Source organism: Chiloscyllium punctatum, chromosome 9, assembly GCF_047496795.1.
Source record: "Chiloscyllium punctatum isolate Juve2018m chromosome 9, sChiPun1.3, whole genome shotgun sequence".
NCBI classification, from domain to species: Eukaryota; Metazoa; Chordata; class Chondrichthyes; order Orectolobiformes; family Hemiscylliidae; genus Chiloscyllium; species Chiloscyllium punctatum.
Window position 1 is genome coordinate 53328349 of NC_092747.1, and position 552112 is coordinate 53880460.

The 552112-nt window shown below is 40.4% G+C and overlaps 2 protein-coding genes across 8 annotated transcripts; one reads left to right on the forward strand and one right to left on the reverse strand.

Moving 5' to 3' along the window:
* Window positions 1-33511: 33511 nt before the first annotated feature.
* Window positions 33512-397158, reverse strand: LOC140481401 (E3 ubiquitin-protein ligase SH3RF3-like). Of its 2 annotated transcripts, XM_072577533.1 has the most exons (10): window positions 396299-397158; window positions 136887-137162; window positions 126588-126683; window positions 89544-89897; window positions 83176-83282; window positions 74375-74545; window positions 73682-73926; window positions 71247-71572; window positions 50258-50598; window positions 33512-39123 (listed from the first exon to the last, which is right to left on the reverse strand). In XM_072577533.1, the coding sequence occupies exons 1-10, from the start codon at window positions 396674-396676 to the stop codon at window positions 38955-38957; spliced, it is 2463 nt and encodes an 820-aa protein (XP_072433634.1). In that variant the 5' UTR covers window positions 396677-397158; the 3' UTR covers window positions 33512-38954. The 2 variants fall into 2 exon arrangements, with proteins under 2 accessions (XP_072433634.1, XP_072433635.1); XM_072577534.1 differs by lacking the exon at window positions 136887-137162.
* Window positions 397159-446663: 49505 nt separating this feature from the next.
* On the forward strand, window positions 446664-542251 carry edar (ectodysplasin A receptor). 6 transcript variants are annotated; one of them, XM_072577537.1, is made up of 14 exons: window positions 447074-447268; window positions 450710-450798; window positions 482419-482564; window positions 486105-486167; window positions 494510-494635; window positions 500619-500800; window positions 519872-519957; window positions 521581-521667; window positions 522321-522449; window positions 522545-522619; window positions 528968-529043; window positions 530723-530879; window positions 534563-534623; window positions 537058-542251. In XM_072577537.1, exons 3-14 carry the CDS (start codon window positions 482562-482564, stop codon window positions 537390-537392), a joined length of 1380 nt encoding a protein of 459 aa, XP_072433638.1. In that variant the 5' UTR covers window positions 447074-447268; window positions 450710-450798; window positions 482419-482561; the 3' UTR covers window positions 537393-542251. The 6 variants fall into 6 exon arrangements, with proteins under 6 accessions (XP_072433641.1, XP_072433638.1, XP_072433636.1 ...); XM_072577535.1 differs by lacking the exon at window positions 482419-482564; XM_072577536.1 differs by lacking the exon at window positions 482419-482564 and having other exon boundaries at window positions 522324-522449.
* Window positions 542252-552112: the final 9861 nt, after the last annotated feature.

Sequence of the window (552112 nt, forward strand, 5' to 3'; positions counted from 1 at the left end):
TTGGCCAGTGTTTCGTGAGGTGGATTTGGTCCATGGCCTTGAGAGAAATCAATAAGGCTGGCATGCAAATGACTACCATTGGCATCAAGGCAGTATTTGACCGAGAATGGCATCAAATAAACTTAACAAAACTGGAGTCAATGGGAATTTGGAAAAACTCTGCTGGTTGAAGTCATTCATAACACAAAGGGACATGGTTGTAGGTGTTAGAGGTCAGTCAGGCATGGACTGATGAAACATTTGTGCCAAGCAAAGACCATAACCAGCAATGCCTATTGCCATTCAATGAGTGAAACTTTAGCTATCGACATCCTGCAGGTTACCAGTGGGACCAGTATTAAGACTCTGATGGGAGAAGTGCACTGGAAATCAAGCTTCACTGCTCCACAAGTCATATGAAAAGCTCAAATAGAGTCAAAGAGATGTACAGCATGGAAACAGACAGTTCTGTACAATTGGTCCATGCCAGCCAGATATCCCAACCTAATCCAGTCCCATTTGCCAGCACTTGACCCATATCCCTCTAAACCCCTCCTATTCATATACCCATCCCTTTCAAATGTTGCAATTGTACTAGCCTCCACCACTTTCTCTGGCAGCCCATTCCATACATGTACACTCTTTGTGTGAAAGAGTTGCCCTTCAGGTCCCTTTTAAATCTTACCCCTCTCACCCTAAATCAATGTTCTCTTCTGGACACCCCCACCCCAGGGAAAAGACCTTGTGTATCTACCTATCCATGCCCCTCATTATTTTGTAAGCCTCTATAAGGTCACCCCTCAGCTTCTGACATTCCAGGGAAAACAACTCAGCCTATTTAGCATCTCCTCTGTAGCTCAAATCCTCCAATCCAAGCAACATCCTTGTATTTTTTCTGAACTCTTTCAAGTTTCACTTCCTTCCAATATCAGGGAAAGCAAAATTGCACTCAATATTCCAAAAGTGGCCTAACCAATGTACTGTACAGCCGCAACATGACCTCCCAACACCTATACTCAATGCTCTGTCCAATAAAGGAAAGCATACAAAAAGCCTCCTTCACTATCCTATCTACCTGCCACCCCACTTTCAAAGAAACTATGAACCTGCACTCCAAGGTCTCTTTGTTCAGCAACAATCCCTAGGACCTAACCATTAAGAGTATAAGTCCTGCTAAGATTATCTTTCCAAAATGCAGCACCTCCCATTTATCTAAATTAAACTCCATCTGCCACTCCCCAGCCCATTGGCCCATCTGATCTTTGGCCTGTTGTACTCTGAGGTAAGTTTCTTCAATGTCCACTACACCTCCAATGTTGGTGTCATCTGCAAACTTACTAGCTACACCTCCTATGTTCACATCCAAATTATTTATATAAATGATGAAAAGCAGTGGATCCAGTACCAATCCTAGTGGCACACCACTGTTCACAGGCCTCCTGTCTGAAAAGCAACCCTCCACTACCACCCTCCATCTTCTGCCTTTGAGCCAGTTCTGTATCAAAATGGCTAGTTCTCCCTGCAATCCATGTGATCTAACCTTGCTAACCAGTCTACCATGAGGAACTGCATTGAACGCAATGCGAAAGTCCATATCGATCTCATTCACCACTCTGACCTCATCAATCCTCTTTGTTACTTCTTCAAAATTTGTGAGACATGATTTCCCACCCACAAAGCCATGTTGACTATCCCTAATCAGTCCTTGCCATTCCAAATGCATGTAAACCCTGTCCCTCAGGATTCCCTCCAACAACTTGCCCACCTCTGACGTCAGGCTCACTGGTCTATTTTTCCCTGGCTTCTCCTTACCACCTTTGTTAAATAGTGGCACATGTTAGCCAACCTCCAGTCTTCTGGCACCTCGCCTGTGACTATCGATAATACAAATATCTCAGCAAGGGGCCCAGCAATCACTTCCCTAGCTTCCCTCACAGTTCTAGGGTACATCTGATCAGGTCCTGGGGATTTATCCACTTTTATAAGTTTTAAGACATCTAGCACCACCTCCTGTGTCATGTGGACATTTTTCAAGATGTCACCATTTATTTCCCTGCATTCTATATCTTTCATGCTCTTTTCCACAGTAAACACTGATGTAAAACCTGTCCATGTTCCAATTCTTATAATATATAAATGTATGCATTCCTAACTGCAAAACTGTACTCGATTCGGATATAAGTACCATGATTACAATGAGCCAGGTCAGAGACTAGGAATTTGGTCACTTGTAAGTACCCAACTCATTGCATTTAAATTCCTTCTTAAAAAATCCCTAATAAATTAAAGTATTTGTATTGATACTATCTAGCAAGTTCTTTATAACCAGTTAGAACTGTCAATCAAACACTGATCGACATCTCGCTATAATAAAGATAGATTGCAAAATCAGTCACATAATACACAGTTTATAATAATAGCCTTCAGGCATACGTCAACAGACAGCAATATCAAGTATTGATAATTTTTGAAACTGTAAAGTTTTTTTATTCTAAATCCTTAAAGGCTTGGAAATTAAAATGCCTTGATAGTTTCAATGAGTTTAATCGTTCCCTTGACAACTTGACAATTCCCAGCATTTGCTGCTCAACCACAAAACCTGCAAGAACCCAGAATCTGTGAAACAGAAGAACAGTGGGGGAGGGGATGGAGGGGGATAAAAACAGGCAGCACAGTGGCTCAGTGGTTAGCACTACTTCCTCACAGTGCCAGGAGCCCAGGTTCAGTTCCACCCTTGGGTGACTGTCTGTGTGGAGTTTGCATGTTCTCTCTATGTTTGCGTTGGTTTCCTCTGGGTGCTCCGATTTCCTCCCACAGTCCAAAGATGTGCAAATTAGGTGGATTGGCCAGGCTAAATTGCCCATAATAACCAAGGTGTGTAGGTTAGGTGGATTGGCTTTGGAAAATGTAAAGTTACATGGATGGTGTGGGTCTGGATGGGATGCTCTTCAGAGGGTTGGTGTGGACTTGATGGGCCAAATGGCCTGCTTCCCCATTGTAGGGATTCTATGAATTGTAAAAGCTGAGGCTCCTCTGGTGCTCCTTCTGGGTCACCTGATCTGCCTCTTTTACAGTCTCATCTTCCACCTTGATTCTGGGCCGAATCTGATGTACCTTGCTGACAGGATGTGACTGCTTCCTGGAGCAAGTGTCCAGGTAAGATCCCCCTCTGTGGAATGTTGAATGTTCAAATCTCAGCCTCAAGCCCATCGCTTTGGAGTTGACGCTACTCAAGCAGCAGACACTTATTGCAGATGTGATCCCCATGGGTCATGAAGGGTTTTTGTGGCATAGTGGTAGTGTCCAGATGTCTGAGCCAGGAGGCTTGATTACAGGCTCACCCACTCCTGCAGTCTGGAATAACATCTCTGAACAGGTTGTTGAGGATATGGCTCACACAGATATTCATCCACCCAACCACTGCAATATATCACTTGTTCTGTTCTGTTGTTCTGTTTTATATAATTGGGTTTCCTGTTTCGGATAGCACTCAATGATTTTTTAAAAAATATTCATTCACAGAATGAGGGTGTCACTGACTAGGCCAGTATTTATTGCCCATCTCTAATTACCCGGAGGGCAGTTAAGAGTCAATCACATTGCTGTGGGTCTGGAGTCACATGTCGGGCAGGTTGGGCAAGCACAGCAGATTCCTTCCCTAAAGGACATTCATGAATTTGTAGTTATATTATGGAGTTTAACTAGTTACACTATAAATTTAAAATACTTGTAGCTCTCTGGTACTGATTTAAATAACTGCCCTGGTATAGAGGAGGAATCAATCTCAAGTCATTGACTGCCTAGGGATCGGTGCTGGGTCCACTGCTTTTCATTATTTATATAAATGATTTGGATGTGAACATAAGAGGGATAGTTAGTAAGTTTGCAGCTGACACCAAAATTGCAGGACAGCAAAGAAGGTTACCTCAGAGTACAACAGAATCTTGATCAGATGGGCCAATGGACTGAGAAGTGGCAGATGGAGTTTAATTCAGATAATGTGAGGTGCAGCATTCTGGAAAGGCAAATCAGGGCAGGACCTATACACCTAATGGGGGGTGTTGCTGAACAAAGAGACCTGGAGTGCAGGTTCATAGTTCGTTCAAAGTGGAGTCATAGATAGATAGGATAGTGAAGAAGGCATTTGGTATGCTTTCTTTTATTGGACAGAATATTGAGTACAGGAGTTGGAAGGTCATATTACAGCTGAACGGGACATTGGTTAGGCCACTTTTGGAATATTGTATGCAATTCTGGTCTTCCTCCTATCACAAGGATGTTGTGAAACTCGAAAGGGTTCAGAAAAGATTTACAAGGATGTTGTCTGGGTTGGAGGATTTGAGCTACAGGGAGAGGTTAAATAGGCTGGAATGTCAGAGGGGTGACCTTAGAGGTTTATAAAATCATGAAGGACATGGATTGGGTAAGTAGACAAGAGCTTTGCCCTGGGGTGGGGGAGTCCAGAACTAGAGGGCATAGGTTTAGGGTGAAAGGGGAAAGATTTAAAAGAGACCTAAGGGGCAACCTTTTCACAGAGAGAGTGGTGCGTGTATGGAATGAGTTGCCAGAGGAAGTGGTGGAGGCTGGTACAGTTACAACATTTAAAAGGCATCTGGTTGGGTATATGAATAGGAAAGACTTAGAAGGGTATGGGCCAATTGCTGGCAAATGGGACTAGATTAATTTAGAATATCTGGTCAACATGGACAAGTTGGACTGAGGGATCTGTTTCCATGTTGTACATGTCTATGACTCTATGTATGTTCCTGTTCCTGCACCAACACCACTGTCCCCTAATCATTGGCCCCTTCCTATTGCTCCATGCAATCATCCAAAAACACACAAATTTCCATACAAACTCTGACAGCAAGGAACTTGACCTCACCACTATTTCTTTCGCCTGATTCAGAGTGCTAGATTATCAGACACTTAACCAATATTTAGTGCTGAATGAGCAGGAATGTCCTCCAATTAAATATTAGGAAGACTGAAGCCATTAGTCTCAACTTCAAACACTGTTCTCCAGCTAGTGATCTCCCTCCACCGTCCTGGCAACAGTCTGATACTAAGTCTGTCTGCTCCCCATTTTGGTGCCACATTTGATCCTAAAATGAGCTTCTGCCTTCATGTTTGTTCTATCACTAAGATTGCCTATTTTCACTTTTATAACATTGCCCAATTGCACCCCTGTCTCAGCTCATCTGCTGCTAAAGCCCTGATTTCTGCCTGCATTACCTCCAGACCTGACTCTTCCAATTCACTTTCGGCTGGTTTTCCACCTTTTGCCCATCATAAATGTTAGGTCATCCAAAAGCTCTGCTGACAGATATTGGCTCCCTGTCAAGCAATTTCTTAATTTTAAAGTTCTCATTCTTGTTTACAGATCCCTCCCCATCCACATAATCTCCTCCATCCCCGTAAATATCATGGGTTGGACTTTTCCAAGCAGTAGTGATCTCACACAGAAATCACTCTTTTTTTTCAGAAAGGACAGAAACCGCACATTTCTGACAGGAGATTACAGTCGAAGCTCCTTCAGGAATATGGAGTCGCACTTCTACTCGTGGGGGGAAGGCAAACCACGCACCCTTTGCACAGCAGTCCAACTGCTGAAATGTTCTGAAATATGAAGGTCTAGACTTATAGAAAGCCACTCAACTTTCTTATGCTAGCAGCTGGCAAAGTATGAGTTTAAGGTGCCTAATGGTAGGAGTGGGTAGGGTACCAAGTAAGTAGCCTACCTACTGGGTAGGGTGCAATGCCAAGTGAATGGGTGTTAGGGTACCAGGGATAGGGTTCCAGGTTGGTAAGTGGGTAGGAGGCGTGATGCAAGATAAGTGTTGCAGTGTTCAAAGCAGGTTGGGTTGGATGGAAGAAACTGAGTTGGGTGAGCGATGGAGGTGTTTTGTCTGGTGGAAGGGGGGAAGGTGTCTAAATCTGAAAGCAGGGAGATGGAGCCTGGTTTAACAGCAGGGGGAGGGGGGTTTATGGGTCTGAGGCAGGATAAGGGTTGGTCACCTGTTATGGGGTGAAAGGTGTCTGGTTCAATAGTAGAAAAAGGGGTTTGGTTGCAAGAAGAATATATGTGGAGCTGGAGAAGTAGGAGTCCAAATCCAGAGGATGAAGAGTGCTCTGATCTGACTGGCAGAAGGTGGGGTTATGTCCAGAGGTGGGGAAAGGAGTTTGAGTCCTGGTGTGGTGAATGGCCAGTGGGCCTTGATTGGGGGTGGGGGGGGGGGGTGTTGTCCTGTCCAGTGGTTCCAGCAGTGGGGAAAGGAGTGAGTGGGTCCAGAGTGAAAGAAAGAGATGTCTGGTCCACGGCAGGGCCAGGGTCACAGCTGTGCTGGGTGCCATGGGTGGAAAACAGAGAGGGTGGAGTTGGTGAGTGTTTTAAATAAGTGTGTAGTCAGTTGAATAGTTACTCAGGAGCTAGACTATGTATTTAAGAGTCTAACTTTTTCTGAGTAACTATTTACTTAATTTAAACAAAACCCTCTGAATTCTCTGATTTAAATGGAGAGTTTTGGAGGGTTCCAGGCACAGGGGGATTCTAGCTGAAATTCAACTTTCCAGACATTTCCTTTGGAGAGGGCTACAAAAGAGATTCTGCAGGGTCCCCTCATGCACTTTCCATCTGTGATGGAATAATGACTAACAGTGGAGAATCTGAGCCCAGGTATCTCCTTTAATTCTAACCTGTTGTGCACTTCCAATTGTTATTGCTTCATTAGTGGGCTACTTATTAGTGATCTAGCTCTAACTTCTGGAGTGCACATCTTACACCTCACTGCCATTCACTTCCCTCCTTTAATCTTCCTTAAAACCTGTTTTTTTGACCAAGTGTTTGGATATCTAACCTATTGGCCCAGATCTTCTAATAGGGCGATTGTTATAACAACATAGACGAAAGTTGTGCATTTAATTATTACCACGTGCACTGAGATACAGTGAAAAGTATTGTTTGGCATGCTAACCAGACAAAACATATCTTACATTAGTACATCAGGGTAATTGAACAGAATGCAGAATATAGTGTTACAGCTACAGAGGAGGTGCAGTGAAAGATCAACTTTAATATATGAGAAATCTCTTCATGAGTCTGATAACAGCTGGGAAGAAGAGGGTGGAAGAGAGTATTAGTGGGATGGGAAGGATCCTTGATTATGCTGGTGGCTTTCCCAAGGCAGTGGGAAGGGTAGCTGGAGCCAATGGAAGGAAGGCTGGTTTTCATGATGGACTGGGCTGCATTCACAACTCTTTGTAATTCATTGTGGTGTTGGAGATTAGTTTGGTTGGAATTATGGTGTTGAAGGCAGAGCTAAAGTCAATAAATAGGAGTCTAATGTAGGTGTTCTTGTTATTCAGATGTTCCAGAGATGAGTGTCGGGCCAAGGACATGACGTCTATTGTATCTATTGCAACAGTAGATGAATTGTAGTGGATCAAGGCAGTCTGGGAGGCTGAAGGTAATGTGTGCATCAGGATATGGAGAAGTTCTCAGCTAACTGAGGCTATTGTCCCCAAAGTTGAAGCTTCCAGTGGGTAATTAATCAGCATCTTGAACTCTGCCAAATCTCTCAGCTCTAAGATAGAATACTTCAGGGGCTGCCTTAGTTTACTAGTCACCTAAGTAAAGTTAGAGGATTTAAACCTTTTCTAATTCCTGATTAAGTATTAACATCCCCAGTGGACAATAAACCCACCGAACTGATTTGACCCACAGCCAACTCCTTCGCATGTATGACACCCCAATTCCCCAACCAGAAGTGCCCAAACATTTCCCAACTCTCTCTAAGTGGCACTTAGCGCTCATCCTACTGGCCACTTTACCCAGCTGTTACTTAGGCAGCATAGAATCAAAGCATCCTTACAGTGAGGAAGCAAGCCATTCAGCCCATCAAGTCCACACTGACCCCCCAAAGAGCATCCCACTTAGAGTCAAACCCCCCTGTAACCCTGCATTTCCCATAGCTCATGTACATAGCCTGCACATCTACTGGATGCTACGTTCAATTTATCATGGCAACTCCACTTAACCTGCACATCTTTGGACTGCTAGAGAAAACTGGAGCATCCAAAGGAACCCACACAAATATGAGGAGAATGTGTAAACTCTACACAGACAGTTGCCTGAAGGTGGAATTGAATCCAGGTCCCTAGTGCTATCAGGCAGCATTCCTAACCGCTGAGCCCCTGAAGCACTATGCCTTTCCACAGCACACTGTGATAGAGGCATACAGGATTGACCACACCCTGAAGGCTAGACACAAAACACATAGGAGGGTAATAGTTTTTAATTTCTGATGAAGGGCTCCTGCCTGAAAAGTCAATTTTCCAGCTCCTTGGATGCAGCCTGACCTGCTGTGCTCTTCCAGTGACACACTCTCAACACTGATCTCCAGCATCTGCGGACCTCACATTCTACCAATAGTTTTTAACTGATTACTTTTGGACTGATCACTTCTGATGGTTATTAGAACTTCTGGGCCAATAACTTTGTATCTAGTTTGGTGTCATTTTTATTCTAGTTCTCCTGTGAAATATCTTGGCATGTATCATTGCGTTATCACTACAATTATATCATTACAAGTTGCCTTACAAACATAAGTTGTTATTATTCTACTCAAAATGCATGACTGGGCAGAACAGTGATCTTCAGTAAAATTCAATTTATTGCTGTCATTCCAGATGACGTCAAAATTAATCAACTCAACCTTTTGAAACAGGTCTGGCTCCATTTTACCAATCAGTAATTACTGAAGTGACTAACATTAATTTTAGAGAAGTACAGTATTCTGCTTCTCTTTGCTTCAAAGTCCACCTTCACATCAGCTGATTTACATTTTACAAACTAAAGAATGAATTGAAACAAGCGCAGAGTTCCTTCTCCTCTGAACATTGCCAGCTTCTTAGGACTGCGAACATTTTAGTTATTTAATTATAGAGAATGCTGGGGAGTCTTTTCCATATAAAAGCTATACCATTTTCAGGGTAATTAGGGTGACTTGCAATAAAGGTTATGGTGCTCAGAACTTTCAAAATATTCAGACCCTAAATGATAACTGAGTGCAAGATGCCAGAGTGGAGCCTTGTCAATCAATAGCAGAAATTATGATCTAGTGCTTATTCTTTTGATTTTGAAAATTCATGCATGAATCACGATGCCTGAAATTTAATATGTACTCATAATGTTAGTACTAACCCAAATATTCACATTAGAGAGGGTTCCGTCTTACTAATTCGATGAATTAATTGAAAAGGTAGCATGAAACTGAAGAAAATACAAATTCGAGAATCAGTCTTGGAAAAAATGCACATTAAAATGTAGTACCATAATATAGGAAACTGCAATTTCTCATGTGAAGTCAAAGTATGGCGGCAAGTGAGTTATATTGCATTTGGTCCACCACGGGCTGGATAGAGATTTCTCACACAATTGTCTGATTAGATTACTTACAGTGTGGAAACAGGCCCTTCGGCCCAACAAGTCCACACCGCCCCGCCGAAGCGTAACCCACCCATACCCCTACATCTACATCTACCCCTTACCTAACACTACGGGCAATTTAGCATGGCCAATTCACCTGACCTGCACATCTTTGGACTGTGGGAGGAAACCGGAGCACCCGGAGGAAACCCACGCAGACACGGGGAGAACGTACAAACTCCACACAGTCAGTCGCCTGAGGCGGGAATTGAACCCGGGTCTCCGGCGCTGTGAGGCAGCAGTGCTAACCACTGTGCCACCGTGCCGCCCACCGTGTCTGCTTTTTATCTCATTAATTATGCAACCAAGCCACATTTCAGGAATTGCATGGGCAGACAGGCAGAGGTATTGGCCGCTGCTAAGGTCTTCCAGCCTCTACTGCCATAGTTAAAGTGCAGCTGCACACCACTTCAGACACTGCAAGCCAAAAGCTATCTTTCAAACTGTGTTGCTGTGTCACAGAGGAAAGGCAAGCTTGTTCCCTGAGAAAGGGATCTGGAGATACTGGTGGATGGGTTGGTGTAGAGGAAGGCACAGTGACTATCAAAGTAGACCACACCAACAGACCAAGCCAGCCTGGACCCAAGTAGCATCAGGAATGGGTGCTACATCCCATGTGAAAAAGGAAACCCATAGAGTTAGATAATTGCAGGAAACTGTAGAAAGCAGATCAATCTCTTGAATTCCATTAATGTAAGTGCTACCTCACTTGGCGAGACATTGGCTTAGGGTTATTATCAGTAGCTTATTAATGTAGTGTTCAGGGAACCCGAGTTTGGATCCCAGCATAGTGGATAATGAATTTGAATTCAATTTTTTTAAAATCTAGAATTAGGAGTTTAATGCTCACCAGGCAACCATTGGTGATTGTCAAAAAAGCCTATCTGGTTCATTAATGTTGTTTAGGGAAGGTAACTGCCATCATTACCTGGTCCTGATTACATGAAACTCCAGATCCACAGCAACGACGTTGACTCTTATTTGTACTTTGAGCAAATTGGGATGGGTAATAAATGCTGACTTAGCCAGTGACACCTACAGTTAATTAAAAATAAAACATTCACAGGGTCACCACTCACTTTAAATCAGCCAGTGCATGTGCATCTCCTTAAGCCTCATGGACTACCATTCCCAATATTGCAAGTATTGTGTCCACGTAAGAGCTCTTATCCACCTCATCATCACAAACTATATACCGTTCTTATCTTCTGCTATTTCGTCACATCACAGTATCAGCACTAACTACTCTAATGGGGAAAGGGGGCCATGGACATCAGATAAGAAAATACTGGACTGCTCACAATGGGATGGATAAATACCACCAGGCAACTAACCCAGTCAGCTTCATTGTAATATGGCATTCCCCATTACCACCAGTGCAAACTCATTCAAATCTAATCACAAACTCTTAGCTATCTTTTATGACTAATTTCCTCTCTTCCTTTATGCAGGCAGCATCCAGCAAGGAAGGGGCCAATGCTGGAGACCATCAGCTTCAACATTGCTTCAAGGAAGGAATCCTTGGAGGATGCACCAGCAAGGGCCCCTCCAGCAGCTCAGGGACTTACCCCTTACTGGGTATTCTATCTAGGTTAGGGGTAGGGGCGCAATCTGGTAAACACCTTGCTGTTGCATCTACACCAGTGATTCTCAATGGGGGCCATAAAGCCCCCTTAGGGGCCTGGCACATTTGAAAGGGACCACAGACTGAAAACTGTGAGAAGGGGAGCCTGGTAACGGAACCAATGAAATATCAAAGCCTAACCTAATTTGGAGCCTGATATCATGGAACTTGCAGAAAAGCACAAGCTCAAGAATTGTATTGGGTCTGATAGATGTTTAATTTCATACAATCCTTTCTAAAATTTTGTCCAGTATGTTGGAATGCTCAAGTTTTCTTGGTGTTCAATAATAAATGATTTTCTGTCTCTGGCACTGAAAGAATAGCCAGAGATCAGGCTCCTATTTAGTCTCAGACAGAAGGTGAACCCTAACTCTTGTCTATTAGTGACTTTGTCAAACTGTAGAGACAGACACAGGAACATCATATGGGTTTGCAAATGCCGTTGTTAAACTGGATCAAAGAATAGAAGAGAACACCAACTTCTCAGTCCAGTGTTGTTTCTATCATACATGGACCGAGCTGGCTCTGTGGACAGATCAGTGACTGCTGTGGATATCCAAAACTTCCAGAACACTCGGGGTCTGCTTAATATGACTTGGCCTTGTACTCCATCACTTTAGCTATAGGTGCTCAGCACCAATGACAATGTGAGAGGGGCCTTGACAGTGAGGGTATTCTTTCCTGTCAGGGAGGCAGAATGTCATCAGCATACACCCAAATGCAGGGGTGACAGATAAGGAGACCAAAGATACACACAATGTTCCAACTGCACTCCCAGTGAGGCTGTCTCCAACTGCAGCAAGAGATGTTTATTTCTGTACTCAAATATCATTGAAACAATGGGCAACCTACTATGGTCTTTTACATTACTTGCTGCATGTGTGAATCACTTTTCAGTGACTCATGGACAAAGATACCCAGATCCTTTCACGTATCCATATTCCTTAGCTTCTTATCACTTAAGAAATATGCTTCCTTTCTGTTTTTTTCTACTAAAGTGAATAATTTCATATTTACTTATGCATTTCATCTGCGATGTTCTAGTTTGTTCATTGAGACCATCCAAATCCTCTTGAGGCCTTCTTTTATCCTTTTTGCAACTTGCAATCCCACCCAGTTTTATTATCATCAAATTTAGAAATATTGCAATTAGTTTGCACATCTAAATCATTTGCATAAATTAGGAAGAGTTGTAGACCTAGCATTGACCCCTATGGTACCCCACTCCTCTTCCTTCCTTCCTACAGGGGGTGGGGTAGGGGTCACATTTGCCACCTTCCAGTGATTTTTCTTTTGATTCTCATCCTATTTTGCCACTATCGTTACCATTAACTTGCCACACCAGGGAGGAGTAAGCTTTGCCTAGGATGGATAACACATCAAACTGTATTATTGAATTCTAATGCTCAATGTGTCAAATGAACAATACAACAATCTAAAGTAGAAATCCCAATGTTACCCACAGATAGAGGGATGCCTGAAGTCTTCATTATTCACCTAGTGTGTGCAATGTCACATTGCTATTTGTTCATGCTTCTAACCCTGCCTCTTATCCACCAGCCACCCCACACCCATCTCCAGCCTATGCACTCAAATACAATTAAATAGAATTTGAAATGAAATTGCTCAATTGCAGATCAAAATAATCAAAGTTAAATAGTCTTTTCCTGCATGTGTAAGCAGTATTTTAGACTACACAAACTTCAAGTTCTTCAATGAAGCTGTCAGTTTGGATTAAATCAACATGAGTTTAGTAACAACAGATGTGTTTGTATTGTACCAAAGTGAAAATAATCTGCTTGACTGAGTAAATCTATTAATCAGCTTGCCTGTCCCTTAATTTTGATGACCCTTACAAGCATGGCACTAACCAATGTAATTTTACATTGATCCATAATGTTAATGTTCCTAAACTAGCATTAAACATTCATAAATAATTAACTCTCTTGATTGAGATTGAATATTCATCAGACAGTATGGAGTGTAGGACAAGAAATTGATTCTGACAGTCCAGTGTAACTTTCTCCTGTTTCTGATTGCCTACAAACTTGAGGCAGGAAAGCTTTAATATAAAATGATGGCTTTAATTGAACAAATTAGTCATTTAAAATGCAGTTTCAGGCATTTTGGGATTGAATTTCCTTCTGTGTCCTGAGAGATTGACAAAACGCCCTGTCAAAACTGCATCGATGATTGCTTCTGCTGTTTCTCTGGAGTTCCCACTAATCTTCCAGCAAAGTTATGGTATGAAATTCTGTGGTAATTCCAGGGTTTATTTAACTTCACTTCTTGGATATACCTGGGTGCCCTTTGTTTATCTTTTAAGACTGACTTCAGTTAATTTTTGAGATAAAGAGGACTATTTCCCAGATTGAACCCAATTGAACACTTTTGTTGTTGACCTATAAATTTGTACATGCTCAGAATAACAGGAAATGGAAATGAAATGATGGAGTTTTGCTGAAAGTAAAAAAGGCTATTGCTACAAGTAAGATTGGAACAGTACATCTTTGTGCTCTACATACAAGGCCTTTTCAAGTTACCAGTCTCAGTGTAAAGTCCAGGTATTGAATTGCAGGTTTTTTTTGATGGCAGTATTTTTTTTACTTTAGTTTCATATTCCAGGTGGAAGTCCTTGTCATGGGAAAGTTGAGTAGTGGTTACTCCATTCCACCTAGAGCTATCAATAACATGAGGAAATATGAAAGAATGACCATGTCAACTAAAATTTTAACGATTGCAAATTTCAGTGGAGACCATCCCTTTCAGTCTATCTAAAAACAAACACTTATCTCCCATTCTAGATTAGAGTGGTGCTGGAAAAGCACAGCAGGTCAGGCAGTATCCGAGAAGCAGGAAAATCGACATTTCAGGCAAAAGTCCTTCATCAGGAATCAGTCCTGCTCCTCGGGTGCTGCCTGATCTGCTGCTCTTTTCCAGCACCACTCTAATCTAGACTCTGTTTTCCAGCATCTGCAGTCCTCACTTTTGTCTACTTAACTCCCATTGACTGTTACTTCATTTACGTGTATATTAAAAAAATGCAATATTTAATGCATCTGTTTCTTTTATGAGGATTTTCTGGGTCTTAAAGGAGCTATATATTCCAGATATTATTGTTAATTGAGTATTTATTCACTAATAACATCCATTTGCAAGACATTCCTCTATGTTGAGGCATTAATCAATTTATTTTAAATGTCTCTGTTAAGTTAGAGGGTAAAGGGGGAAGAGTTGTCCACTGTTACAACCAATAACAAATTCTGGCACTTAAGGCAAGAAAAGAGATATGAAATGAAAGCTGATCAACATTTTGGTGAGATCCTTTATTGGAAATAAAGTTTAAGGTGTTGTTTTCATTTATGCCTTTCCCTTAAATCTCCTAAAAGTAAATTTTAAAGTAGTTACATCAATGTAGCTGCTATCTGGGTAAACCCCCACTTATCAGTGGACTACCACAATTAACAGGGCAAGAACAGATGAAAACCAGATTGCTTCTGCCAATTTACAAAGGAGTCCACTTATAAAAGGATTCAGTTCATACATTGTCATTATCTAGATTTAAATTCTCAGTGAAAAGAATTGGGTATTATTAAACTTTACTGAAATGCTTTAAATGCATTGTTTTCATATTTGAGATATCTGCAATTTACTTTACTTTTGTAAAGTAGAATTATGGAGGGCTCTCAAATGCTAGGAACTCCACCACCGATGGGAAACCTGACACCTACACCTTGCTATGCTACCTCCAAAACCAAGCTAGGGTTGATTGAAATTTGCAATGCATCTTAAATTTTGAGATAATTGGCTTGCTGCACCTTTAATCTAACATGTCTGGACATGGCTGAAGAGATTATTTTTAAGGTGTGCTTTTGGGTTAAATCAATACTTTTGCTGTTGGTCAGCTTTTCTAAAATTGAAAAATATAATTTCAGTTCCTAAAATTCTGATTGCAATACCATGATTCTGTTTTAAGAGTAATACAATGAGAAATTAGTCAACTTACCGCAAGGACTGTTCCCTCCGGGACACCCTGGTCCATTCCTCTTCCACTTCCAACACATCCCCACAGCCCCACGGCACTTTCCCCTGCCATCACAGAAGGTCTAACATCCGCCCTTTTACTTCGTCCCCTCTCACTATCCAAGGCCCCAAACATATCTTCCAAGTGAAGCAGCAATTTATCTGCATTTCACTTAATCTAATTTACTTTATTCACTGCTCACAATGTTGCCTTCTCTACATTGGGGAAACGATGCACAGACTGGGTGACCACTTTGCATGACCCTGAACTTCCAGTTATCTGCCACTTCAACACACCACCCTATTCCCTGGCCAACATCTCAAAGAAGCTCTGCGCAAGCTGGAAGAACTGACCTCATTATTTGCTTGTGAACCCTTAAGCCTTCTGGACTTAATATTGAGTTCAACAATTTTAGGGCTTGAGGCACCTTCTCCCATGTCCTTACCCCAACTCCCAGGAACCACTACACAGGCTGCTACCACATGCAACCCATTGCCAGTTCCTAATCATCTCCATCAGCAGCTATTCATTCCCCCAGACTGATCTTTACCCACTTTGTTGTCCGTCCAACTGTTTTTCTCTCTCTTTGGGCTCTATCTTAACCTATCATTTACTCTCTCTCTCCCCCAACCCCATCTTCTGCATAAATACTATTGCATAGCGATCATCAGTTCTGGAGAAGGCTCTGCTGGACCAGAAATATTAGAAGCTGTTTTCTTGCCAGAGATGCTGCCAGACCTATTTAATTCTTTTAGCAATCTTTGTTTTTGTTCCTGATTTACAGCATCCACAATTCTTTTAGTTTTTTGCCAAATAAATCCTGTCTGGCTTGTTGTGCCTGATATCGCTATGCTCTGTCATCACGAAGATGATGTTGTCCTGATCATCTCCTTCTTCAGAAGAATGCTCCTGGCCCACAGCTCTTCAGCATCTATCACTTCCGCTGTTTGTGTGCTCCAGTTGTCCACAGGACAGCAGTGCCCTCTCTCTGTACTGTACTGTACTGCAAGAAACCCCTAGACCTGTCTAGGTTTGGGAACTTCATCCTGAGGAGACAGTATATGGCTTCATTTGCCACAGTGGAAGAAGATGTTGCTTTGTATGTTCGCTTGACCTCAGTCACAGGTTTGTGCATTGGAGTCATCAGCCATAGAGAGGGTGGACGTGGCCCTTATGTATGATGTGTAAATTGTTCAAACATGCTGTAGATGTGACATTGGCCTAGTATGGGGCAGTAAGCAATTTTTCCACTCCCTTGTTTGATCGCTGCTGGCAAATATGGCAAGCTGCCTGATTTTGTGCTAAAAGGCAAGACATATTGTGAGGCTGTAATTTCAGAATGAGGTTGGAATGCGCAAGAAGGCAAGGCATGTCAGTAATGCTGTGAGCATCCAAGTAGATACAAAGTGAAGGAGCACTCAGAAAACAAGCTAAGAGCCCTGCCATGCATAACATGGGAGCCTGATAGTTCATGACAAATGGCCTGGCAGCAATACTGCAATGACAGGTGTCAGTGAGCACCAAATTGTAGTATTGAAGTACTGAGCTGCATTATAAGTAAGGTGGCTGAGGAAATAGCGGAGGCGTTGGTTGAGATCTTTCAAAAGTCACTGGAGTCAGGGAAAGTCCCGGATGATTGGAAAATCACTGTTGTAACCCCCTTGTTCAAGAAAGGATCAAGAAAAAAGATGCAAAATTATAGGCCAATTAGCCTAACCTCGGTTGTTGGTAAAATTCTAGAATCCATCATTAAGGATGAGGTTTCTAAATTCTTGGAAGAGCAGGGTCGGAGTAGAACAAGTCAACATGGATTTAGTAAGGGGAGGTCATGCCTGACAAGCCTGTTGGAATTCTTTGAAGTGGTGACAAGTAGGTTAGACCAGGGAAACCCAGTGGATGTGGTCTACCTAGACTTCCAAAAGGCCATTGATAAGGTGCCACACGGGAGGCTGCTGAGCAAGGTGAGGGCCCATGGTGTTCGAGGTGAGCTACTGGTATGGATTGAGGATTGGCTGTCTGACAGAAGGCAGAGAGTTGGGATAAAAGGTTCTTTTTCGGAATGGCAGCCGGTGACAAGCAGTGTCCTGCAGGGTTCAGTGTTGGGGCCGCAGCTGTTCACATTATATATTAATGATCTGGATGAAGGGACTGGGGCATTCTAGCGAAGTTTGCAGTGATACAAAGTTAGGTGGACAGGCAGGTAGTACTGAGGAAGTGGGGAAGCTGCAGAAGGATCTAGACAGTTTGGGACAGTGGTCTGGGAAATGGCTGATGGAGTTCAATGTGAGCAAATGCAAGGTCTTGCACTTTGGAAAAAAGAATACAAGCATGGACTAATTTCAAAACGGTGAGAAAATTCGTAAAGCCAAAGTACAAAGGGATCTGGGAGTGCTAGTCGAGGATTCTCTAAAGGTAAACATGCAGGTTGAGTCCGTGATTAAAAAAGCGAATGCAATGTTGTCATTTATCTCAAGAGGGTTGGAATATAAAAGCACCATTGTGCTACTGAGACTTTATAAAGCTTTGGTTAGGCCCCATTTGGAGTACTGTGTCCAGTTTTGTTCCCCACACCTCAGGAAGGACATACTGGCACTGGAACGTATCCAGCGGAGATTCACACGGATGATCCCTGGAATGGTAGGTCTAACATACGAGGAATGGCTGAGGATCCTGGGATTGTATTCATTGGAGTTTAGAAGATTAAGGGGAGATCTAATAGAAACTTACAAGATAATACATGGCTTGGAAAGGGTGGACGCTAAGAAATTGTTTCGTTAGGCGAGGAGACTAGGACCCGTGGACACAGCCTTAGAATTAGAAGGGGTAAATTCAGAACAGAAATGCGGAGACATTTCTTCAGCCAGATAATGGTGGGCCTGTGGAATTCATTGCCGCAGAGTGCATTGGAGGATGGGACGCTAAATGTCTTCAAGGCAGAGATTGATAAATTCTTGATGTCACAAGGAATTAAGGGCTACGGGGAGAATGCGGGTAAGTGGAGTTGAAATGACCATCAGCCATGATTGAATGGCGGAGTGGACTAGATGGGCCGAATGGCCTTACTTCCACTCCTATGTCTTATGGTCTTATAAGTGATTCTGAGATGTGCCATGATGATCTGATGAGGCTGGTGCTTTGCTAATGCCAGCACGCAGATGGGCGTTGCAGGCAGTTGTTACCAATGAAGCATGCCCTGAAATGTTGTAGGATGATGGCTAAGGTGGATACCCAGAAAAAATATTGGTGAGCTAAGGACATCAGGTGCCCACTCGGAATTTCAGATCAGGAATTGGCACCTTCTAGACTTTTGCCCATAATTTCTGACACAGACATATGCATGCTATGTGCAGCTTTAAATTGCACGTGAGCAAATTTCAGGGCAACACTACACAGGGCAAGGGAGATCAGGACAGGGGATAGAGAATTCAGGCTAGAGGAAAGAGAGATCAATACAGAGGGGAGAACAAAATGACATCAGTGAATATAATTTAAACTTTCAGCTTATCTCCAGAGAGCAAGTGATTACTCAGCAATTCGATGGCATCAGCTGAAAATTTCCAGCTTTGAAAAGCTTGCTTGATATTGTGAGTTTGTCAAATGAAATTATCATTTGGAGTGTCATGCTGAAATAGTTCCAAATTGTAATTTACTCTATGCTGCACAAAATTAAAAAAAAATGCTAGCTATCAAAGTAAGATATGCCTTTAAGTTACTTACTTTGTTGATTACATTATCTGCTGCAACTCTTCATGCTAAGTCAATATGCTGGTTCTCTGGATAGCAATGTTTCACATGACAGCAGTTTCATGTTAAACATATTGGCCTTCTGTCAAATATTGGAAGCTGCCTGGAGGATGTGGATAAATAGGCTTTTGTCTATAATTGTAATGAATTGTGACAATTTATACTTTCCTTGTATATCCCAAAATATTACCTAACTCATTACATGAGGTGTATGTGACAGAATAGACCACTCATTTCAAAAATAAAGATGGAGGATATTAATTTGCAGTGAACGAGCTTTTCTCTGGAATTCAATAAAAATTAATAGAATCAGCTCAACCATAAAAATAGACTGAATACATTTACATATTTTGCATATACATGTGGACATTATAATAATTTAAAAAGTCATTCTCTGATCCAATTTATCTTTCACAATGCAATATATCTTGAAAACTCAAAAACAGTGTCGTGATTCAGACTGTAGATGTACTAGTGCTTTATTGCTGATTTTGGTTGCTATATTTAAATATCAATGTAGGTCATAGTTTTGCAGCTGCTGTTGAGAGGTGTGGAATGGAGCAACTTGAACAGAATTTCACTATTTTCGGTTGAAAAATTCCAGATGCACTAATATATCTGAGGAGCACCACATCTTTGACCTACTTAGTTTTTTTGTGTCAATTATATACACTGTAATATATTGTCACACAGTCAGTAGGTGTGTGCACAGTCAATAGTGTAATATCTAAACATCAACTAATAGCATTACTGGACCATCATTGAAACTCAAGTATCTTACTCATTTTTGTGTTCACCTTTAGGCTTGCAATCCTGTGTTCTGAGCAAACATTTGAGAACTCTCTGTCAAATCTCCCTTCAAATCTATTTTGTTTTAGACCTTGCTGCCTTATTTTGCAAATAAATTAAATCATAAAAGAACCTATAATATTGAATGGGGCTTGGACAAAATTCGTGTGAGATGCCTGGAGGAAGAACTTATGGCTGACTGGAAAATGGGAAACTTCAGTTTGCACACTGTGTTTTCTGCTCTATCATTTTCCACTTGTGTGGAGTACAGAAAGAACATAGGAGTAGGACATAGTGTGGCTGATAATGAAATTCAGTAATACTAGCCACTCCTCTGTCAACCTGTATGCCAGAATGCATTGTGTAATGCACTTTGTATAAGATATCAGTTCTGAAAAAGCTAACGTTGAACTATATTAACCTCCACTCAACCTGATGATTTTACCCAATCTTTGGATGGAAATAGTTAAATTCTGTGTGAGTATTCAAAGGAAGTAGACATATCCAGGAAGTTCTTTGTAATTAAATCTAGCAAACTAATTTAACTGTACCTATTGCTATCATGTAATATTATGCCATATGATTGCCGGGCAATGACAGTCACCAACAAGAGAGAATCTAACCATCATCCCTTGACGTTCAATGGCATAACCATTTCTGAATCCCTCCACTATCAACATCTTAACATTAACCATTGACCAGAAACTAAACTGCACTTGCAATACAAATATTGCAGCTACAAGATTTGGTCAAAAAGTAGGAACTTGTAACAAGGAATTCACTTCCTGACTACTCAAAATCTTGTTCATCAACTACAAGGCAAAGGGCAGGAGTGTGATAGAATACTCCTTACTTGTCTGGATGAGTGCAGCACTAATAACATTTAAGAAGCTTAACACTATCCTGGACAAAGCATCTTGCGTGACAGGTATCCCATCCCTTCAAGGTGGTAAAAAACAATGACTGCAGATTCTGGAAACCAGATTCTGGATTAGTGGTGCTGGAAGAGCACTGCAGTTCAGGCAGCATCCAAGGAGCAGCGAAATCGACGTTTCGGGCAAAAGCCCTTCATCAGGAATATTTTGATGTCCAGTAGCAGCAGTTTGTACCATCTACAAAGTGCAATGCAGAAATTCACCAAGATTTTTTGGACAGCCCCCTCCAAATCCACAGGCACCCCCATGTAGAAGGGCAAGGGCAGCAGATATATTGCACACCACCAACAGTAAGATCTCCTCCAAGCCACTCACCTCCAGGCTTAAAAATATAATGCTATTCCTTCACTGTCATTGGATTCAAATACTGGAACTCCTTCCCTAACAATATTGTGGGTCCACCTACACTAAATGGACTTTAAGGGATCAAGATGGCATCTCACCACCTTTTCTCCTGAAGGACAATTACAGGTGGACAATAAATACTGGCATGGAGACAGTGAGGTCTGCAGCTGCTGGAGATGAGTTGAGGGTGTGTTGCTGGAAAAGCACAGCAGGTCAGGCAGCATAAGAGGAGCAGGAAAATCGATGTTTTGGGCCGGAGCCCTTAATCAGGAATGAGGCTGGGAGCCTCGGGGGTGGAGAGATAAATGGGAGGGGGTGGGGCTGGGGGAAGGTCGCTGAGAGTGCAATAGATGGATGGAGGTGGGGGTAAAGGTGATAGGTTGGAGAGGAGGGTGGAGCAGATAGGTGGGAAGGAAGATTGACAGGTGGGACAGGTCATGAGGGCAGTGCTGAGCTGGAAGGTTGGAACTGGAGTAAGGTGGGGTGAGGGGAAATGAGAAAAATGGTGAAGTCCACATTAATGCCTTGGGGTTGAAGAGTCCCAAGGTGAAAGATAAGGCGTTCTTCCTCAAGGCATCGGGTGGTGAGGGAGTGGCATGTCCTCGGCAGAGTGGGAGGGGGAGTTGAAATGTTTGGCCAGCAAAGCCCACATTCCATGAATTAATTTAAAAAACACATACCTTGTTATCTAGGAAAGGTTGTTCTTCTGTTTAGACTCATGGATGGTCTATTCTCTACCATTGTTATTTAGATAGGCCCCAGATTCAGCAAAGAGAAAGTAAGATTGGTAATAGTGAACCAACCAAACCAGAGTACTGCAGGGAGGCAGCAATGGTATCCGACAATACCCAACATGTGGTGTCTCTGTTTACTAAGGAGCATTTACATTTATTCAAAGCATGACACACAATTTACAAATATCAAGTTGTCCCAACCTTCTCCCCTGGTTTTACTCACATTTTCATCTGCTTTTCAGGTGAATTGCAAGTCTGGAAGGCATTGTTCACTCTCCAGTTTAATAGGACTTAGCTCCCTTTCCAAAAAACACATTAATATTCATCACACCAGAAATGCACAGGAGAGGCGAATGAACAATTTCTTGACCCTTCCACTAATACCCTTACTTCCCCTCGCTTCTGTTTTTTTTAAAGAAAATGCCAATTCAAATTTATCTTATTCCCATTCTGTGGATTTTCCTGTGGAAGACAGGTCCAAACAGTGAGTAGATGATTGCCATACCTCTGTTATCCTGATGCAGTTGCCTCTATATGAATTACCAAGGTTTTTGAAACTTCTTAGAGGCAATTCCCTGGACCTGAAACTCTTCAATAAAGTCGTTAACTCTGAGTTAGGAGCCTTGTATGTTTGACAAACTTGGCCAACTGGTTATCTCGGAAATGTTAAAGGGATTAGAATCTACTTTAACACACAGGTGACTATAAAACTTCACCCTCTCAACTACCCCTCCAACCCTCCTGAGAGCACTGACCTGTGTCGAGCTCGAGCTGTTCCAATGGCCACAACTGCACCCTGACATGACTTGACTCAGCTGGCCTATCCTAAGTCCTCATTCATCTATCTGCCACCATACCATCTCTGCCACCCTACCTACTGTAGCACCCCACCATCCTGCCCATAACCAACTTGCTACTAACCATTTTTCTCACCTTCTAACCCTATCTACTTACGACCATATCCACCTTCCCTATACCCAACTGCCACTTAACCATCCTGCCACCCTACCCTTTTATCACACTCATAGTGAACCAACTATATTTGAAATACACATTGGAAAATAGAAGTTTTGATTTCCCATGGTGCAGAGAAAGAACAACTCAAAGCAAAAATGGAAATGTGTAGTGTTTACTCATTGGCTACACCAGACTATGTAACTTCTGCTGCAACTGGGTTTGATACTTTTGAGAGACAGGTACTTTAGTTGAAAAACAAGAAATTGTCCGACAATAATATTTGGTTTCATCTTAAGCAGCAGCTTTGTCACAGAATTGAGAAAAGAGCAAATGGGACTCGAACTTCCAACTCAAGCAAAGGACCTCGGTCGAACTACTACATTAAGAATTGGCAGTTGACATCGAAGTGATATCTTTGCCAAAACCCAAAATACATGTGAGAATGTGACTTATTTCCCTTTGTAGTTTGGACTCTTGACCTACAGAAGTTTTCATTTTGCCTCCATACTTCCTGCCACAATATTGCTGCAAAACTGTCTGTCTCATTTGTCTTGTCCATCCTATTTATGAATGAATACGTGTGTGTGCGTCTGTTTGAATTAAAAGGGATATAGTTTAATTTGGCAAATTAGTAATTAATAATCCATTTTGCAATAATCCTTGGTTTTTAAAACAATCTTTTTCCAATTGCAGTCTACAATCAGAAATGCAGAAAAAATTAAAAGGTGTGGTTTTTACATCTGCAGCTCTTTGTCAGATTTCTGATTTCTGAACAGACCCCTAAATATCTCTTCTCCTCCACAGTGTTACATGTTGAACTAGTTTTCTTGACTCTAAAACAGATTAGCTCACATGTCCTATATCAAGTTCCACATGTTATGCGTTCCTTCACTCACCTAATTTATCCATTTTTATTCACAAATTTGTGCTTCCATCTAAACTATTTACCATGCCACCTAACTCACTAATATCAAGAACTCTCTACTCCTTCATCTGTCATATTATAAATAGACTGAAAAGCTGAGGCCACAGTACAGATCACAGGGGACAACGAATCCCATTCTGTCAATCTGAGGACATATCCTACATCTCTACTCAGCCTTCTACCTCCTAATTCATTCCCCATGTTAATAGGATGCGTCCAAATCCATGTGCTCTAATCTTTGCCAAGTCTCTTATATGACAATGTATCACATGCCTTCTGGGAGTCAGTATAAATAATTTCTATTTACTTGTTTATCTACCATGTTAGTTAATTCATCAAGAACTTCTACTAGATTCAATAAACATAGTTTCTAAATAACCATGTTTACTATTCTGATTAATTGTTACCTTAGCATTCGGTCACATGGGCCTTAATAATAGATTCTATTTACTTTCCCACAATAGTTGTCAGACTATATTCCTAAGTTACCTCTTCTACCTTAAACAATGAGTGACACCGCCAACTTTTCATTCAATATGATCATACGATATAGGAGAAGAATAAGGCCTTTTGGTCCACTTTAGCATGGCTGATATGTTCCTCAATCCCATTTTCCCATTCTCCCACTATCCCCCCATAATCCTTGATCCTCATACTTATCAAGAATTTATCCAAAAAGACAATACATTTATAAGGAACTATTCTGGATGAGCATCTACAATTTTGCATCCTTATTAATTGTGGCAATCAAGATAAAGCAAATATTTGGCAAATCTGCCAGCTTTTGATTTTCAATTATAATGTAATTTGTAGTTGTCTTTTAAGGGCAGTACCTTGGCCTCACTTCCTTGCACTTAATAATCTTTCAATATCCTGTTATTCTTAAAATCATGCAAGTTTTTTTTCTCTTGCAATCTATTTTGCAGTTCTTACTACTTTCTTATAGCTTTGTTCTTTTCTTGCATCTTTCCTAGTGTGTAGGAACTCTACTGTCTTAGATCTCTTCAGACACATAGAGAGTCAGAGAGTCATAGAGATGTACAGCATGGAAACAGACTCTTCAGTCCAACGCATGCATGCTGACCAGATATCCTAACCTAATCTAGTCCAATTTGCCAGCATTTAGCCTGTATCCCTCTAAACCCTTCCTATTCATATACCCATCTAGATGTCTTTTAAATGTTGTAATTGTACCAGCCTCCACTACTTCCTCTGGCAGCTCATTCTATACACGTACCACCCTCTGCGTGAAAAAGTTGCCCCTTAGGTCCCTTTTAAATCTTTCCCTTCTCACCCTAAACGTTTGCTCTCTAGTTTGGACTCCCCACCCCAGAGAGAAGACTTTATCTATTTATCCTATCCATGCCCCTCATGATTTTATAAAGCTCTATAAGGTCACCCCTCTGACGCTCCAGGGAAAACAGTCCCAGTCTATTCAGCCTCTCCCTATAGCTCAAACCCTCCAACCCTGGCAACTGCTTGAGAAGAGCTGAAGTTAATTTTTATGATGGAGCCTTAAAGCCAGAAAAGAGGAGGCTTTCAAAGGATACAATCACATACAGAGATAAAAGAAACCTATGTTAACTCTATCGCTTAGCACCAACCCGTACTTCAGTTGAAAACCAACTGGCCCTTTCATATGGATGAACTTTCTGAATGTGTGATCCTTAGATGTAAGTATTATTGCACTACCATGCCCATTGCAATAGCATCCAATTACATCTACTTATACTATTTAATGATCATCTGACAATAACCACACTTACCTCATTGGTCAAAACACCAAAAATCTCGTTAACATTATTACTATATGACTACTATTAGTCCATTCATTAAAGCCAGGCGTCAAATCTTAGGAAGTCCCATACCTGGCAATGTACATGCTGAGTATTGATTATGCAAATAATAACCCTGATGTATGCAAGACAGCCTCAAGCACACTCAACAATGCCTTAATAATTATGTAATAAGGAAAATCACGGAAACTAGAAAGAGTAGAAATTGAATTATCTACTATTGAGTGTGCATCATTTCTTCAACACAAGGTAACTTGTGAGGGGATTACAATTCAGTTGCATCTTCAGGCCATTTACAATCAAACAAGTGCAGTAACTGCAGAGATTTAGCAGCGTCCAAGTGGCACACAATTCAACAACTTTGAAAGTCAAGATTCTTGTTTCTTCGGAATCACATTTTCTCACTGTCACCAGTGACTGATTAGCTGCTTGTAGCATTTTGTCTTTCATAGTGAGGCCTAATTATCATGCAGATTAATTATTTTGATTGGCAACTACACACTTAATGCCCTTTACATGGTCAAAACATACAGCTCCTGGAGATACTCACTGCCTCATATAAGTGACCAAAATAAACCTTGGTCATTAAGAGCTGTGAAATTTTGACGCAAAATCTTTTAAGGGAATGCAATCATTGTAATGTGTTATCAATACTTCCTTACAAGATAATTTATCCAATTATTTCCCACTCCTCCAAGAGGGACCAATGAATCAAATTCAAGAAATAAGTAAAATATATTTGAAAAACCATTGTTCACATAACTCTAACCCAACTGGCCCTATATTTGCTAATCTTTCCAACTCATCTTGTACTATAAAAACCTGCAGAGAAGGATAGAAAATCTGAATGGCATGGTGGCTCACTGGTTAGCACTGCTACCGCATTGCACCAGGGACCTGGGTTCGGTTCCACCGTTGATTGACTGTGTGGAATTTGCACGATCTCACTGTTTCTGTGTGGGTTTCCTCCCATAGTCTAAAGATGTGATAGTTATGTGGATTGGCCATTCTAAATTGCCTCATAGTATGCAGACCAGGTAGATTAGCCATGGGAAATTTAGGGTTAGGGGGATCTAGGTCTGGGTGGGATGCCCTTCAGAGGGTTGGTGTAGACTTCATGGGCCAAATAGCCTGTTTCCACACTGTAGAGATTCTATGAAAATCCAATGAGATGAACTATACCCAATTCTGACAAGATTCTGCTGAAAGTTAGTGATTGAAGAATGTGGACACTTCTTAAAACTGAAATTGGTCGATGAATTACAGTGTTAATAGTTTAATGGTGTATAAATGTTATCACATATATAACCTTTCCTTTCACTTGACACTGAGCTAAATTTTCCCAGCCCCTGAATGAAGTGGGCAATGGCAAGCCAAGTGGACAATATTGTAATACCAGAAAATTCTTGACGTGAGAACAAAAAAAGTCTAATTTGCCATCCAAGATTTTCACAGTGAGATGAGAATCTCGCTTGTGACAATGGAAAAGCTTATTTGTGAGAATATGGGGGCATCTGGGAGGTAGGACAAAATGGCTGAAGTAGCTGCATAAAATGGCTTCTGCATTGCTAAATTAGATTGCACTGAACCAGACAGAGACAAGAAACACAGACTGGCATAAATCCAGTGAAAAATTATAATGCAGAAGTAACAATAGGACTCTAACCATTAATTTCAGAAGTAATGGTTTAACCCTAAATACAAGGCAGGACAAATACGGTTTTAAGAACAAGTTGTTTATAAGGAATCATGATAGGCTAAGGCAAAAATGCCTGAGGACCTTGGAGAATTTGATTGATTGTTATCATGCTCCATGTCCGACTATGAACAATGCACATAAACCCTATGCAAACTCTGTAAGTCATTGGATTCCTTTGGTGGTCTAGGAGTACTCACACTTCTGGGCTGATCAGAGTCTACCGACTCGGCCGTATCAAAGAATAAACGATTGCTTGTGTGATTGACAAAGAGTCGTTTACAGGTGTGTTAATTTTCACAATCACAGAACCGAGTGACTCTCCTGGGGTCCAGATCTTCATCTGCATGCATTGTTATGATCCCAGGACATGTTATTACAGGGCATGTTAGATCCCAGACTGACATCTGACTTGATAGATATCTTGTTTAGTTTTTAATGAACCTGCCTCTTACAGACCCAAGCAGGCAACTTTGCCGCTTTGGTTTTAACAGTAAAACAGAAGTTTATCTTATGAAAGGAATTGAGATAAAATAGAATAAACCAAACTAATTAAAAATACAGACAGACATTTAACAATTCTTAAACAGAGTAAAAGCACAATGTCATTAATCCCAAAAACATTCCTTTACAGTACTCACACCAGAGACAGAGACAGAGACAGAGACAGAGACAATCTCTTTCCCTATTACTTTTATTAGCTTAATTTGATTGTGACTGCAACTCCCAGTCTGTGTAATCTGAGAGACTTTTCCTGGAGCCTTCATACACCTGACCTTAACTTCTGTCAACTTCAAATAATCCCTTCAGGGTTTGACACATAGGCTTCTGGTCTGGAACTATTACTGAACTCTTTATTCTGAAGTTACCTATTTTTGAAAACAAATCTAAGCTATCATCTCCCTTTCTTAGGAGTAACTGCATTACACATCTATTTTCAGTGAAGATGCCTGTGGAACTGCAGAAACTGAAACTATTACTTAAAGGTTTGTCTCTAAGGCATGGCTGTTGCCTCTGTCAAGGTTTAAAAAGGATTCTGAATCTTCCATTCCTAAACCTATGTCCTACACTGTGTACTTTGTTGGCTTATATAAATTTTCCCAAAGTAAACAAATGTCCAGTCAATGTAAACAGATACCCATTAGTTTTGGGAGGTTATATCTTTCAAACTATTTAAAAAGTAATCATCATGGCTCCAGTAATGTTACATATTAATCTTTGAACCTCTTCTGGCAAACAGAAAACTCATATGCTACTTATTCAAAATTTAGAAATCTAAATTCAAAAATAAATTATATTAATAATAATTAATCCCACACCTTTCATTACAGCATTAACACTTCATCATGGTTTAAGATTACCTCACGTATATGCAGGTTGCTACTTTCCCAGGCATTGGAGAGAAATTAGATGCCAATGATTCCGCACATGGGTACCTGATAGCTGCACCTCACCTCTCTGGGTCTCCATATTGACCACTGTTCCCCCCCTTCCTTTAACTGCCATCCATCACATACTGTTACTGTTGCAAATTTCTCATTGCTTCTAACTGTCTCTCCAACCGATCCATTCGATCTGATCAGATTCGCAGCTAACAGCATTTATGGCAGATATGATCCGCAATAACCCTTAAACTTTCTTTAAATTCCCATATCTGAAAGAAGTACCTATCTTTCTATTAAAGGCCATTTTTGCTCTTTCATAATTCTACCAACCCAGAAATTAACACCGTCTTATTCCTCTACAAAACACTGTCCTAGGTTAAATTAATAGTTATGGCTTATATTGTAAGTTTACTCAAGAGTCATAACTCCAAAAGCATATAATCAAGAAAGAACTCACTCTACTCACTACTGCAGATTCTCTATAGGCCACACTTAAAACAACAATTAACTGATTTTGTGCTGTGAACTTCGTCGAACAGTTTCTCCAAGATCTGTTGTGAATTTCACTGTTTGTTAATTTTCCCAGATGCACGCCAATATCTAACGATACATGAATTCAAACAGCAAAGGCAGTAACTGTGCAGGTTCTCTCTCTCTCTCTCTCTCTCCTGCAATGACCTCACCATGTGCTTCCTTTGTCTACTCTTCTCCCTTTTAAAACTGCTGCTGTTTTGACTTTTTTTTTCCACAGTTCCAAAACAATGCGACAGCATATAAAACAGTAATTGCTGCTCCTGGAATTCGAGGAAATTACCTCCAGCACCTAAAATACCTCAAAATACAGCCAGACATTTGTCCCGTCCTCCAACTTGGATTACCCAGTCTTTTTCAAATCTCTCTCATCTTAAAAATGTGCCCCCAAATTTGAAATTCCCCATCCTAGGGAAAAGACAACAATCATTAACTCTATCTATACCCCTCATTATTTTGTAAATTTCTATCAGGCTGTTTCTCAACCTACTAGATTTCAGTGGAAAACATCCCAGCCTATCCAGCCTTTTTTTATAACTCAAACTTTCCATACTTGGCAACATCCCAGTAAATCTTCTCTGAACCCTCTCCAACTTGATAACATCCTTTCTATAATTGGGTGACCAGAACTGGACACAATATTCCAGAAGAGGCCTCACCTCCTCTTAGAGGTGAGGTTGAATGGCCTTGGGCTGTTTTCCCTGGATCACCAGAGGCTGAGGGGTGACCTTATAGAGGTTTATAAAATCATGAGGGACATGGGTAGGATAAGTAGACAGAGTCTTTTCCCTGGGGTGGGGGACTCCAGAACTAGAGGGCATAGGTTTAGGGTGAGAGGGGAAAGATGTAAAACAGACCGAAGGGGCAACTTTTTCACACAGAGGGTGGTACATTTATGGAATGAGCTGCCAGAGGAAGTAGTGGAGGCTGTACAATTACAACATTTAAAAGACATCTGGATGGGTATATGAATAGGAAAGGTTTGTAGGGATATGGGCCAGGTGCTGGCAGGTGGGACTAGGTTGAGTTGGGATATCTGGTCGGCAAGGACAAGTTGGACCAAAGGGTCTGTTTCAGTGCTGCACATCTCTATGATTCTATGACTCTATGACCAATGTGCTGTATAACCTCAACATGGCTTTCCACTCCTATACTTAATAGACTGAGCGATAAAGGCAATTGTCAAATTGCTTTTTAACCACCTTATTATAAGTGACGCAAACTTCAAAGAATTATATACCAACACCTCATGTCCCACTGTTCTACAGCACTACCCAGGGCCCTGTCATTAGATACCACATTGTCATGGATGGGTGAGTTCAGATCAGGCTGGCAGCATTTTACATTGGGCTTAGGTGGGGTTTAAATATAGTGCCTGTGGCCTGAATGATGGACGTTCCAGGCACTTGTGAGCAATTCACTGCTACTGACTGCAAGATAGCATGAGACTAACACCATGGAGGCATAGTGCATACTTATTGAGGTAAGCAACATACAATTGTGTGAGAAAAGCCCTTAGGCCTAATGGATAGAAACCCTTCAATGTAAGACTCTGAAATTGGCACTTAGCAGAAATGCTACATTTCTGGACATTGAATGGTTAAGTCAAAAGCAGTTTCACGGATTCTGCCCCTTTGTAATCCTTAATAAAACTTGGGCTTCACAAATGATTCAAGACCAGTAAAATCTATAAAGGAGTACCATAACTTTGCTTGGAATTTGTAAAGAATCCTGCTTGCCCAATTGGCAAGTTTGATTGCATGGTCATGAGCATCTTTCTGTTGAAATCTGTCAGAACTTTCCAGTTATTATAGTAATAGGCTTAAATGGGAAGTTAATTGTCTGACTTTTTGAAATTAATCTGAACTTAAGACTTGGCAGGTTTGGGAAGGGGCAGGTGGAGGTTAAACCTGTTTCCCAACTCAAACCAATATCTAATCTGCACATTCCCAGCTCCAACAGAGGCCAGAGGTTGGTTAGGGAGTCACTCACTCCCAGTGAGGTAGGCTGGAACTTGAATTCTAATCATGAGGCTATGAACTTTGAAAGTTTTCAACTTTAATTTTGTTTGGTCAGGTTTCCCTGGCATTTGGGGTAGCTGGCAACTTAATCAAAGCCTGTTCTTGATGCATTCAGAGCCTCTCACCTTTACACCACCATCGACTCCCTGACTTCTTCACCAATGTGCGGCTCAACAATCCATACCATTTCTCTGTCCCATTTTATCCTTCAGCTTCTCCCCACAGCATGTAATACTTGCACAACCACTTCCCCAAAACCCAGTTGATAACACCTACCCTGTACATGGAACAATCTGCTGCTGTGACCCTCACTGAGCAGCTTGCGCTGTCTGACTGAAGGCCAGTTAAATTTCTCACTGAGAGTATTTAATTTCAAATTGTAATTTCCTAACATTTTCTGACCAATCTGCTCCTTGCAAATCACTCAAGTACAATCTCCCCCTTTATTTTGCGTCTGAGAAGCATCACAGTCGGAAAGTGTAAGAATCTTAGACAAATAAAAACAGAAAATTCTGAAAATACTTAACTGTTCTGACTGCCTCTGTGGACAGAGAAGCAGAGTTAATGGTTAAGGTTGATGGCTTTTCAACAGAACTGGAACCTGGCAACGATAAAGGAAGACTTCAACTTGTATGTGCCAACTACCTGGAAAAATCAGCAATTTAATATTTGTTCAGCTAATACGTTTTCTGTGTTTGATTTGCCATAATTTGCACTCCAAAATTGTTTCATTTATTCTCAATTTGGAGAATTTTTTCATGTACATAAATCGTAGAGTCACAGAGTAATACAACATCGAAACAGACCCTTTGGTCCAACTTGTCCACGCCAATCAAATATCCTAAACTGATCTAGTCCCATTTGACAACATTTAGCTCATATCCCTCTAAACCCTTCCTATTCATGTACCCACCTAGATTCTTTTAAATGTTGTAACTGTACCCACCTCCGCCACTTCGCTCCATACACAAACCCATCTTCTGCTTGAAAAAATTGACCCTCAGGTCCCTTTTGACTCTTTTCTCACTCACCTTAAACCTATGCCCTCTAATTTTAAACTCCCCTACTCTGGAAAAAAAACCTTGGCTAATCGCTCTTTCCATCCCCTCACGATATTATAAACCTCTATAAGATCACGCCTCAGTGTCCAACGCTCCGGGAAAAAAGTTCCAGCCTATTCAGCCTCTCCCTATAGAACACAGAATGTTATAGCATAGTACAGGCGCTTTGGCCCTTGATGTTGCATCGACCTGTGAAATTAATCTGATGCCCATCTAACCTACACCGTTTCATTATTACCCACATGTATGTCCAATGCCTATTTAAATGCCCTTAATTTTTGAGAGTCTACTACTAATGTTGGCAGGCCATTCCATGCCCCTCCTACTCTGAGTGAAGAAACTACTTCTGATACCGGTCCTAAATCTATCACCCCTCATTTTAAAGCAATGTCTCCTCGTTAGCCGTCACCATCCAAGGAAAAAGGCTCTCATGGTCCACCTTATCTAACCCTCTGATTATCTTATACATCTCAATTAAGTCACCTCTCAACCTTATTCTCTCCAACAAAAACAGCCTCAGTTCCTTCAGGCTTTCCTCATAAGACCTTCCTTCCATACAATGCAACATCCCAGTAAATCTCCTCTGAACCCTTTCCAAAGTGTCCACATCCTTCCTATAACGCAATGACCAAAACTATATGCAATAGTCCAGGTGTGGCCTTACTAGTGTCTTGTACAGCTGAAGCATGACCTCGTGGTTCCGAAACTCAATCTCCCTACCAATAAGCGGTAACACATCATAAGCCTTCTTAACAACTTTATCAACCTGGGTGGCAACATAGCTCAAACCCTCTCCTTATAAAATTTTTCTGAACCCTTTCAAGTTTAATAACATCTTTCCTATAGCAGGGAGACCAGAATTGAATGCAGTATTCCAAAAGTGGCCTTACCAATGTCCTGTGCAGCTGCAACATGACCTCTCAACTCCTATACTCAATATACTGACCAATGAAGGCAAGCGAGCCAAACACCTTCTTCACTACCCTACCCACCTGTGACTCTACTTTCAAGGAACTATGCATTTGCACCCTTAGGTCTCTTTGATTCCCCAGTACCTTACTATTAACTGTATAAGTCCTGTCCTGATTGGTCAACCAATAAATAATTGACAGTTACACCAAAATGCTGGTGATCCGTAAATCAGTTTTTTGTTCTATACTAATCAGCATTAAATACAGCAATCTCAATGGCATGATTCTGTGAAAAATGCTTGGTACTGGAAGAGTGAACTATAATGAGATTAAACTTTTGTTTTCTGATACTTATCATCCAAAATGTAAACTTTTTACATACTTTTAATTTAGTTATGTTTTTAAAAGAAAGACAATAATGAAAAGGTTTAATTTTCTGTTGCTTTAAACATAGTTGGAAATGTTCTTGTATTTTTGATATCAATATTGTAAAGGACTTCACCCAGGAGAAATAATAAGGGGTGATCCACATGGAATTAATATCATTCAATCCACACTTGAGGGAGATTTAATCATATTTAACACTTTATTACTTTTGGACAAAAAGTCACACAAATGTATGTAAAAAAAAAATTTGTAAAAATGAATAAATGTACTTTGTTCCCTCAAATAAGAATGTAACAGTTATGCAATAGTTAGTTTGGAAATTATATGTAACTATTTAAAAGTCATAAGATGACTTGGACAAATGTACATCAAACACTTTTTTTATAGCTCAGAGCATTTTTTGAAATGTATTTACAAACATATCATGACTTTTTCAGTTACCTGCAAAAGAACTTTCAGCAAAACAAGATAATTTAAATGATTTGTATAAAGAGCAAGTTCCTTGTTGAATAAAGAGGAAATACTTGGTAAAGAAATTGTTACATGTTTAATGTCAGTATTGTCCTTCCAATGCTTGGCTCTAACCATGAAATAAGTTTGTTTCCTTTCAAGTGATGCTGAAACAGAAAATAACGTCTCTTCTCGGAGCCATCATTCCAAATGGTAAAATGTAAGATATTTCACAGCAGGCAAAGAGTGACTTTGCTGCATAGTATGTCTGTGTGGGCAGAGTTTAGTGCTATCTGAACCAAATACAATACAGAAATTTCTTCGACAACAGAATACGCTACAAAGAGCAACAACCGAAAGCATTATGATACTGAGGTGACACAGTTTACTAATTTAGCAGTTAGTTTCATATTTGCATTTCATGAAGTTTATCAAGTAGCCCTTGTATGTTTGTAAAAAGCAAAGCACTGAAGAAAATGTCTGCTTGTGTTTTGTGAGAGTAATTTTGGTTCTTCGTGTGAATGAAATGTTAAAGACCTCTGAAGGAGGGGATCATAATTGTAAACCATTGAGTTTAACCATTTGAGACACATGAATTAAAACATGCAAAGTTAATGCGACAATTCTACTAGATGATCTTGGGATAATGAGCATGGATCTCTGCTGATGTTACCCCCAGTTCAGTAACTCCTTCAATCCAGATTGCTCATGATGTGACCACATATGCCTACGTAAACAAAAATGCTAAAACAAATCAAGAGAAACAAAGAATAATGAAGATTATTTCTTTACTAATGCTCATGTTTTTTATAAGGTGTAGGTTTTGTACAGATTGTTTCGACATCCTTAATGGAAGGATTCTAATTGTGGCAGTAAGTGATCTGGTTTGAAGGAAAATGGCAAGATAGCTCAAATTTTAATTTTTGAACAGTTATGAGCTCTTTCCTACTTAAAATGAGCCAGAATTTCAATGCATAATAGTTGCCATTTCTTCCCATTACATTTCCTATATTCATCGCACTGTGTAAAGAATGAACTATACTTCACTGGAAAATCTTGATTAGTTGCCTTATGGCAAAAGTTGTTCATCAAGGGAGCAAACTGATCAAGATGACCTGATACAGCATAGAATTTACAAGATCTACTTTGATTCTGTTATCCTGTAGGATTCGGAGAAGAAAATAATTGATTTTTTTATTGTCCATTTAGATATTTAGAGCATAGGGATAACTAATTCTTAATATGTATTGTCATCATATCTTACTTTTAAACTTTGTTGTACTTGGATCATGTGGCAAGATGACTAGGTATTTAAGTAAGCCATGTATGCTGTAAAAGAGACTAGTTGTATGTAAAATAGTAGTCTTAATAGTCCATGCAAGATATCATAAATACCATTTTGCCAAAACATTTTTAAAAAGTCTAGGACATTATAATTACAGGAATAAAAGCAATGTAATATTTACAGGGAAAACCCTTAATGCTTAATTACTGTTATTCCACAGTCTATCTAACTTTAGCTGAGATCACCTTTACTGGTGAGTTGTTGATATGGAACTGGAAGAAAGATATTGTGAATCATGTGAATCCTATCCTCTTGGCTGTTTTCACATATATTTTATCTCATCTCACATCTGTAATGAGTATGCAAAAGTCTATATGAAGGAGAACTGTCTTGAAGAAGAAGGATTTAGTAAATATCTTTGGGCAGGAAAATATTCAGAACTGCAATTCATCAGTTTCGTCAGGCTGACAGAAAGAATCAATTTGGTGTACATCTTTGCATGATGGTTCCAGTTGAATGCTCCTTTAAAATCAGAACGCTCCTATGCTGGATCTATCTCTGGCAATGTATAACATATTCTTCAGCATGTGAACTAGTCTTATAAATCAAATGATAATTTCAGACACTTTTTATCACTTATGGAAAGAAAGGACATTTCCTCTGGTTTTGTCTTGATCACTTTTATGAAATTTAGAATCAATTCATTGTTGAGAGATCATTATTATTTCACTACTTAAGGATAGGGCATGTAATTCATTGCAAGCAATGCAACCACTGTGTCTGTGTTCACATAATCACAAACAAAATAGTGTATTAGATTTATCTCGAATTAAGCTCCTATATCTATTCCTACATTTTAAAAACCCTTATTCTTCATTGATGATAAGCCAAGTATAAATAGAAGACCCTAATTTAAACCATACATTCAATGAGTCTCATAAAATAACAGTGATAAAGCAGCTCAGCTTACATGTAAGAGGCACAGGAATAAATGTGAACTGTGTGACTTTGGCAAATCAGACCTTGAACATTCTCTTGGAGGTTAGTGTAAATATAAAGTACATTACAAACCATCTTGAAGGTATAATAATGCAAGCATCCAGAGATGTACAGACGCCAGGTTATCCAACATGAACCATCCTTCTGTTTCATTTCGTCTGAATTCCAGATCCAAAAACACTCCACATACTCTGACATTCCCTAAAGACCATGTTTCTTATGAATAATATCAGGAATTGGTACCACTGCAGGTGCTAAAGGTTTACTTTGACTTCTGCAATTGTTTCAGTTTTGATTCACTTCTCATCCCTGACCATAAGGGAATAGGCTGGTAAACAACAGGTTGGGATAATATGACCACTAATTTACTTGTTGCCTGACTTTGCCATTTGTCAGTCTTATTGTCAGCTGAGGTAAGGATCAATGGAAGTGACATTATTGAAATATTTATCACGTTCAGCCAGAAGTCTCATTATGAAATTAAACTCTGTATTTGGCAAAATAGGATTCTACTGTACATGAATTATAATGGTTTAAAATTGGACAGAAATTGGCAATTGGACAGAATTATTTTCTGATCATGTAAACCCTCTACTCATGGTGGAAGAACAATTTTAGGTGTTATCACCAACAAAACCTATGCTGCTTAGCTCCAGAAAACCACAATGTAAATATTGGAATAGTTTCTACACTATTTAGACACTTCCTGATGTGATTTAACTTCAAGAAGATACTAAGAGATTCCAATGTCATAAGACAAATTCAATATTATATTATGACTGCTACTTGGCAAGTTGTCAGAAATATCACAGCCATGACCATGAAAATTAATAGGTTGGTGAAGTTTGTTCAACAGCACATCATTACAGGGGAAGAGAAAGCTTGGAAGACAAAATTCTGGGCAAGCAAGATCAACATGTATATAAAGTGAAACAAATTAAGACTAACCAAATAGATTAGCTAACTAAAATCAATATGAATCGGAAAAATCTGATTGGTTAGAATTTGGAATGTGCTGCTTGATGGAGTGGTAGATACAGATTTGATGTTAACTTTCAAAAGAGAGTTGGATAGAAAGAGCTAGCAGAAAATATTGCATGGAAAGAGCATAGGACTCTCTTTGTTGAAATTATCTTTGAAAGAGCTTACACAAACTTGATGGGCCAAATATCCTTTTTTGCTGCCATCATTTCACAACTCGAAATGGGTTTCTTTTCAGGGCAGCATTAAAGAATGCAAATAATTATATCTATTAAACTCCCTCCTGAAATGTTTCTTTCTTTTTGGTGACCAGTTCTAAAGGTGCCAACTGCCCTTAAATATCTAACAAAGCGGTCAACATTTCTGTGAAAAACTAGATGGAAAGTGTTGAAGTCCAGCACCCAAAATGTTCATGAACATAATCCAGCAGCAGCCATGGGTCAAAAAACAGAAATCCTGGCAAACTTTCTTCCAGCCAAGACATGAATCTGGTTAATGCATTCCAACCATTCCCTTTACAGGCAACAAGTTAGCTGAGAAGGGGATTTTAAGTGATTTATTGTAATAAAGCAACTTCTGTTACCGGGGGTCCATAATCCCCAAAACAAAACTTGAGAAGTATGGAATTTACTGATTATTTATCAGGAAACATTCAGAAATGGGTTGAGTAGCAGAAGTCATTGCCATTTGCTCTATCAGCTGTCGTGTTAGTGTGATGGCATCAAGCATGCCATATGGACAACCTGATGGCCATAAATTACAATGGCAAACCTCCATGTTTTGGTGTAAGTGCTGGAGTTACTACAGAAAGAAGTGATTCCATTCTTTTACTGCAATAATGGAACTCAGCAAATGGCATATTACTCAGTCACAGAGATACTTGTAGTACCAGTCTCTAAGTGTAATGGAGTTAGGAAAAAAATTGTATTGGAAACTATATGTCCTTGTCACCTTGGTAGTTGCTAACTGACATTCTTTAGATACAAATGTTGTTCAGTGAATAATGAAATAGGCGATAAGCCTATTATTTGTCTTCTGTTCTCCATTATAATTGTTCAGTCAGAACATGCTTGCTTGTCTTCAGTAGTGATAACTTGCATTAATATTGTGCAACTTGAGAAAATACACAGAATTCTATTTAACAAACACTGCCAATACTTTCACGACATTTTCTCTCATTTGTGAACTTACCTTTTGTATATTCAGGCCAAACCTTTCTGAAAATGTCAGACCAAATTGATTGTCATAATATGACTGAATCACTTTCCGATATCTAATATAGTCAGCTAATTCCTACAACTTGGTAATGGTTTTATAGCTGCTTTGTCTGAATTAGCCAAAGTCACCGTACTATTTTAATTAAACTACAAGCAACAAATTATTTGACTGGTTTTAAATTGCAATTTTTCTCCAGTTTGTTGACAGCTCCAATCTAATCCAATTATTTTCTGATTATTAGACCAAAAGAAGAAAAATTATTTACCTTGTCTGAGAAAGCACCTCACATACAATCATTCATTATTTGTGCTAACCTTACCAAATAAGTTATGGTGATATATCAAAATTCTATTTTAAAAAAGTTCAAATTTATAATTTACACAGCAGAGAATAAATGTAGTTCAGTATAGTTTAAAAGCAAATGTACTTGTCTCTCAGTCGGTGGCTTCATGGGAAGGCACTGCTTTAACATACCTCTGTATGTACATCTTTTATATAATAATGGTATTGTCAATGAACCATTACTACAGATAGGGTCTTTTTGATTTCTTTGGAAGTGACAATGGCAGTGGATGTAAATTCTTGATTGCTGTGACGTTGTGCTTGAATGTTTATCTACATTTATATAATGTCAAATAGCCATGATATTCAGATGATAAAAAGATCAGATGTCCATAAACATCAGGCTTCTTAGAAGCTTTCGACAAAACTTCCTGGAAATAAACCAGTTTTTCCATTTCGCTGTAATGTGCCTTTGAACCATCCATCTTCCCGCTTCTTGTGAACAAACACTATGTCACCTTCTTTAAGTTCAATCTCAGCCTCACTCTGAGGGGGATATGGGACCAGCACTCGAAATCTATCAAAAGAAGAAAATAAACTTTGATTATGAATCGCTTTGGCCATACTGCAGCGTTCATACTAGTTGTCTTACATTCCTGCATTTAAATAAACGAGCACCTTTAACAACTTAGGAGCAAATTATTGCAGATGCTGGAATCTGTACTGAAAACAACAAATGCTGGGGATCACAGCAGGTCAGACAGCATCCAAGGAAAGCTTCTTCTACTGCTTAACTTAGTCTCCTAACACCTTCTGAACCTGAAGATTTCATAATTTTCTTTTAATTTCCAGACTATATAATTGCAGGCTCACATGTCATGAAGAACAGTGTATTTCACGATTCTTTAAACTAGTTGGAAGAACTCAGTCAATTTGTTGTGGAATCCATTTGCATGTCTTGCAGATACAACATTTTGAGCAGAATCCTGATGTTATTTACCAAATCAAATGACTGATAAAGTCACAAAAATAAAATATTGTGATATACAGAACTGCAAAGCTTGTGAACAGAAAAACCATTCATCAATTCAACATCATTACACCTTGTATCATTCATCTCTGAACTCTGGATACAGATTCAACTCTCTTGAGTTGATGTTTTTAATGATAATTCTAAAGAATCCAAATTGAAAAGCCTCTGGTGTTCACAAATTTGTAATATTTTCCAATTGATAGTAACCACATTCCAAATGTATATCTGGCACCAAATGTAGGAGAAACTTGTATCGATACACCATTTTACCACAACTGTCAAAAAACATCTCAAATCACTTCATGTACATTCTTGAACGGCCCTGTCAGTTGTTATGAAGGGAAATATATCACTAATTCATATCTCTGAAATCAGAGATAAATAAACTCACAAAAAAAGTCATGCCTTTTTTGGCTCATATCTCCTTGTGATGTTAGAAATGATATATGTTTCTGGAGCATATCAGAAGGAATTTAGAATGCCATTTAACCAGAGCCCTGATCTGGAGATGTTGACTACTTTCCATCTATGTAGCTATGATTCAGTTAGCCAGCTGGCAAGAAAGGATAAAGTTAACAATTATAGAATTATTGAGCCAATGCTGTATAAAGCTTTAACCTGCAATTAACTTGTGCCGAAAGGAGATGAGCATATTGCTATCACCCTCCTCCATTTTTCAGAGATGGCGTGTCTTGCTGTATTATGCACTTTCCCCAGCAACATGACTGTTTTATATGACTCTTAAATCTCCAATCTACTGACTGAATGACAGGAACTCTGAAGTCTATAATCTGATTTAAAAAGAAGTTTAATTTTACAAGCCATTTACTATTTATATAACTATACACTTCTCAGAAACTTGAGGGAAGGCTTAATAAATTTTTAAAAAGGCAACCAGCCTCCAACTTTTGACTTGATTGACGATGCATTGGGGTGTTGCAGGGGGAACAAAAATAATTCAATGAGGCTGCATACCTAAGAGTTCAGGATCCTTAGAAGAGTCATAATGGGGTCAAAATGTTTCTCTGTCCAGAGATACTGCCAGATCTGCTGAATTTCTGCAGCATTTTCTGATTTTATTGCAGTATTTTGCTTTTGTTTTGGTTTGCCTAATAATTGATCACTGTTCCAGATTTAACACTAATTGGCGAATGGAGAATGTCTTAATGGAACAACACAGAACTGGATTGTGGACCAAAAAGAGTGGGGGTGTTTCAATCTATTTCAGCAACTTCACCTGCTTCTATCTTCTTAATGGGATCCTCCAACTCCTCTTGCCAATTATCAGCCTCCCCCCTCATGACTTCCAATTGCCAGCCCAGCTTCAGTCTACCCATCCAACAGCCAGCCAATTTTTCAACCTGTCCGTGGTCAGGACAAATATTAACATGCATTCAATTTGATATGACTTTGGTGAAACCCATAGTTCCAGGTTGCACAACCATTTAATGTTTGCTGTCAACATGTCATTTCCTAGTTCTATATAAAATAAAACCTTGAAAAGATCATTCTCAGTATCTAATGTTTTCCTGTCTAACACATTGCACATTGACCTATGATTGTTCATTTACAATGATTAATAATATCAACTCATCTTCCAAAGTCCCCACACTCCTATATCTTGCTCTCTAAGGCTACCTACTTTGCATGGCAATAATATCTAAAATCTTCCATCTTTTTCTTAATTCTATCTTTTCTTACCTTTCTCATCTCATCCATTAATGCCAGTGAAAGTGCCAATACCACACATATCTTACACTTTATTGTACGAAACATATCTTGACGAGGACAGATAAAGGGGTTTGCTGGACTAACCACCTCTTATACACACTGCCTAAATGTTCCTTCTGTTGATGTCTTGGTTCTCATGTCACCATTAGTTGGCATTTGGTGTAATAGCCATGCAGGAGATCCACTAACCATGGGAAGCTATACATTCTGGTGTATGTGCGATAGAATGGGCTGTGGGCATTAATGTGAAATCAGGATTTCAAATATGTGATTAGAGAAGGTGGGTGAGGGGCGGAAAGCATGAATAAAATTTTAAAAAGCCAGATTCAGTACTTTTGCAATAATTAGCTTTAAGTTATCAAGGTTTCTTGGGGAGGGTAGGAAGGAGGATAGGGAAGGAGAATTCAGGCCAGAACATTAAGCCAATCAGAAGCATTCTGTTTCCCCATGAAAAGGAAAATCTTAAAGGAACATTTCATAACTCTAGGCTACCAGTAATAATAAACAGGGGCTACTGACTAGGTTATTTAACCACAATGTTACAATAATCAGGTGTGTACACAATACTGGGAAGAGGAGAAAGTGAGATCTGTGGATGCTGGAGATCAGAGTCAAAACCTGTGGCACTGGAAAAGCACAGCAGGTCAGGCAGCTTCTGAGGCGCGGGAGAATCAATGTTTTGGGCATAAGCCCTTCAACAAGACTCTCCCACATTCCTGATGAAAGGCCTATGCTTGGAATGTCAATTCTCCAGCTGCTTAGATGCTACTTTACCGGCTATGCTTTTCCAGTGCCACACTTTTCGACCGTGTACACATAACACTTGAATATTATGAATTCATCATCTCCTCTTGACCCCTACTGTTATTATGGCCTTTTCTCTGTGTTAGTTCTCTACAAGATATGGAAATGATTAATCAACTGATGCTACTGAAAGCCTGAAGGTTGAAAAACATAATTCTACAACAACTTTTCTGTTCCTTTTATATTGACTTCCTTGATTGTGTTTGTGTTCAAATTTGCTTATAGATTAATTAAATGAGGGAAGCTTATTTATCTATCACTGTTGTCATCGCAGTATCCAGGAATTACAGCATACTATAGCGCAGAAGGAGGTCAATTCTCCTGTCGTCTTTATGGTGGATTTCTGCAAAAGCAATTTAACTAGTTTCATTCCTCTGCACTTTCCCCTCAGTCCTACAAGTTGTCTTCTTTCAGGTGCTTGTGCAATTTCATTTTGGGAATGACAATTAGAACCTGTCCTTTAGATTTTTCTGAATCAGTGACCATCCGTTCCAAGTAAACGTTGAGAAATTATTCTGTTTAAAATTAAATCCTTTAACCTCCTTCTGATTATTGATACCAGACTAATCATTCATAACTAATTATGATTCTTGAGTCATACAGCAAGGAAACAGACCCTTTGGCCTAACTTGTTCATGCCGACCAGGTTTCCTAAACTGAACTAGTCGTATTTGTTAGACCCATATCCCTCCAAACCGTTCCTATCTATGTACCTGTCCAAATGTCTTTTAGATGCTGTAACTGTACCAGCCTCTACCACTTCCTCTGGCAGCTCTCTCCATACATGCTCCACTCACTGCATGAAAAAGCTGCCCCTTAGGTCCCTTTTAAATCTTTCCCCTCTCACATTAAATCTATGCTCTCTAGTTTTGGGCTCCACTACCTGGGTAAAAGACCTTGACTATTCATCTTATCCATGCCCCTCATGATTTTGTAAACCTCTAAAAGGTCACCCCTTAGCCTCCCACACAATTATTACACATAAGTTGAGAGGGAGATGCTGGAAAAGCACGGCAGGTCAGGCAGCATTGGAGGAGCAGGAGAATCGATATTTTGGGCAAGAGCCCTTCATCAGGAATGGGGCTTGTGAGTCAAGGGATAGAGAGATAAATGGGAGGGGGCTGGGGCTGTGAGGAAGGTAGCTGAGAGTGCGATAGGAAGATGGAGGTGGGGGTAATGGTGATAGGTCAGAGTGGAGGTTGGAACGGATAAGTGGGAAGGAAGATCCACAAGTAGGACAGATCATGAGGGTGGTGCCGAGTTGGAAGGTTGGACCTGGGATAAGGTGGGGTGGGGGGGGGGGGGGGTGGTGAATGAGAAAACTGGTGAAATCCACATTGATGCCGTGTGGTTGGAGGGTCCCAAGGTGGAAGATGAGACGTTCTTCCTCCAGGTGACTGGTAGCTAGGGTGTGGCGATGGAGGAGGCCCAGGACATGCACGCCCTTGGCGGAGTGGGAGGGGGAGTTGAAGTGTTTGGCCACGGGGTGGTGGGGTTGATTGGTGCGGATGCCCCAGAGATGTTCTCTGAAGCACTCTGCATATAGGCATCCTGTCTCCCTAATGTAGAGGAGACCACATAGGGAGCAGCAGATACAGTAACGTGTGGAAGTGCAGGTAAAGCTCTGATGGATGTGGAAGGTTCCTCTGGGACCTTGGTCTACACATAAGTGTCTGCAGCTTGGGTCGGTTCCAATTAGCAGGAAACTCCTGGTCATTTCAGGAACCCTACTTGTGACAGAAGCTGCTGACTTTCTCCACAACTCTTCCCCATACAGCATAGCCAAGGTTGAGTGCTCTGTGATTTAAGAAAATTGAGCTAACAACTCTGTGCTGTTTGATTTGATACACTTGTGCTGTACTCACACAATGTAACACATTAGCCTAAATTTTTTTTTCAAAACTGTTTGGCTAAGTGAGATAACCGAGGTGTCAGTAAAGAATGCTCCACACTACACTCGGATTCTCTGGAAATTGTTGGAAAATAACAGAACCACTTTACTGCCAAACAACAGACGGTCAAATTCAACTTCAATGGAGAAGAGGTTCAGGAGGTGTGTACAAATACCTTGCGTTCCACGGGCATTATGTAACATTATAAAATCATGAGATGGAAGAACAATAATCAATCTTTGGCCAGGTCACTGTTTTAGGCACGTCTTGTTCTTCCCTTATTTAAGAGAATAATATGAAAGGATAGAAGATATGATGTCTTACAGGAGATACTAGCGTGCCTTGGCTATCGCATCTTACTCACACTGAACAAATTCCCTCAGGATAGATTCTATAAAAATGACAACTATGAATGTCCTAAGGATACTGTCAACATGAATCAGTGGCATAGTGAACAATCCCTTTCACTTCACCAGCTGCAGCATTCTATAGGTTTAATAAATATGGAGACATTGTTAAAAAAAATGAGCTGATCCATTTCCTCCCAGCTGTGACTGTTCCATTTCATTTGAGGTAATACATCTCATGTTATTGACCTGTTCTCTTGAAGTTACATTTGCAAATGATACATCAGGGTCCCTAAAGCGGTGAATCGATCATGCTTCACTGTCAATGGTGAAATCAATTGTTAGCCCCTTGGTGAACTGAGAACAAAGCCTGGAATTCATTTGAAGGGGCAGCAGTGGAAGCTAGTATCTAATTATCAGACATCTTACAACACTGTTCTTATTCTAATGAGGCACCAGCCAGATATGAACAATTACACAAATTAAGTACATTAGGACTAAAGTCTGGTTACCTTCTGAGGCAGTGCAATGCAATTATTACTGGAGTCGATATGCTACTATGCTGACCTCATTCCACTAGTCTACATAATTTACTATTTCCTGATAGCATTTCTGCTGGGTCGCCCTTTGTAACTTGAGTGTAATTGGAAAGTAATGGCAGCAATTGAGATAACTGCTTATCATAATAATTCAAAAGAGACAATGGATAATGTAACTTCAGACAAATGGGAAAATGTGCCGTGATATTAGCAGCAGAGGTACAGCAGGTCAAGTAACTTCCCTAATAAGACCTTATTTTAACCAATTCATTCTGTGCATTTCTAATCACAAAACGAAGAACAATCATGACATCTGAAAGGCAGTATGGAGTGCTTTAGGACTATTACCAAGACAATACAGAGTGTTTTGTTTCTTTCGAACATATAGGAAATGGGACCCATATATGCAATCCACAAGGGAAAATAAAAGTTATTACAATTCAGAATACATTAACCTTCTAAACAAAGTGCTTTAATGTAAGTCTTAATTGAGTTTTGATACTTATGTGGACTTCTTTCGAAAAGGAGATTTCAGTTTCAGTGTCCCATGCTTTACCATATGAGAGGGTGTTACTTAACATTACAGTCTACTGACATCATGGCTAGAGACCTCTGCTGCCAGTCCTACTGGGTTTCTCCAGCAAATTCTGTTTTTGCTCATGTCAAGATTAGTCACTTGCACCTCACTTCTGGGGTTCTGCTCTTTTGTTCACGTTCTGACAAAGGGCGGAATGAGGTCAAGAACCAAATGTCACTGGCAGAACCTGAACTGAGCATCAATGAGCAGATGCTTCCCTTGCAAGCACTGCTTGATAGTGTGGTGTCAATGACCCATTCCATCACTGTTGCTGATGATTGAGAACAGACTGACAGTGTGGTAATTGACCAAGTTAGATTTGTCCTTTTTTTAATGAAAGGACATACCAGACATTTATCCACATAGGTAGGTTGATGGCATTGTTATAACTGTATTGGAACAGCTTGGCAGCAGCTGTGGCTAGGTATGAAGGACCGGTCTTCAGCAGTACTGCTGGATCATTGTCAACATTTGCATATTAAGTGTCTTCAGCTGTTTCTTAATATCACATGGAGTAAATTGAATTAGCTGATTTTAGCCTTATCTTCTGTACTGATGTGCTGGGCTCCCCTATTGTTGAAGATGGGGATAGTTATGAGGCCTCTATCTCCTGTTTGTTTGACTTGCATCACCATACACTACTGAATGTGACTGGATCTCTGCAGAGCTTAGATCTGATTAATAGGTGGGGGGATTGTTTCACCCTCTCTACTGCATGCTGCTTCTGCTGCTTGTTATGTAAACGGTCTTGTGTTTTGCCTTCACTGGGTTGATATCTTGGACTGAAATTGGCAAAGTGTGACTTTCAAGAAGGTTTTATATTCACTTATAGGACATGGACATTGCTGACTGGGCCAGCATTTGTTATCCATCCCTAATTGCTCTTAATAAGGTGGTGGTGAGTTGCTTTCTTGGACTGCTGCAATCTATTTGGTATAGGTAGATCCACAATGCCATTAGGGAGGACGTTCCAAGATCTTGACCCAGCGACACTGAAGGAATGGTGATATCCTGGCCAGACAACAAACTTGCAATCAGTGAATGGTCACTGCATCCAGCTAACAACTGTTGGAAGCCAGTATCTATCAAGTCCTGTCTGGCTTGTTGTGTCTGATGCTGCACTGGTTGTCATGATGAAGGTGATTTTTCTCTTGCAGTGTTTCTCCTTGTTCACCACATCCCCTCTCTGCTTGCTCCAGCATGCTAGCATTATGTGACACACTCTGTATACTGCGAGGCCACCATAGACCAATCCAAGCATTAGAATCTCATCGTCAACAAGCCTACTGTCTGTTCCACATTGGTCCTGGTGCAAGAACGTGTCACATTCTATTGACTCCACTTCAGTCAGGAGGGTGTGTAATGGAATCAGCTGCCATGGTTGCTGAGGTAACCCTTGTCTCCAATAACCATCCTTGTGAGACATCCAGCCCTTGAAGTTAAACAAAAAGACTTCTCAAGGATATGGGCCCATGGCAACTCCCAGGGTAACTGGTGTAGACTTTTAAAATGTGGTACTGATAATCGCAAATGACTTGCACATGAATAGAATGAAGCCTCTTCTGTTGATGAAGACTGCTGCAATTTGATATGATGTTTCAACAGAAAATGTGTAAAGTCAATAGCACCTTGTCCCTGGGTGATGCTAAATTTGTTAGCAAAGCCTATTGCCCAGGCGACAGCCCTGACCTGGTCACAGGAAGACAACATGAAGTGCCAGGACTCAGCACAAATTGTATTAATAACAGCTTTGATATATTTGTGGGTTCAGGATTGAGAGGTCCCACATAGGTCTGTAGTGGAATCTTGGAAGCAGCCAGCTGCTCAAAGATTTGGTGCAGTTATCACCTTGACAACTGCTGGAATAAGATGGCTACCCACCCTTTCTGGTTGCAGGTGCAACTCTAGTGGGTGGTAGTGTTCTGTGGTAGTATCACAGAGAATTGCCAGTCTGCAACAACACTGGGGAAATGACACTGAGAATGATAGACTTTGGGCTGAAATCTGCATCCTGAGAGGAGCTTAGGCAGTAACCTTTTCAAGTGAAGGCCACTCAGAAGCCTCTGGAAGTTCTTACTGGTCCTAGGCTTGCTTACACATCTGTTCCTCCTCAATTTCTCAGCAAGTTTGTTCCACTGTGGCCACAACAACATTGACTCCTGCCATAAACCATTGGTTAAGGTTCCAATGAACTCAGGTGAGGAATATCAGAAACAGAACTGGTTCTTAAAGATGTGAGAGATTAGCTTTTGCATCATTCACAAATGATGGTTTAGCTAAGTCTTTGATGCAGTCAAACATAGAAAACTCCAACATGGGAGTGTCTCTCATGGATCTTTGACATAGAGAACCTCATTTCGATGAATGCAGCATAAGTCATGTCGTGATAATACAGTACAGTAAGTGATTCCTGATACTTTGCCGTCCCAATCCCTCCCTAGCTCATCACTCAAGAAAAGCAGCAACGCATATAAGAGCAGGTGGGTGAATACTCACAGTTCAAGGTAAGAGGGAATCAGTTCCATGTCCTATGAGATCTTGGGATTTCTATTTGTAAATTGTGGCTTCACAGAAATGGCTATTATCAATATGTGATGACCAATGATACAGTCATGATTGCTTGTGACCAGGACTTGTATCCCACCCAGTCGGACGCTTATATACAGGTTTCTATGATTACTGCTGTTTTCAATCTGTACTGTGTAAGTGCCTGAGTAATGCAATTGCCCCTTGAAAGGCCTCATGTCGCTCACAAAGTCAGCCCACCTGCTCAGACAGAAAATCAACCACTTACTCCATCCACTTTGGACATGGTTGCAGCTATGTTCCATTTCCATTGCGCTTGTCATTCATGTGAGAATGGAAGGCAGTGCAGGTCATACTTGAAAAAGTGAGTCTCAGGCTCAGCCTGGTAATCGAGGGCTACTCCTAAACACTTCTTTATTAAGCTCATCACTACTGAGCTTCCACATGTTTCTGCAAACCTCTCCGAATTACATCCTCATCTCTCAATGTTATGCTCTGATCCCCAGGCCTACAGCTTAGTTATGCCAACCATTATGCTACACTGTCGCTATGTGGAAATCAAGGTGGCGTGATGATTGATAGCCCCTCCTCCATAGCAGCAACCCATGTTCTTCAATGCCATATCAACTGTTTTGAGTTGTCCCTCTTCACGATTAATATCCCTGCTGCATTCCAGCACGCTGCTTCCAATGCTAAAATTGACTTTAACTTCCCGAGCACAGCAGCGGCCCCTGATTACCCTCCTGAACCTTCAATGAGCTGACCCCCAGGATTGACCAGGGCCCATCTTTCTGACTGCCTTGGACATAGAGCCCCTGCTGAGGTATGATTGAACCCTGACTGATTGCTCAAATGCTCCCTGGGGGAGTTACTGCAAATTCCTGATTGCGCTGGACCAGTAGGACTGGCCATGGCCCATTCCCCAGACAGTAGGGATACAGATCCTGACTGCCCAAGCAGCTAACTGACTGTATCCAAGCCGCTAGGCTGATATTGAAAACTGCCCTTGACTTTCTGCACCAGTACCACCTGACTGAATGCTGTCTCTCTTGACCTGGCTGAGAACGACTCACTTTCGAATTTGAGATGTGACCATTTGATTGAGGTATGTGCAGTCAGGTTGCAGGCCTGACAGTGACATAGCACCATATCCATTGCTGACACAATGGTGTTTCTGCACTAAAAGGCAAGGCAAGACAGAAATGCTAAGATAATGCGGATATTGCCTGGAGAATACGTGGGGGCCCTGGTCAGATTGCTGAGATGGATGCTTGTCTCTCTTTACAAAGTGTCCTGACAGCAGCATTATAGTGAAAGGTCCAATATGTAGCAATGAAGTGAAAACCTACATTGTAATTAGATGGGAGATATACCATGGTGAGGCTGGTATTTATCGAATGCCAATCTCCATGGACTTGGAGTTTCGCCTGCTATTGCCCATGGAATGTGCCTGGCAATTTTGAAGATGACTGTCCAAGATCGAGTTCTAGAGAAGTGGTGAGCTGGAGTTGCCAAGTACGTGCTAAGGTATTCATGTCAGGATTAGTCACTATCTAATTTCTATCCCACCTAGGTGAGAATAGGAAAGTATCAATGAGGTAAGATTAGCTACTAATGGCATGCAAAAAGACCGTTCACTACTCACTTCCTGTCTTGATTTGGAGATGCTGGTGTTGGAGTGGGGTGTACAAAGTTAAAAATCACACAACACCAGGTTATAGTCCAACAGGTTTATTTGAAAGCATTAGCTCCTTCATCAGATGATTGTGTTTCCAAATTAACCTGTTGGACTATAACCTGGTGTTGTGTGATTTTTAACTTTGTACTTCCTGTCTTGTCATTCAAAATTTGATTGCAGATTGGATTTCTTTTCTACATGTCGAGAATCTAATTTCTGCCGATCTTGCCATATTTTCCAAACTGACTCGCCATTGCTCATGTTTTTCTTCCTTATTTTCTGGTAGGCATGGTGCTGCTCGTGACATGCCCTCCTGAACTCCTCATTGACTGTGTAAACTCTTTAATTTTCAAACTCTTAGAAATATAATAAGATATATTTTTGAAGAAAGAAGCTGCATACATGACATGTGATTAATAATGCAGCAGAGAAAGGTTATAAAGGATTAATCAATGTTCTTACATAAATTTTCCATATAAATGGAGAAACAATAACATAACAATCATCACACTAACATATTATTTCATTAAGGGCTGATAAACATTCAATAACATTTCTGTTGTTTTAATCTATATTACACCTACCTTTCACAAGGAAGTGGTTTGAGATCTGGACGGATTGCAACCATGGAAGAGCACATTTGCCGAGTAGGTGGAGAAATGGAAAAGTTGGAATCTAAGGAGCCAGTTTTCCTGTGGAGTGGCTCTATTCCCATAGTGCCTTGCATCTCACTTTCTAAAGGGCAAGAGCCAGCTCTGCCATGGCTTGACACTGGAGGAACTTCAGGACCCATGGCCCCTTGCAGAGTATTCTCTGCTGCTGCCTGTGGGGAATCGTGAGTTGGAGATACAGATGGAGGTGAGCGGGATTTCTTCTTTCCTGATGCTCCTGACAGAAGTTTTAAAAGTCCACTTTTCTTCTCTTTCTGCAAATTAAAAAGTACCATTTTGTTTCTTTAAACTAACCAAGACAAGATATCAGTTTTATTTTTGAGCCTGCTTTTTCAATCTCTTTGCTGATTTGTACTTCTGTTTGGTCAATTATACTCAATTCTAGGCAGTTTGAAATCCCACAGCAGTCTTTTCATACATGGCTGTTCTGCTACCATGAACTTGGAGTAATATGCAATCAAAACAAATACTGTGATCAATACTCTTGTAGCCTATTGTGTATATTATACACTTAAACAGATTAATTCTAGCTTAAATATATAACCAGCTGTAACAGAGATAGGCTTTATTCAACCTGGGTATGTCAAACTGTTACTTATAAATTACTTTCCTGGATGTAAAATGCATGAAAACATGTAAACAGTAAGGTATAACTTGGATCTTGCATTATCAAAATTACGAATATATATCTTGATGTTATTAACCAAACCCTTGTGCTCATGTATCTGAGACCTGTTCCATGGGGAAGAGTTAATAGCTGCTTATAGCTCACAGTTAGGAGACAAACAAATATTATCATCTTATATTCAGATATTATCACTTGCTTAATCTTTTTTTCTTCTATCCAGCTATAACTAAACACTTCAACAGAACGAGGTTTAATATCAGGCAAATTGTTTTGAACACTTTCTATTGACTGCAAGATTGCATGTATACACCAGACCTAATAACTTCAACCAAAATTTAATATCTAACAGTGCAGAGCTTAGCAACTGGGACAAAATTGATGCACTATATTGTCACACTGATAATGTATTGCAGTTGCTAAAGGAAAGTGGTATCAAAATATAACTGTGAAGTCCACGAGGGCTCTTCCAGGGTAGTCCATATTTAAATAATCTACTAGCCTGCTCAATCACATTTGGTGATAGAAGGATTTTTGGTATATAGATATTGTGCCTGTATGGATTGTGCCCTGAAGTTATGCACTAAGTGCTCAGTAATAGATGTTGTTTCCTGATAGACCCTCTCTGCTTTAGTCTGGTGGTTCAAAAGCAGATTGGTTCATAATGATGTCAGTTTACCCAAGTGATATACAGCTTATAATTCAAAGGCTCTTGTGGCACAGTGGTAGTGTCCAGGAGGCCAAGGTTCAAATCACCTGCTCCAAAAAGTACATCATATCATCTCTGAACAGACTGATTCAGAAGTATCTACAGCCTATAGTTACATACCAGGTGGATGTTGAGTGTGCATAATCCTTTTCATATACGATACATTTGTTGTGCCTAGGAGCAAGTGAGGGCTGCAGATGCTGGAGATCAGGGTTGAACAATGTGGTGCTGGAAAAGCACAGCTGGTCAGGCAGCATCCAAGGAGGAGGAGAGTCGACGTTTCAAGCATAAGCTGTTCATTGAGAATTCCTGATTAAATGTTTATGCTTGAAATGTCAACTCTCCTGCTCCTTAGATGCTCCTTGACTAGCTGTGCTTTTCCATCACCATAGTCTTTGCCATCTGTAGAGCCTGCAAGTTGAGGTTGTTCCAGTCAATAACACTCTACATCACAGAAACTCCTGAAATCATTGCAATCTGATGTGCTCACTTCATTTTGAAGAGAATAGGCCATGTATTCAGCTTTGTTGAAATATACCTTTAGATGATAGTTTCAATGAATTAGGAAATGTTGCAAATATCACCTGATCCAGCCTGGAAGGAACATTGCTGTAGTTGTGAGTACAGCTGAAGTTGTGGACTTGTTGTATTATTGCTAGACTATTAATCCAGAGAGCAGATAATGTTCTGTCATAGTAGACGATGGAATTAGAATTCGATAAAAATTGAAATGAAGACTCTAATCATCACCAAAGAATACTAGAATCCCTACAGTGTGGAAACAGGCCATTCAGTCCAACAAGTCGACTCTGTGAAGAGCATCCAACTCAGACTCGCCACACCCACCCCACCCTCCTATCCCTGTAACCCTGCATTTCCCATGGCTAACCTCCTAACCTACACATCCCTGAGCACTATGGGCAATTTAACATGGCCAATTCACCTAACCTACACATCTTTGAACTGTGGGAGCAAACTGAAGTATTCACAGGAAATCTACGCAGTCACAGGGAGGGCATGCAGGCTCCACACAGATCCCAAGGCTGGAACTGAACCCGGGTTCCTGGTGCTCTGAGGCAGCAGTGCTAACCACTGGGCTAGAGTGCCACCCTGCTGTTGAATGATTTCCACAAATCCAATCTCAATTGTCAGAAAATCCATCTTGTTCACTAATGCCCTTTAAGGAAAGAAACTGCCATCATTTCCTGATCTGGCTTTTACAGGACCCCAGATTCACAACAAAGTGAACTCTTAACTACCTTTTGGGCAATTTATAGAGTCATAGAGATGTACAGCATGGAAACAGACCCTTCGGTCCAACCTGTCCATGCCTAACCAATGTCCTGTACAGCCACAACATGACCTCCCAATTCCTGTACTCAATACGCTGACCAATAAAGGAAAGCATACCAAACACCTTCTTCACTATCCTATCTACCTGCGACTCCACTTTCATGGAGCTATGAACCTGCTGTCCAAGATCTCTTTGTTCAGCAACACTCCCTAGGACTTTACCATTAAGTGTCTAAGTCCTGCTAAGATTTGCTTTCCCAAAATGCAGCACCTCGCATTTATCTGAAATAAACTCCATCTGCCACTTCTCAGCCCATTGGCCCATCTGGTCCAGTTCCTGTTGTAATCTGAGGTAACCCTCTTCGCTGTCCACTACACCTGCAATTTTGTTGTCATCTGCAAACTTACTAACTGTACCTCTTATTTGGAATGGGCTATTAAGGTTGACCTTACTGTGAATGGATAAACAAAAAGCAAGGGATTAAATTCTTCTGTTTCAAATGTCCTATTCTTGCATGATGACATTGGGCTGAATTTTGCTAGCCTAACTGTCCATTTTGGCAAGTTTCATGGATGGTTCCTCTCTGTGGTCCCTAGCAAGACTTTTCATGCTATTTTCCAAAACACACGTCATTACCCAGGCCTCTGCAGCACCCTGGTAAATAGTCCCTTATCCCTCACCAGAGATGGGAATTCTCACCATTGCTGGAACTTTCTGACGTTCCTGGTACCAGTGCCATTTGTAATGCTCAGCCGCACACCAAGCCGCTGTTAGCCAGGAACTGTCTTTCAAAGTGCACATAGGAGGAGAACCAAAGTAAAATGCTTCTTAGGGCACATTAGGTCACATGGTTCATTGCACATAAAAGTACACATTGATAAATCTTTTTAAGAATTGCTATTTGAGAAGCAAGCCACACATCTTTAGTATCATTCCATCTAGAACCCAGTTTAAGGGAGTGGTACTCTTCCCAATGCTCATTGTAGCCTAACATCTTCTCATTGTTCAATGTAGAACTATGAAAGTCTTCAAATGTTGTTTGAAAATGATTGCTTTTATTCAACAACAGCATAAGAGAAGAAAAAAATCAAACACAATGAGGCTGTATCTGCATCTGGCAACAAACAGGGACCATTTGCCTGATTAGCAGCAACAAATTTACCATTAATGCATGATCACTGATCAATGAACACATCCAGCTCCCAGCTACTGGAACTGAGTGTCAATCAACTCCTGTCCAGCTTGTAGTGCCTGATGTTGCATCACTTTACTGTGCAGAAGGTGATGTTCTTTCTCCTCCTTGGAAGACTGCCTCTGCTCTCCCAGCTCTACAGCATCATCACCTCCTCTCTTTGCCTGCTCCAGTTCTGCAGAATTTAGTATACTAGGATTATGTGGCACACTCTGTCTGGATTAGAATATAAACTCCAATCCCCTCCCCAGATTGATCCAAAGACTGGAACCTCACCTGCACTAGGCCTATCATCTGCTCCACCAGAAGAATGGTGGTGAAGAATGGGCTGCACTGAAGCTATGCATGGCCTCAGTTAGGGGCTTGCATAATGCATCATAGTCATGGTTACAGAGAGTAGTCGTTAGTCATAGAGTCATGGAGATGCAGAGCATGGAAACAGACCCTTTGGTCCAACTCGTCCATGCCGACCAGATATTCCACCTAATCTAGTTCATTTGCCAGCACTTGGCCCATATCCCTCCAAACCCTTCATATTCATATGCCCATGCAGATGCCTTTTAAATGTTGTAATTATACTAGCCTCCACCACTTCCTCTGGCAGCTCATTCCATGCACGGACCACCATCTGTGTGATAAAGTTGTCCCTTTGATCCCTTTTAAATTTTTCCCCTCTCACCCTAAACCTATGCCCTCTAGTTCTGGACTCCCCCACACCAGGGAAAAGACCTTGTGTGTTTACCCTATCCATGCCCCACATGATTTTATAAACCTCTACAAATTCACCCCTCAGCTCCCGAAGCTCAGGGAAAACAGCCCCAGCCTATTCAGCTTCTCCCTATAGCTCAAATCTTCTAACCCTGGCAACATCCTTGTAAGTCTTTTCTGAACCCTTTCAATTTTCACAACATCTTTCCAACAGAAGGGAGATCAGAATTACACACAATATTCCAAAAGCGGCCTAACCAATGTCCTGTACAGCTGAAACATGACCTCCTAACTCCTATACTCAATGCTCTGTCTGAAAAAGGAAAGTATAGCAAATGCTTTCTTCACTATTTTATCTATCTGAGAGTTCACTTTCAAGGAATTACGAACCTGCACTGCAAGGTCTCTTTGTTCAGCAACACTCCCCAGGACCTTACCATTAAGTGCATAAGTCCTGCACTGATTTGCCTTTTCAAAATTAAGCAACTACATTTATCTTAGTGTCTCAGTAATGACCTTGGTAAGGCCTGGAAACAAAGCAGGAATATGATAATTATCAAGCTGATAGGCATCACGGCAGCTTCCAGAATGCCTTGCGCAGATTTCTAAAATGTGGTACTGACAATCACATATGACTTGCACATTAATGAAATGGAATCTTTTTCTACTGATGAAGATAGTTGTGTAATATAGTGCTCTCACTGTGAAGTATGCACTGTCTATAGTACCCTGCATCTCAGCAAGCCAGCTACATTTGCAAAGCCCAAGTTGCAGCACTGACCTTGTCACTGGGAAACAGGGAAAAGAACTGTGATCTGCTACAAATGGCCTTGATACTTTTGTGGATTGAAAGATCTCGCACAGGAAGCAACCATTTGGTCAAAGGTTTTGCAGAACTTTCACCTGGATATCCCCAGGATAGGAGAAAGTGAGGACTGCAGATGCTGGAGATCAGAGCTGAAAATGTGTTGCTGGAAAAGCGCAGCAGGTCAGGCAGCATCCAAGGAGCAGGAGAATCGATGTTTCGGGCATGAGCCCTTCTTCAGGAATCCCCAGGATAAAATGACCACCTACTCCTTCAGATTGCAGGTGCCATTCCAGCAGTTTGCACAGTTCTATGATATCCACAGTGTGACGTGACATTGAAACTCACTCAGCTGGTGGAAAAGGCATTGGGCAGCATAGATTTTGGGCCTTCTGTACCTCCTGCAGATCCTGAGGGAATGTTCTGCTGAAATCCATTCACTTAGAGGCTGCTAAGCAGCCACTGGATGGTCGACTGGTCCTGGATTGCTCATGCAATTGTTGCTCCTCAAGTTCTCTATGCCTTCATTACCTCCACCTCCCCGCACCCCCCCCCCCCCCCCCCCCCCCAACACACACCCGGGGCTGGATCCAGTTTCAATGAACCCACAAGGAGTACACAAATAGTAGACAGGTCTTTAGTAATGTTAGCAGACAGCAGTCACATCAATTACAAATCCTCACATACACTGGTACATGGAGGATTCCGACAAGGAGGGCCAGGCAGCATCTCTACATGGACCATTGTTGTTGGGACCTCATTTCAATGAATTCAGCACAAACCAAGTCATGCAAATAAAGTAGGGGGTTGTAAGTGTTACATGAGTAATGATACCTCATCTTTCCACTCCCACATCACTCAGAAAGGCAGCATTGAAGATAAACGCATGATGACAAATACATGTGAGGAAATCAGCTTCACAGCTTGCACAGCATACGAGATTTGGAATGTCATTGTGAATTGTGGCCTACAAGTGAGATTGTTAGGGTGATTATTCGTGTTTCAGAGTCCATTATTTCTAATCTGCAGTGACTAATTACATAGTCAAGGCTGCTTGTGGATAGGATTTGTATCCAGTTGGACACTGCATGTATTTTACATGCAGGGTACTAAGATTACTGATGACATCAACCTGTATTGTGTAAGTGTAACTGTGTAAATGTAATTTCCCCTTGAAGGGTTTTGCATCATTCACAAGTACAGCCTGCATGCTCAGACAGATTAAAAATAAACTTACTCTGCCAATTCTATTTTCCATTTTGAGAGGTTGGATAGCAATGCAGATCGCGGTTAGCACCACACTCAGCCTGGTAATCAAGGCAGCTCTTCCCCCACCCTGAACCTCTGTTTCTTTCTTCCTTGCACTCCCTGTTCAGCCCATCAATACTGAGCTTCCAAACATTCCTACACATCTCTTTGAATTATGACTACATTTCCCAACATCATTGCTAAGTCCTGGCCCTACAGCTTAGTCATGCCAACCATTTGTGCTGCACCATCCCTTTATTGATGTTAAGTTGGTTCTGAACATTTACAAACTCCTCCTGCAATCACCCATGCCCTCTAACACATTAGCATCTCCCCCACTAATATAAAGAATATCTCTCCTTCACAATTATTATCCCTTCTGCATCCCTGCGTATTGGCTCCAATCGACAGAACTGATTTCCCTAACTTGCCTACTGCAGCAGTAGTCCTTGACAACCTCATTGATTTTCATTGAGTTGACCCCTAGGAATGTCCTTAGCCCAATGTCACTGAGCACCTTGAATAGACTGCTTCGATTGATGTGTGACAGGATCCCAGAATGACCTTTGTCCATTTCCTCCATGAATCAACATGATTCTACAGACGGGTTGCACTGGACCTGCAGGATTGGTGTGGTCTACTTCCTGGACAATAGTGATACGGAACCCCTAACCCTGAATATTCAAGTGGCCAACTGATCATACCAAGCCCTGATACTGGACTGATATCAGACAATGCCCTACTTACTGTACCAGGACTGAATGCTGTCTCCCTTATTCTGCCTGAAGATTACTCCCCTTAGACATTGAGACATGGCCATTTGGTTGATGTATGTGCTGTGTTTTGTAACATGTCCTACTGGCACAGTGTGAAGGTGTGAGGTTGACAAAGACTAATGACTGCTGATAACCATGATAAACTGTTGTCTGGCTTTGTATCTGCAATAAAACGATGGCAAGACAGGAGTATACTGAGCCTTTCAGTTCTGGCTGAGGGGACAAAGCACAAAATGTTCAGGCAAAGTGGAGATGCTGGGAGCACCAATATAGATACATATTGGGTCAGTGCGAAGACAGTAAGCAAGGAGCCCTGATATTCACCCTGGTACAATCTATCTGACTCTGGCAGTGGCATTATAATAAAACGTGCCAGTGAACTCCAAAATGCAGCAGTGAAGGGCAGAACCATATTGAACGTGGGTCAGAAATGTGCCAGGAGCTGGTATGTGTCCAATGCCAATGTCTGCACAGAAGGGATGCAAGCAGTAGCTGTGACCACACTCAGAATTGGCAGAGTAAGTTTATTTTTAATCTGTCTGAACATGCGGGCTGTACTTGTGGATAATGTGAAACCCTTCAAGGGCAAATTGCATTTACATAGTGTTACACTTACACAGCTCTGAGATGTCTGTAACTGCTTTCAAGTTGGATTCCTGGAGAAGTGAGTGGCAAACTGGGATTGGCATTTCCCGACTCTGACTTTCTTGTGGGGAACTGTCACCATCTCGTTGCCAACTGGCAGGTGGGCAAGTAGGAAACTGCACATCAACAAGTCAATTTTAACAGCATTCAGTAGACCTCCCATGAGATTCTCAACTCGTTTGGAGAATTGGACATTTTTTCCTTGAGGTCAAGAATTTAATTTCTGTACCTCTCACCTATTTCCCCAATAGACACACCACGGCCCATCTTATTTAGGGGCTGGGAAGATTCAGCTCAATGTGTTTAAGCAGCAGAATTGTGTTTCATTTTACAGGAATTAAGTCACACATTTGGCTTTCAATTAACTTGATAACCTCATAAAGGTGCAAAGATTCCTTTCGGAAAGGCAATGCTTTCTATAAAAGTCTTGCATAATTTCATGGCTCAGACTGTTGGACAGGATTTAGAGAATGATTCAATGAACCTCAATTGATTATTCTATAGTAAAACATTTTCCTTCCTGTCCTCAGATACATTTTAACACTGTGTTCCATTCAAAAAAATCTTCCTTTTCTTGAATTAAACTGCGAAACTCCACAACTAATCTTGATGGCCATAGTGGCAGAATATGTACTTTTAATTCAAAATCTTCTTTGGGAAATTGACATACAATCTGTACAAGAAAAAGGTCTGTTAAAGAAACATTGCAATTTCTCACATGGTCTTACCCACTGGTACAATTGTCATGTCGATTCCATTGGGCTCCAGCTATATAAAACTGTACCAAAAATCTTTTATTCTTTGCAGATATCTGAGATGATGAGTCTTTTAAAGAAAAATCTATTTCTAAATTTTCATATCAACGTTTCAGAATGAGTTTAATTCCTAGAATTTAAGTGAAGAAATTCACATTTCCTGAACCTGATCTGTTTACATATCTCTGCTCATTTGTGGCACTATTCAAACAAAGCAAGTGAATTTCAGCTATCTCTTTCTTTCTGGGAGGATACTGTTCAAACTGTAGCCTGGCCAGGGGAGATGAAATTCAGCCAAACGTGTCTACTGAGCCTGAATGACAAATACTCAATTTACAACTCACTAATGGAGTTAATTAAGGGCTGCTGGATAGCAGAAGATTGTTGAAATGTCAAGCCAGGGGCCTAATCCGAGATTTCAGCATCACTGCTTCCTAATAATTGGATTTTGCCAGTTTTCTGTCAGGCATTTGGATGGGGCCACTTGAGATAGAAATGTGCCTTGTCTCAACTGAATAGCTTTACAATATTAAATACAGAGAAGGGTAAAGTAAACCGTTCCTCCCTCTTCGCTAAAGAATGGTGTCTATGAGAAAGCATCGGCAATTCACAAAGTAAACGCAAAGAATCAAAACATAAAGCATTTTGTAATTGGTTTCTGAATTGCTTCAATCATCACCGCTTTAAGTATGGAAGGAAAAGAAAATTGAAACACTGCTGTTTAAGCTAGAATGCTGTACTGAGAATCATTTGCAAGAATGCATATCCAATGGTGGAGTGCACTCAGCAATAGTCCCATGGGATTCTGCTAACAGTGTGACAAAATTCAGTTATATGGCAACTGTACTGCCCTCCTCACACATTTCTTACAAATACCTGAAGGATACCTGGAGGTCTAACCATCAATACTGATACCAACTCTTCCATGAGCTTAGGGATCCCAAGAAGCAGAGAACATTTGTGACCATGTGCTTGATTTTGTTGGAAGTTCTATGAATATTTTCTAACATCTTGATTTATTTGCACACTTTCTCGGATATTTTAAATCAGGCATAGAACTCTCAGGTCTGCAGATGCTCTCAAACTGCTGCCAAGGTCAAATTTAAACAAAAATCTACATTTAAAGTTTCTTTTTAATGGGGATTCAATTTAATGTCGCATCCAAAAAACAGCATATTCAGCAATAGAGTGCTTGCTCATTGCTGCACTGGAGTGGCAGCCTAGATCCTGTGAACAAGTTCTGGAGTGAGACATGAACACAGAATATTCTGAATCAGTGATGAGAATGTTTGGGCAGAACTCGGGACTGGACTGGAACTCATTTTATTTTGTTACGTCCATCTAGTCTGAAGAATAATAGTATCTTCAGTCCCTGTGCCTTGCCTCTCAAGAATGTGTCTGGATTACTGGGAGGTCAGTTAATTCTCATACCAGTGTTAGGCATCCCCACCACAATGAGAACATTTTGAACATTTGCCAAAAGAAGGGGTAAGTGTCTTTATAATGAAACTGTTCTGCTGCTTAAGAGATGCTAACATAACTGACTAATAAAGTACTTCAATACAGTCCTATCAATCCCCTTTAGTAAAACAAACTCCGAAAAGAAATCACACTGCTGAAATTTTGACTAATGATCCCGGGCATTACATTCCCAGATGGGTTTCATTTCCCTTGCTCCGAAAAAAACATGTGTATATTAGCCTCAGTGCAGTCTCTAGTCTGGAAGCATTAGAAGGCTAAGGAAACACTTCATCTAGAAAATCATCCAATGACCTCATGCCTCCCAAGGACAGGTCGATGAAGGTTAAGCATCAGCCATATCCTGACAGAAACTGCCGGGGCTCAATGTAGCCCGGCCCTGCCAATTTCCCATGGCAATAACACATGACAGCCTGACTTACAGCTGAAGTCCAGAGCTGGTCCAATAGAAATGCAACTTCTGAAAATTTTACAAGGCCTGTCAGCAGCAGAGAAATGATGGCTTAATACTTCGACATAGAATATTTTTCAGAAGAAACCAAAAATCTAGCAGACCGCCTTTGTCGGATCAGTGAAGACCAAGAGGGTGCTTAGAAAGGTTGCTGAAACAAGAAACAGCTTAATATGGCAGTATTTTTTAAAGGAGCTAAAAGTTGCTGAAAGGTCTTCTCAGTTTAGCCATGAAAAACTTTGCAAAGAATTTGACAGAAACAGGTCCAAGATGGGAGAGCTTATTTTAAGATGTAAACAGGAAGGTTTGGCCAATAAATCAGGGAACCAGCTAAACTCTGAAACTAATCAACACTCAACTCAGAGGACAGAATCCTAAAAGGAAGTTGAGGCACTGCCTCTGAAATTTGAGTAATTCTAGATGATGCACTGAGGCAAGGGCATCAGAAGGTGAAGAGGACAGTGCATTGAAATGGCAAATTTAAAAATCACACACCAACTGGTTATAGTCCGACAGGTTTATTTAGAAGTACAAGCTTTCAGAGCATTACTCCTTTGTCAGGTAGCTAGTTCTGAAAGCTAGTACTTCCAAATAAACCTGTTGGACTATAACCTATTGCTTTGTGATTTTTAACTTTGCTCACTCCAGTCCAACACCGGCATCTCCACATCATTGAAATGGCAAGGCAGAGAAGTAGAATCATTATTGCGGGCAGAGTAGAGCCATTCTAAACTGTGTTCATCTAATCTTCATCATTATAACTAATCTTGTTTTCCAACATTACCATATTTTCTATTTATTTCTATCTTCTTCACTTTTTAAATAATCTTGAAAGGCTTTTACTAGCCCATACTTTCAGCAAAACAACTCAGATCAAAGATTCTGGGTCAAACCTATTCTTCCTTTTGTCTTATAACTGAGATCCTCTTGCACACAACTTTTAGTTGTTGCGATTTAATTGACTTTTGTTTTTAACAATGAGTCACAGTTATAGAGGTGATGTTATTTATCTGACAGCTGGTATTTTCCCTAGATATTAACTAGAGGACAGGTGAAGGAATTAAATAAAACCAACAACAGCTTACATGTGTGCAAATACATTAAGAATTTAAGCACAGAAACTGTCATGAGATTAACACAAATTTCAATAGGCCCTTTTTTTTTGCACTAATAATTCTAAGTTTTGGAACGTGGCCAGTAGTCTGGATTGATTTATGATTTGCTTGTCTTTTGTTTTTCTTTATCACTTAAAGAGGGTGGGTGAGTTGCTGAATGAGCTGTTAAGATAGCAGCAGTGAATCATTGCAAAGGGTACAGAAATGAGAGATTTAATTCATGTTCACAAAATCATAACATTCGTTTTTCTGAAATTCCACTTCTGATGTACTTGGAGGTACAAAAACAAACTATCTCAAGTCTTTATTTATTATTAAATAATTTTATGCATTTTCTATTCAATTCTCTATCAGTGATATGGAGGTGTCGGTATTGAACAAGGTCAGAAGTTACAATGACACCATGTTATAGTCCAACAAGTTTATTTCAAATAACCCTGTTGGACCATAACCTGGTTTTGTGTATCTTTGGACCTTACTGTATCAAGATTTTGGTTATGGTTCTATGATACACCATGTATAAGTGAATTAGATTTTGGGTTCATGGAATGCAGCTTGGAAGCTGACAGATGATACAATAGTTGGTAACTTTATGAATAGTGAGGATAACAGTAGCAGATTTCAAAAGGACTGAGACAAACTGATGAAATAAATAGATACATGATAGGTGCAATTTAATTCAGATTAATAAAGTTTATTTTTAAATTCATTCATGGGATGTGGGTATCACTGGCTAGACCAGCATTTATCGCCAATCCATAATTGTCCAGAGGGCAGGTAAATGTCAATCACATTGTTATGGGGTCTGGCATCATGTAGGCAAAACCAAGTAAGGATGGCAGTTTCCTTCCCCAGATGGGTTTTTCCCAAACAATTGATTCATAGCCATCATTAGACTTTTAGTTCCAGGCTTTTTTCTTCTATTGAATTCAAATACTACGACCTACCATGGCAGGATTTGAACCCAGGTCCCCAGAATATTACTTGGGTCTCTAGATTAACAGTCCAGCAATAATACCACTCGGCCATCATCTTTCCAAAGTGACACATGTTGGGAGAAACAACATGGAAAAGCAGTCTCCTCTAAATGGTACTCTTTTATAGAACAGACCGCATAATTATAAATCTTCAAAGGTGGCAGAGAGAGTTGATCAGGTAATTAAGAAAGTGAATGAGAGTCTTCTTGTTGTAAATAGGGGATATTGTGTACAAGGTGTCACCAAAACTTTAAGATTTCTGGTTTGGTTTCAATTACAGGATTGTGTACAATTCTGAAGACCATCATTAGTAAAGAACTCAAGGCCTTGGGGAGAATATGGAGAAGATTAATCAGCCTGATACCAGGAAAAGGGCACTTCACTCATGAAGAGAAATTGGAGAAGGTTAATGGGAAAGTATCTAATGGTGACCTTCAAAATTGTGACACTGCTGTCACTTGGGCAATTATGTTGGGCAACATATATTGACATTTCCAGCAACACTCAGGTTGTGTGAAAGAATTGAAATTTCTGCTGGAAAGTGCTATGATAATTTAACATTATAGATTTTAAAGGATTGGGAAAAGAATTAGAGGAGAAAACAGGAAAATGTTTCTTCATAATAGGCTTGTAGGATCTTGAACGTAACACTGAAAGGGCAGCAGAAACAGAATCCTATGAAGTTTTAAATGGAACTGGACAAGCACTTCAAGAAGACCAATTTACAGGACTTTGGGGAAAAAGTGCTGTTTACGATACTAAATTGAACAACTCTTTCATAAAGCTAATACAGCCATTTTGTATTGATTGGTTTTATTTTATGTGTATGGAACAATGAAACAGTTGGTGTATAAACAAATAAAAACAGAAATTGCTCAGCAGGCCTGGCAACATCTGAAAAGAGAAAGCAGAGTCAATGTTTCAAATCCCGTGAGAACGTGCTGGTACAGAGTTGCCTGTTTCCTCACCACTAGGGGGTGCAACTGAGGGAGTTGCTGAAATCTATCCATTTGTGGGTGTGAACTACAAGACAATTAACCAGAATAGATATTATAAGACTTTATTGATATAAATTGTTTTCATTAGAAAAGCTGTAGAATATAACCTATTCTCATTGGAAATGGCACTGCCTGGGAGATAACTCACACAACTGGTTTTCCTAAAACTACGTAACTCAAACCTGGATCCCCAGATCGATCCCACTTCTGCCATGAAACAGCTGAATTGCCTGCATTTTTAAATATATAAACTTACATTGGGAGTTTTCAGTCTTCACTTATTTAGCGGCAGTTGGAGTGGGAGGAGTGACTGCGAGGACCAGTGGCCGGATGGGAAGGTAACTTTTAAATATATAAACTTATCTCTGGAGTTTCAGATATATATTTTAGCAGTGGCCGAATCCTGAGACACTACACGTGTAGTGTCTCCCACGCGCCCTCCTTTATGTTGCTAAAGTAAGGTGTTTCAATTGATATTTCTTGTGTGTTGTGTGATTGATTAATAGTTTACTATTAGTTGGCTAATTGAATAAGACAACAGAAGTACTAGAAATTATTTAACTCATGAATTTGTATAAATTCATTAAATAAGTAGAGATGGCTGGACAAGTGATGTGCTGTAGCTGTATGATATGGGAGCTGGCTGATCCCATTGTGAACAGCAGTGACCACATCTGCAGCAAGTGTTGGTTGCTGGAAGAACTCCGGATCAGAATTGATGATCTGGAATCTGAGCTTCAAACACTGCGGCACATCTGGGAGGGGGTGAGTTACCTGGACGCTTTGTTTCAGAAGGCAGTCATAGAGTCATAGAGATGTACAGCATCGAAACAGACCCTTCGGTCCAACCCATCCATGCTGACCAGATATCCCAACCCAATCTAGTCCCACCTGCCAGCATCCGACCTAAATCCCTCCAAACCCTTCCTATTCATATACCCATGCAAATGCCTCTTAAATGTTGCAAATGTACCAGCCTCCACCACAATCTCTGGCAGTTCATTCCATTCATGTACCACCCTCTGCGTGAAAAAGTTACCCCTTAGGTCTCTTTTATCTTTCACCTCTCACCCCAAACTTATGCCCTCTAGTTCTGGACTCCCCAACCCCAGGGAAAATACTTGTTTATTTATCCTATCCATGCCCCTCATAATCTTTTAAACCTCTATAAGGTCACCCCTCAGCCTCTGACGCTCGAGGGAAAACAGTCCCAGCCTGTTCAGCTTCTCCCTGTAGCTCAGATCCTCCAACCCTGGCAACATCCTTGTAAATCTTTTCTGAACCCTTTCAAGTTTCACAACATCTTTCTGATAGGAAGGAGACCAGAATTGCATGCGATATTCCAATAGTGGCCTAATCACTGTTACAGCCTGTACAGATGCAACATGACCTCCCAAATCCTGTACTCAGTACTCTGACCAATAAAGAAAAGCATACCAAATGCCTTCTTCACTATCCTATCTACCTGCGACTCGACTTTCAAGGAGCTATGAACCTGCACTCCAAGGTTTCTTTGTTCAGTAACAGTCCAGTCACACCTGGTACATTAAGTAATTCAAATTCAGTTAGTGATCAGGAACAACAGGGTGTGACTGTAAGTGAGGTTGGCAGGGGGATTCTGAGTTCAGGAGTGGAGGAGCCTCAGCCCTTGACCTTGTCCAACAGGTATGAGATGCTTGCTCCCTGTAAAAATGAGGAAAAGGGCTGTGGACAGGATGAGCCAACTGACCACGGCACCATGGTGCAGAAGGCCATTAAAGAGGGGGGAGCAAAAAGACAAGTAGTTGTTATTGGGGATTCTATAATTAGGGGGACAGATAGTATCCATTATGAATCGGATCGGGAGTCCTGCATGGTGTGTTGCCTGCCCGGTGCCAGGGTGCAGGACATGTCCGACCGGCTTGAAAGGATATTGGAGTGTGAGGGAGAGGATACAGTTGTTGTGGTCCATGTTGACACTAACAACATAGGCAAGGCTAGGAAGGAGGACCTGTTTGGGGAGTATCAAGCACTAAGAAGGAAATTGAAGAACAGGTCCTCAAAGGTCATAATCTCTGGATTACTGCCCGAGCCATGTGCTAACTGGCATAGGGATAAGAAAATAAAGGAAGTTAACATGTAGCAGAGAGATTGGTGTGGGAAAGAGGGATTCTATTTCTTGGGATATTGTTGGCAGTTTTGGAACTGGGGCAATCTGTACCAATGGGACGGTCTCCACCTGAACCAATCTGGAACCAGTGTTCTGGCGAAAAGGATAAATAGGGTGGTCAGTAGGACTTTAAACTTGTGAGTTGAGGGCAAGGGAAAGCAAAAGCAACAGCGAGTATGGAGTCAAGTAGAAAGGTAAGCAGCAGGTTAGCATGTGTTCTGGGCTTAAGTTCAAGGCACACTCGGAATAAAGCAAAAAGGAAGGATAATTTAGGACATATTACTAAAGGTGATGGAAATCATGAGGATAAGAAAATTAGCATTAAGGTGCTTTACCTGAATGCTTGTAGTATTCGTAACAAAGTAGATGAAAATAACAGCACAAATCATCGTACATGATTATGATGTGGTAGTCATCACAGAGACATGGTTGCAGGGGGTTCAGGACTGGTAGTTAAACATCCAAGGATTGAGAACCTCTCAAAAAGACAGGGAGATGGTGGGGGGAGGGGGGAGCAGGGTTGCCTTGTTAGTTAAGAATGAACTTAAATCTATGACACTGAATGACATAGGGTCAGATGATGTGGAGTGTGTGTGGGTGGAGTTGAGGAACCATGAAGGCAAAAAAAACACATAATGGGAGTTGTGTACAGATCTCCCAGCAGTGGTCAGGAACAGGGGCGCAAGATGTACCAGGAAATAGATAGGGCATGTCAGAAAGGCAAGGTCACGGTGATCATGGGGGACTTCTGCCGGTAGATCCAAAGAAAGGGAATTCATGGAATGCTTACAGGTGGCTTTTTGGAACAGCTTGTGATGGAGCCCACAAGGGAGCAGGCTATTCTGGACTTAGAACTATGTAACAAGCCAGACTTTACAAAAGATTTTAAAGTCAGGGAACACTTAGGAGACAGCGATCATAATATGGTAGAGTTCAGTGTGCAGTTTGAAAGAGCAAAGGCAAAATCGGATGTAATGGCGTTACAGTTAAATAAAGGTAATTACAGGGGCATGAGAGAGGAACTGATGAAAATCGACTGGAAGCAGAGCCTAGTGGGGAAGACAGTAGAGCAACAATGGCAGGGGTTTCTGGGTATAATTGAGGACACAGTAGAGAGGTTCATTCCAAAGAAAAGAAAGATTACCCGGTGGGGGTGGGGGAGGGGTGGAATTAGACAACCATGGCTCACAAAGGAAGTTAGGAAATGCATAGAAAAAGAGAGAGCCTATAAAGTGGCCAAGAGCGCTGGGAAAGAAGATTGGGAAGACTACAAAAACAAAGAGAGTAATAAGGAAGGAGAGGAGCAAATGCGAAGGTAGGTTAGCCAGTAATATTAGAAATGATAGTAAAAGTTTCTTTCAATACATAAGAAACAAACGAGAGGCAAAAGTAGAGATTGGGCCACTCTAAGTTGATGCAAAAAGGCTAGTGCTGGGAGATATGGAAATAGCTGAAGAACTCAATAAGTACTTTGCATCAGTCTTCACAGTGGAAGACATGAGTAATATCTCAACAGTTAAGGAGAGTCAAGGGGCAGAGTTGAGTATGGTAACCATTACAAAAGAGAAAGTACTTGAAAAACTAAAAGGTCTAAAAATTGATAAGTCTCCTGGCCCAGATGGGCTACATCCTAGAGTTCTGAGGGAGGTGGCTGAAGAAATAGCAGAGGCATTGGTTGTAATCTTTCAAAAATCACTGGAGTCAGGGAAAGTCACAGTTGTTGCCGTTGTAATCCCCTTGTTCAAGAAAGGATCAAGACAAAAGATGGAAAATTAAAGGCCAATTAGCCTAACCTCGGTTGTAGGTAAAATTCTAGAATCCATCATTAAAGATAAGGTTTCTAAATTCTTGGAAGTGCAGGGTTGGATTAGAACAAGTCAGCATGGATTTAGTAAGGGGAAGTCATGCCTGACAAACTGGTTAGAATTCTTAAAAGAGGTAACAAGTAGGTTAGACCAGGGAAACCCAATGGATGTTATCTATCTAGAATGGTAAGCCTAACATACAATGAACGACTGAGGATCCTGGGATTGTATTTGTTAGAGTTTAGAAGATTGAGAGGAGATATAATAGGAACTTACTAGATAATTCATGGCTTAGAAAAAGTGGGCACTGGGAAATTGTTTCCATCAGGTGTGGATACTAGAATCTGTGGGCACAGCCTCAGAATTAGAGAGAGTCAATTTAGAATGGAAATGAGGAGACATTTCTTCAGCCAGAGAGTGGTGGACCTGTGGAATTCATTGCCATGGAGCGCAGTAGAGGCCAGGACGTTAAATGGCTTCAAGGCAGAGATTGATACATTCTTAATCTCACAAGGAATTAAGGGAAACGGGGAGAGTGTGTGAAATGCCCATCAGCTATGATTGAATGGCGGAGTGGACTTGATGGGCCGAATGGCCTTACCTCCACTACTATTTCTTATGGTCTTATTTATTAGCAAATCAGCCATTAAGAGCACTGGGGGTGGCATGGAAAGGCTTGAAATGTAACTTGCCTTCTGAACTAAGACTGAGATGTGCTATAGCCTTTCAGAGCATACTCTCTGGTTAAAAAGGGTTAAATGTTCTTTTAATATTCTCATCAACCTGTCGGCATGCTCAGAAAATCAAGGATACAAGCAGCAACTGGATTCAGAATCAGGGACATAGTCGAGCACCAAGTGTAGAACACTGTCATTTTGATTTTAAAATGGAAAGGCAATGAACTGTATGGAAGATCGTGGGTCCCCGTCATTGTTCCAGGATCAGCACTAATGTTATGAACTTGTGATGTTACTCATAGAACATAGAAAAGTACAGCACAGAAAGAAACAGCACAGCTTCAGAGAGAAAAGTCCGAGCTTATTCAACCTTTCTTCATAAGGCAAGCCCTCCAGTCCAGGCAGCATCCTGGTAAACCTTCTTTGCACCCTCTCCAAAGCCTCTGTATCTTTCCTATAGTAGGGCAACCAGAACTGTACACAACATTCCAAGTGTGGCCTCACCAAGGACTTGTAGAGTTGTCGCAAAACTTCACGGCTCTTAAACTCGTTCCCCTTGTTAATGAAAGTCAAAACACCATATGCTTTCTTAACAACCCTATCCACTTGGGTGGCAACTTTGAGGAATCTATGTACTTGCACACCCAGATCCCTCTGTTTCTCCACACTGCCAAGAATCAAGTCTTTAATCCTCTATTCAGCATTCGAGTTCGACTTTTCAAAATGCATCACTTCATATTTATCCAGGTTGAACTCCATCTGCCATGTCTCTGCCCAGCTCTGAAATCCTGTCTATGTCACGCTACAGCCTGCAGTAGCCCTCTATACTATCGATGACACCTCCAACTTTTGTGCCATCCGCAAATTTACTAACCCACCCTTCAACCTCCTCATCTAAGTCATTCATAAAAACTACAAAGAGCAGAGGCCCAAGAACAGAGCCCTGCGGGACCCCACTCAACACTGACCTCCAGGCAGAATACTTTCCATCTACAACCACTCTCTGCCTTCTGTCAGCCACCCAATTCTGAATCCAGATAGCCAAATCTCCCTGTATCACATACCTCCTGACTTTTTGAATGAGTCTACCATGGGGAACCTTAGCAAAATGCCTTGCTGAAGTCCATAAACATCACATCCACTGCTCGACCTTTGTCGACCTGTCTTGACATCTCCTCAAAGAACTAATAGCTAAGGTAAACTTGAACCCAATTATTTTCCAGTATGCATTGTGTTCACACTTTGGGCAAACATAGGATATATAAAATAGTTCAAAAATAACCAAACAGTAACCTTTATTTCTGATGCATGTAGAAGAATATACAAGAAATTATAAGTAGTGAAAAGGCTGAATGATTTTGAGTCAACATAGAATGTCAGCAGAAAGTCACCAAAGTAACAGATAATGTAAATTATAAGGTGCACCATAGAATCCCTACAGTGTGGAAACAGGCCCTTTGGCCCAGCAAGCCCACACCAACCCTCTAATGGGTATCCTACCCAGACCATTCCCCAACATTTATCCCTAACTAAAGGCAATTTAGCATGGCCAATTTACTTAACCTGCACATCTTTGGATTGTGGGACAAAACCTGAAGGAAACCCACACAGACACAACATATAAACTCCACATAGAGGAACACGAGACTGGAATCAAACCCAGGACCCTGGCACTGTGAGGCAGTTGTGCTAAACCACTGAGCCACCATCTGGTTTTAGTACATGACTATATCACACTTGTGTTGGGTCATCAGTGAGGAGAGATTGTATTCCTACCATGACAATGGAGTGACCTAGAATTTCCTAAGGTGGAAACAAAAGATTTTCTGAAGACTAAAATACCATAAAACGATCAGTAAAATAGCTGTTTTCTGAGATCCTTAATGTATTAACAGAAGAAAGTATTCAAACTTTGTCATACAGAATGGGATAAATTAACATTTAACTTGGAGTTTGTGCTACATTAAATAACAAAGTGGCAATGAGAAGTTTCCAGTTGGCCCAGTAGCTTCAAAATAGCAAAGGACAAAAACAACCTGGATGCTTTCTCCTGATAACCATCCAATGGTAATCACTGACAATGTGATACAGGGACAGATGAGTAGGATCAGGCCAATTGATTAAATGGTTGGCTGTCATTCATTGAATAGGTCTAACCATGAAGAATAGCTTTGTAGATAGGTGTCAGAATGCTATCCAAATAGAAGTCATTAGTGATAGTTTAGCAGCAAAACACAAAAAATATAGTTATTAGACATTAGAAATAGCATGATCAGTAAAGAAACAAAAAAAAACATCGAGCAAGGAGGCTGAACATGTGCTGAGTGACTTCATTGTCAGCCAGTGAGTTAGGCAATCAGATCTGACTGTGAAAAAATTCAGTACAATCTGTTGGAGATTCTTTAATTATCACATGAAAAATATAAGGTAGAAGGATAAAAGATTGGACTTTAAAAAAAACCCACACAGTGAACAACCTTCTGGTAACTCTCACCCTCTCAGTTTTCCGGTCCTCCATTTTGGGCACAGCAGGTACTGGATTTGAAGGACTGGAAGTCAGTGAGGTACTTGCTGATCCACTCATGGCATCCCCATTCAAGTTGGCTGCATTGACATTTGGTGGCGTAATGGCTACAGCTGCAGAGGTGAGTGAAATGGTCGATCTAGCACCAGGAGCTCCAGAGAATTGAAGGACATGCTGTGGTGAGGTCATTGGCTGTGGTCGCACTACAGTGGCAGGGATACGGGCGGGAGGACTTTGTGTCCTTAACGGTGGTACAGTTGCTGTAGGACGGTCAAGTGCTTGAACAGCAGGATGAACTGCAAAAGTAAATGCAAGAGATAACAAAAGGTTTAGACTGGTGAGTCTGTGAGCCCCTAGGATAGATAATAGAGGATGATGTCTCCTCAAGTTATTTCCGAATAAAGATAACAGCCTTGTTAATCCTACCAGTGACCACCATTTGAAAATAAAACAGCTTCTTAAAACACAGAAAGCAAAATGGAAGACACAACATAATGCAACCTCCCACTATGAATTTGATTCAAAGTGAGGCTACCTAATGATACTTCGATGATGTCAACCAAAATGCTTAAATTGTAGCATTATCCTTAAACCCTTTAACACTTTGACAATGAAAAAAAGCAATCTTACATATAGGCTTTCAAAATTCTCTCATTATATGTTTTGGGTCTTATAAAACCATCCAAGCCTAAAAAAAGCATCATAAAATGCCATACAATGAAGATTTATAGCTACTGCTGGAAAACAGGGATGTTAAGAAGGGAATCTCAAGTGTGCCACTCGGTAATGTTTTTCATGAAAGCGAGAGTCATTAGTAGTAGATGACAACGGCGTCACATCAACAACATTCACAATTCAGATTTAAAGAGTAAAAGTAACAACCAAAAGGCAAAAGAATGACTGTTTCTCCCACGAGCAAACAAAACCCGATTCCTGCATTCATCTCCTTCTCAATTTTCATGTACAGTTCCCTAGTGCTGTGCCATAGCCTGGAGCTGGGAGTCATTTCAAAGACCTAGGTAGACAGCATTACTATTCATCCTTTCCTATCCACTTTCTCAAAACAAAACTACAAACAATGTAATGTAATTATATAAAAGCTGAACAGTAATCACAAAACACTATAGGTATCATTTTCCTTCTAGAATTGTATCCCTTGCTGGAAGGAAATTTTTCATAAATTTAAATTATGCCAGAAGGAAGAAAATCTCAATTATTTTCTATGTCAAGACACAAATTAAGACCTGAACTTTGATTTTGATGTAGGGCACCATTCTATTAAATGTTGCTTCACTTCACATCTTTGAGCTGTCTGAAGATAGAGTAATAGAAAATGATTTAATCTGTCAGTAGAATCAGAGACGGTTATTATAAGTGGATGAAAACACAAGATTCAATCTCCAAAAATGCTGGTAAAAACCCCAAATTTTATGTCACTCCACCAGGATATGATAGAAGTGTATAATATTCAGACAGCTTCTGGAGAAAGAAAGGATTTGTGCCATAAGTGTAACATGAAGGTGCTATGTACTGGATCTCATCACTAATTTTGAAATAAAAAATACAAGGTTCTCTTCAATGAAAAAAATGTTTGCCAAATCTTGCCTCACAAAGTTGGCATGCACTACTCCTTCATTGCTTCCTGAAGTATAAAAAGCAGAGATTGGCGCCTTCCATTAAGTCTTTCATTTAAAAATGAAGCTTAGCATTGTGATATTACAATTAATGTCATTCAAAGTTTTCAACTCATATTTGAAATGTACTCAATTGAATTTCAAACTTGAAGCCAAATGTTGTGGGATACAAGACCCTCATATGGATAGTCCCTGATATTATGGACAATTATCCGCAGTTCCAAAGTTGCATGAGTCATCTCAAGGGAATGCTATTTCTTGTATCACCTATTGGGTTGTTTAAGATAGAAATTCCACTGTTAAGTAGTTGACATATATAACATGGATACATTTAATACATAATACATAAATACAGAGAATGCTGGAGAAACTCAGGTGTGGTAGCATCTTGGAGAGGAATACAGGCTTAATGTTGCAAGTATGGTATGACTCGAACACTTCTTAGGAAGAACAGTCATGCTGGATTCAAAATATTAACTGTTTTTCTCTCTTGACAGATGGTGTCAGATCTGCTGAGTTTCTCCAGCAATTTCTGCAATTATTTCAAACTTCCAGCATCCACAGTATTTTGCTTTTATTACATTTAAGGGAAAGCTAGGGAAGTACATGGGAGAAAGGAGTATTCTGATAAAGTTAAACAAGACAAGAAAGAACCAGCAAGAATCTATTGGATGAGATGACCTGTTTTTGTACTCCCGTACTGAGGGTGATAATTACAAGAGCAACATGCATTAGATTCAGAAGGGAGCTTCAGCACTGTGCATTACTTACCCATTTGCATTGCACTGCGGGCCTGGTTGACAGTTTGCTGTCCTGAGTAACGTAAACAATTGCTGATCTGCGGGCCAGATGTGTGAAGCTGTGGCGGAACAGGAGAAATGGCAACAGGAGGAATGGGCTTTATGCCGTTATTCACGAGACTGGATGCAGAATGGCTCGACGGGGAGCTTCCTTTTACAGTTTGGACAGCTGTTCCTGGCATTGAGTTTTTTGACTGAGCTGTTGCAAAGGGAGCCCTAAAACCAAAGGTAGCACATGGTATTGAACTGTTGAACTTACTTGATGACTTTATTCTTTATGGTATAACACATAATAGATTAATATACTATATTATAATACAATAAAATATTATAGTATATAAATAGAGTCATAGAGATGTACAGCATGGAAACAGATCCTTCGGTCCAACCCGCCCATGCCGACCAGATATCCCAACCCAATCTAGTCCCACCTGCCAGCACCCAGCCCATATCCCTCCAAACCCTTTCTATTCATATGCCCATCCAAATGCCTCTTAAATGTTGCAATTGTACCAGCCTCCACATTTTGTGTTTTATAGAAAAAAAGGAAATTAACTTCTCCTGTGTTTAATCCTGATATTATTACAGTCTCCTTTAGACAACACAACCTGGGCGATGAATGTCAGTGGCTGTTCCTAATGTTGGGATCTTCTCGTGTACCCACCTGGAGACAGGAGTCACATAATTTCCAGGAAAGACACCAGACATTCCAGTTTTCAGTGAAGTGCCTTTGAACCATCCATCCTGACATTTCTCAATGACTCGATACATCTCTCCTTTTCGCAGTTCCAGCTCATCTGCTTTCTGTGGCTTGTACGCATACATGGCCATATATCTGGAGTTACAAATGAGACGCTTGGAAGATTAAAACACACAATCTTCAATCTGCTTTCTATATTGATCTTTACATTGTACATTAATAATTAAGACAATGTCAATGCTCAGGTTCGGGGGTATGCTTCTGTGGATCGATGGCAGGCGGCTGCTGCTTCTGATACTCCAACTCCACAAAGATGAAGCAGTGAGTCAAATAGTGACCTGATGGAGACTTGTTAAAACTTCATTCAATGAGGGATGTTAAATTTCAATGGACTCTGGGTTTTCAATTCTCACGCTTCCAAATATGGGAAGTACAGAGCTGTTTTGTCATCTCTACTGTTCTGGTGGAAATTAAACATAATTAGTGAATGAAGAAATGCTTTCTCTGCTCGTTTATTCCTGCAATGTGAGAAGCTGAACTAAAAATATGAACAATTCTTCCACAAGTCACTCAAGAACTGCTGTCTCATTGTGAATTACATATGTTTGGTGGGGTTTTCACTGCACTTCCAGCAATGTTGTAGCAACAGAATGACCCTGAATAAATTCCTGGCGAATCGATAATGAATGTCTTGTAATACTCACATCTTTGCAAGAGCTTCCAGATGTGCAAAAACAACAACTTGCGTTGATCTAGTGTCAATAGCAATGTAAAACATTCCAAAATGCTTAATAGGACTATCAACAAGCAAAGGGCAAAAATGAGGACTGCAGATGCTGGAAACCAGAGTTTAGATCAGAGTGGTGCTGGAAAAGCACAACAGGTCAGGCAGCATCTGAGGAGCAGGAAAATCGACGTTTGATGAAGGGCTTTTGCCCAAAACGTCGATTGTTTCCTGCTCCTCGGATGCTGCCTGACCTGCTGTGCCTTTCCAGCACCACTCTGATCTAAATTCTATCAACAAGCAAAGCTTTACACCGAGTCACATAAAGATCCAACAGAATAGATCCAAGAGGTAGATTTCAAGAAGTAAAAAAGACAGACAGGTGGAGAAGAATTCCAGAGCTTGGGCTCAAAAGGAGAATACTCTGGCACTTGGAAGCCTGAAATAAAAGCAGAGCAAACTGGAAATACTCAGCAAGTGTGACAACAATCTGTGGAGAAAGACGGAGTTAATGTTTCAGATTTGTAATCTTTCATCAGAACGGGGAAAAGTTACAAACGTATTTGATTTTGAGCAAGTGAAAGAGAGCAATTGGGCAGGTCTTTGATGAGGTGGAGGGCACTAAGAGAGATAAAATGACAGAAGGGTTCAAGGTTGAAGGCCAAAGTGAGTACTGTTGGATCAAGTTAAGAAACAAAAAGTGTGTCTGGAGGAGATGTGAATGGCACAATCATGGACAGTTGCTGAATAAAAACAGAGGAAAGATAAAAGGGACCAAGAGAGAAAAAAAACCAAATGAATAAAGAATAAGGAAACAAAATGAGGCACTGGTTATACTCCACAAATGTTCAACTCAGTGTTGAGTTCAAAATGTCTTGCTCTTCAAAGTTGTTTTCAGCCCCATTGTATGAATTGAGGACAGGAAGGTAGGACAAGGTGAAGAATTAAAAGGACGGTCACTTGAAGTTCAAGGTCACCCTTCTGTGTTTGGTATCCCATTGACCAGAAGATCACATCATGAGCAGTGAGTATATAGGGTACTGAACCGAAAGAAATACCAAGTGTAACTGTTTCAGCTGGTATGAATGCTTGGGGCCTTGGACATTTCAAATGGAGAAGGTGAAAGAGCAGCTGGAGTCAAGGTACTGGTACAGATTGAGGTGTAAATTGAGTACTTATATTCTTATGCTGGACTTTTATTTATTATTCATTCAATTTTATACAAAATTCTTAAGTGTCTGTACTGAGGTATCTTGTACCAAAGATTGTGCCATAAACTTTTCACTGCACTCGTTCAAGTGCATGTGACAGTAAAGCTAATTCAATTCAATAAGAAACAGTCACAGGAAGGTGGCTCTTGATGGGCACTCTCTTGCCCACTGCCTAGTCCTTTCACCTGGCATTGATTCCCCTTCCCTACAAACTGCTGGTAGATAGCAGGAAATTGTGCATTCACCATGGTGACAGGCCTGCCTACTGCAGAAGTGAGCTGAAGCTCTAACGTGGTGCTTCATTGACTGCTAAAGGTTGTTAGATGGTGGTAGGTGGGAAGGTTGACTTAATTCTGGTGGAGCAAGAAATTATCAGGATTGGGTACTGCACCACTGCCACGTTCAATTAAATGGCCTTCACTAACAAGCCCACAGTTTCAGGAGTAAAAGAGACCGCCGTCTTTGTTCTGGGAATGAAGTACTATCTTTGGAACATGATGGTTAAATAATGGCAATTTAATGAGTAGGATGGGCCTACTTAACACTTAAGGAAAAAACAATGACTGCAGATGCTGAAAACCAAATTCTGGATTAGTGGTGCTGGAAGAGCACAGCAGTTCAGGCAGCATCCAACGAGCAGCGAAATCGACGTTTCGGGCAGAAGCCCTTCATCAGGAATAAAGGCAGTGAGCCTGAAGCATGGAGAGATAAGCTAGAGGAGGGTGGGGGTGGGGAGAGAGTAGCATAGAGTACAATGGGTGAGTGGGGGAGGAGATGAAGGTGATAGGTCAAGGAGGAGAGGGTGGAGTGGATAGGTGGAAAAGAAGATAGGCAGGTCGGACAAGTCCGGACAAGTCAAGGAGACAGTTACTGAGTTGGAAGTTTGAAACTAAGATGAGGTGGGGGAAGGGGAAATGAGGAAGCTGTTGAAGTCCACATTGATGCCCTGGGGTTGAAGTGTTCCGAGGCGGAAGATGAGGCGTTCTTCCTCCAGGCGTCTGGTGGTGAGGGAGCGGCGGTGAAGGAGGCCCAGGACCTCCATGTCCTCGGCAGAGTAGGAGGGGGAGTTGAAATGTTGGGCCACGGGGTGGTTTGGTTGATTGGTGCGGGTGTCTCGGAGATGTTCCCTAAAGCGCTCTGCTAGGAGGCGCCCAGTCTCCCCAATGTAGAGGAGACCACATCGGGAGCAACGGATACAATAAATGATATAAGTCATATGCCAACATAATTTTATCACAGAATTCTTGCTTCTCAGAAGAATCTGGGTTCAAGTCTCATTCCATGACCTGAATAAAAATAAAGCAAGGACCTATACATAGTCAGACACTTTAATATGGTACTGAGGAACTGCTACAATGTTAAGACCGTAAGTCATAGGAGCGGAAGTAAGACCATTCGGCCCATCGAGTCCACTCCGCCATTCAATCATGGCTGATGGTCATTTCAACTCCACTTACCCGCATTCTCCCTGTAGCCCTTAATTCCTTGTGACATCAAGAATTTATCAATCTCTGCCTTGAAGACATTTAGCGTCGCAGCCTCCACCGCACTCCGCAGCAATGAATTCCACAGGCCCACCACTCTCTGGCTGAAGAAATGTCTCCGCATTTCTGTTCTGAATTTACCCCCTCTAATTCTAAGGCTGTGTCCATGGGTCCTAGTCTCCTCGCCTAACGAAACAATTTCTTAGCGTCCACCCTTTCCAAGCCATGTATTATCTTGTAAGTTTCTATTAGATCTCCCCTTAATCTTCTAAACTCCAATGAATACAATCCCAGGATCCTCAGCTGTTCCTCATATGTTAGACTTACCATTCCAGGGATCATCCGTGTGAATCTCCGTGTGAAGCTGGACACGCTCCAGTGCCAGTATCTCCTTCCTGAGGTGTGGGGATCAAAACTGGACACAGTACTCCAAATGGGGCCTAACCAGAGCTTTATAAAGTCTCAGTAGCACAACGGTGCTTTTATATTCCAACCCTCTTGAGATAAATGTTGCGAGATGATAAACTGAGGCCCAAGTTCAATATGCCTTCTGAAGCTGATCTTTTACAATATTGGAGAATATTGACCTCACCAATACTGAATCCTAAAATACCACAAAAAAGCAGATTATCTAATCACTGACAGTGAAAAAATGTGATGCTGGAAAAGCATAGCGGGTCAGGCAGCATCTGAGGAGCAGGTGAATCGACGTTTCAGGCATAACCCTTCATCAGGAATGTGGAGTTGGAGACAGAGATAAATGTGGGGGGTGTGGGGAGCTGGGGGGAAGGCAGTAAATAGGTGGATGCAGGTAGGGGGTGATGGTGATGGACCGGGTCATCAACCTGCATCCACCTATTGCCTTCCCAGCTACCTTCCCCCAAGCCCACACTCCCTCCTATTTATCTCTCAGCCCCTTTCCTCACTGCATCCCCCAACATGCCTGATGAAGGGCTTATGTCTGAAACGTCGATTCTGTCTTGCTCCTCGGATGCTGCCAGACTTGCTGTGCTTTGTCTGCTCCACACTTTTCAACTCTGATCTCCAGCATCTGCAGTGCTCACTTTCTCCTAATTGCTGTAATTTTACTGCGAAGCCTCTTCCAAGGATGCCCACCTTGAAGAAGTTCTCCTCTTCTCTCTACAAGGATCTCAGTGAGTTTCTCTCTGACTGCAACCCCACCTCCGCCCCCACCAACCACCTCCCCATCCCCACTCCCAGGTCATCTCCTCTGCCCTGAAGCTCTTCAGCCGTATACTGAAGCTGACCCACTACGACAGTCACATCATATAGATAATAGCAAATTACTGCGGATGCTGGAATCTGAAACCAAAAGAGAAAATGCTGGAAAATCTCAGCAGGTCTGGCAGCATCTGTAAGGAGAGAAAAGAGCTGATGTTTCAAGTCTAACTGACCCTTTGTCAAAGCTAAAAAAAAGGGGAGAAATAGGGAGGTATTTATACGAGGCTGAGAGAAGTTGAGTCATGGCTTCAGAAGCAAAGGTAGCAATAAAGAGATGACAATGACAGTGCATAGAGAGATTATAGGGAGATTAGGAACTGTGAATAACCAAGGCTGAAGCGAGTGCAGTGTGACAAAATATGTGGGGGATGGGGATGGTCAGTTAGACTCGAAACATCAGCTCTTTTCTCTCCTTACAGATGCTGCCAGACCTGCTGAGATTTTCCAGCATTTTCTCTTTTGGTTTCAGATTCCAGCATCCGCAGTAATTTGCTTTTATCCAGGGTTTAACCCACAGCCACCTCTCTTCCAGGAATGCCTACCTTGAAGAAGTACTGCTCTTCTGTCCGACAGGATTTTCGTTTGTCTCTCTCCCCCTGTCCAGCTTCACTGCTTTCTTTTTCTCTCTCAGTGTTAGACAAGGTACTTACTAAGACTCGCTTCCACAGCCATATTTCCTTCCTCAGTGGCTGTCTTCGCCTCTGACTTTCCATTTTGCCTCTGCTTCATCCCTCCCCCCCATCCCCCACATATTTTGTCACACAGCACTTGCTTCAGCCTTGGTCATTCACAGCTCCTAATCGCCCTATAATCTCTCTGTGCACTGTCATTATCATCTCTTTATTGCTACTTTTGCTTCTGGAGCCATGACTCAACTTCTCTCAGCCTCGTATAAATACATCCCCATTTCTCCCCTTTTTTAGCTTTGACAAAGGGTCAGTTAGACTCGAAACATCAGCTCTTTTCTCTCCTTACAGATGCTGCCAGACCTGCTCAGATTTTCCAGCATTTTCTCTTTTGACTACAGTCACATCACCTTCCTGAGCACCTGCCTACTCAACCGACTCGACCTGCATGGACTGAGCACTACATTCAGACCATCATTGTTTGGACCTGACCAGGACACCCACTACTTACAGCAAATCCAAAGCCTCCAGAAACACTTCTCCCTCCGGATTCTCTGCTTCACCCTCGCAGCCATGCTCCGCAACCTATTCTCCCAGCTCAGGGTCACACTCTCCAGACTTGCAAAGGAACTCTGCTGTTCTTCATTTTGAGAAGGATCTACAACTCTACAAATACTTTTCTACTGCACCCGTTGCTGTGTCGGTGTGGTTTCCTCTACATTAGAGAGACAGGACGCCAACTCGTGGAACGTTTCAGGGAATATCTCTGGAACACGCACCAAACAACCCCACTGGCCTGTGGCCGACCACTTCAACTCCCCCTCCCACTATCCCAAGGACATGCAAGTCCTGGGCCTCCTCTACTGCCAAATCCTAGCCACCCAATGCCTGGAGGAAGAACGTCTCATCTTCCACCTTGGGACTCTCCAACCATACGGCATCAACATCAATTTCACCAGTTGCATCATCTCCCCTCCCCCCAGCTCACCCCAGATCCAACCCTCCAACTCAACACCGCCCCTCTTGAACTGTCCCACCAGTCCATCTTCCTTCCCACATATCCATTCCATCCTCTGCTCTGACCTATCACCATCACCCCTGCCACCTGGATCCATCTATTGCCTTCCCAGCTACCTTCTCATGAGCCCACTCCCCCTCCTATTTATCTCTTAGACCCCTCTCCCCACATTCCTGATAAAGGGCTTATGCCTGAAATGTCGACTCTCCTGCTCCTTGGATGCTGCCTGATCTGGTGTGTGTTTCCAGCACCACATTTTTCAAGCATCTGCAGTCCTCACTTTCTCCTAAATATTGACACACTTCACTTTGTGGGAGTTTGTGTGCACAGATTGGCTACTGCATATTTTTATGTTACAATAGTGACTACACTTACAAAATAAGGACCTTAGTGACTGTAAAGTGCTATAGGAAGTGCTGAAGTCATGAAAGGTGCTATATAAATGCAAATCTTTCTTTCTCTCTGGAAAACGTCTATATAGTTCACTGCAGGCACATGTCTGTATGCTAAAATCTCAGCTAGTTACATCACTGACTCCTAATTCTTTATGCAAATTGACAGTTGGCTTTGCCAGCACAACAGTGACTGCATTTCAAAAGAATTAATTGACTGTGAAATGCATCGAGGCAACTTGAGGTTGTAGAAATCATTATATAAATCCAATATTTTTTCAGGCTTCAAAATTGTATTCCAACATTTTGGATTAGAATAGAAGCAGATTTAATATCTAATTAACTTGCATTAATTTTTTTAACCTTAGCTCTGTGTGCTCATTAATTCTACAAAGACAAAGGTACCTAAATGTAGTAGAATTTAGACAATAGTAGGATTTAGTGGCATTAACCAACATGACCTTGAACTACAAATATCCTTAACCACAACATATTGCCCCCAACTTAATCAATATCAGAAAAAAAAAGATTGTAGAATGCCGGTTTATGTATTTTAGCTGTTGCCTTGGAGTTCTGTGATCTGACACTTCACTAGCAGTGACTTTCATTGACATGTACTTGAAATTAGAATATTTTAGGAAGTCCCTCTGGGCGTGCTTAGTTCAAAGTGTTTTTGTGTGATTCACCATGTAATTCAAGAGAAATAAAACTCAACTGTTCTTGATTGACCAGCAGAAACAGAATTGTTTGATAATTTGGCAGAACACATGTGCTGTATGCTGATATAAGTAAGCTGTTGTGAAATAAGATTACAATTTTTCCTCACATGTTCATCTTTAACATAATCCTCTACTGATATGCTCTGTTTGAAAGGGAAAATAGGAGTTCAAATCTGTCTCTGTACTTACCCCCCAGATCTATTTTTACGTGTCACAGAACTGTATGTTTAATCTGTTCAGAGTTCCTATTCTATGGAAGGTATGAGGATTAAGGAAATGTCTGCGCAAGTACCCACTGCAAAGGACAAGAAAAGTACTGCTGTTCCACGCTTACCCCACTCAGGGATCAGATCATCCACTCCTAGTTCTGGTTGGCCATCCCACAGTGGGAGCTGCAGCAGAGTGCCTGATACCTTGCTGACTACATTCAGGAAAGATTTGAATCAGAAATTGATTTTGACCTCCCAAGACTAGCACATTTGCGACTGAGGTTGATGATGATTCCACCAGAACTTTCTCACACATTGTTACTTTGGAAGCTGTCGTAAGAGTTTTGTTTTGTCTGCTTTCTGGGTAATTCCTTATGTTCTTCTGATGAGGCAGTATCTGTTCCTGTTGCAATGGCAACTTGCCTTCTGGACAACAACAACTTGCATTTATAATCTCACCTTGATCATAGTAAATCTCCCATGATGCTTCACAGGAGCACATGGAATTAACTTCGACACCAAGATATTGCTGCCAGAGTCGGAAAGGTTGGTTCGGAGAACACTTTACAGGAGAAGAGAGTTGTTAATGCTAGATGGTGTTTCCTATGTTTGGGGATCCTAAAACTAGGAGTTATAGTCTCAGGAAATGGGGTAGGTCATTTAGAGGTGAGATGAGAAGAAACATCTTCACTCAGAGAGTGGTGAACTCTTTTCCACCTAAGTCAAGTCACTGAATATATTTTGAAAACAATAGCTATATTTCTCCACATTAAAGTCACCAAGGGGCATGCAGAGAGAGCAAAATTATGGCATTGAGACCGAGGATTAGGCATGAACACACTGATTGGCCTACTCCTGCTCGTGCTTTCTAAATTTCTATTTGAGCTTAACAAAATGGTGGGGGTTTCTGAGAAAATTGGTGGATTATCTCATTTGGTCCTCATTGGTGTAGTTTATATTACAGATTTGCTGTGTCTGTTGTGTTTGCAATCTTCCCAAGGGGCCACAGAAAAGACAGAACGGTGATGCATGGGCGAAACCAACCCCCGAGTGAGTTTGAGACAAGTTCACTACATACTTGCAAAGCTCTGGGTGTGCAATATCCAGGCTGACATAGTTTAATCAGAAATGATCACTTACATATTGAGTGGTAGCTGGGGCTTTGATGCTGTGCTCTGGTCCCCTGTGGTAGTCCCTGGTCTGGGTCCGACTGCACCAGCAGCTGTGCTAGCATTAAGAGATGAAGCCTATGAAAAATTAAAAAAGGGTGAATTTAATGCAAAAAACATTGATGAAGTTTGCATTTTCAAATCTGAATTGGCTTGAGCTAGTTCAGCTGGCTGGACAGCTGGATTGCTATGCAGAGTAATGCCAATAGTGTGGGTCCAATACCCGCATCGGCTGAGATTACCATGAAGGACTCTCCTTCTCAACCTCTCCCCTCACCTGAGGCGTAGTGACCCTCAGGTTAAACCACCACCAGTTGTCACTGTCTAATGAGAGAGCAGTTCTATGGTCCTCTGGGACTATGGTAACTTAACCTATACCTTTTTATTTAAATATCAACTTATACTTATACACCACCTTTAGCATGATGAAAGACCCCAAGGCACTTCATAGAGGCATCACAAAGCAGACCTCAGATCACTTAAGGAAATATTAGGTCAGAAGACCAAAACCTATATAGTTTTTAAGAAGTGACTTAAAGGATGCATTGAGGTTGTGAAGAGTACAGAGACACAGAGGACAAAGCCGCAAGGCCTTTGAAAAAAAAAGGAATTTTGAAATAAAAAAACAGAAATTGCTGAAAAAACACAGCAAGTCTGGCAGAATCTACGGAGAGAAAGCAGAGTTAATGTTTTAAGTCCAGTCACCCTTCTTCAGAACTTCTTCAGTTTTTCCAGCAATTCCTGTTTTTATTTCTCATTTCCAGCATCTTTGTCTTTGTCTTTTTTTAAATTTTAAAATCAAGTTGTTTGTCAGGAAAAATTGAGTCGGTACATAGAGAGACAGAGAGGTACGTATATATGACCTAACAAGTATTGCAGTGACAAAGTGGAAAGGTGACCAAAGCTGGACAGGTATTTGACATATTGGAATGACAGAAAGTTAGGAATAGTGTTGCTCTATTAATTAAGGATGGCATTAGTTCAGGATTGAGAGGTAGTTTCAACCTAAAACCTTAAGATGTAGAATTAGTTTGGGCAAATAAAATAAATAGGTGAAAGTAAGAGGAACTAGTTTACAGGCTCCCTGGACAAGGGCATCAAGACTTTGTGGAATGTGGACAGGTAAATGGAGCTGAAAAAACAACTACATCAACCATGATCTTATAGAATTGTGGAGCATATTCTGTAAGGACTCTTGTAATAAGTCAAATAGTGGGGGTACGCCTACAAATTATCATTAAGCAGAACTTCAGGATAACGTGGAGGTCCCTATCCAACCCGCTTTTACTACAAATACTACTTCTACTCCCTTATCAATGCTCCATGTAATTGTAGAAAAACCTGTTTACTCTTATCAGTCTTCTGTAAGCAAGGGTAATATACCATTTGTTTACCTAATTGCTTGCAAGTTATTATTCTGTACTTCATGTATAAGGTCACACAAGTCCTGCTGAATACAAATATTTTCTCAACCAGCATCTTTCAGCCTACATGAAGCCAGAAAGGAGGTGGGAGATTTGGAAAATTAGCCAGGCATACCTGACACGTTCCTACCCCTTCTGAAACTTACTTGGATGGAGAAGGCACCCAATCCTGTCTCCACTTAGTATCCTTAAGTGATCAATGAAAAATAATTTCAGAACCATGTAACTGGCTCTTCCTGCCTAGGCTGTAATTTCCTTAGCTCCAGTTGTGACAAATAACAGGCAACAGATCAGCCCGAGATGCATGATCGGAGACATGGATACAGTGCAGAGGTGTAGTAGCTAACAGTCAGCCCAGTCCTCCTTGTGACTCTTCCCTTGCAAGTCTCTGAGTACAAGGTCAAGTATTGATCCTCAGGGTAGTCCACTATCCTAGTAATTCAAACACAACCTGTTTACTCCTGCTCAATTAGCAATTCTTGCTTAACATGTTACTCCTTATGCCATGAAACCTCATTGTGTAACAACCCAAATAGCACCGTATCAATTTTTTTGAACATCCAATGATTCCCACTCAATTATTCCCACTTACTCACTCTTCTGGTTACTTCTCAAAGATACTAACAGATTTGACATTTCATAAATCGATATTGATTCAGTTTAATCATATTATCATTTTCCAAGTCCCCTACTATCATGTTCCTAAAAACAGGCACTATCATTTTTCCTACTACTGATGACAGGCTAGCTGGTGTGTAGTTCCTATTTTCTTGCTTCTTTCCTTCTTGCTTTACTTTTGCTTCCTTCTAAGTCAGAGGGACTGTTTGAGAATCTAGGACATTCAGGAAAGTCAAAAGCATTGCATCGACCAACATCACAGCTAATCTTGAATGTAGGCCATTTCAGACTGAGATAAAGAGAGATTTCTTCATTCAGAAGCTGTAGTGTACAATCATGTTTTGGAAAGGAGAACAGAAGAACAGAGTGCTATGTAAATGGTTACAATCTGCAGGAAGCTGCAACACATAGGGTCTTTGGGGTCCTTATGCATGAAATACAGAAAGCTAGCACACAGGGCAGCAAGTAATCAGAAAGGCTAATGGAATATTGGCCCTTATTTCAAGGATTTGGAGTATAAGGGAAGGGAAATCTTAATACATCTGCTGGTGAGACCACATCTGGAAGACTGTAAGTAGTTTTAGTCTTCTTATTTAAGGAAAGATATCTCATTGGAGGCAGTTCAGAGAAAGTTCACTAAGATGATTCCTAGAATGGAGGGATTGTTTTATGAGCAAAGGCTAAACAGGTTTGAACTCTATTCATTGGAATTTTACAGAATTCCAGGATTCTTAGGGGACTTTACAGGTTAAATGCTAAGAGGATGCGTTCCTCATGAGAGACTCTAGGGTATCCCAGAGGGCATATCAACTTAAGGCTGAGATGAGGAGGAATTACTTCTCTCAGAATATGTGGAATAGTGTCCAAAAAAAAATAAAGTCAAGGGCACTCTATCTGAATGCACTCAGCATTCACAAAATGGTAGGTGATCTAAAGGCACAAATAGAGAAACATGGATATGATCTGATTGCCACTAGAGAAACATGTCTGCATGGTGACTGAATCTGGGAATTGAATATTCAAGGACATTTGATGCTTAAGCAGGACAGTCAAGAAGGGAAAAGAGATGGAGTTGTGTTGATAATAAGGAATGGGAAGAGAACATCAATAAGGAACAATCTCAGATTGGAAGAACAATCTGGAATCTGTTTGCGTGGAATTAAGAAACACCAAAGGGCAGCACACATTGATCAGAGTTATTTATAGGCCATCAAATAGTAACAGTTGTGTGGGACATGGAATTAATCAAGAGATGAGAGAAGCTTGTAGCACGGGCAATACAGTTACCATAGGTGACTTTAATCTGCATATGGACTGCATAAACCAATTGAGTGCTAAAACTGTTGAGGATGAGTTTCTGGAATGTGTTAGAGGTGGTTTTCCAGAACAATATAAAAGGAAACCAACTGGAGGATGTGCTATTTTAGTTCTGGCATTACGTGATCTAAGTAACAGCTTGGTCATAAGAGAACCTTTCAATATGAGTGATCACAATATGATCAAATTTTGCATTAAGGTTGAAACTGAGTTTGTTCATTCTAAAGCAAGCGTGTTAAAGTTGAATAAAGGAAATTATGAAGGTATGAACCACTAATTGGCAGAGGTGGATTCGGAAAAAGGCTTGACTCTACATGGACAATGGATAGTCTTTACAGAACTATTACATGATTTATAGCAACAATACATTCCTTCAAGTTGAACAAACTCAAAAAAGGTGTGTGAACTGTGGCTAAAAAAAAAATTCAGGATTGTAAAAGATTAAAAGAAAAGGCCTATAATGTTGTCAAAAATGGCAAAAAATTCTCAAGATTGGGAGGCTTGTAGAATACAACAAATGAGGAGTTAGAAACTGATAAAGAAATGTAGAATAGAATACAAATGCAACCTAGCAAAGAATATAAAAAATGACTGAAAAAGCTTTTGTGAATCTATTACAGAGTCAGAATAATTTATAATAGGGAATAGAGAAATGGCAGAGAAACTAAATGATTTTTTTTCATCTGATTTCATCCACGAAGATATCAGAAATTTCCCAGAACGAGAGATTCAAGTACCAAGGGAGGATGAGGAATTGAAGGAAACTAGCATTCGTAAGAAGGTTGTACTGGGGAAATTAATGCAGTTGAAAGTTGATAAATCCCCAGGAAGTGATGCTCTACATCCCAAAGTGTTGAAGGAGGTGGCTACAAAGATAGTCAAAGCATTGTTAATCATCTTCCAAAATTCCAAAGAACTTAGAATGTTTCTTGAAGATTGAAAGGTAGCAAAGGTCACTGCATTATTTAAGAAGACAGTAAGAGAGAAACAGGCAACTACCACTGAGCCTTACTTCAGTGGTAGGGAAAATGCTAGGTAAGTAAATACCTGGTTGATAACTATGATTGGGCATAGTTTGGATTTGAGAATGAGAAATTGTATTTGATGAACTTGTTGGAATTTTCTTGAAAATGTTACAAAGAAAATTGATAAAGGAGAGATGACAGATATTGCTATGTTTATATTTTCAGAAGGCTTTTGGTAAAGTCCCCTCAGGAGGCTGGTTAGAAAAATGAAAGCACGTAAGACAGGTGGTAATGTATTAGCAAGGATTAATGATTGGCTTACAGACAGGAAACAGACGTCAGGAATGAACACACTTTTCTATGGTTGCCAGCCTATGACCAGTGGGCTACCTCAAGGATCAGTACTTGAACTCCAGTTGTTCACTATATATATAAATTACTTGAAGATGGGCACGAAATGTAATACTGTATTTCCAAATATGTGAATTCACAAAGCTAAGTGGGAATACATGTTATGAAGAAGATGTAAAGCAATTTCAGGAGGATTGGACAGGCTTAGTATATCAGCAAGAACATGGCAGATGGAACATAATGTAGAAAAATGTGAGATTATCCAATTTGGCAGGAATAACAAAGATGCAGAGTATTTCTGAAATAAAGGTAGAGTCACTTTCATTCCAGAAGACCACAGGTCTGCTCTCTCATTAGAGACAGGCAACTGGTGGTGATTTAACCTGAGGGTCACCATGTCTCAGGTGAGGGGAGAGGGTGGAAAGGGAAGTCTGTCATGGTAACCTCAGCAGGTGCAGGAATTTAACTGACACTTGGCATCACTGCATCGCCAATCAGCTGCCCAGCCAACTGAGCTAACCAACCCATGGTTACATAGTAAGAGATTGGAAGTGTAGATGTTAAAAGGGAATTAGGTATCCTTGTGACAAACCCCTGAAGGCTAACATGCAGGTGCAGCAAGCTATTAGGGGATAATGGAATATTAGCTATTATTGCAAGACGTTTTCAGTACAGTAGTATCAGGTCTAGCTTCAAATGTATAGGAACTTAGCTACACCGTGCCTGCAGTATTAAACGCAGTATTGTTCCCTTTATCTTGGGAAAGATATAACTGCCATAGGAATAAAATGATTGGGTAAACTGAGCATGTGTTCTCATTTAGCTAAACATTTTCAAGCCACATTGATAAATTTCATTCATTAAAGTGAAGGATGTCAGTAATTGTGAATGGAACATTTTGCCATTTCAAGTAGTGAGTATTCACAAGTAAATTGCCAATAAAACCTTCTCTCCTGTACCCTAACAATTAGTTTAGCTGAAGGCTCAGAAGAACATTTATTCTATGGCAGCATGACAGCCCTTACTTTCTACTGGAGCTATTTTTGTGATTTCCCAGAGACAGTAAATGCATTCTAAATGACTTAACTTTCATAGAATGCCTATAGTGTGGAAATAGGTCTTTCAGCCCATTGAGTCCATGCTGACCCTCTGAAGAACTTCTAACCCACCTCACCCTAGCCCTGTAACCCTTCATTTCCCATGGTTGATCCATCTAGCCTACACATCCCTGGACACTATGGGCAATATAGCATAGCTAATCCACCTAACTTCCACATCTTTGGACTGTGGGAGGAAACCAGAGTACCTGGAGGAAACCCACGCAGACACAGGGAGAATGTGCAACCTCCACACAGACAGCTGCCTGAGAGTGGAATCGAACATGGGTCCCTGGTGCTGTGAGGCAGCAGTGCTAACCACTGAGCCACCATGTAGGTTTTTTGTAGATGTTTCGTTATACATTTTATTTCATGCAGTTATAGGCATTCATGAATCATCAGACTATTACCATGCTACACTTCCCTGATTACCAAGTGTAGCTTTCCAGAAAATACAAGGCTTCAAATAAAACACACTTTGAAGATAAATTCCCCTCTGTACAAAGTATTGTGTGTATTAGGGGTCGTGTTACTTTTGACTTGTTTGCTTTGCTCATGCTACTTTACCTGGGACGGTGCACTAGATGATAGATGTGGTACTTCCCCAATCCTGGCAACTGCTCTGGGGTCACTGGAACTGATGAGAACTGGTGCACTGATCTCCATCGAGTGCCTGTTGGTGATGGCTTGGGAAGACTTGTGTGACATGCTGAACGAAGTGAAGGAATGTCGCTTCTTGGCATTTTTCTTGCCATCAATGCGTCTGTGGATGGCACTGACAGCTCCCCCACTATTTACAGGAGAGCTGGATGCTGAGCTGGCTCCTGCATTGGTAGCAGCTGATGGAGCTGCATCAGCATTCTGTGTAACTGCCAGGCACAGTTTATCCATCTCAATCAGCTGCTTTGCAGTTGAATTTAGCTGTGGGTAAAAATAAAACAAAAGTCATTAAAGATTATCAAAATGTATTGTTAACAAGTCAGTTTTCTTCTTCATTAATTTGAAGCAAATGCTGGAAACAAAGGAAATGAAGTTAGAGTAACGAAGCAAATAAGAAGAAACGGGAATAATCTTGGATTGCTCTGGCAATAATACAATACAATGAGAATAACAACTCCCAAAAGAAAGTTGACAGTTGAACCTTTTAATTTCAAATCCCTATTAATTCTGGTTTGAATGAAAGTGGGGCTTAGGATGGGTGACCATTCCTTTGGCAAGAAGCAAGCCAGCCAGTAAAACGTTTTAATGTGTTTTTTATATTTTTAAGCAATGTTGGCTTGGTTTTTCAAGCCTCAGATAACCTGGAATATCAAAGGAAACAAGAAGAAATCAATCCGCTATCTCTGCTTTATCACACGGTATTGAATGAAGAGAAAGTTTCTCAACTAAATACTAGGAAAAGCAGAAACCATTGTCTTCAGTTCCCACCACAAGCCCCAGTATCAACCACCAGCTGTATCTTTCTGCCCGGACACATGCCTCTTTTGCATTAGACCCTTTAGTGTTGTATTTGACTCTGAGATGAACTTTCTGCCATTCATCCATGGAATCACCAAAACCACATATTTCTACATGTAATATCATCCATCTTCTCCATCAACACACCAGTTGATGAAACTCATCCTTGTCTTTGTTACCTCCAGACTTCTAGCCTACTTAAACTTGAATTCATCCAAAACTCTCTTCCCACTTCCTGGATTGAACCACTTCCAATTCACCCAACACTTCTGAACTCACTGAACTACATTGGTTCTTGATCCAGCATCTCCATGATTTAAACACTTCCTTCTTCATCTTTTAAATCACCCCCTCTCTATATTTGTAAACTAAATCCTTCAGAATTTCTGCACTTCTCCAAATCAGGTCTTTCATGCAGCTCTGATATTGATTTGCTCCAACATTTGTAGCTGTGACTTTAACTGCCAAAAGCTCTAAGATTTGAAATTCCCTATCTAAACCTCTCTACATGTCCATCTTCTGCTTTAAGAGACTTCTTAAAACTGACTTCTGACAACATTTTGATATTGGTTCTAAAATCATTTCATGCAGTTAATGTGAATTTGTTTTTGATAAACCACTGCACAACATCTGGAATGCTTTGCTACGTTAAAGTTGCTATGTAAATGGAACTTGTTGACCTATGATGTTGGGGCCGTCATGGCAGCTTGCAGGCCAGGAAGAACAACAAAGTTTCCTCCAACCGAACAAGCTAAATTGTAACTTCATGGTACAATGACCTCAGTGCGCTGACTACCATTGCTCACCAACTCACACCATGATCGCTCCCTGCTGATCACTATCTCCTGAGTCCTCCTGGCCATGCTATACTCCTTGAACACCATCTTGCCTTATCCCCAGAGGGCAGTCTCTCCCTATGTACTCCTCTGCAGGAGGTATCCTGATCTGATTGGGATCTGTCGGTCTGTCAGGAAACTTCAAGGAAAAAGGTTTAAAAACCTTCCTTCAATTAAAATCTGTGGGACACTCAGAAAACCTTTATGCTTGGGATTTGTAACTTCTCAGCTGGACTTCAACACACAGCTCGCTAAATAGCAGGGTCAATGGATCAAACTGACATTCCTCTATGCAAAAAAACATTTATAGCTCACTGTAGCAAAACCTCAATGGTACATTTACCAATGATTCCATGATCATGAACATTCTTTTATGTTTATCTTTTATTTTCTAATTATTTACTTTCTTTTTGATTAACAGCTAATTAAATTTTTATACTGCCTTTGAAGTAGAAAGTCATTGTAAGAATTTTTGTTTAGACATTCATGGAGTGTGGGCATTGCTGGATGGGTCAGTATTATTGCCCATTGCTAGATTTTTATTCCTCAATCACAGAATGTGTGCATTGCTGGGCAAGCCAATATTCACTGGCCATCCGTAACTGCACAGAGGGCTGTTGAGAGTCAACTACAAATGCAGTGGGTTGAGAGTCACATATAGGCCAAATCAAGTAAGGATTGCGGTTTCCTTCCCCAAAGGACATTAGTGAACCCGTTACCCTTGAGAAGGTGGTGGTGAGCTGCCTTCTTGGATTGCTGCAGTCCATATGCCAGGTAGACTCACAATTCTAACAAGGAGGAGCTTCCAGGATTTTGACACAGTGATACTGAAAGAATAGCGCCATTTTCCAAGTCAGGATGGTGACAGGTTTGGAAAGGAGCTTGCAGGTAGTGGTCTTTCCATGTATCTGCTGCCTTTGTCCTTCCAGATAAAAGTACTTGTGGGTTTGGAAGATGCTTAAGGAGCCTAAACTCACATTAATCAGAAATAGAGGGATGAATGATTGAAAGGAGGAGATATTAGGAAGTACAAAAATAAGTTTGTTCAAAAGGTTAAACTTTAAGTCAGGTTTTAAGGAGGACAGTGGAGGGAATTTCAGGAAGTAGGATCCTAGTGATGTCTGTAATGGGGCCAAAGGACAGTGAATGCACAAGTGGCCAAGTAAAGCAAGAGGCTGATCAAATCAGAAGTAAACAAGAGCAAGCAAGTAACAAAACTTGGGTAGAGAGAGAAATAAATAGCGGGAGAGCTTTTGTTTCAGCTGCACGAATCTTCATAGCTAGAGGAGTGCAAATGGCTTTGAAAATCCTGTGCACACATGCTTAGACATCTGATGGATGAACACGCTACTTCATTTTTTTTCCAGTGGCAATGTGGCCCAGAGAATAGTGAGAAGAGAGGCAGTTGGTGCTGGATGGATGAAAGAGAAACCAGGGGAAAGCGAGTAGAATGAAAGGAGTGAGTGCAGTTGACTGAGCAATAATGATTGATGATTAAAATGATTCATAAATTAAGTTTAAACTCATATATTCCCAATAATGGGTCAGAGTGTAATTAAGTTATGCTTTGGTGACTTTATTCACTAACTAAATGTTTGCAGTCTAATTTATGATCCATTTGCATTACAGCGTAATTCACAGGAGTTCCAATTCTGACATCACTGTTACCATTAGAGGCAAAAAAAATCTCAAGATAAGGTATCAAAGACTTTTCCAGATGCACAGTGCTTCATGACTTATAGAGATCTTTTTGGAGATTAGTTTATCTGCCAGAATTAAATTGGCTTTAACTCTCCTGCAGTAACAAAAAAGGTGGAGGATGATTTAAATTATTTGGTGAGATAAAACTGCATTAAATGTTGGCCACTGTTACTTGCCTGTCATTGTTTATCCCTAGCTGTGTAATGACACAACTTGGTAGAATGAAGTACAAAATTTAAATTCTGGTTGCTCCTATAGACTTAACGAAAAAGAAATTGTTTCACTCAGTTCCAGTGATTTGAAGCTTAACTTGGCAAGGATTCAGCAGAGGAGTCTGTAACTCCACATATCATTGTGATAAAAACTAACAGTATGAAGCTTGCAAATCAAACTGACATGCTGTAATCAGTCATGTCTAGTAAATGCAGGAGGAGACCACAGTCCAACCCAGCTGATATTCAATTAAAGGCCCATTTACACCAGCTGGTGTCTGCAACGTGAAGTCATTATCAGAGTCAATGGAGCAAATTATAGCTGCCAGCATTATCTTATGCAGCTGATGCTATCTATAACCTCAAGCTTTAAGGCAGTGGAGATTTTTATGAGTGTGTAGTATACCCAGGAAGAGTTAATGTGGAAATCAATTCATGCCTCTGCTGGAAGTATTTGCAAAAAATGTGAGTACTATTTGCATCATTTCTCTTTTAAACGCTCACCTCCCTCTCCCTGTTCAGACTGTTTGCATGTCAATTCCAGTTGAGAACATGGCAAGAATCTGCTTGCCCAACTTATCTTCACATACTGTGAGGAGCTCCATAAGGAGCAGTTCAGGCTGTTAGAAAGAATCTGGTGGCACTTTAAAATGATGAAACAAATGGGATTGAAGGCTCACCATGGACAGCACAGCTTTTGACCCTGAACCTCACGTTTTCATGATCACGGTGCAATACCTTCAGTTTGAATAAGTGCGTCAGTATGCCATGTCTGTTTTCTATTTCTAATTGCTTTCTCACACAGAGGTTGGAACCATTTTCATTGCACTACTTGGAATGCCAAATTTGAAACCTCTATGGCCAGGTACAATGTTTTGTATGGGTTGAACTTACCTTATTTTGCTACATTTAGTTCCAAAAAGGTGGTACTGCAAGTGTCTGGAAACCAACTCTTTACATATTGGTCTATAAATCAGTATTACTGTGGAGTTGACATGGATGCAGGAAATCTGTCCTGTTGAAATTGGGATTTAAGTTTGAAGATGTGCATCAGGAAGTTCTGACAGACATGCACCTGCTAAGATTGCCCAGGAAGTTTAAATTTTTGATGAACTGATTTCCTCTGTCCATGACTCTCACAGAAATCTCCAATTCTGAGATCAGTGTCAGAAACCCGCCCAAATATTAATGATGGCTCAGTGGTCAGCACTGCCTCCTCACAGCATCAGGGACCTGGGTTCAATTCCAGTCTTGGGTCCTATCTGTGTGGAGTTTGCACATGTCTGTGTCTGCTGTTGGGTTCTATGGTTTCCTCCCACAGTCTAAAGATGTGCAGGTTAAGCAGATTAGCCATAGTAAAGAGGGGGATAGCCAAGCATCTGGTGTTTTTTGGAAGGTCTGTGCGAACACAATGGGTCGAATGGCTTCTTTCTGCACTGTAGGGATTCTATATGCAGGACTCATCTGAATACTTTCCCAGGAAATGTTACACAGTTTAAGACTGGGTCTGAGTTAGTGATTAGCAAGAATAGCGACAATAACCACTCCCTCAAATCACACAACTCACCGCATGCTGACTGAAAATCCAGCAACTCATGTTTATCCAGCAATATTGGCTGGAAAATGTATTTGTGAATTTCGGATGAGGGATGGATTGAAAAAGGAATCGGGAAAAGAAAAGAAACAAAAGACATGTAGAAGTATGTTAAATAAATTAAATAATACAGCACAGGATTCCCAATGAGGAAATTTAAGAGAAACTGGAGGAAGTAAGTGAAAATGGCTTGAATAAACACAAAAGACTGGTTACTGGAAATCTGAAACAAACACATAGAATGCTGAAAAATCCCAGCAGGTCTGATAGCCACTGTGGACAGAGAAATAGAGTTCATGTTTTGTGTTCAATAGAACATTTTGCCTTTATTAATATGGATCAAGAATTGGTTAACAGACAGAAAAGAGAGTAGGAAGAAACACATAATTCTCAGGACAGCAGGCCATTATTAGTGGGGTGCCGCAACCGTTCACAATCCATACAGGTAATTTTGTGGGGACTAACTGTAATATTCCCAAATGTGCTGGTGACACTAGACTACATGGAAACATAAGCAGTGAGGAAGATGTAAGAATGGTCTAAGTGAATGGGCTAGAACATGGCAGATGGAATTTAATGAGAACAAGTATAGAGTCATAGAGGCATAGAGATGTACATCATGGAAACAGACCCTTCGGTCCAACCCATCCATGCCGACCAGATATCCCAACCCAATCGAGTCCCACCTGCCAGCGCCCGGCCCATATCCCTCCAAATCCTTCCTATTCATATACCCATCCAAATGCCTCTTAAATGTTGCAATTGTACCAGCCTCCACCACATCCTCTGGCAGCTCATTCCATACACGTACCACCCTCTACATGAAAAAGTTGCCCCTTAGGTCTCTTTTATATCTTTCCCCTCTCACCCTAAACCAGTTCATTCCAAGAAGGAAGAAAGATCCTATGAGGTGGCAGGGGTGGCCGTGGCTGACGAGGGAAATTAAGAAAAGTATAAAGTCAAAAGAGAAAAAGTATAACATAGCAAAGATGAGTGGGAAAACGGAGGACTGAGAAACTTTTAAAGAACAACAGAGGATTACTAAGAAGGAAATACACAGAGAAAAAATGAGGTACGAAGGTAAACTGGCCAAAAATATAAAGGAGGGTAGTAAAAGCTTTTTTAAGTATGTGAAAGGGAAAAAAATGGTTAAGACTAAAATTGGGCTCTTGAAGACAGAAACAGGGGAATATATTACAGGGAACAAAGAAATGGCAAAAGAGTTGAATTGGTACTTCAGAGCTGTGTTCACTGGGGAAGACACAAGCAATCTCCCAGAAGTAACAGTGGCTGAAGGACCTGAACTGAAGGGAATTTATATTTGCCAGGAATTGGTGTTGGAGAGACTGTTAGGTCTGAAGGCTGATAAGTCCCTGTGGCCTGATGGTCTACATCCCAGGGTACTGAAGGAAGTGGCTCTAGAAATCGTGGATGCGTTGGTGATTATTTTCCAGACTTTGATAGATTCAGGATCAGTTCCTGCGGATTGGAGAGTGGCTAATGTTGTGCCACTTTTTAAGAAAGGAGCGAGAGAGAAAGCAGGAAATTATAGACCAGTTAGTCTGACCTCAGTGGTGGGAAAGATGCTGAAGTCAATTATAAAAGATGAAATTATGACACATCTGGATAGCAGTAACAGGATAGGTCAGAGTCAGCATGGATTTATGAAGGGGAAATCATGCTTGTTTAATCTTCTGGAATTTTTTGAGGATGTACTCTAAAGATGGACAAGGGAGATCCAGTGGAAGTAGTGTACCTGGACTTTCAGAAAGCCTTTGATAAAGTCCCACATAGGAGGTTAGTGAGCAAAATTAGGGTGCATGGTATTGCGGGCAAAGTACTATATTGGATTGAAAGTTGGTTGGCTGACAGGAAACAAAGAGTAGTGATAAACGGCTCCCTTTCGAATTGGCAGGCAGTGACCAGTGGGCTACCGCAGGGATCAGTGCTGGCACTGCAGCTTTTTACAATATATGTTAATGATATAGAAGATGGTATTAATAGTAACATTAGCAAATTTGCTGATGATACAAAGCTGGGTGGCAGGGTGAAATGTGAGGAGAATGTTAGGAGATTACAGGGTGACCTGGACAGGTTAGGTGAGTGGACAGATGCATGGCAGATGCAGTTTAATGTGGTTATCCACTTTGGTGGCAAGAACAGGAAGGCAGATTACTACCTAAATGGAGTCAAGTTAGGTAAAGGGACAGTACAAAGAGATCTGGGTGTTCTTGTACACCAGTCAATGAAGGCAAGCATGCAGGTACAGCTGGTAGTGAAGAAGGCTAATAGCATGCTGGCCTTCATAACAAGAGGCAAAGAGGTTCTTCTGCAGCTGTACAGGGCCCTGGTGAGATCACACCTGGAATATTGTGTGCAGTTTTGGTCTCCAAATTTGAGGAAAGACATTCTGGCTATTGAGGGAATGCAGCGTAGGTTCATGAGGTCAATTCCTGGAATGGCGGGACTATCTTATGTTGAAAGATTGGAGCGGCTGGGCTTGTATACCCTTGAGTTTAGAAGACTGAGAGGGGATCTGATTGAGACGTATAAGATTATTAAAGGATTGGACGCTCTGGAGGCAGGAAACATGTTTCCGCTGATGGGTGAGTCCCGAAGCAGAGGACACAGCTTAAAAATAAGGGGTAGGCCATTTAGGACAGAGATGAGGAGAAACTTCTTCACCCAGAGAGTGGTGGGTGTGTGGAATGCTCTGCCCCAGAAGGCAGTGGAGACCCAGTCTCTGGATTGGTTTAAGAAAGAGTTGGATAGAGCTCTCAAGGATAGTGGAATCAAAGGTTATGGAGATAAGGCAGGAACAGAATATTGATTGAGGATGATCAGCCATGATCATGGTGCAGGCTCGAAGGGCAGAATGGCCTACTCCTGCACCTATTGTCTATTGTCAGTGTGGAAATAGGCCCTTCGGCCCAACAAGTCCACACCGACCCTCCGAAGAGCAACCCATCCCCCTACATTTACCCCTTCACCTGACACTATGGGCAATTTAGCATGGCCAATTCACATAACCTGCACATCTTTGGACTGTGGGAGGAAACTGGAGTACCCGGAGGAAACCCACGCAGACACAGGGAGAATGTCCAAATTCCACACAGACAGTTGCCCGAGGCGGGAATTGAACCCAGGTCTCTAGCGCTGAGAGGCAGCAGTGCTAACCATTGTGCCACTGTACCGCTCACATTCATAGCTCCTTGAAAGTGGAGTCGCAGGTAGATAGGATAGTGGAGAAGGTGTTTGGTATGCTTTCTTTTATTGTCAGAGTATTGAGTACAGGAGTTGGGACGTCATGTTGCGGCTGGACAGGACATTGATTAGGCCACTGTTGGAATATTGCATGCAATTCTGGTCTGCTGCCTATCGGAAAGATGTTGTGAAACTTGAAAGGGTTCAGAAAAGATTTAGAAGGATGTTGCCAGGGTTGGAGGATTTGAGCTATAGGGAGAGGCTGAACAGGCTAAGACTGTTTTCCTTGGCGCATCAGAGGCTGAGAGGTGACCTTATAGAGGTTTACAAAATTATGAGGGGCATGGATAGGGTAAATAGACAAAGTCTTTTCCCTAGGGTTGGGGAATCCAGAACTAGAGGGCATAGGTTTAGGTTGAGAGGGAAGATATAAAAGGGACCTCAGGGGCAACTTGTACACGCAGAGGGTGGTATGGGTATAGAATGAGCTGCCAGAGGAAGTGGTGTATACTGGTACAATTGCAACATTTAAAAGGCATTTGGATAGGTATATGAATAGGAAGAGTTTGGAGGGATATGGGCCGGGTGCTGGCAGGTGGGACTAGATTGGGTTAGGATATCTGGTTGGCATGGACAGGTTGGACCGAAGGGTCTGTTTCCATGCTGCACATCTCTATGATTCTATGATTCTCTGACAAAAATCTGACAATTTTGATTTCCTGAGATTGCCTTCCATACCCAGTGGGAACCAGCAAGCCCAGTTTAAAAGCTATAGTTTATAGTACTAACTGAGCTAGAGTATACACTTTAAGAAAAAAACCAGAAAGTTCATTTCACTGCGACGTCCTCGGTTGAATCTTTAATAATTAGCCATGATGCTTCAACTGAATATAGCAAATAAACTCAGCCTCAAAATTTATTTCATTTGTCATTGAAGAAGGATAGTTTAATTGAAAAGTACCACTTATTTTGGCGAGTTTTTCACAATAATATTAGTAGAAACAGCTACTTTATATCTAAATCCGTGCATGATGGATCAACATTCATAACATCCAAATTCTGCATTATCATTCCACAAAGGAAAATCTATTGCTGGGAAATATGCCAATTTCTGCCACTGGAAGGAAAAGAGTGGACTGTCACAAATTCCTGAATTCACCTAACCATTTCTTTTTCTCTGGATGTTAAATTGACATATATGGCTTTGGTGAGAGACAATGTCGTCACTCACTATAAACAACAGGAATAGCTAAAAAACTGGAAACATGGTTAGGCCACGATTGCATGCAATTTTGGTCTCCTTCCTATCGGAAAGATATTGTGAAACTTGAAAGGGTTCAGAAAAGATTTACAAGGATGTTGGCAGGGTTGGAGGATTTGAGCTATAGGGAGAGGTTGAATAGGCTGGGGCTGTTTTCCCTGGAGTATCGGAGGCTGAGGGATGACCTTATAGAGGTTTATAAAGTCATGAGGGGCATGGATAGGATAAATAGGCAAAGTCTTTTACCTGCGGTGGGAGAGTCCAGAACTAGAAGACATAGGTTTAGGGTGAGAGGGGAAAGATGTAAAAGAGACCTAAGAGGCAACGTTTTCACTCAGAGGGTGGTATGGAATGAGCTGCCAGAGGAAGTGGTGGAGGCTGGTACAATTGCAACATTTAAAAGGCATCTGGATGGGTATATGAATAGGAAGGGTTTGGAGGGACGGCTAGGTGCTGGCGGGTGGGACTAGATTGGGTTGGGATATCTGGTCGGCATGGATGTGTTGGATCGAAAGGTCTGTTTCCATGCTGTACATCTCTATGACTCTATGAGATCACTGAAAAGACACACCTCCAAATGATCTCAACCTTCAGAAACCAATGGTAGTACTCTCATCTCATTTGCATAACAGATTTCTACATGATCAATAAAATATAATGCCATAGACCTTTTGTGGGAAAGATTACACATTAATTCTAAGGAAGAATACCTCAATGCAATTCAGGGGTTTCTCTGAGTTTCAACAACAACTCGCACTCATATGGCAGTGCAAGTAGCTTCACAGAAGTCATCATCAAATAATATTTGATACCAAGCTGCATAAAAAGAGGTTAGGACCAATGATCAAAAGATTGATCAAAAAAAAGGTCCTAAGGAATCTCTTCTTAATGTTAAAGTAAATAAACTGAAAGGTTTCACCAGCACTTAAACACTATACCACAGTATTCACAAAGTTTCTTCTTACAACAACAAACTGTCCATTGATTTATACTTGAAAGGGTGACAAAGTCTCCTCAGGCAGTGAACAGTACAGCAGACAGGATATCTAATTTACATTTCAGTTATATTTATGGATCCTTTTGAATTGGTAATCTCTCTATTGATGTTGTGTGGTGTCCTAGAGGACATTTGAGGTGTACTACTCAAGGGTACAGATCCAGCTGGAGACTGAGAACATTTTAAAGTGATACTTCATTCACTCACTATTAACTATGTACATTCTACTTAAATACAACGTCTGAGCTGTTGCTCCTACTTCCATGGTATCTATATCATCATGTTTACATGACATTATCATTGTCATAGCCTCCACTGTACAGTCTTGGAAATAAAACCTTTATTCTATAACCATATTTAATTTCAAGCATTAAAGAGCTGACCACTTCCAAAAGAATGTCTTAATATTTTGCTCTGGATGTAATGAGATGGAGATGTGCAAGGTGACACTACAAAGTGGCAAGATGTAGGATTAAATGAAGATCCTACATTTGCTGAGTTACGGCTTTCAACACGGGAAACCACAGAACTGATATCAGATACTCCCTACAGGAGAAAGAGGATATTTCCATGAATGACCTGCATGGTGCCATCACACACACAGACCATCACTAATTAATAATTACACCAATGAAAATTTGAATTTTCTGGACATAACTTCAAATATCAAAAGCTCTGTCAAAGTGGTAAGGCGAGCAGTACAATTCACTAAAAATATATATAAGGACATATGACAGGCAGATTAGGCCTCTTGACCCCTTGAGTCTGCTCTGCTGTTCAGTGAGATCACGGCTGATCCAACTGGGGCCTCGATTCCACATTCCTTTGATAACCTTTAAGTCCCTTGTTAGCCAAGAATCAATCTATCTCTGCCTCCTTTGCTCTCTGAAGAAGAGATTTCCAAATATTCATGAAACTACTGAGAGAAACATGATGGAAAATATCCTTTTAGCATTGATCTGGTCATGTCCTCTCGGACCTAACATGGAGAAGAACATAAATAGCACCATAAGCATGCCATTTGGCTCCTCAAGCCTGCCTGCCATTCAATAAGAACATAGTTGATCTTCCTCAAGCCTCAACTCCCCTTCAAAATACATTAACTTCCTCTTTAAATCATTTCAGTGTTTTAGCATCCAGAATTCTGTGGAGTGGAGAATTCTAGGCATTCACTATCCCCTAAGAGAAGAAATTCATTGCATCTGTTTCAAATGAGCACTGCCTTATTCCGCAGCTATGTCTCCTGGTTTGACATTCCCCCATTAGTGGAGATATCTTCTCAATACAGACTGTTCTGCTATAATGTACATTTTGTTAATGCAAACTTTGTATAACATCATTAGCGAGTTAGGAACACGGTTTCTAAGGTGTGAAGTTTTAAAGTGTGTATTGGTTATAATGCAGTTCTGGCTCAATTTAATCAAACAGTGCTGCTATTATGCAATTTTCTTATAACATGGGGTTGCACAAGAATGGAAAAGATTGCATTATAGCAGAACTGACTGTATCTACCCGATCAAGATCTCTCAGAATCTTGCATGTTTCATTAAGACTATCCCTCATCTTTCTCAACTCTAATGAATAACAGCCAAACCTCTTTAGCTGGTCTTGATGAGTCATTACATTCATCCCAGGAATCAATCTAGTAGATCTCTTTTCAATTTTCTCCATTGCCAGTATTTCTTTTCTTTACGCATGGGCACCAAAACTGTACATGGAACTCCAGGAGGAGCCTCACTAATACAAGTAGTTGTAACAAACTTTACCATTTTAAAATTACAATACCCAAGCAATAAAGGCCAAAATTCCATTGCCTTCTTATTAACTGGTGCTACTGCATATCTCATGTACATATTTCAGGTACAAGGACATCCAGATCCCTCCATACTGCATTTCGTTTTGGAGACACTCTCCATTTAAATAAAAGATGCATCTGGAGTAGTGTGTACAGTACTGGTTATTGTGCTGAAAAGATGGATGCTAATGCTCTAGAAACAATCTAGAAAAGGTCTACTAGACTCATACCTGGAATTAGTAGATTGCCTTATGAGGAAAGGCTGGACAGGCCAGCACTGTACCATCTAAAGTTTAGAAGAGACAAAGGTGAATTAATTAAAGCATGTAAGACCTTGAGGGGCTTGATCAGGTGAATGTTGAAAGCATGTTTCCTCTTGTTGGAGAATCTAGAACTAGGGGTCATATTTTTAAAATGAGGGGGCGCTCATTTAAAGCACAGATGGTAAAACATTTTTCCTCTCAGAGGATTGTTAGTCTTTGGAATTTCTTTCTTCAAACGGCAGTGGATGCAGAATCTGTAAATCTATTTAATGCAGAGGTAGCTAGTTTCTTGATTACCAAAGGGGATGAAAGATTATCAAGGATAAGAATGTACAGTTGAGGTTAAAATCAGGTCACGTATGGCCTTGTTTATACGTTAACATGTTGTGCCTTTTGATTCTTCTGACCAAAGTGCACCAGCTCACTTTCCTACATTAAATTCCATCTGACAAATTGTGTCCAACTCAACCCTATCTATAACTTTTTGCAGACTTCTTATGTCCTCATCACAACATGCCTTCCCACCTATTTTTGAATCATCAGCACTTTTGGATAGATTACACTCTGCTTCTTCCAAGTTATTAATATAAAAAGTAAATTATTGAGACTCCAGGACTGGTTACATCTTTCAAACCTGAAAAAGACCCCCATTAATCCCAACTTTGTCTTCTTTGCGTATGAACCAATCATCAATCCACACAATATACTATTTCTAAGACCATGAGCTCCTACCTTGTGCAATACACTTTTATGTGGCACTTTATCAACCGCCTTCTAGGAGTCCAAATATAGTACATCTACTGGTTCTCCTTTATCAATTCTGCCTCTTATGTCTCACTAAGATCACTTTTTATTCTTTTGAACTCAGGTGGATACAGGCCAAACTGGTCCAACATTTCTTCATAAGGGCTGAGTGGACTTTCTATGAACTGCTTTCAATTCATTTACATCCTTTCTTAAATAAGGAGACTGCAGCTGCAAACCATACTTCAGATGTAATCTCATCAAACCATTGCACAATTATAGCAAAACATTCCTTTTTTAAGTTTCTATTTCCATTTCAATGAACGATATTTCATTTTCCTTCCACTTGCCATACCTGCAAGCAAAGTTGATGTAATTCTTGTTCCAGGACACCTGAACCCTTTCTACGTTAGAGTTATGCAATTTCTCTCCATTTAAATAGTTTGCTGTTTTTCTTTCCTTCCTGTTAATGGAAAGAAGTTGTACTTCCTATTATTTCTTTGTCTGTCAAATTTTTGTCAATGCCCTTACTGTATTTTTGTCCCTTTGCAGATTTCTTATATCCTCTTCATTGCTTATAATCTTTGTGTTATCAGCAAACATTGCAATTACATATTTGGTTCCTTCAGCAAATGCATTAATATAAAGTTGCCATAATCCCTGAGGACCATAGGACTGCTCTCTCATTAGAGAGATACAACTGATACAATTGATACACCCAAGGGCCACCTTGCCTCAGGAGAAGGTGTAACCTTCATAGTTACCTTAACCAGTATGGGAATTGAACCCATGTCGTTGGGATCACTGTGCTTCAAAAAGCAGCCATTAAACCAACTGTGATGACTGACCTGCATCCAAATCATTAACTAAATTGTAAAGTATTGAGGTCCCAGCACTAATCCCTGTGGTACTCCATTCATCACATCTTGTCAACCTGAAAATGATCCATTTATGACTGCTTTCTGTTTCCTATTCAGTAACAAATTGGCCACACCAATCTGTCATCTCAGCATCATAAGATCTCATTTTGCACAGGAACCTTTGCTGTGACACTGTGTTACACCATTAAAAAATTCTAATAAGTTGGTCAAACATGATTTCCCTTCCACAAAACCAGAGGGGCTCTGCTCAATTGCATTTAGCTTTTTCCAAATGCCTAGCAAGATCTTGCATTATAAAAAGATCTATCGTTTTTCAAATGAAAATGTTAAGCTAACTGACATGTCATTTTCTACCTTCCATCTTTCCCTGTTCTTGAATAGAGGAGTCATAGTCACTATTTTCTGGTCTGATCGACCTCACCAGAATCTTGGGAATTTTCGACAATTAAAGCCAATGCATTTCAGCAGCCACTTCTTTTAAGATCTTAGGGTGAAGACCAGCTGAGCCTGGGTATTTGTCAGCTTTTACTTTCATTAATTTTATCAGTATTCTTTCCCATATGAATATATTTATTTTAAACTCCTCCCTGTCCTCAGTTCTCTATTCATAATTATTTCTGGGAAGTAAAGAAAGATATAACATACCTGCTCATTTCATTTCCCATTTCCTTATTTTCCATTATTAATTCCCCAGACTCACTTTCTGACAATCAATATGGATTATACTTACACTTATTCTTTTTAAATATCTGTAAACACTCTTAATATCTATTTTTATATTACTAGCTAACTTTCTGACAGAATATTATACATCTTCGTTTACGACAACTCACTTCATAGCTTGGTCCTGACTCACAATGAGAATGCGGCTGGAAAAGCGCAGCAGGTCAGGCAGCATCCAAGGAGCAGGAGGATCGACGTTTTGGAATGGCTCCTGAAGAAGGGCTGATGCCCGAAACGTCGATTCTCCTGCTCCTTGGATGCTGCCTGACCTGCTGCGCTTTTCCAGCAACACATTTTCAGTTCTGATCTCCAGCATCTGCAGTCCTCACTTTCTCCTCACAATGAGAATGCCACAAGATTTAATTGTGTAATATGAGAAGTATTGAATACCATTAAAGTTGAAAGGATAGGAATGTTGATGAAATTATTTTGATGTGAAACAAAATGAGGACATGATAAAGATGCAGCAAATATCATATCTAACTTAATGGCCTGAGAGTTACTGCCACTGCTTGTACAGTCATTTTTGAGCCAGAAGGTGGGAGTATGTGCTGTAATCTTCTGATAGTAATGTTTCACATTGACTAAAAGATTTGATTTTCAGCACCCCCTCCAACAGGGCTGACGAGTGAGTGAACAAATTTGTCAATGAGAATGGGCAATTCTGCAGAACGGTGGTATGGAATGAGGAGAAATATTTTTAAAAAGAGAAAAGGAGAGACTGTTTAACAAGAGAAAGAAAAAATATTAAACAGCTTTTCAAAATTACGCAGTTTAGTCAGCTCTACTATACTGAACATAGGTGTAGCACAGAATTAGCTACTTGAGGCAAGATCTCAATTCCTCACATAAATAAGTAGTAATAGTCATTTGGTAGTATAGAACTTGAGTCCTGGGAGAAACGGACACATTTTCTTGAAGCTTTCATCTTGCACTCATTCAAGTAATTCTCAATAATTTAGCAAAGAAAAAGGGAAATAACATTTATACGATGTGAGAGGAGGGTGCCGATGGATTGGTGAATGGTCGGTGACTTGTACATGCATTGCTACTGAGAATGCATCAGTTACTGATGATTGACAGTTAAATCCCAAACTTTGTTTAAAAATTCTAAACCAAGCAGATTGACTTTGATTGGTCAAGGTTGTTACTTTAAGATGTTTTACCTATACTGAGAAAATTTATACTGAACAGTATGATCTTCAAATACTAGAAAAACTGACCAAACTTTATTGAAGAATATACTTAGCTATTAATAATGATGGGTGAAAATTTGATGTACAAACATTATATGCAATAAACAACAGTTCAGGTGGCTCTTCAGTAGGTCATTGTTCAAATTTGTAGTGCCATGACAAAAAAAGAAATAAAGTGCAACCAACGTCACACATAGTTGTTAAGATAGCTTCAAGAATGAACATTAAAATGCTATTGGTCCCAGTGGCAACATTCACAACACTAGGGGTGCAGGAGGTCAGAACTGCCATTAAATAAGATATGATGCCAGAAGCAACCCTGAAACAATTCTACCACAATTGTAAAGCTGATTCTCTTTATAGCATAAAGTCATTTTACTACATGCAATTGAATAATTAGTATCAGGAATATTTCCACAGCATGTTGTTTGGAAGTGGGAAAAAAAATCAAGTCAATGCCATATTAAATTACAGGATGTGGAAAAAAATAATTAAGTTCCTGCAAACACATGATTCTGTAAATATTTCTCTAAACATATATTTTAAAAATGTATTCTGGTAGTTTATAAGGATTTGTATTTAGAGAAGAAATCCAAGGAATTTCTTGGATTTTTAAGGTGAACAAACGTTTGAGGAGTCGCTGCATAATGCTCTCCATATGTACTTCCAAAGGAATTAAATTACATTTTCTCGTGTGTTTCTGATTATTTGCCCAAATTTTCGGAAGGCTTGTGGTGATTCATGGGAATTAATGCATCATTTATACTCTGCTGTGTGATTTGCTTTAACCATGGGAATAGCTTTCATTCCACTTCTCTGTGCTTTTATCATTTGATGTTTGATAGCTCATGTGGGTATTTCTTAGTGTTGTATTTTAACTCCACATTTTAATATGCTTTATTTTGTATTCTTCTATGATACAAATTAGCGAATACAGCAATCAAAGTGACCTTGACACTGAGATTTCACTCTCTCACTGTGATTACTTGGCAGAAAATACAGATGTTATTGCTGATGCCTGGATTTGAATTCAATCAAATCCAACTTCAAAATTAGACATCTCGTCTGGAGCAAAGATTTTCAAAAGCAGCAAATAAGGAGCTGGGGTTTGGGTGTGAGGTTAGACTGGTCACTAAAGGGAACCACTGAGGGATCAAGCAATTTGAAGAATTGGTCCCTGTGCATTGGATGGATTGGCAACATTGTGAATTGACTGGATTTCAAACATTTTGTGTGCAGTTCTGAGATCACTCTATGTAAGGCTGTTTCAGTATATACTTTCTCTTAGATTTTAAATTTGCTCAGTGAATTTCTTTAAATTTTAAAGATAGACATTGGGACTGTTAGTTTATCATAGTAAGGCATGGAGGTAGGTAATGTGGTATACCTTTAAAAGGCATATTTAAAACTAATGTGCTTCATTGGACAGGATGTGATATATATACGTATGTATCAGGCACAATATAGGATGAGTCATAGAAGCCAGAACTGTTAACTAACCTTCCAGATATAACTGCATTTAGTTTCATTCCCTCAAATTAACAAACCACCTAATTCAGATGCCAATATTCTTTTTTTTAATTCCTCTGTTTATGTAAGGCAGAAAACACAACATTGTAGCAACTGGTGGCATTGAATTGGAGAGTTTTGCAGAACCTGCAACACTAAACTCGTTCATAAGCAACAGAATTCCAATGTGAGGAAGGCTTCACAGGAGGAAGGCTTCACAGGAGGCTCCCAAGCACTGAGAATGTCACCTAGACAGGGGACAAAACGTCTGCAACACAAATTCCCAGCTCGGCGAACAGAACCATAACAACGAGCACACCAGCTACAAATCTTCTCACAAACTTTGAACACCTACGGGCTTCACAGGAGGCTCCCAAGCACTGAGGATGTCACCTAGACAGGGGACAAAACGTCTGCAACACAAATTCCCAGCTCGGCGAACAGAACCACAACAACGAGCACCCGAGCTACATATGGGCAACTCTATTTGTGAGTGATTCTGCAACAGTGTAGGCATCCAGTACGAATGAGATTTGCGTAGTCAGGAGCATCACACATTCTTCTAACAGTGTGGTTGCGATAAAACAACAACGGGAATGTACTAAGAGTCCAAATGCTCAACAAATTTTATTGCTGTACTGAGGGACAGCTGCACTGTTGGAGGTACAGTACCGAGAAAGCAGTTTCCAAAAAATATGCAAGGCATTTGGCACCAGTGAACATTGGAAATACCATGTAGGAAGCCAAAATCAGAAAAGATGGCTTGATACCCGACAAGACACAGTGAGATGAAAGACAGTGCAATATTCTGGCAAACTTAGACAAACAATGAGCAGGCATTGCACACCATAGAGTAAACATCACATAAAGTATTGATACTGCTACACAAAGCATTTGCCACAATTCAAATTGTATGGCCACAGAAGCCTGGGAAACATACACTATGGAAAGTAATTGATGTAAGTGCAAGAGCTAACATTCTTCCATGTCTTAAACTGAAAAGCATGTAACTGTGATGATCGCTCAATTAACTGCTGCCAAGTTTACAGCCTGCAGTGGTTCAGGTATTCCATCTCTGGGATGCAACATACTTAGATGTTGTCGCTACAATAACTCACTATGGTCATTCCAGATATTCTATATTGTAGGCACCACAGGTCCAATGATTGCAAGTATATAGAGAATTGACTTAACTACCATTTATAGAATCGCAAAGACAACAGACAACAAGGACAATTGTATCACCTCTATAGATGAATTAAATTTATCATTTTATAGGATAGCAAGTTCAAAAATGATGCAGAATCAGAACTACAGTCAGAAGCTATTCCTTCTATCAATATTCTGCATGTGTAGCGTCTGGGTCCAGCGGAGGTTGACTGCAGAATGGGTGGTACAGTGTCTCAGTGGTTAGCACTGCTGCCTCACAGTGCCAGGGAACCAGGTTTGATTCCAGCCTTGGGTGACTGGCTGTGTGGAGTTTGCACGTTCTCCCTGTGATTCTCTGGGCACTCCGGTTTTATTCCAAAATCCAAGGATGTGCAGGTTAGGTAAATTGGCCATGCTAAATTGTCCAAAGTGTTCAGGGATGTGTAGGCTGGGTGTATTAGTCAGGGGTTAAATGTAGGAGAAGGGGTCTGGGTGGGTTACTTTTTGGATGATCAGTGTGGACTTGTTGGGCCGAAGGACCTGTTTCCGCACTGGACGGATTCTGTGATTAGATGGAGAGAGGTGGCACAGCCCATTTTGTCAAAAACTAGACTGATAGTTGTATCTCCATCACAGATTTCATTCTTTTTGACATAAATAACTCAATATGAGTTTGTTTAGACACAAAGTGTAAAAATCTGGCACTTCAACAATACTCACATAGATTGAGGAATTAAACCACGTGTTTGTGAATGCCTTTTTTTTCCTCCAAATTTACAATCAAAATAGATACTACTTTTATTCTTGGCAAAAGAAAACTTCAGACAGAAGAGTGTTCTCAAAATGGAGAAGAGCTGGTTCCAAATGAATATATTGTTTTGCTCAAGATGGCTTCGGACAGATGACAGCTTTTCAAAGTGATCCATGTTGGTATCAGGATAACACTTAGCCAGCTCAAGAAGACTGAAGAAATCAGAATAAGCTGTTACTTTCAGCCAAGGAGATCAATTTCACCCAATCCAGGACTGGTAAAGTGTTCTGAGGAGACTGCCAATGGCAGCCATGCAGATCAGCATTTGTTCAAAGTGGGACAAGTAAACCATTCTCCTCTACTATGAGTCCTAGGTTTTTTCTGCTTATTTAGTTTAAATGTTAAATGTAAAATTTTGCTTCTTTATGGATTATTTATGGATTCTGAAACACATCTTTTGGATAACCTGTGACTCCCAATACCTTAAGCAAAATTCTCAAATTGACTTTTTCTTGAAATGATAATTCAATTACACTACAGACATTGGGTGCAATCCTATAGGGGTCTGAGTGAGATGGGCTACATTGAGATGTGTGAATGAATAAGTGTGCCGAAGGCCATTCAGCCTTTTGAGCTTGCTCTGCTGTTCATTATGACCAAGGCTGATCATCCAACTCAACAGTTTGTTCCTGCTTTCCCCATTCCCTTTGATTCCTTTAGTCCCAAGTGCTATATAGCCTCTCCTTCCTGAAATCATACAGTGTTTTCATCTTGATTGCTCTCTGTGGCAATGAATCACTCTGCGTAAAAAACCTCTCATCTAAGTCCCACTGTTTGCTTTGACTATGACATGATAAGACACTGGCAATACCTTAGGGTAGGATCCATGGGTACCAGCCTAAAGCACCCTTTTTCTACGGACATTGGTATCCAGCATCTGCCAACCCACCACAACCATCCTGACACCCCCCATTACACCAGCAGCTTGCTCATCAGGCACAGACTTACATTGTAGGAAACATAAGGAACTACCATTAAGAAGGTTGCAGCAGGATACTTTGTGCACAAGGTCAGGACCCAGCACAAGGATTGGACCAGGCTGCATCTTGGGGCTGCTCACTTAACACTCGCTCGATTTTCACCCACCTGCATGCCAAGTCGTGCCGTGCCATATCTGTTAGCAAATTGGTACTTCAGCCAGAAATAAAGGCTTCCGTTACTGTTATTTTAAGGGGCTATTGAGTGCAGACACACAGTCAGGCTGCTTGTCAAGCTGGTCAGTACTAGATAGTCAGGGGGACATTTTGGTGAAATGCACACTGATGTAACAGTGTAACACTTACAACATATGCAAGCTGCCTGCATGGCAAACACACTGCATGTTCAGGTTTAGAGTGATGCTGGAAAAGCACAGCAGGTCAGGCAGCATCCAAGGAACAAAACAAAATCGATGTTTCGGGCAGGAGCCCTTCATCAGGAATGGGCATACATGTTCAGTCAGCCAAGTGCACATGTCAGAAATTAGTAAGGACAGTCCTCAGCCCAGCCTGCTGTCAGTCATGGGGTTCTGGTACTGTCAATCAGGGGCATAGTCCCCACATAGTCCAGGGCTTTGTCACGGTCAACAGTCTGCTTTGGGTTTCACAGTCTGGGATCTGTCCCTGTACAGTCAAAATCACTGACCTCTAACCAGACCATAATCATATCAAGTTCAAACATGACATTGCAAAGAAACCAATGCCAAGTTAGTGAAGCACCAGAACAGGACTCACCAAGTAACTTCATCACAAGTAGAAGACAGCTTGAGACACAATCCAAGCAAAATACGTAAACAGTCAATTGTCAGAACATCAGCGATCTCAAATTGACATCACAATAACAAAACCTGGGTCTATCAGCAAATCATCATTGTGCTTCAAGGAATGATAAATGTATCACTTTGATTAAAGGTATATTGAAACATACATCAATTATTTGGTGCACGTTAGAGTATCCTGATTACTAAAGTGTGCAATTTTAAGTTAGACAAAACGGGGTTTTGTGGCATTCCTTGTAGTATCACCAGACAGGATGTGTGGTATATATTCATGTAATCCTATGTTTGCATTAAGATAGAAAATACAATAGAGGGGTGAGGCTGCATTAGGGCCAATAAAAAAAAATTAATGTGGGTGACACTGGCAAGGCCAGCATTTATTTCCCATTCTTAATTGCGCTTGAGAAGATCATGGTGAACCATCTGCTTGAACCTTTACAGTTTGTGCAGTGAAGTTACACCTACTGTGCTATTAGGGTAGGAGGTTCAGGACTTTGATCCAGCGACGGTGAATAATAAATGGTGATGTCATTTCAAATCAGGAAAATGTGTGACTAGAGCGAGGGGTTGTGTTTAGGTGGGGATAAGACAGGGAGCAGAGGGGTTTACATTTGTTCCCTTCCATCAATGACCTTTAGAGTAGAGGTCATATGTTTGGAGGGTGCTGTCTAAGAAACCTCAGTGAATTACTGCAGTGGATCTTGCAAACAGTTGTTAAAGCTGCCACTGTGTGCCAGTGGCAGAAAGACTGAGAGTTTAACATGGTGGATGTAATGCAGATCATGTGGGCTACTTTGTCCTGTATGAGTATCATTGGAGCTGCACTAATCTAGGCAAATGGGAAGTATCTATTCTAATGTACACCTTGTAGATGATGAGAGAAACTTTGGGAAATCAAGAGGAGGGGTTATTCACTGCAGAATTGCTAGCCTCTTACCTGTTCTTGTAGACACTGCTCTGTATTTATGTGTCTGCTCCATTTGAGTATTTGGTACCCTGACACATTATTGATGGTGAGGGAATGCAGTGACTGAAATGCAAATAAGCAGTGGTTGAATCTCTTTTGTTGGAGATTGTCATTGCCTGCCTTGTGTGGTGCGAATGTTACTTGCACCTCTGAGACCATACCTGAGACCAGCCCATCTGTTGCTGCATGTAATCATGGTCAGCTTCAGTATCAGAGGAGTTGCAGATTGAACACTGCGCAAGCATCAGCAAGTATCCTCACTTCTGACCTTATGTCATAGGGAAGTTGATGAAATACTAAAAATTGTTGGGCCAAGGACTCTATCCTGAGGACCTCCTGTACCAATATAAGTTGTGTTTAATCCTAATAATAGTCCTGTTGATTCTTACCTTAAATGATACATTGACTGATTTGCAACTTCAAATTAAAGTGTTCAAATGTAATATTAGTAGTAATATGTGTTATATAACTAATGAGACTGTGACATGTACTGTTCAACATTTGTGAAGGAATGGAATGCTCTTTTAAAGTAGAGAATTGGGCATATGGATCCCATATAAAGCATAAGTAGAATTGGAAAAGAGAAACTGGGCAATAAGATCTTTATAAATTGAAATCAGGATTCCCATTCATGGTCCTGGTGTGAATTTTCAACTCAGGTTTCTGTGCTGAGGGTTTTTCTCGATATAGGACAAAGCAACAAATTAATTGGATATCAAATATCTTGCCCTCAAGGATATGTCATTAATTTCTTCGTCCAATATTTGCTGTTGCAGCCAAAAAGATGGTTGAAGATAATCAAAGACGTTCAATGGTTGTCTCAGCTTTGGTAAGAATTTGTGAATTCAGTGAATGTTTCATGTTTTGGAAGTATCAGCTTATCACTATTTCTTTGTTAAGTGCTTCCTGGTTTTACTGGGCTGGTTTGTAGCCATTTTTGACAGGCGCTGTGAACTTCATGAGGTAAGATCTGAAATTTTTTCATCTTGTACAAAGGGACCTTTATCTTTTCTTTTGAGAAACCAATATATTCTAAGACAATACAGGTATGTTCTTCATGTTACCCTCTGTTATTATAACCGGTGATAAGTCAGTCTTTAGAAGTTAAAGAAGGTATTCTGCAGGACTGTTTCATTTTGGTATAGGTATTACGTTCAGCAAATAATTTTCTGAAAGACAGAAAAATGAATTTGGGAAATTGACTGATTGGCAGGCAACAGAACCTCTACCATCAGAAACCTGAACACATGCAGCAGCCAGTTTCGAAACAGTGTCTACCCTACTGTTGTTAGAATACTGAATGGACTCACAAACTCTTAACATTCGCCTGTACCCATGTTTTTGTTTTTACCACTGCTTACCTATTATTTACTTATCTATGCTACTTAACAATGTGATCTGCCTGTGTTGCCCACAAGACAAAGTTTTTCACTGTGTCTCAGTACATGTGACAATAAATAAATTCAATTCAATTCAATTCAGAAAGTATGGATAACGGATAGGTTCTCAAATTGGCAGGATGTGACCAGTGGTGTACCAAACAGAGCTGTGTTAGGGCCTCAATTATTCATATTATCTACTAAACACTTGGATAATGGCACCGAAAATTGTATATCCAAATTTACTGATGATATACTTACACAGCCCCGTAAGCAGTGTACATAGTAGCATAAAATTAAAAGGGATATTAATAGATTAGCTGAATAGACAAAACAGTGACAGATGGGCTTCAATGTAAGCAATGTGAGGTTATCCATTTTGGACCAAATTAAGGCTAGATTGGAGTACTTTCTAGATCATAAAATACAGTGAATGTCCAAAGAAACCTGGAGATTCAGGTGCGTAGATCTTTAAAATGTCACAAAAGGTGCAGATAATGATCAAGAAAGCATTTGGAGTGCTGGCCTTTATATCTAGAGAGCTGGAGTATAAGGATGCAGAAGTTAAGCTGCAGTTATACAAAACTGGTTAGACCCCACTCGAGAGTGCTGTGAGCAGATCTGGGCACTACACTATAAGAAGAATATGCTAATCTTGGAGGAAGGTTTACAGGAATGATACCTAACTTCAGGAGTTAAGTTATGAAGACAAATTATACTAATTAGCCTTAAAGGGTGATCAACTATTTCCACTGGTTGGGGATTCTAGAACTCAGGGGCATAGTCTGAGAATTAGGGACAGATTGTTCAGGGAGATATTAGAAGCACTGCTACACAAAAAGACATAAGTCCATAAGATCAATAGAGACAGGAACAGGAGTAGGCTATTTGACCCTTTGAGCCTGCTCTGTCATTCAATGGGTACCTGGCTGATCCAACATTCTTCACATCCATTTTCCTGCCTTTTTTCCATAACCCTTGGTTCCCTTACTGATCAAGAATCTATCTCAGCCTTAAATATACACAAGGACTCTGCCCCCTCAGCTGTCTGTGGCAAAGAAGAAATTCCTCCTTAGCTCAGCCTTAAATTGGCACTCCTTTATTATGAGACTATGCCCTCGAGTCCTAGATTCTCCCATGAGGGGAAATATCCTTTTAGCATTTACCTTATCAAGCATCTTAAGGATTCCATATGTTGAAATGAGATCACCGTTCCTTTTTCTAAACTCTGATGAGTCCCAGCCTTTGCTCATAAGGCAATCCCTGTACACCAGAGATCATCCCAGTGAATCTTCTCTGAATTGCCTTCAATGCAATAATATCTTCCTTTGCATATGAAGACCAAAACTGTTCACCGAGGTCCAGATCTGGTCTCATCAGCATCTTGTACAGTTGTAGGAAGACTTCCTTACTCTTACACTCCAGTCCCCTTGAAATAAGGGCAAACATTGCATTAACCTCCCTGAATACTTGCTGTACCTGTGGGCCAGCTTTCTATGTTTCACGCACAAGTATTCCAAGTCCCTTTGTGTTGCAGCTTTCTGCAGTTTTTGTCCATTTAAATAATACACTGTTCTTTTGTTCTCCCTTTCAAAATGAATAACATCACATTTTCCCATAGAGGTTGGTGGATGACTGGAACTCTCTTCCCCAAACAGCAATAGATGCTTGAACTGTTGTTAGTTTGAAACCTGATATAGATAATTTTTTATTAAACAAAGGCACTATGGGATGTGGGCCAGAGGTAAGTATGTGGATTCAAGCCACAGATCACTTTGAACAGTGGGGCAATCTCAAGGGGCTGAATGGCCTACTCCTGTTCCTAGGGTTGGTATGAATTCCAGGATTTTGTCTGGATTTTCTGGAGACATTGCTGAATAGGTCAAGAGAATTCGATTAATTTGCTGGCGATTATTCAGCAATGATTCTAAAGCTAAGCCCAATGATCGGTTTTGATTGTCAATTCAAATAGTGTTTGTTAGTTTGTCCATAAAAGCCATTGCAAGGTGGTCACTTTGGCTCATCACATCTGAAATGGGAGGAATTTGCTTTGCTTACTTGCATCAAAATGAGCATAGAAGCCAGTTTAATGTTGAGACTGATTTGTGTTGAGACTGATTTGTATTGAAACACTCGAAAATCAGATGTAGATTCCACTACTCTTTGTACTAGCAGCAAACAAGCAGATGTTATTCACTGAGCTAAAGGGGTTAGCAACTTTCAATATTGTAATTTTATTCAGTAGTATGTTATTCTTAAAGAAGGTCTGCCTCTGAGCCAGAAACTCCGTGTTTCAGTCCCACTCCAGGACTTGATAGCCACAGAAGGTACATTTGTAACTAAGATCGGGAGCATCTCATGGTCAGCCATACCTGATGCGGAATGAGGCTCCTCAAACTATAGCTTCTATAGTGACCATCTGGAAACCTGTTCCAGGAAAAAACTAACCATGGAGTAACTTTAGCACAAGATTAGTCTACTTCATGCCTCAAATACAGGTATAAACCAACGAACAGGACTAAAGACAATAATATGATCAAGCAGTGTCATTAGGAACCTTTGAAGACACAAGGAAGAAGGATCAAAGGGAAGTAGTAGATGTAATAAATTGAGTTTCCAAAAGACATTCAATAAGGCACTATACGTGAGTCTACTTCATAAGATAAAAGCCTATGGTATCAGAGATAGTATAATGAACATCGATAGAGGATCAGGTAACTAATAGAACAGAGAGATAGGATAAGGGGGAGGGGCATTTTCAGGATTGCAACCTAATTATACATGGTGTGCCACAGGGATCAGGGCTGGGACCACAATATTAATGACTTGGATGACTGAATGTACTAATAGGCAGTTTTGTGGGAAACTCAAAACTGGTGGGGAGAGAAGTGGTGAGGATCACTCAAAGAGTCTACAGAGGGACATAAACAGGTAAAGCGAGTGGGCTAAATTTTGACAGATGAAATAAAATGTGGGAATATGAATCGTTATGCACTTTAAAAGGAAGAATAGAGGACCTGATTATTCTTTAAATTGTGACACACTGCAGAAAACTATAGAGAGATTTGGGAGCTCTCATGCATAAATCACAAAAAGCTAGCATACAAGTTAAATAGTCATGGCAGACAAGAGCTTGGCAGAGGACAAAGTAAGACTGATAAATTAAACTGCATTTACTTGAATGTAAGAAGCCTGACAAGTAAGGCAGATGAACTTACAGTATGGTTGAGAACATGGGACTAGGATATCATAGTTATTGCAGAAACATGGCTCAGGGATGGACAGGAATGGTGCCTTAATGTTCTGGGGTATAGATGCTATGGGAAGGTTAGAGGGGGAGACAATGGGAGGGGTGGTGGAGTTTTTGGTCAATCAGTAACATCATGGCTGTACTTAGGGAAGATAATTCTAAAAGATTGTCTATTGAAGTTATATGGATGGAACTGAGAAATAGAAAGGTATGATCACCTTATAGGGATTGTATTATCGGCCCTCCAATAGTTGGTGGGAAATAGAAAAGCAAATATATAAGGAGATCTCAGATATCTGTAAGAATGATGGAGTTGTAATTGTAGGGGATTTTAACTTTCCAACCATGGAAATGGGACTGCCATAATGTTAAGGGCTTGGAATGGGGAGGAATTTGTTAAGTGCGTACAAGAAAAATTTCTCATTCAATATATGGATGTATCTACTAGAGAAAGAGCAAAACCTGTCCTTCTGTTCAGAAATAAGGCAAGGTAAGTGGCTGAGGTGGGAAGCACTTTGGGGCCAGTGATCCATAATTCTATAATTTTTATAATAGTTATGGAAAAGGATAGACCTGATCAAAACGTTAAAGCTTCTATAAGTACATTAAAGGCAAAAGGATAACTAGGGAGTAAGGCCAATTTTGACGGCATGAGACAGGAACTTTCAAAAGTTGATTGTGGGAAGGCATTCGCAGGTAAAGGGATGACTGGGAATCCTTTAAAAATGAAATAATGAAAGCTCAGCCACAGTTTGTTCTTGTTAGTGGGAAGGGCATGGCTGGGAGGTGTAAGGAATATTGGATGACTATAGAAATTGGTGCTTGGTCATAAAAAGAAGGAGGCATCAGTCAGGTATAGACAGTTGGGATCAAGTGAATCCCTAGAAGAGTTTAAAGGCAGTAGAAGTATACTTAAGAGGGAAACCAGGAAGACAAAAAATGGGGCATGCAATAGCTTTGGCAGATAGAATAAGGAGAATCCAAAAAGAGTCTATAAGTACATTAAAGGCAAAAGGATAACTAGGGAGATAATAGGACCCCTTAAAAAATCAATGTGGCTGTCTATGTGTGGAACCACAGGAGATGTGTGAGATACTAAACGAATATTTCACATCAGTATTTACTATGGAGATGGATATGAAAGCTAGGGAACTGTGGAAATAGATAATGATGTCTTGAAAAGCATTCATATTACCGAAGAGGAGGAGGCTGGAAGTCTTAGAACAAATAAAGGTAGATACGTCCCTGGGACCTGATCAGTTATTTCCCAGAACATTGTGGGAAGCTAGGGAAGAGATTGCTGGGCCTCTTGCTGAGATATTTGTATCATTGACAGTCCTGGGTGAGGCGCCGGAAGACTGGAGGTTGGCAAACATGGTGTCATTATTTAAGAAAGGGGGTAAGGAAAAGTCAGGGAACTATAGACTGGTGAGCATTACGTCAGTGGTGGGCAGGTTGTTGGAAGGGATTCTGAGGAACAGAATTTACATGCATTTGGAAAGGTAAGGACTTATTAGGGATAGTCAACATGGCTTTGTGCATGGGAAATTGTGTCTCACTTAACTTGATTTAGTTTTTTGAAGATATGACAAAGAAGAATGATGAAGGCAGAGTGGTAGACATTCCCTACATGGATTTCAACAAAGCATTTGACAAGATCCCTCATGGTAGACTGGTGAGTAAGAAGAAAGTTTAGAGATCAGAGTCAAAAGGTGTGGTGCCGGAAAAGCACAGCAGGTCAGGCAGCATCCAAGGAGCAGGAGAATTGGCATTTCAGGCATAAGCCCTTCATCAGTAAGGTTAGATCACAGGAGGTCTGGTGAGCTATCCAATTTGATACAAAATTGACTTGAAGGTAGGAGATAGAGGGTGGTAGTGGAGGGTTGCTTTTCAGACTGGAGGCCTGTGATCAGTGGTGTGCCACAAGGAACAGTGCTGGGTTCACAGCTTTTTGTCATTTATGTAAAGGATTTGGATGTGAATATAGGAGGCATGTTTAGTAAGCTTGTAGATGACACCAAAATTGCTGTAGTGGACAGTGAAGAAGGTTAACTCAGAGTACAATAGGACTTTGATCAGATGGGCCAATGGATCGAGGAAAGGCAGATGGAGTTTAATTTAGACAAATGTGAGGTGTTGCATTTTAGTAAGGCAAACAATGACTGGACTTATACAATTAGTGGTAGGGCTCTGGGGAGTGTTGCTGAACAAAGAGACCTAATGGTGCAGATGCACAGTTCCTTGAAAGTGGAGTTGAAGGTAGACAGGGTGGTGAAGGTATTTGGCATGTTTGCCTTCATTGGTCAGGACATTGAGTATAGGAATTGGGATGTCATGTTGCAGCCGTACAGGACATTGGTCAGGCCACTTTTAGAATACTGCATGCAATTCTGGCTGCCCTTCTACAGGAAGGATATTGTTAAACTTAATAGGGTGCAAAAAAGATTGTTAAGGATGATGTTGGGATTGCAGAGTTTGTGTTATTGGGAGAGGCTGGATAGGCCGGGTCTTTTCTCCCCTAGAACGTCATTGGCTGAGGGGTGACCTTTTAGAGGTTTATGAAATCATGAGGGACATGGATAGAGTGAATAACAAGGGTCTTTTTCCTAGACTTGGGGAGTCCAAAACTAGAGGGCTTAGGTTTAAGGTGAGCAGGGAAAGATTCAAAAAGGACATGAGTGGTAACCTTTTCAAGCAGAGGGTGGTGCGTGTATGGAATGAGCTGCCAGAAGAAATAGTGGAGGCTGGTAAAATTACAGTATTTAAAAGTCATCTGGATGGGTATATGAACAGAAAGGGTTAAGAGGAATATGGGCCAAATGCTGGGAAATGGGACTAGGTCAGATTGGGATGTCTGGTCGACTCCATGACTATAAATCAGCAATAATAGAGAAGACAAGTGGGGTGAAGTTGTTTAGTTCTCAGAGAAATGCAGTATAAAATAGGGAAATATTTGTAAAACTATATCAAGGCAGTCAGGCCACATCTGGAATACAAGAGCTTTGATCCCCTTATTTGATTCCCTTATCTAAAAAATGATATGCTGGCATTGGAAGTAGTCCAGAGAAGGATTGCTAATTTGGTCGCAGGTATAAGTGATTGTTTTATAGGGAGAGGCTGAGTAGGTTGTGCCTGTACTCATTGGTGCTTAGAAGAATGAGGGGCAACCTTATTGAAATGTGTTGGATTCTTAAGGCATTTGACAGGGTAGAAATGGAGAGATTATTTCTGCTTCTGGGAGGGAGGGAGTTTAGGACCTGAAGGTATAATCTCAGAATAAGGGATTGTCCCGTTAACCCAGTGATGAGGGGGAGCTTCTTCTCTCAGAAGGTGGTGAATCTGTGGAATTCTTTATCACAGAGGGCTGCAGAGGCTGGGTTGTTAATTATACTCAAGATTAAGATAGACACATTTTTAATCCATAAAGGGATCAAGAGTTATGAGGAAAAGGCAGGAAATGGAGTTGAGGATTATCAGATCAGTCATGGCCTCAGTGAATAGTCGAGAAGACTTGATGGGCTGATTGATCGACTTCTCCTTTTATGCACCTTTTAATAATGTCATTGTGCTATTTATGTTGCTTTTTGTCTTAAGTGTTAGCCAAGAAAATAATTTCCTCTTGTTCTCAATCAAGTATTACTTATTGGGAAGAAGAAGCAGATGAGAGGTGAATCTTTGAAAAGAGGCAAGAAAAGATCATTACAAAACATTCTGGGATTATTCACCTTTTCGACAAGTAACGAGTTCATGGTTTTAACCCAATCACTTTCTGAGGATTCACCAATCATCGTCTTGATTATAAGGTCAGAGAAAGGACGGGCAGACTAAGCTCCAATTCACTGTCTCATCCTAACTGCTTCATTTCTGACACTTAAGTGTCACTTTAGATTTTGTGCTGCAAGTCTCAAATGGAGATGGAATCCACAATTTCTGACTCAAAGTCAAAGCAACATCATTGACCTGAAGTGACATACTATTACAAACTAATAGTGGAAAGAACTTTCTGCAGACTTGCGGCTGCTCACATATCCCCTGCAGCTTCCCCATGGGAAAGGCCACGTTGTCAAAAGCAACAAAACCCAGGCTTTCTTTCTTCTTCCACGTTGTTTAACATTTATAAGAAAGTGCTCAACTTTGAAATGTACCAGATAACTGATAGGTGCACGACTTACATTAATACTTGCTTTGAATTTTCATTTTCAATCTTGTTCTCTCACTCCCCCCCCTGAAGATAATGGAAAATGTTGGGGTATGGTTCTACAACCAGTGGCAGCTATCCAAATGTGCCAGCAGCATTGCGAGTTAAGCCTTATCCTGTCCCCACCCAAAATACAGCTTTGTACACTTCCTGTTCACATCACCAGAAAGCAGTCAGGATCAAAACTCTTGAGTTGAGTTTATCCCCAGATTTATTAGTTGCATCACCTGTCCCTGTGTATTTTTTATTTCCTTCTGACTTGCACACATAGATAAACCAGTAACTTCTGATATACTTTCCTTCTGAGGAGAAGGTGAGTATAAATAGAGGAAAATGAATGCAGAGTCCTGTCTTGGGTTTTCTAGACCCATTAAAATGTAAATATCTCACAAAATGATGAAACAGTCAGAAGGATTTGTTAACAAGCCAAGACCCTTTAAAAGACTCAAACTGTGACTCTCCAATGTTCAACAACTCTATTCCGCAAGTAAATGAGTTGTGGAGTGGGATCTTCTGTTTAATCCACTGTCCACGCTGAGTTAGCGTGTTTCAGCTGAGATGCATTAGGGGTGATATAATTGGCTTGGCTGAGTAAAAGGAAAATTGACAACTGATCACTATCCAACTTCCCCTGCTGTGATTCCAGGTGCAGACAGTTGATGAAGAGAGGATCATGGTAATTTTCATGCTATTACACAGCTTGCTAACGCTCTTGGTCAAAGCTCACACATAGGTAATGGACAATTGGGCAAGATACCAGAAAATATTCAGCTGCTGCCAAATGGTAACACAGCAAAGGACTCAATAGGACAGGCAAGATGTAGGATCTATTCCACCACTATTTAATTCCCAGTTTCGTGTTGAGACCATAGGGTGGAGCATATTTCAAAGTATTATTTTCATTCAAAGCATTGAGAAAAGTGGAGTCAGTACATTTCCTGCCAGACTCCCAAACAGTCTGAAGAGGTGGGCACAGCTTTACAAACTGAGGGAGCTGGACTTTTTCCAAAATTATAATAGATGCTTATGATTTACAGTACTACCCAACAGCATGTCATAAACATTGTGTAGGACAGACTGAAAACTTAGGTTTCATTACACAGTCTATTCCTAAAACTCAAAATCACTGTGTGCAACAGAAATCAAACTGGTGATGATTTAAATTAAGGAATGCAAATAACACAATGTCTGAATTTAAAGCTGAATAAAATATGAATTGTAAAATCAGCATTTCACAATTCACATGAAGAGTAAACTGTGTATGTCTTAAATATGCTAATCTAAACATAGTTTGATCGTCAAAAAAAATCCGGTGTAAATGCTGAACTTGGCAAACACTTCAAAAAGTAAGAACGTGAAAGACTATGGCTTTAATTGATACACAAATCATTATGAACAGGAAATGGATTTTAGCTTTCCCACCCTTTTCCTTTTCATTTCCATGCCAAATTGCGTGTTGCTGTAATTCTCATTTTTTCATAAGACTAAATGCCTCTGTCTTCGAGGATGAGAACAAAGTTATCAAACGTATCAGAAATACTGTATGCAATGGACATAGAATTTCATGACAATTAATTGCAGGTTAAATCTCAGTAAATCTGTAGAGATCATGGAATCAGTTTTTGCTTTGAGTGACATTTGACAGATGACAAATTGCCAATGCCTAATCAAACCAATGGGGGACCTGACCAATTTCAATTCAGTTGTTGTGCTTCATTTAAATAAAACAGGAGCTTCTTCTAAGCAGGTGACCATCTCGGTGGGACAGCTGCTTGTCATAAGCCTGTCAAAGCCCCATAAAGAGGAAAATGAGAAACACAACAGGGTGGAAGAGTTCCAGTAAACTGCACAGATTCTCCTGGGGTCTCCCATCATTAACGTTTGCAGTTTAAATCGAAGTAAAACTGGATAAAGTTTAAATTATAAGATGGTCTAAGTGGCCGCAACTCTATCAAACAACAGCATCATGAGAGAGTGTTTTACTGCTCTCACCAACAGTGGCTTTTTAAATCAAACAAATGGTTTTTAATATTTGGTACTTCAATACCAACTTCTCAAGCTTTCTGTTACCCCGCTCAGTTATTTGTTTACTGAGCGTAAATGATCACTAACTTCAATAAGAGAGAAGACTCTATATTGTTGCAATTCAGTTCCTCCCTGTAACCTTTAGTATGATGAAGATGTATTCAGGGCACTTTCAATGAGCTACTGTCTCTTCCTCACTCTCCCAGCAGTAGGAAACTTTGCCACTTGAACTGAATGAATCACTCAATCTTGAGATCGCTCCAGTAATATTTTAAAATATTAATTACACTTGATTTATTACTTGTTCCCACCATCTGGTCACAGTGCAGCAACACTGTCACAACATTTACACTTCAGCAGTCTGCTGCATCTCACGATTCCTGGCAGGCCTACGCTATGCAATTTCACAGTTGGATTGGAATGTGGAAGGTCATTCTCTCCCATAACAGCCGTGTGAACCCAAAACATACCACAGGAGACGGTTTCATAGGCCACTGTATATTAGCAGCACTGTAAAGGCAGAAGAAGAGCAACGTGTGAAAGATTTCAAATAAAAGGCAACTATATAAATAATTGAATTATTTTGTGAACCACGTAACTTTAAATCTATTTATTTTATTAGAAAATTTGTAGCACTATGCTTTCTGGTTACTCAGAAAACATGGCGGCGATTGTTATAATTTTCATATGCTACATCGAGTGAATTTGTTGGTTAATACCCTCTCCACCTTGCGAGTTGATTTACTGGAAGTGATGTACTGGCTGCTGCTTCTTTATTAACAGCTTTTTGTAGATGTTACATACTTATTGGTACAATCTTCATCAGTTCAATAGTAATTTGTGCTGTTTCAAGATTTTGAACTTACTTGCACAAATGGCAAAGAACTATGCATGTTATCAAATACTGCTCCTTTAACGAGGTTGCAAACCTTGGGAACAGCATCATTACGTTGGGATAATCTATTGGGTTTTCATATTGGTTAAGTTATTCAGTATTCTGTTCTCCTCTCTTTGCGTTTCATTTGGTAATCTTGTAAATGAATTCTGTTTTGTTTAAAAACTAAGTGGTTCGACTAGCTGCATCTCTCCTGAAATATCCACTGTACACCAGCTTAAAGCAATTAGCAAACCTAAGGTCTGGGCTATTTTTGTGAAATGTTTTGAGGAGGTTTGGCCTGGTCCAGAACAATGTTTTAAGACTAACATTTGACAGTCACATACAATGACTCAAGAGTTTTATGCACAGATCAGTAAGAATGAATGTTATGTTTTAGAAAGCCTGACAATCATTTGAAGGTAAAAGTCAGAGAGCTGGAGTTGACATATGGAGCTGTACTAATCAATGGTGGGGTATGGTAGGGGTAGACTGCTGCCATCAAACCTCTTTTTAAAATTAAACAGTAATGGTTTAGACAGCCCCTGATTAGACTTGTAAAAAAATCAAAAGGTCAATGGAAACTTAGAGGAACTTTATCAAAATCAAATGAAGGAGTCATTTCTGGGTGTGAAGATGCACTCCTCCTATAGGAAGGACATTAACATGAATAAAGAAAGTTTGGATAGGCTGGAACTTTTTTCACTGGAGTGCAGGAGGTTGAGAGGTGATCTGAAAGAAGTTCACAAAATAGTGAGAGGTATAGATAGAATTAATAATTGTTGTCTTTTCCCTAGGACGGGGGATTTCAAATTTAGGGGGGCACATTTTAAGGTGAGAGGAGAGAGATTTTAAAAAGTTATAAATGGGAATTTTTTTACACAGAGGGTGGTTTGAGTGTGGAATGAATTTCATGATGAAGTGGTGGATGTGAGTACAATTGCAACATTTAAAAGACATTTGGATTGATACATGAAAAGGAAAGGTTTAGAGGGAAATGGGCCAAGAGCAGGCGGGTGGAACTACTGTAGTTTGGGATTATGTTTGGCATGGACTAGTTGGACCAAAGGGTCTGTTTCTGTGCTGTATGACTCTATGACTCTTTTTTACTTTTTTTAAATGAGCAATAACAGACAGCCCAGGTGGGGCACTGTAATTAAAAAAATCAAGAGGTAAATCATCCTTTCTACATTTTCAACACAAAACATGTTAATCAGTTTAGACAACCCCTGCTCTGGGCACTGTAACAAAATGAAAACCAAACGCTCAATAGAAACTTACAGAAATGAAGTGGAAACGTATAAAATCAAATCACAATATTGTTATTCGGGGTGATGCTGTGCCCACCAGTCCCTAAAGGCCTCTATTAAGCTTGTGGCTACTCCAGACTTTCTCAATGGACACCCGTGTGCGGAGAAGAGGGCCTGACAGTCAGGTACAACAAGCCCCTCCATAGCCCAATGCCTGGACCTGTTGGTGGACACCTCAGCCAGGCCCAAGAGGAGGCTGTTCAACTTGCCCAGTCCCCATGCAAGCCCTACCCCATCAGGAGAGCTGTGGTGAAGTTCAACCAAAAAAGCAGCCCCTTTATAAAATGAACCAGGAGCTGCAAACACAAAAGATATTTACTAAAATGTCCAACAGGGAAATAGGAGAAATCTCTTTGAACAGATTGGTTAGAATGTAAAACAAGCTATCAAAGGATGAGATGGATAGAAATTGCTTAGATTCTCTCAAAGTAAATGCAATAAATCCATGAGAGAAAAAGGGATAGATAGGTTGAAAAGATAAAATAAGGAAGATAGAATGTGGGGGGGCACAAAATACTTTGGTTCATTTTGTACTGCATTTTCTACTTAATTTATGTAATATATTATCCCAAATAGAAAGCTTTAATTAACATTCTCTTTCTGTCAAAGTAAGGCTAAATGGTTCTACTGAGTGGAATAGTTTGTGGTTTGAACAGCCTCACAAGGTGTCTCATTGCCGCTCAACTCCTGGCTGACTCCTGCAGACTCAGGTCTCTCTTTAGGTACTGACTTCACTGTAGAGTTACATGCAAATTGGAGCTCTAATTGGTATCCGGACCATGAATATATGAGAATGGCCTAAAGATCATTCACTACAGATACCACAACAGTACAGTCTAGAGGGGAGCCCATTATAAACATACTCCAGCAACTGGAGATCTGAGCAGACCCATTCACACCAACAAAACATCCTGGAATGTCACAACACACTTTGGTTTCAGTAGTAACTCCAGACTCTGCACTTTTGTCTTACTCAGAGCAAACCATCTTGGGTAGCAGGTTGGTAGAATGAAAATGAGTTCTAGGGAGTTAGAACAGCCCAGTTGATGACGCCCTCATCTGAAATCCAAAAAAGAATCTCACTAACGCCTCTCAGTTAACACATTAGTTGAGCAACATGATATTTGATCTTCAACCTCACCTTTCAACTTCCTACAAAGTCAAACAGCACAGTAAACCTCAATAATCATTAATAAAATCAAAATAATGGAAATCTGACACAAACACAGAGAAGGCTGGAGAAATTCAGTGGGTTTGGCAGCGTCTGTGGAGAGAGAAACCGAATTAATGCTTCAAGTCCAATAATACTCTTCTTCAGAATACATCTACCGCTTCAGCACAAGAGTTTCTCTGGCTTTCTCTGTGTATGTTTCAATAAGCATTACATTGTAAACGAATGGAAATTATTGTCTATATTGACTCTGCTGCACAAACATATAGATAATTCGACATAAAGAAGCATTACAAATCAGACACTTTGAAACACAATATAAGTTTCTGTTGCTTTAATAGACTCACCTCAACATACAAGAGTGGAAATATGCCAATCTTATCTCCTAACATTCCTTCTGCCCAGTTGTCGTCCACCCTCCTTATGACAGTCAAAATTTCATCCTAAAAAGGAGAAAGGATGTAAATGTTAAAAGAAATCAGCTGCATTTCACAATAACAAAGAAAATAATGTAAATGAGGACCAATTATGCTGAAATCCATTTCTTTCGATGCTTCAAAGACATTTCTTTATGTCATTCACTTGTCTAATTAGCAATTCTTCTTAATCAATCGATATTGTTAACCCTCACTATCTCTTCTGATTCATCAATTCCTAAACCTTGCCTTGCTTTATTAAACCGGAAACTATTACTTTGTTCTCTCCGTAACTTTTATCTCGATGAAGCCCAAGCCAATCAAAGAGTTCAATGCTTTCCAACAAACTGTACAAATGCTTTTTTTCTGAACAGGTCACCAGGGCAAGATTTTCATTTGATAGATGGCTCATTTCATACTTTATGGGTTGAATTTTATGAGGATCTCACAGGTGAATGTGGAGTCATGGAAGGGTAGCAGGTGATGGGGGAGCATGTTTGGAGAGGGTGACAGGTAAGCAAATTCTGAAAGAAAAGCACTAGCTGATTTCCTGCCTTGGGATTCTAAGCTCTTTCCCAGGGGCAGGTGGACTCCTCTGACAGCAACCCACATGATCAAGCTATGATACTAGTAAGGTTACTGAATGATTCATTTTCAGGAGTCAGCAGTTATGAATGAGAAGCCCAGCTCAACTGCTGTAATGAACAGTTGCTACCGACAGTAGGAGGAGCCAGTGTGTTCCACTGGCTATCCACCATCCACCTTAAATCAGGCTGCCCTTGATTATTAAGGTGCTGACAGTTCATCTGTTTAAAGGGTGTTGGATTCCTGGTCAATGGAATCCATGCCTACGTGCAGTAGACTGGCCGATGATTTGTTGTTGGTTGATCATGTGTATGAAACAGCCATGATTCTAAACTGAAATTGATAGATTTAATATTAATATAGCTTCCCATCAAATGATCAGGCTCTAGCAGGGAAAGTGTCCACAGGAGCTGTAGGCCAGGGAAGTCTTGGATATAAGGAATTTGTTATTCTCAATGTTACAAGCACCTAGAAAGGCGATAGAACACGTTTCCTCTCTTAAAATGCACAACTCAAAGAGGGCCAAGTAATGTCATGAGTATCCACTTGCCAGGGCTATGTCCCACTATAGAAACAAAAGACAAATTCTATGAGGAGTTTGGCACCATCAAGTCAGCAAAATTCCTAAGTTAGAACATATTTATGCTGAGGATTTTCAAAGCAAGAGTGGACGCTATGCATGAAGTATGGTCCTCCTGCCTCCGACATCATGATGTGGGAAAGATAAATGAGATGAAATGGAAACAACTTGAACATTGTTGATACCATGACTTATGTGTAACTATCAACTTCTTTCAGAAAAAACCATGTGACCATATAGCTTGGAGACAACCAAAATCAGGGCATTGTCACTAGCTCAAGTTGATCATCACCTGTCATGACACTGAACAGCATTCTCAAAACACATAACTTTAACTGTGATACACACCATTCCCTGGTGTGCACTATTATTATGGTACAACACTTGAAGCTTTCTCATTCAATGCTGAAATGCCATCCTCATAGCAACAGCAGCCATACAGTCTGTGGTAAAAGCAAACAGATCCTCAAATGAAACAAGGCTCAAAGGTTAGCACTGCTGCCTCACAGCGGCAGGAACCTGAGTTTGATTCCAAATTTGTGTGGCTGTGCGGGTTTGCATGTTCTCCCTGTGTCTATGTGGGTTTCCACCAGATGCTCCGCGTTCCTCCCATAGTACAAAGATGTGCAGGTTAGGTGGATTTGCCATGCTAAATTGCTCACAGTGACCAGGGATGTGCAGGCTATGTTGATTAGTCATAGGGAATGCAGGGAATGGGTGGGGAGGTGGGTCTGGGTGGGATGCTCTTTGGAGGGTCAGTGTGGACTTGATGGGCTTCCACACTATAAGGATTCTAGGATGCCATAAATAAACAGGCAATCTCTGGGATATCCACAAATACTGAAGAGGCAAAATAGACCATACTTGAAGACATCATTTACAATAATGCACTGTCAAAAAAATGTCAAGCAAGAATGGAAAAGTTCTGATGGGTTTGAGGCTAACATCACTGTGATGGAACCGGTTTTTGAAGCCAAATGGGCTGCTCCATTAATTACAAGAGAGACCCAACCAAGAAGCTTCTGACCACATAAAGAACAAGTCAAAGTAAAGTCCAACAGACTGCTGGACAATGTGCCAAAGACAACCAGTTACAACTTCGTCAGAATATCCAGAGATCCTTCTATACTTGGAATGGCATGGTCGAAAAGGCAACAGGTCTGTCAGGAAAGAAAATGGCTCCACTGAAAATAAAGATGCATTAGATCATTACTGACTGTAATAAATATTGGAAGAGAGGCTGGAACATGATCTTGAGTTGTACACTCGGCTGAAAACTGTAATCAAGGAAACTCTAGAAATCATGGACAGCCCGTCACAGAAGAGCTGGACATTGAACCCAGAGTAGTAAAAGAGCTTTTGACTCACTTGTTATGACAAAACTTCAGAGACTGATGCTACATGACCCGAATTCTTCAATCATAGTAATCAAAACTCTCTATTTCCACTGTAGGGTTGGAGCAGTACTACAGCACATATGAAGTAAAGGCTCTATACAAGATTCTATACAACCATTGTAATTACAACAACTGTTGAGACATCTCCCTGTGGAGTACTTTGGGTTAAATGTTTCTTTCTGTTGCTCCCTGTCAGAGTGTAAATTCTGGCTGGACACATCTTCCATGAGTCTGCATGTGGTTTCAGAACTAGTTGATCTACAATTGAAATGATCATGACCTGAGGGCACGACAGGGTCTTGATCAGATGGGCCAATGGGCTGAATATTGCCAGACGGAGTTTAACTTAGATAAATGTGAAGTGTTGCATTTGGAAAGGCAAATCAGGGCAGGACTTATACACTAAATAGTAAGGTCCTGTAAAGTGTTGCTGAACAAAGAGACCTTGGAATGCAGGTTCATAGTTCCTTGAAAGTGGAGTCCCAAGTAGATAGGATAGTGAAGAAGATTCTTTCCTTTATTGGTCAGTGCACTGAGTATAGGAGTAGGGAGGTCATGTTGTGGCTGCACAGTACGTTGGTTAGGCCACTTTTGGAATATTGAGTGTATTTCTGGTCCTCCTGCTACAGGAATGATGTTGTGAAACTTGAAAGGTTTCAGAAAATATTTCCAAGGATGTTGCCAGGATTGGAGGGTTTGAGCTATAGGGAGAGGCTGAATAGGGGAGATTATTTTCCCTAGAGTGTCAGAGGCTGAGGGGTGACCCTATAGGAGTTTATAACATTATGAGGGGCATGGATAGGGTAAATAGACAAGGTCTTTTCCATGCGGTGGGAGAGGCCAAAACTAGACGGCATAGGTTTAAGGTGAGAGGGGAAAGATTTAAAAGGGACCTAAGGGGCAACATTTTCATGCAGAGGTTGGTACATGTCTGGAATGAGCTGCCAGAGGAAGTGATGGAGGATGGTACAATTACAATATTTAAAAGACATCCAGATGGGTACATGAATAGAGGGATTTGGGCCAAATACTGGCAAATGGGGCGAGGTTAACTTAGGTTATCTGGTCAGCAATGGACAAGTTGGACCATAGGGTCTGTTTTCATGCTGTGCATCTCTATGACTCAATGACTCTAAGTTGTTCAACATGACTGTCTCCTTGTCCAAGGTGATGGATAAGGTTAGCTATGATGGGGTCACTTTAGAATCCTTTACAATCTGCAATTAGGTTAAATAGGGTTGTATTCTGGCACTGATACATTTTGGTACGTCATTCTCTTTGCTGCTGTCATATACTTTAAGACAACTTGTGTGGGACATATATTAACGTGAGAATACTATTGCACATCAGCAGACACACGGTCCTTGACAGAAGATTGATCTAGTTTCAGTGACGAGGAAACCTTGATGAGTGGGGATCTCCCTACTGTGGCAGCATTCATCCACCATTGCAGCGGTTAATATCACACAAAAATCCCATCCCTGCTCTCTTAGAAGAGAACCTTCAAGACTCATGTAATGTCATTGCTAAAGGATACCGAAGAACTGGTTTCAGCCTCAAGAAGACTCAAATCTTTTTGTTAACCCATCCCAAATAAAGTTCTGGTCCATCCCTCCATTAAGATCAATGGTGAAATCCTGCCAATTATGGAATATTTCCCTTACCTGTGAAGCTAAGGCTGATATCAATGCAGAGATTCATCATCACAACCAATCTGTGATTACTACATTTGGATGTCTAAGGATGAAAATTTCCAGTGACCTTAACATCTGTTTGTATACCAAAATCCTTGTGTCTAAGGCAGTCTTCCTTCCAACTCTTCTATAAGGCTCTGGAGCACGGACTATGGTGAGATGTCATCTCAAAATCCTTGAGAAGTTCCATTAATGCTGTTTGAGATGGATTCTCCGTATCAGTTGGGAGGACAGATGTACTAACATCAATGTCCTTGAAGTAGCCAGTAGCACCAGCATTGAGGCCTTGATCATCCGAAACCGACTCCGTTGGGCTAACCATGTGCTTAAGATGCTTAAGTTCCAACTACCAAAGTAGATCTTCTTCACCCAGCTCAAGGAAGGCATTCAATCGAGAGGAGGACAAAGGAAGCACTTCGAAGTTTACCTGAAGGCTTCTCTCAAGAAATGGAGCATAGATGCCAATGCATGGGAAGCCCTCATTCAGAAGGACTTGGAAGAAACTCCCGTAGCAAGGGATTCAGTTCTTTGACAACAGCATTTGGCAAGAGGATGTATGGAGAAGAAACCAGAGAAAGAAATACCAGAGAAACAATCTCAAGGCCAAGGACCAATTCCACCTTCCAGAAACACCTGCTAGATGTTTGGTCAGACAAGCAACTCTGGGATCAGATTTATCAACCACACAAAAAGCCACAGAACCCATGACCAATGACACAGCATTTTCTAGGTAGACAATCATATTCATTAGTGAGTGACTGATAATGACAATGAAATTTTGGGCTCATCTACAAAGAATGTCTGCTTTCACATCAGAACTGATGGAAAGCTGTCAAGCCTCCTTTAAATGACATCCAAGAGAGGCTGGTATAATTGCAACATTTAAGAGGCATTTGGATGGGTATATGAATAGGAAGGGTTTGGTGGGATATGGGCCGGGTTGCTGGCAGGTGGGACTAGGTTGGGTTGGGATATCTGGTCGGCATGGACGGGTTGGACCGAAGGGTCTGTTTCCATGCTGTACATCTCGATGACTCTATGTCCTTATCAGTGGGTTAGTGATCCTGCAAGACCATTCTAGACAGATGCACATCTTCAGCAGCAGTTGCCAGACTCTATCAAAGCCACAGTTTGGCTTGACTATCAGCAACAGTAAGATGAATGCCATAGTTGAGAATGTAGCCATACTGCCATTTAACAGAACTAACTATGTGTTTTTGGGGTTTGCGGATAGCTTCACACAAACCCAGACGACACATTCACATCAATCTGTCATTTGATGCTGAAATCCACAATGTATTGTTAAAACTGCAGTTGTCATATCCAATCTGAAGAAAAGTGTGTGGAATAACAACAACCAATTGAGAACACCATGGGTCTATTACCCTGCATCCCTCTACAGTGGTGAGATCTGGAACACACAAGCTAGGAAGAAGAAAAGGCTGAGCAGTTTCCATCATCACTGTCAGACATATCCTTCATATCTCTTGGCAGGACAGGGTCACCAATTCACAGACCCTGGGATGATGCTAATTCCATCAACACACACACACACACACACACACACACACACACAACATTTAGTCAACAACATCTGGAATGGCTTGGTCACATTCAGCAGATGGGTCATGGCCATATAACCAATTTCCTTCTTTCCGGTGATTGACTGTAGGCTACGATCTCCTAGACACCCATTTCTCCACTACAAAGATAAGTCAGGATTGTGATGGAATGCTCCACACTTGCCCAGATGGGTACAATTTAAACAACACTAAAAAGCTTGGTAACTAAAAAGCCAGGAAACGTTAGTCCACTTTAATTGGCACCCCATCCAAGCACACATTTTACAAAATGCAGCAACTCACCAATGCTCTTTTGATAGCATTTTCCAAGCCTGTGCTACCTATCAGAACAAGGGCAGCAGATACATAGGAACACCATCACCTGTAAATTCCCCTCCAAGCCACTCATCATCCTGACTTGGAAATATATTGCTGTTTCCTCACTTGCTGGGTCAAAATCCTGGAATTCCTTCCTGACAGCACCTAATCTCCATGAACTGCAGCAATTTAAAAAGGTAGCTCAGCACCACCTTTTCCAAGGGCAATTTAGAGATGGGCAACAAACTGTCTTGCAATTCACAGCCATTTCCTGAACTAATATAACAAAACCCACCATTACTTCACAGTTTCTTGCCTCTCAGCAATGCTATTCAGTCTGGCCACATATGGCAATTATGCCGTATCAGGAATCAGTTTTATGAAACTTCACTACACAGCCTCCAAGGCAAGTATATTCCTCAATATCATATTTTTATTGCAAGACATATGTTGCACCACTCCACTATCATGTGAAAATTGCAGCATTTTACTTATAAGCAATGGCCTTCAGGGCAGGACATCAGCATGGCTTAAAAGCCATAAAATAAGCAAGTAGTGTTTAGGGGAGATTTCCTTAGTGTTCACACTGGTGACACAATGAGGTCTGCTGTCTCTGTTACAATGAGCCATATCTCTGTCTCCAGATCCTGGCGTCATCCCTAATAGGCAAATATGCAGACAGCCTGATAATTGGCCACTTGCTATAAGATTAATTAGAGATGGATGATAAATGCTGGCCTAGCCAATGACACCCACATCATGTGAATGAATAAATAATAATCTAGACTCAGTGCAGTTTCTGATTCTCTCATTCTTCCAAACTATGAGACTCCGTGCTAATCTTTCCCTCCTTTGGGCTTTTAAACAAATCTCCGCTAAAAACTACTTCCTTATTTACTTTGTGTCTTTTGTGCTTTGCTGATGTCCTGCCCTGAGGGCCATTGTTTTTCAGTACTATGCCACAACTTTCACATATTACTGGAGTGCTGTTACATTTCTCTTGCAATAGAAGTAGGAGATTTAGGGATGTCCTTGCCTTGGAGGCGGTGCAGTGAAGTTTCACCATACTGATTCCTTGTATGAGTTGATTGCCTTTTATGGCCAGACTGAGTAGTCGTGTTCTCTTCCCTGTAGTATAGAAAAATGAGAGATAGTCTCACTGAAACACATAAGATTCTAAGCAGCTGAATGGTAGCATCGGTTAACAAGTCAAATTCTGAGAGGAGTTTAGAAAGCTACAGGGTACCAGATTGGCTTGAGATGAGAGGATCTTTTTTCATTAAAGTAGCTTATGAATCTTTGGAATTCTCTGCCCAGAGGGTTGTAGATGCTCAGACATTGAGTAAATTCAAAGAATTTTAACACAATCATGAAAGGAGGGCATTTCTATTACGAAGAAGAGGAAAACTGCTAATTACTTTTGATTTTGTGATGTTATCATGCTACCTGTCTCCTAGAACTTGCTTGATTGCCTTAGGGAATTAGGGAGGAATTTCACTGAATTAGCTGAGTTTTTGTTTTCTCTCTTAGAGCCCCAGTAAACATAATTAGGAAATTGACTTGCTGTTCTTTTATCTTAAAGGGGTGAACTTAATAGTGTTTTTCTGGTATTCTTTTCCAATGGAGGAAATTCCACACCTAATACAAAGTTTCATTTCTAGCCTTAAATCTAAATTCACAATAGAATCTAAACCAGTTATTTTCTTTGTAAATGCAATTTCTATTTGCCTATCAAGTTGTTTTAGAAATCAAGAACAGTTTGAAGACAGCTAGGAAAGAGAGACAGACAGGCGATAGACAGCATTGACATGTTGCAATTAACAACAGAACATTGGAAATCATTTTCCCCCCATAGAGACGTTAAAATAAATCAAACACAATGGTGAGACCAAATAACAATTTTAGAATTTTTTTAACTGATGATATTAAATTGGCAATCTATGACTCATATGATTTATTTTGAAATTAGTCACCAGCTGGTTCCTGTACGATCTGCCCAACATCTGGTTGCAGTATGACTTCACACCAATTTTGATTAAGATTCATAAATATATGGCACAATCATGTGTCATTATACTGGTGCACAATTGATCCAAGTATTCTCAATTGATCCAAGGGTGAAGCATAAAAGCTTCTCATGGAGTGACATGAAACTTGGGTTAAACCAGAACTTCTGGGATTCTGTGCACACCCAACAACAAAACCAAAAGAAGGATGATGTAACCTCAATACCACTTTAACATTTTGTCAGCATTAGAACACGGCATTATGGGTTATGTCTACAGAATGTGCAACAAATTGAGATAGAAATGCATTCAGATAGTTTGAAGTAAATGCAAAGTGATTATGAATTATCTCTGTAGCTTGTTCAACAATTGATGTTGTCTTTAGAAACCAATCTACCATTTATGTATTTTCTACTGTGTGCAAGCCATTATTTTATTTAAGCTGACAATTATGCTCCCATTGGACCTGACTTTTGCCCGACTATTACAGCTAGCTGAAATCTATGTCTGTAAGTGCACTTTAGCATAGAGTCATAGAGATGTACAGCATGGAAACAGACCCTTCAGTCCAACCCATCCATGTAGACCAGTTATCCCAACCCAATCTAGTCCCACCCGCCAGCACCCGGCCCATATCCCTCCAAACCCTCCCTATTCAACATAAAGTGATGTAGCATTCAAACTTTATTCCATCATGAGTGAAAGCTAAAGCTCTACATTTTCTCAGCTTATAATAAATATCTTGCAGCACTAGTGGCAACCCAAATACAATTGAATATTAACCAAAAGAACTGTGGATGCTGTAAATCTGTGGAGAGAAATCAGAGTCAACGTTTCGGATGGGAAGGGTCACTCGATTTAAGTGTTAACTCTGATTTCTCACCACAGATGTTGCCAGACCTACTGAGTGTTTCCAGCAATTTCTGTTTGACAACTGAATCTGCAGTTATTGAAAAGTTATTTATATAATATTAATCTGTTACCTGACAAACCTTTCCAGTGTCAGAGGAACATCTGAACTGAAGAACAAAAATGGACGTTGGGATAGATGTGGGTAAAAGGAGCACCTAGCATGGATGTAAGGAAGTTGATTTGGAACATTTTTACTATTGCCATAACTTCTGTAAATTTCAGAAGGATGAGCACTTATTTATCTTGCTTTTGAAGGAACATAAGCATCTACCTTATCAATGCAACATTATTGTTAGATAGTTACAGAAGTTCTAATACTTTCTTATACAGAGGAAGCTCGATTATCCGAACAAGATGGGCGGGCACTATTTCATTCGGATAATTAATTATTTGGTTAATCAATTAAATGCCTTTCCTCTGGGGCTCGGAGTTTTTAAAGTCTGCTCCCCGTTCAGGAAACTGCAGCAGCACACAGCACACTCCCAGCCTGACCCCTGCCCCCGTATCACTCCTCCCCTGTCCCCAACCCAGTCCAACTCTGCCCCCCCACCTTCCAACCCCGTCCAACACCAAACCCCGCCATGCCCCCAACCCCGTCCAACTCCACCCCCCACCCCCAACCCCGTCCAACCCCGACCTGCTGCCTCCCAACCCCATCCAACACTGCCATCTGCCTCCCAACCCTATCCAACCCTGACCCTCGCCTCCTAACCCCGTCCAACATTGCCCCTGCCTCCCAACCCCGTCCAACAATGACACCCCCGCACCCCCCCAACCCTGTCCAACACTGCCCCCGTGCCGCCCAACCCCGTCCAGTTTAGGGTACACCTCTCTGTAGAACTCCAGGGAACATATGGGGAGAGACAGAGGGCAGGAGGTCAGTCTTGTGGAGACGGTGCCTGTTTAATCATTGTAAACAAAAGACGTGATCACTGCTGGAAACATGCCTTTGCTGTAATGTTTCTATCGGGACCTCGAGATCTCCTTTGGATAATCCAATTTTCAGATAATTGGTATTTGGATAATTGAGGTTCCCCTGTATAATGTTTTCCAATACTGCTAGATGGCAGAGATGAGTGGGAAACTCATTTTATGATAATAGACTACGCGAGTAAATATAAAACATTTGTTGCTTAAAAACTAATATTTGGTATCTTTGTTCAATAACTATTTTACCTTTGAGAAAGTCAAACAGTCCTTGTCTTGCTCTTTATCTTTTACTTCAAAGTCATAAAGTGCTTTGCCCTGAGGAGGTGGCTGTGGAAGAGGCTTGATGCATTGAATATAACTAGCTGGGAAAAAGCCATGGGTACCATTAAGCTCGCCATGATACCAGTTCTCATCCACCTTACGTCGTAGAATGATGAGATCACCTTTGCAGAACCTAAGATCGCCAGGTTCCTTCCCTTCATAGTTGTAGAGAGCTTTAGCACATGGTAACTGTGGAACACTCTGAAATCCAAAGCACAGCAATGATTAATGTTTACTATCTCTGCACAGTGAATTGATACATTCACACTAGGTTTTCATACTTTGTACAGATAATTGCAGTTTTCAAATGGAAGCATTATTTCCATTTAACCAGAATGTGATTAAATTGGTACTTACACCTCAGTAGATTCTACTTTATCATGAGGGTCTCAGTTTACTCAAAATTCTGATCAACCTTGAATCTCCACTAAATAATTTCTACTTAAAATAATAGGTCACTCACACAGGTTGTTTGGTTCCAATTCAACACATACAGAAGTGAAGTAAATTGGATTCTACTTATTCTAAGTTTGTATTTTAAACCAATCACGGAGAAATGAAGCTTACTTGTGTCATTAAAAAGCAGACGAGGCTGGAGTCACTTGCAATGCAGTTCTCAATGTGCAATCTACTGTCAGCTACCTCTGAAGTATAACAAAATACAAGAAAGGAAATAGCTGCTCCATGTTTCTTTCTGTCTGATATTTCTCTCAGACCTATTACTTAGAACAGAAATGAGGAGACATTTCTTTAGCCAGCGGGTGGTGGGCCTGTGGAATTCCCTGCCACGGAGCGCAGTGGAGGCCGGAATGTTAAATGTCTTCAAGGTAGAGATTGATAAATTCTTAATCTCGCAAGGAATTAAGGGATACGGGGAGAGTGCGTTGAAATGCCCATCAGTCATGATTGAATGGTGGAGTGGACATGATGGGCTGAATGGCCTTACTTCCACTCCTATTTCTTATGGTCTTATGGTCTTATTTTGTTACACATATATAAGAAATCCTGAAATTGGAACAGAGAAAATGCTGGAAATACATACCAAGTCCATTGCTAACTGAAATAAATCGAAAGGTAACAACTTTTAAATATTAACCCTTTATTTTCTCTTTTCAGTTGCTGACCTATCTTGCTGTGTATTTTCAGCATTTTCTCATATTTCATTTTGTATCCTCAACATGATTGCTCTTCTAAAATGTGTCCTAAATGAATCATGGGCTGAACCAAAACATTACATGGCATCGGTGGCATGTGCATCAGTATGATCACAATGCGTACATGTGTTATGCAGATTCAAACCTAAAACTGGAGTCAATCTAGATTCTGAAATCAGCAGCTGAGTTATACAAAGTGCTGTGATCCAGCAATCCCCAACTAAACGGTCAGGGGTACAGGAAGATCACCCAGGCACTCATTAGGCTAGATGCAGAGTTTGAGCCTCTCGGGCACATAAAACAGCAGCAGCAGCTCAAGAAGGCAGCTCATCACCACCTTCTCAAGGACAACTAGGCATGAGAAATAAACACTGGCCACCAAATGGAACACCCATGTCTCATGAGTGAACTTAAAAAAATCCCTCCTCAGTGAGTTGCTGGCCAATCAGAGGCTGACAGTACCAATTACCAATCACCTGACCTGACTTAACAGTCCATTTTCCTTCCCACCTATCTGCTCCACCCTCCTCACCGACCTACCACAATAACCTCCCACCTCCATCCATCTATTACCTTCCCAGCTACCTTCCCCCCAGTCCCAGCCCCAACCCCACTCCCCTCTTTATCTCTCAGCCCTCTTCCCCCTCCACATTCCTGCTGAAGGGATTACGCCTAAAACATAGAGTCTCTTGCTCCTTAGATGCTGCCTGACCTGCTTTTTCCAGCAACACAGTCCTCAATTTCTCTCAATTGCCAGGATTGCCACTGTTGTCAAGGCAAGGCTGCACGTGGGAATTGAGGAGGCATACAGTGTTGGGTTTGGATTTTGTTCAGGGTGTTGGGGCCAAGGGTCAGTGAGGGGGCAGATTTCAGACACCTGTGTGGCATGGGGAACCTGGTATAGTGGCACCTTTGAGATGGGTGGGGGGTAGCTCCTTTGATTGGGCCAGAGGGTTGGTTACGGTCCACCACTAGCCCATGCAGGAAAACCTTCCAGGCAGCTCACTTGGCATTGGCCTCTCTAACTGCTACTTGCCCACATTAGGGCCTCAATGGGCCATGCAGCACCACTCCTGCCGCTGGATTTAATATGCCTTCCACCTCACTCCCAGCAAGGGAGCTTTAAATCTGATTCCAGACCTCTATTTAAAACGTAATCAACATGTCCTCTTTTTTTTAACGTTGTAGTGTGGGGCCGATTCATTTTGAGTGCATGGGTTGTTTACTTCATGTTTTGTGAGGCTGCCCTCCAGCAGCAGCAGCAACTTAACCTGGCCACACAGTTTGCAACAAACATTCATCATAGTAACCAACGGGAAACCAGAAAATTAAGTGTTTGAGTTTCTTTCAAGGAACTGAAATAAAACTGGATTTCTTGTTGTAGGCTTCACAGATCTTAATAGTGGCCACACTCTGCAGTTGTGATGAACTGTATAAATTACATGGTACTTTCATTATTGCCATAATTGAATAACAATAAGAAAGATTCCTAAAGCTTCAGCTATCTTTGTATGTCTGCACTGAGGTGAGGAATAATGATCTCCTTTAAAATACTTCTTTTCCCATGTAGTTTGAGTAAGACCAGGCATTTTACAGGTTTAAAAGTGGTGATCTTTTGCCCATTTGTGAGCTTGCACCATTCGCAGTATAGGATAGCCATTGTCCTATAGAATAACCTTGGTGCATTCTATTTCTGCATCAAGCTTGTAATGTCAGCAAATAGCAAGGGCCCTACTTGCAAGACTGCTGATAAGGTCAATCTCATTGTGTAGAGATGTATAAATTCTAGCAGCAACATTGACTGGTGAAGGCAGGTCTGCATAGATCAGCAGTGGAGAACCCATTGAAGTCCTACCAACTAACACAGAGAGAATTGAGAGGGCATTAGACAGCTCCACCTCATAGGTGAATTTGAGCACTTATGCTCAAAGGTTGGGTGAATTAAAGTATGTTTGGAAATCCTTACATACAGTTGCAGATTCAAAGTTTATGAAAATCTGTCATTAAAATAGAACATGAATGCATGAATTGCTAACTACATAAATTCAATAAATATAGATTCATGTATATCGCTGTTATATAGCGATGAGTCTGTGCAGGTGTCAATGGCTTCTTTCAGTGGAATTTTAGTCAATAAGCTTGACACATTTACAAGGCATTGCCATCAATGTCAAAGTTACATATCATCTTCAAGCAAGTGAAGAAATCCTTCAGTGTGCAATTGGTAAACTCACTGCCTGTCCTAATTAGGTCAACCATTTGATCAATTCATGCTAGGCATTTATACAATAGGGTGCAATGAAACATTACGTTCATATGTCTATGGCAGCCCAAATTACAAACTCAACTTTATGGGATAATTCTTTTTTGATAATTCAATAAGACATTAGGGCAGCCAACTCCGAGTGCAGCTGTTCCGTGAAATGTTTTTCTTCAAATGTGACATAATTTATTGACCTGTCATTTCCAAATTGTGCATAATAAAGCCTTTTTAAAAAATGTTAGCCTTATTTTTGACCTACGCTAATAGCTTAAATGGATAACAGGCTGGCTTCTTTCTAAGCTAGATGTATATAAGCAACAGCTCTCCTTTTATCAAGTGACCTTGGCTTTAGTCTGAGACGTTGAATGGCAGGACACTGGGTGTGTCGTTGAACAGTGAGATCTAGGGGTTCAGGTACATAGTTCTTTAAAAGTTGCATTGCAGGTAGACAGGGTGGTTAAGAGGCATCTAACACAATTGCCTTGTTGCTCAGACCATTGAGTTTAGGAGTTGGGACATCATGTTGAGGTTGCACAGGATATTAGTGAGGCCATTTTTGAAGTACTGTGTACAGCTCTAGTCACCCTGCTACAGGAAGGATATTACTAAATTGGAGAGAGTTCAGAAAATATTTACCAGGATGTTACCAGGATTGGTGGATTTGAGTTATAAGGAGAGGCTGGATAGGTTGGGACTTTTCTCACTGGAGTGTAGGAGGTTGAGGGATGACCTTATTGGGGTTTACAAAATCATGACGGGCATACATAAGGTGAAAAGCAAAGTTTGTTTCCATAGGGTGGGTGAGTTCAAAACTGAAGGGCATATTTTTAAGGTGAGAGGAGAAAGATTTAAAACGGACCTGAGGGGCAACGTTTTCAAACTGACGGTGGTTCGTGTTTGGAATAAACTGCCAAAGAAAGTGGAGATGCAGGTACAGTTACAACATTTAAAAGACATTTGGATAGATACATGAATAGGAAAGGTTGAGAGGGATATAAGCCAAATGCAGGCAAGTGGGACTAGTTTCATTTGGGAAACTTGGTCAGCATGGATGAGATGGACTGAAGGGTCTGTTTCTGTGCTGCATGACTCTATGACTCCCAGTATCCTGAGGAAAGCTTTCTAAGTTTGGTTTTTAGGCCTTATCAATGCAATTTTTCTAGCCCAGCTGCAAAATGCAGGAAGCTGAGACCAACATTCCGTCTTATAAAATCTAACTTAGGGCTGTTGTGGGATTTTTCCAGCTGGGATTTGATCTGGGGACACATCAAAGCTTTCAAGCTGCCGTACTATAAAACATGTGAATTTTACAGGCAAGCAGGGGCAGGTTCCAGCAGTCATACTTGGTTTAAGAGCTCACTCCTTTAGTACACTACCCTTGGTTGGTTGGGTTATGGCTAGCTCATTGTTCCCAACTTCATGACTCGAGACTTGCTCAATGTTGTCCTCTGATTCAGTACTGGCTACCAACAGTTGAAAAGAACAGGCAGGGCTGCAAGCAGCATAACCCATGTGCTGAGAGAGCAGTACACGTGCAGGACCGCAATGTGAACACTGCATGTCAAACCACTGCACCTATACGGGAGTGTAGTCTGCAATTGCATGTCATCCTTCCTGTTCAGTTAAATGATCATTGTAGCTGCCAAAAATCAATTAGTGGAATCCTCCAATGTTAAAATCACCCAGCTGCCTTTAATAGTCACTGGGAAACTGAAGGCAAATCCTGTAGTCTCTCAGTGATTCTGGGAGAATTGACAAACCTTAATATGAGGAAATTGGAGGAGCACAATTTTGTTTTTCTCCCAATGTAGCACTGGTTGGTGCACTTCTACCCAGAACATCAGATGCACAATGGCAATAAGGCCATGCCCTCAGTGATCCAAACCTGTTCCATACCCTTCCAAAGGCACCCATAATGTAAAGAGATGCTGGGTGATCAGATCTGTGGCCACAATGATTTTCAGCATGGACCCATCTGCTGCTCAACAGCCCTACCACACCTTGTCTACATTGAGCTTCTGGTAGTCTTGCTGTTCTGTCTATCCTGATCACCTTCCTCACTTTTCTGTTCCCCCTACAATTCTTCCTCAGCCTTTACTTCCTCATTTTTTTGAGGAAGTCCTTGGCCCTCCACCAATTCAAATTCCAGGCCCCTTTGTTTCATGGAGGTATGTCACATGCAACAAGTTACACATTGGCAGGTTCATACTGTAGAGACTGCCAATGTTGTCAACACATATGAAATACTTCTTGAGTGACAGTCCTTGTTTGAAGGTGGTTTTCACGGTATCTTCTCTGGCTGTTTACAAGAGTCTGCAGCAGGGGTGTAGGCAGCCTCCTCTACTTGAGGATGCTTCCACACTGCTTGTGGGATTTGTATGAATAATTGAAGCAGCACTGAATTCCAGATGGTAAAAGAGTCATGGAAACTGCCAGAGTAATAGACACAGATATGAAAGAACCTCTCAGGTGGTCAAACAGCAGATGCACATTTAAAGAGTGGTAGTCCTTTCTGTTCAACCACTTCCATGCAAGAGCCCTCACTGTGACATGAGTGTAGTTGACTGCACCCTGAACCTGTGAAAAGCTACTGGAACAAACCATACCACTTCCTGTCTTTGAAATGCTGTGTTTGTATCATAGATGATGAACTGTTCAACTCCAATGAAAACACCATCACTTACAGTGGATATACACCACTGTGCAGCTGACTGGAAAGTGCAACGTAAGTTGGCTATGGAGCCTTTGAAGAAGCTGGGTGCAAATAAGCTGAGGGTTGCAGTGGCCTTCAATGCCAAAGACTTCATTGAGAAGGCTGATAATCTTAGACATGACCTCTCTGGAGAAAAACAACCTCCTCCTATAGTCTTGCTCAGTTATAGCTGGCTGAGTCTGCCTCTGTACACCCTTTGTTTTGGATACTGCCTGAATTTTAATGTCACAGGCAAACTATGTTGAATTTCCTTCTGTCTGGAGACCTAAGCTTGTGACATGAGATTCTTCACTCTGCTTCTGCTGGTGAGCCTCTACCACTTGAAGGTGACCTCGTGCAGCTCCCATGACCACCTCTGCATGATTACAAGGTTGTCAAAGGCTCACACAGTAGTTTAGCCCTGTTGCTGGCAGGAATGTGGCTGGGCTGGGTTTGGTTTCTAGTTACTCGGCGACTCTTTCTCCTGTTCTGGCAGAGAATTTGTGGGTTTGCAATCAACTGTAGACTTCAGTGACAACTGTTGCTAGTCTTTCCTGTATACCTGCCGAAATGTTCCCGACTCAATGAAGGTGGGTTTTAAAGAGGCTTCTGAAAGCCGCACAATCTGATGGTTGGAGTTGGAAACAAACTTCCCCTGACCCCTAACGACGATGACTCCAATATCACGAAATGCTGTGTGATGCCACGGCTCCAGCCTAATGTGGACCTTTTCCTGTGTGTGCTGCTCTTTTTAAGGAGAAAATGTAAAAATAGTCCCATACCTCTAACTTTTATAATTCCTACACTATTTCCAACAGTTTAGGGTGATGAAGATCCAGCATCATGGGTTACAACATATAAATAATAAACCATAGACATTAATTCAATCAGCACCTGAAAACATTTTGTGAGGGAGCCTTCACCTGAAAACATTATTAAGAGTGCTAGATGATGCAATTAATCTTTATTTTCTTTCTCAGAGATGAATTGACCTGGTCTACATTTCCAGCATTTTCTAATTCCACATTTTGACACTAGAATCTCTTGCAGATTTTCTTCAAGGCACTGAACTCAAGGGCTACACAACAGTAATTTATTTTCACCATAATGTGAACCATAACATTCCAATGCCCCATCCTAAAACTGTACTGTACAAATGATTAAACTTGGTCCCTGAAGCGTTAATTATTTCACTTCTCATGCTTTTGAAAATAGTGACAGGTGGATGGGCTTTAACTCTTCATTTAATTAATATAGAGTCGAAGTAATGAATTTTTATTGCACTCTCCTGAGGATTCCATTAATATTTATTGATTCCCTACATAAGACCAGTATATTTTTCAGGCCTTGACAAATGACTTGTAATACAACAACTTAAACATTGTGAATGTATGCTGGTACATAGTCTTCAATAACATTTTATGAGTGTAAACATTCAGCCAGTTTCTTAGGATGTACAATATAACCAGAGTTGTTGACAATTCAGAGGCTGATCACAGAATTGCTATGGTGCAGAAGGAGGCCAGTCAGCCCACTATTTCTTGCTTTTCAAATGAGCAATGTGACCTAATGCCCTTTTCCTGCCTTTCCCCTGTAATTTTGCACGTTGTTACACAGAAGCAATGGATTATTACAATATTATTTATTACTTTCACCATGGATAGTGAATCCTCTTCCCCTTCATCTTTTATCAGGATGGTCCACAAGCTCTCCAATGTTTCCTTGAACAGAGAGACAGCCAATACCATTCTGCTTCCAGCTTCCCTGACCAGACTGAACAGGCAGGTTCTCACATTGAATTACTTCTTCAACACTATTCACATCCGCCAAAGGAAAAGGTGTTGCTATGCCTATCGTCTGGCTGCCAACCAGGCCTGCCTATTATGTTTTGAGAGATATGTGGACTAGTCTTTGTTCCAGTCCTACTCAGTCCATTCCCTCACTTCTTTAACAACTTCATTGATGACTGTATTGGTGATGGTTGCTGCTCTTGTCTTGAATTCGAAAATTTCATTGACTGCTTTCAACTGCCACCATTCTCTTGCCTTCACAAGGGTTTTTTTTACTATTCCCTGTCTTGATTTAACTGTCTCAATTTCAGCATTTAGGCTATTCAGCAACATTCACTTAAGAGCTACTCATTCCCACAGCTACATTGACAACGCTTTCTCATCAGCCTGTGTTCTGTAAGCATTCTCTTCCATTCTCCTAGCTTTTCGGTTTTCATTGCATTTAGTTGGAAGCCGCAACACTACATCCCAGCGTTTCCAATATTCCATTAATTTTCTTCAGCTGTGGATTCTTTCTGCTGTGACTGAGCCCTCTCCCATATCCAAACTATTTCATGCATTTCTCAAGCCTTTGCCCTACTTCCAGAGTAACAATAGGGTTTCCCTGATCATCACCTTCTACCACACCAGCTTCAATGGATCAATTGTCTGCCATAACTGAACACATCCCTTACTTTACATGATCCCTGTCCAATTTGCAGTCACACTCAATGCATACTCCTTTTCAATGTGAGTGCAGGAGATAGAACATCTGCCCTTTACCTGATTCTTTCTAATCATCCAAAGCTTCAAACATTCCTTCCAAGTGAAAAGGGAACTTACCTATACATCTTTCAATTTAGCATGCCGAATTCACTGCTTACAATGTGATCTCCTCTACATTGAACTTACAATGGTTACGTCACTGTTCGAGATCATTTGGCCCTCTGCATCTGTGTCAGTTCTCTGCAAGAGCAACTGACTTAACTGCCACTCTCTGCCTTTTCCCCCACAGCTCTGCAAATTTTTCCAGTTCAGATAATGATCCGATCTGCTTTTGAAAACCATGATTTAACCTGCCTGCGCCATACTTTCACATAATGTATTCTAGATTCTAAAAGCTTTTCTACACAGCAAGCGGTTAATGCCACTATTGCTTCTTTTGCCTTTTTTGCCAATCACCTCTTGTTTTCAATCCACAAGCAATGAGAATAGTTTCACCAAATCTACACTGATAAAACTCCTCATGGTTTTCAATACCTCTATGAAATTTATTCTCAATATTGTCATTTACAAGGAGAATAATCAAAGTCCGGGATCGTTTTTTTGAACACAAAAACACAGAAGGTAGGAGCAGGTACTGGTCATTTGACCTCTTAAGCCTGCTCCGCCATTCAACATGATCATAGCTGATCATCAAACTCAGTACTCTAGTCCTGCCCTCCCCCTATATCCCTTGATCCCTTTAGCAGCAAGAGCTATATTTACCTCATTTAAAACACAAGGTTTTGGCCTTAACTACTTTCTGCAGTAATGAATTCCACAGGCTTATCACTCTCTGGTTGAAGAAATTTCTCCTCATCTGTCTCTATTCAATCCATCAACGTAATCCTGAGCTTTCAATCGCCTGCCATTTTAATTCTCCATCATGTTTCCACTTGGCCTTGTGCAGAGTTCTAATGTGACTCAGTATAAGCTCAAGGAACGAAACTTCAACCTTCGACAAGGTACTTTACAGTCCTCCGGGACTCTGCTGAATGTGAACCTCAACCATGGTTTAGCTGCTAGCATTCTTGACTCCGGCTTACAAAGTTTTGAGTTCAAGGCCTATTCCAAAGTTTGCGCCGACACATCAGTACAGTCCTGAGGAAGTACTGCCATATTGTAGACGCTGTCATTGAGATGCGAGGTTAAACTCCCTCTTAGATGTAAAACTCACATGGCACTATTTCAAAGAAAAGCAAAAGAGCTGCCCTCAGTGTTCTGTTAATATTTATCTGCCAAACAACACAAAAAAGTTATCTGGTCATTATTGTTTTTGTGAGCTAACTGAGCACAAGTTGGTTGCCAAGTTTCGTGAATTACAATGATGATACTTTAAAAAATCTTAGTTGGTTATTTTGATGATACTATGGCTTTAAGAGGTATATTTTGTCCTGTTTTTTAAAATAAGAAAGGTTGAGACAGAGGTGCCAGGCTGTTGCTCCAAAGCCAATGATGTAAATAATAAAGTTGGGGCAGCACAGTGGTTAGCACTACTGTCGCACAGCACCAGGGACCCGGGTGTGATTCCAGCCTTTGGCGACTGTCTGTGTAGAGTCTGCACATTCTCTCCATGTCTGCATGGGTTTCCTCCACAGTCCAAAGATGTGAAGGTAAGGTGAATTGGCCAAGCTAAGTTGCCCATAGTATTAAGGGATGTGGAAGGTTGGGTGTATTAGTCAGGGTAAACGTACAGTTATAGAGTAGGGGACTGGGTCTGGGTGAGTTACTCTTCAGAGGGTTGGTATGGACTTGTTGGGTCAAAGGTGGATTAGTGGTGCTGGAAGAGCACAGCAGTTCAGGCAGCATCCAACGAGCAGCGAAATCGACGTTTCGGGCAAAAGCCCTTCATCAGAAATAAAACTGATGAAGGGCTTTTGCCCGAAACGTCGATTTCGCTGCTCGTTGGATGCTGCCTGAACTGCTGTGCTCTTCCAGCACCACTAATCCAGTATTTGGTTTTCAGCATCTGCAGTCATTGTTTTTACTTTGTTGGGTCAAAGCGTTTGTTTCTACACTGTAGGGATTCTACAAACAGCTTGTGAGACTTTGGCTTTTTTTAAAAGAAGTTGGAACAATAGAAGCAGCCTGAATAGGTGGAGTCAAGCTCCCACATAACCAGGATTTTTAAAATTAGCTTTCAGTAGCAGTTGCTGGGGTCTTGTCGCTTGATATGGAAGCTATTATTCTGCTCTCTGTTACAGCTAAAAGCTGGGGTTCTCATCCTTCTGCTCGAATTGCATGCGAGATAATCTATTTTACTAAATTTACCTTTGCCAAGGGTACGTTTGGGATGTTACTATATTGGAACAATTAATTAGTAGTAGTATGATGATGTTAAGCACTTCGATAGAGTTACAGTTAAGCTAATTGTTTTAGAACATAGAACATAGAACAGTACAGCACAGAACAGGCCCTTCAGCCCACGATGTTGTGCCGACCACTGGTCCTCATGTACATACCCTCAAATTTCTGTGACCGTATGCATGTCTAGGAGTCTCTTAAATGTCCTCAATGACCCTGACTCCACAACTGCTGCTGGCAACACATTCCATGCTCTCACAACGCTCTGTGTAAAAAACCTGCCTCTGACATCCCCTCTATACTTTCCTCCTACCAGCTTAAAACTATGACCCCTCGTGTTAGTAATTTCTGCCCTGGGAAATAGTCTCTGGCTATCGACTCTATCTCTCCTCATAAGATAAGCCCTCCAGTCCAGGCAGCATCCTGATAAACCTCTTCTGAGCCCTCTCCAAAGCATCCACATCTTTCCTATAATAGGGCGACCAGAACTGGACGCAGTATTCCAAGTGCGGTCTAATCAAAGTTTTATAGAGCTGCAACAAGATCTCACGACTCTTAAACTCAATCCCCCTGTTAATGAAAGCCAAAACACCATATGCTTTCTTAACAACCCTGTCCACTTGGTTGGCCATTTTAAGGGATCTATGTACCTGCACACCAAGATCCCTCTGTTCCTCCACACTGCCAAGAATCCTATCCTTAATCCTGTACTCAGCTTTCAAATTCGACCTTCCAAAATGCATCACCTCACATTTATCCAGGTTGAATTCCATCTGCCACCTCTCAGCCCATCTCTGCATCCTGCCAATGTCCCGCTGCAGCCAACAATAGCCCTCTATACTGTCAATGACATCTCCAACCTTTGTGTCATCTGCAAACTTGCTGACCCATCCTTCAATCCCCTCATCCAAGTCATTAATAAAAATGACAAACAGTAGAGGCCCAAGGACAGAGCCCTGTGGAACACCACTCACCACAGATTTCCAGGCAGAATATTTTCCTTCTACTACCACTCGCTGTCTTCTGTTGGCCAGCCAATTCTGTATCCAGACAGCTATGTTCCCCTGAATCCCATTCCTCCTGACCTTCTGAATAAGCCTACCATGGGGAACCTTATCAAATGCCTTGCTGAAGTCCATATACACCACGTCCACAGCTCAACCCTCATCAACTTTTCTAGTCACATCCTCAAAGAACTCGATAAAGTTTGTGAGGCATGACCTGCCCCTCACAAAGCTGTGTTGACTGCATTTAATCAAGCCATGCTCTTCCAGATGGTCATAAATCCTATCCCTCAGAATCCTTTCTAACACCTTGCAGATGACAGACGTGAGACTTACTGGTCTGTAATTGCCAGGGATTTCCCTATTTCCTTTCTTGAAGAGAGGAATTACATTTGCCTCTCTCCAGTCCTCAGGTACGACTCCAGTGGAGACCGAGGATGAAAAGATCTTCGCAAGTGGCAAAGCAATTGCATTTCTCGTTTCCCAAAGCAGCCGAGGACAAATCTGGTCCGGGCCTGGCGACTTGTCAATCTTAATGTTTGACAAAATTTTCAGCACATCAGCTTCCTCTATCTCTATCCATTTCAGCCTGAACACCTGCTCTTCAAAGGTTTCATTCATTACAAAGTTAGTTTCTTTTATAAAGACAGAAGCAAAAAACTCATTTAGGGCTTCCCCCACCTCCTCAGACTCCACCCACAAATCCCCTATGCTATCCCTGATCGGCCCTACTCTTTCTTTGACCATTCTCTTATTCCTCACATAAGTGTAAAATGCCTTTGTGTTTTCCCTAATCCGTTCTGCCAAGCCTTTCTCGTGCCCCCTCCTGGCTCTCCTCAGACCATTTTTGAGCTCCTTCCTCACCTGCCTGTAATCCTGTAGAGCTGAGCTTGACCCTAGCTTCCTCCACCTTTTGTAAGCTACCTTCTTCTTTTTGATGAGAAGCTCTACCGCTCTCGTCATCCAAGGTTCCTTTATCTTACTTTACTTTTATTTTACTTTTATTTTCGTCTGTATTTTAAATTATAGTGTATGAACAAAGTGTGTGCATTGGAACACCACACCTTACACTTACTTTGAGAATAAGAAAAAGTTAGGGTCAAAACTATTTTCTTAACATACTTTGAGGGGGTTTGGTCTGGTCCATAACAGTTACATAGCTCTTCGTGTCTATGTCTGCTGGCCATGAAGTATTCTATATAAATGCAAGTCTTTTCATTTTATCTCAACAATTTTAGATTGTAACTTCTATTTGCATTTTTGTTTACTTTTTCTTTGCTGGTTTGTTTTTTTCTCTCAGCTGTATTTGTTTACACTGCAACTTATGAGCAAGGAATCCTGCACATGTGCAGCTGCGGTGACATCAGCAACATCCTAGGAAGTTGCCTGAACCAATGACGGCACCAATCCTTGAAGAGTCAGCTTGCAGAATTAGCTCTCCTTCTCTCCCCAGCACCTAATGCTTAATCCTTGGACACAGCCATGAGCAGTCAGTGATGCACTTGCTGATTGATAACAGAAATGCCAGCTTCTGATTTACACAGGCCTTCCCATTTTCTCCAGTAAATAATACTCTTACAAAGGGACACTGTGTGAGTTCAAATCAATGCTTGATCTCGAGCCATGAGGGGAGCTGCTGAATACAAATAGTGTGAACATGATTTTGTATTTGCCATTACCGCATATTAGATCACTGGGCTGAGTGCCTGGTCCGGAGTGGACTGCAGATGTGTCCAGCTAATAGCAGCAGTACTGCCAGCAGTTTCTTTAAGAAATACAAGTATCCTGTAGGGTGATGCAGACTGGCCTTGGCTGTGAACCGGTTTCACTGCTGGTCTCAGAGTTGCAGTGCAGAGAATTAGAATTGAAGTGGAATTAGGCCACAGACTCCTCACCGATGGCAATCTGAACTTTGTGTGGAGTATTCAAGAGCTTCACTCTGTACGCGCACAGTTCAGTTTTGAACTTTTTGAGCTTTGGCATGTGCTCCCACTTTGATAACTTCACAATCAAATTTACACGTGTAGTGAAGACAATCAGTTGGTGCCAGGAACCATTATCTTTATCTGCATGTATGCTAAGAACAACACTACAACCAATTTCAGATTGTTAATCAAGCTCACAGTCTGGTGTACTGAAAACTACAGAGGATATTCCATACATTAAATATGCAGGGCCCTGGGCTTCACCAAACATATACACATACTGTGCATCTTTCAACTCAACAAGATAGGTGACAGCCATTCACTAGTTCATTTCTCAGGCCAATTCTCTGGCTAATCAGAGTTGCAGACCTGCAGAGTATCCAGCATTTTCTGTTTTCATTTCAATCATTTTCCATATAACTTAAAATCAGTAAAAACATGGGTTATAAATTAAGCAATGAGTTTTTCACTCATAAATCTCCTGTGACATCGATCAGACCACATAGCCTGGTTCTTTGCATATCATTGATTCTCTCCTTTCCGTATACCTGACTAGCCACAGTGTTTTACTTCAGTCCATAATCTCTCTAATTTGCTGTTCCCTCAATATGTTTGTGCAATTTTTCTTCCTCTTACATACAATCACTGCCTTCTTCTACCAATCTCAGTATTCTGGTGGTAATTTTCCCTACTTCAGGCACTTAGTCACATTGCTTGGGTGTTCTCAATACATTCTCAACTATTTCTTCGATGTCAAGACAAAATGAATGGGCAAAATTGCATCAAATGAAGTTTCGTCTAGGGAGTTGTGAACAGACACTTTGCCTGAAAGGAAGGCAAACATGAGTATTTCCTCAAAGATGAATGACTAATAGTTGTGGATGTGCAAAGGATTCTGGGTGTTCATGTTCATGAACAAATCAAAGTAGTGCACAGTTCAGAAGGTAACCAAGAATAGAATGTTGCTCTTTATGTCAGGAAAGTTGAAACAGGAATGGTGTACATTATACATCAGTTTAGCTGCATTCAGCTCTGGGGTGGGGAGGGTGAGGGGCCAAGATATATCAGCCTTGGGCAGGATACAGCACAGAATAGTACCAAGCCTTGAAGGATGAAAGGTGATTTGACTGAATCGCTAAAATGAAGGTGCTCAATAGGCTGGATACAAAATGAATCCTATTTTGTCTGGTGGTTTTTCTCCCCCTAGAATAAGAGTGCATAAATGTAAAATCAGCATCAGCCATTCAGGAGTGAAATCAGAAACCACTTTTTTCCACAAACAAAGGCAGTGGAACTGTCTCTCCTCTGCATGCTGGTGTTCAACTGAAACTTTTCAAGACCAAAATCAAGAGATTTTTGTTTGTTTTTAAAGAATGTAGATCAAAGGTAGGACAATAGAGTTGCAGAGTAAAACAGCCTAGATTGATTGGGGATTATGGGGCTGACTGATCTACTTTTGTTCCTACATTTCTATCACTTTCTCTGCCTGCTTATGATCGATGCTTTTCTGGCACTGATCTGTGTCCCATCTGGTCATATCCCTTTTCAGCTATCCTCACTTTTTTTTATATTTACGTCTCCTCTTCTCTTCCCGCTTCTGACTCTTTTGTTAAAACTTTGCTGTTTAATCTGCTTCATCTCATCTTCATTTATTTGTGCCCCATCTTCTTCTCGCTTTTTATCATCCATCCCTCTAAATTCTCCAGTTTCTCTCTTCATCCTGTGCCTTACTGCATCCTCTATGTCACCTTATTATCTTTTGCAGTAGCCATCATCACCACCACCATACCTCACTGCAACCCAATGAACTCTATTTTGTTCAAGTAGGAATTTACCTTCACAATAAGCACTGTAATGTTATCAGCCGCACTAACTTAATATGTAGGAGCAAATTAATGTAGATGCTGGAATCTGTGCTGAAAACAAAAAATGCTGGAAATCACAGTGGGTCAGCCAGCATCCTGAGAGAGACCAAGCTAATATTGAGACTAGATGACTTTCCATCAGAACTGAACTTAAAATGTAAGCTGGCAGCATAATTGTGAGAGCAGATGTTTCGAGAAAATGTAATGAAGATAGCAAGGCCTCCGTTCCTTGGATAAAGTGCTCACCGATTATTTTTCCGATGGTAGTACTGTAGTCTGTGGTGAAGGATAAACCGTAGATAAGACAATCTTTAGGAAGAGGCAGTTGTGTAATGGCAACGTTACTGATTTAATAATCCATCTGCAGTCCTCAATTTCTCCTAATAATCTGGAAATGCGAGCTAATATTCTATGTTCAAATCCCACAGCAGTAGATTATGAAATTTAAAGACAACAAAACTCTGGGATAAAGAGTTGGTTTAATGGCATTCATTATCTATTGTGATTACAACCTATCTGGTTCACTGATGTCTGGGTTTTCTATCAGAATGTGTAGAGCTTCAATTTAGCTTATGGATTAACCCTTTCATACCCATTAACTTATACAACAAAAATTATTCTTAGAACCAGAGAAGGTGGCCGAGGTGTGGAGGGTGTAAAGCCAATAGCGTGAAACAAATCTTTAAGGCCTATAAGAGCTAATGGAAAAGGAGTGGTTGGCTGCAGAGTAAACTAAAATTGTCCTTAAACTGTTTGAAGTACCAACAATGTTAAGAAAGCAAAATGGTCTGCAACATTAAGACACCAATGGTCGGTAAAGAAGGACAGTTACTGCATGATCAAATGTCTCAAGATTACATGAAGAAACTAGGCACAATGATAGAAATATCTAAAGATATTTAATGAATTTGCCTTGGAAGGCAGAGGGGCACTGTTTTGAGGTAGCTTCAGCAACTGGACATGGTGACGGACATTGCAGTGATGAGACGGTTATAACTGCATAGTGACAGAAAATGTAATTATAAGACTTGCCGTAAAGCCTTACTAAAAGACAGCGCGTAATAATCGGATGTAAGACCTGTGGATATGAGGTGAATATCATACACAATTGCTTTGGGAAGGTAGGAAGGAATAAAATAGATTCCTCAGCGTAATATCCTAGGCCAAATCATCTTCAGCTGCATCATCAATGATCCTCCCTCCATTAAAATGTCAAAACTGGGCGTGACTACACAATGTTCATCACCATTTCTGACTCCTCAGTGACCAAGGGAGCTCACGCTCAAATGCAACAACCTTCAACTTCGCTAAAAGGGGGCAATTAGGGCTCACATCACATAAGTGCCAGAATATAATCAAGGAGGAAATCAACCATCTTCCATTGACATTCAATGGCATTAGTATCACTGAATCCTCCACAATCAGCGTACAGGAGTTTAACTTTGACCAGAAACTGAATTAGTTCAGCCAGAAAAATGAGGTGGCTCCAAGAGCAAGTCAAAGGTTGGGAATTTTGTGGTCAGTAACTCACCTCCTTAATTCCTAGTGTATGACATTATCTAGAAAGCATAAGTCAGGAATGTGTACTTGCCTGGATTAGAGTTGCATTAAAAGAAGCCTGAAAATATCTTGGATAAAGCATTCTGCTTGATTAGCACCCTGTCATCACCTTCAACATTCCTTTTCTCCAATACTTATGCCCAGTAGCAGCAGTGTGTATCATTTGCGAATGCACAATTCACCAAGTCTCCTTCAAGAGAACCTTCCCAATGTGCAACTCCTACCACCTAGAACATAAGGGAGTTGCCGTAATCATACTGGACCATAATGTCTGCTCTCTCATTAGAGAGTGACAACTGATGGTGGCGAAACGTGATGGTCACCATGTCCCAGACAAGGGGAGAGGTTGAGAAGAGGAGTCCTTCATTATAACCACAGCCTGTGTAGGAATTGAACCCAGATATTGTCATCACTCTGCATTACAAACCAGCCATCCAGCCAACTGAGCTAAACAGCTCTGAACTAGAAAGAGAAGAGCAGCAGATGCAAGGGAACATCACCACATACAAATTTTCCTCCAAACCACATAGCATTCTAATTTAAAATTATGCCATTTTTCCTTCACTGTTCATAGAATCCCTAAAATATGGAAATAGGCCCTTTGGCCCAACAAGTCCACACTAACCCTCCGAAGAGTAACTCCCCTAGACCCAGTCCCCTACCCTATTACTGTACACCTATCCTTACATATCCCTGAACACTATGAGCAATTTAGCATGGCCAATTCACCTGACCTGCACATCTTTGGACTGTGGGAGGAAACTGGAGCACCCGGAGGAAACCCATGCAGAGACAGGGAGGATATGCAAACTCCACACAGACAGTCGGCCAAGTGTGGAATCAAACCCGGGTCCCTGGAATTTCCTTATGAACAACATTGAGAATGTGTGTACACATTATGGACTGTAGCACTTCAAGACAACAGTTCACGACTATCTTCTCAAAGGCAATTTGGGATATGCACTTGGGACTGGCTTACATTCTAATGCCCGCAACCATGAAATTATAACAAAAAAGGTTACAGCTGAAAGGCCTGAGTTATTCATTGAATCTGTTTCTAAAAGGACTCAAACAACAAGTTTCAGAATGCAGATGCAAAGGGCAGGAATATCTGACATTTAATTGTTAAAGAAACTCTACGGGGTTCAAGCATCCACAATGGGGACTGCACGGTGGCCCAGTTGTTAGCACTGTTGCCTCACAGCGCCAGGGACCTGGATTCAACTTTACCCTTAGGTGACTGTGTGGAGTTTGTGCATTCTCCCAGTGTTTGCGTGGGTTTCCTCTGGGTGTTCTGGTTTCCTTCCACAACCCAAAGATATGCAGGTTAGGCAGACTTGCCATTCTAAATTGCCTGTTGTCTCCAGGGGTGGATTAGCCATGTTAATATGTGGGGTTACAGGGATGGGGCTGGGGCTAGGTTGGATGTTCTTCAGAGGGTCAGTGTGGACATGATGGGCCAAATGGCCTCTTTCCACAGTATAGGGATTCTATGATTCTACAATTCTTCTATGAAAATGGAGAGTATAGTTCCTCAAAAAAAGACAATTATAGCCATGAGAATTGCCTGGGTTGACCTCGAATCTGAAAAATCTACACAACACAAAAACCATTAAAAAATTATGAACAGGCTACAGCAGTTATGTAGAAATTTACAGCACTCCATTTCCTTCTGAAATAAACTGGGGCCCACAATTTGAGAGTAATTACGTTTTGGCAGTACAATAGTTTTAAAGCAGATCATGGCAGGAGAATGCTGTTGATGGACAACTGAGAATCACTGCCTCATTACAATGTTATGTAAGTATATTTTTATTTTTAAAATTAACTTCACAATTCCAGGTGTTGCGCCATTCTGTCTTCCAAAAACAAGTCAGTGTCAATAGCCTTTCAGGCAGTGCCAGCTACCCTGCTCATAAAGACAGCCACCTTCAGTGGTTCAATCGTAGATTGTCCATTCCAGGTACAACAGTTCATTATTAAAGAGCAGTACACAGTATGGTTAAGCATCAATTTCAAATTGGCTCAGTTTGCAACAAACTAAATGTGGCTTCAGACAGTGTTATCTTCTTCAGGCAAGCAGTAGAAAAACATCATAACTAATGTGACAGCAGCACCATATTAATTTAACACCCCGTGGTTTGATGAGGTTGCAATTAGAATATCATGTGCAGTGATATCTTTTATAACATTGAGGACATTGATGCATTGAAAAAAAATTTAAAAGTGACTACATTGATTATAGTCTAAATTGCTAGGACAGTTTCACAGAAGTAAATGTATTATAATTTGAGAACAGACGAAGAAGATAACATAATATCCACAGGGTACTTAACCTCTATTCTGAACTTGTAGAAGGAAAGATAACTGCAAAATTTACAAGACACAGACCAAGACTAGTGATTAAAAGAAATCTTTCCCACCATGTAGTGAATTTTTTAGAATATTGTATTCATCGAAATAATGATAATTATTTGGCTAAAAGTGTATTTTGTGGCTGGAACTGTAATTATTGTCTGAGTTAGTGTGTAATAATTTCTGGGACTCAGCTGAGTTTCCAGGCTGCTGAGAACAAGGAAATGTTATTATTTGTATTTTGAGGATCATAGATGAATAGAATTCTCCAATTATTTTGCTTTGCATTTAATGAATTGGGAATATATATCCAATATAAAATCATATGCCAGGTAAACAGGGGTAGGCAAAGATTTCTGATAAGACTCAATGCTTGGTTCTCAGTGATACGAGACAAAGCCTTAAGAACGGGGAGCTCAATGAAAAGATCACAAATAAACACCAAAGCAAATATTAGAGATTTCTCTTATTGCAGAGAAGTGCCAATTTCAATTGCTAATCCGTAGAGATTCCAATTGAATCAGTCTGGCTGATATTACAAAACATCTAATTTGGCTCAATTTTAGAAATTTTGAATTGTTAAATTTATTCATGTATCAAGCCAGCAATGACTGCCCATCCCAAATGCCCTGGAGAAAGTGTTGGTGAGCTGTGTCTTTGAACCACTGTAATCCTTCGGGTTTAGGTACACTCACAGCACTGTTAGGGAGGGATTTCCAAGAATTTCATGCAGCAACAGTGGAGGAATGGTGCTTTAGTTCCAAGTCAGGTTGGATGTGGGCCTAGAAGGGAACATGCAGGCGGTGGTATTCCCATGTATCTGCTTCCCTTGTCCTTCTAGATCATAGAGGTCATGGGGTTTGGCAGATGCTTTCAGAGGAGCATTGGTCTGTCGTTAGAATCATAGAATCCCTACAATGTAGACAGAGGCCATTCAGGTCATTTAGTCTGCACCATCCCTCCTAAGAGCATCCCACTCAGACCCACCTCCCACTCTATCTCCATAAACCTGCATTCCCTGTGGCTAATCCAGTTACTCTACAGATCTGTGGAAACAATGGGGCAATTTAGCATGACCAGTCCATCTAACCTGAACATTTTTGGACTGTGGAAGGAAGCCAGAGCACCTTGAGGAAACCCACGCAAACCCAGGGAGAATGTGCAGATACCACACAGACAGACAATCACCCAAGGCTAAATCAAATGTGGGTCCCTGGCACTGTGAGCTGAGCTAACCACCAAGCCACTTATGTTTTCATTTATTGGGTACATCGTACACACCACTGCTACTGTGCAGAGAAATGGGATGGTGAGTGTGGAGAACATCCACAGTGTTCACTTTTCCTGCATGACTTCAGTAGAAACTGTAGTCTGATACTACTTTAAAGTAGGAATTTGTATACAACATTCATTATATGTTCCTAAAGAAGAACATCAATCGATGAAGCTGTGAGAAGAAAAAACAAGTGATGAATGAGTTGGTCTGTAACTTTTTCCCAAGTGCAAGGAAACTCACCTATCCAAGAACATCACAGAAACAGTAAAGAAAATATGTAAAAAGTCAATTTTTCTTTTGTTTCTCCTGGTGTTGTGTTGAAGTTACAATGGGGAAACTGGAAGGATGAAAATAATTCATCTAAATGGATCTATACCATGAAAAAACATTTCCAATTGTTCAACATCTACATCAATGCATTGGTTCAGTGGCATCTGTTTTTCGGACTAAGTTTTGATAAATGGTAATAATGATGTACACCAGTTATCTGCAGTATGCCATCACAACCTTTTCCAAATCATGATGAAAGAGATACATTGTTTTAATATTTTAGCAGATCAGACTTAATTAATTCTCATGAATTATGAAAACGCACATCATCTATCATACCCTAAATGGACACAAAAATGAATGCAGTTAACATTCTAGCTTTGTTGGTGCTTGCCAAGGTGTGACATTAGTCACATTTTACCAGCAATTTCAATCATTCTCAGATGATCAAAGATCTTTCTGACATAGTTTTCATCATATTGCATTGGTTGAGATGAAATGCATGATTTAGGAGAGGGTGAACGAGAAGAAACAGGAAATGAGCCTTTTGTTTCAGTGTCAAGTGGTTGATAAGTATATAAATCTTCATAAGTCCAGGAGTAGGTAACATAGACTTGATTGATCCCAGTTGCTAGCTTCAATAATTTGAAGTGAAGATCAATTTGCCAGGATAAGTGCAGTGAGACAACCTGTGAATGACAGAACCAAGGTGACAGTGCCAAAGACTATATCAGCTCGGACAAATTTTCATCTAACTACCTTCAGAAATATGCTGGATGAGGAGCATCTGTGTTACTCAGAAGCCAAGCTAACCAGCCAGTATAATTTAACATGCTTTCAACCTAAGACATTGGTGGAGCTTTGTCAACGTGTTAACAAACAAGAAGCGACCTTTCAACTTGGTTGATTGAGTAGGGTTTAGCTTGCCTATACACATTTGCACAGATTTCCTTTGATGTTTGGATGGGTATACCAATGCTCAAAGTTCATCCAAAGATATAATGCCAGAACAAAAATGTACATTTTCAGCTTGCAACACTTTCATACCATAGGAAACTACTTCTTCAACATGACAATATTTGAAATCTCTTTCGAGAAAAGGTTAAAAAACAACGATGATATCTTGTGACGTTGTCTTGGAATTAATTCAGCTTGCTGTCATGTTAAATCATGGCACCACCCTTGACTCAGAGGGACATAGAAGGCAGAAATCTGGGATTGGCAGCCTGATGCTAGAAATAAAACTTCTAAGAGAGACTATTAATTTAAACTTGGACTTTACATGCTTATTGTCTTAATTTCAACCAGGTGGCTAGCTGTTTGTTTATCCCCACAAGAGTCTGAACAGTATGATATTGATGTACAGTTTGATTGCATGCTCCAACAACTTGCCCCCAAGCAGTTTATCTTCACATCAGCCATCCAAGACTAATATTCAGTGAAATCATTAGGAAGATTGCTCCATAAGGATTCCATTGTAAAGTTAGAAATATAGGCGCTAAATTTCCTAGATCCTACTACACCAAGGTTTAAAGCAGTTTTATTGCCAATCTTGCTATTGGACATTTGCACTGGAATTTCCTGCAAAATTGAATGGCTACTCTGGAATGTAAAAATGTGTCTAAAGCCAGTGAAGATTTAGCGAGACCGATAGGTTTGCTGGCTGAGCTTTCCAGCCTAATTCCATACTCCTGTAGTTTTTGAGCATATCCAAATATTTATTTTTTAATGAGGGCTTCTGCCTCTCCCATATCTGCAGGCAGAGAGTTCCAGACGCCAGCCCAATCCCACCATGCTCTGGTTGAAAAGAATTCTTTCCAACTGGCCTCTAGTCTTTCTAATAATTATTTTGACTCTTTGTTCCCTGGCTTCTTTGCTAACAGAGATAGGTCCTTTCCATTAACTCTATCTAAGTCTCTCATAATTTTGTACATCGCAATTAAATCACGCCTTTGTCTCTGCCTTTTCCAGTCCTCTAAATCTTGTCGACAACATTTGTCAGTGCGATCACATACGTTGTGTCATGCAGTGTCCCGAATGGTATGCAATCCTTCAGCTGTGGTTTATCAAGTGTTTTATACAGTTTTAGCATATTTCCTTGCTCTAAAATTGTGTGAAGTGGAGGTGCCGGTGTTGGACTGGGATGGAGAACGATCTCACCTTATGAAGGAGCAGCACTCTGAAAGCTTGTGATTTCAAATAAATGTGTTGGATTAGAACCTGTTGTCACATGATTTCTGACTAATATTGTATTCTTTGGCTATTAAAGGAAAGTATCCTACATCAACATAACCACTTCAATTGCCTGTCCTCCTATGTTCAGGAATCTGTGAACGTATGCTCCAAGGTCCCTCTGTTTCTCTACAATTTTTTGAATCTCATTATTTTGTCTGCTCTGCCAAGTAGAGTTTCACAGTTCCCTCTATTTACCTCCATTTACCACTTTGCTGCTTATTGTTATCTCCCTGGAGTCTACAGTTTTCTTCTTCCAGTCAACATTTCTCTTCCTCACTATGTGCCACACAGTTGATTTTTATACCATCTGCTAGCTTCTTAATCATGCTCTCGTTTCTGTTATTTCTTAAATGCTTTGTTCAGTGTGTTGCCAATGCCTAAAGAGTACCATTATTTCACTGAGACAGGTCCACTAAAAAAATGGATGGGAAGTAGCAATGCCAGCAGGAAGAGGACATGTGACTTTTCAGTCCCTCTGAGGAGATAAAGGTCAGATCAGATCTTTCGGGGTCAGCAAGGCCAAACCAGCCCTAACCATGCAGGACTTTGAACAGTGCAGAAAAAAAGTTACTAGAGCTGGCAGGATAAGGCACACATGCAATCCCCTTTCTTCCTTGCCAATCTACAACCACCCCACTCCAGCATTTTTAAAATAGCAGTCACATGACTCACACTTCAGACTGCTCTCAGCTAAGGGATCATCTTAATATCAAATCTGAACCACACAACAACGGATAGCCCTTCTATTGAAGTTCAGGCTGCAGCTTTTGCAGCAGCAGTTTTTATGAGTGTTGGGAATCTCAGATTATGCCTTACAGCCTCTGGCTAAGGTAATGAAACCAGTGATTTGAGGATTGGTGGCTGCCATCAAATATGACTCATGAATGAGGCCAGATATTTGGAATTGAGTAGAAGGGTGAGGCTTGCAATCCAAATGTCTATGCTGCTGTTCTCAGGACCATCTGCCACCACTTCAGTCAATGCATTCCAGACCATAACAACTCACTGCGTAAATGAAAATTACATTGGTTATAGTTCTTTTGCCAATCACCTAAAATTGGTCTCTCCTAGTTACCAACTATTTTGCCACTGGCAACAACATTTCTTTATTTAATATGACAAAGCTGTTCATAATTTGGAACATCTCTATCGATTCTTCTCTTAACTTTCTCACTTTTCTGCAGAACTACCTAAATTTTTCCGTGATTTGGAGATGCCGGTGTTGGACTGGGGTGTACAAAGTTAAAAATCACACAACACCAGGTTATAGTCCAACAGGTTTAATTGGAAACACACTAGCTTTCGGAGCGACGCTCCTTCACAATCACCTGATGAAGGAGCGTCGCTCCGAAAGCTAGTGTGGTTCCAATTAAACCTGTTGGACTATAACCTGGTGTTGTGTGATTTTTAATTTTTCCAGTGTTTCCACAGAATTAAATCTTGCATCACTGGTATCATTCTATTAAATCTCTTCCCCACCCTCTCAAATGCCTTGGCATCCTTCTTAAAGTTGGTTCCAGAATTGAATGAAATATTCCAGATGGGGCCCAAGCAATTTTTAAATAAAATTTCAGAGTAACCCCCTTGCTTTCATACTGTATGCATCTATGCTGTATTTAACAACCTGTTCTGTTACCTACAAAGATCTATTTCCCTACTCTATTCCAGCAGATTGTAATGTAGATGGCTGATGGCTTCTGGAGAATACTCTCCAGACTGATCCTGACATGATAATGACTATCTGTACACACTCCAGGGTTTGGGGTAATAGCGAGTGGGTCATAGTGCCTCACTTAAAAGCCTTGAACCTCAGCTGCAGATCTTTTTCATCGATGACGCTGAATAGTGTTTTGTCTCCTGTGTTTTAGGATGTGGAGGTGCTGGTGTTGGACTGGGGTTGACAAGGTCAGCAGCCACACAATTCCAGGTTATAGTCCAACAGGTTTACTTTAAATCACAAGCTTTCGGAGTGCTGCTCCTTCGTCAGGTGAAGTCATTTCATTCTGAATGATATTATGTGACTTCTGAGGTTTAGGAAGCATGGTTAGTCAGTTTGTGAATGACACCAAAATTGGTGGTATAGTGGACAGTGAAGAAGGCTATCTAATATTACTAAGGGATCCTAACCTACTTGGCCGATGGGCTGAGGAACGGCAGAGTTTAATTTGGACAAATGCAAGGTACTACATTTTAATAAAACGAACAAGCGCAGGACTTACACAGTTAACAGTAGGGTCCTAGATAATGTTGTTGAACACCAACACATAGCGGTTCAGGGATATACTTCTTTGAAACTTGTGTAACACACATAGATGAGGTCCTTAAGAAGGCACTTAGCACGTTTGCCCTCATTACTTGGACCACTGTGTATAAAAGTTGGAATATCATGTTGTGGTTGTACAGGACATTGGTGGTGACACTTTAGTAGTACCGTGTACAGTTCTGGTCGCCCTGCTATAGAAAAGATTTATTAAATTGGAGAGGGTTCAGAAAAGATTCAGAAGGATATTGCCAGGAATAGAGGGTTTGAGTTATAAGGAGAGGCCGGATAGGCTTATACTTTTTTCACTGGACTGTAGGAGGTTGAGCAGTGACCTTATAAAATGGTTTATCAAATCATAAGGCACATAGATAAGGTGAACAGCAAGGATCTTTTCCCTAGGGTAGGGGAGTTCAAAATTAAAGGACATATTTTTTATATGAGAGGGGAAAGATTTCAAAAGGGACCTGAGGGACAATTTTTTTCACACAGATGGTAGATTGCATGTGGAATGAACTTCCAGAGGAAGTGGTAGATGCAGGTACAGTTACAATATTTAAGAGATATTTGGACAGGTACATGGATAGGAAAGGTTGAGAGGGATATGGGTCAAATGTAGGCAAGCGGGACTAGTTTTATTTGGGAAACTTGGTAGGCATGAATGAGTTGGACTGACAGGTCTGTTTCGGTGCTGTATGACTCCAACTCTGCATAATTCTACACTAACGCAGGAGTTTGTCTTGAGAGGAGCTATGTAAATGAAAAGCAACGTTTTGGTAGGTATATCTCAGGAGCAGCATAAATGAGCAAGGAGATTTGCATGAGGTGATGATTCAGTATAGTGACTTGGCTAGTAGGTTGGTTCTCAGGTGATGTTGTAAGTTGAAACGGGTTGCATGCTCTGTACTTTATGTATCACAGCTTGCTTCCAAGTCAGGTTCACTGGCTGAACTGATGCTTCTGATGGTTTAGGTAAAACTAACTGCAGGCAAGATCAAGAAAACCTAAATGTCTCACCACATGACTTTTCAGAAGTTCCATGTATTTTCTAAAGAAGGGGTCATGTCCGTGTTGATTCCACATCCTGTGTTGTGGATTAATTCATCTGAATGTTTGAGGGGAGTCATATCTTTGTTTTAGAATGACTATTCAAATCATATGCTACCCCTTTGAGTGGTTTCAGGAAAAGGCATCAGCTCACAGCAGTCTGAAATGTTCATTTATTCCTCGTGGAGAGGGGAGTGATTCCAATCCATAAAAAAATTCAAGTGATATTGTGAGGCCATCTTCTCTAGCCTTTCTTTAAAAATAAGTGAATTGAGTTTGAATATGAGATGCTGGTATGGGGGCTGATAATATTTTATGCAGGAAACATCTTCTGTAGGCAAACATAACACTCCCTGGTGCATTTTCCTCTCAACTCATCACAGCCAACATGTCAAACAATAAGCACTCCTTTCCTCATGTAGCATTTAAAATATCATTGTTTCCTTGAAATCTTGAAGCTGTTCTGATATGTGTACTACTAAGTGACTAATTAAATATCATAATTAAATTCTTAAATCATGCCAGAAGTGCAGGAATTTTCATATCGCACACATTATTATTGCAAGGAAATGATTGTTTGATACATTCTCATATGAGCATAAAATTATCATAACAATCATCTTCTGTGAAAGTAATATTTAGCTTACACCCACATTAATCAAAACAAATCAACAGTGACATAAAACTTGGTTACAAATCAATATTGTTGCTGCTCAAACTTACAAGGATTTCTGCCACACGGTCTTTGTCATTCATGGAAACAGAATACGGTCCATATACTGTACCTAACACATTCCCAAAACAGATTAGTCCCACCTGCCTGCATTTGGCCCATATCCCTCCACTTGCACAAATAAGATAGTTCATTGCGGGAAAATATTTTCCAGATCTCACATTACAATGCTGTTAGTAACAAGAGCAAGGTTTGTAATTTATGGATGTCAGAATGCTTAGTTATTTAGTTATGTCGTTTAATTACCTAGGTCTGTCCTTTTCCCAAAAAGTCTTCTTGTAACATGTCACCTCACAAAGATAGTAGTAGGCCATCATGCCAAAGTTACATAGAATGAACTTAAGGTGACTGACTGTCTAATTCAGCCTCTGTCATCATGATGACCATTTCATCTGTGCTTAATATATTGCAACAAGACTGGTAGCTTACCATGAGATAAACTACATAACAAAAATAAACATGCTTTCACAACACATGTGCAATGGTAATAAAAAAAATTGGAAATGTACTGCAGACTTCACATGCAGAAAATGGTGTGCTTGGCAGATATCTCTTGAGTGGTAAGGATGAAGTTTCTGGCCCTTTCACTTGTAGGGTCTCACATGGGCTTGGGAATCACTGATGTAATTTTGGACTAGACCCTGTAGGACTGTCATGGACCACCAATTGTCTCCATACTGCACTCTGAAAATGATCATTTTATAAGGATAAACTTTCTACCCCTTATAAAACCTGCAACATTGTGTAAGGCAATTACAGATCCCTTACTTTCCTTCTCTCTGAAACCACGGATACACAGTAGATGGCATTGTTCCCTTTTATGGACATAAAACAGGCACAAGAAAGTCCATTCTGAGGTCAGTGTCCTGCACCTTGTGGAGGATTGAACATGTGAGGTATGAACAGGAGTAAGCCATTTGGTCCTTCAAACCTGCTCCAACATTCAACAAATCATCACTGATTTGATGATTCCACATTTCTGGGCGTCCCTGATAACCTCTCATTCCTTTCCTAATTAGGAATCTTCAAATATTCAAAGGCTCTGATTCCATTGCACTTGAGAAAAACAATCCTCATCCCTGTCTTAAATGGGCAACCCCTTTTTGTCAGTGATCTGCTAGATCCAGATTTCCCCACAAAAGGACACATCATTTCAATAGTCAGCCTGTCAAGATGTGTGAGGATCACATGTTTCAAATACGTCATCTCTTACACTTCTCAACTCCAGCAGGTACAAGCTCGGCCTTTCCAATGCTTCATCATTAAACAACCCATCCTTTCCAAGTATTTGTCCAGTAAACAATCTCTGAACTGTTTTCTATAAGTCTACATCCTTCATAATTAAGGAAACCAATACAGTACACATTACTCCAGGTATGGTCTGTGTACCAGAAACATAACCTCCCTATTTTTGTACTTAATTCCTCTCATATAAACAATATTATTTTATTAGCTTTCCTAATAGCTTAGTGTACCTGTATTTTAGCCTTTTGCCATTCATGTACTAAGAGATCCACATTCCTCTGCATCTCGGTACCCTTCAATCACTCACTATTTAGATAACATGCTTCTTCTCTATTCTTCCTGCTTTGCGCACTCACTTAACATATGTCCTTTTGTAGCCGCCTTAGGTCCTCTTTACAAATTACTGTCCTCTCTATTTTAGTGTCATTAGTGAATTTCACAACCATACTTAACGCCCTTTCTACCGAGTCATTCACGTGAATTGTAAAAATTTGAGGTTTCAGCACTGCTTCCTGTGGCACACCACTTATTACATCTTGCCAATCAGGAAATCGCTCATTTATGCCTATTCTCTATTTTCTGTTGGCCAGCCAGTCATAAACTCATGACAATATGTTACATCTATAGCATGTGTTTTACCTTCCACAATAATCTTTCTTTTTATTCATTTATGAGGTGCTGCTGCCATTAGCTAGGCCAGTATTTATTGTCCAGCCCTAGGTGCCTACAAGCCAGTTCAGTATCAATCATATTACTATGGGTCTGGAACTACCTTTTATGCAACACTTTCCTTTCTGGAAATCTAAGTACATCTAAGCCTTTATCCACAACACATATTACTTCCTCAAAGGGCTCCAATAAATTTGTTAAACATGACGTTTCTTTCACAAAACCACAATGAATCTGCCTGATGACCTTGAACTGAGCTAAGTGCTCTTCAATAACATTTTTCAGAATTCCTTTTACCATCTTCTTCTTGATGGGCATTAAGCGAAATGGCCTGTACTTCCTTTTTGTTTTCCCTCCCTTCCTTTTTGAATATATTCACTATTTTCCAATTCAATGGAATTTTCCACAAATCAGATGAATTTTGGTAAATTAACACCAACGCAATCATAATCTCACCAGTTATTTGTTTTAAGAACTTAGGACGAAGTCTATCAAGACCCAGGGACTTGTCATCATGAAACTCCAACTATTTGCTCAGTACCACTTCTCCAGTGATTGCAATTTTTGCTCAGCTCCTCCCTCCTTTCCATTTCCTGCTTTACAGTGATTTCTGAGATATTATTTGAATTTTCTATAATAAAATCAATGGAGTGAAAAGAAATGAAATGCAGCTAAATGCAAAATTCATCTGCCATTTTCTTATTTTCTATTATTAAATCTCCAAGCTCATTTTCTATATACCCAACTGTTTGTTAATACTATCTAGAAGAAATCTTACAATCTATATTTTATATTTCTAGCCAGCTTTCTCTTGTACTCTAATTATTCATTCCTTCTTAATTATGATTTACTTCTTTTACATTCAATCCAATCTTTTCACTTGCCATTGATCTTTATGCAATTATGTGGTTTTTATTCAATTTTTATACTATTTTAAACTTTTTAGTTAGCCGTGGGCAGGATTTCCTCCCCTCGGATTTTTTTCTTTCATATTGGAATGTATCTATTCTGTGTACTATGCAATATCCCCTAAATAGGGTAAAAACAATGACTGCAGATGCTGAAAACCAAATACTGGATTAGTGGTGCTGGAAGAGCACAGCAGTTCAGGCAGCATCCAACGAGCAGCGAAATCGATGTTTCGGGCAAAAGCCCATTTATTCCTGATGAAGGGCTTTTGCCCAAAACGTCGATTTCGCTGCTCGTTGGATGCTGCCTGAACTGCTGTGCTCTTCCAGCACCACTAATCCAATATCCCCTAAATGTTCGTCACATCATCACTGTTGACATATCCCTCAAACCAAATTCGTCAGTTCACTTTATCTAGTTCTATTTACTTGTCCTCATGAATGTCCTTAAGTTTAAATAATTAGTCTTAATTCAATCATAATACAATCAGTGCTACCTAGGGACTCATTGACTATAAGATCATTAATGAATGCTATCTCATTATACAATAGCAAGTCTTCAGTTTGGTTTGATGGTCCTTTTGGAACCATAACAAGTTGTTCTAAGAAACTACTCCAAAAACATTCTTTGAGATCCTGATCAAGGCTACCTGTGCCCATCTGAGTTTTCCATTCTATATGCAGATTAAATGTTGAGTTGGCACAGCTGTTAGGTATTGCTGGTGGCTACCTAAGTAGTCTGTTTTACATTTCTTTATAAGAATTGTGGTTGTGACCATAGACCATGAGCTTGCCTTATTCTGCTCAGCAATCTTCAGCCAAGGAAATTTAAAAAAAGTCTTTTTTATTTCTAAAATTTAAATGGAGAATTCTTCAGGAGACAGGAGAAGTTTCCCAACTCTACGTTTGAGTCTTGAGCCCTTAACTGTGAGCAATGAATCCTTGCTGCCTCAGTGCTGAACTTTATGAATCAAATTTTGTGTAATGGAAGTGGGACAGCAATAAACAAAGGGACGATAAATATGGCAACTGGCAATCTCATTTCTGTTTCTGCCCAGTGCCATTTTGAGTAGCTGGAAAATGGAGTGGGCAGAAACCAGAACCGAATTTATGAAAGGCCCACTTGTCAGCTTTCTGGGCTCATTAGGAGCCCAGCCAATTAGTTTTTTTTCAGGGAGCCAGGCGATTTACATTAGCTGCATCGGGGCACATGTTGGAGGTGGAAAGTGTTTTAAAGGCAAGTAAAGTGGTCTGCCTTCTTTGCACTTCATCATTAAATGCTATAGCATGATTCGCATTTGTGTTCATTAAAGTGTGCTATTGCAGTGATTGGAAAATGGAACTACCCATTAAACAATGGCCTGATTTTTGCCCAAGAATCTGGAGCATGGTCAGGGCATTTCCTGGCTATGAAAACCCCACCTGGAAAATATTGTCCTGGAAGTATGGAATTTTTTTCTGGAGGCATGCTGGGTGGAAGGCTAGCCTTGGTGCTCCAGCATCATGGTCTAAACGCATTTTGAAAGAAAATGATGTAAGAGCTCTCCCATCCTTGACCCCCAAATTCCAAATTCAATGTATTACCAGAGCTGAATGCCTCCCTATCAATATCCTGAGGATTGTTACTGACAAGAAACTGAACTGGAGTAGTCAGATAAGTACTGTAGCTACAAGAGCAGGTTAAAGGCTTGGAATCCCGCAGGAGATAACTCACATCCTGTCTCCCCAAAGCCTGTCCACCATCTACAAGGCACAAGTCAGAGGTGTGATGGAATACTGCCCACTTTCCTGGATGAGTGCAGAGGCAACAACACTCAAGATACTTTAAACCATCCAAGATAAAGGAACCTGCTTGACTGGCATCACATTCATAAACATTTACGTCCTCCCCCAACAATGTCCAGTAACAACAGCACTGTGCATAAGGTGTACTGTAGAAATTCACAAAGCCTTCTTAGATAGCACGTTTCAAATCTGTCACCCTGTCTATCTAGAAGGACTGGGGCAGCAATTACATGGGGAACACCACCACCTACAAGTTCCCTACCAAGCACTTACCAATCTGACTTGGAAGTGTGTTGCTGTCCCTTCAGAATTGCTGAGTAAAATTCCTGGAATTCCCTATCTAACAGCAATGTTGGTGCACCTACATCAAATGGACTGCAGTGATTGAAGAAGGCAGCTCATCACCACCTTCTCAACGGCAATTAGTAATAGGTAATATTTGCTGGCCTAGCTAGCGATGTCCACAGTGAATGAATTTAAAACTTCCATGCCACCCTATGCCCTCTAACTAGCCCAAACCATTTTATAGCTCCTTTGCAAACTGAGTACAAATGCATGCCAATCCATTCTCCTGCCCATCCTTTATACTTACACCTATCATAACAATTCACCCAGTATCTACTATATGCAGATTTCAGGACCCTTGCTGAGATGGGTCAAAGTTAAGTGCAGAGTTGAGGTCACACAAGTACTCCTTTTCATAAAAGGAGCACTACCTTCAGATTTTGTCATCTCCATAGTTCCTTATAACAACAAACATTTCACTAAAATGCTTAAGCCCTTCGGTTCTGGAATTCATAGTCCCACTTCAATGATTTCACCATCATTTGGAGATATTAATCAAACTGTGAAATAACAGGTACCCTATGTAATATGCAAGGTTGTGAATTTGGTCATAAAACACTAATTCAATAATGATAATCCTTGCGTTTATGTAAACAGAGTGCAATAGCAAACAATTTTTCAAAGATTTAAACTTTAAAGACTTAAATGGTTTTCACAATTTTTGACAGGTCCTTTTGACTGTTTTAATGAGTTTGAAAATTAATGAGTTTATGCACTTTTTATACCTAATCATGTCTTCTTTTAAAAGTTCCAAAGTGCACATTACTTATTTCAAACATGACCTGCATTCATATGCGCAGAGTACCTTACTTCCCCATAAGGGTACCCTGCCTGTCCAAATCAAACAACCAGTTTCAGACATGCTATGACCAAGTCTAATTCACATGCATTTCATTTCAAAAATTTAGTCGAACAAGATCAGAAGTGCAGTTGCTGACTTATATGGGAAACTACCTCCACAAACATGTGTGAGAAATTCAATCTGCCCCTGTGAAAGTGTAAGATGTTGTGTTCGAAGGATGGCAGGACTTCTGAGTTTTGGCCTCCTCCACCAGTTTCACAATAGTAAAGAGGCTGTCTATCATTACAAATTCCAGGCCAATACGATTGTTATGCCATCACATTGCCACATTTGCAATGTCTCCCAATGAGTTAAAATATGGAACTAATGCATGAAATGTACATTTCACATTACTGATAAAGATGGCCTAGTATGAAAATCAATTATAAATGCTTCACCTTTCCTATTGTTCAATGTTTTCGTTTTAGACAGTTGCTAAAATAGCAGTTCTCATGTCAGTTTGTTTACTTGGGGAGTTTTATGGGATCTTGACTGCAATCCAATTGTATGATTATTTTACAAACGTTTACACAGCCAGCTAGAGTCACAGTCTGTTTATTTGTGAAGTTTTATAGTTATTCAACAGCTTCCAACTGTGAGTTTCCAATAGCTTTCAATTGCTTGTGAATTCTGTTCATAAAGTGAATGATGGATAAGGTGGGTCGGGGTGTGTAAAATCAATCAGAATTCAAGCTTTAATTCATGATTGTGAGGACTTTCTGATGCATAACAACTTTTTCAGTGATTCTATTCGGGTGGAGGCAAGGCTTTATCAATCTGCACACTCCTTAATCATCCTGCTTTGACCTCTGCCAGTAGCAGGCCATCGCCAGCCCCATTCAAGGCCATGATTGCTAGAAAATTCCATTTCTCTGGTAGCCTGGTGATGAATATGGGAATACAATGGCAGAATTAATTCCATCTCCCAATTCCTACCTTCAAATTTAAAATCCAGTCTTTTGCTACTGAGCCATGGTGTAAGTTGGTGTAGGAAGTGAAGAAGCAGGAATTAATCCTCATCTCCATATTATTCAAACTCAGACTAGAAATTAATTGCAGAATGCATTTTTAAAAAAAGATTACATTTTTAAAATGACATTTTAATTTTCTTTTATGGTTCATTTATTAGGCTTGCTTGGTCTTCCTTTAAAGCAAAGTTCCTCTTAAATTAAATACAGTATTTTTAATTCTTTTCCAAAAAGGCAGTCAAAAATGCAGCCACCTGCCTCAACAAACTCAAATATCAGTCTCCCCAAAGTTGACATTGTTTGAGTCTTAAGCACGTGATATGGATTTATTGTAAATGGTCAGGTAAATTACATTTGGGTAATTTAAACTAACAGAAAATATTACAATGAAAAACGTCATCTCCTTCCTTGAGATAATGAAACAGTATAAAAATAACCTTACAAAATTCACCTTATAATATCCACAGCAGAATACATGAAAAGAATGACAAATAGATTGGTTACAAATGGATTTTACTCAGAAAATGGTTCTCCACAGAACACAGAATTGTACTGTCAAATTACATCCATTCACACTGAATGTGAAAAATCTCCTAACGACCAGAGTTTGTATTGAGAAGATACAAATACAAGTTGTTACTGTTCCAATAAGGAGCACTTTTTCAGATGAGAAATAGAAAAAGATTTTTGTGCAGTAACAGCTGCTTCCTGATTTCAATTTCAAATCCTAAGACAGGCTGGTTCCCATGCTCTAAACATGGGACAATTACATGAAATATTGCTGGTTAACGACAATACCTCATAAATCACAGGTTGAACTAAACTCTGCTAGGGAGGTTACTCTTCTTGTTTTGAATTGTGTTTATTTAAGTAGTGAAGGCTCTGAATGTTGCCAAAATTTGCCTCAATTTGGTATTAAATTATCCAGCTTTTTCTCTGTTCAGAATTATCCCTCCATGCCATGTATTTATATCAGATTATAAAACCTATATGGAACACAGTATTTCTCTGAACTATGTTGCCCAAATGCAGGAGGGGCATCCAAAGTTCACACTTTCCCTTTCATCACTCAGACATTACGGAGAAATACTTGATGTCTGCTGGGAACTACTCCACAGAACCACAAATAAAATCAGAAACACGGCACTGTGAAGTAACTGGCTGCAAAGTATTAATGTCTGGAATGCATTTTCTGGTAGACAGTGTTTTAAACTTAGTGTTAGTGATAGAATAAGCAAGCTAGGATCAAGGAAGTATGAGCTGAGAGGACCAGAATGTTTTTTCTCATCTCTAACTGTGCTGACAAGATTGTTTTTCAAACAAAGACTATCGGTTTTACAGTTTTTAGTTTTACTGTTTTCAGAACAATAGGCTCAATTGAGTTGATTTATTATTGGCACATGTACCTAAGTATAGTGAAAAGTTTTGTTTTGCATTCAGTTCAGGGAGATCATAACATACAAAGATCATAGTATGATAGAACAGAGTGAGGAGTACAAAATTACAGCTGCAAAGGAGCAGCACGGTGACTCAGTGATTAGCACTGTCACCTCACAATGCCCAGGTTCGATTCCACCCTTGGGCGATTGTCTGTGTGGGGTTTGCACATTCTCCCCGTGTCTGCGTGGGTTTCCTCCAGGTGCTCTGGTTGCCTCCCACAGTCCAAAGATGTGCAGGTTAGGTGAATTGGCCATGTTAAATTGCCCACAGTGTTCAGGGATGTGAAGTTAGTCAGAGGTAAATGTAAAATAATAGGGTCGGTGAATAGGTTTAGGTTGGATACTCTTCGGAGGATCAGTGTGGACCTGTTGGGCTGAAGGATCTGTTACCACACTGTAGGGATTCTATGCTTCTACGAAAAAGCAAGGTCATTGTTAGGGTGGTTGATCAGCAGACTGGTCTGCATTAGATCATCATAAAAGACAGTGCCAGCCTGCCCCAGCACAGAGGTCAGCAGCTAGCTGATCCCGGGAACAAACACTGACAGCCAGCTTCTCCCAGCAGAGCACAACAGTAACCAGTGCATCCCAGTAGAATGTATTAGCAGCCAGCCTACTCTGGCCACAAACAGGCCAGAGCTATTTTAAGTCTGGACATTATTTACATAGAACTGGTCTCCTACAGGATCCAGAAGCAGCAGCTGGATTTGGGCAGGCCAAATATATAGTAGCCCAGGGGTAGATAGTGGTACGATGAAGGGGCTAGGTAAGGATGGTGTAGGGTGCACTGATCTTTCCAGACTGATTAAAATAATTTCAAATGTATCTAAGGCATCGCTGGTGAAATCTGTTAGAGGGCACACAGATACCTAGTGTCATCTTAAAATGGCAACTGGGGTTCTATGTCTTCATAGATGCCTGACTTGTGTGTTAAAAAGAAGTTCTATCTCTGGTTCAGCCAGACACATTGCCCACCAATGGTACACTGGGCTCCAATTGGCCAGTAAATCTATCGATTCAATTTTTAGACCATTACTGCCCTTTTAACTCCAATTCAAGCATGTTCAATCAATATAACATGTTTGCTTGTTTAATCCAACCGGGACACAAACTACACTGGCATACTAGCAAGATTTTAACCTCAACTCTACATTCCTGAATATCACATGATAATCATCTATCTCCTTGGAAATCAAGAATCTGTTTACCACTGCCTTAAAAATGTTTAAAGATTTTGCATTCACTGCTTTTTCAGGAAGGGAATTCCAAAAACTCTCAATGCTCAGAGAGCTAATTTCCTCATCTCTGTTTTAAATGAGGTTCTCCTTATTTTTGATTTGAAACCCCTAGTTCTAGATTCACCTACAAGAGGAACCATTCTTTTATCATCCACCAATCAAATCCACGAGAATCTCATACTTTTTAAGCATTTATGGGATATGGGCATTGCTGGCTAGTCCAGCATTTATTGCCCATCCATATTTATCTGGGGGCAGTTAAGAGTGAACCACATTGCTGTAGGTGTGGAGTCACATGTAACCCAGACTAGGTAAGGATTGCATTTTCCTTCCCTAGGTGACATTTGTGAACCATTGGGTTTTTTCCAACAATTGATTCACAGTCATCATTCGACTCTTAATTTCACAATCTGCTGTGGTGGGATTCAAACTCAGGTCTCCAGACGTTAACTGGGTCTCTGGATCAACAGTTCCAACAATAATACCACTATGCTATCACCTCCCCCTTTACATGTTTCAAATAAGTCATCTGTGACTCTTCCAAACTTGAGAGGATTCAGGGCTAGCTTGTCCAGCCTTTCCTCATAAGTCAAACTGTTCATTCCAGGTATTAGTCCAGTAAACTTCTGAATGCTCTAACGCATTAACATTCTCTTGTAGGTACAGTGACATTTTGAAATGTGCACAGTCACATGTCCACTGTAGTTATATTCTCATGGTAACTCCAGATTATGGCCGCCTTCTGAGTTGTTACTTGATTCTACAAGTACTTAATTCTACAGGGAGAAGGTCATTATGCAGCAAGTTTGCAGGGACTTTAATCCAGGTAACTTTACAGTTACAATTTACTGGGAATCCCACATGCCAACAATCCAAACCTCTTGTTGATGGCTTTAGTTTTAACCAGTTCTTCTCTGTAGGTGAAAAGGGCACACACTGGTACCTGAGGATGATGGCTATGGGGTAAAGGGATGAGTATGGGGGAGAGGCATGGGTATCACTTCAATTTATGATGCAGATTGGACTCTCGCAATGTTACTGTCAATCCCCACTAGTTTGACATAACCCCAGTACATTCCTTTAGCTTTGCCATTGGCTTAACCTAGTGGGAAATGGAACCAAACATAGGGTTTGAATCGCTCCATAGCCTGGTCCCGCTCTATTTCTATCATCTTCTCTAGCTCTAAAATCCTACAGGAAATCTCCACTGCTCTAATTCTGGGTTCCTGAGGATCTCAGTTGTAATTTCTCCATCATTGACGACCATGCCTTGACTTACCTACCCCTCACCTACAGCTCCTCCCATAGCTCCTGAAGACCCTCCCTACATATCTCCACTTCATTCAGGGAAGATGGTGGCATAGTGGTAATATCACAAGACTCGTAATCCAGAATCCAAAACTAATGTTTTGACTACATAAAAAGGAAACATGTGGCTAAAACAAATGTGAGTCCACGACAGGGAGAGTCAGGAGAATGTAAAATGAGGGATTGGAAAACAGCACCGAAGCTAAATGATTGCTTTGTATCTGTTTTCACTGAGGAAGATATTAGAAGTCTCCCAGAATTAGAGATCCACGTGACTGAGAGAACAAGGTGCTGAAGGGAATTAGTATTGAGAAATAGTACAAAATGGACAAAATAGGAAAGTTGAAAGGTGTTAATTCCCTTGGGGCTGATAATCTACAGTCAGTCTTGAAGGTGATAGCCACAGAGAAAGCCAGTGCCTTGGTAGTCATCTTCCAAAATTCTGTAAATTTTGGCATGATTCCAGCAGATCAGAAGCTTGCAAATGTCATTATCTTATCTGTGAAAGAAACAAGAGAGAAACAGGGAACTATTGACTCATCAATAGTGGGAAGGAGAAACTACTCTCTCCTCTGAACAGAAAGCCTCTCCTCTGCAGAGACCTGCAAACTTTGTTCTGAAAACAAAAAAGAAAAGGAAATGGCTTTGTGCTCTGTTATAAACTCAGCAATATAAACATATCATCTATTACCACTACACAGCTTCTCCCAGGAACTTGACTGAAGTCAATACTTTCTTAGAAATTATGCAGTTAGATCACTGATACAAAGAAGTTTCTGACCTGTTTTTTTGAAAAAAAATTACCTTCACAGATCTGACCCACATCCATCTGCCTCTATTTTGAAATCCAGATCCTTCAATATATTATATATCTTTCATCACAAGTATAGGGGCACAGATTTTTCAATCTGCTGACAAACATTTGTCTTCAGAAAGCCATTAAAATTAGCTTTCATCGCCAAATCCTGCTGACAATAGCAATCGGTAACAAATCTTCCACTTTCATTTTTAGGTGCCTTGGAATTAGTTCTTGCTTTGTTTTACAATTTCTGAGATGAGGTAAAAATAAGTCATAAAGGAGAAACAGTCTGAACACACCTTAAAAGGCTACAGGACAAATTGATCAACATTTTAAATTGCCCACTCACTTCCTACACATTTAACATCCACTCTTATAGGATTCTACTGCAACACGTACTTGACTCAGTTAGTAAACCTATGTAATGTAGATCAGAACAGCCATAATCTTCAACCTGCAACTCTTAAATAAATAACCTTACTTTTAAAAAGTACAGTTTGGTGCAAAACATGATCTTGAAAGAACCCAGAGAATGCAGCATATATATTTTTAAAGTTAACTGATGCAAACCAATGCCAAAAGGGATTTGGTATCTTTTAAATGCAAATTATTTCTCTGGGCAATGAGTTTTGAAGAGTTCAAAAGCTGACATAAATTCTCACAGGAAATCAGCCTTGCACGTTTTTGTTCAGCGTGCTAGATTGTTACATCCAAGAGTGTTAATCATTTTTTCCATATGTTTTATATCTGTAAATGTATGTATCTTTTTATTAAATAAATATTTGCAGTAGAGAACAAACAACTAAAAGAGAAACCTTAGAGGGAATTGTGGTAAAAGATTATTTGCATCCATTTGAAAAATGCATTTCACAGGGGCATTCAATTGATCTCCATGACAGCTATAGAATTACATACACACAAACACACACACACTAATCTTGTCTGTGAATCCATATGTATAGAAATCCTGAGAGGAACATTTTGATGGGAAGAACATGGTACAGGGATGGAAAGAATATTTCAGAATATGCATATGCGTCTGCTGTCCACTTATAGGTGCATCCTGCACACCTGCCATGGCTCCATTGGCAGCACACTCTTAATTAAAAGGTTCCAAGTTCAAGTCCCACCCAAAGGCTTGAATGCAAAAGGTCTGACACTTCTGTGAGAGAGCATTATACTGCCCAAAATGTTGTCTCTCACATGAGACATTAAACTAAGACAACACATCTGCCTGCTTGGATGGATGTATAAGATCCAATATTGCAAATGAAAGCAGGGGAGTTATCCCTGGTATCTAGCATTGGGGACTTGGACTCAGTTCCAGCCTTGGGTGTGTCTACATGGAGCTTGCACATTCTCTCTGTGTCTGTACGGGTTTCTGCTGGATGCTCCAGTTTCCACAGTCCAAGGATGTGCAGGTTAGGTGGATTGGTCATGCTAAACTGTCTGTAGTGTGTGGGATAGTCAGGGCAAAGATGGGGAAAGGATAGAGTTGGGGGGCTGAGACTGGTGGGATGCTCTTTAAAGGGTCAGTGTGGACTCAATGTGCTGAATAACTTCTTTACAGGCTGTAGGGATTCTACATTTCCAACATTGCTGCAATAATACGTCAACAGCTGGAAAGTGTTTTAAGGCACTCAGTTTTTGTGGAGTGCTATGTAACTGTAAGTCTTTCTTTCAGCCCCGTGTTCTCCACGTCATCTTCAAGTATACATTTTCTAATGATAGCACAGGCCATCCTCGTTTTTGTGAAGGTTGCAATATTCAGAATTGATGATTGTGAAAAACAAAATGTTATAATCACCTAGTTATATTACAGGGATAAGTGCTTGATCATCTGAAAATTAATAAATTGCATTCAATCGCATTTAAACTGCTGCCCATATATTTGTCCTGGGTGAATGCAGGAACTTCCTAGAAAAAAGAGACACATATCAGTATCTTCTAGTAGGTTAGCATTTACATTCATTGTGGGTGCTGATGACATACAAGACACTAGTAATATTCCAGCTTTGATTTCTGGTCTGTGATGAAAGTGTGTCAATTAGACTTACTGGCTGGATTTTCCCATTTTTAGGTTCAGCGTCATTTGAGAGAGTTATATGCTGCGTGCCCCATCACAGCTCAGAAGGACCACAATTAATTATGCAACCGGTCTCTTTGGCATCCTTCATATGGCATATAGAGAAAAAAAAACACTCAAGCAGCGAGTCGTTAAGTTGACTGTCTGGAAGTATGGTGGCTCATTGGCTGGCTTTTGGATCATAATGGTGTACAGGGATATATAGAAAGGCAAAGATTGGCATTGGATAGTAGAGCCAGACTAAATCTGATCAGACCAGGCACAATAGCCTGAATGGCCTCCTTCTGCTCCATAATATTCTGTAATTCTGAGGGGAGGCATAATTCCCGCCAATGGCCAGACCTGCTGGTGTACAAACAACGGGCACATTTTTAAAGCCATGCTACACACCACTTCAGATGTTGACAGCCAAGGTCCTATTTGGAAACTGAAATATCTCAGAAAGGGAAGACCACTGCCCACTTTCCAGATAGGGATCTGGAGGCCCTTGTGGACTGGGTTGTCAAAATGAGGGCCATCTTCTACCCAAAGGACCACCAGGGATAGCCAAGACACCAAACAGAGAGGTTTGAACCCAGAGTCAGTCTGTCTCCATCAGAAGGAATGCATAGTAGCGCAGGAAAAATGTCAATGACTACTGCATTCTGCAAGAGCAAGCACCATCATCTTCTCTCTTCTACCTCACACTCACTCCAACTCTGTCACTGCACACAAACTTCATCAAAGCTCACAGATCACCAATCTCACTGTTGCATGCAGCATCTCCATTCAATCAACCCTATCCTCCACAACTACTAACTCTATCTGTCCCCTGACTAAAATGTCATGCAATCTGGCAGCCTCCAAGTAAGTATAAGGTGAGGAAGTTGTAAGAAACTAAGCTAAGAGCCATAAGATTCATCTTGTGGAGATACATGAGTTGGATGTGTGCTCCTGTTCACAAACTGACTGGCGGGATCACACAAGTTAAATATGTTCCTGACTCCAAAGTGCTGTTCCTAAAGAGTTGAACTGGTTTCTGAGTTACTTCAGGATTGCCATCAAAATGTGGTGAGGCAGATGATCTGTCAATGCTGATTTTGGGGCACCAAGGGTGCAGGAGAACGCTGCTCATGAAGCATTCAAAGATGCATCAGTGAAGGGACATGGCAATAGAAACCCAGAGAAGCAAGTGGTGCCATTCAAGGCAGGAATTATTGCTATGCAGTTTCTTAAGAAAGAGGAGAATTGCAAACTTGGAGTATTAATGGGCTGTAAACACAAGTAAACAGAGTCAGCCCCCGCTTATCAGTGAGATTCTTAAAACCTTACTCTTAAAAACCTTAAGAGTTCTCACTCTTAAAACCTTAAAGGAAAATTCTGAACCCTTATTTTGGTGTCAAGAATCAGTTTTTCCATTTGCACCATATTTTTCCACATTGCTCGCCATCACTCAAAACATGTGCAAATGTTGCTGTTAGTCTCTGTTACTAGTGAGAACTGGGGAGTGCCAGAAGTGAACTGAAAGCGAGTTTTTAAGCAGTGACCTAACTAAGAAGTGTGCTAATGCTGATATCATGGGATTGCAGAATTGTGTTTGGTTGTGATGCCACCTATAACTCAACAAACTGGTGGACTCACCTTTTGGGTTCACAGACAAAGAATAACCAATTGGGTGAGATACCAGTGGTCAGCCAGTGCCTCAACATACTATATCATCATCTTGGATTTATGCAGTGCCTTTAATTTAATGATACAATCCAAGGTGCTTCACAGGAACATTACGGAATATTATATTTCATAAAACTATGTAAAGACATATTAGGGTATCAGAAAGCTTGGTCAAAGCAGTAGATTTTACAAAGGATCATAAAAGATAAGAAGGGGTAGAGAGGTGGAGAGATTTAGGGAGGGCAAGCCAAGGTCAAATTTCCAGCTCTCAAAAGTTGAGAAAGCAAATAATTCACAATTTTTGTGTGGCCTTTTTAAGTGTCAGGAACACCTAGACTGCAAAACACCCTGAGATCATCGTGAGCACCCTTGGAAATCTGCATTTCCCTCCCAACACTATTTTTCAGTGACTAGTCTGGGTTTTGGAAGCCTGATAAAAAAGCCACGTTTGAGACTCTGTGACCACTGGGCAAACCTACTAAGGAGTCTGGGACATTCTAACTGGTCTGTATGAGGTGATTTGACACCTTCAAATGTCACTACTAGATGATGCATTGTAATGTGGGAGTGTTTTAATGTATTGATTGATATTTGGGCTCTGTTCTGCAAAGTTGACCACAACATTAGCCATGATTGTATATGTTTTGATGTGGATGACAGTGATCTTCCCAACTGAGAACAAACTCATCAAGGCTTCCTGTGTCTGGGGTTAGTCGGGTGTGATTGCCTTCATTGCAGGGCACTCAGTTGATAAAAGGGTTACTCCTAACTAGCAAGATCTTTCTTTAAAACAAATGATGTGGAAAATATAAAGCTAGAAATGATCACTAGTATTGCAACAAGCAGTAATGAATTCATATTACATATTTTTGTCTATTTTAATGCAAAAATTAATCTACTTATTTTAAATGAGTATGTTTCTGATGAAAATTGTCAACACATTTTACAGTATTGATTATTCTTGTTATTTATTTAATTTTCTGAATCTATATTTAGGAAACTTGGAGCCATTTTAAATAGGTATGGGCATTAATCCAAATTTCTTGGCAAAGAATAAATGTAAGCAGTTTTGGAAACACAATTTCTAGCTTTTCCAGACAGTTCCTGTACTACAACAGTGACAGAACTTTGAAAAAGCGCTCATTGGCTGCAAATTACTTTGAGAAGTCTAAAGGGGGTCATGAAAGGTGCTATCTAAATTCAATATATCTTTTTCTCTCTCAAGCAGTCAGACTTCCCGAATCCAGGAAAATCCAGCCAGCAGTCTTAAGTCCAAATGGATCCTAAAATCTAAAGCATAAACAGTCATCAGCATATCATGATGAACCCTCAAGATCAAGTTACTTGCTTGACCACTACCGTGTCATAGTTAAACCAGATGTACATGTATCCATGATTGGTTTGGGTCAGGTAAGGAATTTTGATTGATTTAGCGTCTCCCTATTGCTGGTTGTCTTCCACCCGCTTTGGTAGGTTAAAGTTTCCCTGAACATGTTGACTTAAGTCAGGAGGCAAGAAAGACTAACTGAACTCATTCAAATTATTACATGCTATATAGGACCTAGCCAGTTAAATTGCAGTGCAACAAGTAGTTGTAATATATTATTGACCTGAGATGTCAATCTCTTAAATTATTTCTTATCCATTGGATCTATTTACATTTGTTCATGTGTTTCACAGTCAATCAACACAATGTCTGAGGGATACATTAGGCAGCCAAATTAATCAGCTTGCCTGACTGAGTGAGCAAGCAAGACGTGAATCACAAGAAACCAGCTTATGTCATCTGGTTGCCACACTCTTTCATTCTTTTCAGCCTCACTCTGCCTGTAATCCTTCTGTTTGCTTCAATAGCAAAGCCCAGGCTGGCACACACTTTACTTTGAATTTCATTCAATGCTGCACAGGTCCCAAGTGTCTGTAATTTGCAATGGCAATGAAACAGATTTGGACACTGCTGTTCAAAATCACTGTGCCAAAAAATGTTAAGTCTTTGAACACAAAGAATAAACTATTTCCATGATGTATTAGAATAATACTAAGCTGGTTATATAGGGGAATGAAGCACAAGATTTTAGAATAGAAATTAGTAACAAATTATAGTCACAGATATTTAAAATGCATGCATTTCAGAATACATGTATCCATGAATAAACTTCTGATCTGATTTAATAGTGTAAGGATGATTTTTAATTCCATTTTTGATAATAAAGAAGCCTGAAAACAGCCTTCTTTGTCAAACTTTACTTCCCCAGCAAGTTGACAGGTAGTCTTCATTCAGCTTCACACGGACACTTAGCATCAAGTATTCAGTAGAACGGGAATTCAAAGCTTCACTACACTGTTCCATGTCTATACATGTTGGTTCTCTGTCTTCTAACATTAGACTTAAATAAGACATTGGCTTGGAATTTATACTGAGCATTACTGAGTCCTCTGTTCATCTTGCTGGCAGCTGATGCAGTGTGGTTCAGTGCAGTGCATTTAAACTCACTGCTATTACCGATGCAAAATCCCAGCCAATATATTTAAAAGAAGAGACACAAACATATCAACCTTTACACATGCTGTGTGTTTAGGATTGATCCTGTGATGCTGATTTGATATAAATTAGGACTTGTACATGGAGAACTGTGCAATTGTAATACAAACATTGTTTCAAAAAGCTGAGTACAAACGTAGGTTAATGCTCAAATCAACTGGTTCAAATTCAAAATAGCTCAATCTGTTTCTTTTGTATTTCCTGACCTAGACTGATTAGCTCGCCCCAATGGTATCTGAGTTTTGTGGAGATTGTGCATTCTTCCCATTAACAGACGAAATGGCTTTTTCACATATGCCTGCGATTTTGAAGTAAAAATTAGGTAAGTAGCTGTTCTCGCCACAAAACAACCTCTCATGAAAGAGGAACCTGGAGCCCATAGGCATCCGGGTGTTAACAAGTCAAGCTGCAGAAATATTGGAGGCAGGTGTCCGAACACTATCAAAAAGAGGGAGTGGGTTCTCAGTAGATAAAGCAATACACTTTAATTGCTAAACTTGCTGAAATCCTTAATATTTTGTAGCAGTGGACTGAAATTCTTACTCTCACATTTTACACATATAAATATCAGTCACATAAATTCACCCAGACTCATTTCCCTACATTTACCCTTGACTAATGTGCCTAACCTACACACCCCTGAACACTAGGGGCAATTTATCATGGCCAATTGACCTAACCTGCACATCTTCAGACTGTGGGAGGAAACCAGAGCACCAGGAAGAAACCCACACAGACACCTTCTACCCGTGTCTGTGTGGGTTTCCTCCAGGTGCTCTGGTTTCCTCCCATAGTCCAAAGGTTTGTAGGTTAGGTGAATTGGCCATGCTAAATCGCCCAGAGTGTTCAGGGAAGTATGGGTTAGGTGTATTAGTTAGGGGTAAATATAGAACAATAGGGTAGGGGAATGGGTCTGAGTGGGATACTCTTTGGTGGGTCAGTGTGGACTTTTTGGGCTAAACAGGCTGTTTCCACACTGGGTTCTATGATTCTATTATTCACACCCCTCTCAAAAAATAAATACTTGCCCTTTAATTTGATTTCTGTACTGACTCAAGTAGAGTCCAGTCATTTTATTTGATTAGTAGAGTCTGTTCACTAATAAGGCTCACTGTACTTGACAAATTATACCTTCGTGTGGACTCAGAGAAAATTAAGCAAATTCTGGAGTGTGTTAAGAGCTAGAGCTGTAAGGATAGAGCAGATATTTCAAAGAAATTGTGATTAAAATCTGTTACAAACAGAAATCAGTGTCATCTCTGCATAACTCTGAAATCTAGAACATACAACAAATGTAATGACAAGAATGGTAGAGAAAAGTTGAATTATACAAGCTCCCAACCTCCCAAGATCCAAACATGGAATGGGATCAATGGCTGATGAGCTCAAGGGACAGTCTGATTCAGCAGTAGCTCGCAAGGAGATGATTCTCATACAGTGCCTAGGGATTGCAGGCCAATAAATATTTGAACAGCTCACTTAAGACATGTGAAATTTGATAGGGCAGTAAGTGTTCTCAAAAATAATCTCTGCTGAAAACATGCCACCAGAGAAAGTCAGACAAAATGGTGAGCCCATTAAACAATAGGTGGCAGACTTGGAGCAATTGGTCGCATTTATAAATTTGGAATATTAACCAATGAACTAATTTGTAAAATTGAAAAGCCTTCATTCTCACAAATTAGGGAAATACCCCTTCTTGAAGGACAATTTAACTTGACAAAAAGGTTTAACAGTTCACATTAAATCAAACATGTCAGATTCAAAGAGGTTATACAGAAAGGCACACATGTTGCACACATAGTTTGCCCACCTAGTTCAAGTGCAAGGGTTACAGGTGAGGGAGCTCAGTAGCCTCACCAACACATGTCTCAGCAAGATCATAAGTTCATACATTTGTGCAGTCTTGCTAAATCAAAGGGAGACACTTGCTAGGACACTTCTGCTTCAGAAATAAACAATATTGTCTTCTTAAAGTCAAATTAAAACCAGGAAATTCATCATTACACTCCACTCAATTTTCCTATAAACTCTCACTGCTTCTCCGAATTGAGGAAAAGAACGTTTGAAGGAGAAAGACAACGTAAAGAACCCAAATATCTTCAAAGAGCTCAAACTGATACTCTCTGCTTTTCACATGTTCCAAACTCCCCAACTTTGCCAACCCTTTACAAAAACATCATGTGACTGCATAAGTGCCCTGATTCACCCAGATATGCAGAGTTTGGAAATGGCAACTAATGTAAACTGCCTATAGTCCAAAAGACATATTTATCACAGATATACAATCATTCCAATAATATTGACTTGGAGAGCCTTTACACAATGTGATATTTTCAAAAAGCAATTTAATTGTACAGATCATGGCAGTATTGTAGATCACAATTGTGTTGAATATCAGATAATTGATTCTGCTGACAACGCTCACTTTTATCCTGCTTTAATAATAACAAGTCTCTGGTAACAAAGGTGCTGCCTCCAGTCTCCATCATGAAGATGTCAAAAATTTGATTGTTTGCAAAGTCTTACATATTAGGCCTGAAGCTAATTTAGTGGTGTTCAGCTCTAACTACAGAATTCATGTTGCCACATAGAAAAAAGTTTACATTCAAAAAATGTGGCTGATGCTCTTTATCCAATGTTATTTTGCTTTAAAATAGAAATCATAAAACCTCATTAGCAATATAGCTGACAAATTTAGGGACTTTTTTTCTTAATTCATTCATGGGATGTAGGCGTCATTGACTAGGCCAGCAGTTACTGCCCATCCCTAATTGCTGATAGAACAGTTAAGAGTCAACAATATTGCTGTGATCTAAAGTCTCACGTCGGCCAGACCAGATAAGGATGCCAGTTTCCTTCCTGAAAGGACAATAGTGAACAAGATGGTTTCTTCCAATAATTAATAATGGATTCATGGTCATCATTAGACTCTAATTCCAGATTTTTACTGAAATCAAAATTCCACCATCTCTCAGAAAATTACCTAGGGTTAACAGTTCAGTGATAATACTATTTAAGACAAGCCTTCGCCTAAGTGCATGGGAGTTAGAGAAAGCTGGAACAGACAAAGATTATATGTAGAATACCATAGAGGTCTGACCGACGTAAGCAATGTTAAGAAATGTAGTAGAATCAGGCAGGAAGTCCAGCAAGGCCTATCGCAATTTTGAGAACAGCTCACAGTATCTTTTAACTAAGGTCTGGACCTTAAGGTGAGATTGTTGCTAGGCAGCCCGAGTTACCTATTAAGGGAGTAATTGCTCATCAACGTCATTAATCACAGATCTCATCTCATTGATGTGCCATCTTCTATTGTACTATTTGTTGTGAACCAACTAGATGCTGAGAATATTTCAGATGGAAGTTCCGAGTGGATACCAGGAGACTTTAGTTTACTGCTTGCTCCAAACAACCTCGACGTTGGATATCAGGCACCAATACCTCAGGGTACACTCCATGGGCATTGGCCATAGGCATTACATGTCCACGGACACTGGTATCAGAGATTTGCCGGCCTCGAAGAAACTTCATGTTCCATGTTATTCACATACAGTACACTTCTGCACTTCAATGCTGCACCTTGGAAAGTAATGGCAGCTATCACTGTACTGCTGCAGTCAGGAGACTTTGCACTGAAGCCAGCTCATGAAACTGGGCCATAAGAAGATAAGACATTTGAGTCATTTGGCCCCTCAAACCTGTCCCACCTCAAACCTGTCATTCAATAAGGTCACAGTTATAGAGTCATAGAGTTATAGAGATGTACAGCACGGAAACAGACCCCTTGGTCCAACCCGTCCATGCCGTTCAGATATCCCAACCCAATCTATATCCCTCCAAATCCCTCCTATTCATATACCCATCCAGATGCCCTGGGCCTCAAGTTCTCTTTTGTGCCAGTTCATGATTGCCCTCAACTCTCTGATATTTCAAAAATCTGAACCTATTTAAATACTTTCAGTGATCTAGTCCCCAAAATGCTCTGGGGAGACATTCCAGACATTCACTATCCTGTGGGAGAAAAAAAAAATTCCTTTGCATCTCAGCTGTAAAAGAGTGTTCCCTTATTCAGTAGCTGTATTCTCTCATTCAAGATATCCCCCCCCACTGGGAGAAACCTCTTCCAACGTCTATCCTTCAAGCTCAATCAGAATTTTGCATATATTAATAAGATCATCCCCCATTCTACTAAACTCTAATGAATAAAGGTCTAACCTGTTGAGCCATTCTTGATAAGTCAGCCCTGCCATCCTGGGAATCAACCTAGTGAATATTTTCTGAACCATCTGCAATGCCAGTACATCCTTTCTTAGACACAGGGACCAAAACTGTACACAGAGCTCCTCACCAATATCCTGGACATTTACAACAACACCTCCCAATTTTTTAACTTCGATCCCCTTGCTATAAAACTTCACATTTCATTGGCCTTCTTCATTTCTTGCTACACCTGCATGCCATGCACAAGAACAGCCAGGTTAGTCTGTGCTACATTTGTTCAGGAGTCTCCCTCCATTTAAATAATAATGTCTTTCCATACAAATGCACAACCTCACACTTTCCTAACTTCAACTCCATCTGTCAAGTTTTTGCACTCTCACTCAATCTATCTATTTTCCCCTACAGGTTCCTTATGTTCTCATCACAACATGCTTTCTCACCTATTTTTGTACTGGCAGCAAATTTAGATACATCACACTCTGTCCCTCCTCTGAGTAATTAATATGGATGGTAAACAATTGAGGGTCTTGAACCAATCCTGGTGGTACTCCACCAATTACATCTCATTAACACAAAAAAGACTAATTAATCTCAGCATTCTGTCTCCTGAGGGGGGACTCTCAGATTATGATATTGCACATTTCAGATGTTGATGACAAAGAAGTTCTTTGGAGTACAGGATGTTTTTCTTCAACTGTAAAGAACCTTGGTGAGACCACAACTAAGGTATGGTGTGCAATTCTGGTCCTTCTGCCCAAGGGAAGGATATGCTTACCATAGAGGTTCACCAGGCTGATTCCTGCACAATCCCCTATGGGACACTGATTGCGTATGTATTCTCTAGCATTTAGAAGAATGAGAGGTGAAGACTTTCAAACTTACAAAATATTTAAAGGTCCAGTTAAGCCTGAAACAAGTTTTCCCTTGGTTAGGAATGGGTAAGAGCCAAGGGAGCCTGTCTTAGAAGGAGGAGTAGACTGCATTTGGAAAACAAGGAATTTCTTCACTCAGGGGGAAGTGAATGTTTGGTGTTTTCTATCCTGGAGAGATGTAGAAGCTGAGTCACTGAGCTGATCCAAGACAGATTGATAGATTTTTAGATACTAATGAAATCAAGGGGTAGCATGGGAAAATGGAGATGAAATAGATGGTCAGCTACATATTAGAATGGTGGATCAGTCACAAAGGAATGAATAACCTACTTCAACATTCCTGTTTAATAATGCCATGTCATACCCTCCACCTTGAAGGTGTTTGGAAATTATTTAATGCTTATACTTCAGGTATTTACTTAAAGAATGCATATTTGGACCACACACTCTAACTCTTCCCATAGATGGCAAAATAGGAGCAGGAATACAACTATGCTTCCTGAATTTCCTAAACAACTGATTTATAAGCAGAGACTTTTTAATCTGCTTGTGGAAGGAAATACAACTTTTCTGTTGTTAGATACTTTACCCTGCGTAGCACGATTCAGGACGCAGGTCAGCAGTTAACCTTTGAATTGAGGGTTCACTTGATATCGCTTGAGTTTGTATTTCCTGGTATGCGGTAACCTGAAGTATCACAGTTTGATTGCAGAGACTATCAGTAAAGCTTTCACAAGAACTTCCCTTAGGCTGTAAATTGAACTTCAATGGTTGTTGTACCAAGAACGGAACAACACATGCACGATCAGTCTTTGGAACAGAATTAATTAATTCCACTTTCTAAAAAAAGTGAAAATGTACACAGAATTGCAGAACCTAAGATGAAACTTGTCAAATTTCCAGACTGGCGCCTACAATATACCTTCTGCCAGTCAATGGGGTATTTATGTGTAAGCATATATTATTTCAACAGCAGGGGGATTTCTTATCTGTGCATATACTAATGACATCATCCCACAAAAATACAAGAGTATGCTCTATTGATTCAGAAACATGCTTTTTAAATACTTTGACTGGAAAGAATGAAATATGAAACAGAATTTGAATTATATCTTGTTTGATTCAGAACTCTGGGCTGAAGCTTATGCTTCTTTGGCTGAGTGTCAATTTTGTTGAACTTCACAGAAGTTTCTCTTTGTGTGCCTGAGTGCAATCTCTGATCACATCTTACCAAACTCACCTCATTAACTACACCACCTCAATCGCAGCCCTCTTGCTTAATTCTAGCTCCGTTCTGCCATCCACTGGGACCAGAAAAACCCACCACTCACAGGATACCTGCTGAAAGGATGGCTGTTCTGCACCCGGGCAATCATTGGTAATCCACTGTTGCACCTCACTGGCAACGTACTGGCACAGCAGCCAGTAACACACCCTGCTCCAAGGCACACAGCTTGGCCAAACCTCCCAGCTAGTCCAATTCACCACCAAGCCACACAGTTTACATCCTTAGCTATATCTGTCACCTTCTCTAAATCACTGCTACTCTGTCCCCAGTGCCCACTGGAGACCCAGATCTTGTCATTGTCAAGTCAGGGAACATCACATACAGGCAAACAATTGGACAATTCAAAAAGTTGGGCATTTACTTATACCCAGCAAAAGCTCCCCCAGTTCTGGTCCAAGTACAGAACTGCACCTTCAGCAGCCCTACTGGCTGTTCCATCATGACTCTGGTCGAATCGTGAGCAGTATTGCATCTGCACTCTGCATCAGTCAGTGAGTTGCACAATCATGCATTCAACTGTTATCACAATGAGTAGCTCTTGACACCCAGCAACAAGCCTCGTAAGGCACAGGGACCCTCAATTAAGAAGAAGGTGGGATATTTTGGAGGCCCCCTTGTAGAAACTAGAATCATTGGATCAGATGTGATGGAGACGGAGAATCTGGGAGAATGGAATAGAGTCCTTACAGGAAGCAGGGCGTGAGGATGCGTTGTCTAGGTAACTGTGGGAGTCATTGAGTTTGTAGTGAATATTGGTGGCCAGCCTATCCCAGAAATAGAAACAGAGATGTCAAGAAAGGGAAGAGAGGAGTCAAAGATGAACGAGATGAAGGTGAGGGCAGGGTGGAAATTGGAAGGGAAATTGAGAAACTTTTCCAATTCCAGTCGAGACAGGGAAAGGGCACCAATGATGTTATTGATGTACCAGAGAACAAGTTGTGTCAAGGTTCCCAAGTAAGACTGGAATAAGGAATTTCCATATACAGAGGAACCTCAATTATCCGGCATTTGATTATCCGAATATCAGATTATCCAGCAAGATCACAATGTCTCGATGCTTGGCTAAACTATGTTATCTGGCATTTGATTAACCGGAATTTGATTAACCGAACAAAATACTCCCCCCATCTGTGTCTTTCGGATAATCGAAGTTCCTCTGAACCCCACAAAGAGAAGCAGGCTTACCTGAGGCTCATGTGGGTACCCATGGCCATACCTTTGATCTGAAGGAAGTGAGAGGAGTTAAAGTAGAAGGAGTAGCATCTCATTTTCTGCTGGGGTATCCTGCAGCCTTAAGATTCAAAATTGTGTTCAACAATTTTAGGGCCTGAGCATCTTGTCCCATGTCCTTACCCCACCCCCAATACTCTAGGCTTTGCCATCACATTGGTTGCTAAAACAAACAATCCATTATCCTAGGCTTAATCCATTCTTTTGTCTGTCCAACTTCTGGTCTCTCTCTCTACCTTTTATTTACTCCTCCCAAGTTCCCCGTCCTATTTTCAGTATATATATGAACCTGTTCATAACAACAATCAGTTCTGAAGAAGGGTCACTGGGCCCGAAGCATTAATTCTGCATTCTCTTCACAGATACTGCCAGATCTGCTGAGTTTTTCTAAGCAATTTCTGTTTCTGTTTCTGATTTCTAGCATCTACAGTTCATTTTTTAAGTAATCGTCATTTGTTGTTTCCCTTGTTTCTGCAAAACAAAAAGGTGCCATTTTAGAATTTTGTTTTGCCCCTAAATCCCTCAGGGTCCCTGCTCCCAATCACTAGATTTCACTTCAATTAGAAATTGTTCATTTTTTTTGAAGTTGCAGAATGCTCTGCTCAGTGGTCTACTGACACACATTGCTGGGGGCTCAAACAGAAAGACTATTTCAATGGCAAAATATATAAGAGCTGCCAGATCTCTTCGACTAGATGTTAGCAAGACATATTGCCTTTGTGAGAATAGAGAAGGGAGAAAATTGAAGGAGATGAAAGAAATATTTGTTCGATTAATGAAAGATTTTGCTCAAAACTCTGATTTCTGATATTGGCACCTTCTTTTTTAAAGCATTGGAATTGCATTGTCCCTAGGTGGGAATCACAGTAAATCTCAGTTTCTCTCTTTACCTCAGGTGCCTGATTCCGAGTTAAGCCCAAACTAATACAACTTGTTTAAATTTCCACTGGTGGTAAAATTCTATATGAAAAATCAGAGAAACTATGCATTTGGATATTGTCTTTCATGAGCTCAGAACTTTTCAAAGTGCTTTACCAACAGTTATGGGGTAGCATTGCTACCTCACAGCACCAGGGACCTGGGTTCAAGTCCAGCCTTGGGCAACTGTCTCTATGAAGTTTGAAAGTTTTCCCCGTGTCTGCGTGGGTTTCCTCCGGGTGCTCCGGTTTTCCCCCACAATCCAAAGATGTGCAGGCCAGGTGGATTGGCCTTGCTAAAGTACCCATAGTGTTAGGTGCACTAGTCAGCGGAAAATGGGTCCGGGTGGATTACTTTTCAGAGGGTCAATGTGGACTCATTGGGTCAAATGACCTGTAGGGAATCTAATATACTGCACAGTTTCACATTGGTTTCCTTAGCTCAAAATTTGACACAAATTCCCAACACACCCAGAAACCTCATAAGTTGTAAAGGCAATGGAAAATTCATGCTGCTGCAATATTGTCATCTTTAGACTGTTAACATGAAAGTATACAGGAGGGCAAAGCCAGGGAGCTTTAATTAATTGTTGCTGAGTCATACTCAACTTGAAATGTTAACCCAGATGCATCCAGCGCTGCTGAGATTTCTATTCTTTTCTGTTTTATTTCTGGCTTCTAACGTCTACGGTATTTTACATTTTTAAAATTTGAATTAGCATTTATTTTATAATATATAAATGAAAAGAGTTCATAAAGGTGCCCAAAGTGGCAAGAGTGCCAGTCTCAAATACAGCGTACACTACTTTCTCTTCAGATTATATATCTCTCTCTAAGATTACAGATATTCCACATTAATGCATTTGGAAAATATACCAAAACATAGACAATACCAAATAAGAACCCAAAACTCTTCTTTGAAGTTTTTCTAACACTTCTGTTCTCCAGCATCCATAGTATTTTGCTTTTATATATTTGTATATGATATCAAATTCAATTTCTTTCCAAGTGCAAATCTGAAGGAAGCAGATCAGCAACAAAGTAGAGACAAAAGGGTTAATATTAGTCAGGTTAAAATTAAAGTGCATGTTAGCCTTGGAATAAGTGCTATAGTTATGCTTGCTATCTTCCATGTTATAACATTGTAAGCAAATGCTTCATTGCTACACAAAGCGAGGAGATAAGGAAACTGAGAATCCAGTTATGACGGCTGAGTTGCCATGGAAACTAAAAGACTCAAAGCTGAAGGTTGAGAATAACTGGGCCCGACGTGAGGTTAAGAATTATCGATGTGTGCTGAAAACTCTATTTTTTGAGAAGATTTTCCAGTAACAGAGATGAACTTCTTCCTTGCAAATGCTTGAATAAATTCTTTGCTTGCTTGATTCACATAGACTGAAGAATGGCCATTTTTCACGCTGCTAAGTTTTTTGTTCCATTAAATTTCAGTAGAAAGAAGAATTCAACATAATGTATCATAGGCAGCTGATTGACTGCTCCAGCGCTGTACCCCTATGAAAATTGACATTCATTGGTTGCACATTGTTGATTTCCCATTGATGGGCTGACATTCTGCTAAAGATTCTTGGGTTAAATGTCAGAATGCAGATTGTACAGTATAAGACAAAACAGGACAACAGGCCTAGTTCCTATAGATACTCAAAACTTAACTCAGTCTGAAAAAGCAAAATGTTGCAAGAATAAGTTGACTTGAATAAAGGACAGCATTAAGTAGACAGAGTTTTTGACCAGCTAGAATGCCAATTAGGAATATAGTAACAGGAATAGGCCATTCACATAAAACAATATCCACCATTTTTGTTGATGGTAATCATCTCTTCAATGCAATTTTCTCATACTATCTTCATCTGCCTTAATGTTATTAGTCTCCAGAAGCCCATCAATTTCTATCTTGAACCTGCTCAAAGATTGAGCTTCCACAGCCTTCTTTTTGATGGAGAAATCGAAAGATTCACCAGCGTCTGAGTGAAGATATGTCTCTTAATTAAATGGCCTACTCCTTTTCTTGAGACGGTTTCCTGGTTATCGAGTTAACAGCCAGGAGAAGCCTCCTCTCTCTATCTGCTCTATCATGCCCTATGAGAATTTTTGGATATTTTAAAGAAATCACTTCTCAATCTTTAAAAGCCTAAAGAGTAAAGACTCAGTTTCTTCCGTCTCTCCTCATCAGAGAATCCTACCATCCGAGGCAGTAAGCTGACAAACCTCCATTAAAGTCCCTCTATGGCAAGTATATATTTCCTACGGTTCTGAAATCAAAACTAAACACAATATTCCAGGCAAGGTCTCACCAAGGTTCTCTCCAACTGCAGTGACAGCTTTACTTCTGTCCTCAATTTCCCTTGAGTGTCAAAGTACTATTTGCTTTCTAATTGCTTGCTGCAACTGAATGCTAACTCTCAATGATTCATGTACAAGGACACCCAGATCCGTTTGGATACTCACACTTGCCAACTTCTCACTATTTTGGAAATATTTTACCCTTCTGTTTTTTTCTACTAAAGCAAACCTTGGAGAAATATTTATTTGCTGTAGAAATTGTAACTTTTTTACAAACCAGCCACTGCCTGTCTAACATCAAATTTGTTAATACATTTCCCCAATCCACTTGAACTAACTTGCCCTTCAATCTCACATAGTTTTCTTAGTTCAGAGATGTATGAGACAATTTGGTGAACATTCAGCAATGTCAACCAGCCAGAGAAAATACATCTAAGGGCCCACTTATATCTCTGTTGTACAGCTGACAGGTCAGCCCCTGGTAACTTCACATGTTGGCTTTTGACATATGAAAGGTGGCAATCCAATGGGATTCAACAGTGCATTGTAGTTTTCAATCGAGAACTGGGTATATAATTTGCACTGTTACTTCTTAGCAAGAGATTTAATTGGTTCAGTTAAACAGGTAAGGATCTATTGCATGCCAAATACTTATTCATTTACATTGTATTTATTCAGTCATGGGGTGTGAGCATTACTGGCAAGGTGAGCATTTATTGTTTATCCCTAATTGCCATTGAGGGGATAATGTTGAACTGCCTTCCTGAACTCAATCTATGTTGCGTCTGTACTCCCACGGTGCTTTAAGGAGAGAGTTCTAGGATTTTATCCCAGAGATATAGTTCCAACTCGAGATGATGTGTGCCTTGGATGGAAACCTGTAGGTGGTGCTGTTCCCATGAGCCTGCTGCCCTTGTTCTTCTGAGATGGCAGAAGTCACAGTTGATAGGTGCTGCTGAAGGCACTAGTGCAGTGTATCTGGTAGCTGGCATGCACAAGTGCAATGTGTCAGTCACAAAACAAGTGAATGTTTAAGTTGGTGGACAGGGCACCAATAAGCAGGCTGTCTTGTTGTGGATGGTGTCAAGTTTCTTCAGTGTTTTTGGAGCTGCACTCATCCTGAAAAGCAGTGAGTATTCCATAACATTCCTCACCCATGCTTAAGGAATGTTGGACAAGCTTTAAGGAATCAGGAGTTAAACTTGCCACAGAATTCCCAGTCTCTGATCTGCTCCTGTAGCCCCAACCACTCACAGTGGGATCAGTTTGTCTCTCACCCTTAAGGTCTATAGAGCGAAATAGCAAAAAGATAGCATCATGAATTTTGCCAATAAAAAGTCTGCCCTTCCACATACTGTCCGAACTGTTTGCCAGCTACAGAATCTAATATTTTCATTGTTCCTAACATCCTATTCAACCCTAGGTTGAGTTTTCAATTTAATCTTCTCTCTATCACAAAGGCTCCGTTGATCTAACTTTTATAATATGACACATCTCCATCTCATCCTAGCTTATTTATTACTGAAACTTTCAGTCATGTATTTAACACTCCAGAGTTGATCATTATCAGGCTTTCCAAAGCAGCTTTGCTTTTGAGTTTATCTATGATCGTGCATTCCCTCATTTCTATCACCTTCTGTCTATTGTCAGACTCTAGACTCTTGTGCATCGTTTCTTCCCCACCACTGGTGACTATTCCTATCTAACACAAATGCTCTGGAACATCACCACCTTTTTCCTCCTCAAAATCCTGCTTCTTTGACGTTGGTCTGGGTTATCATTCCTAAGAGATCCTTCTTCGGAAACTTAAACAGAAATTGCTGGAAAATCTCAGCAGGTCTGGCAGCATCTGTGGAGAGAAATCAGAGTTAACATTTCGGGTCCAATGACCCCTCTTCAGTGCTGATGGTAGCTAGGAAAATGTGTTTTTATTATGCAGATGTAGGGTAGGGGTAAGAGATAAGGAGTAAACAATAGGTGAAGATAGAAACCAAAGAGAGCAAAGTACATTTGGACAGACAAAGGCATGGATAACGGTCAGCCTAGGAGACCGTTGCTAATGGGGACTGTTAGTGGCTAACAATGGGTAATGTGTAATAGTAGTCCATGTGATGACAAGGCCTGGTGTGTGGGGGTTGGTGTAAGGACATGGGAGAAGATGCCTCAAGCCCTAAAATTGGTGAACTCGATATTGAGTTAAGAAGGCTGTAGAGTTCCCAAGTGGAAAATGAAGTGTTGCTCTTCCAACTTGTACTGAACTTTGCTGAAGCATTGCAGCAAGCTTTAGACAGAGAGGTTGGCCAGGGAATAAAGTGGTTTGTTGAAGAGTCAGGCGACTGGAGGCTCAGGGTATTTTTTGCAGACAGGACATAGGTGCTCGGCGAAGCAGTCACCCAGTCTATGCTTTGTTTCCCTAACGTATAAGAGACCACATTGTTTGCAGCGAATGCAGTAAATGAGATTGTGGGAAGTGCAGGTAAAGTGCTGCTTCACTTGAAAGGTGCGTTTGGGCCCTCAGATACTGAGGAGGGAGGAAGTAAACGGGCAGGTATTACACCTTCTGCGGTTGCGAGGGAAGGTGCCATGAGGCTGTAGGGGGTTCTTGGGAATGAAGGGAGAGTGGACCAGGGTATCCCAGAAGGAACAGTCCTTGTGCATAGCTGACAATGGAGGGGAGGGAAATATGTGTGAATGCTGTTGGGATGGTAGGTGAGAACAAGGAGGACACTATCGCTATTGTGTGGGGGAAGTGAGGGGGTGAGGGTTGAAGTGTGGGAGATACGTCGGACCCAGCTGAGGGCCCTGTCAACTACAGTGCGAGGGAATCCTTGACTGAGGAAGAATGTGTACATTTCAGAGACCCCTTTGTCAAAGTTGGCATCATCAGAACAGATGCAACAGAGATGAAGGAACTGGAAGAACGGAATAGAGTCATTACAGGCAGTGGGGTGTCAAGATGTATAGTCAAGTGAGAGCCACTTGGTTTGGGGTGGATATTAGTGGCCAGTTTTTCTTCAGAAATGGAGACAGAACCATCCTTCTCTGGCTTAGTTTCTTTGTTGTTACACTTCCGTCAAATGTATTTAGAAATGCTAAAATGTGTACTTTAGTGTTTTCAAAACAAAATTCACAGGCATTTGTTCTTTAACGTAATGAACTCCACATTTCACATTCAGGGTTCTAATCAGAAAATTGGTGAAGTGGCTAAGAACATTGCATTGAGTGGGGGTGCACTGGTGGGGGGCACCAAGACGTTTGAAAGCTCTGCCATTAGGTATAGAGTGGATGGCGGTATATACACAGTACACTAGAATTGGGAGAGAAAGTAAAAAGCAGTGTACAGTCTGTTGGGAAATCGAAACTGTTCTGCCAGTGGTAAATAAAAGGGTTTCATGCATATCTCATTCTTATGTTGATAATGCTTTGTTTTTTGCACATACTCATATTTGATCCATTTACGACTTTCCACCCGTATTACATCAGCATTATCAGATTTTACATTCATTTTGTTTTGGTCTGGTGCTAGGGTTTAACGACACAAACCTCCGATTAAATATTTCAATCATCAGTTCATATCACTATCAGAATATCTCCACAATCTGCCTCAAGCCCTTAACAGACTGGAAAACATTGATAAAGCTCAAAGTGTTTCTAGAATGATTCCTCACCTCAGTTATGTCTGCCTGTCTACCCCACACCTACCACAACCTTTACAGATAAGATTAGCAAGCTCCATCAAAGAACTCAATTCATAGTAAGGATGCAAGGTACTAAAATGCAGGTGAGTCTCAGACACACCAGTTTCAGCTACAAGTTCAGGATCATTTATCTTTAGGTTTTACACTGCAACATTTTAGTTTGAACAATAATTAGGGATTTATTTTGACAACTCTGTTACTATTGTGAAGTTCTCCAGAGCCCCTCATTCTGTTTTCAATTCTACAACAGAGTAATCCACAGAAGCTCGTGTTTCATAGAGTTACCAGCCATGGAGAACGCCTTACACAAGCATTGAGAGAGAGACCTCCCAACTAGCTCATGGACTCCAGTGTTTAATCTCTGGCAAGTATATCTTTTTGAAAGAACCTCAATTAATTTTAAATCTAGATTATATCCAAGAACAATGTTATTATTACTTTGAAATATTAATCTGTCACAAAATAGAGTTAATAGGTTTTACGAGGTAATTCATTTGGCATCTACTTCAGTTACATTTAATAAATTTTAGAGCCCAATTCACATTTCAATGATACAAGAAAGAAGATAGGGCTCTCACTCAAGCCATTTGCAACAGAACCTCATTCTTGCAGGTAGACATGCTGTTTGGCACAATTCTTTGACACGCATGAAAACTTTATCAAAATGGTTCCTTTACAGTTTGTATTCATTATAGTGAAACAACATGCATAGCAATCAATGCAAATCGATTGAACATCCTCAGAGACTAATTTTTGTGTGAATTGGTCTTAGTCACTTTCTAAATCATTGGCTGCCTGTCCCAAAAAAAAATCCGTTTTCTGTCAGAAAGTTTTTCACATTTCCTTCCAGAAAGTCCTCCAATTCCAACTTTCCACAATTCCTCACTTATTGCTGCTTCACCAACAGACAGCTTTCTGCTATCTTAACTGTACTGTCTGAAATTCTCTCCCTAACCCACTCCCCTTTGTTACTTCTCTCCTTAACTTCAGACATTTCCTCAAAACAGAGTTTTCCAACAACATGAATTTATACAGCACTTTTAATGTAATAAAACACCAAAATTGAGCATCAAGCCACATACAATGTTATCAGGACGGATGATCAAAATCTTGTCAAAGATGTACGTTTTAGGGAATGTCTTAAAAAGGTAGAGAGAGGTAGAGAGCTTTAGGGAGAAAATTCCATGAATTGGAATTTTAAAATCAATGTGTTGTTTAATTGAGAGCCAATTGTATAAACTCATGTTGTTGCTGGAAAAGTCTGTTTTGAGGAAATGTCTGAAGTTAAGTAGAGAAGTAATGAAGGGGAGTGTCTGTTTCCATGCTGTATGAAAGACTATATGACCCGTGACCAAATTATAAGTAGCATTTGACCAACAGTCACAAATTATGGATGATCAGAATTGCTACCATTTGAATTTGGATAGAATAATAATATTGTCCCACTTTTCTTGTCTGAACAACAAAAGCATTCTTGGTACTGAGATGACCTGATCACAAACTAACCAGCCACCTTGCACATCATTTGACAAAGCCCTTTGAAGCAGGTTGGTCCTGAAGCTGGGGTTCCATGGGATCCACTGTAAGTGGCAAATCGGATACAAAATTGGCTTGATCATAGGAGACAGAGGGTACTTGAGGAGAGATGATTTTCTAACTGGGGCTCTGTGACTAGTGGTGTTCTGCAAGGATCAGTGCTGGGACTTCTGATGTTTGTCATAGATACTGAATTAATATTTTGCATCAGTGTTTACCGTGGAGGAGGATATGGAAGAGAGAGAATGGGAAAATACGTAACAACATCTTGAAAAATATCCATATTACAAAGGAAGTGGAGCTGGACCTCTTAAAACGCATAAAGGCGGATAAATCCCCAGGACTTGATGAGATGTATCCTCGAACTCTTTGGGAAGCTAGAGAAGTGATTGCTGAGATATTTGTATCATCGATAGTCACAGGTGAGGGGCTGGAAGTCTGGAGATTGGCTAACGTAATACCACTATTTTAAAAAAGGTGGTATGGAAAAGCCAGGGAACGATACTGGTGAGCCTGGTATCGGTGGTGGGCAAGTTGTTGGAAGGAATCCTGAGGGACAGGATTTACATACATTTGGAAGGGCAAGGACTGGTGAAGGATAGTCAACTTGGCTTTGTGCATTGGAAATCACGTCACATGAACTTGACTAAGTTTCTTGAAGAAGTAACAAAGAGGATTGAGCAGTGGACGTGATTTATATGGACTTCAGTAAGGCTTTCGACAAGGTTCCTCATTGTAGACTGGTTAGCAAGGTTAGATCACATGGAATACAGGGAGAACTACACATTTGGATACAGAACTGACTCAAAGGTAGAAGACAGAGGGTGGTGGTAGAGGATTGCTTTTTAGACTGGATGCCTTTGATCAGCAGTGTGACACAAGGATTGTTGCTGGGTCCACTGCTTATTGTTATTTCCATAAATGATTTGGATGTGAACATAGAAGGTATGGTTAATAAGTTTTCCATGACATCAAAACTGGTGGTAGAGTGGACAGCGAATAAGGTTACCTCCAAGTACAACAGGATGTTGATCAGATGGGCCAATGGGCTGAGGAGTTTGATTTAGATAAATGAAGCGCATTTTGGAAAGGCAAATCAGGGCAGGACTTATGGACTTAATGGTAAGGTTCTGGGGAGTGTTGCTGAACAAAGAGACTTTGGAGTGCAGGTTCATAGTACCTTGAAAGTGGAGTCAGAGTTAGATAGGTGGAGTGCAGGTACATAGTACCTTGAAAGTGGAGTCAGAGTTAGATAGGATAGTATAAAAAGCGTTTGGTATACTTGCTTTTATTGGTCATACATTGAGTATAGGTGTTGGGAGGTCATGTTGTGGCTGTACACGACATTGATTAAGCCAGTATTGGAATACTGTAGGCAATTCTGGTCTCCCTGCTATAGGAAAGATGTTACGAAACTTGAAAGGGTTCAGAGAGTGATGCTGCCAGGGTTGGAGAGTTTGAGCTATAGGGAGAGGCTGAATAGGCTGGGGCTATTTTATCTGGAGTACTGGAGGCTAAGGGGTGACCTTAAAGTGGTTTATAAAATCATGAGGGGCATGGATAGAGTAAGTAGCCAAGGTCCTTTCCCTAGGGTAGGGGAATCCAAAACTAGGGGGCATAGGTTTAAGGTGAGAGGGGCAAGATTTATGAGGGGTAAGATTTATAAGGGGCAACTTTTTCATGCAGAGGGTGGTGCACGTATGGAATGAGCTGCCAGAGAAAGTGGTGGAGGCTGGTACAATTACAACATTTAAAAGGCATGTGGATGAATATATGAATAGGAAGGGTTTAGAGGAATACAGGCCAAATGCTGGCAAATAGGAGTAGATTAATTTAGGATATCTGGGCGGCATGGATGAGTTGGACTGAAGGGTCTGTTTCCATGCTGTACAGCTCTATGACTCTGTATAGATATATCTGATATGTGGGAGAATATAAAGCAGTTGGAAAGATGGGCACAGAAATGGCAGATGGAGTTTTATGCAGAAAAGTATGAGGTAATATGTTTTGCGATATAAAATACAAAAGGAAAGTTAATGGCAGGACTCTTAGGAGCACTGATATGGAGAGGGATCCTGGGGGTCCAAGTCCATAATTGGTAGGAACCCAACATATTCCTCACACATAGTAAATGCCATTCTATAAACACATGTAGGGGCTGTAGACTTAAAAATCATTTTTACTTTTGCCTTTCATTTAGTAAAGAATCATGTCTGCCTTAAATATTTGTTGGTAAAACAGCTCATTGCTTGAACAATTTAGTCTATTCTATATATTTTTTGGGATCAAATTCTTTTGAATCTGTATTAGCAATTGATACTTTCTGTATGTAATTTCTACACACATTACACAAGAACTGAAAGGAAGGAAAATAAAGTGACATAATGTCATACACATTGTTGAAGCATTTCAGAACATTACACACAGTAAATGATTTCTGGAGCACAAGACTATTATGTAGATACATGGAAAACATAATTCTCATTGATACCAGCTTTCATCAGATAGTTGTAGCAGAGGTTTGCTACTCAGTCAAATTTTCTTTATTCCACCTGAATAACATACTGCTTACATTCAATCTCGATCTGACAGAAGTAGCCTGAGGAAATATTTTCCACAGCCCACAACGATTTTACTGACCCTGTTAAATAAGTTCTCAATTTGGAGCTAAATTGTGGGCATTTTTGTTTATCAGGTTGGAAATAAATTGAAATGACATAAATCTCATTTAATGCAAAGCCAACAGAAACATAAACCAAAAGTCAAGGCTGGATTAGAATCTAGGTCATTGAAATACAATAGCAATGTGCCATGCATTTCTTCATATAACATTACATTTAAGTTTATACAGGGTTTTTGAATCTGGTTATGCAGATTCTGTTTATTTGTTCATGGGATGTGGGTTTCACTGGCTAGGCCCATTCCAGAAAGCAATTGAGAGTCAACCATATTACACTGGGTCTGGAGTTACACCTGGGTCAGACCAGGTAAGGACGACAGATTTCTTTTCTTATATACATCTGTGAACAAGATGGGCTTTTATGACAATTGAAAATTGATTCACGGTCGCCATTTGGCAGGCTCTTTATTCTAAATTTTACTGAAAACAAAATTTCACCATCTGCTTCATGATGGGATTTGAACCCTTGTTCTGGATTACCAGTCCAGTGACATTTTCACAATATCACTGCCTCACAAGTAATTATCAGGTTTACAATTCATTGGACATTTTGAAATCCATTACATAGATCCTTCATTACATTATCTTACCCATATGTATCAGTTACATTAGATCTTTCAAAAGCCTTTTATTAATTGCTGATAAAAAAGCTTTTCATAATTAGACAATTAGTATATTCAATATTTAATTCATCCCAGTCATATCAGTTCCTCCTGTTCTTCATTGCTTTGGTGCTCAACATGCGAGTTATGTTGATCCAATATTACTGTTTTATAGCTATTAGTAGAAAAATAATTTGGAATTCATTCATTGCTGTACATATGTAAAAGTCTTGATTTTGATGGAGAGTTTGTTATTCTTCTGATTTCATACTTCAAAGTGCCAAAAGTACATAAAGGGAGTACATAAAGTATTGGTTTCACTCACTATCAACCTGCTAAGTTGTACCCTTGTCTTCTGCCTTTGGGTAGAAAACCAGCCACCATCTTTCAATCATGCTCATGCAAAGCCCCCATATCAAGTCCATCAATGTCACAGGAACAAAACATGAGTACACTTGGCACGACCTCAATTATTAAACATTAATGTGTCTGCGCGAGCTCAATCACTCCCTTTGCTGAAACCACAGCCCTCACCTCCCACTTCCCACTAAACTGCAACAAAATCTGTGTCCATCAAAGGAGGGAATTGGAGGAATAAAATTATTGCAGTTTTCATTGCAGTTTCATTAACCTAAAATGGTAGTGCAATTTTTTTTGACAGCTCAACTTAGTCAACTTGCAATGTGCCCAATTAAGGATTTAATGGAACTGTTCTAGAACAAAAGGTAACCTCAGTATATAGACTCCTGAGTTTCCCTTGCTAAATGTCATGACTTTGGGTAAAGTCCTGCTCCCAGTTTTCACTTTCCCTGAATAAAATAGGTGCCAAAGCTGATCAATACTTCTCAAAGCAAATATTCTGATATTTCAGTTGCTATTAAACTCTATTTTGGCATTTTCTAGTCATCCACTGCATTGAACATAACACATATTTTTATATCTTTTGATATTTCTGGATATTTTTTTGCTGAAGCCTTCAGTTTATAAAACCACATTTTCCTGACATTTTGCCAGTCAGTGCTACAGTACACATTGCATGGTAATAATGTTGGCAGGACAGGAATTGTTTTTTATATATTCCAAAGGGATTCATGAACTGTCTGAGGAGGATCAATACACTCAGGGCATCTATAGATGCCACGTTACCAACAAATAGAAGTGCCCTGTTACCAACATAAAATGGTGGTGGTGTTCGTTGTTGGGGGGTGTGGGTTAAATTGACTTTGGATGATTATGTAAAATATTGAATCAGCTACCTGCTATTGACTGTTCCTGCTTTTCATTTCCATTGAAGTCAAATATATGGGTGGTTGATCAGATATTGCCCAAAGTTTGCATTTTCCCAAAATATTCATTTACAGACTGTCACTTGCAGTTGTGTATGCCGCAAGGGCCTTGTCTCTGTCAACTCTTTTCACTTTACCACAGAGACAACGAGTGAGTTATTATCTACTGCAGGCCAATTTATTGACAATCTCAAGAGTGAACTCAACCTGAACCTTGAAGGGCATTATACATTAAGGGTCATGATTTAAATTTAAGAAAAGACTTTACTGGCTAGAAACCACTAAGCAAATTTTTAATAAAACAGCGAAAAGCCACAAAGCTTTGAAATCATAGTCAAGAAATGGCTTAATCCAAAACCTTCAACATTAAAACATCATTGAAATCAAGACAACCTGTGCGAAGCCTCAAATGGTAATAATTGCTTTAAAGGAGCTCAAATTAGGGTCATTAGCAAAGCATTCAGACAATCAACTGGATGCTCAATTGGGAGAGGACAAATAATTAGACATAATCACTTGTCCAATTCAACTCTGGTTGTGAAACAAATGTAAACCAGGCAATTATAATCCAGAAACCATAACTGAATTGGAATCAGTGGTCAATTGGAGAGCAAGGGTCACGTTTCTTTTGGTTATCAATATAAACAAATAGTCATTGAATCAACAAATTAAAGGTGTGAGTGGTTGTGGGTCTTAATTATCAGCTCACTGTCCCCATTATAGTTCTTCCAGTGGATTGCCTCTCTCCACCAATAAGCAAGTTTTGAACCCTATCTGCTGATTTTTGACTGCCCATGTACTACAGTCAGAAAGCTTTTATGAAGAATTTAACTGAGCAGCTGCTGTCTCCAGAAGAACAGTTAATTCACATCTACCTCCTTATCTGCCTCAATGCTGCAGAAAGACCACCAATTTTAGCCAAATCCCCAAACTTGCAAAGATATATAATCTTCCAACTTTGCTGAATTCAAAACTGCTTAACTATCATTGCACTCTGAAACCTAAATGTGTGTGTTTTAATATTGGAGTATTTTTGTTATATTTCTTAGTTTGTGTTGAATTTAATAAATACCATCTCTTTCCTTTCTTAAACACTCCAAAGAAACCTCTGATGGTACTTTGATCAGAAAGCACATAGGCAGCTAAATACTCTCAAAATTGGTAAGCATATCCTTTGCATGAAAACCTGTTTCAGAAAAGTGAAGATTAGGAAAAGAGGCAAGCTATTCCACCTCTCGTTCTCTTCTCATAACGTGAGCTACTATCCAAGAGGATGTTTGCAAGCCATTCCAGGGAATGTCAAACTGGCTCCTCAATGATAAAACTTCCATTTCTGTCAACCTACAAATAAGATCTTTCTGTAATCATCCTCTTCACAAACCTGCCCTGTGTTTGATATTGTTTCCCCCAGCTGGTCATGTCAACAGCAGCAGTTCCTAGGATAATCTGGATACAGAACTGGCAGAAACGCGCTGCTCTAGAACAAAAGGTGCAACCTGGCAGTGGTTAACACCATCCCTCAGTCACCTTGACTCAACTGGTCATACTTTCATCCAAGTCAGAAAGTTGCACGTTCAAGTTTCATTCAGATCTTGAGGATGAAAATGTTGAGACTCCAGTAGAGTACTGTGACAGTGGAGTTACACACAGTGTCCCAGCCAATATTTATCACTCAAACAACATCACAGAAGCAGATTCTCTGGTCATTGCTATATTGTTGTTTGTGGGAGCTTGCTATGTATGAATTGGTTGCCACATGTCCTACATTACAACATTGACACTTAAAGCATTTCATTTGCTGTAGAGTGTTTTGTAGTGTCCTGGATTTTTGAAAGATGGTACATAAATGCAATTTTTGGCTTGTTTGAATTTGAAGGTTGTGGGTTGAAGTCCACCTACAGATTTCAGCATCTAATTTTGGTTGACATTTCTGAGAAATTACTACATTGTCAATAGTGTCATCTGCCTGCTTAAATATCTACAAAACATTGTGCCATTTAGATTGGATTCTCTTGATGTGATAATCAACATTTGTCAACACCATGTTCTTTTTACAGCTTGCCATGTTCAAATTGGCTACTGCATTTGCCTCTGTAAAAACTGAGAACACACTTCAAAAATTGCAATGCATGTTGAGATGTGATTAGGTATTGTACAGTTCTTCTTCATATTTCTGACTTTGAATGGGGATACCACTGGTGGAAAGCAGAGACGTTTTACATTAAGCACGCTCCCCAAGAGACCAGATGAGATATTAAGGGTATCACCTGGATATCAGGGCTCCACTTGTCCGTTTGAATTTATATTATACATCGAAAAGAATGGTTGCCAATGTTTTAATATTTGGGGAGTTACAGGTCACAGAAAAAGTGATCTTACATGTTCATGTCTATTCTCTGGTGAATATCTTTCATTCCACTACAGTCCTACAATATTTAAAAATTTCAAAAAGGATGAACAGATTATTTTGGAGACCAGGGCTTAGGACTTTCTTGGAGCTGATCCCACTTTTCATTGTAACTTCATTGTGCAGTTGTTGGAAACGCTGCTTACATTGCAATCTAAATGCTACCCCTTGCTCCAGAAGTCACAAGGCAAGTGCAGAACATTATAATAACTAATATTTTAATCACTCTAAATCTTACCTGCCTCTTTTTTAGCAGAAAGAAAATATAATAATTCCCCTTTCAAATTCCTGCAGTGAATCCATACTCACTACAGCTTCTGTAAATTTTAATTTGAACCAGAGTTAAAATAAATATTTATTTTGTTCTAATCTAAATCTATGATTCCCTAATTTATAATGATAATCCCAGCACACTCTGTAATTTGAGATCATCCAAAACTCTACCTGAACTCTCTCCAAGTTGCCTTCACCACTGTGCTCACTGACTTAAACTGGCTTCTAAGCAGCAAGGCTCAATTTCAAAATTCTCATTTGTCTCTTCAAATCTCTTCATGGCCTCACCCTACCCCATCTCGGTAACCTCCTCCAACAATCTACTGAGATCCTCTAAATCTAGTCTCTTACATATCCCCATTTTCAATGTTCCATCATTGATGGGATAATTCCTGCACTTCCATTATTCTTATGTCACCAAACAGCCTCACAACCAATGCACTCTCTACAGTCTTGCAACTCTGTTCTTGCAAATGTGTTTGCTGAACTACAGCTAGTAGTTCTCTCTCCTGCTCCTGGCTCTGTCCCTTTACAAGGTCATCCTGAGTGGTTTATATGTTCCTATAAAGACAGCATAAGATTATGGCAATTATCAATATTGAATGGCATGTGCCATAGCTGAACTCATTTCCCACAAGTCCCAACTTCTGCATGAACCTCTGTATGATCAACAAGCTTAAGAGCTGCACTACCACAGGCATCAGCCAAATCATTAATAAGGTTGGTGAAGAGTGGACCAAGATAGATCCCTACAGGATTCTATGGCCCCCTTGCAGAGTTACTTACATTAATAACCACTCTCTGCCTGCATGAACATAGTGAATTTGTAATCCATCTTAAAATTTGACAGCCAATCCCATAGGACACAATTTTACTTAACAGCCATCTGTGCAGCACATTAACAAGCATTTTTTCAGAAATTCAAAAGCAAAAAAGATCAACCAATTTTCTGACCTTTTCCAAAAAATTCAACCAAGCTGGTAATGCACAAACGGAGTTTCTAAAAGTCATTTTTAAAATACTCTAACAATCGTATAATACTGAAGTTTAATTCCTAATGCTTTCCTCAGGAATAACATCATGCTAATGGATCTATAATTACCAGATTATGACTGGTTTCCTTTCTTAAATAAAGGCCCCATATGGACCTCCCTCCAGCTCATTTGAACATTCCCAGACTTAAGAATTTGACAAATATTTGAACCAGTGGCTGAGATGATACAGCTCTCATTTCCTTTAATATTCTAGGATGGAACCAATAGGTCTTAAGGGCCAAATTCTGTTAAAGAATTGTTCTGCATCAACTTCAAAGGACTTGGCATTTACATTATATTTATTTCCTACTTCTGGTACTTCAGTATCATCTCCAGTAGTGAAAACAGATATAATGTAACTAGTCAGCATTTTGACCATGGCTTGGACTCTACCCAAATATATCCTGTAATGTCTCTAATGCTTCTGATCTCACCGATTCTTGATTTAAAAATTTTACTAATACTGTCATGCTTCTTCAAAATCTCATTCATAATCTGAGATTTCAGAAGTGTTCCACAAATGGAACTGGGCTATGAGGTTAGTGCTGAAAGTCATATGAAGACATCATATTTAATATTGCTTTGAGAACTTAAGAGTTGAAGTATTAAAGAAAATGGATTTGTTCCAATTTTTGTGTAAATCTCAGCCTCCTGCAGTGGTCCACAGCATTACACATACCAATCTTCAGCCAATTCAATTATATAGAATTTTATGTAGAATCCCTACAGTGTGGAAACAGGATATTTGGCCCAACAAGTCCACATTGACACTTCAAAGAGCAACCCACCCTGACCCCTTCCCCAACCACTCTATATTTACCCTGGCTAATGCACTTCATCTACACATCCTTGAACACTATGGGCAATGTAGCATGGCCACTTCACCTAACCTGCAAATATCGTGGGAGGAAACCTAGGCAGAAACGGGGTGAACGTGCAAACTTTACACAGACAGTTGCCCAAGGCTGGAATTGAACCTGGGTCCCTGGCACTGTGAGGCAGCAGTGCTAACGACTGAGCCACTGTGCCACCCCTTTGCATGGTAATTTGTATTCATCGCTCTGTTCTATCACACTGATTTTTGTATGTTTTGAGCTCCCTGATCTGCACGCAAAACAAAATTTTTCACTATATTTAGGTACATGTCAATATGTACCACTGAGCCAGCATGCCATGCACTCTATACATCAAGATATCAAGAAAGGGTTGATACTGCAAAGGCTATTGGCCCTGACAATATTCTGGCAATAGTACTGAAGACTTATGCTCCAGGCATACTGCTCCCCTAGCCAAACTGTTGCAGTAGTTACAACACTGACATTTACCTAACAATGTGGAAAATTGCATAGGTATGCCTTGTGCATAAAAAAAGGACAAATCTTGCTGCTTTAATATGGGCTCTTTCCCCATCACCGGGTCCAGTATGAATGGTGTTACCATCATTGAATCCCCATTATCAATATCCTGAGGGTTAACATTGACCAGAAACTCAGCTGGACTTGCCACATGAACACAGAGGCTACAAGAGCAGGTCGGAGGTTAGGAATATTGCAGTGGGTAGCTCACCTCCTTACCTCACAAAGCCTGTCCATCATCTATAAAACATAAGTCAGGAGTGTGATTACTCCCAATGTGCAGCTCCAACAATACACAAGAAGCTTAACACCATTCAGGACAAAGCTGCCCATTTCATTGGCACTGCATCTACAAGCATCCACTCCCTCTGCCACTATTGCTCATTAGCAGCAGTGTATACTATCTGCAAGATGCACTGCAGAAATTCACCAAGGTCCTCAGACAGCACCTTCCAAACACATGACTACTTCCATGTAGCAGGGTTAAGGGCAGATACATGGGAAACCACCGCCTTCAAGTTCCCCTCCAAGCCACTTACCATCTTGAGTTGGAAACATTTTGTCCCTTCACTATCACTGCAACAAAACCCTGAAATTCCTTCCCTAACAGCATTGTGGGTCAACCCATGATAAATGGATTGCAGCAGTTCAAGAAGGCAGCTCATCACCATCTTCTGAAGGACAACTAGGGTCAGGCGACAAATATGAGACAGCCAGCAATGTCCACATCCCAATTATGAATAAAAAAAATCTGGTGTGGTGTCTTTAAAGAAAGGTCACTCAAAAGTCTCTGTGGAAATTGGAGTCTTCCTGTAAACTGTATGACTGGTGATAACTGCTTGTTTAGTTGTAGACCACTGTTGGAGTTGTTTTAATCAGTGAGTGATTTGGAGAGGTGCTGGTTTTATCTGGCTCTGTTGGATAGAAATCTGTTAAGAACAAGCTGCCCAGCTGATCTTTCAAGTCTGAAAAGAAAACCCTTGAGTTCATGTTATCCTTTTGCCTTCTAGAATAACCCATTGATTAATATATTTTATCTTTTAGAGAGCCAATCGTTGCAGAGATATCTGTTTTTTTTCTCTTTCTCTGAAGGGTGTGCTTGTGTTTCAGATTACTTAAATGGATAAACATTTACACTTTTTTATTACTGACTCTGTACGCTCTTATATGATCATCAACAAATACGTTTTGATTTGAAAATAGATAATTGTGTCTATTAAGAAACTTGGTTGACAGATCTTATTTAAAACCTGATTAAAGCCTTGCTTGTGATATATATAAATGATTTGGAGGAAGGTGTAGGTTGCCTCATTAGCAAGTTTGCAGATGCTATAAGATTGGTGGAGTAGCAGATAGTGACGGGGACTGTAAGAGAATACAGCAGAATATAGATAGATTAGAGAGTTAGGCAGAGAAAATGGCAGATGCAGTTCAATCCAGACACATGTGAGGTGATGCATTTTGCAAGATGTATATCCAGAATAAACTATACAGTAAATGGAGAAGTCCTGGGGAAAATTGATGTACAGAAAGATCTGGGTGTTCAGGTCCATTGTTACCTGAAGGTGGCAACGCAGGGGGTAGAGTGGTCAAGAAGGCATACGGCATACTTTCCTTCATCAGGCAGGGTATTGAGTACAAGGGTTGGCCTGCCATGTTACAGTTGTATAAGACTTTGGTTTGGCCACATTTGGAATGCAGTTCTGGTTGCCACATCACCAGATGCTTTGGAGAGGGTGCAGAGGAAGTTCGTCAGGATGTTGCCTGGTATGGAGGGTGCTAGCTATGAGGAGAAGTTGTGTAGATTAGGATTATTTTCATTGGAAAGAAGGAGGTTGAGGGGGGACCTGAATGAGGCTTACAAAGTCATGAGATGTGTATTCAGGGTGGATAGCAAGACATTTTTCCCAGAGTGGAGAACTCAGTTACTAGGGGTCACAAGTTCAAAGCGAGAGGGGAAAAGTTTAGGGGAGATATACTTGGAAAGTCCTTCACACAGAGGATGGTGGGTGCCTGGAATGCATTGCCAGCAGAGGTGGTAGGGGCAGGAACAATAGCATCATTTAAGATGTATCTAGACAGATTCATGAATGGGCAGGGAGCAAAGAGATACAGATCTTAGAGAATACGCAGCAGATTTAGATAGAGGATCTGGATCAGCGCAGGCTTGGAGGGCCGAAGGGCCTGTTCTTGTGCTGTAATGTTCTTTGTCCTTGTTAGGTAAGGCTGTCTTAGTAACTGAAAATTTAATTATGTTGTTACCCATGGTGTAATGTAACTGGACTGATGGTATACCTCAGTCATAACAACCGTGGCACTGAATGTCCACGTGCTACAGACATGTCATAGAGTCACAGAGTCATAGAGATGTACAGCATGGAAACAGACCCTTCGGTCCAACCCGTCCATGCCGACCAGATATCCCAACCCAATCTAGTCCCACCTGCCAGCACCCGGCCCATATCCCTCCAAACCCTTCCTATTCATATATCCATCCAAATGCCTCTTAAATGTTGCAATTGTACCAGCCTCCCCCATTTCCTCTGGCAGTTCATTCCATACACGTACCACCCTCTGTGTGAAAACGTTGCCCCATAGGTCTCTTTTATATCTTTCCCCTCTCACCCTAAACCTATACCCTCTAGTTCTGGACTCCCCGACCATAGGGAAAAGACTTTGCCTATTTACTCTACCCATGCCCCTCATAATTTTGTAAACCTCTATAAGGTCACTCCTCAGCCTCCGCTGCTCCACAGAAAACAGCCCCAGCCTGTTCAGCCTCTCCCTTTCACTCAAGTTCTCCAACCCTGGCAACAGCCTTGTAAATCTTTCCTGAACCCTTTCAAGTTTCACAACATCTTTCCGATAGGAAGAAGACCAGAATAGCACGCAATATTCCAACAGTGGCCTAACCAATGTCCTGTACAGCCACAACTTGACCACCCAACTCCTGTACTCAATACTCTGACCAATAAAGGAAAGCATACCAAACACCTTCTTCACTATCCTATCTACCTGCGACTCCACCTTCAAGGAGCTATGAACCTGCATTCCAAGGTCTCTTTGTTCAGCAACACTCCCTAGGACCTTACCATTAAGTATATAAGTCCTGCTAAGATTTGCTTTCCCAAAAAGCAGCACCTCGCATTTATCTGAATTAAACTCCATCTGCCACTTCTCAGCCCATTGGTCCATCTGGTCCAGATCCTGTTGTAATCTGAGGTAACCCTCTTCACTGTCCACTACACCTCCAATTTTATTGTCATCTGCAAACTTACTAACTGTACCTCTGATACTCGCATCCAAATCATTTATGTAAATGACAAAAAGTAGTGGACCCAGCACTGCTCCTTGTGGCACTCCACTGGTCACAGGCCTCCAGTCTGTAAAACAACCCTCCACCACCACCCTCTGTCTTCTACCTTTGAGCCAGTTCTGTATCCAAATGACTAGTTCTCCCTGTATTCTGTGAGATATAACCTTGCTAACCAGTCTTCCATGGGGAACCTTGTCAAACGCCTTACTGAAGTCTATATAGATCACATCTACCGCTCTTCCCTCATCAATCCATGCCCAGGCCCAACACCTGTCCACTATCTAGGGCCTGGCTACATTGGGATGATATACAGACAAAAGAAAAGGGAAACACCTCATCTGGTCCTTCTCCTGTCTTGTTAGTGCACCTCCTGTCTTGTTAGTGCACCAAATAGATGATCAAGAAATCAAATAGGGATATCTGGTGTAAGACTGTCCCCAATACTACCTTCATCAAGCGATTTCACAACTGGACAAAATTAGGGTTCAACAGACTCTTGTCCCATTATGTATAACACCATTCACAGCATCCATAAATGAATTTTGGACACTGCATAGTTTTTCACTGCTTTGGAGCAAATTATACCATTTTCTCCATGATATCATTTATATTTCTAGAATTCCTCTCGAAGGACTGCAGTAATCATGGAGGTACAGTGCTCTATAGCTCCACCAGTTACAGAAGGCTGAATGTGTGGATTTGAAGTAGGATCATAAAAGGCTGCTTCTACATTAACTTCCATTTGCAGACAGGTTTAATAGGATACTGATAATTTGCTGAATGTTGACTATGAGGTATTCATGTTTTTTGTTTCCTTTATTGTGGGGCAGCATGGTGGCTCAGTGGTTAGCACTCTACGACAAATGTATCTTTCCTTTGAGAAGACCAAAACCGTAACAATAATCAAACTGCAGTCTCTCCAATGCTCTATATAATTGCAGCAAGCCATCATCATGGCCAATATACCATTATCTTTCCTTTTTCATTGGTGCATTGGCATACTAGCCTTCAGTAACTCACAAACAAAGACACCCAGGTCCCTTTGGACACTAAAGCATAATACCTTCTCACCATTTAAGAAAGATTTTATCTGTTTGTTTTTCTATCAAAGTGAATAACTCCCCACACATTAACATTATATTCCATCTGCTATGTTTTTGTTCATTCGCTTGACCTGCACAAATCTGCCTGAAGGCTCCTTGCATCTTCTTCACACTCTACACTGGGTCTATCACCCTATAGCATTAATAATTGGTACTACCCTACTGATGGGGTTGTCACCCTGATCAAAGGTAATCAGTGCCTCATTGAGGGGCTGAGCATCAAAAAGGAGGTGCTCATTGGGCACTGTGCTTGTTTGTAACCTGTTTGACCCTTCAATCCAAACCTAAGACTCATTTCCCCTTCTTTAGCATAGAATCCCTACAGTATGGAAGCAGCCATTCAGCCCATACTGATCCTCTGATAAATATCCCACCCAGTCCCAACCCCCCCTACCCTAAACCTGTAGCCCTTGATTTCCCATGGCTAACCCACCTAATCTGCACATATATGGACTGTAGGCGGTCACCCAAAGCACTCAGAGAAAACCCATGCAGACAATGTACAAACTTCACATAGACAAATGGCCTGAGGCTGGAATCGAACCTGGGTCCCTGGTGTTGTAAGGCAGCTGTGCTAACCAATGAGCCACTATATTTCCCTGGTGTTCTTTGTAATCTGAGGATTCCAGGGATGCTCTTTCAACAGCCTACCCTATGGCGCTGCTGAGTGCAAGTCCTGATTACATCAGATTTGCCAACAAATACTCAATACTCAAAACCATTTCCTCTGCGTCTTGATCCCAGGGGAATCTCCATGGGTGTCCTTGTCACAAGGCCCAATCGTCTTGTGGTTTGGCAGATCTTCCCTGGAAGAGGCAACATAGGTCAGGCATGCTGTCTACCTGGTAGGTGAGATCCGATGCTTCAACAAGGTTCCAGCCCAAGTGTGGAAATGGAGTCACATGTAGCTAGGCTGAATGAAGTGGATATGCCCCTTGCTCTGTTGGACATTAATAAATGAGATTTTACAACAAAAACTGTAGCTTTCAGGGTCATGTGCCAGTGGAAGCATTCAAATGATCAGATTTAATAAATTCAATTGCACAGCTTAGCATTGTTGTATTTACATGTAGCCACTACATTGTTAGCCTGGTGTTATAACCTCCATGCTTGAGCTAGACAGCATACTCCCCAGCCAACCTGCCTCTTAAACTCATTCTCCATATTTAGAAAGTATGCTTAATTGACTGGGACTTTGGGGGTGGGAGGTGCAGGAGTTTGCCTTGAAAAGGTGCATAAAGCCAGCCCCCCCGCCCCAACAGTGCCAGCACATGCGCACTGGAACAATGTCTGAATTTGCAGAATCAGAGCTTCAGTGTATAACCAGAATTTCACTGTAAAGCATAACCCTGATCTGTTTTAACTCCCAAATTACCCAATAACAATTTTTAAAACAGGAAGTTATTGAGATTTACTATGTTAGAGATACTGTTGGTTGCCAAAAGTGGTGATGAAATAGTGCCATGACTTAAGTTTGGATTGTAATATGCTATAATCCCTTTCTTTTCCATCTCACATTTCTGTAAATAATTCAGCCACTTCATTGACAGTTATAGATCCCCATGCTCAACCACAACGAAACCACAGGTCTGCACCATTCAACATTTACATTCCACCAAAATGCTTCTGTTTCTTCCCTCTGCCAGTGCTATATTTTCCAGTTCATTTGATCATAAAGTTTTTTTCCAATCTGATAGCAGAATTACTGCCATCGTAATGTCACCCCCTTCCACTCTCTCAGTGTATACCTCATTTTATTTCTCTCCCACTCGATCCCACAATTTCTCATTATGACACTGACAGGAGATGGAGTCCTATTTCTCAATGAATGATAACCCACATTATCTCACGCCATTCTCCCACGGTAAACCTAGAGAGTGAATGTGGACAGCCTACTTTGTACAGGATCTCTCGTTACTGTCCTCACCTGCCATCCAGAAATGGACAGATTAGAAATTGAATGATGGGAGGAGCAGTCTTTAATTGCCTTGACCTGGAAGAGCTGAGGTCAATTTTAACATTGCTCTGAATGAAATACAGTTATTTCAGCACAGATGACAAGCAAATTTTGACACTTGTATAATAGGTTTCCTGTAAGTGATACAGACAAACTGATTTTCACCATTGGAAGCCTGAATCATGAGAAACGTGTAGGTCTCTTCAGCCCTGATGGAACGGTCTAAGATACTAACTGAAATAAAGCCAGTTAATCCTCAACAATATTCAAGAGAAGACTTCCCTCCCACTCACGCCTGATCCATAATTTTATGCTCTTGTCCTCTTAAAAGGTTATTCTTGCCAAGTCTCCATGCAGCCTCACAGCGCCAAGGACACGAGTTCGATTCCAGCCTCGGGCGACCGACTGTGTGGAGTTTGCACATTCTCCCCGTGCCTGCGTGGGTTTCCTCTAGGTGCTCCAGTTTCCAGTAACAGTCCAAAGATGTGCAGGTCAGGTGAACTGGCCATGCTAAATTGCCCATAGTGTTAGGTGCATTAATCAGAGGAAAATGGGTCTGGGTAGGTTACTCTCCAGAGGGTCAATGTGGACATGTTTTCACACTGTAGGTAATCTAATCTTAAGGTTGGAAGGTAAAAACAAGGCCTTGGCATGGATTGGGAGGGGCAGCCAGCAAGGCACTTCCCTTAAAACAACCCCTCCAAATTAGATGCAAGCCTGAAGTCTGGCCCCTGTGGGTGCTCCTGCTCTCTCACCCATCCCAGCTTCTCCGTCAAGACCCCCATCCATTGTCTCCCCAACAGTCCCAGGCTTATCATTACTGGGCTCTGGATAGCACCCACCAGTGACACGGTTGAAGTAGTTCACTGCCATGAAACCTCCTTTCTATATATCGAAAGCCTGTAATGTCAGTGTTAAAGGATCGACTGTGACAGAGTCTTAACAAGAAGAGGTATTTGTCTCATATAACAAGGCATAGGCTATTGCCTGATAGTAACAGAAACAATTATCTAGTTAGACCTAATTACAACCATCAGCGGCCAGAGATGATGCAATTATCTCCAATGGGGCCTTGTGTTCAACTACCTGATTCTCCATTCAAAGCTATGTTTAGATTAGATTACTTACAGTGTGGAAACAGGCCCTTTGGCCCAACAAGTCCACACCGACCCACAACCCCTACATTTTACCCCTTCACCTAACACTACGGGCAATTTAGCATGGCCAATTTGCCTAACCTGCTAATGTTTGGGCTGTGGGAGGAAACCGGAGCACCCAGAGGAAACCCACGCAGACACGGGGAGAATGTGCAAACTCCACACAGTCGGTTACCTGAGGCGGGAATTGAACCCTGGTCTCTGGCGCGGTGAGGCAACAGTGCTAACCACTGTGCCACCATGCCGCCCATGTTACATCATCAGGTTGGGTACAACTAAAGCATTTTCAATGTGAATTCTTTCAGAACTGTTGCCTTATGCAACAGGCCTTTCCTCCACTCCCACTGTAAGATCCCTTGTAATGACTTGTTTCTGGGCTTAGGATCTGGTATTGCTATGGATGCAGTTCTGGCCACTGTTGTCACTGGTGCTACAGAATAGTTCTGTTAGGAAGGATTTCTGCCTGAGTAAGAATGCAAGACCTACCTCCAGTCAATTAATGCTTTTTGCAGTGCTGGGCCAGGAGACCCTGACACCCAAAATTCCTGCTCAATGAATGGCAAGGGGAAATAGGAATAAGCTGATAAATGGAATGACAAGTGGAAGGACATCTTTACACATTGAATGATGAGTTGCTGGAATAGTTCTCCAGGTAGGATATTGCTGCCAAAATCTTCAGCAATCATTTAAGAGGCATCTGGGCATTAAAATGGAAGGAATGTGTGTTTCTATGGAAGAATGAACTGAATGGGTGAATAGTTTCCCTCCTATGTGTATGGCTCTGCTGCATATAGGGACACACAATTAGCAAATGCACCACTGGGAACTTTTGAATGTCTATGCACAGAAATAGCTGCATAAACTGGTTTACAGAACTCACTGCAAATTATGAAACATTCATTTATGGGAAGCAGGGAATTATAATAAGCTTAACTAATGAAACTGACCTTGTCACTATCTAGTCGAACAATTTGTGAAAGCATTCATCATATCACTGAAGGCCATGATATGCTGTCAGTTTAATTGGATTTTTAAAAAATCATTTAAAGCAATTAGTACACTGTCAAATTTGTTATATGCTGCTGTAGCAATTTGACGTTGCTTCAGTTGTACCCCATGGGTTAATATGCAATGATGGTACATGTTAGAAACTGTTTATTGGAGAATTTCTCAAGTACCTCCAATTGTTGGCAACTTGTTGACCAATCCTGAGGAAAGTGCAGACTCATATTTGAAGACAATGCAACAGTTCTATCGCTGATTATATCTTATCAAAATCTTTCACAACACAGGAAAAAAGTAATAAACTTGGACCATGCACCATTGCTGCCAATTTGAACAGCCCCTGTTTCCTCTGTAAGGTACTGTTATAAGCTGTTAACTGAACAAGAAGGAAGCTATGTTCAAACTGCAGATTAATTGAAATCCAACTCTCTCGGTCCAATTCAGAACCTGATTTATCTGATGTTTCTGCTTGAGTTAAGGACTGATATTGTTTAGATTCAGTATTCAAAGAAGATGAAGCACTGCTACTAGAATAACCAGTTTAAGGCTTATGGCACTGAAATTTCACATTCTTTACGACATACTTGTTCATGGTGAATATTGATTCACCATAATCCTTTTCTCAGTGACAAATACTAGCTAAATAAATGCAAAATAATTAAGAGTGACATTCCTGGATGGCATTCCTCTCCCTAGCCCAGAGATGTTGGGTTAAGAGCCCCTGTTGCTACTGTGCCAGGGATTAATAGCTTAAAATGTGTCAAAAATCATATTTTTCAGTTACAAAGTACTGAAAACCCACTAGCGCTAACAGAATTGCATCTCATTTTTCTTGAAGACATCAGCACATGTGACTTTAATCAAGTCACTGATTTGCGATGTTCATAAAAAATGATGTTGAATTTGCCCAGCCCTTCCCCAAGGAGAAATGAAAATCCCTTAAGCCCATGGAATAAAAACATAAAAGCAAAATACCATGGACATTCATTTTATGAATTAAGTATGATTAATCTTCTTTGGAGATATCACTTTGTCAGAAAAAACTTTTTTTTTGTTTTTGTCCTTTATAATGAATAAATTAAACCGTGGAATATGATCCTCCAAAAACACTGGTTAAAATCTGGGACAGCACAGCACCTAGGAGAAGGGTTTGATTCCAGCCTTGGATGATTGTTTGTGTGGAGTTTGCGTATTCTCCCCCTGTCTGCATGGGTTTCCTCCCACAACCTAAAGATGTGCAGGTTAGGTGAACTGGCCATGCTAAATTGCCCATAGTGTTCAGAGATGTGAAGGTTAGGTGTGTTAGGGGAAATATAGAGTAACAGGGTAGGGGAATAGATCTGGACGGGTTACTCTTCAGAGGTTTGGTGTGGACTTGTTGGGCCTAATTACTTGTTTCCACACTGTCGGGATTCTATGAAAGTCCTAGCTGTAGAAAAGCAAAACTACCTTTTATCAGGTCTCTGTAAAATAATTTCACCTTTAAACTTCCCAGAGCAGAATGTGGAAGCAGATTTGCAAAGATTGGGATCTGAATCTGCTAATTTCATGGCAAATAACTACTGGAGCTTAGAGTGAAACATCAGCAGTGGATTAATAATAGCTTTGCAGGAGAATTCTCATGAGAATTTAGAGCCTTTTGAGGGTACTATTTGTTAGGAAGTGCTTCTTATTTCCCTAAAGCACACCTTTGTAATAATGCCATCTTCATATTCACCATTGCTTTTGTTTTTGCTCCTACTGTTTGATTAGGTACTTGCCATTCTGAAGAAAGTTCAATACACTTGAAATTTTAATGCTGTTTTATCTCCACAGATGCTGCCAAATTTGCTGAGTTTTTCCAGCAATTTTTGTTTTTGTTTGTTTCAGCATGGTGAGGTCCCTGGTTTGTGACTGTGTTATTAGGCAAGGTATGGCAAGGCAAGGCATTGATGCTGTAAGCAAGCATGTATGCACTAAGTAAATTAACACTAAAAGAGAAAGCAAGTAATCCTGAGATGCAGGAGAAAGTGAGGACTGCAAATGCTGGAGATCAGAGATGAAAATGTGTTGCTGGAAAAGTGCAGCAGGTCAGGCAGCATCCAAGGAGCAGGAGAATCAACGTTTTGGGCATGGGCCCTTCTTCAGGAATGGCTGAAGAAGGGCTCATGCCCGAAACGTCGATTCTCCTGCTTCTTGGATGCTGCCTGACCTGCTGCGCTTTTCCAGCGACACATTTTCAGTTTTCAATCCTGAGATGCAGCCTGGTTCAGTCCATGAGTTGGGTGCCTGTCCAAGTGTATTTGCAGCAGCATCTCCTTGCTAGTTGCTGGTGCGGCCTGTCATGCAGGTCTGTGCTTCCAAAGCAAGTGGATCTGAGACATGCATAAAGATCCTGAGACCGTGGTAAATTTGGCTGGAAACATCCATGGATGTGAGTGTGTGTGATTGTGCCCACAGATTATGCCCTGACATGTTATTTGGTTCTGAGCAAATAACTGATGGTGAACTGAAGTTGTCAGGTAACTGCTCAGGCTTCCATGTCGAGAATTCTCCATGTCTTGTTTGTTCGGTGTGTTTCGTATGATTGGAAGTGGTTAATGAGACGAGATGAGCAGTTAACTCTGCCTTTAACAACCAATAATCCCCCTTCATGAGCAAATCATCGTTACCTAGCGAAAAACTTGCCTCAACAGCTGGCTGTTGTATAAAAGCAGTCAGTTGCTTCCAATTTCAGGATAGGCCTCATTGAACTTCTTATGATTCTACAACAAATCTCACGATAATGCACATCATTCAGGCCAATATAATATTCTGCCAATAGTAACTGTGCCATCGTTCTTCAGGCTATAATGACTTACACCGCTAAGTTATTTCCTTGCTGTAAAGTTAATAATGAACTCTACATATTATAAAGTCACAGTCAAGTGCAGATGCATATACAAATTCTATCAAGCTGATACACACACATACTCTCAGCTCAGTCCACCACAGTGCATTCTAAGGATGTATCTTCATATTTTATCTGCTGCTGACAAGAAAGGACACAGTACAGCCAATTTAAGCTTTCCCTCGATGTAATCCATTCATTTCAGAAGGATAAATCTTTCAAGTAGGTTGGGACTGTCATTTATCACAGGCATTGGTCATTAACAGGTTTCTACTGGTTCTAGGCAGCCAAAGGGAAGTCAGGCAGAGCGTATTACTTATTCCTGAGGATGAGTATATTTAGTCCAAGGTCAGGTAGCCCACTACCGTCATTGATCATTTATTTGATGTGAGGAGGTTCACAGTATTGACTGAACAGCAACACTGGAACCTTATTCAGAAAAATTCAACCATTGTGCAGCACAACTAACTTGTAAATAATTAATACACTTAGCTTCCGGATGCCATAAGTAGGTCAGAAACACATTAAAATAAAACCAACATTCAGGTCACCACTGACCTAATCAAGGAAGAGCAGAGCAGTAGCTGGATGCTCTATAATCAGTAATTCACCTTCGGAAACTCTTGTTAAGTACTTACATCATGTACAAGGCTCAAGACAGATTAAACACTTGCCCCACTGGATAAATCTGCAACATCACTCAAAAAGTTCAATGTCCTCTGACCTTCAAAACCACAGAGTCATAGGTTGGGATCTTATCTCCTGCCCATTTGAGAGCTTGATATTGGTGGTGAGGGGGTGATGATTGAGCATTTAATCAGGCAGCAGAAAGTGGGACTACCATCACATTCCCAGCTCTCCCCAGATTAAGCCTGTTGTGGAACTGCACATGGACACTGCCAATTGAGGCCAAAGTGGAATCATACCCATTTAAGGACCTCGGCATATTGTTACTGGTATTAACCCAGTTATGTGTGGGGCTCACCAAACAAGAACATAATGACACAAGAAACAGAAGCAGGAGTAGACCATCTGGTTCATTAAGACTGCTTTGCCATTCAGTCCAACCATGGCTGACTTTAGGCTTCAACTCCACTTTTCTAATCAATCCCTACATTCCTTGAGACCAAATTCCTGTTGAATACAGCTATAAATGTATGATGTAGGGAAGGTCATTGATGAAAAATAACTGGACATAGGATTCCTTCCTGAGGATCTCACATTAGGTCTTTTGTGGTGCAGTGGCAATGTACCTAACTCTGAGATGGGAGACTTCAGTTAAACTCCCGCTTGCTCCGGAGGCATGTAATTACTTCTTTAACAGGTTGATTGGAAAATATCTCAAAGAAAACATTAATACTTATCTATACTTATTTAATTTTTTTGGTGCACTGCTAGTGAGAATGTGTATAGGATATAAGCAAGCAGGGAAAGAGTTAACGTCTGAGTTTTGTGAAACAAGAGGTTCAGCTGAACATGACTCAGATCAGATAAGAACTTGCAGTTAACAATGGGGTGCTGGAGGCAAGGGTAATGGATTAACAAGGTGGAAAAGCATTCATTATGTAGAGCCATTTAACAATATGAAGTAGTATGTAAGGTCAGTTTAACAAGATGAAAAGTATTCATTATATGAAGCCAGTTTTTCATTCTGTAACAGATGGCTTAATCTTTACTATTGACATTCGCTGATTGTAACGGTCACCCAATCAATATGTATGTTGCTTTATCAATGAGAAACTGCTGTTCCAAAGAAAATCGTGAACTCATGCCCCTGTGCACATTGGCAATCGTTCTCTCTCTCTCCAGGGCCCAGAATAAAGATGAAGGAAGTAAAACTATATTGTGTCTCTGAATGTTTTGCTTTGACTGACGGTGGAGCGGGACGACTGTAGTGTCCCTACCACTGAGCCAGAGGACCTGGGTTCAAGTCCCACCTGGCGCACAGGTCCATAATAACATCCCTGAACAGATTTATGAAAAATATCTACCTTGAAGAACTCCTGCAGAGATATCCTAGAGCTGAGATGAAAGACCTCCAACAACCACAACCATATTCCTATGTGCCAGGAATGACTCCAATCGTTGGAGAGGTTTTCCCTGATTCCTATGGTCTCCAGTTTTGCTGGGGCTCCTTGATGCCACACCCAGTTAAATGCAGCCTTGATATCAAGAGCAGTTGCTCTTACCTCAGAGTAATGCTGTAAATCCAGGCTGATTATTCTTAATTAACTCAATTCCTTCCTAATGGCTCATATTCTTTATTTCCTTGATTATTGTTTCTAAACCCTTATCCACCCCTGATGTTAAACTATCTGACATATTTTACTAGGATGTTTCCTGCACCCTTTCTGGAATAAGGGTGTAATATTTGCCATTCTGTGATCCTTTGGCACCTCCCTCAAATCAAGGGAAGATAGAAATAAAATGGTAAGCTCTTTCCAATTGCAGCCTTCTAATTCAGTACTAACCATTTCCACCATCAGTGTGTCAAAGGCTACAGTACGGATTGTCAGTAAAATGCCCCGGTGCAACTTATCAAGCTCACTTTAACAGCATCTCTCAAGTCCAGAAACATTACAATTTAGAAGATCAAGTGCAGCATCATCTTGGGTACACTATCACCATACTGATGTAATCATATATTACCATTCATCTGTAACAGCAGGTAAAAGTCCACAACCATTCTCAATATCATTAGAACAAGGGCTGCAGTGCTTATAGAATCATAGTCATGGAATATTACAGCAACTAAGAGGCCTTTTGGCCCAACATGTCAATGTTGGTCATTAAGTACCTTTCCACTCTAACCCCATTTCCCAGACCCAAATACTCCTTAAATGTTGTGATGATTCCCACCTCTGCCACCCTTTCAAGTAGTGAGGTCCAGATAACTTACTTTCTGGGTTATTTTTCCCCACTTAAATCACCACTAAATCTTTTGCCCCTGACCATAAATTTATGTGCCCTGGTTATTTGCCTCCTGTGGGGTTAGATTTATTTCAATGCTCCCCATCATACGACTTCAGTCAGGCTCCCCCCTCTAAGTCTTCCCTGTTCAAAAGAAACAACTCCAGTCTATGTATCTCTCTTGATATCTGAAACACTTGAGCCGAGGCAACATATAGGTCAATCTCCTCTGCATCCTCTCCGGTGTAATCACATCCTTTCCATTATGTGGCAACCAGGACTGCACACAATATTTTCACTGTAATCTACTGATGAAAATGGGACCTGTCAGCATTGGTGTGGGGATTTCCAAATCTTGCTCCCACATTCCATTTTTAAAAGTCCACACAGTCACACAATCACAAAGTCCACAGTCTTCTCAACTCTGCAATAAGCTGGTCCACAGTACCACTTGAGTTTTGTGTGAAACCATGCAACATATTAATATCGTAAACTAAGCTATATGAATCCGTACTCTCCTATCTTCTATATGTATACGCAACTGTATCATTCACACAAACATAACTCAAATCCATCAGGTAACGCCTTGATACTGCAATCACTGAAATTTTGAGCGAGCACTTTTCCCCAGCATAGTCAAAGGTGTCCATGTCAGTAGTACAGTGAAACTTTATTGAATCTTGTGACTGAAATTCCATCTTACCCATCATTTAGCTAAGCACATGAAAAACTAGCACAAGCCATCGGCCCTACATGACATAAAATGCTGCAAGTTTTGCTTTAATCCCAATGCTAAGATATATATCTTTAGGTACAGTCCTAAAGTTAAATGTGATTGTCCATTTGGTAACTGTTCAAGGAATTCTATGCCTTTAGGCAGATCATGCAGAGAATGAATGAAACCTCATTTTCAACATTCGGCTACTCAAGCACACTGAGACCTTAGCTTGCCCAATTAAGCAACAGATTGTTCTCAAATGATTCCGGAATGTTGGTTTCACTAACCTACATGAAGTTTCCTCCTCATAATCACTGTCTGAAGGGGTATTTCCTGGTATAAATCTTGAAGTTACTTCTATTAAATGAACTTCTATCCCTAGATTTCTTCAACTTTTCCTCTTAATTTAGACCCCTCACATTGGGGATTGACTTTTAACCTTTTCTCTACATTTTCTCCAACGCCTGAAAATCTCTCTTACTTCTTAGCAACCATAACTAGATACAGAAATGGAGCAAAACTTCTATTTTCTGTCACAGCAGGGTTATGTTTGTCTAACTCCAGTTCCTCTGTAATCATTGTTTGGATGTTATGCACCTCTTTAAATCATCAAGCATTTTAGATAGCACCATGCAACAAAGGAAATTGATTTGCAGCCTGGAATTATTCAACTGAGCAGAGAACTAGAAACGCTTGAATCTTAATGGCTGCTACTCACATTTTGGTAGTAAATTCACTTCACCCCTCAACCTAGATTACATCAGTCATGATCTTTTCATTCAATGGTGAGAAAGATTTAGCAATATTTCAACTTTGATCAAATCTGTTACAGTGTTACAGCTGTTTTGCCAATAGCTGACCGCAATGATTGAAAAACTAATCAAATGCTGTCATACCAGTAAGTTTCTGTCCTGGTCCATCAATGAACTCTTCATAGGTATCACCCTGCACCACTTTCCCAGAGATTTAATCTGTTTTTTGCATGTTGTTATTAAAAAGCCCGCAACCCTATTAAGAAGCAACTACAAAAACAGTTGGTCATGTTATTCACTTCTCTACTGCTCCCTCTCAATTCATGATCCTGATTAATATAGAGCAGTGTTACCGCTTCTGAGATACACATTTTTTATCTTGTCCTTTATCCTGTTTATTTCTTGATGAAAATTCTTCACGTAATTGGAAGTCCAGTATGAGCATAACAGTAATGCTCATCTGCCAAATCTGATGACTGGGAGAGTTGTGTGTGAATAAAAGTCACATGTGGCAGATGTTATGAACCTGACACACGAGAGAAAGCTCAAACCAGACATTATGGGCAGTATTTTAACTGTCAAGGAGAAGTGGAAGCGCATTATCCCAACCCATTTTCAGGTTTGACATTAAAGGCTTTCAAGGGGACAGGAATGCCCTTCTCACTGTAGGGCAAATCACAAATGCTAAAAATTAACTATGAATTGAACCCTACACTCTGATTATGACATTCTTTCCAGTGTTTGCTCGGAAATCTGCCAGAGTTATTGAGGGGAGTGACAAGACGGAATACTTATTTAGTGAAACCAACAGCCTTTAAAACTGCAGAATGGCAGCCATGCCTCGGTAAGAGGCTACTGTTCACCAAGAATGTGCTCTTACTGCTTGACAAGTGATTTCCAACTTCTTGGAAGTTACTTGCATCGGTTTTGCACTTCACTCACCTCCAGCTACATCTCCCTTCTGCAAACCTTCCCCAGGAGATTGGAGAAGCTTACGCAGTTCCACCTTGCACCACTGATGAAGGACAAGAGACACAGCAACAGCAGCTGCTCTAGCAAAGGGAAGTAGCTGGCAGTCGGGATGGGGACAGACATTCAGCAGCAAGGAAGGCAAGACCCAAACACAGGGCTACAGCCAGAGGATCGGTTGTCTTGACACGTGTGAGCTCCAGTGCCCTAGGATGTTCAGATCCTCACAGAAGGGCAAGTGAGATGGTGCCTGGAGAGAGGAATGAGTGGAGCTGCAAGATATTTTGCTCTGAGTAATCCTATGTAGGAGAATGCTGAAATGCCAGAACGGGCCAATATTGCTCAAATCTAGTTAGTTGGAGAGCCTGGCCTCTTTCTCCCAGACTTGGTAAACGCCCACACATTTCAGTTCTTCAGGTTCAAAGCCGACTCTGGGTGACAGTCTGAGGCCAGGAACAACAGCCTTCTGAAGTTTCCTTCCATTTTTTGTGGTTATTGAAGTCACAGGAAGCAATGCACACTTTAGCTAAGTCCACTCTTTTTGGGGTTCCTTAACTAGGAATCCTGGTTTGGTGGATTTGGTTCAATTTAAGGGCCCTGTTCTCTAACTCGCCAGGAAATTTGGAAAGGAGCTGATAATGCCAAGGTTGTGTTAAAGGGCATAATCCGTTTCAATTGCAAACTGGTCCCTGTCTTGCTACTTGCAGGTCTGTTCCATTCAGAATCTGCCCCACCTCTGTCAATGCAGTACTTGCTTAGAGCTGACAATGAATATTTTGGGTTCATACAGGAAAATGAGAAGTCAAAAAGCAGATTAATGAATCATAGAAAGGGAGTGGGGAAGGAAAAGCAGTCATGCAGAGTTTCAGTGGAGTGATTGATGGATGATGTAACAGATCATCTCACTCCGGAAATAGGAAGAATCATTAAAAAACCGAAAGAAGCAAAGAACGTGTGGATAACTACTGAAGATTGTGATAAACTATGGAAAGGATTTTGAATCAGGACGCCAATGAGTGAGTGAAACCCTGCAGTGTATGAAAAACAAATAGCTGGCAGTGATTGTTAAATATTAGGGGTTAAAATGATGGCTAGACAGAGTCCAGTCGTCTATTTTTCTTGTCAGAATTTTATTTCAGCTCACAAAGCACAAGCTCCAATAGCACTGATTGCTTCTTCCTCATATATACAAGCAGTCAACGTCTCACCAAAATATCAAAAATATAACTATCTCCTGCTCCATGGTTCCTTTTTAGACTCAAGGATCTCTGCCAGAGATGACAATGATAATTTTTCTAGAATCACTGCTATTGGCTAGAGGATGGATTCACCATCTAATTAAATATGGAAGATAGGCTCTCCAAGCTGGAGAGTACAACCTGCATTCCAGGGCAGAAGAGAGAGGGCACCTTCATCCCTCTCTCCTACTTTATAAAACTTTAAATTAAAATGCCTTCAGCAGTAAGAGCACCATAGTTGAGGGGACCTTTGGCTGCAGCTGGGATCACGCAGGTGAGGATGCCCTCAAACACACTACCTGGAGAATTACCCCTCCTCTAGTTTGCTGTAAGTTGGGAGGCTGCCTTCAGGAAGTTAGTTCAGTCTCCATTGCCTCAAGAGATTGCAGGTCGACTGGGAAATTAATGTTGGCCACTAACAGTGGGCCTTTTTTAGGGCATTTATTCTGTTACTTAACTTCGGGCACTTGAAGGTGGGTAGTTTTGCTAACCATCATCTGAACTCCAGCAGCATCATGAATTTAAGTGCCTGTTTGCATCTGCACTCACTTCACTGGACGTGACACTCCTGCCTTGACTTTGCTGCTGTTGGATAAACACAGAGCATTAGATTCCTATTTCACAGTGTCACTACGGAATCACCAATTGAAAATCAGTTGTTGCACTGTTACATTATAGCACTTTATCTCATTCTTTGCAAGGATCTTGAAACCTTAGAGAAATTTTCCTTATGGGCTGTATTGCTATCAGACATGGAAAATGCTGGATTTCTGACCTTTGGTCAAATGTCATCATGTCTCTAGCTTATTCTCCTGGTTCAGAGGTAATTGTGTGTCAAGGCCAGGCTCCTGATGGCATCAGAATTTTCAAGAAGGAGATTGTCTCTGCCAAGGAGGGACAAGTCATGGACATCCACTGCAGCAAACTGAAATTGGTGCTTTTAATAGTCTTAAATGGTCTTACCATTTGATCTGAATGAACCTAACAATTAATTGCCATTAGGGTAGGGGGGGTTTGGTGATGGAAGGGAGGGAATTTATGAGCAGCTACATTCAGCGACAGTGGGAAATGGAAATGGTTAGTGGTCAATTTTGTGACGAGATTTGGTAGAACGCCTTTCTCCCTCATTTTTCTCTAAGCAACATTCTAGGATTCCTGAAAGCAGAAGAGATGCCTGCTAGAAAAGCAAGCCTCTTTCCTATGATAGCATACAAGTTTGTTGAAACTGAAGTCAGAGTCATTGAATCACTTGCACACAGTTATCTCATCTTCTCTGATATCCTGTAGCATGCCTTATAGCTCCTCACAGGGGGTTCTCAATGAAATGAATTACTGTGTTGCTGGTGAATTTCAGAATCAGTGTCAGTTTTCTCTAAGCAGATAGGAACATGTCTACATAAAGAGTTGTTTACAGCCTCTTACACTGGATATGTTGTTATTCACTCAACTTGATATCACTCAATCAACCTATTAGCATATAATTTGTTTACGTTGACTTTTATCACCCCGATGTTGACCTGATTTCTTTTAGTTTTACTGGAATAGTTGCATGTATCCCACACTTAGAATAAATCTTCTAAGTTTAACATTGTTGTGAATTCAGCCCATCTCAGCACATTTACTGTTTTTTTTTTACTTTTAAGATGCAAGCAATACAAACACATTATTTCTTAGGGCATAAACTGAACATTTCTAATTAACTCTTGACAATCAACATTAAAAACTACCTTTCAGTTTTTAGTTGCCATTGGTCTAAGAAACACACAGAAATATTGCCAGTGACAAACCCTTTACGAAAGCAAGTACCTGAATAATGTCACATAATTTTGCATCAGTATTCAATCACACAGTTCTTTAATTATTCCGACTCATTAAGAGCCAGCTCATATTTTGGTTCCCGAGGGAGTACGAAAACGACAGCTTGCCATTCATCTCAGCACCACTGCATGAGAATGGTCAGAAAGATAAGCTCCTGGAGCAGCAAACTGGATACTTTGCTTTCCAGGGGGTACCAGAGGTTATTAAAAAGGTTCAATTTTATAAGTGATTTGATATTGTGCTACAGATAATGCTGAGGATAAATCTATCTATTTGTAACTGCACTGATTACTAAAAACTGATCCTCAATACTGTACAAATTGTGAAATTTGCCTAATATTTGATCCTTTAGCAGTTTAAACTTTACTAAAGGAGTACATCTAACAATTATTTCTTTTTAGTACCAAATGGTTTAAAGAAAAACTGTCCTTTTCCCTCTTAGAATTCAAGATTGAACTTTCTTTCAGGTCCAAAGAGGTCATATCAAACTCAAAATGTTAACTCTATTTCTCTCTCCACAGATGCTGCAATACCTGCTGAACTTTTCTAGCATTCTCTGATTTTGTTTCCCATCTTAATCCCATTTTGAAAGGATGTGTGTACAGTGTAGCATTGGTATATAACTGCAAGTCTCTGAGATATTATCAGCTAGTGCAAGAAATTTGTTGTTACTCGGTGCAGGAAATGAAAATGTCTGGGACCAGACTTTCTGAGATAACATGATGATACACAATGGGTTATGAATTCCTCTGGTTGCTTTGTGCCAAGCATTTTAAATGTAATTGTGAAGCCTCCTTTAGCTGCTCACTAATGTTGATAAAACAGTCAACACATTTTTTAAAAAATCACTCAGATTTGCCTTGGCCAGCTGTCACCACACTTGAAATATTAACTCTGCTTTCTTCCCACATATGCTGCCGGACCTGCTGAGTTTCACCCAACAATTTCTGATTTTGTTTCACATCTCCAGCATCCACAGTTCTTTGTTTTATTTCTAATTTCAATGGCTTCTGGTCTACCTAATGCTTCTCACTTTTGAGGCACTATTGTGGGCTCAGCACCATGACTTGATAATGTATGTGTTGCCTCAGGATTTGGAAAAGATAAAATATTTTCTGAGGCTTTGTTTTTAATAAATTGGAGGTAATTCTATCATGTAGTACATTGCTAAGAATGCAAGTATCTACTGCAGAGCATATTAGGGATGCAAAACGTGTAAAGCAGCTCAAATCATTATCTGTAGCCCGTTCCTTGCTGCTGAGAATCGATTTACATGCCAAGACACACGAAGTGGGAAGTATTAGAATGTAATTTCACATTCAGCCCCACCCCCATCAGTGTATAACTAAAGTGCAAGGTTTCACAGAAAGGGTGATCGATTTCACAGATGGCATTCCACAGGGACTGCTTCCTTCACTCAAATGTACTCGGGGTGTAGCAAAGCTCCTGGACTACACACGTTCACCAACAATAACTTGTATTTATATAGAGTCTCTGATTCAAAAACATGATTCCCAAGCACTTGCAGTTGGAGGTAGACTTAGAAATCAGCCACCAAATCTTGGGGAATGTGATGACAGGGGGTGTTGGGCTGGAGATATCAATCAAAATCCTGGTCACAAAATCAATCAGGTTTGAAAAGAGATTTGTATCCCCTTTCAAATTCTCAAGAATAACCCAAGCAATTAATTAATTGTGCAATTCGCTTATAGGTAAAGCAAGGTCTCAACATTTTAATGGAGATGTTAGCTAAGGGATGGATATTGACCAGATCACTGGAGAACTCATATTTCTCTGTTAAACTGTGCCACATGTCTGTTGATATCCATCTGAATAGGCAAATAATGCCTCCACTTATCATCAAACTTGAATAACAGCAACTCTAATAATGTAGCACTCCTTTAATAGTGGTCTGAAGTTTAAGCCTATGTACTGAACCAAAGTAGCTCTTGAATAAATCCAGTTCTCCCAAAGGGTAGACCATATTGTTTGATATTTTGGCCAGGCTAGTCTTGGTGCAGTGAGCAAAGTGGGAATTAGATTGGATCAGTTTAAACAAGGAATGCTAAGTGTGATTGACACATAACTGGAAAATCACAGATACTTGATGTTTAATATTGCTATATTTAGTACTGTTTCATTTTAACATTGTTTTTAGATCCCCATTTCCACAATTAAAATTATGGTTCCCACTCCAATGTGACAGGGGCTTTAATTTTCATCATGCCATCTGCTCCAGCAGATCGAAGTTTGGAAATACACATCTGTATGTTATCAACGTCCTAACAGGCCCAGGCACCATTGTACTGAGGTTGAAGGAACATTGTTTGCAAAAGATAGGAAAGGTCTATGAAATCTTTGAAGATCTTGCTGCCAGCAAGATTCCTGGGACTCCATGAGTTGCTTCTTCTGTTCCACAGAATTTTTGGCAGCAAGGCGTTATATAGTTTTTGAAAATAATCATTTCTGAGATGAGAGCTTTACCGGCTGGGCCAGCATTTACTGTCCAGCTAGTTGACCTTGAGAAACTGGCAGCTCACCACCACCTTCCCAAGGGTATCGTGGGATCTTGCTAGACTGCTTTGTCTAGTCCATATCACAGTGAGAATAATCCACAATAATGCTGACAATGTCAGATTAAGTATACAGTGCATCATAGCTGCGTGGCGCTGGGGTCCTGAGTTCAATTCTGGCCTTGGGTGACGTTCTGTGTGGAATTTGCAAGTTCTCTCCATGTCTCTATGGGTTTCTGTCAGGTGCTCCATTTTCCTCCCACAGTCTAATGTGCAGGTTAGGTGGATTGGCCATGCTAAATTGCCCTCTAGTGTCCAGTGATGTGTAGACTAAGTGGGTTAGCCATGGGAAATGCTGGATTATGGGGATAGAGTGGAAGGTGGATCTGGGTTGGATGTTCTTTAGAGGGTTGATACATACTCAATGGACTGAATAGCTTCTTTCTGCACTGTAGGGATTCTATAATTAGTGCCGATTAGGTGAGTAGGCAAGGATGTAGCATCATGGCGAATATGGAAAGACCTCAAAGTCTGGCTTTCTAATTGAGGACAAGAACCAGTGGACTCTTAGATTGATTCTAACCCATAAAAAAAGGTCAGAGACCTATATGAAGTGGTACAGAATAAGCAGGGTGAGCGCTCACAGGTCAGAAAGTTTAAATGCTAGTTCTAGATGGTTGAACTTGGTTGTGGTTGGCAATACGGGGCTCAGTGGTTAGCACTGCTGCCTCTTAGCGCCAGTGACCCAGTTTCAATTCTAGCCTCAGGCAACTGTGTGGAGTTTGCACATTCTCTCTGTGTCCGCATGGGTTTTCTCCGGGAACTCTGGTTTCCTCCCACAATCCAAAGATATGCGGGTTAAGTGAATTGGCCATGCTAAATTGCTCATACTGTAGGTTATTAGTCAGGGCAAATGTAGGGTACGGGAATGGATCTGGGTGTGTTAGTCTTCGGAGTGTCAGTATGAACTTGTTGGGATGAAGGGCCTGTTTCCACACATTAGGGATTCTAGAACTGTTTTAAGAAAGGAAGAACTAGCCATTTGGATACAGAACTGGCTCGAAGGTACATGACAGAGGGAGATGGTGGAGGGTTGTTTTTCAGACTGGAGGCCTGTGATCAGCAGTGTGCCACAAGAATTGATGCTGAGTCCACTGCTTTTTGTCATTTATAAAAATGATTTGGATGTGAATACAGGCGGTACAGTTAGTAGTTTGCAGATGACACCAAAATTGGAGGTGTAGTGGACAGTGAAGAAGGTTACCTCAGAGCACAACAGGATCTTGATCAGATGAGCCAATGGGCCAAAGAATGCATATGAAGTTTAATTTAGACAAATGTGAGGTGCTGCATTTTGGAAAGGCAAATCAGAGCAGGACTTACGAACTTAATAGTAAGGACCTGGGGAGTGACGCTGAACAAAGAGACCTTGGAGTGCAGATACATAGTTCCTTAAAAGTGGAATTGCAGGTAGACAGGATAGCGAAGAAGGCATTTAGTATGCTTGCCATTATCGGTCAGTACATTGAATATAGGAATTGGGAGGTCATGTTGTAGCTGTACAGGACGTTGGGTTAGGCCACTTTTGGAATACTGCGTGTAAATCTGGTCTGCCTGCTATAGGAAGAATGTTGTGAAACGTGAAAGGGTTCAGAAAAGATTTACAAGGATGTTGCCTGGGTTGCAAGGTTTGAGCTATAGGGAGAGGCTGAATAGGCTGGGGCTGTTTTCCCTGAAGTGTTAGAAACTGAGAGGTAACTTTATGTAGTTTATTAAATCTTGAGGGGCATGGATAGGATAAATAGACAAAGTCTTTTCCCATAGGTGGGGGAGTCCAGAACTAGAGGGGATAGGTTTAGGGTGAGAAGGGAAAGATTTAAAAGGGATCCAAGGGGCAATTTTTTCACGCAGAGGGTGGTGCTTGAATGGAATGAATTGCCAGAGAAAAGTGGTGGAGGCTGGTACAATTGCAACATTTAAAAGGCATCTGGATGGTTTCTGAATAGGAAGAGGTTAGAGGGATATGGGCCATGTGCTGGCAAATGGGACTAGATTTATTTAAGATACCTGGTCGGCAATGATGAGTTGGATTGAAGGGTCTATACATCTGGGGCTAATATAAAAGTAGCTGATGAATTTCCTGTCCCTTTGAAAAGAGTTCTTAAAGAAGGATCATAGTAAGGTCTCAGTGCTCAAGAAATGATGCATTTTTTGGGAAATGTATACCCTAACAAACATAGATTTTGCAAGTGAAGATGGTAATATCAGAATTTAAAACTGTCAAAGGTCACCTGACTATTTTGCTTGGTGGGAATGCTATAGGAGATTTTAAGTTTAAGCCCATAGAGGTATATCTGTCTGAGACTGTGGGTATTGCAAGGTTACTCCAAGGAGTATTGGCATGTCAATGGGTGCTCAATAATATAAGTCTGGATGACAAGAACACCCCTTCAGGAATGATTCTTTCTGTGTGCCATTTCTCCCTTGGGGATATGTTGTGCCAGAGAAGATATTGCACTCAAATTATTTCTCCCATTGGATAATGATCCAGGTCATCCCATCAGTCTTCATAAAGTCTCTGAAAATATTAACGTGCTTTTCCTGCCAGCCAATATGACTTCATTGATATACCCTATGAATCAGGGACTAGTAGCAGCACTTGAGTATTATCTCCATGATAACCTCTTCCATTTCATCAGGGCAACAGATGATAAGAATGCACCATCCGTTCAAGGAATTTAGGTGTGGCAATAACAGCCTCAAGAGCATTGACAATATTGCTGATTCATAGGATGAAGTCATGTCAACATGCATATGGTGGAGACTGTGTCAGCTTCCAAGAAGCAACTCGTGACACTCTCTGAGGCTCAGTATGAAATCATGACCTTGGCAAAAGGAAACTTGCTTTGATGATAGAAGAAGCTGACATGATAGATTTGTTTGAATCCCAAGGAGAGAAACTGTCCAATGAAGTCTTAAGGCAGCTGTTGACTCAACAAGTTGACAAGGAAGGCTGTGCTGAAACAGTATCCGCTTGATTTTTGTCAAAGAAACAACTGCCAAGAGATGGATGAGGTGATGGAAATATTTGTGGTGATTCGCCTGAATAGTCAACCCAGTTCGTCAGCAACCAAAGGATAAATGATGCTATTGACTGTGACAAGGAGATCCACCAGGAAATGCAAAATAAACTATCCAACAGTCCTTTTGAAATTTTTGAATCCCTTTGACTCATTAATTCATCAGGATATTGCTGATGCATGCCACCTTCAATTCAGAACTAGAAGGGTCTTCAAAATATTCTCAAAGTCCAATGACAAGAAAGGTGATGACGCAACAGCAAAGTCTTCCCCAAGACAAAATGCCCAGCATCATGGCTCTAAATCACTCACAGTCACCTCAACCGAAACACTTTAGTGAAGTTTTTAAATATTTCTAATATTTCAAACATCCACTAATATTTCCCATTGTAATTTTTAAACTTTAGCCTCAAAATTAAAAAGAGTTCCAGGAAGAAACATCTTTCATTGGAAGGTGCCTGCCATTGCACCCTTATCTTGGGTAATGTACCATCTTGTACATTTGGAGTCAGGAACCGATGTACAACCATAGCAGAAGAGGTGGGGTATTCGGGTTGCTAACATAAAATCTGCTTGTGGCAGGTCTTGTTATTGCTTTTCATCCATCACATCATAATGTTTCTACATCTTTATTACTTTGCATCTCTTTAAAATTGTTCTATGAAAGAAATGCGGGAAAATGCTTGGCACTGAAGACCCTTTCCCCTCCTCTTTGCTGCCCCCTCATATTCAGGATAATTTCAGTGAATAGTCCCTAGGTTGGAGGCACCACATAGGTGGTACGCATTTGTTTAGTAAGTTCCACTCACATCTGCCACATCCTGTCCACACATCATAACAGCCCACATCATCCTCCCTGACCACCATGATTGCTCAAGAAATCTGGAGACAGGATACTAATGCAATGGCTTAGCTAAAGAAGCAGCCACCCTACAAGGTAGTTAGAGGTCAGGATGGTAAGTGGATGGTCCTGTTGTAGAGATGGAAGAGACAGAAAATATATGTGTCAGAGCATTTGTGCCATTCTTAGACGTGTTGGAGACTAATGAAGGTAATGTTACCATGAAAGAGTGCAGACTGTGGCACCAAAGCGAAGTCACTGTACAGAGCGATGCAGCAAATTGTAGAAATGCAGTTGTTACAGGAAATTTCATAGTCGGGCAACAATCAGGCATTTCAGTAACCATTATTGTGCATGTTATGTCGCCCCGCTGGTGCAAGGGTGAAAGACATCAAGAAGAGGGTGAAGAATATTCTGCATTGGAAGGGGAGTTAGCCAAAGTAATAGTCCAAGTTGATATCAGTGACACTGACAGAATGGGCATCGTGGTTCTAAAGTCAGAATTTCTAGAGCGAAGGACATGTCCAAAAGAAGGACTTGCGGTAGTAATCACTGGATTACTCCCAATGTCAGGCACTAGCAGAAGTAGAACTAAGATAGCAAGGATCATGTAGCTTGAAACCAGGAGCAGAAGGAAGGGCTTGAGGTTTAACAGATACAATCTGTTTCAGAAAGAGTGAGAAGAGTTTTTGGAGTGCATTCAGGAGTTTTTTTTTACATAGATCCACCTCAAGAAGAAAACATGACCAGATCCTGGTTTTTTTCAGAATGAGGTAGATTGAGTGTCAGTGAGGAACATTTAGAGGACAGTAATTATCATATTCTAAGGTTTAGGTCTGTAATGGAACTGGACAAGGAACAATCCAGAGTAAAAATAATTAACCTGGGGAAAACCAACTTCAAATTTAGTCCTTGATTAGAATCAAAGGATAGCAGTTGGTAACTGAACAATGGGCTGTCTAACAGGAGTGAGTTCACAAGAACGGACCACAAAGAAAAAAGGGAACACAAATAAATCTGTAGCTCCTGGGATTTCAGGAGAGATAAAGATTAAGGTGAAAAAGAAAAGTGTGTCTCTGACAGATGCCAGGTGAACAATATAACCATGAACCATGGTATAAGAAATTCAAATGGGAAATGAAAACAATATCAGAGAAGCAAAGCAGAGCAGGAAATAGGACTGATCATTTGGGACAATTTCTTCAGAAAAAGACATGAAAACAGAGGTTTATGAGTGTTGTCCCAGAGATGAGAAAATCAGTTACATGGATATAGAAAACAGTCTTCCTTGCAGAAGTGAAGCATGTGAGGGGATTTAGCAGAACTAATTAAAAATCAAGAATAGTCTGGAAGAGCAAATGGGGTAAACATGTTCTCATTGATGGGAAAATCAGGAATGAAAGGGCACAGATTAAAGCAACTGGCAAAAGAACCAAGGGCGACATTAAGAAAAGTCACTTCACTCAGCAAGTAGTTCGGATCTGGAAGGCACTACATGGGACAGTGCTGGAGGCAGGTCCAAACAAAATACTTAAGAAGAAGTTAAATTGCTATCTGAAAATGAAAAATGTGCAGGGCTGTGGAGAGTAGGTAGGGGAGTGGCAGTAGGTAAACTGCTGATGTGGAGAGCCAGCACAGAGATAACAGGCCAAATGGACACTTTCCATGCTGTAACAATTCTGTAAATTACATAGCGGCTTAGGGAGACTGACTCTGAATACTGTACTGTTTTGGTCTCCCTACATAACGGATCACAGAATTGATATGGTCCAGAAGGAGGCCATTTGGTTCATTATGTCTGTACCACTCTCCAAATGAGCATTGTGACTCAGTGCCATTCTTCTGCCTTTTTCCCTTGCCCTTGCTGTTAGCATATTGTTCTTTCCTGCACGGGAAGGAAATACTTGTCTGACATGGACTGTGACAGATATTCCCTAGGCTTATTCCAGAGTTGAGAAGATTGTACGGTTGGGGGAGATTGAATACATTAGGTCTTTATTCCCCACCATTTAGAAGAATGATTGGTGATCTCATTCAAGCATTTAAAATTCTTACGGGGATTAGGGAACTAGATGACGGAAAGATATTTCTCCTGATAAACGGGTCTAGAACACAACACAGTTTGAGAATAACTGGTTGTCCGTTTAGGAATGAGATGTAAAGGAATTTCTTCATGTAGAATATTGCAAATCCTTCTAACTCACTACCACAGAGAGCAGTGGTTGCTTAGTAAGTGAGAATATTCAAGTCAAAAATTGATGTATTTCTGGATATTAGGAGAATTAAGGGAAATCGAGATGGTATAGGATTGTGTACCTGAGGCAGAATGTCAGCAATTATTTTATTGAATAATTGAGCAGATATGAGTGGGTGAATAGCTTATGTTCTAGTTCTCACATTTTTATGAATGGAACTTAACCAGGTTGCTTTAATTGTAAAGTTACTTGGATTATTTCAGGTGGAATTTAACGCAAGCCACATGTACACTATAACAGATGTCAATCTTTTACAGACTGTAAGACCACCTTATCCTGGTGGGATTTTGGATCTTCGTGATAGTTAACAGTGTATTTTTTTTTAAGTTCCCAAAAAAGGCAATTAAATACTTATAAAAATAGGAAAAAAATCAGTGACTTAAAGCAACTAGTTAAGCAGTAGTAAGTCAGCAAACTTAAATGATAAAGCTTTTAGATCATTTCCTAAAATTCATGTTGCCTTTTCACTTTTAAAAAGTTTTACACTTCTCACATAATGTAACATCGAGAAAAGTGACCTGTATCAAAGCTCACACCTAGAATTTTCCTAGCCTTAGCTATTGATTTTACTCAAACCTGAAACATGTAGAGCGAGATTGATTATTCATCCAGAGAGTGGTGAGTCTGTGGCATTCTTTGCGATGGAAAGTGGATGAGAAAAAAACATTGAATGTTTTCAGGAAGGAATTAGATGTGGCTCTTGAGCTAAAGAGACAAAAGGATATGGGGAGAAAGTGTGAATAGCATACCAAGTTGGATGATTATAGTAAATAACAGAGTTGGCCGAATGGCCTAGTCATGCTCCTATTTTCTACGGTTCTATGGAACAGGGAATCAGTCTAAAATTGTCTGAGTGTTCATAAAGGTTGGTTTACAGCGTAGCTCCATACATTCTATTTCTTCGCAAAGGCTTTTTGTGGAATCTTATTTTGCTAATCCCAGGCATAAATCAATGGTTGACCGAAAAGGCAGGTCAAACTGGTGAGTGTAAAAGTGGCTGAAAGACAGACCACCTTGAGCCAGAGGGGCCAAAGGTTTATTGTTTAAAAACTGTTTCACAAACTGTTGCCCTAACTTGGCCTCACTATCATGGTCATGTTGCAGGTGATAAATCATGCATAAATATTTTTAAATGCTGTCCATAACATTGCATGGTATATAGATCCAAACTTCATCCCAATAAAACAGTTGAGTTTAAGTGTTCACTTTGTGTTCAAAACTGTATCACTGAAAGTGCTTAGATAGCGACATTTTATTCCACAGCATACACCATTATATAAAAATTATGAAGCAGCAAGTAATCACAATCTGAAAGCACAATCAGTACCAAAAGGAAATGCAGACAGCTCACACAGAAACTATAAACGCCATGAATAAACAGAACTGTAAACTACAATCACAACTAGTAGCACAATCACAGCAGCTCCTCACTTGAGTTGCTGCATTTTCAGATGACAGAGATTATTTTTAACGTGTGCAGACCTTCACTAGCTCAGCCAGTTTGTAGAAGCATGACTCTTGAAAATCAATGCAAAATGGCTGGGATTCACGAAAAGCCAGAAACAGCTGTACTTCCCATGACTGGTTTTAACAAATCCTGGCAAATTTTTTACTTGGCTCAGATCCAAATGCATGAAAACCACACCAGAAGCACTAGTGTGGACTGTACATAATTTAAAAGCAGCTTTGATGTCTCAGGCTGCTTTCTAAGGGCAGTTCTAGGTATTACACTGGAAATAAATATTAAAGGAGAGAGATTGAAGGTGCAGAGACACACATTATTAGAGGCAGGGGGAGGGGTAAGGGCAAATGGTTTCCAGTGTCCCAAAGGTATAATGGCTCAAAGATTGAGCAGCAATGATATTAGTCAGGGGAACAGAGTATAGGGTTGGAACGCAAGTCTGGAGAACATTACCCAAATAGAGTACAAAAAATTTAAAAATCTGGTACTAAGCTGTCAGGGACATAGGCTGTAATTGAAGCTGGAGATAAAATAAATTGATAGATATATTGCCTTTTGCATGGGCAATGATTCACCCTATGGATTTGACGTGAGCTGAAATTTGTGCAGGCTAGAGGAGTAAAGGCCCGGTACAAAAGAATTTGAGAAATTTGTGTTGATGGAAATGTGGAAGGAAGTTTGAGCAGGAAAGTGGCTCAGTCACGATTAAAAAATGAGCAAATATTCTAGACATGGAGCTGGGTGGATGTGGGGTTTTAAAAATAAACATCTCAGGGGAAGCATATCTAGTTCAAAACAATAAGTACAAATACAAATGCAACCAAAAATATGAATGACGCCCAGGAATATAGGACAATATTTTGGTGGACTGATTTAAAACTCTTAACCCTGAGTCGCAGTTCCTGCACTGATGATCTGTCAATCTCAGCACCATTCTATGAAGGCAGAGATCAATTGTTTTGCTCTAAGTATGGAGTGGAAGGGAAATGAGAACAAGACTCAGTGAACTCTTGCACAGCTCCTAATGACCTCGTTCCCAGAGTAGTATTGAGGGTTGAGTACTCAATCATTCTATTTTGTGCAATTAGCATGTGGAAAAGAAGAAATAGGGGAAAACAGTCTATAAGAAGAAGGAATATATACCCAGCTAAATAAAGCACAGAAACTTACAGTTCTGAGGAAGGGTCATCAAACCCAAAATGCTAACTCTGATTTCTCTCCACGGATGCTGCCAGACTTGCTGAGCTTTTCCAGCAACGTCTGTTTTTGTTACAGAAACTTACAGTGCTGTCTGACTCCCTCAGCATAATTCAGTTCTGATAATGGGATCTCATTACAGATTAAACTTCCACAGCCGCAAATAATAATGATGTTATCAGATTTTATTGTTCTGATATCAGCATTCACAAAATATTCAACAGTAGCTATTATGGATTTCGGAAGGGATATTTTTATGATTTTAAACAAGGAAAGTGATATGACTAGGTCTCTTTTCTCCCTCTGAGGACAGACTACTAGCTCCCCATCCAGATTTTCACAAGAACCAAGTCCCAAGCTGTTCATTAACAATGCTTACCTGTACAGTCAGATAAATAAACTAGAACAAAGTATTCAATAAAAACGGAAACTTACTTTGATTCTAAATGATCACAATTCTTTAACAATTTTTAAAAGTACATAAAACAGCTATAAAATTATGATCAGGCATAATTTAAAAACAGTATTCTTTTCACCAGCCATGTGCAAGGTCAGTCAGAATTATCATCTAACAGATGAGAAAACATAACATTTGCCCAATGCACTTATTTGACCGTAACAGTAGATCATTGTGCTTCATAGGTAGTTTCAAAGTGAATTCTTTTCTGAAGAAAGCTAAGCTGCCACAACCCTGATTATAAAGAGAAAGAACACAGTTAGAAGTGATCAGGTTGATTCAAGTACAGTATCCTTCTGATGCATGTTGAGTCAGGAAAACTACAACATCTTTTTTGTTTGAGTTATAGTATATGACCGTTGATGCTCTTGTGCTTCCTATATAAAAATGGCCCTCTTATTGAACCATTAGGAGCTAGGTAAGGAAGAACAAAATCTAGTTGTAGTAATACAAACAGAAAGAACTGTGGATGCTGGAAATCAGAAACAAAAACGGAAATTGCTGGAAAAGCTCAGCAGGTCTGGTAGCATCGGTTCTGAGGAAGGGTCACTGGACACGAAGCATTAAGTCTGATTTCTCTGCACAAATGCTGCCAGGCCTGCAGAGCTTTTCCAGCAATTTCTGTTTTGTTTCTAGTTATGGTAACATCCAGGTATTAAACCACGTTGAGTGATTAAAAACATATTGCGAAAAGTGAAGTATTTGTCTGGGTTGCATGTGTGTTTGTAGAGCAATTCTTACAATGTGTTTTTATTTAATGTGTTATGTTGATCTGAATAATACCTGCTTTACCATTCTTCAATAAGTTCATGGATCATCACTTGACTACCTGGATTTGTAAAATGATGGGAAAAACAAAACAGAAAGGCTCTTATAAAAGACTCTCCCAGATTTTAGACGATTAAGCCACATCCCCACGTCATAGTACAACTGCTTACCCTGAAATTATGAATTTAGTTTTTATGATGGGAATGTTTGTCATCATTCCCCTTGGATTGCTTCAGTGAAAATTCCAGTTGAGAATCCACAGCCAGAATGGGATCACAAATGTCAAAACAAAGGAGCTATTTCCTGCAAACTGCCTCCTGACAGTTACAACTGAATGGGTTTTGGCAATCATTCTTACTTCAAAACTTGGACGAGATAGAATAAAATTTGCTCGTTGCAACAGAAGAATATTGCTGGACAACAAACAGGGTCACAGGAACCCAAGAGCAGCTGGAAGTAATCAGGGCCGTGGCTCTGTTTCCAGAATTAGTTATTTCATCCATTGTTAATGCAGAGACACAGTTTTAGTTTTAAAAAGATCAAAATAGCAAAAACAAACAGCAAATGTGCATTTTCATCCACATTTATTAATTTGTGAAATCAAACAGCATCCTTTTACAGTTGAACACAAACAAATAGCTTGGAATTAAAGAAGTCTTTGGGACAGAGAAGAAGACACAGAGACACCAAACTGCATAAAACCAACGTCATGTAATTATTCAATATCTACAGTTCTGGTGGAGGGCACATGCTGACTGCATTGCTGCAACATTTTAGATAATTTTTCTGGGGATTTTTAAATGGCCCCAGTAATTGAGACCTCAGCTCTCATTAACGCCAAGGCCGAGCAGTTAGGTTGCTCAATGGATTAACACTTCAAAGAAGAGAAAGTCTGTATGTGTGGTTCCACTCTCCATTAGAACTGGTGGCATCAGAAGACCCTGTTGTTATCCCAGTGTGAAAGACCAGGTGGTGGGTTGTCAGCACGCGGGGTGACAAAGGGAAGAGAGAGAAAAAAGACGTAAAGTCCAAAGATCAATTTGAATTATTCAGCACTTCTTTCAGCAAAGGTCTTGATTATGCCTGTAATGTGGAACAGTTTTATAAAAAAACATTGCCTCCAGCTCCCCTAATGGCCTAGGTGGTAATGGCATCACCAGCTGTGGTACATATTTAACTTAGGCATTAATATGCCCGAGGTTGGATTGTGGCTGCTGTTGATTTAGCTACGTTAGAAAGTGGAGAACTGAGCCAAGATTCCTGCTTCTGATTACTATATGATGATCCTTGTTTGCAAAATAGGGAATAATGTTTGAAGCCAGGGTTGAGCTGATTGATCCAATTTGAACAGCCTGTGAATATGTGGGGACTTGATTTACAAATAAAGTACACATGAGCTACGTTCTCTATTTGATTCTGGCTATATGTGGCCTGTTAATTTAAATGTATGGAACCTTTAAATATTTTGATAAGAATTAACTCCTCGTGTACAGCGTGAAAGGGTCTGCCTGATACCTTCCAGATTCCTGCATATCCACGTATCTTAGAAGGGACAACTGGTATGAAATCACTCCAGCAGTCTCTGGAACGGTAACCCAACAAAATCACACTATTAGGAAAAGTAAGGGAGCAGGGAGGGATATTTACAGGAGTTAAATGTTATATCTAGTCAGATGTTAAGTCCATTGTTAAGGAGTTCTTAATTTTTTTTACATTTAAATGCTATTCTTTTAGTCACAGTTTCCTATCTGCAAACTAAGTTACTACACTGAAAATAAATCATTAGTTGTGAAGCACTTTAAAGTGAAGATAAATTGCTTAATAAATGCAAGTTATTCCTTTCCCTCAAAGAACCTGTTCTCTGAAACAGTGAAAAGATAATGAAAATGGCTTGTGCAGAATCTACGCAGGAGATTAAACAACAATTTGAACAGATGGGTTGAATGACCATTTATTCAGATATGATTCCAGATGGTGAGGCCTGGCTTGTTCTATTTCTCCTTTCCACAGCCAGCAACTTTATACCTGTTTACAGCAATGGGCTGATTACCTTGGATTTGCAACTTTAGATGTGGAAAGACTCAATCTGTCAATGATGAAGGACAGCATTCATTGTGTTCTGTCCACAGCCAACAGGCACTTACCAGCATAGGCTACAGAATAGCAATCAGGAGCAAGACCCTTATATTTCATAAAACAAGGCGAATACCGCAATTATATTAAATGTCTTTTCTGATTTTGCATTCCTTACTGTAGAAATGCCAGCTACATGGAACATATGTTTTGTGATAGCCCTTCATGCTATCTGTCCTTTAACATGCTGATTAACATAATGCTTAATATGTAAATAGTTTGGTATCCATCAACACAGAAAGATTTGCGAGTTAACACTTGAAAAAAGTACGATATAGTTGTCAGAGCTGTGTTGTTGACCACATGTAACACATAAGATACAGCAGCAGAATTAGGCCATTTAAATCCATCAAGTTTACTCCTCCATTCAATCATGGCTGATAGGTTTCTCAACCCCATCTCTCTGTAATCTTTGATCCTCTTACTAATCAAAAACATAATAATCTGCATCTTAAAGGCCTCCACAGCCCTCTGTGACAAAAAATTCTACAAATTTGCCACCCTCTGGCTTAAGGAATTACTACTTATCTCAGTTCTAAACAGGCGTCCCTTCACTCGGAGGCTGTGCGTTTGGGTCCTAATCTCTCCTACTAGTAAAAACATCTTCTCCATGCCCATCCTATTTTGGCCTCTCAGTATTCTGTAAGCTGCAATCAGATTCTTCTTTATCCTTCTAAACTCCATTCAGTACAGACCCAGAGTCCTCAACCACTCCTCATATGACAAGCCCTCCATCCCTGGGATTATCACTATAAACCCCCTGTGCAGGCCCACCAATGCCAGAAGATCCTTCCTTAGATATGGGACCCAAAACTACTCTCAATATTCATTTGAAAATTAGCTTAAAAATTTTGTCTCAAAGTGTTGCAAGATAGAGCTGTTGCTTCAGAGGTGCACTTTAGAAAATAGTAAACTTTGGTGTATGGGTCTGTAGGAGTGTGTATGTGTGTGTAGAATTATGTGCGCGTGTGTCTGTGCACATGCGTGTATAGAGTGCAGTGGGGTCACTTGTAGTGTGACATGAACCCAAGGTTTAAAAATGTGTTGCTAAAAAAGTGCAGCAGGTCAGGCAGCATCAAAGGAACAGGAGAATCGACGTTTCGGGCATAATCCCTTCTTCAGGAATGAGGAGGGTGTGCCAAGCAGGCTAAGATAAAAGGTAGGGAGGAGGGACTTAGGGGAGGGGCGTTGGAAATACGACAGGTGGAAGGAGGTTAAGGTGAGGGTGATAGGCCAGAGAGGGGGTGAGGACGGAGAGGTCGGTAAGAAGATTGCAGGTCAAGAAGGCGGTGCTGAGTCTGAGAGTTGGGACTAAGAAAAGGAGGGGAAATGAGAAAGCTGGAGAAATCTGCATTCATCCTTGTGGTTGGAGGGTTCCTAGGTGGAAGATGAGGCACTTTCCTCCAGGCGTCGTGTTACTATAGTCTGGCGATGGAGGAGGCCAAGGACCTGCATGTCTTTGGCGGAGTAGGAGGGGGAGTTAAAGTGTTCAGCCACGGGGTGGTTGGGTTGGTTGGTGCGGGTGTCCCAGAGGTGTTCTCTGAAACGTTCCGCAAGTAGGCGGCCTGTCTCCCCAATATAGAGGAGGCCACATTGGGTGCAGCAGATGCAGTAAATGATGTGTGTGGAGGTGCAGGTGAATTTCTGATGGATATGGAAGGATCCCTTGGGGCCTTGGAGGGAAGTGAGGGGGGAGGTGTGGGCACAAGTTTTACATTTCTTGCGGTTTCAGGGGAAGGTGCCGGGAGTGGAGGTTGGGTTAGTGGAGGGTGTGGATCTGACAAGGGAGTCGCAGAGGGAGTGGACTTTCCGGAACGCTGATAGGGGTGGGGAGGGAAATATATCCTTGGTGGTGGGGTCCGTTTGGAGGTGGTGGAAGTGACGAAGGATGATACGATGTATCTGGAGTTTGGTGGGGTGGTAGGTGAGGACCAGTGGGGTTCTCCTGGTGGCGATTGGAGGGGCGGAGTTCAAGGGCGGAGGAGCAGGAAGTGGAGGAAATGTGGTGGTGAGCATCGTCAACCACGTCTGGGGGAAAATTGCGGTCTTTGAAGAAGGAGGCCATCTGGGTTGTTCGGTATTGGAATTGGTCCTCCTGGGAACAGATGCAGCGAAGGCGAAGGAATTGAGAATATGGGATGGTGTTTTTACAGGGGGCAGGGTGGGAGGAGGTGTAATCTAGGTAGCTGTGGGAGTCAGTCGGTTTATAGTAAACGTCTGTGTTGAGTCGGTCGTCTGAGATAGAAATGGAGAGGTCTAGGAAGGAGAGGGAGGAGTCTGAGACGGTCCAGGTAAACTTGAGGTCGGGGTGGAAGGTGTTAATAAAGTGGATGAACTGTTCAACCTCCTCGTGGGAGCACAAAGTAGCGCTGATACAGTCATCGATGTAGCGGAGGAAAAGGTGGAGGGTGGCGCCAGTGTAGCTGCAGAAGATGGACTGTTCCACATATCCAACGAAGGGGCAGGCATAGGTCGGGCCCATGCAGGTGTCCATGGCTACTCCTTTGGTTTGGAGGAAGTGGGAGGGTTGGAAAGAGAAGTTGTTCAGAGTAAGGACCAGTTCAGTCAGTCGAAGGAAGAAGCGGAGGGCTTTGAAGCCTTCATGATGGGGGATGGAAGTGTATAGGGACTGGATGTCCATGGTGAAGATAAGGCGTTGGGGGCCGGGGAAGCGAAAATCATGGAGGAGGTGGAGGGCGTGGGTGGTGTCCCGAACGTAGGTGGGGAGTTCTTGGACTAAGGGGGACAGGACCATGTCAAGGTATGCAGAAATGAGTCCGGTGGGGCAGGAGCAGGCTGAGACAATGGGTTGGCTGGGGCAGTCAGGTTTGTGGATTTTGGGCAGGAGGCAGAAACGGTGCAGGGTTGTGGGACTAAGAGGTTGGAGGCGGTGGATGGGAGATCCCCTGAGGTGATGAGGTTATGGATGGTCTGGGAGATGATGGTTTGGTGGTGGCAGGTGGGGTCATTGTCAAGGGGGCAGTAGGAGGAGATGTCCGCGAGCTGGCGTTTAGCCTCAGCAATATAAAGATCGGTGTGCCAAACTACCACCGCGCCTCCCTTGTCTGCCGGTTTGATGGTGAGGTTGGGGTTGGAGCGGAGGGAGTGAAGGACTGCACGTTGTGAGGGTGAGAGGTTGGAGTGGGTGAGAGGGGTGGGCAGGTTGAGGCGGTCAATGTCGCTGCGGCAGTTGGCTATGAGGAGATCGAGGGCAGGTAAGAGGCCAGCATGGGGTGTCCAGGTGGATGGGGTGTGTTGGAGCCGGGAGAAGGGGTCGTCAGAGGGTGGGCGGGAGTCCTGGTTGAAGAAGTAGGCGCGGAGGCGAAGGCGGCGGAAGAAATGCTCGATGTCTCGCCGCGTGTTGAATTTGTTAATCCGGGAGCGTAGGGGGATGAAGGTGAGGCCTCTGCTGAGGACTGATCCTTCATCCTCAGAGAGGGGGAGGTCTGGAGGGATGGTGAAAATACGGCAGGGCTGGGAGCTAGGACCTGGTGTGGGACTGGAGCTGGGAGTGAACCCAAGGTCCCAGTTGAGGCCATCCCCATTGTTACTGAACGTGGCTATCAGCCACTGCTCGGTCACTTTGCGTTGTTGCCTGTCCGAAATGCACCTTGGAGGATGGTCAGCTGAAGGCCCGAGGTTGAATGTCCCGGACTGCTGAAGTATTCTCCGACTGGGAGGGAACACTCCTGTCTGTTTATTGTTATGCCGTGTCCATTCATCCATATGACACTCTTACAGACAGACACACACAAACGCATGAAGATCCATACACTCACACAGACCCTCTCTCATACGCTCACACATACACTCCCACACTCACACAAGTACCCTCTCACCCTTATACCCCTTTACACTCACACACATACACAACACTCTCTGACAGATCCTCATACCCCCATCCCCCCTGCGCAAACACACACATATAAGTTTGTGGGGTGAGCTTGTACTTGCAGAATTACATTTTACTTTGTTCAAAAACTGCTTAAATCCATGTAAGATTCTGTAATTCCCTCTTTTAGATTAGAATCAGTGCGAACATTGGGGCACAGACAGCCTCACTCAAGGCACCTCATTCCTTCAATGCATTATCTGGGCCAACATGGCACCTATTGTTAAAGTTCACTTGAGAATGTAACTTTAAGAAAGTTCTGGAATTTACATATGAAAGAACTGAAACCAACATGTTCATTCTAAAAGATGAGAGGCTTAAACAATCCAGATCTTTTTTTAATATATAACTTTAGTTACACCACACTGTAAACGTTTGCTAGAAATTCTGAGTCCTACAATCTTATATTCCACAATCACCTGAAGGAGCAGCACTCCGAAAGCTATTGCTTCCAAATAAACCTGTTGAACTATAACCTGGCGTTGTGTGATTTTTAACATAGTTCAAAATGTTAGCTTTTTTTTTGGAACTGGTAAGGTCTTGGTATTCTTATGAAAATAAATATTATTGGTGCCTTATCATTATTGGATAAGATATCTGAATACTTAAGTGTAACATGATGAACTAAATATTGTGGAAAGCTGTGCTATATCTCAACCACAACGGCAAATACAGTAAGAATGCAATATGATTGAGGATTGGGCTGGTAGGGGGTTTGGATGGCAACAGGAGGGGGGTTGCTAACTGGTGCTCTGGATGAGGGAAGAGAAATGGTTGGTGCCACAGTCCAGTATCTAGAATCTTACGGTTCAGAAGAGGCCATTCAAAATATCAACTCTACCATCAAAGCTACACTAAATCTACACTGGTCTCACTTTCCAGCACTAGGTCCATAGCCTTGAATATTATGACATTCCAAATGCTCATCCAAATACTTTATAGCTGTGAGGTTTACCACCTCAACTGCCCTCCCAGGCAGTGCATTTTGGATCCCACAAACTTCTGCTCAAAAGACTTTTCCTCAAATCCCCGCTAAACCATCTGCCTTTCACCTTCAAAGTGTGCCCCCTCATTATTGACCCTTCATCTAAGGGGAATAGCTGCTTTCTATTCACCCTGTCCATGTCCCTCATCTTCTTATACAGAGGAACCTCGATTATCTGGCATTCGATTATCCAAATATCAGATTATCTGGCAAGATCGCAAGGTCCCGATGCTTGGCTAAACTAGGTTATCCTGCATTCGATTATCCAGAATTTGATGAACCAAATGAAATACTCCCCACCCATGTCCTTCGGATAATCGAGGTTCCTCTGTACACCTCTATCAGGTCTCCTGTCAACCTTGTCTGCTCCAAAGGAAACAACCTGAGCTTATTCAGCCTCTCTTCATAGCTAAATTGCTCTATCCCAGACAACGTCTGATGAATCTCGTCTGTATCCCCTCCAGTGCAATCGCATCCTTCCTATAATGTGCAGTGGCCTAACCAAAATTTTATATAGCTCCATCATAACCTCCCTGCTCTATAATCAATGCTTCAACTGATAAAGGCCAGTGTCCCGTGTGCCTTCTAAACTACTCTACTAACCTGTCCTGTCACCATCAGGGATTTGTGGATAAGCACCCCCAGATCCCTCTGAGCCTTCTAAGATCCAGCCATTCATTGAGTACTCCCTTGCCTCGTCACTTCTTCCAAAGTACATCACCTCAGACTTATCAGAGTTAAATTCCATCTGCCACAGGTCTGCTACCTGACCAACCCCCTTATATCCTCCTGTAAACTAAAACTGTCTTTTTCACTGGCTTTCTCAGAATTATGTTATGTCACCACCGAAAGTTAACTCTAAATCCAGGCTAAACTAATGAAATGAAATTTCCCTCACTCTCTAATGTAAATGAAATGGATTTGGGCAATTTCAAGACAGTGAGGTAAAAACAATGACTGCAGATGCTGGAAACCAGATTCTGGATTAGTGGTGCTGGAAGAGCACAGCAGTTCAGGCAGCATCCAAGTAGCTTCGAAATCGATGAAGGGCTTTTGCCCGAAACGTCGATTTCGAAGCTACTTGGATGCTGCCTGAACTGCTGTGCTCTTCCAGCACCACTAATCCAATTTTAAGTCAGTTCCTATTGTCTGCGAGCCACAAATTGCCACTGAACATAAAGCCTTGTTGAGGATGGTTGGTATGGGAAATCAAATTGTCACAACACTGGTGTGGAGGAGGAGCTATTTCCAAGTTGGATTTAAGGTGCAATATTGGGTCAATGCAGCAGGTGACTTACCCTGCATCTAATTAGATTGGCTGGCATTGCTCGTTTTCATAAGCACAGAAATTTACACATCTGAGTTTATGAAAAATTTGGACAAATTACAATGTTTTACTTTTATTCTACATTACAAATATTGATTATCAGATAGAAGTGTAATCCAGTATAACATCCTTTAAATGCAGAATCATCTTGAGGCATCAGGGGTCTTGCTTTATGGCTGGACAGTCAGTGAGAAACCACACTCCTCATTTTCAGCAAGGTCCTTGGAACTACAAACCAATCAGTTATTGCTTAGCCTTCTCCTGGAATCAATATCTAGAGCAGAAGTCTGTCCTACTGAGAGTTGCTGGTCAATCAGAAACCTGCAGCGTTTGAGCTCAGCAGCTCCAAAGCGAAGCACTGGCTGCTGCAAGAAAAATACCGGTCAGAGGTGGGAGCCATAGGGAGAGTGCTGTAGAAGGGTCACCAGGCTGGCACTGTGACGTTTTTGCTGCCTGGTACACCGCTCAGTGACAGGTCTGCCCTCCACTGAGCTAATGCCAATAGCAGTGAGCTGAGGCCTACAGTGGTCATTAATTGGCCACTTAAAGTCCTCTCTTAGCAGTATAGTAGGAAAATAGATCAGGTCTCTCCATGCTGCACTGAATTCTGGCTCAAGCAGAAAGCCAGCAAGTTTCAGGTACACTATGAACCCACCTACTTATGTGCTTTTGTTGCCCATAAGCTCACCACCAGTGAGAGCAGAAGATTTCATCAATCATCACTGATGACGAACAGTGTGATTTTATGCAACATATTTCAATAGAAGGAATCAGGTGACATAACATTTTGTAACTAAATTTAAAAAGCTGCCGTACATTGAGTTACACAGAGTTGCTGGATCCCATCATAATGTTTTATTTAGATTGACAAGGAGCGAAGCATTTTGTTTGGGAAGATCTGATGCATTTTGTTTCAATTCATTTCAGTTTAATCATTGGTTTAAAGCATTTACAAGTATAGGTTTAATTACATTCAGTTGAGTCCCAGAATCTATAAGTGCCTTTATGATACCACTAAGGTAATCATATTGCTACCATCAGATCACATGGCCACAACTGAATTACACAGTAATTAAATTTCCACACACTGCATCTGAGGAGGTTATTTCGAAATGAAATAGGTCAATTTCTTTACTTCAGTCTGTAATGATCTGCTGTCCTGGTTTTCCACAAGATGCTTCTTTACACTCATCTTTTACTAATTGAAAACATGAATCATATCCCTTCACCTTAAATCTGATACTGTAGAGAAAATATGTGCAACTTTGTAAGTCTTTTCTAACATCTGGATTTATCTTTGCTGTTCTCTCTAATGCAGAACAGGAGGCAGAAGCCCAGCAGCCTTACGAAGTCCGAAAGTGGCTGAATGACCGGCTAAAATATAGAGTGCCTAATCTGGTGTAAGGCAACCTCACTGCAAATGTTTTCAGTCAAAATAGCAGCAATTTGGCTCAAAGCAGGAAAATATGGGAAAAATACAAAATTGGTAGCGTTTTACTTGATTACACATAGTATTTTGAACAAAATAAATGGATTACTGGCACAAATAGAGATTACTGGCTGTGATGTTATAGTTATTATGGAAACAAGGTTACAAGGAGGTCAAAACTGGGAACTCAACATTCAGGGATAGGTGATTTCTTCTTAGAAGAATAGACAGAAAGGAAAGTGTGGTTGAGCAGCTTTGTTATTATGGGTTAGAATAAGTACGACAGCAGGAAATGAGAGTCATAGAGTGAAACAGAGCGGAAACAGACCCTTCAGCACAACTCATCCATGCTGACCAGACTTCCTAAACTGAACTGGGAAAGTCGATTTCCTGCATTTGGCCAATATCCCTCTCAACCATTCCTATCCATGTACCTATCCAAATGTCTTTTAAATGTTGTAATTGTACCTGCCTCTACCACTTCCCCTGACAGTTTGTTCCATATCTGCACCATTTCCATGTGAAAAGATTGCCCCTCAGGACCCTTTTAAATCTTTCCCTTCCCACTTTAAGTTTCTGCCATTGAGTTTTAGACTTCCCTTCCGTGGGGAAATGACCTTGGCAATTCACATTATCTATGCCTCTCTTGATTTTATAAATCTCTGTAAGGTCACTCCTCAGCCTCCTGTGCTCCAGGGAAGAAAGTCACAGCCTATTCAGCCTCACCTTATAACTCAAACCCTCTAGTCTTGGTAACAACGTTGTAAATCCTTTTTACACCCTTTCTAGTTTAATAACATCCTTCACACAGAAGGGTGACCAGAATTGTACACAGTACTCCAAATGTAGCCTTACCAATGTCTTATACAGTGTAACATGACATCCCAACTCCTGTACTCAATGCTCTGACCGATGAAGCCAAACATGCCAAGTGCCTTCTTCACCATTCTTTATATCTGTGCTGCGACTTTCAAGGAACTATGTACCTGCACCCCTCTCTGTTCGACAACACTCCCCAGAGTACTACCATTGACTGTGTAAGTCCTGCCCTAGTTTGTCTTATTTCGCATTTATCTAAATTAAACTCCATCTGCCATTCCTTGGTTCACTGGCCCAGTTGATCAAGACCCTGTTGTGCACTTAGATTACTTTCTTCACTGTCCACTATGCCACCAATTATGGCGTCATTCGCAAACTTACTAACCATGCCTTCAATATTCTATCCAAATCTTTTATAGAAACGACAAACAACAGTGGACCCATCACCGATCCTTGTGGCATACCACTGGTCACAGGACTCCAGTCTGAACAACTTCCCTCTATTTTCACCCTTTCACCTCCTATTGTCAAGCCAATTTTGTATCCAATTGGATAGCTCTCCCTTGATCCCATGTGATCTATTTTTTCTAACCAATCTACCCATGTGAACATTGTTGAAAACCTTGCTTAAGTCCATGTAGGCAATATCTATTGATCTGCTTTCATTTATCTTTTTGGTCACCTCTTCAAAAAATTGAATCAAATTTGTGAGACACGGTTTCCCATGCACAAAGCCATACTATCCCTAATCAGTCATTGCTTTTCCAACTGCATGTAGATCCAATTTCTCAAAAACTCTTCAACAACTCACCCACCACTGATGTCAGGCTCACCGGTCTGTAGTTCTCTGGTTTTTCATTGCAGCCTTTCTGAAATAGTGTCACAATGTTAGCCAATCTCCAGGCTTCAAGCACTTCACCCATGGCTATCGATGATACAACTATCTCTACTGGGGTTCTGCAATTTCTCCCCTACCTTCACACAATGTCCTGGGAAACATTTGATCAGGTCTCAGGGAATTATCTATGTTTTCTGCATTTTAAGACCTCCAGCACCTTTTCTTCTGTGATGTGAACTCTTGTCAAGTTTCCCTGCATTCCCTTTCTTTCTCCACAGTAAATACTGATGTGAAATATTTATTTAGGATCTCACCCATCTCCTGTGGTTCCACACATAGATGGCCTTATTGATCTTTCAAAGGCCCTATTCTCTCCCTAGTTATTATTTTGCCAGTAATATACTTGTAGCATCTCTTTGCTTTGGCAGATAAGGTTAAGGAGAATCCAATCTCAAGCCCCTTTTCACCCTCCTAATTTTCCTTGTAAGTGTACCCCTTAAGGGATTCACTTGATCCCAGCTGTCTATACCTGACATATGCCTTTTTCCTTTTCTTGACCAGAGTGTCAACATCTCCAGTCATCCAACGTTCCTCCCTACACCTATAGCCTTGGTGTTCACACTAACGGGAACATACTGTTGCTGAACTTTCGTTGCCTCATTTTTGAAAGCTTCCCACATGCCAGATGTCCCTTTACCTGTGAACAGCGATCCCTAATCAACTTTTGAAATTTCCGGTCTAATACCATTAAAAATGGCCTTATTTCGATTTAGAACTTTAACTTGTGGACCAGGCAATTCCTTTTCCATAACTATTTTAAAATTAATAATTATGGTCATTCGTCCCAAAGTGTTCATTCACTAACACTCCAGTCACTTGCTCTGCCTTATTTCCCAAGAGGAGGTCAAGATTTGCTCCTTGTCTAGTAGGTATGCCACATATTGAATAAGTTAACTTTTCTTGTTCACACTAACAGATTCCTCTCCAACCAAGCCCTTAACACTATGGCAGTCCCAGACAATGTTTGTAAAATTGAAATCCCTTACTATTACAATCCTGTTATTCTTACAGCTCTCTGGGATCTCCCTACAAATTTCCTCCTCAATTTCCCATTGATTATTGGGGGGTCCATAATACAATCCCTTTCAAAGTGATCACCCTCTCATTTATCAGTTCTGCCCATACAGCTTCACTGGATGATCACCCAGGAATATCCTGAGTACTGCCGTGATGTTTTCCCTCATCAAAAAAGCCACTCCCTCTTCTCTCTTGCCTCCCCTTCTATCCTTCCTATAGCATCTTTATCTATCATAGTATTTTGAACAAAATAAATGGATTACTGGCACAAATAGAGATTACTGGCTGTGATGTTATAGCTATTATGGAAACAAAGAACATTGAACTGCCAGTCCTATCCCTTCCTCAGCCATGTTTCTGTAATAGTTATGACATCCCAGTCCCATGTTCCCATCCATGCCCTGAGTTTATCTGTCGGGTCTCTTGCATTGAAAGTAATGTAGTTTAGTTCATTAGACTTGCCCCATTCTCTGCCGTGCTCTTGCCTGCCTTATCTATTTAACCTGCTCTCTTTAACTTCTGTACCAGCCTCAACCTTCTCTTTGCCTTACTACAGCTTAGGGTCCCACCCACCTGCCAGACTAGTTTAAACCCGACCAACTGGGTCTGGCAAATCTCCCTGCCAGGATATGGTCCCCCTCCAGTTCAAGTGTAACCTGTTCCTCTTGTACAGGTCACTTCCATCCAGAAAGAGATCTCAATGATCCAAAAATCTGAATCCCTTCCCCCTGCACCAGCTCTTCAACCACACATTCATCTGCCCTATCCTCCCACTCCTACTCTCATTAACACGTGGCGCTGGGAGTAATCCAGAAATTACTCCCTTTGAGGTCTTGCTTCTTAACCTCCTGCCTAATTCCCTACATTCTCTCTGTAGGATCTCATTCCCTTTTCTATCTACGTCGTCCAACTACCTTTGACTGTTCATGCTCCTCTTTGAGAACTTGCTGCAACTGCTCCGAGATGTTCTTGACCCTGGCACCAAGAAGGCAACACACCATCCTGATGTCTCGCTCACAGCCACAGAAATGCCCCTGACTAGAGAGTCCTCGACCATAATTGCTCTCTTGGACTTGCCATACCCTGCTTACAAAGTCCTGGCTGTTGCTGTTATTTTCCCCTGAAAAGCTATCCCGCCCCAACAGCATCCAAAATCTGTTTAAGAGGAGGACAGCCACAGAAGACTCCTGCACTACCTGTCTACTCTCCTGGTAGTCACCCATCTACCTAACTGAACCTGTGGTGTGACCACCTCCCTGAAGCTATAGTCTGTCACATTCTCTGCCTCCTGTATGCTCCTTAGTTTGTCCAACTGTTGCTCCAACCAATCCATGCAGTCTGAGAGGAGCTGCAGTTAGACACACTTCCTGCAGACATTGTCACCAGGGACAGTCAACTACTCCCTGATCTCCCACATCTGACAGCCAGGAGCTTGCCACTCCATTATCATTTCTGTCCCTTTAATAAATAGCAAACTTAGGAGGAAAAAAAAGGTCTTGCCCTTACGTTGTTGCTGCTTACCCTCCTCAACAAAGCCTGGTATTCACTAGGCCCGCTCTTAGGTCTAACCAGCAACACCTTGACCACAAGGCAGCCCCTTGCAAAAATGGCTGCAACAAGACTCAGAAATTCCTCCCTCCCCCACTTGCCTAAACTCCTTTATTTAACGCAACTCCTTCCCCCTCACCCCTCCCAAGCATTTGCACAGTTTTTTGCCCGATCCTCCAATTTAGCAATACTGTAGGACAGAGAATAAGTCAAGACGTAACGAGGGCATGTGTAACAGCCAGTACATTAATGGTAGGTGGCTTTAGTCGTGGGAAAATCAAATTGGCAGAGGTTGCCAAAAGGAAGAATTCAGAGTATATTCAGGATAGTAGAAAAATATGTTGCCGATTTAACTAGGGATTAGGCTCCTTTGGTAGTGTAATGTGAAATGACGCAGATTACAAGATCCACTAGGAAACAGTAATCATAACATGGAAGAATTCAACATTCAGTTTGAGAATGAGAAACTTGGATCTGGAAGAACTGTGCAATATGGACAATTACCAAAGGAATGAGGGCAGAGTTAGCTGGAATGGACTGGGAAGAGGTTAACAGTAAAAAAAATTCAGGAACAAAGGCAGATATTTAAGAAAATAGCTCATGACTCACAACAAAGATACATCCCATAGAGGAAGGAAGATTCCAAGAAGGTGATAAAGCATCTATGATTAACCAAGGAAATTCAGTATTGAATTCAGTAAGGAAATTCAAATACAGAGAAAAGAAGCCTAAGAGAAGACAGATAGTTGTGCTAAAGGGGACATTTTCAGGATGGCAACCTGTAACTAATGGACAGCCACATGGATCAGTGCTGAGGCCACAATTAGTTACAATATGTATTAACGACTTGAATGAGGAAAGTGAATGTACCTTCACTGAATTTATTGATGTCACAAAAACAGGTGGGAAAGGAAATAGAGAGGCTGTCAGGAAAGTTTTGACAGGGAGATACAGACTGTTAAGTGAGTGGACAAAAACTTTGCAAATAGAATATAATGTAAGAAAATGTGAGGTTCTGCATTTTGATAGGAAGAGTAACTGGGCTGAATATTATTTAATGGAAAAGCACTGTAGAAACCTAAAGGACAGAAGGATTTTGGATTCTACATGCATATATCTTAAAAAGCTGCTATGCATGTAGTAGGTAATAGGAAAGGTTCACAAAATGTTGGCCTTTATTTCAAAGACAACAGATAGTGGCCCGAAGACGGAATCGAAGCTGGGTTCTTGGAGCTGATGGGCAGCAGTGCCAGTCACAGTGGCAGTCGCCGTGCCACTGCAAGTCTTTCTGTAGTTTACAGAAAGAGAGTCATAGACCAAAAGTAGGTTTGGTTCAGAAAAGAAGATCCATATCAGAAGATATACTGTTTAGCAGTCTCAAAGCAGCAAAAAGTAAGTGATTTTGCTTGTCCGTATATCTCTGGGAGAGACAGAACTAAATATCATTGGTGAATGTATACAAAGTCACTGAAAGGAAATGCTTTTAAGCATGAAATGTTGAGCACGAAATTTTGAAATGAAGATGGGTGATTCTTCACGAAGGTTGAATATCTGTTATGGATATTGCTTGGAAAACCGTTAAAATCTTTCTTTTTTCTGTTTAAGATCTTGCCAATTTTTTTTCATTTGTGTAATCAACTTTCATTCTTTTATTAAAAGTACACTGACAGCCTCATGTGTATTTATTCCATAGTTGATCTCAAATAGCACAAAAACACTTACGGTCTACCAAGCTGAGTTTCAATCTGCAATCTGATTTATCCTATTACCATCAGTTGGGAGCATAAAAATAGGTAGCATATATGATGTATGTATTTTCTATTTCTAACAAAGCTAATGGCATTCTCTTTCATTGCAGCGTGTACATCAAGAAATTATTGCATTGGTCTACCCTTTCTTTTATTATTTGACAGTTCAAAGAAGAAACATTTCTGACACATCTCCTTTGTGGTTTCCTTTCAAGATTCCGATGGAACTTTGTATCCCCTTTGATTTAATGTGCTGCTGGAATGATGACAGACTGATGCTTCCCTTTGGGGTGTGCAGACCAAACTATAAACTGCTTTGAAAATGCCTATTTATAGGTGTACCAGAAATCTGATCCAAACAATACTGACAAGTTAATGCAGTTAATTAAATTTCATCTTTGTGGAAAAACAAGTTGATAACAGTTTGTTGGTGTCCAGACAAATCATATAAAGTCAAAGTATATAAATTATATTTTCTAAAAGCATAGCTTTCTTTCTTTTATTAAAATTGTCATGACAAGCATAACTATCAAATATACAATCAGAAAAGCTCAATAATACATCAATTTTACAGCATGGAAACAGGATATTTGGCTGTTTGTCAGTCTTTACATCTCACTTTACTTCATCAAAACACTTATCAGATTAATAGAATATAGATCATGTTCCAAGACCTGCATCAGCAATATAGATAGATATATATCTGTGAGAAGATTTGTAGCTCGGGTGCTCGTTGTTGTGGATATATATCATATATGACTCTGTGGTGCATAAAACAAAAATTAAATACTGATATGCAGAGCAACACCAGGGATTGGCTGAGTAATATGTTGAGATACAAGTGATTGATAGTAGAGAATAACTTGCCAGATTTAATAAATGGGAGTGAAAAGATACCCTGCAGTTTGCAATAAAAATCTTATATGTGCCTTGAACTAAGTTTGATTAAAAATACTAAGGTCCCAAAGTTTCAAAGTTTGACTTCTCTGACGTATTCACTGTTGCCCTACTGTACTCCAATGTACAAATCAATCAAATCTTTGCTGCTTGCATCGTTTCACACTTAGGTCTAGGTCCTTGATCAATCTTGTCTTTGTACATAGAAACAAATAGAGATGAACAGGTTCTCAGAAAGAAACTTCTTCACCGTGTGTGGATTGTCAACTAGAAAAAAAATGCATTCAAGAGGGATGCGTTTTGATCAATTATTTTTCTTCTTTGACTTAAGTAAGATGAGTTGGGAGCATCAAGTACAAAAACCCACATGTCCTGTTTTCTAATGCAACTGTAAGCCAAGTCATCCTACTATTTTAACATTAAGGCTCTCCAGGAGCATATTAGCTTGACAGACTTTGATTTCTTTTAGTTTATAATTAAAAGGAGGACTATGTAGACATGCTGAATAATTTACAGAATTATGTCTGCACTGATATCGTCACCTAACAAGATTTGTTTTTAAAAAGCAAAGTTCAGAAATTTGGAAACTTTCTAAACACTGAAGTAGTTATCCAGAGTCTCTGCACTGAGCAGCGCGTGAGTTTTTGCCTTTGCTTAACTGTGGAGAATCACAGGTTCAAAAGTAGAAACTCTGGCTTATAGCAGACTGCAAATTTAGCAAATCTTATAGCAGACTGCAACAAAACTTGATGGGCACGAATGTACATGGTTTGTCATCAAGTTGTAATATATGAATTATTAATGTGTAATTCCATCAACTGATTTAATACTTGGGACTTTCAAATGAGCTGGGATATTGTTTTAAAATAGCAGCAAAAGCCACCTGATTTGGAAGCTGGCCTAGTTCCAAGTAAATTACATAATGGATGTCTAAACAACATTGTTCATGTACAGATTTGTATTAAGGAAGCTGAAACAGGCGATAAGCAGTAAGTCTTGTCTGCACAAACTGTCAGAGTCAGAGAACATCTAAGAAAAAACATTATACAAATGGGTGCTGAAAAGTGTTCCATTCGATGCCACCTTGATTATGGGGACCTGAAAATTTACATACATTATTCCCAATATGTGCCGATGTTTAACTTCACTTGGCTGAAACTCCTGGTCATGAAAAATTGTTCTGTAGGTTACAGGGGCGATCTGATAGAGATCTATAAAATTATGAGAGGTGTAGATAAGATGGATAATCAGAGGCTTTTTGCTGGGATATGAAAAGGTCAACTACAAGAGGGTGCAGGTTCAAGGTGAGAGGGAGGAAAGTTTAAGGGAGAAGTGTAGGGTAAGATTTTCACCTAGAGAGTGGCGGGTGCCTGGAACACAGTGTCAGTGGAGGTGAAGCAGGCACATTAGCAACATTTAAGGCCTATTCTGATAGGCACATGAGCAGGAGGCAAACAGAGGGATAGAAACCCTGCATGGGGGTGATAAGTAGCAGGTCTAAATAATTAGAAATCGGCGCAGGCTTGATGGGCCAAAGGGCCTGTTCTTGTATTGTATTGAATTATTTTGTATTGTAGAATGTAGTAACATCAAGCAGGCCTGCAGAATGGAATAACATCGCAGATTCTCAAGTTTTCTTTCAAGCTTGACGACAGTGCCTTTGTATACATCACAGAGATCAAGAATTTAAAAATTAAAGGAACTTCAAGTATCTTAGCTCCAACACTAGAAAAGGGCTGATTACAATTTAAGAGAGAGTTTTGCTAGAAGAACAACCAGTTTACAATGGCCACAACCTGACTGCAATTTCAAGACCATGAAATGAATGTCAAAGAATAGAATTCTTACGTACTTTAACTTTTGCCTGACTCCACCTCCCGCAACCTGTACAGTTTTACATAGTAACACATGATAATGTGAGATTCCAGAAAGGTTTTACCTTAGGAATCAGTTGTTTACTTTATTTAATCAAATTTCTAACAAAACAATTCCTTAATTGTGGTGACTCAAGAGATGTGCCTGGCTTATTTCTTCAAATAGCTTTACATGTGCCAATTACATTATAAATTGAGAAATCACATCTATTTAACATTCAAACTCTGTTGTAACCGACTTCAGGAGCAAAAAGTGAGAAATTTATTCATCCCACTGGATTGCATCATAACAGATTGGATAGAGTAAGCCATCAATATGAAGAATACTATCGGAGAGAGATTTATAATCAAAACAACAGCTATCTGCATTTATACAGCATCCTTTACAGAGTAAAAGAAAATCATCAAGTACTTTGCAGGAATGTTTAAATTAAATTGACAGAGTCACAAAAGGAGATAGTAAGATGAATGATAAAACACCTAGTCAAAGAGGTAGATTTGAAGGAGCATCTTAAAAGATCAATGGAAGGTAGAGAATGAATGAAAGCTTAAAACCTTTTAAATGGGACTGGTTGTTTTCAGAATGTGACAGAGCAATTTTTTTTAATGGAAGAAAACCATGAGGGAGACTAATAAGTGCCTGTTCTTAAAATTATCCCTTTCATTTGGCGATTGGGGAAGTTTGTGGCAAGAATTATAGGTAACTAATACAATCCTTTGCTTTCTGACTCTAAACGTAAAGCACACAGTCGATCAACACCTGTGAATGACACCAGAGGCTGTAAGAGATCCTTTAATGGTGGAATATCCAGGCCAATGGGCTGACCCACTTTTACTGAAACAGTAGAGGTTGCCCCACCTTATTAGAGTTTGCACCAAGTGCAGTTTAACTCCAGGCTCACATGAAACCGCTATAATGCAGGAAGCACCTCACGGATGCCGGGTGGAGGAAGGGTGGTTTGGAGTGGAAGGGTTAGGTGGATGAGCGTCTTTCAAACCTTTTCAGAACAATGAAATTGTAATGCGACAAGTGAAACTCTTGTACTCCTATTAATAAAGCTGAGGATACTTATATGCTTTTTTATTTGTTCTGTCAACCTACCCTGCCACCTTCAGTGATTTGTGTACAGATTCATCCATCTCCCTCTGCTCCTGCATTCTGTTTAGAATTATACACCTATACTACATTGGCTTTCTGATCAAAAAGTCTCACTTCACATTTCTTTGTATTGAACCCCATCTCTCACCTATCCATCCATTCCACCAACTTGTCTTTTTCAATTCCATACTGTTTTCTTCCAAGTTTCGCGTCATTGGCAAACTTTGAAACTGTCCCCTGAACATCGAGATCTAGACCATTAAAATGTATCAAGAAAAGCAAGGTTTATAATACTGACCTCTCATCAACTCCGCTACAAAACCTGTTCTGGTCCAAAAATATACATTGGCCACTACTCTGTTTCCTATGATTCAGCCAATGTTGTGTCCTCGTTGCTACCATCCTTTTTAATTTATGATCTATAACGTTCCTCACAGGTTGTGTGGCTTTGTATCAAACACCATCTCAAGGTCCACATACACCACATCAATAGTGTTGCATCATCAAATCTTTCTTTTCAAAAGACTCCAGCAAGTCAGTTAAACAGGACTGTATGGTGGGTCAGTGGTTACCACTGCTGCCTCTCAGCACCAGGAATGTGGGTTCGATTCCACTCTCAGTAACTGTCTGTGTGCCCATTCTCTCAGTGTCGTTGTGGGTTTCCTCTGAGTGCTCCAGTTTCCTCTCACAGTCCAGAGATGTACAGATTAGGTGGATTGGCCATGCTAAATGGTCCAGGTATGTGGAGGCTAGGTAGATGAGCCATGGGAAGTGTAGGGATGAAATGGATCTGGGTGTGATGCTCTTTGGAAGGCCAGCGAAGACTCACTGGGCTTAATGGCCTGCTTCCACACTGTAGGGATTCTGTGATATCCTCTTTAGAAATCCATGTTCTTCCTCATCATTGAGTGCTGTCTATGGACCTGGAAGACCCTCAAGCAGGCACAAATTAGTGCAAATTGAGGGCACCCCATTCAACTGAGAGACAATCCTAAAAGGTTTATCTGTCAAGTGGGAAGCCTGTACTTTTCATTTGGCTGAAGCTGAGAAAATTATAGCCAAGGTGGGAATAGACACTCAAGTGGTTGTTAATCAATAATTTAAAGGTCTTAAGAGCAGGCGGTCTTCCTTACTTGGGTGGAGACATCAGGTGCCTATCCCAACAACTACCTATTAGTTTTCCAAGTCCCTTGCCTCCTTCCCAACCTCACACAGATGCAGATGACTTTGCCATGGAGATTATTTATCCAGCAAAATGGAGCTACTTTCATTTGTGCATACAATTATGCCTCTACAAACCTCTGGTGTATGCTAAAACAATTTTAATCTATAATATATTTTCTACAAAAAACGTTGATCACAAATTGCAGAGGAGGCATGATACACTTAAATTTGCATATGTAATACAGAACGTTGTTGCAGTAAAATACCATTGGTGCCAGATCTTGGCCAATGACCAGAAGTGAGTTTTCTATGTAAATGGGGCCGAGCGTGGTTTAAACACAATATGACAGATGCTGCATCTTTGAAGTCTGTGTTCAAAGGATTAAAAAAAACACTAATCACAGTGTCTTAGATTGTTCTGAAGTAAAGCCAATTATCTTTATTAGTCCAGCTGCCAGTCACTGGGGTGTTTTTATAGTGTGAAAACCCAAGGGCGACAGTTCCCCATTCATACCTACACACACAGATTTTAGGCTATGGTCAGCAGCTACTATCACACTGCAGTATCTTCAATTATTTCTGATACACTCAGTCTATTGTAACACACAGAAACTTACTTCATTAAAAGAAACCTATGTACAGAATCATGGAAGTTACTTTTTTTTATCTAAGTGCTTAGATTGTGCATAGCAAACCATTTAAGGGGATTATTTTCAAGGCATTTGGAATCGTCTACAAGTGAATCAACCAGCTTTCTTTATTAAATTTTACTGCCGGGGGGAATCCAAGATGGCGGCGACCCAGCAAGTCTGAGTCTACAGTGCTCCTCCCAAGACTTGGGCAAAGTGGGTCACCCACCCCCACCACACTCACCAAATCATTTTAAATAGCTGTTTAATTTAATTAGTTGTTTAGTATTGAATTTAAACAATTTAATCTTCAGTAAAAATGACTAAAGGGAAGGGAGCCCGCAGCTCTCAGCAAGCAGGAACCCCTCCCCCACCCTCTCCAGCTGCAGCAGAGGTGTCCGCAGCCGCCCCGGGGGACTTAACGACAGTGGCAAACCTTGTGGAAATTATCTCCAAACTGGATGTGAAGATCAACGCTTTTATTGAAGAATCCTGAAGTTGATGGGACTCACTCTCGGCTGCGTTGCATAAGCACAACTGAAACATTAAGGAAATCGAGTGCCGAGTCGGAGGGGCGGAGCTAAAGGCCGCGACCTCCGAAACTACAGCGCAATCGGCCGTGGATCAGAGTCCAGACCTTAGAGAATCACATTGACGACCTCGAGAATCGAGGTCGTCGAAAAAGTATTCGTTTGCTGGGCCTTCCCGAACGGGAAGAGGAAGGTCAGCTTACAGCGTTCCTTGAACAGTGGCTTCCATAGCTGTTAAATCTGGAAGCTGGATCAGGCCAGGTAAAGGTAGAATGGGCCTACCGGGTTGCAATACGCGGGCCTGGCTCAAACCAGTGCCCCCGCCCGGTCCTGTTCCGGCTGCAGAGATATAAGGAGAGGCAGATACTCCTAGAAGCCTCTAGAAATCTTGGAAAAGATCCCCAAGCCATGATCTATAAAGGTTCCAAGATCATGTTATTCCAGGACTTTTCCCCAGCTCTGGTCTGAAAGAGGAAGGCATTCGATGAGGCGAAGAAGTGTTTAAGGGACTTAAATATTCAATACTCCTTACGCTACCCAGCGACGCTACTCTTTAACCATGAAGGATCCGTGTATAACTTTGGATCGCCGGACGATTATGGTTGATCAGTTGGTTAAAGGGTGCACCTGGAATGTCAAGGGGAGTAATTCGCCTGTCAAAAGGAAGAAAATATTATCAAATCTCAAGAAAGAAAGGGTTGATATAGCTCTCCTACAGGATACACACTTGTTGGATAAAGAACACTTGATATTACATCAGTGTGGATTTGATCAGGCATTTTTTTCTTCTTTTAGCTCAAAAAAGCAGGGGAGTTGTTATTCTTATTCAGAAGAATTTCCTTCTCAAAATCCTAAAACAGACAAAAGACAAATCTGGATGATATATTCTGATTAAAGCCCTTATAAATGGAGAGGAATATGGGATTTTAAATTTGTATTGCCCCCCAGCACATTCTTTTAAATTTATAATGGAAGCCTTCTCAAAATTGATGGCTCTCGGTGCCCGTCATACAATTATAGGGAGAGCTTTTAATTGTATTATGGATCCGGAAATAGATAGGATTCCCAAGAGTACTGCAGGAGTATCTCCCAGATCTAGACAATTGATGGATTTGAACAAAGAATTAGGATTAGTAGATGTATGGAGATGTCTTCATCGACAGGGCAGAGATTTTTCTTTTTACTCCGATCCACATAAATGTCATACCAGAATTGATATGTTTTTTGCCCCCTCGATTTTTTAAAATTCCAAATCATCCAGTAAAATAGGTAGTATAGCAATTTCCGATCACGCTGCTGTATATATGGAAACTAAGGTGAGGAACAATGGGACATCCACCTGGCATTGGCGTATGGACCCCTTCCTGACGAAAGATAGTAAATTTGTAAAGTACTTCTCTCAAGAATTTAAAATCTTTTTAGAAATTAATTTAGGTACGGCTAGCAACCCATCAATGATGTGGGAGACCATCAAAGCTTACGCGCGAGGTTTGATCATCTCATACTCAGCGACCCAGAAAAAATTAAAGGGAGAACAACAGCGTCTGCTCGAAGCTCACTTAAAAGCAGCTGAAACAGCATATGCTGATAGACCTTCTATTATCAAATTGCAAAGGATTACAGCCCTTAGGCCGGCTCTAAACACCACGCTTACCCAAACGGCTAAGAGGGAAATATTATTTGCAAAACAAAGGTTATATGAATTTGGTGATAAACCGAGTAGATACTTAGCATTTCTTGCAAAGAAAAAAAAGGCCCCTCAAACTATCACGTCTATCAAGGAAAGTACGGGTATTTTGACTCATGATCATAAAAGGATTAACGCAATCTTTAGAAAATTTTATTCTGATTTATATAAATCGCAGGATTTTGAAGACAGGACTAGGAGGATGCAATCATTTTTTTAAAATTTGACCTTTCCGGACCTAACTCCGGAACAGGTATCGGTCCTAAATGCTCCCTTAACAGTCCAAGAAATACTTGACGCAATCAGGCAACTTCTGAGTGGTAAGGCATCTGGCCCAGATGGTTTTCAAGCTGAATTCTATTAAGAATTTACAGGAATATTGGCTGGTCCGCTTATGGACATGTATAACTATGCAGAAAGTCAGGGCTGTCTCCCGCCTTCGTTGAAAAAGGCAAACATCTCTCTTATCCTTAAAAAAGAAAAGGACCCAGAAGATTGCGCGTCATACAGACCAATATCCTTGCTAAATGTAGATTTTAAAATCCTTTCTAAAATGTTACATTGAGACGAGAAAGGGTATTGCCACATATCATAAAGGAGGATCAGACGGGGTTTATTAAGGGCCGTAGATCATCCAATAATATTAGAAGGGTTTTGGATATGATTCAAGCCTGCCATTAAGGAAAGATACCAGGAGTAGTAGTCTCATTAGACGTGGAAAAGGCATTCGATAGGGTTGAATGGTCATATTTGTTTTACACTTTGGAAAAGTTTGGTGTTGGAAAGGTGTTTACCAAATGGGTCTCAACATTGTATAGTGATCCCAAAGCACTTGTGGTTACTGATGGATTAGGTTCGGATAGCTTCAGTGTGGATAGGGGCTGCCGTCAGGGATGTCCTCTCTCGCCATTGTTATTTACGCTAATAATTGAACCACTAGCAGAAGCTATACGGGCTGATCCTAATATAACGGCCCCGAGGATTGGTACAGGTAAACATAAAATTACCCTTTATGCAGGTGATGTTCTTCTATTCCTCAGTAATCTTCTGATGTCCGTGCCTCGCTTAATCCAAGCTATTAATACATTTAGTGCATTCTCAGGCTATAAAATTAATTTCTCAAAATCGGAGGCTATGCCAACGGGTGGCCTTGCTATGATACCCCACTTAGTGGATGGATCCCATTTTCCCTTTTGGTGGTCCCTGCAGGATATCTTATATTTAGGCATTTTTATTACCCCAGTATTTGGTCAGTTATACAAGGCTAACTTTGTGCATTTACTGGAAAGGATAAGGCAGGACCTCCAACGATGGGGAGACCTTCCAATTTTCTGGCTGGGTAGAATAGCACTAATTAAAATGAATGTCCTGCCCCGTCTCCTATATCCTATGAGAATGCTTCCGGTGATGCTGCCAAGGCTGGCACTACGTAAATTATATGGCTGGTTGGGTTCCTTTATCTGGAATTATAGATGGCCCCTCATTAAGCTGAAGAAGCTACAGCTTCCACAGGCAAGGGGAGGATTGGATTTCCCAGATTTTAGGAAATATCAGTTAAGTTCCCTATTAAGTTCATAGCTGATTGGGTCTTGTCTGATCCGCAATCAATCTGGCTGGACATCGAGGCTTCTCAAGTAAAATGCCCACTCATTAACCTTTTTTTTTCAGACAAGAGGAAAATCATTACAGATCACTGTAAAAACCCTATAATACTAAACGCAATTAAAGCTTGGAATATAATGCGGCAAAATGAGGGCAACTCACATAAAACATCCCCCTGTGCGCCGATAGTGGAAGCATGGGGATTCCAACCGGGGTTTACAGATGCCATTTTTAAACTCTGGAGATCCAGGGGTATCTCATGTTTAGGGGACCTATTTAAAGAAGGGGTCCTGATGTCTTTTGAACAGCTGCGTCAGAAATTCGGATGACCTTATGGAGACCTCTTTCAATACTTCCAAATTTGAGATTATATACAGAAGAAGACTACGTTGTTAGATAATCTTTATAAATCAGATAGAGAATGTAGAGCGCTACGACCAATGGGGGTATCTTCCATCAGTACTATTTATCATTTACTACATGATGAAGTATTGGGAGATATGGACAATCTGCTTAAAACATGGGATCAGGATTTGGGACTAGAAATCTCTATAGAAACGTGGAATGACATTTGGGAAAATGCCAGAAGAATCACCATCTGTAACAGAACTCAGGCTATCCAGCTGAAGATACTTCATAGGGCCCACATAGCACTGGATCGATTGGCAAAATCTAAGGCAGGAGCATCTCCAATGTGTCCCAAATGTAAAATAGAGGTGGGCACTCTTGTACATTGCCTATGGACCTGTCTTAAGATCCGTAGATACTGGACTAAAGTAGCAAGTACTCTGACAGAAATTTTAGGAAAGGAAATTAAAGTGGACCCTGTATCTCTCCTTTTGGGCTTTTCGAACTTACCCTCCCTGGATATGCATGGGAAGAGACTATTTTCTATTCTCTCTTTCTGTGCAAGGAAAAATATTTTGGTAAACTGGGTGGCTGAGGGCCCCCCTGGACTTTCAAATTGGCACAGATTAATTATGGAATGTATTCCCCTTGACTTCCTTACAAATATGGTGCACCAAAAGACCGAATTATTTTATAAAATATGGCAACTGTTCTTGAATTATATAAATACAGATATTTCGGCTATCCTAACAAGGGCTTTTATTTAATTGAGATTGCGAACCTGGCTGGTCCGGGGCCCCTTGGGAGAGGAATCCCGCACGAATACGGGTTTTGTTACATTTGATGTTAACACATTCCGAGCATGTATCTCACTACCCAATTTCTGTGTTATCCGTTGGTTTTTTTTTCTTTCTCTTATTTGAATAATGTAAGAGACTTAATTATACACTCTGGTTAGTTGTAGGTTAGATTAGTAGTTAGTTGAGTTTTGTTTTTTTTCTCGGTATTTTTCTTTTGTTAAATTTTGGTTATTATTTATTTAAGATTTAATTGTATATCAATGTTTGTACTTGAGAGTTTTGTTTATTTTTGTAAACTTGTAAAAATATTAAATTTCCAATAAAAATATCTATATAAAAAAAATTTACTGCCATATGACCACCTATTTTCCATATTACTTTATCTTCTACACCTTTAATTATCCATTTAAGTCACAGCAAGTCCCCATCTAAAGTTGTGGTTCCATTCCTGAAAAAACACAGTTTTAAGTGGAACAACATTAAATGAAACACTGGTCCCCGTAAGAATCAATGTTAAAACTGACATAGGTTCTTTAGGATGCTGAAAATCTGAAATAAAATTACAAAGAAAAGTCTTTGGACTTGAAATTTTCTCCACGGGTGCTGCTGACCTGCTGATTTTCTCCCCAGCATTCTCTGTTTTTATTTCAGATTTTTAGCAGCAACAGTGCTTTATTTTTATTTGGTTATAAAGGATCTTTCGTATTACACAAAAAAACGTACAACATTCTATCTTGTAAGTTGAGATATTTTACATTACATTCCTGCATTGTTCAATGAAATAATGAGGAACTTAAGAAAACTACAAATGTAATTACAATTTTTTTAAAAAATCACTTCACAGAGAAGTGGTACTGAGTAAATGTTTGGTGTTGCAGATTGACCAGTGCCTATATCCTGATGGGCTTCATTCTAGGATCTTGAAAGAAGTGATGATGCATAAATTAAAAAAAAATCCCTCTGTCTGGAGAAGGTTCCACTGAAATGGAAGCTAGCGAATGAAACTCTTTTATTCAAAAAGCAAGGGAAACAGAAGGTAGGAAACAACAAGTCCATTAGATTAATGTCTGTCATATGGAAGACGTTGGAAGCTATTATTAAAGAAGTTATAGCAAAGTAATTAGAAAGGTTTATGGTAAACGGGCAAAGTCAACATGTTTTTGGGAAAAGGAAATCATATTTAATCAATTTATTGGTGTTCTTTGAGGAGGTAGTATGTGTTGTGCATAAGGGGGAGCGAGTGGCTGTACAGTACTTATATTTCTAGAGGCACTTGATAAGATGCCACCCAAATTACTGCTGCAGAAAATAAAACTGCAAAAATAACTGAGCAAGGTCCACATCCGGCCCTATAGTCCGATGAACTTTCTTTCTTCAGGCAATCTCCAATTTTCCCATTAAAGCTAGCTGTATTCAGACTCCACCACATTACTAGGCCATAACCATTCTGGACCATAACCACTCACCACTTAAAGAATTTTTTTTGATGTTTTTGGTAATTACTTTTTATACCTAAGATTCCTAATTTCCAACCCTTCCACCAAAGAGAAGAGTTTTTCCACTATTCTGTCTGGGTCCCTTTTGATCATGAACACCTCTGTTAAGTATCCTCAGAGCATCTCTTCTCTAGGGACACAAGTCCAGTTTCTTCCATATAACCACAAACATGAAATCCCTCATGTCTGGAACTATTTATTTTAAATATTTTCTGCACCATTTCTAAAGCCTTTAAATCTTGCTGAGAAGGACAGAACTGGAAACAATATTCTAACTGAGGCCACATCCTTATCTATAAAGGTTCATCATAACTTGTTTCATTTTGTACTTTTTGCCTCAGTTATAAAATCTAGGACCCCATATGTTATTTTCATAACTTTCTCCACCTGCCATCTTCAACATTTGTGCACATATACTCCCAGTGCCTCAAATTTTCCTTGGAGAGGAGAAGGTTAAGAGGAGATTTAACACAGGTTTTCAAAATCATGCAGGGCCTGGACATGGTTGATAGGGAGAAACTGTTCCTTTTATAAAATGAATGGGGATGAGTAGACACAAATGTAAAATAATTTGCAAAAGAAGCAAATTCCATGCGGGAAAATTTGTTCTCACACGGTGAGTAGTTAGGCTCTGGCTGTACTGCCTGGGAGTTTCATGCCCTCTATTCTATCCCGCTGCTGTGGGAACCTCCAATGTCCATTCGCAGCGGTAGCTTTTGCATCATTGAAGTGTGATGGTGGCAGGCTCCATTGGACAATGCAAGAGGTTTATCAGATGATTATTCAAATAAATAAATAAATAAATAAATAGGCCAGAATTACTGGGAAAAGGCAGAAGAAATGGTGAAAAGTCACTCATTCGGAGTGACTTTGCACCATTCGGAGCCATTAGGCCAAATGGCTTCCTTCTATGTCATGTTTTAGGATGCTGTTAAACCTGATCTCTGCCTTCGAAAGGAGAGCAGAATATTCTAGCAGGTTCATCGCCCAACTGACATCATGAAAACCAAACAGTCCATTATTTACTTCATTGCTGCTTGTGTCACCTTGCAATGTGCAGCTTAGCTGCTGCATTACAATACGAACTGCATTTTTAAAATATTTCAGTGGATCTAAAATGCTTCGGAATGGCCTGAGGCTGTAAAAGGTGCTATGTAAATGCACATTCATGCTTTGTTTCATCAGCAAAAATATGATTGCATTATGTTTACACTTGTGATCTATTGTCAGTCTTCTTTTACAAATAGTTTTACAAAGGGGCTGTTTCCCTTTCCCGATTAAGGCCAGCATCAATGGACTATATCCATTATCTCAGCACTCACAGATTAACTACAACAAAAGATTTTATGAACAGAGCCTTAAGCAATAGGTTACTTCAGTGCCGTGTCAATTACACATAATTATTCAAAGCTCTTAACAGCATTATGACATGATCTGTATTGTACTTGTTAATTAAAAGCACATTTTTGGCTTGAAATTATAACCATATTTAATCAAGAATATATTTCACAAGACTAAAGCATGTTAATCTTTCCCTCCATCACTTATTGGTTCTAACATATTCAAAAAGTGAAGATTACATTGTCAGCATTTTATTTAGCCATTTTATTTTTTAACTTTACAACCTCATAACAAATTCTTGATAACTGGAAAATTGCTTTTTTTACTGACAATGTATAAAAATATCCTCAGGGTTTGGGGGGGGGGAGCTTAGTGCTTACAATAACCACAAGGACATCAATAAATGCTACTGTAACATAATTAGTTCTAATATATCCTGTACTGCAGGCTTGCTTGGTGCTAAGTCTATATAAAATGGACTGAATGCGATTAATTTTACTGTCATCCTTTAAATGAAGACACCAACACAAGCCTTTATCCAAATGTATTAAAAGAACTGCAAATCGTTAGTGCAATAAATTGAGTGTTGAGAATTGCATTTATCTTCACAAGGTCGAAAGATATTTATGGATGATAGAGGACATTCTGAGTTCATCTGTCAAGAATGATCCTAATGTTAAAACATTTCAACATCCATTAGGTTCTTAGAAAATTCTAGCACTCCATCTTCATTGCCCTTTTCAAAAGAGTGCAATGAGAGGGCAGAAGGGGTCTCAGTTAAATGTTGTCAAATGAGTCCACCTCAATAGGTCACGAGATTGTCAGCCTTAATTTTGGGGCTAAAGTCTAAAAGGTGGGCATGCTGTCTCCTCTAGCTTTCTATGACCCTGCATAATTCCCTTAATTATAGTCAAAAATATCACAGAAGAAAACCTAGTCAAAGTCCCAGGTAAAGATAAAGGGTAGTCAAAGGGGAACCAGTAAATATAGTAAACTTGTATTTCCAAAAGCATTTGATAAAACACCATACAAAAGAGCTCATGGAGTTGGAAGTGATGTTTTAAAATGGATGGGGAATTGGTTAACCAACAGGAAGCAGAAAATAGGAACAAATGGGCATTTCCAAGTTGACAGGCCGTGACTAGTGGAGTGTGATGAAGATCAGTGCCTGGGGCTTCAGTTATTATTGATCTTTATTCATAACTGAGACAGAAAAACTGGGAATAATGTAGCTAAGTGTTCAGATGACAGAAAGTCAGCTGGGAATGTAAGCGGAAAGTGATGAGGACACAGAGAAGCTGCATAGGTTAATAAATGATAGAGCAGTCAGAGCATAGGACAAGAAAAACAAGTAAAGTTATTTGTTTTGGTAGTAAGAACAGAAAAATAGATATTTTAAAATAAAGGTGTTAGACTTTTAAATGTTAATGATCGGAGAGATTTGAATTTAGTCATACTAAAAAAAGCTAAAATAGAGGTATAGCAAGCAATTATGAAGACATATCACATGTTGATCTTTATTGCAACAGGAGTGAGATACAATAAAAAAAGTTCCTGCCAAACTGAAGTTTTCTAGAGACCACACCTGGAGTATTGTACACATTTTCGTCTCTATATCTGGGAAAGGGTACACTAGTATCTGAGATGGTATGTTAAATGGTCTCTAGATTGGGTTGAGAGGTCCTCTCAGTGAAACATATAAGATTCAGATCAGATTCAGGTGAAATCTATGTTCTGCAGTCCTGCCTCATCCAATTGTGAATGGCAGTGAGTTCCACATTTTTACCACTATTTAGGTGAAAACAGTCCTCGGAATTGCCTTGAAACCTTTTGACCCTTATCTTAAATCAACACCTCTCACTTATTGACCGCCCTACTGAAGGAAAGAAGCTTCTTCCTACCTACACTCTTCATTATGGCAATCAGATCCAATCCTCTGCTCCCAGGAAAGATACCCTAGCCAATCTAGTCTCTATTCATAATAAACTCTGAATCAGCTTTTCACCCTCAACAGAGCAAATACAATCTTCCTATCATGTGGTGACCAGAACTGTACACAATACTCCAGCTGTAGTTTACCTAATACAGCTTCATAATAACTTCCCTGTTCTTGTACCAAATGCCCCAACTAATAAAGGCAAATGTCTCATATGCCTTTCTAACTACTTTATATACCTGATTTGCTGTCTTCAAATGATCTGTGGACATGCACACAAAGGTCCCTCTGATTCTCTGTACTTTCTGACGTCCTACAATCATTGTGTACTCTCTTACCTTGTACATCTTCCTAGAGTTCATCACCTCACATTTTTCCAGATTAAATTCCAGTTGCTACTGTTTGTTTTCCATCTGACCCGTCATGTATTTTAGTCTGTAGTCGAAGATATTCTGCCTTGCTATTTATGACACCACCAATTTTTTGTGACATCTGTGAACTTAGCGAACAAACCTCCTACATTTATGTCTAGGTTGTTAATGTACACAACAAACAGAAGTGAGTCAGCACCAAACCCTGTGGTATACCACTTGACACAGGCTTCCAGTTACAAAAACAAACTTTGACCATTGCCCTCTGCCAATTGCCACTAAACCAATTTTAGATCCAATTTGTCAAATGATACTGGATCCTGTGGGCTCTTGCCTTCTTGACTGGTCTCCCACGTGATACCTTGTCAAAAGCCTTACCAAAGTCCATGTAATTAACATGAACTGCACTACCCTTATCCACTTACTTATAGTAATATGTAGTTACGAGAATGCATCAATGCACACAATTGTGTTTTTTTCTGCTACATCTGCCCCTTTCCCCAGTGTCAGTCTTTATGAAATCTGTTACTGTCTTATTTGTTTAATACATGTTTGAGTTTTACATCATCTACAATCTTTCAAATTATGCTCTGTATAGCCACGCTCAGGATATAACTATCATGAGAAGAGTGATGCTTTGAATGTTGATACCTGGAAAGACTAATGTGGTAGAGTTTGGAATTCTCTTCAGGAAATAGCACATGTTCAGAAATATGGTGTTATGTCACGGATCAGCTATCACCTTACTGAATAGCAAGACAGGTTAAGAAGCAAATTGACCTATTTCTGATCTGTTTTATGCACCCATGTTACAAGAAATTTCAAGTCAGCACTAACTCAACAAAGCTTTGTATCATACTAAAATCCCCACCTCTTCACTGCTATATAGATTGTTGACATATGGCCTGGGGTGGTTTAGTCCTCAGAGAGTTCACCTTTGAATTTACTCATAAATTATCCAGCACAATTGATGTCCAGAAGACTGGGTTAATACAAAAAAAACATGTTGAATTTAGCTTATTGTAAAACAGGGCAGCATGGTGGCTCAGTGGTTAGCACTGCTGCCTCCCAGCACCAGGGTCCCAGGTTCGATTCTAGCCTCGGGTGACTGTCTGTGTGGAATTTGCACATTCTCCCTGTATCTGTGTGGGTTTCCTCCCACAGTCCAAAGATGTATAGATCAGGTGAACTGGCCAAGTTAAATTGCCCAGAGCATTAAGGAAATGGGTCTGGGTAAGTTACTTGTCGGTGTGGAGTTGTTGGACCAAAGGGCTTGTTTCCACACTGTAGGGAGTCAAATATTTATTTAATGCCCATGTAAATGCTAATTTCCTGATTTCTGTCCTTAAATTTGAAAATAATTCCAAAGATATCAGAAGTATTGCTTATTTCACTTCATAATAGTTATTCCATGCAACCTTTCAAATTGCAAATGAAGAAAATGTACTATAACCTTAATTACATCAATGTGGCAATTGTCTTTAAATCTAAGTTTGTAGCAAAGGAAATAATGCCTCATATTGTCTCAAATTCTCAGTAGGTCAATGCATCATGAGCTGTGCAGATCAGTGAGATCTCAGGTTAATTACTGTCCAGACAAGTTAGATGAACTCTCACATGGAGTTGGATTGTTGCACATCAATTGAACTTTAGACAGGAAGTAACTTGGCATTTTACTAAAAAACCGAAATGTCTAAGGCAGGGACAAAGGTTTATAAAAAAGCAATTTCACTTAAGAACATCGTCTAATTACCTCATAGTACACCATGCATGCATAGAACCATTAGTTAATAGAAACTCTTCTGATGTCATTTGAAATAATTGTTTACCATTTTCAGTTGAAACTTTTCTTTAACTTATTTTAAGTTACATCATTGAGTTGTGTCCAGTTTTTTTAAGAGTTGAAATGCACAGATTGTTTCTCATATGATGGCTCTCCAAATGTTGCCACATTGTCAGGTGAGGGGTTCACACAGAGAAAAAGAATCATCCCACAAACAGATGGGCAAACTGAAAATTGATTTCAAGCAGTCAGCTCATCAGTAATGGAACCGAGTCACGTATTGTCTGGCTGTTCACCTTGTTAAATATTTCTGAATGTTCTTTTTGCCCATGTATGGAATAACTTAATGAGCCTTGCTTTTTCCCTGCTCCTCAGCCTGATGTGATGAAGACTTGCACTTAAGTTTCAGTCTCAGATATTCCAGGACAGAAAGAGAATGCCAAAACTTCAAGCCGATACCAACACCACATCAACACGTGTTTCTCAGTCTACAACCAGATGAAGACAAGCGTAGCTTGGCACAAAGCCTCCTAAAAAGACTTGGCTAACAGTCCACTTGTCTTTACTGCAGCTGCTGCACATTAATGTTGAGGTTGGTTTGTGCTAAAGACCTTGATAACACATTAGTACAACAAGGGCAAGAGCATATCTTCGTAATTTATCTAAAAATTTGTCACCTTTTCTTTTCTTGGGACAATTTAACTGATAAACCTCTCCCCCATACATTTATTAACTGTTAAAAAGGTGTGATTCTCGACAGCTGAAGACCTTGATGGGTTCACTCCACACAGACAGTGGTAAAACTGTCAGTGCAGCTGAGTCACTATTGAATACCTTCCCATCAAAGAGGTTTACTGGCATTAGTGGAAATATTGCAAACTCTGTCAAAAGTACACAGCCACAGAGTTGAGTCAATCTTTCTCCACATCCAACCAAAAATGGAACCTTACAAACTATAAAATGATTCAGATGGGTCCTGGAATATGCCACTCAGTATCTATTCCAGTGAAATAGTTCCATGTGAGCAGAGAGAGGTCCCTTTGACAATTTGCCACCAAATTGAAACTAAAATTTTAACTAGAATTGAAACAGCAGTAAAGTTGTATGGATGAACTGTTCAACCTATTTGGCCAAACAAGTCCAGTCTATGGAGCAATCTAGTCAATATCCCTCCCCCGACCTATCACCAACGCCCCACAAGTTTATCTCATATCCTCTTTAACAGTGCCTTAGTCAATGTTATAGGTAACCCCAGATGTTACTGTCATCACCTTAAATTCAAAGCAATGTTTCCATGGCATTAAGTCACTAATAATAGCATTTCATGTAGCTGTTTCAATGTTTGGAAATTTCCAAATTAGATGTGAATTCAAGAGTAGTCAATAAACTAATCAATAGATGTAAATGGCCTTTTCAAGGCAGAAGCAAAAGACTGATGACGTTCAATCAATCCTGGACAAAGTAAGTGAGCTGGAATTCATTGGAGGTATAAATCTAAACTAATGTAAGTCAGTTGAGGAAACATGCTTCTATGATGGATAAATTGACCAGTAAAAGTATTTTTGTGTTATTATTTACTAAAACTAAAAATATGCAATCAGTCTATGACTTGTATGTACCAGGCAAACAAAATATTGCAAATGTATCTCAAGGGCATCTGATTACATTGAAACAAGCTATTTTATCTTTATGTAATGTATTAAACTAACTAATGGTTTTAGGTCTAAGGAGAACAATAGGGGGGGGGGGGGTTTACATGAAATGAAGAATTCTAAAATGCTAATAATAGGGGTTATAATTAGTTTGTGAAATTGATTGCATACAATTTTAAATAGATGATAGCAGCATTTGTAAAGCTTTTGCACAGCATCTTCTCAATATAAACATCAGTCAGAAGTAGGACCCCAATGCTGTGGTCCTGATTCTGTCCCTCACATTCATACCTAAGAAATGTTTCGTCTCACAAAATTTATATTAAAGTGCTTTTCATCAACTTCAGGAGACCCAAAAGCATTTCGCAATGAAGATGACTTTTTTTTGACAATGTTGTCCCTGCTATAGCAAAAGCTTAGCAAATAATATTTGGAGTGTCACAACCCACAAAAAATGAGGTATTTAACCAGATCTGATACTGTTTGAGGTTAAATATTGACCAGTGTACTGGGAAAACTCTGTTCTTCTTGAAATAGTACACAGGCTGTTTTTTCTGTCCAACTGGAGGATTAAATGGGACTTATTGAGCTGCTTTTGACCAGAAAAAAAGATTATTGTAACTTCAAATCTGACACATCTGGCATAACTAGTTTCCCTTAGAGAAAAGAGATATCATAATCCAAATATTGCTGAAAGGTTTGCATTATACAGGCGTAAAAAAGGTTACGTAATTCAGCTGTAAACTGTTGGTAGTTAAAACTATGATAATTGAGTTCTTTGAAAAGGAACTGCAAGATGTCTGATTAAAAGCGAAACTGAAGATAATTTGACAAAACATGGATAGAGAATCAGAAACAGAATGACATGTTGTGATTCCATTATAGTTGAACCAATGGGCGGCACGGTGGCTCAGTGGATAACACTGCATCCTCACAGCGCCAGCCTCAGGCAACTGTGTGGAGCTTGCACATTCTCCCCCTGTCTGCGTGGGTTTCCCCCAGGTGTTCCGGTTTCCTCCCACAGTCCAAAAACGTACAGGTTAGGTGAATTGGCCATGCTAAATTGCCCATAGTGGTCAGGGATGCATAGGTTAGGTGCATTAGCCAAGGATAAATGTAGAATAATAGGGTAGGGGAATGGATCTGGGTGGGTTATTCTTCAGTGGGTCAATGTGGACTTGTTGGGCCGAAGGGCCTGTTTTCCACACTGTAGGCTTTCTATGATTTCAGTGGAACTAATGGCTGAATACAGGGTTTGCACGTCCTCCCCGTGTCTGCGTGGGTTTCCTCCGGGTGCTCCGGTTTTCTCCCACAGTCCAAAGATGTGCAGGTCAACTGAATTGCCCATGCTAAATTGCCCATAGTGTTAGGTGCATTAGTCAGAGGGAAATGGGTCTGGGTGAGTTACTCTTTGGAGGGTCGGTGTGGACTAGTTGGGCCGAAGGGCCTGTTTCCACCCTGTAGGGAATCTAATCTAATAATGTAGACATTGGATTACTTTACAATAATTTTGGGAGAGTGGGATTTTGCCTTTGGTCCTTCGGGGAGGGTGTGTGCAATACAGTAGTCAGTTTAATATCTTAAATTGTCAGCATTTTATGTCATCTAAAACATAATTATAGAGATGATATATCTACATGCATCACATTAAAACTGATTTTTTTTTTCATTCAGTAGATGTCACTGGCAAGACCACCATTTATTGTCAATTCTATTTTGCTTTGATTCAAACAGAAAACCTTTGTAAAATGATCAATGGCCGGGTAATGATCGAGTAATCATATTTTCATTTCCTCCTTTAAAAAGAAACTTGCAACTAATTCACACCTTTCTAGTCAAACATGAAACTGTTGCTGCAGCATTAGTTACCTGTTATAAAGAGAATGAAAATCAGGCAATTTTTATATTCAAACAGCTGATAGCTTGGGAATGAAATTGGTATTACATAAGTTGAAAAGCTATCCCATTTTATGTAATTTATTGCAAACTTCTGCCTATCTATTGCTGTTACAAGGAATAAGGAGTGGGTAGCATCTCTCACAGACAGGTTTACCGAGAACAGGGTTAAATAACGTACACATAGTTCACCTTGGACTGGTCCTGGTGATGTCTTTTGTTTCCAGTCAATGTCTTAATGCTGCAAATACAGTGCTGGCCTCCCTTCAAGACTGTTGGAGCTTAGATTAGTTTCATACACCCAATCCATCATTAGTCTTTACATGACAGAACAGACAAATCCCTAAGTCATTATGGGTAGGAGATCAGAAGGCTACACTCACCTTCTTTGACCTGCCCATCAAAGTGACTTGCTGGAGAATGACCACTGTCGCACACTAACAAATACTTGGAGCCACAGGCAAGAATCATGGCAATGTGGTCAGAGAATCAGAGAATCCCAACAAATGTGGAAACAGGCTATTCAGCCCATACTGACCATCTAAACGGCATCCCAAACACCACCTCCATCTACCCCACCTTATCTCTGCAACCCTGCATTTCCCATGACTAACCAATCCCCCAGCATGCACAACTCTGGACACGATGGACTGTAGGAGGAAACTGGAACAGCCAGAGGAAATCCACACAGACACGGGAAGAATGCATAAACTCCACCTAGTCAGTTGCCCAAGGGTAGAATCAAATCCAGGTCTCTGTAACTGTGAAGCATCAGTGCTAACCACTGAACTACCTTGCCAATCTCAAAATAAAAAAAATAAATGTGACAGCAATTTTGCACACCCTCATGGGCAACACTATAGCTGACAGAACTCAGAAGAACTGCTCTTGGTGGTAGAGAACGGAATAGGTGCACCACCCAGATCCCTGTCATCAATGAGATTCTTCGACCCAAGGAGGGTGGACTTTAGGAAAGTGACATAGGTTACATGTTCCTTTGAATTGGCCATGGAGGGAGAATGATGTATGAGGAAGAGTGAGCTGCTACAAGCCCTGCTGTCATAAATAAATACATCATTAAGTCTGCCTTCCCAAGATATTAATGATTGTCCAGTGGTGTGTAAATTCCCCATACAATAAGAGGTAAGCAGTGCTTAATGTCTACACCCTACTATGACTAATTTTGAAGAAGTCATGGACAAATCTGATGACCTTCACCCCTTAATTATTACCGTGCCACAGTCAGACAAACGAATCACTCTTAGTCACATAAATGCAAGAACTGATGCAGAAAACCAACCACAGAAAGTGTCATCAGAAGAACTGAGGTTGGCAGTTGTATCTCTCCTTGCTGAAAATGGTTACTGAGATTGAGCACTTCATCACTAACACAGTTTTCTGTCTCCAAATAATCGAATATCACCAGGCAGAATGTGTATGATGAATGCAACATGCAATGCTGATTTCTGGACGGAACACCATCTCACCATTTTAAAGTTAATCAAGGCCTATCTCTGGCACTCCCTCATGACTAAGGTGCTCTCTCCGCACCCCCAATACACTTTTCTATCTGGGCCATACAAAAATGGCCTACCCGACCCTGCCAACCTGTCCACACCAGCCTTCTTATCGCCGGGTGCTGGTAGGTGGGACTAGATTGGATTGGGATGTCTAGTCGGCATGGACGGGTTGGACTGAAGGGTCTGTTTCCATGCTGTACATCTCTATGACTCTATTATCCATGTGAATAGTTTTGCTAACAAGCTTAATTGAACTTTAAACATTTAAATAAATATGTGGGCCAGCTGGAAACGTTGGCTTCTGCTGTTCTACAAGGATCAGCATGGACATCAAAATAATTGGCTAGCCATGGGATTTGTTTTAAATGGTGTCTCCTCAGTGAAAACACATGCAGCGGGTGCATGTAAAATATTACCCATGGTGTTTGCAGTTAGACGTCTTCAGGAGAAATGAGAAAGGAGACCAGTGAGCTTTACACCCTGTTTGTTGATCTGATCAAGAGCTTTGACACAAGTCAGCTATGAGGACCTTTGGAGGATAATGGAGAAATTTGGCTTTCCTGAGAAATTCATCACAATAGTTCGACACTTCCATAATGGCATGCTCACATGCACCTTGGATAATGGTGAGTCTTCTGACCCATCGCATGGATTTAACCAGGCCTGTGTTTGTGCCAACCGTCTGACATCTTCCCGACATCTTCCATTATAGTGAGCCTGGCATTGAAATCTGATATCTCCTGGACAACTCCAGGAAAAGGCCAAATAAAAACTTGACGATTTCCTGTTTGTCAATAACTTGAGACTGGTTCAGAGCTTGACATGCAATATAGCATCCACTCAGTCTCTAAAACGTGAGTTAACTATGGCCTTAAAATCAACTTTAAACAAAACTGAGGTAATGTGTGAGCCTGCTCCAGCAAAGTGTTATCTCAAGTGTAAAATTCTGATGATAGGCTAAAACCTATCAGCAGTGGATATGTTCACTTAGTTTGGCACGATTCTCTCCTGAGCTGTCCATATGGATGTTCAGATACACACATGAATGGCTAAAACAAGTGTAGCCTTCTGCAGACAGTGGACACTAGTCTGGGCAGGAAATGGAGTTAGCCTGCCAAGCAGATTCATAGATGATAGAGCAATAGTCCTGCCCACTTTGCATTACACATGCAAGACTTGGCTGTGCACCAGTATATCATGCCATGGATTTCAATCGCTTTTACTTGCATTGCCTTCAAAAGCTCCTGAAGATCAGATGGCAGGACAAGATACTAGAGACTGAGGTATCATGCCAAGTATCCACACTCTGCTGAGCCAGTCATGCTGGTCGTGTTGCCCGAATATCTGTCACTTGCTTGCCAAAGTAAAACTTCTATGGATAGATTGATTCTACAATGTGCTCACAAGCCAGTCAGAGAAAGCTCTTTACTTATGAGTTTAGATGTTGGCTTTTTAGGTCTTTGAAGAAGCTTGCACAGGGTATGCCGCACCTGTCACAACCAAGTATTTAGTGATAATTAGCTTATTTTCCCAGCAATATATAAATTTAAAATTTTATTCTTTGTAACAGCTGCAAAATAGCCCTGGTTACCTATATCCCATGTTGTTCAAAGTGGTGGATTCATGATGGTAATCCCTTTGATTGCTAAGGAGTGATGGTTGAATTCTTTCATGTTTGAGATGATCAGTTCCTGCACTTATGTGGATGAAATATTACTTTCTCTTTATCAACCAGGTTTCCTCCTTTGAAAGCAAATACAAATCAGATGTAGAGATGAAACAAAAGAAAGTTCCAATGTCCAAAACACAATTGTCTGCAGTAGACTTTCTAGCCATGGATTGACCTAATCATTCACCTATGTAGCCACCAGTACACTACCAAGCAGCCCAAGTAAAGAAATAATCAGTTGCTACTCACTTGTCCTCTGATATAGTCGATTAAATAATTTAGTTCAAGGGAAATTGGAGATGGGTAATAAATGATACCTTGCTAACCATGCCCACATCCTAAAAAAAGAATTTTTATTTAAAAAAGAACAGAATACGGGAGATACTTGCAGAAAAATATAAGCTTATACACAGGGCTGTGTATTTTTACAGACTTCACAATAAGGCAGCCTGAATTTAGAATTTGTGAGGGCCTAATGAAGTGGTTTGTTAGCAGTCATCATTGTTCTGAAGATAGGACACTCGGGTTAGACTTTTCCTTGTTCTTCACAACGTTGGAACCTGAAAATGCAGCTACTCCAAACAATGTATGCATGTAACAGCTGTTACCAAATAGATGTTGTGTTCAGTCTCACTGTCAGCATATCTTTAATAGTTATGCTCATGACATTATGACTGTATCATCTGAGGGTATAAAAATCTCCATCTTACCTCAGCTCACTTGAAACATAGCATTCAGTTAAAAGCATGCTTCTTTGTTGTAAACTAATAGCTTTAATATTAGTTCATATATTTCTGTGCCTGAGAAATATAATGTCTGTACATAATACTCACTAGTTGTAATAAAATGTCAGTTGAATTCTTCAATTCCACAATATCCATGCCTAGTTTCTAACATTATGGGAGCTAGTACAGATTAGAACATTGTTGGAGGCACATCAACACCAAGATATATTGGTTAAAATGTATTAAAAGTTCTTTTAATCAAATAAATACCTTGGGAAATTACTTGCAATGCTTTTGGACACAGATAACCATAATTGCTTTGCAGCTGTTACAAAGAGTAAGTTTTGAAATGTATACATTGCTGGGAAAATAAGCTAATTACCACCATATATGACAGCAGCTTCTGAAGTTTCCTGTTGTTTCATCACTGGCAAAATGTAACAGCATCCAAATTCATGCCTCACTATAATAAAACAGTTATTGCAGCAACATAGAGCAATGGACATACGGTATTATACATCTTCCTGATATTTATTTGTCCAGTACACACTACTGCCATTGTGCAACAGTGGTGAAAGAAGTTAATGCTGAAGGTGGTTGATGGGGTACCAATTATGTGGGCTGTTTTGCCTTGGATGGTGACAAATTTCTCATGGGTTGTTGGGAGCTGCATTCACCCAGTCAAGTGGAGAGATACTTACTGCATAATTCCCATTCTCTGACCAGCTTATGTAGCCACATCATCTATATCACTGATCCCATTCAATTTCCAATCGAAGGTAAACTCCCAGGATGTTGAAAACAGAAGATTCAGTGATAGCAATCCCATTGATTGCTAAGGAGTGATGATTGGATTCTGTCTTATTCGAGTTGATCAGTGCCTGGCACTTATATGGAAGAAATATTACTTGCTCCTTATCAGGAGTGAATGTTGTCTCAGTCTTGCTGCATATGAGTATTGACTGCTTCAGTATGTGAGATGTTATATGAATGGTGCTGAACATTGAGTACTTGTCAGAAAACATCCCCACTATGGTCAGTATGGACGAGTTGGACTGAAGGGCCTGTTTCCATGCTGTACATCTCTCTGACTCCTGACCTTATGATGGAGGGAGAGTCATTGTTGAAACAGCGAATGTTTGTGAAGCCCAGGACATGATCCTGAAGAATGCCTGCAGATATATCCTGGGGGTGAGATGATTGACCCCCGATAACTAGCTTTTGGCCTCATTTGAACATTAAACTAACCGTGAATAACAGTTTTGAGATAAGGGAAACCAGGGTGACAGCAAGGCAGCATTTCATTGAGTGTGGCATTGAGGATCTTTAGCAAAATTGATGTCATGAGATGCTGTTATTGTTCATGTTTGGTTTAATGTCCTACTGAGGTTGAGAGCTGAGTACCCCTGGCAGAACCTAAACTGACCAGACAAAAGAGTATTGTTGCATAAATGCTACTTAATAGCACTGTCAGTGACATCTTCAATCATTTTGCTAACAGTGGAGAGTAGACTCAAAGCCTATTATTAAAATAATTACAGCAGGGTACTAAGATAACTTTATGGTTGTCAGGCAGAGACAATATTATTTTGTTATAGTAAAGTTATATTTGAACAATCAATTGGAGTTCTTTGAGGAGGTAACATGCTGTGGATAAAGGGAAATGCGTAGATGTACTATAGTTACATTTCTAGAAGGCACAACATCATAAGTTATTGGAGAAAATTAAAGCTCATGGCAAATTAACATGGATAGAAGATTAGCTCGAAAGCAGAGAACAGCTTTAAATAGGTCAATCTAAGCTTAGTAAGATGTAATGAATGGCGAGCCATATTTGAGACTGATGCTGCAACCACAACTGTGTACAATTTATATAAATGACTTGCAAGATGGGATGGAGGACATGGTTGTCAAATTTACTGATGACACAAACACAGGTAAGAAAATAAATGATGAAGAGGACATAGATAGGGACACTAAGTGGGCACAAATGTGACAAACACAGCATAATGTTGGAAATTTTCCATTTTGGCTGGCAGAATAAAAAAAAGAAACACATTATCTAAATGGTAACAGGCTGTAGAGCTCTGAGATTCAGAGGGGGCAGAATGTCCGAGTGCTTGAATCTCTAAAGATTAGTATGCAGGTCCAATAAGAATTACAAAAGCTAGTAGAATGTTACCATTTATTGCATGGGAATTTGAAAACAAAAGTAGTGAAGTTATGCCTCAGTTATACAGGGCAGCAGTGAGACCACATCTGGAGTACGGTGCTCAGTACTGGTCATCTTATTTAAGGAAGGATGGAACTGCATTGGAAACCGTTCAGAGAAGATTTACCGCATTAATAGTTGGAATGATTGGGTTGTTTCACGAGGAAAAGGTTGGATAGACGAGGCTTGTATCCACTGTAACTGAAAAGAGTAATAGATGACTTGATTCAAATATATAAGATCCAGAGGGATTTTGACAGGGTAGTTATGGAGAGAATGTTTCGTCTTATGGGAGACTGTAGAAGTAGACATCACACTGTAAAAATCAGAGATCGTCCATTTAAAATAGAGATAAAACAAATTTTATTCTCTAATAGGATCACGGGTTTTTGGAAATCTCTTCCTATGAAGCTGGTGGGATTTGTGTAATTGAATTTTTTTAACACAGAGGTAGATAGATTCTTGTTAAATAATAAGGGGGTAAAAGTTATCAGGGACAGGAGGGAATGTGGACTTGTGGTTAGAATCAAATGAGCCACAATCTTATTGAATGACAGAGCGGATTTGAGTGGCTGGATGGCTTACTCTAGTTCTTTGTTCAAATAATGTAGTGCTGGAAAAACACAGCAGGCCAGGCAGCATCCAAGGAGCAGGAGAATTGACGTTTCGGGCTTATCCCGAAACATCGATTCTCCTGCTCCTCGGATGCTGCCTGGCCTGCTGTGTTTTTCCAGTACCACATTTTTCAACTCTGGTCTCCAGCATCTGCAGACCTCACTTTCTCCTCCTTCTTTGTTCAAATGTTCGTATGTTCCTAGATTTAAGCCACAGTAATTGGCTGGTTTGGATTTGTTTCATTTTTGCGAAATTTGTCCCATTTTTCCAAAGCTGCGAAACAAGCTTTTTTCCAACTTTTAACCTGCTTGTGCAAAATTCTTACTACTATTTCGTAATGTCATTGCACTGTTGTTTCCCTTATTGCTATTAGAATATAGGAATCAGGCATGGGAGAAGGCCATTCATCCTGTTAAACCTGTTGTGCCATTCTGTATGATCATGGCTGATCTGACTAGCCTTCACTCCACTGTCATGCCTCCCTTGTCAATCAAAGATCAGCTTTGAATATGTTCCATGACCCAGCCTCCACTGATTTCCGTGAAAAGGGAACCAACAGACCAATGACCCCCTGAGAGAGTAACTTCTTCCACACATCCACCTTAAATGGGGAACATATATTTTAAAACTGTGCAATTCAGTTCAAGAGTCCTGTCAAAAAGGAAACATCCTCTCAACAACTACCCTCTTAACCACACTCCCTACTGAGAATCTTGTATATTTAAATGAGGTCACCTCCTGTTCTTCACTACTCCAATGGCTATAGCCCAACCATCACAACCTTTACTTACATGGTAAATCCATTTATTCCAGGAATCCATAAATCTGCCTCCATTAAAATCTATACTCAACGAACAACAAATTTAAATCCATAACGTTTCAATAAAGTATTAAATGCTCATTACTGATAATTTATTTGCCACTAAATTAGAAACAGAAAAGGGATTATTTGGCAATGTTTGAAGCCCTTGAGTCACTTGTTCAAATTACAGTTTTGATTGCAATTTGGTTTTTAATTAAGAGAGCTATTTTCTCTCAGTGATCACAATAAATCATACAATCCAAAGACAACTGTTGGCCTTGAACTCCTAGATGGAAAGAGAAGATTTTTTCTCAAAGATGTTCCCGAATTCAGCCCCTCCATTCAAATTCACAGACATTATTTTTAGTAATATTAGTTAGGCATGTGGTTAACACAACAAAAAGGTCTAATTGTCATCTCTCAATCATCAGACATTCAGCCTCTAATTCTGTTTAAATTGTTATCTTGGTGGATAGAGTAGAATTAAATCAAATCTTGCAGCTTTAAATTGCTGCACCTCAGTAATTAAAGAGAATCAAAGTTCTTATCTTCAAAGGGAAGTTATTTCGGGAAAAGCTTTGGAATTATAGATGTAATGCTCTTTCTAAAGTGTCTGCAAATGTGACGTTGACAAAACAAAGTTTTGATCAGATTGCTTTCATTTCCGGGTAGCCTGCTTTGGATGAATATAGCTATCTGTATGCACAATGCAAATGGGAAAGAAGAGATGAAGAGAGTGAGAATAAGGACAGAATAAGAGAACAGAAAATAGAAACACGTACCATAAGAAAAGGGGAGGGTAAGGGGAATAAAAGGAGGGGGAGAAATCAGTGAGAAAAGAGAAGACTGAAATCTATAATCCCTCTGGATTAGAGGCTAGCTAATGTAACTGTTTTAAAATGGAGGTAGAGAGAACTCGGAATTACAAACCAGTTAGCAATACATCGGTAGTGGGTAAAATGCTGAAGTCCAGTATAAAAGATTTAATAGGAAAGGATTTGAACACAGTAACAGGAATGCACAGAGTCAACATAGATTTACAAAAGGGAAATGATGTTTGCTAAATTGACTGGATGGGTAGATGGTCCATATAAAGGACGTAGAGGTGCTTCAGTGTGATTTGGAGAAGTTGAATGAATGGGTAAATATATGGCAGATGGTAAAGTACAATGTGAATAAACATGAGGTTATTCTCTTTGGTAGCAAAAGCATGACAGCAGATTATTATCTGATTAGGAAAAGGCGAGATGCAACAAGACCTGGGAGTCCTTGTACTCAGCCATTGAAAGTAAGCATGCAGTTGTAGCAGATAGTGAAGACAACAAGTGAGAGAACTTGAGTACAAAAACAGAAATGTTGGTGAGACCACATCCAGAGTATTATGTGCAATTTTGGTCTCCTTACCAGAGGAATGATGCCAGTATGGAGGAAGCTCAATATATATTTACCAGGCTGATCCATAGAATGCTGGCAGTATGGAAGCGGGCCATTTGGTCTATCAAGTCCACACTGACCCACCAAAGAACATCCCACCCAGAACCACTCCCCTATCCTATCCCTGTAATCCTGCATTTCCCATCTGCACATCTTTTGACTGTGGGAGAAAACCAAACATGTGGAGGAAACCCATGCAGACACAGGGAGAATGTGCAAACTCCACACAATCGCCTGAGGCTGGAATCGAACCCGGTTTTCTGGCACTGAGGAAGCAGTGCTAACCACTGAGCCACCTGGGATGGCAGGACCGATCAGTTAGAACCATATTCAGTAGAGTTCAGAAGAATGTTTTGGGAATCTTATAGAAACCCCTAACAGGATAGACAGGGAAAATGTAGGAAAGATGTTCCCGATTATCAGGGAATCACAGATTATGGATATAGGGTAAGCCAACTAGGACTGAGAGGAGGAGAAATTTGTTCACCTAGAGAGTGGTAAGCCTACAGAATTCCCTGCTTCAGAAAGCAGATGCCAAAATGCTGAATGTTTTCAAGGGGAAGTTAGATATAGTTCTTAAAGCTAAAGGTATCAAAGAATATGGGGAGAAAGCACGAATAGGTACTGGGTTGAATGATCAGCCATGATCATTTTGAAAGTAGAGCAGACTCTGATGGTCAAATGACCTACTCTGGCTCCTATTTTTATGTTTTCTAAGTTGGACTAACAGATCTGTAGTTTTCAGTTTTCTCTTTTACATCATTCTTAAAGGAGGCCATTACTCTGTCTCATCAGCACCAGCCCTTCTTACCTCCCTCCTCACTGTAACTTTATACATTCAATTTTGTCAGATAATAATCTAATTTCATCTTTACACTTCCAGACCTTAACTACTTGCTGCCTGAAAATATTTCATTTCTAATTCTGTTTTTTGCCAATTACCTTAGATCTGTGTATTCTCCTTTCCGAACCTTCCACGAATGGGAATGGTTTCTCCCTATTTATTCTTCAGAACCTCACCATTTTTGATTATTTCCACCAAATCCCCTTTTAACAATCCTCAGGGCAAATAGTCCTAATGTTCTGAATTTTTGTAAGTAAGCGTAGTTCCTCAACTCTGCAACCATTCTTATGAGTTTTTTTATGCACTCTCTTATACCTTCACATTTTTCATTATGTATAGCATCCAGCACAGGACATAATAGTCTAGCCTATACAGTCTCCAAACACATTGATGCACACCACATCAACAGCAATGCTCTCATAAATCCTCTCTTTTACTTCTTTGAAAAGTTAAACATTAGTTAAACATGATTTCCCTTTAATAAATCTTGTTGGCTTTCCTTAATTAACACACAACTGCCCACGTGATTTTTAAGTTGTTTGTGAATTGAGAGCAATTTTCACTCTCACTTTCCTCAATAACCTTGGATGTGTCTCAACTGCTCCTCGTACCTTGTTAACTTCAAGCACAGACACCTTTTCAATATCTCATCAAACCGCATCAACATTAAACCCTATGAGCATCAGTATTTGCCACTCTCCCTTCTAAGATACACACACGTCCTGACACTGAATGAGCTTCTATCTTGATAAAAATGCAAAATATTAATTTACGGCCTCATCTATGACCTCTACATTAATGTATCAACTCCATTTTCATTCCTTAATTAGTCCCACTTCTGCTATTATTACCATTTTAATGTTGAAATGCACCTCTAGAAGTCGATTTACTTTCTTGTTAGTTGTCAATCTCTTTTCGTATTTTCTCTTCGTTTCTCTGGTTTTCTTTTCAGTTCCCCTCTGAACATTCTATGTTCAACCTGTCCTTTATTGTATCAATTATCTAACATAAAACTAATTATTCATCATGCTAATCTCTAACTCTTTCACTATCCAGGGATATCTGAATTTGTTTACCCTGTCCTTCCCCTTTATAGGAATATATCTTGACTACTCTCTCTTCTTGAAAGGTAGCCCATTGTTCATGGTGATGTTCATGCAACTTTAAAAATAATCATTCATTCAAAACACTTCTTCAAAAAACCATATTACTATTGTCTGCTCATTAAGCTATCAAAGAAAAGCTCATATTTATCTCGACACACGTATCAACATGCATTCTAAACACAGCTTTGCCAACAAAAGCTCTCCAGTTGAATACATCAAAGCCTTTTGAAGTAATGGACTGCATGTGCTGACTGTTCTATCAGCCAAAGAAAAGATTAAATCATAGAGAGAAACTGATGTATTAATATATGAAGGCAAATTCTGTTAAATGCAGAAGAGCACACTAGCCATTGGATGAAATATTCTAATTAATCTGAATACTTCACAGTACTAGTTAATTTGACGTTCACTTACCTTTTATAGCAAAGTCTATGAATCTGCTCCATGAACATGAAGGCTGTTGCTGCACTCAACATCACGATGTCATGTACCACTTTACAATATAGTGGTATAGTGGCGTGTAGTTACAAGTGTAATGTAGGAAACCACACCTGCCAATTTGTACACACTAATCTTCCATAAACAGCAATGTGAAAATGACCAGATAATTCGTTTAAATAATACTGATTCATGGATACATTTTGACCAGAACACTACATTTTAATTTCACTACATTTTGTTGAAACATTGCTCTTGGGACTTATTAGATAAACCTGAGAACGCAGATGGGGTCTCAGATTACTGTCTCACTTTGATTTTAAAAGTAATTCTTGCCGAATTAGCTCTGACATCCACCCTGTCTCTATCCAGTAGTCTTGTTACTGATACAGCTCTGACCATTTGTAAATGTAGGATTCTTAGAATAACTATAAGGACTGTCACATGAACTATTTCATAATTTGTTGCAGCACTGACAGTGCCATGCCTTAGTGTTGTGTGGGCCCATTCAAAAGAAAATCCAAACAGTTGGTGTTTCTGAATTTCTGAACTGGAAAGGTGGCGGTGACATTTCAATTAGTCTGGGGGTATTCAGGGTAAAGATTCATACAGGAAATCATTTGGAAATCACTAACAAAAATTTGCTCTTCAGAGGAATTTCGGCATTGGTGACGAAAACTTTATGGAAAGAGAAATTGCTCCATTCAGAGAGAATAAATTTTAAAATGTGCAGAATCTACGAGGTTTTGGTTCAGAAAGTGTTAAGCAAAAGTTAGTCACCCTTTAATCAGCAGGATCTGTTTGATGAGCACGCAGGCAAACATACATAAATGCATTAGATGCCTCATAGTGATCCCAAACAAATACATTCAAATCACATCTTTCAGCCAAGGCAGATCAACAGATTGGCCAGTAGCCAAATGACATTTAGACACGTGGCAAATTAATAGCACATTTGAATTAATCGATTAATTGCACCTAGCTAAATGTTGTTCAGTGTCATGTCAACCTGAAGGTTGATCTTAGATGAATCACAAGACTATGTTTGGATTTTCCCCAGATGACAGGTTTAATACTGCTGCTGATAAAAGATACTATGGACTGATTCTTCCCATATTTTGGCTTAGTGAAATTTTCATCAAGTTTCAGGGAGGGTTTCTCCCTGGTGAAGTTTCTCACGCAACCTTCCCAAAGCTGCCTCATCAAACATGCACCATGCCTCTATGGCACACATTTAGTCTGATGCTGGCCTGATTCTCCTCCCACTTGTTGTAGTGGGAAGCACTCACCATTGCCAGTTCTCCAAGAATTCCATCTTTAAAAGGCAGCTGTGCACCCAGTCAAGTGTTGGCAGTCTGGAGCTGCCCTAGACAGTTCATGACCTTTGCCCTGGCAATGGCAGATAAGAGAAAATTGAGGCCCTGCTTTGTGGACAATGTCCTGGAGATCTTAGAGGCTAGTATGGTATAGACAGGAGTCATCTTCTTCCTTAGGTCTAGTAAGAGAGGCCATGACATCAGCCTTAGCCATCCTTGTCCAAGGTTGCCTCCAGGGTCAGTGAGGTCTCAACTGCCTGGAGAAAAGTGCAGCAATGTGCCCTCTACTCCAACAAGATAAATGCCGCCATCTTGTCTCTGCTACCCCTCTCTCTCTCACTGTTACTGAACACAATTCCTGTCAAGGTTCATGGTCTACCATGCTCACTATTGCATACAACATCTTTCCCCTCCTGCTTTCACCCACCCAATCCCAAGCCCCTCTCCTCATTCCCCCCCTACCAGAATACTAACCCTGCCCTCTGCACCTATTACTCACTTATTTGGGTAATGTCATTTTCCTCCCTTGCCTGAACCAACACTAATAGTTGGGCTAACACTTTCATCCCATTCAATCCCTCCCTTTGTCTCTCTCCAGGAGAAAATGATCCAGAGTTGGGGAAAAGGAGGCCAAATGGATAATGGGATGCCCAACATTTGGCTCATCAGACCTACAATGAGAGGATCTTGACATGACCGATTGACCATACCCACACCCTGGGCTGATACTGGATAAAGCCCTTGACTGCTTGTATAGAAACATCCAGCCTCCATGGATATAACTGAGGACAACCCCCTTTTGACTTTGAGACCTGACCGTTTGGTTGATGCACATAAAGTGTGTTTGTATGCTGCTCAGGCATGCTGCGAGTGTGCCATTGAGAGAGTACAGTGCTGTACAGCAAATTGTTCACCCCCTTGACTGATGACTGCCTCTCTTTCCATCTGAAGTATTTCCGATAGAAGTACTACTTCTGTTGATGGAGCAAACACAAAAAGGCAAGACAAGGCAAGACAGGGATACGGAGAAAGGGGAATGCAAGCACGGAACGGGAGTCGCCAGGCATCCGCTCAGGTATTCATGTTGGGAATTCTCAGTATTTAACTTCTATCCGGAGGACAGGAGAATAAGAACTTGCGTATTGATGAGGTAAGATTATTTGATTTGATCTATTGCTGTCACGGTGTACCAGGGTACAACAAAAAGTGTTGACTTACATGCCTTACAGGAAGATCATACTATATCAGGATAACAGAACAGAGTGCAGGATACAATGTTACAGCTACTGAGAAGATGCAGAGAGAGATCAACATTAACATTAAAGAGGCTCATTCTGGGGAAGAAGCTGCTCTTGAATCTGCTTGTACGTGTATACAAACTTTTATATCTTCTGTCCAACGGAAGACGGATGGAAGAGAGTATAATCAGGGTGGCAGTAATGCAGGTGACTAGGGGCAGTATTTCCCATTAATTGACTCTCTCTACTCACTGGTGAGAAATTCCATCTCAATATTCAGGATTTGGTTGGGAAATGCTATTTTTTGGTCCTGACATTAAGTGAGGCCTGGTTTGACAATTCAATGTTGCTTATATCATTCAGGGCCAGGGAAGATTCTGCCCTTTTACCTCTTCTAAAAAAAAATTCTTGTTATGAATCCCAGCCTGGCTGAAGTGCTCCGTGAAGTTGACCTCACCTGGTTTGATTGACTCTTTTTCTAGGATGGCTTTCCCTGATTCTAATCTTTCAGTTCAGAAATAAAATCTTTAATACCAAACAAAATGATTGGATTCCTACAGTTATGAAGATGTGGATGTACTGTACCTTTAAGAGAGTTAAAAACTAGCTGACACAGCAACAAGTGTTCTGAACAAGATATAATGTAACATTTGGTTGAACAACTCGATTAGCTGGTTGTCTAGAGATGACAAAACAAATTCGAATTAGGCCCAGTTTAAGTTTTACCCCACAAAGTATCAAACTCCAAACAAGTTTGAATTTAGTATATTGACAATCTTAAAAGGCAATGGCACAATCCGATGCTTTGGGGGTATAAGACCAGGGAAAATTGAACAGTCGAAAAGAGAACTGCCAAGCCACCAGCATCTGCAGATTGCCTGGAGAATAGTTCTCTTAAAGATACTTTGATCAATCAGTAACCTGTGAAGCAGAAATCCCTAAGAAGAAGAAAAGAAGACAAAAGACATCATGAGAAGATTTGACATCTGGCTAGCTTTGAAAAGTTGAATTTTGGTAAATCGTAATGGGGAGTTTTATCGGACTAAAATTATTGAAGAAGAAGTAAAAGATAGGTTAGAGGAAGGAGTTGTAAATAGTTGTTAGTTAATTATTCTCTGTTATACTTTAAAAAATAAAATTGTTAATTTTTACTTTAAATAGTTCTTGGCCTCTCGAATTTTCACAAATTATGGCACAAGGTAAATCTTTTCTGTGTTACAGGTTTAAATTAGGAGGGGAATTTACCCTGTGTCATAACACTACCCTTACCTCTAGAAGATGCTGACCCATGTTGTAGTATAGTTTCAGCAGGCCACAGATACCAGGCAATTCTTTAAATGTTAGCCTAGGCAGTGTTCACTGGCTGACTCCTCAGCCATAATTGGGCCACATCATAGGCAATCCTGTTCCTGCCCTCTCCAGGCATCCACACACACGTCGTCTTCAGCAGAGCTAAACAGTAGAGCTGGAACCTTGTGGACAATCTTTCCCTCTTTAGCCCAGGCCTGTTACAACACAGACTCCATCATCCAATTTGAAGCAGCTATTTGGCCCAGATTATGTATATGTATATAAACTTTTATAGCTTTCTTTATGATTCTGTACCACAACTTGGTAATGCATTAACACACTTAATCATCAAGGGTATTTTTATAGCTTCATGTTGGTGTTGTAAGACAAAATAAATGGTAATGCAATATGACTGCAATACTGAACTGAAATGCAGAGTAATGATTTTGGCTGCCCACACAGTGAACGACAGTTCCTTAAAATTGAATTGATTTTGCATCCAGTAAAGTAACTCTCCACATAATACATGACATTGGGAAAAACAGAATGTGTGTTAAAAGATCAAGAATGGTCATGCTGTAAAATATATCTTTAAATTGATAGTAAGTGATATTTTAAAGAAGATATTAGTATTGGTAAAAATGGGGTCCCATCTGCCTTTCCAGATGGACAGCATTTTGAAGGAAAGCAGGAAATTTATGGTAATAAAATAATATAATAGCAGTTTATTGTTACGTGTACTTATGAAAATACAATAAAATGTATATAAGTCGCCATAATGCTGGCACCATTTTAATTACATAAATTATACGAAGAAATAAATTATATGAAGTTAGGACAAATTTCATTTTTTGTTCCACAAACAGCTTCCTTGATTTCCTGAGTGGTTACCGGATGCCGCCCAAGTTGTCCCTGAGGATACGACACCAGAAGGAAGTGCGCTGATGCAGCCCCCACTACCACTGCTGACCTGACCCAGAACATCGCTGCTGCCAAAAGCTGTCCTCACTGGGCAATATTTATCTCTCAATCACCATCACAAAAATAGATTATCTGCCCATTATCATATTATTGATTGTGGGAGTTGGCTCAGTGTAAATTGACCGATGTATTCTTATAATTACAGCCGTGACTACACATCACATTCAGCCCCACTGTTTGCAGTCATGAACATGAAATATAAATGCAAGCCTTCATTTGTTTCTTTCTTTGTCCCTTCCAAAGATGAAACCCCAAAATTTCATACACTTAAATGTATCTCAGAGACTTATAATCAATCTATAGCATAGAACCCTGTTGAATTGTCTTGAGCATTGAAATACATCCCAGAGAAAGATGTTATAACAGCAGAAACATTTACATCAAACAAAGAAGCTGTTTGGTCCACCTTCTCTCTCCTGGCTCTATGCCAGAGAAGCCCAAAACAAGTTCCAGTGTTCTGCGTTCTCCCCATTTATCTCCATCTTTCTCTGCTTCAAATAATGACCCATTTTCCTCAATAAACACAATACTCTCTTTCTCTAACATTCATTCATCTGTAACACAGCATGCTGTGCTCCAACATCCCTCAATGTAAAGTAATCGCTCTCAAACTTGCCTTTCACTCTCTTAATGGCAAAGTTGACCTCTCATCACTTGCCAAAGTAACAGGTGGAATTTTATCCTCCCCCTCCTGTGGACAGAAAGATGGGAAATACAAAATCATTCTTTATGTCTTGAAAATTTTCCCAATGTTTTTCCTCAAGGCTTAAATGGCAACTTTAGAATTTCATTATGGAGTGGCAACTACCTTACTTCCAAACATTTACATCATGTTAATGCTCCAACTCGCTTTGTTTCCTCCCTACCCTAAGAAATCAAACAGACAGTGTTAACTGCCAACATAGCAATCAGAGCAGGTACCTGGCAGCTGTAGTTTGGCAAATGTTTGGCCCTGTTATAGAATCATAGATTCCCTAGATTGTGGGAGTCGGCCATTCAGCCCATCGAGGTCACATTGACCCTATGAAGAGCATCCCAACCAAATCCCATTCTCATCCCTTTAACCCTGCATTTCCTAAGGCTAACCCATGTAGCCTGCACATCCCTGGACACTACAGACAATTTAGCATGGCCAATCCACTTAACCTGCACATCTTTGGATTATCATGCAACTGTTTCTTCAGAACAATATTCTTGCATTTTCCATGCTCACCAGCTTCCACAACTCTTTATCCACACAAGTTATCACCAGAAAACCACCACACCAAGCCTGCTGTTGAACCAACTCGCACAACAATTCAGCCCTTTAATACTTTACTTCGGAGCTTAAGAACATCAATGACTTGCTGCTGCCAAGTGATGAAGGGGCAAACTCAAATGATGTGCCTCCGCACAGGACACATTTTATGTTTTTTAGTTTGCTTTCTCAATACTCACTCATGTTATCGCTTACTTGGATGCTGCTAATCTCCGAATGCTTTGCATTGTTTATTTAGATTAGATTAAATTAGATTTCATACAGTGTGGAAACAGGCCCTTCGGCCCAACCAGTCCATACCGACCCTCTGAAGAGTTACCCACCCAGACCCATTCCCTCTGACTAATGCACCTAACACTATGGGCAACTCAACATGGCCAATTCACCTGACCCGCACATCTTTGGACTGTGGGAGGAAACCAGACCACCCGGAGGAAACCTAAACAGACACAGGGAGAATGTGCAAACTCCACACAGACAGTCGTCCAAGGCTGGAATCAAACCTGGGACCCTGGCTCTATGAGGTAGCAGTGCTAACCCCTGTGTCACCGTGCTGCCCATAACATACACAATTGATTTATAGGCTGTTAGCATTTGTGTGGCTCACATCGGTTTCTTCGTACGTGAGTCTTTAGCATTGAGTTACAGGCTGCCATCCTCTGTGGCAGCATTATTCAGGTGTACCTTGGCTAAGTGCTCGTTAAGACCTTAATGAACTTCTGAGATTGGAGCAACTCAAATTCAACTCTGTCCTGACCACTATTTTGTATAAGTTCACCTTGTACTTTGTGTACATTTATAAAACATCAAATGCTATCGATGTATTGTATGACTTTATTAATCTACAGTCAAATGTAAAGTCCCATAGTCCTAATGAATCATAGGGCTGCCCTCTTATTAGACAGAGATGACTGGTGGTAGTTTAACTTGAGGGTCATTGCACCACAAGCAAGGGGAGAGATTGAGGAGGACAGTCCTTTGTGGTAACAATCTTCAGTAACAGTTTTACAGAATTATATATTTAAATTCCAAGGGATCTTTTTGATCCACATCCAACATCCTTCCATTCAGTGCTTCTTTCGCTCATAATTTACTGCTTTTCTAAATTCCATCAGCCACTCTATCTTCCTCAACTCTTTGACAATTCCTCCCTAATGTTTTCCAAACATCATATCATCTTCCTTAAAAGTTTATCACCAAATTTCAAGTTGTGTTCCCTGTTGTATTGTGACACTACTTCCAGACTAAATAGACATTGTATCTTTAAGATAATAAAATGACATCATGACATGTGACATTCTGGTATGAAAATACTTAACTCAGCTTCAGTCATTTTCTCTCTGTAATCAGGTCCAGGAAGAAAAACAGAGTAGGCCTCATTGTGGCAAATCAAAGTGAACACTTGACATCAGTCCTATGTTCGTCTTTCACCCCCTGGCTACAATCAGAGCTGACCTCTGTGACATTTGCTTGATCTATCCAATCAATAATGTTTCAATTTTGCAGAATTGATGAAGTTTGTCGATAAATACCATGCAGGCTTCCTTTGTAATCAGAAATGCTTTTTCACTGAATGCTTTCATGGCCATTGCACAAACTCATCTGAGCTTCTGGAAGAGCTAAAAACAAAGTCAGACTCTTCCAAAGTGCCCCATTCCGAAAACAAATAGAAACTATTTCTCAGTTGGTCCTTCTGATCTGTGGAAATGTGTGTGAAAGTTCTACCAAAGTCTTGATTTGGTGTGTACTTTGCTGAATTTTGAGAAATAGAATTTGTGCAATCACCCAGGTTCAATGACTGGCTTGTGCTTCAGGCTGACAGCAACTTGTAGACAGCAGTAGGGAGAATGGAAATTATTGATTCTAAAGTCACCAACATTAAGAACAGAAAAAGCAAGCAAGGTTGTCTTTTGAAACTTCTGTATTGACCCCACCGTAAAACAAACATTCCAATGTGGATGATAAAATTAATCTTAGAAGTATATTTCCCCTTAGGAAAATTTGGCTCAAAGACAAGGACATTTGGTAAAGCAATAGAGCACTGCTCACTCCTGCAGAAATGTCACTGACCCCTTGTCAACAGCTTGAGGGAAAGGAAGGAGAAAACAAGGAAGGGAGGAACCTTCCAAGAGTTTGATGGCAAAATTTAGAAATTACTTTTCATGTTTTGCACTACATTTAAATACGGAGAAGAAAAATTGTGCTTCCCACATAATTTTTAATATTTCATTTGCTCATTTAATTTTGAGCAGTTTCTACTTTACTATGTCACAATCATTGCTTTGATGAATATTCTGTGTGATGTGTTAAATGAATTGAGAATTGAAGATATTATGGAGGTTGTTCACGACAGTATTTTCACCGAGAAGCCCTCATCACATCCAATCCACCTTATTATCAAGATATCTTTCTGGCTACCATATTTAACTCTCCCTCTGTCTTCAGGACTTCTAATAACACTAACCATACGCTATCCTATAAACTGTGTGACTCATTCGTTTCACTGCAATCTTTGAAAAAGAAAATCTCTGGTGTCAGCTTGTTTTATTCTTTTAAAATGGACTCCAATGGCAATGCTTTTAAATTTAATCACCAGGCATTGTGAATGAATTTTTCTGAAAGGTTACCTTGTTACTCAGCTAATTCAGGAAAGTAAAAACAGAAAAAGGGCATAGGTAGAAAGAAATTTAACTAGGCAGATTGATGGGTGCATGACTGAAAATTGTTAAGTACTCATCATCTAGAAGTTCAGCTGTAGCATCTTCCATTATCCCCCTGAATAGGAGTGAAGGAGAAAGTGCATTTTATAGCAGTGATAATTAGATTTAGATGTTTGAATAATGATTCATAGTCTGAAACTGAATGACCAAAGTGCATGATCTGTCAGGGGCTGCAGCAGCTTAAAAATGAGGTGAACGCTAAATAGAGATAACGTTTATTTTAACACGGTAGAGGAAGAATGCCTCATCTTCCGTCTCGGAACACTTCAACCCCAGGGCATCAATGTGGACTTCAACAGTTTCCTCATTTCCCCTTCCCCCACCTCACCCTAGTTCCAAACTTCCAGCTCAGCACTGTCCCCATGACTTGTCCTACCTGCCTATCTTCTTTTCCACCTATCCACTCCACCCTCCTCCCTGACCTATCACCTTCATCCCCTCCCCACTCACCTATTGTACTCTATGCTACTTTCTCCCCACCCCCACCCTCCTCTAGCTTATCTCTCCAACCTTCAGGCTCTCTGCCTTTATTCCTGATAAAGGGCTTGTGCCCGAAACGTCGATTTTAATGCTCCTCGGATGCTGCCTGAACTGCTGTGCTCTTCCAGCACCACTAATCCAGAATTTATTTTAATACCTCTAGCTCACTGAATAAGATTATTCACAGCATCTAAATAAGAATTCTCTCACTTACTAAAAGACTGCATCCATATCAGATTAATTTTCCCTCCTCACCAATTAATAGGCTTATTCTCCTTTCCCAGTTTTCATTCACTAATCAAATTTTCTCAGTGAAAATGCTATCATGTGAGTAACCCCTAACATCCCCAATATCCAATTCATTTAACCCAGGACGTACCCAAATGTTCATGGAGAAAAACAAATCTTCTAATGTGACTTTTACAGAAAAAAAGTTATATGCTTCCAAACTGAGTTGTCATCGAGATGAAAAGAAAAACTGGATAATGAGATGAAATCAGAATTTGTGGACCAATGCAAAACAATTCAGCAACAAAGAAAGGAACAACAAAAAGATGCAACACTGCTTTAATCTTCCCTTACCGAAACAATTTGGAGAGTCTTGGTACATTATAATCAACTGACCACAAAAATATCTGAATTTTTAGGCTGACGTATCTGGAAATGTCAGTGCACAACAATCTAAGCAGTTCACCATGGATGACTTTTTTTTCAGTTTCCAGTCCCTTTCAGTTCTGAAGAAGTATTGTAATGGACTTAAAACCAAGTCTGTTTCTTTCTCCATAGGTGCTACTGGATCTGCTGGATTTCTCCAGCATTTTCAATTTTTATTAAAGAGAACTGGTTATTAAGTCTGCTTATTCTTGTGTCAGGATTATGCATGCTAATAGACAAATGCTGCAAAAGGTACCAATCTGAAATCACTTAAAAGCTATTTTTGAAACAAAGTTTATGAGGAACAGTCACCAATAAAACTTTTACCTCCATATTGCACAGCCTGAACTTCCGTTTCTTATCAGCTTGGCACTAGGATCTAACTTTTTTCAATTTGCGTGTGGAATGAGGGAGTGAAACTGGATATTAGGCGGCCATTAGCTAAACTGAGACAAAAACAAGTGATGTTCATAACATATCTATGCCACAATCAAAAATGATATAAACAAATCAGCTGCCAAGAAATCTACACTGTGAAATCTATAACTAGTGGAAATGATGGAAACGATTCTGGACAGTCTCATGGCTTCTTGGAAAGATCCCAAGTGTCAGATAGATCAACTCTTGAGCTTTGCAAAACAAGAGGAAAGTATCTTGTACAAGAACAAACCATATTCCACTGTATTCTGTCACAAGAGTCACTAATCTCTGTAAGATTTATGGACAATTACTTCTCCAAATATTAGCTTTTCCTGACAGGTTGATTGACTAGGTCAAACTAAATGCAGCTGGTGAGTGAGTAAAAACTCTACAAGTGGTAACAAACTCTCTTACTGCCATAGAATATAGAACAGTACAGCACAGAACAGGCCCTTCAGCCCACGATGTTGTGCCAACCATTGATCCTCATGTATGCACCCTCACATTTCTGTGACCATATGCATGCCCAGCAGTCTCTTAAATGTCCCCAATGACCTTGCTTCCACAACTGCTGCTGGCAACGCATTCCATGCTCTCACAAAGCTCTGTGTAAAGAACCCGCCTCTGACATCCCCTCTATACTTTCCCCCAACCAGGTTAAAACTATGACCCCTTGTGTTAGCCATTTCTGCCCTGGGAAATAGTCTCTGGCTATCGACTCTATCTATGCCTCTCATTATCTTGTATACCTCAATTAGGTCCCCTCTCCTCCTCCTTTTCTCCAATGAAAAAAGTCCGAGCTCAGTCAACCTCTCTTCATAAGATAAACCCTCCAGTCCAGGCAGCATCCTTGTAAACCTCCTCTGAACCCTCTCCAAAGCAACCACATCTTTCCTGTAATAGGGTGACCAGAACTGGATGCAGTATTCCAAGTGCGGTCTAACCAAAGTTTTATAGAGCTGCAACAAGATCTCACGACTCTTAAACTCAATCCCCCTGTTAATGAAAGCCAAAACACCATATGCTTCCTTAACAACCCTATCCACTTGGGTGGCCATTTTAAGGGATCTATGTACCTGCACACTGCCAAGAATCCTACCCTTAATCCTCTACTCAGCTTTCATATTTGACCTTCCAAAATGCATCACCTCGCATTTATCCAGGTTGAACTCCATCTGCCACCTCTCAGCCCATCTCTGCTTCCTGTCAATGTCCCGCTGCAGCCTACAACAGCCCTCTATACTGTCAATGACACCTCCAACCTTTGTGTCATCTGTAAACTTGCTGACCCATCCTTCAATCCCCTCATCCAAGTCATTAATAAAAATGACAAACAGGAGAGGCGCAAGGACAGAGCTCTGTGGAACACCACTCACCACTAACTTCCAGGCAGAATATTTTCCTTCTACTACCACTTGCTGTCTTCTGTTGGCCAGCCAATTCTGTATCCAGACAGCTAAGTTCCCCTGTATCCCATTCCTCCTGAATGAGCCTACCAGGGGGAACCTTATCAAATGCCTTGCTGAAGTCCATTTACACCACATCCACAGCTTGACCCTTATCAACTTTTCTAGTCACACCCTCAAAGAACTCGATAAGGTTTGTGAGGCATGACCTGCTCCTCACAAAGCCGTGTCGATTGCATTTAATTAAGTCATGCTCTTCCAGATGGTCATAAATCCTATCCCTCAGAATCCTTTCTAACACCTTACAGACGACAGACGTGAGACTTACTGGTCTGTAATTGCCGGGGATTTCCCTATTTCCTTTCTTGAAGCGAGGAATTACATTTACCTCTCTCCAGTCCTCAGGTACGACTCCAGTGGAGAGCGAGGATGCAAAGATCTTCACAAGTGGCGAAGCAATCGCATTTCTCGTTTCCCAAAGCAGCCGAGGACAAATCTGGTCCAGGCCTGGCGACTTGTGAATCTTAATGTTTGACAAAATTTTCAGCACATCAGCTTCCTCTATCTCTATCCATTCCAGCATGCATACCTGCTTTTCAAAGGTTTCATTCACTACAAAGTTAGTTTCTTTCGTAAAGACAGAAGCAAAAAACTCACTTAGGGCTTCCCTACCTCCTCACACTCTACACACAAGTTCGCTATGCTATCCCTGATCGGCCCTACTCTTTCTTTGACCATTCTTTTATTCCTCACATAAGTGTAAAATGCTTTTGTGTTCTCCCTAATTCGTTCTGCCAAGCCTTTCTCGTGCCCCCTCCTGGCTCTCCTCAGACCATTTTTGAGCTCCTTCCTTGCCTGCCTGTAATCCTCTAGGGCTGAGCTTGACCCTAGCTTCTTCTACCTTATGTAAGCTACCTTCTTCCTTTTGACGAGACGCTCCACCACTCTCGTCATCCAAGGTTCCTTTATCTTACCCCTTCTTGCCTGTCTCAGAGGGACATATTTATTCATCACTCGCAACAACTGTTCCTTAAACAGTCTCCACATGTCTGTAGTGCCTTTACCATGGAACAATTGCTCCCAGTTCATGCTTCCTAACTCATGTCTAATCGCATCATAGTTTCCTCTTCCCCAATTAAATATCCTCCCATTTTGCCTAATCCTCTCCTTCTCCATAGCTTTGTAGAATGTGAGGCAGTTGTGGTCACTATCACCAAAATGCTCTCCCACCACAAGATCTGATACCTGCCCCAGCACCAAGTCTGGAATGGTCTCTCCCCTCGTCAGCCTGTCAACGTACTGAGTTAGGAAACCCTCCTGAACACACCTTACAAAAACAGCTCCATTCAAATCTTCTGCTCGAAGGAGGTTCCAATCAATATTGGGAAAGTTAAAGTCACCCATTACAACAACCCTACTACGTCCACACTTTTTCAAAATCTGCCGACCTATGCTTTCTTCAATCTCCCTGCTGCTATTGGGGGGCCTGTAGTAAACCCCTAACGAGGTGACTGCTCCCTTGCTGTTCCTAATTTCCACCTATACTGACTCGGTAGGCAGATCTTCCTCGACAATGGAAGCTTCTGTAGCTGTGATACTCTCTCTGATCAGTAGTGCTACACCCCATCCTCTTTTTCCCCCTCCCTATTCTTTTTAAATGCTCTAAACCCTGGAACATCCAGCAACCATTCCTGCCCCTGAGAAACCCATGTCTCTGTTATGGCCACAACATCATAGCACCAGGTACTGATCCATGCTCTAAGTTCATCACATTTATTCCTGATACTCCTTGCGTTAAAGCAAACACACTTTAACTGATCCCTTGGTTCCTTCCCAGGAAAATCCTTCCCACTAGTGGTTTACCTCTTGCTATTGCCTCATCTGGATCAATTCTCACCTCCGGTATACAGCTCAGGTTCCCACCTCCCTGCCATACTAGTGTAAACCCTCTCGAACTACTCGAGCAAACTTTCCACCCAGGACATTGATCCCTTTCCAGTTCAGATGCAACCCGTCCTTCTTGTCCAGGTCCCACCTTCCCCAGAAGGCATCCCAATTATCTACATATCTGAAGCCCTCCCTCCTACAATCAACTGCGCAGCCATGTGTTAAGCTGTGCCCGCTCCCTGTTCCTCGACTCGCTATCTCGTGGCACCAGTAGTAAACTAGAGAACATTACTCTGTTCGTCCTGCTTTGCAGCTTCCATCCTAACTCCCTGAAATCACTTTTTATATCCTCATACCTTTTTCTGGCTATATCATTAGTGCCAATATGAAACACAATTTCTGGCTGTTTTAGAACCTTATACACCCGATCGGAGACATCCTGGACCTATTTCATATACCCATCCAGCCACCTTTTAAATTATACCAGCCTCCGCCACTTCCTCTGGCAGCTCATTCCATGCACGAACCACCCTCTGCGTGAAAACGTTGCCCCTTAGTTTTCTTTTAAATTTTTCCCTCTCACCCTAAACCTATGTTTTCTAGTTCTGGACTCCCCCACCCCAGTTAAAAGACCTCGTCTATTTGTCCTACCCATGTCCCTCATGATTTTATAAACCTCTGCAAAGTCCCCTCAGCCTCCAACTCTCCAGGGAAAACAGCCCCAGCCTATTCAGCTTCTCCATATAGATCAAACCCTCCAACCCTGGCAACATCCGTATAAATCTTTTCTGAACCCTTTCAAGTTTCACAACATTCCTGTGTCAAGGTTCGGTCATTTCATCTCATTTCACAGGGCGATAAGCTCATCTGCCACAAGGCCTGTGAAACATGAATTATTTGTGAGGTTACAACTGCTACAGTGAAAGTGCCAATCGGATTGAGGTGGAATCTTTAAATCAGATCTCACAGTATGAAAACTTCTATTGCCAGGCACCAATACAAAGGTAGTTGCAAATCAATGAAATGAAATTACGCTAACTTTTATTGTATAGCAACAATCCAGTGGGAACTCACTAGAGGAGAATATTAAATGGCAATGGCAGGGGAGGAAAGTATGGACTGCATTTTAATGTGCAAACATGCTTGGAGCAGTGGGGGGTGGCAGGGGGTTGTTGTAGGGGGGCTTATAACATTCAATGTCGGAAGCCTGAAAATTTATTAAGTGCATCTGTTTTTGGAAAATTCCTTTGTGTACAGTGGCTTGCTATGCTCAAATGAGCACTCACATCATAAATAAAAGGTTTGGGGCAGCAACTATTTTATCCAACGTATGGAACACGGTGACGGAAGCGTGCAGCTGGAAGTGAGTGGATTTTGATGACTGCAAGATAGCCAGCAGATGTAAACAACAGCAGAAAACAATTAAAACATTGTACAGGATATCAACAGTTCAGTATGTCAATCTGACTTCAAATATCTCCTTACCTGCTGAGGTGGATAAAGGAAGATTTGAGGGGCAACTGGCAATACTTTCACACTCGATGGCAGAATTATGAATATTGAAACAGAATTCAAGAAAAAAACGGTTGAACAGATAAGAGTAGCATCTCTGATACCAGAGATGAAGCAGCAGTGCTACAAACCATACTCCCTCTAGACCTCTGGCAGCTGAAAAGCCAGACTTGTGAAATTCTGAAGGCCATGATGGCTCACTTTGAATCCCCTACTAATGTTACTCATGAATAGGATAGCGCACATTGTCATCACAAGTGAGAGGCTCTGCATGACTGAAAAAATGGGAGAAGAAGCTAAATGTCTTAAATTCTGTCCTCAAATGCAGCACTTCTGATTATCATGGGGCAGAGAACGCTTTGCAAATATGCATTGCACAGATATCATGGCCTAATTAAATCATCAAATACTTCCACTGAAGCAGGATGCTTTTGGTATTTTGGGGGGTTAGGAGTGGTTCTGGTGCCTGTGGTGTGGAATTGTTAAAAATAATGCAAAAATTTGCCTCAAAAGTGTATAAACTCAATACTGCCAAAATCATTAGAATGACCAATAGACCTGCCTAATTCAACTGTAAAAATGACACAAAGATAGAAAATAAGTGTAGGCCATTCAGCCCCACTCAACCATTCAATATAAACCCTCTTCCTGCTTTCTCCCCATACCCTTGCATAAAGTTCTTAGCACTAAAGGGATCAAACTCCTTCTTGAAAACATTGAATGGTTTGGCCTCAACTGCTTTCTGTGGCAGATAATTCCCCAGGCTCACCGCTCTTTGGGTGAAGACATTTCTCCTCCTCTCATTGTCAGGAACCCCCTGCCAAAAGAGACCTATTAAAGATTCTGTCAAAAATGTCATTAGTCCCTGACAGAGACAATTAAAAATCCTGATCATGAAGTTGCTGAAAATAAAACTCTCTGGAGAGTTATGGAGAACTGATTGTTTGCTAATTCATTCTGGTGATATGAGCTCCAGGGTTTCCCTTACCAGACTAGCATTGCATGGCTGATTTGAAAACCATCCATTATCATGGAAGGGTGCTGGCCATTTCTCAGTTTGATTGACAGCCATAAATGCTTATAGATTCTTCAATGTGGGACCATAAATTCCAATGTTTGTTGTTATGACAGAGTGTGCATTTGGATGAAATATTTGTTGTTATAAGCATATATTATTACATAATGAATGAAAATGAGAGTGTTTTCTCCAATATAGATGATGTGTACAATGCTGGGCCAGCACAGTGACAAAGTGGTTAGCACTGCTGCCTCACAGTGCCAGGGACCCGAATTGGATTCCACCCTCGGGCGATTAACTGTGTGGAGTTTGCACATTCTTCTTGTGTGTGCATGGGTTTCTTCTGAGTGTTCCGATTTCCTCCCACAGTCCAAAGATATGCAGGTTAGGTGGATTGTCCTTGCTAAATTGTCCACAGTGTCCAGGGATGTGCTGGCCAGTGGATTAGCCTTGGGAGAATGTGGGGTTATAGGGTAGGGGGAATGGGTCTGGGTGGGATGCCCTTCAAAGGGCTGGTGTGGACTTGATGGGCCAAATGGCTTGCTTCCACACTGTAAGGATTCCATAACAAAATTTTATGGAATTTATTTTTGTCTCGTCAGTGCAAAGATCCTAAATTTTGTCGATAACAAGTGAGTTGTCACAGATATGACAGCAAAGTGTGGTGAAGAGTCAAAATATATATTGTAAACTTGGGTTTCAAGTGGGGAAAAATGGACTTTGATTTCAATTCTATGAAGGTCTGACCAAAGGTTCTTTCTAAAAACAAGTTCCGAAAGCTTTTTTAAACAATGAGCTAAAAACAGGATTCCCAAGAAATTGTGTGATTTTAACGAAACGACTGGTAAATCCCCAGGGGAATTACTGCTAATGTTCTTGCTGGCTTTAGTTTCACTACTCAGAGAGGGGCAGAAACAGCCCCATTCCGAGAAAATAATGTCCAAAACAGCAGAACTGTTGGATTTAGCAGCCTCCAAGCTCGTCATTAAAGGATATAAACAGATTGGTCAGATGGGTAGATCAGTGGCGGATGGAATTTAATCCTGGCAAGTGCAAGGTGATGCACTTTGGAAGAAGTTACAAGCCCAGGGAGTACTCAATGACTGGCAGGAGACCAGGGAGCTGAGAGGAATACAGTGATCCTGGGGTGCTTGTCCACAGGTCCCTGAAGGTGGTAGGCAGATTAATACAGCAGTTAAGAAGGCATATGGAACTTTTATCAGTTGTGCGTAAATTACAAGAGCAGGGAGGTTATGTTGGAACTTTGCTTAGGCCACAGCTGAAGTACTATCTGGAGTTCTGGTTACCACACTAAAGGGAGGGTATGATTGCAGTGGATAGGCTGCAGGGGAGATTCACTGGGATGTTTCCTGGGATGGACCAGTTTAGCTATGAAGAAAGGCCGAATCAGCTTGGGTTGCTTTCCTTGGAGCGGAGAGGCTTTGTGGTGCGGGAGGGGCAGGGGGAGGTTGCTAGTAGACATGTATATGATTACAAGGGGGGGCTGGAAAGCAGCTGTTCCCCTTAGTCAATAGGTCAGTCACAAAGGGACATAATTTTCAAGTGAAAGGCAGGTGGTTTAGAAGGAACCTAAGGTTAATTGAGGTCAGAAACCTCAAAACATTTAAAAATTACTTGGATGAACACTTGAAGTGTCATAATATTCAAGACTGTGGACCTTTTGCGGGTAGTTGGAGCTAGTGTGGGTAGTAGTATATTATTGGCCATACAGATTATTCCATGATTCTGACAAAGGTACAGAGGGGTAATTGAGGGCAGAGCACTGGGAAATAGTGCCACTGAGTCAGCGTTTTGGGAGAAGGAGGGTTGGGACTGAGGGTTGGTCAGGGGGTTGGGAAGACTGCTGAGAGGATGATGGGGAGGGAGATTGGGAATTGAAATTACAATGTGTCGTAGTTAAAAAGAAGCTGTCCATGAAGGTAAGCTCAAAGTAAATTTGAATACAGGTGTATGACCACAAATCCTGAAAACCACTGGTATAGAATATGGGCAGTTTCTGAATAAGGAGTGGAGCATTTTTGGAGAGAGAACAGGAGGAATTCTTCCCTTAAAGGGTTTGTGACAATTCTCTACCTCAGATGTCGATGATCTCATTCAGCATATTCCAGACAGAAATCAATAATACAGTCAAGGCAAGGAGATCAAAGGACAGGATTATGTACTAAAGTGTATCTGAGATAGAAGATCAGCAATGATTTTGATGACTGACAGTGACTCTTGAGGATTGAATGGTCTACTTAGACTTATGTTCTTAAAAAGCCAAACATTTTTTTTCATAGAAGTCAATGATTCTAATATTGGGATTTTCTTTTTGGAAAGGCTAATTGAAGTTGGATTTTTTCACAAAGAACTGGTGATGTGTGAAACAGCCAATAGAGGTTAACAACAGTGGACTGGTAGCCTGGTATAGGACTCTCTCAATGTAGAAAGACAGGTACATTTAACAGGACTCAAAGAAAACACTCTGAGATGCAAAAGGAAATCAAACTACTGAAATTTGTTAGTATTCCATGCCAGTGAATGGAAATACAGTAAATCAGACACATCTACACAAAGATCCATTGTACTTACCCAACCCTACTTCATATATTGCACATGCTTTGCTGGTCTAAGTTGTTGGTAATTTTCATTAAGTCACTGTAATAAATAGCAGTTGATTCCACTGTTATGTACTCAGCATTAAAGCCTTTCGTGCTCTGAAATAAATTACTTGACCTCTGGAGTGATCTATTTTGGCTGCTATTTCAGCAAGAGACAGTAGATAATTGCAGTACTTTAAAGATTGTGATTCAAATTGAAGTGGTTTATTCATAGATGCAGAACTTCAGAGCTTATACATTGGATTCAATGTGACGCTCACCCTGCAGGTTCAGCAGGAGCCAATCACTATTCTAATGCTCAAAATATTTGCTACTGATTTTGATCACATCCTTCTCTGATATGCTGGATGCTTTCTATGCTCGAGTCAAAAAGTGTGGTGCTGCAAAAGCACAGCCGGTCAGGCAGCATCTGAGGAGCAGAAGAGTTGATGTTTCAGGCATAAGGCCTTCATCAGGAGAAGGACCAGCACCACACTTATCTACTGTGATCTCCAGCATGTGCAGTCCTCACTTTCTCTTAGTCGCTTTCTATGCTCGGTTCGAGCAGAATGCCAGTGGCGTGGTGTCACCTGCCCTGAGAGCCCCAGACGCATGTTCCCTCGGTCAGCGCTGCAGCTGTCAGATCGGCGTTCCTGCGAGTCAACCCAAGGAAAGCGACGGGCCCTGACGGAGTCCCTGGGCATGCACTGTGCAGACCAGCTGGTGGAGGTATTCACCAATATCTTTAACCTCTCCTTACTACAATCTGAAGTCCCCACCACCATTCCAGTACCAAAGAAAACACATGTAATGTGCCTTAATGACTACCATCCAGACGCTCTGGCCTCCATAATCATGAAGTTATTCAAGTGAGTGGTCATGACCACATCAACTCTAGCTTCCTGGCCTCCCTCAACCCCCTGCAATTTGCCTACCGGCAAAACCAGTCCACAGTGGACGCCATTTCCCTAGCCACACACTCATCCCTGGAACATCTGGATAACAAGGACACCTACATCAGGCTCCTACTCATAGACTACAGCCCCGCCTTCAACATCATAATCCCTACCAGACTAATCTTAAATCTCAGCTCTGCCCTCTGCAACTAGATCCTCAGCATCCTCACACACAGACCGCAATCAGTGAAGGTAGACAACTGCAACTCCTCCATAATAATCCTCAACACTACAGCCCCCTCAAGGATGCGTTCTTAGCCCCCTACTGTACTCCCTTTACACTCACGAATGTGTGGCCAAATTCCAAACAAACGGCATCTACAAGTTTGCTGATGACACCTCTGTAATATCAAACAATGATGAGTCGGAATACAGCAAGAAAATAGAGGGCTTGGTGTCGTGTGTGCAATGATAATAACATCTCTCACAATGTCGGCAATATAAAATAACTGATCATTGACTTCAGGAGGAAAGGGAGGTGACACGTCCCTATCTACATCAATGGAGCCAAGGTGAAGAGGCGTGTCAAATTCCTAAGAGTGACAATAACCAACAATACATCCCGGACCTCCCAAGAAGAAGGCACAACAATGCCTCTTCTTCCTTGGACAGCTTAGTAAATTCAGCATGTCCATAAGGACCCTCACCAACTTGTACAGATACACCATTGAAAGCATATTATCCAGATACGTAATGGCCTGGTATGGTAACAATTCTGCCCAGGACCATAAGAAACTACAGAATGTTGTGTGCACAGCCCAAACCATCACGGAAACCAACCTCCCATCCATGGACTCTATTTACATGTCTCGTTGCCGCAGAAAGACTGCCAACATCATCAAAGACCCTCCCAGCCTGGTAATGCTCTCTTCCAATCTCTTCCATCAGGCAGAAGATACAGAAGCTTGAACACAAGCATCAACAGGTTCAAGAACAGCATCTTCCCTGCTGTTATTAGACTGCTGAATGGACCTCTCTCACTGCTCTATTTCCCTTCAAGGCTTCAGGAACTACCTAAAACGATTCCACTGATAGAAGACTAGGAGATGTCCCCAGAATATAACTAGTCAGTTTGACAGTGGGCTCATAACTTTCACCACTGTCACACACCAATGAGATTTGCCAGTGCAGGAATGGAGCCCTACCCAACATTTTTAACTGGCTCCAGAGTTAACCTGACTCAATGTAAATCTGGCCCATGATCTCAAAGGAGGAACTGGCTCATAAAGGCATTCTCAGCTGCCCCTGCTCAATGCTTGGAACTTGCTACAAGATAGGACATAGTCAAATGCATTTGGTCTTAAGGAGGGGACACAATGGGAAATTAGTGAGGGCAGCACTGAAATGATTGAATTTGGAGGTAATAAGTGGATGAAGGAGAAATTCAAGAGATCAGCTGAAATACAAGCAAAGAGGAGTCAAAAGGTGTGGTGCTGGAAAAGCACAGCCGGCCAGGCAGCATCTATGGAGAGTTGACGTTTCAAGCATAAGCTCTTCATCATGAATATGAGAGGGATCCTAAGGAGGCTGAGAGATAAATGGGAGGGGAGTGGGGCTGGAGGGAAGGTAGCTGGGAATGTAATAGGTAGATGAAGGTGAGGGTTAATGGTGATAGGTTGGAGTGGAGGGTGGAGTGGAGAGGTGGGAAGGAAGATGGACAGGTAGGACAGTTCAAGAGGGTGGTGCCGAGTTGGAGAGTTGGATCTGGCATAAGGTGTGGGGAGGGGAGATCAGGAAACTGGTGAAATTGACGTTGATGCCGTGTGGTTGGAGGGTCCCAAGGGGGAAGATGAGGCGCTCTTCCTCCAGGCACCAGGTGGCGAGGATTTGGCAGTGGAGGTGGCCGAGGACTTGCATGTCCTTGGGGGAGTGGGAGGGGGAGTTGAAGTGTTTGGCCACAGGTGCCCTGTTTATGTTTGAAAGGTTGACTCTTCTGCTCCTCGATGCTGCCTGACCAACTGTGTTTTACCAGCGCCACACGTTTTGACTCTGATCTCCAGCATCTGTAGTCTTCACTTTCTCCCCTAAGCAGAGATGACCAATCTTACAAACGAGAAATGAAAATAATGAGGCTGAGCACTGAACAGATGCCAAGGTCACAAATAGTCTGCTTCCATCTGAACAATGACTGCACGAGGTATAGCACAGATGGCAAGGGTTATGGGCTAGGGGAGAGCTAAACAAAATAGCTGGAAGTAATTGTTGTTTTTCCAAGTCTAGAGACTAGACATGTAATATATATAGGGCAGAAGTTTCTAAATCATGGTCTGATCATTTGTGGTCACTGGCTCTGAGGCAGCCAGAGCAAGTGTCAAGGGGACATGCATGTTGAGACATGAATTTCTTTCCCCCCCTCAAAATAGAACAGCTTTTGTGAATCTCAATTAGTCATTCCGTTTTGCACTCTGATTGGCTAGTCAGGGTCAGCCTTGGATGAAGTTGTAGTGGAGGAGGAACTCTAAACATGAATTGTGGCCCATAATGAGATAAACCTAGAATTGACCCTGAGGGTCTTACATATTTGTAGGCAAGTCGTCCTCAGCTCCACTTAATCCATTGTCAAATAAACTCAGCGTATCCAAAACATTTCACTGCCCATGAAGTGCTTTCACACATGTAGGCCCAGTATAATGCGGGGCACATCAGCAGCCAAATCGCCAACAGCAATGTGTTAATGACCAGATAACCCATTTTACTGACATTAACTGGGTTAATGTCCCTACTCTACTCCATGGGCTATCTGCAGTTGGATATTTTACATCCACCACAGAGGACAGACAAGACTTTGGCTTTACATCTAATCTTAAAAGTCATACACTGCCCCCCAGCATTACAATTAGGCTCAAAGATTTTTGTAATTATGTTTTTGTAATTAAACTGGGTGAATTGCTCACATCCAGGAATACTTCCAAATATCAATTACCATAATATCATTTTTACCATTATGGTCTATAACCTAAATAATTTTCCAATATTCTTCCTCAATGACTGTCTTAGAGGCAGAAAATATATTCCTATTATTATTTCATTCCTGTGGGTCAATGCACCAAAACATGCTTCAACCTGGGATTCTGGGCACTGCGGCTCACTATCCAGACCTCAGCTGACAGCATAGGCATCAGTTGTGGGAGATAGTCATTATTTATATTGAATGGGTTACAATGACATAAAAAGCCAGTTTAGTGCTTTAATAATCTGTAACATACTCAGGAATTTGGTAAGACATAAGATTACCTATTGTATTACTGTACAGTCTTGCTCCTTATTAGAAAGGACTTTAACTGCCCCATATAAATATTATGATTTGAGTAGTCACATGTTCCTTAAAATAATTTGGAGATTGAATTTGTCTCCAGTAGGCCATTATTCTAAACCAGTAGAATTGAACCGACTGCCTATTATTTCATTTGATTTATTATTGTCACATGGCGGCGTGGTGGCTCACTGCGCCAGGGACCCAGGTTCGATCCCAGCCTGTGGTGACTGTATTTGTGGGGTTTACACATTCTCCCCATGTCTGCATGGGTTTCCTCTGGGTGCTCTGGTTCCAAAGATGCACAGGTTAGGTGAACTGGCCAAGTTAAATTGCCCATAGTGTTCAGGGACATGGAGGCGGGGTGCGTACATCAGGGGTAAATGTAGAATGATAGGGTGGGAGGATGGTCTGGGTGGGTTACTGTTCGGAGGGTCGGTGTGAACTTGTTGAGCAGGAGGGCCAGTTTCTACACTGTAGGGATTATATCCATAAATTCTATATATGTACTGAAATACAATGGAAAGTATAGTTTTGTGTGCTAACCAGACAAATCATACCTTATATGAGTACATGAGGGTAATAGAACAGTATGCAGCATATACTGTTACAGCTACAGAGAAGGTGCAGAGAAAGGTCAACTCTAATATGAGAGATCCGTTCAAAACTCTTATAGAAATGGGGAAAAATCTGTTCTTAAATCTGTCAGTATATGTTTTCAAACTTTGTGTCTTTCACCCAATGGAAGAGGGTGGAAGAAAGTCTAACTGGGGTGGAAAGAGTCCTTGATGCTATTGGCTGCTTTCCCAAGGCAAAGGGAAGTGTAGACTGAGTCAATAGATTGAAGGGTGGATTTCATGATGGACTGGACTGCATTCACAACTCTATTATGTATTACAAATGATATTTAATGCATTGAATCCAACCTCCAACCTCTATATGAAATGAGGGCCCAAAATAGAACAGAGAGAGTTATGGGCTTTGAATAACTAAAATTTACAGCCAATTTTTCAGCATTCTATAGTCAAAGCATCGAATCAAATCATCAATAACTTTGAGGGAAAATTTCAAATATCACTTTAGTTACCAAATGATCATCCTACAAATAGAATGCACCCTGGTATTACATCGAACATCAAAGATTACATGAATTTGACCTCTTGAGGTACAATTGGCCTCACAGACAATTTTAAGGACTCATGTTGTTCAACCTTTTACAGCGTCCTGCAATTTTCTTTAGCCCCCAGCCATGCATCTCACTACTGTTACGTGCCATACACATGTAACCAAAGAGCCTAATTCTTGTCTTGGGCCCTTTCTGCAATATTTAAGATAATGGATTATAGTTAGAGTTGACTCTTCTTCACTTGGGTTGCAAAGTGGTTGCTGGGTGACTACTCCTAAAGGTTAAAAAAAATCAAATTGCCAAGTTGTCACTCTGAAACAAGTCATATTCCCCGGACTCAATCGTATCACATCAGTCTTCCATTAACTTTCCACCTATACATCCTGGGACTTTTGGGTATATGAAAAGGATGAGTTTAGAGGGATATGGGTCAAGTGCTAGTAAATGGGACTAGATTTGTTTGGGATATCTGGTCAGCGTGGACGAGTTGGACCAAAAGGTCTGTTTCCATGCTCTACATCTCTATGATTCTATGACTCACATTCAGATCACTGGCTGTTACGAATCAGTTATTTCACAGGGAGATTGATAGACGAAACAAAAATGAGGTCCAATTCATTAAATCATAAGAATAACTTGCATAATGCATAAATAATATATGTAGTCACCTTCCTAAAATGAAAATTAAGATCCTATGACAGAACTAATTTCCCAATGAATCTGTGATGTGTTAAATGGTGCAAGCAGATCCCACTGCATCCTAGCAACACATGCAAATCAACATGTAGAATGGGATTGTGAGGGACCTGAGATCAAAAGAGATGGTGCAAAGTTTTGGAGCATTTTACAGCAGCTATCTACATAATTTTTAAAATCTCCATAATTTTATCTCTGATTACGATTAGGGAAGGCTTCCTTTTAATTTGGAACCAAATAGACTAATTGGTTCTGGATTTCCTGTTTCCCCCAGTCCCCAGATAAGCTGTCTTTATACAATGAAACTCCTCAGCTGCTCAACCTTTGAAATGATTCAGACCTTCGACAGATGATACTGAGGAGATCTTGGACTTCTGGCATACTCCTCCCTTTAAAAATGTGGATATATTGCAAAGGAACCTTTTTTTTCAAATTTCTTCTCTCAAGGTATCACGAGTATTATTGGCCAGCATTTACTGACCATCCCTAATTGTCCCTGTCCTGGAGATGGTTGGGGTGAGCTGCCTTCTTGAACTGTTGCAGTTCATGTGGTACAGATATACAATGCTGTTAGGGATGCAGTTCCAGGATTCTGACCAGTGACAGTCCAAAAAAGAAAATTGCTGATATAGTCCCAAGTCAGGACAGGTCGTGAGAGGAACTTGCAAGTAGTGATGTTCCCACATATCTGTTGCCCTTGCCCTTCTAGGTAGTAGAGGTTATGGGTTGGAAAGTGCTGAAGCTTTGATGAGTGCTCCACTACAAATTATAGATAATATACACTGCTGCCACCATGCATCAGTGATGGAGGGAGTGAATAGGGTAGATAGGGTTAAGATTAGAGTGGTGCTGGAAAAGCACAGCAGGTCAGGCAACATCCGAGGAGTAGGAAGGCTTTTGTCCAAAACATCCATTTTCTTGCTCCTCGGATCCACTCTAATCTTGACTCAAATCTCCAGCATCTGCAGTCCTCACTTTCTTCTAGGTAGGGTGTCAATCAAGCTTTCATACAGCTCTGTCCTGGATGATGTAAAACTTGACTGTTGTTAGCACACATTCATCCAAGCAAGTGGAGAGTATTCCATCACACACCTGACTTGTGCCTTGTAAGACAGTGGTGACCATATTTTTCACATGGGTTGTGAAACGGCGACGTTTCTCATCCTTAAGGGCCACAGTAGTAAATATAAACTTCATCAAAAAAATTCGAATCAATAAAATGAAAATTTAAATGAGTAATTAATAGAAATCACCATTAAAGAGTGCCAAGTAGCCAAGTTTAATAATTAAACCAATGTTTTGCCTTTTTGATTAAAGATACTCCCTTCTTGAACATAACTTACTAACAAAAATACTCATCAGGAAAATGAATGACCTTAAACAGCAAAACTGCTTCAGGAAGTTGTTGAAAATGAATTGTAACCCCAGACTGGTGCCAAGGCAACACCACAAGTCTTCAAGAATGGCAGTCCACTGCCAGGACATCAGCATGTACCACTAGGCCAGCTACCTGCCCGGGGAGTCCCCAGGAGCTGCCTCATCCTTACTACTGGCTCTACAAGGTCAGTGGTTCCCTGGCAGCTTTTCTACGTGGCCAGAGATAGGGTCACTCCCCACCATCTTTGCACTGTATTCAGTAGCAGTTCCTATCTGCCTCCTCTGTAACTTTTTGGCAACCACAATGACCTGGGCTAGCTATCCTTGACGAACCCAAGAGGAGCTGCTGAAATTAATCCATCCCTGTTCTCTCAGCCATAGCCATCCAGAATGCTCCCTGTAAGGTGCTAACCATCAACAAGATTTCTCAGTTTGTGGCAAAGGAATTGCCTCCAAGTAGGTCATTGCAGGCTGGCAGAACTCGATCGGCCACAACCTGGCCCTCAACAATGTCATCAGGAAGGTGCCCTGGAATAAGGGCAAAGGCAGTATGGGTGAGAGGCTCCTTCCCCAGCCCCTGATGCAGCCAGCAGTAAGCATGTAGCAGCGCACACTAGAGAGAAAGGGCGTCTGCTTCGGTTAGCAGCTTCTTGCAAAATCTATGAATGAGCTGTAAATTAGAGCAGAAATGGGGCTGTCTGAAGCAATTTAGTGAGCCAGAAATATGGTAATACTATTCCAGACAATGGATAGGTCTTGAGGAGTCAGGAGATTAGTGAGTAAATTGTTGCATGATTCATAGAGTCACTGAGTCATGCAGCATGGAAACAGACACTTTGGTCCAACTAGTCCATGCCAACCATGTCCCCAAACTAAACTAATCCCACTTGCCTGCATTTGGCCCATGTCCCTCCAAACGTTTCCTATTCATGTACTTATCCAAATGTCTATCAAACGTTCTAACAGTGCCTGCCTCCACCACTTCCTCTGGCAGTTCATACACACGAACCACTCTCTGTGTAAAAAAGTTGTCCCTCATGTCTTTTTTAAACCTTTCACTTTTCATCTTAAAAATATGCTCCCTAATTTCAAACTTCCTTATCCTAAGGAAAAGAAAACCCTTGCTATTCACCTTATACATGCTCTTCATGATTTTATAAAACTCGATAAGGCCACCCCTCAACCTCCTCCACTGAAAAAAGTCCCAGCCTATAGCTCAAGCCTTCCATTCCCAGCAACATTCTGGTAAATCTTTTTGAACTATCTCCAATTTAATAATATCCATTCTGTAACAGGGCAACCAGAACTGTTCACCGTACGCCAGAAGAGGCCTCACCAACATTCTGTACAACCTCAACATGACATCCCAACTTGTATACCCAATGCTCTGAGCAATGAAGATAAGCGTGCTAAACACCTTCTGAACCACCCTAACCTACCCGTGGTGCAAATTTCAAAGAATTATGTACCTGAACCCCTACGTCTCTCTGTTCTATAACACTACCCAGAAGACTATCATTAATTGCATAAGTCCTGCCAAGTTTTACCAAAGTATAAGTATAAGTTTTACCAAAATGCAATACCTCGCATTTATCAAAATTAAACTCCATCTGCCACTCCCCAGCCCATTGACCCAATTAATCAAGATCTCTTTGTAATCCTAGATAACTTTCTTAACTGTCCATTATACCACCAATTTTAGAGACATCCACAAACTTACTGACCCTCGAGAAGGTGGAAATGAACTGCCTTTTTGGACTGCTCCAGTGTATTTAGTGTTGGGAGATCCACAAAACCATCAGGGAGGCAGTTGCACAGTTTCAATCTAGGAAAACTAAAAGAACATTGAGAGATTTCCAAGATTTCAGGATGGTGAGGGGGTTGGAGGGGAACTTTCAGATAGTGGTGTTCCTATGTGTCTGCTGCCGTTGTCTTTCTTGATAGTAACGTTGAAGGTTTGCAAGGTGCTATCTATGGAGCCTAAATGAATTTCTGCAGTGCATTTTGTGCATAGTACATACTACCCTATCGTGCATCAGTGATGGAGAGCGTGGGTGGGTGCCAATCAAACAGGCTATTTTGTCTTGGATTATGTCAAGTTTCCAGTGTTGTTGGAGCACATTCATTCAGGTTAGTATGGTATATTCCATCAAAGTCCTGACCTGTCTTTTATAAATGGTGACAGACTTTAGGGAGTCAGGTGAGTTACTCATGGCATCACAGAATCTCTACAGTGCAGAAAGAGGCCAGTCAATCTATTGAGTCAAATAAATGGCCCACTAAAGAGCATCCCACCCAGACCCAGCATCCCATCTTATCTCTGTAATCCCATATTTACCAAGGCTAATTCATCTAACCTGCACTTCTTTGGAATATGGGAGGATATGGGAGCACATGGAGGAAACCCATGCAAGACATAGGGAGAATGTCTGTGTGGAGTTTGCACAGAGGTTGGAACCAAACCCAGGTCTCTGGCGCTGTGAGGCAGCAGTACTAACCACTTAAGTCACCATGCTGCTCTCTTGCTCAATAAGAACTCACTGGATATCAATAGTGAGGGAATTCAGCAATGGTAATACCATCAAACATCAGAGGACAATGGTTAGATTCTCTCTTGTTGGGATGGGAGCTGTGTGGCACCAATGATATTTGCCACCTATCTGACCAAACCTTGTATTGTCCTAGTCTTGCTTCACATAGACTGCTTCAGTGCTGGAGGAGTCATGAATGGAGCTGAACATTGTGTAGTCATCAAAGAATATCCCCACTTCTGACCTTATGATGGAGGGAAGATCATTGATGAAACAGCTGAAGAAGACTTAGTACAAGCCACTCCTCTGAGGAGTTCCTGCGGCGATGTCCTTGAGCTGAAATTATGGGCCTTCAACCAATCAACATTCCCCCTAAGCTGCGCAGCCACTGCTCAAAGATTCTGGACCCACTGATCAGCCATCCCGACACTGACTTTGGAAGTCACTGCTGTGCAGGAACATCGGAGCTTCGCGAGCAGGGAAAAGATAGTCCCCACCGAGACTGCATTCTTTTAACCTTGTCACCCTAAGAGTTTCTTCCAATGAATTTTCCAAACAATGAAGCTCCCCTTCAAACTCCACCTTCCCCACATAAGGCAGACTTGGCAGATTGAGTATTGGGCTTCTCAGCCATCTCAGAACACACTGACCCAGGTTGGAAGTGAATTGTTGATTGAGGTTAATAATCACACAATACCAGGTTATAGTCCAACAGGTTTATTTGGAAGCACCAGCTTTCAGAGTGCTGCTCCTTCATATATTCACCACAACCACCTGATGAAGGAACAGTGCTCCGAAAGCTAGTGCTTCCAAATAAACCTGTTGGACTATAACCTGGTGTGGTGTGATTTTTAACTTTGTACAGCCTGGTCCAACATTGGCATCTCCAAATCTTGTTGATTGAGGGACTGCCTAAGACCCGAGGAAAATCAAAGGTTGTTGAACAACCTCAATGATCTTAGATGAATATGTATATTTTCAAAAATAATCACTTGCGGACTCGACATATATTGACATCTGAAAGTTAAGACCTCCACGAGGATTACACAATTGTAACAAAAAGATTGTTTTCTTTATTACAACAAAACTGAAAACGCCCTTGCACTAACCACAGTAGTTGCCTGACTGTCTTGAAAAGTAAAGAAAAAATGTAGAATTCAAATCTGCATTTTTTGTAATACAAGGAGGATGACAGAAGTAAGGCATGTCAAACACGGGTTATGCATAACTCAGTGATACGTGATTGAACACAGTCTAAAAGAGTATCATCTCACAACATATATGCCTGAGGAAACAGAGGTCTCCTAAAGTATGTCTGGTTTCGTCAAGTACTGACTAGGGCAGGATTATTTATGGTCCTTTGGCTTAATAAAAGAAAATGTGAAACACAGATAGTTCAAAAGAGAAATAAAAGGGACAGATCTTCAAAGAAAGGTGCACAATTGAAGTAATTAAAAAGGAGGAAAACAAAGAACCTAATTTTTAACTCCACGCCAATGGATAGCTTTTGAAGGAGTTAAAATCTTCCCAAAGAGACAATCTTCAAATTATAAAGAAACATTTTGTCCTTCATAAAAGGAAGTAGGATGTGAAACAATGGAATCTTTTAAATACTGGTGCTAAATAATATACAGATTTTTTTTAAAAATTGCTCATAATATCACTATGTCAAGACCTTGATAAATTGGATTTCAAGTTTCCACTTTTCTGGTGCTGGAGTACTTGAAAGCAACAGCTTGCAAAATACCAGTTAAATTTCTGCACGAACAAGTCTTAAGTATGTGGTTAGCTGAAGGGGGATTGTTCAAGTCTACCCTATCTACAGCAGAATAGTTATACTGACTGCCAGTATTATTCAAACATGGTTCTAGGTTGGTCATGTACGGGTTGGTCATGTGCAAGCCAACCACTGAGTCAAAACTTGAAAATCAGACAGTTGTCAAAAAGTTTTCAAAACATAAGCAAGGAAACTACAAAAAAATCCTGGATAATTACTTTGATATTTAATGTTTTGGTGAAATTTATGCCTGCTGATTTGGGAAATAGATGATAAACACCTTCCCATTTCAAGTTGAAAATGTTTAGCAGCACATGGAAACAAGGGAAGATGTGGAGCTGGGGGCACTTTCCTGGTGTTTAACTGCAATAGGAAAGGGTTAAACATTTTTGAAAAACGAGGGGTGGTCTGGGATGAGAATGCTAACTGATTCCTGAGGTTTTGTAGGAAGGTATGGGATTCAGCAAAGATAGTGTGGCTTTTAAGTTCACTACTGATCTGGACTGAGTGGTGGAGTCTGGGATTATGAACAGAGGGGGTCACGCGATTTTATAGCTGTGTCTTTGGCAGAACTGGGATAGCCTGTAATTGATAAATATTATGGAAAATGTCTGAAAGCATTGATTTGCCATTTTATAGAAGGACTGCATATAGATATTAAGTATCAAGTATTTTTGATTGGTTCCTTGGGGAAAGTAGAGTATTCTACTTAACTAAAGTAAAATAACTTAATTTTATAGTTCATCTTGTGCGCTTCTGCCTCTGCATCTCTGACTCTGGAAGAGTCTGGCTTTAAAAGCATTCTTCTTTAATAAGGAAATGTACTTTTCTTTCAAGTCAACTGCAAAGGATCAGACAGTGTAACTGTGAAACAGAAAGATCCCTTATTATCTTTGGAGCCAAAATAAAGACAGAGGGACTTATGGTGATTGACATGGATAGCAATGCATCAGAAGGAGCTAAGATACTGGCAACAGAAATGATCAAAGCCGGAGCTTATAATTCAACTGTAGCTTTCTATATTGAACAAAGAAATTTTTTGACAAAAATGAAAATATAAATAATGAACTAATGTGTTATTAGGCACTAATATTTCTGCTTTTCTGTCTCCAGACCAAGCCCTGTTGGAGTGAAGGTGAAGGAATCCATAATTAGTTAAATGTAAGCTTGTCAGTGAAAAATTGAAAATTTATTCTCATATTGCTTTTGAAAGAAAAGAAACTGAAAAATCTTTTTACACCATGACAAGATGCCAGCTGCCACTTTCAGATGCACTGAGAAACTAATCCTGAGGCACAGTGAGAAACTCTGCAAAGACAGCAGCTCTCTGAAATGCCACCTTATATAAATAATCTAACGAAGCTAGACAAATACACAAAAGACAATATGAAGTGCAATTATGTTATCATTACTCTGAAATGTGTTTTTCTATTAGGTTGGAAATTTTATTTTAATAGATTGGCTCATGGGAACAGAATGGTAGACAAAATGGTGTCAAAAAGTAGTTCAAACTTTAACTGCTTCATATAGGTCATTATCTCCTTTCCGAAAAGTTGCACGTAAGATTGAATTATCAAACAGGAAGCATAATTAATACATTTGCATCCTAGCCAATTAACTGTGAGAAATTTGCACTGAGCTTGAATAAATTACTTGGGAAGAAATTGAAAGTCTGCAAAATGACAGAGAAATTGTATGTAAAAATGATAATATGAGTGTGATGCTGAGGTGTAATAGGGAAGCGTGCTAAAGGTCACATGAAATTATATTAAATTGACAGCATATCTCCCATGACATTGCTCATCGTGAGTCAGCAGGGTGTCTGTCTTAGATCTGCAAGTTTTCATGCCACAGAGAAGATAACATCAGGGCTATAGATTACTAACATAACGAATATTACCATTCTACCACTATCAACAAAACAGAGACAATATTTATAGCTTCCAAAATTTTGAAAAATAAACTAATTCAGGGGGAAAACAAAACAACCGCTGTGAAGTTTGGTAAGGTGAAAAACTGAAGATTGTGGACTGATCAGCTCTTATTCACCCAACCAGACATTCCTCTCTGTGGTCTTCTGACAAATTTGTGTGCATACAGCTCAATAATTAGAAAACCATTCTGTTAAATCCAACAAGGTGATTGTTAGAGATTTTTTATTCAATTACAATGACCAGAAATACTCTGCCCCCTCAATCATTCACAGGGCAATGGGAAGAGTGCAGGGTTAGGAGGGGGTGAGGGGCAGCACATAATGCAAGGGAAATCCCAGCAATGCCACAGATGGGAATGCATGTGTCCAATTTAACAGAAAGAGCTCATATTTTCCTTAAATTTCCTCATTTCTCACATTCCTCCTTACATTTGCTAGCTCAGCAGCTAGCTAAATTGTTCGGAAAATAAGCAACAGGTCTTGATCAGATTGTAAAGCAGGTCGTAGGTCATGCCTTGGATCTTGGGGATGGATTGACAATGATAGGGAGGGGGATGAAGCCTTTCTGAGGGCCTGGATGAAGCATCCCTCCTCCTCCTGGCCCACAAAGATTCCTGTAAAAAACACTGACCTCTGAAGTCAATAGCTCCATTGTTCATTTTGCTGCCAGGTTTCTTGATCGCTATTCCAGCAATATTGATTAAATGTAAATCAGGCTCACGACGACACAGGACATTACCTCATTACGCACCAAGGCTACCTGGGGACACACTCCCCTTTATTTTAAAGCTTGAACACTGTTGGGACAAGTTGTAGGGTATGGACAGATTGGAAATCAAACTCTTTATAACTATGAACTTGACATTTTGTGTTGGATGTACAATTTAAAAGATATTAGAGTGTATATGATCATTTAAACATATTCATAAATACCAACAATGTGGCCTATTTTGAAAAACAATGCACTTACTTTTTAAATACTCAGTATTAATTTTACTCAAACATTTTGCTGAATTAATTTCACACAATCATAGTATTCTTACAGCACAAAGGGTGGCCAATGACCTGTCATCTTTGAATCAGTTCTACATGGTAGCAGCTCTCTCCATAGCTCTGCATATTCTTTCTTTTCAGATAATAATCCAATTCTCTTTTCAACACTTCCAATAATCCTGCGCTGTTCACACTCTCTGTCAATGTGTTTCAGACTCGAACCACTTGCTGCATGAAAATGGTTTCCTCCATGTCACTATCGATGCTCTTCCCAATTGCCACAACGTCTTCCCATTACTCTGAACAGATTTTGAATACCAGGATTTTGAATACCATGACATCTCCTCTCAAACGTCTTTTTTTGAAGGAAAGCAGCTATAGCTTCTCCGATCTATCCAACTACCTGAAACTCCACAATCCTGGAACCATTCTTTTCTTCACATACTCTCTCATACCTTCACATCTTTGCTAAAGTGTGACATTCAGAACTGGATGCAATACTCCAGCTAAGGCCAAACCAGTATTTTATACAAATATAAGATAACGGCTGATTGTGTTTTACATGATGTTATTAATTAAACCTAAGATAGAGTGTGCATTATTAACTCTTTCTAGCTGCCTTACCAACTTCAATGATTCATTTTTATTTATTCATTCATGGGAGAGGAAGTTGCTGCATTTATTGTCCATCCCTAATTGTCCCAAGTGCATTTAAGAGTCATCCACATTGCAGTGGGTCTGGAGTCACATGCAAGCCAGACCAGGTAAGGATGGGTTTTTCCTGACAATCGATTTATGGTTATCATTAGATATTTAATTTCAGATTTTTTTTAATTGAATTCATTTTCCATCATCTGCAATGGCAGGTTTCGAACCCAGGTTCCCAGAATGTTACTTGGATCTCTGGATTAACAATCCAGTGATAATACCATTAGGCCGATGTCTCCTTCACATATTAATCCAAGTTCTGCTGCTTCCTCGATCCCTTCAGAATTGTACCATTTGGTTTGCAATATCTCTTTACTTTCTTCCTACTAATATGAATCCCTACCCACATCTGTGCATTAATTTCATCTGCCACTTCTCTGCCCATTCCAACATTTATCCTTTTGAAGTTCCATATTATCCTCCCCAGTTCACATTGCTTCTCAGCTTTGTAGCATCTGAAAATGTTGAAATTGTGCCCATATGCATACAAAAGAAACAGCAAGAAGCTAAAGAGAAGTGTTACAACACTGCATGAGAACTGACTACGTAAAAAGAGAGATGCTGAATTTAGCTGACAGATTTGGCATGGTGGCATATTCTCACCTCTGAGTCAGAAAATCTTGTTGTTCCGTCACACTTTGAATAATCTGGTGGGTATTTCAGCTCAGTGCTGGAAGAGTACTGTGTTGTCAGAGGTTTTGAAAGCGATATAACACAATGGTCCTGCTTGCTATCTCTGGTGAACATAACAGCTCTGAAATCCCATGACACTACTCAAATAAGATCAGGAAAACTGTCCCAAGTGTTGTGACCAATCTTTACATCTCAACAAACATCACTCACACAGATTACATGTCGCTTTTATTACTGTTCGTGGGACCTTGTTATTGCCAAATTGTTGCTGTGTTTGTTTGCATTGTAATAGTCATCACACTTGAAAAGTACTCCCAAGGTCATGAAAGGGGTGACACATTCAAGTCTTTTCTTTCTAAACAGTATTACCTAAAACTTATACCTTAAAGTAGGATCTACAAAATATGTTCTTTCCTTGCAATGAAATAGGAGAAGCAATATTTCAGTCAGGAGGCACGGAAGGAAGTAGATCCTATTATAAATAAGCTCATAAACACATTCTAAAGCACAAAAAAGCACAACAAATTAATATTGAAATAATGGATTTAATATCACAAAATTGTTTAAACAGCACACATTTATATTTACAGTTTGTGCTTGTTAACTCAGTACCCACCCTTGAGGCCTCTCTGTAGTGTTCTTAATTGAATCCTGGTGCTGTGCTGAAGTGATGCCTGAAGGCCAGAGCGGCTGCCTTGTGGTTTCATGAGTTCTGTGGAGCTGAGGTAGTCCTCTTATAAATCCCAGAAGGATTTTTGTCAGCAGGCAATAGTGCTAGTGTAATTGCATGGGCAGCACTACCTTGATATGAGTGTATATTTGAAGACGCTGACTGAAAAAACTCCATAGAGTCAATGTGAAGAGAGAAACTGGCCTCATGTGATAGATTCCAAATTTACCACTTCTACTAAATCTTGGATCTGAGTACCAGAGAAATTTCGTTCCAGAGCTTTTGAAAACCAATTGATACCAAACTTCCCAAATAGGTTCCAGACCAAATAATCAGTGATCAAAATCAGCAGCTACTATTCCGAAAGGCTGTTTAGGAGAGTGGATAGTGGGTGAGAGGTAGGACAGTGTCAGATGTTCTTGGTCCTCTCACTCAGGGATTGTTAGAAAGGGTCAAACCATTTTTAGACATTGGTACTGAGCATCAAACGGAACCCTATCATAATCTTGCATTCTATTTGTCTTTGTATGGTCTTGAAAGCCTTCAGCAGAATGATGCTCATCCAGATTTATCACACTGGTGTCTGTGGTTGCTGCAATCTGGATTGTCTTCGATAGAGCATTCACTAATGCCAAGACTCCATACTTACTTCTAAATCCTCTGGTATTCTCATGAACTATATCACTCTCAGTGGGTCTCTGCTAGTTACCTAATCTCATATCAGAAATGTCCACACCTCCCAGTAGACTTCTCTGAACTTCTGAGTAACAGAAAAATAATGACGGTTGAATGGTAAGGATACACATGTTCAGTTTTCATTAGGTAGAGGAAACAAAAATGAAAATCTTTATTAAAGCAGCTACCATCGCACCTCTTTTGTAGCTTCAGAAAATGCTCCAGTGTTCAAATACTGCATTGCATGGTGTTTGAGTTCCCTGAATGGTTATCCAATGCAACATTACTATGCCAATTGTTCAAGAGATGGAGCGAGAATGATGAGTAAGTATAATGAGTAGCTGGTTTTAGTGCGTCAGTCAGTGTGACATACAATAATGAAAAGGTGCGACATTTCCCAGAAATGCCCGTGTCACGCAAAACTTTTAAGGGGAGAAATTTGTACTCATAGCCTTCTTCAATTTTCTAGAAGTAAGCAATGCTGCTGGCCACTATCTGCACAACCCATGAGGCAATTCTTCAAAGGTATCACTGTGACATGTGGACACACACAGCAGACCATTGTACTGCCTGCCATGAGGAAGCAAGGTAAATATGTGTAGACTGTGGTGCTAAGTGAACAAATTATTTCCCCATTATACATACACTTTTACATTTTTGAACTGAATATGTGTGTGGGGGGGGGGGTTAAGTGTAAATGTATTATTACTGGCACCTTCCCATTATTCATTTCTGCATGGAATCACCCTCTTCTTCTTAATTGTTTTAAGAATGTCCAGATTTTGAAATATTCATAAGGCAATTATTGATAAACTCCAACATCTTTAATTGCTGTGTAGGGAATTCTGCGTCTTTTCTCATTGATCTTTTTCAAAGTGCATTTGAAGATAAACATCATTTGTAAGAACAGGAAGACATGTTAAATGCAATCTCAGGACCACAGTCTGATTTCAGATGAAATTTCCATGGATACCAGAGTCTCAGTTCTGAACAGTATAGACTGTTTTACATTAGCGATTCACATTTAGTTTCAATGGGATACACGGACTTAAAGTAGCTTAGTATAGATTACAATCAAAAACCCAGGTTCACTGCTTAAACATGTGCTGGGAGCCCTAAAAGCTCCACCAGAGTACAGTACAACAACCATTTCAAATCAGCACACTAAGCTCCAAGGATTAGAATTCCAAGGGAAAGGCAGCTTCAAAGCTAATTGCTCTGCTTGAGAAGTAATAGCCCTGTATCCTGTCCCTTGCAACATTTATTTCTTGATCCAACTTTTCCTTAAAGGAACCATTCCATAGATTTTATTCTTAATCACCTGAAGCACTTCAAAAATTATTCCTGTTCCTGTTGACAATTCCAAATTGTGAAACCCAGGCATTTTGATAAACAGAACTGGTTGAATTATCAAAATGGCAGATCAGTTAGTTTATTAGTTCCAATAATTTACAATCATATGCACCCTTATGTAACTGAAGAAAATCAGGACAGCTTTGGGTAAGTTTGGGTAATTCCCTACTGGAATCGATTTGAATTTTCATCGGTTTTTGGGTTGTTCATGGCAAAATGACAAAAAATAAATACAGAAAAAGTAGAGAGAAGAAACAAAGTTCAAACAAAATATTAAATGTATTATGCTCGATGGGTTTTCAGCACAGTCTGTTCACTGAGTGCTTGATGAGACATCTGAAACAGCAAGGACAGAACAGAAAGAGATCATATGCACTACAACACATATCTGTCTATAAATAGGTGACAACTATGTTTAAACAAAGTCTAAAGAAGAGTTAGAATTATTGGACAGCATCCCATTTCTGATTGGTCTTACTTTCCAGATGGCAGTGGTCTCAACAACCTCTTCTCAACACCTAGGAATGCTTTAGAAGATCCATCTGTATGATGTGGTACAAGTAACACCAAACGAATGCAAAATAACTTGACTGTATCCTATGTTTTTACAAATATTTAAGAATTTGAATAGGGAATATACACACTGCTCAATACACATCAAGGTTATGGACAGAACAGGTTATTTGATATTCAGTCCATAGTCCCTGTGGAGGAAACATTTTGTGTTCAGTCAGATGCTTGAATAGTTTGTCAGCCTAGTGCCAGACCAGAGGCTTAGGAGAGAAACCTGCCAATATTAAAGTGTCAAACTTTGCTTGGCAGCCAGACAATGAGGAGTCTGATTATACAGATACAATGTGGGCTGCTGGTACAAACTGCTCATGCCACACATGACATAACAACTAATTACCCACTAGTTGGCCACAGACTACACAGACATCACTGCAATGTCGGTTCTGCAAATCATCATCATTATTCTGAAATTGTTGCTGGTTGCTTCTGGATTCAGGATTAGTACAGAGACTAATTAAAACAAGTTCCCAACTAGCCACAGGAGTAATCATTAATATGTCATAAATGTCTGCATTCCTGAGAAGTTTCAGAACACCACATAATATATAGTGGCCCAAACAATAAACATGGAGAATTGATTTTATAACTGCTTATGTGGAATGATTTACAGTTGAACCCCTAATGGGTTTTTTTTTGCTAAATAGAGGATGTGAAAAGTGAAAGGTAGTCTATAACAAGAGGATCATGTGTATTCCATTAACACACACAACAGCATCAGAAATGTAGTACAGGGAGGAGTTTGCAGACTATAAGGATGCTGCACAAATCCACTTGGCATGCCATAACTAAGTATCTTTGTAGACAATATAATGAAAAAACATATAACAAGATGTGTTTCAATTATAACTTGTATTTTAAGCAGTTGTTCTATAAAATGTTCTATACAGAAATTATATCCATTATTTATATGGGTGGAGAAACATCCCTGATTGAACCTCTTGCGGAAGCTTAAATCTGAACTCATGCAGACTGGCAACAGCATTTTATATAATCCAAGATAACCCTTGGCTGATGTGTCCTGAAAATGAACATGCACCCTTTCTTATAATGAGATCATGCCAGTGTCTGCCAGCAATGGTGACCATTTTATCTCTTCACGAGTAAATTATGCAAACCAAAAATATGTCAGTGAGTGTGTCCTGTTTTTATTTCTCTCATCATCCTTATTGTACATTCTACAGACAAATGGTTAAGACTTGTTTTAAAGATTGGCATTATGGGCTTCAAATTACAGTCTTGTCAGAAATAATTGATTCAGATCTTCTCAGTTATTCTTGACTGGTCTTCCAGGTACACTATCCTCAATGGCTTATTTTGAAATGAGAGGAAGAGTTGGGCAAGGTGAATTTCTTTATCCATGTCACAGCAGAGAAATGCAATACTTTTCCACTTTTGCATCTAATGTCCTATGCATATACTTCCCGGTCAAGCACAGCATGACACTAATGCATTATCCCCTCTATTATGAACTTACAAATTAGGAGCAGGGACAGGCCACTCAGCCACTCAAGACTACTATACCATTCAGTAACATGTTGGCTGATCTGATTATTCCACATTCCCATCTGCCAGATAACCTCAACCACCTTGCTAATCAAAAATCTATCTACATCAGCTTTAAAAATATTCAAGGATTCAAGCTTTTTGAGAAGAAAATGCTAAAGACTCTGAACACTGTCCAAGAAAAAATTCTCTCCTTATTTTGGTTTCCAATTTAAACAGTGACCCCAGTTCCAGATTTTGCCATAACAGAAAAGATGCTTTCCTCATCTTCAAACTTACTTATCAGACCACCTACATTTTCCTCCAGATCATTTATATATATTACAAACAACAAGGGTTCCAACACTGATCCTTGCAGAACACCACTAGTTACTGATCTCCATTCCAAAAAAGCACCTTCCACCACTATTCTTCATCTTCTGTGACCAAGCCAATTTTATATCCATCTAGCTAGCTCACCCCAGGTCCCATGAGATTCTATCTTTTGTGTCAGCGTGCCATGAAGTAACTTACGAAATGCCTTAATAAAATCTGTGTAGACAACATCCACTGCCTTTTCTCATCAATCGTTCTTGTCACCTCCTCAAGTTGGTGAGATATACTTTCCCCACACAAACCCAAGCTGCCTATCACTAACAAGTCCATTTGCTTCCAAATATGAATAAATGCTGTCTCTCAGTACCTTTGCCAACAGCTTCCCCACATTGACATCAGGCTCATCACCCTGTAATTACCTGGATTATCTCTGTTTCCTCTTAAACAATGGAACAACGTTTGCCTATCTGCACTCCTCTGGTACCTCACCTGAGGCCAAAGAGGATGCAAAGATATCTGTTAAGGCCCAGTTATCCCCTCCCTTGCCTCCCACAGTATCCTAGGATAGATCCCACCTGGTCCTGGTGACTTTTCTACCTTAATATATTTGAAGACACCCAACACTTCCTCCTTCATTAAGGTGACCTGCCTGGGCGTATTCACACACCTTTCCCTAACCTCAACATCCCTCCACCATATAGGTGTACCATACTCATTAGGGATCTCACCCATTTCCTCTGGCTCCACACATAACCTCCTTGAGTGGGCCTAGTTTTTCCCAAGTTACTTTCTTGCTCCTAATATAGGTTTACAATGCCTTGGGATACATCTTCACTCTCCTAATTCTCTATTTGAACTCCTTCCTACTTTTTCCATATTCTTCAAGGACTTTGTCTGTTTTTAGTTACCCACACCTTCCTGTTTTTTGGCTAAGCTGATAATTTCCCCTGTCATCCAAGTTTCCCAAATCCTACCACTCCTGTCACATACCTGATCTGCATCTAATCAACTGGTCTTTAAAAGACTCCAACATATCAGATGTGAATTTACCATCACACAGCTGCTCCCAAAACACATTCTCCAATTCTTGCCTAATTATGTTACAGTTGGCCTTCCCCCAATTTAACACTTTCATCCAAGGTCCACGCTTGTTTTTATCCATAATTATCCAAAAGCCCAATGGAATTATGATCACTATTCCTAAAATGCTCCCGACTGAACTCTAATTACCTGGCTGGGCTCATTTCCCAACACCAGATCCAGTATGGTACCCCTCCCTTGTTGAACTATCCATATACTGTTTCAAAAACCCTCCTGGGCACACCTAACAAAATGCTCCCCACCCAAATCCTGGCATTAACAGAGTCCCAGTCAACATGGGGAAGTTAAAATAACTCTTCATAACAACCATGTTATTTTCACATCTTTCTGGAATCTGTCTATATATACTTTCCTCAGTCTCCCACTGGCAGCTGTGAGGTCTGCAGCATTGTGGCTGCACACTTCCTATTCCTGAGTTCTACCCATAATGCCTCATTCACTACAAGATCCCTCCAGGGTATCATCCCTCAATACAGCTGTGATACATTCCCTAGCCAGTAATGCAACTCCCCATCTTTTTTGCTTCTTCCTCTGTCTTGTCTATAACATCAATATCTTGGAGTGTTCAGCTGCCAATCCTGTCCCTCTTCCAAATATAGCTCTGTGATATCAACAATATCATAATTGCATGCATTAATCCAGGCTCCAAGTTCATCCGTCTGTTTGTACTGAACAGTCTAGGTATAGCTGGATAAGGTATCAATAGGTGATGAGAATGGGATTTTTGATAATTTATTTCTAGCTAAAGCATCCTAGGGATTACTACTGACTAGAAAGTGAACTTGACAAGCCATATAAATAGGGATATGTAAGAAAAGTTTTGAAGCCGGGGACTCTGCAGAGTAACTTACTTCCTGTCTCCTCAAAGTCAAGCACAAGTCAGCAGTGTGATGGAATACTGTCCATTGGGTGAATAGGTGAAACTCTGACAACACCTAGGAAGCTTCACACCATCCAGAACAAAACAGTCTGCTTGACTGGCACCCCAACCATCACTTTTAACATTCATTCACTCTAGCATCGGCTCACAGCAGCAGCATTGTGTACTCTGTACAACTCATAAAGGTTCCTTTGGCAACATTTTCTAAAACCCAAAACTCTACCATATAGAAGGCCAAGTGCAGCAGATACATGGAACACTATCATCTGGCAATTTTCCTTCCAAACGGCATTCTGCCTTGCAACTATAACACTCTTCCTTCATTGAATTTGGAGCAAAATCCTGGATTTTTCTCCCTAACAGCACAGTGGGTATTTCTATACCACATGGATTGCAATGGCTTAAAGTGGCACTCACCAACACCTTCTCAAGGTATGGGCAATAAATGCTAGCTCAGACAGCAATGCCCAGATCCTGACACAAATTAATATAAATCAAATGAGTTTTGGCTCATGGCACAGTGGAGAGGATTTTTTCATGCAGTAGAGTGGACAAATTGTTTATGGCATCACCTAAGATTACAGGTTGCGATTAGGCCAGATTAAGGTGACTCAGCAACAGAATCTGCTGATTGACCCTGCTCATCTTGGCAATTGTTGTGATGAGATGCCTTCTTCCTATGGATGCTCCATAGTTACGAGTTACTGGACAAAACAGGCTAATACTTCTGTAATCATCTGGCTTGCCTACATTTTAAGAAACTCCCAATACACTGTCAAGCTTTACTTCAGATAAAACCTGAAGTTTTACTTTAGTTGACTAGACCTGTTCAACAGGATTCTCATGGCTCCTTGATTCTCATTCTGTTTTGCTGAATGTTAATTAAATATGCTTGTTAAAAGAATATATTACATTTAATAACTTGAGGGCAAACAACACAGGTTTCGTAATCCAATTTGAAAGCCTACAGTAACTATAACCGAATATGTTATGCTGCAAATGAAAACTTTACATCATTGAGACTAGTACACATTATGGGGAAACACAACTGACCTTCGATCATTAATTTTAAGTCTTCTTCTGGTTTAATGGCTTATTGATCACAGTATGCAAAGCCTGATGAGGTTCTTTTCACCTTGTAAAAATTAACTTAGAAGATAGAATAGTTTCATGACCAAGAAAGCTTTTAAGTTCAAAAAGATACTGTAATTATATTCCAAACAAAAGGTTTACATTTCGATAGTTTCTTGCAAAATAGTTCTCTGAAGTTTGTTAAAATCCTCAACCCTTTGTTAGCTCTCAATTCCAATGCTCGTCTGGCTGACCACCTGCCTTGAATCCTCTTTAAACTAATTGTCAACAAGCTACCTTTTCATAACTCATACTATACCCCATTCATCCAACAATGTAGTTACATTGACCTGCAGTGGCTCACAGCAATGCCTCAACTTTAAAATGCTTGGATGGAAGTTAATTGCAGTGCTCAGGGTCTGACCATTAACTGAAAAGTTACCAAGAGTCTCTTCAGGAAGGGTCACATATTAAGTGTTAATAATTATCGCTGAGATCAAAAACCCCATGGAAGATGGAAGACCCACTAATGAGAGCTACCAGCCAGTCACAGGCAGTTCTTGTTTGCTCTGCAGTGGCACTAGGCAGCTGCTGGTACTGCTCCCCTCCCCCCACCCACCAGAGGCCTTGGATGGCTAATAGAACCAGGCAGGAGTGTGTTGGCAGCATCTTTCCAATATCAGTGTCACAGTCAGGTACCACATGCCTTTGAATGTGCCTCTTGGAAACCCCCAAGCAACTCTGGATTTGCCACAAGCCTCCTAGCTGCCACAAGGTGAACATAGCTCCAGCAGAATGAAGCCCTTGTGGACATTAGTTTTCCATTTAGGCTCTCAATTGGCAGTAGTGCAGAAAGGTTGTCCAATGGCCTTACCACAATGGATAGAATCAAGGCAATGGCAGGAAGCACTAGAAATGTGGTCTACTACAAAGCTCACCACAGAGAGGGCAGTAAACTCTGCTCTTTATCTATGGACAAGATTTAATAATCGCACTGTTTGCCTATCCATTGATTGGCGTGCCATTGGTAACCCCACCACAGCCAATTTCAAGAGACCAGTTGGGACAATTATGGGTTCCTAGTTTCAGCAGGGGCAATTTCTGGCAGCACTTTTTGGATCAGGGTGGTGCCACTCTCTCTAATACCAGCAATGGTACTGGGAGTGGTGGCTACTATTGGTGCTGCAGTTGGGCTTGTAAAAGGATCATCAATGGAGGCTCCAAACCTATAGGAGAGTCAGTTTCAGAACTTGGAATGGCTTCATGAGAGTCTCTCTCTTCTGGAAGTCCCTCCATTGGATGCATGTTACATGAGAAGGAGTCATATCTGGCAGATTGGCTGTTCAAGAGTGATATACAGAAGTTGAATAAAGCATCAAGGACTTTCAGTGATTTACAAAGGTTTTATTGTAAATCTATGTTTTGAACAAAACAGTTTCCACCTCTCCCTTCTGAACCCTTTCCCTATCCGGAAGTCAACTTCTAACTGGGGAAGAACTGAGCTCTTTTTATTAATCCATAAAGAAACACACCACCATATTTACCAATGTGAACAAATTACAAGTACTGACCACCTGCAACAGTGTAACAATGACAAAGATCCAACCAAATTTGGGGGAACAAGGGAGGGAACTAAATAAAAATGTTGTTAAGTGGGGAGATTACATGTTCTCCCTCTCCGAGGACACCTGGCTTGCACGGACCTGCAGGAGTGAGGCAGGCCATCCAGAATTACCACCCCCTCTATGGCCTGCTCTTTGGGCTGTTTGATGCTACATTAGCCAAGGCCATTAGTAGGCCCATGAAGAAGTTCTCTAACCAGCCCACACACACACAATCCCATCAGTGCCAGGTAGGAACCAACCTCCTTCACCAAATCACCTGTCGAATAAAATACCAAGTCACAAGCTCTGCTGAACAGGGGGTGTGCAACGATCGGAACTGGGGAAGGATAGGAAGAGAAGGAGGAGATGCAATCAATATGGGGTTGGAAGGAGATGAGAACCAGGCTCTTATCTTTGTTGTTGTTCAAATTTTAAAAAACTCATTCTTGAAATAACTCTTCAGAGGCTAGCATCCCATTACTAATCACCCTTTATTTATAAATGCATAGCCTTTGACAATAGCACTGAGTCAAGCATTCATGGCCCCAATATCCCTGACATTTATCCTTTTATAAGAGACAAAGGTCCCTAATTGGCCAGATTAATAGTCCCAATCAGGGAATTCATTTTCTATGAGGTTCAACTGACTGATTTCATTACAATCACGAAAATTCTCTTTCATTGGAAAAACACACCAAAACGATGAACAGACACATCTGATAAGTCCAAACCAGCAAATTGAGTGAAAGCCAAGCTTTTAGAATCATAAGAATCCCATAGAATAGTAGAATCCCTAGAAGATGTAAACAAACCATTCAGCCCAACAGGTCCACACTGACCCTCCGATGAGTATCCCACTCAGACTCATTCCCCTACCATATTGCTCTATATTTCCCATGACTAATGCAGCTAACCTACACATACCTGAACACTATGGGCAATTTAGCACAGCCAATTCACCTAACTTGCACATCTTTAGACTGTGGAAGGAAACTGGAGTACCTGGAGGAAACCCATGCAGACACAAGGGAGGATGTGCAAACTCCATACAGACAGTCACCTGAGGCTGGAATTGAATCTGGGTCCCTGGCGCTGTGTGGCAGCAGTGCTAACCACTGAGCCACTGTGCTGCCCACTCTATATAATCAAGATATCAAAAAATGGTTGATATTTACTTTTATTTATATCAACCTGCATAGGTGTGCTATGAAACATGTCTGGAGCAAGTGGAGCCTGACCCTGGGCCTTGTGGCCCTGAGATATAGGCACTGTCACTACACTAAAGGGCCTCCAAGAATACCTTTAGAATTTTTAAAAAAATTATCACGAAATTACCACTGTGAGGATCAAGATCTTTTCTTTATTATGTCCAAGAATGCTTTCACACAACAATAAATGGTTTTTACCCCACTTCTGAATCACTCGTGTTCCCAATTAATGACCAATTTACCTGCACATCCCATCAGGGGCAGTGCAATAACACCAAAGGTGAGGGAAGAGGATGGAGAGAAAATGAAGGGACTAAATCAATATAAAGTTGTAAAGAACCAAGCTCTTGGTCTTTCAATCAACCTGCTCAGACAGAATATGACATTTCACCTAAACAGGTAAACCCAGATCTACTGGCCCTGAGGTAGGGTCACTATCACTGCACTGCATGATCCTAGACAACTCAGCACTTATTAAAAATAATCTAGAAATGTTAACCCATACAACTGAACTGTTTAGTTCCTCACACCAAATCACCCGTGTTTTTTTTCATCAAATATCCCTCACCACGTAAATCATCTGTGTGTCCAATTAATTAAATTATGTGAGAACTGAGCTCTTTATTTTTACATCTGGAAGTGCTATGGCTTTTCCCAAACCAAATCACCTGTGACATTATTAATTTTCTAAATTTAAATCAATTTTCTAATCAACCTGTTCAAAGATGTTATTACAGAGCTGTGGAGCCAGTGGGATTTGAATCTGAACCACCTGGACATTACCACTGAACCACAAGAAGGCGCCAGTTTTCATTTATTAATAATCACCAGTAAATCCTCTAGTTGGTTGATTTACATGAAGAATCAATTACGGGCATTGCAATAACACCAAAGATGAGACAGGAGAACCAAACTCTGTTTTTTGTATTCAGAAGTGCTCTTACATGCAACCAAACCTTTTTTTCCCATCATCCTCGGGTTTTTTATCGAATAAACACCACCAGTAAATCATTTGTGTTTTCCAACTGATTAAACTACATTCAATGCTCTTAAGAATGGATACAGAGTATCAAAGGTGAGGGAGAGAAGGAGAGATAGAGAACTGAACTCTTTTATTTGCTTATTTTTCCTTTTTATATCCGGTAGTATCTTACACACTGCTGAGCATTTCTTTCTTCCCTCCACCTCACCCGTGGCATGCCATTTCCTTTTATTAACCACCACCAGTAAATAACCCATGTTTTCCAATTGAACAATGTCCATGCAATGCCTGTTAAATGCAAACCATCAAAGGTTAAGGGAGAGTTAGGGACAGAGAGCGTGGGCTAAATCAAAATGGAGTTGGAAGGAGACATAAAGCACTCTCCCCTGCCCACCTCTCTCTAAAGGCATTGAGAGCATTTGGTACATGCTCCCTCTCCAAGGGCACCCGGGCACAAATTTAGCTGCAGTCTGACAATCAGCAGCCGTGACTCCCTGAGCCTGTTAATGGCCAACTTGGTCAGACCCATGAGCAGATCCATTGGGAGATCCTCTGGTCAGGAGCGTGAGATTGAAGTGCAACCAAAAGCACAATAAAAGACTTTTCAAATCAGTAAAAAGGGAGTGTGATCACCTATGACCTATATATATTGATCCATGGATTCCACAGCATCCCAAAATAAATAGCTGGTTTGGGGTCCATGAACTTCAGCAATCTGCGGTTACGCACCACAATAACCCTGCACCCCAGGACCCTGCTGGAAAGTGGAAGGATTCGCTGGGGATCCTTGCCACCTGCTGATAATTACGCATGGTAAGGCATGTCAGGTGACGGATTAAGCAATATATGAGTGTCATGGTGGCTCACTGGTTAGCACTGATGCCTCATAGTGCCAGGGATCTAGATTTGATTCCATCCTTGGCAGCCTATCTGTGTGGAGTTTGCATGTTCTCCTTGTGTCTGCATGGGTTTCTCTGGGTGCTCCGGTTTCCTCCCACTGTCCAAACATGTACAGGTTAGGTAGATCAGTCATGGTAAGTTATCCATAATGTCCAGGGTTATGCAAGCTAGGTGGATTAGCCAGGGGAAACGTGGGGTTACAGGGCTAGGGAAGGGGTGGGATTCTGTTCGGAGGGTCGGTGTGGACTCAATGGGCCAAATGGCCTGCCCCCACACTAAGTGAATGGTGTGCAGCAGCTTGTACAAAAAAAGTACCTCTGTGCCTGACAGAAGGATTCCTAGGGCATAAAATTCAGCTTTTTTAAAAAAAATACCTATTTTCTAATCAACTGGTTACCAAGATGTTATTACACAACTCTGGATCAGATAGGTTTTGAACATGAGCCTCCTGACTCAGAAGTAGGACCACTACCACTGCACCACAAGAACTCTTTAGAATAGAATTTCTTTCTTCCTTTTGGTAGCTGGGACTGCTTTAGTTTCGTCCACTATTTACCAACCAGCAGTGAGGAAATGTTACGACATACTCCTGGAGTAGATGGTGGGCTTGAACCTGGGCCTTCTGGCTCAGAGATACCAAAATAGCCCTTTAGAACTGAGCTCTTTATCTATATGCGAGTGACTTTCCCACCACCAAAATCACCCTGGCTTCTTTTTTTCATTTTATCCCCCTTTAACCACCAGTAATCATCCGTGTAGCCAATCAAACATTTCCAGTCAAAGCTTTTCTGAGCTTGTCTTTAACCCAGAAGTGTCATCACACATAACTAAGTGACATTGTCACCATCAAAATCACTGTGACTGGTTTCTTTTATAAACAACTAACTGCCATCAATTAAATATCGACATGCAAAATCTGTTACGGGCAAGAACTGAATACAAGGCACAATGCTTTCAACCAACCTTGGAGGCATTCTGGTTAACCCTTGGGCCCTCTTATGGCACAGTGGTAGTGTCCCTACCCCTGGACCAGGAAACCCAGGTTCAAGTCGCACCTGTTCCAGAGGTGCGAAAGAATAGTAGTGATCAGGTTGTTTAGAAAAATAGATCAATTAAGTGCTTTTTAAAACTTAGAGTAGGATTTAAAGAGCTCTTGTCGTGAGTCAGGTGATCCAAGTTCAAATCCCATCTGTTCTAAACCTTGAGCCTTCTGATTTAAAAGAAGAGATGACCTAATTAGAGCCAAGGGTCAGGAGTGCTATGGGATCTTCACTCAGTACCCTCCCACTCCATTACACTGGCACTTCCAGTGCAAGCAAGCATTAAATTCCACGTCTGTTTTGAAACATTTTAGTGTAACCAGTGGTTGATTTGTAAGACTATTAGCCTCAAAGTCAAAAAGTTCTAGGTCCATGGCTCTACTCCAATATGAGCACGAGTATTTAGGTTGACATTGCAGCCTCTTATTCGAGAGTGCTACACTCTTGGAGATGCCAGCTTTTGAATACTATGTTACATCTGCCCTCTCAGTTGGAAATAAAAGATCCCAAGGCACTATTTTAATGAAGAATAAGGGAGTCATTTCCAGTGTCCTTGCATATACTTATCCTTCAAATCAACATTACAGTAAGCAGATTATCTGGTTATCATATTTTTATGTGTGGGAGTTGTGAAAGGTACTACTGCATGTCTTTGTTTTATCCTATCTCTTTACCTCCCAGCCCTACACTGCCTTCATCCAATTCTATCTTGCTCATTATCAGTATTCATCACTTCACTACTCATGTTAAAAATCACACAACACCAAGTTATAGTCCAACAATTTTGCCCACCCCAGTCCAACACCAGCATCTCCACTATTTTTCACTATTAAAAGTCATGTTTGCAGCTACTTGGATCCTTAGCTAGTAATACCCACATCATGTGAATGAATTACAAAAAACTAGACTTGAAATGTTAGCTTGCTGTTTCTCCATGGATGCTGTCTGACCTACTGTGATTTCTAGCATTTCTTGTTTTCGGTAGAGATTCCAACAGCTGCAGGAATTTGCTCCTGCATTGTATTTAATCATATCTCTGGGAGGAATGCCCACCCTGAAGAAGGTTTGGTCTTCCCTCCGACAGGAAGTCCAACTGTTTCTTTCACCCTGTACATCTTTGTTGCTTTCACTTAATCTGTTCTGCGAACACCATTTCTCCCCCAGCAATCCACACCCCCACCTCGCACTAGTGCATTTATACTGTCCCCTCTACACTTCACACCTGCTCTGAAGAAGAGTCATCTAGACTTGAAACATTAGCTTCCCCTCTCGCTATGGATGCTTCCTGACCCGCTGTGATTTCCATCTGTAATTTTTGCTTTCGGCACCAAAAAGATTCCCTCCTCTTAATCAACTGAACTAGGCTTTGCACCATTTTGTGGCTCTTTCTGGCCCATGCAGAAGATGCAACAGGGGCTGAATTAGAATTTTTACCCTATAAATCTGTCCTTGGTTTTATCTTCCTCTTATAACCTTCTCTGTCCACATTTATAATAATAAAATTTTCATTGTAAACTTATCACATTGTGATTATATTGTCTTTATTGTAGAGAATTTGCAGTTCTGCGGGGGGGCAGACATAGTTACAGTTGTGGCATGACAACATTTTGAATCTTAATTTATTGAGTTTTTGAAGGAGTAACAAAGAGGATTGATGAGAGCACAGTGGTGGATGTGATCTGTATGGACTTCAGTAAGGCGTTCAACAAGGTTCCTCATGGTTAGCAAGGTTCGATCACATGAAATACAGGGAGAACTAGCTATTTAAATAATGAACTGGCTTGAAGGTAGAAGACAGATGGTGATGGTGGTGGAGGGTTACTTTTCAGAATGGAGGCCTGTGACCAGTGGTGTGTCACAAGAAGCAGTGCTGGTTCCACTGTGTTTCATCATTTATGTTAAATGAGTCATATGTGAACATAGGAGGTATAGTTAGACGCTTGCAGATGACACCAAAATTAGAGGTGAATTAAACAGCAAAAAAGGTTACCTCAGAGTACAACGGGATCTTGATCAAATGGGTCAAAGGGCCAAGGAGTGGCAGATGGAGTTTAATTTAAATAAATGTGAGCTGCAGCATTTTGGAAAGACAAATCTAGACAGGATTTATACATTTAGCAGTAAGGTCCTGGGGAGTGTTGCTGAACAAAGAGACCTTGGAATGTAGGTTCATAGTTTCTTGAATGTGGAGTCACAGGTAGATAGGATACTGAAGAAGGCATTTGATATGCATGTCTTTATTGGTCAATGCAGTGAGTGTAGGAGTAGGGAGGTCATGCTGTGGCTGTATAGGACTTTAGTTGGGCCACTTTTGGAATACAGTCTGAAATTCTGGTCTCCTGCTATGGGAAGGATGTTGTGAAACTTGAAAGGGTTCAGAAAAGTTTACAAGGATGTTGCCAGGGTTGGAGGGTTTGAGCTATAGGAAGATATTGAATAGACTGGGTCTGTTTTCCCTGGAACATCAAAGACTGAAGTGTGACCTTATATAAGTTTATAAAATCATGAGAGGAATGGATAGGGTAAATGGGCAAGGTCTTTTCCCTGGGTTGGGGGAGTCCAGTACCAGAGGGCATAGGTTTGAGAGGGGAAAGATTTAAAAGGGACCTAAGGGACAACTTTTTTACGCAGAGAGTGGTGCGTATATGGAATGAGCTGCCAGAGGACGTGATGGAGGCTGGTACAATTACAACATTTAAAAGGCATATGGATGCATATATAAATAGGAAGGGTTTAGAAGGATATGGGCCAAATGTTGGGAAATGAGACTAGATTTATTTCGGATACCTGATTGGAATAGTCGAGTTGGAGCAAAGTGTCTGTTCCCGTGCTGTATATCTCTTATGACTCTATGTTGATGAAGAATTTATAACTGAGATTAAAAAATTGAACTGCACATGAATTAAAGATTTTTTTTTAAATTGCACATATATAGCTAGATATAAAACAAAGAAGTGTTAGTGATAATGCTGAAGAAACTCCCTTGTTTTTATTTGCTCATTTTATTTTTTTATTTGACTCTTCAAGCCCTGGTGTCTCCACTATCGTCCCACAGCAGGAATAATAACCAGCATAACTTTAACACTAAAATAAAAGCTGAAAATGTTGGAGAAACTCAGCAGGTTAGGGAACATCTATGGGGAGAGAAAGAGTTAATGTTTCAAATTCAAAATAACTTCTTCAGAACATAATCACTGTAACCGTTCCACATTTTAACAACAATCTTGCTGTAATGGAATAGAGGTAAAAACAATGACTGCAGATGCTGGAAAGCAAATACTGGATTAGTGGTGCTGGAAGAGCACAGCAGTTCAGGCAGTATCCAACGAACAGCGAAATCGACGTTTCGGGCAAAAGCCCTTCATCAGGCAAATAAAAACAAGGGAGTTTCTTCAGCATTATCACTAACACTTCTTTGTTTTATACCTAGCTATATATGTGCAATTTAAAAAAAAATCTTTAATTCATGTGCAGTTCAATTTTTTAATCTCAGTTATAAATTCCTCATCAACATAGAGTCATAAGAGATATACAGCACAGGAACAGACACTTTGGTCCAACTCGACTATGCCAATCAGGTATCCGTAATGCTGTAATGGAATGTTAAGTGTTGTTATATTGTTATATTATTGCAATAGGGTTTAGGAAATATATGTACATGCATAAGTTAAAGAAAGGTATCCAGTGTGGGACATCAGTCATTACTGTGCTATAATCTGGATACAAAAAAATATCAGAGCTCCAAGAGATGGAAGATAATAATGATTAGAGTCACAGAGTCAACTGTTTGGTTACCGATTGTGAGCGAAAGGTTGTGAATAAGAGAAGCAAAATGACAGCCTACAAATCTGCCTGGATCCCAAAGATCTTCATCAGGCAATAAAAAGGAATCACTATATCACCTTCCACCACTGGAAGGGATCATACATGCACTGGCAATAAAAAGGTTCTCAGCAAACTTAATGCCAGAAAAATATACTGGAACGAAACGTTAGACGACGAATCTTAATTGTTGGCAACACTGAACACACCCTTTGGATGTGACAAATTTCTGTATCCACATTTTGGCATTGAAGTAAGCCAGAACGTGTTCCAACAAAAAATTGATGAGACATATAAGGATGAAAATGAACAGTCAGCATAGTTGATGATATCATGGTCTTTGGGATGAATGAACAAGACCATGACTAGCATCTACATGAAGCCATAGAGAGAATAAAGAAAATGGACAAAACTAAGCACAGATAAATATGTTGTGAAGACGAGCTAATGCCAGTTCTTAGGCATCCAATGGAATAAACCTGACTCCTGAAAATATCACAGTTATTGCTGAAATGGAAGTTCCAAGTTACAAGGGAGAGCAGCATGGTTTGATTCAGGGTATGACTTCTTTCATACTTCATGTAAATGAAAATTATACAGACAGCAAACCTTTGGTATCTGATGTGGGAGATGTTGAGTACCAGTGGTCAGAATCACATGAGGAGTTTCAGTAACCTTGAAGTCTCTGCAAGGAGACATTATTTAGAATAATAGACAAAGGGAATAGTTTTTCCTGACACCACCACTACCAGAAATATATGACAAATTATAACTTTAACAACATTAGGTATTAAAAAATACAGATCATGTGGGATATCTCTGACAATGTGACTGAACAGCTAATTCCCAGACGTTTAAAGTCAGTGGACAGTTAACATTTCAAGGGGAAACTTGATTACATTATTGAATCATTCTGCAGACTCTAATGTAACCACATTCTGAACGATAGCGATACACTTGATGTTTGGCTGTAAATAGGTGGTTGGATAATTCAATGTGCAAGGGTATCCTTTTGTATTTAAATACATAATATCAAATTACTATAATTTGAATCACTAAAAGGCTCAATTTTAAAACACACAAGCCTTATTCTATTGGTACTAATACAATGAAATTATGATATAAACAAAGATAATTAGAATTAAGCCATTCATCCCCTTAAACTGGATCCATCATTCAAAAGGATCATGGCTAAACTATCTGTAATTTCAAAGCCACATTTTTAACTACCCTTGATAACCTTTCAACCCCTTTCTTAACAAGAATCTAACTACCTCTACCTTAAAACATCAATGATTCTGCATCCAGCAACTTTTCAGGAAGAGAGTTCCAAAGATTTATGACACAATGAGAGAAAGAATTTTACTCCATCTGTTCTAAATGGATGATCCTTGATGTTTAAACAATGACCTCTAGAGTTCTGGATTCTCCCATGAAGAAACATTTATCCTGTCAAGATCTCTTGGGATCTGACACGTTTCAGTTAGTAATCTTTTACTCTTCTGAATTCCAAGTTTAGCCTGCCTGATCCTTCATCATAAGGCAACATTCCTGTTCCAGGTATTAGTCTAGTAAACCTTCTCTGAACTGCTTCCAATGCATTTACTCTTTGATTTTGTTTGGTGTGCTCGAACAGATAATCCTTTTGAAAATATTTAACTGAAATCCAAAAGAAATTAAGCATTGGTTTGATTGCTTCCTTTCCTGCTCATAAAAGTCGAGTTCAGACACTAAGTAATGAGTGCAGACACTAACTTGGCCAACTTCAAGGCAAGCTCTCCAATTTCAATACCTCAGCCAAATTCACATTTGCATCCAGTTCTAAACACAATCTGTTGCAGTAACTATACTGTTCCTCTACTGAACTGAAAAATTGGCCTATTTTCCTCTTTTTTTTTCCCTTTTGACTCAGGATAGCTTAACTCCAAATTTATATTATATTGCTGCTGTGTATTAAAGTCAAATTGAATTTCTGGCTCATTGTCAGCTTAAGATTTCAACTGCCTTAATACTTTTTACTGAACCTACCTTCATATTAAAGTGAGGCAAGCTCCTTCAAGATATGAACACAATATTTAATTGTCCAATGTTAGCTGCTACTGGTGACAGCACAAACATGGCAAATCTAAAAAAAATGAATGGGAGAAGATTTTGAAGGAGGTATTCTTTGTTGACTCGGCAACAAAGACACAAAATGCAACAGACATCTCAGTTACTGAAATAGTCCATGCCCACATGCCACAAGACCTGGGCAAAATACAGGCTAAGGCTAATAAATGGTACTTGACATTCATGCCATGCAAGTGCCAGGCATTGATCATTCTGAACAAGTGAACATCTAAGCAGCTCCTATTGATAATTCAAGTTCTGCAGTCTATGTTTGCATGATGCTCCTAGATCACCCAGTCTGTGGGGCCCTCGACTCACCCAGTCTGTGCTTCTGTAAAAATTTCGCCAAGACTTCAAATTTGCTACAACCACTTACCTCACCTCATTCTCCACCTCCCCTTTGCCCCACCACTGCTGCCAGAATTCTAGTGGATTCCTAACCTCCTGCTTTGCCAGACTTCACTCAATTACATTTTATCCCAGCATAAATCCTCAGCTTATGTTGTAGCATTGGGGTTTCCTTTCTGCCATATTGTTATGACAGGCTGAAAGGTTGATTTCAGGAGTTTGACCCTGATCTGCAGTGTGATTATATGGGCTTCACCATCTTTGTTCCTGGCAGTCAACATTAAAAGCAGCTGCCAAATAAATGATGCAGTTACAAAGCTGGGAAATCTGCTGCTGGAACGGTGATGCAGGAAGAAGAACTTTAGATTTCCCTGGAGGAGATGGGACCTGTGCTGATCAGATTGGTTGCACCCAAGTATGAGCCAGGATTGATTTCTTTTTGGTTTAATTTGCGAGCGCTGTTAGGGAGAGTTGAAAATAACATGTCAGTGCTGTATGAACCCGGGGGTGGGGGGGAATAATCAAGGAGCACCAAGGTGAATAGAGAATATTGGTTGAGAACCATGGCATGAGACTTGAAAATATTAAGATATAAGGTGTTTAGAGAATGAGAAGATTTGTAGCTCAGGTTGTGGATGCATTTGTTGACTTGTTCGCTGAGCTGGTAAGTTTGTTTGCAGACATTTCATTACCATGCAAGGTAACATCATCAGTGCGCCCCTGGTGAAGTGTTGGTGTCCTCTCCCACTTGCTATTTGTGTGTCTGGTCCTGCTGGGGTTCGTGGTGTCATTTCCAGTTTGTTGTTGGTATATGGGGTCCAAACCTATATGTTTGTTAATGGTGTTCCAGGTTGAGTGTGAGGCTTCCAGGAATTCCCATGCATGTCTCTGTTTGGCTTGTCCTCGGATGGATTTGTTATCCCAGTCGAATTGGTGTCCTTCACTGTCTATGTAAAATGATGCAAGTGATAGCTGGTCATGTCTTTTGGTGGCTAGTTGGTGTTTGTGTACCCCGTTGGCTAATTTCCTTCCTAGCCAAAACACTACATAGGGCAAACAGGAAGGAAATTAGCCAACAGGGTACATGAACACCAACTAGCCATGAAGAGATATGACCAGCTATCACGTTTATCACTTCACACAGACAGCGAAGGACACCAGTTCAACTGGGACAACAAATCTATCCAAGGACAAGCCAAACAGAGACATGTATGGGAATTCCTGGAAGCCTGGCACTCAACCTGGAATTCCATTAACAAACAAATAGATTTGAACCCCGTATACCAACAACAAAACTGGAAATGACAGCACTAACTCCAGCAGAACCAGACACATAAACAGCAAGTGGGACAGAACCCCAATGCTTCACCGCATTGATGATGTTACCTTGCGTGGTGATGAAATGTCTGTGAACAAACTGACCAGCTCAGCGAACAAGTCAGCAACGTCATAGAAAGTGTGTTCAGAAGGGAAAAAGTACTAAAGTCTGAATGGGGTTACTGAACATACATGAGAATGTTGCAGATATGTCGGGGCAGAATCTATTTGGCCAGAGCCAAGAAACAAAAGGCTGTAATTACCTTGCTCAGTATAATCTACAGCCACCAATTAGTGACAATAATGTAAGGGAACAAATTTGTAAGGAAATTCGTGAGGCTCAAGAACCATAGAATAGTTATAATGGAGGACTTCAATTATCTTGGGCTTGTACTCACTGGAGTTCAGAAGAATGAGAAAAGGGATCTATTTGAGGTTTATAAAATGCTAAAGGGGATTGATAAGGTGGATGTTGAACAGATGTTCCCCCTTATGGGACAGTCTCAAACAAGAGGTCATACATATATAGTACGAAAGGAGTTGGATTCAAACTAAGATGAGGAGAAATTACTTCTCTGTGAATCTGTGGAACTCACTGCCACAAGAGTGCAGTACAGGTAGAATCAATCAACAGACTCAAGGAAGAAATAGATGCATTTCTGATGAAAAGCGGGACAAAGGACTACAGGGAGCAGGCAGGAAAGTGGAGGTGAGACCAGGATAAGATCAGCCATGACCATGTTAAATGGCAGAACAGGTTTGAAGGGCTGACTTGCCTACTCCCACTCCTAATTCCTATGTTCCTATGTTGTTCCATCTGAAAAGAGAATTGGGTGGTGGTAGTGTAAAGGGCAGAGAGGGAGAAGAGTTCCTAGAATGTGTTCAGGAAAATTTGCTACAGCAGTCCAACTAAAAAGGAAGCACTGCTGGGCTTATTTCTTCAGAATGAGGTGAGGTAAGTGAGTCAGTAGGATAAATATAGGGGTTGACAGCAATCATGAGGTTTAGTTGGTTATGGAAAAGAAGAAGCAACAATCTACAGTTAAAGTAATTAAAGGGAGGAAAACCAAATTCAAAGAGATGAAAATGAATCTGGGAGAGATAAACTGGAATCAAGCTAAACTGTAATTGAACAAGGGGCTGCCTGTAATGGGATGTGTGAGGGAATTTAGGCACAGTCAAGGTATATTCCAAAGAAAGAAAAATGTGACACAAACAAATTCAGCATTCCCTGGATATTGAAAGAAAGAGAGAATAAGTTGAAGTAGGAATAGTGTGCTTATGACAGTTGCCAGGTAGATAATAGAACTGAGAACCAGTCTCAGTAGGCAAGACTTAGAGGTGATTTGGAGGTGCCGGTGTTGGACTGGGGTGTACAAGATTAAAAATCACACAACACCAGGTTATAGTCCAACAGGCTTATTTGGAAGCATTAGCTTTCGGATTGCTGCTCCTTTATCACCCATACTCCACAACCACCTGATGAAGGAACAGCACTCCAAAAGCTAGTTCTTCCAAATAAACCTGTTGGACTATAACCTGGTGTTGTGCGATTTCCAAGATTCAGAGGGAAAGGGAAAAACCAACTAGGAGAAGCAAAGAGATAGTATGAAAAGAGAGTGGTGGCCAACATAAAAAGGGAATCCCAAGGGCTTCTATGAACATATAAATTAAAGAAAAGGTGGAAAAAGGAGGAGTGGAGCTGATAAGGGAACAAACAAAAAGGAACTTTCTGTGGAATCGGGGGCATTGTATTAAATGAATACTTTGCAAATGTCTTTACCAAAGAAGATACTACTCAGATCCTGGTAAAAAAAGGAAGTAATTTAACCACTTGAAGTGTTTAACATTGTTTCGGAGGTGGTAGGGAATAAGTTGTCTGTACCTAGAGTAAATAATTACTAAGACTGGTTGAGGTATATCAAGGATACTGAGAGAAATAAGGATGGAAATTAGGGACACTGGCCACCATTTTCCAACCTCTTAAATTTTAGGATGGTGTCAGAGAACTGGAAAATTACAAATCTTACACCCCTGTATGAAAAAGATATAAAGACAAGTTCAACAACTAAAGCCAGGCAGTTTAAACATTTGTGGTGAGGATGTTGCAAGAATTAATAATTCAGGACAAAGTGAATATTTATTTGGTATAGATGGGTTAATTAAGGAGAGCCAGCATGGATTTACTTATTATGTTTAACTAACTCAGTGCAATTTTCTGATGAGGACATTGAGAAGGTTGATGAGGATAGCACTGTTGCTGGGGTGTACATGGACTTTCAAGAGGTATATCATAAGGTGTTGCACAATAAATATGTGAACATACTCATGGTTCATGAAATAAAAGGGACAGTAGCAAAATGGGTAGAAACTGAACCACTGCTATGAAATTACATTAGGCCATAACTTTTTTAGTCCCTTCACTAGGTTCCCTAGCCCTTTTTCTATTTCACCTCATCTTCTCCTCCACCCAGTACCCCATATATAGCAATACATGATGTGAACTGATTCACTTTGGAAGAAGGAACAAGATATGGGAGTATTCAATGACTGGCAAGACACTAGGATACTCGGGAGGGTCTAGGGATACTTGTCCACAGATCCATCAAAGTGGTTGGACAGGTTAATAGATAGTTAAGAAGGCATATAGGATGCTTGCCTTTATCGATCACAGCATAAATTATAAGAGAAGGGAGATCATGTTAGAACAACATAGACTTTGGTTAGGCCACAGATGAAGCACTGAATGCAGTTCTGGTCACTATACTATAGGAAGGATGTGATTGCACTGGAGGGGGTGCAAAGGAGTTTCACCAGGATGTTGCATTGGATGGAGCATTTCAGCTAAAATGAAGCTTGAGTTGTCTTTTCCTTTGGAACAGGGAAGTTTGGTGGGGGGCCGGACAGAGGTGTAGATGATTATGAGGAATATGGCCAAGGCATATAGGAAGTAGTGATTTCCTTTAGTCACAAGGCTAATAACAAGGGGGCATAATTTTCAAGTGAAAGGCAAAAGGTTTGAGGGGATTTGAGGAAACGCTTTTTCATCCAGACAGTATTGGGGGGCTGGGATGCACTGCCTGGGAGGATAGTTGAGCCTGGAAATCTCAAAACCTTTAACAAGTACCTGGATGAGCACTTGAGAAGTTCATAACATTAAGGTTATGGGCCTAGTGTGAGAAAGTGTGATTAAAATAGGAAGTAGTATGTTTCAGGCAGAACACGTGAAGAATAAATTAATAAAACATATATTCAAAGATTGCCAAGATCACATATGTCAGGCACTGAAGCCTGATGTTAATTCGCTCACCACTTTAGGTACCAGCTCCAAGGACCATGAAGATTAGGAATTTGCTAAAATAAGAATGAGAGCCTTTTCACACCCTGCTGGATTCTGTCAAACTGCATTAGTAGCTGCAGCATGAAAACACTCATCCCTTGCACCTTTTAAAAACCACTGCTTTTTTGCTCATGGTGACAGATTGATATGCTCCCATTTGTTATTAATTGTCCAAGCAGACAACATGAAATGGTGTTAGCCAGATTTGTAGTCAACATTCACCATTGTAAGCTCCTCTAAGCAGACTTTAGAAGGAGTACAATATAACTATGTAGATAAAGGCCTAAATCATTATCTTGTATTGTATGAAATAGGTTTAGGAGTTCACTCAATAGTTTGAAAAAGCATCCTGCATCCTTTAAGTATTTTCATTTGAATTTGGTAAATGCCAGAAACACAGCTCAAATAATTCATTCGTTGACCAATGTTGATTACCTAAATCTTTCCTAAGGTTCTCCAAACAACTGAATAGTTATGTTCTCAAATTTCACTGGTATTTTCCTGGACATTGTTACCCTGTAGCTACCAAACAAAGGCATTGTCCTGAGGATGATATAGATTCCCTCAAGGTCATTTTACATTTGTTGGATGGGTCACCAAATCAATATCTTGTCTCCATTCAAAGATGCACTCATTGATGAACGATTCAGATAACAATTAATAGAGACTTCAGTCCATGTACCCTTCCCACTTTTCTGAAACAGCCTCCAGTATTTACAGGAGAGAGTTAAGGCAAAGGGCAATTCACATAAATCATCTTCTGCACAATGCACAATTCACACAGTTGAACTAAATTGGCTTAACATGGTAATTTACTGAGGAGCACACAAGAACTTACAGTTGATGGCACTCACAAAACACAAAATTGTTTTCTGTCATTTCTTTCCTGCTTCCAAGTGCAGTTCTACCTTGGTTCAGGTTTGAAGATTTTCAAGTTGCAATTTCCTCAAACTGACTTATTGTTGTTCCAATTTGAGAATTAATGGAATATTTGGATTTCCTGGGGATAGACAGAAGTTATCAAGCAGAACTTCTGTGGAACATCTTAAAATGAATTACACCAAAAACGTATCTTTCTCATATTAACAGATTTCTATGATATTTTCTGCTGCCCATAATGTGCTTTATTGATCAGGAAAAAAAGAATCAACATCCAGGATTCAATAAAAACTATAAATGCAACTGGCAAAGCCTGTGCAAAGCTCTTTTGAAAGACAATTCAGTTTTGAGTGATAGTGCTGCATTGTCTTTGCACTCCAGCATCCAGAAATAATGCTTAAATTTGACAATATTACACTCTCTAATTCTGGAAGGTGAGGGGTGGAGGAGCGGCAGGGTTGATCAGGCCCTACCTGATCACTTAAATGAATTTCTTATGAGATGTTAAACATGGGCCCAATTGAAAAGATCCCAGGATATCTTCATAAAACACTGGAGATTTATTTTTGAGTCCAAACATTTGTTTCTTGAGCAACAGCATGAAAATCCAAAGTGAGGCACACACCTGATGTGGAACCAGATTGCCATTCCTTCGATTGTTGTAGGATCCCTTCCAAACAGCACAGTGAATGTACCTACACCTCAGGGACTGCAGCAGTTCAAGAAGACAGGTCTCCAAAGTTGTGTAGCTGCTAAGATTTCTCCAAATTCAGATCTCACTGCTATACCATAGATCCACAGAGTGAAAAGAGTTAAGGTGTGTATTGCCCACCATCGTCTTTTCAATTCCCAGATACTATCAGTTCTGAGGACGGGTCACTGAACCTGAAACATTAACTCTGGTTTCTCTCTAAGATGCTGTTGAGCCTTTCCAGCAATTTTGGCTTTCATTTCTTCTCAAGGGCAATCAGGAATAGACAACAATTGCTGATCCAGCCAGCAATGCATACATTCCATGAATAAATTCAAATCGGCAGTATCCAAATATTGAGTTAAATTGATTTTTAATGTTGAGAGGTGGATGTCTGCCAGAATAATGGATTCTGGCAACTTTAATATTCTAGCAAAGATACCTCGCAGTTTTATCTGGAATCCTCTCACTCAGGTGTCAACATAGATTACCTCAGGGCTCTGAGTTGGTCATTTTATCTGCTTTCAATATGATGTTTCATTTTCTTGGATTTCTTTGATTTGTAAAACGTGGTTTCCCATTCCCCAAAATGAAAGTATTATATGTTTTCAGATTGGTAAACAGGCCGGATGTTGTGTGTCCATACCTTGTGCATTTTTTGCAAAAGGGGTTACGTAATATAGGGAGGGAACCCATGCCACACCACACATGCATCGCCCCCCCCCCCCCCCCCAACACCCCCCCCCCACCACCACCGCAGGGGCAGAGTTCCTACTCAGTGCTTGTTTAGCCTGCCCAGAGTGCATTATGGCTGTAGGGCAGGCTTCTAACTAGCTGCTGATTTTTCTCCCAGTGGGGTGGAGGTAAGGAACCATCGTCCTGTAATTTCCAGCCTAATGTATCATGATCTGGATACTTCATTGGCTACATTATGCTTTTAGATCTTCTAAAGTCATGTAGACTATGTAATTGAAAATGCCTTTTTATTTATTAACTGGTCTCTTCCTAAACAACTACTTTACAGAGTTTCTTTCTTATAGCTTGAAATAATCTAGGCCAAGTTTATATCCAACAGCTATTTGCATCTGAAAGATTCAATGTGTGTGAAATAACTCTATTTAAAAGTATAGTTCTTTGAATTGACCACATTTTCCTGACAGATTTCTGCAATTGGTTTCCACTAGATGCCCACAAAACAAAATGACTTCAGCTCAAAACCATTTATTTGATTATTCATTCTCAGCGCTAACTTCCAATGGCCACTCAGACAAAACAGCACAGGCCATTCAGAAGCTGCAGAACTGAGCTGCGGCAAGAGTCAACCTTTTCAGGGTAATTGGGAGAGAAAATCATCTAACTCTAACTCTGCAGCAGTAATTTGATACTCAAGCACATCCTGTCCTTCTGTTTGATAGTGGAATTTAGTGGAATACATAACATAAAGAATGCTGCACTTCAAATACTTTGTAAGCTCTACATTTAAAACTTTTAATACAAGTCCATCAGTCACAAGCTGCATTAATGAACAAGACTGTAGGTGGACCTCATTGAATGAGTTCCCTGATTGAGGCTGTTAACCTCATCCAATCAGGGAGCCCTGGCTGACAGATATAAACAGGAGTGGCAGAAGTTCTGTTCATTCTGACAGCTGGTTCTGACAAAGCCGAACCAGTCTCAAGTACTATGCATGTGTAAATAAAGGGTGACTTGGTGACAGGATACCGGCCTCTGTGGAATTATTTTAATGATTTTCTCAAAGACAATGCACTAAATCCCAGGAGTAGAAGCTTTCCACTTGACCCTCCTAGAGAAACACTGGTAGCTACAGCCTGGCAGGAAGATAACCCAAGAAATATGTCTTAAGGACGTTGCTAACAGCAAAGTATACAATGTAATGATTCCCAGTGAAGGAAAATATAAGAGTAATGGTTTGGAAGTATTCAGGTTGTGAAAAATGGGCTTTTAAATCATATGTTGTCATCTTTAGTAATGTGGATTAGACAGGAAGTGTAACACATACAACTTCACATAAACACAGATTTCACTAGCGTAGAGGTTGAATAGACTAAACAGGTCATGGTCAAGACAACTTCCTAAAAGTAATCCATTTCAGTAACATGGAATGGTTTTTAGTCAGTACCATCAAGATAACTTTCAGAGAGAATGACATTAAAATCTGCACAGCATCCCACCAATATCAATGGTCAAAATGTCTTTTTTAAACAGTGCAGTATTATGTGGGAACACACAGTATTGTATTTTCTCAGAATTATTTTCATATCAGTCAGTCTTTGTGTCAGAATGGATCCAAGCCACTATCAAGATATAGGAAGACTATCTCTTGGAAGAATTAAAGGAGTGCTATGTTAACATCCCTCTAGCACATTAAAACTAGGCTCCCATTAGAATTTAAGGTCAACAATAAACTAATGTCGCATTCACACTTACACTTAAAGAAACTCTCATGTAAATCTGGAGAAATCTGAAAAACAACTGAACTTGGACTCATGAATCAAGCTCAATAAATAAAAAACCAAGATATGATGTCGTCTCTCTCCCCATCACACCTCTGGCATCTCCTTCTACCTGGAGACGACTACAAAGATTTGGTGTTCAGCATTTCACCTTTTGAAGAGAGAGAATAAAATGGCCAAGGTTTCTCCTGCTGACGGGTATTCATTGAATACTGTCGTCAAGTGAATATGCAAAGACGATATTTTCCACACCATCAAATAGCTCACTGATACTCAATATCTACACATGAACAACAGAACATTTGGGAAAGTCATTTCCAATGCCTATGAAATGATACTGAAGCTAGAACGAGCTGCCACACTGGTGTGCCACCCAAAGACTGCTTCCTTTTCTTTACTAACATATCTTATGTATTCACAGGTCAAAATGTTTCAGTTACTAAACAAATATGCAGAGTTTTTTCCCTCTGCGCATTCCGCCTGGTGATTGTTAACGTAAATGCAGCACAGGTCATTTCTGGCATTCTCAGCAGTAAACATTCATCAGTTTCTCTTTGTCTCACTGTAAGAAATATTAAATCAAGTAGCAAGATGGTCTGAACAAGCATTCAGAAAGTGTCAGCTACAGGTTATGAAATTATAAAGACATGAAATCACTTGTAAACATGACGTAGGGGACCCATAAGAATATACTGTGCCTTGCTGCGTGGTTAAGGGAAGACATAATGGGAGCTAATCAGAAAGGCACATAATAATCATGGGTGTTTTAAATCTACATATAGACTGGAAAGATATCATATGGGCAAAAGCAGCCTAAGTGAGGAGTTCATAAAATGGTTTTGCAAGTTTCTTAGAGTAGCACTTTCTATAGTCAACTGTAAACTAAGTGTGGTATTCTGTAATAAGATTCACTTAATGAATGATATCACAGTGAAGGTCGCAACAATCATATGATGATTTAGGTCTAGAAAGAGAGTGGGTTCAAGTATTTTAAATATACATAAGGGCAATTATTAAGGCATAGAAGCAACACTAGCTAAAGATGAACTGGCAAATTAGGTTAAGGGATAGGTTAAGAGAGATGTAGTGGCATGGATTTAAGAGAATATTCTAGAATACACAGAATATATTCCAACAAAAAAACAAATACCAGGGGTTGGGCCCACCCCATCATTCTTGGTTACTAAAACAGATGTTAAAGATAGTATTAGACAGAAAAGGAAAAGCATATAATTGTGCAAATTACTGATGACAGATCAGAAGATTGGATATGATATGAAAAGCAAAGAATGATTAAAGTTTAATAAGGAAGGAAAGAAATGTAGAGTGAAAGAGAAAGTTCACAATAAAAATGTATAGTAAAGGGCGTGTTTTTATAAAAGAGTTAAAGTGAGCATTGGTTTTATAGGAAATGAGTTTGGGGAATTAGAATTCAAAAATAAGGTGGCAGCTGAATGGAACAGGTATTCTGCATCAATCTTACAGAGAATATGTTGCATCAGAGAATTAGCTGGAAATCAGGAAATGGAAGAGAGACTGAAATTCAGAAAAATCACAATCATCAGGGAAGTGGAACAGAGCAAATTGTTAGAGCTGGGGGCTGACTGAGTTCTCATGGGCTTTATCGTAAGAGTATAAAAAATAGTCACCGGTGACATAATTAATGCATTTTGAAATATTAAAACCACTCACTAAATTCAGTGAAGGCTCTATTAGGTTGGAAAGAAGTGAATGCAACTCTAACTCAAAAAAGGGATGGAGACAGAAAGCAGGAAACTGCATATTAACAAATGCCAGAGGAAATATGTTTGAACTTCTAAAGATATTATGGCAAAACATGTGGGTAAATTCAAGGTAATCAACCAGAGTCAACATGGGTTTTGAAAGGTAAACCAATTTAACCAATATATTGGGTTTTTTGAGTGATTAACACATGCTGAGGATAAAGGGGAATCAATGGACATAATGTATTTGTATTTCCAGAAGGTATTGGATAAAGTATCTCAAAGTTTATTGTCAAAAATAATAGCTCCTGGTATAAGGGATAACATACTGAAATAAATAGAATATTGTTTCCTGTTAGTGAGCCAGACAGGAAGCATAAATATTTTTCTGATTAGCAAACTGTAATGAGTAATATCCCACGGCCACCAGTGCTGGGCCCTCAACTTCTAATGATTTATATATGTAAATGATTTGGATGAAGAGAGTGAAGATACGGTTACTAAATTTGCTGACAGCATAAAGATAGACAGTAAATTGTGAATAGGACATAATAAGGTTACAAAAGCACACAGGCAAGTTAAAGAGATGGACAAAAATGTAGTAAACAGACTATAATGTGGCAAAAGTTAAATTGTTCATTTTGACAGGAAAAACATAAAAGCATAATCTCTAAACAGTGAGAGATGGCAGAGCTCTGAGATGTAGAGAGATCTGGATATGCGAATGCATAAATCACAAAAGGTTAAATGTAGGTACAGCAAGAAATTAAGCAAGCAAATAAAATGTTATTATTTATTGGGAGGGGAATTTAATACAAAGCTCAGAAGGCAATACTTTAATTATACATGTCACTGGTGAGATCACATCCAGAATATTGTGTACCTCATCAGTTTCCTTATTTCAAGAGAATGTAAATGTATTGGAAAAATTGCAGATGATGTATTAGATTAATGGCTGGAATGTGAGGGTTTTGTAATGAGTAAAGGTTGAACAGGGTAGACTTGCAACCACTGGAGTTTACAACTGTATGAGGCAATTTAGTATAAATTCCTAAGGAGTCTTGATGGTTCGATGTGTAGAGGATCTGTCTTGCGGGAGAACTTTGAACTAAAGTTCAGTCTTTCAAAATAAGAGATGAGGTGAAATATTTTGTTTCACGATCATGAGGTTTTGGGGCTCCCTTTCTCAAAAGAAGTGGGGTAAAACATTTGAGTATATTTAAGGCAGAAGTCCTTGATGAACAAGAGGATGAAAGTTCACTGGGAGTAGGTAGGTCTTTTGCAATATGTTTTATGCCAATAAAGACTGAGTTCAAGCCAGATTAGTCAAGTAGAAAGCAAGGTCAAGGATGATCTTCAAGTTTAGGCTTCCTTAGATCTGTTTACTGCATATTATTACAAAATATAACTACACATGGTAATCACAGATGTACCAGGCTTTAATCTTACAGTTACATTATTTAAAGACTATTCTCTACATATATTTCTCTCTATCTAATACACTCTCCTTTCTCTCTATCAATCAATCTCTTATCTAGCTATCTAACATTGTCTGCATTGTGCTATTTATGCCCATTGGGGAGCAGCACTGTGATATTATCCCTAGGTTGCTCCAAGGTCTTAAATATCTATGCAATACGACCCCTTCCACATTTGTATACAAATGTTAATCATTCTCAGATGGGTTACTTAGATTACTTCTTTGTAAAACATTTACTATCCAATTGTATGCTCATCTCTCCTGCCCTTTCCAAATAATTGACTTGTTTCATCTGTGTCAATGGGTTGCTAAGCAATATAGGTCAAGAAATATAAACACTTGAAACAAAGTTGGTGAGCTTTTTAATCCTCCTGATTTCCTTTAGCTGAGAGTTTTAATTAGTCTGGCCGCCAGATCCCACACCCTGAATGTACAGTACTTGCGGAGATGTGTTGTTTTTTTTTAGCTGTAGGAGTGCATGAGGAAATTTATGTTGCTTATTTTTCTCTACCAATAGCAGTTGGATCATGTGATGGCATAACTTCCAAGAAAAGAGTGGTGTTGTTCAAATGCACATAGCTAGTTGTTTTTCAACCAAAACTTGCCTTTGGAGTATTGACCTGTTCAATGTTCTGTTCCAATGCATAAATGTATATGTTATCTTGAAAACAATTTAGTTTGATATGTCCTATCGACTGTGGCATATCTTCACTCAGTGACCTAAATGAACATATTGTTGGAGTAAGACCGGGAAGTTTGGATTTCACTGGTGGTGTTTGGATTCTAAACACAATTGGTGCTTACATTGTTTAGGAATTCACTTTGGTGTCATTACATGTGGTATATTTTTCAGATGACAGGTCTGTCTAGTCAAATTAAGTAATCAACATTGTAGAATATTCCACGTGAAAATAGAACTTATGTTGCATAATGCTTCTTGAACAATTTCATAAACTTAGTATCCACTGGATTTTGATCTGCTCATTCTAGTGAGTTAGGTCCTCATTTGATTGAAGTAGTGCAGTGACTGATTTTATCCTACAGACTAATGACAATTCTGTTACAAATGAACTGCTGCTGTAAATTTTCACAATTGTATGGTTAAGATAGTACATACAGGTTGTTAATGATGTTATTTACAGACTCTTCCAGGAGCAGGTACTCACTTTTGAACTGTGATCTCGCCAACACCTTAGGTATTCTTGAAATATTGACCAAAAACTCTTATAAAAGTTGTCAAATGTAATTTGTTTCTCATTGATCTATTATCTATGTAACATGTGCTGTGATGCTCTTTGCATGTCACAGAAAAGCATGCTGACCTGTTCCATATTTGATTTAGTCTCCAATCCAGAAGCTGTTTGAAACCTCAGGAATTGTGTTTTGCCCATTCATAAATTTGCTTATCTATCAAATGGTTCTGATAGCTGGAATTTCTCTGGTGGAAAGATCAGTATTGGCAAATCTTGTTACATTGAGTGACTGTTGGTATATACTTTAAGAGAAAATTTGGATAATGATTGTTAGGATTTTGCTTTCCTTTGATGATACCCATTGTTTTGCCTTGCATTTTCAAGTTGTTGAATCCTTGTTGCTATAAAGACTGTTAATGGTGCTAAATCCGAATACTGTTAATGTTTCTATTGGTTTAAATATTGTTTCAATATGAAGTTTGTTTTTTATTACCATTATGATGCCTCACTAGATATGAAATTAAGATATACCTTTTGTAAAATGGTGGAGTATTTCCAAAAGATCTGTCCATAGAAATCTTCTCAAAGTAGCTTGAATCAATAAGATTCAATGATGTTTGACTATCAAACATGGCTATCATTATGTTACTTTTGCACAAAATTCATTACTATATAATCAAATATGTACTCTTTCTTTCAACTATGATGCTTTTAATAAACAAGTAGAAAATCATAAAACTTTGAGTTACTGAATAAAATTTATATTTTACCCAAACCACTGAAATAATAAAGATTTAACTTCACTGTTATGGCTCTGAAACTTTGTATTTCCAGAAACAATTCTTATTCCTGATTTTTTTCCAGTTAGTTTATTTTAAGCCTCTTTCTAATGAACTTGCTTACTGTTAAATTTGTCATTGAGTAAACAGTCTAATCCTGCTAAATCACTGTCAGAAATCTCTAAACAAAGCTAAGAGGTAGAGTTCAAGCTTTTCCTCTCAGATTAAATCTGTTCTGAATATCCAGTAATTGGTCTCATTTGTGAGTGAGTGCTCAATCTAAATGTATCCTCTACACTGAAATTAGACTTTTACTCTTCTCACAGCCTTTTCCCCTAGGAGTTTGCTTCCCCTAATACTGGTTGCAGAAGGCTTTTATTGACTTACAGTTGTCTTTGGTGGTTTCTCCACAGTAGCTTTCTGTTCATTTCGGTGACTCTTCTGCCTGTTAACTGGTCTTAAGTTATGTACCAACTTTTTTTTTAACAGAAGTGCTTTTTTTCATTTTTTCTGTTCTCCAGATGACTTCAGATCTGCTTCTAGATCTTCATTAATGAAACAGTTTTCTCAGCAAATAGATGCTGTCACTGCCACTATCTTTAGTTGCATTGTTTTACACTCAAGTCTCAGAGTTTGGATTCAAGGCAGACTGATTAAGGAGGTGAACAACTGTCTTCAGACTTATCCTTCTTTAGAAATCTGTTTATTGCATATTCATGTTAATTAAAACTTTACATGGTAATCAGATATAAAATGTAGGATTAACAGGCCCTAATATTATTGTTATGTTATTGAAACACAATCTCCTGTATGTGTTTCTGTCTATCTAATCCATTCTCATTTTATTTCTCATTCAACATTCTAATTAACCAACCAACTCTATCCACACTGTGCTATTTACACCCAATGCGGATCACCTCCCTGATAATATCAATGTTGCGCCAGGATTAAAAATCCTTACACAACAGCAGTAATGTGGAATAATCAGGTCAGCCGTGGTCTTAGTGAATGACAAAACAGCTTTAAAGAGTTGAGTGGCCTACTCCTGTTCCTAGATCATGCATTCCTTAGTTTGAGTAACCAAGTACCTGCTTTGTTAACATGTAAATGGAATAGAGATGCAATATTTTGAAACATTTCCCAAAAACTCCTCACTTTTTCCATTTTGCAGCTGCCAGATCAGTATAATAGCAGCTCTGTTTTCTTTTTAAATACAGTATTCACAGTTACATCTGGTATACTGTTAAAAAGGAATGTTATCTTTCTCGTTTTTTTGTTGCTTTAAATCCATTTATGTTTGTTTTCTGCTCTCCAGTCTTTTTCCATCATAAACCACTTCCTTACTTGAGAATTACCAGCTCACCATTTCCCAGGCATCTTGTAATACGGACTATCTCATCTGCAAAGCTGAAATAAAATTATTTTATACCTTCCAATTCACAAAGAAAATCCTCTCAAATTTTTGACCGCAATATGTTTTCACCCTGAATGGACCGAGAAAGGATGAATGATAGGCTCTTCCCTTATTATGAAAAATACTTAATATAATCGAATTGTTGTCTCCACACCTCATTAGTTTAAAGGCTTAGCAGAAAGCCCGTGTGACGCTGCATTAAGCGCAGACTCCGATGTGATTTTTCACACAGTGCTCTGGTGGGGTAGACCTATGGACATACCACAAGCTTTGCTACAAAGAGGCAAGAAAATCATCCCTGTGAAAGGTTTCAGAGGTGCTCTGCAAAGATCCAGGAATGGCTTACTCACAGACTCACTCAGCCAATAAAGGAGGCAAATTGTAGGGAAAATCATCTGGGCAGAGGGTAGAAAGGAAGTTTTACTCACATCTTTTGAGAGAGGGGAAGATATTTAGGAAAGCAAATTAACTGGAACTGCATTCATTAGGAATGTCCATACTACATGCCTTGTGTCTCAAAATACAGAGAATGAAACTTCTCAACACAGTCAAAAAGTATCAATGATATAGAGCTAAACCTTGCAAGGCAAGAGGAGGCAGCTTTGACCTGCCAGCAGGGAGCTAAATCCTTCAAAAGTAACATATCAGTAGATTCCGTCATGATCCCATCTCTGCCAGGTTTCATTCAGGACAGTTTGAAGGCACACAGGTTAATGACTAGAGCTGTCAGGTAAAGTATTTAAATATTGACATCGATCATGATGTTTCACTTTGATCGAAGATGCTGCCTTTAACTGCAGGGATTTATTTCCCAAGCTAACCACTGAGCCACCATGCTGCCCTAATTTGAATACACTCAGAGTAGACACCCATATACTTCTGTCTTTCAAGCATTTTCTGCTAGTTCAGAAATCAGCTCAATTTGTTTTAAACTCATATCTATTTTTAAACATGGTGTAAAATTGATTGCTCTGTTCAAATCAGAGTTCAATATTTGTTGTTGACCATCATTTGTTTATATAATACAGCTGCACATGCATCTGATACTCTAATATTGCAGTTGAGTAGCTTTAACCCTCAAATCCCCAAACTGCATTTTCATGATTGTATGAATGAGAATTTGTACTTGTGACTGTCAAATAAAATGAAGAGGTCTCTTCTTAAGCGTTCTCACAGCTATGGCGATCAAGCGGAGACATCTGAAGTGTTTTCCCAAGCCACTCCCACAACATTCTGCAGCAGAAAATGCACTGATCACCCCCAACAACATCATTCATTTTTTGGACAAACCGCCTTTTTTATCCTGACAATGGTCATTAGGCAAGTTCAGTTTGAGGAGATGCTGTAATTCCTCAGTGTCAGACAGCAGCTTATTTATACTGCAATATATGGCATTCTGTCATGAAGAGAAAATTAATTTTTTCCACATACATGCTTCAACTTGACACGATAAAGACAGTAAAAGCACATTGATCGTGCATATCAAAATTGATTTAATCATAGCAAGTCACAAAGTAGTATTGCTTACTGGTGTATGGGTCTATTTCAAGTCATTCATTTAAAACGCTTCAAACTTCCCTTGAGTGCATTAGCCTGCCACATAGGGGTAAAGAAATCCATAAGATGATAGGAAATAGGGACAGAGTAGGTCCTTCAGCCCTTCAAGTCTGTTCCAAGCTAATTCTTATCCACTTTCATGCCCTTTCACCATAACCACTGATTCTTACACTGATTGAGAATCTATCACAGCCGTAAATATAGAAAAGGACTCTAACCCACAGCTCTCTGTGGCAAGGAGTTCCAAAAACTCACAACCCTCAGAGAAGAAATTCCTCCTTATCTCAGTATTAAATTGATGCCCCTTTATTCTGAGACTTTGCTCTCTGATCCTAAACTCTCCTGTGAGGGGAAGCATCCTCTCAACATTTACCCTGTGAAGCCCCTTAACAATTCCATACATTTCAATGAGATCACCTCTCATTCTTCAAAACAGTGAGTAGAGTCCCAACCTGTTTAGTGTCCATTCATTGGACAATCCCTTAATACTGGGGAACCTTCTCTGAACTGACTCGAATGAAATGATATCCCTCCTTAGGTAAAGGGGACCAAAACTGTTCAGTACTCGAGATGCAATCTCACCAGCATCTTGTATAATTGCTGTAAGACCTCCCTACTCTTACATTTCAACCCCCTTGAAATAAGAGACAAGATTCTGATAACCTGTTGCGTCTGTCTACGTTTCACTCACAAGTACCCCTAAGTCTCTTTGCGTTGCAGCTTTCTACAGCTTTTCTCCCTTTAAATAATATTCTAATCTTTCATTTCCTTTCCAAAACGAACACTGTTGCATTTTTCCACATTTGTCCATACTCCATTTGTCAACTTTTTGCCCACTTACTTAACCTATCAGTACCTCTCTGTAAAACATATCCTTCTCACAACTTGACTTTCCACCTAGTTTTGTGTTATCTGCAAATTTGGCTAAAATACATTTGCTTTCTTCCTCTATTAATATACAAAATAGATAACTACAGCCGTAGCACGGATTCCATGGAACCCCACTGGTTACAGGTCACCAACCTGAAAAAGAACTCATCCACACTCTCTGTTTCCTCAAACACCCTGGGGTCTTATCCTGTTACTTAACCTTGTGAGTTGTATCTTGTCGAAAGTCTTCTAGAAATCCAAATATAATACCTCCAAATATAATACCCCACTATCTACTCTGGCTGAGACTCCACCAAAAAAACTCCAAGAAATTAGTCAGACACAATTTCCCTTTCATGAAGCCATGCAAACTTTCCTTGATTTGATTATGGTTTTCTAAATGTGCTGCTATTACTTTCTTAATACAGTAACTGATTTTAACACTTTTCCAAAAATAATTGGTTAGGCTAATTTTTTTGCCTCCCCCCTTTTTTGAACAGATTGGTATTTTCCAAACAGACTTTTTTCCAAACTGGTATTTTTCCAGAATCCAATGATTTTTTGGTAAATTACAACCAATGCATCCATTATCACTATCCACTGTAGCTATCTCTTTTAGTACCATAAGATGCAAGCCATTAGGTCCAGAGGACTTTAGCCGAAACTCCAAATAATGTTGTTTTGCATTCTCAATATGAAATTATTTACTTTCCAAGTGAATCTGTTAGGGCCAAGCTTCTGAAGGACCTTGGTGATTCGTCAAACTTTTGAAGATGGCTGATGGGATCATGATTCAGAAGTGCAAATCCCATTTTCAGTGGTAGGGGAAGAAAGGGCATAACATGGCCCACACAAGGAAAAGCTAAACTCAACAAGGCCACTTGGGCTTAATCCTGCATTGAAAGTTTCAACCTTTTTTGATATAAGGTGATGTAAGGAAGGGTGGATAAGTTATGCAGAACTGCCAATTTAGTTAAATCCCCAATCCTTTAAAATAAACTTTTTAAAAGCTTGCCTGTATCAATAAGAGCTGAAACAAATTGTTCAAGGAGATTCAACTGCTGATTGCTAATTTTACCCCAACAAAAATCATTATATTATTCATGGTTTGCTCCTTTCCATGACCAACCATTGTTACTGCAGGAGTTGTATGTTCACAGTTTGATTGACAGGTCAAAGAGTTTATTAAAAGTCTTTGATACAAAGTTATAAATGCAGATCTGTTTTGAAGAGGGATTGAGTATTTGAGAGAATTTTTAAATTTTAAATGGTTTTTTACGAATGAGAAAATGTGTTTATTTATAGTGATGGATGATTTGTGATAGATACTTAGATCTCAATTTCATTTCATTGCAACGAAGCTTTTAGAGGTCTGCCCATGGTGAATACCAGGTGATTGACATGGAAGGTGTAAAGGCAAAGGGTCATAAGGTGGGGGATATGAGCTGGTATTAAATTGGCATGGAGGCTAGAAGGTGTCATGAGGGAAGGAAGAGATATGAATGGCCATAGATGGTATGAAAACATGTTGGCAATGCATGGGGAGTGGGAACAATTAAGGCTAGAGTGCCAAACATTTAATAAATCAACAAAGACAAAGCCCTGAAAAACAAAGGCAGGTCGTTTGCACAGTGCACCTCAGAATGCTGCTACTCCCTTTTTGAATCTACACATATATAATGGCCAATCATTCTTGTACCATCTCCTGAAACCAGGACCAGCAATTAAATAATGTGGTATAAGTTTATTTATCAGCTATATTGTTTTCTTAATTTATTTCTCTCTCTTTACATTTTTTCTAACAAATTGGATAGGACAATAAAAGGTCCTTCCCTACCATACCCTCAAACCCAGCTGCATTACTAAAATGAATAATTTAGCATCATGAAGGTCATGTTCATTTTATAATCTGACCTGTTAAATCTCACAAGCATCCACTCAAAATATCTCTCTTGACATGGTATATCACTAAAGTTATTTCATAAAAGCCAACTCTCAAGATAGCTGTTAAAATCCATGACTTATGACAATTTTAGCAAGAATAAGTTTCTCTCGGAAAATGACATAATTAAAATACAGATGTGGGGATTGAGTTACATCAGGAACTATGAAAATGTGACTTGAAACAATATCAGTCATCTGAAAAGTATACGATGCATAACAGGTCATAAGAGCTCTTCATTTTGCCTTTTCTAATGTTTCCAGAGTTCATTTCTGGTTCAACAAGCAGTTATTCCTAAATATAGGGCCTGAAAGAACACCTCTCCATCTCAATAGGTGAATTGAAAGTTAAAAAGAAACTACAGATATATTGGAGAACCACAAAAGAGGAATAGATTCCCATAATTATTGCCCATATTATTGGCGTCATTAACCTGAGGATCGCCAAATGATTATTTAAATAATAAGTAAAAAAACACATGATAAATTTCAGAGCACATAATTTATTTGGTGTTATATTGCTGTATTAGTTGAAACTATTGTAACTATATTGCTATGCTCATGTATAGAAAGAATGAATGTGGTGTCATCCAGTACTATAGCCTCCAGAATTTTCTAGTAACTAGAATTTCACCAATCTTACTTTTCATTTTTAGAAAAAAGTCACTTTTAGTGTTCACATGCGCATTCTTTAAAAAGTAATATGATTGTAGGTTTTAAATGTGCAGCTGTTTTAGGCTTTACGTTGATACTCTTACCTTATTGGATCTTATCTGGGCTGACACCAATTGTTACAGTTAACCTGAGAATGTAACTTTTAAAAAAAGTTTGTGATTTACATATGAAAGAAGTGAAACTATCATGGTCATTCTAACAGATGAGAGACTTAACAAACAATCAAGGTATTTTCCAATGTATAATTTCAGTTACATTACTGTAAACTTTTGCTATAAATTCTGTATCTTACAATTGTGTACTCCACAACCACCTGATGAAGGAGCAGCGCTCCAAAAGCTAGTGCTTCCAATTAAACCTGTTGGATTATAACCTGGTGTTGTATGAGTTTTAACATTATTGGATCAGTTTTTGTTATTGTGCCTGAGCACTGATATAATGACCAACTGTTGATGAAACTGACGGTTCAATTTCTTGTTAAAAACTGGTCTGAAGGTTGGTGACAACCTTGTCTTCGGTTGTAGAGGATTAACTGAAGCAGCCCAGTGCTGTTTCTCCTCTGCCTGCAAATAACAGAGCAGCACCTGGTTGTGGTGCAGAGTAATGCAACTCCCTGATAATTGGCATTTTTAATTAATTGGCACAATCCACTCCATCAGTATGCCAGATAACAAAGATTTCATTGTGAGTCCAGAATGTCATTCATTTACTAGTGCATAACAGTTAGTGTAATAAAGCATTGCTCACCAACACATGGCAAGATCTCAGAAATACATTCAATATCTACTCCTTTAACTGTGTCAAATATTGTGATGATTTTGAACTTCTGGGAATCACAAGATACAAGCTGCCATGAATGGCAAAACCACAATCCCCTCAGGAGGCTGGTTAGAAAAATTAAAGCACATGAGCTAGGTGGTATGTATTAAGGATTGGTTAACAGACAGAAAATAATTAGGCAAAAACACTATCATGTTGTTCAGTGATGTGGATGTGGGGACCAAAGGTAATATTTCCAAATTTGCAGATTACTGCAGAAAACTAAAGGAGAATGTGTGCTTTGAGGAAGATGTAAAATAGCTTCAGGAAGATATGGTTCATAAATGGCTAGGACATTACAGGTGGAATATAATGGGGTAAAAATGTGAAATTATCCACTTTGGAAGAAAGACGTGCAGACTATTTATTACATGTTAATAGGTTAGAATGTGGAATGGAATTCCCTCCCTCATGCCATTGTGGGTCAACCCATAGCAGGTGGACTGCAGCAATTCAAAGAGGCAGATCATCACCATCTCAAGGGCAACTAGCAACAGCCAATAAATGCTGGCCGGCCATCAATATCCACATCCCACAAATTAATTTTTAAAAGTACAGAAGGACCAACATGTCCTAGTGGTAACATCACCTTCAAGGTGCAGCAAGCTCTTAGGAAGGCTCATGTAATGTTAGCCTTTATTGCAAAAGGATTTGAGTACAAGAGTAATAAAGCCTTGCTTCAATGATATACAAGCTTGGTTATAACACACCCATAGTACCATATGTAGTTTTGATCTCCTTATCTCTGAAAACCATGATGAGGAGGTGCCAGTGTTGGACTGCGGTGGACAAAGTTAAAAATCACACAACACCAGGTTATAGTCCAACAGGTTTATTTGGAAGTACTAGCTTTCGGAGGTAGCTTTCATCAGGTAGCTAGTGGGGCAGGATCATAAGACACAGACATGTGACGTTTTATAAGTTCCTACTTTGGAAATAGAACCAGTCAGACTCAAGATTGGAATACAGACAGACTCTAACCTCACACATTTAATGCATTGCCTGAGCTCAGATGTCATGGTTTTTTATAAAACCTTAAATTATCTTGGAAATTCGACTTGAAAGTTCTGTGATTTACATATTAATGAATCAAAACCTGCAAACCATTCTAAAAGATGAAAGACTTAACAACAATCTAGGTTTGTTCAATATATCATTTCAGTTGCATGACACAATGATCTTCTGCTATAAACTCTGTGTCCTATGACCCTGCCCCACTAGCTACCAGGTGAAGGAGCAGCACTCTGAAAGCTAGTACTTCCAAATAAACCTGTTAGACTATAACCTGGTGATGTGTGATTTTTAATTTTATCCCTAGAAAGATATAATTGCAAAAAGGGAGTACAACAAAGGTACACCAGACTTGTTGCCAGGATGGCAAGACCATCCTATGAAGAGAAACATTGGGTGAACTAGGCATGTACTCTCTAGGGTTTCAAAGAATGAGAGGCGATCTCATTGAAACTTTGAAAATATTTAAAGGGATAGACAAGATATATCAGGTAAGATGTTTCCCCTTTTTGGAAGTCTAGAACCAAGGGGCACAATTTAAAAGTAAAGAGATGTCACTTAGCACCGAGATGAGGAGAAATCTTTTTATTTAATGGGTTGTAAACCTTTAGAATTCGCTATTGCAGTGATAGGTGCTCAGTCTTTGAGTCTGTTTAAAGATAGAGATTGATAAATTTTGATTACCAATAGTATGGCAATTTGGTGGATGTGTTCAATCAGCCATGATTATATTGAATGGTGAGGCAGACTCGACTGACTGCATGATCTACTCCTATCCCTATGTTCCTCTCATCTGAAGTCATGAAGAAAACAGAAAATACAAAAAGTTTCTATACAAGTAACATATTTTTGTACATTTCATTCTACAATAGTAATTGTTAGAAACTGGCTGTGTTATGGAAAAAGTTGAAAGAAGATAAAATGCTCCAATATTCAGAAACATTCAACTAATCAGACAACAGAATACCAGTGAGTACAAACCAGAAAGATGCCCCCAGCCTCTTACTGCAAAACTGATCCTCTCAGTGCACTTATATGTTACAAATGATACCATTATCGATTCCACTTCTGACCAGAGAAATGAATACTCAATGTGTAGTTGCAATTTTAAGGCTGCTAAAGATACAGGCCATGACACCTAAGTGAGCTAGAGAAGGAAGAATCCCAATTTAAATTAAGTGTGTCATGTGCATTGCACAATTCCAAGTTAAACTCAATAGGAGCTGGTTTGAACTTTTTTTCCTATCCCTGGACTAGCCTAGCCATTATTCATGAAATTCAACTCCTCCAGTGAACTGTGACTTCAAATCTTTTTGATTGAAATAAAACAGACTTGAGGAAATAAAATCTGCAGAACTCCTGTCAACAACAAAAATATAATTATACATTTTGGATTGAAATGATAGGATTTAATAATGCCAACATAGACCTTGCACACATAAGCCACGGTATTGCAGTCTAATCAAAGTGCACAGAAATTCAATTGAAAATTCAACCCCACAGTTCCATTCCACTGTTAGTTATTTTGAAAAAAAGACACCTTCAAAATCCAATTCATAACTAAAGTTCTAACATTGCCATAATCTTCTCAAAAAATTGTTCAATTTGGATATTTCAAAATGTAATACAAAATCTCCTCATCTGAAAGAGATAATTATTTACAATTTTAAGGCAAAAGAGAAAGGAGCTCAACATGACTTGCAAATGTTCCCCAGGACATCCAAGTCCTTGTCCATGAAATAGATGCAAATTTTCCCTGGCCTGCCATGTCCAGGGAAAAGGTCAGGAACTGTACAAGGCAGCTCCAGACTGAAGGTGGTTTCCAGTTGCACAATGGCCTTTCAAAGGTGGCATCTGTGCCAGCATTACCAGTCCATTCTGGGATATCCAAGCCCTGGCAAGTTTTACCAGGTACAGTGAGTGGTAGAAAGGGACTACAATCATATAAGACGGATGCATTAGCAGTGGGGCAGGTTGTTATGAGGTGAGTTTGGTAAAGATACAGTGAGGAAACACAGTAGACCTCATAGCAAGAGACCCATCTTGAAATTCAGCAAGACAGACACTTGGCTAAAACAATGTAAGATTCAGCACCAAATCTTTTCCTATTGATTGAGCCCATGCCGCCCATTGTACATTTCTTAATTAAACTGGAATGTACGTCAAAGAAACGTGTTACATTTATGTTCCTTTCTAAATCTCTTTTTGGTTGTCTACTGCATAATTACATGGTGTTCATTATACAATGATTTGGTATCTATGAAAAACGAACAATACAGCACAGAAACAGGCCCTTTGGCCCTCCAAGACCACATCACCACATGACACCTTTCTAAAGTAAAGACCTTTTGCCTGTAGGTAGGCAATATCTGGCTTCACCACTTCATCGGGCAGCACATCCAGGCACTTACCACCTTCTGTGTAAAAACCTTGCCTCTAACATCTCGTATAAACTGACCTCCTTTTACTTTAAACCCAGGTCCCTTAGTAATTCACATTTCTACATTGGGAAAAAGACACCAACTATCTACTCTAGCCATGCTTATCATAATTTTGTAAACCTTTATCAAGTCATGCCCAACCTTCGATGTTCAAGTGAGGACAAATCATGTTTGTCCAATTTCTCCTCATAGCTAATACCCTTTAAACAAGGCAACATCCTGGGAAACCATTTTAGATTCCCTACAGTATGGAAACAGGCCCTTCAGCCCAACGTGTCCACACTTATCCTCCAAAGAGTAACCTACCCAGACCCATTCCTTTACTCTATATTTCCCTCTGACTAATGTACCTAACAGTATGGCCAATTTAGTATGGACAATTCGCCTGACCTGCACATCTTTGGAGTGTGCAAGGAAACCAGAGTACCCAGAGGAAACCCACGCAGACATGGGGAGAACGTGCAAACTCCACATAGGCAGTCAGCCGAGGGGGGAGTCAAACCCAGGTCCCTGGTGCTGTAAGGCAGCAATGCTAACCACTGAGCCATCATGCCGCCTATTTCTGTACCTTCTCCAACGTCTCCACAACCTTAAGGTGGCATGATGACCAGAACAGTACACAATATTCCAAACGTAGCGACACCATCGATTGGGGCTCTGTAACCCAATCAATGAAGACAAGCACGCCATGTACCTTATCCACTTGCGTTGCCACTTTCTGGGAACTGTGGACCTGCATGCCTCCATTCTTCTGTACGTTAATATTACTGTGGGTTCTGCCATTTACAGTATACTTCCCTCCTGCACTGGATCTCCCAAAAAACATCACCTCACATTTGTCCGGATTAAACTCTCCCTGCCACTTCTCCATGCAATTCTCTCACCTATCTATATTCTGATGTATCCTCTGGCAATCCTCCTCACTATCCACCACTTCCTCAATTTTTGTATCATCCAAACCTTACTAATTAGGCCCCCTACACTCTTCTCCAAATCACTAAAATATATCACAAACAACAGTCCCAGCACTGACCCTTGAGGACCTTGAGGAACACCACTGGTCATAGATCTCCAGTCAGTTGATAGTAGAATATGCTTATCAGATTGAAGTCAAAGAGGATTCAACTTTGCTCTGCATCGCTGGCTAAGTTACCTAGAGTAATAATAATGAAAATGTATGAAATTGAGGCAAAGGGGATAATTCTGTTGGGAAATCTGCCATAAAAAGGTATCCTCAATGCCAATTCTTAGCTTTGAAACCAGAGAATGTGTTTGTGTGTGTTATAATGGTTCTATGATTCTATGGCAGAAGTGAGGAATACCAAAGTACATTACCATGGTGTTGCAGTGGTTAGCAACTGCACTGCTGCCTCACAGCGCTAGGGACCCGGGTTCAATTTAAACCTCAGGCGATTGTCTGTGTGGAATTTGCACATTCTCCCTGTGTCTGGTGGGTTTCCTCCCATAATCCAAAGATGTGCATGTTAGGTGAATTGGCCATGCTAAATTGCCCATAATGTTCAGGGATGTGTAGGTTAGGTGCATTAGTCAGGGGTAAATATAGGATAATAGGGTAGGGGAATGGTTCTGGGTGAATTACTCTTCAGAGGGTCAGTGTGGACTTGTTGGAATTAAGGGCCTGTTTCCACACTGTAGGGTTTCTATTCTATTCTATTAATATCCACATTTGGCTTCCTGTATCTTAAAATGATCCAAGAATGCAAAGCCTCACTACCTGTCATTGTAGTTGTCTTATTTTGTTTTTTCCAATGTGCAATTCATTGGAATGCTTTGAGTCTGTTCTGCTACTACTGAATTAACTTATAAATGATTTTGCCTCAATTCCCTTTATCCATTGTTGATCTATATCCCTCTATGCCTTTCCTTGGTAAAAATCCCTGTCTTGAACATTCCAATTGACCCAACTACAGCCAACTCAAGAACTGCAGACATAGAGAGAGAAAACACAGTTTCGATAACAATGCAATTCTGCTTCATCCAACTTTGCACACCACTGTCAAACCAACATTTAGGGCATTTCCAGTTCTCAAGATACTTGTTCAGAATATCTGAATCATTAGATGACTTTAGCAGAACGTTGTTCAACAGACGAAGAACTTTTGAGGAATCTGGGTTTATACTCAATGGAGTTTAGAAGGATGAGGGGGGATCTAATTGAAACATACAGAATACTAAACTGGACAGTGTAGATGTTAGGAAGATGGTTTCCATTGGTAGGAGAGACTAGGACTGAAGGCTATAGCCTTATACTAAAGGAAGACCTTTTAGAACAGAGAAAAGGAGAAACTTCTGCAGCCAGAGAGTGGTGAATCTATGGAACTCATTGCCACAGAAGGTTGTGGAAGCCAGGTCATTGAGTATATTTAAGACTGAAATAGATAGGTTCTTGAGTATCAAGGGGATCAAGGGTTATGGGGAGAAAGCGGGAGAATGGGGTTGAGAAACTTATCAGCCATGATTGAATGGCGGTACAGACTGGATGGGCTGAATGGCCTAATTTCTGCTCCTGTGTCTTATGGCCTTATAAATTCAGCAGAAACAGCTCTGTGACAATACCTAAAGTAAGATTGAACAATCTTTATTTCCAATTCATACAACACAGTGCACATTAAAACACTTCGAACTAATTACATAACTAACTTTTGAAGTAATGCACAGTGATCTTTGTTATACAGACAAACAGCCTCCTTTAAAAATAAACCTTTTAAGTTGCATTTGTTAACATTTTCTGCCATAGTGATCTGGAATAAACTAGGATGCACTTGTGGACAAATTACTCACACCTCCTACCAAATGAAGTAAACAACAGGCACCTAAAACTACCTTCTCTGTTACAACTCAGTGATTATGGGAATAACCCATCTATAGACAGTGTTGGAATCAGAATCTCTGGCACATGAAAGCATTCAGAAAATCATCTCCAATTGAGTCATAAGTCATGCTGGAATGTTCATTGTAACCACAAGGATCTCTCTGTGACTTTGGCTATTTTGTTGACATGTTCAATCAGTAGTTAAAGAAGAAATTCAAACACAGCTGAGTAACAGTTTCAATGAGGCACAATTGAATGTTATGGCTGACCCAGACTTTGTTTTGACCTTTTTAATAAAGGGATGACTGTCAGGCTTGTAAATATCACTGAACTGAAAGATTGACCACCAAGTCAGTCCAAGCTTTGAAAGTACAATAATTTAAACAAAAACTGCTGGTGGCAGGGATGTTATAATTGCCTTAGGTTTCCATATCTGACAGTGTTTCTTGTTCACTATTGAGTGTTGGAAAATGCATGTGTGTGAGAGAGGGCAAGACAAGACTTGGTGGCGGTGTTTCTTGATGGTCCAGAAATCTGCTGATATTCAAGATGCGTCAAAAATAAATGCGAGTTGCCTGCAGTATGTTTGAAATTAGACTAAGGAACTGTCACATCAGTTCTCAAATCACTTGGTGCTCAGTCATATTTCTGACGGTATTTTCATCTGGTGTCAGAGCACCCACCATTTCAGTAAGGGCATCTTAAAGTATTATGGACCTTCACATAATTTTCTAGGGATTCCACAAGCACATAACTGCTTCATTAACCATTGCAAAATAAGCATACATATTTGTTAAAAGCAGAGTACTCGATTGAAACAGTTTAAAGTGCCCTTTCTGAAGGCTACAAGAGGAATTTATTCATCTGATTATGTTTTGGTATATAGTTAATATATATTAATTCTTACATTTAGTTATTCAGGAACCTTTGCAGCAACAATTAGCTCAGTGCCATATTTTTATCTTGATCAATGGAGTGCAAAGGTTTTCCAATTTGAATTTTCTTGCCCTTTAATTTTTAGTGGAAACACAAGATGATCAATTGGAACTTACAGATCACTGTGCCACAAGAGCTTTCCAGTCAGACATTGCAAATGTGATCAGGCTGTGCCCCTCTTATGTACAACCATCGAGACCCAAGTGCCTACTCAGCTCAGAAGTTAGAACATCAATGTTTTAGCAGAATGTGATTCATACTGAGGTTGAGTTGTGTTACATCCTCCAATGTGACTTGCAGCAGAGACCATCCACACTGTCGTTTAAAGGGGCATGCTTTTCGATCAAAAGCTGTCACTGTAAACTAATTCTTCAGTCCTCTGCAAGTCCAAGCTACAATGCCATGATCTGCATCACACTGCATGAGGCAAGGCAGGTCTTGAATCCACACAATCAAATCCAGAGTCCAAGCCGCAGTGGCTACATGCATGTAGCATTCTGGAGCTATGAATAGTGATGGTACAGGCTCCAAATTTCTTTCATTCACTTGGGTTGATGATGAATCTCTCCTGCTCTCACCAGCTGTGTATGCTGCAAGGCAGATCGATGCTCCACTTGTTAAGTCATCCAGCTTCCTTGGCCTTGTGCTCTGAAGGAGGACTTGAACCTGCAGCTTCTGGCTCAGAGCCAGTGATGCTACCCACTGTCACACAAGACAGCCCTGCCCTTGGTAAACATCACCTACATTTGTCATTCTAGAGTGCATAAATATGTAAAGTCAATGACAAATGCCTTCTTTCCTTGAACAACTAATTTATTACTTTTTCTTTATGGACAATTGGATTAAATGTACATGCTATTTGGCCAAATGACAGTATTCTGAAAGGTAGTGAGGTATTATATATTGCAACTGTATATTATCACTTTCTACAAGATTAAAAAGGATTTGGTCTCTAAATGTTCAGCTGCTCTCCAAACTAAAAGATGTGCTGGCTTAGCACACTAGTTTTTGCGGGTACTCAGTTCATGTTGCCCCCACTTCTGATCAGACCTCCACCTAGTCCAAAAACCAACTCGCCATCACTGGGACTCTCACAAACATGGGTCACTGAGATGAGGTACTGGATGACCGCTACTTCCATGGATTAGCCATTCAGTAAAACAGGTAAATTTCATGAAGTGGTTCGAGGAGGGGAATGCAATGATGAAAGTACATTAGAAAAACATTTTACTCCTTGGATCTCTTATTTCCTCGCATACATGGGAGAAAACCTAATCTAAAAAACAACGTAACATTTCATACAGAAAATATTTTATTGATTAGCTGTTAAAGAAAATCAAAATCCATTTTGACGACCTGAAAGAGAGAAGGAGAGAAAGGTTTACTATTTACAATACTTTTGTTCTTCTCTCTCTCTCTCTGGCCTCCATCATCTCCACCTACCAGATCACTCCTTTCCAGCCCCTGTTATCCCTTGTCATCAAGATAAATACTATACTTCCACAGATACTTTCAGTTCTGAAGAAGGGTCACTGGATTCAAAGTGTTACACTGACTTCTCTCCACAGATGTTGCTGGGGCTACGGAGTTTCTCCAACAATTTACATTTTTGTTGATATCATATGCTACCCTTGACTTAGCCCCTGATCAAAGGGGCAGGAGAATTAAGGCTGTGATCTTAGCCTGCTTGGCACACCTTCCTCATTCCTGAAGAAGGGCTTATACCCGAAACGTCGATTCTCCTGTGCCTTGGATGCTGTCTGACCTGCTGCGCTTTTCCAGCAACACATTTTTCAGCTCTGATCTCCAGCATCTGCAGTCCTCACTTTCTCTCCTGATCAAAGGCTAACTCCCTTGACTTGACGGAGTACTGCTGACGATCATGACAAGTTTCTTGGCTTTGTGTCTGTGCCAAACAGCATAGCAATACCCCAGTACAATGAACCTGGTACCTCTGTGTGATGGGGGCAAGTACAAAAATGCAAACCAAGGCAGGGATGCTGCAAACATCTAGGTCAGGTCAGAGTGACTGAGCTGTCTGACAACAAATAAACACACCAGTGATGCAGCCTGGTATAGTCTGTGAGCTGTAAGCATGTCCCTGCATGTGGTGTCCTTGCTGTAGCATTGCAGGTAAGAGAAGAAGCTGAATATTAATGAGGTTAGTCATATGGTGCTTAACAAGCTTTAATCTTCCTTAAGTGGCAATTCATGGCTGCCTAGCGAGACACTGGCCTTGTGGCTGCATAAAATATGCAGTGAATTGCTCCCAACATTGAGGTAAGCCTTGCCATTATTTGTGTGTTATTCTGCCACAAATCTCACCATAGCCCATGTGTTTCAGGCTGAATAGAACTCTGTCCATTATTTTTTGTTGGGAGTACGTGCATTTTTAGCAAACCATAAATAAACAAGGTCCAAACATTCAAAATGTATTCAAGTACTCAAGTATTATCATTATGTTATTATCGCTGTGGCTATAGTTATGCTGCAGTTATGCAAAACCCTGGTTCAATCCCACTTGGAGTACTTTGAGTAGATCTGGGCATAACACCTTAGGAAGGGGTATAATGGTCTTGGAAGGACTATAATGGAGGTTGAAAGATCGATACCTGGATCTTGGTGGTTAAGTCACAAAAGAATTTAGAAGGTTAAGGAGCAATCTGGTTAAAGTCTTTAAGATATTAACTTGAAAAGATAAGGTTAGATAAAGATAAACTTATTCCACTGGTTGGTGATTCAAGAATGAGGGGGCTTATACTGAGACTTAGGGCCAAACCATTCAGGAGAGATGTTAGAAGGGTGGTAGAGGTTTTGAACACTCTTCCGGAACAGCAGTGGATGCTGGATTAGTTATTAATTTAAAATCTGAGATAAATGTTTGTTAAGCAAAGGTATGAAGGGATATAGACCAAAGGCAAGTATATGGAGTGAGGCCACTAAACAGCAACAATCACACTGAATGGCGAAGCAGGCTCATGGGGCTGAACAGCTTACTCCTCTTCCTGTGTTCCTGTGAAAACTGGCAATCTTTTAAGTCAATAATGTTAACTAACATGACAGCTGTTAGGTAGAAATTGATCACCAACAGTAAAACTGCTGATACTTTGTTATTACTCAGTGGTTTATTGGCCGAGAGTTGTGATGTGCAGTTCAATGTAAATGCGAATCACTCAGCCACTATGTACAATATAAAGTGCTGCCTCAATCTCAGACAATGACACAACCACTGAATAATTTATGCACTAATGTTTTTTACACGAGACAGTAAACTGCTTCCTCATAACCTGAGCTTTAATCCTACTAAAATGGTTATTTTCAACGTTCTGCTGCCAGTGCGGAAAATATTGTACTCTTTCTTAATTGGATATCTCACAACCATTCTTCAACATTTGGATTGAATGAGGTGTAACTAGATTTTTAAGCTTCATAATTACTGCTAAACACTCACTCACCGGAAAAAGCTAATTTTAGACACATGGCTTGTCAAACTCCTCTATAATCATTCACGAAGATCATTGCTGCTGTGCGCAAAGACATCGCCTTATCTCAGTGCCTGATTTAAATTGCTGTCAGAAAATGGATAATCTGTTACAGAAATCACAGTATCTTTAAGGGAGCTTTCTTTAAAGTCAGCAGTGAGCACAGTTGTTTTGCCACTGACAAATAGTCAAGTATTTGAGGTTAGACAGAGATTTTGGAGGGGACTGCTATAACATGGTGGTGGTTATCCCTATATTTTCTGACCTGTAAGCTAGCAACAGCTACAGAGTGGCACTCTCAACATCGAACATGTTAAATCCTCTCATGTTTCAATGAGAGCACTTTTCATTCTTCAAACTCCAGGAAGTATTGCCCTCCTATTCAATCTGTCGTGACAGAACACTCTCATTTGAAGAATCAACCAAGTGAACATTCATTGTACTCCCCTACATAGAACCCCCAAAGATGAGCATATCTTTCCTTAGATATAAGACCACAAGAAATAAGAACAGCACAGGGCCATTTGGCCCCTCGAGCATGCTCTGCCATTCAAATGGATTATGGCTGATCTGACATTCATCACTTTCACTTTCTTGCATTTTCCTGTAACCTTTGATTCTCTGACTCATCAAGCAAGATTCTGTCTATCTCATTCTTAAATATACACAAGGACTTTGCCCCTACAGCTCTCTGTGGCAAGGAGCTCCAAGGATTCGCAACTCTCAATGACAAGAAATTCATTGTTATCTCAGTCTTCAATTGGTGCATCTTTATTCTGAGATTATGCCCTCTGATCTTGGACTCTCCCATGAGAAGAAACATTCTCTCAACAATTTATCTGTCAAGCCCCTTAAGAATCCTAAATGTTTCGATGCGATCAGTTCTCATTCTAAACTCCAGTGAGCAGAGCCCCAACCTGTTTAGTCTTTGTCCGTACCTGTGAACATCCTTGTGAACCTTCCCTGAACTGTTTCCAATTAAATTACATTGTTTCTTCAATAAGGGGATTTAAACTGCTCACAGTACTCCTGATGTGGTCTCACCAGCACCTTGTGCAGTTGCAGTCAGGATTCATATTCCAACTCCTTTGAAATAAGGGCCAACATGCCATTAGCCTCCTGACTACCAGCTGCACCTGTATGCATTCTTTCTGTGTTTCATATACAACTACTGCCAAGTCCCTCTGTGTTGCAACTTTCTGCAGTTTTTCTCAATCTAAATAATACTCTGTTCTTTTGTTCTCCCTTCCAAAATGAAGAACATTTTCTTACATGGTACTCCATTTGCTAACTCTTATTTGACCTATCAGCATCTCTCTTAAACCATTTGTATCACTCTCGCAATTTGCCTTTCCACCTATTTTTATGTTGTCTGCAGATTCAGCCACAGTACATTTGCTCCCTCCCTCCAAGTCACTAGTATATTTTGTAAACAGTTGTCATCCTCGCATTGATCCCTGTGAAACCCAACTAGTTACAGGCTGCTGACATGAAAAGAACTCCTATCCCAACTTGCTGCTTGGCCATGACTCTATCTGTATAGAGCAAAACTATACACAATATTCAAGGTGTATTCTCACTAAAGTCCTGAACAATTCTAACAAAACTTCCTCACATTAAAGCCAACAAACCATTTGCTTTCCCAGTTGTTTGCTGTATTTGCATGTTCTTTTACATGTACAAGGACACTCAAATCCAACTGGACAACAGCATCTAATAGCTTCTCACCATTTCAATAGTATTCAGCTTTTCCATTCTTTTTCCCAAAGCGAATAACCTCATATTACATATTTCAGCTTCTTGTCCATTCACTTAACCTGTCCATGTTCTTTTGCAGATCCAACTAATAGCACTTGCCAATCTGAAAATGTTCAATTTACTTCTAACCTGTTTTCTGTTCTTCAATTAATCCTCTAGCTATCCTCAAAATACTTAGCGCTTACTTCGTGCATCAACCTTCACTGCAGCACCTTACTAACGTCTGTTTAAAATTCCATATGTACTACGTTCACTAATTCACATTTCCCCTTCTAGATGCATCCTAAAAAAACACTCAACAGATTTTTGCAGACAGAATATAATGACCAAGATGACTGGCAGATGGCCTGTTCTAAACAAATGTCACAGATTTGTGAAACATGATTTCCCTTTCATAAGGTCACATTCACTCTGCCTAATCCCATAATGATTTTCTAAGTGCCCTGTTACCAGTTCCTTAATAATAGATTTTAGCATTTTCCCGATGGTTGACATCAGGTCTCCAGATCCCCATTTCTATCTCCATCCATTCTTCAATAATGGTGTTACTTTAGGCCATCTGCCATGATATTGTATGTGCTGTACCGTAAAATTCTCTTTTTAAAAATGCACGAAAACAAAGCAGAATAGCGCAGTTTTCTAGGTTCAGTAAGTTTCACCTTGGCTCTGCTGTTCAACATTTCAGTCACATACATGTTCTGGTTTAAATTTGTTTTACGCCCAGCTCTAAACTCTGATGGAACTGTGTATGCACTGCCCAATCAGCACCACACATCACGACAGTCTGTGTCAAAAGTGTAGATTTACACTAGCTGTCTGTTGAAGTTTCTTCGCAGTATTTCAGAGAACACAAACCTGGAATTCATCATCTGCCAGAGTATCTGCTTAAAGGGGGCATTGCAGACCCTGAACATCTGACATTCAGCACTGAACATATGCAGGCTGATCAATTCCACTGTGATTTTACAATAAGAATTGCTCCAAACAGACTCGACAGCAGGATTTTGTCACAGCGCAACTAGATGAAAATGCACATGGCAAGTTTAGTGAACATAAAGTTTCTTGTAAAACGGCAGCAGAACTCAATCTATCTAATAGCATCTTTGTAAATGAGTCCAGGCTTGGACCTTCATTGCAACAGCATTTGGTTGTATAGGATAAACTGAAAGACCCTGCAGTAATAGCTGCTTCAGAAATTGTGCGGTTTACAGGAAGGATCCCAGGCTCGGGTTCTAAACAAATTCTGAATTCTTCCATCAACCTCATATTCAGTTCAAATTGATCAGTCCATAATTCCTTTTCAAGGAAGAGCGTTCCTCAGTAAAACAAGAGGAATTATTGCAGATAATCATTCAAAGGCACAAAACATATAGATTTGCTGTTTTTAAAGTTAAACGACAGATCTAGATCTGTCCTGCCACCTTGCAATGCAATATCAGTCTAACCTATCTATCATTGCCTGATAAACAGGCTGATAGTTGGCGTGAACATAAAGATAATCTGCTCAATCACCACCCACTTCTTTCCCCATCTGCCAAATAACAGAAAGAGCAGCAAAAGGGCTAAATTACTTGAAACATTTAACAGGGCTCTAATTTTCCATTTTTATGTGACAGATTGTTGGTCTGCATAAATTGCAATCTTTGGGATTCTGCCACTGCTTCTAATTTGGATATTTAAAAGGAAATTCTGATTCAACAGATGGATGATCATTTCAGAAGAGATTGGGACAAACAAGGATTATTCTGTCTGAAAACCAGGCTTTTCCTGCTCTACAACGGTGCTAAATGGACAATAGAAAATATTGGGCTCACCATGACTGTGCCACAATGGCAGGCCTCACCCCCACCAACCCCAAATACTAGTCAAAAATAACATCAAAGCATAGTCACAATGTTAGCTGCTGAATCATTACAGCTGCCAGGTCACTGTTCCTTGCATTTAATTATCGTCAATCATTCTCAGCATTCCTTACTAATTTCCAATGTCACAGGCTGCATTTTTCAATTCACTTCATTATTTAAACACAAACTTGCAAAAATCACACACAAAATCACTCCACTTGTCCTCAGTGCAGCATGCGTTGTGTACTATGCCACCCACAGGCTTTGGGCACCATTAAGGTACTAATGGCAACTTTCCAGGTCCAAGCTGCTATGATATTGCTCAGCCTGGAAAAAGACCCAGTTACCAGCAAGGGAAATCTATTACGGCACAATTCCAGAAGTGAAGGGCTGTGATTCCACATCGAGAGCAGCAACATAATTTCAGTACTGCTACTCCTGGCCCCACACAAATAATTTTAAGCATGCAGTTTTGGCTTCTCTTCAGCAATATTGCACACTCCATCCATTTCTCCCCCAAAATGACAACTACATTCCTCTTGCATCATGGAAACCTATTTTCTGAATCAGATGAGTGTCTGGGATTTTCCACTGTTTGTTTATGTGATGCCAGCAGCACTAGCCAAGACAACATTAATTATCCAGCTCTAGATGCTCTTGAGAAGATGGATGGTGAGCTGCCTTCTTAAACTGAAGTCTCTGTGGGAAAGGAACACCCACAGTGTTGATTTGGAGAACACTTCAGGATTTTGACCCAGTGAAAGATTGAGAAGACATTTAACTCCCAAACTTCAGAACAAGGAGCAAGAGTGGACCACTCGGTCCTTTGAGCCTGGTCTATCATTAAATAAGATCATGGCTAATCTAATTTTAAACTTTACATTTCTGCAAACCCTAATATTCTTTCATCCTTTGTTAATCAAGAATTTAAGGTGAATTAGCAGCTGGTGATGTTCCCATTCATTTTCTGCCTTTGTTCTTTTAAAGGTGGAGATTATGGATGAGGAAAAAAGAAATTATGGTGAGCTACTGCAGTAATCTGGTGCACAATGCTGCCACTGTGCAGCACTGATAGAGGACATGAATATGCAAAGTCAATCAAGTGGGCTGCTTTGTCCTGGATTGCACTGAGCTTCTTCAGTGTTGCTGGAGCTGTACTCACCCACTAGTTCAGTGTTCCATCACACTCCTGAGTTGTAACTTGTACATAGTGGAAAGGTTTTTGGGACTAAGGCGGAGACTAATTTGTTGCACAATTCCCAGCCTTTGACCTGCTCTTGCAGCCACTGTATTTATACAGCTAGTCTAGTTAGGTGTCCGGTCAAAGGGAATTTCGATGGTTAGAATTCAATTGTGGCAAATCCTGCTAAAAATTAAGGACTGGAATGTAAGCACAGTTATTGGAGATGGTCATTACGTGGGATTGTATGGGGAGAATGATAGTTGTCACTAACTTGCCTGAAACACAGAATTACTATGATGCAGAGGAGGCCATTCAGCACATGTGTCTGTACTGGCCCTCCAGCAAGCAATATGATTTAGTGCCATTTGCCTGCCTTTTCCCCATACCTATGCAATTGTCTCCACACACTTTCAGGCAATGCATTCAAGGCCTGAACCAGTCATTATGTGAAAAGGACTTTTCTCACATTTTGCTTTGTTTACAAATCACTTTAAATTGGTCGCCTCCTCGTTCTTGATTCTTTTATGAGCAGGAACAGTTACTCCATATCTACTCTATCCAGACTTCTATTGATTTTGAAAATTTCAATCACATCTCCTCTTAGCCTTTTTCTCTCAGAGGAGAGCAGTCTCAAGCTCTCCAATCTATCCTCATAATCCTGAGAGGCTGCACTGTTAAAGGTGTTGTCTGTCATTAAATCGAATCTCTATCTGCCATCTCAGGTACCTGTAAATGATCCCACAGCACTACTTTGAAGACAAATGGGGAGTTATCCCTTCTGTTCCAATAAATGTTTATCTCTCAGTCAAAGTCACAGAAATAGATTACCTGGTTATCATTGCATTTCTGTTTTTAGGACTTTTCTGTGCACAAATTGGCTGTTGCTTATCCTGAATTACAACAGTGATTAAACGTGGTATGTACTTTATTGACTGTAAAGTGATTTGGGATATCTAGTCTTGAAAATATTACTTGTTTAGAAATGCAACTGCACGACATTTGAGATTTGATTGCTTTTGATTCACAGAAAGAATTTCAAATAAAAAGATATGTTTAAAGATTGTGTTTAAAAGCAAATTGCTTATATGCACATTTCAAGAAAGGCATCGAGATGAGCGGTGTTAGAAATGTAAATGACACAGGCTTTGAAGTTCTTTACTTAAATATTATAAAGGATAAGCAATTTACTCACCAGTCTCAGGAGACACATCATACCCAATGTGCTGGGAGAGTCCTTGTTGGGAATTTTAACTCAACAAGGACTGTCTAACACAAACCTTATTCTTGATTGTCAACACAGGAATTATAAAAAGCAGATAGTTCAATTTTTAAGCAGAACGCTGCAAGGGTGATCTGTTGACAGACTCAGCAGATCGGAAAATATTTGGAATTATTAAGTGGGAAAAGCATAAATCAGACAGCTCTGAAAAGGTTGTCTTTATGCTATCACCTGCTTTGCACCAATATATGAAAAATTGAGATCTAATTAACCTCCAATTTCTTACATTAATACCTGATTGAGAAACTCTGTCATGCATAAATTTTGTCGGTATTTTTCAAATGATTGAGAAACTCTGTCATGCATAAATTTTGTCGGTATTTTTCAAATGATGCTCCCTTGTTCAATTTGTCCTGCATCAAGCTACAAACATTTCAAACCAACTCCACAGGCAGTACATGTCATTCATATGTTGGACACCAAATTCCTGAAGTGACTTCTCTATTCAAAATTCAGACATGAAAGCAGAATTAGAGAAGAAATCAGAATCAGAGGAGAATAGTGGAAATGCGTTGAAGCTATCCTCAAAGCACCCTAAAGAGACCAGTTGTATCCGTCAACACATGGCAGACCACAACCTGTGATTGACTAAAATGGAGAAAGCTGATATTTGAGAAATGACTAAGCACATGTAGAGTCATCATTAACAACGCACAAAGGTAAAGGTGCTGGAGAAAGCACACAAACTTCCAACACCCCACCTACCCATTAATCCAGAGAACCAGGCAACATTCTGGGAACCTGGGTTCAAATCCTGCCATGGTCAGTAATAGAGTTGGAATTCAGTAAAAATTGGAATTAAGATGACCATGACGGTGTGGTTGTTTGTCAGAAAATCTCACCTGGTTCACCACTGACTTTTAGGGAAGGAAACTGCTGTCCTTACCTGGTCTGGCTCTGGTCAACATGGTTGACTCCTGTCTGCCCTCTGGGCAATTAGGAATGGCTATTAAAGGCTGGCTAAGCCAATGGCAGACACACGCCTTGAATGAATAAGAAGAAATTTGCCCTCCCTGCGGCAAAATTTGTCGAATGTGCCCTTTATCATTTACGGACATATTAGCCAACTATCAGAGCAGAGTGCAACCAAACATCCTCAGTCCCAAAGGACCCCCAAGAGATATTTTACTGTAAATGGATTAATATTTCCCATTAGATACAGAGTAATATCAGAGTTCTTTTTCATATATATATTTCTAGATGGCAAACTAACACAGAGTCATAGATGATGACAGCACAGAAAAAGGCCCTTTAACCTTGTAAGTCTGCGCCAGCCAAAAACAACCAACAAACTACTCTAATCCCATTTTCTGGCACTTGGCCCATAGCCTTGTATGATTTGGCATCACAAATACACAACTAAATATTTCTTAAACATTATGAGGGTTTCTGCCTCCACCAAACACATAGAGGTAGTGAGTTTCAAATTCCCACCACCTCTGAGAGGAAAAAAAATCTTTCCTCACATCCCCTCTAAACATCCTGCCTTTACCTTGACAATTGGTCCCTTCACTAAGGAGTAGACTTCCTTCCAGTTTACCTAGTGCATGGTTTTATGAAGCTACAGGCATGTACTGTACCTTTAAGAGAGTGTGAATGTTGTTCTGAACTGACAGATTACAAGCACTTTGTGATATGACTAGATGGCAGTCGCAGAGTATACTGGAAAATTGAAAATATGTAACATTTGGCTGTGAAAGAGATAACGGAGTTTTGGATGCTGTTTTGACAACAATTAAAATTTAAGCAATCAGTTTAAATTATGCCCCAGGATACTAAAATCCAATTGAGCTTGAATTTATTGTTTTGCCAACATTGAACAAATGACACAATCCGATGTTGGGGATATAAAAATGAGGACATATTGAAAATTGGAGAGAGAGCAACTGCCATCAAGACAGAAACGCCTGGAGATCTAACATCTTGCTCTCCAAGAAATAAGGAAGCACTCTCTATCAAAGGTACTTTTTCATATTAAACATACTCACAGTTAAAAAAAAGGTGATAACCCAGGGAGATCTACAGCCAGAACAAGAAAGACACAGAAGATGATGGCACTGTGTGGTTTTGAAATTAAGTTGATATAATTTTAATGTGTCTTATTGGAACTGCATATTTTATAGATTTGGAGGTAGATAATAAACAGTTAAGAGAAAGGGGGGCTTAGAATTGTGAATAATTGTTTAATGTTCACTTTTAGAGTTAAAAAATAAATTGATGTTATTTTCTTTAAATAGTGGAATTTGGGAGTTTGCTGTCACTCCCATTTTAACAGATTACAAAGCGAGGCGAGTTTTTCTGTATGTTTGGGTTTAAGTAACAGAGGGGTTTATCTCCGTGTCATAACAATGGTAATAACCACCATCCCACTTTGTGCTAATTAATGCATCCATCATTATGAACCTTCTGAAAGATAGGAATCAACTTAAGAGAAGCAATTCAAATCAGTCTGGTGTGAAACTTCATGTGAGATGCCTACAACTGCATGCCAAGAAGATATGTGAGTAAATAATCTAAGGTGTGACAGTGAGGTGACTTACTCTGCACCAAAGGTAGGAAATTGCATTTATGGAACTAGACTTGGACTTGACTGTCCTGCTGCGCTGAATCATTTAAAAAAAGATCATCCACCCTTTAAGAAGGCAAGCTAAAATTGATGATGGCTGGTTTAAATAGCACCAATGATTTTAATACTGGATGAGAATAAGAGCCCTTGATCTCAACTGCTAGGTGCAAGACTATTGACAATCACTAAGCAATATATCTTACATTGCAAGCTGTGACTGATCACACCAACTTATGTTGACCAAAGTGTTATAAGAAGAGGCTAGATAGACTGGAACATTTTTTGTCTGGACTGTAGACTGAGCGGTGACCTTATGGAGGCTTATAAAATCATGATTCGCATAGACGAGGTGAATAGCAGAAGTCTTCCCTAGGATAGGGGAGTTCAAAACTCGACAGCATAGGTTTAAGGTGAATATGGAAAGATCTGAAGTGGACCTGAGGGCCAACTTTTTCACACAGAGCATGATGCGTATGTGGAATGAACTGATAGATGCAGGTACAGTTTAAAAATTTAAAAGACATTTGGACAGATACATGAATTGGAATGGTTTAGAGGGATCTGGATCAAATGCAGTCAAATGGGACTAGTTTGTTTTAGAAAACCTGATCGGCATAGACTGAAGGGTCTGTTTCCATGTTGTCTGATTTTATGATTTTAAATTCCTGATGGCAGATCCAGTTTAAGATTGATTGGCCCCAATATTTACGGGGCCAGAAGAGACAGCAGAAACAACAGTTAGAAGTACCGGGAACATGGAGCTCTAACTACAGTAGAAAATCTCATTCGGAAGGGAATTGGGTGAAGAGACCCAATGAGTAGATCATATGGGAGGAGGAGATCATTTGGAAAGCATGGATTGGTTGGGGGGGGGAACCACATTCCAGTTGGGGATAGGGGGGGTTTGGAAATCTTGAAAAAGGGGGACATGATTCTCATTGTAAATGAGGAGAAAACTAGGGAACAGGGAGAAAACCCTGGAAGACAGGAGAAGATGCCCGAAAGTCATAGAGATGTACAGCACAGACCCTTCAGTCCAATGCCGATCAGATATCCTAAATAAATCTCGTACCATTTGCTAGCATTTGGCCTATTTCCCCTAACTCCTTCCTATTCATGTACCTATCCAGATGTCTTTTAATTGTCGTAATTGTACCAGCCTCCACCACTTCCTCTGGCAACTCACTCCTGTCACACACCACCCTCTGCATGAAACAGTTGCCCTTTAGGTCCCTTATAAATCTTTCCCTTCTCAACTTAAACCTAGACCCTCTAGGTTTGGACCCCCTCCAACCCCAGGGAAAGGACCTTGACTATTCACCCTATACATGCCCCTAATGATTTTATCACGTGTATAAGTTCACCCTTAGCCTCTGACACTTCATGGAAAACAGCCCCAACCTGTTCAGTCTCTTCCTACAGCTCAAACCTTCCAACTCTAACAACATCCTTTTTAAATCTTTTCTGAACCCTTTCAAGTTTCACAACAATCTGCCTGTAGCAGGAAGACCAGAATTGCACACCGTATTCCAAAAGTGACCTAGCCAATGTCCTGTACAGCCACAACATGACCTCCAACTCCTATAGGAGAAAGTGAGGACTGTCACAAGAATTACTCCCAGGGTCTCAATTATTTTACTATCAATATTAATAACTCAAAAGAGGCAAAATGTAATGTATTCAAATTTACTTATGTTACAAAAATAGGTGGGAGGGCATGTTATGATGAGGACGTGAGAAGTCTGTAAATGCATATAAAGGTTGAACGAGTTAGCAAAAACTTTACAGATGGAGTTTAACATGAGTAAGTGTGAGGTCATGCTCTTTGGTAGGAAGAATCAAAAAGCAGACTATTTTTGAAGTTGAGAGATATTCCAAAAAAAATGTTGCATAGAGGGATCTGGGTGTTCTTATGCATGAAACTCAAAAGGTTGTCATTTGGTGCAGCACGTACTTAAAAAAAACAAATAGAATTCTGGCCTTTATTGCTGGGGAGTTGAAAAAGAGGGGAGTCTTGTTACAACGGTACAGGATGTTGGTGAGTTGCACTTGGAATAACGTGTAGTTTGGTCCCCACATTTAAAACCGGATACAGCTGGAGACAGAGCAAAAGCAACTTACTTGGCTGACCCCTGGCAAAAAGGGCCTGACTTATCAAGACTGGCTAATCTGGTTATGCCTTTATTCATTAGAGTGAATGAGAGGTGATCATATTAAAGTATTCAACATTCTAAGGGGGTTTCACAGGAAAGATGCTGAATAAGCCATTAAGACCCTCAACTTGCCCTGCCAATTAAACAGGATCGTGCCTGGTTTGCCCCATGCTGAACTCCTCTTTCATGCCAGCTCAGCACACCTGTTAATGTCCTCATATCTCAAAACTTAACAAGCTCCTCTATAGATACATCCAATGATCTAATCTCCACAATTCTCTGGGGTAAAGAATTACAGACATTCACTAGCCCCTGGGAGAAAAAAATTCCTTTGCATCTTGGTTTTAAATGATTGTCCCTTTATTCTGTAACTGTGCACCATAGTTCAAGATTCTCTGTTTGGTGGGAACATCATCTTCTGCTCCTATTTTTTATGTTCTTTCAAGTCAAAATATGCTGTGACCAATTATCATACCTGTACAACAAGCTGGGAACACAGTACTGAACTGGGATAAAACATGAAACTTCTCCCTGTCTGAATCCTTGTATAACCATGCAAAGGCTGGTTGGTAACAGCTGTACCAGCAGCTCATGTACAGGATTATTCTCCTTTGCTGCTTTGTAAAAGCAGATTAGTGCAGACTTTCTTTCATTGTAATGAACCTTATAAGGATCAGAAAGGTTTCATCAATTTCAATCATGATAGCAGCCCGCATTTCTAGCACCTATGGGCAGCCAACCTCCTCCTCTCAAACTGTCATTAGCACAAAGAAAAGCAATAACTACAGCAATGAAACTATTACAGACCGTCATACTTCCTCAAATGGCCATGCTTCAAGTGAGCAATCAATCAGAAACTGTGTTTTCTTACACTTCAAGCCTCATTCAGATTCCCATACTGTAAGTCTGGCAAACCATTAGTTTTAACACTTATCACACAGAAAGAAAAACATCAAAACCAAGTCAAACAGAATGTATCACTGCACCAACAGTTACATGTTTTGTTAGGTCAAGGTGAGCCACCTTTGAAGCCATTTTTTAAAAAAATCCAATAGTCAAACCATCAACTGATTGACTACATAATTCTACTAAGAATGACAATTAAGTTCAGAATGCTTAACAGAAATATATTTGCAATCATATAACATTTTGGTTCCGTTTGGTTTGTTGACTTCTGAACACGGCCTTTTTGAACCAATTTTTTTCACTGTTGCATGTTACACTGCATTGGTACCAGATGACTGTTTATGAATATTGGGGTTTTAAGCTAAATAGTACTAGCTTTCTAGGAATGGAGAAGAAATAAGAGATAGATGTAATAGTGTATTGTGTAAGATGTAATAAATACATTTAAAATATCACATTTCACATTTAATCATCTGCACTCTTAAGTGACTCAAACCAGATTCAAAAATTGGATACAAACTATGATGGATTCTATAAGTTAATAGACTCTCAAACTATCATGGCACAAAGGCCTTAAATATTGGCCTTTCACCACTGCACCTTGATGGCAGCAGCCTCAAGCTTTAGTGCATACCTCATCACATAGTCCTGGAGCTTTGAATGCACCAGAGAAAATGAGATGAGAGAAATAAATTGGAGGAGTTAATGGACATGAAACTATTGCAATTTAGTGAGGACAGGGATGCTGGATAAGTGAAGCTGGGTTTGGAGTGGGATACAGACAATGGGATACAGTGACATCTTTTTTGAATGAGATACCATTTTTTAGATTGGAGAATGGGAAGCTTACTTCAGAGTCTAATGGATATTCAGAATGCAAATGAATAGTCAGGTTCAATCTAACACAGGAGGGACATGAAGCTGGCAATGAGGATATGGCATATGTGACAAGGCTTTGACCATTCCAAAACTTAGTCAGAGAAAAGTGGGGCTGGGAGTAATGGGATGAATTTGTTAACCTTAGTGATAAAACCTACAAACCCCTCACTTGTTTGAGATGGGGGTGGAAGTACAGAGAAGAGATGTGAGGAAGCAAAAATATAAAACAGATAACACCCATAGGCCATGGAAGGACCAAGACAAATATTACTAAGGCTTGTTGCTGGCTATGAAGAGAAAAAAAACTCGCAGCTATTCAAAAAAATGGAGGTCAGGCTTAAGAAATTGGACCATGTGGTTCAAAGACCGATTTGAAGGAAGCACAAAAGAATATGTTGGAACTACATGAGAAGTGGAGTGGTGACAAAGGATTTAGTCTCAATTTACAGCCTTCAGATAAAGAAATTTGAAAATCACAAGATTTGTCAACAAGCAAGGGTCTTTCTTTATGTTACCCACATTGAATCAACTGTGCCATCTTTTAACATGAGAACACAGTGAAATTTACTCAACATGAAAAAGGAGATTTACCACAACACATCACAGAGGGCAAAGCCATTAGTAGTGAAGCAAACTTTTATTAATGAGTGAAGGAATGGTAAAATTCTACGTAAATTGTATTTGGGGTCCTAACTGCTACATGTGTTTGATTGATATGAGTTAACTACTGTGGCACTGCCAAGATAGATTGTTTAATATATATTTTATAGAATATAACAAGATAGTGATTGACTGTTTGGAATGTTATAATTTGGATAGTATTTTTGAAAACTTAGCACTTTGGTGATAACCTTTCCTTTTTGAAGGGAGAAGTTACAAAAAAAAGTTTTACAAAATTGTTGTATATTGAGACTGTGTACTTAATTTAGGGTAAAATGGAGAAATGAAGGGCATTGTGTGGCCTTTCCAAATTCTAATGACAGCAAGGCTGGATGGATACTGTGCCAGGGATTATGAATCACAGAAACAGAGTGACAAAAGAAATAGGTGCAGAACTAGGTCATTTGATCCTTCAAGCCTGCTCAGCCATTCACTGTATACATGGCTGAATCCAGTACTCTCTTTCCTTTTTCCCCTCATAACCTTTGATCCCTTTAGCCCTAAGAACTATATTTAACTCTTTCTTGAAAGTATTCAATGCTTTCTCTCAATCACTTTCTGTGGCAGAGACCTCCAGAGGCTTACCAGTCTGACTGGTGAATCAATTCCTATATGTATTTGACTCTACTACCACTGCTGGAAGTGCATTCCATGCACCCAGCAGTCAGTTGGCTAGCAGTTTAATGGGATTCTGGATTAGTGGTGCTGGAAGAGCACAGCAGTTCAGACAACATCCAAGTACCTCGTTGATTTTAACCCTAGCAGTTTAATGGGATTCAGATGAAGGAAGCAGAAAGTAGTCACTCAGACAAGATGAGCTTGGAGAGGGCATGTTGGAAGGTAGGATAGAAATTAGAGAAGGTATAGGGTGCAGTGTTTTTGTTAATCTTACTGATAAAGTCTATAGGCTCCTCACTTGTTGGAGATTAGGATGGAGGGTAAGCAAAGGTAAGACCCATAACAGGAGGAATGGCTCTTGGAAACATTATGATCAAGCAATGGTGGAGGAAAAGAGTGGCCCAGCAGTCTAAAATCTGTAAAAGTGTTGTGGTCAATGAAAGACCCAAAATTACAAAGCTGAGAAATGAGAAGAAGTTTATAATGACATTTCTTAGGGGAGCACAGAAGAAACTGGAAGTAGAAAGAGTAATGGGTTATGTGAGAACCATCAACGTCACTTTACAGTGTTCTTGACTGGATTTACATAAATAGCATGCAAGAGTGAAAACTGTATTCCTGTTTTTTAAAAGGCATCTACATTGCAATTCTGAACTATCCTTAAAAACGTGAGTGGTTTTGCAGCCACTGTATTGATCTGAGTTCCATCACTACATATATAACTATAGCTGAGTTCCAAAACAGTTTCATTTTGGCAATGTATCTGGGCTGTTAAATGACTTTCAATCATTTTGTCAGTACAAATACACGTAATAAAAATAAAACTGAGACTCATTATTCAATCATTCAGCACATACTGTACTTGGACATTGAGGTCAATAAATTCAAGCAACCTCTTAATTAGGAGTCAGTTGGCTGGACAACTGTTTTGTGATGCAGATTGATGCCAATAATGCAGGTTCAGTTACCACACAAGCTGAGGTTACCATGAAGGTTCCACTTTCTCAACTTTGCCCCTTGCATAGTGATCCTCAGCTTAAACTCACCATCAGTCGTCTGTATGATCCTCTGGGACTTCAGTTTTACCCCTACATGACATGCATAATTCTTAAAAATAAAAAGCTGTTAAAGACATTTAAATGCAATAGTCATATAATTTTCATTTATGGAAGTATTAAATCAAAATACCAAATGTCCAGTACCTGCAGGATTGAAAACTTTTCAGAAAACTTGATATAAGGTTTTACAAAAATACTAGCAACAAAGTAAACAAGAATGTTCTTGAAGTTGGGATAGCTTTTCATTCGACATCCAAACATTTCTTGTTGAATATTAACTAGCATTATCCTTCCAGCATGCTTTCGACATCCTACACAGGATTGTCGGAAGTATGATGGCAACCTAGCAAAGAACAGCATGGCGGGTGGGGTGGGGGGAAGGTGGCAACAGTAGGACAAGGAGAATGTCTTTCAGTTTTATTAGCAGCATTTGTGTGTCCTGCTCCCAAACCTTGACCTAAATACAGCCCAGGATGATGATGCTTTTGTCTAAAATCATATACAGTGTACATCCTATTCCCTGACATTATTACAATTTATAACTATTTGTATCAGCAGTGTATTCAGCTGGTGTAAGTGCATTCAAACAACAATAAAATATGGATTTTACTATCTATTGCAGCATTGTAGAAAGCCTCAGTCAAAGCAATATTATTCTAACAGTGCAGATTTATCAATCACATTCAAACAGGAGCAATGCCAGTCTGCTCCAATGGGTGGAGAGGGGATACTGGAGCCAGGGAGATGGGCATCTCAAGTCAGATTCAGACTTAGGAAACAGTCAGCCTAAAGTGTTTAATAAGAAGCACCCAATGGAAGGATCAAGAGGACTGTTGGAAAGCTTTTTTTTGGCTGCCTGAGAATAATGAAATATGAAACAATAAAGACGTATGAATCAAAATCAGCCTGCTGACGACAATCAGGAGGGATGTTACATAATAACAGTGGCATGATAGCAAACAATACAATTGTTCACAGGACATATTTCAAATTAATGGGTACTTATGGGTAAATTTCAAAATATCTCGCTCAAAGTAATCAAGAAATAGCCAAATAATGTTGCAAAATGACTAACTTACATTATGATAGGAAGAATAGTTTTCAATTTATTCATGGACAATGGTACCAATCCTTCTGACCCAGAGTGGAAAAATGCACCATTGAATTTAAATTTCATCATGAATTGGTTAAGGGTTTAAACAGCCTCTTCTCGTCTGCCCTGCATAACTGTACTTTGTAACATCAGTTGAAAACTCTCATGCAACAGTTCAGCCAACTTATCCCAGAAGTAATGGAATCATAATTAGCCAAGTTCTCAAAGTTTAGATTAGTTAATCTCAGAGGGAGCGGCAATGCTCTAGTTAATTCCTGTGTCCCAAGGTATGAACAGGACATTATTAGGTTCCTTCTGCAGATCGTTAACCAATGACTGGTGTTCAAAACATGGATGGACAGTTATCCAAGTATAGGTAGGCTCACATTTCACCACAAAATTTCCTGTGATCAAATAACTTGCTGACAATTAGTACCTAACCTAATATGACATTGGGAAAAGTGCCTGAGAGCATTTGACATCTGTGCAACTGGCAGAGTAAAGCTACTTCCCTACGGCAATCCTGTATTTTATCTATAAATGCTTACGGTAACAAAGCTATCTCTTAGAAGTGTTAAGATCCATTTCAACTATATGTCAAAATGTTTAAGGAAATTCCTGATGAGAAATAATAGTATTCTGTGCAACCTCTTCAGAAAATTTACAGGACACAGTTCAGCAATATGCTCTGAAATGTAGAAATGGTCTGGTGCATATACTAATGTCAAGCAATTTTGTAAGGCATTTCTCCAGAATAAAACATTATTTCAAACTGAGTAGCAATGAACAAAGAAGGCTCCATACTACATAAATTGATTTCATCCTTAAATACTGAAATAAATTTTACAAGTTTGGCCAGTGAGTTAAAAGTAGATTTTTGTACGCCACTGCAGTACAGTATCAGATGATATAGGTAATGGGAATGAAGGTTGGTAACAAGGGAGATAGTGAGTTTTCAAACTATTGTCAAAAAGCACAATGGAAAGCTTCAAATTAATTAACAAGATGAAATACAAAATCAGGTGTTCACACATGCCAGCAAATAAGACAACTTGCCCTCCGTGTGACTCAAATGATGCAAATAATGACCCGGACCCATTATTCCTGTGTCACACACAGCACAATCACTAGGAGCAGATGGTGACAGCTCCACCACTAAGTAATAAATCATATGCCCTGTAACCTTGAGACAATCCACTGTGTGCACTTTTAATTGTATTACCGAGATTAAGACCTGGATGTTCTCTCTACACTATCTACCAAAAGAAATTGAACACAATAATAATTAAATCATATGTAATTAAGATTAAAAATAACTTAATTCTGAAAACATCAAGGTTTAAATTTGTATGTCATTTCTACATGTCATGCATTACAGCATCTGGAATCCATGTTGAAATATACAGAAATACCAGTACCCGGTTTTTCACATTACTATCCATTTTAGCTATCAGTTGAATATAAATGAATTGAAAGAAAAAACAAAACAAACATTAAAACAAAATACTGCAATTTCAAAATACTGAAATTCTAGAGATACTCAATATGTCTCAAGCCGTTGGGCCGAAGGGACTGTTTCCACACTGTAGGGAATCTAATCTAATCATCCATGGAAAGAGAAACTGAGCTCATGGGTAGTATTTTACTGCTTTAATCGTTTGGGGTTGGTGGGCATTACCTAAGCCATCAGTTGGCAGACCTTCCAGTTGTTCTTTCCCAGAGTTATCCAATTAACAGCCAACCTCTAGATTTGCTGTCCAATTAGGAAAGTTTTTGTGGTGGGAGGGAAGGAGTTGTCAATTTAATGCAACAATGAAGGATGTCTAATGAGTCTTGGCACAACTCAGATCCTTTATTACTGCATTAGGTTGACATGCCCCTCCCACCCACCACCGTGACCTGCATAGGTCTTTATCTGCATGCAGCACTAGTTTGTCTTTCATTACCCACAAATGTATTGATGGCGATGCACCAAGAGATCAGGGAGAAAGAAAAGTATTCCTCAGAGGAAGAGCATCAGTCTGAGAAAGCGCCATCACACGAACCATAAAAAACCTCCCACCAGCACAGATACACACACCTCCACTGGTCCAGCTCTAAAAAGGCAGAGAGAGTGACACAGAGTGAAACAGGACATATGAGCCACTGTTGAAGGCAGGGAAGTGCAAGTGAGAGAGAGTACCAGAGGACCATAGACTCCTCTTTCAATAGGAAGAGGTAACTGGTGGTGCCTTTAACTTGAGAATCACACCTCGGGAGAGGGATGAGATTGAGTAAGCAAGGTTATCCCAGTGACTTGAGCTAACAAAGCAAGGGAGTATAAGTTGAATAGTAGGTCACTAGGAAACACAGAGGATCAAAGGGATCTTGATGTGCAATCCTTGAAGGCACAGAACAAGTAGACAAGGTGGCTAAGAAAGCATATGGAATACTTACATTTATTAGTCAAGGTATGGAATACAAGAGCAATGAGGCTATGATGGAGCTGTATGTAACACTACATAGGCCACAGCTAGAGTACTGCAAGTAGTTCTAGTAGCGATGCTATAAGAAGGTTGTGATTTCACTAGAGGGAATGCAGGGAAGGTTTACCAAGATGTTGTCTGGGCTGGGGTGATTAGCTCTGAAAAGACATCAGATAGGCAGTTTCTTTTTCCTTACAACAAAGAGGGTCGAGGGGTGGAATGTGATAGAGATGTACCAAGATCTGAGCGGCATTGACAGAGTAGATAGGGAGAAACTTTCCTCAATAGTGGAGGTGTCAATAACCAGGGCGCACAGTTTTAATGAAAAGAGCACAGGGGTTAGAGGAAGTTTGAAGATAAAGCTTTTCACCCAGAGCATTGTGGGTATCTGGAAGGTTCCCACCCTGAAGCACTTGAAACACCAAAGCATACAAGATTACAGGCGAAGCGCTGGAAAATGGATGACTGGTGTGTGCATGATAGGCTGAAGAGTCTTTTCTCATACTGTAAAAACTCGATGACTTGAAAGTAATTGAGGTCTTTGGTCATTTTGATAGGCTTGGGCAGTGGGCTTCTACTGGTGCCTCTTCCTTTGACAGCGTGCAGAGGTCTGTAACCACAAGCTGTGGGAATCATTGGGGCACTTTGACTAAGAGAGGTCCAGGAAGCTGACCCTTAGCCTAGAGACCCTGTACTGAGTGTGATACCTCAGTGATTTGTAGCTCAGGTTGTGGTTCAGGTTGTAAGTTTACTCACTGAGCTGGAAGGTTTGTTCTGAGATGTTTCGTCACCATGCTAGGTAACAGCATCTGTGAGCCTCTGTTGAAGCACTGATGTATTGTCCCACTTTCTAATTATGTGTCTGTTGTGGTGGGTGATATCATTTCTGGTTCTTTTTGTGAGAGGTTTGGAAATGGGGTCCATATCAATGGCGTTCCAGTTTGATAGCCAGGCCTCAAAGGAATTCCCATGCATGTCTTTGTTTAACCTGTCCCAGGATGGGTGTATTGTCCCAGTCAAACTGGTGTCCCTCGTCTGTGTGTAAGGATACTAGTTATAGTTGGTTCTGTCTTTTTCTTCAACTAGCCATCAAAAGACACTACCAACTATCACTAGTATCCTTACACACAGATAAGGAGGGACACCAGTTCAACTGGGACAATACATCCATCCTGGGACAGGCTATACAATCGCCTTTCTTCTATGCACAGGCACATGGCTGCACAATCTCACAAATAAGACAGGGGCCACTTGTCCCTCAGTGGCGTCTCAGCCACTTCAGAGATGTGATGTCAAGTTGCTATCCTCATACAAAATCGAGTTTAGCCTGAGGGATCTATTCCTTTCAGCATCAGCATCTGACTGCTCCTGACCTTTCAACGCCACACCTAAGTGTCTCAACTGGCTTCCTGCTACAGTGCCAATTCAGTTCTGGGAAAGCCACATTGGGATTCCCAATGTAATTTACTTCCTGCAATTTTCCAAACATAAATCCTCCTCCACCAGTCTGGGAAAATTCCTTTCCATGTTTCGGCAAGATATCTTTTCGTTATATGAAACTGGAAAGGCTAACACCATTTCCTTCTCCACAGATGCTGCCTGACCTTTTGAAGGATTGCAATATTCGTCTTCACTGAAGTGTGCTGCCACTTTCCTCAATACATGCTGCCACTTACCCACACATTGCATCTATTTTTCAAGCTGCCAAAAAGGTAGTTGATAATATAATACCTTGTTTTTTTTAAACCTCTTGCAAATAAACTGACCTAGAGTTGAAAGCTTCAGGTGATACAGTAACTGCAGCATAAACTGAGCCACTCATTGATCCACCTGTTTGTCACCCGACTTCCTGTTTCTCTAAAGGAACAGGCTTTGGCGGTGGGGCCCTCCCTCGGGGACCTGATAACCTTAGCACATTTTTTAAGAGTCAGTTGGTTATATCCCATTTCACAGGAAGCCTTCATCCACCTCAGTGCAACTTTCTGGCACTTGCCCAGAAAGCTGTCTAACTCTTGAGTAGGGGAATCCATTTATGTCACTTTGACACAGGCTGATGCAGGTTCACATTTTATAACTGTCTGCTATTCTTTGAAACATGGACAAGCAGAGATATCGTCGCAGACACGAATACAACCGCTTTCCTGAGAGTCCAGAAGAACATACTGAAAATTAACATTGGAGAACTTGGAAGGGGAAGATTGAGACTGGAATATCAAAAGGGGAGCGAAATCAAGAACCTTTACATAAATTAGACAAATCCTGTGAGCTGGTCTGGGAGATTGTATAAAGTCCGTGACAATAGTGAATAATCCCAAATTGGAAGCTGCTCCTTTCAAAGGGTTTATTGAACAGATGAAGCCCCAGATTTACGCCTGTCATGGTCTCAAAACAGTAAACGACACAGCAGATAATGTAGACTGGAGTGACAGAAATACAAAGCCAGCACATTACCTTTCCTGGAGAGCTCCGATTACTCCCTGGGGGATGCTCTCTCGTTGTTGTCCCCAGAGCTGCTGGAGCAGGACACGCTGCACTCCCTCCGGAGGGGAAAGACGCAGGGCCAGAGGTAGGGGTCGACCTGCCGTTCCTCGGCCTCTGTTTAATGCCATCCAACAGTCTCACCAGCAGGATGTTGGCGGGCAGCTCGTCCACGCCACAGTCCACCAGGATCCGGCACTCGGGACAGCGCAGCTCGCTCCTGGAGCTGACAATCTTCTCCAGGCAGCGCTTGCAGAAGGTGTGCTGACAGGGCAGCACCCTTGCGGTAGCGTCCAGCCTTTCCAAACACACCGAGCACTCCAGCAAGTCCAGCAGGGAAGACTCGTCCATCTTCAAGCAAGGGTCAGGGGAGAGGGGAAGGGGAGAGGGGGGGAGAGAATGGGGACAGTGCTCTCCCTTACTTACATTCCACCCCCCCACCTAACCAGCTGTTGACTGACACGCTGCATTCCTGCCCCCCCCCCTTCCCCTCCCCCCCTCTTTTGGAAATAAAAGTCAGACCCCAACAGCAGCAGCAATGTGCTGCATCTATCTAACTGAGTGCGGGTTGCCAGCGCATCCCCATCTCCGACTGACACAGCGTTGAAAGTCTCCCCATGCAGACTGAACCCCCTCCTGAACTCCCAGGGCTCAGACCAGGCGGCTGCAACATAAATACAAACGGAAAGAGAAATGAAACAAAAGCATCTGACTTAGCTGTCCTCCTCCCAACCTCTTCCTTGACACTTTCAGATCTGACCTGACCCCACTCTTCCCACACTCTTGCCTGGTCAGGCTCGCGATTCACGTTTTTAACAGAAATAAAACTGTCCCCCCCACCACCACCCCCCCTCGCCCCCTCCCTCTGACTCCAGATGAGAAGTTTGTGTCTACATTGCAAGGGGAAAGCTCAGCATGATCAAACAGGGGCTGCCCATTTCCAAGGCACTTGAACCCTCCACCGAAACGAGTTAATTCTGAAATCTTTGCCTCTCCCTCACTTCAAGAAGACGGCAGATCCTGACAACAGCACCGAGAGAACAGTTGCCATGCGAGGGAAGGTTCTGCCCATGACCACAGGCTGGGGAGCCGCATCCAGCCAAGCCCCCGCCCGAGCTGCTGGGACCTGCGGTTCAGGGGGACGAGCACACAGCGATCCCGCTCACTTCAAAGTACTTCAGCGGACTCGCCACTCCTGGGGGCTGAGCAGGGAAACCTGCCCACGGAGCGGCTGCGAGGAGCGCAGCTCCCTTCAATCTGTCAACTCCTCTCTCCCTTCTCTCCTCCTTTTCCCCCCTCCCCTCCCCCCTCCCCTGCCCCCAGCCTCCGCCGTGTCGGTTCCTCTCTCCCCAGCCCCGCAGACAGCGTCAGTGAGGGACGGAAATGCGTGCCACTCAGACAGGCTGCTGCAAGACCAGGGAAATGTTTGACCACGTCGCCCTCTTCAGGGGAGACTTCAGCTCAGCAAAACCTCCTACGCTCCAATTGGCACCACACACACACACACGCACACACACTCGCAAAGACAGCGCCGAAATAGGTTCGTTCATTCATTCATTCACTGTTCATTCATTCATTCACCAGATGTGGTGGTCATTTTATCAACCGCAGCATTCTACACTACAGACTGAGCAAGCGAGTTGTGGATGGAACCAAAAGAGAAAATGCTGGAAAATCTCAGCAGGTCTGGCAGCATCTGTAAGGAGACAAAAGAGCTGACGTTTCGAGTCTAACTGGCTTTGACAAAGGGTCAGTTAGACTCGAAACGTCAGCTCTTTTCTCTCCTTACAGATGCTGCCAGACCTGCTGTGATTTTCCAGCATTTTCTCTTTTGGTTTCAGATTCCAGCATCCACAGTAATTTGCTTTTATTTATGAGTTGTGGATGGAAGCAGCTTTCTATCCTGTCAGAACACGCTTTGTACCAGCTGGTCAGTTGTGTGTTAAGAATAAGCTGGTATGGATTGGTATGACAGAGTCTGCCACCTTTGTTTTAGAAGAAAAATTAGGCTGAATTTGCTGACTTTTTTTTGGGAGGGGGAGCTCTTCTGGTTCTTTCAGGTTCGGCTCATCTGTGGGGAGGCTCTTCAAAACAGACAGGCAGGCAGGTATTGGTCATGGGGCAAAAGTGAGGACTGCAGATGCTGGAGATCAGAGTCTAGATTAGAGTGGTGCTGGAAATGCATAGCAGGTCAGGCAGCATCCAAGGAACAGGAAAATTGACGTTTCAGACAAAAGCCATTCCTGATGAAGGTATTGGTCATGACCAACAGTGCTGGTCACCCGTTACCAAGGGTGTCAATGCCCAGGAGCTGATGATCCAGTGACCAGTTCACAGTAATGAAGTTATTTGGGTCCTGATACAAACAAAAACAAGATTTGTTTGGAGAAACTCAGCAGGTCTGGCAGCATTTGTGAAGAGAAAACAGAGAAACATTTAAAGTCGGATGATCCTTCTTCAGAACCAGAAGCAGTTAGGAGAAGGAGGTATTAATGCTGATGGGGTGGGGGGAACAGGGAAAACTAAGTAGACAGGTGGAGAGGGAACCCAAAGAAAGAGAGAGACAAAGACAGAGGGAGAGGGAGGAAAGAATTTGGAGAAAGGAAGTGCTGACAGTAAATCAGGACAAAGTGAGGACTGCAGATGCTGGAGATCAGAGCTTAAAAATGTGTTGCTGGAAAAGCGCAGCAGGTCAGGCAGCATCCAAGGAACAGGAGAATCGATGTTTTGAGCATAAGTCCTTCTTCAGGACAGAGAAGCTAGGCAGCTGATAGTGAGCAATATGAAGAGTTGAAAATGGGTTAGCCATAATGAAAGCAACCCCTTTTGTGACAGGACCAAAAGTTGTGGAGATAGATAATGGACAAGGAATGGAGTGTTTTGCAACAGTTTAACTTGGTGTTGACTTGTGAAGGCTGTAAGGTGAGATTTATTCCTTCTGTTTTCATTGAGCTTTGCTGGAACACTGCCTGAGGCAGAAATGTTACCATGGGAACACAGTGATGTATTGAAGTGGCTGGCAGGAAGCTCTGGGTCATTTTTACAGATAAAGAGGGCAAGGTGACCACCCAGTCTGCATTTTGTCTCCCCGGTGTAGAGGAGAGTACGTTGTGAGCAATTAATACAGTAAACTAGATTGAGTGAGGGGCAGGAAAATCACTGCTTCACCTCGAAGGTGTGTTTGGGCTGATGGACACTGAGAGGGAGGAAGTAAGTGGGCAGGGTGTTACACCTTCTGCGGTTGCAGGGGAAGGCGCAATGGGGCTGCGAGGATGTGTTGGGAGTGAAAAAGCATTGGGCCAGGGTGTCCTGCAGGCAACAGTCTCTGTGGAAGACTGGGAAGACTGACAAGGGAGGCGGGGGGTGGGGGGGTGGGGGCGGAATATGTGTCTGATTGTGGCATCACACTGGAGGTGGCAGAAATGGTGGCTTATGATCCTTTGGATGTAGATTTTGGTGGGGTGGTAAGCAAGGATAACAGGGGACTCTATTGCTATTGAGGGAGGGAAGGAAATGGGTCAGACCCACCTGAGGGCCCTATCAACCATAGTAACAGGGAATCCTCACTTTAGGAAAAGATGGACATTTCAGAGGCCCCCTTACTGAAGTTGATATAATCAGAACATATGCAACAGAGATGGAGGAACTAGGAGAATGGAATAAATTGTAAGGGATAGGATTTATGAACATCTGGATAGGAACAACGTGATCAAGGATAGTCAGCATGGTTTTGTGAAGGGCAGATCGTGCCTTACAAACCTTATTGAATTCTTTGAGAAGGTGACTAAGGAGGTAGACGAGGGTAAAGCAGTAGATATGGTGTATATGGATTTTAGTAAGGCGTTTGATAAGGTTCCCCGTGGTAGGCTACTGCAAAAAATACGGAGGGTGAGTTGGAGGTTTGGATTAGGAATTGGCTAGCTGGTAGAAGACAGAGGGTAGTAGTTGATGGTAAAGGTTTATCTTGGAGTGCAGTTACTAGCGGTGTTCCGCAACGATCTGTTTTGGGACCATTGCTGTTTGTCATTTTTATAAATGACCTGGAGGAGGGGCTAGAAGGTTGGGTGAGCAAGTTTGTGGATGATACGAAAGTCGGTGGAGTTGTTGAAAGTGAGGGAGAATGTGTCAGGTTACAGCGGGATATAGATAAGCTGCAGAGCTGGGCAGAAAGGTGGCAAATGGAGTTCAATGTGGGTAAGTGTGAGGTGATTCACTTTGGTATGAGTAACAAAAAGATGGGGTACTGGGCTAATGGTCGGATACTTGGTAGTGTGGATGGGCAGAGGGATCTTGGTGTCCATGTACACAGATCTCTGAAAGTTGCCACCCAGGTAAATAGTGTGGTGAAGAAGGCATTTTGCGTACTGGCTTTTATTGGTAGAGGAATTGAGTTCCGGAGTCCTGAGGTCATGTTGCAGTTGTATAAGACTCTGGTGCGGCCGCATCTGGAGTATTGTGTACAGTTTTGGTCACCATACTATAGGAAGGATGTGGAGGCACTGGAACGGGTGCAGAGGAGGTTTACCAGGATGTTGCCTGGTATGGTAGGAAGATCGTATGAGGAAAGGCTGAGGCACTTGGGGCTGTTTTCATTGGAGAAAAGAAGGTTTAGGGGTGACTTGATAGAGGTGTACAAGATGATTAGGGGTTTAGATAGGGTTGACCATGAGAACCTTTTTCCACGTATGGAGTCAGCTATTACAAGGGGGCATAGCTTTAAATTAAGGGGTGGTAGGTATAGGACAGATGTTAGGGGTAGATTCTTTACTCAGCGAGTCGTGAGTTCATGGAATGCCCTGCCAGTAGCAGTGGTGGACTCTCCCTCTTTATGGGCATTTAAACAGGCATTGGATAGGCATATGGAGGATAGTGGGCTAGTGTAGGTTAGGTGGGCTTGGATCGGTGCAACATCGAGGGCCAAAAATACTGCGCTGTATTTTTCTAAATTCTTTACAGGTTGCAGGATGTGAAGATGTATAGTCCAGATAACTGTTGGATCCGGTGAGTTTGTAATTAATACTGATGGCCTGCCTATCCCCAGAAATGGAGATAGAGATGTCAATGAAGGGTAGGGAGGTGTCAGTGCTGGATGGATCAGGTGAAAGTGAGAAAGGAATAGAATTTGAAAGTAATGTTGATGAAGTTTTCCAATTCCAGATGAGAGACGGAAGTAGCCCTAATGATGTCATTGATGGACTGGAGAAAGAGTTGTGTGGAGGGATGCAAGTCAGACTAGGAAAAGGAATGTTCAATGTACCCCACAGAAGCGGGCATAGCTGGGGCCCATACGGATACTCATAGTAACACCTTTGATCTGAAGAAAGTGAGAGGAGTTAAAGAAGTGCCAACATACAGCTCACAATAATGTTATATCCATCTCTGAAACTATATATTGCAGTCGGTGATGACTTACCCTGGCTTTATTTTTAATAGATCCATTTTGCTAACGTACCTGTTGTGTTTTGATGCTTTTCGATATACCCCTGATGTTTTCTGCATCAAAGGACAACTGATATTCTGGCAATGTGGTAAGCAGTATACATTGGAGTACTGCCTAACAGTCTATTGGAGTTTACTTTGTTCAGCTCTCATGAACCAAATTCTCAGCTTTGGATGAACAGTCCACTGCCTTCTTCTTATTTTCATTATTATTCTATAGGAGGTGAGTGTCACTGGCAAAGCCAGCATTTGTTGCCCATCACTTGAACTAAGCAGCTTGTTAGCCTGTTTCAGAAGGCAGTTTGTATTTATGAGTCAACTGCATAGCTGTGGATTTGAAGTCAAACAGAGCAGACCAGGTGAGGATGACAGATTTCTATCTCTTATAATGTTAGCGAACCAGACAGGTTTTACAATGTTAGTTTCAAAGTCACTATACTGAGACTGGGTTTCAATTCCAGATGTATTAATTGAATTTAAATTTCACTAGTTGCTGTGGTGGGATTTGAATTCAAATCTCCAAAGCTTTAGCCTCTAGATTATGAATCCAGCAACAAAACAACTATGCCACCAGTCCCCCTCAAGGTCAATGCCTCAGGAAAGTTTAAGTTTAAAGGAGTAAGCAAACTATAACAAAAATATCTGATTCACACCCAAAGGAAAACTGATGTCTAAATATGTCAATATTCTAGCAACTCTTGCAATCAAGACAACAGCTAATGCTGTGCCTTGCACAAAACAGGTAGACTGATAGGGAACCCCACCATGAGATGCAATATTGAGGGAGTGCTGCATGGTTGAAGCTGCCATATTTCCAATGAAATGTTAAACTGTGGCAGTCTGTGAGAGATCCCAGTAAATATTTTTGAAGAAGATTTAGAGCTGACTAATATTTATCTCTCAATTCACTTGACACCAGGTTATAGTCTAACAGGTTTATTTGAAGTCACAAGCTTTCAGAGTGCTGCTCCTTCATCAGGTAAAGTGGAGTGAAGTGCACAGAATATGTAGGCAGAGAGATAATGGCAAAATAATCCCAGGTAAATAAGAATGTCAAAAGATAAGTGTAAATAGTGGAGTGTCAACAGCTGAATAGGAAATGAACAGATGATCTATGAACAATTAATTAAGGCAGAGAGATAATTGTAAAAAATGAAAAAGAAGATGTTGCTAGAGACAACCATCTATAGCACCATCTTATTTTTGATTTTTTGTAATTATCCCTTTCATAATTAATTGGTTCATAGATCATCCCTTCACTTGCTATTCAGCTGTTTACTCACACCATTTGACACTTCTCATCACCTGCAAAGACTTGTTTTTCAGCCTGTCAACACTCCACTCACACTATTTGTTCACACTCTTAATTACCTGGAATCGCCTTACCATTATCTCTTCACCTATATAGTCTGTGCCTGTGCACGTCCATCCACTTCATTTGATAAAGGAGCAGTGCTCTAAAGGTTTCTGATTTCAAATAAACCTGTTGGATTATAACCTGGTGCCATCTGACTTCTGACTTTGTCCACCCCAGTCCAACATCGGTATCTCCACATCATATCTCTCAATTAAGATCTTTGAATTAGATTATCTTGTCATTAGTCCCTTTGCTATTTGGCCATATTTCCTATACTATAACAGCAGTGATATTTGAAACTGGTTTGTTGTAAAGTAGCTTGGAATTTCCTGAGGTTGTGAAAGAAAATATAAATGCAAATATAAACACAAGTTATAAATGCAAGGAATGAGATGAATCATAAAATGCCTCCAGTGCGAATGTCTAACACCTTTTGGTTGTGTCAACTGTTATGGATGGACCAGGCCAGACCCCCCTCAAAATATTTTAAAGAAGGTAGCCTAGACCCTAACCTTTTCTTATGTTAAAGGCAGGTCCGAGTGGATATTCCAGGAGTGATGCAGCTGGTCAAACCACTTGATGTTAAGCAAAACATAATTTATTTAAACACTCCAGTTGATACACAAACAAAGGAAAACAGAATTTAGAAGACTTAAATATTGGGAAACTTAACCGACCTGATACAGCAACTTAACCAAGGAACTGTTCCAATCCAGTGACATCCTCGAAACACACCCTTTGGCAAAAAGGTAAATTCAAACACACATTCTTACAGGCAGGAGGGAGCAACAACCAAAGAAATTTCAGAGAGAAAAGTCAGTCAGAGATCATTTGCTGAAGCTTGCAACTTTCCTGGACTCGAGCATCTTGTGACTGCCACAGCTAAAGCCAAACCAGAAAAACCTGAACTGGGAGAACTCACCACTCCAATGTTACACGAGGCACTTCCTGGGTCCCTTGGCACTTCTGTCTTTATTATCTCTCATAAAAAAGCTAAGGAGAAAGTAACCTTGTTAAATTGACAGCACTATCACACAATTGAGTGAACAGTACTGACTGAGATTTCAGGAAAATTCACAATTCTGCTTTCTGGATGCAGGTTTGCTCGCTGAGCTGGAAGGTTCATTTACATATGTTTCACCACCATACTAGGTAACATCTTTAGTGAGCCTCCGGACAAGGCACTGCTGATGATTCCTGTCTTCTATTTACATGTTTGGGTTTCTTTGGGTTGGTAATGTCATTTCCTGTGGTGATGTCATTTCCTGTTTTTTTTCTCAGGGGTGGTAAATTGGGTCCAAGTCAATGTGTTTGTTCATAGATTCTGGTTGGAATGCCATGCTTCCAGGAATTCTCGCATGTGTCTCTGTTTCGTTGTCCTAAGGTGGGTGTGTTGTCCCAGTTGAAGTGATGTCCCTCCTCATCTGTATGTAAGGATACTAGTGAGAGAGAGTCATGTCATTTTGTGGCTAGTTGATGTTCATGTATCCTGATGGCTAGTTTTCTGCCTGTTTGTCCAATGTAGTATTTGTTACAGTGCTTGCACGGTATTTTGTATATGACATTAGTTTTGCTTGTTGTCTGTATAGGGTCTTTTGTGTTCATTAGCTGCAGTTTTAGTGTGTTGATGGGTTTGTGGGCTACCATGATGCCAAGGGGTTTGTCATTTCTTTGATGTAGGGGAGAGTGGCTGGGGTTTCTGGATGCGTTTTATCTGCTTGTTACTGAGAAATTGGTGGACTGTGTTCATTGGATATCCGTTCTTTTTGAATACAGTGTATGGGGTACCCAATGCCAGTCAAAGCTCAGAACAAAGTATTAATTCAGTGAAGCAACCACACAGAACAACCTCCATGCGAAATATTAAAAGCCAACAGATCAAAGACAAAGAGGTTCCATAACTTATGAATCAGAATGAAACTCTTTATCCCAGTACATCTACCTGCAATCAGTGGTGGCAAATCAATGAATGCAGGTCAAACCCCTCCCAGGTACCCTGCTGAGCTGAACCAGTCCTTGCCTTGAATAGCTTCACCTTTCACTGCACTTCCTTCCTCCAAATTGAAAGGTTTTGTGGGACATGATGGAGCATTCTTTCTCCTGGTCCTGTGCAGGTTCCTTTCCTCACCTTGTTTTCTGATACATTGAAGGGTGTACCAGTGCCACTTCTTGCTCTATCCTGAACTGCCACACCAAAGAGGGCAAAATTCCACCCTAGATATTGGTAATAATTTTGCTGTTATCATTTGCACCTCCTCTGAATGCATTTTTTGTTCCTGGTGCACTGCCAGCCTCCTTAGCCTTGCAGAGGCATCTCTTTTGTGTTTTAATATCTTCCATCCTGTCAAACCCCCTCCTCTTGTTCTCTCCTCACTTGCCTGCTTTTCCTGCCTCTGCGTTAAACGCTGTTTCATTTTGGCCAAATGTATTGTGAATGCCACCACTGAGCAAAGCAACAAGTGAGAGCAGCAGCAACACAGCATTGAACGTCCAGTGTCACTGCCTCGCTATAGTCTGTGCAGAATGAAGCTTGCAAGCACAGGCTGGTTAAGCTTGAATGGCACACTGCAAATGGTCAACATGGCATGCTGTTTAATAAGGTCCGTCAGTCACTGGGGCATAGGGTCAACACTTCTGGTGTCAACCTGGGCACTGAAACAGGAATATCATGTCATTCCTTTGTGTGGTCAGCAAACCATGTTTTTAGTTTGATGACAGCAGCCTATTGGTGGAGGAAACCACTTGAGTGTCTACTACAAATTAGCAATGTGAAACAGCTAGCTTCAATTTTTCTGTAAATTTTTGACACACTTTCTCCTCCCAGGGTAATCACATATAGACCGGGCAATAATCAGAGTTAAAGTGATGGTCACAGACTGTTTTCACAAGTTTTTAGGATATGCAGTGAATGATGCTCAGGGTCAAGGTAAACAATAAAGATACTGTAGTACCAGAGGACCATTTGGCCTTGCTCTCATTAGAATGAGACAACTGTTGGAGGGTTTAACCTGAGGGTCACCATACATCAGGTAAGGGGGGCTGTTGAGATAGAGTTCCTCATAATAACCTCAGCCGGTGTGGGAATCAGAGTAGCCATTATCATGAAAGAAAGTTTTGAAATGCTCTCTCTCAGCATCTTCTCACACCATGAACAGATGACTAGGACCCTATTGTAACATGAGCTTTGAACACATGGAAGCCCCAAAGGAAATGAAGCAAGGGTTCTTTATTCTACTGGTATTAGGTCATTACAAACATGAAGAGAATTAAGAATAAACATGGAGCTGTTTACTAAATATTTGTGGAAAAATCTCTGTAGGATACATTGGATTGAGTAATCCTTCCCTTTTCTACTCCCTTTTCCATCATCCCTTATTCCATAAATGACAGCTTTCGTTTCCAGTGAGAGTCCATTCCACTGCTCCAGCTGCCCACCCTCACCATCAGCCCCTTCTGGTGGAGGTCCTGGCAAATATTCATTCGGTTGTCAATAAGATTGATTTTGTACAGTATGGAACTAAAGGGAATTTCAACACTTAAACTGACCAGTAAATGGAAACTTTTTCTGGACAGAAGTAGAGAACACATTGGCAGATATCTCAACTAATAAATCGATGAAAGGAGTTCATTTGATTGCTCCATTTTAAATGTAAATTTGAAGCCTATTAAGTATTGTAAATAAATTCTTTGATACAGCTGGGGATTCAAAATATTGTAAACATGTCACCTGTGTATTGGAAATATCATGCCTAACCTTCAATCCCTTGCATATTTCCACTATTTATGGTAACATCTGTGAGGATTTGATGCTGGAAGAAGCAATATGCATTGCTAGGCTACTAGATCACTCGAGGCAGGGCAGCACGTTTGCTGGAGGGTAGATTGGATGGTCAATTTGCCTTTACCAATCAAGAAGAGCCACACCCACTGTTGCAGAAGATTAAAGAAGAAACACACTCAATGCTCAGGCATAAAATAAGTTCATTACATAGAGTACCAACGAGATTGTGTTCAGGAAGGGTTGCAAAATGAAAACGTAATGATTCAGTAAGAATCTACATGATCGAACAACATTGACTAAAGCAGTGGAATGTGCGACTCACCTGATGACTTCAGTAGATGAAAGTCCCGTAGAAATATCTCAGAGTACCCTAATCACCAAATTGTATGCAAATAGGGAATGATGGAAATTATCTTACCTTTATTATACTTGGCACATTGCTTAACAAGTTACCCTTTGAAATAGTATCTGTGCCAGAATTTTTTAAAACAACAATATCAAACACAATGGAAGGCAGACATGGGATAATATGTCACAGGAATCACATACTAATACATGGAGCCACAAAAGAAGAACCTCACTGAAGAGTTAGAACAATAATGCAAGTACATCAGAATGCAGGATTAAGATTGACTAAGAAATATAATTCCATATAATTGAAAATAAAATCTCTTAAGCATATGATTCAAGCTGTAGTTATCGCAGAAAATCAAGACCATTAGACAATTTCTATCACCAAGCTTCAAAGATTCCTTGGGATGGTAAACCAATGTGAAAGTTTTTGACACACTTAGAGAAAGTAAATGAGACAGCTTCTAATCCACAGTCAACAATGTTAAAAATCACACAACACCAGGTTATAGTCCAACAGGTTTACTTGGAAGCACTAGCTTTCAGACCACTGCTCCAGATGAAGGAGCAGCACTCCGAAAGCTGGTGCTTCCAATTAAACCTGTTGGACTATAGCCTGGTGTTGTGTGATTTTTAACTTTGTACACCCCAGTCCAACGCCAGCATCTCCAAATCATGACAGTCAACAATGACATTGGAACTTTGATCAGGAAAGAGCATTTGACAAAATCCAACAACTTCTGTTCTCATCACAAACCCTAATAGATTATGATTTGCATTACCAACTGTAATTGCAGCTGATCAATTTTCAACAAGAATGGGGGCAGTATGCTTACAAGTGGAAAGTATAGATCAATGCTTCTAAATTACTCACCAAGATGGAATATTGGCATGCACCGAGTGAAAAAGAAACTTGAACAGGAGTATGGGCAAGCAAACATTTTTCAGATTATGTAATAGGCCTTCAGTTTAAAATAGAAACAGATTGTAGACCATTGGTCGCCCTTCTGAATGCAAAAGGAATAACCAGGATGCTGTCTAGGATTTTGGGCTGAACGAGGTATATCTCAGTAACTGAAAATACTGAATGGAAGCACCAGATGACAGCACACTGTGAAGAATACCAATAAATGCAACAGAGAAAGCAGACTTAGACTTCACAGAACAGTTTGAAGCTCGTATGTCATAAGTCATAAATTATTTATTGGCTACAGAAAGAAACTGAAAAAAATCTGGGAATACAAAAGTGTGATGTAGAATCTCGCTGGATAAGAAAATCATGTCTAGAAGCTGGCCAGACTAGACATGAAGATTAGTATACTACATCAGCACTTTGAGCAGCATAGACACCTTACTGTTATCAAAGACTTGCTAGTTTTCTAAGAGAGATTTGTGGTGCAAGGAGCATTCAGATTGAAATTATTCAGAGACATCATCTGGATTCTTTGGGCATTATAAAATCTTGTGCTAGGGTGCAGCAGTCAGTCTTGTGGCAAAGGATTTCAAACTCCATGCAAGAAATGACGAACAACTGCATTTCATGTATGGTGAAGAGAAGAACAAACTACTTTTATCATCACTTTTTCCATCAAGATCATAGATCATTAGGGAATGGCTTTATTCAAGTTGAAAAGCAAGGTCATCATTACCGTCATAGGCTGCTACTCAAGATCAGAGCAAAAGCAGTGATAGAATGACTCAAGAAAATCTTCTCAGTGCATGGCACACCAGATGTTGTAGTTCAAGGCAAATTTCAAATAAGTCATTCAAGATATTTGAACCTGAATGCAATTTTATTCAAGTTAAATATCCACTATTCTAAACAGAGAAAGATTTAGACTTCAAAGGAGAGGCTAAAGCCTACATGTCAGAAGTCGTAAAACATGAAAAAGAGATCACACAGAGAGAAAGAATGATCGTATAAAAAAATTCAATCAGCCAAGCTCGTATAGTGTTAGAATCGATAAAGGGATGATGAGAAATTATAATGCTTTGATGTCATTGAAGTGTGAAATATGGGAGTATTTCTCAGAAGCAAAAGAGGAACTACAAAATTCTGCAACCACCCAAGAAGGAAACTCTTAGATCAAGGAAAGGACAAATGTAGTGTATCCAGGACTTCAGAATGAGATCAAAACTAAATTAGGGAGATTGGGCAAAGCACACCATTTAGCGAAAGCTGTGAAATATGAAATCTTGGAGGAAGATGTTCATAAGAGAGTTACAGATTTGGGGGAAGTGTTGAGTAATGAGAAAGTTGTGGAATGTATAATGTTGGTGGGGTTTAATGATGTATAATGCCACTGTCACATGATTAAGGGGAAAAAAGCTCTATCAAAATTTATGATAATGTGCTTATTTATTATGCTGCAAATTCTGTAAATATAGGGTTTTAAATAAAGCATTTTGAACTCAAGAAGAACTTGACAACTCAACTGTTTTGACCCATACGTACAATAAAACATTATTCATAGATGATAGTGTTATTGAATGTCAAGGGGAGTTGATTAGATTCACTCTTGTAGATGGCCATTTCTTAGCACTTTTGTATAGCAAATGTTTCTGGTCACTTGATAAATGAGGTTAGAATATTTCAAAAGTTTTGTTTCAACTATTTGAGTTATTGAAAATAGAACAAAGTATTGTGCAGTCATCAGTGAACATCACACTTCTGACTTTATGATCAAAGAAAGATCATTGATGAAGCAGTTGGATATGTTGGGCCAAAGTCATTATCCTGAGGAACTCCTGAGACTAAGCTGACTGGTATCTAACAACCACAATCATCTATTTTTTGAGCCAAGTATGAATCCAAAGAATAGAAAGTTTCCCTTCATTTCCAATGATTTCAAGTTTACTTGAACTTGTTGACACCAGACTTGGTCAAATGTTGCTTTGAAGCAGTCATTCAAGGTGCCATTAGATTAGATTAGATTAGATTAGATTAGATTAGATTACTTACAGTGTGGAAACAGGCCCTTCGGCCCAACAAGTCCACACCGCCCCGCCGAAGCGCAACCCACCCATACCCCTACATTTACCCCTTACCTAACACTACGGGCAATTTAGCATAGCCAATTCACCTGACCTGCACATCTTTTGGACTGTGGGAGGAAACCGGAGCACCCGGAGGAAACCCACGCAGACACGGGGAGGATGTGCAAACTCCACACAGTTAGTCGCCTGAGGTGCCATCTGGAATTCAGCTTTCGTGTTTGAACCAATGCAGTAATGAGGCCTGGAGTCAAGAGGTCCAGTTTGGTTAAATTGTCAGTGAGCAGATTATTGGTGAATATCCTCCCTTGATAGTACTATTAATGCCACCTTACATCACTTAAAAGAGCAGATAGATTGGGACAGTGGGGGTATCAAGATGAATAATACATCTGGATAATTTTCCTCTTTGCTGGGCAGATATCAACACTATACCTGTTCTGGAACAGCTTGTATGTAGGTAGAGCTAGTTCTGGAGCACAAATCTTTGGCACTACAGTCAAGATGTTGTCAGGGCCAGCAGTAATTGTTCTATTCAGTGAGTTTAGCCATTTCTTGCTATCATTAAAATCAAATTGTCTGAAGACTGGTATCTATGTAATTGGTGATCTCTGGAGTAGTTGACCATTTAGTTTGTTAAACATCTTCCAGCATTTAATAAAGTTATGACTGATCTGTAACCTAACTCCATGTACTCATTTTTGTATTATGTCCCTTATTACCTTTGGCTAATTTAAATTTTCCAGTCTCAGATTTAAAATTGCAAATTGAACCAGCATCATCCAACATTTATGGAGGAAAGTTCTAAACCTCTATCACCCCTTACATTTAAGTGTTCTCTGGCTTAATATTCTCCATTGGTTACAGTCATATATGGCAGAGGGAGGATGCAATGTTCAAGAGTAGCCAACCATTGTAGCCCCAGTACTATCAAGGTTCCTCAGGCAAGTATCTACAACTCAATTTTCATCAGCTATTTTATTAAATATCTCCTCTCTAAGGTCGGAAGTGAAGTTCTAAATACAATTCTTTCAATAATAAAGAAAGTATTAAATGTCAGCCAACTGGAGGATTTACACAATATTGAGGTTTAGGTTTATAATAGCAGGCAATACATTTGAAATGAAAGTGCCTGAAAATGATAATTTACAAATGAAAATGGCTCAGATGCCCCTTCATGATTTTCAATGACATCACCATCTTAGAATCCTCCATCAAGAATTTCCTGGAGTCACTATTGATCAGAATCATAGACACTTAACTGAACCACCCATATCAACAGTACAGCTACATACCAGGGTAAATGCTGATGATAGCCAAATAAAGCTCTATGTGGGGGTCATTTCCTAAAGGTAAAGCTAGTTTCCCATGGTTAAATGGCAACATAACACCAACGTAGAATTTCTATGATTGTAATCAAACATCTAAGGTGGAAGCATCTGGCCTAATTTCAAATTCATTTATGGCCTGGAGGTTTTAATGGGTGTCTGCTTTAGATTGAATAATGCTCTTTAGGAGCACATTAAAAGGTTGTAAACTACAAATTTATAGTATATCTTAATTCAATGACAATGAAGTCAGCAATGATAAAATTATCTCAGTGGTTTGTGGATCTAAAAGAAATTAGAGAGATCAGGAGAGGTGAGGTATGAAAAGAAGCTGAAACATCTTGTAGAATGTTGTAAATGTCGATTTAAATAAAATGATGTGCTTGGCAGAGGATACAATAATAGAATTTGGAATAATAGAAAGTCTGCCAAACAGCAACCGGAAATGTTTCAAATGAATTAAATGCCAAATACTACAGATGTCAGAGATCTGAAATACTAACAGAAAATGCTGGAAAAACTCAGCAAGTCTGGCAGCATCTGTGGAGAAACAAACAAAGTTAACATTTGAGTCCAGTGATCCTTCTTGAGATGCTGAAGAGGAGAGAATCTTGGCCCTCATCCACCTCAAGATGACTCCTGAGGGAATGCAGAGACATTCATGTTTCACTGAACAGTCAGTCCTTATCTCAATACCATTAGAATCACTACAGTGCAGAAAGAGGCTATTCAGCCCAACCCTCTAGAAAGCATCCCACCCAGATACCTACCCCAGCATTCCACATAGCCTACACATCCTCAGACACTACAAACAACTTAGCATGACCAATCCACTTCAACTGCACATCTTTGGACTGTAGGAGGAAACCCATGCAGATACAGAGAGAACATGCAAACTCTATACAGACAGTCACACACGGCTAAAATCAAACGTGGGTTATCAGCGTTATGAGACAGCAGTGTTAACCACTGTGCCACACATGCTGCTTATTCTCCCATTACCCCCGCTAAAACTCTCAATCATCGTACTGCACTCTGGCTGCAATACCTTCTCTCTCGTGCAAATTCCGTACACTTCCTGGTGATCCCTGCAGAGAAGGAACATTTACAGAAAACTGCCCTCCTGTACCTCTGAGAATAAGAGTATTAACACCTCAGAGGAAGCTTTGGCAAGACTACCACCACCAGCCAAATACCGACACTTTGGTGGGAACCATACACATAGAGAGTGTAGATCCACAACTTAGTGAACACCTCACTGTGACAGCTCTGCAGTTGGTCAAGGTAGAGCTACCCCAGTCTACGAGCACTCAGACACTGACAGAGACCAGCCACTTGGCAGGACCAAGCAGTACGTGATCCAGTGGTTATGGCAACCAGGGACTTCAACCAAATGCATAGGGAGCAACACAGACGGGTATATGGAGTACTTTGGCCCTCATTGTCCAGAAGCTGCATCAATGCAACCATCTGTCTACTCTGGTTTCTTCATTGAATTTTTCTGACAGCTAACAAGGCGTTTAACAATCAGTCATGACATCAATTGGCATCCTGCCACTGCCTAGTGAGAATCTCACCATATAACTTGTGAAAAGCTTAAAAGATGGAGTGAGATGATTTTGATGTCAAAATGGGCCTCACTGAACTTCTTGTCTAATTCTGCCACACACTTCACCATAGCCCACACTGCTCAAACCACTGGCCCCTAAGATTCACTTCGTTTCTCTCTTCACAGATGCTACCAGACGTGTGAATGTTTCAAAGGAAGTAACACACATAGTGATGGCAGTTCTTTAATTTTTGGATTCCCCTTTCCAACACTGAATAAGGTTTAGTCACCTCACAAGATTATTTCTTAAAAGGGAATGGCAATCTGCAGCATTGTCTAATCATGGAAGATTTCAATTAAATAAATAAGCATCCCACATTGCACATGTAGAAACTGAAAGTTCGCTAGCTCAATGGGAATTCTTGAAGAAAACTGGCGAGAATTTTCAAATAATTGTCAAATTAAAATGCATGTGATTGACAATAACAAGCATCATTTTGCCAAGGAAGAAAATGTACATACAACTCCCACAGAGGGCAGATTATGGGTGGCACGGTGGCACAGTGGTTAGCACTGCTACCTCATAGTGCTAGAGATCTGGGTTCAATTCCCGCCTCAGGTGACTGACTGTGTGGAGTTTGCACATTCTCCCCGTGTCTGTGCGGGTTTGCTCCGGTTTCCTCCTACAGTCCAAAAATGTACAGGTTAGGTGAATTGGCCATGCTAAATTGCCACCTAGTGTTAGGTGAAGGGGTAAATGTAGGGGAATGGGTCTGGGTGGGTTACGCTTCAGCAGGTCGGTGTGGACTTGTTGGGCTGAAGGGCCTGTTCCCACACTATGAGTAATCTTTAAAAAAAAGGAGCAAGCAGCATTGACAAAGCAATGGAAATGAAACTTAAGTAATATTTTTGGGAGTTCTGATGAAAGGTCATTAACCTGAGGTGTTAGCTCTTATTTTCTCTCCCCCGTTGCTGCCAAAGCTGTTCAGTATTTCCAGCATTTTATGTATTTCTTTTCAAAGTTCCAGCTTTCATAGTCTTTTGCATTTGTATTCTTTTAAGGATGGTTACGTTGTAGGATGTAGATTTGTTATTTTCCTCTGTTCACGAAGTACTAACAGGCAAAGATCAGAATGGATGTATCCTCTTTGAAGTCCTTGGGACACAGTGGTTAGCACTGCCTCACAATGCCAGGGACCTGGGTTCAATTCCCACTTCAGGTGACAGCCTGTGTAGAGTTTGCACGTTTTCCCTGTATGGGTTTCCTCCCACAGTTCAAAGATGTGCAGGTTGGGTGGATTGGCCATGCTAAAGTGCCCAGGAATGTGCAGGCTAGATGGTTAGCCATGGGAAATGCAGGTTATGGGGTTGGGTCTAGGTGGGATGCTCTTCAGAGATTTGATGGGCTCAAAGGGCTGATGGGCTGCTTCCACACTGTAGGGATTCTATGATTCTCTGACTAGGATTTTTACTGTGTCATGGAGACTCCACTTCCAAAAACGCAGATAGGATCTGGATGCAGATGTCCTGCCCCATATCCAACTCTGTAGATAATGTTGTCTTAAAAGATAGCTTGTAGGAACAAAATGTTGGGAGAAATTATGTGGGACTGCTACCTATGTTAGATACATAACTGAATGAGGCAAAGTAAGGACTGCAGATGCTGGAAACCAGAGTTTAGATCAGAGTGGTGCTGGAAAAGCACAGCAGGTCAGGCAGCATCAGAGGAGCAGGAAAATCGAGGTTTCGGGCAAAAGCCCAAAACCTTGATTTTCCTGCTCCTTGGATGCTGCCTGACCTGCTGTGCTTTTCCAGCACCACTCTGATCTAAACATAACTGAATGAACATATTGGGCTGAATCTTTTTTTTGGCCAAGTGCTAGTTGCATCAAGTTGAGTCAAGTATTTTGCAGAGTTTCTCATGTGAGGCCCAGCAGGATTTCTCATTTTATCTCACCAAACTCACTTCATTAACGACCTACCCTGCATTCATCAGGACAAAGGGTCATAAGAAGTAGAAACAGGAGAAAATAATTCAGCCTCACAAACCTGCTCCACCATTTAGTATGACCATGGCCGACCTCATCTCAGCCTCAACTCCACTTTCCTGCCTACTCTCCATAACCTTTCAATCCATTACTAATTGAAAATGTGTCTATCTCCTTAAATTTACTCCATGTCCCAGCTTCCATCATCCTCTGGGGTAATGAATTCCACAGATTTGGAATGGTAATTTCTCCTTACCTCTGTTTTAAATCTGCCACAAATATTGTTTTTTTTCTTCATATTCATTCATGGGATGAGAATGTCCCTGTCTACGATAGCATCGATTACCCATCTCCAGATGTCCCAGAGGGCAGGTAAGAGTCTATCAATTGCTGTGGGTCTGGAGTCATACATAGGCCAGACTAGGTAAGGATGGTATTTTCCTTTCCTAAAGGACATTGGTGAACCATGTGGGTTTTCCCAACAGTCGACAATGGATTCATGGACATCATTATCCAAAAACAATGACCTCTCATTCTAGGCAGGTGACTGGGCTTGAAACATCAACTTGTTTCTCACCCTGTGGATGCTGCCAGATCTGTCCATTTCTGCCACAAATCTCACTATAGCCCATATCGCTCAAATCTTGATAAGATTTGTTCCTTGACTTTTGCATCTGAGCACCTTGGCAGTCTGGTATTTTTGGAAAGGTTCAGATCTTCTGTATGCTATCTTTTAGGAAGATTTCACAAATAAGAAATAAGATTAGAATCTGTTTTGATCCCCAGATTCAGCATTGCAAAAAGATGGAATTGAGGCCCTCAGAATGCCGAAAATTATCCCTCAACTCTTGCCTATATATTTGGCGCAAGCTGCTAGTTGCATCCATAGGCAGCTCACTTGAATGGTATGGTGGCTCAGTGATTAGTACTGCTGCCTTGCAGTGCCAGAGAATGCAGGTTCAACTCTAACCTTGGGCAACTACCTGTGCGGAGTTTGCACATTGTGTCTGTGTGAGTTTCCTCCCTCAGTCCAGAGATGAGCAGGATGGGTAGAATGGCCATAATAAATTGCCGAGTGTCCAGGGATGTGCAGACTAGTTGGATTAACCATGGTAAATGTGGGGTTATAGTGATGGTCAGTATGGGCTGAGTGGCCTACTTCCACCCTGTAGGGATTCTATCATTCACTTCACCTGAAAAACTGAGTGCGACATATACCTTTTTTAACTCCGAAGTACTGAGGGAAAAACCAGGAGCCTTCAAAACGAAGAAGAAAAATAATTTGGCAAAAGTGAGTAAAACTATGACAGATTGACAGATCCTAATGTGTGAATGATGGAATTAAAGATTTTTGATGTTGTGCTGATTTAATAATAACATACACATAAATGAACCTTAAATTGGTTACAGACATCCAAAATCTTTACTTTCTCATAATCTAATTCTATTTCTCAATAAACAAGGTTCCAGTCTGTCAGCCTGAGAGATTATTTCTGTCAGGGTGTTACTTGTAATTAATTGGAAAGACTCGAGCTTACAATTCATACCATTTCAGTATATAGATCAATGGGGAAAAGATTTATTATTCAATTAAATTTTAGCAATCCAAAATTATTTTCTGCAGAATGTCAGATTTCAGTACATGAGAAGCATAGACTTGTTACCAGGTAAAGTGCCTTCTTTGGACATAAGAAAAGACATCCGGACTATGCACAATTTGTAACACCCTTTGTTTCACTTTAACTATCCCAAGGTTCAAAGTTAGCAATGGTTTCTGGTCTCCAAAGCTCCACTTATACAAACTCCACCTTGTCCAAAGTCAAGCTCATTGTGTTATTGTTCATTCTAAGCTATGTGGCTACACAGCAATTTAAGAGGTACTGTGCAAACAACACACAGGCGCATGTGGAGACCTGCGGCACCCTTAAAGGGTGCACACAATGCAACAAACTGGCAGTGCATAATAAATAAAAATTAAAGGAGGTATTGAATTACATCTTTTTCTGAAAATCATGCCAATCTTTGCTGACCAAACTGATTGATCACACCCAAATAACTCTTGATCTGTTCCTGTCTTTTAAAGACTTCACAGTCATTATGTTTCATTATGCATTCAGCTACATTCTAACTATTAATGTCTCTCCTCTTCATGAAGGACCATGGGTCATTTTATGACAATATGAAAGGCTTGTGAATTGCAAACTCTTATTGAGACTCTACACAGTCTAGGAGAAGGAGTTACAAAAGATACAAACATATGAATTAGGAGCAGGAGTCGGCCACTTCGTCCCTTGAACCTGCTAAGAACATGGCTGATCTGATTATTCCAAATTCCTGTCTAGCCTTAATAAATTTTCACCCCTTTCTTATCCACAGCACAAGTTACTTCTTCAAAGAATTCCAATAAATTGATTAAACATGATTTTCATTTCACAAAACTCAAATTCTCCTCAATCACCTTAAACTTATCTGAATGCCCCACTCTAATGTCTTGTTATAGCTTCTTATTATATCTTCCCCCGATAGATGAGTGGCCTGTAGTCTCCTACTGTCTCCCCTTTTTGAATATATGAGTTACATTTGCTATTTTACAATCTAATGGCAACCTCTCCAAATCAAGGGAAGTTTGGTAACTAAAGCCAATACATCAACTATCTCACTCGCCCCATCTTTTAATCCCCATTAAGCTATCAGGACTTCATTAATGACATTGTGAAGTGAATTCAATTGCTTGTACTTCAAGTTACTGGTTATGTGTTTTTCTGCCTCTGTAGACTGATAATGATGAATTGATTTTTCTCTAACGTTGTCAGGTTTAAATTTACATTTTGCAGATACTTTCAAATCGTTGATTTTTGTGGAAACCATCCAATAATGATATACCCATTTAACAATGTTGGGTCCTGCCTTCGCATCAGTATGATTTTTGCACTTTCAACAGATACTTTGTTTCCTGTATTCTACAATGAGTCAAAAAGTTGGAGACTATTCTGACATGGCCTCTGATGTTTCAGCTTTCATTCCCATCAGCATCACAACAACAATTATTTGTCATTATATAGCACCATTGATGAAATAAGATGTTCCAAGGCACAGCTCAGGACAATTATAAAGCAAAATTTGACACTAAACCACACGCAGAGACATTATAGCACATGGTCAAGCGCCTGATCAAAGAAATAGGTTTGAAGGGCGATCTTTAAGGTGGAGAGAGAAAGAGAGAGATGGTGAGATTCAGAGGTTAAGGAATGAAATTCTAAAGTTCAAGATGTAGGAAGCTGAAGATTGCAAGGGTGGAGCATTTAAAGTTGAAAATATTCAGGATGCCAGGATTAAGGGGGCTCAAATAGACTGAAGCATTGTGGAGATTATAGTGATAAGGAATTGTGAGTGCAGGGGGACATTTGAAAGTTGAGGTACTGACTGATTGGAAGTTGATATAACATCCGTGACTATAACAGTGATGGACTTAGTATGAGTCAAGACAGAGATGGCAGAGTTTTGGAAGACATCAAGTTTATGAAGAAGTTGAAGACCAGCCAGGATAGTATTGGATTAGGCAGGTGTAGATGCATCTTAAGACAAACAAGTTCAATAGGCCAACAGGGCTTATTTGGGTGGGCAAAAGCAGAATATGTGCATAAAATCAGCCAAGATCTGGTTGAACTTCCTGCCAATAACACAAAGAGAAAGTTAATCTGACATATTACCTTAGCTAGCTCATTCTGAAAGATTTGTAAAGCCACCATGTTGAAAACGCCATTGTGTGACAGAAACTGTCCTCTACCTCTGCTCCAAAAAATTGGATTAGACATTTGTTAGGTCCACCTGACACCAAGAGAGATTGGTTATTTAAAAGCTGTAGTTCCTTGTTTACATTTTATTTTTAACTTTGCTAGACTTTTAGTGCTTGCTGCTAATCACACGATATGAGTTGATCACAATTTCTGGAAGGTTCCAATCAGCAGTTACCAGGAAAAAGTTCAGGCATTATCCTCCTGGAATTTCACAGCTTTGTACAGTGGGGACCTCGCAGTGAACAAACACAAAGGAACAGAAGATGTTGTGTTTCCCAAGCAGGGACTGAAAACAAAATTGAGATGTCAAAACCCACTTTGCTGAAAGAGGGACTAATGGCCTAACATTTATCTCATACAATGAACGATGAGCCCATCACATGACCAAAGCTTGTTTGCTCTTCGAAAAAAAGCTTTAATTGTTTATTTCTGATCCCTTCCTATAATTAGGTAAAAAATTAATCTATTGCTCACATTACAACCTGGTAAGAATCAAGTTTTCTGCTAATGTCCATTTGATTTGTTAACATTGTGTTTGCCCCTGCAAGACTGTCTATAGAAAACTGCTGTTAAAGCTTAGCTGTGTCCTTCTCAAATCAAATACCACCTTGAAGCTTAGATCTCCGGAAGATTCCAGCTGTTGCCTGAAATGGGGACAAAGTCTTCGCACTAATATCATCTTACTATGCCTTTGTTAACTTCAAAAGGAATGCTGCAACATCAGAGTTGAAAAAGTGGTGCTGGAAAAGCACAGCAGGTCAGGCAGCTTCCAAGGAGCAGGAGAATCGACGTTTTGAGCATAAGCCCTTCATCAGGAATGAGGCTTGTGGGCTGGGGGGCTGAGAAATAAATGGGAGGCGGGGGTCGGGTTGGGAGGAAAGCAGCTGAAAAAGTGATAGGTAGATGAAGGTGAAGAAAAAGGTGATAGGTGGGGGGTGGGTGGAGCGGATAGATGGGAAAGGTGATGGACAGGTCAGGAGGGCAGTGCTGAGTTGGAGGCTTGGGACTGGGATATTGTGGGGGAAGGGGAAATGAGGAGATTGTTGAAATCCTCAATCATCCTGTGTGGTTGCAGGGTCCCAAAGCAGAATATGAGGTGTCGGGTGGTAACTGTTTGCTGGTGGATGTTGTGTTTCCCCAGCAGGGACTGAAAACAAAATTGAACTGTTGAAACCCACTTTGCCAAAAGAGGGACTAATGGCCTAACATTCATCTCATACAATGAACGATGAGCCCATCACATGACTAAAGCTTGTTAGGTCTTCAAAGAAAAGCTTTAATTGTTTATTTCTGATCCCTTCCTGTAGCTAGGTAAAATTTTAATCTACTGTTCACATTACCGTCTGGTAAGAATCCAGATTTCTGTTAACATCCATTTGATTTGTTAACATTGAGTTTGCCCCTCACATTCCCTATGCTGCAACTTCAGCCAACTGCATCCACCTCAATCCAAAACCAACCATAATGAACTATCATTGACATTCTGGGCTCAGACAAAATCACCTGAAGTGATCACTAAACTAAAACAAAGAACTATCAATGCTGGAAAGGTGAAATAAAAACAGAAATTGCTGGAGAAATTCAGTAACTCTGGCCGCATCTGTGGGAAGAAAGCAACTGTTCATCAGACGCAAACTGGAACTCAGCTTTCTCCCTGTAGGTGGTGGCAGACCTGCTGAGACTTTCTAACAATTTCAGTTTTTGTTTCACTAAATTAATGGAATGATACATTTTTAAAATTACTCTTAATTGTAACTCTTTCCTTTCCCACTTTTTTGAAGTGGTGGAGGCTGATACAATTGCAACATTCAAGAGGCATTTGGCTGGTTATATGAACAGGAAGGGTTTGGAGGGATATGATCTGTTTGTACGAGTTTCAACAATCCCTGGGTTTGAAACCGTGACAAAACTATATTTTTAAACACAATTTCACAAATAATGGATTTAGCAGGATATACTCCACCGTCTATTTCAAAAAGAACAGATGAGAATAAATGCAGCCCTGCTTATGGACAGAAGAGGAGAACAGTAAAATAATTCAACTTATCTCTGTCCTCTTCTCCAGAAAAATTGAAGACAATTACAAAACCTAAAATATATGTTGATTTTCCATAAATCTGGATCCTTGGATCTATGTTTTTATAACTGATCATTTTGAAAGCATAAGTACAGTAAAAATATTTTTTTCCATTAGAGGTTATTTTTCAGACAAAGTAAGTTCATAATAATTTTATATATTTTTTAACACACTCCTAGGATATGGCCATTGCGAGCTGGGCCAGTATTTATTACCCATCCTTAGTTGCCCCTGAGAAAGTGGTGGTGAGCTGTCTTCTTGAACTGCTGCAGTCCATGTGCTGTAGTGGGACGCGCAATGCCATTAGGGAGAAAATTCCAGGATTTTGATCCAACAATATTGAAGAAATGGCGATATATTTCCAAGTCAGGATAGTGAGGAAACTTGCAGATGGCATTGCTCTCACATGTCTACTGCCCTTTTCTTTCTAGGTGGTAGCGGTCATGGATTTGGAAGGTGCTGTCTAAGGATCTTTGGAGAATTTCTAGAGTGCATCTTTTAGAAGGCTACTGAGCGTCAAAGGTTGAAGGAATGATTGTTTGTGGATGAGGTGCCAATCAAGCAGGCTGCTTGGTCACGGATAGTGTCAAGTTCCTTGGGGGTTGTCTGTCATTTCCCTGACTTGTGCCTTGCAGATGATGGATAGGCTTTGCGGAGTCAAGAAATTAGTTACTCACTGTAGTAGTTCTAGCCTCTGACCTTCTGTTGTAACCACTGTGTTTATGTGGCTAGTCCGGTTCAGTATCTGGTCAATGGTAACCCATAGCATGTTGATAACAGAGTATTCAGTGATGGCAAGCCTATTAAATATCAAAGAGTGGTGTTTAGGGAGTATAATATATATTGTCATTTTTAAAACTTTCCAGTAATCCATCACAGCCCCAAAATAAATAACATGGCACCAGTATTGGATTGCATCGTTCCCATGGTGCGATTTGCCAGTCCTACATCACTATTACCTTCATTAGCCATATATTTGCCTTTACTCTCCTCAGCATGCCTGTCACTTAATGATAATTAGTGTAGAAAACACACATAATTATTTAAAAGCAAACTATAAATAGGAGACTTGGTTAGCACACTAATGTTTTGTACCTGTGATTTAATATTAAATTGACAGTCTCTTCGAGTGAGTCCAGGATGAGAAATGAAAATGTCACACTGCTTCCAGTTGGAATGCTCCTTTGAAGTCAAGATTAAGACACAGTGGGGAAAAAATTGCTTTTATTGCCATATTTAACCAAACCATAAGCACCTTCATTTTGAGTGTACTTTCACAGTCTGTGCACATAGCAGCCAGCAGCTATTCCCACAAAAAAAAGGATACAGAAAGGATCTTTATGTTCAATGAATCATTAAATGGTAAAAAAAATTTGCTTTTCCAGCAATGATGTTTTTGATTCAGTAAACACAATTCCACTCTTTCATAAGAATACCAGTGTGTTTTACAAAGCTGTTAAGAATACAAGTAGAAACAATTATATCAAATAGACACAACCACAGGTGGTACTTTAGGGTTTCCGCTTGGCTGTGAGTCAGTTCCTTAAAACTTCACTAATTATCTACAAAGAACATTAACGAGAATACCATTTTAGCATTGCTTGAGCTTGCTGTGTTGTGTTATTATTGATGACTCATAGCCCATCAGAGTCTCATACTTCAGTGATTATGATCAATTCTTAACATCATTCTGAATTTTGAGAATTTAATTTAAATTTAAATATTTGAACTGCCTGTGCTGTCTTACATAGCTACACATTAAATAGTTCACTTATAAGTATATTGTAGGAGCTAAGGTGTGGAGGTGCTAGCGTTGGACTGGGGTGGACAAGGGTAAAAATTGCACATCAGGTAATAGTCCAACAGGTTTATTTGAAAGTACAGGCTTTTGGAGTGCTGCTCCTTCATAAGGTAGCTAATGGAGCAGGATAATAGGACACAGAAATTATGGTAAAAGATCAAAGTGTCATACGACTGATGCCATGTATTGAGCAAACCTACATTGCTGTTAAGTCTTTAATCACTTAGAATGGGAATGCACGTTTCGATTGATTAATATGTAAATCCCAGAACTTCTTTCAAGTTACAGCCCCGAGATAACAAAGTTTTATTAGTATAAAAACAAGGTGACATAACAACTCAGACAATGCAATAAATGTGTGAGGTTAGAGTTTGTCTGTATCCCAACCTTGAGTCAGACTGGTTCTATTTCCAAAGTAGGAATTTATAAAATGTCACATTGACTGACTGCCTACAGATTGTGTGCTTTTTGAACAAAATAAGATGTATCTGCAAATATAAATCTGTAAATGCAAATTCACCACATAGTCATATATGGGTGTGTGCATGTGAGGGAGAGGGAAAGTGTATATGTGTGAGTGTGTGTGTGGTAGAGAGAGAGAGAGACACTGTGTGTGTGTTTGATAGAATTGTGCACGAGTGTGGTGGGGTATATGCCTTTGAGAGAATGAATGCCTGAGTGTGAGTATGTGTATGTGAGAGAGCATCTCACATATACACTTTCCCTCTCCCTCACATGCACACATCCATATATGACTATGTGGTGAATTTGCATTTACAGATTTATATTTGCAGATACATCTTATTTTGTTCAAAAAGCACACAATCTGTCACAGTCAGTCAATGTGACATTTTATGAATTCCTACTTTGGAAATAGGACCAGTCTGACTCAAGATTGGGATACAGACAGACTCTAAACTCACACCTTTAATGCATTGTCTGAATTGGGATGTCACTTTTTTATACACTAATAAAACTTCAAGTTATCTCGGAGCTGTGACTTGAAAGAAATTCTGTGAGTTACATATTAATCAATTGAAATCTGCATCTCTATTATATTATCTCTAAAAGACTCAACATAAATCTAGGTTTGTTCAATACATTATAGCAGTTGCATAACCTTCTCTCTTTTACAATAAATTCTGTGTCCTATGATCCTGCCTCACTTGCTACCTGATGATGGAGCAGTGCTCTGAAAGCTAGTACTTTCAAACAACCTGTTGGAGTATAACCTGGTGTTGAGTGATTTTTAACATTGTAGGAGAAGACAGCTTTCAAATGACAGCTTGAAAGGAAAACTTTGCCTTCAAATCAAAATTCAACCTTCCTTTAAGATTTCCTACTGAAAATATCTGCTTGGAACTGTGCTGTGGGAAAATAGATCAACTTTGAAAGTTAATGACATTCTTATTTTAACACCCAGGCCATTTACTTAAACGCCTGTGCACTGTTTTCACTCTTACTTCAACGTATCACTGCTTTTACACAAATTAGTGCTTCAAGTTTCTGCAACACCTTCTTCAAATGCCTTCAAAATCTAGTCCTGTAACCTGCAATCCGCTTTGGACAAGATCCCTCTCAAACAGTACCCAAACTGACCAATTTTCAAAGGCTCCTTAACCTCAGTGTGTTATTTAAAGTTTTGGCTTAATTTGTAAATTTCCTTTTTCTTGCAAAATGGCATTTTCTCTCCCTAACTGACCTTTTGCTCCTCTAACCCTGTAAATCCATAATTAATTTGTACAACTATCCCATACTTTGCTGAACTTGCTCTCTAAATCTCTTTCTTTTCTTCTTCTTCTGCTTTCAAAGTCACCTCAACGCCAACTGGGCCAAAGTTTCCTCTGGATATCGGGAATCTGATAACAGGGTTTTTTTTCTGGGAGTTGAGAGTGCATGTTTCAATAGTACACACATCGACTTAATTTTACAGGAGGTGGCCAATCAGTAAATGCATTGTCATTCACCATCCAGCTCGGGACAGTAGGCAGAAAATGGAAGGAGGATAAATATGAAGGACTAAAGGCAGGACTGACCCACAGCCCCTTTGGGAAAGGTGAGAGAAGATAGAGTGACAGGGTTCCACAAGCTGGAACTGCTCACCCAATGATCTGAAAAGCTTGCAAGAGGATAGGGCTATAATTGTCAGGTGCACCAGTCTCAGGAGAAACAACTCTAGATGATTTAATTTGGTAGCAAATTTGGCATGCAGCCTTTAACCTTCCTGCTTCTTGTATATTGCACTGGGTATGTGATAACCTGCAGGTAGCCATTATTGAACCAACTTTATTTACATCTACCAACAAAGAGGACTGTATGGAGGCTGCATGACAAAATGTTGTAATCTTGCCTTATATTGCACTCCCTCCCATCTTAGAAAATATGCACAAAGATTAAAATATAAATTGTATATGTACCTAAGTGCCCCTCAATACAACATGACTTAAACTAACTTCAGCAATATTTGGAAATTTACCATGTTTGCACTGTAATCATAATGCTTATAACAAACACTGATTGGCATCTAAAGTATAGTTTTCTCTTAAGACCAGTAAATGTTTAACAAAAGCTTTTTTTAAAATTCATCATAGCTACTGCAGTCTTTCCTACTATCTCCTGAAAACAAAATACTAAATGTGAAGCCAACAGTAAAAGCTCCGCAAGGAATATAAGATTTCAAATGGGTTTCCATAAAAAAAACTGCATGAGTGCAGCAGAAACATAAAGCTGTGTTTTATCACCCATAAAAAGAAGCAATCTAAATCTGTTTTTGGGAGATTTCAGTATAGCAGCCTGAAGGAAAAATGAGAAATCTATCAAAATGGAAACAAATTGAATGTGTCTATTTTGTTTGATTTCCTATAGCAAGGTGTCAAACTCCTAAAAAAATGTTTCTATAGGTATGTAAATCAGAAGAGATTAGCAAAAATAAATGTGGGCCTATTAGAGGTAGAGACAGGAGCAATTTTAATGAGCAATAAAGAAATGTCAAGAGCATTAAGCAAATACTTTAGGTCACAAGTTTGTGTTGTCTGTCATGCATTGAGCTAGGAGCTCCCAATTCTGCAATTCCAACTCCCATCCAGACACCATCAATTTTGACTGGCATTGGATAGAAGGCGTATCAGGACACTGTGTGCAGATTTTTCAGTGTTACCAGCTCCATTGTAGAAGTGGGCATTTCAGACACCATGTAATTTCCAAGGAGCTGGGCTGGCTTTGGAGGATGATATATTTCACACAGTTAAGAGCTAAGCAAAGGGGAAACCATGATTTGCAATTTAAAATTTTATACTCTAAAGGGCTTATCAGCTTTAATGTCATAATGAAAGTCTGTATCATAAACATTTTGAGTTTAGTCCAGTGATTGATAATAGAGTTTTATCTTGATAAGGTAAGTAATCTTTAAGTTGGATAGCCTTGTGAAAGTGATGAAGCCTTCAGATGTGTTAGGGGACATTGTGACCTAGATAAAGTGGTGTTCTGCATAGTACAATAATGAAATTAGGAGTTGACAGTCTGAATTATTCCCTTTGCATTCATGTGTTCCTTGAAGTTCAACTTGGCCATCTTTCTGGTTATTTTAGATTAGTTTCCCTACAGTATGGACACAGGCTCTTCAGTCCAACAAGTCCACACCGACCTTCCAAAGAGTAACCCACCCAGATCCATTCCCCTACCCTGACTAATACACCTAACACTATGGGCAATTTGGCATGGCCAATTCACCTGACCTGCACGTCTTTGGATTGCGGGAGGAAACTCACGCAGACACGGGTAGAATGTGCAAACTCTACACAGGCAGGAATCAAACCCAGGTCCCTAGTGCTGTGAGGCAGCAGTGCTAACCATTGAGCCACCTTGCTGCCTCATCTTTAACAGATGGCTGAGCTTTCATTGTCATTTAACTAAAGCTCAGCCATTAATTTGGCTTAATCAAAGCTTTCACTGATTTTCTGACTGACTTTAAAGACTTTTTGTACATTCGGCTCAGTGGGAATGATGGAATTGGGGGGATGAGGGATATATTAAATTTGATGGGTGCAAAATAATAGGAGGTTTGAGGGTATGAGGTGTGGAGTAGGGGATTGAGGAGAGGGGTATGAGGTGTGGACTAGGGGAGAGGTGTGGGGAAGATAGAGGGCTAAACCCATCTGTGCTAATGTCCGGGAAAAAGGAAATGGGCCTTTTTACTTAGGCCACCGTGGCATCAGCCCACCTCTATCTCAGCCCTAACAATTACATGCAGAGATATTGTCATATAGGAAGTAGGATTGTAATGTTGGGAAATTACCTGACACCTAATTCCTGCCTCCAAATAAAAAACAATTGACATTTGCATCTGACTTTATAATAAAACAGAGGGAAAACATTTTGGAAATAGTGAGGAATGAAGTTGAGCAAGAAAGAAGATCTTAAAGAAATCAGGAAAAGTAAAGAACTACTCAAGAACTTATTGGGAGCTCAAGTCAACACATCTCTGAACCCATTGGCCTGCAATGTAGAGTTTTTAAAAAGGTGGCGCCAGATGGTTTTCCAATGGTTTTCATCTTCTGGTTGGTTCAAGATTCTAAAATGGACCCCAGCAATGGTCATTTTCCTATTCAAAAATGGAGACAGAAAGAAGCGTTGAAACATAGGCCATTACCCTTACAGTAGTAGTTGGGAAAATGATAGATTCTTTTATTTAGGACATTGTCATAAACTAATTAGTTAGAGGCAACATGGATTAAGCAAGGGCATCAACAACATTAAAATGGACACATAGTTTTCCAACTAAAGATATAGTAAACTTCAGACTTGTTTCCAAATTAAAGAAAGATTTAGTATGCTATGTGTGGACTTATCTAGGCTGGCTAATATGAATCAAGCCCAGATTTTCTGATGGCCAGACAATTGCTTCTGCAGCATAGTGGGGAGCTGTGTTTGGATACTGTGAGGAATCCACGATGTATCAGACTCTGAGGGAATAGCTGGGGAAATTAAAGTTTTTGATGCCAATTCCCCTTAAGCATCCATTTAATCAGAGAATTCAGAGCTAATTAACTGGTTACTCAAGAAAAGTTAGACTGTTTAAAATCTAGATAAACTCACAGGTAACTATTTAAGTGACTCTCAACTACACACACACACACACACACACACACACACACACACACACACACACACACACACACACACACACACACATACAATTTATACTTCCTCCACACCCGTTACATCTTCCAGACTTTGAGCAGAAACTCTCCTTTAATCCTCGGAGCCAAACCCCTGACTACCCCTGGAATCCAACAATATCTTCTTTCCTGAGACTCAACAAACACTGCCCCTCCTCCAGTACCTGAAACCCTTCCCCTTGCTGACTTGACATTCCACCAACTCCACCTCTCCACATCTCCAAGGACCTGAACCTCCTTCCTCCCACCCTGGACTGGAACCATTTCCACCCTTGGATTTACTAATCTCCTAGACTATCCTGCCCTAGGACTGTCATAGTCACTGTCTTCCATCTCACATAGCAATCCCATCCCCACCAAATCCAATATCATCTACCTACTCTAAACTGCCATGAACACTCCATCACTTAACTGGCTCCCTTATCACATTGTGCTCTGTCACCCTATCCACCTGACACCCCGGCACTCTACAGAGTACCATACTTACTTGGCGCTGTACCCCTAATAACCTGCCCCTTACATAACCCAGAAGCTGACTGATCTGGCACCTCACCCTCTTGGCATGAAACCTCACACTTACCTTACATACTCATCCTTTCATAGGAGCTGTTGAAGTCTGTGATGTTGGACCATTAAGTCACAGAGGTGAAAGTGAAGACTGCAAATGCTGGAGGTTAGAGTCAAGAGTGTGGTGCTGGAAAAGCATAGCAGGTCAGGCAGCATCTGATGAGCAGGAAAGTTGAATGAGGCTGAGAGCCTTGGGGCTGGAGAGATAAATGGGAGGGATGGGACTGGAGGGAAGATAGTTGAGAGTGCAATAGGTGGATGAGGTGGGAGTGGTGGTGATAGGTCAGAGAGGAGGGTGGAGCAGATAGGTGGGAAGGAGGATGGATAGGCAGGACAGGTCATGAGGGTGGTGCTGAGCTGAAAGATTGGAACTGGGGTAAAGTGGGGGGAGGGGAAATGAAGAAACTGGTGAAACCCACATTGATGCCATGGGGTTAGAGCATCCTGAGGCGGATGATGAGGTGTCTTTCCTCCAGGCGTCCGGTGGTAAGGAAGTGGCGATGGAGGAGCCCAGAATCTGCATGCCCATGGTGGAGTGGGAGGGGAATTTGAAGTGTTCAGCCATGGGGCAGTGAAGTTGGTTGGTGCAGGTGTACTGGAGATGTTCTCTGAAGCACTCTGCGAGTAGGCATTCCTTCCTCCCCTGTGTAGAGGATGACCACATTAGGAACAACGGATACAGTAAATGACATGTGTGGAAGTGCAGGTGAAATTTTGATAGATGGAGAAGGCCCCTTTGGGGCCTTGGAAGGAGGTGAGGGGGGAGGTGTGGGCACAGGTTTTGCAATTCCTGTGGTGACAGGGGAAGGTGTCGGAAAGGGGGAGTGGCTTGTTAGGGGTCGTGAACCTGACGAGGTAGCTGTGGAGGTAACGGTCTTTACAGAAAGCAGATGGGGTGGGGAGGGAAATATATCTCTGGTGGTGGGGTCTGTTTGTAGGTGGCGGAAATGGTGGAGGATGATGTGATGTGTGTGAAGGTTGGTGGGGTGGAAGGTGAGGACAGGGGGTTCTGTCCTTGTTGCAATTGGAGGATTGGGGTTTGAGGGTGGAGGTGTGGGAAGTGAATGAGATGTGCTGGAGGGCAACTTCAGCCATGTGGGAGGGGAAATTGCGATCTTTAAAGAAGGGGGCCATCTAGTGTGTTCTGTGGTAGAACTGGTCCTCTTGGGAGCAGATGGGGTGGAGGCAGAAGAATTGGGAATAAGGGATAGCATTTTTACAGGAGGCAGGATGGGAGGAGGTGTAATCCAGGTAGCTGTGGAAGTCGGTGGGTTTGTAGAAAATGTCAGTGTTGAGTCGGTCACCATTGATGGAAATGGAAAGGTCCAGGAAGGAAAAGGAGGTGTCTGAGATGATCCAGGTGAATTTAAGGTCGGGGTGGAATGTGTTAGTGAAGTTGATGAACTATTCAACCTCCTCGTGAGAGCACGAGGTGGTGCCGATGCAGTCATCAATGTAGCAGAGGAAAAAGTGGGGAGTGCTGCCCAGGTAACTGCCGAAGATAGACTGGTCCATGCAGCCAACAAAGAGACAGGAGTGCCCATGGTTACCCCTTTCATCTGGTGGAAGTGGGAGGATTCGAAGGAAAAATTATTGAGGGTGAGGACCAGTTCATCCAAACGAATGAGAGCATCAGTGGGAGGGTACTGGTGACGTCAGGAAAGAAGAAATGCAGGGCTTAGAGGCCCTGGTCATGGAGGATGGAGGTGTATAGGGACTGGATGTCCATGCTGAAGATGAGGTGTTGGGGGCCAGGGAAACGAAAGTCTTGGAGGAGGTGGAGGGTGTGGGTGGTGTCCTGAATGTTTGTGGGTTGTTCCTGGACTGGTGGGGATTGGACAGTACTGAAGTAGGTTCAGGTGAGTTAGGTGGGACACGAGCAGGCTGAGACGATGGGTTAGCCGGAGTAGTCAGGCTTATGGACCTTGGGAAGGAGGTAGAATCGGGCAGTGTGGGGTTCCCAGGCTATGAGTTGGAAGCTGTAGGTGGGAGATCCCCTGAGGTGATGAGGTTGTGTATGGTCTGGGAGATGATGGTTTGGTGATGGGGGGAGAGAGTCTGTGGACGAGGGGGCAGGAGGAGGAGGTTTCTTTAAGTTGGCACCTGGCTTCAGTGGTGTAGAGGTCAGTGTGCCAAACTACCACTGCACCCCCTTTATCTGCTGGTTTGATGGTGAGGTTGGGATTGGAGCAGAGGGAGTGGAGGGCTGCACATTGTGTGGGTGAGAGGTTGGAGTGGGGGAGGGGTGGGCAGGTTGAGGTCGTCAATGGCCCAGCGGCAGTTGGAAATAAAGAGGTCGAGGGCAGGTAACAGACTGGCACGGGGTGTCCAGGTGGATGGGGTGTGTTGGAGGGGGGTGAAGGGGTCCTTGGAAGGTCGGTGGGAGTCTTGATGGAAAAAGTAAGCTCGGAGAAGGAGGTGGCAGAAGAAGTGTTCGATGTCAAAATGCGTGTTGAATCTGCTGATCCACGAGTGAAGGGTGATGAAGGTAAGGCCTTTGCTGAGGACTGATTGTTCGGCCTCAGTGAGAGGGAGGTTTGTGGGATGGTGAAAACTTGGCAGGGCTGGGAGCTGGGACCTGGTATAGGGCTGGGAGCTGGGAGTGGGGGTGGAGACTATAACTGGGGTGGGTGTGGTAGTGGAGGTCCCAGGGAGGGTGACATCATTTATGGAAGTGACGCTCACCCCGGGCTTCAGGGAGGTGGAGGTGGTGACTGTGGGATCTGTGGGGGTACGTTGGCGGCGTACAGGTGAGTGGCATCGGTGGGGGTGGAAGTGGTTCGACGATAGCAGCTTTTGCGGACGTGTCAGAACATGTAGTGTGGGTGAAGTTGTTGGGGGTGGACGTGGCTGTGGCAGCAGCCATGGGGGGGTGGGGGGGGGTGGGGGGGTGCAGAAGTGGCAGAACACATGGCATAGGTGATATCGGAGGAGATGGAAGTGGTTGTGGCAGCGGCAACAGAGAGGGTGAAAGTGATGTTCTGGTTGGGCCTTGTGTTGGTCTCAGTGGTAGCGGATGATGTAACGGTTGTGGCAGCGGTAGTCTGGCTGGCGGTTGCAGCGGCTGTTACCTCCGCGACTACCTCATCAGGTCCATGCCCTCAACAACTCACCCTCCCCTTCCAGCACCTTTCCCTGCCACCACAGGAATTGTAAAACCTGCTCCCACACCTCCCCCCTCACCTCCGTCCAAGGCCCCAAAGCAGACTTCCACATCCGTCAGAATTTCACCTGCACTTCCGCACATGTCACTTACTGTATCCGTTGCTCCTGATGCGGTCTCCTCTGCATTAGGGAAACAGGACGCCTACTTGCTTCAGACAACATCTCCAGGGCACCTGGACCAACCAACCCCATTGCCCCGTAGCAGAACACTTTGACTCCCCCCACCCCACTCCACCGAGGACATGCAGGTCCTGGGCCTCCTCCACTGCCACTCCCTAACCACCCAACACCTGGTAGAAGATCACCTCATCTTCCACCTTGGGACCCTCCAACACCAGGGCATCAATGTGGATTTCACCAGTTTCCTCATTTCCTCTCCCCCACCTTATTCCAGTTCCAACCTTCCAGCTCAGCACCGCCCTCATGACCTGTCCTACCTGTCCATCTTCCTTCCCACCTATCCGCTCCACCCTCCTCTCTGACCTATCACCATTACCCCACCTCCATCCATCTATCGCACTCCAATGTAGTGTTTTTTACAGTTCTTGCATGGTACCTTGTAAATGATGGTAGTTTTGCTGGTGGTATCGAATGGATTCTTAAGGTTTATTAGTTGCTGTTTAAGTATGTTGTAGGTTGTGTGCTATCATGATGCCAAGGGGTCTGAGTAGTCTGGAAGTCATTTCTGATATATCTTTGATTTAAGATAATGTGGCTATAGGTTTTGGTTGGGTTGTGTCTGCTTGTTTGGGTTTGTTTCTGAGGAATCAACGATTGTGCTTATTGGGTACCCGTTTTTCTTGAAACTGTTGTGTAAATGTTTTTCTTCTGCTTTTTGTAGTTCTCGGGTACTGCAGTGTGATGTAACTCATTAAAATAATGTCTTAAATGCAGCTCCACTTGTGGGTGTTGGGGTGATTGCTTCTGAAATTAGGCAGAAGAAAAATATCTACATTTTGCAGTTTTTCAGGATTTGAAAAACAGGTATCCAATAAACATATCAGAAAAAACATATCAGAAATGACTTCCAGACTACTCAGACCCCTTGGCATCATGTTAACCCACAAACCTACAACATACTTAAACAGCGACTAATGAACCCTAAGGATCCATTAGATACTACCAGCAAAACTAACATCATTTACAAGATACCATGCCAAGAACTGTAAAAAAACACTACATCGGACAACAAGCAGGAAACTTGCTACCAGGATACATGAACACCAACTAGCCACCAAAAGACATGACCCACTATCTCTAGTTTTATACATACAGACAAAGAAGGACACCACTTTGACTGGGCAACACATACATCCTAGGACAGGCAGAACAAAGACATGCATGAAAATCAGTGTCACGCATGAGAACCAGAACTCCATCAATAAACATATTGACTCAGATCCTATCTACCTTCCCTTGAAAAAAAAACGGAAATGACATCACCCATCTTAAGAAACTGACCTACAAATAGAGAGATGGAACATACCATCAGAGCTTCACTAGAGAGTCTCACTGATTATGTTACCCTGTCTGGTGACAAAACATCTGAAAATAAGCCTTTAAACTCAGCGAACTAATTTACAGACTTATTATCAACCTGAGCTACTAATCTTCTCAAAAATTGACAAGGAGAAATCTTTTCACTTAAAGGCTTGTGAATCTTTGGAATTCTCTATCAAGGAGACTTGAGATTCTCAACAGTACTGAGTAAATTCATATAGAAGGACAAGGGTAACAAATGCTTGGAAAGAGCCCCATTATATGTTTTCTACCTGATCACATGGGGATATTATTAAATTGGAGAGGATTCAGAAAAGACTTACCAGGATGTTGCCAGGAATGGAGGGTTTGAGTTATAAAAATAGGCTGGAAAGGCTGGCACATTTTTCACTGGAGTGTAGGAGGTTGACGGATGACCTTATAGAGGTTTACAGAATCATGAGGGGTATAGATAAGGTGAATAGCAAGGGTCTTTTCCTTAGGATAGCGTAGTTCAAAACTAGGGGACATGTTTTTAGGTGAGAGGAGAAAGTTTTAAAAAGTATATGAGGGGCAACATTTTTACACAGAGAGTGGTTCATGTGTGGAATGAACTGTCAGAGGAAGTGGTGGATGCAGGTACAGTTTTAACATTTAAAGGACATTTGGATTATACGTAAACAGGCAAGGTTTGCAGGGATATGGGCCAGATGCAAGTAAGTGGGACTATTTAATTTGGGAATATGGTTAGCATGAAATAGTTGGACTGAAGGCTCTGTTTCCATGCTGTATGATTCTATCACTCTATCCTGATTTGAACTATATTGCTATTCCTTCATTGTCACGGCTCAAAATCCTTAATCTCCCTTTCTCACAGCACTGTGGATTATATTCCACATAGACTGCACTGACTCACAAAAGTGGCTCAACTCATTGCTCAAGAACCGCACTAACCCATTGCATCATGCATGATGTACAGACTCACTCCATGACACTTAGTGATTACAATTTAATGATATTCAGCCTTTATGAGGTTGACATCCTGCTAATTTCTGTAACCATCTCACCTCTGTCCCATCAATGAGAATGATCTCTTAATATTCATTTTGTGGAGATATGCTCAAAGTAAATGACATCAGTGTGTTTAGGTTTCTCAAATCCACCCAGGAACAAACCACCTGCCTCTTTCCTCTGGAACTAATTTCTCCTAATCAACATCCTTTAACAATGATATAACTACACATATTCATCACTTATCAACTGGCAATGTGTCTTGAAGCTGGAAACTTTCCACTCACTCAATTAGGGAGTCAAAAGTTTTCACCAACCAAGTTCAGACATCTTAGTGAAAACAGTGGATTGCTAGTTGTCAGGCTAAACCACTTCTCAGGATATAAACTTGTTTCCTTGGTGTGGGTGATGGTATTGCTTTCTATTTCTCTATTTTTGTGATCAGGAAGCTAATCTGTGTTTGGTAGCCAAGGAAATAATCCATTGAATATTTGCATAGCTTACTATGTAAGTGCTGAATTGCATCATACATCTCATGTATAGCTGTTTGCAAATGCTGTAGCTTTGGTTTTCAAACACAGGGAACAAGTTGGCTAAGAGCATTAGGTAGATTGTGACAACAGCTCTACTGACAGTTTTATTATCGCCCCCACCGCCCCCACCCCCCCTCCCCCCCCATGCTGCTCTTGACTTATCATAAAGAGTATTCACTAATAATTGGCACAATTGATACTGCTGAAATGTGAGATAATTCAGGCCATACTTTCAAATTACGACTTACAGCATTTTCCCAAGGACAATGAACATGTATCAAGTGTTTGGTGAGCTCAACCAACTCTAGATCAACAAACAATAAACATTAGGCTTTACACTCTGTACTGTCAATGAAGACAAGTGATCAGGTATTTTGAGAACTACATCATCTGTGTCAACATCTAACTCACGCAGACCTGCACTGATACATTGTTGACACCATGAAGTTAGTTTTTATTTAATTGATTTATTTTCCTCATCCACCTGTTCAGAGATATTAGGAGACACTTCTGGCACAAGTAGATCTTGAACCTGGGCCTCCCAGTCCAGAGTTAGAGACATTACTACTATCCCACAAGCTTTTAAAAATCCATATAAAAGTATTACAGAATGATGAATTCAAAAATTGCCATTGGAATTATCCGCTTAAAAAGCTGACACTCGTAGGAGCTCCAATCCTTCCTACTACAGAGCTCTCAGAACAGGTTCTGCACAATCTCAACTGATTCAGATGACTGTTCAGAAACTTTTAGCAGTTTGATTGTACTTCCTTTCATTTTGCCAGTATAGCACAGTAAGTAAATATGGTAGATATGCTATTTCTTTTATTAGAGGGGACCATTGCAATCAAGAGAAAGGAGGGGAATGGTGATATGACTTAGAACGTTTCGGTTCAGATTCTAGCCTAACTTGCTAAGAGTATTTATGACAATCTGTTCTGCTTTTGCCCCATCAATATGATACCCCTTTTTTAACATGGAGGAATCAGTGTACAGCTGGCACTCAGCTTCAAGACACAGTCCATTGCATGATATAAGTCATCATGCTTCACTGTTTGTTATCCAGTTCAATTAGTGATCCATTTTCAGCCTCTGGAGAATCTTTACTGGGGAAAAATGCTTGCATTTCATTCCCTTATCCAGGAACTCCCCTTACTTTCGCCTTGTGCCTTTGTCCCACAGCGTACTGTTCCACATTGCTCCGTTCACTGTGAGAAACATCAGGAATAGATAGTACAGCATGTTTCTCAGTGTAGAATTTTAGCTAGTAGTGATAGAGGCCTCCCCCCTTTCCACAAAGATGGCCCTTTCAGCCATGGGCATTCCTCATTTTTAAGTTTTCATCATGCTTCAGAAAGTGTCCTTTTGAGCTACCCTTCTGATCTCCTATCCGTTTCAACAATGTCTCACATCTCCCAATGTGGGCCATCTGATTTATCCTGTCGCTTCAACGTGCCCATACTGAATGTCAAAAAGTTTGGAGGTGGCCAGTTAATTTTGTTGCTTCCAGGAAGATAGGATCTGTCAACATATCTCTAATCCAATGCAGGCTGAGACTTGAAATGGAAATAAGCCCTAAATCATTCAAAGACCTGAAGATTCCCCCCAATGCTTCTGCTGCTCAACAGTTTTGCCATTTCTGCCCACTTACACAAAGCCCCTGACCTGGAGAACTTGCTTCCAGTGAAGAGAAATGTCCTTCTTCCTGCTGGTGTCCTCTAACCATAACCTGAATGTATCGTTGGAAAGCCAGCTGAGGAGAAAACCTTGCAGCTACCAGCTTCATCAATCTTTATTAATGGTTACTTGTAGCCAGAATGAGCTTTTTCTTTAAATGGAGTCAGTGATGTGCAATACTTATACACTCCATTAGGCAAGTTGCCTAAAAGCAGCATAAGTAGTGCTGGCTGGTATCTTTTTATATGCAAATTAGGAAGAGGGATCAACTGTGAATCAAAGTTGTATCCATGAGGCTGGACAGCCATTTTGCTCTAGTGACCAAGTCCTCTTCATTTCCGTCACACACAATGATTTTCATTTGATTAATAATTATGTTTCTTGTCATTAACTTAACTTTTAAATAAAATATAAATAAAGTCATATTATGTAAGGGAACAGAAAGTAAGTGAAAATACTGGCAAAGATTAAATGACGATCACAGTACATGGAACACTAGCAAACCTAAGTATAGCTAAAAACACTTGGTGCCAAAGTATGTCAATAACAATAATTCCAAAACATTATAAAATCCAGAAAATAAGAGTTTCAACAAAGGCTGAATGGGAAGAATCACAGTAGCTTAATACAGGTAGGGATTAGAAAGTGTCCTTTCACAGAGTGAGGGGGAAGATTTTATTGGGTCAGCCAAAAAAAGGTCTAACAACAGGAAACAAGGACTTGGGTATACAAGGGACAATAAACACTAGACTTGTCTGATAAACAAGTGTAGCTAGGAAAGGAATATGGGGTAATACAGTGGGCATTTCTACCTTCTCAATGTAGCGATTGGAATAACATCAGCCAAATGGACCTCATAGAATATGAGTTCCCTGATTGTAATTGTTAACCTAGTCCAATCAGGGAGTCCTGGCTGACAGATATAAACAGGAGTGCTGTGGTGCTGTGGAGTCTGTGGACCACGTGTATATTGGGTATGGGCGTTTGCACTCCCTTTTTGATTTTCTTAAAAACCTCCTCCTCTGCTTTTGGTTGCACTTCAGTCCCACGCTCCTGATCTTCGGGCACCCGGTACGGAGGAGGGAGGGCAGGTCTGAAGACCTCCTCATGGGTCTGCTCCTGGGCCTGGCCAAACTGGCCATAAACAGGTCCAGGCAGCGAACCGTGGAGGGGGTCGTTAGGGCCGACTGCCTGCCCCTCTTCCGGGGTTACGTTAGAGCCCGGGTGTCCTTGGAGAAGGAGCACGCGGTGTCCACCAACCCCCTGGAGTTGTTCAGGGAGAGGTGGGCGCCGCAGGGAGTGGAGTGCATCATTTCTCCCTCCAACTCTGTTTTGATTTAGTCCCTACCCTCCCCTTCACTGTTTTGATCACACAGCATTGCCCTTTGATGTGAAGGGCAGTGCTTGTCACTGGCCACTCGGGTGTTTTTTATATCTTCCTGGTGGTGGAAATTGAATAAAGATTGGTGCACTTTGTGTCTTTCACTGTGTCGCACATCTACACACACGCACACACACCATGGGTGCTGGGGAAAAAATAAGCACTACCGCGGTTAGGCGGTAGTGTGGGGGTTAAAAAAAAAGACAAACAGGAGTGTTCCCTCCAACTCTAAAAAAAAATTAGCAGGAGATGATCACCTGCACACACATACCATGGGTGCTGGGGAAAAAATAAGCACTTCCGCAAAAAACATAAACAGGAGTGCTGTGGCGCTGTGGAGTCCGTGGACCACGTATATATTGGTTGTGGGCGTTTGCACTCCCTTTTTGATTTTCTTAAAAACGTCCTCCTCTGCTTTTGGTTGCACTTCAGTCCCACACTCCTGATCTTCGGGCACCCGGTACGGAGGAGGGAGGGCAGGTCTGAAGACCTCCTCGTGGATCTGCTCCTGGGCTTGGCCAAACTGGCCATAAACAGGTCGAGGCAGCGGGCCGTGGAGGGGGTCATTAGGGCCGACTGCCTGCCCCTCTTCCACGGTTACATTAGAGCCTGGGTGTCCTTGGAGAAGGAGCACGTGGTGTCCACCAACACCCTGGAGTTGTTCATCATTTCCCCCTCCAACTCTATTTTGATTTAGTCCCTACCCTCCCCTCCACTATTTTGATCACACAGCATTGCCCTTTGATGTGAAGGGCAGTGCTTGTCACTGGCCACTCGGGTGTTTTCCTATCTTCCTGGTGGTGGAAATTGAATAAAGATTCGTGCACCTTGTGTCTCTCACTGTGTCTCACACCTGCACAACACACAACATGGGTGCTGGGGAAAAAAATAAGCAAAGGAAAAAAGGCAAATAAAAGCAAAAAAAAGAAGCATCAGACATCCTATTCACTCTAAAAAAAGAAAGTAAACAGGAGTGCTGTGGTGCTGTGGAGTCCGTGGACCACGTATATATTGGTTGTGGGCGTTTGCACTCCCTTTTTGATTTTCTTAAAAACCTCCTCCTCTGCTTTTGGTTGCACTTCAGTCCCACGCTCCTGATCTTCGGGCACCCGGCACGGAGGAGGGAGGGCAGGTCTGAAGACCTCCTCGTGGATCTGCTCTTGGGCCTGGCCAAACTGGCCATCAACAGGTCCAGGTTGCAGACATGGAGTAGGTCATTAGGGCCAACTGCCTGTCCCTCTTCTGCGGTTACGTTAGAGCCCGGGTGTCCTTGGAGAAGGAGCACGCGGTCTCCATCAACACCCTGGAGTTGTTCAGGGAGAGGTGGGCACCGCAGGGAGTGGAGTGAATTATTTCCCCCTCCAACTCTATTTTGATTGAATCCCTGCCCTCCCCTTCACTGTTTGCTCACACAGCATTGCCCTTTGACGTGAAGGGCACTGCTTGTCACTGGCCACTTCGGTGTTTTCCTATCTTCCTGGTGGTGGAAATTGAATAAAGATTCGTGCACCTTGTGTCTCTCACTGTGTCTCTCACCTGCACAACACACAACATGGGTGCTGGGGAAAAAAATAAGCACTACCGCAGTTAGGCGGGAGTGTGGGGGTTAGAAAAAAGAAATAAATAGGAGTGGCAAATGTCCTGACACTCTGAGAAAAAGAAAACAAAACAGGAGTGCTGTGGCGCTGTGGAGTCCGTGGTCCACGTATATATTGGTTGTGGGCGTTTGCACTCCCTTTTTGATTTTCTTAAAAACCTCCTCCTCTGCTTTTGGTTGCACTTCAGTCCCACGCTCCTGATCTTTGGGCACCCGGCACAGAGGAGGGAGGGCAGGTCTGAAGACCTCCTGGGCCTGGCCAAACTGGCCATAAACAGGTCCAGGCAGCGGGCTGTGGAGGGGGTCGTTAGGGCCGACTGCCTGCCCCTCTTCCCTGGTTACGTTAGAGCCTCTGGAAAAGGAGCACTCGGTATCCACCAACACCCTTGAGCTGTTCAGGGAGAGGTGGGTGCTGCAGGGAGTGGAGTGCATTATTTCCCCCTCCAACTCTATTTTGATTTAATCCCTGCCCTCCCCTTCACTGTTTGATCACACAGCATTGCCCTTTGATGTGAAGGGCACTGCTTGTCTCTGGCCACTCGGGTGTTTTCTTTCTTCCTGGTGGTGGAAATTGAATAAAGATTCGTGCACCTTGTATCTTTCACTGTGTCTCACACCTGCACACACACACCATGGGTGCTGGGGAAAAAATAAGCACTACCGCAATTAGGCGGGAGTGTGGGGGTAGAAAAAAAAACAGGAGTATCTGCCCATTTGCCACCAAGCGGTGGCAATCCCCAGTGGAGGGCTCTCTATGCAGGCCTCCCCCTTTCTCTCGGGGACCTGGGGTGGAGGGTGCTGCACATAGCAGTCTCCTGCAACCGCAGATTGCGGTGGGACTCCCAGCCCAACTGCTTGTTCTGTGGTGCTGTGGAGTCCGTAGACCATGTATATATTGGCTGTGGGTGTTTGCACTCTCTTTTTGATTTTCTCAAAAACCTCCTCCTCTGCTTTTGGTTGCACTTCAGCCCCACGCTCCTGATCTTCGGGCACTCGGTACCGAGGGGGGAAGGCAGGTCTGAGGACCTCCTCGTGGGTCTGCTCCTGGGCCTGGCCAAACTGGCCATAAATTGGTCCAGGCAGTGGGCCGTGGAGGGGATCGTTAGGGCCGATTGCCTGCCCCACTTCCGCGGTTACGTTAGAGCCCGGGTGTCTCTGGAGAAGGAGCATGCGGTGTCCACCAACACCCTGGATTCATTCAGGGAGAGGTGGGTGTCACAGGGAGTGGGGTGTATTATTTCCCGTGCAATTCTATTTTGACTTAACCCCTACCCTCCCCTTCACTCTTTGATCACACAGCATTGCCCTTTGATGGGAAGGGCACTGTTTGTCACTGGCCACTCGAGTGTTTCCTTTCTTCCTGGTGGTGAAAACTGAATAAAGATTCGTGTACCTTGTGTCTTTCACTGTGTCTCACATCTGCACACGCAACATGGGAATAAAAACAGGAGTGTCAGGAATTCTGTTGACTCTAGGAGCTGGCTCTGAGCCAGTTGGGCGAATATGCACGAGTAAGTAAAAGGTGACTTGGTGACAGGATACTGGCCTTCATGGAGTTATTTCACCCTTCTGATGCAAACTCAGAGTAGAAAAATTTAGCTTGTACTATCTTATTGGACGCAGTGTGAAATCGAGGCCTGCAATGAATGCACATAAGTACATTATTCCATTTCTATCTCAAAATTCCTTTTCATAGAAAAAGATTTCACACATAATAATTTACACTATGATTGCTCCCTGCTATCCATGATGCACACAACTGTTTTCGTGGATTAACAGTGTTTAGCAGCTCTGAACACTCTTTTAGTAACTATGCTTCCATACAGCTCTTAAATATACCAAATCAACTCCACTTTGAAACCTTGTTATGGGCTCACAGGAAACCACTCTGGTTTGTACTGGGTCTTTATTGCACTAACTGTAAGTTGGAGACCCACTGTGATTGCCTCTTGGTATAGTTAGTGATGAGGAGACTATGCTTAATTGAGAGAGGGGGCACACACTGTAAGAAAACTATGCATGAGTGAAATGTGGATATTTTCCTCGAATCAACCTATTCAGATGTATTATGAAACACCTCTAGTATAGGTGAGGCATGAATCCATGCTTCCTGGCTTAAAGCTGGGAATATTATTGCTGCACCCAAAGTCCCTGAGTTAAATATGGATTTTTTTTGTTAGATATCTTTTCAGTTCAACAAAATGATACAAAGAAATGCAAGAGATCTGAAATAGACAAAGACAGAAATTGCAGGAGAAACTCAGCAGGTCTGATAGTATCTGTGGGGAGAAAACAAAGTTAACATTTTGAGTCCAGTGACCTAGCTTCTGAACTGGAAGTTCTAATGTGACTCTTCTAGAAAACTCTCTGTTATAGCCTGTTGGAAATAAAGACATAAACAGAGTTCATGTAGCAGGTCAAAAGTACAATTAAGAATCTTCAAGATAATTTTACACATTGGAACTTGATCTGTCAATCCTACACAATAATTATTGCAGGGTGTAAATGTCAAGGAGGCTCAGGGGCCAATATATCTCACCTCAGAATATAAAGTCTGTAAGGAAACATGGACAATATGCATTAAACCAGAATGCTCTAAATGACATGTAAAATTGAGTGTAGTTCAAAATGAAGATTCCCTTTAGCTTGTTGAAACTGGCTTAACACAGAAATCAATTGCCTTTTAGATCCACTAATTTCAGGTTAAGATGTCAAACATTAACTGAAGACAATTAAGAAATAAATTATGAATGACTGAGGGCAAAAGTTAGGGGTGGGGCACTGGGGCAGTGAGAGTAGAATGAGAGACCCAGAAATACATGAGCTCTTGATCCATAATTCTTCTTTAGGCCTTGCCAGTCTGTCTTTCTTTCTAATAAATTCCATGCTCTTTTGTCCAATGACAGCCCAGAATCCAGGATAAGATCCAATAATCTATAGGCAGAGCTGGATGTGTGGTTTGATACAATCCCAATGCAAAACTCTGGTCATATATTCTATTGAAGTTATAAGATACAACCTTCACATGGGTGAGAATTCTTTGTCCCAATGTTATCAGAGACTAATAACTTTGAAGAAGAAATTTGAATTTCTATTTACTAACTGAAAGAAACTTGACAAAATCTCACAAATATAAATTTTTACAGGAATGAATGATTAAAACACATTGATGAAGCAGTAATTCATTTTGCTGGCAATTTATACTTTAGCTGCATATAGTAACATTCCCCATTTACAACCAACACCTATCACACTCCCTGTAGAATTACGATTCTTATAGCAAATAGTCCACAATTATTCCCAGTTTTCAAAGAATATTTGTCTCCCTATCTCACTGAAAAGCGAGCTCGAGTGACCACCTCCAAGCACTTTCTTCAAATTTCAGAGAGTTTCTTAAATCACCAACAGTAATAAGACCTGTCCTGAAGATTTGATTTTTCTCAGCCTTGTCAGTGTATCTCCTGGAATACTTAGATGGTTGTATGTGTGTCTGAACCTGGAAGGTTTTTCTCCTGTATTGAACTTGGTACTCACACAAAGCGAAATAGCCTTGTCTTTCTGCTGACCACACAGAACTGCTATCTGTGTTATTTGTGGATTAACAGGGAAGTCTGTAACCTGTTCTCAAAAATGGCTTCCTCCGCCTTTTCTCCATGGCAATGTGAAACACCTTGCATTTAAGTAGAAATTCAAATTTGTTATCTTTGAACATAACTCTTCTTCCTGTTGGAACCTCACATTTCCATCACCTTCTTGGGACTTTTGGAATCAGAGCCTATGCATTATGATCTTTAAGGCCACTGCCATTACATCCAAAAGTAAGTACCTAGCACTTCCTTCTCAGGGAAACAATCTATGCCTTTCATTGATTTCTAACAATCAAACCTGCCAGACCTGCGAACAGGCATTCTGTCAAACAGATCACATGCCCCCTCTTAATTTACCCAATGTTTAAGCCACAATCCTAAAACATAATAATCTTATAAATCTCATTATTGCAACATATAGGCAACTTACATTTCCTTACTGAAAGGAAGGTGGTGAAAATGGTGCACAGCACAATGAAGACTTTTCTGAAACATTTACGCATTACAGACTCAAAACTGAGTACCTATGAAGTACTGACATCATCTCATAGCCCTGCGTATGCCTCAGTCTACTTCTCTAATATCAAGTTGAGAAATTGACACCGGCTTAATGAGCTGTGCAGGAAAGTGTGCCAAAGAAACAGCATCAGACATTCTTGAAAATGATACATGTATCACAAACGGCAGAAGCAACAAGCAATAACAGGGCTAGAAAATCTCAAAAATCAGTGCATCAGATCAAAACTCTGCAGGCCTGCCACATCCAGTCAAGAATGGTAGTGGACAATTAAAGAACTAACAGGAGGCTGCGGCTCCACATATCAATGCAAAACAAAAGGTTGAATCACTTGCATCCATCTTGAACTAGGAGCACCAACTAGATGCCCTTCCAGATTTTCTATGAGTACAGGAGCAGAGGGACTTCAGGGTTCAAGTGCATAATTCTTGGAAGGTGGGAAGGCAAGTTAAAACAGTCGTTAAAAAGACTTATAGGATCCTAGGATGCTACACCTCTACAAAACATTGGTCAGACCACATTTGGAATATTGTGCTCAGTTCTGGGTAGCTTATTTAAGGAAAGATTTTAAAGCATTGGAGAAATTGCAAAGGAGATTTACTAGAATGATACCAGGAATAAGAGATTTTAAATACAAAGAAAGTTTGGAGCAATTAGGATGTTTTGGTTGCTCAGTTGTTAGCACTGCTACCTCACAGCGCAAGGAACCTGGGTTCAATTCCACCCTTGTATGACTGTCTGTTTGGAGTTTGCACAGTCTCCCTGTGTCTACATGGGTTTCCTCCCACAGTTCAAAGGTGTGCTGGTTAGGTGGATTGGTCATGCTAAATTGAACATAGTGTGCAGGCCAGGTGGATTAGCCATGGGAAATATAGGGGGATGGGTCTGGCTGAGACATTTGCAGAGGGTCATTATGGGCTGAAACGTCTGCTTCCACAGGGATTATATGAAATTGGGCTTATTCTACTTGGAGCAGAGGTATCCAAAATTATCAACAATTTTGACAGGGTAAGAAGGACATTTGGTTTCCACCAGTTGGTACGTTAGTAACTAGGGGGTCACAATTTCAAGACTGCCAGCAAAGAAGCTAGGAGTGAGATGAGGAGAAAGTATTTTTATTCAGAGAATTGTTCAGATTTGAAGTGTGCTGCATGGGAGAGTGGTGAAGTTGGATTCCATCTGAGGTTTCTAAAGAGAACTGGGTATATATTTGAAAGTGATGAATTGAGAGGGCACGGAGATAGGCCTGAAGGATGAGACTAACTGTGTAGGTTTTTTGGGGATTCGGTATAGACACAATGGACCAAATGGCCTCCTTCTGTATTATAAAATTCTAAAGTTCTGACAGTCTGACCCAGCTAATTACAACCTCGTCAGTATATTCTCAGTCATCAACAAAGTGATGGAAGAGGTCATTAGCAGTGCTGCCAAGCAGGACTTATACAGCAACAACCTAATTCCAGTGTTCAGTCTGGATTCTACTAGGACCACTAAGCACTCATTTTAATTCAAACACAGGCAAAGAACTGAATTTAAGTGGGGAGAGGGGAACGACTTTTCTTGACAATAGGGCAGTATGCTCAGCATTGCTGCTTCACAGCGCAAGGGACCTGGGTTCAATTGCACCCTTGTATGACTGTCTGTTTGGAGTTTGCAGTCTTCCTGTGTCTGCGTGGGTTTCCTCTGGATGCTCTGGTAGGTGTGTCATCAAGGAGTTTCAGTAAAACTGAAATCCATGGATAGTTGTATAATGGAATAACAGAAAGTTATTCACTGACTGAAATCATACCTAGCACACTGAATTATGTTCCAGGGACATCACTGCAGGAATTGCTGAAGGTAAAATCCGAGGGCAAACTGTCTTTAACTCCTTTGTCAACACCTTCTGTCCAGCTTAAAGTGCGAATTGGGGATGTTCACTAATGATTGCACTTTGTTTAGTGTATGCATTCATAACTTCTCAGAAACTGAAGCAGATTAAGTCCACATGCAGCGAGATCTGAAGACAATTCAGACTTGGCTGATAAATGACAAGAAACATTCGTACCACACAAGTGCCAGACATTGACAATCTTCAAGAATGTAGAATGTAATCCTCTCTTCACAATTGAAAACATCGCCATCTTTGAATGCCACTCCATTAACTAAAGCACAAGACCAGGTCAGAGGCTGAAAATTCTGCAGAAAATAATGAATCTTCCAGAATCATAGAATGGTTACAGCACAGAGGGAGGCCATTTAGCCTGCTATGACACACTAGCTCTTTGCAAGAGTGATTCACCTAGCACCAAACCCCAAAGATAGCATCTTCTATAGTGCAATGCACGGAGTGCTGATCAGGAGCGTTAGTCTTAATTTTTTTCTCTGCTCTTGAGTAAGATGTGAACCTGAAACCTGTGATACTGAGGCAGGTGTTCTGTGAATAGAGACATAGCTGATGTGGGCGTCCCTTTGAAATGCAAGCAAGAACGAAGCTATTTTATGACTATGTGGATGAGTTAATAAATGCTGCTCCTGGATAGTAAAGGTTGAGTCAGAATGTCTCATGTGATGTTTTGCTCACATTTTTAGCCACTTATGAACCAGATCCCCATTATTTCAATCACGCAATGTGGAAGGCAAACAACAAAATCAGACAGAAGAAGACCAAACAAATGACAAAGCAGGAGAGTAGAAACAACCACCAGAAGAAGGACACACAAGTTAACTTATAACTTTATAGAAATTCCATTGTAAATGAGAGTGTATGAGGGAGATGGAAATAGAGAGGGAGGGAAACCCAGTTGAGAGGCAAAGACTGAGAGGTAGGGGTACTATAGGGATGAGAGTGATGCGAAACCCTCTGAAACAGTAAGGAAAAAGATACTCTTCCAAATGAGGCTAATAAAGATCAGTTCAGGAGGGTAAAGATAGAGGCAGACTTGTAGTAGGGAAAGGGGAAAGCACTTTTAACATTCCCTTAGGGGTGTTATTGGTTAAGCCATCTTGCTATCACATCCCTCCAAGAAAAGGAAGGAATTGTTACAGAAACAATTAGTGTGAAAGCATTGGTGACAATGAGGCACAAATATATTGATAAAGGCTGTGGGAGGCATGGTGAGAGAATCAACGGAAGCTACAAAGTACAACAAAGAAGAGGCCAACAGTAAAAAGCTATATGGATGAACTAGATTTTGTTTTATTAAAACCAGCCTGCACAGGCATGTTACCTATCCAAGGTAGGTGGAATTTGAACTCATACCATTCTAACACAGAGAGTTAGAACACCATTACCATTTCACTACAAGAGCACGCAATGGCAGAACAAAGCTAGAGAAAAACTGGAGTAAGTAATTACTTTGATCCACGCTCCAAATTTCTTTTTAGTCGATGGCACACAACGAATCTCGTATTTTTCTCTCCTCATACTCTCTTGGCTGGGGATACATAACACTCAGAATTCTTACATTGTCCTATTGCAGTGAAAGTGCTGAAGTATTAGCCCCGGCCCTACAGAGGGCGCAGGTTAGTCGCCGCTCTCCAGCTGTTAGAAGCCGAGCCTCCAGATGTTGCACCTTACGTCAGGAGAAGGAGGTGGGGTGAATTCACTCAAACTTGAAGATTCAGGGAGAGAAGCTGAAATTCGACCGGAGCACAAAGATGGTTCAGCAAAAGTGACAATTACCCGGGGAAAGAGGCTGCACACATTATTCTCAACAGCTCAACATTTACTTCAGGTTTATCTGTGTTGCTCAGTGCTATTGAAGGAAGAAGGGTTTTTGCCGCCGTCCTGAAGTTATTATTGTTTCAGGTAAGTTTCTCCTGTCCCCTGGCTTTGCACGGAATGAGTTCCAAATAGGTGCATGTCCAGTTTCAGTATCCAATTATTATAAGCGTGTGTGTGCAGGCGGTGAGAATTGGAGGTCACTTCAAAAATGCAAATTGTGTTAAACTGGCAGCTGTTTCAGCATTGTTGTATTGCTTATTCTCCAGCAATTTAAGAATATTTAACGAGGCAGGCTTATTGTGTTTGCTTGAATAAGAAAAAGTGTTGTACAAGAACAGTTTTAACAGAGTTTCACAATTTATATGTAGTTTTATTTTGTTACAGCTTTAAAAATAATCTAGCCTAACCGTAGAGAAAATGCACTTAACTATTTACATACCAACTTCAAATTCTACTATCCCAATATTCTATGTAATCGCACATTTAAATACCTACAATATATTTCTAAATTCAGAATGCTCTGCAAAATCCAACACAAGTTCTTAACTGACAGTAGTTTGCTTAAGATAAATTGTGAGCATAAAAAACCTCACCAAAAAGTGTTAAATTAAAAGGGTACTGTTTGCAAGGACGATGTAGTTATTTCAAATAAACAGTGAACAACTTTTGTTTGTAGTAAATTGATCTGACCTCAAGTTTGAAATCCATCAGAAAATAGATTTGAGTTTCCCACCTCAAAGCATCTCGCTGAGCTATAAACACAACTCCTACTTTACTATTAAATTAGGAATACCTTGGTGAAGAGACTGACTGGACTGCTGCAAAGGCAGAAAAATTGCTTTTGTTCTACCTGGTGTAAATGAAAAGATTATCCAGCGGACATAACTGAAACAGTAACCTGCAGGCCAAGAAAATGTGGGGGGCAGAGGGGTCAGCTAAGAATAATGGAAGGGAATTTTAAACAAGAATACTGCCAAAGCTAAGAAGCTTCTCATTCAAGATTTTCATATTTTAAAAATTATTAAACTGAATATGAAAAACAGTAAAATGGATATGCTCATGATGTTCAGTTTATGAATGGTATTTCTTTTTAATTGTCCAGTGTAATTTCTTTCCCAATTATTATGCCTTGATTTCAAGAGGTCCTACCATAATTAAATTTTTTAAATGGACCCAAAGTCTAACTTGTATGAATCATGATGATGGGAATTTTATTCTTTATTCCAATAAGTTTTCAATTTCAGCCATATCATATTAATTACAAATAAAGTTATTCTATATTGAACGAGGGGGATGAGTAAAAAACAAAAGGGATTGTTTTCACTCATATGACTCTCAATAGCTGTTTGATAGTGACTTAGACAAAAGTCAGGGATCTAGGCTGAACTATAGTGAACCAAAGGAATTAGAAGTAGGGAAAAAAATTGGACTAAAGATTACCATCTTAAGGAAAAAAAACTGTCAGTTGTTCTGAATATAAAGAATACAATTAACTTAAATTGATTTCTGATTTAAAAAAAAGAGACATGCTGTTGAATTGCACTCATCAGGACAGATACAAGAAAACCAAATTTCAAAGGGAACAACAATTTATAGTGCATGCTTCTCATGCAGTATATATTGTTGCTTCCTTTGAAATTTGACGTTCTTGCATCTGTCCTGATGAGTACAAGACAAAGAGCTTCAACACCATATCCCTCTTACAGATGTATTTAAGTTCTAAACCATCAAGAGTTACCGAATCAAAAATTCTTTGCAAGTCTTGCAACTATTAAGTCATAGGAGAAGCTGAAGAATTTGAAAAAAGTATCCAAGACACGATGTTCACTGCAAGACATGAAACAGGACCAAATTTATGTCAATTACTGTTGAACAATGTACCAGTCACACTTTTTTTCCTTCATATGTAACAGATTATTAACTACTGTCTTTATTTTGAGATGCAGCATCCAAGTGTAACCATTTCCAGAAGGATAATAGAAAGCAGAAGAGCATTTCTACAACCCAATTAATTAGTCACTGTAACTTGAATAAATTCACATTTTTTCACATGGTATTACAAATGAAATTATAGGGTTGCCGACTCCATATCTACTTTTATTATAACCTGTATCATGATTGTTCGCATTTATAACATTTATCTTGAATCCAGATTAAAATGAACCAGGAAACTGAATACAAATTCCCATGCTACTTTAAAACTCTGCAGTTAGATATCCGAAACTGTTTACATTTCAGAGTTTCACATCAAGTGCTAAATGTTAATGTTCTCTCAGAATTTGAACATTTAATTTTAACAAATATGCCAGATACACATTTATGAGGAAGTGGTTAATATGCTGGTTTATTGCTATTTTCTTCCTACTAACATAAATGTAATTATGCAAGTCTAAGGCAAAGCATTTTATGTCACATTTACTTCATCATTCTTCAAGTAGAATTTATAGTTAGTGAATTGTAATTAATAACAGGAACTGTACAGCTTTCAACAAAGGAGTAGTCCAGGCTAACTAATAAAACTAACAAAATCACAGAAATGAAGTTGCAAAACTGCCAACACATCTCCCTGTAGGCATTTTTAGTACTGTACTTTGGTGAGGAGGAGGAGATGATCTGTATGTTCTCTGTGTTTTAGAAAAAGAAAACTTTCCTGGCCTTTTTCCTGCATATATTGTTTCTAATTGATCCCCAATGCAGCACAAATCCCATTTAGCTGTGAGGGAGAACATTTGGGATCAAAAGCATTTCTGTAATTTCTTTAATGTCACTTCATGAGAGGAGGCTGATTTTGGGAGAGAAATATGAGAACGAGATCTTTCAAATGTGTCCCCAAGGTAGAACTGTTCACCTGACCAAAGTTCAATATACTGATGTATGCAGAGAAAGTTAAATATTCAAACCATACCTGCTGGCCACAACCAGGTCGTGAGGAAGCTAAAATGCTGACAATAGAAGTTAGGCTTTTATTTTGGAAGTAGGATTTTGAGTACTTCTGTTTTTTTTGCTCATTTGTATTAATCACATTTGTATTTAATTGCTAGAATTGCTTCCATAGAGTGATAGGGAAAGTCACAGGATATGTAATCCATTAAAAAAAAACAAATCTTAGAGCTCTTTGTAAAATAAACTTTAAGTAGACTTTCTCAATCAAAATTAATTAATCAGTGACAGAATTCCAGGTTGTATTTCCAAGACATTGATAATAATCCTAGAGTTCCAAATTGTCTGTTCAGTCCATGAAAGAGTGACTATGTCTGTCATTTTTAAAATTCTGCTGTTAGTCAGAATGAGGTGACAAACCACAATTAAATAAACAGAGTGTTGGCAATATCTTTGGTGTTAATGCATTCCAGCTCGTTAAACAATTAAGTTATCATTCATTAGAAACACAACAATGATATTTATAACTTCATCACTGCCACAGTTATTTGAATCCTGCCTTTAATATGGCTACAGAATGCATTTTAAGAGGTTTTATTCAGAAAGATACCATTTTACATTAATGTAATATTAAACATTTTGCAGATTTGTTCCTGTTAATCCCTTGGACGATCTACAATGTAAAATTCCTGAAGGCTATGATTTTTGATTTCTCACAAGCAAAACACCGAAAGGTTTTTTTTTCAGTTTTTATCAAAATGGAATGAGACAATGTTTACTCTTTTGAACTCATCACTGTCACGGTTTAATTAATGCGTGTGTCAAGAATGATTTGCCAGCCTAACTGCACAGATTACCTTCCCCATTAAAAACAAATTGAAATTAGCTTTAGCAAAATTTTCAGTGTGATGCTTCTTCCCTCATGGTCCACAGCTTTAACACTTGGACAAGGGAGTGTACTGTTAATATGAAGTTGGATGTTATCATGAATAAGTAGCAATGTATGTGACTAGTCAAGTTGAAACTGGGCAGACTGATCCTATGAAGACTTTAGAAGGAATGACTTAGAGGGAACAGAGTCGATGGAGAGAAAATTGAACAATGCGTATAATAGATGACAAGTCTTCTGCCTCCAGTTTTGTAACCTTGTCAAAGTTGAATTTTTAATCAGTGTTGTTTCCTTCTCAATGAAATTAAACCTCTTATTTCAGTCAAGCAAATTCTATAAAACTTCATCTGATCTCTCCCGATACATCTAGAATATCATCAGTCACTGGCTGGTGTACAGTAAAGGCACAATAACTGACGTCAGTATCTCTAGGTTAGGGTGGGAAAATTGGTTAGGATCCCGTTTGTGAACATTGTTCAGCAATTTAATTGGAAGTAATGGTGTGTGGACAATCATATGAGGACTACTGCAATATATTGCATAGTCAAAGAGTCTACTGTTAATAGTCACAGTTAAATCTCACTCATAAATAATAGGAGCTTTGGGTGAACTGTCAGAGGATGGCCATTTTCCATAGTAGGAGAAAGTGAGGACTGCAGATGCTGATGAGTCAGAGTTGAAAAGTGTGTTGCTGGAAAAAGCACAGCTGGTCAGACAGCATCCTAGGAGCAGGAGAGTTAATGTTTTGGGCATAAGCCCTTCACTAGTAATGTGGAGGGGGTAAAGTGGGCCAAGAGATTAATGCACAGGTGGATCTCGTGCTGGGGGGGGGGGGGGAAATAGGTGGCTGGAATGGCGATAGGTGAATGCTGGTAGGAGGTGATTATGATAGGTTGGTGGGGAGGGTGGAGCAGAGGGGTGGGTAGGAAGATGGGCAACTAGGACAGGTCAAGAGGGTGGTGCCAAGTTGGAGGTTTGGATCTGGATGAGGTGGGGGAGGGGAGATTTTGAAACTGGTGAAGTCGATCTTGATGCCTGGTGGTAGTAGGGTCCAGAGGTGAAAGATGAGGTGTTCTTCCTCCAGTTGACGGGTGGCTTTGATTTGGTGATGGAGGAGGCCAGGACTTGCATGTCCTTGGGGGAGTGGGAGGGGGAGTTGAAGTGGTGGGCCACAGGACGGTGGGGATGTTTGGTGCATGTGTCCCAGAGATGTTCCCTGAACCGCTCCACAAGTTGACCTCCATTTCCCCAATGTAGAGGAGACCACATCAAGAGCAAAGGATACAGTAAGTGAAGTGGGAAGACGTGCAGGGAAATCTCTGCCAGATTTGAAATAATCCTTTAGGGCCTTGAGTGGGGAGGTGTGGGCACAGGTTTAGCGTCTGGTGTGGCAGTGAGGGAAGGTGCCAGGTATGTAGGGTGGGTTGGTGGGTGGCATGAATCTAACAAGGGAGTCACGGAGGGAATGGTCTCTGCAGAACGCAGATGGGGGGGGGGGGGGGGGGGAGAAATATATTTTTAGTGGTGGGATCTGACTGTAAGTGGCGAAAATAGCAGAGGATAATGCACTGTATCCAGACACTGTTGGGATGGAGTATAAGAAGCAGGGGTTCTATCCTGGTTGTGGTTAAGGGTTTGGAGTTTGAGGATGGAGGTGCAGGAATTGGAGGAAATGTAATGGAGGGTATTGGTGATCACATCGGAGGGAAAATTATAGTACTTGAAATAGGACGACATCTGGGAAGTCCTGTAGTGAGTTTGAAATAGATGTCTGTGCTGAGTCAGTCGCTGGAGACGAAGAGGTCCAGGAGGGGGAGTGAAGTGTCAGAGTTGGTCCTGCGACTCCTCCCACTTCCTACTAGTGATCTGGGTAGCCATGAACACTTGCATGGGGCCCAGCGATGCCTGCCCCTTCGTAGGATACATGGAACAGTCCCTCTTCTGTAGCTACACTGGCAGCATCCCCCACCTTTTCCTCTGCTACACTGATGACTGTATGAGAGCCATCGACTTCACCAACACCTTCTACCCATCCTGAAGTTCACATGGACCATCTCTGACACCTTCCTCCTATTTGTGGATCTTTCCGTCTGACTATTGCAACTGACCCAACATGGACATCTATTTCAAACCCACCGACTCTCACCGTAACCTTGACCACACCTCCTCCCACCTCCACCCCCATCCCCCTCCTGTAAAGACACAATCCCCTACTCCAATAATCCTCTGTCTTTGCCATATATCTACCATCTTTGTCAAATATCTGCTCCTGGGAGGAGCAATTCCATTCCAGGACTTCCCAGATCTCTTCCTATTTTCAAGAACAGCAATTTCCCCTCCCACATAATCAACAATGTCCTCCATTCAGGGCAGCACAGTGGCTCAGTGGTTAGCACTGCTGCCTCACAGCACCAGGGTCCCAGGTTCGATTCCAGCCTCAGGCGACTGTGTGGAGTTTGCACATCCTTCCTGTGTCTGCGTGGGTTTCCTCTGGGTGATCTGGTTTCCTCCCACAATCCAAAGATGTGCAGGTCAGGTGAATTGGCTATGCTAAATTACCCATAATGTTAACTGCATTAGTCAGAGGGAAATGGGTCTGGGTTGGTTACTCTTCAGAGGGTCAGTGTAGACTGGTTGGGCTGAAGGGCCTGTTTCCACACTGTAGGGAATCTAATCTAATCATTAAATCTCCTTCATTTCCCATACCTCTGCCCTCGAGCCCCACACCCCCAACCACAACAAGGATAGAACCTCCCTGGTCCTCATATTCCACCCCACGAATCTCTGGATACAGCGCATTATCCTCCACTTTCGCCACCAACAGGTCAGACCCCACCACCAAGAATATATTCCCTCCCCAACCCTATCATGGGCCTCCTCCACTGCCCAATCAAAGCCACCCACCTCATCTTCTGCCTCGGGACCCTACGACCACACGGCATCAACATTGACTTCACCTATTTCCAAATCTCCCCTCCGCCCACCTCATTCCAGATCCAGCCCTTCAACTCATCACTGCCCTCTTGACCTGACCTACCTGTCCATCTTCCTTCCCACCTATCTGCAACACCCTCCCCACCGACCTATCACAGTCACCTACCTGCATCCACCTATTGCCTTCCCACTACTTTGCCCCCAGCCCCCAATTTATCTCTCAGCCCCTTTTCCCCCTCCCCATTCCCAGTGAAGGAGTTATGCCTGTAATGTCGATTCTTCTGCTCCTCGGATGCTGCCTGACCTGCTGTGCTTTTTCAAGTGCTACACTTTCCGACATTGAAGTTAATTTGAAGCATATTTTCAGACAATCAGCTTTGGATGGGAACACATATTAAAGTATTAATTTCAAGTGGGTTAAAACCTTATAATTCTTCCAAACAAAAAGAAATGTGGATAATACAAGAATACACAGGAAAGATATACTTAAAAGTAAAAATCTGTTAAAAAAAAAAATTGACATTTGTGTTTTCATACATATAAAAAGTGTTTCACTTCCATTTCTGAAAAAAGTGTTTAAGCAGAGAATATAGGGAAAATAATTGAAAAAAATCATAAAATTAAAGAAGGTCTGCAAAGGTGGGTTAATGAAATTAAGTTGAGTGACACTTTGAACCAAGTTGCACTCTGCTAGATAGTAGAATTCTCAGGGATAAAATTGCAGTAGGACTCGTGCTGATTTCTTTCCATTTTACAAGAATTTAAACAATTACTTGCTGAGGTTATGTCAGAAGATTGATGAAACCATTATAGAAATTTTATATTTATTATTCTAAATAGTAAGGCAGCAAGAGTGGGAGACAAATCAAGAGAATCCTACATTGAAGCAATGACATCCAAGAAATCAGATTGCTGATGGCATAAAGTACAATCACATATGGTGTTCTTTTGCAACTAATTCTCATACATTTTTAGGAATGGTAAACAAGACCATTCCAAACAGCAAAGAGATGTAGGCATTTTGGTGCATGACTCACGAAAAGTTAGTATACAGGTACATCACATAATCAAGGCGGCTAATGGAGTGCTATTCCTCATTATGAGGGGAATTGAACATTGAAGTAAACAATCAAACAGAAATGGCTGGAAAAACTCAGCAGGTCTGGCAGCATCAGTGGGAAGAAATCAAAGTTAAGGAAGAAGGCGTTTGGTTTGCTTTCCTTTATTGGTCAAAGTATTGACTACAGGAGTTGGGAGGTCATGTTGCAACTGGACAGGGCATTGGTTAGGCCACTGTTGGAATACTGCGTGCAATTCTGGTCTCCTTCCTATCGAAAAGATGTTGTGAAACTTGAAAGGATTCAGAAAAGACTTACAAGGATGTTGCCAGGGTTGGAGGATTTGAGCTAGAGGGAGAGGCTGAACAGGCTGGGGCTGTTTTCCCTGGAACGTCAGAGGCTGAGGGGTGACCATCTAAGAGGTTTACAAAATTATGAGGGGCATGGATAGGATAAATAGACAAAGTCTTTTCCCTGGGGTCAGGGAGTTCAGAACTAGAGGGCATAGGCTTATGGGGAGAGGGGAAAGATATAAAAGAGACCTAAGGGAAACATTTTCACACATAGGGTGGTACGGAGATGGGATGAGCTGCCAGAGGAAGTGATGGAGGCTGGTACAATTGCAACATTTAAGAGGCATTTGGATGGGTACATGAATAGGAAGGGTTTGGTGGGATGTGGGCCGGGTGCTGGCAGGTGGGACTAGATTGGGTTGGGATATCTGGTCGGCATGGACGGGTTGGACCTAAGGGTCTGTTTCCATGCTGGACATCTCTATGACTTCATTAGAACGGATATCCAGGAAAAAGTGGTATTTATAGTGATGACAAGATTGGGATTGGGGAGTGGTGGGGGGTGGGGGTTGGAAAAGAGAGAGAGGGGGACTTGTTAAGCATAGGAATCAATGGTCAGCAGGGATAAATGGGAAACAAGGAACTCAAAACAAAATAAGTCAGTCAATCATTATCTGAGAGCCACCCTGAACTCATTTTTGACTCACCCGTCCCCCTTTCCCTGCAAACCCCAAACTCAGACAGGCCAATGGGGCTCAGGGAGGGGATGGTGTATCAGTCGCACTGCCAAGTTGGTCAGGTGTTGGCCTCCTGGTGAGTAGGATGTCAAACTCAGGGGTCATAATTCCAGCAGAAAGCCCACTTTCACCCAATCAGTTACCTGATTTCCAGAAGATCTGGTGGGCTTTCTGAACATGATATGCTTTGAGTTTCTCTTTAAGAAACACTTCCACCTTCAGACCTGCAGGAGAATGTCACCCTCCAAATGCTAACCTGCACAGTAGCATTGAAAGGATAATTATACAAAATGGTTTCTCTAGTTTATTTTGATTATAGTGATGCCTATATTGATCTAGTTCCTAGACATTACTTTCCCTGTATGGAGTAGATTTTTGATCTCCTCAGTCACAGTGTGAAGATACTCCATGTCTATACATTTCAGTTCATCATTACAATTTCAGATGTCTTACCATTTATTTCCAGAGGCAACAAGTCTGTGGTTGAATAGAAAAAGGCATGCCCCTGCAAACAGCTTGAACAATCACAACCAACTCTCAGTTTGCAAAACCATCAATCTCCTCATCTTCAAACACTAACACACATTCCAAACTTGCAAGCAAGTACCTTTGTGCATAAATTTGCAGACTAGAATATGATTAAAGTCTAGGGGGTGTATACATTTAGTCTGATAATGAGGCAGAGGCTCATTTGACCAAAGCCACACTTCCTATGACATTGTAAAAGCGCTGAGGGCTCTCTTTTAAGAAAACAGTTCTACTTGAAATTTGTGGTTCATTTCAAGAAGACATCTAACAGATAATTATACACACTTTAAAGAGGTAAAGAATCTTTGAATACTTAGTCAGGTCTGTAATTAATAATCAAAAATAATGTTGACAAACCAATTTCTTTCATGTGTGATTGTGCTTCATGCATTTCCTCAATTATTAAGTTCAAAAGACAGACTTGCAAAGAATAGGTTATACTATCATACTTATGTGGTTAACATTATACATTGTGGCTAAAAATTTTATAACAAATACTGCTAAAAGTAATACAGCTGGTTTTGTAAAACACCGATGCAAGAGTTGTACTTCAAGTGGACTGTTAAGTATTTCATATTTTAATTTAGCAAAAACAAGTCCACATCCTTTAAATAAAAAAAACTTGATGGACTTTCCAAATTTCTTGATTTAAAAAAAAAATCAAACCTAGAGTATTTCAGTTACCTGTTTGTTAAATCTTGTCGACATTGCTTCCACCACATCAAAGAAATTCCTTTTAATTACAGCTTCCCAACTTGGCAGAGTGTCTTTATAATGTATCTTTAAGGTTCTCCAGACATCAAACAATTTCACTTTTTCCTTTAGGGCTAAAAGAAATCTTAGTTCTATCCAAAGGTTTTAGGTTTCACAGACCCTGGAAAAACCTACTGATTTCAGTGCTGTGCTTAAACATAGTTGGTATGTGTTTAGGTAAATAAACAATGTAATTTTTTCCAAGAAGTGCAATGAGATCTTGAGCAACAGCTTTCTTTCTAAAAATGCATATTGTGCCTGGAACCCCCACAAATGAATTTATCTTTCATGTTTTATGGAAATTGGTAGTTTAATCAGTGCAACAAGTTGCCAGGGATGCAATGGCTTAACATGTCAAAATAACATTGTAAGTCATTTACTATCTAGATGGGAGACAGCACAACAGCAATACATAAGGAAAAAATGCAATAGTCCTCTCTCTAACAATATCAACTTAGTTATAATTTGGAGCATACTGTAAGGAATAAACCTCCATGGAAGCAAACTATACAACAGCCCAGAGGAGGTAAAAACAATAACTGCAGATGCTGGAAACCAAATTCTGGATTAGTGGTGCTGGAAGAGCACAGCAGTTCAGGCAGCATCATCGACGTTTCGGGCAAAAGCCCTTCATCAGGAATGAAGGACTTTTGCCCAAAACATCGATTTCGAAGCTCATTGGATGCTGCCTGAACTGCTGTGCTCTTCCAGCACCACTAATCCAGAATACAGCACAGAAGAGGTCATTCTGCCCATTACCCCTATGGCAGCTCTTTGAAAGATCTTTGTAATTTAACCCTACATGACAGATCTTCCTCACTCCACTGATATGCCTATCATAACCCTGGAGAAACCTGCAAACCTTACCCCCCAGATGAATAAGGGCAGCAGATGCAGGATACCACCACTGCCTTCAACTCCCCCACCAAACAACACAGCATCTTAACTTGGAATTACATTGCTGTTTCTTTACTATTGTTATGTCACTGTCCTGGAACTTCCTTCCAAACCACATTATAGAAAAGCCTACACCATATAAGAACAAGGTGCATCTGGCCCTTTGAGCCCACTCTGCCATTCAATAAGATCATGGCTGATCTTTTCAGGGCTTCAGTTCCATTCCACCCTCTGACCATAACCCTTAATTCCTTTATTGTTTAAAAAAAAATCTATCTTAGCTTTAAAAACATTTACTGAAGTAACATCAACTACTTCACTAGGCAGGAAATTCCAGAGATTCACAATCCTCTGGGTGAAAAAGTTCCTTCTCAATTCAGACCTAACTCTGTTTCCCCCTAATTTTGAGGCTTGTTCTAGTTTCGCCTGCCAGTGAAAACTTCCTTTATACATCTATCTTTTCTATTCCTTTCACAATTTTATATGTTTCTATAAGATTCCTCCCCCCGCCCCCACTTCTCAATATAATCACAATCTACTCAGTCTGTCTTCGTAAGTCAACCCCCTCAACTCTGGGATCAACCTAGTGAACCTCCTCTGCACCCCCTCTAGTGCCAGTACATCCTTTCTCAAGTAAGGAGACCAAAACTGCATGCAGTACTGCAGGTATGATCTCACCAGCATCCTATACAGCTGCAACATAATCTCCCTGCTTTTTAACTCAATCCCTTTAGTAATGAAGGACAACATTCCATTTACCTTCCTGATTACCTGTTGCACCTGCAGACCAATTAAATCATCTATTTAAATTGGGGATAATTATGGTCCTAACACTGATCCCTGAGGCACACCACGAGATACTGATTGCCAACCAGAATAGCACTCTTGTATCCCCACTCTTTGCTTCCGGTTAGTCAACCAATCCTCTCTTCATGCCCATACTTTACCTGAAACATTATGCATCTTTATCTTACGCAGTAGCCTTTTGTGCCTTTTGGAAATCTAGGTACACCACATCTACTGGATCTCTGTTGTCCACTGTGTTCGTAATGTCTGCATATGGGCTGCAGCAGTTCAGGAAGGTGGGCCATTATCCTCTCAAGGACAATTAGAGATGGGTATTAATTGCTGGCTTAGACAGTAATGCCCACATCACATGACCAGATATTTAAAAAACATGAAATGGTGAAGGAACTGCAGTGACTATGGGGCTGTCTTATGCTCCTGAACGAACCATGCTTACCTAAATTGCTACAGTAGAGCTACAATGCTGGCATGTATCCCACAGTGTGGAAAATTGCATAACTATGCCTAGTCCACCAAAGAAATAATTTGTTCACAGATGCTCAGTTTAGGTTCCATTAGAAAACTTGGTTCCTGGTCTTATACAGCTTGGTTCAATAATAGACAAAAGAGATGATGTCAAGATATGAACTGAGAATAACTGCACTTAACACCAAAGCAGCCATTGACTTGAGTGCACTATCAAGGAGCTCTAATAAAACTGTAATCAGTAGGAATTGGGGGATATCTCTCCACTGATAGGAGTCATACTTAGCACAAAAGAAGATGGCTATGATTGTTGTGGTCAATCTCTCCTGAGACACCAGTCCAAGAGTAACTCAGGGTAGTGTCCTTTGCTGCAGCTGCTTCATCAATGGCATTCCTTCCATCGTAAGGTCAGAGATGAAGATGTTTGACTAGTTTAGATTACTTACAGTGTGGAAGCAGGCCCTTTGGCCCAACAAGTCCACACCGACCCGCCGAAGCGCAACCCACCCATACCCCAACATTTACCCCTTACCTAACACTATGGGCAATTCAGCATGGCCAATTCACCTAACCTGCACATCTTTTGGACTGTGGGAGGAAACCAGAGCACCCAGAGGAAACCCAAGCAGACACGGGGAGAACGTGCAAACTCTACACAGTCAGTCGCCTGAGGTGGGAATTGAACCCGGGTCTCTGGTGCTGTGAGGCAGCAGTGCTAACCACTGTGCCACCGTGCCGCCCACTGATGTTCACTGATGATTGCGCAATGTTCAGCACCATTTGTGACTCCTTCAGTTAATGAACTGGTCTAAATGCATATTCAGCAAGTCTGGTCATCCTAGGCTTGGGCTGATTAGTGGTAAATAATATTCATGCCACACAAGTGCCAGGAAATGACTCATTTTCAGGAGACCATCTAACCATCACCCCTTGAAGTTGAATGGCATTATCATTGCTGAATACCTCACTATCAACATTCTGGGATTACCATTGACTAGAAACAGAACAAGTTACACAAATGTTGTGGCTACAGAAAATGGTCAGAAATTGGAAATTGTGCACTGTTGATTCATCCTATAACTCTTCAGAGGCTGTCCACCATCTCCAAGACACAAGTCAGGAGTGTAGTGGAGTACCATTCATTTGCTTGAATGAGTGCAGTTTTGACAACACTCAAGAAGTTCAGCAGAACCCCAGATAAAGCAGCTGCTTGACAGCAACCTGTCACTGCCTTCAACATTCAAACCACTAAGGTAAAGTCGCAGCAGGGTGCATAAAATGCACTGCAGAAAATCACCCATTCTCCTCCAACAGAACCTTCCAAAGCCATGACCTCTATATCAAGCAGGGCAAGGACAATAGATACAGGTGAATGTACCTGCAAGTTCACCAGCAAGCCACATACCATCCTGACTTGGTACAATCTCACCATTCTTCCTCTGTCACTGGGTCGAAATCCTGGAAAGCCCTTCCAAACGGCACTGGGTATACCTATGGTTATATATGCAGCTGAACTGAGTCTGATTCTCACCCTGTGGAAGGTCTGCTACCACCAATCTCTTTAAATGTAGGGACCTACAGGGCCTGCTTGGACTTGAGTGGTGATAGAAGAACATTTCATGGTCTAACTAGAACAGGCTGTCATATTAAAGTAGAAGTAGTTTATTGCATGTCAGCAACAGGTCCTGTTGATATGATAAACCCTGTAACAGAGACTTTGAGGAGAACCTGAATGTTGAGTTTTATACTTCGAAGATCCTAAACTGTTCTGCCTACAAGTCCATATGACATCATCATAGTGAGTGGTGTTTATGCCTCTTCTTAGTATTAACACTTTTACCCATTTTTAAACTTAATTACAACACATAGAGCAAACAAGTCAGAGCAATTCAAAAAGGCAGTACATCACCATCCTCTGAACAGCGATTAGAGACAGATAAAAGGGCAGTACAATGGTTAGCACTGCTGATTCACAGTGTCAGGGACCCAGGTTCGATTCTATCCTGTGGTGACTGTTTACACATTCTCCTTGTGTCTGCGTGGGTTTCTTCTGGGTTTTCCAGTTTCCTCTCACAGTCCAAAGATGTGCAGGTTAGGTGGATTGGCCAAGCTAAATTACCCATGGTATCCAGAGATGTGCAGTCTGGATGGATTAGTCGTGGTAAATGCAGGGTTAGAGGGATAGGGTAGGGGCATGGGTCTGAGTGGAATGCTCTTTGGAGGGTTGGTGTGGACTCAATCGGCCAAATGACCTCCTTCCATACTGTAGGGATATAAGGAACAGGTGCAGACCTCACAAGTGATGCCCAATCATGTCAAAGGAGGAATTGTAAATAGCCATGCAAATTATCTTTGATTTTTGCATATCTGATAATCTTTTAATAGTTATTGTAAAGTTTGTTTACATTCCTCTGTTTATTGGTGCATTCCAGATCTTTACAACCTGCTGTGTGCAGAAATTTCTTTTCATTTCCTCTCTAATTCCTCTGCCAATTATTTAAAACCTATTGTCTTTGATTACCGACCAGAACACACAGTTTCTTAATAGTTGCTCTATTGAAGCTCCTCATAGTTTTTAATACTTCTCTTGGCTTTCTGTTAACCTACGCTACTTTCAGAACAGTGGCAGCTTTTACAATCTTTATTCTAAAGAATACAATCTCACAAATAATTTCTACCTCCTATTCCCTAACAATTGTGCATCTAACTGTCAATCCTGTGAGCTTTTATTTGATAAATAAATCCTTTATGGCGTAATGTATCAAATGCCTTTTTAAAGTTCATACATAGAATGTCTATCACACAATCTCTTTAAATTCATCAAAAAAAAACTTATTAAAGTTAGTTCGACACAATTTGTCTTAAAATCCCTGTTGGCTGTTGCTTATTAAACTAAACAGTATTGTGCCAGTTTGTAGCAACTATGTGAGTTCTGCCATGATAAGATCACACAATGTTACTCAACAGGAGTAGGCGAGTTTGTGCCCATCAAGTCTGCGTTGGCATTTTTCTTCCCATCAGCCAGCTAGTTTACTGTCTCGTTACTGTCTGTTTCTCACATCCTTTGATAATTATTCATCCTTTTCAAGCAAATTTCAGTTCACTTTTGAAATAATTAATGGATTCTGCTTGTTCAGCATTATGTAAACTACATTCCAAGTTCTGAACTGTGAACATCTCCAAATATCTGCCGGTCTTGATAGCCCTTTAAAGTTTTGCAGTTTCTCACAATACTTTTTACAATGTGTCATGATTCTCAAAGAAGTGTCTCCAGCACATTTTTAATACATTTTATAAAATTAATATATATGCATCGCAGAATTGATGCGCTGCAGAAAGGAGAAAGTGAGGACTGCAGATGCTGGGGATCAGAGCCGAAAATGTGTTGCTGGAAAAGCGCAGCAGGTCAGGCAGCATCCAAGGAGCCCTGGGCTCATGCCCGAAATGTCGATTCTCCTGCTCCTTGGATGCTGCCTGACCTGCTGCGCTTTTCCAGCAACACACTTTCGGCAGTGCAGAAAGAGACCATTTGGTCCAAAGTGCCTGGATCAGCTCTTCAAATGAGCACCTTGGTGCTAATCTCCTGTTTTCTCCCCTCTGGAATATCTCAATGGAACCTGCCTCCATCAAATTTCCAGGCAGTGCATTTCCCTATTACTCAGTGTGAAAAAGGTTTTTCTCAGATTACTCTTGCTTCTCTTTCACATTAATTTAAATGTACGCCCTCTTGTTTTTTGTTCCCTTTTAAAATGGGAAGAGCTTCTCCTGGTCTATTCTATCCAGCCCATCCATGCTTTTGAAAACTCCTATCGAATTGCATCTCAGCCCTCTACTGTCTAATGAGAACAGACTCAATTTCTTCAATCTATCCTTATAAGTGAAATTTCTCATTCCTGGAAGTATTCTTCTAAATCAGTTCTGCGCTTTTGCCAATGCATTCACATCTTTTCTATAATGTGGTGTACACAATACTCCAGCTGAGATCTAACAATTGTATTGTACAAATTCAACACCATCTCCTTGCTCTTGTACTCTATGCCACTATTATAAAGGCTGTGGACATTTTATGCATCATTAACTACTCTCTCTAACCATCTTGCTACCTTCAATGATCCATGTACTTATGCACCCAGGTCTCTCTGCTTCCGTATCCCCTTTAGAATTGTACCCCCTATTTGTATTGTCTTTCAGTGTTCTTCCTATCAAAGTGTATCACCTCACACATCCCTGCTTTGAAACTTATCAGTCACCTATCCACCTACTCTAATAACTTGTCAATGTCCTTAGTCCCATACTGTCCTCTTCGCAGTTTACAATTTTTCCAAGTTTTGTGACATCTGCACACTTTGAAGTTGTTCCTTGCACACCAAGAACCAGATCATTAATATCTCTCAGGAAAACTATATTGGCCCCTGGGAAACACCACTCCAAACCCACGTCCAGCCCAGTAATTCTCAGTTTACCATTGTTTAGGAAACAGACAGCAATCAGCCAACTCTAGTTGCACATTGCTACTGTCTGTTTTGTAGCATGACTTATAACTTTCCTCATAAGTGTGGCATTGTATCAAATATCTTCTGGAGATCAATGTCTCCTATATCAACAGCATTACCCTCATCGCGTTCTTCTGTTATCTCTTCAGACATTTCCAGTAAGTTTCATAAACGTGATTTCCCCTTTAGAAATCCATGCTGGCTCTTTTTAATAAACCCACCATTTTCATGCAAGTACTAATTTAATCTCAAATAAGCTTCCTCAACACCAAAGTTAAAACTGGTCTATAATTGCTGGAATTATCCATAAAACCTTTCTTGATAGGCCATAATGTTTGCAATTCTCCAGTCTTCTGACACTTCATCGAGGGAAGATTTAAATATCTAGGAAAGATTTAAATATCATGGTTGGTACCTCTACAATTTCTATTCTTACTTCCTTCACATTCCTTGGATGTTTCTTATCTGATCCCCAGGGTGTTTGTCAACTTTAATTGTCAACAGTCTACCAAAACTTCTTCCATATTAACTTTGAACCCTTCTAGTGACAGAATTTACTCCTCTGTCACCATGGCTTTAGCAGTAGTTTTCTCTTTTGAAAAAAATAGATGCAAAGTATTCATTTAACATCTTAGCCATGCTCCATATGTAAATGCCCTTTTGGTCTCTAAACAGCCATACGTTTCCTTCAACTGCTCTTTAACTATTCATATGCCTATAGGAGACTTTAGGATTCCCTTTTATGTTAACTGCTAGTCTTATCTCATAATTTCTCTTTGTTTCTCTATTGTGCTTTCTCACCTCCCCTCAAAACCTTTAGTATGCCTCTTCATTCTCAATTTTATCTATAACATCTGTTTTTTTCTTTGTAATGTTAACTTTATCCAGGGAACTCTCGGTACGTTTGCCTTATCCTTCCTATTTGAAGGAATGTACCTCAACTGTACTTAAGCCAAATGCTCATTAAAGATGGCATATTGTTCAGTTGTTGTGTTTTCTGCCAACTTTTTGATTTAGTTAATTCTCCCAGCTCTGTTCTTGCTTTGTTTATTAGATAATTATGTCATTTCTCTCTGGCTTTTTCTATCTATATAAAATGCATGCACTATATACATTTAGTGAAAGCAGCTTCAGCATAAACCCCTGCGGATCCCCACAGACCACACTTTCTCGTCCAACTCTTATATTTTGGTCCTGCAGTGATCTGTCTTCTCACTCAGACACCCATATACATCTATATTTCACCATATTACTTAAGAAAGGAGCAAGAGAGAAAACCAGAGAACTACAAACCCATTCGCTTTACATCACTTGCAGGGAAAATGCTAGAAACTATCAAAGGGGACATGATAAACAGACACTTAGATTAAAAATGACCTGATTGTGTATAGTCAGCATGGATTTGCAAATGTAAAATCATGCTTGATGACATTCTTAGAGTTTTTGAGGATGTTGTTAACAGAATTGATAAACAGAAGCTTAAAAAATAGGTGGTGGAGCTCAAGCCTGCTCCACCATTCAATATGATAATGGTTGATCATCCAACTCAGTGCCCTATCCCACACCTTTGATCCCTTTAGCCCTAAGAACTATATTTAACTCCTTCTTGAAAACATTCACTGTTTTGGCCTCCTTCCTGATGCAGAGAATTCCATTGTCTCACCCCTGTCTTGATGAAGAACTTTCTCCTCATCTCAGTCCTGAATGGCCCCCCCCAAATCCTGAATGGGTGACCCTAGTTCTAGATTCACCAGTCATTGGGAACATCCTTCCTCCATTTGCTTTGTTGGTTCTGTTAGAATGTATAGGTTTCTGTAGGATGCTCCCTCAATCTTCTAAATAAAATCCTCACCAATCCAGCCTCTCTTCACATGTTATTCATGGCACCCCAGGGAAGCAAGTCGATCGATGTAGTATATTTAGATTTCCAGAAAGCTTTTGATAAGGTCCCTCACAGGAGCTTGGTTCATGCAATTGGAGGTAACGTATTAACAAGAATTAAAGCTTGGCAAACAGGCAGAAAATAGAGAACAAAAATAAATGGGCCATTCTCGTATTGGCATATTGTGACTGGTGGTGTTTCAGTACTTGGGACTGCAGTTATTCTTATTACATAACAATCATTTGGAGATGGGCACCAAATGTACTATTTCCAAAGTTGCAGGTGATACAAAGCTAAGCAGGAATGATTTCCTTACTGTTTACAAACCTGTCTATCTCAGCCTTGAAAGCCCTTAACAAAGCAAACTCAATGACCTCTGCGCTAAAACATTTCAAACATTCACCAACCTCTAAGGGAAGAAATTCCCTTTCACCTCTGCCTTAAATGGGTGACCCCCCTGCTCTGAGATCATGCCCTCAGCTCCTAGACTCTTCAAGAAGCAGAAACAAATTTTCCACTATGCGGAAGTGAGGACTGTAGATGCTGGACATCAGAGTCAAGATTAGAGTGGTGCTAGAAAAGCACAGCAGGTCAGGCAGCATCCAAGGAGCAAGAAAATTGATGTTTCAGGCAAAAGCCCTTCATCAGGAAAGAAGGGCTTTTGCCCGAAACGTCGATTTTCCTGCTTCTCGGATGCTGCCTGACCTGCTGTGCTTTTCCAGCACCACTCTAATCTTAACAACTTTTCCACACATAATCTGTCAAAACCCTAAGAATCTTGTATATTTCAATAAAGTCTCCTTCCAGTTGTTTAAAATCCAACGCAGGCCCAAATTAATCTCTCCTCATATCACAGTCCCTCCTACCTGGGACCAACTCAGTGAACTGTTCCTCGACTGCCTCCAATGACAGTATGGTAAAAACAATGACTGCAGATGCTGAAAACCAAATACTGGATTAGTGGTGCTGGAAGAGCACAGCAGTTCAGGCAGCATCCAACAAGCAGCGAAATCGACATTTTGGGCAAAAGCCCTTGCCCGAAACGTCGATTTTGCTGCTCGTTGGATGCTGCCTGAACTGCTATGCTCTTCCAGCACCACTAATCCAATGACAGTATGTCTTTTTTTGAATAAGGGAACCAAAACTGTTCACAGCAACCTAAGTGTGATCTAACTGGTGACTTGTATAGTTTTAGGAAGACTTCCCTATTTTTTTTACTCCATTACCTTTGAAATAATGGCCAACATTCTATTTATTTTTCCTATTCTCTGTTGAACTTGTATTCTAGCATTTTTGTGATTTATGTATGAGGACTCTCAAATCCCTCTGCGTTGTACTTTTCTGCCTTCTTTCTCCATTTAAATAATATTCAGCTCATCTATAATTCCTGCCAAAATGTATAACCCGACATTTCCCACATCATATTGCATTGGCCAAGTTTTTAACCACCAAGTTAACCTCTCTCTATCCCACTGCAAACTCTTACTGTCATTGTCAGCACTTGACTTCCCAACAATTGTTGAGTCATCTACAAAACTTGGCTGTAATGCATTCACTTTTCTCATTCATTTCACTATTATACATTGTAAATCATTGTGCCCGAGCACCAATCCCTATGGTACTCCACTAGTTATAGATTGCCATCTTGAAAATGCCCCCTATTCAAAGTCTTTGTCTTCTATGAGTTAGACAATCCTCAATCCATGCCAATGTCCTACCTCCAATACTATAGGCTCTTCCCTTATTAAGTAAACTAATGTGTGGTATCCTATCTAATGCCTTCTGAAAATCCAAATATGTTACATGCTTAGCTTTCTCTTTATCTATCTTACTTGTCACCTCCTCAAAGAATTCTAATAAACTCCTCAGATATAATTTCTCTTTCATGAAGCCATGTTGACTCTCCTTGATCATATTATGTATTTATAGATGCTTTGTTATGAGATCCTTTATATTAGACTTTAGCATTTTCTAAACAACAGATGTTATGTTAACTGGTCTATTGTTACCTTTTTCTCTGTCTCTCCTTTTTAAATAAGAGTGCTATATTGGCAGCTTTCCAATTGTCTGGAACTTTTCCAGAATCTAAGCATTCTCAGATAATTGCTACCAATTCATCCACTATCTCTGTAGCTGTTTCCTCGGATACATCCCAACGGGTCCAGAGAACTTACATTTAGCCCTATTATTTCCCCAAGCACTTTTTGGTCTTGCGATTAGTGTCTTCTATTGTGAAGATTGATGTAAAGTATTTATCCAGCTGCTCTGCATTTCTAGGTTCCCCATTATTATTTCCATAACCTTGTTCTCTGAGGGATGTATGTTCATTTTGGCCTCGGTCTTATTTTTCATATGTTGAAAGAAGCTCTTACTGTCTATCTTGATATTACTTGTAAGTTTATTCTCAATATTTATCTTCTCCCTCTATTTCTTTAGAGTAATCTTCTTATTGTTTCTAAAATGTTTCTAATTGTTTGGCTTAGCACTATTCTTTGCCACAATGTAGCATTCTCTTTCCATTTGATACTACAGTTTCCTTGACTTGTCTGGTTAACCATCATTGGCTTGTCCCCTTTGTGGAATTCCTCTTTCGCACTGGGATATTCTTTGTTACAAACCATTAACTATTTTCTTAAATATTTGACTTTGTCTCTTAACTGTCTTTGCTGCTAAACTCCTTTCCCAGCCCACTCCACAAGCTCTACCCTCATTCTTTTGTAATTGCCCTTAGTTAAGTTTTGCACAGTTGTTTCTCTCCCAAGTTTCTCCCACTCAAATTGAATGCTTGATTCTACCATGTTATGTTTGCTGCTTTCTGGAGGATCTTTTAGTCTGAGATTATTTATTAAACCTGCCTCATTATACATAACCCAATCTAAAATAGCCCAATTTATGGCTGGATCCACAACATATTGTTGTAGGAAACTGTCCCAAATACATTCTATGAATCCTTTCTTTTGGATACCTCTACTAATCTGACTTCAGCATCTACATAAAGATTAAAGTCACCCATGATTAATGTACTGTCTTTTGTTTCCAAATCCTTCAGATTTATTCTGTCCTACAACATGACTATTGTTAGAGGGCCTATAGACTACTTCTATCAGTGCCTTCTTCCCCTTGTTATTTCTTACCCCTACCTATATGGATTCTACTTCTTTCGCTACAAGATCATTTATTGCTAAGTTACATATTCCATCCCGTATTAACAAAGCTACCCCAATACCTTGTCCTTCCTGCCTGTCCTCTAGAAAAACCTCATGCCTCTGAATATTTAGTTCCCAACTTGGATTTCCTTATAACCATGTCTCCATTATGGCTCTAAAATCAGACCCTTTAATCTCTATTTGTGCTGTTAGTTCATTTATTTTGTTCCAAATGCTACATGTATTTAAGCAAAGAGTCTTTAATTTTTCCTTTTTATCATTTCTTTCCCCTTGATTCATAGCGCTGTCTATTTTTCTATATTTGTACACTGTCCCTTTCTGCCCCACTCTGGGTACTGTTATCCAAATGACTGTTATTAATGCTGCAATATCATTTTGCTTTGTAAACCTACATTTCTCTTTTCCCAAACTCTCCCCACTTCTAGGGGGAAATGAAACTTTTGTCTAATCCACAATGAGACGTGCATAGTTGTGTGGTCAGCTGATACCTGTGACCATTTTCAGTTAATGCCTTTGGTCCCTTTTTAAAATGTCAGCCCATGAATGTTCCAGGTATAAAGTTGGACATTAAAATTTGAAAGTTAATAGCCCCTATAATGTTGATATGGTATTATGTGATTGGAACCCCAATGTGTATGGGAAATGGGCCCACAGCATGTTCTAGGCAGATGCTTCAGCAGCTCTGCAGTAGAACCCATGTGAAATGACAGTAAAATCGTTACAAGGGCTAACAATGTGTAAGCACCGAGTTACTGCTGGGCCTGCTCATGAGAGACAAGTTTTTGTTCCTTAAAGGTAAAGTTCATGTTTCTCCTAACTTCAGTAACACTTTCTAACCAGTTGTCAGCATGTTCTCACTTACCCTAGGATCCACTCCTGTGCCATTGGGCTTCATGAACAATCCAGCAAAGTTTTTACTGCAGGTCCCTTTGATGTTGTCCATTTGGTGATAGCAGCTCACACACAAAATATACCTGAGATCTGAACCCAAAAATGGTACTAGTGTCTCAACTTTGCTTTGAATGAGTGATGGCCCACCATTTTTGAGCCCAAAATATCACCCCCAAGAAAGGAAGGAAGATAGTCAGAGAGGAAAGAAAAGAAAGTGAGATTGATTAAATGGTGCTAACTTTCAGCACATGTTCAGTCAGCAAAATGAAAAGTTTTTCAGTGGTTATTTAACAAACTATTTCAAATATGACCATTTTTCAAATTTGTGGTTTTGTGGTTTCATATTTCTTACTGTGCCATAACATAAAACATTAAATCAAATTATACTTAATGCTTAATCTGCAATAGTTATTCTGCTTTATATTAAAATTTGATATTAGCAAATGAAGAGAATAATGCATAACTTTGGATATAGAGCATTTAATACTAATAATAGGATCATTTAATACTGGAAGAGGAAGAATTTCTTCACACTCAGGGTATTGAATCTTTGGAATTATTTACGCCAGAGAGCTGTGGAAACTCATTGAGCATGATCAAAACATAAATCAGTCATTTTCTAGAGACTTCTTTTGCAGCTATTAGTTATGATTCCCTACAGTGTGGAAACAGGCCCTTCAGTGCGACAGGTCCACACCTACCCTCCGAAGAATAACCCATCCAGACCCACTTCCCTCTGACTAATGCACCTAACACTATGGGCAATTTAGCATGGCCAATTCACCTAACCTGCACATCTTTAGACTGTGGGAGGAAACCGGAGCAAACCCACACAGACACAGGGAGAATGTGCAAACTCCACACAGACGGTTGCCTGAGGCCGGAATTGAACCTGGGTCTCTGGTGCTGTGAGGCAGCAGTGCTAACCACTGAGCCATCATGACACCCTACAATGAAACAGTAGTTGCCAAGAAGATTTGAGTCATTCAAAACAACTTGAGGAACAAGATCAATCAGCGGCTAATTTGGAAACAAATGTGGGTGTACTGTATCAACATAAGCAAATTCTGGTACAGCAACAGCAGCCCATGTAAGAAAACTCCAGACACAGTGACTATCACAACATCTAGATGTGCTAGCAAATTTCCTATACATTTTTGAGACTCATAGGCTCAGTTATTGTTGAAAGCAGTTAAAATTCCTTTTGGAAAACAGCAGGTTGTTGTATTTGTACCTTGTCTTTAAGATAGTTCACTTTTAACGACAGTATGTATTATGTGGATATAACACAGCATCTCAGCCTGGCAGTTTAGTCTGCTTTCTGTTTGCAAGTTACAAACATACAAGTCATTTGATTGCTGTGATGTCTGCTTCATAATTTATAAAGTGTTTACTATTCCAAATAAACCAATGCACAGAGTTAATCCCTGACAAGAGATTGAATGTTAAGCCATTACTGCAGAAATGTCACAAAGTGCTCTGAATAATTAAAGCCAGAAATATAATTATACATAAATAATAAGGACAATATGTTTTTTTCTCAATGAATGTGCAGAGATCCTTTCTGAATGAATCATGTATTTGTATACAAACATGGAACAGAAGTAGACCAATTAGCCTCTTGAGCCTGCTGTGCATTCAATAAGATAATGGCTGATATGATTGTAACTTTATGTCCACATTCCCTCTTATTCCTGAACCCTTTCTTGATAAGGATTTATCTACTGCTGCCTGAAAACTATTAAAGGACTATGCTTCCACCACTTTTTCAGAAAAAGTTCCAAAACCTCACTACCTTCTGAAACAAACATTTCACTTCATCTCCATTTTAAATGGTTGACCCTTGGGTCTAGATTCTCCCATAAGCAGAACTATCCTCCCCACATTTACCCTGTCAAGACTCCTCAGGATCTTATGATTAAATCATGATTTGGAGATGCTGGTGTTGGACTGGGGTGTACAAAGTTAAAAATCACACAACACCAGGTTATAGTCCAACAGGTTTAATTGGAAGCACACTAGCTTTCGGAGCGACACTCCTTCGTCAGGTGATTGACAATCACCTGACGAAGGACCGTCGCTCCGAAAGCTAGTGTGTTTCCAATTAAACCTGTTGGGCTATAACCTGGTGTTGTGTGATTTTTAATGATTAAATCAAGTCTTCTAACCTCCAGCTGATACAAGCCTGGCTTCTCCAATGTCTGCTTGTTGGACAACCCGCTCATCCTGGGTTTTAGTCTATGAGACCTTTTCTGAACTGCTTTGAATGCTTATACATTCTTCTTTAAATAAGTAAAGAATACTGTGCATAGTACTCCAAATGTTGCCCATCAGTGTCCTGTGTAACTAAAGCAGATCCTCACTACTTATGTATTCAATATCCCTTGTTAATAAATCTGCTATTGGCTTTTCTAACTATTTACTCTACATTTGTATTAACTTTTTATGATTCATAGCCAATGGGCTGAGAAGTGGAGTTTAACTTAGATAAATGTGAAGTGCTGCATTTTGGGAAAGCAAATGTTAGCAGGACTTATGCACTTAATGGTGTGGTCCTAGGGTATGTTGCTGAACAAAGAGACCTTGGAGTGCAGGTTCATAGCTCCTTGAAAGTGGAATCACAGGTAGATAGGATAGTGAAGAAGGCGTTTGGTATACTTTCCTTTCTTGGTCAGAGTATTGAGTACAGGAGTTGGTAGGCCATGTTGCAGCTGCACAGGATATTGGTTAGGCCACTGTTGGAACATTTCCTTTCTTGGTCAGAGTATTGAGTACAGGAGTTGGTAGGCCATGTTGCAGCTGCACAGGATATTGGTTAGGCCACTGTTGGAACATTTCCTTTCTTGGTCAGAGTATTGAGTACAGGAGTTAGTAGGCCATGTTGCAGCTGCACAGGATATTGGTTAGGCCACTGTTGGAATATTGCGTGCAATTCTGGTCTCCTTTCTATCGGAAAGATGTTGTGAAATTTGAAAGGGTTCAGAAAAGACTTACAAGGCTGTTGCCAGGGTTGGAGGATTTGAGCTACTGGGAGAGGCTGAATAATCTGGGGTTGTTTTCCCTGGAGCATTGGAAGCTGAGGGGTGACCTTACAGAGGTCTATAAAATCATGAGGGGCATGGATAGGATAAATAGACAAGGTCTTTTCCCTGGGGTGGGGGAGTCCAGAACTAGAGCGCATAGGTTTAAGGTGAGAGGAGAAGGATATAAAAGAGACATAAGGGGCAACTTTTTCACACAGCGGGTGGTACATGTGTGGAATGAGCTGCCGGAGGAAGTGGTGGAGGCTAGTTTGATTGCAACATTTAAAAAGGCATCTGGATGGGTATATGAATGGGAAGGGTTTGGAGGGATATGGGCCAGGTGCTGGCAGGTGAGACTAGATTGGCTTGGAATATCTGGTCGGCATAGATGAGTCTGTTTCCGTGCTGTACATCTAAGATTCTATGACTCTATGAAAGGTGCACCAAATCCCTCTGTAACTTAGAGACAAGTATTCTCATACTGTTTAGATAATATATTTTTCCTTTATTTAAACTCACATTTTCGCACAGTATACTCTAGATCTTTACCCACTCGCTTCATCTATCTACCTCTCATCCTAATGTCTGCACAAATGTAACAATCATGAAAGGGAATAATGTTCACAACCTATTTGTAAGTCATTGCAAATTTGGCAACAATCCCTTCATTCCTTCATCCAAATCATTTGTACAAATTTTAAGAATGTGTATAAATTCTTAGCACTGATCCCTGTGGAACACCACTCATTAAATCCGATCAATTTGAAATGGACACATTTATGCTGTCTGTTTGCTTCCTGGTAGCCAGACAATCTTCTATCCATGCCAATATGCAATCCCCTAAACCATAAAAGTAACTTTTAATGTAGCATTGTATCTAATGTCTTCTGGAAATTTAAGTACAGTACATCCACTGGTTCCCCTTTATCCACAAATGTGTTATCCCCTCAACCAACTCCAATAGACTGGTCAAATATGATGCTGTTTCATATATTGACTGTGCTTAATTACCTTTAATATAAGTCTCCTGCTGTAAAACTTCTTTAATGATTGTTTCAAAATTTTCCCTTTGACAAATGTTATGCTAACTGACCATAATTTCCTGATTTCTGTCACCCTCCCTTCTTTAATAAAGAGTGACATTTCCTGTCTTCCAGTAACCTTCAGATTGATAGAGTTTTGGAAAATTAAAAGCAATGCATCGACAATCTCATCAGTCACATCTTTTAAGACTCTAGGATGAGGTCCATTGGTCTGAGGCAGTTACTGTTTACCATTTCTCTGGAGATTGTGATTTTCCTAAATTTCTCCCCGATTTCTTGATTTATTGCTAATTTTGAGATGTTTTTTGTATCCTCTAATCCTAATACAAAATATCTATTCAACTCATCTGCCTTCACCCTATTTATCATTTTAATTCACCAGATACATTTTCTAGAGAACCACCACTCACTTTGTTAACCCCTTTCTCTTATTGTTTGGTTTTATATTTCTAGCTAGCTTTCTCTTGCAGTCTTAATATTTTTCATTCTTGTTAATTATTTTAGTCATTTGGTTTTTTTTAAAGTTCTCACCTGCTACTTGTATTTATCTTTAACATTTTGACTTCACTCCCAATGGTATGTTCGTTCCTTGAAATGTTTCTTACTCATTGGAATGTATCTATTCTGTGTGTTGTTAAATATTACCTTAAATGGCTGCCATTACTTCTATAATTAGCATATAATCTAATTGGTCAATTACTTTGGCCAACTCTGCTTTCATACCCTCATAATTACCCTTCTTTTAAAAGTTTATAAACTACTGTGAGCCACTCTCTCTCTCTCGCAGACTGAATATAAAATTCAATCATATTTTGATCACTGCCATTTAAAGGAACCTTTGCTTTGAGATCATTAATCAATACTATCTCACATTATCAGGTCTAGTATAAACTGCTCTTGAGTCAGCTGCAGAACATGTTATTCTGAGAAGCTATCATGAAAGAATTCTGCAAGCTTCTGATCTAGCCACCTATGCCCATCTGATTTTTCCAGTTTATATGTAAATCTCTCATGATCATTGCTGTGTCTTTCTGACAAGCTAGGATTGTTTCTTTCTTTATATTCCACCCTTTCATTTGGATAAAGTTAAAGGACTTATAGGCTCACTCCCAAAAATGACTTCTTGCCTTTATCATTACTTATCTCTGCCCAAGTTATTTCCATAACCTGGTTTCCCAACCTTAGGACATTCCTATTTATTGTGTTAATACTATCATTAACTAACAGAGCTACTCACCAACTTTCCTAGCTTCCTGTCCTTACTAAATGTCTGGTACCCTTCAAGATTCGGGTGACAATCCAAGTCATCCTGCTGCCATGTTTCTTAACAGCTAACAGATCATACTGATTTATTTCTATTTGCATCATCTGTTCAACCATTTTATTTCTTTATTTTCTTCATCATCTTCTTGAGACCAATATGATAGTCAGTTGTCTCCTTGAACCACTGTACTTCAGGGAATTCCTGGATTTTCACTTAGCAACAGTGAAGGAATAGCAATATATTTCCAAGTTAGGATGGTGAGAAGTTTGAAGAGGACTTGCAGATGGTGGTGTTCCCATATATCTGTTGTACTGAGTATTGATAGTTACTGATCAGTAAGAAGAGGGCCACCAAGCTTTATCTACAAATGTATATATTGATCATAGTCGATTAGTGCTGCAAAGGTAATTCATTACCACCTTTTAGGTCAGTTTTTGTTGTCAAACGATCAAAGTTTAGTTTCAAAGTAACAACAGCACGTATGCCTTCTGGGATCTGATGAATCACAGGGGGTAGCCTAGTGGTATTATTGCTTGATTATTAATCCATAGACCCAGGTACTGTTCTGGGGACTGGGTTCAAATCCTGCTGTTGGAGATGGTGGCATTTGAATTCAATGAGAATCTGGAATTAAGAGTCTAATGATGACCATGAATCTGCTGTCAATTGTTGGGCAAACCCCATCTGGTTCACTAATGTCCTTTAGGGAAGGAAACTGCCATCCTTACATGTAACTCCAGATCCACAGCAATGTGGTTGATTCTTAACTGCCCTCTGGGCAATAAATATTAGGTAAAAACTATGACTGCAGATGCTGGAAACCAGATTCTAGACGGGTGCTGGAAAAGCACAGCAGTTCAGGCAGCATCCGAGGAGCAGCAAGATTGACGTTTCGGGCAAAAGCCCTTCATCAGGAATACAGACAGAGAGCCTGAAGTCACACGCTCAGTGACTTCCGCACCCCCCTACTGCCATAGCTTGGCCAGCAACATCCTGTGAGCATATAAAAAGAAAGAATTGCTAAAGTTTTGCTTGCTTGGATTAGTCTTTATGTTGATGTTTATTTAAGTTCCTCTGTCCAAAGCAGATGGCCGGGAAACTGGATAGCACCATGTTAAGAGACCCAACCATTAAAATTGACATGAACTCCTAATGTTGCCATACTGCCTCATGGGTCTGAAATACTGCATGTTTTAAACCTGCTTTAATACTATGATGACTTCCCTTTTCAATTTCTGTGTTAATATTAGTTGATGTAGTCATGTTTAAATAGAAATAAGGGAGGAGAGTGAACTCTGTTTCTCCAGATGACAGCTATCTTTGATATAGGATGGAATAATATTTCTTTTGGCACCTACAGCAGATAGAGTATATGCACCTGCATGCAGCATGTTGGCACATGCCATTTATACATGCTTTGAAAACATTTTCCTTGTCCAGTCTTACATTGCTAAGTTAGGGTAAAATTAAAATGTGGTAAAATTGTTCTGAGTTGAGCATCAGAGCATATATCCAAGCTGTCAGTAAAATCATCAATTTCTTCCCCTGTAACGTGGCCCGAGTCTGTCCAAGATCATCTGCTGCTGGAAACCTCATTCACACCTTTACCACCTCTACACCTGATTATCCAAATGCATTCTTAGCTGGCCAGTCACATTCGACTCTTTGTAAATTTCAGGTTATTCAAATCTTTTCCACCCTTGTCATTTGCACTGAGTCCCATTCTCACATTACTCGTGTGCTTGCTAACCTACATTGGTTCCGGGTTAAGCCAAGCCACTATTTTAAAATACTTATCATTGTTTTCAAATCTTGATGTAATCTTGCTCCTTTCTATCATTTTAATCTCTTCCAGCTCTACAGTCCTCCAAACTATCTGTGCTCCTCTCAGTTTGAAAACTTCCACAGTTACACTGGGGTGCAAGAATCCAATCTGACTGGTAGATCATGAGCTTAGGCCAGGATTGGAGATCCTGATCCTTACATACTCCTTCCTCAATTATCCAAAAGCTGAGCTGTTAAATAGGAGTCAATTAAATATTTTCTCCTCAATGTTTGCTGTCATCACGCAGAGGCTCCCTTGTCATTGAAAATGGCTACATTTTTCTAGATCTCAGTATTGATCTTAAACAATGGGTTAGATGTTTTAATGTGGGTGCTGGTTGGAAGGGGAACTTAATTTTCTAGGTATCTATTGAAAGGTCCATTTGCACATATGATTCAGAAAATGATCTGGAGCACAAACATCACCTACCTACTGAACCTCAATGACCTAATCACAGATTTTTAAAGTGCAGTAAGTGTCCCAATTTGGCCCTTGTACTTGTACCAGTTCTCCCAATGAGTAACTCACCTTGTGCCATTCTCCTGTCTTCTCCCTATAAACCTGTATATTCCTTATTTTGAGATAACAAGCTAATTACCTTTTGTATGACTGAAGTTGGAGAACTTTTGATTTGGGATTTAAGGAGGAGTCAGTTAAACATTTTTTCCATCCATTCTATAAATTATTTCCATGCCCGTGGATAATTTACTGGTGGCGAGGCACAATAAGAGGAACGGTGCAGTGGCACAGCCTTGTTTGATCCCAGTCTTCATTGAGACAGGTTCTGAGGTAGTTTCAATTATCACAGTTACAGCTGTTCTCACCTCTGAATGAACCTTTGCCATGCTCCCTAAATCTGTAGCTTCATTTTGTCCTTACATTTCTATATTTATGGAATATGGGCATCATTGGTTGGACCAACATTTATTGCCCTCCCTAATTGCTCTGGAGAAGGTGTTAGTGAGCTGCTTTCTTAAACCATTGCAGTTCTTGAGGAAAAGGAATACTCAAAGCATTGTTAGGAACTAAGTGCTAAGATTTTGACCTCACATCAGTGTAGGGACAACAATGGAGTTCCAACTTAGAATAATGCGTGACCTAGAGAGGAACTGTATCCACAGTATTTGTATGACTAGTTTCATTTAGTTTCTGTTCAATGGTAAGTCCTAAGGTGTAGATAGTAGGAGATTCACTATGGTAAAGCCATTGAACATTAAGGGGCTATAGTTAGGTTATATCTTGTTGCAGACGGTTATTGTCTGACCCAGTATCATATGAACGTGACTTGCTTCCTATCAGCCCAAGCGTGGATATTGTTCAGGTCTTGCCTCATATAGATGCAGACTGCTTCAATATCTGAAGCAACGTAAATGGTGCTGAACATCATGCAGTCATCAGCCAGCACCCCCACTCTGACCATATGGTGGAGGAAAAGTCACTAATGAAGCAGTTGAAGGTGGCTAGGTGCTGATTAGTCCTGGAGTGACAGCGAACAACTGTTACCTAATAGTACTGTCAATGACCCCGACTATCACTTCACTGATTATTGAGAGTTGACTCAGGGGTGGTAATTGATTGGGTTGGATTTTCCCTGCTTTTTGTGCCACATCAAGTGCCTGATCACTTTTCCACATTGTTGAGTAAATGCCAATATTGTAGCCGTACTGGGGCAGTATGCTTTGGCATAGGGCTAGTTCTGGACTATTAAGTCTTCAGTATTGTCTCTGGAATGTTGGCAGAGCCCATAGCTTTTGCAGACTTTACTGTCTTTGGCCACCTCTTGATAACGTGTGGAGTGAATCAAACTGGTTGAAGATTGGATCTATGATGGGTTGTCAGGAGCAAACCAACATGGATCATCCACTTGATATTTCAAGTTGAAGATGGATGTAAATCCTTCAGACTTGTGTTTTGCACTAATGAGCTATGTTCCCCAGTCATTGAGAATGGGGATTGTTGTGAGGCTTCCAAATCCTATTAGTTGTTTCTTTATTCACCACTATTCATAACTAGATGCAGTACAACTGTGATTCATTGGTTGCGGAATTGCCTACCCCTGTCTATTGCATACTGCTTAAGTTGTTTGTCATGCAAGTAGTCCTGGTAATTTTATCAGGTTGGCACCTCAATTCTTGGTTATATCTAGTGCTGCTTCTGGAATGCCTTCTTGCACTTTTTGTTGAATCAGAGTCAATCTCTTGGATTGATGGCATTGGTTGAATGGGGACTATGTCAGACAATGAAGAAACAGATTGTGCTTTAATATGGTTCTGCTGATGGCTAGCAATGCGTCACGGGTGTCTTGTTTTAAATGGCTAGATCTGTTCAAATTCTGTCCCAGTTAGCACAGTGATAGTGCCACTCAGCACACAGAGAGTATCCTCAATGTAAAGATTGAGCTTGTTCTCTCCAATGACAATGTGCTAGCCATTCTTACTGATGTTGTTGCGACACACCTTTATTAGATCTTTTCTTGCTCATTTTCACTCAGGATAATAGTGGCAGGTTTACTCATTTACACCTGTAACTAAAGTCTGTTGTCCCTGAAACCATTCTTGTAAATATTTTTCACAACCTGTTCGTTGCCTTTCCAGCCTTCCTGATGTATTGTACCCAAAACTGGGCTCACTATTCCAGCTGATTAGGTATTTTATCAAGGTTCAGAATAATTACCTCAGAATAATTTTTGAACACCATATTTCCAATATAAAGCTTAGGATCTCATTAGCATAATTAACCATTTTCTTAACCTATTTTGCCACCTTTAATGTTTTATGCACATATATGCCCAAGTCTCTCTACTCTCGAACACTTTTAGAATTCTATCCTTGTATTACCTTTCTTTGTTCATCCTACCAAAATTAGCCTTCACATTTTTGTGCATTAAATGTATTCTGCCACATGTTCACCTGTTACATTAGCAGTCTATGACCTTTTGAAGTCTATCATAACTCCCCTCATATGCATAATACTATCAAGTTTTTTTTGTGTCAAAAAATGTGTTTCCTCCACCTGAGTCTGTGCCATTGATATAGATCAAGAAATGCATCAAGATTGCAATGGTTTACTGAGGAGAGGTCATGATGGGTGTGGGCAGGGGTCAGCTACTAACAACAATGGTGTAGCTAGTTCTGGAGCAGAAGTCTTCAACCACCTCTTGATAGCATATGGAGTCAATTGAATTGGTTGAAGACTGGATTGCTGGGTTCTCAGGAGAAAACCAAGATGAATGAGTTTATTGAGTTGGTGGAAAGCATACTCACTGCTGTAGGTGGATATAGCACTGGAAATTCACCTTTCCACTGAATCGATTATATTCCCCTTTAGCTGCTCATGGAACAGAAAATTTTGATAGAGTATAAGATCTGAGGGCAAGCGGCATGACTAAAATATTTGAATGAGTGATGGACCATTTGATAGCACTTTGCTTACTGGCCTACTAGTCTGGCCTCCATTAAACCACAAGGGTTCATTGCAGGTTGAGTTTGGGTTTGCGATTTTTAATATTTTAACACTCCACCTGACCCAAGCTCGTCAATCATGGGCATTAAAATTCTCTGGCATGTTCATCATTCCAGTTCTGCAATTTTGGCAAAAGGCCACAACTAATTGCTTTTGATTCAACCAGGGTGGGCTACTTGTAAGAGCTCGCTGGCTGGCACTGTGCTTGAGTTTTGCAACTGGGTGGATGAAAACAATTGCAATTTTCTACACTGCAGGAAGCTGTGGTGACTGTGGAGTAGCTATCTGGTACACAGGAAGTTTGAATTGGCTGGCTTAGTTGGATGAAAAGAACAAATGGTTTGCCAAATTCAGCAAAGAGACAATCCTTACCAAAAGCAATAGCTGGGAAATATTGAATGTCCTGCATTAGCTATAATTAAAGCTTAATTAAACCATTCTCAGGGAGGAATCATCTGGAATAAATAGGTGGCGCGGTGGCTCAGTGGTTAGCACTGCTGCCTAACAGCACCAGGGACCCAGGTTCGATTCCAGCCTTGTGGAGCTTGTACGTTCTCCCCGCCTCTGTGTTGGTTTTATTTGGGTGCTCTGGTTTCCTCCCACAGTCCAAAGATGTGCAGGTTAGGTGAATTGGCCAGGCTAAATTGCCCATAGTGTGCAGGGATGTGTAGGTTAGGTGCATTAGTCAGGCATAAGTATAGATTGATAGGGGAGGGGAATGAGTCTGGGTGAGTTGCTGTTTGGAGGGTTGGTGTGGTCTTGTTGGGCTGAAAGGCCTGTTTCTACACTGTAGGACTTCTATAAAAAGAAAGATAGCATATTTAGTTTGTAGAATGGTGTGAGTTTGCCTCCAACAAATGTTTTACTGGTGGGGAAATGCTAATGCTTTCTCCTGGAAAATAAGAAAGTGGGAGTGGTGGCAAATCTTATAGTGATGGTAAAGATTTCAACATTAGTTACAATTCACTCTTAAGTACTAACATTAAATTCCACATGCACACAGGTGCCTGTGCTAATATTAAGCTATTCAGTTCAAGAGAGTAGCACACACTTCCAGTGAAGTGTCATGCTTCAAGATGGAGTATGAGATTTTTCTACCCCCCCCAGCTCACATCTTATAATATAACGATGACATCAAAAGCATGTCTCTTAAAGACTTAGTGACATACTGACCATGAGACATAGTACAACAGTTGGAATATGTTTCTAATTCTTTCTTATATTAACCATCATTTTCCAGTATGTGCAAGAAAAAGGGAATTCTATAATAATTTATTATGGAACTTAAAGATACTGGAAAAATATTTGAAAATATAATTGTAATTATGGTTGTGTTGGTGAAGCACTTAACTATGATATTTGTGCAGTATTTCATAATTTCAACTCCACTAAAAATAACTCACTTCAAGACATTCTGGAAAATGAACTGAATGAGGTAAGCAGTGTTGTGGGCTATGATGGCTCTTACTCACCATTTTAAAACAACTGCAGTTCACAAAAATGCGTTTGGATTGAATGAATTCTGAGGTCAATGCATAACAATTTTTAATTGTAGAATGAAATAATTTTTAACAATGACCACCAATTTTGTTCACAATGACTCTTCTTTCCTTTGTTCACTGCAAACAGACATTTTTCAGACTGAGATATACAGGATGCTTGGAATCCAGTGGTTAGCGAGAACTCCTTATGGTATTCTGGCATGTTTGTTCACACTGCAGCAAGGATAATGGACCTGGCAATGATTAATGTCTAATACACTTAATTATATTGAATTAACCTCTAAATCCAGTAATAATTATGTATAGAGAGGCCTCTTACTCTATATGCTGCCAATTTCCTTGTGATATTTAGATGTTGCATGATTGTACAAGAAAATTGAGACATGTTAATAAGTTGGTAACTATTGGTATGTTAAATATGTGTTTGTCTGTCTCCTTAAGTTCTCGAGGAGTTGCAGGGACACTAGACAACTGGAAGTAGTTCAGCAGAAACGGACCATGACTTCTGACAGCTATTCCTTCCAGAGTGCAATTACAGTAATTGCGTTTACATTTTTGCAATGAGCAATTACTGCTTTTAATTTATGGTGAGAAGCAGATAATTTACAAACAAAGCACTATCTTATTTGATTTGAAAGCATTGACATTCATGTTGGTAGAGCTGTGTAAAATGGAAGAATAGCATCCAGAATGCTGGAAGATGTATAGACTCATAGTGCAAGTGAGCCACCCAGCGTATTGATAAAGGCAAAATAAAAAGTGGTGTCAATTGCCTGCCTTTTCAATAGGCATTAAACCATTTGAAGAAACAAATAGGATGTCCCAATCCTCTTGGATGCTTTCTGCATAATATAAAATTTGGCTGTCCTAAATGTAGCTGACATCAGCCTGCTACTTACATATAAAAACACGTCCACACATGAACTAGCCAGTGGCCTTTGAAGGCTTTTGGGGAATGCCAAGAAAAGTTACATTTCTTTTTCAAGTGCTTGCCAGAATGTGAAGCTGGGAGTATGATATTGTGCAGAACATATCGTAATATTTCAAACTCTTGTTTTTTGGCAACAACCTTAGCTATAATTTTTAATCTGTGACTATACATGCTATTTCCTCTGTTTTGCTTTTAAAAAATCTTAACAGCAGTGAAAAAACAAACAATGCTGTTTAGACATGTTAGAATCAACAACATTCAACAGTGGCAAAAATTGAAGAAAAGTCCAATTACTGCTTCCTGTTGTTCTTATTATCCTTTTTTTTATTTCATCCATGGAATGTTGGCATTGATTGTAGTGTTCCCATGTATCTGCTGCCCTTGTCCTTCCAGCTAGCAGCCATGTGGGTTTATAAGATCATGTCTAAGGATTTTTGATGAATTTCTATATTGCTGAGTATGAGTGGTGAAGGGAGTGGATGCTGGTGGATGTAGTGACAATTGATTGGCTGCTTTGCCCTGGATGGTGTCAAGCTTCTAGAGTATTGTTGGAGATCCCCCCATCCAGGCAAATGGGGAATATTCCATCTAGCTGCTGATTTGTGCCTTGTAGATGGTGGGCAGGCTTTGAAATGGCACTTGTATTTATTTTTGTTGTAATTAACACTTAGGAATGTAAAATGTCCGTTGTTTTGATTACCCGATGAATCAATGCCATTGCTTCACCAAAGCTGTTATTGTGCTCTCCTATAAATGACAAAGGTGGCAACACTTCACCAAAGTCACAATACCACGGGTAGAATTTTAATCTGGACTGTTGCATTGGGTCCCTCAATGACCCTCAGCCTCTAGCAGATGTACTACCGGCAGCTGTCACTGTTGTTGATGGGAGTGATGTGCAGTGCAGAGTTGCTAGCCTCTGAATGACCACCAGCTATCTATAAGCAACATTTCCACCCACTGGGGTCCTGTATCCTGAGGAGGTTCTGATGACAGCACTTAAATATCTGAATTTATTGCTCTCCCTCTCTCAGGTCTGAGTTTGGAAGTGAAGGCATTCAGTCGTCAAGGGTTGTAAGGGGTATGCCAGGCGGACAACCCCCAGCTTCCTGCCTTAACTTAATTATGCACTGTGCAGGAAGGCTTGTGAAAAGTCTTCCCACCCAGATACTCGGTAAAGCAATTAATGCCTTCTGAAGGGCCTCATCCTGCTGTAATTGGCATTCAACCAGCAGCAGGGAATCACCACTCAGGATACCTACGCAGCAAACCCTTAGCAAAGTTGCTTGGAGGATTTCAGGATGCTCCCTCATTCAAAGCACTTCATGAATGATTGAGGGACTCGGCATCGAGTAGAGAGCAATGGGGAGATTGGGATTGTCTTTTGAAAGTCAAGCCCTATGCGTGCCTTTGACACCCACCAGCAACTCTCTGCATTCAAACACCTTTGGCCTGACACCTCACTGATCCTGAACCTCTGGGGATGTGCATTGCAGGAAACTGCTGCTACTGCCAGTGGTGCTGTTGGCAATGGAAAACTGCTGGCCTTGGATTGGGTCTCAGGTCAGTGGGATTTCTGCCTTTGGGATTCTGAATCCTGGGGGAAGTCCAATAGTGGCTACTTAAATATAATGGGCCTTCACCAACAGAGGCAATTCAAACTCATGCCAGCTCTCCATCCAGCCAGGGAGGCTCCCATCACCTGGATCACATTTGGGCCTATATTTGTTCTATCAACCATGTCATCCACACACCAGCACCAAGCAATACTGACCAGAAAAATCATGATTAAAAAGGTTTTTCTCAGTTTTTATTACTGATTGTAATGCATATCACTTCAAGTGCATTACATTTTACACATTAGTTGAAATAATGTTTGAGCAATTAAAAAAAAAGTAGAAATACTTTTTAAACATGACCAGTTTTAAGGAGGAAAAGACATTCATAGTCATAGAGCCATTGGGGTCTACAACCTAGAAAAAAGCCCTTTTGGAGTATCAAGTTTACACTGGTCAAAAACCTATTCTAATTCTAGTTCCCAGTGCTTGGCACATAGCCTTCTATGCCTTTGCAGGTTAGCGAGCACAATTGGCTGGACAGCTGATTTGCAATGCAGAATGATGTGTTCAATTCCTGTACTGGCTGTAGTGACCATGATGGACTCTCCTTCTCAATCTCTTCCCTTGCCTGAGGTGTGGTAACTGCTCCTTACATTAAATTTATGTCCCTCTGGTCAGTGATCCCCTCGTCAAGGGAAGATATTCTTTCGTGTCTACCTTGTCTATGCCCCTTGTAATGTGATACATCTCAATCATATTCTCTTCAGTCTCCTCTGCTCCAAGAAAAACAACCCCAAAATACCCAGCCTCTCTTCATAATCAAAACTCCCCAGCCCAGGCAACATCTTGATAAAACTCCTCTGCACCCTCTACAATCACATCCTCTGACAATATGGATTCCGGAAGTACACATGACACCCGCACCGTAGCCTAACCAATGTTTTAAGCAGATCCAGTATCACCTTCCTGCTTTAGGCTTCGACAAATAAAGACAAGTAAACCATATGCCTTCTTAACCACTTTATCTTCCCAACCCGCTACTTAAGGGACCTGTGTACATGCACACCCAGATCCTTTTGATCCTCAGTGCTTCCCAAGGTCCTATCACTGATCATGTAATCCCCTTGCCTTGTTTGTACTGCCCAATTGCATCACCTCACACTTACACAGAATGAATTCTATTTGCCATTGATAGCTCATCTGACCAGCCCATCTATATCTGCCTGCAATCTAAGGCCATCCTCCTCACTATTTACCATCACACTGGTTGTTGGCATCATCCACGGACTTACTGATTAACCATCCTACATTCATGTCTAAACCATTTATATATACCCCAAAGAACAAGGGCCCCAAAACTGATCCCTGCAGAACCCCACTGGACACAGGTTTCCAGTCACAAAAACACCCTTTGACTATCAGTGGCCTTCTGCCTCTTAACTAATACTGATTCTGATGAGCCAAATTAGGCCATAAAATTCTAAAAGATTTCCTATTAGTTTCCTTTTGCACAAATTTCACCCAGCCCAACTTGTTCAATTATGAACTTGCTCAATGAATAGAAAATGCGTACATTTCAAACTGTAAAGGGCTTGAAGTGATATTTTTATTCACATATTTTAATAAATGTGTTACAGGCAAATAAAAAGATGTTGCACTGCAAGACGCTATGGTGGGCATACGTTTTCCCTTTACTATTGGTGAGTACGGAAGCTCAATTTAAAAATGTTCAAATGTGAGAATGACATTTGTATGATGGGCAATAATTTCAGGCATGACTTCAAAGAATGTGTCAGGCTATACATTCTAGAATTCTATGATTCAGAATTCAATCCTATCAAATACCTGTTAATTGGTGGATCCTTACAAATGTAATTAGCAATAGAACTGAAATATTGAAACCTAGAACAGTTGGTAATCTTGGTTGTTTAAGAAGTCATGCTATTGTATCTCCAAACCCATCATAATAAGTGCAGCTAACATACAGATCATTTCCATCATGTAATGTAACAACTGGCAATACAAATGGTTAGTAAGATAATAACACTTTAAAAATCAACAAAAATGCTTAATATTTAAATGTTACAAATAATATGTCTGTGCAGCCCTTATCTTTCAACATCATTTTTTATGTAGTATTTTTAACTTGTGTCAGACCAGTGATGTGTTGCTGTAGCAAAAAAATGGACAAATTAACCTTGAATTTAAACTGAAACATGACTGTGGAGTTAGAAATCACATTCCAGGTTCTATAACACTTAAATTTTTCCCGACTTTGTTTTCTATTGAGAAAGCGGTCCTAGTAGGAGGCTGACTAATGTTCCAGCTTTCACAAGTCAGAGCTCTTAATTGACATGGAGAAAGACATACTGCTCATTTCAATTCCTTGAATGGGGAGCTAGAGGTGGGTCAGATGAAACATGAGGCTCATTTACAGCAGCCATGGTTAGGTTGTGCAGTGGGAAAGATCTATGGTTCACAGCAAAGCTTCCTACTTCACTAGAGTAGAGCAAGATGTCACAGGATAGCCCAGAGGCCTGCCACCTGGGACAGAATTGAGCCTCACTTCATTGATACTGGCCTGAATACAATGCTTGAGGCCAAAAAGAAGACAAAGGAGGTACAATCATGGAGGGTAGGAGCCTGGCAGATGGGGACTATCCTTGTCATGCAGCAGGAATTAATCTTTCTGTTCAGCACCTTCTCTCTTCATTTCATATCTCTCTTTCTCTTGTCTACGTTTGCTGCTGCTCTCCTACGTTGAGCTTTTCCTTCCAGGACCTCATTGTTCTCAAGGTCAGTATCACTGTGGAGGTAATGTTCAGGAGAGAGGAGCAGGTCATCACAATGACCAGAATACTTTCCAAAAAGTATTTAAGGCACTATCTGTCTCATCTAGCCACTGTAAACCTAACTTCAGAAGCTCAATGGCCTGCTTCATGACTGTCCAGTTGAGCAGATGGTAGAGGTGGTATCAGCTGTATGCTCCTCTCCGAGGTTCCTGTGGAAGGGCCAACAGCAGTCACCTCAAACCCTATAGGATCCATTTGTGCACTTTGGAAGTTGAAGTGAAGATCTCAACCAGCCTGGATTGGCAGAGGATGAAATATTCAATGGCAGTGGCCAGGAAAATGAAGGAAGCTCAGCTAGTGCTTGTACACCAGTTGGATATTCAGGGAGTGGGAGCTCTCCCAGCTGTTGAACCAAATGGTTCGCTCGCTGGATGCCTTAATGGTCTCACTGGTGCAGTCAATGGTACTCCACATCTAAAGGAATCCAGTGAAGGAAGAGAAAAACTCAATGCCCTCATTGTTGCAACATCCCAGCTTTCATTCAATTAATGTGCAATCTAATTCTGGCAATGAGATGCAACGATGTGCACTCTTCTTGAGATGTCCTTGAAGTCACTACTGGTTCTTGGAAGGACCCAGAAATAAAGAATACTGCAGTGTCTTTGATAGCCATTGGCAGGGCATGAGGAGCAATGGTGTGAAGTGTCAGGTTTTGGTGATGTAATCCTGTACCTGGAGTGTAATCCTCTTCCTGCAAAACTGCTTCCTCGTCATTACCAGCCAGCACAACTTGTGCTGGAGATCCAACAATGAGGATATGGGCTCTATATCTTTCCTATATCCCGCTCTACTGTATCCTTTTGATACTTAGTGCTCTATCTTTTATGTGGAGGCTGTTTCCCCTTATTACAATTGTGTTTCAAATTGGAAGAGTGGTGCCCCCATCTGGAGCATTCCTTCAGGGCAGATATGTGGGGAGGTGATGGCCTAATGGTATTATTGTTGAACTGACAATCCAGGGACCCGGGTAAAGTTCTGAGAATCTTGATTTGAATCCCACCCTGGCTCACAGTGGAATTTGAATTCAATAATAATCTGAAATTAAGAATCTAATGCTGACCATGAGCCCATTGACAATTGTTAGGGGGAGAAACAACTCATCTGGTTCACTGATGCCCTTTTTGGGAAGGAGACTGCTATCTTTAACCACCTGGTTGCACTTCTGTGTGATTCTAGACCCACAAGAATGTGGGTAACTCTTAACTTTCCTCTGGGTAATTACAGGTGGGCAATAAATACTGATCTAGCCAGCGATGCCCATATTCTGAGAATGATTCCAATAAAAAGCTATCGACCCAGGTGAACTTGACAGTCTTTGTTCTTTGTACCTATAATGCCAGAGGGTGCTGACCTCTTCCAAAGCGCAGGCAGGCAGTGTAGCCACTGTTTGGTATCTGTGCTGCCACCCAGGCATCTCCTCACAAAGAATCGAGTGCCCCCTTGCCCCACTGAACCTTAGGGTGGTGTCTCCCTATGATGGCTCCCCACACTTTACCTGCCTTCCCCAGCTGACCTGTTTGAGAAGCTGCATATCCGTTATGTGCAACTTTGAAACTCTAACCTCCTACCCCTGTAACAAGTTTGTCAAATATCTTAATTTGCCTGATTTGGATTCATGTCCCACCCTGATGTCTCCAAATGCTTCTCATTGCTGGTGCTGGATTGGGTCTAGAAATTCCCATCTTTGGGAGGCCCTTAAAATTCAGTGCATGAATCGCACCAACCAGAATTGTAGTTGTAAAGTAGAAAGAAAAGGAGAAATATTTGTTTTCTATATAAAGTTTTTCCCAACCTTAAAATCCCAATCAACATTCATGACTGATGCTACTTTTGAAGTGTTACATTCTTATTTTGCATACAAGGATGGATCCACTTTGTATGCAGCAAGATTCCACAAGCAGCAATTAAATATATTACTGTACTAATTCATTTCAATGGTCTCTTTTGAGAGGCGAATGCTGGTCTGAGCACCTTTGAATTATGCTGTGAGATGTTAATTACCAGTATGCCAATGCTTCCTCAGTAATGTACAACACAACTAGTAGGTTTGAAGGAAAAAATACATTCCTGAATATAGCTTAAGGCAATGAAAAATTAGACTCTTAAACATGAGTTTAAAGTGTGTGTGTGTTTTTACCGAATCATATAACTTGTTTGGAGTTTCATCTTCCAGAAATAGCATTTGTAATTTTGCCCTTCTATTAACTGTAACATACCCTATTTTCAAAAGCCATTTCATTGTCTATAAATTGCTTTGGGCCAACTTGAGGTTATTGGACATACTCCATAAATGCAAGTCTTTTTCTCATCTCAGATCTTGACTTTTCATGCTCTATATATTTAACAGAAAACAAATCAAAAAGTGAATTTCCTTTAAATAAAACATTGAAAGAATTCAATTTAAATATTTGCAAAACCAAGTTGGTTTGTAAGCGTATTCGTGAGGGCTTCACTTAATGTGCTTTAGTTACGCAGACTGGTATATCGTGTCCAGAAAAAAAGAGATGCAAAATCACTGTGCTCACCCATTATAAGCAAAAGTCAAAGGGGATGAACTTGATATTTGCCAGTAGCACAGGTTGATGGTAAACTAGCAGTTCAGTTTACACCACACAGAAAGTTGTTTCCCATTAAAGTCAATACAGAAGAGTTTTGGAGAGGATATAAAATCCCAAAAGTGAGTGTAAAAACATAATTATCTGCACTTTGGGTTAAAACAGCTTAATTTCATTACTTTGGCTTCTGAACTCAGTTTAACTGTTCTCCTAACTGCTATACAAGAGAAATGTTGTGAAGTCAGCCTCCCAACTCAATGTTGCACCTGTCAGAAGCACACACTGTGCCAGGAATCACGTTCAGCAGGTAATTTTCTTTAAATGGATGGAAAATCCTCCAGATCCAGCTGACCGCTGCACCAGAATTCCCCATAACACTCTCAGTTGGCAAAGTGTTCGTAAAAATGCCCTTTTAATACCCAGAAAAACAATCATTTCTTTTAATGCTGCAAAAATCCCACTATAGATTAGGACGATGATCTTTTATCTCCCTACAAATCCTGATTTCTCTCTCTGTTTGCTCTTCGCTGCTGCTATCTGTGCCTATTTTGATTTGCAGACCAATTTCATATTGGTAATTTGCCCTATAATTCTATACAGCTACCATGCTTTCTCCAGGCAGGTCATTACCACCTTCAATGCCATTTGATAGTTTTCCAGGACTCCAGGCTCTCATAGGAAAAATATTTTTTAATAAAAACAGCATTTTTCAAAACCACACTCCAGAAAAGAAACATGTGGTACAAATAGAATATGTTAGGGTTTTGCTTCAATAATGGTTATTTTAGCTGGTTTAATTGAGAAGAGGTGACCTGATTTTGCTTTACACTAGGCGTCTCTGTAATTGGCGTTGTGTATTTATCAAATATACTGTTACAAAAGCAATCGCTACTTGTAGTGATTATAACGAGATCAGACATAGACATTGAGTTCCCTGACGGGGGCTGTTAATCTTGTTCAATCAGGGAGCCCTGGCTGACATTTAAGAACAGGAGTGTCAGACATTCTGTTCACTCTGAGAGCTAGCTCTGAGGGAACTGGATCAGGATCAAGGACTCTCCACATATAAATAAAAGGGTGATTGCTGACGGGATACCGGCCTCTGTGGAGTTATTTCAGTGGCACCGAGAGTGGGATTAATAATGTAATCATGCAAAAGCACCTACTTGCTGAAGCCCAACTGGACTTCAAGCAGGCACTACAACTGGTTTTATCATTGGGAAATGTACCAAGTGGAGCACATCATTGCAGGGTATTCTGATGGAAGTGGATACCCTTGCCTATCTGACTGAGTTTGGGGAACACTCCTTCAGTGAAGGCAATTGCAAAGCCACACTTAGGATATATCCTGAGCAGAGGGACTTAGATCAGCCCACAACAAAAAACAATGTCAGACCTCAACCAAATGGGTACAATTTTCTGCAGGAACCAGGCTGAAAGCCATTGTAGTTTGTGGACTCAAGAAAGCAAAGGAGTCCCACTGGACCTAAGTTTATAGCCCAGTATCCAGGAGAGTGTGCACCTTGGAAAATCCACCTACATCTGATTTGAAACAGTTAAATTGCTTAGCAGCATCCAAACCAGAACCAATTGAATCAAATGTCCTGTGAAGTGGTTACCTGGTTCTAATGTAGCTCGATACCAGCACAACAATCTCAGTGATCGCAAAACTCACTCTGGATTCCAACCCTTAAGCTTGTGCAAGACCTCAGCTAGGTTGAGAAGCTATATCAAGGAACCTTTACAGATTAAGGATACAACTTTGGTTTCAGTCTCTAATAAGAAGTAGCTGGTTGAGTTACCATTGCTTATAGTTAAAGGCTTGGGCACAATGTTGACAGGGCAAAATTGATTGAGAAAGATTCACCCAGATTGGCTTAACATTTTTTGAATAGAAAATGGCTGCCTGAGTGAAATCCTAATTAATTACCTGAAAGTTTTTTAGGAAAGACCAGGGACTGTCAAAGAGCCAAGACCATCTTGCATGTCGACCAGGAATCAATTCCGTCCTTCTGCAAGGTCCACCCAGTGCCATTTACTGTAAAAATTAAAGGCAGAAATTGAAAAGCTGGAAAGTGAAGGAATCATCAAGCCAGTACACATTATGGAATGGATGTAGTGATTGCGAAGCCAAGTGGGGTGATTCGCCTTTGTGGGGATTTTAAACAAACTATAAACTGCTTCTCGCAGCTGGATAAATAGCCAGTCCTTCGCACAGAGGATTTAGACACACAGCTGGAAGGGGGCTGCCTTCATGAAGCTGGACATAGATTAGATTCCCTACAGTGTGGAAATAGGCCCTTCGGCCCAACAAGTCCACACCGACTGTCTGAAGAGTAACCCACTCAGCTCCATTTCCCTCTAACTGATGCACCTACACTATGGGCAATTTAGCATGACCAATTCACTTGACCTGCACACCATTTGGACTGTGGGAAGAAACCAGACCACCCAGAGGAAATGCATGCAGACACGGAGAATGTGCAAACTCCACACATACAGTCACCCAAAGCTGGTATCAAACCTGAGTCCCTAGTGCTGTGAGGCAGCAGTGCTAACCACTGAGCCACTGTGCTGCCTAGAACCATGTGTACTTGAAAATGTGGTTCAATAAGGATTCCCAGAAGTATGCTACAATTAATACTCATAAGGGTTTGTACCAATATACGAGATTGCCTTTTGGGTATTGTAATATTTCAGTGGACGATGGATTATCTAATTAACATGTTAATAACAGGGAAAACCAATAAGGAGAAGTTAGAGAATTGGGTTATATTCCTTAGATGTTTCTTCCAGGTGGGAATATGCCTTAGAAGGGGAAAATGTGTGCCCCATGCACTCCAAAATGACCCACTTGGGCTGCAGAATCCATAAGTCTATGTTACACCTGGGTAGATTAGATTACTTACAGTGTGGAAACAGGCCCTTTGGCCCAACAAGTCCACATCGACCCTCCGAAGTTCAGACATAACCTGGCCTCCATTCTGGCACCTTTGCATCAACTCTTAAAAAAATGGTCAGCCTTGGAAATGGTCATGTAGGCAAGCCATAAATTTCAGGGAAGTGAGGAAACAGTTATCAACCAGTAAGGTGTTGGCGTACTATGATCCCAAGCGAGATCTGGTATTAACATGTGAGGCCTCCCTGTAAGGCATTGGGATAATATTAGCTCATAAGTGGCCCAGTGGAGAGGAATGCCCAATAGTGTATGCATCTGGGACTTTGGCTAATGTAGAGGATAAATACATCCAGATAGAATAGGAAGGTTCAGTGGTCATACTTGGACTCAGGAAGTTCCACCAATTCCTATACAGACGTAAATTTTTTATACTAATGGACCGTAAACTCCTGTTAGATCTACTTAAAGAAGACAAGGCAGTACCTCCCATAGCTTCAGGCTGAATTCAGCAGTGAGCTCCAATATTAAATGTGTATAAGTACAAATTGAAACACTCTTCCGGAGGCCAATTAGTGATTGGGGATGCATTGAGTCGCTTCCTGCTGCCAGATACATCACTGGTGCTACCACCAATGGAAGAGTCCGTAATGGTTTTAAATTTTCTGGACGCACTTCCAGTCACAGCTGACAATATCAGACTTTGGTCACAGAAAGATCCGTCCTTGCAAAATGGAAATATATGATCAGCAAGTTGTATATTGAAGCCTTCTCCAGGACTTGAGCACAAAATCATAGCTAATTCTCCATCACAGCATTTTCTCAGTAGTAGTGCCTTCTTATGTGGGAGATGGCAAACCCACTTTTATTAGTATAAAGGATTCCCTGGCATTGTTTTGAAGAAAGACAAGTGAGTGGACATAGATGTCCTGGCTTTTATACATCTCTAAATGAACATCACAAAGAAAATTGAAAAATCTAGCCACCATCACCTTGCTGCTTATGAGAATTTGTTCTAGTTGGCTGCTGTATTTTCTACATTACAGCCATGACTCTGATTCAAATGACTCTGATTTATAACAATACTTTGAGTTGTCAAGTAGGCATGAAAACATTACATAAATGCACGTCTTTTTTTGTTAAAAGTATTGTAAATTGAATATTTATCTTACCATCTTAGTGGTACAATTTCACTAGTGTTTTTGAGATGCAGTAATGGCTTCAACACAGTTTTCAGATTTTATCAATTATTTTGCAATGTTCTTTAAATAGTTCTAATGAACTCTCAAGTCAGACCACTGGCTTATTTTACCTTAGACACAGCAGTCACAAGATATTTGCCAGGAATTTACTAACATGAATCTCAAACTCAATAATTTATAGCCAGGCTTATAGTCACATAAATACAAAACTAACAGGATGAGCTGATCATCTGCAAGGAATCTTGTCTATCCCCTGAGGCAAGTGTTTTAGCAAAGTCTCACTTGTCTGTAAATTATAAGTAATGTCTGATTTTAAACTTTGGTGCTTTGTGATTCCAGAATTAGTCATAAGAATAGATATAACTGGCCCTAACATCTATCACATCAATGAGTAATAACCCAGCACTCTTATGGTGAAGTCATTTTACTTTATGTCTTAATGTTTACTTGCTTCAGGAATATTTATTGAAATAAATGTGAATATTTTAGTAGTGGGAATGTTTAGCAATCTGATAACAATCTATTCTTGAATGTCAGGTATCCCTGATCTCTTTAGTTATTGCTGACTACTCCTCAGAATGTGGGGAGAATGAATACTTTAACCAAACAACGGGGTCTTGCCATGCCTGTCCTCAATGTCACTCAGGTGAAGAACCTGTTTCGGTAAGTTACATTTAGAAATAAGATAAGTTTTACTTAAAACTATTTTTCTTGATCCTTTCACATAAAACTTGCATTGCACTTAGAAACTTAACAGAAATATATAATTTTGTATTTGACTAAACAGGACAGTAAGCAAGAATCTTGAAATTGAGAGCTCCTATAGAATTTAACTAGAGTAAACACAAATCTGCGAATCAAATATAGGCACAAATTTATGTGATTGGCTCCTGATTTTCCCAGCATTGATTAACAGATTTGTACTCCCATCTCGTTAGAACATAAAGGAGTTTCTAAAGTTCAAGGGTTACAGTTGAATTCAAGTAATGTTGCGAATAATAATTCCTCTGATTGTTTTCTTGTTATTGACTTGCAATTTTGATATCACAATCATAAAATTTGGGCCAGATTAATCCTTTAGTATCATGAACCCTTTGACCCACATAAGTGCAAAAAGTCATGAAAATAAAAACCCATCAGTGATTTCCTTGACAACAGATTCGAAGTCCAACCTTTATACCCCATCATCATGTCGATGCCATCAGTAATTCATTTCAGTCTCAAGGTAATGATGTAACTGACAGTGATTTTGAAAACCTCTTTCCAGGTGTGAGTTAACAGCTAGGTTTTTGGGTTGGGTAAAGAAGTAATTGCATCTTTTTGTCAAGAAGCTAGTTATTAATGGCAACGTTTCTGGTTAGCAAACAAAAGAAGCCCAAAATAACTGCGGATGTTGAACATCAGAAACAAAAACAGAAATTGCTTGAAAAATGGCAGCATCTGTGGAGAGACAACAGAATTAACATTTCAGATCCAGTGACACTTCTTCACAACATTGGTCACTGTCCTGACGCATTTGTTGGTGGATAACTGATAGGTCCCAAGCAGGTCACCCCCTGGAAGGAGCATGTCACCATACAAATTCAAAGCAGTTGTCACCTTCATAACCACCTGGAGAGGATGGCCTACTCCTGCATTACTGAGGTCCTGATCAAACAGCTTTCACAGTCACATCACAGTGTTCTGGGACATATGATGCCTGCATTGACACTGAGACTCACTCATCCCCAGGAAATGGAGTCATGGCCAAAAAGCACTGATCCTCCTGTGGGCCCACCCATCCTCAGGGTCCCAGCTGCTGTTTAGTCTATCCTGTCTGACCTATTTGTGAATGAATGCTTACGTGTGTGGATTTTAATGGGGTGTGGTTAATGTTCGTAAAGTAGTAATTAATAATCCATTTTGCTACAAGTTAGAGTGTTTGTTACAATAATTTTGCTTTTTGTTTTCTTGTTTATGTTAAAACCTGATGCATGTTTCATTATATTTTAGACAGTGGTCACACTTAGGCAAATTAACAATCCTAGAGATTAAATTACCCATACTTCATATTTGTGATGACTTGTGGAATAGTAAAGTTTGATTTTCAGCACATCCCTTCTATCAGGGTCATGAGACAATTAAAATTGGATGGATTTTTTTCTCACAATTGACAAGAATTGCATACCTGCTAATGAGCTATAATTAAAATTCATTAAAATGTAATTAAAAGGTGAGTGAGTTCAAATTTCAGCATCTAATATAGTCAAATCCATGTCCCCAAAATATTAGCCAAAGGTTTAGGATGGCTAAACCAGTTACAATACCATTACACCAATGCCTCCTCCTCTTCTGTTAGGAATACTGGACCTTCACTTAACAATTCCATTTGCCAAGGTTAGAAAATTACCATGTCATTTTAAAATTAATCCCTTCAAATCCATTTTGATATGAACAACAGACTATTGCCATAGCTCTGTTTTACGATTCAGTGTTTGTAATGTTACCTATTTTGGTTATTATGAGGAATATCAGTGGTCATGGGCCTCATTTACAACTTAACAAGCTTGACTCACATTACAATTAACTGTAATTGTTCTCTCAGATTGGAATCATTATAATGAATTCCAGATTTCAGTTTTATCACATTTCTGTCATAGAATTCACTAACACAGACTTCTTGTTAAACTCTGGAAAACAATGATCTGAAATGTTTACAGAACAAAATTCCTTATTTCAGAAACCCCAGAATTAATTGTGGCTATCCTGTAATGTATTTTGCTTACAAGAACAAGGACTGCGTTGTCTGAAATTACAGAGTCTTGGTGAACAATTGTGTGGAATGCACAACGTTTTCCTCCTAAAGTACAAAATGAAAGAAGTACAACTGAAAATTCTTCCTAATGCCCATGTCTTGTGAATTGTGATAATTCATCAATAGTGTTATTTGAAAAGAACTTTACTATTTAAATCTTTTAAAGCTACTTCCAAACTATTATTTTGTAATGACCAGCAATTTCCTTTGCTAGCATAATTGAATTTTTTGAAAGGTAAGACCAGTTTGTATTAATATAGAGCCTTTCATATCCAAAACAAGCTCAAAACTAATAAATCCAGCATTCTTTTCTACATAGCAAGGTCGTGTAAATGGCATTGAGATGAATGGTGGTTGATTTTTGTTTTACTGCAGTAGTTCAAGAAGGTAGATCACCATAAGTTTCTCCTGTGCAACTAATGATAAACGAAAAATGCTGGCCCTCTGAATCTTGCATTCCCTGAATGATATCTCTATTACAATTACAGTGATATTGACCATAAGACATAGAAGCAGAAATTAGGCCATTCTGCCCATTGAGACTGCTCCGCCATTCAGTCATGGCTGATATGTTTTTCAACTCTGTTCTTCCACTGTCCCCTCATAACCTTTGATCCCCTTGACAGTCAAGAACCGATTTATCTCGCTTTTAAATATACTTTCAAAGATAGTGAAAGATGCATTTAAGCTTCCTAAAGCAAAATAAGGAGCTGCCTTTGGCTGATTAATTAAAGTGTGGATTGTAATTATTTATGTATTTTTGTACATTTCCATTTGAGTTAATGTATGAACTTTTATTAGTTTAAAATAAAAATGCAATGAACTACTTCTCCATTTGAAAAAAGTAGAAAAGTCAAATGTGTGAACATAGTGTGAAGATATAATTTTAAAAATGTAACAAATGCATGGTTTTGTGCAATTTTTAATCCATGCTTGAATTCAGTTTTTTTTCTATTTTGTGCATGTGTTTTGACATATTTGCTTCCTTCTTGCTTATTCAATTGGTAATTAAACATATTCAACTTTTTTTTAAGCTGAAGTCTGTTCTAGATTGAATATATTTAATATTCTTTGTCAATCACAGGCATACTGTTGCTAAGTTACCATGATTATATTCACTCTAACAAATTAACTGTATTTAGAAAAGGAACATATAAGTTACTAGATGAGAAAAGGTCACATTGAAACATAGAAGATACTGATGGATATCAAGATAATGTTTCTTCATGTGCGGGAGATTTGAACCAGAAGTTTGAAAAAGAATTTGGAGATAAGGAGATTTACTTGTCTCTCAGAGGGTAATTAGTCAGTGGAATTCTCTTCCTCAAACAGCACTTGACATGGGGTCATGGTATTTTGTCAAGTTAAGCAGATTTTTGATAGACAAGGGAGTCAAGGTTATACAGGCAGAGAGGAAGGTGGATCTGAAAGCACAATCAAATTAGCCACAATGTTATTGAATTCAGCTTAAAGGACCACTTGTGCTCCTCTGTTCCTACTTTATCTAAGGCAGTGAGATTTTCATGATAGAATTTCAATGATTTATCTTCATGAAGAGGCGAATACATTCACATAATTTTGGGAACATAAATCAAGAAAAATTGGAAAATATTTTCTTATGAAGATCATCAGCTGGCATAATGCACTGAGCAGCACATTTGGAATATCCTGCACTTTTCTGGAATGAGAGGTTGTGGATTCATTTTCATGAATTTTTCCACATGAATTGCCAGTCATTGCCTTTTATGGCAGTGACAACAGGAGTCCAGGAAGTTGAAAGAGGGAATAATAGACTAAAGACTAGTAACAGCCAATGAATAGTATATAGTCCAAGAACATGGTACAAGGATTACACCAGAAGGGAAGAAATTAGTTAAACATGAAGCAGTGGGTCTAAGTTTACTGTGCTAGGTCGTTCGTAGCAGCACAGTGAGGGAAAGAGGTCATCTGGGATGTGAATAAATAATACAAGCACAAGTGTATCTCTTTAACTAATGAGCTTGAATGACTGCGAAATTGATATCGGGGATCAAGGAGGGTGAAGTAAAAGAGTTGATTTCTACATCAAGCCACTTACATTAAAAAAGGCTACATAAAGTGAAAGCAAAATTAGATTAAGAGAAAAAAGATGCATTAAAACAGTACATGCACTTGTACTGTAAAAGTGTCTGGTAGTTTTTGCTTGTGTTGGTATGCGAATACTGAAATTTCACAATATTCAATAAATGCCAACTGTAAAGCAGACAAAGAGATACTTCTGTAAAAGAGTAGTGTAGAATAACTCAGTGCAATTTTAGAATATTCACATTGAATCCAGCTCATCACTTTAGTTGTTATGCCTTTTACATAGAAGTAGGTAACTGTATGAAACCATGTGAATAGTTTTATCACTACTCTTCAATAATGTGTAACAAAGGCCAAAAAATTTAATTCTCTCTGACCCTATCGATTAGCAATGAGTTGGGAGCACCACAATCACCTATGAATTTGCCTTAGCACCTAACAGGCTCTGATATCATGAAGGACTTGATTCATTTTCCAGCTTTTCAATACCAACTTCTGGATATGTTTGTAATGTTTCAGGACTTTAGATTCCCCCTACCCCAATTTGAAAATAATGCCTGGGATGATTTCTGGTTTGAAAACCATGCTGGGTCAATGTCGCTTATCGAATTATAGAATGCCTACAGTGTGGAAGCAGGCCATTTGTCCCATCGATTCCACCACCCCACGAAGATCATCTCACCCAGACCTAGTCCCCTACCCTATACCCGCATTTCCCATGGCTAATCCACCCAGCCTGCACGTCTTTGGACTGTGGGAGGAAACTACAGCATCCAGAGGAAACTCATACAGGCACAAGGAGAATGTGCAAACTTCACACACACAGACACCCGAGGGTGGAATCAAACCCGGGTCACTGGTGCCGTGAGGCAGCAGGACTAACCACTGAGCCACCGTGCTGCCTCATGTGACACTATCTTTAAATATTAAGATGTAATTATGCTCAATGTAAGCTTATTACCAATTAGGGGTGCTGAGCACTGCTGGGAGATAGTGTTACTAGTTAGAGCATCAAAAGGTAGCTAGCAGTCATAATTGAATCTACCATTGTCATATTCGAGAAAATAAGCTGGATTTCAGAGGAGTTGGATGGTACTGTGCCCAATCTTACGGCACAACTCGTGGTGCCAAAAAAAACTCAGCCTGAACAGAAATATTCCAGCTCCTGCAATAAACCTGAAAGCTCTACACCATTAAATTTCAGACTAGTAGGATGTGGCAATATCCAATTTGAAAATTGCTTTTGAGCCCTCCTTAGTCCATTAATAAGATACTCAAAGAGCTTCATCAGTCATTGTTTGAAAGTGAATTCCTAGATTCACACCTGGTACCCTCCTTTTGAAAACAGAGTTGCATTTCAGAAGAATCAGGATCCATTATACTCAGGTAGAATGGTCCCAAAAAACTTAATGTTGCTACAGCTTTTAACAAAAAAGCAATGTTGAAACAGTGTACCAGAAAAGTATATAGTGAGTATACCTGTATTGAATCAAATTAAACAATACTCAACATCAAATTAAATAATCTTTAACAATATTCTACTTCACATCTTCCTAGCACGTCTGTGATGTAAAGAAAAATCAAAACTTCTTTATTCAATTTCATAATCATCAGTAGCGAACAAGTGGAATGAGTGAGTGTATTACAGCATGGGGCGGGAGGGGAGAGTTGTTACTGGTAAAATTGGTGGCCTATTTCTTAAGTTGCACTCCTCGTATACAGACCTTGGCCAGTCAAACTTTCTCATTCCAATCATCGATAGTTCTAATGTGTGTGAATTCTTTTTAGAACTGTGGATATGGAGTTAAGGATGATTCCTATGGCTGCCAACCTTGCCAGAATGGCAAATTCTCAAAGGGTGTATACCAGATCTGCAGAAGACACAAAGATTGTGAGGGATTCTTTCGGGCTACTGTCTTGACACCAGGCACTGTAGAGACCGATGCAGAATGTGGGCCTTGTATCCCAGGGTAAGTATAGTTTATTAAAACATGCTGTTTTTCCTGGAGGTTTGCAGCCCAAACCAGACAAATACTGGTATCATTTTAAACTTCTGAGATTCATTATAGACAAAGAAATTTCAGAAAGCCACATTTGATGGGTTTACAGTGGGTGGTTATATAATTTGCTACACATTCTTGTCAGGAATTTCAGTTGGTTTTATTAGCCACAGGTTGTTAATCTTTTCACCATGTATATGGCATATATTTAATTACTCTATCTTTCATGTAAACATTAAATATTATTTGGGACAATGGCTGGTGCAATTTCAGATTCTTGAAGTAAGATTGCAAGTGCAAAGTAGGCTACCACATCATTATGGTGACCACAGAGGAATATTGAGAGATATGCAGTAGTTGCTGGAAAAATTTAGTTTCAGCTGTATGTCATTCTTCACATCAATCTTGAAAAAACAACAGTAAACCGTTTGAATACGTGATCAGAGTCAAAGATTTGCCTTTTCTCTTGTTATTGGATTCATGTCCACCTAAAGTTTGCAGCAATCCCAAAAGTAGCTTTCCTTTTGTTTACTCATTCATAGCAAGGCCAACATTAATGCCAGTTTTGTTTACCTTTGGGAGGGTAGAAATTAAGAAAGAGATATTTTTATTTTAGATTTTAAATGTATCAAAGGAAATGGGGAGAAAATGAGATAGATCAGCCATGATCATATTAAATGGCGGAGCACATTTGAAGGGCTGAATGGCCTACTCTTGCTCCTAATCTCTATGTTTATATGTAAATGAACTGTCTTCGGAAAAATAACTGAATTGCTTGGGTGGCCATTTCTGAGGCTGGTCAACCACTTTGCTGAATGTGAAGAATCACATATAGGACAGGCCAAGTATTGATAGAAGAACACTTTAATAAATCAGATTGGGTGTGCTTCAGGAATATAACCAGTATCTAAGTTAAATGCATCCATGAACACTGAAAAACATATCCTGTTTTCTACATTTGACATAGATATTTCCACCTGCTACTTTGCAATTGAGATAACATCCTTATAAATGGGTCAGTACTGATAGCAAAAGAAAGCTACTGGTAAATCCAAATTGTGAGATTCACTTCAAGGGTGACATGAGAACTAACAGGGATCAAATTTGTCTTAAGCAGAACAAATCTGCAACCAGTTTTACTTCCAACCCTTAGAGCCTGTTCCAAGCCATTATATTAGATCCTGGCTGATCTTTTACCTCAACTGCACCCTCCTGCTGTATCTATATATCCCTTCATTCCTTTTGGTGCCAAAAATCTATCAGCATTTGAATTGAATATCTGACTCCATTGAGCACCCATAACTCTGAGTTCCAGAATTCCAAAGATTTGGCTGCCCCCTGATACTGAGACAGAGATCCTGTGTTCCAGGCTCTCCAGTCAGGTGAAACATCCTCCCAGCATCAATTTTGTCAAGGCCCTCACTCCACTAAGTTGCATGGAGGCTGGTCCTTGAACTTTATTTTTGTCTTCTATTGAATTTTGGGGGTTTTTACAGTTTCAGAATCCTGAATATCTCATAGAATCCCCACTGTAGGGAAGCAGGCCATTCAGCCCATCAAGTGCACACTAACCCTCCGAAGAGCATCCCACGCAGACCCACCCCATTCCTGTATCCCTACATTTCCCACCTAGCCTGAATATCTTTGAACTGTGGGAGGAAGTCCACACAGACATGGGGAGAATGTGCAAACTCCACGCAGACAGTCGCCTGAGGCTGGAATCGATCCCAGCTCTCTGGTGCTCGGAGGCAGTGGCTCTGGGAGGCAGCTGTGCTGACCACCGAGCCACCCTGCCGCCACGAACTCTGATTAACCCAGTCCCCAGAGATGTTGTAGCACCATGAACACTGAAAAACATATCCTCAACCTTCCCCAATACGAATCCCATGCTGCCTCCACATACCACCATGTGACCCATTCCTCTTCCAGACCACCCATGACCCCGCCATCCCATGTTAACCTGGGAAATATTCATCTAGAAAAGGAGACAGCAGAAGCTGGTTCACTTCACATGTAGGTTGATTTAAATTCCTCAATCCGCATAAGAAGCCATTGTTCTTTTCTACAGGTCAGCAGTACCTCCTTCCTTCATACCCAGTGTAAACCCAACCGTAAAGAAATACGTGCTCCAATTAACATTAGTTGCTTTTAATCACACAAGGAATATGCACATATCCACCACCACCAACCCCCAGACCCACCCCACCCCCTGCCATTTTGCTGCCTCTATGCATTTTCCATTATTAACAAGGTGCAGAAACAAAGCAGCTTCAGTAACTTGGGAAGTTTTTGAAATCCTCATAAAAGTTAAAAAAACAATCAGACATTCAATGTTTCCCTTGAAGAGCCTTGGCCTGCTTACATTCTCATAACACTGTCAATCAAACAGTGAAAGTTAAGGTTCAATTAAAGAAACTATTAATGTATCGTTTTCCTTCCCAATTGTTTGCTGTTTTTGCACGGTCTGTAACTCAATTACAAGCTATCTCCAAATACCAAGATTTCCCAGTCTCTCACCATTTAAAAGATTTTCTACTTTTCCATTTTCCTCCCAAAGTAGAAAGCTCCACATTCTTCTGCGTTATATTTTGCATTCTTGTCCACTTACTAATCAAGATCTACAGCACAGAAAAATACTGTTGGGCCCATTGATTCCTCACTGGTCAGAAACAACCATCTATCTATTCTAATCCCATTTCCCAATACTTGGCCCATAGCAATGTATGCTTTGGCATCACAAGTGCACATCTCGATACTTAGAGTCATAGAGATGTACAGCAGGAAACAGACCCTTCAGTCCAACCCGTCCATGCCGACCAGTTATCCCAACCCAATCTAGTCCCACCTGCCAGCATCCGGCCCATATCCCTCCAAACCCTTCCTATTCATATACCCATCCCACTGCCTTTCAAATGTTGCAGTTGTACCAGCCTCCAACACATCCTCTGGCAGCTCATTCCATACACGTACCACCCTCTGTGTGAAAGAGTTGCCCCTTAGGTCTCTTTTATATGTTTCCCCTCTCACCATAGATCTATGCCTTCTAGTTCTGGACTCCCCAGCCCCAGGGAAAAGACTTTGTCTATTTATTCTATCCATTCCCTTCATGATTTTGTAAACCTCTATAAGGTCACCCCTCAACCTCCGACGCTCCAGGGAAAACAGCCCCAGCCTGTTCAGCCTCTCCCTATAGCTCAAATCCTCCAACCCTGGCAACATCCTTGTAAATCTTTTCTGAACCCTTTCAAGTTTCACAACATCTTTCCGATAGGAAGGAGACCAGAATTGCACGCAATATTCCAACAGTGGCCTAATCAATGTCCTGTCCAGCCGCAACATGACGTCCCAACTCCTGAACTCAATACTCTGACCAATAAAAGAAAGCATACCAAACGCCTTCTTCACTATCCTATCTACCTGTGACTCCACTTTCAAGGAGCTATGAACCTGCACTCCAAGGTCTCTTTGTCCAGCAACATTCCCTAGGACCTTACCATTAAGTGTATAAGTCCTGCTAAGGTTTGCTTTCCCAAAATGCAACACCTCGCATTTATCTGAATTAAACTCCATCTGCCACCTCTCAGCACATTGGCCGATCTGCTCAAGATCCTGTTGTAATCTGAGGTAACCTTTTTCGCTGTCCACTACACCTCCAATTTTGGTGTCATCTGCAAACTTACTAACTGTACCTCTTTTGCTCGCACCCAAATCATTTATGTAAATAACAAAAAGTAGAGGACCCAGCACTGATGCTTGTGGCACTCCACTGGTCCCAGGCCTCCAGTCTGAAAAGCAACCCTCCACTACCACCCTCTGTCTTCTACCTTTGAGCCAGTTCTGTATCCAAATGGCTAGTTCTCCCTTTATTCCATGAGATCTAACCTTGCTAACCAGTCTCCCATGGGGAACCTCGTCTTACTGAAGTCCATATAGACCACATCTACCGCTCTGCTCTCATCAATCTTTGTTACTTCCTCAAAAAACTCAATCAAATTTGTGAGACACGATTTCCTGCGCGCAAAACCATGTTGACTATCCTTAATCAGTCCTTGCCTTCGAAATACATGTACATCCTGTCCCTCAGGATTCCCTCCAATAACTTGCCCACCAATGACGTCAGGCTCACTAGTCTGTAGTTCCCTGGCTTGTCCTTACCACCCTTCTTCAACAGTTATGAGGGTTTCTGTCTTTACCACCCTTACAGCTCCATGAGTTCCAGATTCCCGCCACCCTCTGGGGCTGATAAAGGTTTTCCTCACATTCCCTATAAACCTTCTGCCCTTTACCTTAAACCTATGCCTTCTAGTCATTGATCTGTCCATCAAGGAAAAAAGATCCTTCCTGTCTACTTTAACTATGCCCTCCATAATTTTATACATTTCAATCATGTCCCCAAATCTCCTGTGCTCATTTTGCAACCCCTTTGCATCTAACTTTGTATTGACATTAAACTTCAATACATTACCTTTGTCCCATCAGTTAAACTCATTAATGTAAATAGTAAATCTTCTGGCCTCAGCCACTTTCTCTGGCACAGACTCCCACAGGCTCACCACTTGCAGTGTGGAAAGATTTCTCCTCATCTCAGTCCTAAATGGCATACCCTATATCCTCTCAGAGACTTAGACCACTCTATACCCATGTACACACATATGCACTCTCTCTCACAGACACTCACAACCCCCCACCTCAGACACGCACACACACTCCCACCCCCTCACAGACTTAAGACACTCTACACTCACTACACACATACACTCTCTCTCACACTCACAACCCCCAACCCAGACAGACAGACAGACACACACACACACAAAGACCCACATGCACACATATATTTTGCGGGGTGAATTTGTACTTGCAGAGTTACATTGTACTTTGCTCAAAAACTGCATGGATTCATGTAAAACTCTGTTATCTCACTTTTTAGATTAGAATCAATCTAAACATCATGGCATAGACAGAGAACACAGGGGGCTAACACCTTCAACATAATGTTTAGCTAACATCAATTGTTACAGCTAACCTGAGAATGCAACTTTTAAAAAATGATTTTGTGATTTACACGTGAAAGAAGTGAAACTATCATGGTATTTGAACAGATGAAAGACTCAACAGACAGTTAAGGTATTTTTCAATAATTTCAGTTACATCACACTGTAAACTTTTGCTTTAAATTCTGTGCCTTATAATTGTGTCCTTCACAATCACCTGATCAAGGAGCGGCGCTCCGAAAGCTAGTGTGCTTCCAGTTAAATCTGTTGGACTATAACCTGGTGTTGTGTGATTTTTAACGAAAGGGATTAAGTTAAAAGCAGGGAGGTTATGTTGCAGCTGTACAGGGTGCTGGTGAGGTCACACCTGGAGTATTGCGTGCAGTTTTGGTCACCTTACTTGCGAAAGGATGTACTGTCACTAGATGGGGTACAGAGGAGATTCAATAGTGTTATGGACTAGGCCAGACCTTTCAAAACATCCTCGAGCAGGCAGCCCAAACCATAATTTTGCAATTTGTTTCAGTAAATATACAGTGAAAATTACCTGGATTAAGTTAGCGAGGTTAACTACCGGGTTTAAAACGGACAAAAAATTTATTCACAAAATTACACAATGAAACATGAAGAACAGAATAAAGTACCCCTACAGAACCCAGTCTAACCAAACTAGACTTAAGTATGCTATTCCAAATATACACAACAGTCCCAATGAGCAAACCCCCTTTAAAATGCAGTACAGAAAAGGATCAGATGCTTACAGTTTGAAGTTAGAAGTGAGAGAAGAGAGTTTCCACACAGCTCACTGTTGAACTCCCAACCAGTTCTGGACAAAAATAAATTGCTCAGCTAGAGAGCTGACCACTCCCCTTTCATTCTACAGGTCACTTCTAAAGCATGACCACTTTGGCCTGGAATCTCATCTGCTTACATATAAACAAAAAGCCTCTCAAAATCCTTTTAGTCTCAGCACCAAACCCCATCTGAATGGAGCCCGACCTGGTTTATTACCCCTCTGAAAACAATCAAGGACAGAATATCACTGAGCCATGGAACAGCTTTTAGAAAAATAAGAATTAGCTTTGTGACACCTGCCCCCTTAAAAGAATGAACCATCAATACCAAAAGATGGCCTCATTTTTAACCCTTCAAAAACCCAGTTAGTAATCTAAACACACATATACACTATACTAAGTATAAACATGCACAACCACATGCAAATTCAGGCAGCGGTACACCCCACCCCCACCCCACAACCGAATGTTTTGGCGACCTGCCACATGCACAATTGTCAAATTGAATGGCTGCAACAACAAGCTCCATCTAAACAGTCTGGTATTTTTGTCCTTAAATGTTTCCACAAATGTCAATTTGTAGTTGTGATCAGTGCATACGATTGTGTCAGATGTTTTGCTGATAATATAAATGCTGAAATGTTGTAATGCCAACACCAAACTTCAAGTCTCTTTCTCCATTGTTGAATATTTCTGTCGATGAAAATTCAATTTCCTGGAAAAATACCTGATGAATCTTTCTATTCCCACATCGTCCTCCTGCAGGAGAACCGCACCGACATCCACATCACTGACATCGATAGCCATCTTGAAAGGCTTCATGTAATCTGGTGTGGCTAATAATGGGGCAATGGTTAACACAGTTTTTAGGCTGTCAAATGCCTTTTGGCAGTCCACTGTCCGCTGAAACGTTTTGCCCTTTTTTAACAATTCGGTGAGTGGAGCAGCCACACTGCTAAAGTTTGGCACAAGCTTTTGGTAAAATCCATTCAACCCCATGGACCATGGGACTGCTTTTTTAGTCGATGGTGGGGGAGATTCTCCAATTACTTTTGTTTTCGCATCCTGTGGGGCCATTTGTCCATGTTCAATAACATGGCCCAGGAAGGTCACTTGGGCTTTGGAAAATTCACTTTCAGCAACGTTTACCACCAAGCCAGCCTTCCCAGGTCAAACAAACAAATCTGATAAATGCTGTAATTGTTCCTTTCATGAGTGACTAAAAATTTCCTGGGCATCAATATACATCACACAATTGGATAATCCGGCAATTACCTTATCAGTCAGTCTCTGAAATGTGCCCAGAGCATTTTTCATGCCAAACGGCATGACTTTGAACTGATATAGTCCATTTGGTGTTACAAAAGCCGAAATTGCCTTTGCTCTCTCTGACAGAGGTACTTGCCAGTAGCCTCTGAGCAAGTCCCAGTTAGAAATATAAATTGCTTGTCCCATTTTTTGACATAGTCTTCCAACCATAGAATTGGATATGCATCAGTCTTTATAACGGCGTTGACTTTGCGATAGTCCACAAAACCGTTGGGTACCATTGGGCTTTGGCATCATGACTACGGGTGAGCTCCAGTCACTGAAACTCAATTCAATTATGCCATCTTGGAACATGCACTGTATCTAAACCAGTGCCAACTTTAGAGGGTTATGCCTATAAAGAGGTTACTTAATCAGAACAGCATTTCCTTTCTCTACATCATGCACAATTAGGTTAGTACTTCCCAGTTTATTTCTGTATATCTCCCCATGTGATAGTAATAACTCTTTTAGGTCATTTTGATTTTCTTGTAGAAGGTAATGCAATAATTTATCCCAATGTTTGACAACTTCCTCATTGTCCAATTTAATATGAGGAAAGTCCAATTCAGAATCCTCTGAACTTGGTTCTTCCTTCTGTGTTTTAAACATTAACACCTTCTCCTCTTGCTTTTCTTCTCTATCAAAATACCTTTTGAGCATATTCATGTGGCACACTCTGTGAGATTGCTTCCTGTCTGAAGTCCTTAACAAGTAGTTCACCTCACTCAATTTCTTCTCAATTCGATATAGTCCACTTGCTTTTAAAGGCTCACGTGTTACTGCAAGTAACACCAATACCTTATCCCCAGTTGCAAAATTGTGAATTTGTGATTTCTTATCCGCTTCCTGTTTCATTGTATGCTGCGATTCTTTTAAATGCCGTCTAGACAACTCTCCAGCTTTATTTAGTCATTTTCTAAAATGTGATACATAGTCAAATGGGTGGTCTCTGAATTCTAACTTACTAATTTCACCTTAATCAATTTTAACAGTCCTTTTACTTCATGCCCAAAAATTAATTCAAATGGACTGAATTTGGTCAATTCATTCAGTGCATCTTTGATTGCAAAATGTACAATCTCTGTGATTCCGGAGAGTATGCAGTAGATTTTAATTACTTTATTCCCAAGTTATCCATAACCTCCTTGAATAGTTTGGATGTGAAGTTTGATCCTTGATCTGACTGGATTTCTATTGGCAGTCTGTATCTAGTAAAAATATTAAGTAATTCTTCTATAACCCTTTTTGCTGTGATGTTGCATCACGGGATTGCCTCTGGAAGTCGACACATCCATTATTGTTAATAAATACTTATTCCCACTTTTGTGATAAGGGACCTATGCAGTCAATGAAAACTCTTGTGAAAGGTTCCTCAAATGCTGGAATAGGTAATAAAATTGCAGGTTTTTTGCTTGTAGTTTTCTGATTAGCTGACATGTATGACACATCAGGCAAAATTCAAGTACATCTTTGTGTAGTCCAGGTCAGTAAAAATGTTTTTGTATTTTAGCCTATATTTTCCTCTAAATTACCTCCAAGTAGTAGCTCATGCGCTACTCACAGCACCTTCTTTCTCTACCCTACTGGCAAAACAATTTGATGAATCTCCACCCATTTCTCATCTGCTTGAATTTGTGATGGTCTCCATTTCCTCATTAAGACATCATTTGTTCAGTAATAACACACAGGAATGCATTCACTCTCCTTTGTAAATGCCCTTTGATATAACTGTTTTAAGTTATCATCTTTCTGCTATAATTCAATCAGCTTAGAAGAGTTAAAGATACTTGCATGTTTACTCATTTGCTCCTTCTCTGTGCCACGTATCTGATAAAAAAAATCAGATAACACTATTCCAGCTTCCTTATTTGTGCCTTTTGATCCCTCTTGTATCAGCCTGTGCCTCTGTGATCTTGTGATCACATAATCAGGGAAAATTCCTGGATAAACATTCTCCATGTCTTCAGTTGCCCACGTCTCCACTAACTTTTCAACTAGAGTACGCAGCACGCCTACTGATGAATCAACTATATTATTTGCAAGGACAAATTGTATTCCTGGAGCTAAGAGTTTGTCCAGTACTCCTACCACAACTTTTCCAATCTTCTCTGGACTTTCTAGCCATACTTTACACAATTGAGCACTTTTTGTCTCACCATGAATTTCTGTTATCAGTACCTTTTCTGGAAATAGTCTCTCAGGAGCACATATCTCCTCATCCTTCAGCATTGCAGACTGAGAGGATCCTGTGTCCCTTAATATTGTAATCTCTTTACCCCTGGCCTATGAGAATAAACCTTACCCTTCTATGTATATATTTTTTAAGCAGATTGTCACTTCCTCCTTAATCAAACTCTGATCATCTTGTACACTCTGAGGCAGTTGTCTAACTTCCCTTCTGCTTTTTGTTACTAATCCAACAAAACTTCCAGATTTGTCCATTTTTCCTACATCTGGCTTTCTTCTAGCCCACCAACACTGTGATTTCGTGTGGCCCACTTTACTACAATGAAAGCACCAGAGTTTTTTAACTTCTTTGTCCCCCTCAAGGGTTTCTTTTTTACCCTGTGGTAAGTTATCCTTATGATCTTCACTGAGATCTACCTTTCCCTTTCCATGTGAGGATTTCTCTTTACCCCAGTTTCTATCCCTCACGGGCTGAAATTGATTTTGAAAGCCATACCGTGTTTTATGGACCACCTCATATTCATCAGCCACTTCAGCTGCTAACCTTGCTGATTTAATTTTCTGCTCTTCTGCATGATTTCACACTACTTCAGGCAGTGAATTTTTGAATTCCTCCAAAATAGTTACCTCTCTAAGGATGTCATAGGTTTGCTTGATTTTTAAAGCTCTTATTAATTTATTGAAATTACTCTGTTTGATCTTTTCAAACTCAATATAGGTTTGACCAGGGTCCCTCCTTAGATTCCTGAAACGTTGTCTATGAGCTTCTGGTACAAGCTCATGTACACTTAAAATGGCTTTTTTCACCTCCATTCTCCCCAGATACCTCCTCTGATAGTGATGTGAATACCTCACTAGCCCTACCTACAAGTTTCATTTGGATCAACAAAACCCACATTGCCAGTGGCCACTGCATTTGTTTAGCCACCTTTTCAAATGAGACAAAAAAGGCTTCCATATCCTTCTCATCAAATTTAGGCAATGCTTGAACATACTTAAGCAGTTTCTCACTAGATGTCTGACTACCAGGGGCTTGCTCATTCTCACTCTCTTCCTCACTAAGCCTACCCTCAGCCGTTACCTCCAGCCTTTTAAGCTGACTTTCCTTTTTAAGTGTCAGTTTTTGAAGTTCAAAAACTCTCTCTTTTTCCCTTTCTTCTGCTTTTAATTGTAACTCAAACTGTTTCATTTCTGCTGCCCTTTCCTTATCCCTCACCTCTAATGCAAGCTGCTTCATCTGCAATTGAATTCTTGCCATCCCTATAGATTCTCATGGTTTCTCCAGCAAGTATAAATGCTGTAATTATCTCTCCTTTCCTCACAGAAGCAGGCAGTTCCAACTACAGCTTCTCTGCTAATCCCTGCAGCTTGGTCTTATTCTCTTGTCGCAAAACTTCCGAAGTCACCGCATTCACATCTGGAAAACTTTTGGCGACTGAAAGAGCCATTACTATCCCAAGCATTGTCTACCCGACCAAACCAGCACCTGAAATAAGGACACTAGCATCTACCACTCGCTGTTTAAAATCCCTCAAAGAGCCCCCAATCTGTTATGGACTAAAAAAAAATCAAGGACAGAGTATCATTGAGCCAAGGAACAGTTTTTAGGAAAAAAAGGACTAGCTTTGTGACACGAGGTTGATTCTGGAGTTGAGGCAGTTGGTTTATGAGGAGAGACTGAGTTGACTGGGATTATAATCATTGGAATTTAGAAGAATGAGGGGGATATTATAGAAATGTATAAAATTATGAAGGGAATAGTAAAGGTAGACGTAGAGAGGATGAAAGTAGGACAAGAGGGCATAGCCTCAAAATTAGGGGGAGTAGACTGAGAAAGAACTTCTTCACCCAGAGGGTTGTGAACCTCTGGAATTCCCTGCCCAGTGAAGTAGTTGACGTTACTTCAGTTTTTAAAGCTAAGATAGATAATTTTTTTGAACAATGAAAGAATTAAGGGTTATGGTGAGAGGGTGGGTAAGTGGAGCTGAGGCCACAAAAAGATCAGCCATGATCTTATTGAATGGCAGAGTAGGCTCGAAGGGCCAGATGGCCTACTCCTGCACCTAATTCTTATGTTCTTATGTATGTTCTACCATAAGTGGTAGTGGTTAGTTTTGAGGCATATAACAATATCCACATGCCACATGACCATTGGTATGAGTCATCACAGAGATGCTCAGGTTTTATCAGTTGAGGACCAAATGCAGCAAACTTCAGAGAAAGCGGGAGGTCTGACAGCTACTTGCACAGTTAGCTTGATTCCTGGCAGGCTAATGCATTCAGTGTTGCAACTATGTTCTTTGTCTTCATACTTTGTCAATTTCGGCAAGCATTGAGTGTACATGGGATGCAGATGTGTCCAAGTGCTAGCTGCCTGTGTGATCTTTCCAAAGGCAACTATAGCTGTTAATGCTCATTCCCAGAAGCCCATCCAATTAGATGGAGCTACTTTTTGAAGACTTCTAAAGCTTTTTAAAATAAGTTAGTTTCCAACTTTAATTGTGAAGAGGGGCATTTAATAAAAGCATCAATGAGCCGTCAAACTACTGTTGCAAGCCATTTCCAGACAGCCAACACACTCTGCATAACATGGAGTCAGCGCCCAAATTATAAGATCCCACCATTCCCAAAATGATTCTGGATTGTGTCCTTACATGGCATCATTAGAAGTTCATGCTGATGAAGTTGACTGCTGACTTAATTTCCGGCTCCTCCTTGGGAAGCTCCCCAGACACAGAACTTTGCCAAGGAGCCATGTCAAACCAACTCCTCCTATCCTCCAAACCCAATCGACCCGGGCAGCAAAATATAGGCCATGGTGTTTCTTCTGATAGTCCTACATCTTCCTGATCCTGCTGCCATACTCTCTGTTGCATTTTCACTGCTCTTCTTTTCTCTGACTCTTGATAGCTTAGCCTGTTTGGCATCCTTCTGCTGTACTGTCCCCGAGGCCTCATTCTTTACCAGTACTATTTAACCACATTCTTTCCTTCACTTTTCAAGTTCTGTTTTAGTTTAGGGATATCTTGGCATGGATCTTTCATCATTTTCAAGGTTTATTGTCCAGGAGTACATCTCGCTTTTTGTATGTTTGTAATGCACACAGCATTCCCTTGAATTATCTTAGTAACTTATTCTGCTCAAAATTTGCAAAATTCGGCTTCTCTGGAATAAATGCATATAAAGGCTTCAGTGGATTTTGTTTCTATATTGTTAAGCATTATTTGGATAGCAGACTGCAACGAGTTCATATTTAATAACCAGTTTTCATGAATGCTCAATCTCCTTCTATCCTGGCCCTGTCATGAATGTGATTAGGTCAGTAGTCACAAGTTGTTTTGGGAGTTGGACTGTTTATAAATTGCTCTATGAAGCAGAAAAGTAACACCGCCAGCTTTGGCCTTCCACACATTTGTGGTCTGGCGTCAGCTCTAATACCACTAACCACAAGGGGCTCGTAATGTTTCTTATTTCAGTTATTTATACTGATCTCGATACATTGAAGAGTTGGGAACAGAAGAATCATTTCAATTCAGCAATTTTGACTTTTAATCAACTGTTCAAATTTGATTATTGCCATGGAACAGATTTTTGGTCAAGGGTATTATGGAAACAGCTGTGATAAAATAATCTTGTAGAGCAAAATTAATCTTACAAGTAATTAAATATTGTCTCCTGTATAAGATCGCAATAGCACTGGCAATTAAAATCTTAGGTTCTGGAACTCTATACCATCTTCATGTGCAGATAGTATCGTCAAAGCTAAATTGCTATAAATTACACAAAAAAATCTTAATCTGAACAATCCCAATACCACTTCACTATCGTTCACGCTATGCAAGAACTTTCTATTGGTTGAGTTAAATTATTGCAGTATCTGAATTTTGGTAATTATTGAAAAAGGTTCATTACTCAAATGATTGCCGTAATTTATTTTAATTTAAGTCAGTTAATTGTTCATAAATGAGTTTTACTGACAAAAATGTATTTTTAAATTCAGACAACATGCAATGGATCCCATAAACATTCTGATGCTTACTTCATTGAAAAAATATTGATAATTATGTGACCCCAAGCAATTTCTCTTAACTGAAGTAAAAAATAAAAATGCAGATTTGACAGCATTCATTAGTTGCGAAATATTGGTGTGGATCTTCCCATCTCTGGATCATCAGTGACCAAATGTAGACTGAGATGTGTTTCAGGACTCCATGAAAGTCCTGGACCTCTGACACCCAAGGGAATTGCCCTGGGAATTTCAACTTCCAATGAGGAATTCCCTGAGACTGTCTGCAAAAACCTTTGCTCTGAGGTAGAGTCAAGAATTTGGATTGTTCCATAGGATGTAAATGAATTGTTACTTAGAAAATGTCAGATGCAGACTTGCTTGACTAAATCCTGAGTAACTACAGAACTGGTCCCTCTGTCACCCAGACTGATGCTCTTGCCTACAGCAGCACTCCCCTAGACGACTCCCCGGAACCCTTACTACTAATCGATCCAACATATCTAGGTTAGTCTATGATCCTTTAACTATGTCCCTGATCTCTGAACCAACTAATCCCCGACCTGATGTGACGAGTTCTTGTGCTGACTTCCTCCAAGCTCCCTATCAACCTCACCCACCTTCTCATCTGTAACCTCAACCACCTGCCACTGTACCCACCTGCCAGTCTACCTAGTTGCCTCTGACTGTCTGCCACCACGCCACCTGAGTCTCACCCATCTGTAATCTACCCACCCTTAACACCTCACCAACCTCCCAGCATATGAATCCAGCTCGCGCAAGTACCCACCCTACCATGCTACCCATTCATCCAGCTACTCAAATTTACCCATGACATTTAAAAACATGCCCATAGAGCAGCTAATGTGTCTTGTCTTTCCCTCCACCCCTGACTCCACTCTGCTGCGACATAGCCTGGGATAGATACGGTGTTAGGAAGAGCAATGGGAGACTGGGAAACATTCAAATAGAACAACCACCCAGCACTGAATGCTGCTCCCCAGATGATCCTGCGGGATTCACTAGTTGTATACAGTTTACACTTGTTCAGTGAGCCTTGGGAGTGCTATCGTGTAGCATAGGTGGTGTAACATTGGCCAGAGGAAGAGGTTGAAGGTGCACAAGTTGGCATAGGAGACTTGAGGGGCCATGAGTGGGTGGAAGGGCAGAACCTGACATATGGAGCATGAGGAAAACCATTTGATTTTATCTTGGTCACGACAGTGGGAAAATATGGGCTTTCTATTTTTGACTTGCAACATCCTGATTTTAATACCTGGGTTCTTCGTGCATTGAAATGGTTTTAAAAAGCAAATAAAAGGCCCTGGCAAATAGCTGACCACAAGACAATCCAGCTTCATGAAATTAATGTAAGAGAAAGAAAAGACAGTCTGAGGCAAATTTAATGTTCTCCAAACACACTGAATTTCAGATCTTATCTCTTAGTTGATTTACACAACTATGGAAATGAAAAGGTTACCTGCAAATTATCCACCTGGAAATTATTCAGCTTAGAAAACAATGAGCCCAGACATGGGAATACACAAATAAGCTCTCGCAAAGCATTAGAGAGAAAATAGAGATCTGGAACTGGAACTGGAGAAAGCTTGCTCTCTTGTTTCTTGTCTCTTTCAGACTCTCTGAAGGGCAACAACCTAGTAATACAGCAAAATAGAAAAATATCCCTTCACTGAAACCTCAACGAGTTTTGCAATATTCATAGAAATGTGTAGGATAGAGAAGGTCATTTGGTCCATGGTGCCAAGTCATTTAACAAAGATCTCACAACATTAATTCCATTTCCCAGCTCTTGGCCCATACTCCTGGGGCTATGGCAAAGGGAATGAATATTTAAATATTGTATAAACCTTATCAGAGTTTTTGACTCAATTAGTCTTTCAGGTATTGAGTTCCAGACTCGCACCCTCTAGGTGAAAATAAACCTCCTCAACCTTCCTCCTAGCCTTCTACCTCTTACCTTAAATCTCTGCCCCTGCCCCCGCCGTTGTTGATTCATCTACTAATGGGCAAAGTATCTTCCTATGCATTCTACCTGTGCCCCTCATAATTCAGATCTCTTCTTAAACTTCACTGTTCCAACAAATACAAGCTGAAATATTCACTGCTGCTGCAGGGAACTTGATGAAATAATTATGGTAGCAGGTGAAGATCTAACCCTTAAGGATACTCTAAAAATTTTCAAATTGTGTATTAATTTATTTTCGTGTCTGTACCGTGCACTCTCTCCATTTTAAACTTCCTATCTGTGTTGGTGCTTGTGTGTGTGTTTAATGCAATGTCTTTACTAGTTTTCTTGGGCCAGCAGGTCATAAAATCACTTTTTTCTTTCTCTTAATAAAACCTTACAATTAATTCCTTACTTCATTCTGGTGAATGAGCAAACTACATCTGAATTGGAGTGAGATATGGCTGCATATTACAAGATAATATAAATCTGGGAGCCAATTCCCAGCTGGTGGTAGCCCTTTACAAAAGGTTCCCACTACCTTCTGAGGAACTGTGAATCATAGTGCTTTAAGAAACTGGTCAGACTTCATGAAAGTTGTGGAGTACTTGTACAAGTTGATCTGTGCAATGAAGATGGCGTGAGTTGGGATTGCAGGATGCAGGCTCAAACCTAAACCAGTGCTTATTCTAAAGAGTCTTTGAAGAAAATTGGAAAGTTTGGGATTGGAGTCAGGAATCCCATAATTAGGACCTGTTCACTATTTTATGAGGCTTACAAGTCATTCAGACTTGGTAAAAGCCCAAACCATAGTGCTAGAGGATAACTAATGTAAGCTGAAAATGTGTTGCTGGAAAAGCACAGCAGGTCAGGCAGCATCCAAGGAGCAGGAGAATCGACGTTTCGGGCATGAGCCCTTCTTCAGGCAAGGGCTCCTGAAGAAGGGCTCATGCCCGAAACGTCGATTCTCCTGCTCCTTGGATGCTGCCTGACCTGCTGTGCTTTTCCAGCAACACATTTTCAACTCTGATCTCCAGCATCTGCAGTCCTCACTTTCTCCTCGATAGCTAATGTAATTCCACATTATGAGAATTACAGCAAAATACAATCGTCAGGAAAATTAATGGTATTTCAACCAAAGAAGAGAATAGAAGAACATCGAGAATTTTAAAAAAATCTTTGGTCAATTTTTCAAAAGGTAAAACTATCCTTGACCAGCACAGTTTGAATGTTTTGAAGAGATAACAGGGTACGTAGACAATGGTAATACATACATAGAACACAGAACATAGAACAATACAGCACAGAACAGGCCCTTCGGCCCACTATGTTGTGCCGAACATTTGTCCTAGCTTAAGCACCTATTCGTGTACCTATCCAATTGCCGCTTAAAGGTCACCAATGATTCTGACTCTGCCACTCCCACAGGCAGCACATTCCATGCCCCCACCACTCTCTGGGTAAAGAACCTACTCCTGACATCCCCCCATACCTTCCACCCTTCACCTTAAATTTATGTCCCCTTGTAACACTCTGTTGTACCCGGGGAAAAAGTCTCTGACTGTCTACTCTATCTATTCCCCTGATCATCTTATAAACCTCTATCAAGTCACCCCTCATCCTTCGCCGTTCCAATGAGAAAAGGCCTAGCACTCTCAACCTATCCTCATACGACCTATTCTCCATTCCAGGCAACATCCTGGTAAATCTCCTCTGCACCCTCTCCAAAGCTTCCACATCTTTCATAAAATGAGGCGACCAGAACTGCAAACAGTACTTCAAATGTGGCCTTACCAAGGTCCTATACAGCTGCAACATCACCTCACGACTCTTGAATTCAATCCCTCTGCTAATGAATGCTAATACACCATAGGCCTTCTTATAAGCTCTATCCACCTGAGTGGCAACTTTCAAAGATCTATGAACATAGACCCCAAGATCCCTCTGCTCCTCCACCTTACTAAGAACCCTACCGTTAACGCAGTATTCCGCATTCTTATCTGTCCTTTCAAAATGGACAATCTCACACTTGACAGGGTTGAACTCCATCTGCCACTCCTCAGCCCAGCTCTGCATCATATCTAAGTCCCTTTGCAGCTGACAACAGCCCTCCTCACTATCCACAACTCCACCAATCTTGCACTAATGCAGTAGATGGTAATTTTTCTGGATTTTCAGAAGACCTTTGACAATTGACATATCATTTTCATGTTTAAGGACACTGTATTAAACTGGTGCAAGGCCAAGATGGTTCCCACTACCTTTGTGGTAACAAATGAACATGCAGCGACAACTACAGTACAGGCCTTGTGCGACTGTGCAGTTGTTTCTGGCACCAGAAGGAATAGCATTTGTTTTGATTTGCAAGGTTAAAATTCAAACAATTACTTAGCAGCAACACAGAATTATCTGTCCTTTCAGCGATCAAAGCTAGTTGACAGTGGTGTCATGTTGGGCCAGGCACTGGGAGGTAATTAAGAATGAAGTGATACACATAGTATAACAAATTATAAATAAAAACAGAAGGTGCTGGAGAAACTCAGCAGGTCTGGCAGCATATGTGGAGAGAAACAATTAACATGCAGTTTAAAACATAGACCCAGAAAGAGTTATAGCAGACTCAAGATGTTAACTTTGTCTCTCCCTCCACAGATGCTGCCAGACTTGTCAAAATTCTCCAGAACTTCCTGTTTTTATTTGAGATCTTCAGTATCCATAGTATTTTGTTTTCATAACAAATTCTATGCGTTCTATCAATTCTGGTTAATATTGCACTATTATGAATAGAGCTTAGCTTAACATATATATTAAAACATTATTTCAATTTTCCTCATTATCATTTGCTTTTTCTCCTGGCTGTTGATCTGGTCATGTATGAAACGCAATAATATATGATGAAATTTTACCTCCATAGCTGACAAACACCAAACAGTAATTAAATTAATGTGACGCACTAGTTCAGTAGTGAGCTGGGCATTCACCTAGCGTGCTGTTACCTCAAAGACCAATGTCAGAAAACTGTATTCACTTTCGTACAAGGGCAGTTCCAAACAGTGTCTTAGAACTTCAGGGCACGTAGCTGAGTTTGTGCAAAATTTATTCATGCTGAACATTCCCTCGTTTTTGTTTTAATTGATATTTTGCTATATTAGTTTTTGGGCATTTATATTTTTAAATCTGCCAAAAACAGGGCATAAGGTGAGAGCGGAAAGATTTTAAAGGGATCTAAGGGGCAGCTTTTTCGTGCAAAGGGTGATGCATGTATGCAATGAGCTGCCAGAGGAAGCGGTGGAGGCTGGTACAAATACAGCATTTAAAAGGCACTTGGATGGGTACATGGAAGGGTTTGGAGGGATATGGGCCAAATGCTGGCAAATAGGGCTGGATTAATTTAGGAGATCTGATCAGCATGAATGAGTTGGACCAAAGCGTCTATTTCTGTGCTATACATCTCTGACTCTAGTTATAGAATAGAACAGGTTTAGAGCCAAATGGACCAAATACAGGCAAGTGGGGTTCGTTCAGTTTAGGAAACTTGGTCAGTATGGAATAGTTGGATGAAAGGATTTGTTTCAATGCTGTATGACTATTAATACTAAAATAATGGAACCCATAATACTTGCATACTGTAATTATGTTAATTTGTGATCGGTGTGCACTGACAAAGGACGGAGTACTTATGTAGCACTTATGACACTATCTTTAATTTGTCCGCTGTTACTATTGACTGTTATTTGTGCTGAGACTGTTTTGCTAACTTATATATGTGATCTTTATTTTCAGTTACTACATCCTAGACAATAGATCCAGAAACACCTACACAAAGGTTTGCCATTCCTGTTTACTGGCACCTCCAAACACAAAAGAATGTGAGTTAACTCTCAAGTGTACATATACATTAAAAACATAATTTCAACACAATATCCCCCGTTACTGTTATTTTACAATAAGCTGGAATTTTGTCAACGATATGATGAAAGTTCACATTACATATTCATCTAGTCCAATCAAAGGCCAAAGCTGTATAGTATGAACCTGAGGCTACAGAGAATTATCTCAATGCTAGCCTGGTTAGCTGAATCCCCACAAAGCAAGATTCAAATCAGAATCTTCCTTAATTCAATGGTTCAATAATACATCAAGGATTAGAAAGTTCTTCTTATAAATTAGGAGCCAGGATTTGAAATGAATCAATCTCAAAGGTTAAAGAAAGAATGGTCGAAATCTGAAACAAAAGTTAAAATTCACAGAAAGTCAGTCAACTCCTAAATAGAGCAAAGAATCATTAACTTTGAGATATAAGCCTCTTTCTAACTATTAATATACACACAAATGGAATGAATTTAAAGAGAAAGACCAGACACTAATTCACAAATAGACATAAAATGTATTGAATTATCAGCAAGCTGCTCAGTTGAAAACTGTTGGACAATATGAAAAATTGCTGAAAATGTTTTTAAAAAGATGTGCTGTTATTTGAAGCTGAAAGACATCGTAGTGATCTACAGAATGAAAAATAAAGTGGCCGTGAAGTCTGCAGAAAGAGCATGTCAAAAACGAAGTACATACGGAAATCAGTAAACTGAAAACCAAACCGATTCTGCAAAGAACAATTAATCCAATCCATCTGATTTCTGACAAAAATCATCTTAATGAGAATCATCTTAAAAAGAGAAAAAGTAGGCAGATCTTAGACTACCATCAGCTTTGTGTTCTGTCTAAAGCAATTATCTAAAATATCAAGTCTTCCAATTATTTTGAATTTTAAAAATGTTGACTTTATACATTGTAGAAAAAAAGACTTGGTTTAATTATTAACTGTAGGTAGATTCTTTCTTTGAATGACAATATAAAAAAGTGTGAATTATTTGTGATTTACATAACCACACTGAATACTTCACAATTCCAAATAATATTGCTGAATGAATGTTTTGGTCCACCAATTCCTCATCATTCAACAGTATTATAAGCACTACTTATGCAATAATATATGAACATACTTATTACACTGGGCTTTGGAGTAAGGCAGCTAAATCTGGGCTGAAGCCACAGTCAGTCAGTTACCCAGCCTATCCCTACTGTGGTGCATACATCAGACCTTTGTCGAAAAGAGAGATATACCTCCTTCCAAGCCTCTGCAATTGTCTAAACAAAGATGTGAGGGGACAAATAATTATGCCCTTCTGTTTGGTGCATCATATACACAAGCATATGAATGACCTACAACTCCATTAGTACTTTCATCTTATGTATAAAGAAAATTTACATTTCTCAAATTTGACTGCCAGTAGAGGGGAGACTCAGAAACTTGGCCTTAAGAGGTATTGTAATCAAATAAAGGTACCCTGATTCAAATAATTAATAAAGACACAGAAGTTTCCAACTTGTATGAATGATTTTATGTTCTAAAAATGATTATTAGAAAAATACATGAAATAGTTGGACCCTGTACTTTTGTCCTGATTTTAACTTCCCCTCTGATTGTTTCACAGGTTTGGGCATTACTTTGTCTTCAAGCTTTTCGAGCAGTAGCTCAGCTGTCACTGGAAACTCTCCAGTTCTACAGGAAACTCACAAAGGTATGAGGTATAAAGATGTTTAAGTATCTAATAAGTTAACACCTTTGAGTTTGAAACATTTTAAAACATGCACATTCTGTGTAGATATATAAATGTGTAACAACCTAACTTGGAATTATATGTAACAACCTGACTTGGTCTACTCCCCCAGGACTACAGCAGTTCAAGAAGGTAATTTACTACCACTTTCTCAAGGACTATTCCTTATTTTGTTTTCCTAACATTGCCATGCAGTGGCATTTATAATCTGTGATGCCTCTTGGTAGAAATAAAACACACTGCAATGCTGAAAGAAGTTCCTTGGCCTTGCCCATGGTTGTTTGATGAGAATCCTTACTCTGATCTTCCCTGTGGCAGGAAGCAGAGACTCTCCTTTGTAGTTTCCACAATCAGACTTGTCTCTTTTTTCAAGTATAGTCATTGACATGTCCCAGATGACAGACATGAGATTGTACACCCATGCCAGGATGGTATCTCTGTTGTTAATTGTCACCAAAAATATTATCATTGGTCACATTAGCCATTGATATCTGAATTGAGCCCAATATTCTCAACTTTCTACTTCATGTCTTACATGTTTGTGAAATTCATAACTAGCATGGAAAATTCAAACCTATGTCAGTATTTATTTTTTCAATTCTATCTTTCCTTAGTAGATCATGCTGGGCAAGGACACCTTGGCACTGCTTTGATAATTGCCATGTCCACCATATTCATAATGGCCATAGCCATTGTTTTAATTGTTCTTTTCTACATTTTAAAGACAAAGTCTTCTACTCAAGGTGAGTATGAATTGCACTCAGGAAGGAATATCTTTTTTCTCAATGTTAATCCTATTTTGTCAGAAGTTAAATAAATCATTCTTGTTTTTTTTTAGCTTGTTGCAGCGGCAATTCTGTAAAAAATATTGAAGCTCAGATCAATACCCAAGAAGACAAGAAGGAAGTACAAGGTGAAAAAGTGTTCAATATCTACATGAAGACATAAGAAAGAAAATAGGAACATCTCAGTACCCTGTATCTGCTTTCTCCCCATACAACAACTCCTTGAAAGCATTAAATGTTTCGCTCTCAACTGCTTTCCAAGGCAGATCATTCCACAGGCTCACTGCTCTCTGAGTGAAGAAACCTTTTCTCAGCTTGGCTCTAAATGGCCTACCCAATGTCTTTACACTGTGACTCCTTGTTCTGGATTCCATGGTCATCAGGAACTTCCTTTCTGCATTCACCCTGTCTAGTCCCCTTGGAATTTTATAGTTTTATGTTAGGTTTCTCCCCATCAAACCCTCCCAATTCTTCTGAACTCCAATGAATATAGGTTTAACCAATTCAACCTTGATTCATATGTCAGTCCTCCCACCTCAAGAATCAATCTGGTAAACCTCAGTTGCATAGCCTCCATAGTCAAAATATCCTTTCTCAGATAAGCAGACCAGAACTGTCCACACGACTTCAGGTATGGTCTCACCAAGGCCTGCACGTTTGCAGCAAGACATCCCTGCTGCTTGACTCAAATCCTCTTGCTGTGAAGACCAACATACTATTTTCCTTCTTCACCTGCTGCACCTGCCTGCTTATTTTGTCTAAGACCTGTCTTAAAAGCATCCAATCCCAGCTAGAGTATAGGTATAGAGTATAGAGCATGTCAGCACCTGCATTAGTTTCACAATTTAATATCTAAGGGGCACACAAGTATAAAGTTACAATTATTAAATCCTATTCTAATTTGAAACTTCAAAGGAAAGCTTGGATAATGTTGATTTCCTAGACAGGTATTTGACAACCCATCTCCTAACAGCATACTGTCATTTATAATTATACAATGTCTATAAATCTTGACATGGCTTGGTTTTCCACTTTTTAAAATTAAGCATCAATTCATATCTGTACAAGCATTGTGTTTTAGAACATAGAACACGGAAAAGTACAGCACAGAACAGGCCCTTTGGCCCACAATGTTGGGCTGAGGTTTAATCCTAATGTAAAATATAATAACTTAACCTCAGCACCCCTTAACTCACTGCTATCAATGTGCATGTGCAGCAGTTGCTTAAATGTCCCCAAGGACTCTGCTTCCACCACCACAGCTGGCAACGCATTCCATGCATTCACAACTCTCTACGTAAAAAACCTACCTCTGATGTCTCCTTTATACCTTTCTCCTAATATATTAAAACTATGACCCCTCGTACCAGTTAATCCTGCCCTGGGAAAAAGTCTATGGCTATTAACTTTATCTATTCCACTCACTATCTTGTACACCTCGATCAGGTCTCCTCTCTTCCTCCTTCTCTCCAGAGAGAAAAGTCTGAGCTTATTCAACCTTTCTTCATAAGGCAAGCCCTCCAGTCCAGGCAGCATCCTGGTAAACCTTCTTTGCACCCTCTCCAAAGCCTCTGTATCTTTCCTATAGTAGGGCGACCAGAACTGGACACAACATTCCAAGTGTGGTCTTACCGGGGACTTGTAGAGCTGTAACAAAACCTCACGGCTCTTTAGCTCGATCCCTCTGTAATGAAAGCCAAAACACCATATGCTTTCTTAACAACCCTATCCACTTGGGTGGCAACTTTGAGGGATCCATGTACTTGCACACCCAGATCCCTCTGTTCCTCCACACTGCCAAGAATCCTGTCTTTAATCCTCTATTCAGCATTCGAGTTTGACCTTCCAAAAGCATCACTTCGCACTTATCCAGGTTGAACTCCATTTGCCATTTCTCAGTCCAGCTCTGCATCCTGTCTATGTCACATTGCAGCCTGCAATAGCCCTCTATACTATTGATGGCTCCTTCAACCTTTGTGTTATCTACAAATTTACTAACCCACCCCTCAACCTCCTCATCCAAGTCACTTATAAAAACTACAAAGAGCAGAAGCCCAAGAACACAGCCCTGTGGGACACCACTCAACACTGACCTCCAGGCAGCATACTTTCCATCTACAACTACTTTCTGCCTTCTGTCAGCCAACCTTTTTTTAAGTTTTATTGTTTTTTTTTAAGAAAAAAACTTAGTCAGAACTCTCACAACAAGGTCATCCACCGTTGCTATAATCAGAAAGTTCGGAAGGGTATGAGCACCTAATATACTTAGTACCGCACTTACACAACAATTATGACAACAAACTAATTTCAGTTTCTTCTTGTTATAATGGAAATAGTAAGGCACAGTGACCCATTTAGCACACCCTCTTTTGGTCCTTTCTTATTACCAGGCTAAGTATTCAACTAAACCTTACTGGCTTCCCTTACAGACCTGAACCTCTACTTTAATCTGATCACAGGATAATTTCTCCAATATATGACCGAATCTGTGCTGTAGAAGACTACGATAGTCAAAAAAGAGTTGTCTGTGCTCTTGTTGTTGAAGACTGCACATAATGCAGACTGCTCACCATGCCTTGCCAATAAGCATCAAAGTCATTGTGACCTTGAACCTCTTTGCTTCTGTCTCCTTGATGACATTTTGCAAATGGCTGTACACCTCTGCACCTTGCACTGATGCCCTTTTCATAAGAGTGGGACAGTACAGTTTTAAAGCATTACCTCTTATGTTTCTCTTCTATATTATTTTATTTGTTTCTTTCACGGTGTATTTTCCCATGGGATGGCTTGAGATAGTCATCTCCTCAACTAACAGGATAATTGGAGATTTGTGAGTCTGTTTTCAAAGTGAAAAATGACCAAAATTTGGTTATACATAACTCGACTTTTACTGAAAAAGGACACATTTTGTCAAAACCTTTCATCTTGCACTCATCAGCTCAATTTGCAAGAAAGAGCAGTGTAAATGGAAAACCACATTTATACTTTATGAGTGGACAGTACTGATTGATTGGAAAATATACTTTGATTGTGGAGCTGTTGCCAGTTAGATGACTGACAGTTAACTTCTAACCTCTGTTTAAATTCAAACCAGGCAGATTCACTGGTTAGTCAAAGCATTGACCTGAGAGATCAACCAGAGAATGGGTGTCACTGATTTTGTTGAATTGAAACACATGCAATAGGTGTACATTTTCTTTCTGGTTTCAAAGACCAAGGTATAGTTTCCAAAATGAGCAGGTGGAACCCCAACTGGCAATCACAAGTTGTCAGTTTAATTATTAGCATCCTAGGATTGAATAGCAAATGTTTTATTATATCTAATGTTGGACACTGTATTGTGATCTTTGCAAGTGCAAGCTTGTTGTGTATAATCAGTACTAGTTGTGAATAGCTGAAAGAATATGCTATTTAAATTGATTGGCTAATCGTTTGGCACAAAGTCTACAAATATAGCATCACACGTGCACTGAAATCACACTGAAAGTACGTGCAAATTTCAAAATGTTTTGTTCAACTTTGGAGTTGATTCTGCAATTCATGACAGATGTGAGCGATCAGATGGGTGACCTGACTAGTACAATGTTGGCTTTAATAGTCATCAATTAACAGTTGGTAATGGTGATGTTAATGGTGTTAAGACAGGCCATTGGCGAATGGACCTCCTTAACTAATTCTCATACTGGTCTAGGAGGCTGCAGAGGCCTGTTTGAGAGCATATGGTACACATTATCTGTTTACCCATTCTGTTTGTCTCTTTGTGACTCCTTGAAGTCATTTATAATCCTCAATCTTTGCAAAACATCCTACTCTGTATTCTTGGCAGGCCTGTACCTAAGCCCCAATCATCTCTACGCCAAACATTTCAGGTACAGAGCCAATGTATTAATTCATATTTCTCTGCATTAAATTCCATCCACCATGGTCCACCCATTTCACCAATTACCTTAACAGCTGTCATAGGCTATCATTCTTGAGGTCACAGTTCATAATCCTTGCAGGTTTTGTCACATTTGCAGATTTTGGAATATGCTTATACATCTAAATCTATGTTCTTAATATATATCAAGGAAAATATTGATATTAGTACTAATCCCAAAGGAATCCCATCTTCCAGTCTGACAACCACTATTCTGTCCCAGTCACTCTTCCACCTTTGTTTACAAGCTCCCTATTATTCCATAGGATTAAACTGTACTGTCAACCCTATTAGGAGCAATTTAGTCAAGTATACTTTGCATGCCCACATGCAGGTCAACTGTATAACCATCATCATCCACTTTCTGTTAACTTTTAAAAATAATGCAACTTGACTTTAACAAATTTTTGCTGGGTCTTCTTAATTAATTTCTCCAAATTTCTCCTTTTTTTTCCTAAATTACTATCTCTGGAAACTTTCCATCTCTGAAGTTATATGTAAACACTGGGGTTATACTTGTTGGTATTTAGTCGCTGTCATGATCCTTATACCATTTTCAAACAACATGTAACATTTGTAACTCTCCATTTATCAAGTATTGATTCTCTATCTGATTGTTAATAGACCCTACCTAATCTGTTACCACCCTTTTACTGTTTGTATGCATGTAAAGACTCTTTATTTTCCCTTTTATGTTAGCTGCCAGTCTCTATCTCTCTTTGCCTTTCTTATTTCCTTTTTGCTTACCCTCTAAACTTTAATTATATAGCCTGGTTCTTATTTACATTACCAATCCGACATATGTCATATGCCTCCTTTGCCTTCTTCATCTTATTGTCTATCACTTATAAGGAAGGTATCTCTGCCTCTGCTTACCATACCTTTCCTCTTTGTGGGATTGTTATTTGATTGTATGTGAATGATTGCCTGCATGATGAGAATCGTGTCAGGAATGAAAAGCTTAACATATGAGGAATGTTTGAGGACTCTGGGTTTATACTCGATGGAATTTAGAAGGATTAGGGGGAGCTAAATGAAACATACAGAATACTGAATGGCCTGGACAGAGTAGATATTGGGAAGATGTTTCCATTAGTAGGAGAGTCTAGGACCTGAAGGCATAGCCTTAGGTTAAAGGGAAGACTTTTCAGAATCAAGATAAGGAGAAACCTCTTCTATGGTGAATCTATGGAATTCATTGCCGCAGAAGGTTGTGGAGGCCAGGTCATTGAATTTATTTAAGACTGAATTAGATAGGTTCTTGAGTATCAAGGGGATCAGGGCTTACAGGGAGAAGTGGGAGAATGGGGTTGAGAAACTTAGCAGCCATGATTGAATGGTGGAGCAGATTAGAGGGGCTGAATTGTCTAATTTCTGCTCCTGTGTCTTATGGTCTTTAAAGGTCAACTATTGTTTTATTCCAGTTTTGCCTTCTAATATTTGATTCCAGTGAACTGAGACTGACCCATTCTGATCCACTGAAATTGAGTATTTTAACTTTAGATTGTTCCTCAGCCTTTTTCATACTTAATCATAGAATCATCACTAAATCATATTTGCTGTCCTAATAACCCATAGATCACCTCATTCCCCAGAATCAGATCCAGCAATGTCTCATTCCTTAAGTGGGCCTGAAACATACCAATGTAGAAATCTCCTCAGAAGCTCTTCCCTCTATTTTCCTTTTGTGGTAATACTATCCCAGTCTATTTTAGGATAACTAAAGTCACATTATCAGGTTTATTAGAATTTGTCATTTTCTGTGCTTTGCTCTTCCATGTTTTTTCCAGTAGCTGACAGCCTCTTGGACAGAGCCAGCAAAGTAATTGTACTGCTTCATGATTAAAAATATTCTACCCATTACCTCGCCAGTCCATATTCTTTCTTGAGCTCTGTAATATTAGTAAATATACCAGCCGTTCATTCTACTTTCTCTTCTTTACCATTCCTTTTTATCCCTGGATTGGCTCACACACTTATGGGGTGAAAGTGAGGACTGCAGATGCTGGAGATTAGAGTCAAGATTAGAGTGGTGCTGGAAAAGCACAGCAAGTCAGTCAGCATCCGAGGAGCAGGAAAATCAGATTCCCGATGAAGGGCTCCTGCCTGAAACATCGATTCTTTGCTCCTCGGATGCTGCCTGACCTGCTGTACTTTTCCAGCACCACTCTAATCTTGACTCACACTCTTACCACCACTGATGCTGGTCATTTTCAATTGTTTAAAATCAGGTTACTCAGGGATGGAGGACTTTGATAAAAAAAATGAATACTAATCAAACTGCTGCAAGTTACCATTGCTGAACACAGGAATAATTCTTAAAACATAAACAATGCAAATTACAGTAATGTACATCAGACTTTTGGGGACATGTGGAATGAATTTGAGCAAAGGTTTAAGTGAAAGATCTACTTCGTAAAACAAGCACAATATTGGTGATAAGTTTTGTGTCTAGATTGACAATTGTGCAGAAAGTTTGCTCTCTGTTTTTAAATTATTTACATTCATATGATATCTTTAAGATCTTCAATCAATTTAAGTTTTATTTTTTTCACAGAAAATGTTGTAATATTCTCTGAGAAAGATGAATTTGATAACAAACTCAATGCAGTTCCACCTAAGACTGAAAAAAAGTAAGTTAATTTGCTTTGATTTTTGTGATCTGTACTTTTTATTAGTATTTTCTTTATTTGTTCATCGGATATTGGCAACTTTGGCAAGAAGGTGATGATGAGCTGTCTTCTTGAACTGCTGCAGTACCCGAGTGACAGGGAGATATGGGATTTTGGCTTATCAACAATTATAAAATGCCAATTTAAAAGTGACAGAAGTTAGTATGGTATGTGATTTAGAAGGGAACTTGCAGGGAGCAGTGTTCCTATTCATCTATTGCCCCTGTGCTTAGAGACAGGGGGTTTTGAAGGTGCAGTTGAAGGAGCCTTGGTGAGTAACTGCAGTATATCTTGTAGATGTGCACAGTTGCAATATGTACATCTACATGTTGGTAAGGGGAGTGAGTGCTGAAGGTGGTGGATGGGTTGCCAGTGAAGCTGTCTGTTTTGTCCTGGATGGTGCCAAACTTCTTGTATAAGTTTGGAACTACATTCATCCTTACACGTGGAGAGTATTCCGTCACACTAGTAACTTGTGCTTTGTAGATGGTGTACAGAAACTGGGGAATCAAGAGGTGAACTATTTGCAGGATTACTAACCTCTGATCTGCAGTTTTATATTTATATTTATAATGTATTTATAATGAAGATCTATTTTAATCTTTGGTCAATAGTAATACCCAGAGTATTGATAGTGGGGTTTCAGCAGTAGTACTGACATTGGATGTCAGGGAGCAACTCAGATCCACTTTTGTTGGAAATGGCTTTACCTGGAACTGGTGTAATGCAAATGGTACTTATCATTTGTCAGCTCAAGTGTGAATATTGTCCATCTGTTGCTGCATTTGGACATGGACCATTTCAGTATCTGATGCATTGCAAATGGTGCTAAACAATGAGTAATTATCGGTGAGCATCCCTAGTTCTGATCTTATGATGGAGTGAAAATAATTGATGAAGCAGCTGAAGGTAATGGGGCTAGGACACTATCCTGAGGAACTCCTGCACAGCTATCTTGTGGCTGAGATCTGAAGGAGATGAACCCTTGATGAGTATTTTGGAGATGAATGTTCTGAAATCCCATTATGAGGGAGATCAGTTCATTTGTGCATAGGTTTATTTAGTACTCATCCAATATCACCACAAGTAGGCCCCAATGCAAGGGAAATTTCAACGTTGCCTGAACATGTGAAATAAATGTTAATATATTTCTATAAAGAAACATTGAATACTTACATCCTTCATATATATCTATTCAGATAATTGAGCATTCAATAATTATGAAAATGTCAGAACTACTAATTATTTATAAGAGTAAGTCACAATTTGGGATATATGAAAACTGTGGAGGTGGAACTTTTGTAAGACCCTTAATATGTCTTTAGCCATACAGTGGTGTAACAACATTATTCATGAATGAGAGAAGTTCAACTGGCATATTTATGCTCAGTACCATACTGCACTAGCTCCTCCATGCTAGAATCTAAGTCTATTTTGAAGAATTCCAATATTTTAGCCTTGACTCTCCTTTTATCACTACTTGAACACATTTGAAGGTTGCTGTTCTGAAGAATAGTACATAATTTCTACACTGAGGTCCAGATTAAATAATATTTTCAGTTCACAGATAAGCCTGAATGGAAAATATGTATTTGCTCCAGTATTTCCTGTTGTATTCATGTTAACAATGTGTTTTCCAGTGAAAATGATGCATCCTCAGAAAATGAGCAGCTTTTGAGTCGAAGCATGGACAGTGATGAGGAAGCTGCATTAGACAAGCGGGGAATGTCTGATTTATGCCTCTTATCGTTGGTTCCTTTAACAAGAGATAAATCAGCAAACAACAAAGCAAGTGGGGTAAGATTTTCTACAAGAAAAAAAATGGATGTGGGATCTGAAAATCTTGTGCAGTACTCTAGATTCATATACTGTATCTATGAAAAAAATACAGGAGTAAAAGCAATCATCTGAACAGGCTGACTAATTGTCTTATAATAATTCATCAGCTACAAGATGCAAGCCTCATTAATCTTTGTCAGGCAATAGATACTGTACACTGAAGCTTGACTGCTGATGGAATCATAGAATTTTACATTACAAGAGGAGGCCATTCAATCCCCACCATATCAATAACCCTGACAATCATAATCATAGAGATGTACAGCATGAAACAGACCCTTTAGTACAACTTGTCCATGACATGCGAAAGTAATTTAATCCCATTTGCCAGCATTTGGCCCAGATCCCTCTAACCTCTTCCTATTCATATATCCGCCCAGATGCTTTTTGAATGTTGTCATTGTACCAGCATCCACCACTTCCTCTGGCAGCTCATTCCATACACACACCATGCTCTGCATAAAAAAGTAGCCCCTTATGTCCCTTTTAAATCTTTGTCCTTTCACCTCCCGTGAGGCTGGGGAAAAGACCTTGTCTAAACCCTCCAACCTAACTCAACGATTTCCACCATGAGCAGACTTTGTGAGTCATATGGAGATGAAAGAAATGAATAAGGCCTAAATACGTATTATGGTAAATACGTATTACTATGGAAAAATGCTAAAAACCATTACATTTGTGAAAGCTTGTTCAAAACATTTAAATTGCTTATACAAAGACTTCTATTCATAATGCTGTTTGACCTCAGCATTAAATTGAAATGGTCTTATCAAGTTTGGATTTCCCTCCTGTGTAAGTTTTACAACCCCTCCTCTTTGTCCTACTGGTGACAATGCAAGATTCGTCTATCCAGATACAACCCTTTTTTTTTTACTTTCTGCGGACTTTTCATAACTCAAAGATTGCAGATGTCACAAAACTTGACAGAATTGTAATGTGTCAGGAGAACTTCAGATGGACAAAAACACATTGGTGAGTTGATAGATGTCAGATGAAGGTCAATGTGAAGAAATGTGAGGTGACAAACTTTGGTACAAAGAATATGGAGAGCAAGTCTAGCATAGGTGCTAAAGTAAAGGATGTACAGGGACAAAGAGACTTATGCTTAGGACGCTAAAGCTACCAATACAGGTAGAGAAAGCTATAAATAAACCATACAGTATTCTTGACTTCATTAACAGGGACGTAGAGCAGGGAGGTTATCATGAACCTATATGAAACACTGGTTGGACCTTATGTGGTATATTGTCAGTGACTACATATTTTTCATGTTTGGGACTGTAAGCTGAACTGGAAGCTGGGTTGCTATAAGTGATATATCAAGAGGTTTTTGCAATTTGAAAATCAATTGTTGCATATTACTGAGCTGCACAATTGGAAGTTTCATTTTGGAACTAGTAAGGCAGAGAATATGAGGTTAAATGGCATTGAGAATTCTTGAGTTAGTAAAATTCCACCTGACAGCAGCTCTCAGACTGGTTGAGCTGCAGAACTTTAAAAAGCTGAAGGTGTCAAGAACATAGAGTGGAAGTAACATCCAGCTCTCTCTCTTCCCATGTGAGGAAAGACAGACAAAACAAGAAAGCATAAAATATACAATTCATACAAGAGCTAAGGGCACCTGATAAACCATCAAATCAAAGAACAACCAGTAACCTACAGACAATGGTTTATCATCATTCCATAATTCAAAACAACCATGAGAAAGTCTGGACTTTTGATCTTTGGAATTTTGTTTACCCTGTCTGTATTTTTTTTCCACTCATAATATATGTATTATCTATTTGTCTTTTATTGCTCTTGCAATTTTATATATTCTGTGATGGCTTGTGGAATAGAGTGGCATGTTCATTGGTACATTCTTCCCAGTTAAGTTGTGTCCATTTTGTGTACTAACCTGGCCATGTTATAATAAGGATGTGAATTTATTGGAGATAGCGCAGAGGAATTTTTTATGCAAATAGTTCCAGGAATGTGATACTTATAATAAAGAAACATTGGAGAAATTGGGACTGTTTTTTATTGGGAAGGAGACGCTAAAGGGAGGTTGAATAGAAGTTTTCAAATTCTTGAGAGTTGTGGACAGAATAGATAGGGTGAAACTAGTGCCACTCATAAATGTTCAAGAACCAGAAAGTATGGTTTTAATGTTTGTAAAAGAAGCAAATAATTAAGAAAAATATTTTAACATAGCATCTAATTAGGGTCTGAAATGCACTATGGAAGTGTGGTGGAAGCATTCCAGACCATATTGAATGATTATCCAAAAGGAAACAATGTGCAGGACTATGGTAGGACTGGCATAATGTTAACATTTGCACAGATAGCGCAGATAAAAAGGACTGATTGGCCTTCTATACCAAAATATGTAAAATTGATTTGGTAAATACTGTACCTTTCCTTCCCTTGAGGACATTACTAACTGCATTGATTTTTATGACAGGCACTTTTCCTGATATTAACATTAGTATCTACAGATTCTCTTGGTGATATTAAGTACCTGATCATTGAATGTAATAAGGTAAATACGTGTTGAGTATTGATTAGTCAATTGGACACAAATCTGTATAAAGCTCAGTTGGCTAGATGCTGGTTTGACATGCAGAATAATGTCAACAGCATGGGTTCAATTCTTGTATGAGCTTGGGTCATTGTGAAGGTCCTGCCAACTCAATCTTACTTTAACCCTTAGGGTAAACTCACCAGCTATCTCTGTCTGCAGAAACATGCAGAGCTTTTCATGGTTTGTTGGAATCACGGACGTGCATTATTTCTCTCACTACCGCCATTTCAATTAAATTCCTTAGTTTTCTGTTCAGTTGCAGTGCCCTGAATATGCTGTCTTATTTGTGTTTTATTGGCATCAGTTACATGTTCCTTATCAGCCCCATTTGAGTATATGCTCGGAGGTTTTGTCCTTCAGATGACATATTAAAACAAGTGGATTTCTGCAGTTCAGGTGGAATCTAAAGATTCCAAGGCATTATTTAAAGAAAGGCTGAAACCTTGACTCTTATTCAAATATATTAGATCTCAGGATATGAACGATGTGTCACCCAACCCTTGTTACCTCAAAAAATGTTAATGGACTTCAAACATATTATTGAGGTTCGATTATTGCATTCTTTTAAGGACCTTGAATATTTTTACCGAGTCACTTTCTTCAAATTAAAGACTCCCAAATTCTTCACAGTTTTGATGATGTGAATATGTTTGGTTGACTTATTTGCACTGCCTGCAAAAGCTTGACACTTACTGTAGTGTGGCAACTAAGATTGCATAAAGGGATGCATTGACTACCAATGCATAAAAGCCTCTGTGATGCAACCTTGACCACTTTTATACCACTGTTGAAAATGTGTTGCTGGAAAAGTGCAGCAGGTCAGGCAGCATCCAAGGAGCAGGAGAATCGACGTCGATTCTCCTGCTCCTTGGATGCTGCCTGACCTACTACGCTTTTCCAGCAACACATTTTCAGCTCTGATCTCCAGCATCTGCAGTCCTCACTTTCTCCTCGAAGACTTTTATACCACTGCCAAGGATTAATAGTACTTCCATATAGAGACAAATGTGACCAGTATCTGATTCTTAATCAAAATGATTTAAAAAAAAGTTGAATGTGGATTTTGTTAATTTTCCAGATACAGACGCGGAGGGAGAAGATACTTGAGCTATGCAAGAAAGTGTGCAGTTACACAGAAGGTAATGTTTCAGGAATTTACTGTTTCCTAACCTTTTCAAGTAAAAAAAAATTTTTAGCCTGTGAACTTTCCAAACCCAATCTGCTTCCATTTAAGAGGGGGTTTTGTGGTACGGTGGGGTCACCTCTAAGCCTCAAGCTTCAGCTTGAAGTCCCACTTCAGGGCTTGATGGCCACAGAAGCTGTAAATGACATTGCCCAATGCATTGATTTTCAATCTGTAAATCCTTCTCGTTTTCCTGTACAATGTGATAAGAGCAGGGCCTTTCTAGGTCAGCAAGAACCATCTGATCGCTGTAGTCCAACAGCCTCTCCATGTCACAAAAAGACATGCACATGCAGATAGATGAAAAGTTTTGATGACTGAAACTTTCAATTAGCCGTACAAATATATTAGAATATAGGTCCTGGTTTATATTAAGTAGAGTCACAGAGACCTACAGCATGGAAACAGACCCTTTGGTCCAACCCGTCCATGCCAACCAGATATCCCAACCCAATCTAGTCCCACCTGCCAGCACCCGGCCCGTATCCCTCCAAACCCTTCCTATTCATATACCCATCCAGATGCCTTTTAAATGTTGCAATCGTACCACCCTTCACCACTTCCTCTGGCAGCTCATTCCATACACGTACTTCTACGTGAAAAGTTGCCCCTTAGGTCTCTTTTATATCTTTCCCCTCTCACCCTAAACCTATGCCCTCTAGTTCTGGACTCCCCCACCCCAGGGAAGAGGCTTTGTCTATTTACCCTATCCATGACCCTCATGATTTTATAAACCGCTATAAAGGTCACCCCTCAGCCTCCGACGCTCCAGGGAAAACTGCCCTAGCCTGTTCAACCTCTCTCTTTAGCTCAAATGCTCCAACCGTGGCAACATCCTTGTAAATCTTTTCTGAACCCTTTCAAGTTTCACAACATCTTTCCGATAGGAAGGAGACCAGAATTGCACGCAATATTCCAACAGTGGCCTAACCAATGTCCTGTACAACCGCAACATGACCTCCCAACTCCTGTACTCAATACTCTGACAAATAAAGGAAAGCATACCAAACGCCTTCTTCACTATCCTATCTACCTGCGATTCCACTTTCAAGGAGCTATGAACTTACACTCCAAGGTCTCTTTGTTCAGAAACACTCCCTAGGACCTTACCATTAAGAGTATAAGTTCTGCTACGGTTTGCTTTCCCAAAATGCAGTACCTCGCATTTACCTCAATTAAACTCCATTTGCCACCTCTCAGCCCATTGGCCCACCTGATCAAGATCCCGTTGTAACCGGAGGTAACTTTCTTCGCTGTCCACTACACCTCCAATTTTGGTGTCATCTGCAAACTTACTAACTATACCTCTTATGCTCACATTCAAATAATTTTATACACCTCTATAAAATCACCCCTCAGCCTCCAACGCTCCAGGGAAAACAGGCCCAGCCTATTCAACCTCTCCTTATAGCTCAAATCTTCCAACCCCGGCAATATCCTTGTAAATCTTTTCTGAACCCTTTCGTGTTTCACAACATCCTTCTGATAGGAAGGACACCATAACTACATGCAAGATTCCAGAAGTGGCCTAACTAACGTCTTGTACTTTAACAAGTAATGCTATACGTTTAATGTAATTCTTAAATCTCTCCAGTATTAGTTTAAATTATTGCCACCTTTGAGAGGGATTTTTAAAAAAAACTCTCCAATCTGCTGAGCTAATTAATACCTTTGAATACTCACCAACTACTGAAAACTGAAAAACATCTCCTTTCTCTTCCACACCTCATTCCCAATTTTACTAAATTCCCAAGTTACAGTTCATCACATTCTTTCCTCATTGTTTGCTTTTTGTGCTCCTATTCTCTGAAGGGAAGTGACATGCAAAGGAATCTTGTATACAATTAAACATGTTACAAAACAGAATTGGAGCAAATTACTGCAGATGCTGGAATCTGGACTGAAAACAAAAAGTGCTGGAAATCACAGTGGGTCAGATAGCATCCGTGGAGTGAAAAGCTCTGATGAAGAGTCATAGAATCATAGCGATGTACAGCATGGAAACAGACCCTTTGGTCCAACCCGTCCATGCCGACCAGATATCCTAGTCATGGAGACTCGAAACGTTAGGTTGTTCTCTCTCCACGGATGCTGCCTGACCCACTGTGATTTTGAGCGTTTTGTTTTCAGTGCAAAACACCACACTCTTGTTTGCCCTCTAGTAGTTATATTTGATACAATTTTTTTTCTTTAAGAGATGTTCTGATGTTTAGGGTTGTTTCATTTAATTCTATGGATCACTTAATAATTTTGCAAACTTCTTGTGCGCATCTTGAAGTACTAGAAAATAGCAATGTTAGATTTAGGAGAGGGTGGCAGAACAATACTTTGTTCCTGCTAGTAACAAGTGATGTTTTATTTTAATCGATTACTATAATCTATAATTTCAGGGCTCAGCCCGACAGAACTACCTTTTGACTGTCTTGAGAAAACCAGCAGAATGCTGAGCTCTACCTACAGCACGGATAAAGCTATTGTGAAAACATGGCGTCATCTGGCAGAGAGCTTTGGGCTGAAGAGGGATGAAATAGGTGGAATGACAGATGGAATGCAACTCTTTGATCGTATAAGCACAGCAGGTTATAGCATCCCTGAACTGCTTACCAGACTTGTGCATATTGAAAGGATGGATGCTGTAGAAGCCTTGTGTATGGATGTTCTAGAGTGCACACAATGTGCACCAATAGCTAATCCTGTTATCTTACCCAAATGTGCAAATGTGTAGTCAGCATCTTGTAACAAATACCATGAAGTATTGTTTGAGTCCAGAATATGTAATTTGTCAGTGCTTACTAAGTGTTCTAATACCAATGAGGCAAAACATAATAGTGAAACAATAGAAGGAGGCTCTGTACTCATGCCTCTCAGTTTTAATTCAGGATCCTGACTGTTATGCTTTGTTGTATCCTGTTCTCAGGAGACATTATGCTAAGGGACAATGTTAACAACCAGCAGTAATTTGAACAAGTTAGCTTTAGAATACCAAAATGGCAGACTTATACCTATTCATTTTGTACTGCAATAACCATGAAACACATGAAAATTAAGCAGAAGCATGCTGACATACAAATATTATCGAACTATCAAACATCCTGACCTGGTCCTAGATTGTTTGCAGATTAAGGGACATCTGATAGCTGGGAGGCTTTCAAAAGTGTGGTAACGAGAGTTCAAAGTTACTCTGTTCCAATTAGAGTGAAAGATAAGGATGCTCAGATTAGAGAACAATGGATGAATAAAGATATTGAGGCTCTAGTCAAGAATAAAAAAATTATTAGATATAAACAACTGTGTTCAAATGAATCTCTTGAAGAGTGAAAAGAGTGTAGGGCATTCCTAAGAGGGAAATCAGTTTGGCAAACCTAAGAGATGGGAAAGATACTAAATGAATATTTCGCACCAGTTTTTAACGTGGAGAAAGAAATGGGGGTTAGAGAACTAAGGAAAATAAATACTGGTGTTTTGAAAACAGTTCACATTACAGAAGAGGAAATGCTGGAGGTCTTAGAAAACATAAAGGTGTATAAATCTCCAGGATCTGATCTAGTGTATTCCAGGACTTTGTGGGAAGTTAGGGAGGAAATTGTGGGGCCCCTCGCAGAAATATTTGTATCATCTATAACTACAGGTGAGTTGCCAAATGACTGGAGAGTGGCTAATGGTGTGCCTTTATTTAAGAAAGGATGTGAGGAGAAACCTGAAAACTACAGACCTGTGAGTCTGACTTCGGTGGTGGGTTAGTTATTGGGAGTGATTCTGAAAGATAGGATTTCTATGCATTTGGAGAGGTAAGGAATGTTTAGGGATAGTCAGCATGGTTGTATGCTAGTGAAATCATGTCTGACAAACTTGACTTGAGTTTTTTTGAGCAAGTAACTAAGAAGACAGGGTTAGACATTGTTTACTTGGACTTTAGTAAAGCCTTTAACAAGTTCCCACATAGCAATTAGTAAAGTTAGATCACATGGCACTCAGAAAGAGTTTTCCAGTTGGATACAAAGTTGGCTTAGTGGCTGGAGACAGAGAAAAATGGTGGTGGATATTTTTTCAGACAGGACGCCTGTTACCCAGCAGTGTTCCACAGGGATCAGTGCTGGATCTACTTTTGTTTGTCATTTATATAAATGATTTAGATGACAATATAGAAAGCATGGTTAGTAATTATGTGGATGACATTAAGATTAGTGGTGTAGTGGACAGTGAAAAAGATGCTGTAAAAATTACAAAGAGATCTTGATCAATTGGATTAATGTGCTAAAGTGTGGCAAAAGGAGTTTCATTTGGATAAATGCGAGGTATTGCATTTTGGTAAAACAAATAAAGGTAAGACTTATACAATTAAAAGTAGGGTCTCGGACAGTGTTGTAGAACAGAGAGACCAAGGGGTTCAGGTACATAATTCTGTGAAATTTGCATCACATATAGACAGAGTAGTTAAGAAGACATTTAGCATGCTTGCCTTCATTACTCAGACCTTTGAATATAGAAATTGGAGACATTATGTTGAAGTTGTACAGGAGATTCATGAGGCCTCTTCTGGAATACTGTATCTATTTCTGGTCTCTCTGTTACAGGAAGGATATTATTAGGCTAGAGAGGGTTCAGAAGAGATTTGCCATTATGTTGCTGGGAATGGAGAGTTTGAGTTAGAATGAGAGGCTGGATAGGATAGGACTTTTTTCACTGCAGTGTAGGTGGTTCAAAGGTGACCTTATGAAGGTTTATAAAGTAATGAGGGGTATAGAGAAGGTGAATGGCAGTATCTTTTCTCTAGGGTGGGGAATTTCAAGACAAGGAGGCATATTTTTAAGGTGAGAGGAGAAAGATTTTAAAAAGATCTTAGAGTGGTTCGTGTGTGGAATGAACTTCCAGAGGAAGTGAGGGATGTGGGTACAATTACAATGTTTCAAGATATTTAGGTAAGTACATAAATAAGAAATATTTGGAGGGATATGGGCCAAGTGCAAGCAGGTAGGACTAGTTTAGTTTGGGATTATGATTGGCATGGACTCAATGGACCAAAGGATCTGTAGCCATCTGTAGCCATAATCTGTGACTATCTCCCGACAGGTTTATGGACAAGTGTAGACCAATGCATGAGACAACAATGTAGGTGCACAAAAAACTAAAGTTGGATTCATAGATTGGATCTGGGGTCCAGTAGTGAGTTTGTTGAATGTTAAAAGCATGACCTTTAATTAATATAGCAAGAGAAAATTTGAGGGGCTTTTCTTTATATCTATTCTGGTGAACATTTCTAAAAATATTCTAAACAATAGTCAAAACAGCTAAATTTTGATGTACATTTTCAGAATTCCTTCTGTGCTCTTACAGGATTGAACTAAATGTTCCCATTGTAAATCTCAAGCTAAAGCAAGTTATTCCAAATAATTAGGCTAGAGAGGATTCAGAAGAGATTTGCCATTATGTTGCTGGGAATGGAGAGTTTGAGTTAGAATGAGAGGCTGGATAGGATAGGACTTTTTCACTGCAGTGTAGGAGGTTCAGAGGTGACCTTATGAAGGTTTATAAAGTAATGAGAGGTATATATGATAATAAAATGATTCTTTGACTTCTATTCACGGGCTACCCCTAAAGCAAATTGTTGTGCCCCCCATTCCATTAAATTAATGCAATAGAAAGGCCATAGAAATAATGCATGCTAGGTTTTAATTTTTTTCCCTTAGTACTGATGAATACCAAAATCACAGCATTAACATGGTGCTGCCCATTGTGCCCACAACAGCTCTGTTATCTAGTCTACCTCCATTACCTGGTGCCAATCTCCTGACTTATCCCCATATTCCTGCACGTCATTTCTACCCAAATAACCACTCCAAACCCTCCTTGAATGCCTCATTGAATCTGCTTTTACATTTCCAGATTGTGTGAAGACAAATTCTTACATCACCGTTCTTTGTTTGCACATCACTTTAAGTCGGCCCTCTCACTCTTGTCTCTGTTTCATTCATTTGTGGGATGTAGGTGTTGCTAGCTGGGCCAGGATTTATTGCCTAGTTGCTCTTGAGAAGGTGGTCATTCTTTTACAAGGAGCAGCAGCAGCTTCTCCCTATCTGCATCATACAATACACTCAGCATTTTGCAAACCTCTATCAAGTTTCCTGTCAGCCTTCGTCCCTCCAATATGAACAGTCCTAACTTCATCAATAACTGAAGTTTCCCATTCCTGGTAGCATTCTTGTAAATCATTTCTGCACTCTCCAATGCATTCACATTTTTCCTACAATGTTGGTGCCCACAACTTTATAAAATATTCCAGTTGAAGTCTAATAAACGTATTTCATATGTTCAACATAATCTCTGGACTCGTCCACACCATGACCCTATTAATAAAATTGAGAACACTATACTTTATGAACTGCACTCCCCACCTGACCTGCCACCGTCAGTGATCTGTACACATGTATATCCTCTGCTCCTGTATTCCTTTTGAGTTGTACCCCTTATTTTATACTGTTTTAAAACTGTTCTTCTGACAAAAATGCTTCACTGCACACATCTCTGCATTGAACCTCATCTACCAACTGTCCACCACTCACCACCCTTTTTAGAGTTCCACACTATCCACCTAACAGTTTACAATTCTTCAAATTTCCATGTCATCTGCAAATTTAAGATTTCCTCCTGCACACCGTGATCCAGATCATTAATATATATTGGGAAAAGCAAGGGTCCCAGTACTGATCCCGGGTAACTCCAGTACAAACCTTCCTGCAGCTCAAAAAATATTCACTGACCATTACTTTGTTTCATAGAATAATAATCAAATAGAATAAATAATTATATTAATCTCATATTTCAAGTAACAGCAACAAAAGTTATATGCAAGAAAGTGTGGTCAACGTGATGAAAGTTTGCATCAGATCATTTGGGAAAACACAAATCTGGAGCATTATTTTATAATATTGAAGCCTTCTTAACAAAATACAATTAAAAGAAAAGTCAAAGTAAAAGATTTCATTTAAAACTACAAATGTTGCTGTAAAGTTAGTGTTAAGCTCAGCATGGTAGTGTTTGTCATTTCACCCATCAATTATGTTTTGGGCATGCAAATTGAAAGATGTTGGAAAATTCACAAATATTTTAGGAGGATATAAAATTTCAATATATGGCAGCTGGCAAAACCTATCAACAGAACAGGTTATCCAAGAAATGTTAGGAGGAAAAACTAATCAAAAACTCGTAGGCAGTTGTCAAACTCATAAAACTGGTTTTATTTTTAAGATAAAGTACATTAAAATACTATTTCTAAGAACAGGACAGATAGGACAAATCTATTATCAATTATTAGAGTGTATATTTGAAACCAAGATTGCAATTTCTTTTGTTTTTCCCCTGTCATTACATAGGGACCAATCAGTATTACACATTTAATTTTTCTTACTTTTTCCCAGTCCTTTTTATCAGTAGAAAATTCCATAGAGATGAAGTTTATGTGCTGGTCTCTTGTAAACCACGTAAGTGGGGAATACATTCTGCAGACATACTTAATGTTTATTTTAACGTGTTCTTTTGGGAATGAACTGTATTTATAATTTATTCAAATGTACATAAATTGTATTATGAAACAGTAATAAATAAAATTTTACAAATAAATATTCAAATGGTTAATATTTTATTCCATCTCTAATTGCTGCCTGGATAATGTAGAAACAGGCTGTCAACCAATAAAATTAATTTCCGTATCACCACTGAAGTAATCAAATCACACACAAAAAAATCCAACTTTGCTGCTTTGTTTCACGTGATCTTATAATGGTAATAAGAAGTTGAATCTTTACCTGCTTGTAACATTAACATTTTTAAACAAAGCAAAGCTGTAATGAACTTGAAATGACTGAGATTACAAAAGAAAGCAGAAGATTAACATTTTAGACTGGTTGTTTCCTTCTTCTGATTATTTGCCTGGGATTCTTGCCTTCCATTCATTTGAGGAATGGGAAGAATTTTGAAAGTGAACATTTCAGTCAAAATTGGATATTTTAAATACTTACATCCAACCAGAAATTTCTATTTACATTGTTTTATATTCTGGTAGTTTGTACTTTCCAAAACGAATGGGTAATTTGAAGATGACTTACAAATGAGTGATAAAGGTGATTCCAAAATTCAGGACATTAGTTTATGAAGGAAGACATAGGGAACAGAGAATAGCTAGTTGAGAAATGATGACTGACAAATCCACATATGACAGTACAAATATTGAGGTCTGTCTAGTTAAACATTCAGTGCCTTGATTTGCTAAGTTAGTCCAAACAGCGTTAGGCATACAAATGGTGAAAACGAGACAGGTTAGTTAGATTCCTGAAAACCTTTGTTAAGATTTGCCCATTCTTGTTATTGTTTTACAGTTGCATGCCTATACAATGCAAATCTTGTTAATCTTTCACTCCTTGTTAACATAGATGATTTTTCTTTTGGAATTTGAAAGCTTTATTTGTTTCAGAGTGCAGCCTCCTTAAATAATCTGGAAACAAAAGAGACTGGCTTGTGCTCAGCCTACATGGGAACTTTCAAGTTCTGTGCAGCTTTACTTAGAAGCAAAACATTTTCTCTTCTTATTACAGTTTAAACCAAAAGTAGTGCACTAGTGTAAGATAACCTGAGACAAATCTGATTCTACCTTTTGCAAAACTGAAGAGATTTGGATGATTACTAACTCATGTTTCAAGCTGAACTTTAACCCTGACCTCTATATTTATGTTAAAGACTTGAGACTTTCAGCTACCACACAGTACTGGATAAAGATGCAATCTCCTGTTATGGATAGAACTCTCAAACAGTAAGCACTAAACACTACTCCTGAAACTTGTGGAGGGGTAGATCACAAAAGTAGATTTATTTTTGAAATATTGAGTTGAGGTTTAAGAGGAGCTGGCGTGAAAGAGGAGTTGAGATCTGAGGTCATGATCTTATAGAATAGCAGCATGGACCTGAAGGAAACCAATTGGTAATATTCAAAGAAACACCTCATTACAAGACACACATGTGCACAATAAGAGTATGTATTCCACGTTTAGCCAAGCAACCATGGTGATCAGCTGAGGCACAGTATTAAGCTAAAAGAAGTGACTCAGATCAATGCTAAGAAATACAGAATTGGGAAAATATAGAAAACAGCTTCAGCAAATGAAAATTCAAAAAGGGAATACAAAGCAAAATCAACTTATATGAAGGTTCATTGTAAAGGTTCTACAAATATATTAAAAGTATAACAACGGTTATAGGAGGTGTAGGCCTATTAAAGACAGCTGCAGCTGGTATGATAATAGATAAAAAGTAATCCATAATAATTTATTGAGTACTTTGAAAAAAATTTTTGATAGTAGAGTAAGTGGTTAAAATATAAGTGATGCGAGGGAGACTGAAAAGCCAATCAAGCAGAGCAAATGATTGTGTACAATTTAAGTGAAGAAAATGGTGGGGGAGACTATAATGATAATTAGGATAGACAAATCTCCAGTTCCTGATGCTTTCCACCACTGGGCATTTAAAGGAATAGAAGAGCAAATTGTAGAAGCATTAATCATAATATTTTGAGTTCACTTAGTAACAACGGGCTGAAAAATTGCTGTTGCCACACCATCTACAAAAGGAAGGTGAAGGAAACCTCTAAGGGAATCTTTTATTTGAGATTAAGTGTGGATCAGGCCTAAATGTGAGAGGAACTTCCATTTAGGACCAAGTCAAATTTTCTTAAATGACGATATTCTTCTCATCTAATTGCAAATGCATGTGCAAGTAAATTGACAAAATTGAACGGTAGGTAGGCAGCAGGAGGTCTACTCTCCATAGGGGCCTGCCAACTTCAACTTCTGGGTGCCATATTTAAAAGGCACCTGGACAGCACTGCACTGCTTGCAACCCAAGACCCATCATTCAATCTCTGCATCCACCCCAGGAGATGTCAGAGACCAGTAACAATAATGCCACATTTTAGCAAAGTCCCTCTCGAAGTTCTCCTTAAGACTGTACAAGAGAGAAAAGAAGTTCTTTTCCCGAGGGATGGCAACAGGAAATCAGTGCAACTGATGACTTACATAACCTTATAATTGCTGCTACTAATGTAGCACCACTTTAACCCCAGTGGTACAGCACCACACATATCTGCCAGGGGTACTCTTAATATATAGAAGTGACACCCACTCAGCAGCTAGACGTGATCAGCTCACTGACCATTCACAACTATGAGGAATATGCCCACCTGATAGCTTTTTACCAAAGGCTTGTGTGGGACAAGGACACAACCATAAAGGATGGCTTTGGGATGAACACCCCACAGTAATCTCAGGCACACGCACCATAAGATGCTTTATTTCTTTTGATCCACAGTACTTCTTTGATGACATGATCTACCATTCATTCAGAACCATTTAACTCTTCTTCTTGCTAGTAACACACACACACACACACACTTATGAACATGATAATGTCAATAATGCCTCTCCTGCAGGAAAAGAGGTGAGAATGGGAGAGGAAAGAGAATTCTGACATCAAGATTCTACATGAGGAGTTCTGCTGAGTTGGCAGGAGACCAAGGGTAACATGGCTGTGCTGTAAAGGAGAATGGATCGACAGTCACTAGGAGAAAAAGCCTCCAATCTGCTACTCCCAGCTGCACATCAAGCACTAACACACAGCAAAATAAAAACCTGGCTAACGATGCCAGCTCACAACATTAACAAACCTTGATGATTTTCTATGCAAGCCTCTGGATCACACTCCCACTCCAGGATAAAAAGAAAATGAACCCTATGCCTCAGACATCTCTAGCACTATGTGAAATAACACCATTAAGGAGGAAAATTGCAAACTCCAGAAATTTGATCCAGTAACAGTGAAGGAACAATGACACATTTGCAAGTCAGAGTGATGAGCAATTTGTGGGGAACTTGCAGGTGATGGTGTTCTCATGTATCTGCTCCCTTTGACCTTCCTAAATGGTAGAAGACCCAGGTTTGGAAGATGCTATTGAATGGAGGATTGGTGAGCTGTTGCATTGCATTATAGATGGTACACACTGCTGCCACTTTGTGTCAGTGGTGGAGGAAGTGAACGGTGAAGAGGCTGAATAGGTAAATAGGTTGTTGGAGCTAAATTCATCCAGGAAAGTGGAGAACATTCCACAGTCCAGACAGGTTATGGGAATTCAGCAAGTGAGTTATTTGCGACAGAATTCGCAATCTCTGACCTGCTCTTATTTGCATTTATAGGTGGACCAGTTCAGTTCTTTTTAAATTCACTGGATGTAGGCATCGCTGGCTTGGCCAGCATTTATTGCTCTACCTTAACTGTCCATAGGACAACTAAAAATCAAACACATTGTTGTGGGTCTGCAGTCATATGTAAGGCATCCAGGTAAGGTTGGCAGAGTTTCCTCCCTAAAGGACATCAGCCAGCTAGGTGGGATTTTACACAACAATTGACAGTTGTTTTATTGTCATCGTTAACTGTTAATTTCAGATTTGTTCACAATTCAAATTTCACCATGAACATAAATTGCAATAGCATTATGCGTGTCTCTGGACCACTAGTACATCAACAACATCACTATGTCACAATCTCCCCAACATTCCTGGAATTCCAGGATTCTGACCCAGAGACAGTGAGGAATGGTGTTGTATCTTTTGCCCTTGTCATTTCATATGGTAATTATGTGCTGGTGGTGGACAGAGTGAATGTTTGTCAATTTGATGGTACCCATAACTCTCAGTTGCTTGTAAATGAAAACATTCTTCACTGCCAGGACATCCTGAGCACCAATGCCATATTCAAACAGCTGTTGTGCACTTGAACAAGTCCTGGTAGTCTGGAGCAGCCCTGCATGGTTTGTGATACTTTTGACATTATGGCCAGTAAGGGGAAATCGGTGCCCCACTTTATGGACAGGACCCTGGTGGACAGATTGGTGCAATGAAGGGCTGTCCTTAGCCCTAGGATTGGCAAACAAGACCAAACTTTGCCAGCCTGATCTGGGGTTGCCCCCATGTTAGAGTGGTGCCAATCAACTGGAGAAATGCTCAGCAATACAACTTACTTGACTCTGCCAGGGTAAGTACCACATCCTTTCTCTCTCTGCCTCAAGCTCAATTTTTCTGTTTCTGCAGCCACCTCATTTGCTCTCATCCACCCAATCCCCATAGACTACTAACACTGTCTGGTCTCTTGCACCTTTTACTCACTCATTCTGAACACTTCTCCTTTCCCCCATCTGTGCTGGCACTAACAGTTGTGCCAGCCACTTTCATTTCACTCAATCTCTCCCTTTGTCTCATAGGGGCTCACAATAGGGCAGGAAGAACCATGACTGGTTGTGAAGTACTTGATATTCAGCTCCTCACCGGCTCTGAGGATAGGAACCTAACAGTGGCTGCCTCAAACGACGAAGGCCCAGAGGAGCAAGCATTGAGCTAGAGTCACCAGGTAGCCACTCTGACTTTTACATCAGAAATTATCGACTTTCTATCTGGCAGGTGTAAGAAAAAGAAACTACATATTAATGAGCCAAGATTAGGTAATAATAAAAAAAACTGTTTATAAGTGATAATCCATGCAAATAGGCCCTTCTTCACTCACTGGTGAGAATCTCATCTCACTATTCAACATTTGGTTGGAAGAAGGAATGTTTTGCTCTTAATGCTGGACATCCCATATGACTTTCCCAATTTTCTTGTACTAACCCACGATATTCAGAGGCTGGGAAGATTATGGAACAAAAGTAGTTTGGGCAGAATGTGACAAAAGGTGAAAAATGAAAATCTTGGGCCAGGCCTCTTGTTTACAGTCAATGTCACTTATTCAGTTAGAACTTTAAATGCTGCATCATATCACTGACCTTTCTTCAAATGTGAGATCACCGAGTGAGTTGCCAGTCCTGCCCATCCCTGAACCATGTTTCTGTAATTGTTATGATATCCCAGTCCCAAGTTCTTAACCATGCCCTGAGTTCATCTGCCTTCCCTGTTAGGCCCCTTAAATTACATTGCATTTATTTCAATGCATCAGTCTTACCTTGTTGTCTGCTTTGTCCCTGCCTGTCCTGACTGTTCGACTCGCTTCTGTTCTCAGCTGTACCAGACTCAGATTGATTTCTTTCCTCACTACCTCCGAGTGTCCCACCCTCCCTCTTTACTAGTTTAAATCCTCCTGAGCAGCTCTAGCAAATCTCCCTGCCAGTATATTAGTCCCCTTCCAATTTAGGTGCAATCAGTCCTTCTTGTACAGGTCACTTCTACCCCAAAAGAGATTCCAATGATCCAAAAATGAGAATCCTTCTCCCATACACCAGCTCCTCAGCCATGCATTCATCTGCTCTATCCTCCTATTCCTGCCCTCACTAGCTCGCAGCACCAGCAGATATCCAGATATTACTACTCTTGAGGACCTCCTTTTTAAATTCCTGCCTAACTCTCTGAAATCTCCCTTCAGAATCTCAACCTTTTCCCTTCCTATGCTATTGGTTCCAATGTGGACAATGACCTCTTTCTGGACCCTTTCCCCCTTGAGAATATTCTGCACCCTCTCTGAGGCATCCTTGATCCTGGCACCAGGGAAGCAACACACCGTTCTGAGTTTTTGCTGCTGGCCACAGAAACGTTTGTTTGTGCCTCGGACTAGAGAGTCCACTAGCACAATTGATCTCTTGGAACCCGACGTACCCCTCATTGTATTAGAGCCAGTCTCAATACCACAAACTTGGCTGTTCGTGCTATGTTCCCCTGAGAATCCATCACCCTACCCCCACACAATTTCCAAAACAGCATACTTGTTTGAAATTGGTATAGCCACAGAAGGCTCCTACAGTAGCTGCCTACCTGTCTTACCTTTCCTGGAGTTAACCCATCTATGTGACTGTATCTGAGACTTTTCCCCCTTCCTATAATTGCCATCCATCACATACTGTTGCTGTTGCAAATTCCTCATTGCTTCTGACTGTCTCTCCTATCGATCCATTCGATCTGATAAGATTCGCAACTAACAGCATTTATTGCAGATATAATCCGCAGTAACCCTTAAACTCTCTTTAAACTCCCACATTTGACAAAGAGTGCATATCACTCTACTAAAGGCCATTTTTGCTCCTTCACAATATACAGACCCAGAAAATAACACTGCCACAGGTTAAATGAATAGTTATGGCTTATATTTTAAGTTTAATCAAAAGACATACCTTAAAAAAAAATCAAGAAAGAACCACTCTACTCACTACTGCAGACTTTCCGTAGGTCCCACTTAAAAACAATAATCTGCTTCTGTGTTGTGAACTTCGCCCAAACAGTTCCTCCAAGATCAGTTGTTAATTTCACTGTTTGATAATTTTCCCAGATGCACTCCGATGTCCTGCGATACATGACTTCAAACAGCAAAGGCAGTACCTGTGCAGTTTCTTTCTCTCTCCTGCACTGACCTCACTACGTGCTTCCTTTGTCTGTTTTTCTCCCTTTTAAAACTGCTGTTGTTTTGACTTTTTTTTTGCCAAAGTTCCAAAACAATGCAACAGCATATAAAACAGTAATTGCTGTGTCTGGAATTCGAGGAAATCACCTCCAACACCTAAAATACCTCAATAAAGGAGCAGCTGATACAGCCAGAAATTTTTCCCGTCCTCCATCTTTGATTACCCAGAATCAGACCACAAATTGGAGGAACACCACCTCATCTTCCCCCTACAGGAAGGATAGAAAGGGAGGCAAGAGAGGAGGGGGCGGGTGGTGGTTTTGATAAGGGACAGCATCACAGCTGTGCTGAGGGAGGATATTCCTGAAAATACATCCAGGGAAGTTATTTGGGTGGAACTGAGAAATAAGAAAGGGATGATCACCTTATTGGGATTGTATTATAGACCCCCAAATAGTCAGAAGGAAATTGAGAAACAAACTTGTAAGGAAATCTCAGCTATCTCTAAGAATAATAGGGTGTTTGTGGTAGGGGATTTTAACTTTCCAAACACAGATTGGGACTGCCATAGTGTTAAGGGTTTAGACGGAGAGGAATTTGTTAAGTGCCTACATAACAATTTTCTGATTCAGTATGTGGATGTACCTCCTAGAGAAGGCGCTAAACTTCACCTACTCTTGGGAAATAAGGCAGGGCAGGTGACTGAGATATTAATGGGGGAGTCTTTGGGGCCAGTGACCATAATTCTATTAGATTTAAAATAGTGATGGAAAAGGATAGACCAGATCTAAAAGTTGAAGTTCTAAATTGGAGAAAGGCAAATTTTGATGGTTTTAGGCAAGAACTTTCAAAAGCTGATTGGGAGCAGAAGTTCACAGGCAAAGGTATGGCTGAAAAATGGGAAGCCTTCAGAAATGAGATAACAAGAATCCAGAGAAAGTATATTCCCTTTAGGGTGAAAGGAAAGGCTGGTAGGTATAGGGAATGCTGGATGACTAAAGAAATTGAGGGATTGGTTAAGAAAAAGAAGGAAGCATAAGTCAGGTATAGACAGGATAGATCGAGTGAATCCTTAGAAGAGTATAAAGGCAGTAGGAGTATACTTAAAAGGGAAATCAGGAGGGCAAAAAGGGGACACGTGATAGCTTTGGCAAATAGGCTCAAGGAGAATCTAAAGGGTTTTTACAAAGACATTAAGGACAAAAGGATAACTAGAGAGAGAATAGGGCCCCTCAAAGATCAGCAAGGCTGCCTTTGTGTGGAGTCGCAGAAAATGGGGAGCTACTAAACAAGTACTTTGCATCAGTATTTACTGTGGAAAAGGATATGGAAGATATAGAAAGTAGCGAAATAGATGGTTACATCTTGCAAAATGTCCATATTACAGAGGAAGAAGTGCTGGATGTCTTGAAACGCATAAAGGTGAATAAATCCCCAGGACCTGATCAGGTGTACCATAGAACTTTGCGGGAAGCTAGAGAAGTGATTGCTGGGCCTCTTGCTGAGATAGTTATATCATCTATAGTCACAGGTGAAGTGGAGATTGGCTAACGTGGTGCCACTGTTTAAGAAGGGTGGTAGGGACAAGCCAGGGAACTATAGACCAGTGAGCCTGACCTTGGTGGTGGGCAAGGTTTTGGAGGGAATCCTGAGGGACAGGATGTACATGCATTTGGACAGGCAAGGACTGATTAGGGATAGTCAACATGGCTCTGTGCGTGGGAAATCATGTCTCACAAACTTGATTGAGTTTTTTGAAGAAGTAACAAAGAAGATTGATGAGGTCAGAGCGGTAGATGTGATCTATATGGACTTCAGTAAGGCGTTCAACAAGGTTCCCCATGGGAGACTGGTTAGCAAGGTTAGATCGCATGGAATAAAGCGAGAACTAGCCATTTGGATACGGAACTGGCTCAAAGGTAGAATACAGAGGGTAGTGGTGGAGGGTTGTTTTTCAGACTGGAGGACTGTGACAAGTGGAGTGCCACAAGGTTCAGTGCTGGGTCCTCTACTTTTTGTCATTTACATAAATTATTTGGATGCGAGCATAAGAGGTACAGTGAGTGGACAGCGAAGACGATTACCTCAGATTACAACAGTCTCGTGATCAGATGGGCCAATGGGCTGAAAAGTGGCAGATGGAGTTTAACTCAGATAAATGCGAGGTGCTGTACTTTGGAAAAGCAAATCTTAGCAGAACTTATACACGTAATGGTAAGGTCCTAGAGAGTTTTGCTGAACAGAGCGACCTTGGAGTTCAGGTTCATAGTTCCTTGAAAGTAGAGTTGCAGGTAGATAGGATAGAGAAGGCGGCATTTGGTATGCTTTCCTTTATTGGTCACAGTACTGAGTACAGGAGTTGGGAGGTCATGTTGTGGTTGTGCAGGACATTGGTTAGGCCACTGTTGGAATATTGCGTGCAATTCTAGTCTCCTTCCTATCGGAAAGATGTTGTGAAACTTGAAAGGGTTCAGAAAAGATTTACAAGGATGTTGCCAGTGTTGGAGGATTTGAGCTATAGGGAGAAGCTGAACAGGCTTGGGCTGTTTTCCCTGGAGCGTCGGAGGCTGAGGGGTGACCTTATAGAGGTTTACAAAATTATGAGGGGCATGGATACGATAAATAGACAAAGTCTTTTACCTGGGTTGCGGGAATCCAGAACTAGAGGGTATAGGTTTAGGGTGAGAGGGGAAAGATATAAAAGGGACCTAAGGTGCAACTTTTTCACACAGAGGGTGGTATGTGTATAGAATGAGCTGCCAGAGGAAGTGGTGGAGGCTGGTACAACTGCAACATTTAAAAGGCATTTGGATGGGTACATGAATAGGAAGAGTTTGGAGGGATATGGGCCAGGTGCTGGTAGGTGGGACTAGATTGTGTTGGGATATCTGGTCAGCATGGACGGGTTGGACCAAAGGATGTTTCCACGCTGTACATCTCTGTGACTCTATGAGTTAGGTGGCTAGTTAATCATGATGAATGTGACAGCCATGCATAAACATATGTTTAAATTATGACTCTCAGACA

What these genes read in the sequence shown, in the direction of transcription:
- edar (XM_072577535.1), top strand. Translation starts at nt 450,763, where the DNA reads ATGATTTTTGATTTCTCACAAGCAAAACACCGAAAG. An exon ending in TGTGGGCCTTGTATCCCAGG is followed by an intron (nt 500,801 to 519,871) that starts GTAAGTATAGTT and finishes CTTTATTTTCAG; the next exon opens with TTACTACATCCTAGACAATA. An exon ending in ACCTCCAAACACAAAAGAAT is followed by an intron (nt 519,958 to 521,580) that starts GTGAGTTAACTC and finishes ATTGTTTCACAG; the next exon opens with GTTTGGGCATTACTTTGTCT.
- LOC140481401 (XM_072577533.1), bottom strand. Translation starts at nt 396,676, where the DNA reads ATGGACGAGTCTTCCCTGCTGGACTTGCTGGAGTGCTCGGTGTGTTTG. An exon ending in ACTGTTTGACTTTCTCAAAG is followed by an intron (nt 126,684 to 136,886) that starts GTAAAATAGTTA and finishes TCTCCTTTTTAG; the next exon opens with GATGAAATTTTGACTGTCAT. An exon ending in CATCTAGTGCACCGTCCCAG is followed by an intron (nt 83,283 to 89,543) that starts GTAAAGTAGCAT and finishes AATTTTTCATAG; the next exon opens with GCTTCATCTCTTAATGCTAG.